This window comes from Myotis yumanensis, unplaced genomic scaffold (genome assembly GCF_028538775.1).
Source record: "Myotis yumanensis isolate MYYU_CA2020_CCGP unplaced genomic scaffold, mMyoYum1.0.hap1 SCAF_5, whole genome shotgun sequence".
Classification (NCBI taxonomy): Eukaryota; Metazoa; Chordata; class Mammalia; order Chiroptera; family Vespertilionidae; genus Myotis; species Myotis yumanensis.
This window is the reverse complement of record NW_027223756.1, coordinates 16,343,718-16,920,433: the sequence shown is the minus strand read 5'-3', so window position 1 is coordinate 16,920,433 and position 576,716 is coordinate 16,343,718. Positions and strand designations below refer to the sequence as shown.

Genomic DNA, 576,716 nt, shown 5'->3' with positions numbered 1-576,716 from the left:
TTGTGCTACACTTTCTCCCATTTGGAAAATGCTGGATTCCACTTTCCTGAATGCAAATCAGGAGGAAACACGAAGGCAGCGGTTCTCAACCTGTGGGTCGCGACCCCTTTGGAGGTCGAAGACCCTTTCACAGGGGTCGCCTAAGACTATCCTGCATATCAGATATTTACATTATGATTCATAACAGTAGCAAAATTACAGTTATGAAGTAGGAACGAAAATAATTTTATGATTGGGGGGCCACAACATGAGGAACTGTATTTAAAGGGCCAGAAGGTTGAGAACCACCGCGCTAAGGGAATAGGAGTTCAGGGGGAAGGAAAATGCTTAAAATATGCGTATCATGTCTCACTTGTGTAGGCAAATTGAGGAATAAGGCAAGTGGGGGTGAAATCCACTCCTTTTGAGAATCATGTCTTGAGACACCAGCTCAGGGCTGATGGCTCCACGGGACCCCATCAGACCTCAAGGAGGAATCAAGAACTTGGTAGTGTCCTTCACGCTCTCTCTCTACAGGACCATAATGAATGCTGTCATTAACCACAGCCATTCTCTGGACAGGGAGATGTGTTCAGTCCTCCACGGTGCTTACTGAGCTTTCTCCACTCAGCATAACACCCTATGGTGCTAGTATAATTGCTTTTTTTCTTCATTTCTTACCTCAGGTACTACGTTCCATTGGCTCTTTATGCTGAAATTTAGTCCTTTAGCATCATTCGACAAGCTCTCAGAAGTATGCATGAGCTGATTTCTGAGTTGGGAATCTACCCATGTAGTTATCAAAAGAAATAATTTACATGTTCTGCACGTATGAACTTCGCCTGCCTCGGAGAAAGGCAAGGAAGGAAAGCTAATAGAATGTGATAAAATGGCTAAAATAAGTCTATTTATAGTCTTGCTGCTCTTAGAGCAGAGATTTAAATGTAGCCACATCGTCACCCATAAATGTAAATGTAAGTGTATTTGAGCAGAGAATGGGAGCTGAGGGTTGTTTTTGGACTTGAGGTTCAATTTTCCTGTTGGAATAAATATTGAAGCTTAGGTTGACTGCATTGAAAATGCTATCAATTGTTGTGCTGGCTTCTTCTTCTCCTTTCATTGCATTTTAATCCACAGGATGTGAATGTGTGGGCTTCTTTTACCCCCTTTTCATTTTCTCTCTGCCTTTTCAGCATCATCCTCCGTGCCCATCCTTACAGCTCCCTTCATGCAATGGCACTGAATCCCGGTGTCAGCATCATTGTGTCACACTGGGGAGCTGGGACTGCACCTCTCACTATTTGCACCCTGCTCCTGCCCACGCTGGCAATACCACAAGCAAGGCAGACATGGAAACGCCTCCCATTTATATCCATCTGGCATTTGGTTCTAGTACCAAATCTGAATGGGTCTTGCATTGTATTTCCAAGTCAATATTGAACTCAAATGTCATTCGTAGTGGGTGCATTTTAAGTAATCATTACCTTTCTGGTCTTTCCAATATCAAACCAAAACACATTGGCTTATGCAAGTACATACTGTGTACAGATAGTGTGCGAGGCTTTTCAAGGGACACAGAACTGGACAGTATGGGTCCCAGCTCTCCAAGGTCTCATAAAATGACTTAGAGAGGCAAGGCGTGTGACTGTCTTTGTAAATTCATAAATAGCTCAAAGATTGGGGTGACTGACAAATCACTTTCCTCAGTTTTGTTCTTTGGAAAATTGATGGGGTAATGTTTTCTATTAGAGTTGTTGTGTTGATTAAAAGAATTAAAATATGTGAGGACATTTGATCATATAGTAATTGTTCAACATATTCAATATGTTTGTGTCATATATGTATATGTGTACATGAATATATACACACATATAAATGTATTTTTATAATTGTAAAATGTAAATTGTGTAATTTGTGTATTTATAATGCGTGCGTATATTAGTGTGTGTGTGTGTGTGTGTGTGTGTGTGTATATATATATATATATATATATATATATATATATTTTATTCAAGAGACCTCACCAAATAGTATAGGCTTAAGAGTCAAATTGTAATGGTTGCAAGGACTTCAGGAGCTCAAGAGGAAAAGAGTCTTTAAGGCTGCACTTTTCCAAGTTCTGTGGGGGTAACAGGAATTTAGTTGGGCCAGTAAGAACGGTTTGCAATAAGGAGGGGCAGAAAAAAACACACACTTGCCAGTGGACTTTCTAAGTCCTAGTAAGTTCCTTTATGCTCCCTCTGCCCTTTAATCTTCTTTAAAAATATATTTTATTGACTTTTTTACAGAGAGGAAGGAAGAGGGATAGAGAGTTAGAAACATCCATGAGAGAGAAACATCGATCAGCTGCCTCCTGCACACCCTCTACTGGGGATGTGCCCGCAACCAAGGTACATGCCCTTGACCAGAATTGAACCTGGGCCCTTCAGTCCGCAGGCCGATGCTATATCCACCCCGCCAAACTGCTTAGGGCTGCCCTTTAATCTTGTTTTTCAACACTGTGTAAAATAAAAACTCTTTTAAAAGAAAAGGACTAAGATGGAATCTCTTCCAGAGATATCCACTTAGCAAAGAAATTATTCAGCCTACATCCTTTAAGAAAGCTAGATAAATGCTATTTTTAACACCTTTTTTTAACTTTAAAATGTTATTTTTGTGTTGCCAAATATGCAAGTCGAAGGAGCCCAGATGCAGTGCACTGCCTGAGAGTCTGTTGATTTTTCTGGTTGAATACTTGAGCCTTCAGGTGAATAAACTGTTAGGAGTGCCCTGAACCTGGCTGGTATTGACAGTTGCCTTCAGCCCGCATATACAGGTTTCAGATATCTTTGAAATATTGCTCTCTAAGGATAAATGCTTCAAACTATTTGAACGTTGCAGATAGGCTCTTTTAGGAAAAGTACCACAGCTTCCTCAGGTTTATGTACTATTTTTTTGGGTCGTAAGTATCTTTTGACTGTGAAAATTTAGGAATAGACATATTTTAAGAGAAGCAAAAACAATCTTTGGTGTGTCTGAAGAATTTTAGACCAGTGCACCTTGCAAAGATTTTCTAGAGGAATTTAGGAAATAGTCAAATATTTTTTGAGGGAGATGCTTAAGGTATGACAAGATAGTATTTTTATTCCCCTGACTTAGCTTTGTGTGAGAAATATTCCTTTAGTCTTCTTCCGGTGGCAGTTTCTATCTCTTCCCCTGCCTGACATCTGTTTTGCCTTTTCAGGATTATCAGGGGCCTCCGGAGTTTAATTGACATTTTCTTATTACTACGTACGCCTTGTTTCCATTACTATGTCATTGAAATAGATCACTTTAGTGTGCCATTAGAAATAATACTAATTGTTGCTTGATAGGGACACAAAATAAACCATGTAGGAGAGGCTGCAATGCCCATAGCTTCCAGGGTGTGATGATGACGCTGGGTTTACCCAGGGCAGCTTAGAGCAGAGCTGTCAGATTCACCTGAAAAGGCCTTAGGCCAACCTGGCCACTGATTTAGGATATAAAGCCCAGGGGAAGTGTGTGTGTGTGTGTGTGTGTGTGTGTGTGTGTGTGTGTGTGTGTGTTGAGGGTGTGGGGTGGGGCTCGGTTAGACAACTTTGGATTTTCTCTGCACTCAGTGCGGCTCTACATGACTCACATCCTTTCCACTGAGAAATGAACTCAGTCACACCTGGGACACAGTGTTCTTCATTGTCACAGTGTCCATCTCCCTAACTTGTAAATTGTTCTCACACCTGCACCATAAAGGCAATTACACCCCACAGTGAGGCGCCATCTTAAGTTTTTCTTTAGTAGTCTTTCTCTCTTTCTCCCTCTCTCTCACTCATTCTCCATTCTTTTCACTGCCTTCTCCACTCTTCTCTGATTTATCTCCCCTCATTCTCAGGCCGACTCAGACCACACTCAGGCTCAACCGTCCATCCAGTCACCCTGGCTGCTCTGTTTTCTCTCCGTTCTCATGTCAGATTCATTTCAGAGCATCCTCCTGACTTCCCTTCCCACTGGACCATCTACATTTGCTCCCCGTGACTCTCTGTGGTGTTCATTATTCCTATCGTACCCTGCAATTTCCCTTCCCGATATTTACAGTAACTTTTAGTTCTGTGTTTACTTGTGTGATTACTAGTTTGATGCTATTATTCTCACTGGATCACAAGCCCCATGATGGCAGAACTGTCTGTTTTCGCCTTGTTGTATTCCATAGCAACTGCAGTAGAGCTTTCTATGTGGTAGGTGCTCATAAATCTTTGTTGGATTCATGGATGAATGAATGCATGGATAGATGAATGGGTGGATGCAGGGATGGGTAGGTCACAGACAGTTCATTTTGGTTGTTTTCAGGGAGGCAGTATGGTGGCGTGCCTGTCACAGTGTGTGGACTTGATTTCCAGCTCCATCTCTCAGCTCTGACCTTGAGCAAGGGACTTCAGCTCTGTCTCAGAGAAATGGAAAAAACAAACAAACAAACAAACAAACATGATAGGATGATTTTTGAGGAACAAATGAGATCACCCCTATAAAGCATTTACCAAATACCTAGCACGAAGTAAATTAGCATGTGGTAACTAGGAGAAAAATAAAACCATGGGTTTTTCCTATCTTGTTAGAACACGTAAGTACTCTTTTTAAAAAATTATTGTTTAAAGTATTACATATAGTATTATATGTCTTTTTTCCCCATTGGCCACCCCACCCCCAGCACATGCCCTCACCCCGCTAGTGTCTGTGTCCATTGGTTAGGCTCATATGCATGCATACAAGTCCTTTGGTTGATCTCTTACCCCTTTCCCTCCCCTCCCCTGCCTTTCCTCTGAAGATTGATGGACTGTTTGATGCTTCTATGTCTCTGGATCTATTTTTGTTCATCAGTTTATGTTGTTCATTATATTCCACAAATGAATATATGGGGACAGTGAAGCTCCCTACAAGGATATTTATCTTTCTCTGACTGGCTTATTTCACTTAGCATAATGCTCTCCAGACCCATCCATGCTGTTGCAAATGGTAAGAGTTCTCTCTTTTTTACAGCAGTGTAGTATTCCATTGTATAGAAGTACCACAGCTTTTTAATCCACTCATCTGCTGATGGGCACTTAGGTTGTTTCCAAATCTTGGCTATTGTAAATTGTGCTGCTATGAACATAGCAGTGCATATGTCCTTTCTGATTGGTGTTTCTGATTTATTGAGATATATTCCTAGAAGTGAGATTACTGTAGTAGACTAATGTTGGGCAATTTTATTATTTCAATTGGCAATACAATTTGGGGGGATTAGATTGAGCAAACTGGAATATTTATTTATATTTTATTTTTAAAATATATTTTTGTTGCTTTCAGAAAGGAAGGGAGAGGGAGAGAGAGAGAGAAATATCAATGATGAGAGAGAATCATTGATCAGCTGCCTCCTGCACACCCTCGGCTGGGGATCGAGCCTGCAACCCGGGCATGTGCCCTTGACCGGAATCGAACCCGAGACCCTACAGTGCGCAGGTTGATACTCTAACCACTGAGCCAAACCGGCTAGGGCTGCAATATTTATTAAACTCCTTGGGTGGAAAGGTCAGTTTATTTTCCTCCTTCTGTAGAGTTTCACCACCCTGAATGAATGCATCTCTCCCATGAAAACCCAAACCTTCCCCTCACTAACACCCCTTCCTTACAAGTGAGTAATGCCATTCCTCCTGACAGGCCCCCAGCGCACTTGTTTTACTTGCTAACGTGAAAGAGAACCAATGCACCTAGGGTGTGCTATTAAGAAAAAAACCCGTTTGTTTTTATTTGTTCAACCTAATAATCCTTGTAGGGAGCTTCACTGTCCCCATTGGACAGATAAGAACCCGGGGCCTGGACTAATGAAGTGCGCTGGCAGTTCACTGTAACAGAGATGTATTGAGCACTGCTCTGGGCCAGGCGCTCTGGGAACTGAGGAGAGGAATCGGGCGGGGATGGGCTCGCAAGGAAAAATATGCAGGTGCCCTCAGCCTGCACAGGGCTGGGACCAGGAGTCTTTGCACCGCCGTCTGCACATCCTCGCGGTGGTGAGTGTGGCAATGCAGGAAAGGAGGCTAAGGACGTCTGTCCTTGTCAGGAGGAATCAAAACGGCTGACAGGGGACACACCTGATCTCCAGGCCCAATAAAGAACTTCCCTGCCTGACAGCCGTTCCTAAAATGCGGAGGCCTCCCCACTCTCTCACTGTCAAAACGTGGGAACTAATTGCCCCCAGGCTCCTTGATTATCTGCAACCCAGCTGCTGCTTTGACCACTTGACAAATGAACTGGCCTCCTCGGGAGGAGGTTTGTTTACACGCAGCGGGGTGATTATTGCTGAGTAGCTGCAGGCCTACTTACTGGCTCACTCCTCTCGGGCTCCTGGGCTTTGGGGCCTGGTTATAGTGTGCAGTCTTCTCCTCTCATTTCCTTCTTTACACAACCACAGGCTTTGTTACCTCTTTCTTCCTTGGGGTGGAGGGACAATAATTTTCATTATTTAAGCTTCCGCAGATCACTCGGACTCACTGAAGGTAATTTCTTCATCTGTACAATGGAAATAATAGCCATCTTAAAACCTGCCTCAAAGGGTTGTTAATGAGTCAAATATGAGGAATCCGCTTTTTTTTTTTTTTTTCTTCTTGATTTATATTGTGGTTGGAGGGGCACAAACTACACACAAGCAAATAACTATATAAAAATGTCAGGTCGTGAAAAGAGCTGTGAAGAAAAATAAAGCAGGGGATGGAGGAGTTGGGGTGGGGTGCTATTTCAAACAGGGTCAACAAAAGGTTGCCCGAGATAGCAATGGCTCAGCATGTGAGTTCTGGAGGGACATGTTCAAGTGGACTAAATAGCATGAGAGCCTGTGCAAAGGCCCTGAGGTGGGGGCATGCTTGGCTTGTTGGAAGAATTGGAAGGAAACCATGTGGCTGAAGCTGAATGAACAAAGGGGAGTTGGTAAATGAGTCATCAGGGAGGCAGAGGAGGGGCATATTTCAGACCATGTAGAACCTTCTGGGCCTCAGCCAGAATTGTGGGTTTTATTACAAGTTATGCAGAAAGCCATGGTGGTCTGTGGGCAGTCATCTGGCATGATCTGGTGGACGCTTGCTGAGTGGGAGCGCCCTGTGCGAAGGCACATGGGAACTGGGAAGGCAGTTGCTAGGTCGGGTCTGAGCAGTGATGGGTCTGCTGTTTCTGAGATATTAAATGGCGTAATCTGATGGGGATCTAGAATTTCCAAGCACCTCAGAGAGCTGAGGGCGATACAGGTATTGGCTAGAAGGCTCCCCACAGGTGGGTGATCAGGAGCTTCTTATTCAGGCCCTAGAGAACCCGCACAGGTGAGGGCTCCGGGGAGGTAGAGTCACAAAGGAGGAGTTGCCAGGCCTTAGCTGGTTAGTGAACTGTCCATACACAGCACCATAGAGACACCACGGAGCTAATCAGGCCCTGAGCGCAGCTCCCTCTCAGTCATGAGGTGGAGTAAGGGTTTCTTTTGGGCTCAGTACACAAGTAAGGAAAATCTCTGAAATATGGTTGATTGCTGAGAGAAAACTAAATGTCAAGCCAGAAAAAAAGATGAATTTCTCTCATGAGACAAAGCTTGCATACCTTGCTTGGGGAAGGGGACTGGAAGCAGGATGAGGTCAGTTGGAAAGTGAAGAGCAGGAATTTCTGTTGCCCACCTGCGTTGCAGGGGGTCCATTCTGACCCTGCTAGGCATGCAAAGCCCTTGGCCGAGCGTCTTAGCACAGCAAGTCCTCAGTAAATGTTACCACTTTGGTTTCAGCCACAGTAAGAAAGAATGGAATGGCAGGCAGATGACACCGTTCTCAGCACTCCCCCGGAAACCAGTGCTGTGTGACAGGCAGAACTTCTGGAATTAGGTCTGATCGGTGACTTCTCTCTGACAATCCAGTGGTGCCAGGAAGCCTGTGTGTAGTCCTCCTTGCTCTGCTCTAGCTACAGCGCAGTGCCAGGTAAAACGAATTAGGAGGAGGGGCGTTAGAACATCAGTCACATCGGGAAAGTCATTCGTTAAGACAGGCAGAGACCATCACCTCGTTACCCTCCTGCCCTGGCCAAGCTCCAGGCTGTGATCATGTTCCATCTCCCCATCCATCCTCACGAGGCTTTTGCAGGAGAAGAAATTGCTGCTTTTCCATAGTTCTCCACAATGGCTTTCTCTTCGCAGGGCTTGGAATTACTTCTTGGGTGGACATTTTTAAAATGCTGCCAGGCATCATCGGTTAGGTGTCCTCTTAGGTCGTTTCCACGCTGGGGAATAACCTTCTACTTCCCCTGTGAATGTGTGGCCTGTCTTAGGATCGGTCTGATTTCTGTTGACAAGGCTTTTTTTTTTTCTTAATTTAAAGGGTATGTCTTTGTGGCTTGGTCATTAGGAACAGAAATGTGTAATTCTCAAGGAGGAAAATAGGAACACCAGCGCATGTTAATCAAAGGGCCATATCTATGGGTTTTTACCTGTTACGTCAAGATTTAAGTTAAAAACAGACAGAGCATAGTGTCTGTGCCATGCTAAGTGGGTCCTAGAAGAAGTAAAGGCATTTCAGTCTCATAATGGCTGGTGGCTTGGCTCATACAAGCCTGTGGCACTAACTGGAATGTATGAAGTGGAACCATTTACCATGGTCTCTGCTTACTTGCGAGCCCCTGGATTTTGATCAGTAGATCTAAAGAGTACATTCTTAATCATCTTTAAGGCCTAAGACAGTGTGGTTTCCTGGATCGAATCCTGGAACAGCAGGAGGACAATAGTAGACAAATTGGAGAAATCCAAATAAATATTGTAGTTAATGGTAACATTTCAATGACAAAGTATTATGCCAGTGTTGATTTCTTAGTTTTATTAACTGTAGCATGGTTGTAACATGTGAATATTAGGGAAGCTGTGTGACAACTATACAGAAGCACACTGTAGTATCTATGCAACTCTACTGTAAATATAAAATTATGTAAAAGTTAAGTGAAAAAATAGGTAAATACAGAGCAAGATGGTCTGAGGATATTTCCGGAGTTTTCGGATCCTGCCCTAGCAGCAGGGTCCCAGTGCACATTCAGTTCAGTGAGAGCATCCACGGGAGAACGATGCTGATGGCACTGCCCAAGCCAGGAGCAGCCATCGCCCCCAGGAGGTAGACAGGTCCACCTGCTCTGATGAGGACACTAAGGCTTGGAGGGGGAAATAACTCCTCCAGAATCAACAGATATTGTTCGTGGCTTCGGAACTGCAGTCCCTGGCCCTTGACGTGCACACTTGCTCTCATCCCGGGAGTTCCTTCCCGTCATGGCCCTGCCTTTGCTAGCACTTGGATTGCGGGAAACGAGTTAAGTCGGCTCGCGTGAATTGCGCGTACTCCGCGGGAGCCGTCTTAACTCGGTTCATATAGATTTGCGGTGGAGTGCGGGAAACGTGTAAACTCGGGCCGATTGTAACTGCGTATTACCAAATATTTGTTTGTTTGCCGTTCACAAAGATACCTACCTGCGTATGCGAACCGCCATCTTATATTTTGGCGGGAAATTCACCCGACACCGTAGTGCTAGCTGTGATCTCGGAACATTCCTACACTTCTCTGGTTCTCTGCTTCCTCATTTATAAGACAACGAGATTGGGTTCCATGACTCTTAAGGCTGTTTCCAGCTCCGAAATTCTCTGACTTGCTGATCTACCCAATAGTACTTTTTAATTCAAATGTTACCATTCACCTTCTCTATCCAGTGGTTTCCTTTCAAGACTTAAGGAGATAACCTTTTGAACGGAAGGGGCTTATGTGACATCCACATTCATTTCTTTCCCTGAATAATTCTGCCAACTCCATATTTCTGGGGAAACCTTTACCAGGCCCACAAAGTGTGAATACTTGTAAGAGAAATTTTATTATAAACAATTTGTTATATATAATTAGTATGAGTTTTAGTGTGTATTTATAATTATTTTTTAATCTTAATACATATTACTGGTAGCACAGGAATGAAGAGAGATTGGCAATGTTAAGCTATTCTAAAAGTTGTTACATAACATTGGCTTGTAAGAGTAAAATGACTATTAACTTACCAAGTTTTCTTTGAAATAATCAGAAAAAGAACTTTCTAATTCAGTGATGGCAAATCTTTTGAGCTTGGCGTGTCAGCATTTTGAAAAACCCTAACTTAATTCTGGTGCTGTGTCACATATAGAAATTTTTTGATATTTGCAACCATAGTAAAACAAAGACTTATATTTTTGATATTTATTTTATATATTTAAATGCCATTTAACAAAGAAAAATCAACCAAAAAAATGAGTTCACGTGTCACCTCTGACATGCGCGTCATAGGTTCGCCATCACTGTATGGGTAGACATGAATTTGATTCTGTTTAAGTTCAAATATCACTTTAATAACTCATTGGCTATTTTACAAATCTCTGACATAGGAAAATATATTATTAAGCAAAATAAATAGAGGAAAATATATTATTAAACAAAATAGAATAAATTCATAATAAAAATGGAAATTTCTAAATCCTGGAAGAAATTTAGTTAACATGAATAGATTTTTAAAATTTTGCTACTGCAAAATAAAAGGATAAAAAAAAGAATTGAGAACTTGCCAAAAAGATCATTTCCTGGTATACAGTCTCAAATTATTTTAAGTGGTTTTTACCAACCTTCTTTTCAGGATCTTGATGAGAGCTATTGAGCATCTATGTGTTAGTGCATGCAAAAATGCACAAATACCCAAATTAATGCCATTTCTATTCTTGACAAAAATAAACTAAAGAGGCAAACGAGCAGTTATTCAACTGAAAGGAATAAAATTGAAAGGGAAAATAATTGTCATTTTGCTAAGTGCTGTTATATTCAGGAAAAAGAGGGTGAAGAAACTAAGTAAATACATAGGCATTTGCATTTGTTTCAACAAACAGATTAAATTGATGTCTTTATACATTATTGCTTTCATGCATAGAACCATTTCCTCCATTCCAATGCCCTTTTAAACGAATTTTGATGCGGAAAAATCTTAGTGAAATCCTAAGATTCCCCAAACCATATTAAATATCTGGATTTTATTTCCTTTTCTGTAAAATAATGAAGTAACAACTTCTTTTATTGTTAACTCGACCTTTAATCGTTATTCCTTTGATAGTAAATTAAAAAAATCACTGTGTCTGTAGTTTTTTAATGATATAGAGAATTAAGTTCTTTTTACTGCACCTGCAATTACTAGTTATGTGACTTTGCAAAGTCAGGCAACCTTGTTAAGTCCCAGTTTTCCTCTATGTACAATGAGCCTAATTATTCTTGTTGAATTTACATCAGGGGCGCGAGGAATTTGAAAGCACATTGTGAAGTATTCAAAGCTATATTCTGGGCTTAACAGTTTAGTTAAAACAGTTTAGTTATTCAGTGTTTAGTGAGTGCTTATTATATGCTGGGCACTGCATACATGGCTCAACTGTGAGCGAGGCAAAAGCAAATAAAAAAGTAATAAGATACCTGTACTAAGAGGCTGAAATTCTAATTAGGGGAGACAACCAGTGGGAAATCAAATAAGATACTTGCAGGGAGAGGGGCAAATTATGAAATAAATCAGAGGGTAATGGGGTAGCAGAGGAGAGAGGCGCACCTTAGATAAGTGGTTGCAAAAAGCCTCTGACCTTTGAGTTAGGAGCCAGCAGTAAGGGAAGCTCAGGAAAGGGCATTCCAGTGGAGGAACAAGCTGAGTTTAAGGAACAAACAGGTCAGTGCAGCTGGAGCCTGGTGAACTATAGGGGAGAGAGAGACAAGGCAGAGCAGAAGATGCAGGCAGGGGCCTGATTCTATTGGGCCATCTATGCCATGTTCTGGAGTCCTGGATAAGCTCTGTGATTGTTTTAAGAATTACACTTACTCCATACAGTTTCCAAGAGCAAAACAGAGGTATTGATCATATGAGGCAATTGGCTCTCTAGGTTTTTTCAGAAATTTTTCTTATTAACCCTTTCTTTCACTATAGTCCCAAGTTAGTCAGGGAATCTGAAGATGAAAGCAGAATACTCAAGATAAGCCTCTTCCTTGATTCTTCCTTCATAAGGTCCATGAATAGTCTCCATCATTACTTCTACCTCCTAAATATCGCCTTCAGCTATCCCATTGTCTTTCTTCCTCCTGCCTATCTTTTGGATAACACAACAAACTCCATTGTGGGGCCCATGAAATCTGTCTTCCAAATGGCTTCTGAAAGGGCTTGGTTCTAGAATCAAATCTGATTATACCATTGCCTCCCCTTTCATCCATGCCCATCCCATCCCCATTGGCTTAAAACCCTTCTGTGATTTCCCATCACGAGTGAAAGTCTAAGTCTTTCCATGGGGAATGAGACACTTCACTTTTTTTTCCATCTTTCGACATTTCAATGGGACCTTTATATGTGCTTCCCTGTGTTCCACCCTCTCCCACACCTCTGCAGATGCTCTCCCTTCACATAGAATGCTTTGTGAGTGTGTCCATTCACTTCTCTAAACTCAGTTCCTCTATGTTTCTTTAACATCAGGGATCTAACATGACAAAAATCAAAATACTGTTATTATTTGGTTAACTTTTTGTTTTTCCAGCTAACACCATAACCCTCTCAAGGTCAGGGACCATGCTGGGCCATGCTGGTATGCCTTTGGCTCTGGCCAGGCTATAGGACTAAAATTAAAAGCAGGGAAGTACTTGTTCTGTGCACTACTCTCTGTTTTATAACCTATTCTGCGTTTGTTTTCTTAACTCTAAAAGGGAAAACATTCCCTCTTGTCATGATTGCCTATATAAAGATCAACTGACAGAATATATTAAAAACAACAAGCACAATGCCTAATGTAAATTAAATAAATGGTGAAAGTGACTCTTGTTACTCACAGCATTAATAATATAATTATTAGAAGGAGGAACAAAAAATTGACTTGTACTTTGTACCCTTAAAACGTTCACTCTAACTGGCAAAGCAAGATCTATAGACAAAAATTAGCTAGCAGCCACCTAATTTTGGATTAAGAAATGTTGACTTATATAGCAATTCATAGAGGAAAAACAATAACAATACCACCCAGGGATAGGGAGAAAGCAACGGTGCTAATGATGATGGGTGCATGTATTGAACTCATATTCTGTGCCAGGCTAAATGCTCAGCTTGCCACATGGATTATCACCGTGAATACTTAGAAGGGCCCTATGGGTTGGGTACTTCTTGTATTCCTCTTTTATAGATGATGACTCAGAAGCTCAGAGAAATTCCGTAATTTGCGCACCACCACAGTGTAGGATGTGAGGGGAGGCAACTTTTGTAGTCAGGCATTGTGGCGGCACAGTTCTAGCTCATAACCTCTTTGATACCTATACTGCATCTCTGAAAATATCCTGGAGGGGGTGATGATTTAACATAGGCCATGAGAAGATGTAAGAGTAAAGCTTATTAAAACATCCCCCTCCCCCAAATAAAATTGGATGGAGAGAAAAGGCTTTCTTTCCATGTGGGGAGGGGCACAGGTGAAGGAGATTACTGGGGTGGGCATAGCAAAGGAATTAGAATGATTCTCGGGTGGCAGTGTCAGAGATCAATCTGAGTAGAGCAGAGATCAGATGAAGCAATATGAAAACATGAGAGTAAAACATTATTGCCCAGGCCCTGGTCATCTTCCACCTAGATTCCTCTAATAGTCAGGCTTTTCTTTAAATCCACAGAGCTGGTTCTTTCGATGATATCATTCTCAAAATATTGATGTCTTGCAAAAAGAACAAAACAAAACAAAAAACAAAAGACTTCTACAATGGATTCCTACTGCCTCCCTCATCAGCCCACAGGCTTTGCTCCTGTGATTGGACCTGCCTCTTTGATCCACCCACATTTTTCACTATTGGTTTTGTCAAGCATGAGACACAAACTGAGAGATGAAATTCAGAGTCTGAAATTTCAGAATTTCTAGAGTAATTTTAGTTTCAGAGGGCAGCACAATTAGGTTATGGTACATAAGGGGCTGGGGGCAGTGGGAAAAGCAAGATCACAGCAGTGTTTTGAAGGACCAGCAAGGGGACTGTGTATGTATATATAAGTAGTTGGAAAAACATGTGAAAAACTTAATGGTTTCTCATAGAATTTTCAGGACATTGATAACGGTTGCGGCTGTAATAACAGAATAGCTCTCATAGAGAGTGAATGTAGACAGAGGATATGTTATGGCTGAAAAGTGACTCTTAGGAGATGCCTATTGTCAGGGTCTTGGAGTAAGAGTTGGGAAGATCAAAAAGTGGTTAAGTGAGCAAATACCGAGAGAGATAAGTGAGTGCCAATTTAGTTACGAGCGGATGTACGAAATGAAACAACAATGTAAAAGCAGTTGAGGAGAGACTAATAACTTGTAATAATATCAACATAATCCGTAGCTAGAATAGATTTTGTGGATGAGTAGGAAAGACCCGATAAGAATAACCAGGATACTTAAGGTGAAATATAATTAGGAGTAATTATTTACCAAGTACTTATTAGGTGTACAATCCTGACTTGTCCTAATATAGGCCCTCTTTTAAGGGCTTACTATCCATGTCAGTCAGTTCTGAATGTAGACAAAAACAGTAGTATAAAATCAACTGAAGAAAAAAAAAAAACAATTACTAATGCATATGGCTTTTATATTTTGAGGACATTCTGCTCAGAAAAAAAAAATCCTGTGTTAATGTCTACCAGATCTTCAACTATCCTAGGTTTTTACCTCCAATGTAGTCTCATTTCTGTTCTTTACACAGAGCCAGTTCTCCTTAATCATCTCCTTGCCCTCCTGCAAAGATTGCTCAAAGATGTAATAATTAACCTGAGGAAACGCTTCATTCGAAGACACTGTGACTCAGTGGAATGTAAAATGCAACAAGGAGTTTCTGGCTTTAATTTATCTTTTGAAAAAATTAAAAGGGAGTGGAGGGACTACTTGTGCGTGGAAGAAAAATGGAAACGTGCTCTCAATAAATTCCCTCGGAAGTCACGGGCTCAGAAAGATATGCTGTTATTTAGACTTCCGATGAAGATCAGTTAATATAATTTTGATGGTACTAATCAATAATGAGGAAAGTAAATTAGGATATATTTTAAGGATACAAAATTACTGTGCTTCCATTGTAAGAGCAAGTATATTTTAAGGATACAGTATTACTGTGCTTTTAATGGGAAGAGTAAAGTATATTTTAAGGGTACAGAGTTACTGTCATTTCAATTGGAAGAGTAAAGATTTGTGCTCATATCAAATGGACATGTTCTTACCTACATAAGCAGTCAACGTGGTTATTTTTCAGTGGCTCATTTGTTGGGGGGGGGGGGGGGGGAGGGGAGTTTGGAGTAAGAACAAGAAGCCACTTGCCTGGAATGGTGGAAGTAGGATTACTATCCCATGCCAAAGTAACCATTTTCAGAAAGTTGGTCGTAGACTTTTTGATTTCTCTTGGTTTCAGCTTAGTGTGGTGAGATATGGAATTCATTGGAATTTGGTTAAATAGACTTTGTCTTGGTGGCAGCATGGCTGAAGGTACTGAATTCAGAGACACAGCCTGTCACTGTGAATTCTCCTTTTTTATTAAATTCAGCCAGGCAAAACTGTAGTGCTTGTATTTTAATATGCTAGTGTCAATGCTAAGGACAAAATACACAGACTTATTTACATACAGGCTTTGTTAAAGTACCGATATGCTATAGATATGAAGAATGGAAAGAAAAATAGATTAGAAACATCTCCAAGGAAAATCTGATGTCATGTAGTGTCTTAGTTATTTGTGATTATTCTTTTCAGAAATGGTGTATAATATTTTGCTTACTTTGTGGGGGAGGTGGAGCACTCTATTATTTATTCTTTGAGACTCAGGTATGCCTTGTCTGCAACAGAAAGTAATGATTATTCTGACTGGTTTCACAGACCTTCAGCAGCCTGGGGGCTTTCTTTATCCTGTGTGGCAGGCTGCAAAATATTCTAGCAATAGCTTTTGTAATTTCATGTGAAAACGTGTTTGTTGATTGTGGAGTTGTTAGTTTTTTTGTCTTTTTTTCTGTCTAAATATGTCAGTCTCCAAAAAATACTCTCTCTCCTTTAATATCTTTTGAAAAAATTAAAAGGGAGTGAAGTAGCTACCTGTGCATGGAAGAAAAATGGACATATTCTCCAAATAAACTCCCTCAGAAGTCATGGGCTCAGAAATACCCCTCTTTTCTTTTCCCTGTAGCTTGGCATAATTGCAAGGTGACAAACTGTCAAGAATGAGGCTTAAAAAAAATACTGGGACTTCTAATTTTCTCTCTAAACAATGATATATGCATACTACAAATACATGTTTGAATGCCAGCTCTAAAACAAACAAAAATGATTGAATTCTAGGTAATCTTTGGTAAATTGTGGAGATGTTATAATGGAATATACCTTGATAGTCCGGAAAGTGGCTTTTGGGTCTATCTTATCTAGCCAGAGAAATTGCAAATCTGAGCTTCAGAAAACATGGAAAGAAAAAGAGTTGCTACTTGGTCATTAAGTTCTCCTGAAGGCATGGTATACTAGTTATCCAGGGAGTTTATTTAATCAACTTTATTAAGCACAGTTTATGTACAGTGCACTGCTTCACTTTCAGTGTATAATTCAGCTTTGACAGATGTATACATGCATGAAATTGCCACTGCCACCATCAAGGAAGGCTGTTTCCATCCCCCCCGCCCCTCCCCCCCCCCCCCCCCCCCCCCCCCGCAAGAATCCTTTTGCAGTCCACTCCCCTCCCCCTACACTCTGCTAATCCCAGGCCCCACGGGATCTGCTTTGTGTCACTGTAGATTAGTTTGGCAGAGCAGTCTTTTGAACATGCCTGGGTTGCGGGCTCAATTTCAGAGAGAAAGGGAGAGGGAGAGAGAGATAGGAAAATCAATGATGGAAGAGAATCATTGATTGGCTGCCTCCTCCACACCCCTTAATGGGGATCAAGACCACAACCTGGCATGTGCCCTGACCGGGTATTGAACCATGACTTCCTAGTTCATAGGTCAATGCTCAACCACTGAGCCATACCAGTTGGGCGGCAGATCAATCTTGTAAACATGCGATATTTCTTCAATTTCTTGGGAAGCTGGAGACAGCTGGCGAGGGGACAGATATTTTTCATTTTAAGTGATCTAACTGGGTGTTTGATTTTTAAATGATATACAAATAGGACTGTGATACATTTTTTTCCAAGTTTGGGTACAAGTTATTTCAGCCTCCTTTCCCCTTAAGCCCCTGATATTACAAAGTGCCCTTGCATTTTTATTGATTTCCCTCTCCCTCCCCTGTCTAAAAGTTATGAGATTTCCCCAAACACCTACAATGTGAAATGTCTTACTAATGAGGCTTGAATTGATTCAATACAAGTAAAAAGAAGACTGCATCACCCCCCAGTTTCCTGAGTTCCTCTACCCCTGCTAGTTTACTGCAGCCATGAGTTCATTCCTTCTGTCTGCCAGCAGAAGGCAAGGACTCCAGACGAAGGACACAGCTGATGTAGGACCAGCCCATAGTGGAGCCAGTTGAGTCCCACACACAAAAGTGACCCCAAGTTGCCTTCTGGTGCTCTAAAGCTAAGATTGAGTTATAAATTTTTTCTAAAGGACTAATCATTAAAAGAATTCACACCCTAGCTGGTTTGGCTAAGTGGATAGAGTGTTGGCCTGCAGACTGAAAGGTGCAGGGTTTGATTCCGATCAAGGGCACATGCCTGGGTTGCGGGCTCGATCCCCAGTAGGGGGCATGCAGGAGGCAACCAATCAATGATTCTCTCTCATCATTGATGTTTCTATCTCTCTTTCCTTCTCCCTTACTCTCTGAAATCAATAAAAATATATTTTTAAAAAATAAGAATTCACAAAGTAAGCTGGGTTTCAGATGAATACTCCAATATTCTTATATCTTATTACAAGCCTTTAGACACCTATTCAAGAAACTATTCCCCATGGATACTCACTTTGTTATATCTTATTTTAAAAAGATTTTTCTCTGAATTTTCTCAATTTGGACAATAATGAAATCTAAGTCTTTTAGTTCAAAATCCTTCTATGGTGATGGTTGTCAGACAGTAAAATGACTTGCTAAATTACACTGTGTCCATTTCCTCTTCTTTCACAGTCTTCAGCTGTGTATTCCTGGTTTTTAAAAATATATATACATTGATCTTTTTGCCCTTGATCAGAAATGAAGGCCTGCAGTTATCTGATATGTGCAAATTAGCTTAAAGTTAAGGATAGCCCAGCATCTGCATGTCCCCCAGGAAAACTTGCTGGAAACAGGATTCATTTTTAACAAATTCACAGAGGCCCTCTCTTGCCGGACCTCAACAAATGTCATCTCTTTGGTGAATCTTTTAAGAACCCGGTGGACTGTGATTTTTACAAACCAAAATAAAATAGCCACATTTCCCATGTGCTTTCTTTATTGTGCTCATTTCTGCTGCGAGTCCAGAACTCACTCAGGACGTGGGGTGCTTTGATCTGCTCCAAACACCTGTGATTGGCCAGGGAATAATGAGCTGTGACAGGATCACCCGCTTCTAAATTCTCCTAATTGGCCACTCTGATGACTACTAGGGTTGGAGGGTTTTCCTGGCAAAAATATCCATTTCCAAATTTGTGAGATTTACTCTGCTTTTTTCGTTCATTTACTCATAATTACTGAGCATTTCTGATGCCAGGGCTCGCTCTGGGGAGTTGATCAAGGGACACATTCTGGTGCAAAGTGAAGGGACAGTATAAATGCAGGGTAACAGAGTTCTGTGGTATTGGGATCATGGCTGGGGGAGGGTCGGGGGTGAAAATGGACTGGTCTTGACCTGGCTGTGCTGATGTATGGATGACAGTCTTGTTGCCATGTGGTCTGTTGTCCATTCAGAACACTCCTGAATCACTCTTAATCCCTGAAGTTCAAGTACAGCTTTCTCTGGGTTCTCCCCAAACTGCCTGTGAGCTCACCCTGCTGCTCAAATACAATGTTAGGCTAAGAAAGTATGTATGTACAGTGCTCTTTAAGACTCTCTCTGGTTTTAGGTTACTTGTGGAAAAATGGGTTGTTTTGTCCCCCCGAGTCATTCTCTGATTGGCTGCATAATGACCTCTCTGCCTACATAAACAGCCACCGGTTTTTCTTGAGAGTCCCACGGCTTCTTGGGCTCTAGCCTGGTGTTGTTACACAGCTACTCTCTCCACTCCTGTCTCTGTAAAAACTATTATGCGTTTGTCACATCTGCATTTGTTGCAAGGATCCCCGTTTACATGAAACTAAAATCTTGATTCCCTCCTTGTCTCCCATCTGGTCCTCATCCCAACTGGGGATTTTTATCCAACTTGGTATAAATTGGAATTTATAGGTAGAATGGGGAGTCAGCCAGATATCTCTGACCTTTACTCTTCTACAGTTTTCCCAAATCGATGGCCTCTGTTTATGATTAATTTCTCCTAGGAGAATGTGCTAGACTTTTGAAACTCAAACGCCAAAAATTTACCTCTTTATTTATTCTTCATGATTTTTTTTCCTTCTCCAGAAGCAGTGAGCATAGGATGGTCTGGCCAGTGCTTCTATGAGGTAAAGGAACAATGGGTAAAAGGAAATAAGGCTTAATAAGGGGTCGTATTTTGAAATAGTTAACCACACCTGGTTTGTTCTGCACCAAAACTTTAAAATAGAACAATAGAGAAACCAAGTGAAATGAACACAAGAGAAGGAGAGCACTTCCCAGTGTGGCGTGTGGCGATGGCTTCATGGGAAATGGAATTCCACTTGGATAATGAAGAATGGGTGTGATTTCAGTAGGAAGGTTTAAGGTAGAGAAGTGACTGGAAAAGGTTTCTCAGTAGAGAGAATAGCCAAATACAGGGAAAGGAGGAGCCTGAGAGGATCTAAGACTTGGATGAAAACAGTTTCCTTTTGGAGAGAATGTTGAGGGCATTCTGGCCAGAGCATACTCTCTGGAGCAAGGCTGTGTGGGTGTGAATCCCCAATCTGCCCTTCCTAGCTGTGTGATCATAGATGACATTCTCTTTTTTTTATATAATTTTTTTTTATTGATTTCAGAGAGGAAGGGAGAGAGAGATGGAAACATCAGTGATGAGAGAGAATCATTGGTTGGTTTCCCCCCCTGCATGCCCCCAACTAGGGATCAAGCCCACAACCCAGGCATGTGCCCTTGACTGGAACCGAACTCAGGACCCTTCAGTCCGCAGGCCAGCGCTCTATCCATTGAGCCAAACCAGCTAGGTCTTATAGATGACATTCTTAATCTGTGCCACAGTTTCCTCGTATGTAAGTGGAGTAAATGATAGTACCTATCACATGTAGTGTATGACAAGTGGGTGTGTTATATATAGTAAAGTTCTTTGAACAGTGCCTGCGCTTAGAATGTGATATACTAGTATATATGAAATAAAATAGTGTTTGTGACTATTATAATTTTGTTAGGAAAAAGAGGGGAAAGATAAATTTAGAAAAGTCATTAAGGGACTTGATGAGATGAAGGACTGTCCGGAAATGGTTTAGTGAAAAAATTGTCTTGGTAATGCTGCTTACTTTAAAGTCGCAAATAAATGTGTGTTATAGTGACCAAGTAACTCCTTAGAAATGAAATCCCCAAGCACTACCTCCTCCCCACCCCCAAAGTGACTGTGATTCAGTAGGTATAGTGTGTAGGGAGAAATCTGTGTTTTTAACTGTGATGATTCTCAGAGTTGGGATTGAGATGAAGCAAATCAGGTGTCCAGGGTGCCCTCTCACCTCCTTAAGTGTATGCTAATGTCCTGCTGGCGCTGAGAATGGGCGCCTTCTTAAATATTGCATCCTAGTTCCCTTCCTGACTTCCCCCTGAGATTCTGATGCCAGTGGAGGCAGAAGTCATTTATTCCTTCATTAGACATATTATGTGGGCACCTGCTATGTGCCTGGCATTATTCCAAATGCTTGCATACATCAGTGAACACAATAGACAAAGATTCCCACTCTTGTGAAACTTATATTTAGCAGGAGAGACAAAAATTAATTAACAAAATACTAGGTTGTATATAATGTTAGAATATGGGATGTTCTATAGAGCAGGGTAAGGGGGTAGATCATATGTGAAGGTTGCCTTAGAGGAGGACCCAGGCGAGTGAGGTTCCGTTTCCAGGACGCTACTCAGATCTATCGGAAGTGGTTTTTCTGAAACCTCCTGTATGGTAGAAAGTAATCTGCAGGGAGGAAGCGTGTTCTAGGAGCCCCTGGCACTGTCTGCCCTGGATCCAGCCAGGGAGAAGGGGACTGTCATTGCCATCTATTTGCCTCCTTTAATATAACACACCAAAAAGTTTAGCTCTTTCAGCGCCTTCCATTAAGGTGGTTATAGAGTAAACTTGCCAATGACACAGATGTTGCTTTTTGGGAAGCTAAAGAACCTTCGGTTGTTGGAAATGATCCTGTGAGGAAAACCTAAAGGCACATTGACTGTAAAATATCACGGAAATGAAAAAGCAGGTTGTGATGCTAAGAAATGTAGAGGAGTGATGATGTCTATGATCTCCTTAGTATCTGTCCTGCACAGATGTCACAGAATCTAAGAACTGGAAGGGGACCCAGGCGACTGTCTAGGAAAGCAGATAGGAAATGAGAGTTTGGAAATGATGAATGCAAAGATCATTTAATTAAGAAAATCTCCTTGGTAAAAACAGTGATAAAGGGAAAGAACCTCTGTTACTAAAAACAGGGTACCATGGCCAAGGGCTTATCCATCAGAACACGTGGCAATTAGATGTTTGAAGACTAAAACGGAGAGACTTAAGGGCACGAAAGGACAAGAATAAATCAGGAAAATAAACGAGGCAAAGAAAAAGACATAAAGCACTACTAAAGTTTTAAAATTTGTTAGATTCTCTTTTATGCTGTTGCTTATGCACAAACAAATGAGCTTGTTATTGAGGGCAGGGTATCTTAAAGCTCCTCATGACAGCAATTTCTTTGAATACTACATTAAGTAAATGAGCTATAATTAGAGGCCACTGACTCTGTGGTCAGGAGCATTGGGGAAAAGCACTGAAGAGGGAGTTGTCTTATTCATTCCATGGTTATTCATCAAGCAGCAACTAGGTTTCTTTGAAATATTTTGACAAAAATAGAACCATCTCTGTGATATGGGTAAGTCTAGGTACAATTGTATGTTTTGCAACATTCTGTTCCTTGGAGTGGAAGTGGGCTTAGGCATCATTATGTAGTCTGACTAAATTATGTTATCCAAATGGTCATGTAGATCTGGGAAGTTTTGTCTAAAAACGCGCCATCAGTAGCAACCTATTATTCCATACTCAGACTCAGCGAGAGAGAATGCCATTGAGAAAATCATCTAGAAGTGTGCTTAGCACATAGGATGCTTAATAAACATTAGATAAATAATTAAAGAACCAGTGATCCTTGGACTATGTATTTTAGAAAGATTAGAAAAATCTGCCTGGAAATAACTTCTTTAAAAGGAAATAGTATTATGGGGACGTGGATGAAGGGGACGTGCATATGTTACTCTGTATAACTTATTGATATCTACTTAGGGTAGATAAAAATTGTCCAAATCAATAATATCTACCATTATACCTATTTTAGCCTGACATTATTCCAGGTACTTGGCCTATGTCACTGAATACAGTAGACAAAGATATCTACCCCTGTAAAGCTTAACAGATGAAACAAAAATCATAAACAGAATTGCTAGGTAAATTGTATCTGATATTAGAAGGTGATATGTGTTGTGGGAAGAAAAGATAGCACAGGATAAAGGTGATAGTTCACACTCACCCTGTTTTAATGGAGGGGCCAGGCTAAATCTAAGAATTTGTCTCCTATACCAACTCAAATTCACCAGGTATGCTTACCTGTTAATAACCATCTTTAACATTTAAAACCTGATAGAGTTAGCATCTGAAAAAAATGTTTCTTTAAGTAATACCATTTTTAACACGTGTGATTTTTAAACTTTTCAAGGAAATACCATACACAGAATAAAGGAACATTGATTTTTCACAATATTCCCATGAATTAGATGGGCATGTGAAAAGGTGAATTTATTATTTTACTCATTTTTTTCACCATAGTAAAATACACATAATGTAAAATATACCATCTTAACTATTTTTAAGTCTTCAATAGTAGTAAGTGCATTCACAATTGCATGACCATCTTCCATTTCCAGGACTCTTTTCATCCTAAAACTGAAACTCTATACTGAATAAATAATAGTGCCCTATCATCACCTCCCCCAATTCCTGCAACCACCATCCACTTTCTGTCTCTATCATTTTGACTAAGTACTTCAGATACATGAAATTATATTACAGTTGTTTTTTGGAGGCTACCTTATCTCACTTAGTATAATGTTCTTGGGTTCATCTATAATGTAATATATGTTAGAATTTCCTTTCTTTTTAGGCTGAATAATTTTCCTTTGTTTGTATATACTACATTTTGCTTATTCATTCATCTGTCAATGGACACTTGGGTTGCTTCCATGTTTTCACTATTGTGAATAATGTTACTATGAATATGAATGTACAAATATCTCTTCTAGGTATGCTTTGAACTATTTTGGGTATATGTCCAGAAATGGATTTGCTGGATTACATGATAATTCTCTTTTTATTGTCTGAGGAATCCACAATGGGTACACCATTTTTTAGTCCCACCAACAGTGCAGAAGTGTTCCAATTTCTCCATATCCATTTTTTTTGATAGTAGCCATCTCAATGGATATGAGAGCATATCTCACTGTAGTTTTTGTTTGAATTTCCTTAATGATTAGCAATATTGAACATCTTTTCATGTTGCTTACTGGCCATTTCTATATCACCTTTGTAGAAATTTTTGTTGAAGTCATTTGCCCATTTTTGAATCGGGTATTTAGATTTTTGTTTTTGAGTTTTAGGAGTTCTCTCTATATTCTAAATATATGATTGCAATTAAGGATTAAACTTTTTTTTTGGTATATAGACATCTATTTTTTCTAGCACCATTTGTTGAAAATACTGTCATTTCCCCATTGAATGGTCTTGGCACCCTTGTCAAAAATCATTTTATTGTATATTCTAGGGTTTGTTTCTTGGTTTTCTATTTTATTGATCTAAATGTCTTTATGGCCCAGGCCAGTTTGGCTCAGTGGATAGAGCGTCGGCCTGTGAACTGAAAGGTCCCAGGTTCGATTCCGGTCAAGGGCACATGCCCAGGTTGTGGGCTTGATCCCCGGTGGGGAACTTGCAGTAGGCAGCGATCCATGATTCTCTCTCATCATGGATGTTTCTCTCTCTCTCTCCCTCTTCCTTCCTCTCTGAAATCAATAAAAATATACTTAAAAAAATAAAATAAATGTCTTTATGCCTTTACCACACTGTCTTGGTTATTGTAGCTTTATGGTAAGTTTTGAAATCAGGAAGTATGAGTCTTCCTGCTTTGCTCTTCTCTTTCAGTATTGTTTTGACTACTTGGGGTCCCTTGGCTTCCATATGAATTTGTGGGGTTTTTCTATTTCTCCAGAAATGTCTTTGGAGGTGTGATAGAGATTGCAGTGAATCTGTAGATTTGCCTTAGGTATTATTGACATCTCAACAATATTAAGTTATTCAATCCACGAACATGAGTGTTTTTTTCAATTTATTCAGGTTTTCTTTAACTCCTTTCAGCAATGACTTATAGTTTTCATTGTATAAGCCCATTACTTCTTTGGTTAGGTAAGGTGAATTCAATTTTATTTAATAGATCGGAGCTAAGTGGTATACTTTTGGTTTTATGGATAGAGTAGATGATATTGTTCAGGATAACTTAGCATCACCTGTTTCCTATTCCAATAATTAAAGTTATACCGTATAGAGATGACAAAAGGAAAGATCAGGCTACTGAAATGAAGATCCCAGAGTTTGGATCTTGAAGACATCAAGGTATAATCCCAGTTTCCTGAGTCCAGATTCTGGATTTTTACTAGTTGACTTACTGGTGATTGATTGAGCACTGAGGGGTGTGTGTGTGTGTGTGTGTGTGTGTGTGTGTGTGTGTTCGGTAGAATTCCAGTGAAGCTATCTGGTCCTAACTTTTGTTTATTTGTTTGGAGTACTTATTCAGTGTCCTTACTAGTAATTACTCAGTTCATATTTTCTATTTTTTTGTGATTCAGTCTTAGTAGGTATATGTTTCTATGCATTTATCTATTTCTTTTAGGTTGTCCATTTTTTGGCATATAATGGTCCAAAGTAGTCTTTTAAAAAAACATAATCTTTTTATCGATTTCAGAGAGGAAGGGAGAGGGAGAGAAAGAAAAAAAAAACATCAATTACGAGAATCATTGATTGGCTGCCTCCTGCATGCCCCCCCCCCCCCCCCCCCCCCACACACACACACTGGGGATCGAGCTCACAAACCCCCGCATGTGCCCTTGACTGGAATGGAACCCAGGTCTCTTCAGTCCGCAGGCCAACGCTCTATCCACTGAGCCAAATCAGCTAGGGTCAAAATAGTCTATGATGCCTTGTATTTCAATGTGATACCCTGAAGAAGAAGCTTCTTGGATTCCTGGCATTGATTTTACTGACTGTATGATCTTGCGAAAGATAGTTAAACCATTTGTGGCTCTATTTCCTGGACTAAAAAATGGAAACAAGCACAAATTGTATAGAATTGCTGTGAGGAGTAAAATCAGATAATCATACAACATGTACTAAACAGATAGCAAGTGCTTAATAACTAATAGCTATAGCGGTAAGTGATAGTGGTGATACTAATGATTAGCATTATCAAGTAAAAGGGAAAACTAAAACAAGCTATAGAAAATGACGAAGGTAGTATTCATTATTGTTAAATTTGAATGCTCTTTAGGGAATGCTTATTTCTGCAATAATTATTTTACCTTATTTTCATTGTAAATAGCGCTGCCAAAATTATTAACCAGTTGATTAATATTTGGTTTTGATCTACTAACCTCATTTACACCCAGTGCCAGCCTATTTCACAAAACCATTACCGTGTTCAAACAGAGAAAACTATTCATTAGTCTTACCATATGCTTCCATATGCTTAGCATTAATCATTGTTTAGCTGGGTAAACAGGGGTTTGCATTTTATTCTTGATGCCGTTAGGGAAATTAGTCTAAATGAGAAATTTCATTCTAAAAAGCCTGTAAATATGCCAGAAGCTTTCACACCCAAATGTTACATGATATCACTTAACAATATTTTAATCAGAAGTCAGCTTTTTTGTATTATTTTACAAAATTGTTATTTTTTTTTTCAGAAGAATTAGAAAATGAAGGAAAACATCAAGAAAATTAAATTCAAAATCTTTTCACCATCTCATAATAACTACTGTTAGCATGTTGATGTATATGCATTTTTTTCTGTGTGTGTTTATGTATATACTAGAGGCCCAGTGCACGAAATTCGTGCATGGGTAGGGTCCCTAGGCCTGGACGATGATCAGGGCCGATCTGTGGGGTGACCGGCGGGGTGATCAGGGGGCCCCATGCTCAATGCAGGAGCTGCCCCAAGCCCCCAAGGCTACCGCCAGTTGACTCCCTCTGTGGGGTGACCAGCCGGGCAATCAGAGGGGGAGCGGGGCCTCCCCACTGGCACCCGCCTTGGCTGGCCTGGGGCCTGCAGGCTGCGGGCAGCTCCTGCATTGAGCGTCTGCCCCGTGGTGGTCAGTGTGCATCATAGGGACCAGTCGTTCCGCCATTCAGTTGATTTGCATAGTAGGCTTTTATTATATAGGATGTATGTGTATATAATTCTGTGTTTGTGCAGATGATAGATAAGTAGTCTAGGATTTCTTGGAGCAGGTGTAAGTAGAAACTTGGTGTTGTAGTAATTGTGCATAGGTAATTAAGTTTTGTATTCATGTTTGAAGTAAATTTAATGTTTTCTCCTTCCTTCGGTAATCATTATTTACCGGATACTTGGACTGTGAGACACTGTATTAGGTACTTTGTAATTATTGATTAATTTAACTTTCCTAACAATCTTATGAAACGGGAACTATTACTTCCCCCAGAGGGTTGACAAGGAATCTGAGGCTAGGTTGCTTACATACTGAATGAGTGGTTGGACTGGGATTCTGGCTATGGTACCCGTACTCTTGCCTTTCAGAAATGGCTTTCTGTGGACCATGGCCTGCAGATGTGAGAGAGTGAAGGGTTTCCTTTTGTGTTTACCGAGGATTCAAACAGTACAAAGAGTTGTTCCTGGGATATTAATGTACATCACTAGGAAATCTGTCACAGTGTCCTTTTTTATTTGAGGTGTCACAGTGTCTCTTCTATTCTTTAATTTTCAGAAAGTTATAAACTTGAGATACATTGAGTGTGGCAAATGTGATTAGAATCAGTGAGTGCCTGTTTTAATGATGTTCTAATTGGCATGAAGAAAAGGTGGCACATATTCAATAACCCTATTTCCTCAACACAGGCACAGCACATGCGTATGCTCTCCCCCCCTTCCTCCACCCCCTTCTTGCCTTAGTGAAAAATAAATAAATCCAAACCCTCTGCTGTGAGGGTTGACATGCTCTTTGAAGGCTTTTAAATACATGGCTTTAAAACACCTTGCCATTTGAGTGACCAAGAACTTGCGATAAAGCTGGCTTGCTTTTCCTCATCTAGTCCACTCCTGTAGAAGAAGAGCACATTGAGGCCCAAAGAGATTTTTGACTTGGATCCTTTGGCTGTTGGCTCAAAACTAGTGTTCTGTCAATTTTTGAGTTAAGATCAGAAGCAATTCAACCTCACAGATTTTGGAAGGAATAAGTTAAACGAGGTATGCAAAATCCTTCACTGAATACACACACATACTTGGCTTTTAGGAAATGACAACTATCAGGCAAGTTGCTACCTTGCCAATATCAACGTCACAGAAGAAAGAAGGGACACTGAACCGAGAGTCGGGGGACTCCTTACTTCTAAGTCTGACTGCCCTCTCTTGGCTTTCTCACCTTCGGATAAATTACCTCTCCACATCTTGAGTTCTTCCTTCTAAAAATAATGACATTGGATTATCAGCAATTTTGAGCATTTATTCATTATTCATCTACCAAAAGTCTCTAAACTTCAGGAAGGCAGGCTTCTCTAACATTTTAACTGTCCTATCTCCCGTGCCAGACACAAGTTAGATGCTTTAGTGCTAAGTGTTCAAATGGTACATTAATGAATGAATGAAAATGATTAGTCTATCATATTACAGAAGACATAAGCTCCAAAAGTCGTGCCCATTGTTAACCTAAAAATAAAAAGCGAAAATGAGAGGTGACTTATTTTGTTAAGATGCTAAATTTAATGTGTTTCTTTATCACAATGGAAAAGTGATATGATGGAACATGACATACAGGTACACAATAAATTTCAGCTATTAATAGTTATGTTTACAAAAGTAGGTTTGGAAACCTGAAAAGCCCAAAGGGTCATCTTTGTGCCAGCTGTGGCCAGAGCGCAGTTTGAGTAAACATGTTGGTACACCTTCACTCTCACTGTAGTAATGAGCAAGGCTTGGGATCAATTCACAATGCTGAGATGTCTCACACTGACAGTAAAATAGAAGAAACATAGGAGTTGGAGGTTGGAGGCCTACAGTTTAACAGGGAAATCACTGTCTGTTGGTAAAATTGCTGACATCTTAGGACCATGGCAGTTACAAATGAGTCTTTTGGGAGGTAATGCAATGAGTGTTTTCTAAGGGGGAAATGTGCTATCAAACTCATACAAATGCCTGGTACTGCAGGAGGGACGAGGATAAGCCCATAATTCCCAAGGGTTTTCGTTGTTGTTGTTGTTGTTGTTGGTTTTGTTTTGTTTTGTTTTTCACCGGACTACATGCTTTATCACTTTCAGTTTTCTCAGCTCAAGCCAGGGATGTTTGGGAGTTATTACAAGATTTGAAAGAACGTTGAGTTTTTGATCTTGTCAGAACCGAACGTGCTTTATAAATGTCAGAGTTGGTATGTGGGAATCTAGGCCACTGCTCCAGTGTGCACCTTGTGAGAATCCGCTAATGAGGCCACAGGAGAGCAGCCAGATGAGCGACTCCTGGAGTGGTCCTGACTTCGAAAACAGCTCGTTGGCTTTGCTCAGTGAAAGAATTGTACTTGGTTGTATTGTTGTTGTATTGCAAGCAAGTACCCAGGTTTAAATCAGTCCATTCTGAGCACCGCTCATTTACAAGCTTAAAAAACATTGCTGGTACTCTGACCTCCTCCGGGTTTGAGGGAAGCCATCTCACAGGGCGTTCTGTTTTGACCCAGACCATTCAAATAATTCTTGATTGAGCGTGATCCCACCCCATCTTGAACTCCTTCTGGATAGTCTACTTAGACTGGATTATTCTTCTTTGACTCCCAGAACTTAGTACTGCTCTGGTTTAACTCCCAGTAGGCTTAAAATAAATACTTGTTCAGTGAACGAATGAAAGCCAAACTGGCTTGCAGTTTTGAATTTACCGCTATTACTCTGTTGTTTATATGCCCTCTGATTTTTAAATGAGTCTGATCTTCATTATAGCCCTTGAGTTAATTGAAAGGGGTGCAAGGCTAATGATAAACTGTTGCAATTGTAGTTTGTTTTTAGTACTGAGATTCCTTGACCCTCAATGATCAAACTAAGACCATAGAGGAGCATTTAAATGGGAAGAGCCCTTCAAAGTCTCTTCTAAAGCATTTCATTTAGAGAAGAGTCTTGTGATTCCAAATAATTAGGTTACTGATCCCAGGTTTTGAAGATGCAGATTAACTGGCTGATTCTTGTAGGGCCAACAAGGGCTGTCAGAATCAAGACTCCATAGGGAATCCTAGATGTGTCCATGGGTAATTCAGCAGAATAGCAGAGGTTCTTTTGTGTGTTGTGTCCTGTGTGGGGAGAAATTGTGGACAAGGAGTCAGTGGTGTCTAGTCCTACCTCCATTACAGATGAGCTCTGGGAACAAAGATAAGTGTTTGAACATCTCTGGACATCTGTTTCCTCATTTGGTCAAGGGAGAGGGCCTGTCCTTCCCTCTCTATTTTGCTCAGTTATTGCGAGTCTTATGTAGGGAATGTGTGAAACTCTCTTGAAAACCATAAAGAGCTGTATATATGTATGTATAGGCATGTGTGTAACTACAACACCATATAGGAGACTATAATTATAATTTTGGTAAATGATGTATGGTTTCTTAGTATAGTTGAATTACCTTAGGGCACTTAATCTTGTGACGCAGAAACTATAGAATGTGTTATGTTATTCAAATATTTAATTCCAATTTTTTACCAGAATAAAGTAACATAACAATAGCAAGAACATCTAATGTCTAGTTACTGCTCACCACTTATGAGATTCATGCTGATTTTTATTTTCAAATTAAATTATATCTTCTATGTCAGGAATTATGATTAGTGTTGTACATACTGTTTTCCTTAAACAAACTTCTTATTTTAGAATAATTTTAGATTTACAGAAGAATTGTGAAGATGGTAGAGGATTTCCACATACCCCACATCCAGTTTCTCTTATTTGGTACATATATTTTCATGTAATTCTAAGAATAAACCTGTGATATGGGTATTATGGTTTTCTTGTTAATGGTACACACTAACGGAAGTTTAAACTGTTTTTGCAGTTCTTTTTAAAAAGTTAAAGTTATTGAGTGACGTTGGTTAATAGGATCATATAGGTCTCAGGTGTACACTCCATGACACATGATCTGTACATTGCAGTGTGTGCCCGCCACCCAAAGTCAAATCCTCTTCCTTCGCCATATATTTGGCTCCTTTTTTTTCATCTTTAGACTTGTTTTCACCAAAAAGGATACTGTTTATCAATTTGATACAGAATTAAGTTTTTCCCCTCTTTGTCTTTTTTATTAACTTTGGCTTTTTATTCTTTTTAATTTAAATTAACTTTTGGAAAATATAAAATATTCATATATTTGGAATTAAAACTATATAAAAAGTTGTACTTAGAAAAGTCTCCATTTCATTTTTATTTCTTCTACCTTTTCCTAAATTCCCATAGGTAACCATTTTATTATTTTATGATTTATCAATAGTGTGCATATTGAAACACACACACATATATATATATATATCATGTACATATATTTTTATAATATGTGCATTTGAATATATTATCTACTCATATTTACCCTTATATTTTACTCAAATGGTAGAAATAGTAGATATTCCCTCATACCTTGATGTTTTTACCTGATAGTATTTGTTAAAAATCACTCACTCCATATTTGTTCAACAAAATTTTCTTTTGTATAGCTATAAAATAACCTACTCCATTGTGTGAAGGTATGATAGTGTATTCAGTTAGTCTTCTATGTCTAGACATTTCAATTTTTGCTAATATTTTCTGTGACAATTAATATGAATATGGCACAAGGTTTGTTCCTATGTTGTTTAATTCTTGTGGAAATATATTTTTCAGGTAAATTTCTAGATCGCTGGGTCAGAGGGTGAATGTATATACAGTCTGTTGCACAGTTCTCTTCCACAGAGTTTTAACCATTATGCACTCTAACAATATCTGAGATTATCTGTTTCCCTGTAGCCTCAGTATAATTCTCAGGTAGACGTTTAAATGTAGTCAGTCTTGTAGGTAACAAATACAAAATATATCTGTATTATTCACTAGAGGCCCGATGCACACAATTCGTGCAAGAGTAGGCCCTTGTGGCCCTGGCTGCCTCAGTCCTCACAGCCCCTACTGCCTTGCAGCCCTGTGGCCCCGCCCCCCCACCCACTGATCATCCCTAAGGTCATTCCCCCATCTGGTCTAATTAGCATATTAGCTCTTTATTATATAGGATTTTTATTTTATTTTTTTATTATTTTTTATTTAATTTATTGAGGTGACATTGGTTAAAAAAGTTATGTAGATTTCAGGTGTACAATACTATAATGCATAATCTGTATATTGTATTGTGCATTTACCACCCCAAGTCAAGTCTCCTTTATTACCATTTATCCCCCCTATACTCTTTTCCACCTCCCTCCACCCCTCTTCTCTTGTGATCACCATGCTGTTGTCTATATCTGAGTTGTTTTTGCTTAATCACATCACCTTTTCCACCCAGCCCTGCAGACCTCCTCCCCTCTGACAGCTGTCAGTTCTCTATGAGTTTGTTTCTGTCTTGTTTGTTAGTTTATTTTGTTCATGAGATTCCACATATAAGTGAAATCATATGGTACTTGACTGTCTCTGACTGGTTACTTCATAGCACAGGATGAGTGTGGCTAAATGGTGTTATGCAGCACTTGCGAAATTAAATTGTTTCCAAGCCAATTAGTGGACAACTTTGCATTCACCGAAGACTCTCAGAGTTATTGTCTACTATAGCTTTGAAAATGTGTAATATTGTTTACTTGAAGAGAGGCTTTTCTTTGTGCTTCACTTTGCTCTTGGAGTATATTTGTAAATATATGTCCAAAGGGAACAAGTAATTTTTGACATGAAATGCATCATATTATTCAAAGGTGACTCCCTGGGCTCCTGAAAAGACTAATATATTTTTTTTCTATGCACTCAGCCACATGTTTACAGGCTTCAGTATCAGGATGATTGAATGATAAGACCTAAGTTGAAATGTTTATTGTATCAAAAATTGTATTAAAATATACTTTTCTTGGTGAACATGTCCCTTGGAGTCTGCCAACTGTGTTTTATTTGAAATATTTTTAGAAAGGAAGATTTAGATTAGAAAATCACCTGCCTGCAGATGTCCTTTGGAAATGTTAGTTTCCACTGTTTAGAGAGGGGCAAAAATCAGCTGAATGGGTGGGCATGACCCTTCTACTCTTCATCAGAGATCATTGCACCTACACTGTGATGTTTTTAAGATGATTGTGACTCCACAGGTTTTTTAAAAAATATATCTTTATTGATTACAGAGAGGAAGGGAAAGGGAGTGAGAGACAGAAACATCAATGATGAGAGAGAATCATCAATTGGCTGTTTCCTGCATGCACCCAAATGGGGAGAGACCCACAAACCAGGCATATGGCCTTGACTGGAATCGGACCTGGGACCCTCCAGTTTACAGGCTGACACTGTATCCATTGAACCAAACTAGCTAGGGCAACAATTTTTTTAAAGCAACACATTTAATAGGACAAAAATGTAGTCAGATAGCAAGAAAGGTACATGGCTTCTGGTTCTTGCATTGTTCTTGATAACCAAACAAGTCATTTTTTATTTCTGGATCTCAGTTTTCCCTCTTTTGATATGTGAGCAGTGTGGACTAGTTGCTCTTTAATGTCTTTTATAGTTTAAAAAATGAATCTTTCATTTTACTTATGTTACCCACCTTTTCTGTCTACATTTAACCCATGGCACTTCCATGGGGGATATATAAGTCTACATTAAAATTAGATTATTCTTGATCTTTCAAATCTTTCCTGCAATTATTATTTGAATGCCAATTGCATATACACTAAGTCCTTACTTAATGTCATTGATAGGTTTTGCAACGTTGAGTAAAACAGTGTATAATGAAACCAATTTTACCATAGGCTAATTGATATAAATGAATTAAGTTTCTGCAGTTATTTATCAACATGATAATGAAGCTATGTTGAACAAAACAGTATTTGTGGACTTGATGTAGTCTATTGATTTTCAGATACCATTGAAAATTGTGAGGTAACGAGGCTATCATTTACCTAAAGTTACAGACAGAAACCAGACCTAGGGCTGGGGGAAAAACACATTTATTGATCTATTTGCATTTATTGTTGTGCTTATCACTATGGCAACTGGTCACCTTGATACGATTTTTTTTTTTATTCAGAGAAGCCAAAAAGTGAGGTGAGAGGCAGAAGTGATTGGAGTGTTTAGATACATGCTTTAATATATTAAAGGATCATTTTTGGGAGTGCTCTATGTAAAACCTTGTTTTCATATATTAAAAATTAGATACAAAACTCATGCTTATTGTCAATAAGCATGCATTTCACTTAGAAGAGATAAAATATAAATGCATGAAGAGAATTACAAGTACACATCCTAAAAATACACAGTACAATTACTGCATATGGGGATATTTAGAATAAGTGGAATTAATCTAAGAAGGCTTCTTGCATGAGAACAACTTTGGTGTAAGACTTGAAGTGGATCAATCCACTTTGAACTACAGCCTGTAACTCTCTTTTCTCTCCTCAAGATTTTGTTAATAAAGAGACCTAGAAGAAAGAAAATGCAATAAATGTCAGGCCTATTCTATATTTTTATTATATGTTGATTAGATAGTCAGAATAAGGTCGTGTGTGTTAGGTGACTCTGAAGCGCCTGTAATTTTCTCTGTTTTAGGTCTTTATGAGCTGCTTGACATAGCCAGCATTCTAATTCCTGGGAATGATTAGGACTTACATTTCAGGACGTTGGAGAGCTACCAGGGATGTAGGTTTATTTATGAGTCAAAGCTTTTGGGGCTGTTTAGTTTCATTGAAAATGTTGACTGCTTAATCCCTTCAGCCTTCTCACCCAGCCCCCTCCTCCTTACCCTCTGACAGCCTGTCCCCACAGTGTTTGTTAATTTTGTTCATTAGATTCCACATATGAGTGAAATCATATGGTACTTGTCTTTTTCTAAACTGGCTTATTTCACTTAGCATAATATTCTCCAGGTTCATCTGTGCTATTGCAAAAGGTAAGATTTCTTTCTATTTTATGACTGAATGGTATTCTATTGTGTAAATGTACTGCAGCTTTTTTATCCACTTATCTACTGATCGGCACTGGGGCTGCTTCCAAATCTTGGCTATTGTAAATAACCCTGCAATGAACATAGGGATGCTTATAGTCCTTTGAATTAGTGTGTCAGGTTCCTTTGGACATATTCCCAGAAGTGAAATTGCTGGGTCATAGGCAGTTCCATTTTTAATTTGTTGAGGTAACTCCATACTGCTTTCTACAGTGGCTGCACCAGTTTGCATTCCCGCCAACAGTGCAGTAGGGTTCCTTTCCCCTCCATATTCACCAACACTTGTTGTTTTATGACTCATGGACCCAGACAACAGTATGGCAATTGCCATAAGGCAGTGGGTGGAGAGAGGTAGAAGAGGTAAAGGGGAATAAATGGTGATAGAAGGACACTTGACTTGGGGTGGTAAATACATAATACAACATACAGATGATGTATTGTAGAATTGTATACCTGAAACCTATATAATTTTATTAACCAATGTCACCCCAATAAATTCAATTTAAAAAGGAAAAAAAAATTTAGACTGGCCTATATAAGAAGGGCAGTCTCTTCTGACTCTCTCCCCAATAGCTGTATTTGTTCCTTAAAATATTTAACAGTTTCTCCCTTAGTAAAAATTATTCTGATGTTTTTGCTCATACATACAATTATTTCTTCACTAGTCATTTTTTTGTAAATGTAGTCTTATGCTCTGGTGCTTTTACCTCTGTACAGACAAACTCCTAAATTTGAATACTGGATTGGTTTATTTATGTAAGCGTGTAAGCATCTTTATAAAGAAAAAGGCAAGAGTTAATTTATTCCCTCTCTGATGCCACCACCCATGAGTCTCCTGCATCATCTATAACCCCTCTGACATGAAATATGAGCTTTTTCAAAAGACAGTGGTGGCACAGATTTAATAGACTTTTGCAATTTGTATTCTACCATACTCATCTCAGGCATCTTAAAAAATTGTTTGTTATAAGGATGAGGTGAAAATACTTTTAGCAATTTCAGAAAAAAAAATAACACCGTAATACAATTTGTTTTGAAAATGATTGAAGTATAAGAAAATGAATAAAATATACTAATATAAAAGGTTCTAGTCCAAAAAACTATTGGCATGATTGAAAACAGCTTGTATGGCTCTAAACAATGGCATATCTGAAAATAGTATGCTATTATAAGTTTACTTCTGTTAAGTGTCTTGATGTCAACCTTAATTTACTCAGTCATGACAAAATTTAATTTTGTTTTTAATATGTTTTGGTTTTAAGGATTACTTAAAATTCAAATTCTAGTCTTTGTGAAAAGTATAATGTTACTATAACATTTTATATGATATATCACAGGATAGGCCACAAAACAAGTCTCAATAAGTTTAAGAAGATTGAAATTATACCAAGTATTTTCTCCGATATTAAAGGTATGAAACTGGTAATCAACCACAAAAATGAAACTGGAAAAATAAAAAATTTATAAAGACCAAAAAACATGCTACTCAACAACAAATAGGTCAACAAAGAAAGCAAGGGGGGAACCAAAACATACCTCAAGACAAATGAAAATGGAAGTATAACATCCCAAAGTCTATGAAATGAAGCAAGCACAGTTATAAGAGGAAGTTCATAGTGATACAGGACTCCTCTTGAGAAAAAAGAAAAATCTCAAATAAATAATTTAACACCACTCCTAAAGGAATTAGAAAAAAAGAACAAAGCCTGAATATAGTAAAAGAAATGAAATAATCATGATGAAAACAAAAATAAGTGAAATTCAGACAGAAAAATAGAATCTTTGATCAGTGAAACCAAGATCTAGTTCTTTGAAAAGAGAAGCAAAATTGATAAACTTTCAGCTAGACTCACCAAGAAAAAAAGAGAGAGGGCTCAAATAAATTAGAGATGAAAGAGAAGTTACAACTGATATCACAGAAATATAAAAGCTTCTAAGGGACTACTACAAACTATTACACACCAACAAATTGGTCAGCCTACAAGACATGGATAAATTCCTAGAAACATACAATCTTCTAAGACTAAACCATTATGAAATAAAGAAACACTAAATCTCAATTGTCCATTTACTGGTAAGGAAAATGAATCAGTAATACAAACACACACACACACACACACACACACACACACACAAACACACAAAACTTCCAGCAAACCAAGTCTAGGACCACATGTCTTCACAGGTGAATTCTACCAAACATTCATAGACGATTTAATATCTGTTCTTCTCAAACTCTTTCAAAAACTTGAAAAAGAGAGAACATTTCCAAACTCATTTTATAAGGCCAGCATTAATCTTATACCAAAACCAGACAAAGATACCACATCAAAAGAAAATTGCAGGTCAATATCTCTGATGAACATAGATGAAAAATACTCTAAAAATATTAGCAAACCAAATTCAACAATACATTAAACAATCATACATCATGGTCAAGTGGGATTTACTCCAGAACTGCAAGTATGATTCAGCATTCACAAGTAAAGCCATGCATTGCACCCCATTAAAAAAATGAAGAATACAAATAATATAATCACCTCAATAGATGCAGAAAAAGGAACTTCCACTTATGATAAAATATCTCAACAAAGCATGCATAGAGGGAACAAATATTAACAAAATAAAAGTCATGTGAGAAACCCATAGCTAACATATTCAATGGGGATAAACTGAAAGCTTTGCCTCTAAGATCTGACAAGATATGCATGCCCACTCTCACCAGGGTTATTCATATTTTATTCATATTGCCTATAGTACTCAGCCATAGAAACGAATGAAGTCTTTCTATTTGCAATAACATAGATGACCTTGAGGGTATTATGCTAAGTGAAATAAATCAGACAGAGAAAGACAAGTGGACAAATACTGTATGATTTCACTTATATGTGGAATCTGAAAACAAAACTAAACCAAAAACAGACTCTTAGGTACAGAGAACATAGAAACATAGAACTACCTGAGGGAAAGGAGCTTGGGGAGGGTGAAAGGGGTGATGGGGATCAATTGTATGGTGATAGACAGTAACTAGACTTAGAGAGGTGACAACTATGTAGCATATACAAATATTGAATTATGTTATACCTCTGAAATGTAATCTTGCATACCAATTTTATCACAATGAAATAAAAGGATATTAGGTAAAACCAAGGAAATATGAATAAAGTATAGACTTTAAATAATAAAAATAAAGTATAATATTACCATATCTTCACAGATCAGCAAGGAGTAATGGTAGCCAAGGGGTTTTCTAAGCTAATAGTGAAACCATTATTTTTTAAAATTTGTTTCTTTTAGTTTCCTTCTACTTTTAAATTTCTGATATGAGGAATTGATATGGGGTAAACTTGAAACGGATTTTAAATGCCCTTCAATTTTAACATAAGTTATATCATTTTAACATAAAAATTAGTTCTTGTTTATCTCTTGTTGATTAGGTAGTAAATAGCTAAGAAATCATTAACCCAGAGATGCCTAACCTGTTGAACTCTATGAAATGTCTTAATAGCTCAATTTTTTTAATGAGGCAGAACATAAATAAATTAAAAAGTAAAGCTATTAATCTTTTGACCCATATATATTAAGCCCCAGAGAGAATAATAGCTACCTTAACAATGTAAGAATAAGAAAGTGTGGATCTCCATGTATATAGGTGTTAAAAATTTTGGAAAAGGACCAGTTAGAAATCAAGCATACACTGACTGAAATAAAGAATAATATACAGGGATTCAGTAGTAGACTAGAGAAACCCGAGAAACAAATCAATGATTTGAAATATGAGGAAGTAAAAAACACCCAAACAGAAGAGCAAAAAGAGAAAAGAAACAAAATATGAAGATACTGTAAGGAGCCTCTGGGACAACTTCAAGAGTACCAACATCTGAATTATGAGGGTGTCAGAAGAAGAGAGACAGCAAGATATTGAAAACCTATTTGAAGAGATAATGACAGAAAACTTCCCCTACCTGATAAAAGAAATAGACTTACAAGTCCAGGAAGTACAGAGAACCCCAAACAAGAGGAATCCAAAGAGGACCACAATAAGGCACTACATAATTAAAATGCTAAGAGCAAAAGACAAAGAGAAAATCTTAAAAGCAGCAAGAGAAAAGCAGTTAGTTATCTTCCAGGGAGTGCCCATACGACTGTCAGCTGATTTCTCAACAGAAACTATGCAGGCCAGAAGGAAGTGGCAAGAAATATTCAAAGTGATGAATAGCAAGAACCTACAACCAAGATTACTCTACCCAGCAAAGCTATCATTTAGAATTGAAGGTTAGATAAAGAGCTTCACAGACAAGAAAAAGCTAAAGGAGTTCATCACCACCAAACCAGTATTATATGAAATGCTGAAAGGTATTGTTTAAGAAGAGGAAGAAGAAGAAAAAGATAAAGATAAAAAATATGAACAACAAAGTGGCAACAAATACATATCTATCAACAATTGAATCTAAAAATCAAACCAATAAAAAATCTGGTGAACAGATGAAACTGATGAATGGAATAGAATCAGGGGCATGGAAATGGAACAAACTGACAATTCTCAAAGGGAAGAGGGTGTGGTGTGGGTGGGAAGAGATTAGACAAGATCTCATATGCATGTATACATTACCTATGGATACAAACAATAGGGTGGCTAGGGCCTACAGTGGGGCGGGAACTGGGTGGAGGGGAGCTATGGAGGCAAAAAAGAGGGACATCTGTAATAATCTCAACAATAAAGATGAAAAATTCATAAGAATTTTTAAAAATTATTTATAAATTTCATTTATTTGACCTATTCATCATAAAAATAATGCTAATCCTAATGTTTAGCTGAATGAAAGTAAGGATCTGTTTAATATATTTATAACATTAATAATATTACTACTACTAAGATGGTGTTTTGATATTGTCATTCATGGCCTCTTGAAAGATATCACATAAATCACCCCCTAAAAAATAGAGACAAGATAAGTCACATTTAATTTAAGGCCACAAAGAAAAGTGCCATTGATTTGCTAGCAACAGACTATTTTATTTGATGGCAACAGTTTATAGAGCTAACTTCATTAAATTTGAAAGTGGGACAAAATGTGTAGCCAACAGTTCATATATGACAGACTTAATTTGACCAACTTCAGTTTTCTAAATTTGGATTTTGCTGATAGGCTGTTGTTGCCTGAACCCTTTCCTTAGGTCTTTGTGATATTGGTCTGGATCTTGTGTGAGGGAGTCCAGTCATGAGTTGGATCCCATTCTTACTGTATTTCTTGGTCATTTTTTGTACAACTACCCACCATTTCTTTGTAATCTTTAAAACTATTAATGAATGAAAGAATGCCTTGGTCCCTGTTCGCTGTATGTGTGTTATGAGTGTGTTTATCCTGCCAATATAAATAGCAAGTGCAGCCCTAACCGGTTTGGCTCAGTGGATAGAGCGTCGGCCTGTGGACTGAAAGGTCCCAGGTTCGATTCAGGTCAAGGGTATGTACCTTGGTTGTGGGCACATCCCCAGTTGGGGGTGTGCAGGAGGCAGCTGATCGATGTTTCTCTCTCATTAATTTTTCTAACTCTCTATCCCTCTTCCTTTCTCTCTGTAAAAAATCAATAAAATATATTAAAAAATAAATAAATAGCAAGTGCATTAGCAGAGTTTATATAGTTTTCATAATATCCCTGTTAGTAGATTTCCTGAAAAGAAAAAGAACTATGCCCTATTTTTCCAGCTCTATCAAGATTTAATTGACATATAACATTGCACAAGTTTAAGGTGTACAACATGTTGACTTGATACGTATATATTGCAAAAAGATTGTCATCGTTACATTAGTTTATACCATAGTCACATCACATAATTACCATTTCTTATTTGTAGCAACTTTCAGGTATAATGCAGTATTATTAACTATAATCACCATGCTGTACATTAGGTCCTCGGAAGTTATTTATCTTATAACTGAAAGTTTATACTCTTTGCCCAGCATCTCCCCACCTCCCCATCCTCCAGTCCCTGGTAACTGCCATTCTACTCTGTTTTTATGAGTTCATCTTTTTTTTAGATTCTACTTATAAATAGATACTTTGTCTTTCTCTGACTTATTTCACTTAGCATAGTGCCTTTAAGGTATATTCATGTTGCCACAAATGCTATGCACAACTACCTCTGATTTCCATTCCCATCCCACAGGATTCAGCAGAATGTTTTGCATGTAGCAAATTCACCCATTCACTCCCTGATGTACTTACTTAGGGTCTTGCTCTGAAATTAGCCTAATAATAGATGTTTAGTCAAAAGAGATGAGAGGGTCATTAGGAAGAAATGAACTTTAATCATGTAAGTGTTTCCAGGTAGCTTCTCAGTTTATTTTTTATAACCCTATGCAGTTGAGATTTTGAAAGCTATAGGTCAAGAGGTGTAGATTTTTCCTTTGTAACCTTATAAAATTCATCGGGTCTTTATCGTCCACAATTTCTTCATCTTTAAAATGGTACTCACTCAACTTTCCCTATAAGAGCATGGTAAGGATAAAATTAGGAAAGAGTTGAGGAAATGATGGGAAAGAATGAAACACTTTGATCATAAACATATATACCCAAATATACATGTGTGTATATGTGTGTGTGTATACTCACAAATATACATGTAGCATGTTTTAATTAAGCATGTATTATTCTTATAGTCAGATCATAAGTTAGATAGATTTATTGTGTTATGGAAGCATTCTGAATTATTTTCTTGCATTGAGAAAAAATGTTTTCACATGTTCTAGGATACCAAGTGTGTTAAAATGAAACCCTGTGATTTGAATAGCTCCAGCTTCACTGAGAAGTGGCTGTAACTCTGTAATACTTTATTGAGGTCAGACTGAAAATAGAAGCCAAAATCTTATTTATATTGCTGTCTCTTGGTGACAAAGCTACAAAACCGTTTCTGCCGTCTAGGCCCTATTGATTCGGTGACAGCTGAGGCCAGCCCTAAGATTTAGTGATGGCGGAAGTAGCTGATAATCTGCATCTGTAGCTTCCAAAATCTTGGCTCTATGCAAGAGAAGTATTTTAGATGAAAACATGTAGAGGTACAGTTCACAAAAATATCAAGGAAACAAATGCACATTTTGCAGTGGTAGCACCAGCGTCAATTTGGAATATGATTTTTATATTTAAATTCCCAGGGGTAGAGTTATACTGTATTTGAGATCTTAGGCTAGTTCAACCTCTCTATAGATTGTCATGAATGCTGGAGGCACAATATAGGAAAAATGAATATCCACGTCTTTAGGCTTTCAGTTAAAACCCGGTAATCTTTTTGTGCATATTTGAGAATTCACACATACTGGAGCTGCCATGGTGACTCAGGGTTTGGGGAAGAAACATCTCCAGGTTTGTTTGTTATGTGTTTTGCAAACCTCGGCCTACATATTTCTGGAGTTTTATTGCCATAGAACTGTTACTCCTCGGGTTTTTGATTCATGTGTCAGTGTCCCAGGAAGGTGTGGGAGTTTGTCGCATTTTGATATTGTGTGTGTGCACGCAATTAAATCTTAACATGTCCTGATGCTGTGAAGAATTCACTCACATATCTAACAGGGTCTATTAAGTAGAACAGCTTTTTCTGACTTTATCCTTTAAATCAAAAGCTTCAGGTACAGGCATGACATATCTATTGAAAATAAGCAGAAAATAGAATTTTATCACAAAAGAATGCACTAGTAAATGATGGTATGAATGGTAGACTGGAATATGCCAGTCGTATAGATGGAATGACAGTCACTGTAATCATTACAATCATAATGGTAATTTCATTATGTTTATTATCTCATTCTGACTTTTGATGGTTTGTCAGCTTCAGAAATGGTATCTCTAGAGAGAATGGTAAAACAGACCCGTTATGATAACAGTAAAGATTTGTTGAAAGTGTTTATGTCCACTTTAAGCAATTTACATACAGTAGCTATTGATCCTCAGAACAAAATTGTGAATCAAATGGTATTATTCACATGTGAAAACTTGAGTTTCATAGAGGTTAAATAACTTTCCCAAGGGCCTGCAGCCTGGTGCCGGCCAGTGCTGGTACCGGGAGCTAGATCAGTCTGACTCTCCAGCTCGTGATTTTAACTCCTCTCCATTCTCTAAAAAGAATTGTTAGAACCGCTGGTAGCCTAGAGAATGGAAGACTGAAGTTTGTGTGAGCTGGAAAAATGTGAGGACTTATCGTGTAGAAGTGGTTAAGCTTATTCTGTGTGGTTTCATATGGCATAACTAGGACTAATTCAGAGATTTTGTAAGCAGGACATTTTTAGTTCTGCTCTTTTATTAAAAAAAAGAATGAGGAGGGGGGGGTGGGGGAGGGAGGAGGAGGGGAAGGAGGAGGAGGAGGAAGAGGAGCTTTTTCTAGAAGGAATGAGCTCCGAGTCTCAAGACTTCAGACAAAAGTCAAGTAGAAAAGGTGCTTGCAGAGGACACAGGTATTAGGCTAGATGATTTCTAAACTTTTGTTCACTGTTAAGATTCCACCTGTTAGATTTTAAGTGTTGAATGTTGGAGGCAAAGTGGAAAATGCTAATAATGCCTACCTTTTGCGATTTCTACATACAGAGATTCTAATATATGCTACTTACTGTATTGAATTCGTTAATATTTTCTTTTGGAGGAAGGAAGATTAGGTATTGACAAATTCTTACACTCAACATTTTCACTGAGTTCTTGACAGTATGGACAGTATACTGTCATTAGAAAGGCAAATTTACTCTTTCTGGTGATAAAAAAAAAATCCAAGTGGAAGTTGGTATTTTAAAGAGCCCTTGAGTGAAGTAAAATGGTTAGTGAGCTTTTGAGATGGGATTTCATTCTGCACTTGTTTTTTTCTGAAATTTTTACAATTCCCACATCTTCTCTAGAAGTGTAAAAATAGAATGCTCTCTTTTCACATTATTTGAAATTTCAAAGTAAATAACATATTTTCACATACTAAAATCAAGAAGTAGATATAGATTTTTGACTTTTAAAGATAGATCATTTTAAAAAAATTTAGATCCTTGAAAACTGTTGGGCCCATCTGCTTGCTTAAAATACTATTTCTGTATAGTGTGAAAGATAAAGCACCATTCGTGTTTTTCAGGTTATCTTTTTGTCACTCATGTTTGACTTTGTTTTTAATGGACTTCCTCCACCTTGACAATTCTAATATGTCTCATTGTTCAATACCACCCCCCCATCTATGCTACTATTGAGATTCACTGCTCTTGATGTAAATAATAAAGTAATTGTGATGAATATGAAAGTAGATCTTATATTTATAAAAATGTAAAGAGCAGTGAGTGATTGGCGATGGGCAGTTTCTTCATAGCTTGAGTGTATTAACTTATCAGATAAGGGCGCAAGGGTTGATACATTTTCATATGAAGTAAGGAACTGTGACTTTGAATGAATCAAAAGTAATGGAATTCATGGTATAGGTGTGTGAACACTCAGTTGAGTAGGTTGACTGAAGAAGTTGATTTCTCTCACATGATCAGTGGGGATTGCTAGGTGGGTGGCCAGAGTGACAGGAGTATCTAGACCAGGGGTCCTCAAACTTTTTAAACAGGGGGCCAGTTCACTGTCCCTCAGACCGTTGGAGGGCCAGACTATAGTTTAAAAATAAACTATGAACAAATTCCTATGCACACTGCACATATCTTATTTTGAAGTAAAAAAACAAAACGGGAACAAATACAATATTTGTATTTGCATGTGGCCCGCGGGCCATAGTTTGAGGACCCCTGATCTAAACACTGGATGCTATAATAGATCTATGATAGAAACAGGATGGAAAGTGTCCTCTTCAAACAAAGAAGCCTGCTACAATGTAAGCAAACTGGGTAACATTGGCGTGGTGTAACAGGGAGCATGACACACAGAATTCCAAAATGACACTGTTAGGGGAAATGAGTGCATGTTTTCTGTTGCTCATGGGTTACTTTGGAATTCCTTAGGGCAGAATTTCAGAAATTGGATGAGACTTCAGACACGTTGATTTCTTAAGAAAACAGTGTATGCAAATAAGATAGAATGATAGGAAATAGGTTAGGTTTAGCTTGAATTTGTGATGACAAGGGCTGGAGTACTATGTTCACAATAATGGAGAACATGGGGCTGACATTAGCAATGCAAGTGAAGAGAAAACAGCAGGATGTGGTGACAGATTGAATTCAGAGGGGAACCTGAATGACATTACTGGCCGGTGGCTATCCTGACAACAAAACAGCAGGATGTAGATTGTGTGACAATTGCTTTCTGTCCAAAGACAACCACAAATGGAACAGTAATCACAACCGGGCATGTCTTTCTAAATAAATCAGCATATGTGATAAGGTATGCATCCAATGGTGGTCAAATTAGAATTGGCCCATAAATTAAGGAATCCAATTGTGATCTATATCTTCTTTAACTTATGCTTGGCTTTTGTAACAGATGTCAACATAGAGAAATTATGGATTTGTGTTAACATAACAGGTCTCATTTACTGATGGTTCATTCACTGCACAGCAGGCATTGCGGTGTTCTGCGTGCATAATTTTATTTAGCCCCTGTGGGCACAGTTTTCTCCCCCTAGTGTGCACATGACAGCATTGGGGTTTATAAAGGTAGAGACCCTTGCCCACATTTACACAGCAAAGCAAATGGTAGAGCCAGGATTCAGTCTTCATCTCTCAGACCGAGGTTCATTCTCTTCTGAATTTGGCAACCTACCTCATAATTAACTTTCTGATGATGACCTACCCTAAAGGCAAAACAATTATTCCTCAATTAGCCTTTGAAATGGACAAAGCATGATGAGGAATGGACCCAACAAAAAGGGAAGCTCTTTGAGCCAAAACACAAGCATACAAACAAACAAAAAAGTACAGGCAGGATTTTGTGTTGCAACCTAACATCATCATCATCACTGTTAGCAGCAACCGTACTCCAGTGAGATTTATTTCAAATTATGTTTTAGTTCTCATTGGCTACGTTTTCATTTTATAAGAACCAGGAGGTCTTGATGTAATTAGTCTGTCTCAAATGAACCAAACAAAGAGCTGTGGGGAAGAGGAGGAAAAAATAAAACAAAAAGCAAAACACCCTCATTACTTTAGCCTTTTAAAGAAATCTCTTAATGAGCTATTATTCAAACCAGAAAATAAGGGTAATAAGGATCAGGTACGTTTTATGTTAGGTTTTTACAGTTTTATTATGGTTACTTAACTTCTTTGCACCTAAATTTTATCATCTCTGAAGTAGGAATGAAATACCTTTGTCATTGACCACCTCATGGAGAACCTCCAATGCAAGCCTATTAGCTACCAGGAACCAATGCAGCACTGCCCGGGTGTGAAAGAGGCCCTTCATCTGAAAAGTTTCTTTTATCCCTTGGTGTTTCAGAGTTCAGAATTAGTTAAACTCTAGTATCCAATGCAAGGCCTGCTTCTTGACTGTAAATATTTCTTGGTAATAAAAAATCTAACTTTAAAGTCATCTTGATATATTAACTTCTTAATATACATAAAATAATCGGTGCACTGTGAAGAGTAACAGGGCGTTTGCCAAATGCATGAAGCTACTTACAGAAAATCTTGTACGAGCACAATCAGTTGAAAAGCCTGATTTTTATGATGATGATGATGATGATGATGATGATGATGATTTTAATCATTTATCCCAGTAAGATATTAAAGAATGCACACCGCCATCTGAAGAACATACAGCACCATGGAATGACATTGTGTGTCATCCTCAAGACATTTTTGTCTTTAGGACACTTAAGTCCTCATCCCAAGTGCTTGCCGATGTTGCTAGCTCAGAAGGACACACTTGGTGAAGAGAGTGAATGCCAAGTTTGCTTGTAGTTGCAAAACTACAATGTTCTTTTTGACTCTCACAATAGTATCTTTAAAATGTCTACTGAATTAAAGGGGTTGAGAACCCATATTTAGAATTTAGAATAATCCAAGTATTATTGGAACTGACAGAAGAGAATTTTTATTTAGACTAAAAAAACAGGGAGATAAGCACAGATGGTATCAGAAAAGTGGAAAGCTAGAAGAGAAACCCCCCTCATTTACTCAGGAGTTTGCCTCAGTTTTATAGAAGAGCAGCAACATTTATACCGCATGCCGATTTACATGGTTGCATGCTTTCTATTTTTATAAGAGTGGGAAATGCAAAGCTGTTGGACATATAGAACATTTATTTGAAATCATTTTGGGTGCACGTATTAGACTCAGAATATGAGCAGCAACATTTACTTGTTTTATCTCCCGTGCCTTGCACTTAGTAAATGTTTAAGGGTCATATCAATGAGTTCCATAAGCCCAGCACAGTTGCTGATTATCTCCTGTATCACCAGTATCCCTAATGATCATACACTATATTTGGATATACAAACATTCCCTAAAGTGTGTGTGTGTGTGTGTGTGTGTGTGTGTGCGTGCGCGTGTATATACATACATATATATATATATGTATATATATATGTGTGTATATATATATATATATACATATATATATATATCGTCTTCTTAGTATCCATTGCACAAAAGTAATCAACAAGAGATAAGATAAATAGAGTTAAGCCACATTTGAATTTGAGTGGGATTGAGACCAAGATGGTTGTTTCAATAAGGAAGGCATAGGAAAAAGTAAGGAGAGGAAGGATGATAAATTTGGTTTGGGGCATAATGAATTTGAGATGCTACTATGATATCCAAGGAGAACAATTTAGTAGGTGGTTGCTGATGGCCAGAATTAGCAATAATTGCTCTATCTTGGGTCCCTTTCATGGAAATGCCCTTACATGTTTGTTAAACTCTAATAATGGCAACCTATTAGGTAACCTTGGAAAAGTTTATTGAACCAGAGGATTTACTGACCCAAGGAAAGCTGCTCAGGTTATCTTGATAATGGAGTAAGAGTTAAAAAAACTAGAGCCATAGGACTGAATACTAGAGATGTAGATGTGTAGAGAGTTGGGGAGGGGGAGTTGATACCATGAAAACCCAAACTATAAGCCTACTTCTGTTCGGTGGGAGCAGCACTCCTGCAGCATATAGATATGCCATTCGGGAGAAGGAAAAGTTGGCTTTAGAACTTGACTCTTCCTCTTCCCAGTTCTAGTTCTCCTGGATCTCTCCCCACCCACCATCCATCTCTCTCTCTCTCTCTCTCTCTCTCCCTCCTTTCCTTCTTTGACGTCTCTGAGGTATTCCTGTCTCTTTTTTGACATAGATTGGTTAAGACAGCATGAGGTATAGCTTCAGTAATGATTCTCAGAGCCACTATGAGGAGCTTTAAGAATGTCCCTGAGAAGCAATATCAGTAGCCATTAGAGCATTAGATTGGGTAACAGAAAAAGGTCCCCCAATCTTGGCTAATAAAAACAGGCTAAGTAATTCAAGAGATTCTATCAAGGAAAATAAAAACTCTGAGTAGAGCCAACACAGTGTACATCTAAAGTAGTTGAATTTACCCAGAAATTTCCTTTACAACCTTCACAAGTTTCCATTTAGCACACTCTTCTTTGCTACAATTAGCTTAAGTTAAGTATTTATGATTTTTTAAAGTCGATGAACATATGGGTTAGAACTCTCTTGGCTGAAACCCCTATCGAATGAGTGAAAATCTTTGCTTGGACACCTCTAATAGGTGCTTCTAAATGACTTCACCTTCAGTTCCAACTATTGCACAGCTGCCTAATATTGAGGCAAAAGTCCATCACTCTTTATTTGCCCAGGGATTCTTTCTACCTCTCTCAGGACCACAAGCAGTCTAACAACCCATATTATATTGGTGAGACTTTTACATTCTATCTGATGATTTAATGCTATTCACTCTACTTCCCTGAGAAATTAATGGCAACAAACTATTTCTTTAACTTACACAAGCTGTGTTATGCTGACATATACTACATGTACACTAACACTCTACTTATTTCAAACCTAGAATGATCTGACAGACCATGAAATCTTAATGGAATTGTAGTCCCTTCTGAGTCTGTTAGCATGCCTATTAGTATCTCCTGTAATAAACACATCACATTTTATTTCAGGCAGCTCTGGGATGTTGCATGCCCTTATTCACAATTCACTCCATGTATATTTATTGAGTTATATTGTCTGGAGTTCTTCCTGTACATTCCCCTAGCTCTCCAGTGTTTTCCATCCCATTAAAAGGAACATTTATCCCACCAGAAAAGGATGGAGACAAAGATACAGAAATTCTATTTTTATATATATAAAACAAATGCCTTTTTAACTCATCATGGTAGCTGGAGATAAAGAGCTGGTGTGGGATTGGCTGAAAGGATTTTTTGATGCATAGTTTTCCCTCTTTGGAGGATAATATGTATATTTTCTTGACAAGGGAAACCAGAGAAATCTTGTTAAATTACAATTTATTTTACCTCTCCAAATAGAACCACGATAAAATTTGTAGCCAAATAGAAAATTACTACCTAAGAAAAATGAGTATCTGCTCTATACACTACCTGTGTAGAATACCAGATTTTCTCCAGAGAAAGGCAGTGATTTTGTAGTCAAGTATAATAAAACTGAGCCATAAATTTATATTGGAAGGCTCCTATACCTTCCTGTAATTAAACATCACACTGAAAATGCTGTAATGGCAGCTTGCCTATCAGTTATTCTGCATATGGATGTCCACTTACTTGGGCTAAACGTGTTGATGAAAAAAGTTGTGTTCATGAGGCAGACACAGTCACAGCATTTAATTCCATTTGCTTCAGTGATTGGCTCATAGGTGGGCAGAGTGTCAATCGCAATCACAAGATTCTTGCTAGAAAACTTATTCACACATTTCTGCTGCATTTCGACCTGGGCAATGTTATTTGGTGCTTCTGAAAGCCACAGTGCTATCACATGGAATTTGAGTATAATGCCATTAGAAAAGAAAGAGATGAAGGACCAGGGACGGTTACCATTATATGATCCCTTGGGTCAGCATCTGTACCTGGACTTTATGTCATTTGCAACCAAAAGAGTTCTTATACAAGAGCAGATGGGTATGTTTGCCAATGTATAACTCATCTCTGCTAAAGGAGATTTGTGGATCTGGAGAGATTTTCCTATAATACCAGTGAAAATTTTTTATAAGTCGAAGTCCATAACCTGGTAACATAGGGTCTTTCCCCTTCTCAAATCTCTCAGTTGGGATTAACATAGGGAAGAAAAACTATTTCAGCGCAGAGGAGGAACTGTCAACAGAAATGACTAAAGCACACAGTCTGGATAAATAATGTCGGCCATTATTGCATATCAGATTCGGGTAGCTGTGCAGTGGCCTGGTTGACCTGGGCTTTATAATTCCAGGTGGTCTCAGCTTTTTACTACGGCAGGAGATCAGTCATCGCACCACATGACTCTTGGATAATTTATATTGGAGCCTCCCCCCCCCAAAAAAAATAAAGACAAATAAAAAGAAAGGAAAAATGAGCAAGCAAGGCAACACTGTTGTCCATATCTTAAAAGTGTTTTAGCCCTTTGCTTAGACTCGTCACCTCTACAAGCTACTTGCCAGCAGGACAGTAAGGAAATCGGACTAGAGAATGTGTGGACATTGAGATGTTTCTAGTAGCCCTGCTGAGCACAAACATAGCTCAGAGCTTTGCCAGATATAGAATTGTTCTTCTATTGATTATGAATTAACTTCATTTCTTAATGAAAGAGGCAGCTCTTTTTTTCTCCTCCTCCCTATGGGTCATTTAGGTTAAAAGACAACACGGTCTGTCTTCCAGTTTCAGCCACAATAATTAAATAATTCAGGGTCTTAAGGATTTTCATTAACATGAACCTATTAAGTAAAAGTTCATTAGAAAACTGGATATACTTCAAATAACAAGGTTATAATTAAAAACTGTTTTATTTTATGTGAGCCATTTTTCTTTCCTTTTTCCCCAAAATGCGCTATACCTGGGAATGAGACAGGATCACAGTGTGTCTGCTATTTATACACTCAAGGCAAATGTCATTTAGTTTAGTGCTATCCCTTTGGGTTTAGGGAAAAGACAGAAATTTCAACTCTAGTGAGTTTTCAGTCTGCAACTCTTCATTTGCTACCACCTAAATAAAGTTAATAGGATCAACTGATTATTTCACACGTACAACTCCGTTACACCTGTATATTGCTAATTTTACATACATTTCTTTTTAATACTCCTCATCCCAACACCAAAAATACCCCACAAGGTTATAACTAGTAGGGTCATGCAAATCTAAGCCAGAACTTTAAGCACAGATGTGGTTTTTAATGAAATCTGGACTTTTTTTTCTCTAAAGGGAGCACCTGTACTGTTAGAGCAAATGTCACAGACACGGGGGTGTACTGACAGGTCACTGAGGTCCCTGCTGAAGTCCCTCAGTCTGTCCTCATGTTCTCCTGGCACCTTGGCTATATGCCCTTTACACTAGAGTGACCATATAGTTTATATAATAACCCGGGACATTTGAGAGGAAAGGAGGATTCTGTTAATAAATATGTTAGAGCAACTGGCATGAACAAGAATAGAGGTGGCAATCACCTTAATTATCACACCTAACAACAATGGTGGAAGTCAACACTCATTTCATGAATACTTACTGAACACCTAATAAGTGCCAGATACTAGAGATGCAATGCACAGGGTCACAGCTCCTCCCTGCAGGGGGAGTGTAGTCAGGTGGGAAGTCAAGAACCAGTAAACTTCCCAAAGATGCGAGGAAAAGCTAATAAAGAGTAAGATGAATGGTTTCACGTGCTCAATTTTGTATTTGTCATTTTACCTTTTTGCGGAGTTTTATTTGGTGAAGTAATATAACCCATAGCCTCCTGAAGTAGGTAGTGTTGGGTCCTACGTCCTCCTCATTGGATGGGCCATCCATCTCCCAGCCATGTCAGCAGCTCATGGTTCACAGCTGCCCCAGTCTCTATCTAGATAACTTCCTTAGACTCATGGACTTGCACTTGGCCTCCCCTGGGATTACAAAGGCTGGCCTTTGTGGCTCAAGCCCTCCCCTGTGGATCAAGCCAAGACTTTATGGCTTGGAACTGAATTTTGTAATGTTATCTACTTCTAATAAATTTAAACTTAAATAGCCACATGTGGCTACTGTATTGAACACCACAGTTCTATATAAAAAAAAATGTCCAGGGCCAGGATTCTCACCTGGCTACAACGAGCCCCAGGCTCACAGAAAGCCAAGAGTCCCCATGTAGATTTGGTGGTCCATGTGTTATGATCCCAATGCATTAGTGTCCGACAGTCTATTCCAGAAGATTATTAATGTAAGTTTGGGGTGGATTCTTATGCTATGACATTCAGCTTATGGAAGAATTCCTAGTCAGTCTCTTCTGGAACTTCTGAGTGAGATAGTGGGGTTCGGTTTGTAAATAACCTGGCGTTGTTGTTGGATCAAAGGCATTCCAATTGGTCTAGAAAGTTTTTCAACAATAAAATGAAAATGTGAGGCCTCCATTCTTGGAACCATTCTAATTTGGGTATTGGCGCATTGGAATATCTTTGATTTGGGAATACAGGATCAGGTTTGCTCAATACAATGGGTAACAGTCTAAACCAAAGTAGTGCATGAGAAAAACTTTAAAAGTCTCTGTGAGTATGAAATGAAAATAAAATATTTCTTTCACAGATATACTATGAAGTATGAGTAGATGAAAAGGAAAATATAATTTCTACATTAGAGAAAATAAATGTTGGTTTGTTGGTTTTCATTGTTTTATGTATAGAAAATGCTTGGGAAAGAAAAACATCAAAACTAGTTGGTGAGTATGCAGTGTCCTGTTACAGAAGACGCTGGCTTTGAGTTCAGACTTCATCACTTACTTGATGTGGAGTTTGAAGAGAGTTACTTGTCCTCTGAGCCTGTTTTATTGCTTGTAAATGGGAACATTTCAGTCTCTTCTGTGGTTTTGTGAGATCTAAGCGGGGTAACACAGTGATTTGGATTTATACACTGTTGGAGAAACATAAGCTCCTGTGATAGTGTTTTGGGCTCTTTGCTTTGTGCTTTCTGTTGTGTTCTGTAGGGTTCATTGACCTTGATTTTGCTAATCTACATTAGTGGTTATGATTTCAAAGGCCAAAGGTTCCAAGCAGGTACGTTAAATAGTAGATCAATCAAGTAAGGACTGTGGGAAACTGTGAGGCTCATCCCACTAGAGGGGCAGCCCTACTCAGTGCCCTGCTGTTGCTGTATGTGAATGTGGGCCCAGGCTTGTCACACTTTTTTTAAATAAGTTAAAGGCTGACTTTTAATAGATTCTGTGGGACAAACAAAGCTCATTTATTGTCCACATCTGACCTGCAGGCCATCAGTTTGCAATTTGTGCCTCCTTCCAAAGAGGATGTAAAATGAATTATGTTCACGCATAGAATTCACTAGGGAAGAAAAACCGAGGAAAGAATCAAAGGAATAGAATAAGTTGTTTTCTGTTGATCAATAGGAATGTATTATACGCTACCAGGCCGAATGCTTTGGGAAATGCTAACAAAATAGAAAACATTGTTGTTGACCTCCAAGAGCATGTGAGGTCCCTAGAGAGAGTTACAAATGCACGAAGTCTCAGAGAATGCGAAAAAGCCAAGATATAATTAGGTGTGAGATCGGTATAGACCAGTGCCACTCACAGGGTGGTTTGTCTGCAGGCCTGCACCAGGCTGCTCTGCTTGTTACTCATCTGTGATGTGAGAAGAATCAAAATTGACAGCACATGCTCAGGAACTTTCAGACTAATTTGACAGAGTGCTTTTTTTGTTTGTTTAATCTAATAAAATATTGAGGCTTATATTTCATAGGCCTTCGAGTCTCACCTTTAAATTTTCATTTTTTCTTATCATTCATATTTAATATTATTATTATTTTATTGTTGACACTATATTCCAGATGTTCCCCATGTTGTCTCTCTTTGCCACCATTTGCCCAGCCCCCTCCCCCCCAGCCTTAGCCACATTATTGTCTGTGTCAGTGGGCTGTGCATATATGTATATATGTTCTTTGGTTAATTTCTCCCTGTGCCCCCAAACCCCCGGTCACTTGGACTGTTTCCAGATCTTGGCTATTGTAAATAATGCTGATATGAACATAGGGGTGCATATATTCTTTCTGATTGGTGTTTCAGGATTCTAAGGAGATATTCCCAAAAGTGGGACCTCTGGGTCAAATGGCAGTTCTGCTTTTAATTTTTTGAAGAACTTACTGTCTTCCAGAGCGGCTGCAGCAGTCTGCATTCCACCAGCAGTGTACTACGGTTCCCTTTCTCCATGTCCTCACCAGCACTTGTCGTTTGTTGATTTGTTGACGATAGCCATTCTGGCAGGTGAGAGGTGATACCTCATTGTCATTTTGATTTGCATCTCTCTAGTGATCAGTGACTTTGAGCATTTTTTCATATGTGTCTTGGCCATCTGCATGTCTGCTTTGGGGACGTGTCTGTTTAGGTCCTTTGCCCATTTTTTAATTGGATTGTTTGTCTTCCTGGTGTTGAGTTGTATAATTTCTTTATATATTTTGGATATTAATCCCTTATCAGATGTTGTATCATTGGCAAATAGGTTCTCTCATACTGTGGGCTCCCTCTTCATTTTGTTGATGGATCTCTTTGCTATGCAGAAGCTTTTTAGTTTGAAATAGTCCCATTTATGTATTTTTCCTTTGTTTCCCTGACCCACCGAGCTATATCAGCAAAAATACTGCTAAATGAGACATCTGAAATTTTACTGCCTATGTTTTATTCTAGGATTTTCATGGTTTCATGACTTACATTTAAGTATTTTATCCATTTTGAGTTTATTCTGTGTATGGTGCAAGTTGGTGGTCTAGTTTCAATTTTTTGCATGTACCTATCCAATTTTCCCAGCACCATTTATTGAAGAGACTTGCCTCCTTTGTCAAATCATATTTATGACTTTTTATAAAATATTAATCAGCAGCAGGTTGGCTAAACAAACGAAAGCTGACAAAGCATAAATCACTGATCTTTCACCACAGATGTGTTGAAATACACTGGTAGATATCAGTATTTGAAGTTAGGGAACAAATAATTTGCTATTAGATGCTAGTCATTAGCTCTAGGTTAATTAGTTCTATAAAAACTATCAGGAAAATTACCTTTTAAAATGGGTTTCTGACAGTTCACCAAAGCTGTTTCAATATGAGAAGGGCAACTACAGGGTGGGGCAAAAGTAGGTTTACAGTTGTTCATCTGGAAAATAATAAAATAATAAATAATAATAGAAAAATAAACAATTTCACACACTCACACTGTAAACCTACTGTTGCGCCACCCTGTATAGAAGACAGTCAACTGTATTTAAGGGAAAACTTAACTAATTACTTATAAACTATTGAGAAATTGTAATCGGCTGAAATTCAGAAGTTTGAAACATGTGCAAAATAGACATTCAGCACAACCACCATGATAAATTCACAGCTAACTGGTGGTTGGAAATTCATACTGAAATTACAACATTTTCTTACTTATTTAGCTAATGGAGAGATTGAAAAATTAGTCATTCAGCAAGTGAATTTCCAGTGATTCCACTTAATTCCAGAATTAAAGAAAGTTTGTTGAGATGGTAAGGTAGATCACAAATGTATCCCCTTACCACATTGACATGGAGAGTGGGCTTATAGGGATCACATGTGCATAGATTGTGTGGTATAGACAGTGGGAAGAAACAGTTAGGACAGAACCATGGATCAGTTCTGTGATGCTGGCCATTACAAACTTTTCTTCTTTAAGGGCTTTCCTAATATTTTGTTCCATCCCTCTTTTTTATGGCATCATTTTTTCTTATTTCTAATCTAATGGCAACATTCATAAATTGCTAAATTATTAAATACTAGAGGTCCGGTGCATGGGATTTGTGCACTGGTGGGGGGCATGGCCCGTGGAGATTGCCCCACTTTGGTAGCGCCACTCATCCCAGTCAGCTGAGCTGTGCTCTCACTGTGGGAGTGCACTGACCACCAGGGGGAAGCTCCTGTGTTGAGTGTCTCCCCCCTGGTGGTCAGTGCACATCATAGAGCCTGGTCGACCAGTCGTTCTGGTTGTTTCGCCATTCGGTCCCTGGGCTTTTATTATATAGGATTAGCTTTGTTGGGGAAACAAATTCTCAAGTGTCCCTTCCCACTTTCACAGACATTCATTGAGTGCCTACTTGGTGCCAATCACTATACTTGTAGGTTCTGGAAATATATTCTCTCAGGTAGCCTTTACACAATGTTTGAAATCACATAAGCACATTTATAGTCCCCTTTGATACTATTCTGTCCTAAAATTCAATAAGTAGGACAGATCACAGAAGATATCAGTACTTAGGATGGGAGGGAAGGTCTGTGGAGCCAAGGGAGATCCAGCCAGGAATTGGCACTCCAACCCCCTCTGAGGGTTTCTGTGTAGGAGTGCAGGTCTTACCATGGTGTAAATGACTAAATTTGAAAATTTATTGAGGAACAGAATATTTATATTGCTTCACAGTATCTTTACCTATACTGCTTATTGATGCTGAAGAGTTATTTTAAGTGGAGAAATCTGGCATAAAACTACGCTTATTATAAATCAGCCTAGTGACCAACATTAGTAATGGCACAATTCAAAATTGTATGTCTGCCCTGACTGGTTTGGCTCAGTGGATAGAGCGTCGGACTGAAGGGTCCCAGGTTCGATTCCGGTCAAGGGCATGTACCTTGGTTGCGGGCACATCCCCAGTGGGGGGTGTGCAGGAGGCAGCTGATTGATATTTCTCTCTCATTGATGTTTCTAACTCTCTATCCCTCTCCCTTCCTCTCTGTAAAAAATCAATAAAATATATTTTTAAAAAATTGTATGTCAACTGTCAGGATGCAATCATAACAGAGCATCACTTCTGTGATATATATTACTACCAAAGACATAGACCTTACCCTGATCAACCAAATCTAGACATACAAACCCAAATTGAAGAACATAGTTTTCAAAGGATCCCGAAAGCCAAGAAAAGATCGAGGAGCTGTATTAGATGGAAGGATACTAAAGACACATGATAACAGGGTTCTTTGTCTATAAAAGACATTTTTGGAATAATTAGTGAAAGGTACCATTTAATCTATAACAGTTTCCTCTTTTTCTATTAAAATTTATTTGTTGTTCTACATATTTTCACCTCAATTTTTGTGGGTTGCATTCCCATGGTGTCTATGTGCTCGTTTGTCCCATGTATTTCCTATAAACTGTCCTTTAAACCAGAGGCTTTATCAAATTGAGGTTCAATATTTTGTCTTATTTTAAAAGTAGTTCATGTATTTCTTATTGCTCTACATTAGAGGATATATAATGGCTTGTTGTCTATCTTTTTGTTAAAACTAATCATTGTGTTTTTGTGATATCAGTTCATCCATTATAAAACTCCCCACAAGGTTTTTACCTTATGGTTTTATAAGCAACTTATTGTTGCATTGATCCATTATGTTAATAGAGAATGCAGAATGGTATTATTCATATTTTATCATTCCTCATTCATTTATTAGCTGGGATTTTTTTTCTAAGAAAAAAAGCTTTTCCTGAACAACTGTTTGATTACCGTGAGGTGCCATTCAAACAAGAAATAATAAGTGTTTGACTTACCCTTCATGTATCATCATCACAAATTTTAAAGGTAAGATGATGATAGGAAAATTGCTCAATTTGATGAAAATATACCAGAGGAAGCAGTGTGAAGTAAATGTCAGAGAGAAAACTATGATGTCGATTTTTTTTTTAATCTTCACCAAAGGATATGTTTTTTTAAAATATATTTTATTGATTTTTTACAGGCAGGAAGGGAGAGGGACAGAGAGTCAGAAACATCAATGATGAGAGAGAAACATCAATCAGCTGTCTCCTGCATGCCCCCGACTGGGGATGTGCCCGCAACCAAGGCACATGCCCCTGACCGGAATCGAACCCGGGACTCTCCAGTCCGCAGGCCAACGCTCCATCCACTAAGCCAAACCGGCCAGGGCAGGATATGTTTTTTTAATTGATTTTTAGAGAGAGAAAGAGGGAGAGAAACATCAATGTGAGAGAGAAACATTAATCAGAAACATCGATCTGTTGCCTCCCACTCGCACTCTGACCTGGGACGGAACCTGTAACCTTTCGTTTACGGGGATGGTACTCCACGCAACTGTGTTACATTGCCAGGGCATTGATGTCTTTTTTAATTCAGTACTTATTATCTTAACTAGCTAGCCTTCTAGTGTAGACATACCCTTCCCAACTGTCCCCACCCCTGATGTTAGCAATTGGCTGTCACTCACTTTGGGGATACAGCAGTGAGCCAAATGTGTGTCTTCCATCAGCTGTCAGGAACAGAGTTGCTACACATGTTCTCTAAGTTAAATATTTAGAGGCTTCGTTAATGTGAGACAAAATGGCTATTGATCAATTAAGCCTGGGGGGAAATGCAAAGCACCCACCCAACCACAGTGACAGGATTCAGATTATAACATATTCACTAGTATATCTGATACATTTGGATGATGACTTTCCAACAGGCCTAAATTTTAGGTTTTTATTCTGAACTGTGGTTTATTTCTGTTGCCTATGAGAACATTGGACGATTATCAGCTCCTCGCTGTTACATAGATGATCCATCCTCTAAACATAATTTATGCCCATCACCAAAATTGCTTTTAATGTTCCCGGGATCTAAATATTTTATGTTGTTTACATTTGTTTGTTCTGCTTCCGTGGAGCACTCTCTAGTCAGCTTGCATAAAATCAGCACATTTTCATCCCTGCCACACAGATCATGGCAGGAGACTGATGTTTAAGAGGGAAAACAACTCTTAAAACAGTAAAATTCTGTTGCAAAAAAAATAAAAAATCAATAGCTTGTTTTCTATTCGGAAAAAAAAAATGGGATTATAGACTCCATCCCCCCAACACACGAGGCCGATGAGGAATTTGATTTTTAATGAAGTTGTTCTTTCACGTATGCCGAGCAGATTGATTTAGGAAGCTGTTATTCATACCAGTTGAAGGCAAGTGTGGAAACTGCTTCGTATAAACAAGGATAACTGGTGATGGAAGGAGACTTGACTTCTAGTGGTGAGCAAACAATAGAGTGTACAGATGATGTATACAAAACCTGTATAATTTTGTTTACCGGTGTCACCCCGATAAATTCAATCAAATACTTAAAATTAAATAAATAAATGCACAAGGATATGCTAAAACTAAGAGAAGTTTTTTTTCAAACCCACAGGCAAAGGTTGGAGTATCACTATATTCCAGTACATTTAAATATATGTACGTATATTTAATATAATTTTGTTTTTAAAAAAAAACAAACCCCAACACTTTCTTAATGCTCAGTAGTGAAACACCACAATACAATTTAGCCCATCTTTCCTTAAATGGCTTTGCACATTCCAAGAGTTTTATCATACCAGACCCCAGAAACACTAATAATAGCATCCACTCCATGGATATCGTCTGCTCACATCTTAATAATGACCACTTTAGGCCTAAAACATATAATTAAGCTCCTAGCACTGAGCATCTCAATGAAGGATATTGCTAAGTAACCAGTCTGCAGCCTACTTAATTAGCATAAACAAAAAAGCACCACTTAGAGTAGCTGTCCTGGGGCACCACTGGGCCCCTTTTCATTTGAAGCACTTCGTGAGCAATTTTGAGAAGAGGAAGAGATAATGAAGATTATTACCCTGTTGCCCTGTTAGCCACACTTATCATTAGGACTGGGAAGAATAATAAATTAGAGGATCATATCAGCCCTCTTTCATATGAATTCTGAAAGTCGTGAATTGTTAAGTAGATTTTATTCAAGATACAATAAGCTTTCTGTGGGGACCTACTCATTAGAAGGCATTTCTTGATTTTTCTCTGGTCTTAGAAGCTCAGGAAGATACCGAAGGTAAAAGGGGCCCCCAGTTTCATTCAATAAGCAAGCTCTTCAAAATATTTCTCAAAGAGGATTTTGGAAAAATGGACGACAGTCACCATGCATTCAATACTTTAACAATAGCTTTTAGCCCTTATCATGCACCTGGCATAGGAGGTGCACATAGCAGTTTCTTGCCTCAGGGAGTTCACATCCTTATCAGAGTGAGACAGAATTAATCAAACAATGTCACATGGTAATAACAGGACTAAAATGGTGACATGATGGAGAATAATGGTGTTGGAAGAGGTTTTTGAAAAAAATAGTAAAGATTTTAAAACAGGAAGTTAAGGTGATCTGATTTATTAATTTACAACAATCACTTTAGCTTCTGAGTAAAGAAAGAATTTTAGAAGAACAAAGATGGGAAAGTGGAAAGACTAGAGCAGTGATTCCCAAAGTGGGCGCTACCGCCCCCTGGTGGGCGCTGCAGCGATCCAGGGGGAGGGGGGGGGGTGATGGCCACAGGTGCATTTGTTTTAACTTTTTTTGTATTACCTTTCTAATCTGAGTTCAATAAATAGTTTCATAATTTCAAACTTCAATGTTTCTAATTTACACCTTTCTTTACTATATTTCACGAAAAAGGTAGAAACATTAATACATATATCTTTCTGTTTAATTGCTATTAAAATTTTAAAAAAATTAATTTCCAGGGGGCGCTGAGTAATATTTTTTCTGGAAAGGGGGTGGTAGGCCAAATAAGTTTGGGAACCACTGGACTAGAGGTTATTGCAGTCCTCCCAGCAAGACATGTAGTGCCTTAGAGTGGGTGGTTTTAGTGATGCTAGAGAGGAGGGAAGTGAAGGGACCCTGGTTGGATATCAGAAATAAATGCAGTAGGATCAGCTGATACAAAGAAAGAAAGGAATCAAAATGATTAGTAGGCTTCTGACATTGACAGCTTGGTAGCTGCCATACTGTTAGTGCCATAAAAATACCCAAAGGGATGTTAGTTATTTAAAATAATAGTTTTGGAGGCAATTAACCTTTTCATTTTTAGCACTGTGCTTTCTTTCTGGCTCTCATATTGGATCCTTTTAAAAGCAGAAATTGTTTCATTCATTTATATTTATTGAGTACCTACAATGCCTTGTGCTTCAATAGGCCCTGGGGAATCCAGCCCCTGTTTCACGGAGGGAATGGACATTAAACAAATAACCACACTAATGAAACTCTAATTATAAAGTGAAGTAAGTCTCTGGCATTATATAACCAATGAACCTGCCAGAGGCAAGGATAGGGTGGAGGTATTGGAAAAGCCTTCCCTGAACTGTTCTAAAAAGTAAGAAAGAAGTAGAATAAAGTATATAGTATGGCGGGAGAGAGAGAGAGAGAGAGAGAGAGAGAGAGAGAGAGAGAGAGAGAGAGCTTGAATGAGTGACGGAAAAGAATGGGATATTCCTGGTAGAGGGAACAGAATCTGCTAAAGTCCTTTGCCCAAAGGAAGCATGGCTCCTAGAAAGTAAAACCCAGGTCAGTGGAATACAGAGAGCAAGAGGAGAGGAGTACAAGGGGAACCTCGAGAGGCACATAGAAGCTAGCTCATGCTGCGCTTTGTAGGACGATAAGAATGATTTAGGACCTCAGCGAAGAGCAAGCCACTGGAGTCTGAAAAGATGACTGATTACTGTGTGGAAGATGAATTGGGATGTTGTTGGGAGATCAGTTAGGAGGCAGTGGAAGTCCCTGGGCAAGAGATAAAGATGGATTAGACAAGGAAGGTAGCAATGGAGGAGGAGAGAAGCAATTTTAGTGAGGGTTGGTGTGGATAGGATGTTAGTGCTGAAGGTTTGGCAAGCTGGTATTCAAGGTGATGCCAAGCTTCTTATGTACCTAAACATTGCTGCTCACCAAATTTGTTAAGCCTGGAAGGAGACTGGGCTTGGAGAGGGGAGACATCTGTATTTTTTGAGACTTACTGAAGTCTGGGGTACCTTTGAGACGTTGAATTGAAGATTTAAAGATGCCTTCGAGTATATACTAGTATGTTGGAGTATAAGAGTTCCTGGTTGTTGATAGAAATCAAAGCTTTGGGTATGAATGGTCAAGTATGGAGTGACAGGAGAAGAGATGCTAGGATGTGACCTCAAAGGGCTGCATTCATGACTAGATGAAGAAATGGAAAGAGAACAGCAGTGAGATGCCATGGAAACAGGGGGATGAAAGTGTTTCAATTAGGAGAGGGTGCTAGAAGAGAAGTGTCAACACTACTGCGAGGAGGTCAAGTAAGGTGAAGACTGAAAAATATGTTAGATTAACAACAAGTAAATGACAGTTTTGATGGGACCAGGTGACAAATTGGATTGCAATAATATTCCTGCTTTTGTAGTCATTATTGTGCAAATTTCTGGGACCTTTGATTATTTCCACGTTCTGAGACTTACAAATTCCAAGACAAACAAATGATGCAAGGCAGAAAGAAAGCTTTGGATCTGGGGTTAGAAGGCTTCAATTCAAGTCCTGGGGTCTCTGCTTATCAGCTGTGTGACCTTACACAAGTCATTTCCCCTCTCTCTTTCAGCCTCAGTTATGCAATTCTGCAGGAATTCAGTAAGGTTACTATGACTAACAGAGTAGATAATGTATGTGCATTTTCTCAGTGCCTGGTACATACAAAGAACACATCAAAACATACATATACTGCATTTTCCCACGTTTTGTAAAACATGTTATTCCTCTTTTAGAGAAAAATCAAAATCATAAACTATTTTTAAAAATATGTTTTTTTTTTTAATATATATATTTTATTGATTTTTTTTACAGAGAGGAAGGGAGAGGGATAGAGAGTTAGAAACATTGATGAGAGAGAAACATCGACCAGCTGCCTCCTGCACACCTCCTATTGGGGATGTGCCCGCAACCAAGGTACATGCCCTTGACCGGAATCGAACCTGGGACCTTTCAGTCCGCAGGCCGACGCTCTATCCACTGAGCCAAACCGGTTTGGCTTAAAAATATGTTTTTAATGATTTTAGAGAGGAGGGGAGAGAGAGATGGAAATATCAATAATGAGAGAATCATCGATTGGCTGCCTCCTGCATGCCCCACACTGGGGATCAAGCCCACAACCCGGGCATATGCCCCAACCAGGAATCTAATCATGACCTCCTGGTTCATATGTCGATGCTCAACCACTGAGCCACGCCAGCGGGCCATAAGCTATTTTTAATAAGGAAATATATAACAAAATAAATCTTTGAAAAACCTGACTGTTTATTTGGTTAAAAAAAAAATTCCCAGGTCCGGTGCCCATACAAGTTTAAATTATATGCCTGTAGATATTCCATATTAAAAAATGATAAGATGAAGAATTGTTTTGTGTGATGTGGCTGTCTCTAGGCTCTCCTAGAATTTTATAACTGTAATAAATGTTGAAACTGATTCATTCTCCTGGTTGGATATTCTTCTACGTCCATGGAAATCAACACTGCCAATTTTGATTTCCTATTTTTTTGGCATTTATTATGAAGTCAGACATAATTTACAAAGAAACATTGAAGGCTACCTCTGTCACCATTGATATTTCCCAGAGACAGTGAGGTGCCTTTATAAATATGAAATTTGATGTTTATACAAAAGAGAAAAGATAGTAATTCCTCCTATGATCTATAAGGAAAAGGTGTGAAACCCACAAGGACCTCTGAGAAAATGAAGGAGGCTTAAGTTTACAGATGTCAGAATCCAGTGTAGAAAACCCCAGATAATTTCCTTTTCCCAGAGGCAGGGGAGCTAGAAAGAACCTCCTAGACTGGAAACTGGTGTCCAGATCCTGCCCTTTCACTAATGAGCTGGGAGATCACGAACAAGGCTCTGTATTGCCTCTGAGAATAAAAAGATGACTAAGATAAACACAAAAGAATAGGAAAGAGATGAACCAGTGTTCATGTTGTCTCTAAAATTCACCAACTCTAAAATTCTCTAACAAAATCAAGAAATCCGTTGCAGGAAGACTTGGGTAGTGTGTTTTAGTGCTTGATTACAAATTATTATCTGTTTGACAGAGAGTCAGAGGTTGAGAGTTAGTGAGCAGGGAGCATTAAAACTCTTTTGTTTGGAGTCAATGCCAATGGAAAATGAATCCAGACTGAAAATAAAGCATATCTGAAATTACCAAGTAAATCAACAAGGAAGTAATGGTAATAAAGAGACAACTAAGTATCTTGTTGGTCTTTTTATAGACACTTAACCAAGAGCCTGAAAGCAGGCATTGCTCTGGAGACAGTTTAATGATATCTTTTCCTTTAGTTTATTGAATTTAGCTCAGTATTATGGCTTGCCAAATGACTGTTGTCTTAGGAAACTTAGGTTAAAACGTTATTAAAATAAAAACACATTTACCATTAATAAACTTTTAATAGAAATTTACAAAAGCAAATCCCTAAAGGGTCTCTTCATGTTTTAAAAAAGCAACCAAATATCACACCTTTTTTGTATATACTTTTAATTATGCATTATAGGCGGCAACATTACAGATTTCTCTGTCCCTCCCTCTCTCCCTCTTTTCTCCCTTCTCTCTCTCTTTCTTTGCCTCTCTAGCTGTCTCTCTCTGTGTCTGATTCTCCAGTGTCCAAAACAGACTGAAAACATTGTGATTGAACAATAATTGCTTTTAGAAGGAAAAAACAACAACACATGTTTGCGTGCAAAAGAATGTGAACGAGATGTTAATAGACCCTCTGATTTCCCTCCTAGACCTATTCTCTCAAAGATAACTACTGTTACTTATTTTAAGTGGATCTTTCCAGACCTTTTGCAATGGATTTTACGCTCATAAGTAAATACTTGTGGAAAATACATAGAACTACTTAATGTTTTGTATTGTTTTGAACTGATTATACATGATTTAACACTGTGATGTTTCTTATTTTTTAAACTCAATAGTATGTGTTGGACTTATACCATTAATATTTACCTTATCTATTTAACCATAATTTATTTAACTTCCCCTGCAAGTAAAATCTTCCTTTGAAAATGCCCTTTAGATATAAAATTAATGGCCTTGTTTTTAGACTTCCAAATTCGAGCTTGATTTGTTTACGCCCATTAATATTACATTCATTTTGATATTAGTATTTCGGACTCAGTAATGTGTGGAGTGGGAGTGGACCAACCAATGCAGAACGTTTCACAGAAGCTGTCATGGACTTCTGGATAATGTGTTTGTCTTTTTGCTTCAATAGTAATAAGAAGAAAACGAGAGGTTTATCTGTGAAGATGACCTGAGATTACATTATACAAGCTGACAAATGGAATTGCTCTTGGACTGTTCCTATTGTTGGTATTGTAATGCACGAATATTGTTCAGATGTTTCTTCTAAAGAACCCCTGGTTGGGGAAAGCAGTGGGGGACCCCAGAAGGCTCAAACTTAGCCTCAAACTGAGCCTCAAGCAGTCAGCCAACAAGCAGGAAGTTTCTTTGAAGTCTGATATTTTATCTTAAGTATTCATGCAAAGTCTTAGTTTAATTTTTTTTAAAGTATTTTAAATTACATAACATCTAGTAAATGTGAACTGCAGGATGATGCAACCTGTTTATCCTGTGGCTTGGCCTGCCCTCTAGTGTGCTGCTGCGAGTCCTTGGAGCACCTGGGCCCAAGTAAGACACAGATGTGAAAGGCTACCTTACGAGGTGCTGCTCTTTAGAAGCATCTGTCAATGTCACTAATACTGACTCTTTTTAAATAGAATATATTTAGAATGCATTAAGACCTTATTTTTCTACATATGACTTTGTCAAGGCTCTGTACTTAAAAGCAGAAACCCACACAACTGATGTTAACTGCTAAGGATGTGTGTGTTGGAGTGGGGGTGTTGGTTACATGGAGACAAGGGTTGATGTCAGGAATTAGTTGTGTGGCATGAAGAACTGAAGCCAGGACCAGGAGAGGGGACAGAACCCAGGTGACTTGGGTTCTCTGTCTCTCTGGGCCTGATTCCTTTCTTCTTTTGATTTTCCTCTGAGCATATGACCCATGCTTCTCTCTCTTTGCAGACCATGACCCACCAAGTGGGTCCTCCCACAGTTCTTTTTTAAAAAAAATCCTTATTGTTGAAAGTATTATAGATGTCCCCCTTCACGCCCCCATTGACCCCTTCTAGCCCACACCCACCCCACACCCCAGACCTTCAACACACTATTGTCTGTGCCCATGGGTTATGCATATATGCATACAAGTTCTTTGGTTATTCTCGTCCCATCTACCTACCCACCCATCCCCGCCTCCCCTCTGAGATTCAACAGTCTGTTCCATGCTGTTATGTCTCTGGATCTATTTTGTCCATTAGTTTATTTTGTTCTTTAGATTCCACATATGAGTGAGATCATATGATACTTGTCTTTATCTGACTGGCTTATTTTGCTTAGCATAATACTCTTCAGGTCTCCACATGCTGCCTCAAAGGGTAAGAGGTTCTTTGTTACTGCTGCATAGTATTTCATGATGTAAATATACCACAGCTTTTTTAGCCATTCATTTATTGATAGACACTTGGACTGTTTCCAGGTCTTAGCTATTGTAAATTGTGCTGCTAGGAACACAGGGGTGCATATCTTCTTTCTGATTGGTGTTACAGCTTTCTTAGGGTATATTTCTTGGAGTGGAATCACTAGAATAAATGGCAGTTCCATATGTCACTCCCCACAGCTCTTGCAGTAATTTGCTGTCTATTCAGATGACGGAAGAAGCATACCAGGGTTTTTCAATTCCAAATTTATATTCTCAAGAAAGGAACTGTGTGTTTAGATCAGTCCCCAAACATGGTTGTTCTTTAGTTGGGGTAAGAATTCAAGATTAAGGGAAAAAATCACCAAGATGAGAAATGTATTATGGGCACATTTCCTCTCTCTTGTAATTGACCCTATTGCCTTAAAGTTGTCAGGATGGGGCTTCACATTGCTGTATAACTTTCTGTCATTCAAAATACTTATTTTGAGCTCCTTTAATATATAACCCCTAGTAAATCAATTCATCAAAAATATTGCTCAGTGGTTGAGCATTGACCTATCTATAATAATAAAAGCATAATATGCTAATTAGACCAGACATCCTTCTGGACGACCTTCCGGATGAATCCAGGGCTGTGAGGGAACCCCGAGTCCTGGGTGCCTGAGTCCTGGGTGCCTTCTGGCAGCCAGAGGGAAGCCCGGGTCCCAGGTGCCAGAGGGAAGCCGGTGCTGGCAACTGGGGGAGGGAAGGCCTACTCTTGCACAAATTCTGTGCATTGGACCTCTAGTAATATATATATATTCCTAGCTTTTTCCAACTTCGTTTCTCCGTAACATAAGATTTCCTTCATCTACTACAGTGATGGCGAACCTATGACATGCGTGTCAGAGGTGACGCGCGAACTCATTTTTTTGGTTGATTTTTCTTTGTTAAATGGCATTTAAATATATCAAATAAATATCAAAAATATAAGTCTTTGTTTTACTATGGTTGCAAATAGCAAAAATTTTCTATATGTGACGTGGCACCAGAGTTAAGTTAGGGTTTTTCAAAATGCTGACACGCCGAGCTCAAAAGGTTCGCCATCACTGTACTACAACCTAAACAATATTAAGAGGGTGAACACAAAGAAAGATGTAAGAATGCAACTGTCTTTTTTAAAGCCAGATCTTAAAGAGATTTATAGCCCAGCTGGCATGGTTCAGTAGGTGAGCATCAACTTCTGAACCAGGAGGTCATGGTTCAATTCCCAGTCTGGGCACATGCCTGGGTTGCCTGCTTGATCACCAGTGTGGGACTTGCAGGAGGCAGCTGATCAATGACTCTCATCATTGATGTTTCTATCTATCTATCTATCCCTCTCCATTCCTCTCTGAAATCAATACAAATATATTTTTTAAAAAGATATTGATAATAATGTAAAGCAGTGACAGTTTTACTAATTATTTTTGTTTTTGGCAAATGTTTTTTCTCATTTAAGTATTATATTACATTGATATTTTAAAGTGAATGAATAAGAAAATATTTAAAATTTCTCTCAATTTTAATTTCTGCTATGTTAAATATTGATAGATAATTAGCATCTAAACAAAAGCTCCTCAGGCTCCTTAATAATTAAAAGAATTAAAGGCATTCATTTGAGAACCACAGAAACTGCCAAATGAGTCTTAGGATGCTGCAGCATTTTGCATTTGTATAAGCAGTGTATAAGAATTTCACTTTCTTTTTTTAAATTTTATTTATTTATTTATTTATTTATTTATTCTTTATTGATTAAAGTATTACATATGTGTCCATATCCTCCCATTATCCCCCCACCTCCCCCACTCATGCCCTCAATCCCCCCCCCCCCCCCCCCCGCCCCGTGTCTGTGTCCATTGTCTATATGCATGCATACAAGTCCTTTGGTTGATCTCACCCCCTAACCCCCGCCCTCCCCTACCTTCCCTCTGAGGCTTTTTTTTTTAATGTAACCATTCTAGTGGTATGAAGTCATATCTTATTGTAGTTTCAATTTGCTTTTCTCTGATAGCTAATGATGTTGAGCACCTTCTCATGCCTCTAATGGCCATTCCTACATCTTTTGTGATTTGTGTGCTTGAGTTTGTGCCCTTGTTTTATTGGATTATTTATCATTTTATTGTTTTGTAGATTCTGTGTCTGTTTTGTATACAAATTTTTATTAGATTTTCCCTATTCTGTAGCTTGTCTACTTATTTTCTTAATGTTTCTTTTTGTGATGAGCAAAAATTTTAAATATGAATAAATCTACTTTATCATTCTTTGTTTATGTTATGTTTGTATGCCTATATATTGCAAAGGTATTCTTTATTTTTATAAAAGCTTTGCTGTTACGGATTTTATATTTATATTTCTGATTGACATCAAATTAGTTTTTGTGTATGTTGTAAAAAATGTTGTAAAAAAAGGATTAGTTTTTCATATGGCTATCCAATTATTCTGGGAACAGATAAAAAACTTTTCTCGCTGAATTGATGGCAATTTCTATGGCTTACCTCTATTCTTTATTTGTATATGCATCTCTTTTATCTCTAACATCTTCGGTAGACTCTGTTTCACTGCTTGCATTTCTGTACTTAAATTTCTCCTCTCTTCAGATGTTCATATTTTTCTTTATATCTTTTGACAATTTTAGCATATTAATTTTAAAGTTCCTGTTTGATAATTTCAACATCTTGGGCCAAAAGGACAGCATCTTTAAGACTACCTGAGAGAAAAGACAGACTACCTATGTGGGAATTAAATTGCCTCTTAGCCTCAACATATTCTCTGGAAAGCACAGAAATTGCATTTGCTGGGAGGGACTGTCTACAGTTTCCACAGACGTCTTGGAATATAGCTATCATTCTTATCAAAGTCTCTGATATAAGATACCCCTGATGTTTAAATTCCAATGCTACAACTTCCTCTCTTCTGAGACCTTGAACAAGTTATTCTCAATTTTAAGCATTCCCTTTCCTCTTTGGAAAAAAATGGGCAAATTAATAGTGTCCAAATCATGGAGTTGCTGTGTGCTTTACTAGATAAGACATAAAAAGTGCAGCAAGTGTCAGCTGGGAATCACTGCAAGGTTTCCACAGCTATGAGAATTGGCTTGGAAACCACAGGACCGAGCATCTATTCAAGCTCAGAGAGCAGTGAGGTCTTCCGGAATCTACGCTTCATAAAGCAGGAATTTTGTCAGTTTTGTTCAATATTTCCCCCTGCATTTAGAATAGTGCCTGGAATGTAGTTGATATCAAATAAACATTTGGGAATGAATGAATGAATGAATGAATGAATGAATTCTCTATGTGCGTCTGCAGCTAGAGAGCTAAAGGAGGAACACAGAGAATATTAGAATGGAGATTACTTGTTCTAACATGTCCAGTCCCCGCCATCAGTTGGGGAATTAGACAAGTGGGGAGAAGTGAGCAACTCAGAAACGACTGTAGAGCAGCAAGGCCTGGAGCCCACGTGTTTTCAGGTTTGGTTAATAACTTCCTACTTTATCACTGAAGGCAAACAGATATAATAATTTTGCGCCATTCTTTGAATTCCAGCCTCAGCCCTCATGTGTCATTAAGAGTGGGGTTTCTTTACTTTTTTAAAAAAGATGGGTTAACCTGATTCTAAAGTTCATGCTCTACTCTCTTAGTCTTAGTAGAGGACAAAAAAAAAAAGTTTCGAAATGAATAGTATTTGTGTATAGTATTAGTGACAAATATGAAGAAACCTTAAGAAATTTTGCTTCCTAATTGCTAAATTAGGGAGGGTGGGTTTGCAGGGTTTTTTTGAGTAGCTGACTATGTGAAATGTAATTGGCCCTTTCCACATGTTCTGCCAGAAACATAAAAATGGTTAACGTGGGCCTGAAATATGACATTGCTTCTTTAGGTTGCCGATTAACTATTTGAACCAAAGAAACTGGTATTTGAGCATACTCCCTAATGCAAAATTTTCCAGACAATCAAATATGTTTTCTTTCTTCTCCCCATTAAAATTATGAAAGTTTATTACTAATTATAATAGTAGATTATTCATTTCTCAAAGACAATGTAAGTGACCTTCCCATTGTTACCCCAACATTTTTTCTTGATTCACAAATCACCAACTACACAGACATGATAGTATTGGAAGTACACAGAAGAGCAGGATAAGTGATCCATTAAATTACGTCTTGACAATAGAGAAATCCCAGAATGTCCAAGGATAATTGCTTCAATTTTCTCACAAATCAGCTGGTGTATAAAAGCACCCTCTCAGGCATTTATCTAATAAATAATGACTATCATTGATAGATACAGTTATCAAGAAATAAAATTGACCAAGACTGCCTGGTGTATGATAACATCTAGATCTGCAAAATTTTCACCTAGGAATATTGTACTTGAGAGAAATATTGGAATCAAAAGAAAACTCAGTTAATGTTTGCTATGGCCAAAACGTTTAGTAAAATCCTCAATGAAGTTTTCACAGAAAAGGCTTGAGGTGAAAATACTTTTAACAAAATAAAAATAAATCAGAAAAACAGTAACTATTTTATAGTACTGAGTAGAATATTGGTCGACAAATTAAATTGGCTTAAAGTAGTTCACTCTAAAACACATGGTCAATAGAATATTCATTTATATTCATACTAGAGACCTGGTGCACAAAAATTTGTGCACTTGGCAGTGTTCCTCAGCCCAGCCTCTGCCCTCCCGCAGTCTGGGACCCCCCGGGGGATGTCCACCTGCTGGCTTAGGCTCACTTCCCAGGGGATCAGGACTAAGCTGGCAGTCAGACATCCCTCTGGCAGCCCGGGAGCCCTTGAGGGATGTCCACTTGCCAGCGGAAGCAGGCCTAAGCTGCAGTTGGACATTCTTAGCGCTGCTGAGGAGGCGGGAGAGGCTCCCACCACCACCGCTGTGCTGGCAGCCATCAGCCTGGCTTGTGGATGAGCAGAGCTCCCCCTGGGGGAGTGTACTGACCACCAGGAGCAGCTCCTGCATTGAGCGTCTGCCCCCTGGTGGTCAGTGTGTGTCATAGTGACCAGTCATTCCCAGTCCTTCTGCTGTTAGGGTCAATTCGCATATTACCCTTTTATTATATAGGATAATGCTAATAGTGTTTTCATAAACATGGAATCAGAACATCCTCAGAATTAAATGGCAAGTCCAAAAAGTGGGGTCAAAAGTGTCCCTGACTTGTGCAGGACATTCTAATAGGCAATATAAGCTAGAAAATGTTGTCATGAAACACTGAATACCGTAGCTCTTTGACATTTTAAAATGTTATTGAAAATATTAATCACATTCTATGCCCAGCTCTGTTGCTTTCTGTGCAACCTTTGGCAAGTCAGTCATGGACTCTCTCAAGCTCCATTTCCTCATAAGTAAGATGGGAATGTCAACTCTCACTGATTTATTGGGCAGAAAGAATTTGGTAGCAGATAACCTAGCACTTGGTTAGTCACATAGTAAATGATAATTTCCTTAATAATGGTAATTTTGTCCCATTCAATTTAAGTCTTTCTGTTATTGGGGCTGTGGAATTCTCACTCTTCTTCCCACTTCATGCCTTCTCTTTAAGTCCCTTCAGCCTATGATTTTCTTCCTTATTGCATGTTTCAGAATGGTTTCTCTGCACTGAAGCTGTCATCCTTATCCTACTTATCTGAAGAAAAGTATAAAGTTATTGCCAGTAGAGGGCAAACCAAGACATGCAACTCACTAGCAAATGGATTGACGTCTGTGCTTAGTACTTCTGGCCCACCCTGTTTTCAGGTTTCCTAGTAGATTCCCCTTCCCTGGCACAAAGAGGAGCCCCCTACACACTAGTGCTGGGTATCCTCATGCCTCTTCACCTCCACCTGCTCCAGCCTCATTGAAACCAGCTCCAGAGACAGTAGGTGACATAAACCTCTGCAGGAAGAGAACTGTGTTGATGAAGGTTTAGGTCTACTGATAGATGGCATCTTCACCAGGTAAACTGAGGAAACATAATGGCGTGTGATAAAATTCAGATCTGGGAAATGTGACCAAAGCAAATTTGAGAGTTCAGATTACCATTCCATCTTTCAGGCTCTCTTTTCTTTTCCTTGTTGGTTTTACTTTTGAATTATTGAAATGTACAATAATGTAAAAAGAAAGCCAAGGCATTTGTGCTCTTAAAGGTAATCAAAATCATGGTTTATAAAATGAGTCAGGTGATAAGTATATATAAGTTTGTCTACTCCTTACTTCCATTTATTTTTTTTCAATATAGTTGGGATATAATCTTATATTGGTTCTCTTCGTTTTAAGTTCACAGTATAATGATTCAACATATTTATGCCTTACAATGTGATCACCCCACTAATTCTGGTAACCACCTGTCACTGTGTAAAATTATCACTGTACTATTGACTATATTCCCTTTCCCATGTTTACCCATCTCCCTACCCCCTCACTTCTGGTAACTGTATCTTTGGTCTCAATTTCTATGAGTCTGTTTTTGTTTTCTTTGTTTATTTGTTGTTGTTGTTTTAGATTCCACATATAAGTGAAACCATACAGTATTTGTTTTTCTCTGTCTGACTTATTTCACTTAGCATAATACCCTCTAGATCCATTCATATTTTTACAAATGGCAAGATTGCATTCTTTTTTTACTGCTACATAATATTCCATTTTGTGTGTGTGTGTTTGTGTATACCAACTTTTAATTTTAGAGTTGAACCCCACAAAATTAATGACCTCTCTATGGCTACTTAGTCATTTGTGGAGGCCAGAATAGAATTAAGACTTATGAATTATGTGCTGCATTTGGTATAGATAAGACTTCATACCCTGGTGCCAGAGAAGCTGGGTTTTAATCTCCAATGCTCGACTTTCTGTATGGCTCAGTGTTTGAGCATTGACCCATGAATCAGGAAGGTTGAGGGTTCGACTCCAGTAGGGGGTGTACAGGAAGTAGCTGAAGGATGTCTCTCTCTTATCATTGATGTTTCTATCTCTCTATTCCTCTCCCTTCCTCTCTTTCTAAAATCGATTAAGAAGCATATTGAAAAATGAATAGTCACTTCCTTTCTCTAAGCCTCAGTCTCCTCATCTGTGCAACAGGGACAGTGACAGTACCTAACGGATAGCACTGTGGGAAGGACTAAATCATCTTATGCAGTGAGGGCACTTTATAAAGTGCGCAGCACTCAGAAATGTTAGCGATGTTTAGTTTGACCCATGGTCACCTAGATGGTGGGGGAGACCCTGACTACATTACTTTCTTTATAGGCTTTACCTAAAACATAAACACTGTACCTCTTTCTTTTTTATATCAACCAAACACAGGTAATAATCAAATGAAAAATAAAACTTAAACATGTCACCTCTTTCACTGATATTGGTAAAAAAGGATTAAGTTAAAATAAGGAATTTTTAATGCAAGGAAGGAGACCATCTCAACTCTTCTCAAAGTAAACAACTACTCTTATTGTCCTCCCTGTGAGGAGTCAAAGGACAACTGTCTTTGAGAAAGATAGTTCCTGATCCAGGATGTTCTTGGAAAACATGTAAGGTAAGGGGCTTGAGTCAGAGTGTGCCTTGCCCTAGAAACAGCTCTGACACTTGGGGCTGAGATTCCGTGGTCTTCCCAGGGTGGGGAAAGGATTGGCATGCTGCCAGCCTGTCTGGAGGGATCCTGGAGCTTATGGGGAAAAGTGGATTGGCCTAGACCTTTGCTCTGTCCTTGCCTGGTGGTAGGCAAAGCCATCATCTCCCTGAGGCAGGAGTTTCTAATGCTGGGATCTGGGGGTTGGCCTGTGTGTGTATTTGTGTGTGTGTGTGTGTGTGTGTGTGTGTGTGTGTGTGTGTGTGGTATTTTAAGCTTTTGAAAATTATACATAAATGTGTATTTGCTTTTCACTGGCATAGTATATAGCTTTCATCAGATACTTGAAGTAACTCCAGATCCCCAAATATTAAAAACTACTACTCTGGAGTGTCTTCTAGCTTCAGGATAAAAGAGAATTGTGGGTGACTTTTCTTTCTCCAAGGAGAGCAGTCATTGGAAGCTATTTCTGTAAATAGACCACGATCCAAGGGGCATGTCCCCGAGAACATGATGGATTCCCGCTGTCCCTTTGCTCACAGGCTAAACTTAGCTCGCTAAGTGCTGCCGTGGCCCAGGCGCATTTTGCAACAGGTGCAGTGGGTAAGCCCGTTCGATGCGGTATTTTCCAGACAGCTGATGCCCAGCAAGCACGCCGTCACCATGGTAACTGGATACAACCTCTGGCAACTTTTGACTTAAAACTTATATCTTAAAAAAAAAAAAAAGGATGACATCCAGTGTAAAAGTTTTCCTTTCCGAGCAGACGCAAAATTCCACTTGTCTTTGCATTTTCCATTCCAGCGAGAGTCCCTTGGAGATCCAAAGATAAATTCCCCGTTGTGACGACATCCACGAGAAAGGCACATCCACTTTGTTCCAGAGCTGAGGAATGCCTTTGGTTCCTGCCAAGAAACCAGCTCTCTTGCTCTCCCTTAAAGGCTGTCTGTTTTTGTTTGTTGGTGGTAGGGTGCTTGCCTGCCTGTTTGTTTTTAGTGTTCGGGAGTCAGTTACCTTTCAGAACAGGGAAAGGCAAACTAAGGCCCACAGCCTTTTTGCTGTTGTTTTGTAAGTTTTGTTTTGGTTTTAAACACAGCCGCACTCACTTGTTCAGCATGGTCACTGGCTGCTTTTGAGTGCTCCCGTGGTCTACTATAGTAGTCACAAAGAGATGGTATTATCTGGAAAGCCAAAATATTTGATATTGGAAAACTAGAAACAAGTTTGCTGGCCTCTGCTTTAGAGGGTGAAAATTGCCCTGGAGAAATTTGACATTTCCTCTCCTTATACCTTTTCTAGGATGAGTTTGTCTGCATAGAAGAGGAAAGAGTAGAAGTGGGGTCACTGTGGAGGATAGGGGGTAGAGGTGGGTGGGTAGCTAGGGCGGACAGCAAGACACATTGAGGACAATTTCCTTCTTTTTACTCACATGCCATTGTCCAGGGTGACAATCCCAGACTCTCTTCTTTCCCTAGAATTCCCTTGAAAGAAGCAGATGCAAAATAATTGCTATGCTTGTGTTTATTTATAGTCTGTCTTTGCTTAGATACAGAAGAAGGAACAAAAACCCCAACAGGCTGGTTTGAACTCATTTTTCTTGCAAGTCCATAGGAAGTGGTGCCAAGATTAGCGAAAGGGAGAGGTTGTGACAACATGGGACTCTCACTCACAGCACGCTGTCAGCTCTTAGCCGCCTGGGACGTCTCTCACTCCAGATCAATAGGGCAGTCTTGCCACCAGCATCACTTTTTAACCCGCCCCGTCTCACTCTCTGATGGGATCTTCCTGTGTTACTGCCTGCACTCAAAGTATTTCTCCCCCAACCTTTCAAAGGGCCTAATCATCTAGAAGAAAAGAGTTGTTAGCAACCCTCTTGCCCTGGGAGAGGAGGGGTCTTGGTTATTGGCTGTGCAGGGCACTTTGAAAATTTGGCTTTGGAGTTTTTAAAGATGGGAAAGTGGTCACTGCTGACGAAGGGAGACACTGCACTTGGGGGTTATCACAGGATCCCAGAAAAGTGAGACACACTGATAAAATCTTAAAAAAAGAAACCTAAAGGTCCCTGTAGCTAAAATTAGTAGCTGGAGAGCTGCTGCTGCATTTGTGAGGTTGTCATGTTCCTGGTGGCAGCACAGGTCAGTGAGGAGACCCAGTTCTGTCCTCAGTGCGGATCTAATGTAGTTCCAGAGCGGCCAAGGACAGGGGCTAGTCAGGTCATGCTGCCCCCTTCAGGCATCCCCAGGGGATTGCAATGGCCTGGCAGTACAAAAGCAAATACCTGGATTTCTATTTGATTCTTCTTCTCATCCCTTTGAAATGTCTACTTTAAAAGTCTGTAGCTGTAGCAGGCACACTGTATTGTTACAGAGCTCGTGTGTGCAGTGAGTACATACATATGCATGCAGCAGAGGTGCGTGCTTGGAACACCTAGATTAGACCAGCGCACACACAACAAGTGTAGAGAGTGCTGAAAAGTGGGTGAGGCCAGGGCTCCACAGCGCCTGCTCCTGCCTGCTCCTCGCACAGTGCGATGCTTTAAAGGGTGTCTGTCTCCTTTTCTTCGTGGGGTAACATACCCAAGGCTCCATTCTGTTCTAGATTCATAATGGGCCAAGCTCCAGGGTAAAAAAGGAGATGAGTATTGGGAGGGATAAAATAGTCTAACCCAACTGGCATGCTTTGAATTACTTTTCAGGAATAAAACTAAGTTTGTAAGAATCATCCCTACCCCCATTCGTGTCGGCCCCTTCTTTGTGAAATATGTCATTTTTGAGGTGCCATGTTGGTTCAGTGGGTGGCTCCAACATGTAGCAGTGATAAATGGACCCTCAGAATGTAAAGCTCCTTGTCAAAGCCTCCAGTAAAACCACATAACCATCATTTATTCGACACTTACCATGTGCTGTCCTAAATTTCTTATGCAGACAGTCAGTTCTTAAAATGATCTTGTGTCAGTTTGAGGTATAATGTCCATTCTTTAAGCTGATGGCACTGAGCCTCAGAGGGAATGAGTGCTTTCTCCAGGGCCCTTGAGTTGCAGCAAGTGGTTTCAGCCCAGTTGGTTCAGAATAAAACCTACTCTCATGTCCATCCAGCTCAGAACACCAGGCATAGTCATTCTCTCTCTCTTCTCTCTCTCTCTCTCTCTCTCTCTCTCTCTCTCTCTCTCTCTCTCTCTCTCTCATTACCATGGAGTCTTTTGTTTATAGGGGGGCTCGACACCTATTAGATTTGTCCACTTTATTTTAAAAGATACCTTGGTCTCAGATGCAGATCAAAATTATGAAAGAATTCTGTAACAGTATATATTTGATTTTATAAAGGCTTTTATTTTCAAAACTTCCACCAAGGTTTTCAACGTTTCATCTGGGAAAATAAGCTTCTTCAGATAAAGCTTTGAATGATGTGGTAGTTTGGCACTCAGCATCAGTTTCCCCTCTTTCTACTACGCCCTTCATCACTGCAGAGGGTGGGGGGGGGGAGAGTTAAATACTACGTTTCCCAGATCCTCATGCACCCCCATATTTTTTTAAGCAAATAAGAGCAGTTTTAGAATTGTCTCTGTGGTAGTTTGTGTGGATTTACTGTGCCTTGTTAATGGTGACAGACTTCATGCATTCCATACATATTTGCCATGCTCCAATTTTGAACCCCATGATGTTTGGGCACAAAGTCTCTGCCTCATGGCTTGTATTTCAGCATTGGAAATGGGCCATAAGTCCACTTAAAATGTATAATAGAGGTGTGTAAATAATAAAATGTATGCCATGTCAGGTACAATCTTTGATCTGTAAAATTAATATAGGTTTGTAGCAGCTTTCCAAGGTCATATGCCAAAATTCATATGCCATTCCTCTATGATTTCAGATTTTTGTTATTAATCCAAAAGCAATGAACATCCTTGTAGTTGTCTCTTTTCTCCCAGGTGCAAATATATTGTTGTGGGACAACTTTGTAAAGTTCTAAAATAATGGGTCATATTATTTTTAAGAAACAAACACCTTACAGTTGTTTGGCCTTAGGAAATGTTAGGCCCTGCCAGGCTATGAGAATTCTCTAATTCTAAGATTTAATATGTTGAAGGATTTCAGGCCAGAGGGCAAGGGAATGGAGAGGGAGACAGATTGTCATGCTGGGCTGGCCTGGGAACCTCACCTGCGCATCTACCTCCGGACAGTGTTTTTACTGGGTTCTAAAAACCCTCCCTTCCCTCCTGACACCTTCCCTGTCTCTTCCTCATTCCCTCTTCTTGCTGTTATTAATGGCAAGCTGGCTGCAGTATAAGCAGTGTTATTGTTACCTCTGTTGGCCTTGTCATATTTTATTCCCAGCCTGAGGTTTTGCCAGTTGTTAGCAGCTAACGGGTATAAAAATAGCCCACTTGTTGTAATGAAGGACATAAAAATGCAAAGAGGGTTGTGGGCTCTCTGAGCTGGCCTGCTTACCTTCGCAGGACTTGCTGCAGAGTATTGATTGACCACAGCATAATAAAACTCTGGTGAGTAAGGTAAGGACAGAAGAGACTTCTTGGGTGACAAATGATAGATCAGTTTCACGCTTTGAAGAGGTGGGAATACCCTGCCTGGTTTTGCAATCAGGCTCTCCTTTATTCCCCTGCCTCTGCCTTTTTTTTCCCTTTGAGATAATTAGGTGGTTTTAACCTCAGAGAGGGATGCTTAGACTTCTAGGCAAGCTTGCTTTTTCTGTTATGCTTGGGAGATGTAAGGATGGTGGAGGGACAATTGATTATTCACATCCCCTAACATTTGTATCTCACTTGTGCTGTGGATGAAGCACTGTGTTGTCACCAGACACAAATAAGACAAATGTGCTCCCTGACCGTATGGAGCAGGGGTCCTCAAACTTTTTAAACAGGGGGCCAGTTCACTGTCCCTCAGACTGTTGGAGGGCTGGACTATAGTTTTAAAAAAAACTATAAACAAATTCCTATGCACACTGCACATATCTTATTTTGAAGTAAAAAAACAAAACGGGAACAAATACAATATTTGTATTTGCATGTGGCCCGCGGGCCGTAGTTTGAGGACTCCTGGCTATGGAGCTTAGAGTTGGATCTGTGAGCCAGGCGTTATGCATACAATAGTTTAAGCAGCAAATAAAGCATTGGACTGGGGTATATGTTGTGAAGGAAAATAATAGGTTGGTATAAGAGAGTTGGAAAAAAGGGGGAAAGCATCAGATTAGCATGTCCGGGAAGGTGATGCTGGAGCTGAAACTTGAAGGTGAGGAACAGTCATGTGCAGAGTGGTCGTGAAAACATTCCGGCAGAGGGAACAGTATGGGTCACAGGCCGGAGATGGGAGACAGACTTAAAGAAGGTCATCATGACCGAGGCATAGTGAGCGAGGGAAAAGTGGCAGCAAATACTGTGGTTGGGTGTAGGCTGGTCACTAATTCTGAGGTAAGAGCCGTGGGCTCATTCAAAAGCATTGGGATGTTATTGGGGTGTTTTAGGCACAAACAAGACTAATGTGATTGGAATGCCATGTTTTTCAAGGCTCCTCTGGCTGCTCTTGCGATTGTATAAATTGGAGAGGGATAAGGGTGGACACGAGGAGCTACTTGGGAAGTCTTCAACTCACAACGGATGGCGAGGGCTCAACCTGGTAAGGAGTTAAAGGGCATGGAAACAAAGAGGGTCAAAATACATTTTTCTTTTTTCTTTTTAAATATATTTTATTGATTCTTTACAGAGAGGAAGGGAGAGGGATAGAGAGTTAGAAACATCGATGAGAGAGAGACATCGATCAGCTGCCTCCTGCACACCCCCAACTGGGGATGTGCCCGCAACCAAGGTACATGCCCTTGACTGGAATCGAACCTGGGACCCTTCAGTCTGCAGGCCAACGCTCTATCCACTGAGCCAAACCAGTCAGGGCCAAAATACATTTTTCTCCAAGAGGAAGCAAGGAGACATGGTGATGGATTAGGAGTTAGGAGTGAATAAGAGGGAGACCTTGTGAGATGTGGAATGTGAATTACTTACTCCTGTGAGGTCATTCTTGATGCAGATTTTGTGACCATTTCACAAGCACCTTCCAAACATGTCCTCTGTTACTTTTCTAACCACAGAACAATCTAACATGGTTCACGTTTCAAAAGTTAGCAGTGACTGGTCCCAACATTCACTCCATCGTTCCCTTCTATCGTCTATGACCTTGCCTTTGATCTTTCTTTTGCATTTGGACAAATGGTTTGCTATGGCAGAGACTGTGTTTCCGTTTTGAAGACTAGGAACAATTTCTGTTCTATGTGTAAATGATACCAGTGGTTTTCAAACCACAAGCTGTGTGATTTTTGTCCTTGAGGGGACATTTGGCACTGCCTGGAGTTGATTATCTCAACTGAGGAAGTGCTACAGGCATTTAGTGGGCAGAGTCCCAGGAGGCTGCTCTAGTCTACATCCTACCACACTCACTGCACAGCCCCCACAACAAACAATTATCCAGTCCAGAATGTCAGTAATGCCCAGGTTGAGAGACCTTGAACAAGAAAGATGTTTATTGACTTGGGGTTCTGCATGTAGCTAAAGTGGGTTTAACCTGGATCAGTGATTATAACCCCTTACAGGCAGCACAAGAAACATAAAGGGGCCTGGATGGCATGGCTTAGTGGTTGAACGTCCACCTATGAACCAGGAGGTCACGGTTCGATTCCCAGTGAGGACACATTCCCAGGTTGCAGGCTGGATCCTCAATAGGGGGAGTGCAAGAGACAGCCGATCAATGATTCTCCTCATCATTGATGTTTCTATCTCTCTCTTCCTCTCCCTTCCTCTCTGAAGTAAAATATGTATACGTATATTTTTTTAAAGAAACATAAGGGGTCCTAAGTTCTTTTAAATATTCAGAAACCTGCAACATTGTCCAGAGTGTTGAGTTCTATAGCCTTTATAAGACAAGATGGGGCAAAAGTAGATTTACAGTTGTTTGTATGGAAAATAATACAATAACTAATAAACAATAATACATGAATAAACTGTGTTTTGCATACACACAATTGTAAACCTACTTTTGCCTACTCGATATAAATAAAAATTACATGTGGGAAATCAAATATAAAGCTGTAGACTCTATTAATGAAAATGTAAATATTTAATTAGTAGCTTCTTATTTCAAATTTAGATCATGTTATTAGCAAATTTAATGCTTAGAGCATATACCCAACAAATATTTCTTCAAGTCCCTCCCAAATTAAATCTTTACTCTTTCCATACTTGTTAACATGACATCATAAGAAATATTTCCCTAGAATAACTCAATGATTAAATGGAAAAATATATAGACAGTTCATAAAACCAACAAACATGAACAATTTATTCAAGAGCTTCAATAATAGATGCAAAATCAACCAGTTTTTGCATATCAAATTTACCTACATTTTCATAAAAACAAAAATATCTAGGGAGTAAGGAAGAATGCTGTGGGCAGTGTTTACTTCTCATAACCACCCGAGTTCATTCCTCTTTGTCTTGAAAACAACAGTGGTTGTGTAAAGTGTTGGAATGCTGCAAATAACCTTGAGTTTTTTCATGAACAAGGACTCTTCCATGCTATTTCAAAGTCGTCTTATTATTGGGGAAAACAGAGACAAAAGTGATGAGAGTATTACTTCCTATATTAATTCCCCTACAGATGGGGATCTCCAAGAAGCTACAAAGAAGAGAATGTGGCTACACATTCAGGAAAAAATGATGGCCCCAGATATGAGGAAGTCATGATGGCCATCTCACGAGTAATCCACATAGGAATCCACTGCTCTGTGGACATGCTTGGATTCTAACTTATATACTAATGAGCTGGAGTATTTTCTAATGCATCATCTAGTCCTTCCTTCCTCCCAGTGAAATGCCACACGGACCAGTATGTACCAACTTTAGCAGTCTGCATTTTTGTTCCTGTTTTGATGATAATGGGGAAAAAAGACACACATTGGCCAATAACTGGCAACAACGTTGTGCCCCCAGTTTGGGATTCTGAGAACTGCTCATCCAACAGATTGGTTTTCCCACAGCATTGCATTAATAGGCATCCAATGCCATTATCACTGGAAACCCATGGAGTGTGTTTGATTTGGGAATAAGAGCCCATGCATAACAATGTGCAATTACAACAGAAACTTTTAAAAAATATTTGTTTGCCGTTCAAGCTGGAAAGGGCCAGGCAGTTTCAGGAATTCTTCCTGAGCTGCAGAGATTTCTGAGTATTTTGTATTTCGGAAGACCTCATCATGGCATTTTCGGTTCCTGATTTTCAAGTTGACGTTTATTCGCTCTAATGGGGAGCCAGGTTTGGGGAAGCGTTGCTTCTCTCTGGGTTCTGCAATTATGTCGGGCAGAGAAGAAACCGTTTTAATGCTCCACTGGCTATTTACAGTTGGATGGTATTTTTCTTGTTTGGGGGCTGAAGTTGCCCTGGTGTTCTGTTTTAAAATCAATCGTAGATACATTTACAGAGTTAGTACAAGCATAGGCAACCCACAGAGGGGGCACGTCTCAAGGTTGGGAAATGAATTAAGAATACAATTCCTGCCAATAATATTTCAGACCCAATCTGCTCCACCCTTTTCCCCATTTATGCTGAGAAATTTGTACTGTGAATGTTTCCCCGCTGCATTGTATTAATTGGAATTAAATGTCACTTTTAGAGCAAACCCATAGAGTGAGGTTGTTTAATTAGGAGGCAGTTCCCAGAATTAAAGACACAGGCGTTAGTGAAACTCAATATAGTGTTACAAAGAGTTTTTAACCAATTAACTTGCATATATTCAGCATTCAGCAGAAATTTTTTTAAGTTTTGTTGTTGAAAGTATTACATATGTCCCCTTTTTTCCCCATTGACCTCTCCCACACCCACCCCCCCCAAGGCCTTCACCACCCCACTATCTGAGAAAGATAAGTATCAAATGATCTCACTCATGTGTGGAATCTAATGAACAACATAAACTGATGAACAAAAATAGACCCAGAGACATAGGAACTTCAGCAGAAATTTTTTGAGTGCATACAAAAGAAAGTGCATCTGGACACTGGGTAATGCTGATAAGATACAAATGCGAGGGAGAAGGGGAGGAGCTTGCATGTTGGTATTTTGGAGTGCTACATTTAGAAATATATGTTGAGTTCTCATTCCAGCACATTCATTTAGAGAATGGGTTTATTTTTTATTTGTTTATTTTATTTTATTTTTCAATGATAGTTGCCATTCAATATTATATTAATTTCACATACACAGCATAGTGATCATACAATCATATAAATTGATGATGTGACCATAGTTTAGGTCATATCCCCAATATAAACCAATCTTTAAGAAAGAGATTACGCTGATAGGCTGGTTCTGGGCCATGTGACCATTTCTGGCACCAAGGGGGTGGAGTCAGCCCCATTCAAACCAAGTGAATTAGAAATGTGGAAGGGCTGGGTCTACAAGTAAAATGAAGGATTCTCCTATAAGATGGAGGTGGAAAGAGTAGTTGGAAGGCAAAAGCAATAGGCAGCCAATACACTTTGACTTTCTCATCATGGTTTTGCTTTCTGAACAACGTAGTAGAGCTATTATAGTGTCTGTACGATCGACATAGGGGAAGAGCTGTTTATGTTATTATGGAACATATAGTCCCCCAAATCCCTGTAATATGGTAGGAACTAAAAGTTTTAAAAATTAGTAAGTAAATAAGTGAATGGCTTAGATACATGACTGTGGCTTCCCAGATTAAATAATATTTTCTACCATTGCTAGTACAAAGAAAATTATAAAGCAGCTGTGTGTACTTAAGTGCTTCCATAGAATGAACAAAGAAAAGTGACTCAATTAGTTGTAATATAGTTGGGTACTATTAGCTACTTAATTGAATAATTACTGGTTTGGGCCAAGGGTTGTTTTTACCCTTTACTATGATTCTCTATGTCTGGTTTATATGCATTCTTTAAAAATTTCTTTTTTTTTAAGGTTGGAAATAGGTATACTTTGTATCTATCCACACTCTCTGAGACATTCAATTGAATATTTATAATTAAAAATCCTATATAATAAAAGGGTAATATGCAAATTGACCAAATGGTAGAACGACCGGTCACTATGACATGTGCTGACCACCAGGGGGCAGATGCTCAATGCAGGAGCTGCCTCCTGGTGGTCAGTGTGCTCCCACAGGGGGAGTGCTGCTCAGCCAGAAGCCGGGCTCATGGCTGGTGAGCACAGTGGCAGTGGCAGGAGCCTCTCCTGCCTCCACAACAGCACTAAGGATGTCTAGCTGATGGCTTAGGCCTGCTCCCCACGGGCCTAAGCCATCAGCTGGACATCCCCTGAGGGATCCCGGACTGCAAGAGGGCAACAGGCCTGGCTGAGGGACCCCCCACCCCCACCCCAAGTGCATGAATTTCGTGCACCAGGCCTCTAGTATTTTAATAAAAGTATTATCCAACTGGTAAATATCTTAAGTAAGGAAAATATATTACTTTGAAGATTTCTGTACATGATATTATTGTCTGTTTTTAGCTCATTAATTCTACTTCAAAAATTATTCTGAGTGATTAAATTATGTTGCTAGAAAGATTAAAAGGAACACTTTGCATTATGCCCAATAACAGTCTTTGCAGATTTATATATCCCTTAAATTATTCCCTAGAGAACTTTGTTTATAACAGGGACATATTACTCATTAGAAGCAACTTCACCCATGGTGGTCATAGGGGAGGGTGGTTAGTGTTTATCCATGGACATGTAACCCATTAGAGAGAAGGTGATAAGTATTGCTCCTGAGGAGGGAGCCACATAAGCATTTTATTGATGAATATTATTTGGAAACTGAAAACCTAAGTCATATTTCAGTCCCAGCCAGAAGCTTATCCATACGTCTCCTGCCCTCTTTCATATTTGTTGTACTTTCTTGTCCTGTCATCCATTCTTCCTACTATTTTTTTGTTAGCATTTACCATGAGACAGAAATTGTATCCAGCATTTTAGTACATTATGTCCTACTGTTGTGATATGTGCTTATCTTTCCCTGTATTGATTACTACTGATTGCTCAGTACATTTTTTTTTTAGAAATAATTTCCCATTTTAACAAGGGTTTATTGTCCTAATTCAGTGATTCTCAAACTTGAGTGTGCACCAGAACCATGTGGAAGGCTTGTTAAAACAAATCGTTGGGTTCCTCCCCAGAGTGTCTGATCCAGTAATCCCTGGATCCTGTATAAGTATTTGGATTGCTAACATGTTTTCAAGTGATGTTGATGATGGAGGACCACACTGAGAAATACAGCTCAACCTCAAAGAAGTACTTGGTTATGATGAAAATCTGTTTGGTATTATGAGGAAAGAGTTAGATGTGGAATGAGTTCCACTTCAGTTCTTTCACTTAGGGAATAGATTGTTAATTTAACTATTATGAGCTTTGGTTTCCTGAATTGCTAATTTGTGTGTATGCATGCATAACTTCTTAGGGCATTTTGTAAGAAAGGATGTGAAATATTTTTGAGCTGATAGTATTTCAGCTCAGATGATTGAGCATTTAGAGTGCTGACAGGGCCAGGCAGTGGGTGTCAGTTGGGGAGGGAGGTTAAGCAGAATGGTCTTTCTCCTCCATTTATTTATTCAGCAAACACTTATCAGTCACTCAGTAGGTGCTAGTGGAGAGAGACAGCAGTGAGGAAAAGAGATACAGAATCCATGCTTTTGTGAAGTTTACATTCTAGAAGAAAAATACAACAAAGAAGGTAAACACAGCACATTCTGAGGTGAAAAGTAAAATGAAAAATAACATAGAGGGGGTGTGGCCATAGGTGTATGAAGAAAAGCAATTTTAATTTACCACTAGTACTTAGGTTTTTATACCAACTATAACAGCAGTTTTCAAACTGCTGTGCAAAATAATATTTTGGGGCGGGGGGGCTTGATTAAAATACAAATCCCCACACTTCACCTTCAGTTACTGCTGTGCAGCAGGCCTGGCCTGGAGCCTGGGAGTTATCTATTTGACTGATAGGTGGTCCGAATGTCAGACTTCAAGGTCTCACTAAGCAATAGTGAACTAGAGGGTAGTAAGAAGGTTTAGACATATTGCTAGAAAGAGTAGAAAGAAGTGTGGGGAGGGACTGAAAAACACAAACAAGGAAAAAGTGAAGACTAAAACCTCTATGGGAGAGAGGTAGAGAAAAGCTGAGGCAAACTGGCCTGGTGGAAAGACTGTAGGTGGTGGTATCCAAGGTACCCAGGTGTGATTTTTGGATTCTGTCTCTTTCTTACCAGCTAGGTGGCCTTGAACGTGTTACCTAGCCTCTTGGACCCTTAGTTGCACATCTGGACAATGAATGTATACACATACCAACAAAGTGTGTGTGTGTGTGTGCATGTTCTCTTTGTTGGTATTGTGTGTCTTTTAATCTTTATTGTGGAAAGTATTACATATGTCCCTCCCCTACCCCCGACCAATTGACCTCTTCAGACCCACCTCCACCACTCCAAGCACTGAATCTGGACCAGATATGATGGTGGTGGTGGTAGTCTTGATTTACAGGCATATGAAGTTAAGTTAGAATAAATTCTGCAAACATCACATGAGGATTAAGAGAACCTAAAAGCATAAAATCTGTACAGGGTAGACCTTGACACTCAGTTGTGTGCTTCAGAATGTCTTTTGAATGTAGGCACATGGCAGGGAAGTTGTCGTGACAGGAAAAAGGATGGAAACAGTCACTGGCTAGAACTCCTGGGAGCTTTAGAGCCACTGAATTAGTGTTTGGTGAGTCACTGTCAAACACCTAAGGAAGCTCGTAGTTCTGAGTCCATTACTGGGCACGTAAAATATCTAACATAGTGGAACTCAAAGTTTGTACATGGTTCCCTTTGTACCATTAGGCTCACTTTCTGTTCCCAACTGGATCCCAGGATGTTAGGGAACATTTCTTTGCCCGCCTGCCATTAACGTTATTTGCCAGCCTTCATGGTTTTTCTTGCCTATCCTAAGTGTTTAATTTTTTTTTCACAGTAAATGTTACATGGTACCCTGAAGAGCATGGTCATGTTCAGTGTTTGCCCAAAGGAGAGCTAACGAGGCTTTTTATTCCTGAGACTTGCTGCATCTCTAACATAGTAAAACACATAGAATGGTCATCTCAATGCGTTAGTGATTTCAGGGGACTGAGGATCAAAAGAAGCGCTCTTAGCTCTTTCCCACAAATGAGTAAAAGTTGCATTTGGATTTGATAATGAACACATCTTTAGCCTGCGGTTTTTCCCTGACAGTTTTCAGGTATCTACATTTGCTCCAGGAAATTTCTTTCATGCTTGGATTCGGACTCTATGACCATCACTCCCTGATTAAGTCTGTTAGATCTAGAAACTGGCCCCTTGGATTCCACTTTCTGATCTTACACCGTATTTCCTTTACATGATGTGTCTGTTTTTCCCATCTGTGCAGAAAGCCTTACAGACGATTCTTTCTCTTTTTTTTTTTTTTTTTGGTCTTTATAGCCACCTTGTACAGGATTGGACACATTATTGGTGTAAGGTAATTACTTTATTAGATTGCATGAATTAAAACAGGCATTAGAGTTCTTATTAGCTCACCTTATTTCCTCTGCAGTGGAGTTTTCCAAATTATGTTTTATAGAACATTAGTCCTAAAAAATGATCTGTTATGAAAGAGTCTGTGGTCATGTAAGCTTAGGAAATGCCATGTGTGCTAGACCTCTCCTGGAGATTTACCATACATATAATTCATGAAGCTCAGAAAAATCCAGCACTAAGGATCCTATGTTACACCATATATTTACTGAACTTCCCAAAAGATTTTGAATCAGGATCCCCTTTTTATTGCATCATTTTATTTATTTATTTATTTAGTCATGAGAACTCCTTGGGAAACCCAACTCTATTACTCTTATTCTTTAACTCACTTCAAGCTTTTCAACATTAGCTGAAAAACAAAGAAAGAAGAGCCCTAACCGGTTTGGCTCAGTGGATAGAGCTTCGGCCTGCAGACTGAAAGGTGCCAGATTCGATTCCGGTCAAGGGCATGTACCTTGGTGGCAGGCTCATCACCAGTAGGAAGTGTGCAGGAGGCAGCTGATCGATGTTTCTCTCTCATCGATGTTTCTGACTCTCTATCCCTCTCTCTTCCTCTCTGTAGAAAAAATCAATAAAATACATTTAAAAAGAAAAAAGGACTGGAAAGCACTGATCTAACCTCATCGTTTTACTCAGTGGTATGCTAGAGCCAGCTCTTACTCATTGGTGGGACCGATTGAGCACATGCTTCTCAACTCCATGTTGACATCATGTAACGCACTGCCCCCTCCCTCCCAGCCAGTTTGCCCACCTGTGGCTGCAAATGGATGTAAAGCATCAGGACCAGGTCCCCGCTGGCTGAGGGTGTGGTTGACAAAAGAGTGCAGATCCTCCAATTCTGACTCAGGGCTGTTTCTTGTTTCCCCAGCATTATTGATGCATCATTGGCAATAAATATTGTCTCTTCTAAGGTGCACTACATGATGGTTTGATGTGCATTTACCCATGGGTTTTTCTGGGATATCCAGCATCGTAGGCAGGTGAGGGAAGTTTACATTTGTTGTATGTCTGCATGTACCAGAGGCACTTATGTAGGTCAAATAGTTTTATGGTGGGAAGGACACTAAGAAGTTAAAATTCTTTCCACATTTTTCATGTGTAGACATTGCAGTCAGAAAGGGTTTGCTTATTCAAAAACATTCATGTAGGGCAAGCAAGGCCAGAGTTCCCAGATAAACAATAGCACCACCTCTTTCCCTTTGACCACCTCAACATTTCCCAGCCCGGTGACCTTGAACAAGTCGCTTCTTTAAATATGAATTTCCTCACTGACATACTTAGAAGCAGATAATCCTAAACTACCACGTAGAGATAATGTGAAACTCTAGTGAAACGTGTGCACGAATGCAGTTTGTAAATTACGAAGTGCTGTTAAATTACATTAGTCCATTACTCATATAAAATATTAAATTGTGACACCACTCTACTTGAATTTCATATTCTTTAATAGGAATGAGAAGCAGGTTAGCATAGCAATTAAGGACACTGTCTTCCCCATTAGGCAGGCCTGAATTAATCCTATCTTTATCTCTTATCCACTCTGTGATACTAAACTTCTCTTGCCCTGGCCGGGTAGCTCAATTAGTTAGTGTCAACCCAATATATCAAGGTTGTGGGTTTGATCCCTGGTCAGGGCACATACAAGACTCAACCAATGAATGCATTGATAAGTGGAACAACAAATCTCTCTCTCTCTAAAAATAATAAAATAAATTAATAAAAATAAATAAACCCCTCTGTACTTTAGTTTTCTCATTTATAAAATGTAGATAACTCCAGGACCTAACTCATGGAGTTGTTCTAAAGGTTAAATTATGCATGAAAAACACTTACCACACTGCCCAATGTAGTTAACTCTTTAAAAAGTAATTGGAATTATGATATGTTGTTCATCTACACTAACTTGACTAGCCCGGTAAAGAAGTGTCTAAGCTCCCTTTACCCATAGACACTGATTAAGGGACCACTCTTCTTACTCACTTTCAAGCTTGATTTCTTTTTTTTGTTAAATTGAAGTATAATGGACATGTAGCATTGTATTAGTTTCAGGTGTACAACATAATCTATAATAATAAAAGCATAATATGCTAATTAAACCTGATGTTCAGAAGGAAGAAGCCGGGGCTGAGAGGGAAGCCCGGGTCCAAGGTGCCTGCTGGAGGCTGGAAGGAAGCCGATGCCGGCACCCGGAGGAGGGAAGGCCGACTCTTGCACGAATTTCATGCATTGGGCCTCTAGTGACTTAATATTTGTATATATTCTGAAATTGTCACCACAATAAATCTTGCTAACATCCGTCACCATACATAGTTACAAAATTTTCTTTACAAAGCTTTAGGAGCTTAATTTCTTTTCAAAGCCCCTGATGATTTCTGTCTTCCAGCCCAGAGCTGTTTTCAGATTTCTGGCTTTCTTCTTCCTCTCATCTCCTGCAAATCACAAACATGGTGGCAGGTGTAAAAATTTCCCCTCATAATTTTCACATACCTGGATGTAAAATATATTTTCAAGTTCATGGCATTAAAAGTAAAAGGTTATTATTTCAAAATAAAGTGAAATATTCATATGAAGTCCTGAAATGCCAATCAAAATCTCTCCAGAACCCCAAATACGTTTAGTCAAGATAGAAATGTTATCTGTTTTGACTTAAACTCCTAAAAAGTGGAGACTATTTTATTAATCATGTCACTACAAACTCAAGCTTTACTTCATCCTTTACCCTGAGCTATTGCTGTAGCTCATCTAATAATAGAAATTTCAAGTGTTTCTTTAAAATAAAATATTGATATATGATAATATATTAGTGAGAGAGAAGTGAAGTGGCTCAGCTCCCATATTCTCTTATAAATTTGTTAAATGAAGTGGTTAAAGAATTGACCCATTTCTCTAGCTATAAAACCTTGTCAATTTATTATTCTATATCCTAGGTCTGGAAATTAATAGATATCATAATGATTATTCATGGGCAAGTCTCTTTCCATGGAGTCATCCAGAATGTCTTTCATAACTTCAGTCTTAGAAAGCCAATTCTATCAGTTCAGCAAGAGAGTTGCTATTTCAATGGCAGACTCACCCTAACCAGCCTCATGAGATGGATGTCTATATTAGCAATGTCAATTTTAAACTTATAATTCAAAATAAGTGTTGCATTATAGATAGAGACAGGTACATCTTCTCTCCCTCTAGGAAGATCTACATAAGAAGTGGGAACATAATAAGATAGGTAATTAATGTATTTGAAGTCAAAACAAAAAGATGTAGATAAAAAGGATTCCTTGCCCTAACCGGTTTGTCTCAGTGGAGAGAGCGTTGGCCTGAGGACTGAGGGGTCCTGGGTTCAATTCTGGTCAAGGGCACATGCCCGGGTTGCAGGCTCAATCCCTAGAAGGGGGTGTGCAGGAGGCAGCCGATCAATGACTCTCTCATCATTGATATTTCTGTCTTTCTCTCCCCCTCCCTTCCTCTCTGAAATCAATCAAAATATATTTTTAAAAAGGGATTCTTTAATTACCATTAAGGTATCATTGTGAGTCAGTCCAATAGGGACAGTCTTGTCAGTGGTCCCAAAAGTCACTTAAAGTCTTCTTTAAAAAGATCATACATGCCTGAGGCTAAGGACCCCATCTGTCCTATCCCTAGCATATTTCCAGGGCAGTCATTAAATAGGAGTGTATATGGAGTTCTTTGGCTAAGACTCTACTTCAGAGCTTGAATAAACTTTCTTCCTTTGGTGGCTCTCAATTCTCCTATGTACCCATGGATGACCTTTTGAAAGCCACATTCTTTCCTTAGATATGCCAACATACCATATAGTTAGAGGCGAGTCTGCTGATCAGAGAGCCCATCTGTCTTTTTATGCTGATTTTTGCATTTCTGTTCTCACCCATTTGGTGTTTATGCTTCTTCTTGCTTCCTGCTTTTGGGAGTGAGGAGCAAGGCATGTCACTGCAATCACTAAGTACACTTTACATGAAGTTTATTTCTGTGAACTTATTACATCAATACTCCATGCTCTTCTCTAAGATAGGATAGCAATGCACTTCAGCCAGATTGGCCCAGTCTTTCTTTTAATGGTTTCAGTTAAGTACCAGGCATGAAGCTGGTTTTTGCTATTGATTTTTTTATGAGCTCCTTATATAGTTTGGATATTAACTCTGTATCAGATATATGTTTTGCAAATATTTTCTTCCATTCTGTAGGTTGTCTTTTCATGTTGTTGATGGCTTCTTTTGGTGTGCAGAAGCTTTTTAAGTCTGTTGTAGTTCCACTGTTTATTTTTATTTTTTCTTGCTGGTGATATTGGTGCTATAGTCATAAAATCATTTCCAGGACTAGATAAAGGGTATTTTCCCCTATATTTTCTTCTAGGAGTTTTATAGTTGTGGGCCTTCAGTTTAAGACTTTAAGCCATTTCAAGTTAATCTTTTTGTGTATAATCAAAGATAAGGGTTCAGTTTTATTTTTCTGCATGTGAATACCCAGTTTTCCCTGTGCCATTTACTGAAGAGACTGCCCTTTTCTCACTGTGTATTCTTGGCATCGTTGTCAAAGATAAGTTAGATGGGTTTATTTCTGGGCTCTCACTTCTATTCCATTAGTCTATGCATTTGTTTTCTGCTTGTACCATACTGTTTGGTTATTATACTCTGTCATATAATTTGAATTCAGAAAATGTGATGCCTCCAATGTTGTTCTGCTGTCTTAGGATCACTTTGGTTGTTCATAGTCTTCTGTGGCTTCAGAAATATTTTAGGATTGTTTGTTCTACTTTAGTGAAAGTTGCCATTAGAATTTTAATAGGGATTGCATTAAATCTGTAGATTGCTTTGGGTAGTACGGACATTTTAACAATATAAATTCTTCTCAACTATGAACATGGGGTATCTTCCATTTATTTGTGACTTCTTCAGTTTATTTTATTAATATTTTACAGTTTTTCTCTATTCAGATCTTTCCCCTGTTTAAATTTATGTCTAAGAATTTTATTTTTTATGCTACTGGAAATGGGATTATTTAAATCCCTTTTTTTGATAGTTTTTTTGGTGTATGTAAATGCAGCTAATTTTTGTAAATTGATTTTTTGTATGGCCACTGTCCTGATTTTTAGTTCTAACAATTTTTGTTTGACATTTTAGAGTTTTCTGTATATAAGATCATAACAGACAATTAAATTTCTTCTTTTCCAGTTTGGCTGATTGTTTTTTCTCTTAATTGCTCTGAGTAGGACTTTAGTAGTATGTTTAATCATATTTAATAGGATGGGTGTTCAATAGAAGTGGACACCCTTGTCTTGTTCCTGATCTTAAAGGAAAGGCTTTCAGCTTATTATTGTTGAGGGGATATTGACAGTGGGCTTGTCATATCTGGCCTTTATTATGTGGAGATACATTTTAATGCCTAATTTATTGAGCATTTTTATCATGAAAACATGTTGAATTTTTATCAAATGATTTTTATCTTTTATTCTGTTAATGTAGTATTTCACATTCATTTATGTGTATATGTTGAACCATCCTTGAATCTCAGGGGTAAATTTCATTTGATTATAGTGTGTGACATTTTTAATGTGTTATTGAGTTCGGTTATGGATTTTTTCACATGTTTACCAGGGGTGTTGGCCTATAAGTTTATTTTCCCATAGTGCCCTTATTTGGCTTTGGCCTGAGGGTAAAGTTGGCATTGTGAGTGAGTGTGGAGTTGTTTCCTCTTTTTTTTTTTTTTTTTTTTTTTGAGTTGTTTCCTCTTGTTTAGTTTTTTTTTTTTTTTTTTACTTGAAAAGGATTGTAATTAATTCTGGTAATTACTCTGTTCTGATTTTTTTCTTCATCATTCAGTCTTGGTAGGTAGTATGCTTCTAGAAATTTATCCATTTTTTCGAGGTTGTCCAATTTGTTGGTGCCTAATTGTTCATAATAATATCGTATATTCTGTTGTATTTCTGTATGACTAATATAGTTGTAATGTATCCTCTTTGATTTATACTTGCATTTTTTATTTGAGTCCTCTTTTCTTTTTTCCTTTGTTAGTCTAACTAAAGGTTTGTCTGTTTTGTTTATTTTTTCAAAAAATAAACTTACTTTGTTGTTCTTTTGTATTTTTTTCTGGTTTCTATTTCTTTTATTTCTGTTCTAATATTTATTATTTTTTCTGCTAACTTTGGACTTCTTAGTTTGTTCTTCATTTATCGAGTCCCTTGAGATGTAAAATTGGGTTATTTATTTGCGGTCTTTTTTTTTCTTCTAATGTAAACATTTATCACTAAGAACTTGCCTTTTGGAACTGATTTGCTGCATCTTATAAGTTTCAGCATGTTGTGTTTCCATTTTGGTTTGTCTCAAGATACTTTATGGTTTACATCAGTAGCATATTGTTTAATTTCCACATGTTTGTGAATTTTTCAGCTATTCTCCTGTTATTAATTTCTAGTTTCATGTTGTTGTGGTTAGAAAATATACTTTATGTGATTTCAGTTTTCTTAAATTTGTTGACTTGTTTTGTGGTCCAACATATAATCTCTCCTGGAGAATGTTCTGTGTACACATGAGAGGAATGCTTATTCTGCTGCCATTGGCTGGAATGCTGTCTATATTTCCATTCTATTTTGTCTGTAATGTTATTCAAAACTGCTATTTCTTATTGATTTTCTGTCTGAATGATTTATCCATTGTTGAAAGTGAGGTATTATAGTCCCCTATTATTATTGCATTGCTGTCTTTTCTCTCTTCAGTTTTGTTAATACAGCTTTATGTTTTAGGTGCTTCAATATTGGGTGCATATGTATTTACAATTGTTATATCTGGTTGAAGAATAGACCTCTTTATCATTATGTATTGACCTTCTTTGTTTCCTGTGACAGGTTTTGACTGAAAGTCTACTTTGTCTGATATGAGTATAGCCACACTTTCTGTCTTTTGGTTATCTTTGCATGGAATAACTTTTTCCTTCCCTACACTTTCTTTTTTTTTTTTTTCAGTTGATCAGCAGCCTAGTCAGGACCTATAGCCAGGATCTCCAGCCAAAGTTCTGGTCGGAGTTCTGGTTAGGAACTGATGAGGATCTGATGTTTATTGTCTTGTTACATCCATATTTATACCAGCCGATCCTTCCCTACACTTTCATCCAGTGTGTTTCCTTAAGGCGAAGATGAGTCTCCTGTATGCAGCATATTGTTGAATCTTCTTTTCTATTTAGTCTTCTGATTGGAAAATTTAATCCATGTGCATTTCAAGTGACTATTGATAGGTGAGGACTTACTGTTACAATTTTATTCATTGTTTCCTGACTGTTTTATAGTTTTTATGTTTTCTTCTTTTGTTGTTTATTGATTTTTGGGGGGCTAGTGGTATGCTTTGAATACTTTCTCTTCATCTCTTGTTTATCTAGCAGAGGTTTTTTCCTTTGTTGTTATCACAAAATTTACATAAAACAAAAGTATTTTAAGCTGATACCTATTTAATTTTAATTGCATACAAAGTCACCCTACACTTTTACCCCCCCCATTTTATCCATTTTATGCTTTTGATGATACTTTACACTTTTGATGTCACTTTATACTTTGTATTATCCATTGTTTATCTGTTAACAAATCATTGTAGCTGCAGTTACTTTTAATATTTGTCTTTTAACTTTGAAACCTGAGTTAAAAGGGATTACCTACCACCATTACAATATTATAGTATTCTGAATTTGAGTATATATTTATCTCTACCAGTGATTTTTAAAAATGTTTTTTATATTTCATGCTATTACTTAGGATTCTTTTGTTTAAACTTGAAGCACTCTCTCATTTCTTATAAAGCAGGTCTAGTGGGGATAAACTCTTTCAGCATTTGTTTTTTGGGCAGTATCAGAATATTTTTATTATTAGCAATTTTTATTATTAAACACTAAACACTTATTAAGCAACTATCTTGGTCAGACACTTTACTAGTTGTGGTTTTGTTCAACTATGTTTCTGTCAAATATATAAATGAATTATTTCTAAAGTTCAAATAATTTGAAATGTATACTATTAAATTTTCTCTCCTTGGCAGATTTTGATATTTTTTGCATATAATTGCTGGGTGCTCTGAATTTGGAGGTGTGGGCATTGGTTTCAAGCAGCACTTCTCATTCAGGGGACTTAAAATAATTTGGGAATTCCTGCTTCCAACCGTTGTATTTTCTACCATTGAGCACCGAGCGATGGTATTGCTTTCAAATATAATTCTTATTTATTTCTGCCTAGCATGGAGTCCCTTTCATGGAATCTGACCCATATTTATTGATCTATAAATTTTGCTTCCAAAGACAAATGTAATATTTCAAGAGTTTTACTTTCAGCAAGCTGTAAAACAATGAGAAATTATGGACCAGAAAGAATTTTGAAAGAAGTGATCAATAGTTTGTGCTGAAAAGAAAAGAATGCATGTAACCATCTATGCACCTATACCAATATTTGCTTTAAACTATTTAATTAATTTTTATAAAAGATACATTTGTGATGTATGTTATTACTTGTCACATTCATTATCAAAAGTGTCAATTCCTTCTCAAAGTAATGACTTAGACTCCTTCATTGTGCACCACGCATGTTATTTGAATTTCCAAAACAGAAAATGACTTTAGCTTAGACACTGTGTGTGGCCAGTGGAGATATTCTCAAAACTGTGGGTCATTGATTTGTCACTGAGCCAAACTTTCTGATGCAGATTTCCTCCACAGAAAAGTCTTTTCAAAGTCAACCAGACAATTTTGCCCTTGGCCATTGAAAAGTAGGATTGGATTTGCTCTGTCTGTTTTGAAGAGGCAAAGCAGGGTGAGTGTCATTTCCCATCAGGTATTATTTGTGAAATGAACCCTTAAATGAAAGGCTGGCATAATGCTACTGTTCTAATTATCTGCCCTTCGTTTAACTCTAACTCAACTGCTTTGGACATGTCTATAGTAAATACTTTTTCTATTATTTGATTAAATATTACTTCAGACTCTTTCTTAACAAACCTTCCCTGGGCAAAATTATGACCATGTCTTGGGTGCCCTGTCATTCATAGTTCACATGGGAGTTCTGTCTGCCTACAACTTTTTCTGGGTTCCTTAATTAGCCTAATCCGTCCTTATGGTACAGATGGACCTGATTCTGTCTCTTTAGTCTCTAGGGTTATCATATGAGCCACGTAGACCAACAGAAGGACCTCATCCCCTTGGTCATAGAGATTGGTTAAGGAATCAGCATGTGGCTCAAGCTGGCTACCAGAGTCCTTTCCGGAAAAGATCTTTTCCCTGTGAAAGTGGGTTTGGGACCCCCTGTGGATATCTTACTTCCCAATGAAGAGAGAAAAACTGAAGCCCAGGAAGCTTAGAAAACAAGAGGGAGATAGAGCTTTGAAATCTGCCACATGTGGTTATAGTTATATGACTTAGAAACACTCCCTCCTAAGCCTTTTATTTTCCTTAGGCTAATTTGAATGAGTTCTGATTGCTGTAACCCCAAAGGTTCTGAAAAATGCTTCATTTCAAGTTGGTGCCATAAATGCTTTGCCTCTGTAGGACCCCACACTATGATCTCAATGTAGCCTGCCCTCCCAGTGAGTGGCACAGCAAACATTCTTCCCTGGAATCATAGCTATCCCTCGTACCTCAGGCCTTAAGGACTTTGCCAAACACCCAACTTGGTAATTTCATACAAAGTTTTTAAAATAAACATGCAAATGGCTTATTAGTTTTTGAGAATATTTACATCCTATAAGAGAACTCAGTATCCTAAGTTAAAAAAAACCACAATATTTTAATATGTAATAAAGATTATATAGATACAAAATAAAGAAAGTGAGGTTATTTGCATGTTCCTGTACTTGGGTTTAAAAAAAAAAAAAGAAACACTGGCCCTCGCTTGTTTGGCTCAGTGGATAGAGCATCAGTCTGTGGACTGAAGGGTCCCAGGTTAGATTCAGGTCAAGGGCACATGATGATTGTGGGCTCAGTAGGGGGCATGCAGGAGGCAGCCAATCAATGATTCTCATCATTGATGTCTCTATCTCTCTCATTCTCTCCATTCCTCTCTGAAATCAATAAAAACATATTTTTAAAAATCAAAATTAAAAAACAAAACAACAACAACACTGTATTCACTTACTTAAAAATACCTATTATTGCTTCCTATGAGCTAGTCATGGTGCAAGGAACTAGGATACAATAGCAAGGGGCCTGGTTTCTGCCCTCCAGGAAAACATTCGTTTTCTATCAGACAAGATTGATATGAATCAAGTAAAACTACATTAAATATATAGTCACCTCTATGATAAGTACTAGCCTTTTGACATATGTAACAGGACTGTTGGTTCTGGGACAACTGAACCTTAGATAATGGGAAGGCTGAGTAGGAGTTAAATGGATGAAACGTGAGCGTGAGGGTAATTTCCAGGAAAACGAAAAATCTTTCCAGAAGGAGAGATGGGCTTTTTCGAAAATTCTCAAGTGGAAAGATACATGATTTCTTTAAAGACCTGGACAAAGGGAGAGTGGCAGCTGATGAAACTGAAGAGGTAGACAAGGGACCAGCTCAAGCCAGGCCTTTTGAGTCAGAGGTGGCTGTCTTTCCTGTTCAGGCAAGTGGAGGTTCAGTTAGGTATTTTAGTCCCCAGAGTGACACAATTAGGTATGTGATTTAAAAGTTCATCCCTGTCTGGTGTGGCTCAGTTGGTTGGGCTTAATTGTGTGCACCAAAAGGTTGCCAGTTCCATTCCTGGTTGGGTCACATGCCCAGGTTTGCAGGCTCAATCCCCACTAGGGGGCGTGCAGAAGCAGCTGATTGATGTTTCTCAGATAGATATTTCTCTCCCTCTCCCGACCTCTCTCTCTAAAGTAAATAAAAACATATTTTCAAAAATAATAAAGTGAAAGTTCAGTTATCACTGTAACTTAGTGATTCTTAAGTCTGGCTCATATAAGAATCATTGGGGTGGCATAGGGCTCAACACTAAATGCTGTTGTCTGGTTCCTATTTCAGTCCAATAGAGGCATTGTCTCCTGGGGTAGGCCCCCAGCTCTGATCATCTTTAAAGCTCCCTCCAGATTCTAGGCTTGGGAATCACAGATGTAGACCATGTAGAGGATGTGGATTAAAAAGATCACTTGTGATACAAGCACTCCAAGCTGGCTTCTCCGTATGACCCAAGGTTACTTGCCCCCCAAACTCATATTATCAGGAATGGTGTTACTAGAAGTATATTTCCTAAATGAGAGAGGGAATTGTTCCTCTGTCCCCCCAGAATTATACCCAGCACACCTGAAAAGTTTATTCACCTCTCAGCACCAAATTTTACAAGGAAATTAACTAACCTGAAACATTCCTAGAAGAAAGCAAACCAGATAATAAAAGGAATCTAGACCATAATGAAGAGAAATGATTCAATAGTATTGGATATGTTTAAACAATAAGTGAAAATATGGTAGGAGGTGAAGCCGACAAAAACCCTTGTCCTCAGAGAGCTCATATTCTATTTTAGAAATATCATTAAGGTCAGACTTTTTCACTGAACTTTATGATTAGCAGCTATAGCATCTGTGTGTGTTATAGGGAGCTATATTTCAATGAATAACTTTAGAACATCAAAAGTAGAAATCTCTTAAAAGCAAAGAAGTTAACAGCTATGGAAGAATTCCAGTACGGGTAGCCCTCATAGAGAGTATTCGGAATTCAATGGCAAGGATTAAAGGTGTAGGAAGTAGATTGATGAGTGATCTAGCCTAGTGATGAACACCAAATATTACAGTATTAAATACTAGCAGTACTTATATCGTTTGAGCACTTGCTATGTGCTAATCACTTTGCTAAGTGCTTTATTGTGCATAATCTCATATAAAGGCTTATACACTCATTACACAGATGAGGAAAAGGAAACAGTATCCAGCCATCATTTTTAAAAGTTAAAGGCATTTACTCCTACATATATAAAGTGAAAATATGTCAAAGATGTGATTTGACATATTAATTGGTGACATGTGATGGTAAGACTGGTGCTGAGAGCATTTGAGGAGCTCCTTGTTTTAGGTGCGTTAATAAAGGAATGTTGGCACCAGATTGCCAGACTAGGTACAAAACTGGTTAATGTTTCATAGTGCAATGCACCATCTATGTGGGATTTATTTTTCTACTGGAGAGAAATAATTTGTCTCTTTAACAAACAGAAGTCTCCAAGGTAACGTGCAACTTGACTAAATCTGGGGTCTTTCTTTATTCAGTAGTAAACAGTGAATTAAACAAAGCGCATTTCCCATAAGTAATTCTTAAAATGGCATGTTAATTGCCACACATGCCTCTGAAAGAACACGACAAGCTCTGGGTATTATTTTCAAGTTTTGGATAATTTTTGCTAACATTAGGAGAGAGAAGTAACTTTTCAGGACTTTCCAGCTGGTAGTATTGAAGCTGGGTCTCAAACAGCCGCACTGAATGAGCCATGCGGCCAGTATTTGGGGAGATGCTGGGGGAGCACCCTTTGCATCACATCACCATTGTTCTGCTTTCATATGAGTCTGAGCTTGGTTTTTCCAGTTAGGTTTGTTTGTGTTTTTAATTCATTACTAAGACACTTGTTACCCATTCAAAATGAACTATCCCTCCTCTCTTATGCCCCCCAATGTAGCTGGACACACCAAACATGATTAGTAAGTACAGAGTGGTTCTTAAACCAGGCGCTACTGTCGACTCTAAGACCAAAGCTCTGGAACCCCAGATAGAAATAGGAGTCGTTAGAATTTGTAGCAGCTATTTTCTCAGTGACACTTCTTCCTCAGTTTATGGGATTGTTGTTGCTGTTGTTAATTTTGGAGGTTGCAGTTACCAAATGTGGGGATTGTAGTTGTTAATGGCCTCCTATTTTTTAGAATGGTAACCTTGAGCCCTTCAGGTTTGGAGAGAGATTTTGGTTCTCTGCAATCGGTGCTTTGTTCGGCCTCATGTACCTGACAGCAGGTACGGTGTCACTCTTTTCCTTCCTTGTGACTTAATCTTGAGGAAAGACTTTAGTGTTATGTTTAGGAAAAAAATGAAAAGGGTAGCTGTGCACTTGGCTTAATGTTCCATGAAGGCATTGGGACACTTGCCTGTGTCCAAGGTGATAGGCCCCTGTGACTGACTTTAAGGGGGCAGAAAAGTAACCCATCGAATAGTTTATTCTAGGAGCTCTAACGAGATGTAAGAGTGCAGTTGCAGTTTAGCTTTTAGGTAAGAGAAAGGGTTTGGTTTTTGCTTCATTGGAAGAACACTAAACTGAAATTTATTTATAGGTACTGTAATAAATACTTTATATGGATTATCTCAACATATCCTTAACAATTCCATGAGTTAGTTCCTATTATTCTCCCCATTTTATGGATGAGGATATTGAAGTCCAGAAGTTTAAGCAAGCTGAGTAGGATTCACAGACAGAGCTAAAATTAGACCCAGGACAACCACCAACTAGTTACAAGCCTACCCCTGTGAAGGTTACATGATATTACCCCCCCTTCCCCCCCCCCCCAAATGCTGCTGGGATTTAAAAAAAAGCACATAGAAAATTAACCCAAATCCCATTTTATAGCCTCAACTCTGGCATTAACTGTCTTTGCAACTCTGGACGAGCTATCTAATCTGTCTGGGCCTCCATATCTCTCTGTAACATGAAGGGTAGGAACAATTTTGGTAGGTTGGTCTCTGGGGTTCCTTCCAACTCATAAGTCCTCTGATTCTGTAATTGCATCCTGACCTTAGAGGTGCACATGGTCCCTTCCCCCACACACATACACTCACTTCATCCCAAGGCAAAAATCTAATCCTGCAAAAAGTGCCCATTGCAATTGGATTCTAAACTCAAGACCCCACCGAATCCTATTATCCACAGCAGCCCCTCGGGAACACACCACACTTTTACAATCTGGGCAGCCCCGTCTTTAAAATAAGTTGCTAATGGGGTGGACTATTAGGAAGTAAAATATTAATACCGAAAGAAAAAAGAGGAAAGTCAAAACAGATGAGGCTCTCCCTTTACATCATCTCTATTCTACAGTGTTACCTTGACAACTCAGCTTCGGCTGTTTAGATATTGGGTTTTCAGTGTGGGAAAAGGAGAAGAGGGGTGTCTGTCCTCTTCGTACCTGTAGAGATTTCCTCTCGTTTCATGGAAAAATGAAATGTCAAAGGTAGACCGCAAGGTCCAGCGGGATGTACCCAGGACATCTTGGTGGAGGGTCATCCAGAAATAATCACAGGGGCACAGAATGAGGACACATTCTGATTGAAGGTACATTCTTTTCTCTTTTCTGTTTCCTATAAGAGTAACACACAGCAACAGCCTGTAACACGTTAGTTACATTTTTGGACCAGCACAGACATAGAGCAGAGAGCAGCCGAAGTGCCTGAAAAACAATTGCATTATTTTTAGTTGCAGCGGCCATAGATGCACACGCCAGGATGAGGACACAACTCTGAGGTGCTGAACCAGCCTGGAAGCACTAAAAATATTACTCCTCCAGCCCGTGACATTGTGAGTGAGGGCTGAGGCAACACAGGGAGGGAGTTCACATTAGCTCTTAAGGACCAGCAAGGGCTCAAGGGGCTGAATGGGGGGCAGGGGAGTCAGAAAAACTGAATAGAAGGAGCAAGTCCTACAGGGGCGATGTTGAGCAGAAGAAAGAGAAGATGTCTCCAGCATCTAGCCCAGTGATGGCGAACCTATGACACGCGTGTCAGAGGTGACACGTGAACTCAGTTTTTTGGTTGATTTTTCTTTGTTAAATGGCATTTAAATATATCAAATAAATATCAAAAATATAAGTCTTTGTTTTACTATGGTTGCAGATATCAAAAAATTTCCATATGTGACACGGCACCAGAGTTAAGTTAGGGTTTTTCAAAATGCTGACACACCGAGCTCAAAAGGTTCGCCATCACTGACTAGCCCCACCGAGCAGAGCCTGCGTGGAGAATGGCTGAGAAATCCCAACTGGTTCTAGAAGCAGTGCCCCTGGTGGTCGTGAGCCCAGCAGACGCCATGGGCGCTGTTGCAGCGGAGCCGGGCCGGCCGGACACATGTTTCCCATTGATAGCTGGAGACAGCCCAGTAGCTCCGCGTTGGCCTGACAAAGCCGTATTGAAGTGCAGACAGAGTACAGTTTCAAAGCAGGCAGAAAGAGAGCGGGAATGCTGTTCAGGAAATTCTTCAGGCATGGGCAGGGCCTTGGCTGCAGTTCCACAGTTGGAAAATCTGACTGGGGCAGCTCCTGAACACGGGCTGGGCCTGCTCGCACTCGGCAGGCCCCGGCCGCCTCCGTCACAGCCTCTCAGCACACCCCGGACCGAGGGCCATTTCACAGCTGCCTGGGAAGCAGACGAGAGAGGTAGGGGGCTGCTGGGTGCTTGCATGTCCACGCCTCTCTTCACTTCCTAAGCCTGCTGTTTGTTTGCACGGACTCCGACTTCCCAGGGCGTGTGTGTGTGTGTGTGTGTGTGTGTGTGTGTGTGTGTGTAAAGTTAGAACTCCATCACTTACACATGTGGCGTGGACTTGGGATCTTTTCTTTCCCCCACTCCCTTCAAGATCTGACTTTCAGCAGCATTGAGACGCTTCTGAAAGCGGGGAGGTGCGGGGGGCAGCTCAGTGTGAAAAAAGAAAAGTATGTGATGTATGTGTTGTCACCCGGCTCCCGCCTTCTGGAACTTTGCTGTGTGGAAGGACACGTCATTGGCAGGAAAGATCATTTTAAATGAAATTGTCTGTGTGCTTTGCTTCATGAGAGTTGTTAGAGGAGTGTTTTGTGTTTTTCTTTTAGCAGAAAATGGCTCTCATTTTGGGAGGGAAGTGGGGTTTGAAGTTTCTATTTTGGATGACACTTGCAGAGTGCAGGAGCAGATGTGTGTCTGTGTGTTCCTGGCATCTTCTTCTTATTATAGGAGGTTGTGACAGTCATTGAAGGAGCCCATTGATAGATTTGCCTAGAAATATGCTGGATCAACATTTGTATTTGTTTGTATAATAATTTTTACTTTTTCTGAGTTTTACTCTCAAAAAATACTTCTACATTTTCTGAAATATAGATCACTAAAGAGTAACAGAAAACAGTCATTTACTCAAAATCATTGTTAAAAGATGGAGACATAATGGTATGAATTTTATTTTATCGATCAATTGATTTCCTTTTACACCTTACTAAAGAGCGCCTTTTTTAAAAAATCAAATTTTAAATAATCCTTGTCACACGTATCAGCTATAATGCAATATAGATGTTTACTCCCCTGGGTAAGCTATAGCTTATTCTATGCTTCGCAATTATCAAATATGCAGAATAATGCAATTGCATCTAAGAAACTGGTCCAGCTGAGAAAGAGGTCGACTAAATTTCACTACAATGTTGTGATTCCTGGCAGGGCAATCTGTGACAGCAACGGTGTTTTCCAAAGGGGTTTTGGCCAAGAGTCTGGTTGGGAGAAGAGATGAATGAATGGATTCCTGGATACTTCTTGAATAGCAGAATATTAGTAGCTAGGCCTCTTAGGGTGGGGCTCTGTAAAAACAGGTGTGTGTTTGCTTCAGTTCTAAAATCTCTCAACAAGTAGCTAATAGTACAGAGAAAGGTTAATGGGTAAATGAAGAGTGTGTTTTTTATCTTTCTCTGTGTACGGCCTAGGATGAGTGGGCGGACACTGTGTCCTATTGGTGGAACTTGATTTTCAGCCAGCAATTTTATTTTCTCCACGGTTTTGCACGTGGAGGAGGGAATGGGGCAGCAGGATTTTTGAGTCTAAAAGATGGTGCACAATTGTTTTCTTCATCAGCCTCATCTTTGGGTTGGGCTGGGAAGGGAAGGGCTTCTGAACTGCAGGACAGGGAACAAGAAAGGCATGCAGTGAGAAGTCGGGAAAGGCAGTGACTACACTATGTTTTTCTCAAGTGCCTACTGGGCGAGCAAAATGCCAAGACAGATTAGGAAGCCACATGAGCCATGGCCTAGCCCACTGCCAGTGCAACGGAGCCTCCGTGAGCTCTAATGTCATACATACTCTTCTAAATTTAGTGCGCCTCAAGCCCCGAGCAGAACAGGCAACTCCGTGTTGCAGGATTACGTGCAGCCGTGCCTAAAACTTGGAAGAACCTCTATAGTTTCCCTTTTTTGGCAACATGAGAGGAAAATAAGTGAGGCTCTCCCGATGTTTGAAGAGAGATCGCCGGAGTGGAGGGTAGGGAAGAAATCCAGGGCAGAGGTGTGTGCAACAGGGACAGACGAGTGGCCACACCACACACTGGGCAGTGAGGACAGAGGGAGGATATCTGTGTGTAGGAGCGAAACACATTCTAGAAACAGCACAGAGCAGCAGGCACTGATTTGTTTGACTGGACGTGTGTGGATAAACCATGGCCTCAGTGAGGAAAATGATTTTACCCTCCTCACTGTAGGAGGCCCCCTAGTCAGTCTGCCCTGCTCTGCCTTCTGGAAGTAATCAGAAAGCACATTTTGTAAGATTGGCATGGTCCGAGGGTTCAGATTTCCTAAGCGGGGAGGGACCAGGCTCTTAAGGCCTTATTTTTAACCCACATTTGTTCCATCCAGTGATATTCCTGCTGGGGAGGGGGTGCCGCGTGAAGGGACCCACTGGACTTGGGTGAATGATTGCAGTGGGCAAAGCTGGTTCCAGGCCCTGTTCCTGGACACTTCAGTATGAAGACAAACTTCCGAGAGGAATACAAAATGGTGTATGTCTTATGCTAGTGAATTTATTCAATTTTTTATTTTCTTTTAAAAACCACCTCCAATGACATGTACCACGTTGTTGGTGAAAGGGTTTAATATCTGTTTCATAATATAAGGAAGTTCTTAGCATCGTGGATTTCACCATCCAGAAGGGATTTGGCTACCCTGTATTCAGATTTTTTTTGAGTTTGTGAAATATAGTGACCCCATTTAACAGGACTCAAAAAAAATCTGTTCTCCACTGTTTATTCAATCATTTCTGTTATGCTGTTATTTGTTTATACCATTTTCTTGTTCATAGAATTTATTGGGGTGACCTTGGTTAATAAAATTATATAGGTGTCAGGTGTAATTTCTATAATACATCAACTGCGTATTGTATTGTGCATTTACCACCCCAAGTCAAGTCTCCTTCCATCACCATTTATCCCCCTATACTCTCTTCTATTTCTCCTTACCCTTTTCCCCTCTGGAAATCACCATACTGTTGTCTGTGTCTATGAGATTTTTGTTTGTTTTCTTAATTGTTTTACCTTTCTCATACAGCCCTGCCACTACCTTCCCTCTGATAGCTGTCAGTCTGTTTCTATTTTGTTTATTTTGTTCATTAGATTCCACATATAAGTGAAATCATATGGTACTTGTCTTTCTCTGACTGGCTTATTTCGAATCCATCCATGCTGTTGCAAAGGGTTTTTCATCCACTCATCTATTGATGGACACTTGGGCTGCTTCTAAATCTTGGCTATTGTAATAATGTTGGAATGAAATAGAGGTGCATATATTCTTTCAAATCAGTGTTTCAGATTTCTTCGGATATATTCCCAGAAGTGGAATCACTGGGTCATAAGGCAGTTCCATTTTTAATTATTTTTAGGTAACTCCATACTGCTTTCCACAGTAGCTGAACAAATCTGTATTCTTACCAGCAATACATGAGGGTTCCCTTTTTCCACATCCTCACCAACACTTGTTTATTGATTTATTGACATGACAATCTGACATGTGTGCAGCGATATTTCATTGTGGCTTTAATTTACATGTCTGTGATGATTAGTGATGTTGAGCATTTTTTCATATGTCTATTGGCCATCTTTATGTCTTTTTTAAATATTATTTATTTATTTCAGAGCGGAAGGGAGATGGAGAGAGAGAGATAGAAACATCAATGATGAGAGAGAGAATCATTGATCGGCTGCCTCCTGCCACTCTGGGGATTGAACCCCATGTTACATATGTTGGCTCAATACTAGCTGGTGCCATGCTAGAGGAAGTAACATGGCAATGGACTCTTACTGTTCGAAGGGCCCTTAGGAATCACCTGGTTCCATGGTTTCTCAAAACTTCTTAAATCAAACTTTCTGAGGTTAGAGTAGGGGAATCCCTATATTATTGAAAGCTCCCTGAGAGATTCTGTTGAAGCCAGCCAGACACTGGTCCACAGAACTGAGTTTGTTTAACACTGTCATGGCTAAACTATTATTGACTGCAGGGGTGCCATTTATAGCATGGCTAACAGATGCCAGCCAGATGTGATGACGGAGACCCTCCCTGCACTGGGAGGCAGCTTGTGGTGGTGTTTCTCAAGTCAAGCCTCCTCAGATTGGGCCAAACTTGTATCTCTGTACTTTCTTTGTAACCCATAGCCATTGTCATAGTAGTTTAAGCCACATTTGAGGGTGTAGTGGTAGTTAGTGCAGAAGTGAGGTGAAGAGAAGGAAATATAGGTAGAGGTGGTCAGGAATACTGGGATGCATCCTTAATCCACTGAAAGCTGCATCTCAGTTTTCCCATCTGTGAAATGGGATCAGATGCCTCTAAAGTGTTTTCTATTTCTCACAATACATGATTTTTGTAATTCTAAGGATCTTCCATTTCTTTTTTTTAAAATATATATTTATTTCAGAGAGGAAGCCAGAGGGGAAGGGAGAGATAGAAACATCAATGATGAGAGGGAATCATTGATCAGCTGCCTTCTGCCCGCTACCCCTCAACTAGGAAACGAGTCCACAACCCAAGCATGTGTCCTGACAGAGAATTGAACGGTGAACTCCTGGTTCATAGGTCAACACTCAACCCCTGAGCCACACCAGCCAGGCAAGCACTTCCATTTCTTTATGAATGTCTTAGTCTTTCTTTCCCAAGGCTGGCCATCTTGAATTATTTTATTTACCCTCATCTTTTTCTGTGCTATTCTCTTTCTTTTTCTCTGAACACATTCCAGTTAACCTCCTCCTGAGAAAAATGTATTTCTCTGAACTCAATTCCAGTCATCTGACCAGTACTTGTTCCTCGAATAAGACAACATGCGTCTATTAACCTAAGGAGAAGAGGGTGGTGGTCAGGGAGAAAGCACAGCAAGAAAAAAGAATGGGGTAACCTAGTAGCAGAAGGAGAGTGTTTGTACTGTGACCTGAGCCCCGGCTCTGAGCCTGGGCTGTGATCCTAGCTGTGTGACCTTGGGCAGGTCACTTCATCTCCAGGTGCCACAGTTGTGTCATCTTGCAAATGGACTTGATAGTATAGACCCCATAGTGTGTTGTGAGATTGTGCATGTAAGGCACGTAACATGAAGAACTTGAGTATTTTAGCTTTCTATACTTCAGTATTGACTGAGATGGCATGAGGCAAAGAATGAAATAGGCAGATAAGATAAAGTGAGACAATCGGCAGAGGAGAGAATATTTCACCCTGACACATCCAGGTTGCCTTTTCTTTCTGCGTTGCCCGAATTTCTCTGCAGTGTCCGCTGTCCCCTTTCTTTCACCTTTGCTGCTACACAGAAAGGTGATCCTCTTCATTATTGCTTCAAATTCCTGCTGCCAAGTGTGAGCCGCCTTATAGAAAGGAGGCCATGTAAGCAGTGGCCCCCGGCCTGCCTGTCAGACAGGTCTGTGGGACGGGAGGAGGAGTGTGTCACCACAGTTCACTACGTGTGTAAATCCTGCGAGATTGCTTTGCTTGGAAATCTTGGCTGCTGGCCGTCCTAATGGAGCTCTGGGTGTGTGGGTGGACGTGGAAGGGATGGCTTTATTCTTCCCTTGAACCGATAAATGCAGTGGCACCTATTAAATAGCAAGCACAGTTTCCCGATAAAGACTCTATTGCCAGGGATTAGAAACTCTCTCCTTGTTCAAACCACTTTCCCTGGCCGGGGTGATAAAATCAGACTCTCTTGTGCGCACCCTGACTTCCAAATAATGCATTTCTGAATTCCTGGAAACCCTGCAGTCCCTTGCAGGGGTCCAAGTATTCAGCCGCTGAAACTACTCTTCTTGAGCCCAAGTAAGTAAGTATCAGGGTTAGCTCCTTTCTCTAAGCAAATCATTCAGCACCGCCCCATTCCTCTGACTCAGGCTGGGTGTGCGGTCCTGGGCATGGCATAGTCCATGAAAGCGGACAGCTTAAAGCCTGGAGACGGCCAAGAAGCCACCCCTCACTGTGTCCCTTTCTTTCCTCTCTTACCTTCTTCCATCTCTCTTGTTCTGTATTCTGTCTAGCTCTTCCCTTCTATTTTTTTTAATTCCATTCTATCTTCCTGTTGCCAGGTTCTCTCTTTGTTATTGCTTAGTGAGCGCTTACCAAAGTCTCCTGCTTGTCTCAGTGGTCAGGAGTGGTGGTCATAGACCCGAGTCTGGGCTGCATTACTTCTGCCACGTAATGACAGACATTAACTCCGAAAGTTGGCCATGATCATCGAAGGCAGTGGTCCGCAAACTCATTAGTCAACAGAGCCAAATATCAACAGTACAACGATTGAAATTTCTTTTGAGAGCCACATTTTTTAAACTTAAACTATACAGGTAGGTACAGTGTTATTAACTTCATTAGGGTACTCCTAAGGCTTAGGAAGAGCCACACTCAAGGGGCCAAAAAGCCACATGTGGCTCGCGAGCCGCAGTTTGCCGACCACGGGTCTAAGGTTTGTGGTCTCCCTTCTGTCATTGAAGACCCTGCTCCTGGTGTCTTGCAGGCTGAGGATGCCAGCAGTGGGTCCCAAACCAGCAATCCATGGACTGGCCGGCAGACACGGTTTGGTGTAGCTTTTTCATTGACTCAGTTACAGAGCATTTAAACATACTGAGCTATTATGTACAAATGTATATTATGTAGAAAAAGCTGAAGACGAGCATCCCTGGTCTGATTTCTCGTGGCGCAGCATTTGGTGGGATGTGGGCAGCTCCTGTTCCTCTGAGAGGGTCTGTGTCCATGTCATCGACCCCCACCTTCCTTATCTGTAGGTGTTTCCATTAGTAAGCTCTCAATAGGCCTTCTGGTCTGAACTGCAGAATGTATAAAATGATCTGAGTGACCTTCCCCCCCCCCCTCAATTATTTCAAGGGTGGTACATACAGTGCCATTGAGGCACATGAGAGAGAAATTAGGGTGTGATGACCGGATTCTCTCAGGGAACAGTGCTGCGATGGGCTAAGTGTCTGTTGAGAGGATGTGCACTAGGGCCGCATGGTGGCCAGGAGCACAGGTGTCAGCAGTAAACATTCCTTGGAATAATCGCATCATACAACTTACATAGGATTTAAACATTTAAATGCAATCGAATCCAGAAGAGCCTCTGGGGTAGGGGTTGATTAGGACGGGGCATGAGGGGATGCTCTCGGTTGATGGGAACGTTCCCTGTCTTGATTGAACATTGTTTACAGAGATGTACAGTTTTATAAATCTTGAGCTGGATGGTTAATAGCTGTGTATTTCACTGGAAGTACGTTATACCTCAGTAGACACATGCACATCTGTACAAACATACCTACACATATATGTGAAGGCATACCAAGTGCTTAGCACACTGTATAGTAACGTTTAGGTATTATTATCACCATGCTTGTTTCTGGATTCTTTGATGTAAAAGAAAATACAAATAATCATGACGAAAAATGAGATGAAGAGCATTTCCTTTTAGACAGCAGATTTCTCTGCAAGTTTTTGAGAGCTTAGATAATTGCTAAGGATCCTTACCAAACACAGTTGTCAAGGGAGCATCTACTGGGTCGATGCTAATTTTATAGAACTATTGAATCACTATAAAAGGAGGTATCTAATGTGTTGTAGCTGTTTTTCATGGTGTTGTAAAAGCTAATGGGTTTTAGAGACATATCAAAGATGGTTTATTACCTGAAAAGGAGGGTGGTGGAATGCACCCTGGTTGAAATTCAGTAGTTGCTCAATAAGTATTTGATGAATCGGCTTAAAATTAATACCCAATTTGAGAAATTCTAGCTCAAAATGTTACAAAAACATTTTAAAATAAGTAATTATACTGTTCTGACCACGGATACACATATAGCTATATCTGGTAGCATTTAACACAAGAATTGAGAGAACAGGCTTTTCAGCCAGATTATTTAACAAACTTTGGGTTCAAATTCTTTAACAAACTAAGTGAGTTTGGGTAGGTTACTGAGCCTCTCTGCTGCTCAGGTGCCTCCCCTGTGAAACAAGGGTAGTGATAGTACCTATCTCATCATTATATGTGTGTGAAGATTAAACAAGTTCAGGAAAGCATTTAGAAGAGTGTCTGGCACATAGTAACCATTACCCAAGTGATGGTCATCAGTTTTATGTCCTTTCTTTGTGTGAGGAAGCTGACGGCTTTGTTGTGGTTTGCCTTTGGGTATTGTTCAGAAAGCATATATATAGTGTTTGATTAAAGTGATGTCTAATAGGAGTTTAAGGGGGAAAGACTGCACCATGGAGCTTGTGGGAAGCATGCTGGTTTTTAGTTTAGCTTTCTTTGGCCTTGTCACTACTTTACTCTGTGACCTTGTTAAGCCATGTCTCCTCCCTGAACCTGGCTTTCTCGGCTGTTAAATAGTTTTTGAACTTGGCATTGTCCATGCTCCCTTCAAGCTCTGTGCCTCATTCTCTGATTTTACGTGTTTGAGTCATGCTTATCATTACTTTATTACACAGCTTGGTCCCCACATCACAGAGGAGCTGTGGTGACTGGCTTGACTGGGATCGTCATTATCTGTTCTGGGTAGAATCATCCATGGGGATTTAAGAAGCTCGGACCTTGGACAGCACAGGGTAGCTGGCTAGTTGAAATGGACCTGCCGCTCCTATACAGAACGCTGGCCATAGACAAGGACATGATGGGGAGAGGCAGTGTCCTTTGCTTGTGAAAATGACACTATTAAATTTGCGGTCAGGTGTTTGAAATTATCTTTCGTGTTCAGGGGTGTTCAGTTTATATATTCTTTTCTGATCCTTAACTTGCAACATCAAGGACTATGTTTAGAATGATGCCTGAGTTTTATGCACAGCCTAATCTTCAGTGACTCCAAGTCATTGCTCAGATATTAGCGTCTCCATGAGGACAGCCTTTCCCATGCTTTTAGCATTTGAACCTGCTCTGCTCCCCATCCCACAGCACTGCTTATCCCCCTTTTCTTGACTCTCTCTCTCTTCCTCCCTTTTGTTCTTGGTCTTTTCCCCATAGCACTCATTCTCTGTAACAGAAGTTTCAAACATGGTTTTCATTTTTGGTATCTGCCTCTCCCATCACTGCCTCCTACCACGGCCAGGGGTTGGGGGGAAGGGTCTGTGTTTTTGCTCATTGGCGTATCCCAAATGCCTAGAATAGAGCCATGGGAGGGCCTGGAGGAAAACATGGATCTGTCAGGTGGTGGCCGTGTTCATGTATTCCACACAAAATACATGCCTAGATGGTAATTCTAAATACCCTGTGACTTATTCAGGGAAAGCCAAATCTTTGCCTCATTCCATATGAAATGGAAAGAAAATTGAGCCTGAGTTTGAGTCCAGACCCTAACCAACTTACTGGTTTGGAGTCCTTCAGGACATTCTTTCATTCCTGAGGACCTCAGTATCTTCATTTATGAAATAATTTTTTTGAAATAATTTTAATCATATTGATCCCCTAGAATGCTGTCAGAAATGTCTGAGCTCATATATCTCAGAATTACTAGTACACATATGTATGTGTATTTCAAAATTATATTTCTACCTGAAACTACTTACACTGGCACCTCACACATCTAAATCTCTAGAACAGTAAGAGTTAATGTTTATAGTGATACAGAAATATCTTCTAATTCCTCAAAGATAACTATTTTAAATTTATATGTAAGGGACGTTGTACTTTGGAAGATAACTTTAATAATAACATCTACAAAAGCAATGGATATACACACACGTACACTAACACACACACTTAGATCTAGCAATTCAGTTTTCAGGGCTTCCGTGAGAGGTATATTTGGACATATGTGAAAAATCCATGCTCCATTGCTATGGCTTTCAATAATACTGATATGCAGGAGACTTACACATTTCTCTCTAAGCCCAGTCTTCCCCCTGAGTTCCAGTCATAATTTGAAGTGGCTTTGTGATGCCACCCCATGGATTCTTCTATGCATTTATAAATCAGCATGACGAAACTGAGCTATCTTCCCTCTGCACACTCCGTTTGCCTCCTGCCCCAGAGCCTACTAGTCTCCTATGCCGCCCATCCTGATGAATGGCAGCATCATTCACTAGGCTGCTCAGCCAGAACCTTGGCATTCTCCTTGACTCCTGTCCTTTCCTTGCACGCACTCTATGTCCTGGGGCAGCAGCAACATCCTGTTAGCTCTACCTTCCAAATAGATTCCAAAGACGGCAATTCAGCACCTTCTCCCTCATCTCTACCCTGGTCTGGGCTGTTCTCTCTGGGCAAGAGTAGTACCCACAGGCCCCTGGCTTCTCCACTTGCATCCTTGTCCCCTGCAGTCCATTCCTTAGAGAGGCAGCTGGAGTGATCCCAAACTGACAAACTAAGCATCTCATGCCTATGCCCAGGTCTCTGAAAGTTACTCTTACAATCAGTATCCTGCCTAAGGTTTTCCCTGTAGTTTATAAGACCACATGTGTAACCCTTCTCCCTGCTCTCCCAGCTCATTTTCACATACTCTCCCCCTTGTTCACTCTGATCTAGCCACCCTGTCCTTTAAACATGCCCAATGAGCCCCTACCTCAGGGCCTTTGCACCTGCCGGTACTGTTTCTTCCGACTGGAGTGCTCTCTCCCTATGTCCTCATGCTTTACTCTCTTGCTTGTTTGTGTTTTTGTGTTGTTGTTGTTGTTGTTGTTGTTTTCCCCTCAAATCTCTCCACTACAGAGAGGCTTCCCCTGTAGGTCCTGTGGACAGGAGCACCCCTCCCCCGCCCCCCCGCCCAATATCTGTCCCTTTTCCCGGCTTTACTTTTGTCTTCAGAAAACTTACTCCCAAGAGTAGGTATGAAAAGTTACATGTCTGTTTGTTTGCTTGTTTGTCATATCTTCCACTTGAATATAAGGTCCAAGAGTCAGGAATCTGTCTTTTTACTGCTGAACGCCTAGTGTCAGCACAGGGTAATACCCGATAAATATTTATCTCTTTGAACAAACATTGGTAACAGAAAATTACTGTAAACAACATCAATATTCATCACTAAGGAGTTGGTTAAGTTAAATTTCATGTATCCATACAATTTCAAACTAACTAAAAAATGTATTTCTGTATATTTTTATGGGACTATCACTAAACTATATTATTAAGTGGGCCAAGTTAGATTTGGAACAATAAAGAGCATATAATATGCTCTTGTTTGGTGTAAAAAAGGAAAATGTAAACATGTGTGTATGCACTGAATGTATATATTGAATAAGGCCAATGTGTGTACTTAGCATTTCTGTAAGGATACGAAAAAAGCTGGTGATAGTTGCCTTTAGGGAGGAGGGTTTAACGTGTGAATGAAAAAGGAATGTTCTTAACTATATGCTCTTCAGTTTTTTAAATACATGCACTTGCCTAATTTTTTCAGTGAAAATTCTTCAACACTTGCATATAAAAATTATTGGCAAAATAAAATGAGAAATAGCTAACTTTTAAATCCCAATATTTGTTTAAATAGAACATGCCATTTCTGGATCATTTCCCATAAACTGGCATTTACTTTTCTTTCTGAATTTTACAAAACGGATGTTGATTATTCTATCAAAACTACAAGTATTGAGTTTGTTACAATTGTATAAATTGTGCCAAACATCAGCAATCCAAGACTAATGCTTTATATGGCTGGCTGAATGAAAACAACTCTTGAAGGCAGATAGTTTTAAATCAAAGACCTCAAAATTAACATGGCTAGTGGAAGACTATTCACATGCCAAGACAATCCAAAGTGACTCAGACTCCACAACAAACTCTAGAAACTGTAATGACCCTGTGAAGGAACTTGTGCCTGGTATTTATGTGAACTGGTTTCAATCATATACAGTGATCTAATTCATACTTACTTTTAAATGCGTTGGAAATTTTAACATACGTCATCGTCATCATTAGTAAACTCTAGCTCACTTGATTGGTATCACATGTCTTATTTCTAAATAAGGTACGTAGTTATTATTAGTCTGGCAGTATTAATTCTTCACTCCTTACCATCACTTATAAGGTTTGGTATAATTGATCTGCAGCCTCTCTACAAACTCATCTTGTACCCTTTCCTCTGGACTTATTCAAAGCCAACCCTGCCAGCCACCCTGCTTAACCTGAGCATGATTTTAAGGCCAAATGCTTGCTGTGTCTGTCCTCTGCTGGAAAACTCATTCCACCCCTAGGCCTCACCTAAATTGTCACTTGGTCAGAATGGCCTTCTGTGACCAGAGTGGGTTGCCCTCCGTTTTCTGTCACAAAACCTTCTTCGTTTCCTTCCTGATACCTCACTTTAGTTCTAATTGTTTCTTCTATTTATATGTTTATTGTCCATCTCTTCCATTAAACACAGGCTTGATGAGGGTAGAAATATCCTACTCATCCATGGGAAGACATAAGTATCTCCAGGATCTACTATGGTACCTGGCACGTGGTAGTTATCAAAAATATTTTTTTTTTCTGCTGAAAGATTGGAGATTTCCTTGAAGGCCAGGCGCTCTGTCATGTTACTATGTAACTGTACATAGAATTACACTCATTGGCACTCCCATAACTTCCCTTATGGGACAAGATTGGGAAGCCTGATGGGTAAAAGAGGCAAGCAAGCATTAGTCAAATGCCTGTCAGTGCTTCCTTGCTTCAGCTCTACCCAATTAGAAGAGTGGAACATGGCCCAAACAATATTACACACCCCAAAGAAACATCATCAGGAAACTTGATGGCCTTGATGTGTGTTTAGAAGTATACTGAGTACTTTTTAATCATCCCTCAAAACATAACACATTCTTGTACAGAAGGTTGATAATACAGACACTGGAACTATTTTCCAGATATCTCTTTTATTTGGGATGAATAAAAGGAAAACATTCGTTGTCCTGAAGAAGAACAATGCAGAAACAAAAACACTGAGTGCAGACACAAAGGGATGGCTTCTAACAGTATTATTCTAGCATGTGTGCTCAGCCGCACAAAGTATCACAGCTGTGTATGTTTCTGCCAAAGACCTTCCATCATTTTTACATCAACTGGTGAAATGTAGGGAAAAGAGCAATACAAGGTTTTCTAGTAGCTATTTGGTACCAACCAGCCCGAGGAAGGGAAGTCAGCACTGTATAAAAATATGTGATGATTAAGTAAGATCAGGCCAGTTTCTGCATTAGGATTTCAAAGACTGGTCAAAGACGTGGTGCTCATCGTTTTGAAGCTCAGTGTAGGTGAGCCTTAAGCTAGATGTATGATGTAGCTTCCTTCATTAGAGGAGCAACAGCCACAGGGTCAGGGACCACTGAGGCTGGGCCTAATTCAAGGATTCTGGTGAGGACTTCACATGATCATGAGATTTCTGCAGATCCCTCTGGTGGCTCCTATGACAGATGTTGGGCATTGATGAGGAAAAACTTGCATGGGCATCAGAAAGTCACTAAGGGGTTGGTGGTGGCTGCAGTGGCTGAGATGAAACAAGGTCACACAGCCTAAGAGGAGGTTCTTCACAAGTCCAGTTTATCAGAATGGGTCTTCTCCTGGAAGCTCTCACATTAAGCTAGCATCAAGCCTTGATTCCATAATGGTATGTGATCCCAGGTTTGAACATTTGAATGAATTTATGGCTCTCAAAATCATATTTTAATAATACACCCATCCAGAATGACTTTCTTTTGGAAACCTCACATCTATATATATAAAAGCCTAATATGCAAATTGTCTCCTCAGGAGTTTGACCGGGAGACTGGGAGTTGGATTGCTCACTATGACGTGTGCTAACCACCAGGGGTCGGCGTAGAATGAAGGAAGGCCCCGGCTGGTAGTCGGAAGGCCCCGATTGGCCCTGATCACTGGCCAGGCCTTGGGACCCTACTTGTGCACAAATTTTGTGCGCCAGGCCTCTAGTCTATTATATTTGGCAACTATTTATTTAGCTTGTTGTTATAGGTGGGGTTTATTATGAAATTGACTTGAAATATTGGTATTTGTTCCCTACTTAATGGCAAAGCAACAGTAAGTTTCACTATATTCCTTCTTTGAAAAATATAATCCTATTGCATTTTGTGTGTGAGAAACATTATCTTTAAGTCAACTGGATTTGTTGATAAACAGGTGAACGCTGAAAATAACCTCATGAAAGAGTAGAGTAATGCTTTGGATTTAAGCCTTAGCATCGGTATAATTACATGTGCCTTTAGAAAGAGAGTTATGTGAGCTTTCATTCCTTTGCTTCTGATCTCACAGCTGTTTACTTATTGCTGGATTATATGCTTTGCTGTTCAGCAATGGCCTGATTTTTATTCATTCATTGAACAAGTGTATGTTAATACAGGTTGATAGGTAGACAGATAGAATATAGATAGATGATAGATAGATAGATAGATATTCATACATACCATTTTTAGGTGCTCCTGGTGTTCAGAGAAGTTCTAAATACTTAGAAGGTTTTAGGATATATTCAGAGAGATGACACATATGACTGTAAAATATGGTAGGTAACAATGTAAAATTATTCCCAAAGTCTGACAGAAAGCACTTTCTATCTTATCATTCTCAAGAAAAGGCTGTGTTTGGGTAGATGGACTCCTTTTTAAAATTCACATGCCTGATACACCCCCACAAATGCAAGTAAGCCTCCTAATGAGGGCATGTTATACTGGTTGAGAATCATTTTGCCAAATTTTTCAACTTTTGGGAGTGTTTTAATGTATGATCGGTGTAGAGGACAGAAAATCTATTGAATGCCATCAAACAACAGATATTTATTCCTCACCTATTCTGGTCTAGGCACTGCTACTATTATAAATCAGATTATCACTCCCTTGTTTCAAATTCTGCCAGGGATTTCATAGACTTTTCAAGAACATCTGTCTTTGTACTCTGGTCTCGAAGGTCCAGCATGACCTGGCTCCAGCATCATCTGGCTCCAAGCCAACTTTTTCGGCCTCATCTCATGCCTGTTTCTACTTTACTCACCACAGACAGTAACACAGACCTTGTCCACAATGGGGACTTTGCTTTATTTCCTCTGTCTGGAATTTGTTTTTATCCCAGCCTTCACCTCAATGTCTTTTTCTTATCCTTCAAGTCTCAGCTTAAATGTTACATCCTCGGAGAGTTCTCTGTTGATGAGTCTATAAAATATCTTTCATCCTCTGATGTTCTCTTTAACATTATCAGATATATTTCAGTGAAAGCATTTCACAGCATTCATTTGGTCTCTTTATGCATTTAGTATTAATTCTCCCCCACTGCCCAGGTTGTGAGCTTCATAAATGCAGTGTAATTCTTATTATTTGTGGTATCTTGAGACTCTTTGCCCAATAAATAGAATTTGATCAATGATCAGTAATTATTTGATGAGGGAGTATATGGATGAAAGATATTTAGACAGGTCCAATTTGAGATGGAAAGGAGAATTCAAATTGTAAGTTGAATTTCGTTATCATAGAAGCACACAGTGCAAGCATAGCCCTCAACATTGTCTCTGAGGTGAGAGATAACACTGATTCTTAATTGAACTTGGAAGAAAGAAGCAGAGGGGAGAGGTTGGAAAGACAGACAGTGATCACTGAAATAAAAAGGAAACCATGGACCTGCATTGTCATCAATGCCTAAGGACAAACCTTCCAGATGAAAGGGAGAAGTTGGCAAAGTCCAAAACTTCACAAAGTCCAAGGAAAATGGGCATTAAGAAAAGTCCATTGAATTCTGATCAGGGACATCACTAGTGATTTTTGAATGCTCCATTTCAGTGGATGGATGAGAATATGAAATTTTTAGAGATTACCAAGGATCCTGGAACCCTGGGCATCAATGAGAGTAAAAGTAAGTAAGAGGTAGAGAGGGTAATAAAGGTAAGTTAAGATCTTTTTAATGGCAGAAAAGATCTGTTCACATTGAAAAAGCCAAGACACCAAAGGCTACAAAGAGCATAATAGTCAATATATTGCTGAAGGGGGAGGATGGAAATGAAAACTCCAGGGTAGGAATGCAGCACAAATGTGAAAGATGGTCAAGTATATATGGGAAGAAGATGGGTCACCCAGTGAAAAATAACAGTAGTACAGGCAAAAATGGGCCAGGGTACTTTTCTGTAATGGATCTAAATTCGTGTTCTGGAAGCGTGGTGTCTGGGCCATTATTATCAGGATCACTTCTGGTGCTTGTTAAAAATACAGGTTTCTGAGATGCACCCAGACTTACTAAATTAGAATCTTTTGGTATGATGCCTGGGAGTCTGCATTTAATCAATACCCTGGAGTGTTGCGTATACATTCCAAAGTCTGAAAAGCACTCGTAGTGGAACATAGGTAATTGTATCTCCCATGGAGCTCAGCTAAGCAGTGCTGTGCAGTCGTGTTATTACACTGAGGTTTCCGTGTATGCTTGGGGTCCCTTGTGGGAGGGACCAGAGGGGGATCCAAGTTTTGTGAGGTCTGAAGCTTAAACAACATATGGGGCCGTTTTAAGGGGAAAGAAACCTAAAGAATTAGAAGTACAATCTTAAGTTAAACACATGAATATTTATTTGGAATGGGAAAGAAATTTAAATTATTAATTATAGAAGATGGCATATCATAAAATCCAGAAAAATAACATTAATAATTAACTGTCTGACATACTTTTTCTACAGTTTTTGGTCGCTTAGTGTCTTCATATGACAACTATTTGGCACTATCACATTTGGTACAGACAATGGAAAAGATCATTGTTTATTGAAATTGGTAATTTCGATAGAACTTCCTTTTTAAAATGTAGATGGTCGTGATGCATAAGGCACTCAAATTTACATACAAAAGACAGAGGCACAGTGCACATAACTACAAACACAAGAATTCTGAATAATTCTATTTTCTGTGTCCCATAAAGAAAAAAAAAGAAAAATGGTGTGGTGCATTTATAATTATATATGCTGAATTGAGTATATCCTTGATAGGAGAGAATTTCTGTTTTGACTAGGTGTCAATGAAGATTGAATCCTACATTTGAAATTTTTCATATCTGATGATAGAAAAAATGTCAAACTAGCTTTTGACTTCTCCACTACCTGCCTATTTCTGGAGCTGGCCACTATAGGAGATGTTTACATCGCAATGTGTCTTTTGGTCCTGCACCTTCATGACACCATGCTTGGTGAGTTGACACCAAGGGTGAAATAATTCCTGGAAGACATTTCTACACCAGGGAGCTAGCAATAATGCACTTCTACAGGGAAGTGCCTGTAAACCATATACATATATACCACAGCACCCCTGATTTAATTTCCTGTTAGTTAGACCTCCAAAATGCATGTAATTCCTCCAAAGTCAGGCAACATAAAGGGAAGCTGAAGAAGGCAGGGTCCACTGTAGCCGGTTTGGCTCTCATATCAGTATTTCTCTCTCTCTGTCTCCCTTTCTCTCCCCTTCTCTCTTTCTGTCTCTCCTCTTCCCCTCCCTCTCCTCTCCTTCTCTTTCATTCTCTCTTAAAAAAATGAATGGAAAATAGTATCCTCGGGTGAGAATTAACAAAAAAAAAAGAATGTATGATGCTGGCAATGCATTATTATCTGCCCCTCCCAGGGCCAAGGAAGGGCCTGAGCAAGGGAGGACCTGAAACTTCAACTTCATTCTCTGGACAGCAAACTTCTTGTGAATCAAAGAGAAACACGGATTGGAGATCGTCTTTCCTCTTATGTTTTTAACATTACAACATGTTGTGTGTGCTTTTTTTACTAGAAAAATTAATGTACTCAGCATATCTAAATTGTCCCTTTCCAGGCAGGGTTATTGACAACAGATGTTTCCATTACAGTATGCTTCCCTGGCAAGGCTCCCTATTGCAGTCATTCCTAGAAAATTGCTCACTCCCTTCCCTGTTCCATAACCTATTGATCGGTCGAGTGATCTATCAATCTATCTTTTTTTAATTACAGAGTTGCAGATTGGAGTTTGTTGTTTCATTTAGCTCATGAAACTGGGCAAGGGGTGTGGTGGAGATAGAGGAGCCCTTAAGGGATAGAAAAGGCCACCACATCAGGCATCAGAACCTGAGTTCTGATCCCTGCTCAGCTTATAATTTGCTAAGTGACTTGAAAGGGAACTAATTTCCCTTCTGGCCTTTGAGCAACTCAGCAAGTCAATAAACATGTCGGGCAAAGTCAGTGGTTTCTAGGAGTCCAAGGGTTCTGCAGAGGTGCCTCAAGAGTGGTTCAGCCCTCATTCTTGCTCTCTTCCTGTTTTATGTGCTAGATTAGAGTTTGTTTCAAGATTTTTGTCTCAAAATGGTTGTACTATGGGGGGAAAAAAAGAAGCCCCTTTTTTATTTATTTTTTATTCTTTTAGAAAAGTTGTCCCAAATGTTTGAAATGACCTAGGAAGCTTTAATTCCATCAAAGAGCTCAGAATTTGAATTTGTTCCAAGTTTCTTTAGAATCCTACTGCATTGAAAGACATTATTCTACACCAGTGGTAAGCAACCTTGTCTACACGTTAGGATCATTTGGGAACTTTTAAAAATGCTGACGCCTGGGTCCTACCATTGTGACTGTTATTTAATTGACCTGAGCATAGAGATTTTTGAATAGCTCCTCAGAGGTCTCTGATGGGCATCAGGATTTAGAACCCATAGTGGAAATAATGACTGAATTCTGACAAGTTCTAACAACCTGTGTATGAAAGAAAATGTAAAAGTGTGCTATCCATCTCCCCAGTCTCTTATAGATATTTATTGAACATGGCATTTCTGTTCTACAGCTAAGCTATGTAATGCTCTCATTGGTTGGGGCGAATGTCAGAGGAAAGACAGCTGGTGTGGGGCGATATCTCTAGCTCCTGGACACTCATGTGTGAAGAACTCCTTGCTGTTCATCGTACCCACAAGAATCAGGGACTGCTATTCTTGTCCTTCTCCTGCCACATACCCTGTAGCCATGCACAAGTGGGTCAGCTTCTCTAGTCTTAAACCAGGTTATTCATAAAACTAGTTGGTTGGAATCAAAGAACATTTCAGATATGGTTCCAAGATTCTGTGATCATCTCCTTAACTTACAGAATATAATTTCATAGAAAATCAAGGCTTAGTTTCCTTCAGACTGATATGGCATCTTTTTTTCTCTTCTAATTGAACTTTGTAAAAGGGCCAGTAAGTGATGACTTTGTGTTCCTATGTTGTTGCAATACAGCCCTGACCTAGAGAATTGTAAGGAGCTGAGTTACTAAATAGAGATTTTCTTGCAGCATGAACCTCACAGCTGAGTTGGGAAACCAGTGCTTTGGGAACCTCCAGTAGAAGTTTGCAAAGATACAAATAAGAACTTCCCTGGTGTTTGGCTTCAACTTTTGTGCACCCCCAAACAGCAGCAGATGTCATAGTGGATGGGAAATCATTCATTCATTCATCATTTATACATTTATTTCTTCACTTATTCATTCCAGGCACATGTACTTAAACATATCCTCATACTAGGGCCTGGTTTCACTCTTAGGGTCATGTTCAGAAATGAGACAGACATCATAGAGACCTCTAGTAACTCTAAGTAAGAATTCGCTTGGTTTTTTAAGTGGAATGCCTCAAGGCCTTGAGTTCTGGGGGGGAGTGTGGAGGGGGTGATTTTACACATCCATTTTAATGATTATCTGAAAACCATAAAGTAATCATATTCTGAACTACCTGGAAAATGACCTAATAACCAAGGATGTGATTTTGGGGCCCACACTTTGTCATCAAAGTACACTTGGTCACTCTGGTATCTCATGTCACTAATTTAATTGCCATTGAGTAAGATGAAAATAAACAGAGGTGGGTCTTATTCTTAGGGAATGAAGTGTGCCTACCTGAGGACCAAATGGAGTAAAAATCCCCAAGTAAAGGTTGTGTGGTAATTTGAACGGAGAAACTCAGTAGAGGCCCTGTTGTTACATGGTTCATGGCCGAGGAGGGATGATATGCTCATCAGACGCTGCGCTGAAGTCTGTGGTACCACACTATGCACTTTAGTTTTAGCAAATCACCTTCCTTTGTAGTAGTCAGTTCTTTCCCATTTTGAATGATACATGTGGTAGCTTTGTTTGGATTTAATTTTAAATTTTGGTGTGGTTTTATAATTTTATGGAAGTGATCATTTTACTCAGATTTGTGTTGGTACCTAATTTGTGTCGACAGCAGGGATTTGGGAAAGCATCCTTACTTTAAAGGAGGTTGGCATATTACTTACTATTGGCAAATATTGTTCTGACTTATCTCACTCTACTGTGATCACTGTTTAACTAGTTCATTTCTTCCATTAGCCTGCAAGCTCCTGGAAGACATGCTTACACTTTCTTTGACTTTGAACCTCCTTTCTGTTTATTAAATAAATGAGTTGATTGATGCCAATTAGAATTGTCTGACTCATAAAGACTAAATTTAATGGTAGTGAGTTCTCTGTCAAGGGAAGCATGTAAGCCCAGGCTATTACATATTGTTAACTATTCCTGAGTCAGGTGAGGTTTAATCTGAGTGCCCATCAACACTCCTTTGAACTTTGGAATAGGGGGATGATCAAAATTGTTACTTTTGCCACTGACTTTCTGGCAATTAAGAATGATTGCATTTGAGCCCTAGCTGGTTTGGCTCAGTGGATAGTGTCAGCCGAGTCCTGGGTTTGATTCCAGTCAAGGGCACATGCCGGGGTTGCAGACTCAACCCTCAGTAGGGACTGTGCTGGAGGCAGCCAATTGATGTTTCTATCTCTCTCTCCCTCTCCCTTCCTCTCTGAAATCAATAAAAAAATACTTTAAAAAAAAGAATGATTGCATTTTAGGTCATTATCCCCCAAATAAATTGCCTGAATGTTGTTATTATAGCACTGCAGTAAACTGCTGGGGTGATTTCATTGCCTCAGACAAATTCCAAATTTACTTCTAAGACTTTAATAGATCTTGGGTGTCTCCCTCATAAAGATGTTGGATTCTAAGAGACCTTTCGAATGGCTTCCTGGGGTCCCTTCCCTCCCAGGATACATGTGTATATGGAAGGTTACACACATCATGAGAGATGGCTGTGTGAACAGAGAGGGCTGAAGCGACTGTGCAGAGGAGCCACTTTTGTCCAGAGGGTAGAAATGTACGGACAGCAGCCAGCCATATCTCTCCATCAGTTGATTTTTTTGCCTTTCTTTTTTTTCTTTCCCCCTCTCAGCAGTTTAACGTGAGTGCTTCTGTCCCACTTCGTTTATTTCAGATGCCTCAGGAACAGTACACACACCACCGGAGCACCATGCCCAGCTCCGGGGGGCCACAGGTGTACAAAGTGGGGATTTACGGCTGGCGGAAAAGATGCCTGTATTTCTTTGTCCTGCTGCTGATGATTTTAATACTGGTGAACTTGGCCATGACCATCTGGATTCTCAAAGTCATGAACTTCACAATCGTAAGTAAAAACCACCCAAGTTTCTTTACCTCTCCTTGTGGGGGAGGGACCTGTGGGGTGAGGAGGAACATAGAAAAGCAGTGATCATAGGATTAAAAATGCCCGGCAACCTAGTGTCTTGGTTAAAAAAAATTTTTTTTTTGTTCAAATGACACGGGAAGATGGACTTCTATCTCCTCTCAGTTCCTTGGGGGCCGGTTATCCAGTTTAGAGGCATCTCCTCCTTTATGGCCTCCTATATGCGTTCGCTCATTCTGATAACTATTCTGTTTCCTGTAGTTTACAAGCACTTTGAGTAATTGATGCAGGAGGAAATATGGGATAAATTCAAAGTGTTAAGTTTTCCCTAATTTTAGTAATGATTATGAAAGGGTTTGTGAGGTAGAGGGTTGAAACCTCGGGAGGAAATTAGACTTTGGGGGTTATCTAAGAATTTTAAGGGTTTGTGCCAGGTATCCCATTACTATGGTTAATCGGGAGTCTCCTTGATGTTTTGGGAGGGCATTCTCTTTGCCACCACCGGGGTGAGAAGGAAATAAGAGGAACAGAGCCATGTTTCATTTTTTAAGAACTTATTGTTTATGCTGCTTTGAAAGACATTTCGCTGTTGGTACTGAGGGCTACTCTGCTGATTGAATATTCACTTGTTGAAGTTCAAATTAAAAGAAAATCTTGGCAAAATCATTTCTGAAGTTATTCTGAGGTGGTGTGTTTTGTTTTGTTTTTCCTAGAGATTTCCTGGCCATTCTAGCAAGATAAGTAATATATTCGTAAGGGTGTAGAGGGCACCAATCGGCTGCCCTTAGAATCCTTTCTTGTGATGTCAAAAGTCTAATTAGATTTGCAAAAATAAACAAACAAATAAATAAATAAATAATTCTCATTTGATAAAGCAAAGTGACCATAACACAATGAACAGTCAAGTTTGCGTGTGACATTCCCAAATAGGAGAGTGGATATTTGCCTTTTCTGATTGATCAAGGTCCTTTTTATCCTTAACATGCTATGGGCAGTCACACTCCTTGGCCTGGGCAGTAACTTCTGCTTCAGCTGCTTTTCCTGTCTTTCCTGCCTCCCGGAACCTTTCCTGGGGCCCCTCAGCTCCTTTCTGCATCTGTTATTCTACTTATCACTCTGGATAATAATTTTTGCATGTGTTTCCCATGCAGACTGAACTTTGAGAAGAGCAAGGGCTGCATTTTTCTCTGGGTGCCTTTATTCATCACGAATGGAAGGGTTGCATGGTGCTTAATTAGGACTTAATTAGGATCCCATAAACCAAGGTCAGAGACACTGCTTCAGGCATCAGAACGGTTCACTCTAATGCTTGTCGTTAAAGCTAGGAAACTATCTGATAAAAAGAGTTACCTTGATTTTACACATTTCTTTCTTGAGGAAAAAATAGTTCAATTCTTTGAAAAATAGAGAAAGTCTTTGGTATTGCAACATGAAGTTTGGAAGAGGATACGGGTCAGTGTCCATGGGATTGTAGGGGTTCAAGGTAATTTACTCTGGACTAGGGGAGCACATTAGCTTCTGTTTCCGAATTAGACGCGGCAGACACTTTGTGAACTTGGACTTACTTTCTTTACAGACAAAGAGAATTCAGAGAAGGGTTTTAAGCAGACTAGAGAGATGTGATCGGATTTGTGGTCTAGACACTTGCTCAGGGGAGGATGCAATATAATGGGGGAATTTTCTCAGAGTTTAGGGCTCTGAAGACCAAGTCTGGGACCACTTGTTCTTAAGTCTTTGTGCCTGTAATTGCCAATTGTTGATGTTCATGTTGTGTGGTGTTTTGATTTGAGGTTTACAAACTTGTAAAATGGAAAAGCTTCTGAATTGCCATATTAAATAAGGGAAGCCTGAAGGCTGGGTAGGAGAATGGACAATAAAGATTCAAAAGAAATTTAAAGGGATGGCATTGACACATCTGACCATGTACTGGTTGGAGGTGGGAGCTGAGGTATTGGAAGACATTCTGGAATTCTCCCAAGTTGTTGCTGGTGAGATGGTTGGGTCATGGGACCCCCAAAAAACAGGATAGAATGCCTTACCTTCCCCCTGGAGCTGTGCTGAAACTCCTATATGCCCTGAACTCCCTATTTTGGGATATTTTTGTTATTTTTACCTAGTTTGGCATGAAGTTAATTTATAGAACCTGAAAGACTTAGGAGTGAGTGTGGTGAATATGAACTCAAACGCTGATAAATGTGATATTATACTAATGTGGCTTTTGAAGTGTGTTTAATCTGGCCAGCCTAATAATGAGAGGTCCATGCAAATGTAAATTGAGTGACAATTCATTCTGAGAGTGTGTGAACTTAGGGAGTAATACGACATTAAAGTAATAATCTATATGAAATAGGCTATTTCCCATAGTTAAGGAAATTGATTGCCAAAGTTGAGAGTTCTTAGAGCTTTACCAAACCAAGTACTTACTGGGGTGAGAATAATGCCATTATTAGCTATAATCAGTGCTTTATAACAGTAATGCATTTGTGCAAATAGAGCTGAAGTGTCGGAAAATTGGTCTTTCCCTGCAACTTCAGAGCATATGTTCCCATCCATCACAGTGTAAAACATATCCTTTTAGAATTATAATTCTATTCCACAAATAATCATTTAGTACTGACCGTGAAGATCTTAAAAATGAAGGAGGTATTAACCAGTGTTACATTGGAGCAAAGGAAAACAACGAGATGACAGTCCAGCGTTTTCGGCAGGGATTTAAAAATGTTGCCAATAGGAAAGAGTGATCATTTTGTACATCTGGAGTATTCAATAATGTGGGACTTGGGAAAGCTCACTCTATCATCAAACCCTCTGAGTAACAATGAACCAAGAGAATGATGTCATCTGACCGTGTTCGTGAGGACTTGGCAATGTACCCAAGATCGGATATCCAGAATTTTCTGTCGTCAGGCTTGCATTCCGTGCCATCCCCAAGGATGTATGCTGGAAGACTCCTTCCATTATAACCATCTGGACAAACGTCCAACCAAGTTTTCTTTGTCCCAGATGTAAGTCAGAAGAAAAATGAGGTTGTCCTCCTGGGCTCTTAACAGGATATTGTGGTGTTCGTTTTGAGGCAGGAGAGCAAGGTTGCACTTTTCTGCTCAGTTTTCCCCCATGTGGGGGAGTGTGCAGTTTACTTATACTGTAAACACCCATAAATCGGCCCATCCTAGTTCAGCACAGCCTGTGCTGTTCTGAGGAACTAACATTTATTACGTGTCTGTTCTGTGCTGGTCACTGTGCTCGGCATTTAAAATATCTCATTTAAATGTCAAAACAACTCTACAGATGAGGGATTATTATCTCCATGGTAGTAAAAGGAAACCCAGGGCTGAGAAGTGGTTGACTTCCTGAAAGATTCACAGCGAGTAAGTCAAAGAACTGGTGCTTGGCTTCAAAGCCCAAGCCTTCCCACCACACTGCGCCCCTCCCCCTAATTGCTACAATGATCTGGCTTGACTAAACTCTGAAGCTGGCAAAATCGTCCATTGTCTTTATTGCCCACCTGTGTCACCCAATCACGAATGTCTTTCCCACCTGAGGAATCCACGGACATTTCCTGCCTAGAGTAGTTTCCTGGTCTTTCTGAATGTTCAGTTCTTATCTCACTTCTCCTGGCCCCGTAGCTGATGATTTCTGTCTTCCCACTGTCTCCACCTTCTGTTTTATGACCTTGTTGTGTTAATGTGAACATTTAATGTAAACTTAATACTAATATCTGTGTCTTAGGCTGGTGTGATAGCTGTCAGCTAATTCACGATAAGCATTTACAGCAGCCTCTGACGCAGAGGAACACTCAAAAGTTAGCAACAGAAAGTCACGAGCCAGCCTACACCACAGCGTAGTGGTTAAGGGCCCAGATTCCGGAGACAGATGTCCTAGCTGCAAACTTGCTTTCTGCTACTTTGGCAAGTTTCTCAACCTCTCTGTGCTGCAATCTTCTGGGAGTAATAGCAATACCTACCTATTCATAGGTTGGATGTAAAATGTAAATGAGGTAATGAATGCAAAGTGCTTGGAATGGAGCCTGGCACATAGTAGGTGCTTTCTGTGGCGTATTTGCTCCCAGCATCGTCATCAGTTATTGAAGGCTCATTTTGGGCCAGGCACTATGCTATTGCCATTAATAAGCATCACCTAACCTAATCCTCAGGCAGATAGGCACTGTGAGGAGACCAGCTTCACACGGCAGGAGAGAGGCTCAGCGTCTTGATTTGAGGTCTCACCACTCTAACGTGGTACAGTAGAGATTGGAATCTCAGCAGTCTGATTCTGGAGCCTGGTCTGTTAGCCAGTTTGATAAATTGTGGGCAGTGCAGAAAGCCCCAGCATGAGTGTCAGGGAACTGGATGCTGAGGCAGCCGTGAACTACACCACCTTGTTCTTCTGGGGCTCCGTATAGAAATGAATGTGTTGACCTAGGTGCCCTTTAAGACTGTAAGGCATCTTCCTGTTAGGACACTATGGTTTAGTCTTTGGGGCTCTGCCTTGACCGAGTGAGAGCTTCTGCTTCTGCCAATGCATTCTAGCAGCCCAGACCAAAGAACTTGACCTCGAAGACCTCCCCAATACTATAGTATTGATCATCTATGTCATCATTTAGTAAAAGTGGTTAATAAGTGGCAAAACGTAAAAGGCATGGGAACTATCAATAGGTGGCACAATCTGTTAGGCCAGTGAGTGTGAAATCATTTGTTGTTAGATGAAATAGGAGCCTGAGCAGTCACCTCACTGGGAATCCTCACTTTGCCCAGGACTGAAGCAAAGTAGATAGATAGCAAGGTTGCCTGACCCAGCTTCAGCACCCCAACCATCCTGGGAACTTCTCAGGAGAAGGCATTGTGTTCTCTTCACTTTGTAGCCCCAACCTAGTGCCTGGTATTTGGTTGGCTTCCATGTGTGTGTCAGTTGCCTTTGTGCAGACCACATAAATCAAATAATGGATGTCAAGTATCTGGTCAGTGTCAGACACATGGTAGTTCCTCGGTAAAGTGTACCTGTCTATACCCATGTTTCATAGATCCACTAACTTCTCTTTCTCTTTCCTTCATCAAAATGACAAAATTCAAACCACTGAACTTGAGGTTATGGAAAAAATGAATGTCCACTTGTTTAAGAAAAACTTCTACAGAACTTACTTCATAATTTTCCACATAATCCTCATAAAACCCCCACCAGGTACACACATTTTACAGATGGGGAAGCAGAGGCTTCGAGAAGTGCAGCCACTCCCCCAAGGTCACGCTGCCAGGAGCCATGAAACTGGGATCCGGTCACAGGGAGTCTGACCCCAGAGCCCAGGCTCTTGATCAGGACACCACGCTGCCCGTTTTCCAAGTGTGATTTTTCATAAAGACAAATTGGATTTGTTCAGTGCTGTGTCAAAGACATGATTTATTTACCCTGCAGTGAGATGAAGATCCGCTGAGGGTCAGAGGAAGGCATTCTAATACTTGTAAATTGGACACATTGTAAAACAGTAAAAGCCAGAGGGAATGACCAGTGTGTTCCATGGCTCCAGACAGTTATACAGTGTCTGTTTGGGGAAGGCTCAAGGTATTGTGACCCGTCAAACTAACTCAAGTAGAGGGGAGTGAGAGTACCCATGCCCAGGCGGGGGAGAGGGCTGTCATGGGAGCCTAGGGCATGGATGCCTGGGACCTGGAGCATGTCAGGAACCAAGGCTCCTTGGGGATGTCCACCCTCCGGCTTTCCTGGACCACAGGGCATTAATCTTGCCCTGGAACATTCTTTTCTGCTTGAAGGTCAGGTTACCTATACCCTCGCTGAGTTACCGATTAACTTCCTGTGTTTACTCAGGTTTTCTTCTTCCTTTCAACGTCAGCATGCATCTAGCTGCCTTTGACCTTCCCTGAATAATGACCTTTCCATTTCAGCTCTCACCTCTAGTGGTCCCAGTCTCCTGTTACCCAGGTGCATTGGCCCACATCACATTGTTGCTTGCTGGACTGACCACAGACCCAGGGAGAGGCCATTAGCTGCATCCCGGGAGGATGAAGCCATGTGGTTCTGAGAATCCTGCTCCTTGAGCAGCCAGCTAGGACTTACCCCCAGTAGAGAGGTCACTCGCAAGTAGTATCCACAGACTCACTCGCCAATAGTGTCCACATTTGATTTCTTATAAACGTTGTCCTTTTTAAGCTTTTCTCTTCTCATTTATTCTCCAAAGCCCCACCAGTTTAGCTGACATTTTGTGTTTTGCTGTAGCTGATGCCATGCAGTGGTAGTGGGTTGGGGAGCGAGGGGCATGTGGTACCGCATTTCTTTGTCTGACAGCTTCTCCTAGTCATCTGTGAGTTCCAGAAGGCAGTCACCTTCCACTATTCACCTTTGAATCCACAGCTTTAAGCTCCTTGCTTATTAGCACACAGTAGCTACTTAGAGTGTTTATTGAATAAATGAATGACAAAAAATATAAATAGGCAGTCACTTTACATCAATATGTGTGAAGATGGGCTCATAGAGCTTTATATTGCTCTTAAAATGAAGTATTAGTGGATTTATTAGGGTAGGCGGGTCATAAATGAGGTGAGTGCTTGAATTTGATTATGAAAAGGGATTTTTAATATAGATACTCCCTCCTGTGTATCAACTACATGCTACATGTTAATGATATGAGAAAAGAAAGGTGTAATAGTGGAGTGTGAAAGAGCATAGAAGCAGGAGACATCATTCTCGTTAATACAGGTGCTTAGCAAATGAGGGAAAATGATATTATTGGCTTTAGTTGTACTTTTCGTTTAACACAGTTAATGAATATATTGTGTGTGTGAGAGTAGCACCCACTTCGGCCCAGATACCAGCTTCACTTGGGAGCGTGACAAGGCCTCCCATATTGAGAACATCATGGTTCCATCCCTCGGTGCTTTGACTCCTTTGGTTGCTTCTCATCCATTAGCTCATATTCATCAACCTGAAAAATCACCACAATGTGATTCTTTGAAGGCGTCATGAAAATTGCAGGAAAACAAAAGACAGAAAATTATTCTGTTCCATGAGCAGTCCTGGGATAGGGCTCTGCAATGTCCAGTTTGGTTTGAAGCTCACTGTGTTTTGTATCTTTGCATGAATGCAAATCATTAAGGATGATTTTGGTCATTGTCATTGCTGCAAAATGCTGTACGCCATGCTTGCCACACACTTATACAATCTATTGGACAAATTTGCTTCAATTCAGTCAGTATTTCTTAAGCACACTATGCTTTCTTTGTACAGTACCCTGTGTTTGGTGTGGACAATAAAGATCATAATAAAGAAATCCTATTCTTTAATAGATCGTAATTACTAGGAAGAAAAAATACATGTGTAATTTTAATGCATTCCAAAAATGACAAGTATTTTAAGGGAATATGAAGAAGGAATCAGCCAAACGTAGAAGGCCCTTGGAGACTTCTTGAGTCTGAAAGGACGGACAAGGCCTTGTGAGTGGTGTTTAGAGCAAAGAAACTACCATGATTGTAGCCTGAAAGTGGTGATTTAAACTTGGTCGCAGAGCCTCAGACACTGTGGTTCCAGTATTGAGAGCCCAGGGCCCTGGAGGGACAGGAAGGAGGCAGGGGGAGAGGAAGGGAGCTGACACTGGTCAAGTCAAACAGGATGCAAATTATACTCTGGAGAGGTCACCCTGGGAAGCTGAAGATCCAATTATAAACAAATTACTGTGCAGCTCCAGCCTGTCGTTTGGATCATATTCCTGACCTTTGCCACTATTACAGTTTTCATGCACTCAGAATTCTTTTTATGCGTCTAGAATTGAGAAAAATAAAGAATGTCAGAAAATCTTCCTGGAAGTACTGCTGTCTTCATGCATCACCCATAGCCGCTCACACATGGAATTTTAAGGTCTAATCGGTCATGCTGTGGCTGTGAACTCTGAACAACTCTCAGAAATTGGAAGTTGTGACCACGTCTTGGGGATCTGTTTCCTCTGAGGCATTAAGCTGTCATAGGAGAGAATTTCCAAATCCCAAGGGTCACATTATCATGAGGGTCAGTCCTTCCACAGTAGCTGGGGGATTATTCAGGCTGTGGAAAGAAACCCAGGACATAAGAGGAGGTTTCAGGTTAACTGGTTTGCCTGAGAATCATTAGTTAGGATTTCTAAGTCAAGTTGGCTTTTTAATACTTCGTCTGGAACTGCACTGCCCAATATGAAATTGAAAGTAAGTAATGTAGAAATGTAGTGCCTCCATCACACCAGCCATGTCACACACGTTCAGGAGCTACCTGAGCAGACACAACACATTTCCATCGTTGCACAAAGTTCTCAGTTATAAAACAGGTCTAGACTCTGCTGGCCCATCTCTTAGCTAGGTCTTAGAGGGCGTGCTATGCCCTTGAACAAAGACGTTTTTCATTCCTCTCCATATTGCAATTTCTGCCTTTACTTTCTGTGCCCCAGACAGTTTTTAAGACCTGGAGCCATGGGATTAAGGTAGGAAAGCAAACAAACAAAATAACTCAATTTTACAGAAAGAGGAGAATAAAGTTTCTTATCATCTGATGAACAGATGGTCCAAAATAACATATGTGAGACTATGAATGATTTTTCATCTTGCCCGTGAGGAGCAAGGTGGAATTTTGTTGTGTGAAGAGTTGTGGTGAGGGGGAGGGTCAGGGACCATTTCCGAGTCTTATTCTACCGATATGTAACATCTGCAGTTTAGAACAGCTCAAATAGTTTCTATGTCTAATTGTTTCATCCTTCCATTCTCTTCAACTCAGATTAAGAGAGATTGAATCACATTTTTCTCTAGAAGTTTATTTGTGTGTGTTTGTTTGCTTGCACTATATTTAATTAGACAAAAATCCAAGATGCTAAAGGCCAGGAAGTACATCTGATGTGCCTTTTTTAATTTTTAATTTTTATCTATTCAATTATTTAATGAATAGCCCATCTCATTATCTAGTGCTACACAACAAACCACCCCGAAAATTAGTGGCTTAATAGAACAGCAGTCATTTGTTTGCTCAGGAATCTCCAATTTGGGCAGAGCTCAGTGGGCTTCTCTGAGCTCCCTGAGGTCTCTCTAGCCCTTGAGCTGTGGTGACTCCAAGGCTGAGGTTGTCTCAACAGCAGGAGCTGGAGTCATCTCGAGGCGTGTTTACTTACATGTGTGGGTGGTTGATGCTGGCGGTGAGCTGGGACCTCAGCAGCCAGAACACCTACACATGGCCCCTCCATGGGCCAATTTGGGTATCCTGTCCGCATGGTAGCTGGGCTCCAGAATGTGTTGCACTTAAGCGGTGGACATGCATCACGCTGTCATGACCCAGACTCAGAAGTCGGGTGGCCTCATTTCCATTTTACTCTGCTGGTCCAGGCAGACACAGAATCCTGTCTGGGTTCACAAGGATGGCACTTAAACTTCACCTGTGCTCGGGGACGTTGAAGTTTCTAGAGAAGAATGTAGGATGGGCAATGGCCAGTATAGCTCAGTTGGTTGGCATTGTCCCATGTATGGAAAGGTTGCCAGTTTGATTCCTGATCAGGGCACATGCTAGGGTTTGGGGCTTGATTCTGGTAGGGGGTGTGCAGGAGGCAGTTGATCTCACATTGATGTTTCTCTCTTTTCCTCTCTCTTCCTCTCTCTAAAAATCAATAAAAATTATTTAAAAAAAAAAAAAAAGAAAAGAATGTAGGATGGGAAATTATAGTGGGTCAAATGGTGGCCCCTTAAAAGATAAACCCTTGGCTTTAATCCTCTTAATCCCTGGAACCTGTGCATGTTGCCATATATGCCTTATCTAAATTTAGGAGCTTGAGGTGAGGAAATCATCCTGGATTATCTAGTTGGGTCCTAAATCCAATGACAATTGTTTTTATGAGTCAGGCAGAGGGAGATTTGACATAGAGAGGCAGGCAGTGTGACCATAGAGGCGGACGTTGGCGAATTTCACCCACTTGCAATGTCAGCTTCTCCTCCAGAGCCTCTGGGGAAGTGTGGCCCCACTGACACCTTAATTTCAGACCTCTGGCTTCCAGAACTCTGAGAGAATAAATTTCTGTTGTTTTAAGCCATCAATTTTGTGGTAATTTTTTAGGGAAGTCATACAGAAGTAGTGTTGCAGTAATCTATGGAAAGCACAATGTACCACAACAGTAACCAGAGCATCCATCAACCATACAGATGCCGCACCTTATATTGAGCACAATGCTAAGTCCCTGTGTTCTCTCTCTTATTCCTCAATGACACTGTGAGGGAGTGGGTACTGTGATCTCCCCTTTATCTATGAGGAAACAGAAGTGCAGAGAACTTGCTTAACCTGCCCAACTTCTCCAGCTAGTAAGAATCAGAATCCAGATCCAGATGAGTCTAACTTGAATGTTGATGCTTTTGACATGCTTTGAAGATGTTTACTGTAAAAAAAATAACAATTATATCATAACTAGTCATCTATTTATTGAGTAACGTTCCATGGCAGTGATTGTCAGGGTGTAACCAGGAGTCCTAAGGAATGGGCATTTTAAAACTACTTTAGTACTGGTGAACCCTCAAGCAGTTTTAGCCTTATGAATACTTTAAGGAGCCATACTAACTGCATAACTGACACCTGTGTTATAAAAATCATGGTTTGGTTGCCTTTTGAATTACTTTTCTGCCTTTGCCAAGCCACGGTGAATGGTCTACTTGTTGCTTTGATAGATGAGTTAAAGAACAGGAAGAAATTCCCAGGTAGGAGCATAGCCTTTCTGTTTCATGGAAACTATAATGCTTATGTAGATAAAATACTCAATTTTGGTTAGCTTTTAATTATCAATCAACTTTATTATGTGGAGAACTTACCATCTCTTAAAACTTGATTTTCTAATAGTAGGTGCTCTGTAAGTAAGAGTTTATTGATAAAGAATGAGTAAAGAAAGAACCTAATGTCAGTTTAAGCCTTTTCAGTAGGAAATACTATACCATAGACTATGAAGTCATTCAATACCCACTTATCAAGTACCCAGTATGAGCAGACGCTCCTGATGGAGCCCTGATGTGCAATTCTCTCCTCAAACACTAGCAATAAAAAATTCCATGAAGTCATTATCACCATGTCGACATAATCATCATTTTGTCACAATAGGTATTTTTAGGTGCGTGCTATATTCCAAGAAACAAAATAATAATAAAAAAAACAACAACACAGAACTCTGTTTTTCCCTCGTAGCATTTTTATGCTTGTAAAGGTTCTTTGCACCTTAGAAAACCTATTCACATCTACTGCATTCTGTGATTCTTTCTTTACAAACATCCCAATGGGAAAGACATGTCTGGGATCATTTAATTTAGCCCTTTTGATTGAAGGAGCAGCTGAGGCTCAGTGATCTGCTTAAAGTTTCATGCCCAATAAGTACTACAGTCAACCTCCCAACTTTAGAATAAATAGGAATGAACAAGAGCAGTAGACCTTGACAACAGTTTTATTTTGCAGACTCAAGTAAGCCAGGAAGCTAGCATTTATTGAATATATGGTAAAAGACCCGGCACCTTCTTGTCCCTTATCTGGCCATCAAATTTAGGTTGGCCAATATCAGGGAGTTTCGACTATTTATGCACAAGACTGTAATCGGCCATGTTAAGCAAGCTTGTTTTCTTTCTCTAATAAATCTCTTAATTCCAAGATTATAAAAAGGAAGTACTTTCACTAAAATCCAAAGATAGAGAAAAATGACCATTTGGGTCCCTCAGTCTCTCACTGAGTTAAACCGTCTTCACGCTATACGTAGTTGGTTGCTGTTTTAGAAATGAATGCTTTATAGTTCACATACGAAATTTCTGACGTTCTCCACTGAAACCTGTATTGTGTTTCTTGGCAAGGAGGGTTTCACGAGGGCTGGGATAATCTGTGCCTTGTTTATTCACTGGCGTAAAGCCCTGTGCTTCTTTCCGACTTTTGTCGTTTTTCTTTGAACAATAATTTTCTGGTCCCAGTTAGGTGAATGGTTCCAAATGAAATTCTCAACTCTTCAAATCTTTTGTTACTCTGGTTACTATCTGGTGACAGCCTAATGAATGAATTACAGTCATTCACTCAACAAATGTTTGTTGAGCTCTTCCTGTGAGCCAAGTACTATGCCAGGTGTTGGAAGTACAATAGCGAGCAGAAGTAAATGCAGTCCCTTCCTCATGGAGCTTGCCGTATAATGGGGGAGACAGGAAATAATCATATGATGAAACAAACAAATGTACAAATGCCACTGTGATAAGTGGATGCTGTAGGAATGTATGAAGGGGCGATTTGCACAATCAAAGAAGGCAGCTTTCAAGACAAAATGATTGCACAGATACCAAAAGTGAAACTGAACAAAGGAAGGCAAAGGAAAGAGAGATGATGGCGATCTAGAAAACACTGTCTGTGGATTCCTAGGATCTGATAATAATTTCCTGTGGGGGTGCAGTTAGATGTTTTGGGGGATGAGGGTGGTGAGACAGGTGGGAAAGGCCAGTGAAGGGTGACTTTGCCTTGTTACCACATTCTGTCGACCATTTTGCAAGGAGAATGTACTTATGTGACACCAGTGGGATTCAAAAAAAATTTTTTAAAAAAGGTAAAAAGAAAATCCTAAGTAGGAAAGAAGTAAGGTTGTGTCATGAGGGTTGCTTTCTTTAAGGACCATTTGGCTACATTTGGTTTAATTGGGGACTTCACCTATAAGGATAAATGCATATTGTAATTCCCCACATTTACTACAAATACTTTCTGCATTAGAAAAAGGAAGCTTGTTTATAGTAAGTATTTTGCATTCTTCATTGGCACAAAACAGTATTTGGCCACTTTCAGGTACATTAACTGCAGGATTTGCAAATAGATGATTGTCATTAGTAGGATGACATGTATTGAGAGCTTATTCTGTGCCAGGCATGCTCCTGAGCACTGAGCACCGGCTATATTATTTCATCCCTATAGCAGCCCTTAAGAGATGGATCCTATACTTATCCCCTTTCTCCAGACGAGGAAACTGAGGCTTAGAAGAGAGGTCCCATCACTTTCCCAGGGTTGCAGTGAGTGACAGAGCTGGGATGTAAAGCCTAGCTAAACCCAGAACTCCTAACAACTGTGCCATCATCCTCCCATAATACCCCGCAAGCTGGGACATCACTGTCTTTATTCCTCAGAGCCCCAAGTCCTCATGCTTGTGACATGATTAGGATGGTTCCAATAGTCAATAGCAGGGCACATGAAGAATGCTGAGGGTCTGGAGGATCCCTAAGATGCACTGATTCCCAACACTTTCTAAATGCCCATATATTAGAATGAATACTTCTCATTCCCACCTGGTGGTGTGCCTCCCACCCCATTTATTCAGACTGTGTCTTTGTGTTTTATAATGGACCTCTCTCTCATATGTTATGAATCCCTTCTTGAACTTAGAGAGATGAAGAGGCCTCGCAACCAGCAGACTTACTTACGTTAGAACAAATCCTCTCAGTCCAGACTGCCCAGCTTCTTGGCTCATTTGCCATCACACTCTCATTGTCCGGGGTTGTTCTGCAGCCGTGGTTCACCTGATGCTTTGGAAGGAGTCTGATATGTGATGAAATGAGATGTTATCGAGGGGCAGGGTGCTTTATAGACAACAGGCTGGGTTCAAGCCTCAGCTCTGCTACTGAGGATCCAGGTGATGTTGGCAAGGTAACTTTACTTTTTTGAGCCTTGCTCACTCATTTGTTGTAAAGGGATTCGTGATACTCGCTTTGCTGAAGATTGGAGATAACTCAGCGAATGCTTGCGATTATTATTGTCAACTTGAACACTTGGAGAGTTGCCTTACAAAGAGAAGATTATTCAGTTGCTAAAATTGAGCCTAGAGTCATAAGCTCCCTTTTAAAGGAATGACTAACAGAGTCTTAAAAGCATATATCATGTGGGTGTGGCTGAGAAAAATCATCCCTGCTCTTAGAATTGCAGTCACTCTGATATTTGATAGGTACACATTATTGCTGATTCAACTTAGAACCATGTGAAACAGAGGAAACTAAGTATAGCCATTCTGGTGAATGAGACGGTCTATAAGGAAGCAAACTACTAAATAAACAATGCAATTGTGTTCTGTGTCATGTCCTCTGAAGCAGTACAAAGATGTGACAATAGCTTGCTTTAAACACAGATCAGCATAGGCATCTCTGGAGAGGTGAATATTAGTAGAAGCTAGAAGAATGAGTGAGAGACAGCCAAGCAGTGAGCTGAGGGAGATTCCAGGTGGAGGGAGAGGCAAGTTCAAATGCCCTGAGGGAGAGACAGCACGGAGTAGGCAGTCTCTGTATAATGGTGAGAAGAGGGACTTGCCATTCAGTTTTCACTGCAGGAGAGTGCACCCTCGCTAAGAGGGAACGAAGGAATAACGCATTTATACTTGGGTCCCTGTGTGCACTATGCCATTTATGAGAGGCTAGTTGACCGTGAATGACTTGTTCCTGATTTGTATGATGTGATACTTACATATGTTGTTAGCCCTGTGCCTGTAGCTGGTCTATTCAAAGTCTGCATCCATATTTATCAAGGAAGATTGAATGTCCAAACGTCCTAGAACTAGTGGTGATGGCATGATGGCTGCTAATCTCAGGGCTGGCCTCTGAGATTAGCACCATTGTAAAAAACGCTCAGTAATGAATACGTTGGAGAGCAATTTATGAATAGACACTCCATTTGATTTTTCACAGAGTCCAAAGCAACCTTAAAGTATTGTAAATGGGTCCCATTATCTAATCAGGGAATTATAGCAATCTATTAATTGCTGTTTCTGATTATTTGCATTTAATTAAGGGGTACTCTTGAGAAAATGAAGGACAGCATAACCTCAAAATATGGCTTTACATCTTGGATAATTGACTATAATTTCTGTCTGTGCAGCCTTCCTAAATTGTTTATTTCTCCAGATGTTCCCTAAAAGCTATGATTTTACCTCTTTCCTTTCAATGGGTGAGTAGGGGTTGCTCATAAAAGCTTATATGGTTTAGTTTTCTAACTAAATTAAAGCTTAATTAGTCAAAAATCCCTATCTGTGCTGTGTTTATACAGTTTATACAAGCATAATTAATTTTAGTTAATTGTATAAGTAGCTTTTTTTATGCAAACAGTCACTTTTTTTCTGATGACCTCTAAACGTCAGATTTTGGGTTAGCTGCATGTCTAGCCTTCCCTGGTGATGCTAAATCAACTTGCATGATTCTAAAAGTATTACTCTTTCCTTTGATTTATGACTTTTATCATGGAAGTCAGTGATTACCTTGGCAACCCATGTTTCATGTTTAGAAAATACAATGAAAAAGTATACTAGAATAGCATTGCTTTTGTTCTGATGGGAACCAACAAAAAAATAGAAATATGATTTCCATATGTTCTCCTAAGCCCACTACTTCTCATAAAGTTACCTAGACGTTTTCAGTCTATTTGAATGACAGTTCAAATTACATTGATCAGCTAAATGTCAAAAAGAAGAGCTATTATTTTTTAAACCTCCTGGTATTTCCTAGATTTCTCTTCCTGAGAAGGATAGCTTTACCATACACTGAGCCCCGCTCTCTTGCTGCAGGAGCTGTTCCCTTTGCAGAGGTCTCTAGAACAACATGTTTAATCCTGAGGAATTTTTCTCTAAAACACAGGCCTTCTCACTTGATTGGCAATTAAACTTCATTATTAGTTCCTTCATCATTTCCCTGAGAAATCTTGCATAGAAACATAGGATGGTGAAATGCTCCCCTTTTCTCTCCTCCTTGTTCATGGTCTGGGAGGGCTGGGGGTTGCTTGTGTTGCTCTTTCAGGAGACGCAGAAGCTTCTTTCCCAGAAGCACCCAGCAAAGCTCCCCACCTGCCTCACCGACCTGAGTGGCGTTGCATGTCCATCTGTGGACCAGTGAGTGTGGCCAGGGAGTGAGATTAAGGACTGAGTCACAAGTGCCACCCAGTTACCCCAGGCCGAGGGACTGCGTGGGGAGTATGGGAGCAGAATGAAAATGAGGGTCACCCTAAGTGAAAGGATGGGGATGTTGGGGAGATAATCACAGCTGCATCTCACAGAGCTGAATGCACTGTATTTTACTGGGACTGTAACAGCCAGAGCCTGGGACACCTCTTGACTTTAGAGTGACTTTTGCTTTAAGATAGTCAGCGTAGGCGAATTTGGAATCTGTAAAGTGCTCTTTCTGGCTGTATTTCTCCAAGCTTCATTAACAGCCAGTATTATAGAACCAATTCAAAAGGAACATGTTTTCAGTGCCTATCTTGTTAGCTTCAGGGCTACATTTTTTTAAATGCATAATGAAATCCATGGAATATTCAGAAAGAATCTGACGCTTTGCAAAATTGGCTCTGGGGGCTGTGCCTGGCTTATATTTGGAGGGAAAAGTGTCTGGCCATTGCATGAATTGAAAATCCTTTGGTCCGTCTCTAGGCTGCTGTTAGTCGTAAGCAGTTGAAAAAAAAAAAAAAGAGAGAGAAATTCAGTATGTGTGTGACTTTCAAAGACTCTGTAGAGGTTCAATACCTCTTTAGTCTTGTACAGACTATAGGAAGGTCGTTTTCCCCTATGTGTATGAAGTCGGTCTCTCTACTTTGTGGGTTTTTGTTCATTTCAGAGGATAAGAAATGGGAACTGGCTATTGTTAGTGACAGGCCAGTGCTTCAAGAATAATGAGAGGCACTCCTCCTTTTCCCTGGGGGTTGGTAAAGCAAAAGTACACACAGACTTGGTAGCTTTTTCTAAATAGCTATCATTACCATTTTCTCTCCAGGACCATGTAGGGTCTTACCATTATTAAAGTCAGGACACTTGAGCTATGGTCTGGGACCTTGGGAAAACCACTCGTCCCCTCTGGGCATCATGGTTCATGTTGATAAAATGGAGAGTTTTAGAGGCATGAGGAACCCAGTTATATCTCAGATAGCTTTTATCTTTAAAGTTGTAAACATCTGAAATGGGGATATATAAAAAGGGACCTCTGGTTTTGAGATAGCATCTTCTCTTAACTATCTACAAAAATATCTAAGATAAAATAAAGGATGAGGAGTTATCTACACTAATAATAGAGGAATATGCAAATTGTCTGGGATGCCTTCACAGTAACATTAATGACCAGCAGGCTGTGTGGGGCGACCAGGCCAGCAGGGGGGTTAGTGAGGGATGATCAAATGACTGAACAGCAGGCTGCGAAGGGTGACCAGGCCAGCAGGGGGGCAGTTGGGGATGACCAGGCTGGCAGCGGGGAGGCAGTTAGGGGCAACCAGGCAGTCAGAGGGGGGCAGTTGGGGGCTACCAGGCCAGCAGGGGGACAGTAAGAGGTGACCCGGCTGCGGGCGGGGGGGGGGGGCAGTTGGGGGCGACCAGGCTGGGGTAGGTGCAGATGGGGGCAACCAGGCTGGTAGGGGGGGACAGTTAGGGGCTATCAGGCAGGCAGGCAGGTGAGCAGTTAGGAGCCAGCAGTCCTGGATTGTGAGAGGGATGTCCAAGGGGTCCCAGATTGGAGAGGGTGCAGGCTGGGCTGAGGGGACCCCCCCCCGCCCCCCGTGCATGAATTTCGTGCTCCAGGTCTCTAGTTTCATTATAAAAAAACTAGGGATGACAATCAATCTCCAACCAAATTCTTAGGGGAATTTTCATAGCCCTTCAAGGTTTGTGAAACTGCATTAAAGGACACAGGTAAAGCTACTGTATGTTATGACATTGGAAATAGAGAATCCCCCTCCCCCCAACACACACACACACACACACACACACGCACACACACGCACACACACATAGCAGAAGTTCCCTAGAAGGTACTTTATCTTCGGATCCATATTGGTGTTCTAGATGCAAAATCCAATATTAGTAGCAACTGGGAAGACAAACATTCCCACTTTTTTTCTTCATGGGTGCTGTTTTTGAGTCAGTCTGTTCTTCAGTTCACACATGCATATATATACAGACATATGCACTATATATACACATACATACACATGCACACAAATACGCACATTTATAGACATACACATACACACAAATACATACATATATGGACACATGCACATAAATGCAAATATACACACATATGCACACACACTAATTTGCATGCATATATATATATGTACATAAATATATGTACATATATACACAAACCAGTGAGAGGCTCCAGTCCCCAAAATACAACAGCCACAAGTAGAATTGAGCGAAGAGATGTTTGTGTCTTGGGAGATGCAAATCCTGTGTATACAAGAGAAAGTATAGGGAGACACAAGTAGCCTTGCAGAGTGGAAAACATTGTCCTTCATGAATTACATCTATTCAGAGTGTGAGAGATGAGAGCCCTCCTGACACCTGAAGGAAATGTGGAGCTACAGGTGTGAGACGGCCATTCACTCAGTGCCCACAGGGACAGAGAGCATCTGAGAGCAGCATGGCATCTGCATGGGTCTTTTCACCTGTGGGCATGAAGGCAATATAGAGCCTATGAAAAAAACAAACTACAAAATAAGGAACAAGAGCATCATCCTGAAGATGTGCAGGAAAAAGCACACCACTGAAAATATTTTCATTTACAAACCAGAAGGAAGATTTACAAAACTACAGAGCGGGTAGAGGCAGAAGAGGGCATGGCCATTGTGGTTTCTCCCTGGAAGAAGACCGGAATCCATGAGGACAGTGCAGGCCAAGACAAAAAGGTCGTAGAACTGAGGGAGAGGACATAGGAAACATTGTAAGGAACTGAAAAGGCAATAACAGTTTAAACTGACTTTGATATCAGCAAAGAATTCCTATTGAGGAAAAGCCAATCAGTGAAGCAAAGAATTAAAATGAAGTGCTTTTCCAGAATGAATAAGGAAGAAAAGAGATAAAGCAGAAGAAAATAAAGATTACTATGGCGGATAGAGAATAAGTTATAGAAATTTCTAAGAACTACAGAAATTCTTCAGGAAGAGTCTAGAAATTAGACTAACACCTCAAAGACATAATCGAAGATTTTTCTGAGCTGGACATATGTATTAAAAGGTTTCCTTGAGAGTCGGATAAAAAAAAATTACAACCACACCCAGATACATCCACGTTTAGATAAAACATGTTTCCATGTAAAAACAAACCAATCTTACAAAAGAACAAAAGTCATGCTGATCAAAGGAGTCTTCTTTAGAGGAGAGCAGTAAGCAATAAAATAACTCGACAATTCTGGAGGGAAAAGTGCATCCCAAGAATGGTGTAGTCAGAGAAGTTGTTTACCATGTAAGACGAAAACTAAGATGCTTTCTCATGTATTCTCAGCCGCACATGTTCCTTCTGCCTTCCCTGTTTGCTTCAGCCAAATGGAAACTAAATACAAATTACGAACCCCCAAATGAGAGACTTGTGATATAAAATGACTTGTGGGTAAGCTTTGGAACATGTACATATGAAAAATTTTTAAACGTTTTCTGAATATTATGAGATGCAATTATCAACGTAAAAAAAAAAGATGTAATATGAAAACTATTCTAAAAACTGGTATCCAAGATGCCAGATTGCATCTATAAAGACCAAAAAGGAGTAGCTAGGGCATGCAAGGAGGAAAGCTTGAAGCTAAAAAAGTATATGTATTCTACAGAAACAGTTTAAAAACTACAATTCTATCTTCACTTTGATAGTAAGTGAAATATGAACTAAGGAATTGAAAAAAAAACAACCACAACAAGAACTTAAGAGTATATTTGTAATCCTGGGGGCAGGGAGGAAGAAATTCTAATTCAAAAGCAACAGACAGAAAGTACTAAACAGACAAGCAAGAAGGGTATTACAATTAATTTAAAAGAAATCTAATTATTTGCTAATTCTAACATGGAAACAATTATGTAGCCTCATGAAGACGCAGAACATCATTTAGTCATAGAACTTTAATGAGGAAGAGATATGACAATCTTTCCTACTGCTCCCTCAGAAACAGGGAAGGTCCCCACTGGACAGTGCTATGCAGCAGCCCTGGTGATGGATCCTAACCCCAGCCAAGCAGGGAGTGGGGCAGGCTCAGTTGTAGTGGAGCCACCCTGGCAGTGATGTCTGGTGTTTTCCCCTCTGCTGTGGTTTCTGTGGTAAACAAAATAGTTTCTGGTGGTGCCATCGGGGCTTGGTGACGCAGCAGGAGATTGTGCCAGGACTTATCTGAGCTGTTTGACCTTCAGAAATAATGTAGAATCTGTACCCTTATGTGGAAACCATTGTTCATAGCTCTTTGGCACTTCATACACTTTTTTTTTCCCTTAAGTGAGGAGCTTCCCAAGAAGCACTAAGACCCGTTCCAGCTTTTGCAGACCAGAAATTGGGGTTTCTCTTTAATGTCTTTAGTGTGTATAGTCTGCACTATATGCTTTAGCACACAATGATATGATTATTTTCTTAAAATACAAACTATCTCTTCCAAAGAAAACCTCTATCCTAAAAAGCAAGAAGAAAAGCTTCTTTGTTATTCACAGTATACTTCTCATTCTTTTAGGGCCTCTGTAGCTTTTTTTTTTTTTAATGGCAGTAACACTTTATCTGCCTGTAGGCAGTCGGGTAGACCAGATGACTGCCTGAGATTCCTTCCAGCTTGGAAATCTGTAAGTGTTTGTGGGTGGCTGAGTGTATGAGAGAGGGTTTAGGTTTAACAGAAGAGGTAACAGATTGCTATACTCTTCAGGAGAAGTGCTGTAAATTGATTATTTGTTTACTCACCCGAGGGCTTAGAGCTGAGTTGTGAACATAGTTGATACTCCGTGGAGACTTGGGTTTATGATGTTGTGTTTCCTCATGTCACCTAAGGATACAGGAGTGAGTTAAAGAGGAAGTTGGGATCTTTGAATCAGAAGTCAGGAGATCCCACTGCCAGATCTGCATCTAATGTGGCCTAAGTCAATCCACTTAGAGTTCTCTGGGTTAAATTTCCATTTCTGAAATGAAAGGTTTGGATTTGACGGGGAATTCTGGACTGATGGTTGGCCAGAACTGGCTAGCAGAGTGTGTTATTGGACCTTCAGGGCGTTGACAATTTTTATTGCAGTTGTTGTCACTATGAAAAGCCTTTAGAAGGGGCTCATGTGCCCTGCATTTTTATCACAGTCCTCACCACTCCCTGTTGCCTAACCCCTGGCCATGCCACTCATTTATGTTTACCTTATTAGCCTTAATAAGCATTTAATAGTCACCTAAAAAAAGGAAGGGTGATTAGATTTTCAGCTTCTAACATTAGCTTTTCTGCTCTGCAAACTCTGGCCCGTCAGTGTGCAAAAGGTATTTATTTTAAAGACTTTGGAGGTTAAAAATGATTTGACTAATTAGAACAAATTGATGTGGAAAAAAAATGTCAACCTAGGAAGACACACCAGAGAAATTCCAAATGGGGTTTAAAATGGAAATAGAAAAGCTGAATCATTCTGCTTGTTTTCAGGTGCCTTCTCTTCACAGTCATTAGTTTGGTCTGAACCGCACCAGAATGGTCCTAACGGCCCCAGTCACCTGAGCCATTACAGCTTGTCTAACTTGGTTAAGTTCTTTTCTGCTTGAAATTGTTCATGATTCAGCATTTCACAGTTTGAGTCGGGTGCTTTCAGAGGGCACCTTCTCCAAAGGTCGGTCACTCTCCAGAAATCAGTATCCAAGATTATGAGGGCAGCTTCTGCTCAGTGACCCCGGGAGAATGATAATGTACCAGACCCAGGACTTGGGAGGCACAGCGCTAGAGCAATGCCTGCTTGGCAATGCCAGGAAGAGCAAAGAAGCTGGTGAAACCAGGCATTCTGGGAGGGGTGGGGTCAATGGGATGGAGGATAGCTCTCTAGGAGGCTGCATGTGGCTAAGGAGGAAGGTGGAGCATTCCTTGTATGTCAAAGGCAGTCAGAGTCTCATGCTCTTTACCTCATTCCAACATCACAAGAAGGAAACGCTTATCAGAGGATAACAGATGAGGAAACCGAGGCTTGGAGAGATGAGGTAACCTGCGGTTTCAAAGTTAGCACGTTATTTCATGAAGGGCATGAAACTATTCTTTGTACATCGATGCTTGATGAATGATGTATGCACTTTATTCATTTATTATGGTGTTATTGTGTTTAAAAATAAGTTTCCAGTAAATACATGGGACCCTTTTGTCAGCTGATGGCACTGTCAGTATGAAATTTATAAGGCATACATATTTCACTGGGTGCAGGCGAATGCATTATCCCTTTTTTGGGGGGTGGCATTTAAAAGAGATCATTTTATGACATATTAGAAACCAAGAAAGGAGGTGAGGGTGATTTTGTGAACCAACAGAACAAGAGTGATGAGAAAGTGGAATATTAATGTAGTCAGCAAAGCAGTATGCATTTAAAAATAATGGGACTCTAATTATTAAAATTCTGTAGGAGGCCAATAGAGAATTTATTGTATTTTTCCCCACTTGCTAACCAGCAAGTAGATGATTCATGCACTGGAGGAGGAAAACATACACACACACACACACACACACACACACACTGGTTATTTTTTTAATGATATGCAGTTGCCAGCTTAGGTTTCTATTTTTACCCTAGCCTGGTCCCTGTGCATGTTTTTCCCTTATTTAGGAAACCTGCAACTACAAATATGTTCAATTCATTTTTTTACCTTTCTGCTGAATACAGAGAACAATGCCTACGCTCCATGCTGTGGCTGGAGATTATTTTAAGCAGGATTGAGAGCAAGTCAAGCAGGCAGCCCCCTGCTGTAAGCATCAGGCAAAACCAGACTTCTTTTACTTGCCCTGGAAGGTGTTTATTTTTAGGAATAGTTGTTTATATTGTAAATTGAGGAATGAAGTAATCGTTAAGATTATTTATACTGAGACCAATAGTTTTAGGGTTGATGTAGGGGACGCTGCTAATTCTTTCATGATGCTTGCAAGGAGTGAAACACAAGGAGAAAAGTTCTAAATTAAGAACATGAATGACAGGAGGTAAGGTCTCCTCTCGGAGGCCATGTACAAACAGGATGAGAGCCACAGACAGGAGAGTGAAGAGAGAGGCCCGTGTCAGGTGTGTGGCTTACCGGCTGCTGGAATTGTTCCATCAGAGAAGTATGGAGAGGAGCCGGGATTCAAAATGCAACTAGGAGAGAGACCAAGGTTTGCACTGCTGACTCTGACTCAGCATTTTGTCTCTCCAAGTGCTGGGGAAACTTACTCCTTCCCAGTGTTTCTGCTGGTCCTCCTTGCCTTCCTCCTCCATCATCACTGCCCTGTTTGTCTCATCTAATTCCTACTGGCTACTGTGGGCCCGGCCCTGCCTAATCAAACCTTCTAAATGCTGATTTTATGTGTCATTTCCATCCTCAAATATGGTCATTCATTCCCAATTGTCACCTGTATAATGACGGAATTCCTCTCACTTAGAAGGCTCCCTAATCAAGCTGGTCAGCTAACCGTGCACTTGACTTTTTGACGTTCTTCAAGGAATATACCCCCTTGGCCCTTAGGGTGATGTGGTCACTGTTCCATGGATGTGCTCCTTCCAGCTCCATTCCTTCAGGCCTGATGCTTACAGAGCACCTTTGACTTCTATGGAATAAATACAGGACATGTGGACTACACTCACCTTCTTTTTAAAAAAATATATTTTATTGATTTTTTACAGAGAGGAAGGGAAAGGGAGAGAGAGAGAGTTAGAAACATTGTTGAGAGAGAAATATCGGTCAGCTGCCAAGGTACATGTCCTTGACCGGAATCGAACCCGGGACCCTTCAGTCCGCAGGCCGATACTCCATCCGCTGAGCCAAACCAGTTAGGGCCTCACCTGCTTTTGATATGTTGAATTTTCACTTTTGTGTAGCAACTGACATTTCCAGGGCCACAACCTCCCTATCTGCCCTGCTCTGTTCATGACAGGGGAAGGTGCCCCAACCCCCTGATCAGCCCTGCTCTGTGCCTGATAGGGGGGAGCTCCCCAATCCCCTGATTGCCCTGCGGCTCTGTGTTTGACAGGGTGCGGTGCACCAATCCCCTGATCGGCCCTGCTGTGTGTGTGACAGGGTACGGCGCCCCAACCCGCCCGCCCCCCCCCCCCCCCTCCCCCGCCAACGGGCCCTGCTCTGTGTGTGACAGGGTAGAGCCATAACCTCCCCATCGGCTCTGCCGTGAATATGACAGTGGTGGCGCCCCAACCCCCTGATCGGCCCTGCTCTGTGGGTGATAGAGGGTGGCGCCCCAACCCCCCTCCACGGGCCTTGCTCTGTGTGTGACAGGGTAGAGCCATAACCTCCCCATTGGCCCTGCCCTGAGTGTGACAGGGTGCAGCGCCCCAACCCCCTGATCCGCCCTGCTCTGTGTGTGACAGGGGGCAGTGCCCCAACTCCCCTATCGGCCCTACTCTGTGAGTGACGGGGGGAGCTCCTCAACCCCTTGATCGGCCCTGCTCTGTGCATGACAGGGGGGAGCTCCCCAACCCCCTGATTGACCCTGCTCTGTGTATGATAGTGTACGGAGCCCCAACCCCCCTGATGGGCCCTGCTCTGTGAGTGACAGGGGGCAGCGCCCCACCCCCTGATTGGCCCTGCTCTGTGCGTGACGGGGTGGCGCCGCAACTTCCCCATCGACCTTGCCTGGAGTGTGACAGGGGGCGGTGCCCCAACCCCCCAATCGGCCCTACCCTGAGCATGACTGAGGGTGGCATCACAACCTCCCGATCCGCCCTGCTCTGTGCATGATGGGGCGGCGCCCTAACTCCCCAATCGGCCCTGCTCTGAGCCTGACCAGGGGCTGCACCTAGGGATTGGGCCTGCCCTCTGCCACCCAGGAGCAGGCCTAAGCCAGCAGGTCGTTATCTCCCGAGGGGTCCCAGACTGTGAGAGGGCATAGGTCGGGCTGGGGGACCCCCCTCCCCCCACCCCCTGAGTGCACAAATTTTTGTGCACCAGGCCTCTAGTGTGTGTGTGTGTGTGTGTGTGTGTGTGTGTGTATATATATGTATATATATATATATATATATATATATATATTTTTTTTTTTTTTTTTTTTTCTTAGTCAATTGTTGAGTGTGTTTCCTTCCATGTCCTGCGTGGAGTAGGGTTCGGTATCTGAAAGTGGAGCCGCACAACAAATGAGAGAAAAAGACACAAGATAATTTTGTAATATTGGGGGACCAGACGGGCAAGTCCAACTCAAGGAGAGGGACTTCCACCGATGCTCAGGCCGCTCCAAGCTTTTATTTGATCTGGGGTAGCCCTAGGGTAAGGAGTTTTGTGGGGGGGGGGGGGGTAGCCCTAGGGTAAGAAGGTTTGTCTGGGGTAGCCTTAGGGTAAGGTGGTTTCAATGACACATGGATTAGCTCATTAGTAGACAATTTCCAGAAATAGGCAGAATATCTGATCAACAATAATCAACAAGGATCTACACAAGTATCTAAGGAATTAAGGGAACTAAGGTGGGGATGCTTCAGCTGTTATTACCTAAATTAACTGGGTGGTTCCTAGATTAACTGGGTGGTGCAGTTCTGACCTTTGCTAGGATTCAAAGGTTACTAGCTTTTGGGGGTCTCTGTCTAAACTCAGGTAGTGAAGACAATGAATGGACTCTGGCAGTCAATGCTAATTTTAGTATCTGTTTTTCTATTGATTTGCTAAGAATTACCTTCAATCACTTAAAACTAAGTACTGCATTAAGACCGCCCAAGGCTAGCCTATATTTAGAAAATTCACTCCATTTAAGAATTAATTTAACAAGAGCCTATTACACATTTTACTTTGGAAATTCACCAGGATTCTTTCCATCTCTGTAAAAGCATTTATTATCCAGAAAAAATTAGGCCCAATTTTAGAGAATACCACAGTGTATTCTTAAATTTCCAGAAATCACCATGACTCTGACTATAATAATGTTTAATTTCCACAGAATTTCCGTACTGAATGAAATGGGATGGATAGCAGTTATAATTAGAATACTACCTCCTTCTGATAGCTTAAAGCCATTTAAACAGCAAAAAGTAGGAGTGGTGGTGTTATTGTTAACTTAGCCTAAAAGGTGTCATCCTTTTGTGGGTATTTTCATTTGGGTTTGTGTTGGGTTTGTGGTTGTCAAGAATAGCATGTCACCCAGTGTCCATTACAGAGAAGTGGATGTGGGAAGACCAGTCAGCCTGTGTTGCATTGGTGAGGAAGTAGAAACTAAGACCTTAGATGTCTCTTTCAAGATGTTTTGCTTAGTCCTAGTTAGTTTGTTTCAGTGGATAGAATGTTGGTCTATGGACTGAAGGGTCCCAGTTTCGATTGTGGTCAAGGGCACATGCCCGGGTTGTGGGCTTGATCCCCAATATGCGGCGTGCAGAAGGCAGCAAATCAATGATTCTCTCTCATATTTGATGTTTCTCTCTCTCCCTCTCCTTCCTCTCTGAAATCAATAAAAATATATATTTTTTAAAAAAGATATTTTGCTCAGAAGCAGACTAGAGAAATTGACTAGAAGCTGGAGGAGGAGGTGTGACATTAATGGGTATTTTATTTTTATTTGAGATAGGCAGGAACTATGATGAAAATACGCAGTAACTATGACCATATGGAAAGAGAAAGAGAGAGAAAATTGGAACAGATATGGGACAAGGGAAGAAAGTTGTGCAAAAGTACAGTCAGTATCCTCAGTGTTCAGATTATTCATTTAACCACGTAGCCTAAAATGTATTTTTGACTCAAAGGGTGTTCCTTAACCAGAAACTGCATCGCAGATGTCTGTTTAATGAGTCCATCCCTGCCTGCCTTGATCGCAGTACCTGGCACGCGGGGATCTTCAGAGCTGTGGAGAAAGTGACAAGTGGCCAATGACAGCACAACACACAAATAAGCGCTGGAGTAATCACTGCCAGTCAGCTGGGCTTCCTGGCAAATAGCAACCCTTTTCCTGCTCAGCAGCTATTGAGTTTTCACTCATTCTCCTCCAAGAGCCACAGAAACCTAGCACATGGACTCTGATCTTCATTTTTTTCAACAATTGGCCTATTCTTCGATGGAAAAAATAAAGACTTCTCTGATTTTTGCCCAAAACAAAGCAAAAACAAAACAAGAGAAAAATGTCTCCTTTTGCCCACATGACAGTGACCGCATACCACCACTGAAATCGGTGCTTCGGGCCATTTTAAGTCAAAGCTCACAGATCCTCTTGCTGGTGCCCTTCAGGCCTGAGAAGGGTGATTTTCAATAAACTCCTGTGACATGTTTGAAAGGAAACACGACCAATATGCATCTAGAACTCACTACAGGACATCCCTCTTCACAGTCTTTTTTGGTAATGTGTGTGAATGCACATATCTGTAAAATACCAAACTTACAGAAAAATTGCAAGAGTAGGGAGGGACTTTATAAAGATACTTAAGCAGCCCTAACCTGTTTGGCTCGGTGGATGGAGCGTCAGCCTGCGGACTGAAGGGTCCTGGGTTCAATTCCGGTCAGGGGTATGTACCTTGGTTGCGGGCGCATCCCCAGTGGGGAGTGTGCAGGAGGCAGCTGGTCGATGTTTCTCTCTCATCGATGTTTCTGGCTCTCTATCCCTCTCCCTTCCTCTCTGTAAAAAATCAATAAAAATATTTTTTAAAAAGATGTTTAAGCAAAATTAACCAGTTATTTACATTTTACCTTATTTGCTTATCCTTCACCCTTTTCTTCCCCTCTCTTCTCTCATCCTTTTAATTTATCCCTCCTTCTCTCTCTTACTTTTCTTCTCCCTGTTTTTCTCTCCGCCTCCTCCCTATATATGCTTGTATTAAAAATACAGTTTGAGGGTAAGTTGTAGATATCATAACTTTTGCCTTTCTTCCTTGCAGTCATTCAAGAACCCAGGCTATGGGAGGTTTTGCCATTTTTACCACAGTAGCTCCCCAAATCACGTTGGGTGTCATCATCTAGCCAGCAAAAGAGAGCAAGCGAGGACAGACAAGTGGGGGGACATTTGTATGGGACTGGCCCCTATCATTGACACACACATCCATTGACAAGGATTCAGCGTCAGGACCATGGCTGGTGGAAGTGGGCAGAGGAGTGCTATGTGTGGCTGGGCAGATGTTCTAAGTAGTACATTTAAAATATGAAAGGTGATCATAAATCTCTGTCTCTAGCTATCTGTATTTGTGCATATATAATCTGCATAAGTGATTTTGTCATTTTGAGTTCATTGGAGTTACCTTATTTGATTCCTGCATGGGCACCGTTGAGGTCACCACGCCAGGTATGTCCTCTTTTTACAGATGGAGGAATTGATCCCAACTTAAGTGACTGGAGTAGAATTAAATGGTTTCTGTCAGATTTGTGGTTTTTGGGGGGGTTTCTAATCAAATATTTTTGTGTGTTTTTTTTTGGTATTTTTATTCCAAATTACACTTTTTAGGAAAAAGTACTACTGTTAGAAAAGGGGCTTATTGAACTTGCTATATTCTCTGATTTACTGAGGAATTATCATCAATGGTAAAGGTGCTCTTGGTTGAAATCTATACTAATAAAAGGATAATATGCTAATTAGACTGGGTCAACTGGCCATCTTCTGGACATCTGACTTCTTTCTGGATAAAGCCATGGTGGTGGAGGCCGAGGCAGAGGCAGTTAGGGGTAAGATCAGGCTGGTAGGGGAAAGCAGTTAGGGCCAAGATCAGGCTGGCAGAGGGTTAGGGGCAAACAAGCCAGCAGGAGAGGGCAGTTGGGGGTGAGATCAGGTGCCGGGAGCCGGTCCATCCTTGCTGCTTGACACAGTCGCTGCAGGAAAGAAACATCTGCACAGCATATGTTTCAAGGGACCTGGCATATATAGCATATTGTTCTTAATATGTTTGCTCTCTTTAGCGCCATGTGTTTTAACCAGGGTCACCTCTCCGAGAAAGGTTGTTTCCCCAGGTGGGGATCTTTCCCTGAGGTTAGGGAGGGGATACAACCCCTTAATTAAGTGCCAGGCGGGTAGTTAAGCTACATAATCTTTACTCCCTGGAATGGAGATAAGAAACGCCCTAACCTTTGTAATAGAAATTGACAGGATTAAAATCGGCTAGTATAAATATGGATGTAACAAGACAATAAACATCAGATCCTCATCAGTTCCTAACCAGAACTCCAACCAGAACTTTGGCTGGAGATCCTGGCTATAGGTCCTGACTAGGCTGCTGATCAACTGAAGGCTGTCTTCCTGTCATTCCTTCTTCGCCGACTCCGTCCACACCTTTGGGGACCCCTGGACCTGCTGGGATTGGACCCCAGCAATCAGGCTGGCAGGGGAGGGCAGTTGGGGGCGACCGGGCTGGCAGGGGAGGGCAGTTAGGAGCCAGTGGTCCTGGATTGCAAGAGAGATGTCTGACTGGCAGTCGAACATCCCTGGAGGGTCCCAGATTGGAGATGGTGTAGGCTGGGCTGAGGGACACTCCCTTTGTGCATGAATTTCGTGCCCTGAGCCTCTAGTAGTTTAATAAAAATAGAAGTTAATTTTTTTTTTAAAATATATTTTATTGATTTTTTACAGCGAGGAAGGGAGAGAGATAGAGAGTTAGAAACATCGATGAGAGAGAAACATCGACCAGCTGCCTCCTGCACATCTCCCACTGGGGATGTGCCCGCAACCCAGGTACATGCCCTTGACCAGAATCGAACCTGGGACCTTTCAGTCCGCAGGCCGACGCTCTATCCACTGAGCCAAACCTGTTTCGGCAGAAGTTAATTTTTTTAATGTTTAAATAATTTCCATATGTCACAGACAGTGGTGAAAGCAGGATATCTATGGCCTTTGAGTCTCCAGTTTCCATTTGGTCGCATGCTGTCTGGGGGACAGATGAGAACCCAAACTGACCACCTTTGAATACTAATGATAGAAAGATAAAAAGGTAGAGCTCACCTCTCCAACAATTTCTTATGATATATGCATACTATCTTTAAATCACTGAGATAGAAAAAAAAAAAAAACATGGTAGGAGGAAATAATTATATGTAATATCCCAAACTGCCACTTTAAAAAAATAAATCAGCGTTGTAGGGATAATGAACTTAACTACTATTTAATTAAATTTTAATTAGTTGGTCTAATTAATTCGTCTAATGAGCTTCTAAATATTGCCAACATTATTCTGAATCTTTGGAGAATGGTTCTGAAATTTGGAGAGAGTAATCTAATGAGGCTCAACATTGGTTGTTTACACCGCGAAGTAAATTTGAAATTTTGAAGGGTGCCTAATTCCTATTTATATTCTGAAACCTTCTGATTCTTGCAGAACCCTCCTTTGCCCCGTCCTGGAGGCTAGCCTGTTCAGTGTCCTCACAGTACCCTGGGTTTTCTCCTTAGAGCATGTATCACAGTTATAAAGTGATGATTTATTAGAATTTATGCAGTGTCTGCCAGTCTTCTCTAAATGATGACAAGCTCCATGAAAGTAAGGATTGTTTCTGTCTTGGTCACTGCTGAATTCCCAGAGTCAAGAGCACGATGGGCATTCAGGAGACAATGGGACACACGAATGAATATTCTCACTGAAAACAAAGCCAGCAGTACACTGTTGCATGGGAATGATGTGTATTGGTATGTTCTTGCATTCGAGCCAAGTATATGCAGGTTTAAGCACTTTTCTCTACTAATGATGTCCTTTAGGTACCCCCATTTGTTATAAAAATTATTTTTAGCCGAAACTGGTTTGGCTCAGTGGATAGAGTGTCGGCCTGCGGACTGAAGGGTCCCAGGTTCGATTCCGGTCAAGGGCATGTACCTGGGTTGCGGGCACATCCCCGGTGGGAGATGTGCAGGAGGCAGCTGATCGATGTTTCTCTCTCATCGATGTTTCTAACTTTCTGTCTCTCTCCCTTCCTCTCTGTAAAAAATCAATAAAATATATTTTTAAAAAAAATTATTTTTAATTACCTCTGGATATATACCCCAAAGTAGTGCAAGCAGGGACTCAAACAGATATTTGTATACCAGCATTCATGGTAGCATTATTCACAATAGCCCAAATGTGGAAGCAGCCCCAGTCTCCATCCACAGTTAAACAGATTAACAAAATGCTTTATATACAACATACAATGGAGTATTATGCAACGTAAGAAGGAAGGAAATTCTGACACATGCTGTAATATAGATGAACCTTGAAGACATTATATAATAAGTGAAATAAGCCAGTTTCAGAAAGACAAATATGTTTATATGAGATACCTAAGAAGGAAAGGAGAATAGTGGTGGCTGGGGGTAGAGGGAATGGGGAGTTAATGTTTAATAGGAACAGAGTTTCGGATTTGTGGGATGAAAAAGAATTCCAGAGATGCTGCAGACTGTACCATGTGAATGAACTTAACACTACTGAACTGTACACTTAGAAAGGTTAAGATGGTAAATTTCATGTTATGTGTATTTTATCATATTTCAAGATTTTTTTTCAGTTTTGTGTCCAGCATTATAAAAAATGAACCTTACGTCCAGAGCCTTCTAACTTTATTACCACCAGTAAGCTCCTAGTGTGTAGAAATTCTGATAGAAGCCTACCTTAGTTTCAAAAAAAAGGCTTTTCCTTTTATTTTTCCATCACTTTGCATGTACAGGAGACTCAGACCCTTCTCATTTTTTCCATCTTTGTCACTTGCTACCTGTGAGCTTTTGGATAATCAGTTTATTTTCTCCTCACATTAGTTCCTCTCTTATAAAAGGGGTATAATGCTATTCAGTGCACCACCCATAGGATAAAATAAGATGCGGAATGTGGAAAAATTTTATAAACTAAAGTTCTACACAGGTGATAAAATAACTTTAAAGTTTTTATCATATATGAACATGATAAAATATAGATAAGCCTAAAGAATAAAATCAGATCACCTGTAATGCCACCACCCTTTTATGATTCATTCATTTTTTATCCGTACAGTGGCTGAGTGTCTACTTTGTGCTAAGTATTTGCATCTGCTTCAATTCCATTCACTTCTCTGCCTACAAACCTATGCATTCTTTTATTTAGATATTTTTTTTAGTACTTAATCATGAAGAGTACCTATAACGTGCCAGGCGCTATTCTAGGTTCTGAAGATGCAAAAACAAAAAAGACCTCCAAACCCCCCAAAAATCTGCCCTAGTTTGCATTCTAATGTAGAATCTGACTTAGCAAGATAAAAACAAATGCATAGTATTTTAGATATTGGTAAATGCTAAGAAGGAAAAATAACTCATCAATTGAAGTTAGAAACAGTCGTTGGAGGAATGGAGTTAAAAGTTTAGATGGTCCAAGAAAAGCCTTATTTAGGTGACTGAGTGAAGACCTGTAAGAAGTCCAGGAAGTATACATGCAGATTTCTGGACAAATAGTATTCCATCAGAGGGACCAATATATGCAAAGGCCTTCAGATAGAGTGTGGATAGCATATTTAAGAAACGGAAAAAAGTATACTTCTGTATGGTTGGAGCAGTGTGATCACAGATAAAACAGTAGGAATAAGATCAGAGAGTTCCCAGGGACCAAAATAAGCTTTCTGAATGACAAAGGAAACCAAAGCGAGTAGCCAGATTTTTTACTTGCAAGTATGGCTGAGGTCACAGTGATGAGATGGAACTGTAGAAAGGCAGGTAAGAAACAAGGATGAAGTAGGAGGCTATTACAATAATCCAGGTGTGAGATGATAGTGATGTGGACCAGGTTAAGGGCAAAGAAGGGAGAGAGAGAGATATTTTAGGTAGAGTTGGCAGGATTTTCTGCTGGATAGTATGCTGGTTGTGTAGGGGGAAAAAGCAATCCAGAATGACTTATTTATTTATTTATTTATTTATTTATTCACTAGAGGCCCGGTGCACAAAAATTTGTGCACTTGGGGGGTCCCTCAGCCCGGCCTGTGCCCTCTTGCAGTCTGGGACCCCTCGGGGGCTGTCCATCTGCTGGCTTAGGCCCGCTCCTTGGGGCATTGGGCCTAAGCTGGCAGTCAGGCATCCCTCTGGCAGCCCGGGAGCCCTTGGGGTATGTCCACTTGCCAGCGGGGAGCAGGCCTAAGCTGCAGTCAGACATCCTTAGCGCTGTTGAGGAAGCAGGAGAGTCTCCCACCACCACCGCTGTACTGGCAGGCATCAGCCTGGCTTGTGGCTGAGCAGAGCTCCCCCTGGGGGAGCACACTGACCACCAGAGGGCAGCTCCTGCATTGAGCGTCTGCCCCCTGGTGGTCAGTGTGTGTCAAAGTGACCAGTCATTCCCAGTTGTTCTGCTGTTAGGGTCAATTTGCATATTACCCTTTTATTATATAGGATTTATTTATTTTTTACTTTGAAGCTTTCTTCAGAATACTTGAGAACATTTGTTTGGGGTGTTTTTTTTTTTAAAGGCAAAATCTAAGTGTAAATGACAAAGGGTCCATTGTAAGAGCTTGTTTCAGACATAATGTATGTGTTTAACATTTTTTTCCTATGTTTGAACAAAAGAAAGGATTCTAAAGTATGGGCTCTCCCAGGTCTTGAGTCCATTACAAGCTCCACATTGGTGGCCATGTGGTCACTGAGACTATTGGTCGTTGGGTTGTGAATTCTTCCCTTTAATTTTCCTCTCTGTGGACATTACCATGGCAAACGTCCACTTTAGACTATTTATCCAAGGTTCTATGGGCTCATCTCTGTTCCCTCTGCATATCAAAGAGAATTTCTGCAGTAATAAAGAAGTCACTGCACTACATGGACTTCACTCAGGTCAAACCGAGGCATCAAAAATGCTATCCTACTTAACTGGATCACAGAGTACCCTAAATTGATCAGAGCATACTTTGTATTTTATATATTTTTTTATTTAAAAGAATGTCACACAACTTTTCTGCTTTCAGCCTTCAGCAGAAAGAGTTGACCAGGCAGAACTGACAAAAGCTGGAAGAGTGTGCTTTCCATTCATTCATTCATCCCTTCAGAGAAAGATCTCATCAAGCAATGCCCATGAATCTTGATTTAGAAGGCTGGAAGCTTTATTTATTTTTTTTTATTTTTAAATATGTTTTTATTGATTTTAGAGAGAGGGGAAGGGAGAGGGATGGAGAGATAGAAACATCGAAGAGAGAGAAACGTAGATTGGCACCTCCTGCACGCCCCCTATTAGGGAAGGAGCCCACACCCTGGGCATGTGCCCTGACTGGGAATAGATCCTGTGAACTCTTGGTTTATGGGTCAACGGCCAACCACTGAGCTGCACCAACTGGGCTAGAAGGTTTCTTTTTTATTTTCATTTAGTAGTGGTGATACCAGGAGGAGTAGACATTCAGAATATGGCTTAGAGGTTAAGATTGATGTGGGTTAAATACCACTTCAGTTTTTTCTTAGCCATGCAATATTTCAAAATCTCTAAACTTCTCTGAACTTCAGTTTCCTCAACTGGAAAATGGTGATAGTAATGCTAATCTCACAAGACTTTTGTGTGAAGCAAAGGAATTCATTATTATGAAGAAGGTATGTGGTATGAAGCCTGTCGTTGTTTATAGACAAGTTGTGGTTTTTATTCCCATCTTAAATGTTGAAGTAGTGAAGGACAAAGCAAAGAGAAGTTCAGCAGCCCGCTGTGCTGGAGTCATTGCTTCAGCGTTTGTTTTGCTGGCGTTCCAGAAACCCTTTTGGTAACTTAGGTAACAGAATAAAGCGAGAGCAAATAATAAAATTCCCCACTCTCTCTCCTTCTTCTCCCATGACCGCAACTGAAAAATAATGGCAATGGAGAAGCCACAGACACAAATCTCAGGAAGAATTGAGCTGGAGGTACCCAGAGAAGCCGGGGCAGAGGCCAAGCTAATCAGGCTGGTGAATTGCCTGCAACTTTCTGGCAGCTCGGAGGGTCTCTGCAGAGAAGCAATGAGGATTAGGACATGAGAAAACGGTGCTGCTGCAAAGCAGAGCTGGCTTGAGTATTCCTCATCAGTCCCTGGCTCTGAAAGAAACACACACACACACACACACACACACACACACACACACACAGACACGCAGGGATAACAGGAAACCTTAGACACCTGATCAAGTTGGAGTATCATTTTTCACTCTTTGGGCAAGGAAAATCAAAGGGGTCTTCAGCTTACAGGCAGAATGCAAATATTGATCTCTACCCTGGGGTAGCGGTTTGGGGGCTGGGCACAGGGGCGTGGCAGAAATGTTTTATTTCAATTTACCCATAAGGATTAGGTTCCAGTACGGGTGTAGCACATGCTCAGTCGGGTCTCTGCCTCTTTATAAACGTGCACACATGTATTTATGATCACAATGTGTTTTTAACAGGTTGTACCGCTCTGTGCCACAGCTAGTGCAGTTGTCAGTGGCTGTGTTAAAAGGCACACTTTGTTACAGAAGTCATAGAATCGCAGCATTTTTTAGATGAAGGGGATCTGTGAAGAGTTTGGTGCCAAAGGGCAAGAAAGTGCAGTTAGCAGTTTTGACTGTGGCTCTGGAGCCCATCTGCTCAGGAGTGGATCCCAGCTCTGCCATTGGCTAAGTGACTTTGACCTTGGCCAAGTGACTTAAATCCTCCAATGCCTCAATTTTCTCATCCATAAAGTGGGATCATAATAGTGCATTCCTCCTCGGGTTGTTAGGCTAAATAATAGAATCTGTGTAAAACACAGAGTAAGTGCTCAGTGTATGTTTTCTGTGGTCATAAGCATTGTTTTTACAACATCTCCTTTAGCTCTCAGAACTTGTTAAAGTACACACTGTTTTTACCTTTATGTACAACCACTAAACAGAAGGCTCAGGAATGTTAAATTGTGTCATAACAGTGGAGGCAGGAATCAACCCAGATGTGTCTCATTCCGAAACCTACGCTCTTCGGCCACACAGTGCTCACCTCCAGGTATTTAATCAATGCTTCTTCGATGTTCATCTGGCACATGGCCAGGACCTTCCCTGCCCTCAACTTTCCTCTGCCAAAAGCAACTGGCAAAATGGCTTTGCAGGCTGCGGAGACTTGCAGGCGCTCACTCCTGGTGCTCTATGTCAGAAACAACGTTAAAATCCTCTCCAGATACACAAACATAAGAAGGAAGAAAATGCTGAGGGCTATTTTAATGGAGAATGGAAAGGTCACTTTGGAGCCATGATTGACTTGAAAATCAAGGCTAAATTGTACTAAGTGTTTTTATCTCATTTTCACTCAAATGCCAATAGGTTGTTGCTCAGAACCTAAACCTGAAAAGTATGGTTTTCAAGAGCTACAATGGGAGTTTAAGATAAAAAAAGTAAAGAAAACTCAGAGCAGCCCGTTTGACTTGTAATAATAGGAGGAGTATAACATTTTCTAAATCCAGTTGAGGATACATTGACACTGGCATTTAGCTTGTCAACTTTCCGAGTTTTGTTCGCTGAAACATGTCAACAAAGCACATTTCTCTCCTCTAATCTGAGGTTGCCAGAACTGGTGATTCACATAAGAAATGTTATGGACTTTCAAAGATTATAGTGCACATTTAGAAGGAAAAAATATATCTAATAGATTGTAATCTAGTTGCTAAGGGCATTGTAACTAAAACTAAGGTACTTCATTCTTAGCGAATAGCTATCTTTAGTATAACTGATTGTGATCTTAGCAACTACCAAGCTCATTCCTGTTGGGAAGAAACCCACCAGCCGCTTTTATTAGGGATTGTTATAGAATAGATAAACATCCATGAATGACACCTGGTTCAAAGACTGATATTGTAGTAAAAAGAAGCCGTGGAATCTGAAAGTCTGAAAGGCTAACCGTGATACTATCATGGACCCTGAACCAAGATGCTTAGAGAGAGTGGGTAACGTGAAATCACAAGAGGCTCGTGCATTGGGGGATGTGACAGCTCCAAATGTTGTTGTTTAAAAAGAGCATGCGGTGGAAGTACCATCAGTGGGTGGGGACATATCAAGGTTGTGGAAATTCAGATTCCGTTCCTGTGCACCTTGTTACACACTGGATAGGGAAACAACCACTGCCTCTATTGGGCTACACTCTGCCCGATGATTAATGTGCTTCTAGCTTAAGTAATTGGGAGGGGTGGCACCTCAGGGAATGCTAAACATATTTTTAATTGCTATATAAATATGTCATTTCCTTGCTAATTCAAGTTATGCATGGGAGGTTATAGAATACCAGAGGGCCGCCAGGTATGATGTATTGTACCTTAAGCTGAGTTGAAGGACTAACAGGCTCAGCTGAAGATAAAATATTCCTTGCCAGCTCTGTCTTAGCAGATGAAGAATTAATGTTGAAGCATGACATCACTTTATAAAAGCAGAATTATTGTTTGGCTCGGAGTAGGATCTCTAAATAACTTTCTGAGATGTTGGAAAGAAAATTCATGTTTAATAAGAAAAAAAAAAGTGCCCCCAAACAACCCCAAGAAAACATCCCTTATTTAAGAGAATGTTCATCCTGAAGTAGAAATGAACATTGTCTTTGGCATGAAGCAAACTATGCAAGATGGTAGAGGACGTTCGTTTCACATTGCAGTCTGAAACTGGCCTCGTCAACTTTGATGCCTCTGGGAGCAAAGCTTCCTTTAACTCCAAATCTTATGCTCAGCCCTTTCCATTCTAACTTCCTCTTAAGTCTAAGACTCAATAGGTATGTACTTGCGCTAAGTCATCTTTTCAGGATCAGTGGATATTGATGGATTGTCTACCCAGAACAGCAATGCAAGTTGAACTTCCCATTTTGAGTCTGCAAAGAAGTCATATTGAAATTTTGAAGTGAAATTTATTTATTTATTTTTGGTTGACAGCACCACCAATCTGTGATTTTGAATTCCCATCAGAAACAATTGTGTGATAAAAGGGCAAGGTGGCTATTGAGAAATTCAAAATGTGAATACAAGAGCTGTTTTCTCTTTGAAAAAGCCCCCTGATGTTTTCTTGATGTTTCCTTGAACACCCCTGTTTGTGCCAGGGACCCTGGTTCATTAATAAAAAGATAATCAGTGGATTAAATGTGGAAAGCAGATTCGTTCAATGACCATGTGCCTAGCAAATGGCAGTATTTGCAAACCCAGTTGTCTGATATGGAAAGTAATCAAATTGCTATCCAATATGCCTAATCACTGGTCATATTTTTTATTTGCAAGATCCTGGGGGTATCCTTTACTCTGAAGCTGAATGGAATCAGAAATCAATTAATGACTGATTGCTGTTTCTCCTACAAATTGATTTTGGATTTGGCAGCCTGAAGACCCAATTGTGCCAGAATCCACACATGGGCTACATTAAAATATAGTTAGGAGCTTGGATCAGTTAATTACATTGGTCCCTCCAATTTCTTCAAAAAAGCTCTGCTTTTTCTTAAAATAAGTTTAACTTCTAAATTTTCCTTACTCCCACTCCTGCTAACCTTCCATTATTTTAGTGATCTCTAATTTTTAGCAATTGGAAAGCATTAATGAGAATTCATTTGTATTTTAAATATCGTCCCAAATACTTTTGGAAGTGGAAACCTAATACAAATGTTATTGTGAAATAGGAAATATGTGAACCAGAAAGTCCCCATGCTAGCCTTGTAAAAAATCCATTATTTGTACAATCTACAAGATTCTCATCACACATACATACCTGATGTTGACTTCGTAATGGGCAATGGAGAGGAAGGCAGGTAAGATTCTCATCTAGAAGTTAAGATCCTTACTGAGACTAAACCTGTTGCATTACTTATATATTCCCTCCCACTACCCTCCCATAGTGCATGCGCATAAACACTCCAATATTTGAAGAGGCACAAATTTCTGAAGTTTTCTCTCTCCAAGCCTCTTTGAAGATAAGCTTCTCTGTGTCTTATTTCCTTGGGCAAAGAGGGGCTTAGCAGATTCTTCCTCCTATAAAAGTTACTTCCCTCTGAAATGATGCCCTGAAGGGTGGGCAGCTGGCAGAAATTCCTTATCCTGTTCCATTCATTGGGAGAGCTGTTCCTATGTCCTCAAACTAGGCTGGTCCTCATCTCATCCGGAGACTGCATGTCTGCCCCAGAGATCGCCTAAGAAGATTAAAACTCTTGCTGTGACAACTGGGACTAATTCTAGAAGAATAAAGCTCCAGGGACATTCTGGACATTGTTTTTGTTACCCGAGTATAGCATCATGGTTAAGACCAGAGACTCTGGAGCCAGACTGCCATTACTTTCTGACTTTGTGACCTTGGGCAAATTATTTAATTTTCTTGTGCCTCAGTTTCCTCATGATAATAGCAGTCCATACAGTAGAGAGTTGTTGGGTGACTAAATTAATAGTGCCTGACAGATAATAGTACTATATATATGCTTGCTACTGTTACCATTTTCTTGAAATTGCACAGGGAAAAAAATCAAGTAGTTGGCTTATTATTTGCTGTGTTGCCTTTCAATTCATAGTTAATGTATAGTGCTTTGTATAAACTGTTAGAAAAAGGGTGGCCAATTGGCCTCTACTTGCAACCTTGGTGTTTCAGCACACATATACCAAGTGTATTCTCAGGGATTTCTCACATACCGGCAACAGTAGGTCACTTGAGTAAAAACTTTTATGGCTCCTGTTTCAAACTCTTTGCCACTTGACATCTCTCTTGCAGCTTTGCCCTTATGATGTCAGTATAAAAGTGATAGAGCAGCAACAAGACACTCACATATTTGCTCTATCTACACATTCAACAAACATTTATTGAGGTCCTGACACCAGGAATATAGTGATGAGAAATAGACAGGGCCTTTCACATATGGTCTGGTGAGACAGGTAGGCACTGAGCATAGATGATAAAAAGGACACATGTCATAGAGAAGCACAGGACAGGGAGAGAGAAGACCTGCCTGAATAAATGGCATATAATCTAAGCAGTGCCTTTACCATGTTATTGATCTAAACCCTAAAATGTTTTGGGTGTTTATTTTCACAACATTCTTATAAGCTATATGCAAACAAGTTGTCTGTGGTACAGCAAGACAGCTTGTACTGGCTCACAAGAGCCAATGGCCGTTTTCAGGAGCTTTGCCAATTGAGTCTTTTACTAAACACAGTTATGACAAATTTTTATAAATGTACAGTTAGATCAATTAAAATAAAGGTAAACAAGTACTCAAAAATCATCACTTCTTAATTATTTTATTTACATTTTATGGTTCTTTATTATAGTGAGGTTATTTTGACTATAGCATCTGGATGGTGGAAATAATACATCATGGTGTAGCCTGTACGACATTTCCCACCTCTGTGTCATGTTGATAGTTGATAGCTTCGCATTGCCTATGATGGAGGAATTTACACCATGGCAATTGGTAAACGCTATAAATCAGGAGGGTTGTTTTTGTCTGTTTGTTTGTTTTTCTGGAAATCCTGCTGTTAAATATCCACTCGTCCAGCACCGTTTTACTTCAGTGCGTGGCATCCAGAACATCCATTTGCCCCTCCCTTTGTTTACTGACTGTTACAGAGATCCTATGCATTGAATTAAAAAGAGGCAAAACCAAGATCTTGGTGAGTTAACTTCCAGCACCAACTTTGCTGCTGATGAGTTTTATATTCTGGACATGTCACTTAATAAATGTCTGTTCTTGGCACTCCAAAAAGAGATTGATAAGCTCTGATTCCTTCCCTTAAAGAGGCTCTAGTCTAAGCTATGGAAGACAGACATATCTAACTAAGTCCTGTCAATTCTGATCTAGTGGTGCTTTAGGGATAAGATGTGGGAACAGCCCATATTGGACACTTGGGAGGAGTTCATTGAGAATGCGTTATATGAAGCAGAACCTGAGCAGAACGCACTGGCTGTCAGTAGGTGGAGGAGCACCTGGGCAGGTATGATGTAGTCTGTGTGGATCGAGGATGGGGAACTTCTGGGGGTGGTAAGTAGTGAGAGAAACAAGATTATAGGATCAGATTGTTATTCTAATAGTAGTGGGCACCAACCAAATTTTTAAATGAAAATTTTTACAAGTTGGGTAATGATGTCTTTTGTATTTTGAACATATCATCTTCTATAGCTACAGAAGGGTTGACTTGAAAGGATTCAAGCACTAGAGAACAGCTGGAAGACCAATTTGAGAATTACCAGAATGTAGAAGAGAGATTGTGGGTGGGCTGGAAGCCTGGTAGATAACTGAGAGGGGCTATTATTTTATTCATCCACAAGAAGGACAAGTATGATTTCCTCTGATGAGGGCTACACTATGACTTTAGGAGACTCTATGCATCTTTGCTTCCTCCACAAAAATGATTTAACATTGAACTTTGCAATTGTGTGGGTATAAAAACCAACAAGCCAATAGTATATATAAATTATTTTCTTCAATATAAGAGTTTACTCATTCTGATTTTAAAACATAAAATAATTTTTGTGGGCCCTTAAGAGTATCATAGGTCATTGGCTTTGTACCTACTGTGTTTAATGGGGTTGATGAGCAAATGAGGGAACAGTTGAGTAAGCTCTTAGAAGATCAAATACTATGCAAACTTAGAGTCTTTTTAGAATTCCTGTTGGTTAGAGCAAGCTTGAGTAATTATACTCTGGTGAATACATCCCTTGTTAATTGGCTTTAGTGAGTGGGTTGAAAAATCACAACACACTTTTAAGAGGTGTGTGTTCTTTATTCTTTGTACAACACCAGGTGTGTGAGTGTGCAGGTGATGTGCAGGGCAGGTGTGTGTGCACTTTGAGCAAAGGCCGTTTAGACAGAGCTTGCTATAGCAAGAGACAGCAACCACCAAAAACCACCACCACCACCACTTGTTGGGGCTGAGACTCAAAGTCAGGCAGAAGAGTGGGAAAGCTTTGTAGTGGGGAAAAGGGGAAAGCTCCATGTAAACCCTGAACAGAGACTGTTGGCTTAGGGAAGTCATAGGCAGGCTAGCTAGAATCGGGGCATCTGTATGATTGGTTAGGGAGCATATTTGGTTTTCTCTGGCTTGTTCTAAATTAGAATTAGGGACATAATTAGGGAAGCTGTCAGTTAATAATCAAGCCCTGGCCATTTGGAGTGATCATTACAGAGGCTATTGTGGAGCCTCCGGAATTGTTACTGGAGGGGAGCAATTCTGACTTGCTGCAAATCTAACATAGCCGGCTGGCTTTCTGATTTGTTTATTGTAAATAAGGGGCTGGTTTCCTGAGCAGGTTGCTGCGGATTGTGGGTCAGAGTTGCATTTTTATTTGGTCTGGCCATTATCTGCCCATTTGTACATTTACTCTTTCATTATGTACCAAGCCCTCTTCTCCACGGTATCTCCGATCCTCTTAATAGCTCTCTGAAGAAGGCACTGTAATGTTCACAGAGAGGAACTGGGCCATTGGGAGGTTAGGTGATGTGTTAACAAGAGGCAAAGCTTCATAGGCATGTGTGTTTGTCTCCAAAGCCTGTGGGTTTACAGGTTCCTCACTTACAAAATTAGCAGAGTAAGATAACCTCTAGAATCTCTTCTAGGTCACATTTTCAGATTCAAAACTTGATCACGGGAGTCTCTCTTCTCCGTCATAACCGTAGTTGATCCACCACAACAACTATTTCCCTCCAACCCAAGGACACCTTGAGTTTCATTTAGGCATATCCACAGGACTTACAAATGTTCAGATTTCTTCAACTAGGATTTGGGAAACTCAAAAGAACTGAGGCCAACCTACCTGGCCCACTGAACCCTTGCCATGCAGCAGGAGCCCTGGAGGAGTTAGCTGCCACACATTCCCCACCACAGCAAGCCATTTTCCCCCGGAACGATTTAATTTCATGCACAGAGAGAGACTCGGCGTGGGCGAAGAGAATGCTCTGTCATGTCGTTCAGTCATGTCTGCGATTTCTCAGCTTCTCCCCAGTGCTGTAGAAATGATTAATTCCTTGGGCAGGAAGCCAAGAAAATTGTGAAAACAGCAAAAAATATTTCGACTGCAGTTGTAGAGCCCATAAACTTGTCATTGGAGTGATGAGAAAACTGCTGGGTTGCCTCTCATTAGCAGCAAAATATTTTATTTATATACGTGGTTTTGTGTGCGCTTTTATTATCACAGTGCAGAGGGTGTCTGGAGGGCTTTGGGCTTAGGTAAGTTGGAGAGAAACTCAGGGAAAATATTTCATGTCCCTGTTGGGCTTCGCAGCTGTGGAATGCTGAGCCCTTGCCAACGGTATTGATTGGTTACTGTGTATTGAGTGTTCCCGGGTGTGGAGTGCGCTGGAGTACTTTACGACGTGGCACTTGTTGACCTCTGGATGGTATTGTTGAAGCTTTTCCAAAGCCAGGCATGTGTGAGAGACAGCAAAAGAGTGTGTTTTCACAATAATAATGATAGCTTCCATTGATTGATATCTTAGTATGTTGCCGGGCCTTCTGCTAAATGCGGTCCATGCATGCTTTCATTTAACCTTTGCTGCCACCCTAGACTAGGTTACTATCATGATTTCTATTTTGAGGTAATTGAGGTTCAGAGAGGTTAAGTAACCTATGGATACTTATAGGTAATAAGAGATAAAGTTAGGACTCAGCCCAAATACTCTTGACTCCCAAGCTTAAACACTAACCGGGAAGCTCTACTACTTCCCCACAACAAAGAATGTCAGGGCCAAAAAGACTTTACTGATCATTTTGTCTGAGGCTTTCAAACTGTACTGCAGGAGCTGGGGGCAGAGGGGCTGTCCTACAGGAAAGGATGCTGATTAGGTGCCCACTCCTACATCAACTGAGCGGCTTGGCACTTGGGTTGTATTTGGACTCCCTGTACTTTAGAGAGATGGTTCCATTGGAGCAGTGGTTCTCAACCTTCCTAATGCCACAACCCTTTAATACAGTTCCTCATGTTGTGGTGACCCCCAACCATAAAATTATTTTCGTTGCTACTTCATAACTGTAATTTTGCTACTGTTATGAATCGTAATATAAATATCTGATATGCAGGATGTATTTTCATTGTTACAAATTGAACGTAATTAAAGCATTGTGATTAATCACAAAAACAATATGTAATTATATATCTGTTTCCCGATGGTCTTAGGCGACCCCTGTGAAAGGGTCTTTCCACCCCCCAAGGGGTCTCGACCCACAGGTTGAGAACTGCTGCATTAGAAGGTGAGAAATTAATGGAGTTTAAAAAAAGAAATATATTTTTTCTAGTTTATTGTCTTCATTTTAGAGCATGAGTTGGCAGACATTTTCTGTAAAGGGCAAGATAAAATGTTCAGGCTCTGAGGCCCAGACATCATTTTAGTTGCATATTCTTTTTTGTTTTTCTATAAACCTTAAGCAATACAGAAAGCATTCTTAGCTCACGAGCTGTATAAAAACAGCCCACAAACTTGATGTGGCCTACAGGCTATAGTTTGCTGAACTCTATTTTAGAAGATAAATCCAAAGTTCAGAGAGGGAAAGTGATTTGCCTAAGGCCACAGAGCCAGGACGAGAACTCAGATTGTCTAGAACAGCACTGTGTTGACCAAACTGAGTGGGTGTATGTTCATGCGTGTTGTGGCTCACCAGACACAGTGTTTGGAGATTCACATATGTAGAATGAGACCCTGCTTCTCCCAGAAGCTTGGAGTTTATGGAGAGACAAGACTCAAACACAAGATAAGTTAACCAGCATTAAAGAGCCCTCCCCAAAGGAGAATATAAATCACTGATGGGGGAGGAACCAAGATGGCGGCATAGGTAAACACCGGAGATTGCTGCTGCAAACAACCACTTCAAAAATACAACTAAAGGTGGAATGGACATCACCCAGAGCCACAGGAAAGCTGGCTGAGGAGAGATTCTTCAACTAGAAGGAGAGAGAACAGCATACCGAGGCTCAGAGGAGGCGCAGTGTGGAAAATATAAAGGTGCGGAGGTGCGCGTGCAAAGCGGGCTGGTGGCTGAGGGCGCGGTTGTTGTTTTCAATCAGGAGGGAGTCTCAGACTCTGAGCTCCAGATCTGGGCGAGTCTCTAGGGACTCAGACTCAAATGGGAGAAGCAGGATTGTCTGGCATCAGTTGGAACGTGAGGGCAGCTTTCTCTCCGAGGTTTGCAGCGGTTGCTGGGGTTCTGAGAAGCAGAGCCTCTGGAAACGGGACTGAGAGCAGCCATAACTGCTCCCTCCGCTCGCCCTGTTGATCCCGCCCTGCCCAAGCCCTGCGCAGAGCCATTTGCCGGATAGCTTCAGGCAAAGGCTAGATTAGCACCTCTCCAGAGGACAGAAGTTTTCCCAAGGCAGACACAGCTGATTCTCACAGCCAGTCAGCCTGGTGGTCAAATCCCTCTAGTATTAACTACAAAAATCAAAGCTTAACTAGAACAAGACTGCGCACAAAGACCACTAGGGAGTGCACCAAGAAGGCATAAAAAATGCGGAGACAAAGAAACAAGACAAAACTATCAAGGGAGGATATTGAGTTCAGAACCACACTTTTAAGGTCTCTCAAGAACTGTCTAGAAGCCACCGATAAACTTATTGAGATCTACAAGAAATCTAATGACACCCTCAATGCTGTGATAAAGAACCAACTAGCAATTAAGCGTCCACTGACTGAAATAAAGAATATTATACAGACTCCCAACAGCAGACCAGAGGAGCGCAAGAATCAAGTCAAAGATTTGAAATTCGAAGAAGCAAAAAACACCCAACCAGAAAAGCAAAATGAAAAAAGAACCCGAAAATACGAAGATAGTGTAAGGAGCCTCTGGGACAGCTTCAAGTGTACAAACATCAGAATTATAGGGGTGCCAGAAGATGAGAGACAGCAAGATATTGAAAACCTATTTGAGGAAATAATGACAGAAAACTTCCCCCACCTGGTGAAAGAAATGGACTTACAGGTCCAAGAAGCGCAGAGAACCCCAAACAAAAGGAATCCAAAGAGGACCACACCAAGACACATCATAATTAAAATGCCAAGAGCAAAAGACAAAGAGAGAATCTTAAAAGCAGCAAGAGAAAGAAACTCAGTTACCTACAAGGGAGTACCCATACGACTGTCAGCTGATTTCTCAACAGAAACTATGCAGGCCAGAAGGGAATGGCAAGAAATATTCAAAGTGATGAATGCCAAGAACCTACAACCAAGATTACTTTATCCAGCAAAGCTATCATTCAGAATTGAAGGTCAGATAAAGAGCTTCACAGATAAGGAAAAGCTAAAGGAGTTCATCACCACTAAACCAGTATTATACGAAATGCTGAAAGGTATCCTTTAAGAAGAGGAAGAAGAAGAAAAAGGTAAAGATACAAATTATGAACAACAAACATGCATCTATCAACAAGTGAATCTAAGAATCAAGTGAATAAATAATCTGATGTACAGAATGAACTGGTGATTATAATGAATCAGGGACATAGAAAGGGAATGGACTGACTACTCTTGGGGGGGAAAGGGGAGTGGGAGATGCGGGAAGAGACTGGACAAAAATCGTGCACCTATGGATGAGGACAGTGGGTGGGGAGTGAGGGCGGAGGTTGGGGCGGGAACTGGGAGGAGGGGAATTATGGGGGGGGGGGAAGAGGAACAAATATAATCTGAACAATAAAGATTTTAATTTAAAAAAATAGAAAAAAAAATCACTGATGGGCAGGAGAGTGACATTTTAAACCCAGAGTCCAGGCAAAGTAATTTTGGACAGCTCCTAACCAAGGCAGGAGCCCCATTGATAAGTTTCTGGGCAACGGGATCTGTTATTCTCTTTCTCTCCTGCCTTTTGAGAACTGGTTTCTCTCCTGAGGCTGGCAGAGGAAGGATTTATTAACATTGTGCCCTATGCTCTTGGGTCCCCATCCAAACCTTTTTAGACCCCTTTTTTTATAAGTGTCCCAGGAAATTTGGGAGCTGGCCCTACTGGTTAGATAGATATCTCCCCCTAGCCCTGCCTGACATTCCCCGATGGTCATTTCTTCTACTTAGGCCCTTAGTGTATGTGCAGCTCTACCATCTGGAGCCTTAACAATCGAAAGTGATAGGATGGTGGGTACTCTTATTCACGTGCAGGTGTGTTACTCAGATGAATATCACCAACCAGGCAGATTCCTTGAGAATGTGCAGTTAAGTTTGACTTGAAGGGAAAGAGATGTAGAAAAGCTGGAATGAAGAGTAGGGTGTGGAGAGCAGACCTCCCTGCAGTTTCTTCAGGAACCTACTCAGAACCAGGAAGCCCTGTCATAGGGAATGTTCTAGCATGAACTGCCTGAACAGCTGATGGACAACTGAATGAAATGATCTATTAGTCTGTCTTTAACTCTAATAGTCTAGGGTTGATAGGAAAGGAGCAGATAATAGAGGATCTTAGAAAATAATCTTCTTTCTTCATAGTCATTGTGATAGAGACTGCTGGCTGTTTACTAAAATAATATGTACCTCCCCTTCCATAATGTGTTGTTGTTGCTGGGGGGGGGGGGGGGGGGTGGACGGGGTGGCTGCCCACCCAGGAACTACATTTCCCAGACTCTCTTGCATCTGTTTGTGACCATGTGACTAATTCTCTCTCATGGCATATAGAGATATTACCTACTGCTGCTTACATGCCTGGCCCTTAAAATTACCCTGCTCATACTTTTCCATGTTCTTTTCTTCTTCCAACTGGCTGGATACAGAGCTTCCAGGATGACATTGAACACTATTTATTGAGGGTGGTAGAGCCCTCATTAATATGGGTCTTAATACATCTTTGGGGGCATTATGTAATACAGGAGCCACGAACCACATATGGCTATTTAAGTTAAGATTAAAACTCTAATTTCTCAGTCACTTACCCACATTAAGTGCTCAGTAGCCACATGTGGCTACAGAGACTGTCAGACAACGTAGATAAATAACTTTGCCATTATTGCAAAAAATTCTTTTGGATAATTGCTGGGGTTCAACGCCAGCAGGTCCAGGGGTCCCCAAAGGTGTGGACGGAGTCGGCGAAGAAGGAATGACAGGGAGACAGCCTTCAGTTGATCAGCAGCCTAGTCAGGACCTCTAGCCAAGTTCTGGTTAGGAACTCCAAGTTCCAGGGCCAAGTTCTGGTTTAGATGGGACAAGGAGCTTCTCTGGGTCCATTGTGGTGAAGAATGTAATGCATTTACTCAGTCCAAGGCAGGCATTAAAAAGAAAAACCCCAAATGCCCTCTTATATCCATTTTAAGAGTAGGATTGGCGCTTTCCGCTATTACCTGAGTCCTGATCTGTCACCCCTGGGAGAGCTTTCCAATCCTGAACTTTTCCAGGGTGGAAAGGCTGCAGTGGGGTTAAAAATAAGGCTCCTTGGGCCTACCTTCTCCCATGCCTCTACATTTACCTTTCCGGCACCTTTCCTTCCTCAGAAAAGCATGGACATATTTGGGGATTTTTCCCTGAGGTTAGGGAGGGGATACAACCCCTTAACTAAGTGCCAGGCGGGTAGTTAATCACTTTAACTACAAACAATCACGCTTAAGCTACATAATCTTTATTCCCTGGAATGGAGATAAGAAACGCCCTAACCTTTGCAATAGAAATTGACAGGATTAAAATCGACTGGTATAAATACAGATGTAACAAGACAATAAACATCAGATCCTCATCAGATCCTAACCAGAACTTGGCTGGAGATCCTGGCTAGAGGTTCTGACTAGGCTGCTGATCAACTGAAGGCTGTCTCTGTGTCATTCCTTCTTCGCTGACTCGGTCCATACCTTTGGGGACCCCTGGACCTGCTGGGGTTGGACTCCAGAATCTGGCGCTCGCTTCCTGAACTCCCGCAGTCTCCGCTGCGTCTCCCAGCCCTGCTGCTTGCTCCGGAGGTGCCATGGCGGCCTTCAGCAAGTACCTGAGGGTGCGAAACTCCTAGCTGGCGGGGGCCACGTTCCTGCTTCTCTGCCTGCTCCACAAGTGGCGCCTCGTCCTTGGCCTGCACGGTAAGAAAAATGGAAAACCACCATTACAGAAAAATGAGAAAGAAGGAAAAAAAGAGCGAGCTATGGTGGACATGGTGTTTTTTTCAAGGCTCTTACGGATTCTGAAAATCATGGTCCCTAGAACATTTTGTAAAGAGACAGGTTACTTGTTACTTATTGCTATTATGCTGGTGTCTCGAACATATTGTGATGTTTGGATGATTCAAAATGGGACAGTCATTGAAAGTGGTATCATTGGTCGTAGCAGAAAAGATTTCAAGAGATCCTTATTCAACTTCATTGCTGCCATGCCTCTCATCTCTCTGGTTAATAACTTCTTGAAGTTTGGGTTAAATGAGCTCAAACTGTGCTTCCGAGTAAGGCTAACTAAATACCTCTATGAGGAGTATCTCCAAGCTTTCACATATTATAAAATGGGGGAATCTGGACAACAGAATAGCTAACCCAGACCAGCTGCTTACACAAGATGTAGAAAAGTTTTGTAACAGTGTAGTTGATCTGTATTCAAATCTTATTAAGCCATTGTTAGACATAGTTTTGTATATTTTCAAGTTAACAAGTGCAATAGGAGCTCAGGGCCCAGCGAGCATGATGGCTTATTTGCTTGTTTCTGGGCTGCTCCTAACTCGACTTAGAAGACCCATTGGTAAGATGACCATAACTGAGCAAAAGTATGAAGGAGAGTATAGATATGTTCATTCCCGGCTCATTACAAACAGTGAAGAAATTGCCTTTTATGATGGGAATAAAAGAGAAAAGCAGACAATCCATGCGATCTTCCAAAAACTGGTGGAACACCTGCATAATTTCATTTTGTTTCGGTTTTCTATGGGCTTCATCGATAGCATAATTGCCAAATATCTTGCCACTGTAGTTGGTTACCTAGTTGTCAGCCGCCCTTTCCTAGATTTGTCTCATCCTCGACATCTCAAGAGTACACATTCAGAACTTCTGGAGGATTACCTCCAAAGTGGAAGGATGCTTTTGGGGATGTCTCAAGCTCTGGGTCGAATAGTTTTGGCTGGCCGTGAAATGACTAGATTGGCTGGTTTTACTGCTCGGATTTCAGAATTAATGCAAGTATTAAAGGATTTAAAAACTGGAAAATACGAACGCACAATGATCTCTCAAGAAAGGGGTACTGAAGGAGCACAAAGCATTCCCTTGATACTTGGAGCTGGAGAAATCATCAATGCTGATAACATTATAAAGTTTGATCATGTTCCTTTAGCAACGCCAAATGGAGATATCTTGATCCGAGATCTTAATTTTGAAGTTCGATCTGGGTCCAGTGTTCTAATTTGTGGTCCAAATGGCTGTGGGAAGAGTTCACTTTTCCGTGTTCTTGGTGAATTATGGCCTCTTTTTGGAGACGTCTAACTAAACCTGAGAGAGGAAAGTTATTTTATGTTCCTCAGAGACCTTATATGACCCTGGGAACCCTTCGAGACCAAGTGATATATCCAGATGGAAGAGAAGATCAAAAAAGGAAGGGGATATCTGACCTAGTACTGAAGGAATACTTAGATAATGTCCAGTTGGGTCATATTCTTGAACGCGAAGGAGGCTGGGACAGTGTTCAGGATTGGATGGATGTGCTCAGTGGTGGACAGAAGCAAAGAATGGCAATGGCAAGATTATTTGATCATAAACCCCAGTTTGCCATTTTGGACGAGTGCACCAGCGCAGTGAGTGTGGACGTCGAAGGCTACATCTACAGTCACTGTCAAGAGGTTGGCATCACCCTCCTCACTGTGTCTCATAGGAAGTCTCTTTGGAAACACCATGAGTACTACCTGCATATGGATGGCAGAGGCAATTATGAATTTAAACAGATTACAGAAGATACAGTTGAGTTTGGCTCTCAGGATCCAGAGAACTGTACCTGCTTCAATGAAATAATTACAGAACACACTTAAAAATGCAAAGTACATGGTAAAATAAAGTTGAGTTTTTTTTTAAACCAAGCAGCAAACTAACTACATATAAAATAATCGAGAACAAGTTGTTAAAACATTTAATATTATGTAGGATATTGCTAATTGTGTATATGTTGGTTTAATTATTAATATGTACTAAGAATGACCTTATTCTTGTGGTTGAAAAACTGCCTAAATTAACTTGGGCTTAAATCAGTGTCACCTGATTCACCTGGGGATAGAAGTCATTGAAAGTCAGCTAATTTGACTCACGGCTTTGTCTTTTCCTTCAATAAAGAACCCTGTTTAAAACTGGTGTCATCACATGTCCTGTTCTAACAAGATAGCTTTGATTTTAATTTTCTTGTGCCCCTGATGGTGGGAAGCAAACAAATCATAGTGTATTATCAAAATGTACAGCATCATTGCATAAGAGCATTTATTACACAGCGGCAGGTTTCTTTAGCTGCCTCAGTTATACTCATTCCTTGTATATGTCCTGGGGTACATTTGACTCCAGGAAAGCCATTTGAATTTCCTTTGGCCAAATAATAAATGTGTCCCTGTTCGGGCGCCAGATGCTGGGGTCCAACCCCAGCAGGTCCAGGGGTCCCCAAAGGTGTGGACGGAGTCAGCGAAGAAGGAAGAACTCAAAGGCAGCATTCAGTTGATCAGCATGGTTGGGTTCTCCCTCCAGGATCTCCAGCCAAGTTCTGTCCAGGATCTTTTGCCATGTTCTCTTGCTAGGTTCTGTCTCTAGGTTCTGTCTAGGATCTCCAGCCAAGTTCTGTCTCTAGGTTCTGTCTCTAGGTTCTTCAGCCAGGTTCTCTCTCTAGATTCTGTTTCTAGGTTCTGTCCTGTTGCCTTGTTACATCTGTATTTATACCAGTTGATTTTAATCTTATCAACTTCTATTCCAAAGGTTAGGGCGTTTCTTATCTCCATTGTGATTATTTGTAGTTAAAGTGATTACCTGCCTGGCACTTAGTTAAGGGGTTGTATCCCCTCCCTAACCTCAGGGAAAAATCCCCACCTGGGGAAACAACCTTTCTCGGAGAGGTGACCTTGGTTAAAACACATGGTGCTAAGGAGATCAAACGTATTAAGAACAATATGCTATATATGCCAGGTCCCTTGAAGCATATGCTGTGAAGATGTTTCTTTCCTGCAGCGATTGTATCAAGCAGCAAGGATGGACCGGCTTCCGGCAGATAATTCTCCTTTGTTGTATCTGAGCCTTTATACATTTTGACATTTAGTGTTTTAACAATTAGCTACATTTACTAATACACGGGTCAAAAGAAGATGGACACAGAAGGTAATTTCTTTTCTTTTCTTTTTTTTTATTGCTTAAAGTATTAGAAAGGGTATTACATATGTGTCCTTTTTTTTCCCCACCCTTGACAATACCCCGGCTTCCCCTACCCCCCAGTGTCTTATGTCCATTGGTTATGCTCATATGCATGCATACAAGTCCTTCGGTTGATCTCTTACCCCCCTCCCTCCTGCCACCCAACCCTCCCCGGCCTTCCCGCTGCAGTTTGACAATCTGTGTGAGGCAGCTCTGCCTCTGTATCTATTATTGTTCAAAAGTTTATAATGATCTCTATTATCCATGAATGAGTGAGATCATGTGGTATTTTTCCTTCATTGACTGGCTTATTTCACTTAGCATAATGCTCTCCAGCTCCATCCATGCCGTTGCAAATTGTAAGAGTTCCTTCTTTTTTTACAGCAGCATAGTATTCCATCGTGTAGATGTACCACAGTTTTCTAATCCGTTCATCTACTGATGGGCACTTAGGCTGTTTCCAGATCTTAGCTATGGTGAATTGTGCTGCTATGAACATAGGGGTGCATATATCCTTTCTGATTGGTGTTTCTGGTTTCTTGGGATATATTCCTAGAAGTGGGATCACAGGGTCAAATGGGATTTCCATTTTTAGTTTTTTGAGGAAACTCCATACTGTCTTCCATAGTGGCTGCACCAGTCTGCATTCCCACCAGCAGTGCACAAGTGTTCCTTTTTCTCCACATCCTCTCCAGCACTTGTCGTTTGTTGATTTGTTGATGATAGCCATTCTGACAGGTGTGAGATAGTACCTCATTGTTGTTTTGATTTGCATCTCTCGGATGATTAGTGACTTTGAGCATGTTTTCATATGTCTCTTGGCTTTCTGAATGTCCTCTTTTGAAAGGTGTCTATTTAGATCCTTTGCCCATTTTTTGATTGGATTGTTTATCTTCCTTTTGTTAAGTTGTATGAGTTCCCTATAGATTTTGGAGATTAGGCCCTTATCAGATATGACATTGGCAAATATGTTTTCCCACGAGGTGGGTTTTCTTGTTGTTTTGTTGATGGTTTCTTTTGCTGTGCAGAAGCTTTTCATTTTGATGTAGTCCCATTTGTTCATTTTCTCTTTAGTTTCCAATGCTCTAGGATCAGTATCGGTGAAGAAATTGCTTCGGCATATGTCTGAGATTTTGTTGCCTTTGGATTCTTCTAGAATTTTTATGGCTTCCCGTGTTACATTTAAGTCCTTTATCCATTTTGAGTTTATTTTTGTGTATGGTGTAAGTTGGTGGTCTAGTTTCATTTTCTTGCATATATCTGTCCAATTTTCCCAACACCATTTATTGAAGAGACTATCTTGGCTCCATTGTATGTTCTTGCCTCCTTTGTCAAATATTAATTGAGCATATTGGTTCGGGCCGATTTCTGGGGTCTCTATTCTATTCCATTGATCTATATGTCTGTTCTTGTGCCAGTACCAGGCAGTTTTGAGAACAGTGGCTTTGTAATACAGCTTGATATCTGGTATTGAGATCCCACCTACTTTGTTCTTTCTCAGGATTGCTGCACCTATTCAGGGTCTTTTTTTATTCCAGATGAATTTTTGGAGAGTTCGTTGTAGATCTGTGAAGTATGCCGTTGGTATTTTAATGGGAAGTGCGTTGAATTTATAGATTGCTTTGGGTATTATGTACATTTTAATTATGTTGATTCTACCAATCCAAGAACACGGTATGTTCTTCCATCTGTTTATGTCTTCCTCTATGTCTTTTTTCAACGTCCTGTAGTTTTCTGAGTAGAGGTCTTTTACCTTTTTAGTTAAGCTTATTCCTAGGTAGCTTAATTTTTTTGGTGCGATGGTAAATGGGATTGCTTTTATAATCTCTTTCTGCAAGTTCACTATTGGTGTATAGAAATGCCTCAGATTCTTGGCATTAATTTTGTATCCTGCTACTTTGCCAAATTCATGTATTAAGTCTAGTAGTTTTTTGACAGAGTCTCTAGGGTTTTGTATGTATAATAGCATGTCGTCTGCAAATAAGGACAGTTTTACTTCCTCTTTTCCAATTTGGATGCCTTTTATTTCTTCTTCTTGTCTAATTGCAATGGCTAATACTTCCAGGACTATGTTGAACAGGAGTGGTGAGAGTGGGCATCCTTGTCTTGTGCCTGTTCTTAGGGGAAATGGTGTTAGTTTTTTGTCCATTGAGTATGATGTTGGCTGTGGGCCTGTCATATATGGCTTTTATTAGAGGGTGATTTCTAATGTGTATCTTATCCTCTTCTGGTTCCATGGGAGTTGATAGATGTTTCATGAAAAGGGGTTGTGGAGGCAAATACATTTGAATACTGCTGCTTTACATCAACATGTTTCATTACTGCAGGACTCTTACACCATAAATATACTGATACAGTGGTTTTCAAACCTTGGGAAGCATCGGACTCACTTCGAGGGCTGTTAAAACACAGATCACTGGACTCCACCCCCAGAATTTCTGATTCAGGGGGCCTGAAAATTTACATTTTGAACAAATTCATAAGTGATGTTGACGTGACTGGTCCAGTGACCACACTTGGCAAACCACTGGAAAGGTGTGTTGTTGACTCTCAGAGCAAAGGTATAATTTTCACCATTTCCAACAAGTATTTAGCTAAAGGTTTTCTTAAAGCTAAAGTTCTGTCTACCTTTAGCATATGCTGACCTGGTTCACGCTCAAGTGTCAATGAATTATAAATGAATGCCTCTATGTTGTTAAAGGGACATCTGGGCAGAGAACTACTTGAAGCACACATAATGTGTTGCTGCTGGTAGAATTTAGACCTCCTTCCTCAATAATGACAAAATTTTGCAGTGAAGTATCAAAACAAACAAACAAACAGTCACCTACTCCTCCTAGTTATAAAACGAGGTCGATCACAACCTATATTGCTCCGGAAAGAACTGTTTATAACTCAAATGACTGACATTGTTATTGTTTAAAGTAACTCTGGTGCTTTATAGCTGCAGCTGTTCTAGTTTAAACACACATTGCCTGGCCCTGACAACATGCAGCTTTTTGCCTCTCGGACTCTCCTGTGGTTTGAAATGTGTTATTCATAAGTCTGCTAAGTTCCAAGTATCTGAGAGAACAGATGTGGACCTAAAGGAATGCAATCAACTCTCACTGATACTGCTTCCAAAGGAAATATATTCATATGTATTTATATTTAGATATTTTGGTGCAGTAGAATGAAAAGCTGCATGTGGGTCTTTAGGTTTAAGATGTTGGAGTAGCAATAGGATAACCAAGTGCTGTTCTGTGCTTATCGGTTTTGAACCACTCAACTCACCACTAATCTCCTAGACACTCTACATGATATACAAAATACAGAAGACACATTTCTTGCCCTCATGGAGCTTATAATATGGAAAGCAAGACACACTCATGAAGTAATGAGAGAAGTTTCCAAACTTATTTGCACAGCAGCTTAAGCCAATAAGCAAACAAAAGTTCAGATTCCCACGGCCTGCTCTAGACCAATTGATTAGATATCTAGAGTGTGATACATATACTTGAGAATGTGTATTTTTAATAAGTTCCCTAGTTGAAGCTGATGGCCAGCCAAAAATGGAATTCGGTGGATATCTTTAAAATTCTTGAATATGAAAGGATGCTCTATTGTACACTGTTGTGTAAGTTCTTTGTCCAGATGACATATTCTGTGTTCATTCAATAGTATAGAGTCTGTACTGTCCAATCTTGTTCTTTCATTGGTTGATAGGGCTATGAAGTGGGAACAGTGGACAGGGCTCTGATCAGCCCACAGAGCTGCGTTCGTGTAAAGAGGGTGATCTCCAGACAGAGCTGAGACATTGACTAAACTGTCCAACAGCGAGGCACTGTGACAGAGTGCCGGGGCTGACCATCAGCCCCTGAACCATGGATGGACAGATTACTCTGACACAGATTCACTGCGGGGAGAGGGCTAAGGGGCTTGCCCAGCTGAAGAAGCCAGGCGGCCTCAATTGCCTGCCTCCTTAGGCTTCCATTGGCATTTTTAGATGCAATCAGCAGGGTGAGTAATCTTGGGAGGACACATGTGTTTACATTTTCCTCTAGGCAAGGGCATCCAGGGATTAAGCATAAAGATTCCAGTAAACACCTGAGGGTCTGCACAGGCACAGGCTTGTTTGGGAAGGTCAAGGAATAATCAGGCCTTGGGCACTCCCCTAAATCGGAATTCCAATAAACAGGGCAGGTCGCCTTCCACACACTTCCCTTTTCTCAGAATGTCCTCCTTACAACTTTCCGACCAAGTCTCGTGTGCTCCCCAACAACAAAGGAAGACATGTTCTGTGCTGTCACTCCAGAGAGTGGGCCAGGGCTGGCTCCACTTATTTAGGTAATAGTTACCTGGAACTTCCTCTGTGTCAGGCATCCTGCCAGGCACTGCGGCTCTGGATCATAAGCAAATCGTGTGGCCACTGTCTTCTGAGGCCTGCAGTCCAGTGGAGATGCACAGGGGGTATAAGTAGTCATGGTCTTTTCCCCCCTTTAAATAGTGTGATACAATGTACATAACATAACGTTTACCATTTAGCCATTTATACAATTAAGTGGCATTGAGTAGATTCACATTGTTTTGCAACCATCGGGGTCACCCCCATTTCCAAACTTTTCCATCACTTCAAACTAAAACTCTGTACCTATTAAATAACAACCCCCTCTTATCCCCTGCCTCCAGCCCCTGACAACCACTGTTGCGTTTTCTGTCTCTATAAATTTGACTGCTCCTGGAACGTCATGTAAGTGAAATCATACAGTATTTACCGTTTTGTATCTGGCTTTTATCACATATTATAATGTCTTCAAGGTTCATCCATGTCATAACATGTCAGAATTTCATTCGTATTTAAGACTGAATAATATTTCATCGTGTGTCTGTACCACATTTTGCTTATCCATCCATCCATCAGTGGGCACTTGGATCATCTCCACCTTTTTGGCTCTTGCACATAAGGATGCTATGAACATTTGTGTACAGATACCTGTTTGAGCCCTGTTTTTCATTCTTCTGGGTATATCCCTAGATGAAGAATTTCTGGATAATATGGTAATTCCATATTGAATTGTTAGAGGAAATTAGCTGCCCCCCCAAGTTCATTGTCTATTGTCCTTAGTGAAGAAAAGCCACAGTGCTGTGTTTCAGGTTTCAGAATAAGAAATCCAGACGAGGTTTTCAGCCCGGGGTTGGGTGGCCTCTAATGTGTCCCTTCAAATCTCAGTTCTTCCACCCCAGGTACAATTTTCTATAATCCTGTTGCCACGGCCCAGAGGCAAAGCTGCTGGTTTTAGAGAACTTGAACTCTGTGAAGGTGGAGCAAAAGCCTGGGGCATAGGTCGGAGGAGTTCTAATCTTTACTTTGCCCCATTGTGCAGCAGCCCCAGGCTGGTCATTTAACCTCCGAAATTCCTGTGTTTTCTGACTCACAGAGATGATTGTAATGACCTCCCTTTGGAGCCAGTGGTAAGGAATACACAATGACAGACTTGGGGATGTTTGCGAGGCCCTTTGTTAGATGTTCACTCGGCTGCAAAAGACTTGGGCGTTCTTGCTCCCATGTCTGTGTGTCCAGATCTAGAATGGTGGCCCCCAGTGCATAGCTCTCAGATGAGATCTTTACTGCTTCCTAGAGATTGAGCTGGTCCTCAATGTTCACTACAGTCCTTACACCTAAACATCTAGTCTTTGAATGTTTTTTTTTCTTCCAGATCTTTGGGGAGCAGATAGAGAAACACCTCAAAGAGAAGGGTTTAAGATTGCCTTCATTTCTTATTTTCCCAGAATATTTAAAAGGAAAGTACAGATATTATTGGGGATGTTGCTTTTATTCCCTCCAAATTACCTCTGTGTGTATGTACAATGTTACTGCCTTCATATGTGTTCTCTCTCATGTGTCCCACACCATCTTTGATGCAGAACGTCGCGTTTATTTGGACTTGTCAGTGAAATTCCAGTAACACAGAGAGCATTGGTGGGGAATGTAGATTCCACCAATGATATCACAGGGAAGCCAGAGCAAGGTGCATCTTCTGTAGCAAAGACCTTGACATTTTCATCAGCTGCCTCTGCCCTCCGTAGTCAGTTCATCTCCTCCTAATGGCACCGGAGCTTCCCTCCTCTGCCTTCTCCCGGGTGCTTTCAGGATCTTGTTTCTAATCTCCTCCCCCTGCATCTCGTCTCTTTCATCTCACTGCTCCACTGCCCTACTCCCCATCAAACACGGAGCAGCTCAATCATCCCAGCTCCCAGCTCAAAGGTCTTTTTCCTCTGCATCCTCCCCAACAGACAGCACCTTTTTCTTTTGCTTGTGTTAAAAAGTGCAGCAACTGGGATGACTCTTCTGTGTTTAGGAATTTTTAAAGATATCCTTTATAATATCTTGATATAAGTTAGTCCCTTCCTTGGGAAGAAATACACAGAGATAGACAAATATAAGATGTGCTCACCCTCCGGCATGCCTGCCTTATCTCGTTTTCTCCCTTTCAGTGGGGGAGGAACTTGTAAATATGAAGAGGTGTCATCCTGTGATTAAGTCATTTTATGTCGTATGACCTAAGGCATTTTTCAGATGTAACTCAGTTTACTAATCAGTGGGCTCTGAGTTAATCAAAAGGGAGATTATCTGGGTGGGCCCGATCTAAATAAGCCCTTAAAATTGGGATTAAAGGTCAGAGACTGAGGACAGCGGAGATTGGAAGCGTGAAGGGATATGGAGAGTGAGATGACACAGAACTGAGGCAGCTTCTTGGGCTAAGAGCGGCCCCAGCCAGCGAGAGGACAGGAGTCCCAGTCCCCCAGTTGCAAAGGGCTGACTTCTGCCCACAGCTTGAGCTTGGAAATGGATCTGAGTTCCAGAAAGGGATGCGACCAGCTGAAACGCTGACTTCCCCCTGGCAGCGAGCCGATTCTGTACCTGGGTTTCTGACCTACAGAGCCCGTGAGATAATAAGTGGGTGTTGATGCAAGCCTCTAACTTGTGATAATCCATTACCCGCAACAGAAAAGGAGTGTGTGCACTTCATTCAGGGCTTATTCTCCTTTCATTGTGCATTTTACCGTAGCCCAGCTTTTTGGAAAGGATGGTGCTGTGTTGGTAGAGGATACGTTTTTCTATTTTTAATAAAATGGTCTTACTTTGGAAAAGACAGAAAATGTATAAATCCACGCCAGCTCTCACCTGCCAAATATGGTTTGTTTGGGAATCTTAGTGAACAATGACATCGCCAAGTCTAGAAATGAAAGATTGAAAACGGCCCCATCTTCCCTCCCCTCAAGTCAATTTCTTCACAAGGATTTCTGGGTATTTCCTGCCCCTGAGAAATCTCCTTCCTCTTAACAGTGAGTTCTTAAAACCTGTGCCTGAGTAATAACTTTCATTTTGTTGTCAAGGTGGTTTTGAATCCTGTCTCATTCGATGTGCCTCACTTTTTGTCTGGTCTCCCCAGCTGGAGGCCTGTGGGCAGGCTTCTGCACACACACACACACACACACACACACACACACACACACAAGGAGCCCAGCGGGTGCTCCCACACGCTTTTGGATTTATTGATTTTACAAGTCAAGGACCAGCACTTGCTACTAAATAAACTCGATCTACTCACCTTTTGATTCTTTATCCACTCTTCTGTTTAGATATCACCTGCTGTATTCAGCCCCAACTTTGCTTTAAAAAAAAAAAAAAAAGAAAAGAAAGAAGAGAAAAGGAAAAAGAAAGAAAGAAAAGAAAGAAAGAAAGAAAGAAAGACCGACCTCTGGGCATAAATTCCTCTTTCAGAGAGAGAAATAATTGAGCAGCAGCTGGTCCATGGCACTAAGAACTGAAGGAGCAGAATGTGCTCAGACCACGATCGTCCTGATGGGAGTTCTGTGCAAGGCGAGAGATAACCTGGGCGCAGAGACCTTGCAGGCAGCAGGGAGGAGTGTCACTGGCGTGTCCTTTCTCGAGGCGTCCTGTTATAATCCCTGGGCCGTTAGCGCAGACACCCTTCGGTGGCTTCTCATTAAGCGCAGGCATCCGGCATCCTGTGGCACCCCAGGCCCCAGCCCCTTCCAGCCCCACCCCTGCTGCTGCCCCCTGCGGGCCCCTGATCTACTGGTACTCACCTGCCTGTGTGCCTCTGGACCCTATGGGTCTCCCTCCTCCAAATTCAGTGCATGACGTTGCCTGCTCTGGAGTGCACTTCCCCCCAGCCTCTTCCTCAGCCCCATTCATCCAGTGATTTGTACATTTATCCTTCAGAACTCCAAGTGTCACCTCCACGCAGCCCCCCCGGACCTCCCCAGGCACGGGACTTTTTCACAAACGTTTATCGGCTACTTTCCCTGTGCTGAGCACTTTGTATGCGTTACCTCACATCCCTAGTTTTACAGAGGATGAAGCCAAAGCTTAAGGAAGTTAAGTTACCTGCAGAAGTTTTTCTAGCTACTAAACCAGGACTTGAGTTTGCGACTGTTTTAATCCAAAGCTCGTGCTTGTAACGTTGAGACCTTTCTCTCAGCCTCCGTGCTTTGCTGCTGCCTGGGCCCTCTCCTTCTGCATGGGCTCTGGGGGGCCCTCATTCTTTCCTGTCACCGTTTGTTCCAAGTCTGTCTCCCTTATGGGTCTGTGAACCTCAATGAGGTGAGGACCGTAGTCTCTTCGTGGTAATGCATATCCCCAGCACTTCATAAAACGTTCAACAATTCCTAGCTTAATAAATGAGCAATAAAATACAAATAGCAGAAAGGAAGCAAGGATCAAAGAAAAGAAACATCTAAGGGAAATTCTAATGTACTCAGAGTTAACTTCTTTGGTGAAGGCAGTAATGGCCTCTTTCTAAGATCCTTGAGTCCAGCTTTTGTTTCATGGAAGGAAAAGGAGAATGGCAAGAGGGAAAGAGAGAGAGAAGGATGGGAGCGGGGGAAGGAGAGAGAGAACAAAGGAAGGAGAGAGGAGAGCAAGTTCATTTCTTTCTCAGTCATATAGTTTTATTGAATCACCGATATATCACGTACTTAATGAAGGATGGATGAAGACTGCTGTAGACCATTGTCCAGAGGAATGGTTTTAAGATGTTCCATTCCCAAAGCTCATTTCACAAACTCTGCTTTAAGATGTCATATCTAACACATGTGGATAAGAAAGACCTTCTTCTTGAAGCCGAGGATGATGGCATTTAATACCTGGTTCGGGGAATATAAATGCCCACCACAGGAGTGGTAGTGCAGGGAAAGTGAGCTGTGCGAGGTAATATTTACATGCTCACTTTATATTACCATTGAATGTGCAATGTGAGATTATAAAATCACACCACAGCCTAGTAAAAGTTCCTCACTGCCCCTTTCATCCTTTCATCTTTAAGTATGAATGTTTCTCAAAAATTTAAGCATTTTACAAGAGGTAAGAGGCATCCACTAAAATCAAAATGGTAGGGCCACCCCTACACTCTCTGGACTTGAATGTGAAGGACTTGCAGTGGAAGCAACCGTGGAAGCTTCCTCATTAGTTTTCATTTGCTCGGCACTCTTTGCTCTGTGCCAGCTTCCTCTTGGCGCCCCTTCTTCCCCTGGCATCACCTTCTCTTTCCTTCCTCAGAACCTCAGCCTCTTTCCTACTATTTTCCCAATTCCTCCTTTCTGGAATCTCAATTTTCTCTATCTCCCTCTTTGCCAAACTCTCTTGTTCTCCCAGTACAGATCAAATCTAACTTCATGAAATGGATACATAGGGACTTTAACATTGTGATTTATCTAAGATCTTACCATGCCAGTCTGTAATTGGAACTCCTAGTGTATAAACACATCACATTAGCAAATGATTTTATAGCCTTTGAAATTATTTTTTACATTTTTTCTTGGTTTCAGAGAGGGAGAGGGGGAAAAGGGCTAGAAACATCAATGATGAGAGAGAATAATTGATTGGCTGCCTCCTGCACCCCCTCTCCCCCCACTGGGGATTGAGCCAGCAACCTGGGCATGTGCCATGATGGGAAATTGAACTGTGATTTCCTGGTCCACAGGTTGATGCTCAACCACTAACCCACACCAGCTGGGGCTCTTTGGCATGATGTTTAAATGGTAGTGTGCGTGCACATATGTTGTTTTTCTTGATGGCTCTTTCTTTGCTGCCTGTGTTTCTTCCATAATGCTGACACAGGATAGGACGGTTCCACAATGAGAGCTCAAACTCTTACTGATGACTTTCTGGGTTGATTTTAATGGAATTTGGAGCTTATGCCCCTTCTGATCCTTAGGTCACAGTCTTTATTTCTTGGCACCTAATACAGACCCTTTTTCTCCAAGAGGTTCCATCTGCTCTTAAGAAATGTGCTCATGAGTCATTTCCTTCCTCGCCTACCTTGCAAACTACAGATGGAGCAGGATAGCCCCTCTTGAGTAAGTGGAAGTAGGGGTCACCTGGGACACCAGGGAGTTGAATGTAGGTTCAAGGTTGTCAAAGCCTAGCTCAGATTATCATCCCCCAAGGCATGTTGAGAGGTTCAGTGGGAACACCTCTGTTCAGAGGAAAGAACAAGGTGCTTTGAGGCCAGACATGACTGGGCTAGGATCCGGGCACAGAGGAGACATCCTTCTGTCCCAGAGGTGTTTGGATACTTTCCATAGAGGACACTACAGAAATTATAGATGCATATGCCAAACAATGTGCAAATACCGTCTTATCCACACTCGGGCCTGTTGTAAAATCCTTTTTTTTTTTTTCAAAAAGTTGATTATTTGCTCTTCTTGCTTAACAGGAGAAACCTGATAAAGTACACAATTTTCTTATTTCCTACCTGACAGCCAAGAAGAAAAGTCTGAAAATTACCTTTCTCTCTTTCCTTTGAATTTTTAAGATTTGATCAATTTTTATGTTCCCTAAAGAGGAGAATTCAATAATGCAGTCTGGAATTTGGCTAATATTTTTTGTCATGCATTCAAGGGTAAACCTTGATAGAGTGTTTATTTCACCCTTGTGTTTTATGTGACTCAGGAAAATGCAATGTTGAAAAGTTGAGCTGGATGGGGTCAGGAGCATGAAACTGGGGTAGGTCCGGCCTGGGTGAGACACACCTGTGTGGGAGCCTTTAGTTTCCTCCTCATTTCCACTCAAAATGATTGGAGTGATCCTTAGTTGACCAAACTTGCAAGAATTTCTTAAGTATAAAATTAGTCTAATTTTGGAGACCAAGATGGCGGCGTAGGTAAACACCGGAGACCGCTGCCGCAAACAACCATTTCAAAAATACAACTAAAAGACTGAACGGACATCACCCAGAACCACAGGAAGGCTGGCTGAAGAGAGACTCTACAACTAGAAGGAAAGAGAACAGCAAATCGAGGCTCAGAGGCGGCGCAGTGTGGAAAATACAAAGGTACCGAGGTGCACGCGCAAAGCGGGCTGGTGGCTGAGGGCGCGGTTGTCGTTTTCTGCCGGGAGTGAGTCTCAGACTCTGGGCTCCAGATCCGGGCGAGTCTCTAGGGACCCAGACTCAAACGGGAGAAGCGGGATTATCCGGCATCAGTTGGGACCTGAGGGCAGCTTTCTCTCCGAGGTTTGCAGCAGCTGCCGGGGTTCTGAGAAGCAGAGCCTCTGGGAACGGGACTGAGCGTGGCCATAACTGCTCCCTCCGCCCGCCCTGTTGAGCCCGCCCCGCCCAAAACCTGCGCACAGCCATTTGCCGATTGCCTCAGGCAAAGGCTGGATTAGCACCTCCCCAGAAGGCAGACGTTTTCCACACAGCTGATTTCCACAGCCAGCCGGCCTGGTGGTCAAACCCCTCTAGTGTTAACTACAACAATTAAGGCTTGGCTAGAACAAGACTGCGCACAGAGACCACAAGGGGGTGCACCAAGAAAGCATAAAAGATGCGGAGACAAAAAAACATGACAGAAATGGAGGATATGGAGCTAAGAATCGCAATTTTGAGGGCTTGCCATAAATTTGTGCAGAGCCTCACGAAAACTAATGAGACCCTCGATGCTACGATAAAGAAATTAGAAAGTAAGCATACACGGACTGAAATAAAGAATATTATACCCAATAGCAGACCAGAGGAGTACAATAATCAAACCAAAGATTCGACAAAAAACACCCAATTGGAAAAGCAAAATGAAAAAAGAATCCGAAAGTGTGAAGATAGTGTAAGGAGCCTCTGGGACAGCTTTAAGCGGTCTAATATCAGAGTCATTGGAGTGCCAGAAGATGAGAGACAGCAAGATATTGAAAACCTATTTCAAGAAATAATGGCAGAAAACTTCCCCCACCTGGTGAAAGAAATGGACTTACAGGTCCAAGAAGCGCAGAGAACCCCAAACAAAAGGAATCCAAAGAGGACCACACCAAGACACATCATCATTAAAATGCCAAGAGCAAAAGACAAAGAGAAAATCTTAAAAGCAGCAAGAGAAAGAGGCTCAATTACCTACAAGGGAATACCCATACGACTGTCAGCTGATTTCTCAACAGAAACTTTGCAGGCCAGAAGGGAATGGCAAGAAATATTCAAAGTGCTGAATACCAAGAACCTACAACCAAGATTACTTTATCCAGCAAAGCTATCATTCAGAATTGAAGGTCAGATAAAGAGCTTCACAGATAAGGAAAAGCTAAAGGAGTTCATCACCGCCAAACCAGTATTATATGAAATGCTGAAAGGTATCCTTTAAGAAGAGGAAGAAGAAGAAAAAGGTAAAGATACAAATTATGAACAACAAACATGCATCTATCAACAAATGAATCTAAGAATCAAGTGAATAAATAACCTGATGTACAGAATGAACTGGTGATTATAATAGAATCAGGGACATAGAAAGGGAATAGACTGACTATTCTTGGGGGAAAAAGGGGTGTGGGAGATGCGGGAAGTGACTGGACAAAAATCATGCACCTATGGATGAACACAGTGGGTGGGGAGTGAGGGTGGAGGGTGGGGTGGGAGCTGGAAGGAGGGGAGTTATGGGAGGAAAAAAGAGGAACAAATGTAATAATCTGAACAATAAAGATTTAATTTAAAATAAATAAATAAATAAATAAATAAATATAGCCCAAGTGAGTTAAAAAAAAAAATAAAATAAAATAAAAAAATAAATAAAAAAAAAAATAAAATAAAATTAGTCTAATTTTATACTTATAATAAAAAAAGTGCTTTAAAAAACTGGAGTTCTCCATGAATACAAACTATAACAGCTATTTTTTCTATCCATGTTGATAAATTAGAAAATAACACAGTACTGGAATGGCAACCAAGGACAGAAATAAAATAATCATGGCCCATTGTGATACATGCTGTAACTAAAACCAGTAGGTGCTGAGTTGAAGAATTAGGGTCCAGGGAGGCCTTTCTTTGAATGGGGTGATCTTAGAAAGCTTCTTGGAAGGGGTGACATTTAAGCAGAGACCCAAGAGATGAGAAGCAGGTAGATGAACACTTCTGTGACACCTCAACTTAGCTGTTGAATAGGGACACTGCACAGGGAAGACCAAACCTCACACCTTAGACTGAGAAGGCATTTCACACTTTAAACCCAAAGAGGCAGATAGAGCATTTGGCAGGGGGGTGGGGGGAGGGGGGTGGCTGGAGGGTTCTTTCTCACAGTTGAAACCTTGAACTTCTTACAGCAGCTGCTCTGTCACATTAACTAGCATTTACCTCATTCTTGAGCCTTCTCAGCATGTACAACAAACTGGCATAGCTGGCTGGGACATTCAAATGGATTTCTTATAGGTTAGTCCCCTAGAACTGAGGCTAGAAAATTGGAGAAAGGAAGCCTTTATCATAGAAGCAAGTGCTTCAGCAAAGAACATGGGACTTAGAAATGGAGGACACAGCACTTAGGCTTCCGAGATGGGCGTCAACTTGGATTGCTTTTCTTCCAAGGGCGCTAAGTGAGAGAGAAAACCCACTGGTTTAGATTTAGGTAATGCAAGATTTCTGAGCTTTCATAAAGACTGAATTTCAAACTCTGCTCTGCAACCCATTTCCTAGTAAGATTATAAAGTGGTGTCCCAACAATCCCCTTCTCTACTCCTAGGATTTTCTGGGAGAATATTTACAATACTTAAAAGTAATATCCACTATTAAACTGTTGGCAAACACTCACAGGAAAACCCATCATCAAATGGTTCCACAAATGTTTTAGTAGATATAGTCTCCTAAAGCAGGTTTCTTGTAGGTTTCCACCAGGCACCACTTTCAAATGCTTTACCCATTCCCTGTTTCTTGAAATGTATAAACTACACCCACTCACACACACGCAAAATAATTTCAAATGGCCATCAATAGGATATCAATTAAATTATAAAATGTCAGTAAAATTCAATAATGCGTATGCTTTTAATGAATGAGGTAGATCAGATAAAGTTAACATAAAAGGATATTCTTCGAGTAACATTGACAGGAAATAAAGGTTGTCTGAAGGGGTCGGCATCCTTTTTCTGAAAAGGGCCAGATAGTAAGTACTTCAGGTTTTGCAGACCATATGGTTTCTGTCAGAGCGCCTGTCTCTCCTGTTTAGTGTGAAGGCTGCCACAGGCAGTACATACGCAGATGAGCGTGGCTGTGCTCCAGTGCAGTGTTTATTTACAGACCAGGCAGTGGTCCCACGGGCTGTATTTGCAGACCCTGTTATAAACTCTGTGGAGTGTAAAACAATGTGTTCTTTATGCAACAATTAAATATTTAGAAGGATGTATACCACATTGTTTAATGTTGATTACATTTTAGGAATGGAATAATGGAGTGTTTTACCAGCAGTTGATGTATTAAAATAAGCAATGATTGCCCTATATAATCAGTGAAAACAATGAAGATATTTTGAAGGGGAAAAAATCAGACTTTGAACGAGCTCTGAGGTGTCTCAGTCCAAATAAATAATGTTTAACTATTTTTACTAGTTGCTGGGAGCAGAAACTCACCTCAGGTATTGAAAGGCCTGCCTTGACTCTAGAATACTAAGCTGAACGTTTCCCCTACCCCCAGTAAAGTTTCTCTACCAGTGAAGCAAACCTATGGGTTCTAATTTACTCCTAATTAGAGAGAAGTTTCTTTAAAACTTTCAACTAAAATAGGATTTGTATTTTCAAATACAGAATCATGGATTGCCAAACATATATTTTGTGAATATATGTCTAATGGTTCATCAAGTTGCTAGAAAAAATTAATAAAATCGTGTTTCCTATTTTGGAGAAATTATAATTATTCCATTTTATGTTCATAGTTATAACGAAGTCTCCCATAAACTTCACTGGGCATATAAGTTATTCCTCCTCTTAACTACTTGGGAGAAATGTCTAGGAGGGAAATAATGTACTTTAGCATCTAAATGTGTTTATTCATTTATTCACACATTTAATAAGGGTGCCACAATATGGCAGGTCCTATGCTATTGCTGGGAATATAAGAGTCACTAACTTGTGTGATCTTGGGCAAACTCCTTTGTGTCTCTGGTCTTCCTTGTCCTGTTCATCTCATAAGAAAACCATTTAAAGGAAGTTCTCAGCCTCAGGCAGATCCGGGGGACCCATATTGCTAAGTTGCTTTCCAAAGGTTTAAGCCGGTTTGCAATGCTGTCTGCGGTCTCAAAGTGCACTATTGACATCACAATCTTACCAGCCAGGGCTTTGGGTTCCTTTTAACATTTTAGCCATATAAGTGAGTTAAACTGGCACCTGGCTGTGTTATTTATCTTCTCTTCTTACAGGGTTAGTGCATTTGAAGAATGCACAGTTTTGCCTCTAAGTCAAATGCAGTTTCAATTCCATCTCATGTTCTTAGATTTTCTTTGCTAAGAAAATTATTTTGTAGTGGCAGGAAGTAGAAGAAAGGGCAGGAGAGGAAAATGCTTTTTAAAAAACTCATTTTAGGGAAGAAAACTATTTGAGAAAACTGTTTCTACAACACATTGCACATTGATGATGCAGCAATACTTGAAATGTCTCACTTGAATTACTGCATCTCATTCCCTAAGGGAAACCCTCAATTTCTCTGTTTTCACCCTTGTTCCACATGCCACATGTTTACTTCCATCCATATTTCTCTTTTGGAAATATTAGCCAAAGCCACAAGGCTGTAGCATACCTCTTCTAGTCATTAATAAATGATCGTAAGCACTTCAAATGCAAAACACTATATAAATACGTTGGGATAATGTTGACAAGATTACTTCACAGGGAAGTGGGAAGAGCCAGTGAATTATTTGAAGTTTGCTTAATGTTTGCAAGCAATTTTCAGAGAATGCCTTGGCTGTTGTCTCAGTCTGATTGAGCTGCCCTAACAAAATACCACTCACTGGTGACTTAAACAATAGAAATTTTCTCATGGTTCTGGAGGCTGGGAAGTCCAAGATCAAGGTCCAGTGGGATTCAGTTTCTGGTGAAGACTCTTTTCTGGGCTTGCAGATGGCAGCCTTCTCACTTTGTTCTCACATGATGGGGTAGGGGCAGAGAGCTCTGGGTACTTCTTTTACTTTCCTATAATGGTACCAGTTTTATAGGATCAGAGCTCTATGCTTCTGGCTTAATTTAATCTTAATCACCTCCTTAAATGCCCTATCTCCAATACAAGTACATGAGGGTACAGGGCTACAGCACATGAATTTGGGAGGGACATAATTCATTTCATAGCAGTGTATACTCAGAAAGTGGACTACTGCTGGTTGAAAGCTCAGTTGTCAATTTCTCAGTATGCTTTCTTGCCCTCACCTTTTCTCATAGTCGTCCCACAAGCATCAGAAGTGCTACTCATTTTCTTCCCACTGAGAAGCATGGAATAGAAGGAAAGAGTCAAGACAGGGGTTGAGTGACTTCTGTCTATTGACTTGTCAACAGAAAGGGCAGATATGAGGGTCAAACAAGATTGTAGAGTCATAGATCTCAGAAGTCACCCAGACCAAACTTTACATCCAGGTCTTCATATGAAGAAATTGAGATTCAAAAAGACAAAGAGTGTTGCCATTAGTCATTCTGGTAATTAATGATCGATATGATGCTGGAGGTCTTCTGCCACCATCCCAGTGCCCAGTGTGGGATGTGATTGCACTTTCAAGCGAAAGGTTCCATGGAAATCAGTTCCAGCTTCATGGGATAGGTCAATACCAGTTAGTATATGTGTGGTTGCAAGCAACATAAATTTGACCCTGATCCCAATCAGAAGACTTTTGGGGGTTCACAGAATCAGTGAGAGCAGAGAGTTGGTTAGGTGACTGGCAAGGTCCTACATAACTGCAGCAGCTACAGCATGGGAAGCACCCCCATGATCACTTATAGAATGCCGTCACTGCTGCCAGAGGCAGGGCCTCTACCACTGTCACTCAGAGTCGGTTGAAACGAGTCCTTTGTCTCTTAGGGACCTCATAAAATATCAGAGTGCCAGGAAGGCTATTTCCAATCATATTGTAGACTGAGCATTTATGCCTTTCCTGTGTGGGACTGAAAAGGCAGGATTTGCCCCCTACATCTTCTATAAGGGAACATTGGCCCTATATCTACCTACAAGTGGGATATACTCTAAAATAGAAAGTGGTGAAATGCAGGGAATCCAAAAAACAAAACAAAGCAAACACCAATATCTGCAGCAGCCTCCAACCGAAGAGCTTCTGCCATTGAAAATGGTTGTTTCATGTCTCAGCTTTTCCTGGGGCCCTTGGGTCTGCTGCTGCGATCCTGTCCATTGGGCATTACCGTTTACTTTCCCATTCTGTTTGTGCATTCAGAATGAAACCTCGTGCTGAATTCTCTTCGTTGATATATGTTGATTTGGGCTTTCTGTTCTCATTGTGGTGCCAGAGATGCGTAGCACCTTGGGTGTTTCTGTGAACTGCATCATGTTACTTCATTCGCTTACTACAATGAGGAGGCATAGCTCAGTGCACTCTTGGGGGAATGTTTTTGTTTCAACCACCTACAGAATTCAAGCATATTTGTGATTCAGGGTCTAACTACCAAGAAATGATATACCCTTCTGAGTATTTGACCACTTGGGTTCACTTTTGCACTTGTGGATTTGAAATAACAGTCTTCTTTCCTTGCCCGTCAAACAGTAAGAGTTGTATTTATCTTAACTAAAAGAAGGAGAGTTTATTAACAGCAATAAAACAGTCCCAGATTGTGTGTCTGCAGAGAATCCGCAGTTTCGTTTCTTTTGCTGTGTAGCTGATGGCCATCATCCATCCCCAGAGCATAGCCACAAAAGGAAGTCCGGGAACTGATGCTCTGTTGGTGAGAAGACATGTGGATCTTTATTTAGTCCCTGACACTAGCACCTCCATCACTTTCTTTTTTTAGGATCACATATATAGTTTTTGTGAAACAGGAATACTGCCACTCAGAAAGGCATCTGGCTACTCCTTGTGCTTAAGTCTAAAAATGTGATAAAAATTCTCCTCCTGAGTCACTGGCAAGCACTACGGGTGACATGGGGGAGAGTCAGCAACTGGCTGGTCCTTGAGAAGTAAGGGGTTGGTGGCTATCATTTGCAAAATTTATTTGTTTCATAAGAGGACAAGTGAAAACAGAGGACCGTCATGATCCATGTTCTTGATATTTTACTGACACATTTTTTTAACATCTTTCCAGAAGAAGACCTAGGCCCATTTTCATGGGTACACAGCAGAAAAATCTTTCCATTTCTGTAAACGGAAATAGTTACCAAGGCGAGTGTATGTCTGTATGAGTGTACACTAAGCAATGAGAATGAATTTGTATATTAATGCCATGAGTTATTTTTCTTTATCCTTGCCCAGGGTATTGCCATACTAGCAGAGAGCAGAACTCTGAGTTCAACCAAGATAGTAGAACTCACCCTAGCCAGTTTTGCTCAGCGGTTAGAGCATTAGCCCATGGACTGAAGGGTCCAGATTCAATTCCAGTTGATTCCTGGGCATGTACCTTGGCTGCAAGCTCCATCTCCAGCTCTGGTTGGGGTGTGCAGAAGGCAACCAATCAATGTTTTTCTCTCTCTCTCTGTCTCCCCCCCTCTCTTCTGCTCTCTCTAAAAACTAATGGAAAAATAACGTCAGGTGAGGATTAACAACAACAAAAGACAGTAGAACTCTTGTGACATGGCTTTTCCCCGTCCTCCCCCTCAGTCTATCTGCTACCAAATACTTGAATACAGTCCATTGGCCCTGGTGTATCATGCTTTAGCTTTCTCAACCTCTTCCCATGGTAACATTGCAAAACTATTTGCTTTAACTTTGCCCTCAACTTTACCATCTTTTATTTTTCAACACCCAAGTCTTCCTTCTCTAAGTGTTCTTACATCCTATTTCAGTTGGAGTCCAGAATACGAAGGGACCTATCGTTCTGGTTTGAATACAGTCTGATTAAAAATGTCCATTTAATTCCCACTATGTGATTTTGCGTATGAAAATGTTTAGCATGTCATAAATGCAAGGGAAGCTATTTCAAAGATGAAGCACATACTATATATGTGAAGCATGAGGGAATTGCCAAATGAATTTTGTTCTTGGGCTTTTTCACGAAGCTTTTACCATTAGGAGCTTAGAGAATATTAGAAGAATGCTCTATAATGTACCAAATAACTCAAGTTGTTACTAATTATGTGTGAATTTCACAGGCCTGTGAATTTCTTTGCCCGATACTTCTCTAAAATCCATCTCAACTGAAACCGGAATCTAATTTCATTTTCTCCCTTACAAAGAAACATATTCTGCCGCTCCTCCCCATGTTTAGGATTTTGTGGAGACGAGAGATCAATGTGGTATTTCCATCACAGCTTTTGAAAACGACATCCTTCGTGGTGTAATTGCCAAGACAATTAGCTGCAAGCTATAGTAACTATCTCTTAAAAACCAAAGCTAGTTCCTACTTAAGAGTTATGTTACTCCGCAGTAGTGTTGACAAGATGAAGAGCCATTTTGGATGTTATGATTCTGAAATGGCTATCTCTGGGTGATCCATGCTTCCAAGTGGCTATGATTCAGTTCTAGTCAACTGACGTTTATGGCTTTTTAAAATCTAGACTGAGGCTTTCAATTCAGCTCCATCAGGTGTCTGTAAACAAGCATCTGTTATGTTTAAGTTCCCAGACATCTTTCTTTCAAACCTGTTATTTCCCCTAAATCAAATGCTTAGTTCAGCAGAGCCTGAAAAAAAAAAAAAAAAAAGAAAAGAAAGAAAGAAAAAGTAACAACTTCAAACAATCCCAATGGGGCATATTACAGAAAACTGTTATAAAAGGACACCAAGAAAATCCACAGAGGAATTTAGAATGGAAATGGGCTAATTTCTCTCATGCCTTCTAAACTGCTATTAACAAGGAGGGAAGTAATGCAGACTAGGTTGAATAATGTGTTCAAGGGATGGCCCATCGAGCTACTGTTACTCCTTGAAGCATCATCATAATCAGGTTGCAGGACGTTGGGTGGTTTGGCAGAAAGGGTGGCACTTCAACAGCTTGGATTGGAACCCTGACTCTGGGTCTGTAAACTCTGTGGCCTTGGCCACATTGCTGATCTCACATTAATGTTGTGGTTTTTTTTTTAATTGATTTCAGAAAGGAAGGGAGAGGGAGTGAGAGATAGAAATATCAATGATGACAGAGAATCATTGATCAGCTGCCTCCTACACGCCTCACACTGGGGATCGAGCCTGAAACCTGGGCATGTGTCCCAATCAGGAATCGAATCATGACTTCCTGGTTCATAAGTTGATGCTCAACCACTGAGCTATGCCAGCTGGACAACGTTGCATTTTGTAATCTATAAATTGGAGCCACTGCTGTCAGATTAAGAAAGTTTTTTTATCTGTATTTACTGAGTCTCTACTTTGTGTCTGACGCTACATAAATCATTGAGGATTCAAGTGAAAAAAAAAAAAAAAAACCACAAGAATTAGGCCTCATCCTTGTCCTTGTAAGCATATGTTCTAACAAGACTTAACTGTGGTTGATACTGTTGTATTCCAGGTGTTTGTTGAGGTCAACGGCTAGTTGAGATGTAAGTTAAATAAACATGAACATCTTATTACACGCTTGTGGAGTAATTCAGCCTCTCTCTTGGTATCTTCAGGAATTGGGAGGAAAGAGACTTACTTTTTTTCCCCATTTATGGCTCTGAATTCTTGCTTTTGTTGTAGCAATGCAGTTTATAGATCTCCTCATGAGTAAACCCACCCAGTCCCTGTTCTGAATACTAGACACATTTCAAACCAGCGGTCCCTAAGGTTTCACCAGCACAAGGCTATGGGTTGAGCCAAATTGTTATGTGTGATTTGGGATAACAGAAGTAGCTTACATCACAAATTATTTAAAGTTTAAATACCTGTTTTTGTTGTGAGAAGTCCTTTGGCTGTAGCCCCACCAGGAATTTCTGTCTGGCTTTGTTTCCCTGCAGGCTCAGCCTGACCCCGTGGTTGCTAAGCCGCTTTCTCCCTCAGTACAAGGGCTTGGGGCCTTGCCTGCTAACCCACAGCGTCTACCGAGCATATAGTACAGCTATCCATCTTGTTTAGAGGAATTCTGGTACTTGTCGTTAAAGTAACATTTCATTCCCTCCCCATTTTATTGCTGCTGGTGTCTGACACTCCAAACAATTGAGTTATCTTTGTTTTATACCACAAGCGCTGACGGCTTTCCTCACAGCAGCCGGTGCACTCGGTGAACACAGGTCAGCAGGCCTATGCCTGCAACAAAGGAAACTCAGCCACACGTGCCATTTCATAGTCTCGTAGCATCGTCTTCCTGCTTGTGCACCAGCCTCTCGAGCTTGGAGGTAGGAGAAAGGACATCACTGTAGAGGGAGTGGGGGTGACCACACAAGCAGGTAGGTCACATCTCAATAGCCCTCGAGTTTGAATCGCTAAAGTGGCCCTTCAGTAAATGAGAGGCATTAGTGGTCCTTGAGGTTCGGGGTTGCAGCCTGAATCGCAGATGCTATTCATAATGCCTGGGAAATTGCTTCGCTTGCTTCTTTCTGAGTTGGAAAGTTTTCTGGTTAGGCTCTGCTGCCAGGTAACCCCTAATAACCAATAAGTGAGCCTTTACCAAGCGCAGCGCTTGGGATAAATGTGAACTGACAGCGTGCGCCCTCCGGAAATTACAGAAGTAGCTGCAGCCTCATATTGTGAGGGGCCAGGGAGTCCACAAAGTGCTTTCGGAAACATATACCTTCCTCCCACCAGCTTCAAGTGTTACATCAGCATTTCACCAGTGTGGTTTCTGATGAAGGTTGAAAAGTTAAACTCATCACGCAGTAGCCGGGGTTGATAGTTCAAATCCTGATCTTATCACTTGGCCTCTTTGGCCCATTCCAATTTCTTTACCAGCGCTGAGAACTGCTCGCTTGCGGGGACGATTTGCAGTGCGCAGGAGCCTCAGTAAAAATAAAAACCATGCTGCGTCAGGCAGAAACAAAAGGTCTGAAATGATTTCGCAGTTTGCTCCCCCAGATGTGGAATGCGACCCATCCATTTCCATTCAGTCAGAATGAAGTTACACAATAATCATGTCACTGTCTTGTCTTCTGTCATTGGTTCTTCTTTCTCGGGCATCAAAGTAAAGCCTTTTTTGGAATAAGCAGATTCTCTTTTTGCTTTTCCTGCCTTCCATTCACATAGAGTTGGTGATAGCAGCTTTTTAAAGGAATCTGCACTTGACATAGGAAGGGATTCACTAAAAATGAGCCTACAACTGAATCCCTGATACTCATGAGCAAAATAACCTGGTAACATTCTCAGGTCTCCAAATTCATGAATCCCACAGTATGTAATGCCTTCCATTTTTTAAATATATGAAACAGAGTATGTGAGCAGCAACATCATTGATATTTTGGACCCAGTAATTCTTCGTCATAGGGACTGTTCTGTGCCTTGCAGGGTGTTAGCAGTATCCTGAGCTTCCACCTGATTTGATGCCAGGAGCACAGTCCCTATTCAATTGTGATCTCCAGAATTAGTATCTTTGGACATTGCCAGATGTCTCTATGGGACAAATCCCCCCGCCCCCTTATTCCAGTTGAGAACAGTTGATGTAAAGTGAGGCTAATACATCCTTCTGTTGGTTGCTGGGAGAATTAAAGGAGATTGTGAGCAGGGTAAGACCAAGAAATCTACAAGTGTGAAGTCTGGGAGTCCGGCAGTGTTTATTCACAAACCGATTGATTTAGTCAGACAGGAAACTCACAATGTGAGATTAGTCTGAACCAAAGTACATAAGTCCATTTCACAAGGGTCCTTAGAAACAGTTGAACCAGGAAACATTAAATTGGCAAAGAATAAAGGTCTATTAGAGTCCCAGGCACCTTAGATGTGAAGTGGTGCCTAGAGTTTTACATCTTTTTTTTTTTTGAATGTCACAATTTGGATTAGGAGGATTTTATCTTTCTGGAATAGTGCCTGGCACTTAAGATGTGCTTTAAAAATGTTAAGGGGAGGAAAATAAAATCTCAAGACCCAATGGTCACATAGGCACAGGCTAAATCTCAGCATCCTTGTATTAACGCCTCAGTTCTGCTCCAAGCTTGTTTTATGTCTTGACTGTAATACCTATGAGCTGCGTAACCTGGTGAGTTGCTTTACTGTTCTGTGCCTCAGCTTCATAATCTGTAAAGTGGGGGCATTAACAGTACATGCCTCATAGAATTGTGGGAAGGAATAAAGAAACTAATATATGAAAAGTATGTACATGGTACCTGACGCTCAATTAATGTTAGCTAATATGATTATTGCTGTCATCATTATGATAGCCATAACAGTGGAGTGATAATGGATCCCAAGAGGAGGAAGTTGAGTTAATCATATTCTTCTGGACATGGCACAATTTTATTATGAATTTGTACAAGGTTCTACTCTTAAGTTTGTATATATTTGCTTCCTTTCCTTCTCATACCCCACATCCACCACTGCTCCTTCCATTATAGAAATCATTCTAATGTAATCTACTGTAGTTAGTATCTTTGTTTTTGTACGTGTTCTTAAAAAATGTCTATTGTGTTGTATGCACTTATCTTTCATCTACATAAGTGATATTGTGCTGTGTGCGACTTTTCTTACTCTTTTTCACTCATCCTGTCACTGCTCATTCCTATACTATTTTGCACTACATGACTGTGGATAACATACCTCACCACACTTCACCTTCATATGCTCCATGTGATAAGAACCCAAATGGCCTCCAAGTCGCCACAATAACACCATCATGAATATCCTCATACACAAACAAGCGCTTAGGAAGTGTGAGGATGTATTCGAGGCATGTTCTGTTCACACATTTCCATCAAACAGAAGTTGACACAGGAAAGCATTCCAGATTTTCAGTCTCACTACATGGATATGACTGTTGCCTGCAGTTTCATTCAGAGCAATAACACCCACATAGGAAGAGCATGCAGTGATGAATACATCTATTTAGCACATGTGTTTCATATGCCAGACACTACACTAGATGTTTTATGTAGTGGAGTCCCCGGGACCACCCTCAGGTTCAGTAATCCTCTGGGACTCACTGGACTCAGCTGTAGTCACACTCACAGCTGTTTTATTCCAGCAGAAGGAGACTGAGCACAATCAGCAAAGGAAAAGGTATGTGTGGGGGGAGGGGGGAGTCTGGAGGAAATCAGAGCAGGCATCCAGGGTCCTCTCAGTGCAGTCACACCAAATGTACTTCATTCTCCAGCACCAGGCTCTGACCCCTGTCTAATGTTGCCAAACAGGGACACTCATTAGAGGTGCAGTGTCCAGAGCTTTTACTGGGGCTGGTCACCCAGGCAGCCTGGGCCTAGGTCGTCCCAAGATCCCAGAAGGAAAGCAGATGTTGAGTATAAACCATCATGTTTGCACAAACAGACAAGGAATAGTGCCCTATTCTTTTGAGTTCTGGGAATGGTTGGGACCCTCCCCAAATCCAGGGCCCCGGATGCCAGCCAAGGGCCAACCTTCTAAGCTGTCCTTTCAAAGGACAGCAGTCAGGCCTGCGATGTTCACTCTTCCCTGCACGTTTATTGTCTTGGTGCACACAATGGCAGGAAGGCAGATGATAATATTCTCCCTTTACAGTGAGGAAACAGGTGTGCCCCAGGTCACAGAGCTCAAAGGAGAAAGAGCCAGGCGTACCGCAAGCTCCCAGGAAAGCAGTCTCTTTTTAAAAAATATATTTTTATTGATTTTTTACAGAGAGGAAGGGAGAGGGATAGAGAGTTAGAAACATCGATGAGAGAGAAACATCGATCAGCTGCCTCCTGCACACTCCCCACTGGGGATGTGCCCGCAACCAAGGTACATGCCCTTGACCGGAATTGAACCTGGGACCCTTGAGTTCGCAGGCCGACGCTCTATCCACTGAGCCAAACTGGTCAGGGCAAGCAGTCTCTTTTTTAAAGTGCCTTCTAAAGCTGACATTCTCTCTGCTATGAATTTAGTCTTACCCGCAGTAATTAGACACACAAGATTTTATCATCTCGTTCTTTGCTGAAAATAGCTTGACGTGTTATTTTTCTTATTTTGCAAACAGTTTCTGGAAGTAACCTTGAGTCATTAAACTCACATAGGAGAAGGTATAGATAGCCATGGTTGTGGTCCTGAGCAAGGGAGATCTTTTCTTAAAATGCTCAGATAATGGGTGATTTGAAGCACAGGAAGCAAAAGCTACAATTTTTAGGACAGCAAATATCAAGTTGGTGCAATTCCTACATTGAAATCAGTTTAGAAAATAAATGGCATCTCTTTTCAGGTGTTTTCTCTGGTTGACAAAGAAAACCTACTTGCAACGTGCTAAGTATTCTGCATGCATTATTCACACTAATGTTATAGATGTTAAACTTGCCAAATGTCACCTAACTAGTAAATGGTGGAGCAGGGATTTGAACCGAGCAGGTGCCAGAGCCATGGCTTATCCACATGCTCTACTACCATCCCCAAAGCAGTATTCTAAGGGTGACCCAGGGTGACCCAGGTTGTGGAAACAAGTCACCATGCACCAAACAGGAACACATAGGGTCAAGTTGATGGGCCAAGGTCAGCACAGGCTCGGTGAGTCTTAGGAAGCTCCCATCTCTTTGAGCCTCAGTCCTCTTGTTTTTGAAGTGAGACTGATAATTCCTGCCCTGTCCACTGTACAGTGTTATTGTGGGGAGTCATATAGGTTAACAAATGTAAGGCTATCTTCAGTAGTGAAGTAGGGCTAGTATGAGATGCTACTCCTTTAGTTGCGTGTGTCTTTTGGCAAAAAGGTCTTATCACAGCATAAAACTGAAAACTCCAGGAGGAAGTCTGTCTATATGGACAACTGGGTAAAAGGACGGAAACAATGTCACCACACGTCAGCTTCTCCCTGGGGCCAGCTTTCAGGCTCTGTCTTCCTTCTTGTAAGCTCCTTTCTCCAAAGGGCCTCCCCTCATGGTTACAAAATGGCTGCACTGACCTTGCTGTCCCTGAGTGTCACACGCTTCAGGAAAGACAGGGGCAGCTTGTTCCATGGCTCAAACTGAGAGTCCCAGCATCCAGTCTCCTGGCCTGGGATTGGCCTCAGTTGGGTTACACACCTGCCATAAACCAATCACTGTTACCAGAAGGTGCCCAATGCTCACTGGCACTGCCCAGGCCACATGCCACCCTTGGAGCTGAGAGTGGAGCCAGAACCATCAGAACCACTTAGAAAGGCCTCCAACGTTCTCCACTCGGCTAACACAGGGTGATTAAGGGGTAATGCAAATTCAGTGGCATCCTCTCATCGCTGTATGTACACAGAGTAATCTTATTAAAACGTCATAGCTCTAAGAAAGCAATGTGTCCCACCCCCTGGCTGGTGTGTAACAGGAGAAACTGAGGCATACTTTTCTGAGCATTGCATTTAGCGGAAAGGGACAGCTCCCCACAGACTCACAGCATTTATTGACCATGTAGACAGGAGTGCAATTCAGCAGTGCAGCGGTTCCCTCCCTCTCCGCCCCCACGGAGAGCCTTATTTTTCAGCGCTTGTCACACTGGCCCACTTAGGGAAGGGTAACTATATCAGGTAATTACGAAGATAGCATTTAATTAGTTTTGGTTTCAAATCAAGGTATTTGCTGCAAACCTGGCCAGCGATGCTGATGGACACTAATGAATGAAGCCCTGTGATTAAAACATCTGTCACTGTCAAGCAGGGTCGATTCAGGGCGGGGATTGGCCTGTCAATGGGAACGTGATGATCGCCACAGAAAGCCAAATTAGCCAAACTTAATGTTCCCCTAATCATTGGGCGATTGAGCTGACAGTGATTGGTCGCAAGCATGCACCGATGAGCAGTAATGAAGTTGCTACCAGATCAGCGTAGGTTTTTCAGGCTAATTAGCTAGACAAAAATGTTAATTTAATCAAAGAAACATGTATTCATTAAAGGTGTGTAAGAGAGCTGGAGGAGAAAATTGGCTCAGTCATCGAGGAGGTAAAATTGTAGCTGCCAAGACAAGTCATCGCGGCTTCGCAACCTTATCCCTCAATTTACCGTATCTCTTAGAAAACAGTCCGGTTACACTTAAGTATGTCACGTGGTCTTTTTTGCCTCTAAATCTGATGATTGCAAAGGAGAGATCATCTGCAGAGCAATGTTGAATAAAAGCAAAAGCTTATCTCATTTGATCCCCAGAGGATTAATTAATTCCTCTAGAAATGTTCGTTTACTTTGATGCATGGCCTGTCAGAGGAGAAACAGTTCTCAGGGATTATCTAATGCATATGCTTCCATTTATAAGAAGAAGAATGAGGCACAGAGAGGCTATATCGCTTGCTCAAGGCCACACAGCTGAGCACATTTTAATCTGTGTCTTAGACACACGACTGGCTGAATAGTCAACAGAGTGTAACTTGTGAAGAAGGTCTTGTAACAGGTATTCCCCGCTTGTGTCACTAGGCTGAGGACATCCTCCGACTTTTTTTTCTTAACAGAGAGACATTTATCTGAAAAGATTATGATCTAGCTATACTTGTAACTGTGAAGAAAATGAAAAATCTATATAATGAACAAATACAATTTGACTGGTTATTTCTTGCATGAGATGATACATGTGAAACTGCTGGAAGTAAGGGAGGGCGTTTAGTTATCCTCTCTTGCTACACCCAGTGCTAAAATTATTTTCCGTGGAGATACAGGCATTCCTTTGCAAGTTTTGTATCCTGTTACCGGCGTATGTCATCAGAGTCCAAGTATGCTAACATCCATGGGCTATTAAACACTTAATACATTAATGTATCCTTTCATCCACCCATATCTCTCTCTCTCTCTCTCTCTCTCTCTCTCTCTCTCTCTCTTTGCTTAGCTGATTTAACATTCTTTCCTTTTTTTTCTTTCATTTTTTTCCATAGCCATTTATCCCCTTAATCCCACAAATACCTCTGTAGAGGAGTTTGAATTGGGAAACATTGTTCATTTTGGGCCTTTGGAGAATTATCTCAGGATCGGGAGGGAGACATGGCTCCCAGCATTTGCCTGAGCTGTTCTCTGCCCCAGTGCCTTTCACCCTCATCTTGGGCTGGTAGAGTTTCACTCATCTTGTGCTTGTTTAAATATTCTTTCTTCTAAGTAGTCATCCCAGGCTCCCACACCAAATAGGGACCCTGTCTGTGTGTCCATCCGAACACCGTCATCCTGCATTTATCCTGGCCCCTGTCACTGGGATTCATAGTAGCCTGCTTGATAACCACCTTCTCTCCCTTTGTTTCTCCAAAAGTGGTCCAGGTACCACTGACATCAAAATCACTTGGTTGGTTGTTAAAAATTCAAATTTGTTGGCTGTTCCCAGATTTATTCAGAGGAAAGATGTCCAAAGTGGATTTTGTAAGTTTCCCTGGTGAGTTTTATATGCTATAAGGTCTGGAAACACTCTCCTATCCTCTCGCTCCCTGAAATATGGATAAGCACAAGAAATACTCAATATGCATGCATGGAATGAATGAATGCATGAGTAAATTAATTCTGATCATAAAAATGAGTACTAAGATCGTGCAGCAAGCACATTCCTAATGACTTTGACTTCTAGCTTTGCTGGTATAGGATCCCATTTCTCATCTCTGATGCTGTAAAACTTTAGAAGCAAAAAAAAAAAAAAAAAAAAATGGAAGGGAAAGGGGTCCTTGAAGATCCTCCAATCCAGTGTTGTGACTGAGATGACCCCTGGAAAGGGACTTGCCTTAGGCCACAGAGCACACGATGGGAGAGAGTGACAGGAGCCCTCTCCATTCCTGCTTCACCTGCTCCCCCTGCCACAGTCCACCCAGGAAAGGAGAAAAGCCACTCTTGCTATGCTCTTAAGGAAAGATCCAAACTCTCTCCCATTGTATAAAGAATTAGAAATGAATTCAGGTTCTACTAGTTCCCAGATAACTAACATCTACCCTTCCTAGAGACTCCTCCCTCAGCCAAGTCTGAGTAGGGGAGCTTCTTATCAAAATGTCAGGATGCCGAGGAGTTTGTGTAACAAACAAACAAGAAGCCCAGCCTCGTAGAATAAGAACACCACATGGCTTGAAAGACCCTCACTACCATTTAGTCCTCGATGGTTCATCTTTAATCCATCTGCATTCAGACACCACAGACTTGCTATATTCGAATACCAAATATTTTCCTTGAAATGAACTTTTAAAAACAATATTGGATTCATTCTGAATAGGAATACACATGGAAATTTTGGTTTGATGTGGCAGTTATTTTTGAATACGTATTTTAAATGCCCTCCTTGTACCATGTAAGTCGTCTTATATATAATCAGTGGTACATACACCATGGTGTAGGTTTCAACTTACTCATTATTTTAGTTGGTTCGATGATCTTCCCATTACATCTCAAAGGCGGTGTTTATGGTCTAATTGAAATACGATGGTAATACTGTCCTAGAATTCCCTTAAGTCCTCTACAGTATTGTCTCTCAGAAGGCACGTGGGATAGTCTTCTGGAATAACATTATGTCCAGAGTTATTTGTTTATTTTTAAGGAATGAAAATGCACAAAGTAGAAATTAAAGTTTCTTTGCATATTTGGAAAATTTTAATAATAAAGGTGGTTTCATTACTGTAATTAAGCCAGTAATCACAGTAAATCCAGATTAGCACCTGAATTTGACATCATTTTTTAAGAAAACAGTCCTGGCAACAAATGGAAATGCTTTATATTTATCTAGACACAAAGGAGAATCCCAATTGGACTGCTTTTGTCTAAATCTGGATCAGAGTGGGAGGTTCCCATTCAGGGGAAATGAAGAGGAGATAGATAGTGAATATCACTCTTTTGAAAACATAAATCTTTTTTTAACTTTTGGAAATGATAAGCAAGTTCAAGTTTGGGATCCACACTTTGGACTTGTTACAAGGGGGTGTTTGAAGGAGCACTGAAATCATTTCCAGCTCTCCACGCTCTAGGTTTGAAACAGAGAAGCTAAGAGAATGCTGGCGGCCTGGAGGAAATGACGCGTAAAGGGATAGAAGGCTTACGCCTATGTGTGCTACCTGGAAGATGCCTGGGAAGGGCTGGATTTGCAACCTCACAATGGCACCGCGCTCAACTGGGAATTTACGGGTCTCTGTAAGGGGGTTTTAAATTAAGAGAGCATATTTGTCAGATTTAGGGACAGTAGGCAATCGAGCATCTTTGGAAAACCATAAATGAGTTAATGTGGTGTTCAGGACAAGCTGTGAATTGGCCTCTCTGAGGAGGCTTGTGGTAATAACCTGCTGTAAAAATTACCCTGCCTTCCCGGCAGTTTTCACCATATGCTCCTGCTCCGAGAGCTGGCAGTTCCTCGCAGGCACTGCTGCTTAAGGACCTATTATTCTGCGAGGTGGACTTTGGCTCCGTTTTCTATGTGCTTTCAGGTGGGCAATTTGCAGCCAGGGAGGGAAGCAGGTGGGAAGTTAAGTAAAGATGGAAATATTTTTTTTCCAAGGATGATTTTCATGTGCAGCCACATGAGGGCCGTAGCTAAAGAGAGGCATTTCTATGTCTCAGTGACAGAAAGGCACGCTCCCCTGGACGGCCACCTCTCCTGGGAAGCTTTCTTTAGGGACCCCAGCTGCTGCTGTGCTCCCTGGTTATGTAATTGGGGGGCACCTGTCATCGCCAGGGCAGTGTTTAGCAATTATTCATTTCCACCGTCGCTTTTCTTTCCTCTTTCCCATTCCTCATCGGGAACCCTAAGCAAGTGGTGTCCCAGCTTCTACATTGTTCAAAGTGTGTTGTGCCCTTGTGAGCCGCTAGTTTCATGATGACAGCCAGGGAGGCTAATAATAATAATAGCCGCAGCAGCAGTAATTATGGTAATAACACTGGTCGTAACAACTTCCATTTATCGAATGCGTTTTAGGTGGCTCACGCTGTGAACGTTTTCCCAGGAATTGATTCCCTATTTAATCTTTGAACAACTCTTACCGGGCTACTTTTATTCCCTCCATTTGAGAGGCATTGGAGATAAGAAATGTTAAGTAAGTTGCCCAAAGTCAGAGAGAATACTGAGGCCCAGACCATTGGTGTCCACAGCCCCCACTTCTAACCGTCGGGCTCTCTGTCCTCAGGGAGTGAAAGACGAGGAATGGTAGCTAACTTTGACTGAGAAGTTAGACTGCCCAGGCAGTGTTCCAAGTACCTTAAGATATAATCTCATTTAATGCCGTAACCCAGTGAGGGGGCGGGGGGTGCTCTTCCCAAATCCCTGGTGCATTTGAGGAAACCTAGGTTCAGAGAGGTTATTGGTTGCTCAATGACATGCAGCTGGGGGGCCTCTTTTCTTAGCCACTGTCCCCACTTTGTCTTAGGACATATGTGATGTATACCTGGCTGGCAAACAGGCATTACTTACTTAAGGATTCCTCCTTGGGGAAGCTTACCTATTTCTCAAGGGAAACTGATGTTCCTGATTTTATCTAGGCTAGTGTTTCTCAATTCTTTGTTCATGATTACACCTCTATGGAGTCTATTTGTGATATTTTTCATAATTATTCCCCCACACACACACACACACCAGGAAGTGTTAATACCACAGGTATACAATATATCTATTTATGGACTCTATATACACCTTTGCTTTATGCATGAAAAACAGAAATTTTAGTGACAACAAACCAATTTTCATCCTGTTGGGGGTGATACTCAATATTGATTGCCCCATGAGAATACATGGGTGAGTCTTTCTAGGCCCCCATTTTTAAGCTGTTTGGCATGAGCTCTGAAAAAGCCATGCAGAGTACAATGCTGACTAAACCAAGAGCTCCCTGTGCAGGAGGCTCCACTCAGTGAGCTTCTAAATACTTCATAAACATGGAATCATACAGTGTGTGTAGCCTTTTGTGTCAGACTTTCAACCTAGGGTGATGTTTCACCCATGTTGTAGCATGTATGGGTCCTTCATTCCTTTTTGCGGCTGGATGATATTACTTCCGGTGGCTCATGCCACCTTTCATCTGTTAATCAGTTGATGGACATATGGGTTGTTTCCACTTTTTGGCTATTATAAATAATGCAGTTATGAATGATTTGTTTACAAATTTTTGTGTGGCCATATGGTTCCAGTTCTCTTGGGTAAAGAGTGGAATTGCTAGATCATATGGCCATTCTAGGTTTAACACTTTGAGGAACTGCCAAATTATTTTCCATAGTGGCTGTACCGTCTTGAATTCCCACCAGCAATGGAAACAAGTTAGAATTTTTCCATACCCTCACCAAAACTCATCATTCATCATTTTTATTATTGTCATCCTACTAGGTATGAAGTGGTATCTCATTGTACTTTTTTCATTTACCTAATGATGATGAACAGCATCTCATGTGCTTATGGGCCATTTGATAATCTTCTTTGGAGAAATGTCTATTCAAATCCTCACTACCATCAGCCCTTTTAAAAAATCAGGTTATTTGGCTCTATCTGGGTGGCTCAGTTGGTTGGAGCATCATCCTGTACACCAAAAAGGTTGTGGGTTTGATCCCAGGTGCGTATGGGAGGCAACCAATCAATCAATGTTTCTCTCTCATATCTCCCTCTCTCTCTCTCTCTCTCTCTCTCTCTCTCTCATTAATAAACACATCCTTGGGTTAGGATTAAAATTCTAAAAAGTCAGGTTATTTGTCTTTTTATTGTCATAAGAGTTGTTTATATATTTTGGATACTAGACCCTTAGCAGATATATGATTTTCAGATATTTTCTCCCATCCTATGAGTTGATTTTTCTCTTTCTTTTTTTTTTAAATATATTTTATTGATTTCTTACAGAGAGGAAGGGAAAGAGATACAGAGTTAGAAACATCGATCAGCTGCCTCCCGCACACCCTCTACTGAGGATGTGCCCACAACCAAGGTACATGCCCCTGACTGGAATCGAACCTGGGACCCTTCAGTCCGCAGGCCAATGCTCTTTCCCCTGAGCCAAACCAGTCAGGGCGATTTTTCTCTTTCTTGATAGTGCACTTTGATACACAATAACTTTTAATTTTGTTGGAATCCAAATCATTGATATCTTTGTGTTAGTTGCTTGTACTTTTGGTATTATATCTAAAATGCATTGGCATTTTAATAGGCTTCTTTCAATTATTAAACCTTTAACCTAAAGTATTACAGCTTTAATCTTGTGATTTCAGGCCCTGTCGTAGGAAGGGTCAAGGCCACATAGTTTGGGTGGGAGTGGCCTTGCAGCTACATCTTCGAGTTGACATAGCAGCCACCTACTCTGAACATCATAAAGCCACTCTGACACATGGAAGATGAGCCTCTACCTTAACTAATAAAGAATTAAAAAAAAAACCTAAAAAAATAAAAAGACGAGCCTCTAGCAAGTGTAGCACACTGGTCTAGGGTACAGCTTGAGATGCAAATAGGCCTGCATTTGAATCCACTACTTGCTAGCTGTGTATCCTTGAGCAAATCAATGAACCTCTCTTAGTTTTCTTATTCTGTAAAGGGTAGAGGGGGATGATAATTCTCCCTCATGAGGACATTTTCTAAATAGCTTTATCCAGTATGTGGTACATAGTGCACGCTTGACAAATGTTATTATTAGCTATATTAGTAATAATTATTACTTCATTCTGTACTAATCACTGCATATGGTACAAATGATCATTCCCACATTCAGTGGTTCTGTATTATCTATGCAACAATTCCTCTCTTAGTATGACTAATTGAAAGATGATCGCATGCATAAACCTCTTGCGTTTGCCATCAAAATTTGCCATTACCGTGCAGCTCAGTTGTGTCTTTCCCTGTGGGTTTAAAAACGAAAGGCCTATTAGTCCCCTGTATAAGTGCAAGGAAAGTTCACCTGGGAACATGTGTGGAGTTCAGCCGAGATGGTTTCCTTACCTCAGCTCCCTGCAGTTTATTATTAAGACGTCTTCGGGCCTTGGGGGTTAATTCCATGCCTCCTGCATGCTGCAAATGGGTAAGTTGCTTACAGTCACTCAAGTTAGAAATGGCTGATTTGGATGGAAAGAATGACTCATGACTGTATGCACTGTCATCAAAGCACTTTGCTAACTGTGAAATGAACTCTTTATCCCGGGAGGGAGAGTAGCAGGTTGTGGTTGAGAGTTTGGAAGCTTCTAAATCTGGCATTCCACTGTGACCCCAAATAATGGTGCACTTTCTTGGGTGGGAGGAATAATTTAACAGGATTCAGTAGGAGGAAACAGAGATTTCGCCCCGAATGTGGCAGCAGGCGGCTAGGGGCGGGGGCGGGGGGGGGGGGGGGAGAGGGCGGGGGGGGGGGGAGTGGTGCTCAGGGGGTTCTGTGGGGGCAGGGAGTGATGGAGTGTAATTCTGCTGTGAAATTGTGTATTGTTTTTGTCTAATCTCTGAGCTAATGAAAGACATTCAGATCGGTTGAGTGTGCTCTGTAGGTGTGACTGAGTAAAGAAGTGGGGACTGTAAAGATAATCTGAACCCTAGGAGTCAGGCTAATAGAACAGGAAGCATCAGAATGGAGTCAGGAAACCATTTTAAACCTCAGCCTCACCGTTCCCCACCTCAGGACCTTTCAGCTGCCCTCGTGTCTGTGGAAGTCAATGTGTTTTATCGTCTACAATGGGAAGATTCGAGTGCAAAAGTTATGTTGGTGGTTGTTACATTATTTCTGCAGCATTAAATACACACCACAGGATGAAATTCAAAGGTACAAGAGTATGTTTCAAACACAGAATACAGGCAGTTTTGCAGCCTGCTGCTTTCTCTTTCCATGACTTGTATGAGCGGTTCCCTACATTGTCAAGTCATCTTTGTAACTGTCACTTATAACCTTGCCTAATAGACCCTCATTCCATAGCTGTTCATCTAGGTAAAAGCCCTTTGTTTTTTTTTTAATGATAAAATGCTCTGAATTGCATTCAGTACTTACATTAATGAGCAGTTAGGGCACTAACCTTGTATAAGGTACCGTGCACAGTATTGGAGATAGGATAGAGAATAAGAAAATGCTTCTTTCTTCATGGGGCTTGTGTTCTCATGGAGGAAACAGATAGTAAACAAGAAAATGAAAAAAATATGGGAGTGCTGTTGGTATTTTTGAAGGACATAGTCAACTGGGATGGACCTAAAGAATGAACAGGCTTACTTTAGAGAGGATGTATATTTCATGGGGGTAGCCTTCTTTTCCACCTTTTGAGAAATATTTGCTTTTGATACATGCCCAGATTCAAGACTAATACTGCAAAGAATAGTAACCGTTGCATGGACCCTTGATGAAAATGCCTGGCTAAATTCTTGTTGGAAGTAGTTTTGCCAGCATGAGTCAGCCACAGCAGTGTGTGGCTCCTGGTCCCACCCCGGGAATTATTCGTCAGCACCTTCGGCACCATTGCCTGGGACTGTGAGTGTTAGAAGGTGGACTGGGCTGATTCAAAGCTGCACTCGTGGTCATCTCTTGCATTTTGATCCATAAGTTTATGTTTTCCTACACCCTGGGTGGCTGCTGATGGGGTGTCAGTGGCACTCTTGGGACATGTAAAGACTTCAAGACCAGGAAGGGGGGCACTTAGGATCCATTCTGGTCTCGAGCACTAAGTTGCTGTGTGTCCCTGGGAGAGTCAGCACACTTCTCTGAGATTCAGTTCCTTGGCTTTGAAAATGAAGAGCCGACTTGGCATGCAGTGGTGTTGAGAATTTCTCCCAGGTGCCAGCCGTGGTGTGGTACACGGGGTTGGGGCACAGTGACAAAGAATGCCATAGTCGATTATCTCTGCCATGGCACCCTCCCCTTGCATCTGCTGACCCTGAATTATATTATCTTTCTAGTTCTTCATCTTGCTTCAAAATTCTTCTACCCTTATGTAAGAATCTCAGTTCATGGAGAATGTTTGCATTCTAAAGGTCAGCCTGAACAAAACAGACCCTTGCCTATTTTTGGACTTCTCACCAAGTTTTCAAGATGTTTTCTGTGTGTGCGTGTCCGTCCGTGTCCTTGTCCTTGTGTCCTTCCAGCTGTCAGCTACTCATCACTAAAAGTAGGACTGTGACTGTCAGACCTGGTACAGCCCCTCCAGAGCCTGCGAGCCCTGCTCAGAGACTAACATGTCCGTCCTTTGGGACAGGCTTCCGCTGCTGAAATGCTCAGCTTAGAAGCCGGCTAGGCTTCCCGAGGTGTCTGACACTGGAGACAGTTTGCACTTTGAAAGCGAGGCCTCCAGCAAGGCCAGTTGAAGAAGCACAGCTGGCTCCCAGGCCTGGAGGCCTGCTTCCTTCTGACAGATTCAGTTGAAAAGGTTGGTTGTCCTGAGCAGGGAGCCCCTCTGTGCCTCTCCCTCCTCCACTCCCACCTCCAGATTTCCCTGCCCCCCAAACAAGTGCTCCTGATCAGGGGAGGAAAATGGTCCTCATCGTCAACTCTCATAAATCGCTTTTCGTTTCTGCAGAGATTTGGGTTCATTTCATGATGGTATATAAAGGATGAAGAACATTCAGAGCAAAAACAAATGTATCTATCCACGGCAATTACATCAACATTTTTAAGCTTAAAAAAGTGTTACAGAGAGAACTCATTTCGCATCCATAACTGTGACTGCTCCATGTGTGTTTTTTAAGAGTATAATAAAGACATAAATGGGATAGATGGGGCTAAGTAGTTTTACAGATGGCGGCTGCATATTAAAGATGAAATTGCTGTCTATAAATAAAACCACTTTTACAGTAACTAGGTTACTGCTTTATCTTAATTTAGGTGTAATTGAGAGCATTAGCGTTCTTCGTAATAGCCCAACGCTCCTGCACACTGTAAACAGGACTCCATGGGCTGCGAACTGATGGATTTCCTTTGCCACGGGGAGGTCCAAACCTACAGGGTTATCTAGAAAGGCTGATGATTTCTAGGCCTTCTCTTTGACTTCTTGGATCCAGAGGATTTTAGAAAGATCCCGTGGGGCTCCAAAAAGAGGTGGCAAACATCTAAAATTCACTGTGTTATGTGTATGGGCATGTGTGTCTCATGCACTGATATGTTTTGATTACCAGTGTTGGTTGTTTTTTTGTGCTTTTACAATATCACTGAATTTGGCCCAAACTGCAGATGTATAGATCTTGACCTTCCTTCTTTCTGGTAAAAGAAGAACCATAAATTAAAAATGATTTACAAAATAGGAATTTATTTTGAAGTGTATTTAGTGGAAGTGAGGATGAGACAAAAATGTAGAATACAAAATATCACCTTTCAGATGGGAAGGGAGAGCTAAAAATAGGACTTTCCACCTTCGCAGTGTTGTCACTTCCCTCGGGCTGGTGTCCCTGGCTGAGAATGAGACAACACAGCAGCGTGGCTTTAAGTGTGGCCTAAGGAGCTAGACTGCTGGGCGTAAATCTTCTCTCCACTGCCTGCTGCTCTGTGACCTTGGACAAGTCCCTTAATCTCTCTGTGTTGGCTTCCTTCTGTGCACACTGGCATCATAACAGTGTCGATCACAGAGGATTGCTGTAGGATTAAATGGATTTATCCATGTAAAACTGCGGAGCGATCCTAGCATTGATTGATAACTCCATAATGTCATCTGTGTGTGCACCCACACACACACACTGTTTTTACCATCACATGCTTTATTCACTAATTCCTTAACCAAAAATCTGGGGGCCGAGGAATTATGTAGTATGTTCCAGGCAGTATGCTAGTTGCTAGGAATGGAAAAATGTAAAAACACAGTCTTCAGTCTCTAGAAGTTCTTACACAAATATAAGTTCTCCAAAAGCAGGGGCTTTGTCATTCTAGATCAGCATCCTCAGTGCCTGTCCTGTGGTTGGTGCTGGAAAAGAGACTTACTGGCCTGGTCAGTGTGGCTCAGTGGTTGAGCATCGACCTTTGAACCAGTTAGATTCCCAGTCAGGGCACATGCCTGGGTTGCTGGCTCAATCTCTCTCATGTGGGGGCGTGCAGAAGGCAGCCGATCAATGATTCTCTCTCATCATTGATGTTTCTATCTCTCCCTTTCTCTCTGAAATCAATAAAAAATAAATAAAGAAAAGAAAAGAAATAAGAAGAGACTTACTGAGTGGAAGAAATGGGACTGTCAAGGTCCTGAGCTCCCCCCCTCAGTGTCCCAGGAAACATAGGCACAGAAGACATTGTCCCCAAAGCAAACACGGTCTTACTTTTGTCAAAAAAAAAAAAAAAAAAAAAAAAAAAAAAAGGCACAATAGGTACTGGGAAGCAAAAATCAGTGTCTTTTACAGACATGGGTAAAGTTAGGGATGTTTGGGGAAAGGTGTCATAAAACAGTCACAAAGGTGGGTGCAGCGGGGTAGGGGGGGTCAGAGAAACTCGTGGAAGTGAAAATTCTGCTAGACCTTAAGGTGTGGGGAGCAATTTGATGGCTGAAGACAGCTGGGCAGTGCATTGATTATAATAAAGCAAAAAAGAAGGAGAAACCCAGACATTTTGCCAGCGTCAGGATTATAGAGGAAAAGAAATCTTATTCAAAAGTCCCTTTTATTTTCTGGTATTGCAATGCATTTTGTGATTTCCCCCAACAGAATTACTTTCCTAATTAAATCTATCCCAGGCAACCATTCAGAAACATAGTCTGTAGCAGAAAGGGACAGATGGCCAGAGTTTTACCTCCATCCCCTGGTCCAGAGAGCTGGGTCCAGGAAAAAGCTGGCTGTGTAGAAATCATTGTTGTGCAAATTAGCCCCAGGAACATTCCTGAAAGGGATTGATTTTGTGGGGGTGAGATGATGTAGGAAGGAATATGAATTTCAGGCCCCTAAACTAGAGCCTAGCTACAAAGAATCATAGAATTTTTTAGATTTAAATTCTTTATTGTTTGAAGTATTACATATGTCTCTTTCCCCCCTTGACCTCTCCCACCCATCCCCACTCCAAATCACACGCCCTCACCTCCTCACCGCCTCCCCTCCCCCATCTGTATCCATTGGTTATGCTCATATGCATGCATACAAGTCCTTTGAATCATAGAATTTTTGAGTTGGGAAGGATCTAGAAGACCACCACTCTGACTCCTTTATTTTACAAACCAGTGATTCCCAGTCACTCTGCTGTTAGGGTCAATTTGCATATTACCCTTTTATTATATAGGATGAGGAACCTGAGGCCCAGGTAAAGTAAATGCTTATCTTAAGATTTTGCATTAAATAGTGGCAGACCTGGGATTTTAGCCCAGGTCTCCATAAGCAAGGCAGACATTATATGTACTGTGCCTGGAATAGGCCCCAAAACACAGAACGGGTGCTAAACAGATAGAGACAGGACTCCTGAGCTGGAATAAAGTATCTTTTTTAAAAGCCCACAAAGAATTGCTCTTTTTATTAGGAATCCTTTAACATTACAGAGAAATACTTAAGTGAAGTTAATTTATATGATTTCTATCCACCATTAAATCTTTCCTTAAAACATAATATGGGGAGGTACGATTTGGGGTATATTGTCCTCATATAGGTAGAGCCATATAAAATCATCAGTATCTGACCATTTTGGACACACTGAAATGGAAATTTCTGTAACATTCAATCTAATGCAATATAACAAACAAATGATTGCTTATTTGATCTTCTAAGAACATAGCAGTGTGGACAGGAATAATTCATGCTTCCTGAATCCCCTACCAAATGTTCTAGTCGTGCTATGGTCATATTGCTTTAATCAAAATTCATCTTTCCTGTAATCTCGGCATGCCCCTCAGACTGCAAGTACCCTAATGGCAGCCCAGATGTTATAAAAAAGTAATCATATTCTTTAAATTTTAAGTAATAATAATCACTACTTATTACTGAATGCTTACCATCTGTCAGGTACCATGCTAAATGCTTTATCTACACTGTTCAATGTAATTTGCATTACTGCCCTATTAGGCATAGATAACTAGTTTTTTTAAGACTTTATTTGTTCAGAGCCATTTAAGGTTCACAGCAAAATTAAAGGGAAGATATAGATATTTCCCATTAACTCCAGGCCTCTACTCATGGACAGCCTCCCCTGCAATCAACCTCCTCCACCAGGATGTTATATTTGTTATCACTGATGAACCTACATTGATACATCATAATCACCCAAAGTCCAAAATTTACACTAGGGCTCACTCTTGCTTTTGTACACTCTGTGGGTTGGTACAAATGTGGAATGGCATGTATCCAACATTGTGGCATCATACAAAGTAGTTCATGTATCCATCATTGTGGCATCATACAAAGTAGTTTCGCTGCCTAAAAATTCCCTGTGCTCCTCTTAGTCATCCCTCCTCTCTTCCCACTTCCAACCCCTGGCAAGCATGATCTTTTTACTGTTTTCATAGTTTTCCCTTCCTCAAGAGTCATATAGTTGGAATCATACAGGATGTAACATTTTCAGCTTGGCTTCTTTCACTTAGTAATGTGACTGCAAGGTTCCCTCATGTCTTTTCACGGTTTGATAGTTCATTTCTTTTTAGTGCTGAATAATATTCCACTGTCTGATTGCTGCAGTTTACTTATCCATTCATCTACTGAAGGAATTTTGAGTGCTTCCAGCTTTTGACAATCATGAGTGAAGCTCCTGTAAATATCTATATGCAGGTTTTATATATATTTCTATTGATTTCAGAGAGAGATAGAGAGATAGAAACATCAATGATGAGAGAGAATCATCAGTCGGCTACCTCCTGCATGCCCCCTACTGGGAGGGTTCAAACCTGCAACCTGGGCATATGCCCCCAGCCAGAATCAAACCTGGGACCCTCTAGTCCGCAGGCTGATGCTCTATCCACTGAGCCTTGTGCAGGTTTTTTGATGTGGACATAAGGTTGCAACTCCTTTGAGTAAACACTATGAACCGCCATTGCTGGGTCACATGGTAAGAGTGTGTTTCGTTTTGTAAGAAACCTCCAAGCTGTTTTCTAAGTGCCTGCACCGTTTTGCATTCCCACCAGCAATGAATGAGAATTCCTGTTGCCCCACGTCCTCACCAGCATTTGCTGTTATCGGTGTTCTGGATTTTAGCCATTCTAATAGGAGCTTAGTGACATCTCATTGCTGTTTCACTTTCATTTCCCTGATGACGTATGATGTGTAGCATCTTTTCATATGCTTATTTGCCATCTGTGCATCTTCTTTGGTGATATGTCTGTTAAGGTCTTTGACCCTTATTTAAAATCAGGTTGTTTGTTTTCGTCAAGACTGTTTTTAGTCTCTGTTTTACAGGAGAAGAAAATGAGATTTAAGACATTTTGCTCAAGGTCAAACTAGTTTTCAAACCTGGGAGTTAGAATCCAAACCCGGGTTTGTCTGAATCTAAGTCTGTACTTTCAATGTCCATTCTATTTACCTTGGTAACATCCCATCCTACAGCTTCGTCAACGTTAGTCCTCTTCTCTGTTTGAAGTCTCCCATGACTGGAACTCAGAACTTTCTGCAGCACAACCGTCATGGTATGGTGCCAACTGCTCAGAAGTGTGTCCTCATGTCACACCTGCAAGTGCTTCCCCTGCACTTTCCAGCTCTGTGTGCTGAGGGAACCCTGTGCTGTGCTTGTTGCAGGAGACATCAATTTCAGTTTGACCACCTGCCTAGTTTGCACAAAGCAAAATGAGATCACATTAATTAGAGCGCTCTATTGGGGATGAATTATATTGATTTCTCAATCAGAGCATGACGATGGAAAGCAGTTATTTAATTTCTTTATTAGTGTGGTCTATGGTAAGGCACTGAACAGCAGCAAGCTCTCCACGGGACACCGCTGGCAATCCCGTCTTTCCACGGAGTCCATCAGCATGAGCTGGAAAAGCATGCTGAAAATAGCCTCACATCACCTGGAAATTAGGTTTCAGGACCTTTCTGCATAAACACAAACTTGGTCTTGGCAGGTGTCCATGCCAAGCACAGGCAACTTCCCATGGCGGTGTTCGTGGGTGAGGACAGCCTCCTTCACAGGAAGGCTGGGCTGTGCAGTAAGGTCTCGGCTCTCACCCTGCTTCCTGTAAGGGCCTTATCTGGGCACTCAAAATAGCTGTGGTGACCCTTAGCTATGATCATCCTCACTTCCTAATAGTGTGTCCCAAAGACGAGTGCAACAGTGTTGAGTAGGTTGTACTCAGAAGGGTTCTATGATCAGATTAGTTGAGTCATTCAAACGAAGCTGGTTTCTTTTTTCCTCTCAGTTTCTGATTAGTTTTTCAGATTATTGGATCATGTTTATTTGACACTAGACCATAAGCTTCGTGAGGGCAGAACTAAGTGTAAACTTCCTCACCACTGAATCACCAGTAACTAGTATAACACCCAACACATTCAATATACATATGTTTGCAAAAGGAAGGGAGAGAAGGAGGAAGGAAGAAAGGGAGGGAGGGAAGGAGAGAGGGAGGGAGGGGAAGAGAGAGGGAGGGAGGGAGGGAGGGAGGGAGAGGAAGTATAATGAGGAAGTCTGAGAATCCACCAGGAAGAGGAAAGTAAGATCAAGAGAATAACAAGGAAACATGACTAACTTCAGAATGTCTCCAGAGATGGGCCTGCTCTAATCTGTACGTACAAGGCTGAGTTGTTTGGATTTGGTGAGATGGGTAGTTGTATTTACTTTTAGATTCTGAACACCTGTCCGGTTGTGTTCTTCATATGGGAGGAGGCTTGGAGCACCTGGAGCACAGGCACCATGAGCGCCTCTTTTCAGCCCCCTGCACATTCTGGCAGTTGGGCAGAGAAGCCTGTGAACAGTTGCTACCACATTTCAATATTGTTCCGTCTTACTCCTCTCAGAACATGTCCCTGGGTGCCACGTGGATTGCCATTTTTCTCGGAGCTTGGATTTGCCACTTTTGCTAGCAGCTTGGCTGCTTTGATTGCCCCAAACAGCCCCTTTTTTCAGGTCCACATGGCCCATGGGAACCCAGGAGCAAAGCCAGGGATGTGGACAGGTGTTTAGGGACTGCCGGGCTCTCATGCCTTGCCCACTGGAGAGGAAGGCTTGATGAGAATTAAGTGGCCGAAGGCAGGGCATTCCATTCAGAAAGAGAACTCTTAAAAAGTCATCCAGAACCCACCACATTTTCCCTGCAAATGTAAATAAAGCAGATAATAAGGATAAGAAGCCGGACTTGGATTAACTGAATCCTCTTTGGAAATAATTCTTGTGTTCCAGATTAAGAGATTAGTAAAACCAGTATTCTAGTAGTTTCCTATTATTATTTGAGGGGATAAGGGAATCCCATGGCTCACAAAGCATTGGCATTTGTTTTCAAATCATATTATTTTAATATTGCATAGAATTTCAATTACCTTTTTTTAGAGCTCTTTTAATTTTATTTAATTTCTAGTGACCTGGTGCATGAAATTCATGCACATTAAAAGGGAATTAGAGGAAATATTTTAATATTGCTATTTGACCTTTCTCTATAATAGTAGTGTCAGAAATGAAAAAAGTTAGTAAAATGTATATGAAAATCTTCCTTCTGTCAGAGTCTGGGGTGTGCCACAGGAACCAGAGTCAAGTCCCCACCCACCCTCATGCCCCTTGAAATCGCGTGAGACCCAGACCCGGCTGGCCCCACCCCCGTCAAGCCCCACCAGGTGGGAGGCGTGGCCTCAGGTCCTTTGTCCCAGCACTGGGGTGGGGGGGGGCGTGGCCTGAGGTCCCCTGTCAAGCCCCACCAGGCTGTGCAGCCTCAGGTCCCCTGCCCTGTCCCAGCGCCACACAGCCTCAGGTCCCTGCTAATTGCTTCTTAAGGCTCGTTACGGGAACTCAGCCTCTGCTGGGGGTGCAGCCATCTTGTTATGGCATGATGATCAATTTGCATATTCCCTCTGTATTAGATAGGATATGATTTTGGTACATACTTGAAAACAGTGAAATGAATTGGTTATTGGGTTTTTATCTTTATTGTTGAGAGTATTACAGATGTCTCCCTCCCCCCAGGCCTTCATCACACTGTCTTTGTTCATGGGCTATGCATATATGCGTACAAGTTCTTTGGTTAATCTCTTCCCACCCACTTCCCTCTGAGATTCCTTTCAGTTAAAGCTAATTAAGAGAACTGTAGCTGGACCTTAAATGAATTATAGAAACAAATTAAGGCTACCTATTTAGGATTTAGAGAGAGCCTTCTTTTGATATTCTTAAAATAATACAGAAAAGTTTGAAAAACAGATAATCAAAATCTAAACTAAAAAATTGCTCAGAATTCCATGATTCCTGAAAATAGACTTATATTTTCCATCTTTCCAGAGATTGACAGACAGTTTGGTATAATCTCCTTTCTTTCTCCTTCTTTCCTTGAGTTCTTTACTTAAATTTGGGGGGGTTTCAAGTGATCATCCTATTTGGATGGGTTTGGTCAGTTGCATGTCAGTTTAATGCCAGACTTGGTTTGAGTCTGGGCTGAGGGAGGCATTTGACAAAGCTTCTTATTACATACTTGTGGACAAGATGCAGAAATATGGTCTGGATGTCAGGACAATTAGGTGAGTTCACAGCTGGCTGAACAGTTGTACGCAAAGGACTGTGATTAATGCATAGATGTCAGCCAGCAGGGAGATCCTAGGGGTGTTGGCACAAGTATGTTTCGCAGATATTATGTTCAGAGACTACCTGGGAATACACCTTATTAAGGAATTTTCTTTTCAGAACTACTGATCTGTTCACTCCAAATACCAAAATCTTGACAGCAGTTTTCACTCAAAGCCCATTACCAAATGACGGAGTGGTCTTCTAAGAATGGATTCATAAAAGTGGAGCCAGTGGCCTTGAAAGGGCGGTGAACATCATCACAGTCACAATTGCTGTGGAAATTGCTATGATTTGGCCCAAAATCAGAAGGAGTTTTTATAACTAAATATTTCCCCCAAGGAGACAAAAGGACTGAAAAAGTATTGGATCCTCCCTGAGTGAACTACCAAGTTAACTAAATAGTGAACCTGACAGTGAACTGCAACGTGGGACATGGTGGTTATTCGCATCCCATTTTATCTGCACAGAGAAACCATCCACGCATCAGCTAGGTACGGCTAACAGGAATGTCCCCATCTGGTTACTTGGTGGATAACAAAACAGTTGATCTTTATTGAACTTTTAATCTCTACCAGGCACCGCTCAAGGCTTTATATTTATTCCTCCTGCAACCCCATGGTACAGTCATTGTGGACTTAGAGATAAGAGAAGTAAGGCAGAAAAAGGCAACTTATCTTTCCAGAGGTCACACAGCCGGTCCAAGGTATGGCAGGGATTTGAACAGGCAGCGTGACTTCAGAGTACCTTCCCTTTACCTCCGACTCTGCCTTCTCCACTCTTCTTCCCCTGGCTTTCCACTGCTGGGGTCTAGCCTCATGATCCTTTGAGTTCCAGGGGCCACATCTTTGTATCACAGGTTTGCATCCTCCGGGCAGAAAGCTTATGGTCCCTGTAGCTCTTCAGAAGTTATGCTCTTGGGATAGTCTCTCCTCAGGCTTTTCTAAAGAGTTTTGTTATTTCCCAGTGCTGGCTCCCAGGACTTCTCCCTCTGACCATTCCCCACCCACCTGCTACCGATCGCTCAGATTGTGCTGTCACTCGCCATGCGTTTCAAGCGCTAGCTTTCTGGCAGGCAGAAACAGACTTCCTTCTTTGGGCTGTACATGGAAAACAGCTCCCTAATTCTGCAGAAACCAAGTGTTCTGTGGTACTTCCTAGGTGACCCTGATAACAGCTTTCTTCTATAGCCACCAGGGTTTTTAGAAGAACATGCTAAATCAACAGAAGCCAACTGGGCCCTTGGCTTTCATTTTCAGCATTTATTTTTATACATAGCAGAAGCGTTTGAAATTGAGTAAATTTCTGGGTGCTACAGAGCTCAGACACTGCCTGGAGTGACAATCAAGATTCAAAGGAGCTCGGGGTTGTTGCAATGCTATTTCATATCAATAGGGTGAAAGTGATGTAGAGATATGGGATATAGAGATATTTGTGCTGACTCTGAAATAATTGTACAAGAATGGGATCAGGGAGACCCTAATTAACAGCAATTCATGTGACAAATATTGAAGATAGACTGACTGAACCATAAGTTACTATGAACCAATTCAATCCGAAGCTCCATTAAGGGGAATAGTTTTGCTCAATGACTATGGACATTCATCTTTTTATTTATACTATTAAGTAGTATTTGGAGCTTCAGATTTAATTTTGAATATTGCATTCTAAAAGCATCATTGCCAAATTAAAGTGTGGCCTGGAGAAGGCAAGCAGAATTGCATGATATTGGACACTCTGGCACATGGAGGAAGGCAGAAGAAACTAACTCTTCATCATGAAGGGAAAGAAACATCAGAGGAGAAATGAGATCGTCTCACATCTGAAGCAATGGTCACACGGAGAGGAAACTGTGGAGCAACTGGATAGACTTCCCTTCCTAGAGAGAGCCTGGCGGGACCAGTTATAGAACTCACTATTTTGCAAAGTAGTGAGCACCCCCATCATCAAAATTGTTCAGTGACTGGAAAATTGGATATCGTGGATGCTATAAGAAGCAAATGTTATTCTTGAGCGTAAATGTTTACAGTAGCTTCATTCACAGGAGCTGAAAATGGAAACAACCTAAATGTCCATCAGAAGTTCGGTGGATCAACAAGTGGTTCTCCACTAGAGGTGGTTTTGCTCTCCAAGGGGCGTTTGGTAATGTCTGGAGAAATTGTTTGTCACAATGGGAAAATGAAGTGCTTTGGCATCCACTGGTTTATGACTAGAGATGCTGCAAAACACCCTCTAGTACAGAGGCCCCAGTGGCTGTAGTGCCAAGGGGAAACCCGGGAATAAACAAACTGGAGTCCATCCACACAAGGGCATATCTCAGCAATACAAAGTGACCGACTGCTGACATATGCAGCACCACTGGAAGTCCTCCCACCTGCAGCGCTTGTCCTCCAAGCAGGGGGCAAAAAGAGCAAGAGATGCTTCTCCTGCCGGGTCCCTCCAGGAGAAAACTCAGAATCATTACACCCTGTGAAAGAAGACAGACACAAAAGAATACGTGTTGCACTATTCCATTTGCACAAAGTTCTAGAAAATGTAAACTAATCTGTAGTGACCGGAAGCAGATCAGTGGTTGCCTGGGACCCAGGGGGGATGGGAGGGAATGAATTGCAAAGGGTCACAAAAATGTGTTGGGGAGAGAGATGTATCTTGATTGTGGTGGTGCTTGCACAGGTATATTAGTTGTCAAAACTCATTGCATTGCATATTTCTTTAAAGGCACTTACCTGTCTATAAATCATAACTCAATAGAATGGTTTTTAAAATAGGAGATAATACATTGGGAGGACCTGCACTCAAGATCTACTTTGCTTCCCAACTCCAAGATGATGTAATTTTACTCTGTAGGTTCATTGTGTTGCCAATCTAGTGGATGGTATAAAAACTTGTAACAGTATGGGTTCAATCATGTGATAGAGACCACAGAGGAAGTTAAGAGGGGAAGTGTAATGTAGAATTATTAAATTCTGATGGAAGAGTAAGACATGTGGAAACTCTATATGGTACACTAGGGTTGGGGTAGAGCACCCAAGGAAAGACAGACTGGGAAGGGGATCCTGTCCCCAAGGTTATGGTGCAGACTTTATTGGAGAAAGTGTAGTTCAGCCCACTGAATAGCAGAGAAGTTTGCTTGTTGGTCCAGATCAGAACTGGTCTGCAGTCACTGGTCAAGTACCAGGCAACCTTCTGGCTTGCAAGCAGGGTACAGTCATTGAGCAGCTAGTGGTGTGAGTATGCAGAGGGAGGAAGTCCAGGCAGGGTACAGGCAAGCCATACATGGACCTGCAGAGGGGGTGAGGGCAGTTACAAGATTGGGGACCTTCCTGGTTGCAAGAAAGCTGAGTGTGGGCCTACAGAGAGAACCGGGCTCTGTGAGAGCAAGAAACCTACAGCATACAGTGTGCCTGTCAAGAGAGCTGCTGATAGGTTATTGTCGGGCCAGTAGGGGCTGCAGTGCAGGCAAGGCACTAGGTGCTCTGAGCATGTGGCTGGGTCAGAGCTCCACTGGAAGTCCTCCCACCTGCAGTGCTAGTCCCCCATGCAGGAGGCAAAAAGAGCAAAGATCCTCCTCCTGCAGGTCCCTCCAGCAGAAAACTCAGTATCACCTTCAGTGTGAAGAAGACATGCTTAAAGAAACTCAGCATTATTAAAAAGCATGCGTTGAAGGCTGAATATGAAGTTGAAAGATAATTCGTTGACACCTGGCACACTTATTGTCATGGGTTCAATTGTGTGCTCCCCAAAAGATATATTGAGGCCACAACCTCTGCTACCTGTGATTGGAAACTTCTTTGGAAATTGGGTCATTGTGGATGTAATGAAATCCAGATGAGGTCTTTAGGGTGGGCACTAATCCAATATGGCTTAGTCCTAATTAGAAGCAAAAATTGCCATATGAAGATAGACCGGCAGGAAGGACACCGTGTGACCACAGAGGCAGAGATTGGACTGATGTGAATGCAGACCAAGGAGCGCCAAGGATTGAGGCCGTCCACCAGAGGCGTGGGGAGATCTACTCAGTCTCCCAGGGAGCCTGGCCCTGCCGACCCTTTGATGTTGGGCTTCTGGTCTCCAGACTGTGAAAATAAACGGTGGTTTTGAACCACTCGGTTCGTATTGGGAATCTAGTAACTGCTGTTGTAACAAATACTAGTATCTGCCACTGTGGAAGTGGCTTTGGAATTGGGTAGTGAGCAGAGGTGGGAAGAGTTTTGAGATAATTGATAGAAAAAGCCTATATAGCCTTGAAGAAATTGTTGGCAGAAACGTGGACTTTCAAGGTGATTTTGGTCAGGGCCCAGAAAGAAGCGAGGAGCGCTGTAGAGAACGTTTGTATAGAGAACACCTACATTGTTGCGAGCAGAAGGATGCTAGAACTAGGAACGTTGATGGTGCTTCTGGTGAGAGCTCAGAAGTAAGGGACATGTCCCTGGGCATTGGAGGAAAGATGACCCTTGTTATAAAGTGGTAGAGAACTTGGCTGAATGATATTCTGCTTTGGGGCGGAAAGTAGAACGTAAAAGCCATGAACTTGACTATTTAGGTGAAAAAATTTCCAAAGTGTGGAAGAAGCAGCCGGGTTCCTCTTTGCTGCCTATAGTAAAATGCAAAGGGACTAAATTGAAGAGAGAATTGTTAAGGGAAGGAGAAGTGCTGGGACCACTGGAAGCTGGAAGAGGCAAGAGAGGATTCTCCCCCAGAGGTTTCAGGGGGAACTCGGTCCTGCTAACACCTTGATTTTGGACTCGAAGCCTCTACAACTAGGAGACAATACATATCCATTGTTTTAAGCTCCCAGCTTGTGGTTAGTATGTCACAGCAGCCCCAAGAAAGGAATATTCTCAGCAAGTTTATTCATCAATTCAAAATTTGAATTGAAACACATTTAGTAATTGCATTTGCATTGTTGGTTAGGATCTAGACAAAATGTTGTTTTACATAATATAACAAAAATTACATTGATGCGAAAGTAATTTGTTCCCAGTGAACATGTCTGATTGGAGCCTCTGCCTGAGGAAATGTTTTCCGTTTCTGGGTTTTTACCTTGTTCAGTTATCTACATTTTACTGGGACACAGACCCAAATCACATTTGTTCTGCTTCCTTATTTGCTTTTTCATGAGTGAAAATCTGTGTTTAATTATTATACCCCATCCAGACACTCTATTTAGTCAAAATAATAAAGATTATAGTATGAACACCTTCGATGTTTTAAATAATACAAACAGTTTTGAAAATAGCCTTTTTTGAAACCTACTTTGTTTCTTCAAGTTGGTCACTCTGGCTACCTACATCCTGAGCCCTGGCTAGTGTGGCTCACTTGATTGGATGTTGTCCCATGCACCAAAAGGTTGCTGGTTCGATTCCCAGTCCGGCACATGCCTTGGTTGTGTGCTCGATCCCCAGTAGGAGGCATACAGGAAGCAGCAGATCAGTGTTTCACTCTCACATCTCTCTCACTCTCTCTCACTCTCTCTCTCTCTCTCTCTCTCTCTCTCCTTCTCTCTCTCTCTCTCCTCTCTGTAAAAACCAATAACAAATCTTTTATAAATAAATAATAAATTCTGACCTATATAAAAGACTGGCTTGACGTTTACTGATTAAATATGTAGCAGCTATTCAGAGGAATTTTAATTTCTTTTACAACTTTAAAAAGTTAAAGGAAATCACTTAAATAAAAAGCCCAAAACACTAAAATATTTGATATAGTCAACCCCCCAAATGTATTAGATATCACATCCTGAAAGGGGCTGCAGGTAATCTGGGATGTTCACCAAGGCACGAAATTTATAGCAGTAAAAAGTTCATACTAAGGAAAACACAGGAGCAAAATACTTTTTTTTCTTTTCATTTTAATCCCACTGTCATGTCTACCTCACCCCCTTCCCGATGGAGTCTGAGCCTGGGGCACACAGAGCAACCTCAGAAGGTTTAAACGCAGAATCCGTTGCCTGCGCCTCTTCTATGTAAGGATAGGAAAGGGTAAGTGTCCTGTTTGCCCTACTTCATGGCTGGTTACGAGACTTGCATTCCCATGTGGGTGTGAAGGTCATTTATTTCCGTCAACCTTGTTTCCTCACTGGGAGTATGTGTGCAAGTGATAGAGTTAGGCCTGCAGTCCAGTCACACTCTTCTGCATTCTAGCTGGGTGGCTTTTGGTACCTCGATATATGTACATGCATAAACATTTTACAGTTTAAAAAGTTTGTAAAAATGTTATACTTATGTATAAACAAATATATACAGGGTAGGCAAAAGTGAGTTTATACTTGTGCGTACCCAAAACACAGTTTATTCTTGTATTATTCACTATTAATTATTGTATTATGCTCCATACAAACAACTGTAAGCCTACTTTTTGCCCCACCCGTATTCTGTATATATTCTTCGTATAATAGGGACAGTGCTGAGTTAACCTCAAGGGTATATGATAGTATCCTATGGCTGGGCCTTTGTAAAGTGTTTTACCCTGTGACTGGCATGTAGTATGTCCTTAATAAATTTTAATTTCTTCCTTTTCCTTGAAACTTGAAACCATTTAGGAAGATGCCCCTTTTAGCAGAAGGTTATTAGAGGTTCAAGATAGTGGACTGTTTTTAAAGACGTGAAATCTGAATAATGAAGAATAAGTACTTTTTAAAATATTGAGATTATCTTGCTTTTCATTCAAAACATATCACATAATAGTGAAGGAACTCTTCATTGGATGCCACACTCAAGAAAAAAAAATCAACCCTGTCCAAGCCCCTGGATGAAATACTCTAGTTTGCCCTTTCTTTCTCCTCGCTTTCTGTCCTCCCTCATCCCATCGGCCACTTAATAAGCCTATTATATGGCTCACGCTGTTCTGAATGCATAGACATAAGATAGGTTCCCTCCACTCAGTGTTCACTTTTCTAGGAGAAAGCTTATAGTCTGAGTGGGGAGTTGATAGTCTGTTTTATTATTTCAGTCCTTCTAATTCCTTAAAATAATGCTTCTCAAACTCTGGTGTGCATGAGAATCCTGGGAGGACGTGTTTTAAAACGCAGTCTCTTAAGAAACATTGGACTAAGTGAGAGGCAAGAGATGTGGAGGCTATTTCTTCTTCTGTCTGTGTGTCCTTGGAGGAATTGTTCTGCTTCTCTGGGCCTCAGGAACTCTCTAGCTCAGTGGCCCCATTTTACATAGAAAGAAACGAAGAGCCCTTCATGTATCTAGAAAGCTCATCTATTCCCCATGTCTTCTTCCAGCAGTGTCTGTGCTAAAGCATTGTTGGTAAATATTCATTAGCTCTTTGATAAGTACTTGGTGATGTCAAGAAGTAGATATAATGCATTTTATACTCTGTCGTGGCATTGAAAAATTTTAAAGACCAGTTAACACCTTGACAATTCTTTTAAAATATATTTTTACTTGTTTTAGAGAGGAAGGGAGAGAGAGAGATAGAAACACCAGTGATGAGAGACAATCATTGATCAGCTGCCTCCTGCACACCCCACTGAAGATTGAGCCTGAAACCTCAGGCATGTGCCCTGACCAGGAATCGAACTGTAACCTCCTAGTTCATAGGTCGATGCTCAACCACTGAGCCATGCCGGCCAGGCCCCTTGACCATTTTTTTTTTTTTAAGTGAGGCAGTTTTTAAGGATTAACTAAACTAATTTGTAAAGGCCTAGCTTCAATTGTACAGCATATATTTACCTACTTCTTTTTTCCTTTGAAAGTTAGCTAGGATTTCCCATTTTCCCTGGAGGCGTAAAGTCAAGCAAGAGATAAGTATTGGCCTGCAAAGTTTTCAGCTCAACTATAGGGAAACCTTTTTAGAGATTCCCCCACCCGAGACTTCTGAAATGTGTTTCTTTATAGCAATATGGCACCACTACAAGGAAACCAAAGACACTGCTAATGGATTGATATCATCCATAAAGCCTCTTGTTTGACTGAGGTCTTCCTTTTTAAACCTAAGCTGAAGGTCATTTGGAACAGTGATGGAAGGCAGTTGATTTCCTGCTTATAAATACAGACTAGGAAATGTAGTATTGATTGCTGCATTCCAAGGAGGGGGGCCACTGCTCTGAACTGCTGGCCATCTAGGATGATGTAATATACAAGGCCAGAGAGTACAGTGTTGCCACATGTCATGTGAACAATGATTTATTGGACCAAGAACGCATTAGTTCTAGGAGTCTGAAATATATGAAATAGAATCCCTGCCTAATAAGAGCTCAAAATGTTAAGCATCAAATTCAGATCTACAAATATTAAAGATTTAATATCGTAATTGTGGATATGCTAAACACATTTGGAGTTCAAAGAAGAGAATGAGCCATAGCAATAGAATTCATGAAGAAATGAGATGTGATCAGGACTCTGAAGAATGGGAAAGACAAGGGAGTCTTAACAGGGTGTGTGGCCACAGTGTTGTTGAGTGAGTGAGTGAATGGTAGCTATTCTGAGTATGACAATTGGGTATAAGCCCATTCATTCCATAGCCTGAAATGGTTGAGCTAAGGGATTGCTCAGACATTACAACCCCAGATTTCCAAATTATGAGGTCTGTCAGAATAGCATTTCCTGTGGTATGCTCTATTGGATAATAAAGGTTCATTAAAAGGAGTTTTGTACACAAGTAAACTGCAAAATACTAGGATGGATAAAGTTAAATAGATCACACTTTTATAGCAGGCTTCTCAGAACCTTGAACAGACTACTATACCTTGAAATGCTCTAAGAAGTTAATTGAGTACATAGCCTTTCCCAAGATAACTTGGGCCAATACAGATAGGTTAGATTAGATAGATAGATGATAGATAGATAGATAGATAGATAGATACCAATTTAATTTTTCCAGGGCATCTCATAGAGAAAGTGTTTCCAGGACATACTTTGGGAAGTGCTCACACACAAAAAAGTTTTCTTTTTCTAGGCTTTTACCAAATATACAAATTTCTTTCAATGTGAGATTCTGCCAGTGTCCACATTATTCATTTCTTATGATAACGCTTCCCCTTCACAATATCAATTCTAAAAAGTCTGTGAAAACATCAGAATATGTGGTATAAAATACACATTGCATTCTTGTCTAGTTAACCCACCAAATATCAAAATAAACATCCTATTCTCATGGTTTCTATAACAGGATAGCATTACCAGAAATTCTGGCAGGAAAAAACAGCAAGGAGAAATTTCTGTCACTATTAAGTGAGAGTAAACTTGAACATAACAACAATTGGCTAAAATAAAACAATTTTAATTCTTGACTTAATACAGCTATAATGAAATCAAATTTTCTTAGGTAAAAAACTCCATCCTATAAATTACTTTTCATATGGACGATGTTGTTAGGAAATTCATATTTGCCATGAGTTTCTCTCCTTTTTTCTTGGTGTTTTGGTTGTTGTTCTTGTTTGTGTGTTTTTTGTTTTGTTTTGTTTTTGTGCTCTCACTTCCCAGGAAAAATAGGGATTCTACTCTGGAGTTAATTTTTACAGTCTCATTTCAAATAATTAAATCTCAAGATACTTTTATTATAATATGCTCATGGAGCAATAAACCTTTGGGTTCTGCTTGAGAGGGAGGGAGGGAGTCTTGGAATGAGACTCCTGAACTTCCTCAGTTGAATTTCTTCTCCTAAAATTATCCTTTATTGACCAAGTAAATGCACTTCTTATTTTCTTCCTTCCCAGACAAATCAGTTTTGCATTGTCCTTAGAGCTTTATATTAAATCAAGAACGTTTGGGTCCTAATCGTACCTTGAGACCTTGAGCTTCCCACCTGTTTAATTCTTACAAATCTTACAGCTTTGAGCCCTAGTTAGAACTTTGGATGAGGTAAGAGATATGTGAAAAGTTGCATATGGTAAAATAGCTTCATACATGAATTTTTTATAGTCAAGTTCAACTATATAATGTCAACAAAGATGGAGGGTCAGGAGGTGAGAAGAGGGAAATGATCAGATAGTCTGTGTTCTTCCTGCTGTTCAAACAAGACCCAGACCTTTATAGTCCCAGGGATCAGGAATCTACAGCCAAAATGAAAGTAGAAATTTTTAAAAAGCTAATTTTGAACCTTTATGTTTCGAAGAGTCTAGCTCAGTCGTGGGCAAACTACGGCCCGCGGGCCGGATCCGGCCCGTTTGAAATGAATAAAACTAAAAAAAAAAAAAAGACAGTACCCTTTTATGTAATGATGTTTACTTTGAATTTATATTAGTTCACACAAACACTCCATCCATGCTTTTTTTCCGGCCCTCCGGTCCAGTTTAAGAACCCATTGTGGCCCTCGAGTCAAAAAGTTTGCCCACCCCTGGTCTAGCTCCTGGCTTTAAGGGGCAATTTAAGAAAATTTCAGAGTTAACTTTGACTATATAGGTGTGTGTATTTTATTTTCATCTTATCTGGTCACATCTGATGCCTATTTCTTAAGATGCCACTCTACCAAAATTTCTAGGATTACATCACTTTATAGCTAAAGAAACCAAAGAGATTATTTATTTAACCATTCTTATTTACTGTTGAGAAAATCAAGACCCAAAGAGAAGAAATTATTTAGCACATTTACTGAATTTGGGGGGGGGCGGGTATGAATTTTTGTCTCCTTAATTCTAATGCAGTGTCTTTTCCAGTGGGTTTAGGAATCAGATACCAAGCTTGTTAGAATTTTGTATAAAGTCAGATTCAGTGGGCTTTGTTTTGAGTGACTGGGAGTAGAGATGGCAGCAGAGACAGGAGGAATGAATTCTCTTCTCAATAAAATACAAGTGTTTAGAATATAGACATGTTTCTTCATTTTCACAGTAATATTCCCAAAGGAAAGAAGGCTCTAAATATAATATTTTTGGTTTCCAAGCTTATTCAGAATTGCGAAGAATAGACAATTATGATTAAGAATTCATAGTAGTTATATTTTGACTCACTCAGTTTATTGTTTTTGAGAAAGCCCTGAAATAAGCCCACTTCTCTCTTCTTTCCAATGCTTTCTTATACTTGGAAAGATTGTAATGACACTTTGGGAGAAAGTTACCATCCTAGGAAACATCAGAGTAAAACTTGTATTAATAGAAGCAAAGGAAAGGTGTTGACTTTTCAAAAGAAAAGTCTTCTTTAGGGAGCAGATGTACAATTCCTGGTTCTCAAGTAAATGATGAATTTGTAATAAGGTTCAAGGGCAATTAGTCTTGAGGCAAATTTTTTTCTTACCTAAACTTTAAATTTGTTTGGGTGCATTTACATAGAGATGGTGTTGTTTTTGTTGCTATCAGTGTGGTGTTTACTAGAGGGAACAAGCAGGAAATGAAAAAATTTTTGTTTTCCTCATCCCAAAAGCCTATGACCTTGCATGAATCACTGAAATTCTCTGTGTTTCACTTTCTCCACTCAAAGGAGGGTAATAAATTGCCTAGATGATGATGATGATGATGATGATGACGATGACGACGACGACGACAACAATGATGACAATGAAGATAGATGATAGATAGGTAGGTAGGTAGGTAGGTAGATAGATAGATAGATAGATAGATAGATTTGAATGTTATATATGAGATTTGGATGTTATATATGAGAGCATTTTGAGAATAGACATACAGAAATACAGGAAATGTTTTTCTTTATGGCACTCTTAAATACTCATTGAAATCAAAGCAGTGGCAGGAAAGGACACTTGATTTACCCAATTTCTTTTTTAGGAACTAGCTGGAAAGAATGCTTTAACTTCCTCCTCCAGCTGCCTTTTCCCCCTGAGCAACTATGGCTTGTACAACACACCACAGTTCATGAATGTCCCATATTATGTTTGTCAAATAATGTAATGACATTTAGGCGTGGGCAGAGTGTAGCAGAAGTGTTTTGGCCCCAAAATAATTGAAAGGCTTTATAAAGCTATTGATTTTTTTTTAAAGTCAAAACTCCAACAATTCTCTGGCTCCAACATTAATTACAGCATTTTGCTGCGGTTGAACTCAGATGCTACACAGGATAAGGTCATTCTGCACATTTCAGAATTGTTTAGCTGTGTTTGAAGAGAAATCTCCAGTGTCTTAGATGCCACTTGTGAATAAATTGGATGTTCCTGATGCTCACCCACAGTGCTGTGCCCAGGGAGGAGTGTTACCAGTGAGGGCCAGGGTCACTCTGCAGGGTCCCCTCCAGGAAATGGCCCACCTACCTCGTAGCAGGTCAGTGCATCCCAAACTGCAATTTGTGTGCCAGTCACTTGAGAGCCAGTGACAATGCAGATTCAAATTCAGCAGGTCTGATGTGGAGCCAAGTGATGCTGATACTGCTGGCCTCCCCACTATATTTTGAGAATCAAGATATTAAAGGATACTTCTGTGTCCTGATGGAATGAATTGATGTAGCATGTCAACTTAGGAAAAAGAAAACCCTTGGGCAACTTCGACAATGCTTTGTAATAAGGTTCACAGAACATTGTGAAAGTAGCAAAATTTATGTTTTGACATCTCCATAAACACAAACATATAACACATTGTCATCTCCCTTTTGTAACTCTCATTCCCCGAATCATTAAGTGTTCAAGCTGTTCTACCCCAGAGGCCTCTGAGAACATCTCCCCACCTTTCCCATGTGGCCCCATATCTCTAAAACTTCTCCCTCGTTTCTCTCTCTCTCAACCCCATCAAAAGTTAACTGTGGCCTGCCTCACACTCTCACAGCCTTACCCTAAAGCTGGTGACAATCTAATCAGTGGAAAGCCATGACGCAAAAGCAAAGAATTCAGAGAAGTTAGAGGGAGAGAGAGTGTGGAGCAGAGGAAATCCCTAGTATCCTTAAGGTGATGCCACACAGATACTGGTTACAGTTTGCAGAGATCGGACTCTGAGCAATTGTTCATTCTACTTGGCAAACAGTCCCTTGTCCCTGCAGCTCCATATTGTCAGGCTTCCATGCCAACCAACATTTGCTTTTTGTCTCAGAAGTTCTTAGTTGGTATGTGTTTATAAAGAAAAAAGAAAGTATATATACTTATTCCTTCCCCTTTGGGAAAATATCTTCCAAATCGCTCATTTCTGTGCAGCCTCCCACGCTTTCTCTCCAGCCATCAACATCCTATACAAGTTGTAGATAACTCTGCAAGGCAGCTTAAATTATTTTTCAATATATTCTGAGAGTGAAAACGCCAAGTCATATATTGTAGTGACTAGATGCCACTATAAAAATTAAATGTTTCCTTAACTGGGAACTGTAGGGGAGGACTAGGGGACAAGAAGTAATTTCATCTCTATTCTTGGTATAGATTCTAGGGAGCAAACACATTCTAATAAATGAATGCCTTTAACCCTTGTCCACAACTATCTATTTTCAAAACACTTCACAAACACTAATTAAACTGACTACTAGCTTTAAGAATAATGAAGAGAAAAAGGCACTCAATTAGCTCGTGCGCTTTAGTGGAAACTTTTTTCTTCTATTCCTGGTGATTCTTGAGTCATTTACCTGACTCTCCCCGCAGTCACTTCAGGACTACACAAGACAGAGAATTCAGTCAGGATCAGGCAAGACCGGAGCCTGAGTTCTTGCTGGCTGTGTGGGCTTGCACAGAGGACTGCAGATGTTCTAAGACGTGGTTGCCCCATCTCTGTAATGGAGGCCATGGGGAAGCACTACAAGTGTTATGATGATGTAGGCAGGCTGACTTCTTTAGGCACCATGGGCACAGTGCCCATGATATTTTTGGAGCATATATATATATATATATATATTCACTTCATTTAACATTCAGATGAAGAAATGAGCATGAAAGTGAAAGGAAAATGTTTTAGTATGTAATATACCTATGTTTATACTAATGTAGTCGTCAAATATAATTTTGAACAATTTATATGGAGAAAGGCCACAAAGGCAATAGTGCCTAGGGCCACCCAAAAGTCACAATGAGCCCCAGATGTGTGCAAATCACTTAGGGCAGTGACGGGCACATCCTGACATCAGATTGTAAGCATGTGGTCTTGAGTTACCCGCATCTGAAAAATGGGTAAGAGGAGGTGTAAGGCTGTTGGGAATGAGTCATGAGGCTGTTGGGAATATTAAACTTGAGACTGCATATAAAGCCTGGCACAGTCCCTGGAATAGTGAAAAATGCAGGGTCTTATAAAGGCCTATGCCTTTCTTCATCCTCTTCATCATCATTGCTTAGTGTGAGGCGTGAGTTTTTGAAGTCTCCTTGGAGACACATGATAGACTTTAAGAGCACATGAATTCTCTTAAAACTGTGTATTATCAGAGCTTTTTATTAAAAAAAATTGGTCCATATGTGCATTTTTCTGGAGTAAAGGTTCAAAGCTTTCATCCAATTCTCAGAGGGATCCACGACCAAAAAGGCTTTACAAATCACATTAGACAAACAGTCCATATGCTTTGAGGGCATCTGTTGTAGCCTGCGTTATAATTGCTTCTGATGATTATCCAAGCTATCGAGAACTTGTTCCTTTAAATTAGTAACCTTGTTTATGGAGATACCCAAGGATGTAGAGTAATATATTTTAGTGAGATTTCCAGATATTAAACCACCAATTTTCATGTAAAAGGATTAAATTAATCTGACGGTATACATTCCTGTACTTTGGAAAATCAATATAAGTGAAACAATTCATTCCTTAATAATTCTGGGAAATGAATACCAGGGTAAAAATTAAAATGAAATCGCTAATATCTATTTACCATCTTTCAGGTACTTTTCTAAAGAGTAATTTATATGTATAGTCCTCACCATAATCCCGGGGCAATTCACAATTATGCCTGGTTTCTTGACTGAGATCATTCTTTCGTGGGGTGGTACCAAGTGACATCTAGACATCCAGTTGATGGCAACTGAAAGCAGCTAAAAAAAAACACCCAAAAAACAGAAATAATTTCAAGGAGAGAGAATGTGAGGACCAGAGCTGTCAAAATGCCCACTCAGAGAATTACAGACATGGCAGGTCAAGCAGAAAACGGATGCTGCTAGTTCTGGAGTCAGCCAAGTTCATAGGGGTTTAATCAATTCAAAAAACATGGTGGTCATAGAGAGAGGCACATTTTCTGAAGTAATCAGCTTTTACCAGGGAGTTTCCTATAAATTACACACAATACTTCCAAGCCAGCCTAGGGAGCTGAGAGCCTTGGGAAAAAAAGTTGGCTGAGATGGGGAAATAGCCTCTTTCTGGATGTGAACATGCTCTCTCCAAATTCACATCCAATTATTTCATGAGCACCTTGGAAAAAAGAGAAAATATGGAAATACCTGTAAGTTCGCCATTAGTTTCTCAGCTCACTTCTGGGATATTATCTGAGAAGAATATTAAAAGAATTATTCCACAGGCTATGCTTCTAATTAACTATGAATGATGACTGTACAACTTATGAAGTGGCTAATGTTTTGAAATTGTTCTCTTATAATTTCTTTTGCTCTGAATTTTCTCAAAAAGACATGTTTGCCAAGTAACAAATTAATACCAAGTCAAAACATTTCAACATGAACCAACACAGCATACCTCAAAAGCAATCATAATAAGAATTAATCTGATTCAAATTGTGTTCATCGGGAATAATGTTAAATGTTGCATTCAGTTTCTTGATCACAAGCGATGGTTTACCTTACTTAAGAAAATGTTTGGAAGGATACTGGGTATCTCACTAAATTACCACCTTGACTTAAAGATGTGTGTGTATTTTTAAAATTGTCTATCGTTCAAAGAAATTGTAAACTTCTTGGGAGCATCATCTACATCAGTGGTTCTCAAACTTTAATATGTGCAAAAATTTCCCAGTGAGTTTATTAAAATCCAGATGTCCAGGCCTCATCCTGCAGTTCATTAGATTTGGCACTGGGTGAAGGAATTGGTGTTTTTAGGTAGTATTCCAGGTGATTGTCCACTGACCATCTTTTGGGAAACACTGATCTATTATCACATTGGAATCATTTCTGTCATATCCACTAGGCTTGAGTGTCTCATGCCAAGAAATAAGGTCCCTAATAAATAGCCTAGATGAGTGTGAATTCCTTAGACACCAGTGTTGGACTGTGGCCAGATGTGTTTGGTATGATGCTATTAGAAACGTCAAACACATTCTAGAAAGGGACCTTAAATTCAACCTCTTCATTTTACAGAGGTGCAAACAGGCCCAGAGAACAACAGGGACTTCCCTGAGGTCGTGTAGCTAGAGAGAGTCGCATGGAGCCTGGCATGCATGTCCCCTGACTTCTAACCTAATCTAGTTCTCCCTGTCACACCACGGCCTCATACAGTGGTTCTCAAATGAGGGTGGTTTTGCCCCTCAAAGGACACTTGGCAATGTCTGAAGATATCTTTGGTCATTACAGTTGTTTTTGTGGGTGGCCAGCAAAGGTGGGTAGAGGTCAGGGATGCTGCTGAACACCCTACAGTGCACAGGACAGCCCCACAGTAAAGGACTCTCCGGCCCCAAATGTCAGCAGTGCCCAGTGGAGAAACTGTGGGCCAGTCACTGTGGACTCCGGTGGCTTCCAAATGACAGCCTGTGTAAGCCCCGTGTGTTGGCTCCTTCAAACATTCTGGAGTCTGCACTGTGTGCTCTTGCACCCGCGTCCTGGCTCTAACCCCTGGCCTGGCTGCAGACATTCCTTTCCCAGAGGCAGCGTGGGCTGACTCCTTAGCACTTGCACGGCAGCTGGCCTCACTGCTTGGACACAGCAGCTGTGTCACCCCAGCCTTGCCGACAGCTCTCTCGGGTGAGGCAGGAGGTGCTCCAGCTGGTCACAGAAAGAGCAGCCAGCTGGGTTTGAAGGGAAACAGATTTCATTCTGGTCCTGATTAAAGTACAAACCCGTTTAGAGATGTGCCCTCTCTGATGGGGGATTTTTTAAAGGGTAATTGGGGTAACAGGTAGAGAGGAAACTTCATGACTCAGAATAGAAGGGAGGATGGATGCTCAGGGTGTGCCCCGTGCCCTCGCGGCCTACTTTTGCTGCACTCTGAGGGTAACCCTAACTCGAAGCATGTGCATTGGGTCTCAGTGGCTCAGCAATTTAGATAAGTGATCTCAGGAATTCAATAAACTGCTCTCAGCCTTAGTTTCCCTGACTATAAAGTGGTGGTGATAATGCCAATACTATAGGGTTGTTATTAAGATTAAGCGAGCTAATGCATGTAGAGAAGGGTTATAGTGTGGTGATTGGCATGCAGTCAGTGCTAAATAAATGGTAGCTCTCAGCTATTCTTTTCCTGCACCGTTAATGTATGAAACACACCAGGTTTCACCAGCCTCTGATGATGCATCAGCCCCTCCCCCTTTGTTTGTAGTAGACCTCTCTGCTGTAATTACTGCAAGTTAACCTCTCTTCAAAGTGTCCCCACCCATTATGTTAACCATCCACAAAGGGGTCCCTTCCTTCTCCCAACAAACCAGTCTTTCAGCTGCAGCCACCATTACCCCCGACTCTATCCCCTCCTCTCGCCTGAGCTGACTCCCCCTCCCCTTGTCAGTCAGGGAATGTCTTCCAAATGGCACAGTCATGGTGGTGGTTCAGGCTGTGGGTTCTCCCGAGACCAGCGGTATTAGAAGAAGTCAGAGTGCATCATTCATGCAGAAGAGGAAGAAAAATCTTGCAATTCTGGGCCTTTTTCCTCATGGGCCGCACAGCAGCCCATCTCTTATTTAGAAATCCGTGCTGACTGGTTCTATCAGCTTCTTCCTCTGCCTGTCTCCCCAAAGGAACTTCAATCCATCTAAAACATAGGAGGAGACAAGATAGTCTATGATTCCCATTTTCTTCCATTCCTTCCCTCAAGCCAACACTTTTAGCTAGTCCCGCTGTGACGAGGCAAGCACTCCCAAACACAGCACAGCTGCGCACAATTCCTGCAGAGCCCTGCGGGAGTGTGTGTCTCCTTGGCAGCTTTAGGCCCCCAACTCAGCACGTTCCCATTATGAAGAGGCCTGTTAGAAATCTAGAGGACTGGGTCAGGGCCTCAGAAAGAGGAGCAATAAAGCTGGTGGAGAAAGTGGCCAAACCTGAGAGAGGCAGAAAGAGGATGCATGAAGGGTAGGTTCCCCGGGGCCACAGAGCAAGAAATCAGACAGAGAGGCAATGCATCTGCATTGTAGTGATTGGCCCTGGCTGAAAGCAACAGTCAGCTGCAGCCTCTTTCTCATCACCAAAGCCCCATAGGTTTGGCTAGCCCAGGGCTCCACGTGACTTCCCAGCAAACCAAGCGAGGAGCCCCGTCACTTCCGAGTAGTCAGTCTCCTACATGACTGCTACTTGAACTTGGGGCGTGAGAGGATGGCATGGGGATTTGAGGAATCTTCAGGCCTGTCTTTCAGCACCTTCAGTTCCAGTTCCGGGACATTTCAACCCAGCAAAAAAAGTGAGTTTTGAGTTAATCTTTGAAACATTAGTAAAAATCCTTATGTAAGTGAAAAAGACAGCATTCCAGATAGGAACTGGGTGTGCAGAGGTCAGAGCAGCCACCGAGGGAGCAGACTTCATTTGATAAAGAGCTGAGGGAGTGGATTAGAAGAGATTAAAAAAGGAAAGCGTCAGTCATCATTTTTCACCCCTAACGCCCAGAAAGACTAAATTCTAGTGTAATCTTTATGTTCAAACACGGCCATCAGCAGACTTAAAGTTTAAAACTTTTAAAGGGAGGCATTTGAAATTAATTTTGAGGTGAGGGCATAGAAGAACCATATCTGGCACTGGACAAAGGAAAAATGCTTTCAAGGAGATAGGGCCTACGGTAGTGCTTCTGTAGCCAAATGCTGCACACGGAGGAATCGAAACACAGTGGATGGTAAATCCCGAACTTCTGTAGCAGAATTGTTGTTGTAAAGGAAGATTGTCACCCAAGGGGAGAACCCATCCGGGCTGCTTTAGTGATAAAGATGATGCTGGGAATCCTAATCAAGTGTCACCTGATAAGTAAACTAAATCCTGTCCTTTTAAAAATGCATGTCCAGGCCTGGCCGGTGTGACTCAGTTGGACTCACCCTGTGAACCAAGAGGTCGTTGGTTCAGTTCCCAGTCAGGGCACACGCCGGGAGTTTCAGGCTTAATCCCCTTCAGGAGGCAGCCAATCAATGTTTCTCTCTCTCTCCCTCTTTCCCCTCACTCCCTCCCACTCCTCCCTTTCTCTCTAAAATCAATAAAAACATATTAAAAACAAAATACACATCCAGACCAGCTGACATCACCAATCTAAGTTCTAAGTAACAGGTTTGTCCCAAAACAAACCTGAACCTGAATCCCTGTGATTCAACAGGGATTTTTTTTTTTTTAAAGAAATATATTTTATGGGCTTACAAGAAGCTTTGTGGGAACTCACAATATCCTTGAACTGCAAGCAACAGTGATTTTAGAGGAGTGTTAATGCAGTGAACTTAAGTAGAAAAAAAAGAAAGGAAAACCCATACAATTGTCAGTGCTAAATGAACTGAGAAGTGGTTGGAAAGAACATTTTAGACTCAGTTCTTTTATATTCTGTTTTTACTTTTAAGGAATCCTTTGGTATTGTTGAGCCCCATTGACTAGAATGGTACCAACATAATACGACATTTGTTTAGTATGTATATGTTTTCATATAATACTGTGGTGGGACCGGTCCATTTAGCAAGTGAGACTCATAAGATGTATTCAGACAACAAGGTTATTCTCCCAAACACCATATAACCCATTAGAACTCACTGGCTACACCACACTAGAGGGGCTTTCCCTGTCCTTGTCACTCTCAGAGAATGAAGAGTCATCTGTACAGTTAGTCTCATTTAGTAATTCCAGGGAGAAGAGGAAAAGAGGCAGAGAAGTCTTCCTTAGCTAGTGCTATTGTAACTGGTGCCAGCGTTCTCTACACTTGCCTCACCAATCTCCTTCTCTAACCCTCTCTACCCCTCACTTATCAACCCAATTTCCCCTCCAGTCCCACCCCTCCCCTAGGCCCTAAATCATCCCAGGGCCGCTTACCAGACAATTAAAGACCACCCTATAGCCCAAAGTCTACTAGAATTATTCAAACTAGCCAATCCTAAACTGTTTATTCTGCCTTACTGAGGAACACCCAATAAAGTCTCTGGTCTAGGCCCCCCCATTACTCCTTCTCTCTGACTAAGCCCGGTGCCTCCCCATTTGGCCCTGCATGGAGTGGTATGCCCCTTCTTCTCTCAGGGAAAGTAAATCATAATTTCTCCTTTCAATGGCTTTGGCCTCTCCATATCATCACTCAGTCATTTCCATAAGTTAAAAACCCCTTGGTACAAGAACCCAGGGCATTTCACAACTTGAAAAGTATTTATTTTGGGGGGAAGTGTCTCTAATTACATAGTACCTGGGCTCAGAATCTTACAACCAACAGTTTTCAACAAAAAAAAAAAAAGAAGAAGAAGAAAAGAAAAAGAAACTGATAGCCCAGCCATAGATACTTCATCTAAATTTTGTTTTAATGAGCTGAACTAACAGTTATGGAGGTAAAATGGGCAGTAAAAATTTACCTTTAACTCACTTATTTTCTATGTCATTGGGTGCATAATGCAGCATTTCTCAAAGTATGTCCTCCAGAATACTCACCCCATAGACAGTGAACAGATAGTAGAGAAAAAATAATATTTTATTCAAATTCTCTTGGAATCTCTGGATCAACATTTTCTGACACTCTGTTCTCTTCCAGGAATAGTGTTGGATACTTTACTTACTTTGCAATTTCCACTACTGAACACCAGTTGTACTTTTTAGAAAATTCAGAGAGCTAAATCTCAGGAGATTAATGAAGTTGCTCAAAGTTTTAAGAGGCCCATTAGATATTCACACTTAGATTTTATTGCCTTCAAAAGCCATACCTACAGAACACTATACAGTGGGTCCTTGACTTACGAGTGTCCCGACTAATGAGTTTTTTGAGATACCAACTGTCTCTCGCCGATTTTTTGCATTGAGTTGACAGAGTAATTTGAGTTAACGAGCTCCTTAAGGAGCTCCATAATGAGCTCGGCCTCAGAACGAATTAAACTTGTAAGTCAAGGCCTCACTGTATATGTATAAGAACACAATACTCTCTGAGAATTGGATGAGAGGAACACCATAGAGCAGTGATGGCGAACCATCAGAGGTGACACACGAACTCATTTTTTTGGTTGATTTTTCTTTGTTAAATGGCATTTAAATATATCAAATAAATATCAAAAATATAAGTCTTTGTTTTACTATGGTTGCAAATATCAAAAAATTTCTATATGTGACACGGCACCAGAGTTAAGTTAGGGTTTTGCAAAATGCTGACACGCCGAGCTCAAAAGGTTCGCCATCACTGCCATAGAGTAACAAAATGATGGCTCGGGGAGCTAATTCCAACCCATCCACTAGCAGTTTCCCATGAGCATGGTTTGAACACATCTCTAAATGTCACGGGACATTGGCTTTGTCATAGGACAGATAGAGGACATAATAATAGAATAGATTCTATAATGTTAAGGAAAAGATTAGGATAATGAATATGATATCAAAACAGAGAAGTTCCATAACAAAAAATAAGTATTTTTTCTCTTTCCTAGAGTATTGGTGTTTGAAATTCCACTGTAGACCTGTAGCTTAGTTTGCTCCATGTAGGAAGTTTACATATCCTTAATTCTAATGCATTAAACTAAGACTTTAAACTAAAAAACCTATGAGTACTGGTCAGTAACCAATGGATAAAGAGAGAGGCTGCTAGGGGGTAGGAGGACTATGATGCTCTGGACCCCATATCCCTGACCTTGAGATGTTGAGTTGGAGAAATCAGTGCAGCTGCTGGCACTGAAATAGCAATCTTTTAGGCAAGAACAAACCCACGGGATCAAGTATTAAATTCCAGTGCTGTGGGGTGAAAAAGATTGTGCAGCTCACTGTACGCTCTGTGATCAAAGTGATTTGGGGTCTTGCTAGAAGTTTTCAAAAATTAAAATTCTGGAAAAATAGGAAAGAGTAGAAAAGGATTAAATCTGCACTGTCCAATATCGTAGCCACAGGCTACATGTAAAGTTATGGAGAACTTGAAATGTGGCTTGTCCGCATCAAGATGTGCTATAAATGTAAAATACATTTCCTTTCCTTTTAATAACTGCCATATGCCTTCTATTGGCTCTGTTCATCCACTTATCCGTCAATCCATCCAACAGAAATTTATTAAGTCGTCGCCTCACGGTCAGGCCATGGGCAAGTTCATCCAGCTCCTTGGGCCCCATATTAAACACTGGCTTGGGGATTTGCATCTGACCTAAGTATGTTTCACATGTTGGATGAAAAATAGAATTGATTTTTTGTTTTAGAGAAAATGACGTCACTTCTAGAGTGTTTTCCCTAGATGCTAGGTGCCCTTGGCCTCCATTGTTCCATTTTTTGCTAGAAGATCCATTTGACTTGATTAGAATGAAAAAGAATTTTTTTCAAAGCATCTTCACAACCCATATACCCAGACAGTTGGGTGACCTGTATATAATAGTGTAAAAATAATTTTATTAGCTAGATGGGTCTTCATTTTAAACGGCCGTATGGTACTGGGAAAGTAACCTCTCTGAAATCCATTGCATCATCTATAAGATTAGGGAATTGTACTTAATGATTGCTAAGGGTTCTTCTGGCTCTAACATAAATTCTAAATAATTGAAGGAAGGTTGCTATTTTTGTATATCTGGAACATTCTTCCTGATGATGTAAATTTCTGGAGGAAGATAAGGACCTTGTTTTCGTTCATTGCTTGATATTTTGTATTGTTCTGTTCCATGGCCACTTCAAAGGTCTGACTGATTGGGTTATAATTCAGTACTGACAGAAAGGTAACGCGGAAAGAACACTGGGCAAGAAGTCAGAGACCTACATCATGGCTTCAGTCCTGCTACTAATACTTGTGTGACTGTGGGCAAGTCACCCCAGGGCCTTGAGCCCCAATTTCCTCTGTTAAATGACAAGGCTGGGTTACATGGTCTCCACGGCACTCTCTTGCTCTAAAATTCTTTAGTTTTGTATCTAGATATGCATTCAGTTAATTCTGGTCTCATCTGTTTTCATGAACCAGAACCATAGGTAATAAATTGTTGGCATGAGTGGCTCTCCCAAGTATAGGATGAATGTCACAAGATGTAAAAAGTAAATGTTAGCCCTAACTGGTTTGGTTCAGTGGATAGAGTGTCGGCCTGTGGACTGAAGGGTCCCAGGTTCGATTCCGGTCAAGGGTATGTACCTTGGTTGTGGGCATATCCCCAGTAGGGGGTGTGCAGGAGGCAGCTGACCGATGTTTCTAACTCTCTATCCCTCTCCCCTCCTCTCTGTAAAAAATCAATAAAATATATATTTTTTTAAAAGTAAATGTGATTAGAGAGAATGCCACTTTATCAAAAGAGATCTCCAGTGCCCAGACCCACCCAGGACTGAGCCCAGTGTCATTTCTGACCGTGCATTGATAAACTAGTTACATCAGCATGTTTATTTCCACTCTAACGAAATTCCCCTGCCATTGCCTTCAGGCCTTGGGCTGGCCATACCCTTAGGTACAGGAATTCTCATCTCTCCTGAGGGCCTTGTATCTGTTGTCATTTAACCCAGAGGATTCATGGCTCATGTACGACCTCTAGTTTATGAGCATGTAATTAACCATGACAGTTTTAGTGATTTCTGAGCAATGATTCAGGCCAGACCTCTGGCCTGGGGCTCCATCCAGATATTTTTCAGGGTGCCTGATTTGGGAGCCTTTAGGTGCTGCTCTGTTACCACATCTAGTGTTTGTCTTAATTCCCATCTCCTTTCCTTTTACATCTCCACTAAGGCATCTTATTTACTCCGTCCATCCAATTCTCCATCTGTCAATCGACAAGAATTTATTGTGTCTACTTTAAGTCAGGCCTAAAGAAAAATAAAATAAAATATGATTACTGCTTTCAAGAGGTCCGCCCCCTCTTGGACAAGTTTACAAATCAAGGCAAAGCTTCAAAACCCATTGCTACCTGGCACTGTGATGGACGAGCTCGTTAGCAATAAAGATGACAAAAGCAATTTACTAATTGTGAAGTTTAGGGTTTATCAAGCAGTTTTTCAAAGTGTTTTCATTTCTTTGCAAAACTTAAAGGCGTTCAATATCATTATTTTATGTATCCATAAGAAAAAAAATGACAGCTTTAGTGATTTGTCCAAGATAACACATTTATTTTTTTATTTACTTACTGACCTCCCACTATATGTCAGGCATTGTTCCAGTAATAAACAAAGCAGTGTCTCTCTCTTCATGGAGCCATGTTTTAGAGGGGGTACTAACCATCCTCAAGTACATAGGAGTGGGCTGTTGGATATTGAGCAGTGCACCTGCATAGATGGAGAAAGGGCTGCTATCTTAGGTAATGTGGCCAGAGAAAGCTTCATGTAGGAGGTAATATTTGAGCAAAGACCTGAATTACGTGACGAAGCCAGCTGAGCAGAGAGCTTGGAGAAGAGCATTTTAGTGAGAGGACACAGCAGATATAAAGGCCTGGACACTGGACCTGTGGTTGGAGGACCAGGAAGAAGGTCAGGGTAGCTGGCGTGGAGTGTGTTCTTCCTCTGAGCCCACACGTTCATGGACTTGGCTTAGACAGAAATGTTCCCTTTCTTCTGCACGTGCTTGATATTTAACAGGAGTCAGACTGCGGCATTTTTAGAAGACAACAAATCGTAGCTGTCTGACGGTGAGGGAAGGCGTTCACCCTGAGGTTGAAGAGAGGGAACTGGTACAAATCGCAGGTGACACAGGATGTCATCTGAAATGCTTACCGACTCCTGCTGCACACATGGTTCTTCACAGGTTGCTCTTTTCTGTCTTTGTTCACGAACGACCAAAAGGAGAAGGAAGTCAAGGCGTTCTACTCCTTCCTTTGTGAGTGGAGTCAATCAGGGGGTAGATGTGGGTTCCTTCTGTATTTTCTAACCCCTGGCCTGAGGGCAGTAGCTCCGGAAGCAGCCTGGTACCTTGTACTTGCTGTGTGAGGAGTCAAGGGTATGGTTGTGACCCTGAAAAAGTGAGCTGCGTGTTGATCCATCCATTTAGACTGAGATGCACTCTTCTCTACCTGCCGGGCCAGCCAGTGTGTTTAAAATGTCTGGTTTGGATGTGACTTCCGTTTTCTAAATAATTGATACAATATTCTAGGTATTGACTTTCAGTAAAACCCCGCTGCTCGTTATAGTTTCTCTTTCTCAAGTTCGTAAAGCTTGGAGATTAGAGACAGCTTTGAGGCAGCTCTGCTGACATTCTTAACGCGGGGACAAGAGTTTAGAGCGAGTCTCATCGCACCATAACCCAGACTGGAGCTAAATCCAGGTGAGAGAGGGAGTTGCCTGATGCCTGTTTCAGTGGCTTGCTCGGCCTGGCTGTGCTGTGTTTCAGGATTTGAAGCTTAGATCTACAGCAACAGAAAGAAACTCTTTGAATACTTACAGTCGTCTGACATTGGCAACTCAGAAATCAGGTCTTTCCAATATACAGAAACTAACTGGGTGATTCCCGTGTGCCTGCCTGGACCTCAGGGAAATAACTGTGGGCTTCCGTCTGGATCCACTGAAGAAGTCGTTCTCTGGCACCTGACATTATTTTGAAAGAGAGAGAAAAGCTGCAATAAGCCCAGCCTCAAGAATCTCTCCCTCTAACAGGAGCAGGGTGGGTGTTTTTTTGGGGGGGAGGGGGGTTTATTTGTTTGTTTTTGTTTTATTCCCCTAAGAAGACAGAGCACGCTAAGGCCAAATCTCTTTCAACTTTTAACTGAAAGAAAGGACAGAACATTTATAAAACACCCACAGCTTGCTACTTTCTATGCTAGGTGACAAACGTGTTAAGTACTCACACCCATCCACCTAGGTAGTTTACTTGTATTTTATAGAAGAGGAAGCAGAGGTGCAAAAATATTAAGTGACTTGTTCAAGGTCACGTAAGGAATATAGAATAGAACTGGCATATGGGAATGGGTCTTTTTGATACGTAAGCTGCTATTTCACTGCTCTGTGTTAAAAAAAAAAAAAAGACAATTTTAAATCTGAAAGTACTGAGTTATTCCCTAAGCTAATATCTTCATTGTATAATTACTTGCTTAAACTGTGACTTTTCCCAAGCTATTCAGCCACTCTGAAATGACTTTTTTTGTGTTTCCCGGACCTGGGCTCATTCTCACACATATATCAGTTAGTTGACATGCTGTTCTTTTTACTGCTTGCCCATTACAAGGCACTGTGTGATGAGAAAGGTGGCGTAGATGATAAAAAATGATTGGCGACTTTTCCCAGCACACTCTCGGTGGAATGAAAAACGCATGGCCTTTTATGATAAAGGGTTTCCTTTTACCTGAGCTTTGTAATTTCTAGGGGTCATCTTGGTTAAATTAGATTTTAATTCTGAAATATTGTTGCTGGAAATGTTCCCACTGGCCAGTTCATATCTCCTGAATAATAGGATTGGAGCCCAAATGGAAAGTGCTAGTAAATGAGGGAGATGTGCCATGTAACCTTTGGGGACAAGTTTTCCTTTTTTTAATAGGAAGAGCTTTACATGTGCAAAAAGTTGTTACCGTAACGGCTATGTCCGACATTCCTAAGTAGCAGAGGTGCTCCTCAGACGAGCATTTTTTTGTTAACCTGAGGTCTTCTCGGCCATAACGAGGGACTGTATGTTCTTTCTTCTCCTTTTATGCATCTCTTTCTTTCTGCCATGTTTTGAGTCCAAGAGAGGGAGCTTGCTTGTTGGTTAACCTCTTTGACATTCGTGTGTTGTAGAGACTGTAGGAGAAAGTGAATCTGACTCACCAGGTCTGGCTTTTACACAAAGTATACAGAGAGAGCCGTTAATAAAACAAAGGCAACTCTCTCAAGACCCTTCTGTAAGCACATGGAATAGACACTTAACCAAAAGGAGCACCCTACTTCCAATGTCTAGTTGCCTACTTACCAACTTGCCTGACAAGTTCCCGTGTGTTAAGCAGTTAATTTCTCAGAATCTGTGGTAGCCCCATTGCCAGCAAGGTCAAGACTACTCTAAGCCAGCGGTTCTCAACCTGTGGGTCTCGACCCCTTTGGCAGTCGAACGACCCTTTCACAGGGGTCGCCTAAGACCATCCTGCATATCAGATATTTACATTACAATTCATAACAGTAGCAACATTACAGTTATGAAGTAGCAACGAAAATAATTTTATGGTTGGGTCACAACATGAGAAACTATATTTAAAGGGCCAGAAGGTTGAGAACCACTGCTCTAAGCTCTTTGTAGTTGTGACATCATTCATTCTTACATGACCACATTGTAAACTCAAGCCTGGCCACCTTTTCTGGCAGAGATCCAAGGGAAAGTTTTAACTTAGTGCTTGAGAACTCTTGATACTGTCACATAATGGGGTTTCCCTCTCCTGGGAAGCAGAAGTGACTAATAGTCTATGACAATGGTGGCCATTTTCCCAAACAAAGCTAAGAAAGTCTCATGTTCTCTCCCAGAGAAGGGTTAGTTCACATCTATAAGGAGTGAGTGGCAGATGTGGAGATTATGTAACGTGGGAGAATCCTTTATGAATGTTTCTTTTCATTCAAAGTCATGCTCACTTGCTTTTCTGATATACTTCTCTTTCTGTAAACTGAATGTGGGGATAAAATTCTCTACCACTGAATTAGTCAGTGTTCTCCAGAGAAGCAGAACCAATAGGATGTGTGAGTGTGTGAAGAGATTTATTATAAGGAATTGCCTCATATGATTATGGAGGCTGACCGGTCTCAAAATCTGCAGCTAGTCAGCTGGAGACTTGGGAAAGCTGATGATGCAGTTGTAGTCCGAGTCCTAAGGCTGGAGAAAACGGAGCACTGATGTTTAAGTTCTAGTCCAAAAGACAGCAGGCTGAGGTACTAGAAAGAGCCAATGATTCAATTCCAATCTGAAAAATTCCCCCTGACTCAAGAGAGGGTCAGCCTTTTTGTGCTAGTCAGGCCTTCAACTGATTGGATGAGGCCGACCCACATTAGGGAGGGCAGTCTGCTGTACAGCGTCTACCAGTTCAAATGTGAGCCTCATCCAGAAATGCTCTCACCGACACACCCAGAATAATGTTTGTTCAGATATCTGATCACGGCATGGCCTAATCACATTGACACACAAAATCAACCACCAGTTACTATCCCAAAGAAAGTTTAAAAAAATGGTTGTGATTTGATTTGGTTCGCTATATATTCTTGATCTCCTATGCTGTCTGTTCTTCTTGCCCAGAGAATTTCCCCACTTCTGGGTCTCTTAAACTGTTCAGACTGTTAAAGTTCCCCTTCTTAAGGGATGGATGGAGGGTGTGGGTAATATCTGGCATAGAAATTAAATGGGAATAAAAGGTAAGTGGAATCCTTTTAACCAGTTTCAGTCTTTTAATATTTGATGATTTGATTATATGCAGTTAAAATCATTAAAGTGCTATCTTTTGCAGAGAGGAAGGCAGTCTTAATTTTTTACAAACCCTAAGACAGCCCTTTTCCTTTCCTTTCCTCCTGAATTGCTAGCTTTAAGATATCGGGTGAGTTCTAATCCCTTCACTTTCTCTTAGAAACTGTCTGAGACAAATTTAGTGGCAGACTCCTTTTTGCTTCTTCATACCTGCCCTTATCTCCCGCCTTGTGCATCCTCTTGACATTGGCAGCTCTGTCATTGACCCTCTTTCTCCTTCCTCCAGCACAAGCCTCTCAGAGCACATCAAGTCAAGGAAGTGCTAAATAGTGTGTGGCAGAGTGTGACTGCCATAGATTAGAGAAGGTACTCAGAAAAGGAAGGAAGAAGGTGATGGATGTGGGAGCTGGAGGGTGGGGTGATGGATGGTTCAGTATAGGGAGCTATTGAGTATTTGCATGTGCCAGACACCCTGCTAAGCAGATCAAAGGTGCACATGCACCCACACGCATACACACACACACACACACACACACACACTCCTCAAAGAAGGGCACCATAATCCCCATTTCATAGATATAAAAGGTTCAAGGAAGGTCTGATGACTAGTAAGTGATGGCACCTGGTCCCCAAAATGGATCATTTTGGTTTCATAACTCATGGTCTTGATCATTGTGTTCTATGAATTTGGCTAGGCAGAGGAAGTGGGAAATCCATTCCAAAATAATTATTTAAGTTGAACAAAATTGTAGAACCCATTATCATCAAGTTCTTTTTACTAGAACACTGCTTTTGGAATGAATTCTAAGGTAGTCAGTACATCAAAGTTTTAGACTCTTGTGAAGTCTTGTTGGAATTTATCTAAATTAAAATGTAAACCAGTTCCCATCACGCCCATCCTTAACATACTCCATTGGCACTGCTCAACTGTAGAATAAAAATCCAGACTAGGCCACAGAAACTTCTCCACGATGCTCTGTAAATCTGGTCCCTTCTATCCTGAACTCATCCATGACTGCCCTCTATCTTACACAGAGTTCTTCTCGGTGTTCCTCAATGTACCAGATTCAGTTTCCCTTCCCCCGGATCTCCCATGGTGATTCCCTCACTTCTTTTGGGTTTCTGCTGAGACAACTTCTTGCTCCTCCTGCCTGAAGTATACCCTCCCCTCTCTCCTCACCCTCTCCTTTCTGGCGCTGCCTCATTCTTCATAGTACTTCCGAGCTCCAGCTGTGTAATGCTGAATAATAATAATAATAATAATAATAATAATAATAATAAACAGACAGTACATGCCTTTGTGCACTGAGCAGACAGGATTTTCTGAGGGTTTGGTAGTTCCCTGTGCTGCATTCGTTGTCCCACTGTTTCAAGAACCCTTGCATGTAACAAGGGAAGAATATTAGGCCTCAGGGGTATGTGCCAGAGAAGCAGGAATAAATATCACCTGTGGATCACTACTGCTTTTCCTTTGTTTAAGGCTCAAGGTAATTGTAGAAACTGGCAAGACGTCTGTAGGACTGCAATACATCTGATACTAAGCTTTGGCAGGCCAATTTGGGCATCAAAACTTGAACAGAAGTGCCAAATTAAGGGGTAAGAAGGCTCTAGTGCCAGGAGTCCACGTACTCGCCTTCCTGTTTCTGAACTCATCCCTCTAAACCTTTCTCACAAGCATCAGAGAAGCACTGGGCCCTTTGAAGCTATAACTCACCGTCTCATAAAAGACACTGCCGTGTACAACTGACAACTTTTCCTAATGAAAACAGAGAGAAGACAGGACAGGTAGCTCCCTTGGTGTTTTACTCCAGAGAAAGAATCTATTTGGGGAGGGATTTTCACAGCGTGCGTTTTTAATATCACTCGGGCCGGCGTGTTAATCAGGCTTTGTACTGGTAGGAACGCTCGTCCAGCGGCAGGATGGCCACTGTAGGGATTTCATCCGAACACTCAGCAGAGGCCTGGTCATATTTCACTTGTTTTCTTTGGTGTCGGCTAAAGACAAATGAGTCCCCACCTTTATCAACAAAAGCTCGGGACACAGGAGATCACATTTTTCACCTGGGACAGGGGATGCGCGACTAGTTGCACTTTGGTATCCATCTCTCATTTTCTTCCCGCCCCGACAATCGATAAATTCTCCGCCGATGTCTCTTTTTAAAGGTTGCTTACAAGTTTCTGTTTCAGAGCACTGTGCTACCATTGGTTCTTATGCCTAAATCCTCCCAGAATCCAGGTGTGCATTTGGAGTGATTTTGAAGAGCTGTGGCGTTTTTTGTTTTGTTGCAATTGGGCAAAAACTGCGTAATGACAGCATTTTTGAGTTGTGGGCCCTGATATCTTCTCGCAGCTGTAATTTGTCGTCTGAAGAACATCCCATTCCTGTGCATCATAGAAGAGGACTTTCTTTAAGAGGAAAAGACCTTAATGTTTATGGTGCGTAGCTGCCATTATGGGGGGAGAGGAAGCAGACGAGAGCAGCGAGGCTTGTCTGGGTTTGCACTGAGAGCCAGCGGAAGGTTGAGGCTGGCACCTGAGAACCATGCTTTTCTCACGATTCCATGTGATGTGCTTACATTTCCTCGCAAACATTCTTTAAGGCTAATCTTGCATTGACGTCTAGAGGTGCACAGCCATCCCCGTGTTGATCTGGCTGTTTTCCCAAATGGCCAGCGAGAGCAGTTCTGGTCTGGGTGAGTGGTACCCAGGGGGTGTGGACTCAGGCAGTGGTACCCAGGCAGACTTGGCTTCATCTGGGAGCTGCACTCGCAGTTCTCTGTGGCTGACAGCAGACTTTTCATCCCCTCAGTCACTCTGGGCTGTCTGTCTGCTCTGTCAGGGATTATGATAGGTGGTTTGGAAGAAAAGACACGGAAGATTCCACCCTTGTCTGTGAGAAGCTTTCAATCAGATAGAGGGAAGGACTAATGGGAGAGCCCGGGCAAGCACACTCTGGCTGCTATAGCACCTGCTGCAAGTTAGTTCATTTATGCTCACAGCTCCCAGCCACAGCATATCTCATGGCCAAAGCTTTCATTAGTGAGGAAATATAATCTTACTTGTCTCCAAAGACACAGAGAGAAGCCAAGTGTTCAAATGGTCGCTCCTGTGTCATCCTATAGGCTGACTTCTCTGCTAAACCTCCTCGCACACGTAGCTTGGGTAAGAATTAAATCTTACTCGTTTGAAGCCATTGAGAATGTTGTTGTTGTTACCATGGTATATAACCTAGCTTCTTTGGACTGATACACATGGATTGTCTTATGTATCCCTCAAATTTAGAAAATATAATTATCTTGATTATTTAAGGAAGAGTGAGCTGTAGAAAGCATACCAACAAGTTAAGTCTGATTTCAGAACTCATTTTCTTAGCCACTGTACCCAAGTATATGTGCGTGTGTGTGTGTGTGTGTCCCAGTGACTGAGAAAAAGTGGTTTCCAAAGGACTGATAGGAATGCCCTAAAGGGCAAGGAGAAACAAAGCAATTTGGAAATAAAGAGAATTAGGCTTATTATCTGTGTGCGTGTATGTGGGAGGAATCCCTCCTCTTTGGCTCTTTAGTTCACCCCCAGGAAAAGTATAAACCAAGGAATGCCCATCCATATAGTGCTCCTGGCAACCAGGAAATACAGAATGCTTCCAGTACTATCGCCTTGGCTCTATAAATTGTTAAAAGCAACTTTATAAGATGTTATAAAATATAAGTGCATCTTGTCATGTGCTCTTGGCTATGTGTATGTTTTCTTTGGAAACATGTCTACTATTCAGATCCTCTCCCCATTTTTCAATTGAATTGTTTCTGTTATTGAATTATAGGACTTCTTCATATATTTTGGATATTAACCCCTTATCGGATATATGATTTGCGAATATCTTCTATTTAATTTTGCTGATGGTTTCCTTCACTGTGTAAAAGCTTTTTAGTTTTATGTAATTGCATTTGCCCATTTTTGCCTTTGGAGTCAAATCTAAGAAAACATTGCTAAGACCAATGTCAGGGAGCTTACTGCATAGGTGTTCACATCCCCCCAATCACCAGTTTTCCCCCCTTTGGGGTCTGTATCGCACTAGTTGAGAATGCATGCTCTAATATAGTGGAATCTACCCCAGGGATAGGCCTAGGTCTTATCATTCTTATAATCCCCACAATACCTTTCAACATGCAGCACTCAGAAGGAAGCAATTCTATCCCCTGGCAAGTATATGCTGATTGCATACTCTGAGCTAAGCAATGTTTTAGAAACTGAAACTACTGCAGACAAAAACCCTACCCCTCATGAAGCTTACCTTCAAAAACAATCTGTGTCCAGATAAAATTGCTTTAATCCGCACTAAGGAGCACCGGCCAGTAAAAGTTCTCCAGCAGGGGAGAGCCTCGGGACCTGCTGACTGAAATAGGACTTGGCATTTCTTCCAGCTTGAAAATGTGCTGACGGGATTAAAAACCTGTTCATGCTGATGGAGCAGGAAATTCCGAGGAGCACGAAATAGTACTCTCTTCAAATCAATGTAATCCTGATTCCCAGCCCCCTCCCACAAGGCCCAGCAGGGCATTCCACTCCACGTCGCTAGGATCTTCAGGATGTCCCAGTGCTTTGCCCCGTGCTTGGCTCCTGGGCCCACCAGTCACTGTCTCTCATTGGTGCTGGCTGAGAGAATTGTGGTCCGACCCACGTGGTCCCTGGGGGAGGGAAACCTTGGAGAGTCTGGAGCCCACTTCCCTCTGAGGTCCTAACCCCTCCTGGGGACAGTGGGGGGACAGTGATCTATAGAACTTATGGGAATCACAGACCTCTTGTCCACCCCCAGCTGGGAAAAGTCTCCTCTTCTCCTTCTTGCCTCCCTTCCCAGCACACCTGGCACAATCCATTCCATCAGAGTTACCTTGTACAATAGATAAGACCGACTCCTCCCCTCCCCTCTAACCACCCCCCCCCCACCCCCCCTGCCACACACACACACACACACACACACACACTCACTGCTTTCGGCTGCTTTGCTTTTGAAATCTCTAAGCCATGTGATTACAAAGCCTGGGAATCTGTTTGAAATGGTGATGAAAAGGGCCAAGGTTTGGCGTGAGTGATGTGAAGAAGGAAACAAATTAATATTTCAGTCTCTTGTCCTGCCATTCTAAAATCACTTTATACTCACTTTACAGAAAATTGTCCATTTGACAGACTCGAGCATCCAGTCTGGACTAGATAAAAGAATAAAGAGAAAATGCCATCATCCTTGGACTAGCCCAGAGAGAGATTCTCCATTTCTAACCCTCATCCCTTGTCCTCAGGCCCTATCTCCCCCAAAGGACCTTACAGGTGGCCACCCTGAAATGGACTGGGAAGATAATGTGATTTGCTCATGTGTTTGTGAAACTCCTATGTGCCAGGCCTGGGGGAGGCACTGGTGATGCTCTGATGGGTAGGACCGCAGAGGCCCTGCCCTCACCAAGATAGCAGTGGGATCCTATCTCCCACTACTGTCCCAAGGGCACTTTACAGACTTGGGGAGCATTCACTGGACAGTGCTGGCTTCGTCCAAGCCCAGCCATCCAGCTGCTAGAATTCTCATGCTTGCCTTTAAAAATATTGAAGTTTTACCATTAGTGGGGGAAGGGGGGATGGTCTATTTCTTTAGAAATAACTGTAGATCTTCTAAATTCATCTTACTGGGAGGGAAGTTTTGCTTCAAAACTGTCCTAAAGCACCTACCTTAGCAATAACCACAGCTTAAAAAAAATCTTTATTCGACAGTCTGTCCCATGCTTCTAGGTCTCTGGATCTATTTCATTCAGCAGTTAATTTTGTTCATTAGATTCCACATATGAGTGAGATCATGTAATACTTGGCTTTCTCTGACTGGCTTATTTTGCTTAGCATAATGCTCCTCGGGTCCTTAGGCAGTAAAAGGTGAAATGGTTTCAATGAGGCTGTTCTCAAGCTGTTTTGATGTGTATCAAATCCAGTCCGATAGTTACAGAGCCATAAAGGAGACTCTAATGTGGACCACATCAGTTGGCTATTCTAATCTGCTTTGCGTTATATTCTCAAAATACAGGCCAATAAAAAAAATCCACACTGATAGGCCTTTCCCACCACATACCTTTGCGCAGAACTAAGGACTGGGAGGGAAACTGGAAAAATGAAGTGACGATGAATAATAATAGGAAGAAACTGGAGGTAGAAGAAATGATAGATTCGTCAAGTTTGTAGTGAGTTTTCTAACAAATCAGGTATTTAAACAAAGGGAAGTTACTATTGCAAAGGAGTTAATTGACTGATGAGATGAATGTTTCTCAAACTTTAGTCATTCTGGTACCTTCCTCACTGTTCCCCTTTGGCTATATGCCACCTGTGATACAGTCTCAGAGGCCAGAACGGAAAGGGACTTAATGTTTTTGTGACTCTCCATGGCTCACAGCACACAATTACAGCCAGCCTTCCATATCTGCGGATTCTGCATTTGCAGATTCAATTTTCCATGGATCAAAAATATGTGGGAAAATGTTACATTGTTACCGACATGAGCTATGTAGTTAGGCCTACCATGATTGGGTCGGGTTGAACAGGTACAGACTTTTTCTTGCCACTATTCCCTAAGCATAACAACTATTAGAGTCTAACAATTATTTATATAGCATTTATATTGTATCAGGCATTATAAGAAATCTGGAAATGGCTTAAAGTATACAAAAGGATGAGCATAGATTATATGCAAATACTATTCCATTTTTATAAGGGACCTGAGCATGGATTTTGGTATCCATGGAGGGCAAGGGTTCCTGTGACCAATCCCCCACAGATACCAAGAGACTGCTATATGCACAAGAAGGCTTTCCAGAAATAGCTCTTCATTTTCTCTTTTTTGTTGCGGATTCTACCTGCTGCTGGTGTGATATGAACATGCCCTTCAGTCAGTGGCCTCTCACCCTGGCTTTGAATGCTCAGTCTGGGGCCCTCTTGGCAGAGTTGTCCCCACAAGAACCCAAAATAGAAACATACAGATGGCATGCTATCCAGGAAAGAGCAATATTACCTGAGAGATGTGTTCCCAGACACAGGTTGGACTGCTGTTATGAAGGGGGGAGGGGGAAAGTGCTCATTTTCTGCTTGGCCATACCCCACGCCCCCTCCCCCACGTGGTGTCAGTGCTGAATATGATGAGGTACAGAGCGCGTGGCAGTGCCAGGGAGATTCCGGTGAGAAACTGCAGGAGTGTGAGCAGAGTGAGTGCAATGGGCTGGAGCATGGTTCAGGCAGGTGGCTGCTGCTGAAGTCCAGCTGATGGTAGAAGACAGGCTCAGACTTGCCGGGAATTCCATTTTTTTACGAGTAGCTGAAAAACCTGGATTTCTTTTAATTCAAATCATTCCGTTTTCTAATGTCATTATGTCAAAATAGAGGAATAATTTTTTAAAGCGTATATGTATGTATGTGTGTCTGTGCGTGTGTACTAGTATGTGTGTGTGTATGCTTTATTTTCTTAAATTGAGTCTTCAGCTTGTATACTTTTGTCTATATTTTAATATTTCTAGAGTAAACTATTAGGAAAAATGTCAGTAACTAATTTGACTTCCTAAATGTGTTGTGAGCCAAATACCCCCTGTCTGTAGGCTGGATTTGATCAACAGACTGCCAGTTTGTGATTTCTGCATAGAGTTTTAGAAAAAAAGGTCTCTGATTTTAACTTAAGGAATCATCTCTTCTCTCTTCCCATTCACACCCTGCCTCCATTCATTCTGCACTGCCTTGCCTAGCAAAAAGGACCCCCTTCATCTAGGCAAGTGAATGACTGAGGGGCATTACAGATTGCTCAGAATATAATTTTCTTAGAATAAGTGAGCAAAGAGGACAGTATGCATAATTGCATTGAACAGTGCCTCCTGGTATTTGATGTATTTGTTTGGCCCCAACTCCCCCTCATTCTACTCTCTCTTTTAAAAAAGGAGGGCAATCGCTTTGTTTTAACACGAAAGCCTGAGATATTTTGAAAGTTTGGCTAACTGCATTTTCTTGTTATCTCTGTGCCTCTATTTCAGGATGGAATGGGAAACTTGAGAATCACAGAAAAAGGTCTAAAGCTAGAAGGAGACTCAGAATTCTTGCAACCTCTCTACGCCAAAGAAATCCAGTCTCGACCGGTAAGTTTCTGCTGAGAGAAAGAATTATTGTTCCTTGGGAATCAAAATCTGGGGAAATCTGTCTTGCCATCAGCTGAGTATAAAGAGTGGCATAGGGGTGATGATACAGGCAATGAGATGCATTCGAGTCTAAAGTCTTGAGTGTAATCACAGCTCAATTAAAGAACTGAAGTTTGAAGCCACACAGTTCTGAAGTAGCAGAGCAAGGATTTCCACTCGGACATATATTCTGAAGCTTTGCTGTTAACCACAGTCTCATTCCTGTGCTCTTTCTCTCATTCTTCCTCTTCTGCCATGATAGAAGTGATTCCTAGATACCTGGGCTTTTATTAACCGATATTATCAAAATTAACTTTTGTTTAGGAGTGGTTTTTTGGTTGTTTTTTGTTTCTCTGGTTTTTATTTTTTGTTTCCTGGTGGGTGGTGGAATTTGCTGGTTGGAAGGGATTATTAATACATTTGCTTTGCCTGGATTGATCCGCATCCACCTGCAAGCAAAGAGCAGCAGGAAAGTTCCCCAAAGCGTCATTTGCTTCATGTGCATTGATTAGGGTAATTAATGAAATTCAGCAACTTGATGTAGTGGGTAATTATATCTGAATGCTATCTAAACTCCTGAGTTATACTAAACTGAGTGCAATTGTTGAATTGCCAACAAATGTATTTCCTTGTGTGCCTAGTGAAAGAGAGGAAGCCATGATGTTGTTAAAATCGTCAAAAAGAACAAATCAGTTATGTACACAATGATTATTAAATTTAACTGGAACTCACAGTATACTGGCTTGGGCACTTAAAGTACCAAGAGTATTGTAAATGTATCCATTGTCTTTGAGGAAACTATATCCTAGAAGGAGTAATAGAATGGAACTATAACAAGGAGGTTCGGGAGATGATTCTGCTAACAATTTATTGTATTTTTCCAGCCATCTATCATGAGTATACAGGGTGTCCCTAAAAAATGTACACACACTTTAACAGCTGATAGCTCAATTTTGAAAATGAAATGTATTTTAATAAACACTGCGTTTATAATTATTCAAAGGGTGTATATACATTTTTAGAGACCCCCCATATTTATTTTAACAAAAACATACTTTTCATGCTATTCTGTACATTTTCCTCCAAATAATATATTAACAGTAAAAATTGTATAGCTAAATAATATTTAAAAGTTTAAGAGCTTTTTTGAGGTATGGCTGATGAAGAATAAACTATACATATGTAAGGGTGCAATTCAATAAGTAGGCACATATGTATATACTTGTGACACTATCACCACAATCAAGACAATGAACCTGTGTCACCTCCAAGAGTTCCTCCGTGCCTTCATCCTGTGGCAACCTCCCTACTTCCCCAACCCTGTCTGCAAGCAACCCCCCATCTACTTTCTGTGCTTTACATTCTCTTGCATTTCTTATAACTTCATGTAAAAGAAATCAGACAATTTTCAGACCTAAATAATTTTAAGAATAAATTGTGTATGCCATTTTATCAAGATCATTTTTAACCATCGATTTATTATGCAACTTAAAGAAGAAGAAGATTGTTTTTGCCTGCGATTGGGCTGTGTCTTGGTTTGGCTGAGGAGAGAGATTAGAAGTGGCTCAGGGCATAGACCGTGACTGTTTTCTTTTGGATGACCACAGAGATAGAAATAGAGGATAACATATTAGACATGACAACAACAGTGGCATTAGTCTTTCTTTGAGTTGTCACAAAAAGTGAAAATATATACCGTATTTTTCTGTGTATAAGACACTATTTTTTTCTAAAATCGTGAGACTGAACATCGAGAGGCATCTTATACATGGAAGTCAGCCTAGAAGGGAGCCTTGTGGGTGTGTAGCTGCCCATACCTTGTCGAACAGGCTTCCTCCAATCACGAGCCTTACTGTTAATGACATCAGCTGATGCTGTAATTGGAGGTGGAGGTGGAGAGTGCACAGAAGCAACAGATACTGGAGCATTCTGAGCCAATAAGATGTCAAAAAATAAAAGTTAAATAACGGTAAGCAATTGTCTCATTCTGCAAAATTCAAACTGAATGTAATCAGCTATGCAAGAGAGCATGAAAATAGAGCTGCAGAGGGATGATTTGGACCTCCTCCCACTAAACAGGAAGAACAACTCCTTAAGATGCCAAAAAAGAAGAAGGCCTTAAGAGGAAAACCAGCAAAATGGGCAAACTTGGAGTAGAGGCTTAAGACTTGGAGCAGCTCCAGAGTGGCTTATGTGTGTCAACCAAACTTACTCAATGTCAGGCAAGAATGTTTGCAAGCGAAATTAACATTGTTGATTTTATAGGAAAGGCAAATGGTGCTTCAATTTCATGAGGAGAGAAGGGTTGGCCATGAGAACACGAACAAAGTTAGCTCAGAAAATGCCACCAGTTTATGAGGATGATCTCACATATATAGACAGTGACTCAGAAGACAGCAGTGATACAATAGAAGTTGAAGAAATTGATATGTCTGGAACTAATAGAGATGAAGAAGAGAGCAGTGATGTAACAGAGGCTGAATAAAGTGGTATACTGCATAATATCATAGTACTGGTATGTAAACATTACCTTCGGTAAACTATATATATAAAACACTAATATGCAAATAGACTGAACAGCAGAACAACCGAACAATTGGTTGCTATGATGTGCACTAACCACCAGGGGGCGCACGCAGAACATGGCGGGTGTTGGCTATGGCGGGATGGTGGATCAGGTGAGCAGGGGCGCCAGTCACTGTCATCGGGCCGAGCCTCTGGTGGTTACTGAAAATGCTTTGCTCTCATGCGCTGCGGTCCCGCCGGGCACTCACACCTGCTACTGGTTCCAGCCCTGCTCGCACCCGCTGCCAGTGCCTGGCGCCAGCCCCGATTGCTTGGTGCTATCAGTGGGTGTGAATGGCAGCTGACAGCCCCAATCATCCCTCAGGGCTTCTCCACCTCCCCCTGCTCCTGAAGGGCAATCAGGCAGCAGCCACTCACACCCGCTGCTGGCACCAGCCCCAATCGCTCCACACTGTCAGTGGGTGCGAGTGGGGCCGGCACTGTCAGTGCGTGGGAATGGCAGTAGTGGGAGCGGGGCTGCCAGCAGACAGGGGAATGGGGGCTGCAGCAGGAGGGACCAGGCGGGGGCACAGAGGATGGGCCAAGACCTGCCCCTGTGCTCACTGCAGCCTCATGGCCCACAGTTCCTTTCAAGGTGCACGAAATAGTGCACTGGGCCCCTAGTTACTAAATAAAAATGTGTTCTGTTTTATGTTTAAAATATTGATTTCTTAATTTTGGGTTGGAAAAGTGGGGGGTGTCTTATACACGGGGGCATCTTATACAAGGAAAAATACAGTATGTTGGATCAGAAAGCCAAAAGGATAAACTAGAAGCTGGTGACTTAGTGTATAGAGCTTCCCTTTCCTCAAACACAGAGATAATTGCCAGCTTAGCAAAATTGGGGTTCTGGTAGCAAAGAAGGTCTTGGGAATGACTGTTGGGCAGGCAGTCAGTAGAATTTGCCATACTTATTAGTCATAACCTCACACGATGGTCACGTGAACGTCACACAGAGCAGCTTTCCATGCTCCACCTGGCATCCGCGGCTTATTGGTTCTTTCTGATGTACCTAACCATTGCTTACAGACTGCCTCTGGAAGACTCTTCACTGAAGGCTGAACTGCAGAATCATTTCTCCATAGGTCATAGCTGCTTCTATTTTATGGGGCGCCTCCTTCTTTTCCCAGTGTCCAGTTGAACAAGGTTACTCAACCCCGCTAAGTAAGGATAGCTAGTGAAGCAACACTTGACTTCATTTTGGTTTTGTGTTTCATTGATCCGAGATGAATTAGATTGGGTAAGCAATCCCTGCAATGTTCAATACTGTGTCTGATTTCATTATTGAAGGTTGCAACCCTGGTAAAGTCACAACACATTGATTCGGATGATAATAATCACTTTGGAAGATAAGTTGATAAGCAAGTGTTTATCTCTATAAAAACTTCCATCTGGGAGTAGAAAGAAAGCCGCGGGACTTCATGCCACTCAGAAATTAGATTGAAGAGGACACACACTAAATGAACTATTCTACCATCACATCCGAAGACCAGCTCTAAGAAGGAAACTGGAAACAACAGTGGATGATACCAGACGGGGCTTAATCATGTCTGATCCAGTCACTGAGAGGATATCTCTGCTTCACAGATTCATTGTGAGGGTGAAATGAAGTCGTTTGTGACCTGCCTTATGAACTATTGAGTGAACTATTGATATGAAGACTTACAACAGAAGTATAATTAATTCACAGTGTTTTCTTTTAACATGAATTTGTTTCTGATGTTTAAATACCTAGAGATTTGACTTTTTTTTTAAAAAAAATCTACATTTTCTGAGTCTCATGAAAAAATCAGAAACCCTGGCAAAGTGGTTTGATCTTCCTAAAGATGAGCCGAGTAGCAGCTGCCTCTATGGGAGGGCATCTGTTCTGCAGTTTGCCACAGGCTCCCCTAGTCACTATTGTCTCCGCCCGAACCTCTTCACTCATTTCTGTAATGAGCCCTTGAGGTTCCCTGAGGACGCAGCTCCTGGTTTGTGAGGATGAGAATGTGTGTAGCTCATCATGCAGAAGGCCAGAAATGAGGTCGACTTCTTAGGATTCTAGTCACTCGTGGTTCCCTGTTCCTCCCTTCTTGTTTCTCTCTCCTTTGCCTCCATTTCTCCTCGTGGTCTGAATCATGTGAGTTTGAAATAGTAGCAAGCTCAGTGACAACAAAACAGATCACGAATGGGGAGGAGGCAGACAAGTAACAGAAGGTGAAACTGTGGCATTGGCTTGCTCTGCCTGACGGGGGGGAAAAAAAAGTAATATGGGATGGCAGACAAGCCTAAGCCTTGCCTGAACAGGCTCTGCTGACGATGATTTAGTTGCGATGCGTAGAGCCCTGTCTCTCTGGTTAGTTTAGAAACCAAATGAAGGCTGCGGTGGCTTCTCCCCAGTAAGCAAAACAGCTTCAACTCCCAGCTGAACATATTGCACACAAAACAGTATTTTCCGTGCCACTTGCATGGAACATGAACATCTTGCTGTCTTTAATTAAGAAGTTAACTGGACCGTGAAGTATTGCCTGAGTAAATAAAAGTGATTTGTACTAAGTCAGAGGGGTGCAGTAGGCATCTTTGCCTTCCTTTGCTCACACATAAATTATGGAGATTATTAAAAATTGGAAGGGCCACCTATAAGCCCATCTGTACTGGGAAGCTGATTGCCATTCCCAAAATGTATTTCCCTTTCTACTTGTCGTGATTTATTGTGGACAAGAGCGGGAACCGGCTGCTTCCTCTTCTTCTTTAAACAGATACGCAAAGTTTGAATAGCTCCACATTTAATACGATGGTGGGTTGGTTTGTTTATCCTGGGAAACAGAGATGGTTAATCAGAGGCTTTGGGTTGCTGTAGAATTAAAGTTGGCCAGTGAGGATTTTGTTCTTCATTTACTTTAAAAGCAACCAAGCAGGTGTGCTTTTCTTAAATGATGGTTGTGCCGGAAATGTAAGAGTTGCCGAGAGCTTTGGTCAGATCTCGGGTATAATTACAGCAGCCGGTTTCCATAGAAAGAGGTCCGAACTTCAGATGGGGCTGAGAATGTTTAATTGTATGATTCGAGGGCCAGCAGGCAGGTAGGCTACTCCAGATCCATTCTTGTTGCCTGTCACATCATAGCGTCCAAAAGTCCATGACTGGTGTCTCATTTATTGGAAGACTCAGAAATGTGCATTCATGCCAAACCCACATGGCAAATTCTCTCCCTCTAATCCCCGAGTGTATACACATTCACACAAAGGATTTGAAGTAACTTAAAAGAAGTATGTGCAGTAACACAGTAAGAAAGGATATACTGGGTTAAGGAAACTATAAATCTGAACAGGAGGCAGAGGTGGTGGCAGTTTAATTGAATACAAGGGACAGGGCAGAGCGTCTGGTAGTTACTCTTGCTAAGCCTGGAGTTTGGGACCAAGTCTCCAAACTGAGAAACCCAGTCTCTGGGATAAAACCTGCTCTCTGCGCTCCAGAGATTCATGCGATGTCCTGAGCGGAAGGAGAGTTACAGCTGGAGTTTGGCATCTAGAAAGTTCACTAGATTCAAAGCTACAGAATCTGACTTCTCTTTTTACTGTCAGTGCTGGCGTGATCAGCAGTGGGCCCTTACCATGTCATTCCTCTTCTCTGTTTCTTTATCTGTGAACTAAAGAGGCTGGGCGTGACCAGTCTACAACTTTTTTTTTAAGCCGTGGAATTGTTTAAAGTCACATTTTACTTAGGACCCCCAAATTGGGACCAGATGGAAACTGAGCTGCTCTGGTTGGGGACTGAAGTGGGGGAGGGGGGGTTTAGCCTATTGCCTTATCCACCCTGTCTCTCTGTCACCAGGCACAGATGCCAGGACTCTGGAGCGGGGGTGCGGGGGTGGGGGTGGGGGGCGTCCACATACCACAGTTTGAGAACCAACAGACTATATGAAAACCTGGCCTAGCTTCATCTAAGTTCTGTTTAAATGGCAATTCCTCATGGAGACCTTCCCTGACCAACCATAAAAAATATATTCCTTAGTAGCTTTATTTTTTGTCACTGTAGTATATTACATATTAACTACTGGTTGTATTAATTTCTATCTGTATAGTATAGGTATGTATATAGTACACCATTAAATATTTCTATACCTAACTGTTTTGCTTATCCAATTATCATATAATCCCCATAATGGCAGCGGCATACTAGTAGAAAGACGGTTACTAATTAATCTTGAAGAACAGGCTTTGGGACATCCACTTCCTGCTCAAATCCTGGCTCCAGCATTTACTAGCTTTGTTATTGTGAGCAAATTACTTGACCTTTTCTGTGCCTCACTTTCCTCATCTGTAAAATGGGCATAATAATAGCACTGACTCATAAACTCATTATAGGATCATAGGGTTCATTTATTTTATATAATTATATAAGCTGATTATGTGAATTTGACTTTTTATAGAGCAGTGCCTTGAGTATAAAGCACTATACAAAATTTCACTATTAATAATTGATTACTATTAACATTTGTTAACATTATTTGCTTGGTTTACCACTGTATCCCTAGGTCCTAGAGTTGTGTTGTCATATGGAAGGAAAGCATTTTTTGAATAAATGAATGAATGAGTGAATGTTCTCTTAGGATCCTTGTGATTCAAAGATTCTATAAGAGCATCTCAGGTGGGAAGATAAAGATAAATTTCTCTTTTATTGAGGTGTATAGATTGATTATATCAACCACGTATTAAGTATTCTATCATGTGGAAGATGGCTTGAGCAACTGTGCAATATGAGGCCATGGGGGGAGCAGGTCAGACCAGTTGGAAGAGATAAAATTGATGCTAAAGGTACAGAACACCCATCTTTCCCTACTTTGCAATTCGGCCCTGCCGTAAAGCCTGGATTGGTGTCATCCACAGGCTAAAGGAAGCCCCAAGTGTGGGACTGTGTGCTACAGGCAGGAAAGTCTAAGAGAACAAAATGGGCACTTCAGCCCTTCAAATCTTTCAGCTTCTCTTCCTCGTCACTATGGCACATTAGTGCCATCTATAACTCATCGTTTTAGGAACATCCCAGCCACCTGTCATGACTACTTGGGGCCAGACTGCTTCTCTCTTATTTCATACATGATTAAGAGGGACAAGTACACACCATAGTCTATTGTGATTTAGTTTTTATTCCTTTAATGGTAGGAAGAGTCCTACTTCTGTTTAGGGTGGTATCTCACAGCCGATAATACCTGCTAAGTACCTGGAGAGAACAGTGGCAAGAGATGTTAGCTTTACAGAAGGAGGATGTTTGAATACATTCTCAGAGGTTGTGTTGTTCTTCACTACTAAAAGGTTGGCCAAAAAGTCACTTTAAAAAAATCATTTTCTTACTGCTGTAATCAAAACATACTCCTCTGCAGGCAACTCTCATCACAAGCAGCACTTTATAATTGCTGTGGGTGTGTTGCACTGTTAGTCTTTATTTTTTAAAACTTGTTCATTGTCAAAAACACCAATAATTTTTCAGGAGATGTCATTTCAGAGGCTGGGATAGCACTACTTTGCCACCTGAAAATTATAAGAAATACTTAGGCTTACTTTGATGTTGTGATCTGCATCCGCCGAGTGCACCCTTTGCTGCAGTGCCCTGTGAATCATTACCAGTGATGTTTTAAATGGCAGGTGCCTAAATTATGAGTGTGGGACTTACTCTTTTCATGAATGATTCTGTTTGTATCAGCACTGATTCTTCCTCTGAGCAAATACGAAATAGCCACCAAGCAAACAAGGCTTTTAAGACTGATAAATATCGTGTAGATGTATTTGTTGCATCCTAGAGGAGCGAGAGACAGACTGGTAAAAATCACAGTGTTAAAAGAATAAGACATGCAGACCGCCCTGGTTTTTGTTGCTCAGTGCAATAAGGTAGATTTCTCTACCTAGGAAGTCACAGCTTCCCTTTGGTAACTTCAGAGTCATGGAAATAAAGTGTCATCTCTCTACAGTAAAAGACAAGTACAGATGGTAGGATAATTGCAATTTTCCACTGTCAAGCTGTATATATTGGTTTCAGGCCTCAGTTAAGGCTCAGGCAGTTATATTTAAAAAAAATTAGAGGAATGTTATGGAAAATGAATTATCCTTAGGTCGTAGCTCATTAATAGATGAGAAATGGAGCTGGCTTTCTTTTTAAATTATTAATGTATGAGTATTCCTATCACTGCATGGATATGTAGTTCCCATATTTGTTTCTGACTTCAGTTGTCAACAAACCAAGGCTTTCCATTTATTTCTTAGCCTTCTCAATAAGTGTTTAATTGGTCTTACCATGCGAGTTTTCTGAGATGTGGAGTTCACCCCCAGGCTCTCTCTTGCTGCCACAGAGTGTTCACTAAATCACAGTGCTTCTGTCATGATACCTTAGCTCTCTGGTTAGGCTACAGAAAGAAGTTTAAGAAAAACAAAACAGGAATTGACATTACAACAGACTTAGTATGAAAAGATGGCCAACGCCAACACAGTCATGGATTGTACGAGACGATTGCCCACTCTCAGTGAGTGAAGATAGTGGGGACTGTTGCTGTCGGGAGTGCCTACCACCACAGCTCATCACAGGGCTCATGAACCTGTAGGATTCAACAATGTTGGTTGTATATGATCAAGTCACTTGGTTTTGATTTTTATAGTTGGCCTATATGACAAAAATATGTTACTATTTGAAAAATCATCCTTGTCAAGTCTTCCATCACTGATCGTGTAGTATCTGTGGCTTGGTATGCACAACTAACCACGAAGACTGTGCTAAGTAGAGGAATAAGAAATTCTACAGATGCCTGGACCATTATGTTCTTGAGCTATCTAACAAATCACTGCCAGGACATGGGGAATGGTTAGAAAAATTTAAAGTGTTCCTAGGTGCCTGCAGGGGTTTTGCTGCTCTCGTTTTAATATTGTATATCTATAACTTTAATGCATATTAAATGATTTGTTTTTATGGATATTAAGTGAACTATATAATATATGGAAAATAGCCTAGCAAAGAGCCGGGCCCATAGTAATTGCTCATAAATGTTTGCTGAATTTGAATATAAATAATGTGTGATTAGGCTTTCGTGTTGTCATAGCTAGCAGCCACAGTCCTAATGCGAAGTTATCTCATTTATTCCTTACAGTAACCCTGGGAAGCTCTATCATTTTGACGTTCTCTTTAGAGGTGAGAGTGAAAGGCTTAGAAAGGTTTAGGAAGAACACATATCTAATGTCCCAACCCACATTGACGCGAACACCGTGGTCTTAACTGGAGTGGTCTCATCTTGGGATAATAAACAGTAGTCAGATATTGGCCTGTGCTATTGGCCTAACTTGCTTTCCTTGAAGCCCTAGGAAACATGCAGACGCTTGTCAGTTTCATGACAGTGAGAGCATCTTATTTCCTTTCTCTGCCAGTGGCGGTTTCTGTGGCCATCTCCTTCTGATGGCCTTTGTTCTCTAGTTTTCCCACATGCAGTTACCATGTATTGTCCATTCCAACCAGAGATCTCCTAAATTGTCCCACCTTCCACTACACCATTTTTTTCTCTCTGGTCACGCCTTCAGTGAGAATTCTATTACAGTATCTATCTATTTGGAAATAATCAAGGATCCATGTGCTAATTAAATCTGACTCAGGAAAAATGCCATGATATTCTAGAGATGTAGGTTCTTTAGATAGGATTTTTTCCGGAACCTCAGACCACTAGTTACTGGTTTTTCTCATTCTGATCTCATCAAAATGAAAAATATAACGTATAAAAACCTATAAAAATTCCAAATTTTTAAAGACCTGGCCTTTCTTAACTCTGGATCCTAATTTGAAACTACGGAACACAAAAAATATGAATGACTGTTTTCTCAATTCTTCCAATTCTCTAAAGATCTAGTATCAACCTAGATTCATAGGAGAGAAGTTAATTCATTATATATCATGGATACCTTAGGGAATTCAGGCTTAATTACTTCTGGGATCTCCTCTGGAGAAAGGATTCTGTCTTTTTCATTTTAAATTCAATTTCTCTTACAAGTTCTTCAAATATATTAAGTACAACAACCTACTACCATCCTTATTCCTTGAACTGCTCCTTCATTTTTTATCAACCCCAACTGACATTTGCAATATGGTTAAATTTACAGGACCTCCACAATATAGTAAGTATTCTTATATATTTTTTCTTCTCTTTTAGAGATTATGGAGAGTATATGTGTCTGTTAGTGTAACACCATTAATTTGTACATTTTTAGGTCCAGTAGTCATTAATGGCAGCCTAGGGAATAGCAATGTTTTCCTGATCATTTGTATAATTTGTAATTAAATGCAGACACTGTATTTGGACACCATTTATAGGATCATTAGCTGGTGTTTCTGTGGTGAAGATTGACATGATGAACATGTCTGGTCCAGCCCACCTCCACTGAGCTGTCAGCTGTGCCTCACACCATAAATCCAGCAGTGAGCAGAGCGGTGTACACACAGTCTTAGTCTCACACTGGCCCATCCTCTTCTCCATTCTCTAATCTCTTCTCAGCTTTCCTCACATCTCAGTCATCCTCCTGCTGGTGGCCTTGCCCCAAAGCTGGTTTGTTACCCTCAGTTCTGCTTCTCTGAGTTTGAAATGTACTCTCTGCCTGACTGTGGGATGAGTTCCCCTGCTTGACTCTATAGCCTTCAGCCCTCTTTTTTTTTTTAAATCCTCACCCGATGGTATTTTTTTCCATTGATTTTCAGACAGAGTCGGAGGGAGGAGAGGGGAAGAAAGAGAGAAACATTGATTGGTTGCCTCTCATGCCCCAACCTGTATCAAACTCACAGCCAAGATATGTGTCCTTGACCGGGAATCGAACCCGTGACCCTTTGATCCATGGGTCAACACTCTAACCCAGTGGTTCTCAACCTTCTGGCCCTTTAAATACAGTTCCTCATGTTGTGACCCAACCATAAAATTATTTTCGTTGCTACTTCATAACTGTAATGTTGTACTGTTATGAATCATAATGTAAATATCTGATATGCAAGATGGTGTTAGGTGACCCCTGTGAAAGGTTCGTTCAACTGCCAAAGGGGTCGCGACCCACAGATTGAGAACCGCTGCTCTAACCACTGAGTCAGACTGGTCAGGGCACCTTCAGCCCTTTTAGATTATCATTGTACCTGTGGAACTATCTCAGTATGGAAATGCTCTCTCTGAATACCTCCATTGCCCTAGGTAGGAAGATTTGCAATGGATGCTTGCAAAGTCAATACAGCATAGTAGAAAAGTACACGTCATTTAAAGGTAGACCAAAACTGGGTTTGAAGATTGGCTTTGCTACTAGCTTTATAACTAGGGCCATATTACTTGACTGTAGGGAGCAGCTCTAGGGTCAGGCCTCGGGCTGACCTGTGGCAGGGCCACAAACAAGTCCCAGCCTGGAGGGCAGAGCTCTCCTAGCATAATTAAGCCTGACCTTGTAGCCCTCCCTAATTTCTTCCTAAGTAGCTAATGGGCTGTGGGAGGTACAGCAAGTGTTGTCAAAACAGGAACATTTGGATACATGTTAATCTACACTTGTTTTAATCATGCTATAAAATAAAGCATCGGCTTGCAGGCTGGGTCTTTTGTGTCCTCATCCACACACAGGAGATCCACCAAGCCCCACTTGTATTCTCTTGTCTGTCTTTTCTTCAATCCTTCACCACCCCTCCTCAGGTTCACCCTTGGCTGTGCTGGCACAGCACACTAAATACCTCAGACTTTCGTTTCTCTGTCCATAATATGAGGTAACCAACAGAATAATAGAGTTGTTTTGAAAATTAAATGAGAAAACCTATGCAGGGTGCCTAGGAAAGTGTCTGCCATTTATACCCTATAAATGGCCACTATTATCATTAAAGATTTCATGGTAGAAGAAAACTGGAAACCAATCTTGAAGGATCAGCAGTTTGAATACCTCTGTGTCATTGAAAATATAAATAAGGTTCCTTATATTTATCTCCATATATTCATTTCAGTTACATTGGTCAGATGACTGATTGTGAATTCTACCAAAATTGCACCTTCTGAGCTGAAGCAAATAGAAAGGGAAATCTCTCTTTGCCAGAAGCCAAAAGCGATTTTCCAAGAATTGCCTATTCGACCCTCACATGCAAATGCTACTGTGATGGTTTCAGAGGTTCTTCAGAATATCTTACGCCAGTGTTAGCCTTAAAGAATGATATTGGGGCTGTTGCCTCTTGGTTCATAGGGTGTACCCACAAGGAAAATAGAAACAAAAGCAAAGGTAGGTAGCCCCACTTGGCACAGTTGATTGACTTTAATAGGTCCTGATTATGCTGCTCATATTGCATGAAATTAAAAAGCTTACAAATGTTATGAGCCATTACCCTTCCATTTAAGGGATCTTATGACATACTAGCAACATTTAATGAAATTCTTTTCAAAATGCCATCGGCAGACTCAGTCAGATCCCATCTTGAAATGCAACTTGAAGAATGGTTTCAGAAAGTTTGTGCTCCACCTGCCTGTGTTTGTAACCTGTGGAACCCACCTGGAGGCCAAAAGAAGTTTCTCATCAGTTAAAGGTGATTCGCAAGTGTCAAGAAGTGTATCTGCTTTGAAGAAGAGAATGTTTTCTGCTTTAGGAAGAGGTGACAAAGACTGCTTGGTTTGTGTTTGTGGTGACAGTGAGAGCTCAGAATAGCCTGCATTTATGTACATTGACATGTTTTAAAACTTAAGTTCTTTCTATTGAATTCTGTCCATATTAGTTGAAGATCTAAAACATTCTAGCAAATATCCCAAAATGTTATTGCCTGCCCTATCTTCAGTGAGCTCTTATAATTTAGGAGATAAGATTTTGTGCAAGGAGACAATTAAAGCATAAGAAATGAGATGATCAAATCCTAGATTTTTTGATACTGATTATTTATACAATAAAAGTCAGGAGGTAAAAATATTAGTCAGTTGGATGGGAATTTTTTTAAAAACATGAGTTATTTAGGAAGAATTCTTTCTGTTAAATCTTTCATTTTGGGTTTTATGATGGAGATATTTAATGGCACTATCCACCTATTTTGTCTATTTGGTTTGAAGGATTACTAGCTATATTGCCCTCTTGTTGGTGATGTACACTACTACTTTTTGAGATCTTACTGGTCAATAAGTATACTATGTGCTTTCTGTATATTTCCCTTAAATCTTCTTGGCAATCTGAAAAAGGTAGATACCGTTATCTCCATTGCGTAAGTGAGGAGAACTTCAATGCAAAATAGGTCATTTTCTCCAGCTGGTGTGTGCAGCAGTTGAAATTCAAATGTAAATTTGAATATCCCAAAGCATATGCTTTCTTTCTATCTCAATATCAGTCCACTTTGGAGAACAGATTTTGTCCAGGCAGCCCCTGTCCTATCCCACTGTCCTGTGAGCTCTGCGGGCAGGAGTTCTGTTGTAGGACTTATTCACCATTGCATTCATTTGTCTATCACAACATTTGGCACTCAACAAATACGTGTTGACTAAATATGTAATTGGTATTTGAAATAAGCACAGCTTTTAATATAATTAAAATGCAGTTTTATTTTTGTCTTTGTTTCTTTGACATTTGAGTTGTTGGTGGTCTTCTCCTCTCCCACCCTCATGAAAACTTAGTCCCTGGTTGGATTTGTGCCATTTAGAAGTTGTAAACAGTGTGGTGGTATTTTAAGGAACAAAATATAAGGTCAGTTTAGAAATGTTAAATGTCCCATCTAAGATATTTATTGATTCAAACCTCATTCAGAGGTAGGTGTTTGTTTCTTTGCCCTGAAACAGCCTTCAGTTGGTGGCTCCCTACCTTTGGGAGGAGGAAGGTTCCTTTCTGTTGTCTCTGCTTTTATCTTCTCCTGGTTGGCCAGCTGATGGCTGTAGTTTTAGACCCTTACCTGGGTGATGGTGGAGGGTGGGCAGTTATTACTTGCCTGGGTGACTTTGTGCCCTCGGGGACTGATAGATGACTAAGCTGACTTCTTCCTTAATGAATCATTCTCTGGATTCTTTGGAGATTCCTGGCCTGGAAGTGTGTTGCTCACCTGCAACTCCTATAGAAAAAGCATTCCCTCCCTGGACAGGGCACTTCATCATCCTTCCATTCTGCATGAGAACACCCTATCTTCCAAGTAGTCCCCTTCAGAAGGACTTCTGATGACATTAGGACAGCTTTCTCTCCTACCTGGCCCATCTCTGATTTGTGAAAAACAACCATACATCCTTTCCCTGAGAAATTCTGAGAGCGCATGCTCTTTCTGAATTAGCAGCCCTCTCTTGCCTCCAATGCCCTCCAATGGTGAAAAAGGTGAAGGGATGAACTTTCTCCCTGGCGGTGGTAATTGGAATACCAAATTGCTTTGTTTTTCCACACTTATATCTGTGACAGTACTTGGCTGTCTTCTAAGAGATGCCTTCCCTTTTGTAGATGTAACTCTAGCTCAGCCATGTCACTTAAATAGACATTGAACTCCTATTCCTCCCTGCATATTTACATGAGAATCCTGGACCTTAAATGCTTTGGAGCCTCGGTGGACCTTAAACTCGTGATTAACTTAATGAGTATTACTGATTCTTACTTTGCATCATAGTTTGCTGTTTTATCGCGTCACCAAAGTACTGATCAAATCCGGACGGGCTATCATCTCCATGGTAGAGGCAGTGTGCTATTCACCCGGTTGCCTTGCTGTCAGCCTAGGGGCCATGCCCAATTTTGATGGCAGTCAGTTGTTCACTTTTTCCATAAAAATGTACTGTACACCCCCTGGATGCTGGGCAGGAGACCATGAACTGGGGATACAGTTTCTCGTTAGAGAAACATTTATCTGCTTCAGTGGAGTTAATCATCTAGTGAGAGAGGTAAAGAACAATAAATAAGCATCAATTGTTTAAGGGCTATGAAGAAGAAAAAGTGTGATGTGATGGTGACAGAATACAGAGGACGGTCTCATATAGATATTGTTGTTATAGAGGAGATTTCTGAGACCCAAAGAAGCTCGCCATGGCCAGAGTGGCAGGGATGCTTCTCACTGAAGGAATGTGAAGGCAAAGGCTTTACGGCAAAAAGCTTGATGTGTTCAAGGAGCAGAAAAAAGGCTTATTCAGTTGGAAGAGTAAGGAAAGGAAAACGTTGTGCAAGCTGAGCATAACTTGTGTTGAACTCATGTAAAATTTATTGAATGCAACAACTATAAGCCAGTCTGTGGACTAGGGTTTAATCCTAAATGAGCTAGAAAGTTGGGAAAGACTTTAAGGTGAAAAAGAATATATATTGTTTTTGTGACAGATGAGTAAAAAAAAAATCTATAGGAGGGAACAACAGTGAGAATGGGGATGACCCTGCTCAGTGGTTCCAGTGAGAAATGATGGAAACTCCAAATGGAATAGGGGCATGGAAGATGGGGAGTTGAGATTTGACAAATATGTTGGAGGTATAATTGAGCGAAGCTGCTGAGACAACCACTGAGAGCAGGGAGGGGAAGACGAAGAGAGGAATCAGTAATGCTCTTGCATTTCTGTTTGAAAAAAAGTGTATTAGTTTTTCCACGATCAAAAACTAAGTCTTTAGCATGGAGGGCAGTGGAGGAAGCATCACAAGAGGGAAAGAGAAATGACATCTAACATTGATGGAGCCCCTAGAGTGTGTGAGGAACTATTCTAACCTTGCACATGCTAGTTAATCTTTTACTTTATAGCAATCCTGTAAAGTAAAAACCATGACCTACACATTTCACATACAAAGAAATGAAACCTTGGAGAAGTTAAATAACTCGCCAAAGGCCAGAGAGTTGAAAATAAGGGGGCCAGAAATTGAAACCAGAGCTATTACTAAAGTCTCATTTCTTTCTACAATATTGTGCTATTTCCATGGACTAAGATAATTCCCTACAGCTCAATATTTTATTCCTTGAAAAGTGACTAGCATTATGCTAGGCATCTATTGAATATTCATTAGATATTGGTTAAGTAATAGATTTTAATCATCAGTGCAAACAGTTGCCTTTATTGAAATGTCAAAGGTTTCAAAGGCTAGTGAGCCTAAAAAATACAGTATATTTCATGATAGGTTGATCAAAACTGTAGACAGAATATTAATGGCAAAGTTAACAAAGAAAAAGTTTATTTGTATGCCTGCTATGTGCAAGCACTCCCCAATAAACTTGCAGCTGAATTGGTGATATAAAACAGGCATTCTCCACACCACCAAAATATTTAAAACTTTAAATACAAGTCATGCTAAAGGATGCTAGCAAGTTCCAGGGTTGATTGCCAAACAGTTGGTGTTGGAAGAGATGTTAGAAAGGGAGAGAATTCACTGTATACTAAGCTGGTAAGAGGATTGCATGCTGGTTTTGGAAAGATGACTTCTGTTGAATCTGGCTCTGTCTATGTTTGTTTTTAACAAGCTCTGGGTCAGACTACTGTGGGTCTAATCCACTTAGAGTTAGAGCATCTTTACCTTGGGCAATGACTTCAAATCATGTATGGAACAAAGGACACCTTTATAGACTAAAAGTTGTTCAAACTCAGGCGAGGCATTTGCAGATTAGAAGACAACAGGTCCAATTTGGAGGGTTGTATGTTGTGTGTGTGTTTTGGAAGAGCAGAGGATGTTAATATTGTTGTTTTAATTCTCACCTGAGGATACGTTTTAATTGATTTGAGAAAGGGAGAGAGAGAGAAAGAGAGAAAAAGAGAGGGAAAGGAAGGGAGTGGGAGAGAGAAACATCAATGTGAGAGAGAAGCATTGATCAATTGCCTCTCATATGCACCCCAACCAGGGATCGAACTTGCAACCTAGGTATGTACCCTGACTGGGAATCAAACCCGCAACCTTTTGGTGTATGGGATGACGCTCCAGCCAACTGAGCTACCAGGCCAGGGCAAGGATGTTAATTTTTTTAATGCCTTTGGGCAAGGTACACCATTCCCCAGATTGGCAAGCCCCGATTACTGTTTTTTGTGTTAATCCAAGCATTACATCTATCCTATATAATAAAAACCTAATATGCAAATTGTTCCCTCGGACGGTCATTCTACCGGAATACCGGGAGTTTGACTGCTTGCTATGATGTGTGCTGACCACTAGGGGCCGTGGCAGGACATGGCGGGTGTCTGCGGTGTGCTGTAACCTCTGGCCAGCTACCTGGAGGTGGGGGTGACCAGGACATGGTCCGTGAGAATGCCGGGTGTCCGCTGAGCTTGCTATCACTCCCCCTGCCACCCTCCCCCAGGATGCCAGGGTTTGTGCACTGGGAAGCCCCTGCACTCAGGTTCCGGGCGCGTGCGAGAGCCCGCTCTTCACCTGCAAGGCCTCTTCTGGGTGAGCCGCAGCCGCCAGGACCGCAGGGGCCAGTCGGGCTTGAGCCAGTCTCTGAGGCTGGCCAGGAGAGAGCACGCTGTCCACCCAGCTTCCCTGGGCACTGCTGGGCGGCCCAGAGGCCCACGCTGCGCCGCAGCCAATGGTGTCCAGCCACACTCACCACATCTCCATGTGGGGACTCGGGCACCGTGACTCAGGCAGAGGTGGGTGCACGGGGCTCTTGGGGCCCAGGTGCTGCCCAGGGCCCAGAGGTCAGCTGGGACCTACCCTTCCACGCCAGACGCTCATGCTTCAATCGCCAGCCAGGCCTAGGGACCACACCTGTGCACGCATTTCATGCACCAGGCCTCTAGTTTATGATAACTGTTTTGCCTTTCAAGGTAGTTTAGTTTGCAGTGGATATATTACACATAGTCATCTTTGAATTTTATGTTTAAATGCAAGAATTTATCAGAATGATTTATCTGCATTACATAAGTGCAACCTCACTTTCTGGAACCAGCTTGTATGAGTGCAACCAGCTTTCAGGAAAAAAATAGGTTAAGCACTCTTTCATATGCTGTCAGGTGATATGCATTACACATATTCATTCATGTAATGCTCCTAGCAATCCAGGGAAGTAGGTACTATTATTATCCTAACATTACAGGTAAGAAAACAGAAAAGTTAGCCTGAGAGGGGTGGAGTAACTTGTCTTGAGCTAATAAGCTCCACAACCAGCATCCCCATTTAGGCATTCTGAATTTAGAGCAAGACTTAACCTCTTGTCTGTGCTGTCTCCCTGAATAATAATTGACCTTGTGACTTCTACTGTCTCTGATAAAGAATTGTCCAGAGTATCACAGCAAATCAGGGATAACTTGAGAGCAAGAATGCCAAAACAGGAAAGCCAGGTACAAACCCCAGTATTTTGAGATTAGAGCCTGCAGACCATGTAACCAGGTATGTGAACTGAGGAAGAGGTAGGTATCCAAGGTATAGACAAAAGACTACAATCCGGATGAAGTCAGAGCCAGGTTATGGATCTAGAAACCAAAGGAAATTCTGATGTTGAGAAACTTGTCCATGCAGAAGCTGCTTTATGATCTACAGCAGTTGATTTTGAACCCATGTGCCACGTCACTCTGGTGTGCCATCAGAATCTTTTTAAAACATGCAGTACCTGGCTATTTAGTCAGGGGCACTGACCCTCTTTTCCCTTAGCTTGTCAAAAAAAAAAAAAAAAATGACAACAGCCAACACAACAATAGCTGTCTGGCGTGAATGAATCAAAATTATACCTGTTTTTATTTTTTGTCAGATTGGCAAAAAATGTATTTTTGGTGTACTGAAAAATTGTACTAATTGATTTATGTGTGCATTGAGATGGAAAAAGGTTGAAAATCACTGATCTATAGATATCAACAGGACCTTGGCTGCCTTCGCCTACACTGGCTTTCTTACTCTTGTCACTATCCACACTTAGGGCTGGAAACTTCTTCATCATACAAGGCTGTCTGGTACACTGTAAGATCACTGGCCTTTACTCAGTAGATGCAAGTAGCAGCCCACATATACACCAGTGATGGTGATCAGAGACATTGCCAGATGCCTCCCTTGACAACCACTGATCTAGATGACGAACGAATGCAAGAGGACCCATTTAGTCACCCAATGATGCTGATGGCTACTCAGTTTTAAGTGTCCTATGCCTTCAGGTCCTTTTCATTAAAAAGTTCATGAAAACGGAATTACAACACTGGTCTGGAGACTTCACCAATATGATGCGGTTGTGCAGGACATGTGCTGCGGGCCTAATCCTCTTAGACTTTGTGCATCTTTACCTTGAGCAAGTCAGTAATTCTTTTTGAGCTGCAGTGCCCATCTCTGCAAACTAGAGATAATAATAAAACCTAATAGATGGGCTTGTTGTCAGGATTAAATGGGATAAAAAACTAAGAGGCTGGGCCAAGTGCCAGACACATAGCAAGTATTCAAGTGGGCCTAGCATATCCAGGGGGACGCAGAGATATTCTTTGCTCCTCTGAGCCAGCAGTTGCTGAACCTGTTTCTATGGCTTTACTTTAGGAGAAGTGGCCAGTAAGTGGCCAGTGAAGTGGTCATGCTCCTGTGGCTGTAGGGAAACTTCTATAAACTCCAGTAGACCCTGTGGAGTCTGTCCAAAGGGTGGGATGGCTATGTTGCCAAGCAATTTTTGTGATTAATGCATTCAGGAAGCAGCTTGGAAAGCCTAGCTGGGTATGTTCCAATGGAGAGGGATTTTCTTAATTAAATCTCTCTGAGGAGCAAGATGCGTGTGTAGAGAAGTAAGGAAGGGACCTCAATATCAAGTTAACAAGGAGTTGGTTACTTAGCCTGAGGATTGTGCCCTAGTCTAGGTGATATTAGCAAGAATATTAAAGAAAGGCAACAGGCAAGTCTCGTTCCTTTCCCTAGTCAGGGTAGAAATTCAGTAGCATGCTAGCTACTAGAAAGTCAAAAGCTAGCTAGCTAGTATGGACTTGCTTTCTAATTTTCAACTCTATAAATAATTTCCTGTGGGAACTTGGGTGCTCACTCAACTTTTCTAGTCATCAGTTTACTTGTCAATTAAATGAGAATTATTTGAGACCTGCCAGATTTGAAAATTGCCAAGTCAGAACAATCTGGAATGTGTAACTTTGCCAAAGTTGAAAATTGTTGCCAGGCCCAGCCCAGGATTGACCCTAGGTCAGCACATAGGGGACACCGTGTCTGAACTGCAATGAATCGCCGAGTAGTGACATGTTCGTATCACGGAGTGATAAACTGAAGAAGCACCAGCTCGTAAGAACTGGTGTTGGTCCTTACAAATTCCCCAGGACTCAAGTTTTCCAAGATACATCCCTCCAGGTAGGGTGATACTTCTGGTTCGGTCTCCAGTTGTTTCTTTCCCTGCAAGTGTGGAACATGTGGACATGGCTGCAGGCTCCCTCCAGCCCACAGTTCTCAGTCTGAGCCTTCCAAACTTGATCAAAGAGGCATTCCTTTGTTACAGTGAACAGAAAGAGAAGCGTGTGCTAAGGACAGTGGATTAAGGTGGAGTCAGGAGCCTCAGGTTTCTAGTCCCAGCCTGGCCGCTGCACCCGTGGCTGTACCAAGACGCTGAGCCTCACTGAGGCCTCCTTTTGTTGTCTAGCAGATGGGACTCACACGTGCCCAGCTTGTTACACAGTTTGGCATTAGGGGATGTGGAAGGAATGTTGAGGTTGTAAAATGAATGGAATGAGGAAGGCCTTCACAGCAGGAAACCTGGCCTCGGCTCCTGGTTCTGGAACTGATTATGTGCGTGTCATGTGGGTGTCAGCTGCTTCTTTTGAAAAACCAAAGTTTTAGTCTAGATCAGCATTTCTAAACCGATTTGTCAAGGATGAACATCCTTCAAAAATATCTGAGAGACATACATTTGGAAAACACGGCATGCTCTATGTCCCCACTTAGATATTAGTATTAGCATATTCTAAAAGACTCTGCAGTAAAGAAATACATTGAATTTTTTTTAACTCATTTGCCAAATTGTTGTGAAACTCTTTTCTCTGGAATACATCTTAACATCCTGTGAAACACAATGGGAAATTCAGGATTAGATGGCATGGTTCTCTGAGAAATTAGGATCTATCTACCTGTTGCATCTATGTTACATCAACAAATGCTGGGGATCATAAGTGAAAGTGGACACTCGGAGTCAGAAAGAGGTGAATCCAGGATTTAAAGCCAGCAAGTCTCTTATAGTTCATAACTGCGGTTCTTGCTCTCATAACCATACTGTAAGGTTACAAGGATGCTAAGGGAAGTACAGATACATTGTCTTTCTAATCTGAGTAGATGGGGAAGGTCCATGGGGAGGAAGTGGGATTTGACCCAGTCTTTAAGGAACACGGGAATAATTGTTTTTTTTGCAGAGCTGGGAAATCGGCATTCCAGGATAAGGGCTTTCAGCTGTAAGCATAAAGGGACGAGATGCTAGTGTCTACGTGAGACCGTTGTTTCACACTCTAGTTGGTTTGGCGATAAGCTGTGGCATGGCTTGGCTCCTCTTCCCATCCCCAATCTCACTGCCACTGTTGATGCCTGTGCAGTGGGAGCCTAGGACACACTGGCGGCCCTGTGAGAGCTGACTTCATGTCCATTGATGTATCCTCAGATTCCTCAGTCCATCACCAAACACTTTGTTCCCAGAGTCAGTGAAGGGAGGTTTATGACTCAATCGCATTCGTTTGCTTGTGCAGACAAGTGGCTTCCATTGTGAAGATGTTTGAAATAAAACATCATTATTACATTCCCTCTTCCTGAGCTTCCTCTCTTGGCCCCCTGTGCTTCTGAGTTAAAACTCAAACCAGGACCCGCTGGAGGACTTTTCCTCTAACGACTAAAGAAGGCCCTTTCTTAGCAAACGGAAGTTGAAGAGCTGGGGCACAGGGCCTTTTCACTGTGGCATTGAAGTGATACTTGACTTTTCACTGTTTTCCTGCCTTTTAAGGAAATAGTTATGAGATAAACAGAGGCATTTTTTAAGAGAGCTATCTCACTTAGTCCACTTGTTCCTTCATGAGTTGACCATCTTGCCTTTCCGGTACTCCTATTATACGTGTTCCTTGTACCTAAACATGATCCTGCCCCCATCTTTTCTGACCTTGTCCCCACACTCATCTCATCAGTCCTCAACCCTACCCTTTCCAATAACACAAGCATCCCCCACCTCAGGGCCTTTGTGCTCACTTTTCTTGCTGTCTGGAAAGTTTTAGATGTCTTAGTCCCTTCTTTCATCCAGATCTCTGCCCAAATTCTCACAATTTTAGAGTGTCCTTCCAATGAATATGTAACCGTTCCCAACACATAACATTATATTTTTCTTCTTAGTACTTAACACTACTAGACATACTGATTATTTATTTTCCATCTGCCTGTCTCACCACACTCCTTTCCTGTACATATGCACACATGCACATGCACACACATGCTCACACATAAACTAATCCCTGTCGATCTTATTGTGTTCCCTAATAGAGCAGAGAAACACCTTAAAAAATGAAATTACTCATAGTTATTTGTCACCTAAAAGTTTCCATACCACTGTTGTCACTGTCTCTCCTTTGAAAGGACCTCCTCAAGAATTTTTCTTTTCCTGTGATGTCCAGACTCCCACTATCCCAATGTGTGACGCGGGGTTGCCCTTTCTTGCTACTCTTTCACTACTGTGGTCCAGTTTTCCTTCCTTCACTATATCCCTCCATGAACTAGAGATACGCAATGCTAATCTATACCCCAGGGAAATTATCCATGGTTAGCAGTCGCTTAAAGTGGCTTCTAGCTAATACTAGGGCCTTCAGGGGTTGTAATGTTATTTAGTTAATTTTTACATCCCTACATTTCCTCCATTTTGTTGGATTGTGTGCTAATGAAATAAATACTTGTGAAATAAACAAGACAAGAATCATCCCTTCAGATTCAAGCTAGCTTAAAGTAGGGTAAGAACCAATGTGAAGTCAAATTATGCATATTTATTATTGGTTTTACTGAGGAATATGTCGGACTTCTCTTATATGTTTTCTTTTTTGATGGACAACTATATAAATCCTGACCTAATGTGAGAATTGTTGCAGACTTAGAGGAAATATCTGCTGTGGTTACAGATTTTACACCACAGGGTCATATTTACAAATATGGAGTCCTGTGATTTACCACATAACAATTACTACTCTTTAGGTACCTAATGTCACAGGATCTAGAATTAAGAGGACATTGTGAGTGAAATTGTGGTCTTGGAGTGTCTCCTTTTTATTTGTTAGTGCTTTCCCAGTTTTAATGATTTTATGGCTCTGGGGGATGAGTGCCTTTGATATCTCTCTCTGTCTCTGTCTCTCTCTCTCTCTCTCTCTCTCTCTCTCTCTCTTCCTTCTAGTGGGTACTCTTTATTTGAGAAAATCAACCATTGCTCTTAGTTACCCATCTGCAGATGTCTATCTTTTAAATATTTTCCCTTAAAGTCATCAGTTAGTTGGCCATTTTCAGCCTACACCGGCATAGTTATATTTGCAGCTGAGGAGAATGTTGAAGACTCCATAGCAACACCATCTGTTGTTCACAGAATGTTTTCCCCCTGATAAAGATGGGAGGTGTTAGTCATAATTAAGCAAGTTGCATGTGGGGATCAGAAGTTGATTGATTTATCAGGATTTTTGCACTAATAAGAACTGCTGGGCATGTGGGTATTTCTGAATTCGAGGGAAGTTAAAACTAACACAGCTATTGTGGGTTCTAGTTTTTTTAAATTAGGACAGGAGTCAGCAAACTACAGACCATGGGCCAAATCCAGCCCATGGCCTCTTTTAATAAAGTTGTATTGGCACATAGCTATGTCCATTCATTTATGTGTTATCTATGACTGCTTTCAGATTCTAGCAGGAGTAAATAGTTGAGACAGAGACTGTGTGGCTGGCAGAGCCTAAAATGTTCACTATGTGACTATTTACAGACCAAGTTTTCCTACTGTTGCGTTAGAAAATTTTCAGATTTTGTATTGTCACTAGATCTGTATGACCTGCAGGTGAGGCTCAAGTTCATTTTAGATTTGAAACTGGAAGCTAACAGCTAAGTTTCTCCACCTGTAGGAAGCCTTCCATGACATTTCCCTATGCTTTCCATCAGGCTAGACATAATGCTCTTTTCCTGTCCTTCTCTAATATTGTGGGTAGGTTTCAATTACTACATATATCTAATTATCTGCAATGACTTGGTATCTAAAATAAGTACTTTTTGTGTCTACTACTTCCTCTAATAAATTCTAACATTATGTCCTGGTTTAGATAGTTACCCATCCAAAAGGGAAGCATTATTATTCTTGGGGAAGGACTTTGCCTTATTTGTATTCCTGATACCTAATATTAGTACCTTGAGCAAAGAATGCACTCAAAAATTTTGAATGAATGAATAAATGGCTGACTGAGTTATGAATAAATAACAAAGAACATCTTATTTAGCTCCCTTTTAAAAGCAGTTTGAGATAGTGGGTAAATGTGTGGTCTCTGGACTTGAATTTCTTGACATGAAACTCCATCTCCACCACTCATAAGTTCCAAGCCTTTGGCTAAGTTACTTCTCTCACTTCAGCTTCCTCACCTGTAAGATGGAGACAGCAATATTCTCTCCCTCGTACATCCTTGTGAAGGACAAAATATATCATTCATTTGAAGTGTTAGCACCACACCTGAAACATACTAATTATTCAACACATGGTGACCATTACTGATACTGGTGACTCTCATTATTACTTTAATCCAAAGTCAACTCCCTATCAGATAGATAGATATATATATATATATATATATATATATATATATATATATATATGTTGATTTCAGTGAGGAAGATTGAGGGAGAGAGAGATAGAAACATCAATGATGAGAATCATTGATTGACTGCCTCCTGCATGCCCCACACTGGGGATTGAACCCACAACCCTGGCATATAGCCAGGAATTGAACCATTACCTCCTGTTCATAGGTCAATGCTCAACCACCGAGCCATGCCAGCCAGACCTCAACTCCCTATCTTGTCACTCTAAGTTTCGTCACACTTCTGACTTGCTACTTGCAAGTATGCATGAGGATATCCTTCAGACAAACAACCAATTTTGACTCCTATTCTGAGTCGGACACTGTACCAACCAGTGGGGATAGAAAGAGGGACCAGATGTCATTATGATCTTTAAGTACTTGTTTCATTATCTAGTACACTGAGCCTAACTGTGCCACCTAGGAAAGGATGTGTAGAGCTCAGTCAGAAAGGGGGGTCAGAGATTGATGATCACTGAGGATTAATGCCCTTCCTGGTACATTTTTATGAGGAGAGAACAAAACCCCATGTGAATGAAATGATGTTGTATCTAAGGACTTTCAGATGTAAGTCAAGGAGTCCAGCATTGTGGGCAGAGAAACCTCGGGATTCTAACTGTACCTGGAGACACTGCTTCTGTCTGCATTTGCAGATGGCCCTAAAAAAACAAACAAACTAAAAAACACCCCGCTCAGGTTTTCTGACCTGAGAAACAGTTTCACAGTCATGGGACTTCAGTGGGATACTCTGGAAGTAGGCATTTGATGGATGAATTGCCAGTGCCATGTGTTATACAAAGAGCAGGGCTAGGAGCTTCTATTCTGGGATCTGAAAGATATAGTTTGAATCCAATTCGACTATCACCTGCTAGATGACTTCGGGCAAGCCCCTTCTCCCTCTCAGTGAATGGTCAGATTATCAACTTCATCAGATGGTTGTAGGATTAAATGAGACAATATAAAATAACTAGAGGAACGGTGCATGAAATTCGTGCACGGGAGGGGGTGGTCCCTGAGCCCAGCCTGCACCCTCTTCAATCTAGGATCCCTCAGGGAATGTCTGGCTGCCGGTTTAGGCCTGATCCCTGCAGCAGTTGGACATCCCTCTCACAATCCAGGACCACTGGCTCCTAACTGCTCACCTGCCTGCCTGCTTGATCACCCCTAACCATCTCTGCCTGCTGGCTTGATGCCCTTAACTACTCCTCTGCTGGCCAGATTGCCCCTAACCGCCTCTGCCTGCTGACCTGATTGCCCCTAACTGCTCCCCCCTGCCGACCTGATCACCCTTAACTGCCTCTGCCTCGGCCCCTGACACTGTGGCTTTGTCCGGAAGGACGTCCAGAAGATGTCCAGTCTAATTAGCATATTACCCTTTTATTAGTATAGATTATATTATATTATATTATATTATATTATATTATACCAGTAGCCCTGTGCACGAATCCGTGTGCCAGTAGATCACTGCCGCCCTCTTGTAGCTCTCCCCTCCCCCTGCCCCCTTTCCCCCTCATAGCTTGCTGCCCTGCCCTCCTGTAGTTCCCCTCTCCCTCCACCAATAGCTTGTTGCCCTGTCCTCTCCTGTAGCTCTCCGCCTCCCGCTTGCTTGCTGCCCTACCCCGTCCTGTAGCTCTCTGCTGCCTGCTTATAGCCAGTAGGTCCCTGCCACCCTCCTGTAGCTCTCCCCGCCCCCTGCCCCCTCCCCCCCCTCATAGCTTGCTGCCCTGCCGCCTCCTGTAGCTCTCCACAGCCCGCTTGTACCTAGCTGGCCCACCCTCCTGCTGATTCATGATCTTATCTCTCTTATTATATAGGAATAATATTATATTATATTATATTATATTATATTATATTATATTATATTATATTATGCCTGGTATATAGTAGAACTCAATATGCATTAGCTTTGAAATGGGGGTAAACGTTACGTGTGGAGGAGAGCAGAGGCCAGCTAGATTCGTTGACTTATCCAGAGTAGGAATGTGTTAAGGTGGGCCTCTTTTTAGTGGAAGGAAGATGAGGGTTGGTCTTGGTTTTAGCTTCAAGCCCTAGAAACATTTGTATTTTCAAAGTATGCCCCTGAATCTCTCAAACCAGGAGGTTTTACACCATGAACTCTGCATTATTATAACGTTGTGTCAGTTTCTGCCTAATGATATTTATCGGCTCTAGGGAGTAAAAATTACGGATCTCTTTATCTTTTCCCCTCAATATCAGAAGTTTACATAAAAAGCCTTCAGTGGTAACAGGGGTCAGAGGTTAGAAATATAAATATGCATTGCCACGATAATGGAGTTAGGATTCTATTTTGGGCTTGTTTTACTTATGGTTAGTTATTTCTATCAGTTTTCTTTCATCACCTTTGGTTTTTTCCTCAAATTACAAAACAATTAAAGAATTTGGCAAGGAAATGGAGCCAGATGTAACAGTTTCCTTTTACATCTCTTAATAGAAGCAAACATGCTGAAATGTAATTTTTCTTCCTTCCACCAGAACTGTTTTCTCCCCCAGTTTCTCAGCTTCAGAGCAGTAGCAAAAGCCCTTTGGAAGGGAAAAGCCTTTCTTCTCATTGGAATGTAAATAAATTTAAATAATGTTGCTTCAGCCAGTTCAAGAGGGAAACTTGGGACAGAAGTCCTTCAGTTTCTCAAAGTTACGTGGGTTACACCCAGAAATGCTGCTAAGCACTGACATGAGTTTCACATGGTGCTGGCATTAATTCAAGTGTGGGTTGTATTCATGCCACAAAGAAGGAGGCTCATGGAATCCATAAAACTGGAAGACTTTATAATAGAAAAAAAGCTTAAAATTCAGATGTGGGAGGAATTTACAACCCATTAGTAAGTTAATACTGGAAAATTGTCAGAGTTTGAGATACTACTTTGTATTTTTCCCCATCCTCTATATTTCAGACAAATGAAATGAACTGAAGAGAATTTTAATTACAAACAGCATGGTGTATTAAAGTGATTATGAACGTTGGCTTTGGCAATAGACAAACTCCTGACCAGCTCAAGTCTGTCTTCTGCCTGTGGTTCTCTGGGTGAACTCAGATGAGTCCGTTCACATTCTTGATCGTTAGTTTTCCCAACTGAAGAAAAGATGAGGGATAAAAAATGTTTATAATTAATGAGACTGTTATTAGGTTGAAATGGTCCAATGCATGTAAAGTTCTTACTCTGGCACGTAGTGTAATAATTGCTGCTGTTGCCATTATTTATTAGCCATTGAGTTTCAGTAACAACCTCATTAATTAGAATTTACTCCAGGGGAGGGGGGAGAGAAACACACATGCAGGGAAGGCCAGTCTTAATGAAGGATAAGACTGAATTAAAGAAAATGTGGAGAGACATTCCATTCTGTTACTCCCACCTGCATACGGAGTGCAGAGCCCTTGTGTTGACAAGATTTGACTCTTCTATGTTGTGGTTCTTGTGGAAGTCGTTTGCCAGCTCTGGCCCTCCGTTTTCCCCTCTGCAAATACGAAGTCACAGTAGATAGCTGCTGGCTTCTGGAGATTCTTCTGGGATTCTTTCAGGCCTTTTTTTTTTTTTTTTTTTTTTTTTTTTGCAGCTGGTGATAGAAACATTTATCCCTGCCTTAGTACATGTCACACATAAAGAATGGTTCTTCATTTGAAAGGAATTAACCAACACTCGGTAGCAAGAGACTGGCTGAAATTTCTCCAGCCTCATGTTAGTCCAATGAACATAGCAGTGAAACTCTTGGGAAAGTTTTTTCTGACTTTTCAGACGTGGGCGACTTAGTTTTGATGAGTTAGAAACACAGATCAGAGCTGTTGCTATTGGATAGGGGTCAGTGCCATCTGTTTCCCTGAAGGTAGAAATAATCAGGCTGTAGAATTAAGTAGGGGGGTCAAGGCAGGCCTCTGTTGAAGTTGCCATTTGAGCAATGACATGAGGGAGGTGAGGGAAGTAGCCATGAGATTATATATTGGAAGAGGGTTCCTGGCTGAGGTGCAAAGGTCCTGAGGCAGGACCATCCTTGTCATGTTGAGGAACAACAAGGAGGCCAGTATGGCTGAAGCAGAGTAACCAGAGAGACAGCAGGAGTAGATGCGGTCAGATAGATGATAGGGACCAGACCCATGTAGTACCTTGCAGGCCATTGTAAAGGTTTTCACTTTTACTTTGAGGAAAAGGGCGGAGACATTGAAAGATTTTGATCAAAGAAAGTATGTTATCTGACTTAATATTTCCAAAAGAACCGCTCAGGTTGCTATTTTAGGATGATAGTGGTGCAGGGAGTGAGGAGAGGGAGGCAAGGATAAAAACAAGGAGAGCAGACAGAGGCTGTTCAGAAATCCAGGTGATAGGTGAGAGCGGTCTGAGCCAGGGGGTCTCAGAAGGATCAGATCCTGAATATAATGCAAAAGGTCCCTCTTTTCCCTCACCCTTCATTTCTTGAATTGTAATAACAATATTCCACTAATTAACTTAAGAGAGTTATTAACAAGAGGGAGATGGTGATTATAGACAATTATTACCATTTACTCTGAAAGATTATTACCATTTACTCTGAAAGAGGCACTGTGCAAAGTGCCCATTCCTTACAAGGTCAATTTAATTATTAACACTTTATGCCAATAATGAATCTGAGGGATAAAGAGATCAAACCACATACCCAAGGGCTCACTTCTCTGAGTGGTGAAGCTGAGAGGCGAGCCCAGCCGGTCTGACCAGGAACTACGCCACGAGGGTGGTCTGTGCAGCGTGTAGACGGTTCTCTCCTCACTCCCTTAAGTATTTCAAGCTAAATCAGAGAGAGATTTGCCACATTCAGTATCTTTTCTTTCTGGAATTATTATTATCCAAGAATGAGGAAGTTGAGTGTGATGCTTAATGGTAGGAGAAATTTGTCCTTTACGATCCTGGTGTGCTGGTTGGCTGGAGAATTGATTTACTGAAAAGTACAGAAAAGCAAGGAGTTACATAAAAACACCTTTTTCGTGCTCTCTAAAGGTCGCAGTGCATTGAAAACAATTTAATTGTGGTAAAATACACATAAACCATTTTTAAGTGTACAGTTCAGAGGCATTCAGCGCACTCACATTGCTGTGCAGCCACCATCCATCTTCAAAGTCTTTTCATTTTGCAAAACTGAAACTGTACCCAGGAAACACTCACTCCCCATCCCCCTTCCCCTCAGTCCCTGGCAACCACCGTTCTACTTCCTGTCTGTGCATTTGACTACTCTTAGGAACCTCATCTAAGTGGAAACTCTTAGTATTTGTCCTTTTGTGGACTGGCTTATTGCATTTAACATAATATCAAGGCTCATCTGTTTAGCAACATGTGTCAGAATTTACTTCCCTTTTCAGGTGGAATAATATTTCATTGTATGTATATATACCACATTTTATCTACCCATTCATCCTGTTGATGAATCAAAACACATTTGAAGAATCTTATACCACATTGACTTAACTGTTTGAATTTTAGAAATGGCATGATTTTATAATCAAGTAGAAACTTAAAAATAGAAAGCCTCTTTCGTGCTGCTAGACCATAAAGTGAGAGATCTGAAGGCATGCGGCCCACCAGCCGTGAGTTTGATATGCTTGGTTCAGAGACTCAGCCATTGGTTTGTCTATATGAGCAGGACAGTCTCTCAGTTTACAGAATTGAAATGTCTGTTGACTTTTCTTCCGTACAATCATAAATGCGGAGTTTTTCCCACTGTACATTTTTATCTCATTTGTTATGTTGCACTTGTCCTAAATTATGCTAACCATCTTGTTTGCACAGCAGTTCACGTTTAGGGTTGCATTTAGGTTTTGTGAAAATTTTACTTTCCACAATAAGTAATAGATTTGTTCAAATATTAACCTAAGGAAATGCAATTCGATAGTTCTTCAAAGAATGTATAAAATTAATTATAATTGAAAGTCATTTCAATTTCAATAATTAGTGAAAAAAACCTGCCAGCCTCGGATTATTCCCTTTCAACTCATATCATAGACCTGTCGTCCATCATTACGGTCCCACGCATGCCCATTGACCAAAATACACGAATCAAATAAGTATTTTGGGGGTGTTTTATTCAGACTTTATTTTAAAATAAAATCTGCATAGACTCAGTTTTAAAAAGCTAATCAATGTCTGCCAAACTACAGATATTCCAATGTTCACTTCTGGAAGTTACCTGCATGGCTTCTTTTACCTGTTTTTAAATGGCTCTGGTTTCACTCCCACCTTCCAATCCTTAGGCAGCCATGCTCCAACCACATTGGCCTCTCTCTGTATCCCTGAAATATACCAAGCTCCCTCCCTCCTCAGGGTCAGTACAGTGTCTTTTGCTCTGTCTGAAAAGTTCTTTGTTCAGCTAATTCCCACTCATCCCTGTGATTGCAGCAAAAATGTCTCTCCCTTGGAAAGGCCTTCCCTGCTGGCCCTCATTACGGTAGGTTTCCCTGTATGTGCTCTTGTTTCACCTTACTTGGCATTCGTTGCACTCATTGCAATTACATAATCCTTGACGGAATTCAATTTAGGCTCGATCGCATAACCCCCATCTAATAATGAGAAGATAAAAACACAAGTCTTAACTGAGGGTCCTTTTGTAAACTACCCGACCAGTTGCTCCTCAAAGTTGGTAAGGTCATCAACTAGGCTGCAAGCTCTAGGGGAGCAGAGGCCACCTGCTCGGGGCTTGGCCCACTGCTTTCTGCCTAGAAGATACCTTCAAGGTGTTAATGGAATGAACTGATAAGAGGTAGTTGAAAGAGGACATACTCCATTCCACGTGCCAGATGGGTGCTACAAGCCCAGGGAAGATTCCAGGCATAATGTAATCATGTCAGGAAGAATTTGGGGTAATGATTTGTGCCCCTGCTTCTCCTTGTCATCTACAGGCTCAACATCTCAGCTCTCATTTGCATCACCCACAGTTCCTCGCACTCTGTTTGTGGTAAACAAATATTTGTGGATTATGTACTCCTCCCGCCACACTCGGCTTTCTATATTTAGATCTTCACAGCAGCCATCCTTAAAGGTTTGCCTTTTGAAAGCTCTCTTTGACAGCCGATGTCAACCTTCATTTAATTACTTCTTCTCTGGACAACTGTCTCTGGTGACTTTTAATGTGATCTGAGCATTCAGTTATTCAGCAAATATTTATTGACAGCCTAGTGGGTGCCAAGAAGGTGCCAGGAACTAGCAAAGCTGACAGTCCCCCTCCAGTGTCACGCTAACATGACAACTCTTAAAGAATCATTAAACAGAGCAGTTCAACTTGGTTCAGTATTGAGAGAGACCTAAATGTACCCAAATTTGGGCACAGTGCGGAGAGTAACTGAGCAGGAATGCTACAATGGAAAACCTGGACCCATTCCCAGCTTACTCTGATGAGTGCTTCACAGTGGAGCTTTATTATTCTCAACTGGAAAACTTTTTCAAAGAATAGGAATCCACCCAAGCATCATTATATAAAAATACTCCAAAGTAAAAGAGAAATGATCATTCTATAGTATTGTTGTCATGCTTTTGAAAGAGTCCATTTAAAGACAAAAGCATCCTATTTGAAATGATAATAATAGACACAGTAGATGCTTGCTGAAAATAAACTTAGAAACTACCTTTTGGGATGATTTTAATGACAAATCTAAGTTTGTGTAATTTTTTTCCTGGTTATATCAAGAGTTAGTATTATTTAGTGAACAATGATCACTGTAGCCAATACATTATGATACTTACTGCAGAGAAGCTGGTAACTTCTGATCACCCTGTTTTCTGTAAGCTGATTAGGGGAAAATGACAGTGTATAGAGAGCCCTGGGCAGAGAGGCCCATATGCTGTTGTTTATTTTAGTATTCCTAAAGACAAACTCCCATGGAAATAGATTTGTTTAAGGGAAAATTTTCTAATAACATGATCAACCCCAATGGGAAATCACATGCCGATGATGTAGTAAGCTTCCTGACTACTCGGAGAAGGGTGTCTTTCTGAAGTCTCTTTCTGGAGTTCTACATCTTAGAATTTGACATCCTAATATAGCTCCCCCCCAAAAAAATTTTTTTTATAATAGTTTTATATATGTGTACAGAAGAGTTGTAAAGACAGTGCATAGTGTTCTTAAATACCTCATACCCAGTCTCCCCTATTATTAATATCTAACATTAGTATGGTACCATGCTTTTTTGTCACAATTTTAGTGAACCAATTGATACATTATTAGTAATGAAGTCCATTCTTTATTCAGATTTCATTAGTTTTTACCTAACGTGCTTTTTTTAAAATCTTCACCAGAGGATGTATTCATATTTTTTTATTGATTTCAGAGAGAGAGGAAGGGAGAGGGAGAGAAGAGAGAGAAACATCGATGTGAGAGAGAAACATTGATTGGTTGCCTCCCGTACTCACCCTGACTTAGGATCCAACCCAAAACTTTGGTATGTGCCCTGACCAGGAATCGAACCTACCACCTTTTGATTTATGGGGCAACACTCCACTCAGCTGAGCCACGCTGGCCAGGGCCCTAACATCCTTTTAGTGTCCAAGGATCTCATCCAGGCTGCTACATTATATTGAATTGTCATGTTTGTTAAGGTTCTTTTTGGTGGTGACAGTTTCTCAGATTTTCCTTGATTTGATGACCTTACCAACTTCGAGGAGTACTGGTCGGGTATTTTACAAAAGGACCCTCCATTGAGACTTGTTTGATTTTTTTCTCATTATTAGATGGGGGTTATGGGTTTTGAAGAAGAGGCCCACAGAGGTGAAGTGTCATTTTCTGCACCTACGTATACCAAGGGTTCATGTTATTAACATGATTATCACTATTGATGTTGACCTTGATGACCTGGCTGAGCCAGTGTTTGTCAGATTTTTCTGTTGTGAAGTTATCATCCCCCTTCCCACACTGTACTCTTTGAAAGGAAGTTATTATGTGCAGCCCACTTTTAAGAAGTGGGGAGTTAACTATGAAAATTGTTAGGAATTCTTCCACATGGGAGACGTGTTTATTCTCTCCCACTTATTTATCTATTCAATAATTTATATCAGGATGAGCTCGTGGATATTTACTTTATGAGTTGGGTTATAATTCAATACTACATTATTTATTTTGCTGTTCAAATTGTTGCAGCATTGGGAGCTCTTTCTGTTGTCTCCTGTGTCTCTTTGACATCCTCTCATAATTGTGGGGTGTTTCAGTGTCGGTTTCTTTGTTTTCTAAGCACTTTCTTCCTTTCTGGCACTAAAAGATGCTACAGGATCATCTTTTATATTTCCTGCCCCAGTCCTAGAATCAGCTACTTTCTGAGGAGCCCTCCTAATGTGTGTTTTGTTTGTTCCTTTGCTATAGTTTATAAAGTATTTTGGTCACCCCTGTGCTTGGCACTTGACATACATTGTCTTTCCTTGTTCTCATGTCAACACCATTAGGTAATCTTTAACTTAATTTCATAAATGTAGAAACTGAGGCTCAAAGAATGTAAATGATTTACACAGAGCCACACAGTTAGTTAAACATAGAGTTGTGATTCCAGCCCAGATCTGTGTGGCTCCACAGCTTACACTTTGAACCTTCACTCCATAAAGCCAGCCTCAGCTTCCCTTGTTATCCAAGTTAACATTAGATGGAAACTATGCTATTGTGAACCACCCTGAAAAGACGAAAGCCAGCCAGTCTCTCCTCTGGGAAGACCCTCAGGATTCTCATCACATTGATCCCTTTTTTCTCTGAACTTCCTTTGCACTGAGAGTTGAAAGCCTTCCCTGAGTGTAGAAGTTGTTTATGCGCTATCTTGTGGTTTTCTCCATCTATCTCAATTCCCAGATCAGGTGGCTAGCTCCTCAGAGGGCAAGGCAAATATACCACCATCTAGGATTTTCAGAACAGACTGTGGTGATATAGCTGCCATCAAGGACAAATATTAAAGTATGTACCTTTCATACCAGGAAAGCATAGATATCAATTGAAGTGATATCACGTTGTTGTTATGGTAACTTTGCATTGACTTAGTTCCCCCCCTGGGCAAGGAGCTTCTCAAAGATAAAGGTCATATCTTTTCCATTCTACAGGGCCTAGGATAGTATGTAACATGTTCTAGGTACTCAGTGTATACAAAATGCTTAACATTTATTGACTTCAGGAAAAGAAACATGTACAAGAAAGGAAAAGGATGTGTAGTTAAAGAATAATCCTTGACTCAGCTGTGGACACTGTCACACAATCATAATAATGTTGGTTCTAATATTGATTTAGCTGAAGTTGTAAGGAAGAATCCATACCATTGCCTAAATTCAGTGGGATAATGTCTAAAGTTGATAAATCAAGAGATCACATAGAAGCATGATTAGGGCCACAACAAATTGGGGGGCTTGGTTCAATTAAGTTACATGCCCAAAGTCACCCAGCTAGGAAATGGTAGAGATTGGAAGTGGGATGGGCTGACTCTAGGTTTCTCCTGCTCACATGGCACAGAGTGAGTGCTCAGTTGCGTGGGCCATGAGTTTGTTGATGGTGGAGAATGCATAGAATAAGCCCCCAAACAGTTAAGTCATTTTCTCAAGTCTCCACACTGGTCATGGCGATGCAGTTCACCCTGTCCTCTGATTTCAGGTTGCTCTTCTCTCTGTGGCATCATGTTGCTGAATCTACATAGAGATATGTTAGAGTGTTAACTTCTAGACCAGTGGTTCTCAACCTTGGCTGCACATTAGAATCACCTGGGAATCTTTTTAAAATCCTGATTTCTGGGCCTCATCCTTCGGAAATTCTGTTTCTTTGTTACTAATGTTGTGGCCTCACCCCATAACAAACAAAAACAAAAACAAAAAAACAAACAGAATTTCTGGAGGATGAGGCCCAGAAATCAGAATTTTAAAAAGATTCCCAGATGATTCTAATGTGCAGCCAAGGTTGAGAACCACTGTTCTAGACACTAGACACGTATAACCTCCTGTTCAGGTTCCAAGCTCTGAATTCTCACATTGCTTACATTGTTTTTAAGTTGTAAGTACAATCACTAAGCACTGCGGAAGCAATGCCAAAGGAACTATTTCTGGCTGATTGTTGTTTTCTAATGGACAGAAGAAAACTTATGTCAATATTAGATTTAATGTATTCCTTCTACTCTGATCCAATTTAAAAAACAAAACAAAGCTTTTCATCTGGCAAAATGTGAATTTGAAGGCACTGTGGGAGAGTATGGTGAACCTGTGGTGGCCCTGATGTGGCAGAGGTCATCATCTGTCCCCCCAACAGTAGGACAACAGCTCTCACACAAGGCTACTGGTTACTCAGGGCCTGAGTGGGTCACGGACACTGGTTACCCATTTTATCAGTTGACCTTGGCTGAGAGAGACCTTAACTCTAGACTATTCGTATATGGAAAACTGCCTTGGCATTGGCCACCTCATCCCCTCATTCATCTGTGGAAACCACCTCAGGCCTGGGTGTGGGCTGCCTGTCAGGATAGCCCTGCCTTATGCAGGCAGTAGGCTGGGCTCACTGATATGGTCCTACACCCACCAGTTTCAGAAGGAAAGACATTAGACAATCAGCCCACAACCTTCCTACCTCCATAACCTCCTTTTTGCATTTCATTTTGATAAAACTGTATCTGTGTTCTTTTCAAGGCTCAGCTCAATCACTATCATCTTTGCTTCCCACTCCACAGCTTCACAAATAATCTTACTCTTCAGGAAAGTTCCCCCACACTTTGTTTGTAGCTCCCTAATCAGCCTACTGTTCTCTGCCTGGTGTCATATGGGTGCCCATCTCATTGACTTTATAAGTAAAGACCAAGTCTTGCCTGTCTTCAGTTTCCTCCCAACTCTTAGGACAATGATTTTTCTAAGTCTGGGACTCAGTGGATACTGGGATTGTTGAATTTCAGGCACATGTATGCCATGTGGTAACAAAGGTTTAGAAAGACAAGACTATCCACATTCTTTTTTCTAATAACAGCTATCTGATTACTGACATGTTCTGTCAGGGATTCATCCTTTAGTTATGGCTTTAATTTACTCCAGGATAGGGAGAACACTAAGCCAGAGGCAAACTGTGGCCTGTGGGCTAAATCCAACCCTCTGCCCATTCTCATATGGAATTATTTTTATATATTTTTTTCCCTTTTTAATTGAATTCACTGGGGTGACATTGGTCAATAAAATTATATAGTGCCTTGGCCAGGTGTCTTAGTTGGTTGGAGCATCATACTGTACGCCAAAAGATTGATGGTTCCATTCCAGGTCAGGGCACATATCTAGGTTGCAGGTTTGATTACCGGCCAGGGCACATACAAGAGGCAAGCTATCAATGTTTCTTTCTCACATTGATGTTTCTCTCTCTCCCTTCCTCTCTCTAAAAATTATAAACATATTATCAGTTGAGGATTAAAAAATAGTAAAAATACAATTATATAGGTTTCAGGGGTACAATTCTATAATACATCATCTCTACATTGTATTGTATGATCACCAACCCAAGCCAAGTCTCCTTTCTTCATCATTTATCCCTCTTTTACCCTCTCCTACCTCCCCCTACCTCCCTTTCTCTCTGGTAATCTAGTTTTTACATTTTGCAATGATTGGTGAGGAAAAAGAAGAAAATTACTTTATGACACAGTAAGATCACATAAATTTGAAATTTTAAATTATATGAAATTCAGATGTCATTGTTGATGAATAAAATTTTATGGGAATGCAGCCATACCCATTTGTCTGGCAAGATGTGTCTGTGGCTGTTTTGCAGCAAAACAACAGTTAGCAGTTGAGTAGTTACCACAAACACTGTACATCCCACAAAGCCTAAACTGTTTACCATCAGACCCTGTGCAGAAAAAGTCTGCCAACCCCTGTTCTGAGTCATCCTCAGCAATGTCTACGATAGTGTAAAAAGGAGTTGGGTGATCTTTTTGATAAAGGAGGGAATTGGAAGAGAGCACAGAATGCCTGAAGGAACAGAAACTTGGAAACAAGAGAAGGAAGGAAACAGGGAAGTGCCAGGTCTCAGGGTTTTGTGCATCTAGGCAGCAAAAATCTCCACTAAGCAACCTCAGTCTTTGTGGATTCTCACAGATGGTGGACATCAGCGGGGCAGACATTGGCTATTTTACACAAGCTTTCTGGTCTCTATTAAGGACTCTGCATGGTTCCTTTGGACAAATTATAAATTAGGAAAGATGAGAGTAGGACATTATCGGTCATTCCTTACCATCCCATGTACCAACGCTAACTAACACCAAAGGGCTCTATGTAGCCCACTTGTCGGACTCAACCATGTGTGTGTGGGTCGGGGGGGAGAGTGGGAGGTGGGAATCTATGTTGAGTGTATATCTGTGTATTTCTTTAGAGGGAATTCATTTTGGATGAATGCCAAGGAATTATCACACATGTGGGGATCATTAAACACTTGATGTTTTTAAATAAAGACATCAATTAGAACTTGGCTAAAGTCAGTGCAGCCTTTTCAAGAGTTGGGGTGATAGATAGTGTTTTGTTTAGAAAGCTGCTGTCATTTTCATGCATTTCTCCTCTTTTCTTATTACAGGGTAATGCCCTGTACTTCAAATCAGCCAGAAACGTGACAGTGAACATTCTCAATGACCAGACTAAAGTGCTAACTCAGCTGATAACAGGTAAGAGAAGAAAGAACCTCGCAGCGCCTAGTCCATGCTAAGCACTCAGAAAATGCAGAGCCAAAGCTTGAATGTAAACCATGTGAACGAAATGATGCAGTGTCTGCTAACACGTTTTACAGGGTGGAGAAAGGGAAGGTAGCATGTGCCCCATGCTTCTACCGAAGGGTAGAGTGTCTTCCTAAGGACACATTTACCGTATGCAAATCCAATGATACTTGTTTAGGGGGAATAGACTGGTTTTCATGTAGCATCGCCCCCAAACACAAGCCAGGGGCTTCCTCTGGTACTCAACCATGGAAAAGCTCTGCTTCAGCGCTGGAAGAAAGCCGGCTGTGTTGATGAGTTGAGAGCACAGTGTATGCAAAATGGTGCTCACCATACTTCATGGGGTAGCAAAGGGATTTTTAATGATAGTTTGAATTCAGCTGAATTTGCCAGATTTGCTGACTTTCAACTTACCTCAGTTGCAAGATGCAGATGTACCCCCACTGAATATGTTTGTGTGGCTCCTTTTCAGATAGCAGATCTGCCCCTAACAACTGTGGAAAGCACATCCAAGGTAGTAAGCTGCATATTCCTGAAATGTAAACAGGATTGGTCACATACTGATTGGTCACAATAATGCTTCGGGTGATAAACAGAGGCCTCATGGCCATGGTTACGTGCTGTGTGGTATGACCAGTGCCCCCTCGGTATATCACGAGCAGTAGTAAACAGAAACCAGCAAGCACCTCACAGTGGAAAGGAAAAAAGGGGCGGGGGGGGGGGGGTCTGAATGGCATTGTTATATGTCCAAACAGAATATGCCATTTTGTGGCCTCCAGGCGGAGAGGAAAGTGTACAGATGGACATTTTGAGAAGGCAGTTGCCCACCTGCCCTGAATGAAATGTTACTGCGACTGAAACATCTGGAACCCCACTCACACCCGTGGCCCAGGGAAACGGATGCCTGATGCCCAGTCAGGCTGGGGAAAGAGCCTCCCAGTCTGCCCCACAGGAGCCCTGCCCATGGCTGTCTGGGGTCCACAGCCCGTGGGTGACTTGGACCATCTACCAATGAAGGATTCAGGGGTGGCAGGAGCAGTCCATAAACAGCTTGTTCCGGCGGGCATGCATGTGGATTGTTGGCGATGCTTACCGAACATCTGGCCCACAGTCACAATGCTAAATAATTAAATAAACAGCTTCAGTAAGCAATGATTTAAGTAGCGTGTGTGAAAATTGCCTCCAGGAGGGGAATAAATCCAACCTCCAGCTCCCAGAGTTCCACATTCAAAAGGAACTTATTTAGCCTGTTGATCATTTGCCATTTATTCGCAGTGGGAGATTTGGTTGACTTGAGAGATTTTGTTTTGATGAAACTGAAACTGCCCAAATGACTATTTCTTAGCAAAAGGCAAAGAATCAGTTTTTCTCCCTGTTTCTTCCTCCTTGTCTCCTCATTCTCTCTCTCTGCCTCCCTCCCTCCCTCCTTTTCTCCTTCCCTCCCCCCCTCCCCTCTACTATTCTCTGATCTCTCTTGCCTCCCTCCTTCCCTGTCTTCTGTTTTTCTGGCTCTCCTGCCCAAGTCAGCCCCTCTTGGGAGCTGACACACCTATCCTTAACTCTTAAGGCCAAGCACAAGGTAGCTAATGTTAGCATGAGATGAGCAAAAAGCCCTTCTACCACTAGCTGGGAAGAGCCTTTCAAGATGATTTCTAAAGAGGAATAGCAGATGTGTTCAAAATATAATTCTAAGCACTCCTACACCCACACCCCACCCCGAAAGTTTTCCTTCAGGCTTCTCCATTGACATTTATGCACACAGAGTTGGAATACCAGGAGATTCTTCTAAAGTGTGTTATATTTACTGGTTTGCTTATCTGAGAGCAAATGACTCCTGTCGTCCAAGAGGCCAGGTTTACTACGGCAATCCAGAGAATTCAAGAATTCCCGTTTAGCTGGTGTGGCTCAATGGTTGAATGTTGACCTAGAAACTAAGAGGTCATGTTTCAATTCCTGGTCAGGGCATAGGCCCTGGTTGGGGGCATGCATGTGGATTGTTGGTGATGCTTACCGAACATCTGACCCACAGTCACAATGCTAAATAATTAAACAAACAGCTTCAGTAAGCAATGATCCCCAGTAGGGGGCATGCAGGAGGCAGCTGATTGATGATATTTCTCTCTCATTGATGCTTCTATCTCTCTATCCTCCCCCTCTCCCCCTTTATCTCTTTCAAATCAATAAAAACATTAGGGGGGGGGGGGGGAGAATTCCCGTTTACCTAAGGAATGTCTCAAAAGCCCAGAAGAAATTCCAATATTAGCAATTCAGGTACCCTTTTCTGATGAAGCAACGCTTTAAGTGATGGTTAAGTTCCCAGGCTAGACCACAAATAGATTTTTGCCTTAGACCGCTGCTGATTTGACCGTCCGCTCAGTACACCCACGGTCCTAGCAGGAAACCCTGGGACCTGCCACAATAAAATGGTGGGGGAATCTTCCACAACATCTCGCCAGAGCGGGGAAGGGACCCAGTATCAAGGGAGTTGGGGAAAGAAATTCGACTGGATAGACTGCAGGCCTTTCCGGCATCCATATTGGTGGCCTGGGCCACTGCGGATGCATCCTGGTGGGTCCCAGGTCTCCCTGTGGAGGAGATGAATGGAAAAGGTGCTTCACTTTACACAGACTGCCATGCACAGAGGGGGTTAACTGGAGATTAGTTCCAGGTTACACACAGTGGGTTTTCTACCCCGGAGAGGAACAATGGGCTCACCTCCTGAGTAGTCAGTCTCTGGTTCCATTTGCATTCTCTCTAGAACAGCGATTTTCAACCTTTTCCATCTCATGGCACACATACATGAGTTCCTAAAATTCTAAGGTACACCAAAATTATATGGTTTGCCTATCTGACAAAAACAATTGGTATAATGCTGATTCATTCACATGGGATGACTATTATTGTGTTGGCAATTGTCATTATTTGACAATCTAAGGGAAAAGAGGTCAGTGCCCCGACTAAATAGTCAGGTATTAAAAATTATTGTGGCACACCAGCGTGCCAGGGCACACTGGTTGAGAATGCTGTACTAGAATCTTTTTTTAAAGATCTCACCATGTCTGAGGAGGTTTGGCAGCCCCAGGTGAAACTGGGGGAAAAGCACAAACCGTCTGCAAACTGAGCCCTCAGTCTCTCTGTGAGGTTTTGGCTAAAACTACCAGTTAATGAGTTTGATACACCCAAATGGTTCTGGCCCTTGGTAAATTCCATTTTGTGTTCTGAGAAGCCCTGCAAAGCAAGTAACTTAGTTGTGTTTTCTGTTCTCTGATTACTGCCGTTATCTCTTCAGTACACTCTCCTATATGTCGCAGGTACCATTCATAAAGTTTGGAGTAAACACAGTTTACACAGAGGCAGGTGGTCTCGACTCCTCAGGGGCCCCATCTCATGTGATGGCCCAGGTTCCTGGAGGCGAAGTCCAAGTGTGTGTGTTCCCCAGTCATGCCACCACTTTGCCATCTGCTTGGATCTAGAGTGGGCAACCTGGGCTCACCTGTGCCCATTCCAGGGTCATTCATTCATTCATTCATTAGCACTCCTTTACCTCCTGATCCCCAATCACCCCCCTAAGAAAAGGTAACAACCCTGAAGCATTGACAAGTAATACAGACTCTCCTGAAAGTTAGGGTGTCACCAAGAAGGCAGCCGCATCTTAGTCCTCCCAGGACAATTAATCTGAAGCCCTCGCCGTATCTCTGTTCTTTCAGGCTCTCTCTCTACAAGTTCCTTTTCTATCTGCTCCTCGTGTTGATTCCAGCCTCCTCCTTCCTGGACAAATGAACATCCTTTTTTTTTCTGTGGGACAATTATGAAAGCTCAGCTCCAGACCCAGATCTGCCACTAATTCTCCTGATGACCTTGAGAGACCACCCAACCTTCCTGCCACTCACTCTTCTCGCCGGCGGCATGGAGGCAGTCGGAGTAGACAATGCCCATGTCTTGTGGGCCTGCTAGTTCAGTTCCGCACTCACTAAGAAGCTTTCCCAATGCCCTTATTTTTATCAGAGGGCTAGTGTGGATGTTCTGGGAAGAGATCAGGTCTGCTGAGTGGACATGATCATGTGCGTGAGGCAAGTGCCCTAAAGGGTCTCATCATTAATTTTTTCAGTGTGTTATGACCACTGCATTAGATGAGACAATCACAGGAAAAATCCCCTACATCTCACAGTGTTTTTTGCCTCCAAAGTTCTTTTTTATAAGCAGTGTAATGTGATCATTTTGCCCTTCTGATGGGGTAGATAGGATAGAGTGATAGTTCAATTTTACAGATGCAGAAAATGAGGTTCGGAAAGAGCGAATGATTTGCCGAAAGTCACATTACCAGAAAATGAGCCGGGACATAATTCTTGCCTTCTGATCTTGTACTGATAGCCTTGACAAAGAGAAAAGCAGCCCCAGACATCCAGGGGCTGGCCGGGAACTCTCAGCCAGGCCTTCGGGTTTGCCCATTTGACCATAAATAATTGTCACAGAGCATCAACACCAGACAAGGCCACTCGGTGGCCAGGAAGGATAAAGACAAAACAAAGACAGCTCAGACAGAATGAAAACATTTATCCAAACCACAAAAATGACCAAACATTCCTCTATCCTAGCTAATAAGACTGTTGTTTCTTTATCCATTACACATTTGGCATGGCTCTGGTCTTCCCTACCTCTAGAAAAGATTTATTGAGATACCAATCATATAATTACCCCCACTTCCTAACAGCAGCTAATTCCAAGCAAAGTCTTGCTTCCTTAAACCCAGCCCTAAATAGCCTAATATAAGGCCAAATACTATATAATAAGTCCTTCCTTATTATCGACATGTCTCCCATGGTTTCCCTGGGTGTGCGTCTTCCCCATAGCAATGAGTACTAAACCCAACTTGTTCAACAACTGCTGTGTTCCTGGCCTGCTGGGGTCCAGCCCCAACAGGTCCAGGGGTCCCCAAAGGTGTGGACGGAGTCAGCGATGAAGGAATGACACAGTGACAGCGTTCAGTTGATCAGCAGCCTAGCCAGGATCTCTAGCCAAGTTCTGGTTAGGATCTCCAGCCAAGTTCTGGTCAGGATCTCCAGTGAAGTTCTGGTGTCCATGTTCTCTCGCTAGGTTCTCCAGCCAGGTTCTATCCAGGTTCTCCTGCCATGTTCTGTCTCTAGGTTCTGTATAGGATCTCCAGCCAAGTCCTATCTCTAGGTTCTGTCTGTAGGTTCTGTCCCTAGGTTCTGTCTAGGATCTCCAGCCAAGTCCTGTCTCTAGGTTCTGTGTGTAGGTTCTTCAGCCAGGTTCTCTCACTAGGTTCTGTTTCTAGGTTCTGTCTCCTGTTGTCTTGTTACATCTGTATTTATACCAGTTGATTTTAATCCTGTCAATTTCTATTCCAAAGGTTAGGGGGTTATTTCTTATCTCCATTCCAGGGAGTAAAGATTATGTAGCTTAAGCGTGATTGTTTGTAGTTAAAGTGATTAACTACCCACCTGGCACTTAGTTAAGGGGTTTTATTCCCTCCCTAACTTCAGGGAAAAATTCCTACCTGGGGAAACAACCTTTCTCGGAGAGGTGACCTTGGTTAAAACACATAGTGCCAAGAAGGGGAGCAAACATATTAAGAACAGTATGCCATATACACCAGGTCCCTTGAAACATATGCTGTGCAGATGTTTCTTCTCTGCAGCGACTGTGTCAAGCAGCAAGGATGGACTGGCTCCCGGCACTGGCCATTTTTGTCTGGAAAGCATGAGGACTCTTTTAGTCCTACTTTTTTTATTAATAATGAGAAGGAAACAAAAATTCTATATCAGAATCTCCTAGAAAATTCTGGTTAAATATAAGATTTTTGGACCCTAACCTCAAATTTCATTTTTTTTTCTGTATGAATTTCCAGGCCAAAAGATAAATTTCTTTTGACCTAACCTGGGCTTGATGAGGGTGATGACACTGGGCTTAGTCTGATGAACTTCATGTGTTCAGGTAGCTCCAGCTCAGGCAAACTGAATTGTCTCCTTCCTGTTTTGGGGGGGGGGGGGGGTTTGTGTGTGTGTTTTTTAGGAATTCTAGCACATTAACTTGTTTTACTTTTCACATAGTACCTAAAACCCTCTGTGTCTATTTATTTATAAACTAGAGGCCCAGCGCACGAATTTGTGCACTGCTGGGGTCCAACTGGCCTGCCCCGATCAGAGCCGATCTGGCCGAGCGGGCTGGGAGGAGGGGCTGCAGGTGTTGGCCTGCCGGCCCCACATCCTGGTCGAACTCCCGGTCGGGGGGGGACAATTTGCATATTAGCCTTTTATTATATAGGATGTTTCAACTTATATGCACTTGTCTCCATCAGAAGATAAGTGTTTTAGGATCAGGCACCTTGTCCTTTTTATGCTGCCATAGTCCCACCTTCAAGAATAGTACCTGTTGTTATATGATAAACCCTCTGAAATTTATTTTTTATGGAATAAAATTCTAGCATAAAAGATTCAACAACTTCCTAGGCAAGTCATTGCAAGATATTATAATCTTTCCTGCCAGGAAAGGATCTATATTCTGAGGAAATAGACTTGTCTGGTGTCAGTTGCAGCCAGTGGGTCAAGGGGACAGAGCGGGACAGATTTCAGCTGAATGTAAAGCCCCCCACCCCTTTTACAACAGTTGGAGGTGGTCAAAGATAAGCTGGTCACTTCATGAGGTGGTGAGCCTTCTGTGCCTTGATGTAGTCAAGCTGAAATCTACAAGTATGTGATAGTAATTTGGTGGTTAAGCTGAGGGAAATCTCATTCAGGCATTAGTTTGGAAAACGGACATGATGGCCTTTAAAATCCTAGCCTGAGAGCATATGATAAAAGGTAATTGACAAGACATGGCTGAAGTCATGAGCCTGATTTTCGTGGTTGACTTCTGAAAACCAATCCACTTACATCGGAGTCCAATGCAATCTTGTCAGACGTATGCACTCTATGAAAAGCTCTTCGTAATTGAATGCAATGAGGCTAATGTATTCTCCCTCTCTCTCTTTCAGGTCCAAAGGCCGTAGAAGCCTACGGCCAAAAGTTTGAAGTAAAGACAGTTTCTGGAAAATTGCTCTTCTCTGCAGATAACAATGAAGTGGTCGTCGGAGCTGAGAGATTGCGAGTTTTAGGTAAGGAAACATTTTCATTGGTCTGATGCTACTGTGTCCATTTGAGAGCAAGAGTGGAATGGTGTCTAGAGAAGTGATTTAGGCCAATTACCTGGATTTTCTTTTACACTTTATGTTAAATTAAAATTCTACTAAAAAAAGAAAAAAGAGGTTTGTGTTCATGCTCAGTGGGTTGGTTTTGGTTTGGCTTCTTTGTAGTCATGCTTTCTGAACATGGAGATGTGAGGTGATAAATCCCAAGCATGGAGCCCTTTAATTCTAAAATCTTTATGGAAAGTCTATTACTTGAATCCAAACCAAAGTACTCTCATTGCCTCTTTTCTAAAAGTTCAGGGAAAATAATATTACTAGGTCAGACTTTGCGTGATGAGGGAGGATCAGTCGACTCTGTGCTTATTTTTAAACTGGATTTTAAAATTGGATCATATACATAGCAATAAGGAATGAGCCACTTTTTCTGTGCACTCTATAGTTTTGTAGTTCTTATTCTAAACTTAAAATTTAAGTTATTCCTATTGGAAAAAACTATAAGCCACCATATGCAGATGACACAGTGAGCTGGGGCTGCTCTCCCACAATCTTTCAGGTCCCAGCCATTCTCATCTTCCTCCTGAATTATTTGGAAATGGTTCTCTTTTTTTTTTTTTGCACCTTGTAATTGTAGTATTGGTGGTAGAATATACTGTAATATGAATCATCTCTACTTCTGTATCTATATATCACAGTATTCTTTTTCCCTGTCCACCTCTTTCCCTATAAGATATACTGTATGTCATCATTATATTAATATGTTAAAAATCTACAAATCTGTTTTTCACTTTTTATACTGTTGGATACTTATGAAAACTTTTACTGGGTTACTGAAAAAATTTAGTCTTATTAGAAAATTTTAAAAAATAATCACCTAAGGAACTTCTGAAAAGTTTAGGTTCATAGGTCCAACCGTGACTTACTGAGGTAGGAGCTCTGGTGGAAGGGCCCAAGAATGTGTTTGTAAAAACACTTGCAGACCCCTGCTGGTGTGGCTCAGTGGTTGAGTGTCTGTCCATGAACCAGGAGGTCAGGGCACGTGCCTGGGTTGTGAGCTTGATCTCCAGTAGGGGGCGTGTAGGAGGCAGCTGATTAAGGATTCTCTCTTATCATTGATGTTTCTATCTCTCTCTTCCTCTCCTTTCTCCTCTCTGAAATAAATAAAAATGTATTTTACAAAAACACTTGCAGAAATTTCTATGGTCCCATAGTTGGAAGCATTGAATCTGAGAACACAAGAAATTAGTGTTTTGTGACTGTTCTGGTGCTTGGCTGACCTGGATCTTTCTTTTTTTTTTTTTTTTAATTTATTTATTTTTTTTAATATATTTTATTGATTATTTACAGAGAGGAAGGGAGAGAGATAGAGAGTTAGAAACATCGATGAGAGAGAAACATCAACCAGCTGCCTCCTGCACACTCCCCACTGGGGATGCGCCCGCAACCAAGGTACATGCCCTTGACCGGAATCGAACCTGGGACCTTTCAGTCCGCAGGCCGACGCTCTATCCACTGAGCCAAACCGGTTTCAGCTGACCTGGATCTTAATCCCTGCTCTGTCATCTTTTAGCTGTGTGACTTTGGCTAGTTACTGACAACCTAGCCAGTTTTCTTTTCTGTTCAATTGGAGTAAGAACATCTACCATCTCAAATTACCCCTACAGTTAAATGAGATTATATTATGTGTACTTATCACTGTGCCTACCTCAAAACAGTACTCAGCCAATAGTAGCTGCTGCTGCTGTTAATGCTTCTGCTACTGTTTCTATTAATAATACTAATACTACTTTTCCTTCTATTGATCCCTAAGAGTCTCTGAAATGCAGGGGTTACTAGTAAAAGCTCAGAAATTAACCCACTATGATTTTAACCCATCTATATCCTTTACTAGCTATGTGCCTTTAAGTAAGTTATCTAACCTCTCAGTGCCTATGTTTATTTATCTACAAAATGGGGGGAAGATTAATAGAAGTATATACCTTCTAAAATTCTTGAAAGGATTGAATGAAATAATCTATGTAAAATGGGTAGTAAGTTGGCTAACAAATAAGTGTTCACGAAGTGCTGGCTGGAAATTACTATTTGTTCTCAGTATTATTAGTTTCACTAAGCGTCTCCTTTCTCCTCCATCACTGCTGTCCTCCTCCTGGTCACCGCCTTTGCCCTCAGTCAATCAGCTTGCCTGGTCTGTTTCTCTCTCTCCTACTCTCCCTCTCCCTCCCCATCAATCATCCCACCCTCCACTCTCCCACCTGTATGTGTCCCTTACTTCCCTATCATTGTCACTGGCCCCATTATGCTCCCCTGTCAGTCACAAAACTTCAGCATCATCCTGACCAACTTCAGACTCAGCAGAATCGTAAGATGGAAGTAGCTGTCCTGAGGGGGTTCTATGGAAGTGAGAATTCAGAGTGCAGAGGCAGAGAGTGGAGGACAGCTAATCTCTGGTCAGGTGCCCCCTGTGGTATGAACTGGAACAACACTCTGTCATCTTGCTTTTTCCAATCTAGAGAGTTGGTTGTCTAGAGAAGTTTAAAAAAAATTTTAATTCAGCAACAAAGTCTTTTAAAAATAAAATTTTATATCAAACTCCAATAAGTAAAATATATGAAAGGCCAGGACTGCTCTGGGTTGTGGTTGGGCTTTGGAGGGGCAGAGGTCAGAAATTAGAGTCATAGCTGCAGAGTTTCATTCTTTCCCCCTTTATGTACTATCTCTTAGTGCTTATTTTTAAAACCTCTTAAGTGCATGGTCTTTAGAAAATAAAGTCTGTTGACCACTTGTTGTGATCCAGGTACCATGCTTCCTATGCATTCTTCCATTTACACCTTATTGGTAGGCACCAATTTTGTCACCCCCATTTTACAGATGACAGAACTCAGCCCTGCACAGTAAAGGCTGAGAGCCAGGAGTTCTGAATGCAGACTGCTTACTTGAAAGCATTATACTTTCCTGCCTCCTCAAATGTATCCCATATTCAGATGAGTAAACTAAGGCCTGAAAAAAATGAAGAAAGTTGCCCAAGATCACGTTCAAATCCTTGCCTATGGACTCCAGCCTCAATGCACTTAACTGCATGTAAATATGTTAGTTCTAAGACCCTTTCCAGCTTTCACAGTTAATAGGTTTTCCCTATTATTTGTAGAAATGGCGCTTTCCATGGTAGTGCTAGATTTGGGGCTTTAATCATACACACACACACACACACACACACACACACACTCACACACTCTTCAAGCTGTTCTCTTATTCCAGACTACTTTGCTCTACCAGCTGTAAAGTAATTGCCCAGGGGAAAGAGTGATGGTATCTCATGCCAAGATCCTTTTGTACAAATGGTGTTTGGCACTTCCCATTAGTTTCTTAGTGCTTCATGAATCAACTCGCTGCTTTTAAATCTGACTTTGCAGAGATACCGAGTAATTGTAGATGTCCCAACCCTTTGGTTGAATCTTAGTGTACAAAACTATACTGGTATCACTTAAGAACTTTCCCCACCACTATGCAGACTAAGGGCTGAAAAATGATTGTAGTGTTTGGTCTCTTCAAGGCAGGTGGATGTTGTTGTAATTGTTACTTATGCTTGCGATGGGTCTCTTCGAGATGATTTAGGATAAAATATGTCTCTCTCCGTCATTAGGAGCATTTGTTTTTTATGTAAAGGCATAGAAAGAAAGCATCATGATAAAGACCGGTGCTGAGATTAGGAAATGACCGCCCCACAAATCTCACGTCAGCCTACTCAAGTGAAATGAGCCTCGTGGGTTGCAGAAATGAGCTTCCTGTCAGCTGGGAGACCACCATATGGTGCGGAACAAGAAATTTAGGCAATTTCATCTCCAGCTTAGTGAGAAGTTTGTCTTTTGCCGTGGTCAGACTGCCAGACTAACCTTACAGAGAGGGCACTGGCTTATCACCTTGATTTACAGAAGAGCAAACTGAAGCACAAAGTGAAATGCAACTTGACCTAAGTTCCACAGGGGAAACTGGTGGAGTCAGGATCTGAACCCAGGCAGTCTTACCCATGACACTCAATGGCCTCTTTCACGGTAACCTTCAACTTCTCCAAATTCCACAGCACGTGGGCATCAGTGTGAGTGGGAAAGAACAGGGCCACAGTTGTTCAGCTATTCCTCTGCTTTCGCCTTCTATCTACTCTGTGGTTCCCACAGTTCTCCCACATCTGACTTTCTCTGCTTCCCTCACTGATGCTTTTTTCACCAAATAAACTATGTGGGTTCACACTTGGCATCACGTGTAGCCACCCCCACGGCTCAGTCCTGGTTTTTCTCTTTTCACATTTCTGTGGGAAATTACTTACAGTTGCAACATTTGCTCTTTTCAGCTGACCCCCAATTCTGTATTTGCCTTGAACTGTCTCCTCAATTCTCATTCCAAATTCCCAGACAGCCTGGGCTTTTCTGCATGGCTGTCTTTCCATCACTTCGACTTCATCACCTGCAGCTGAACTTATGTCTCCCGACCAAGCTCCCGCCTCTCCAGAACCCACTTCCTTCATTCTCCATATGGGGCCACCATTCCCCTCATCTCCAAAGCCTTGCTTTTATTCGTGTACCAGACCCTGTCTTTATTCATATGGGCATGTATGTACCAATTTTGAGTTTTCCATATTACAAAGATATCTAATTAAGTCTGGCACAAGAAAACTTAGATCTGTAGTCAGGCCCATCAATTACCCAAAAAGGTATCAAATTCGTGTGCAAGATGAGGTGTGGTAGAGTTTAATTTTAATTACAAAACAAAAATATTAAATATGATACAGGAATGGTCTATTAAGAGCAGCAAGAAAATTCACAACATAGGCCAGTGTATCGAAGAGGCATCTTGGTGGAGACAGCAGGGAAACATAATTTTGATTTTCATTAATGGCCTATTTCATTGAATAATGAATTGAACATTATAGCATTTATAAACAAAGCATAATTATAAGGTGTTATTCTAATTGCTAATTAGGTCTATTTATACTCTAGATTCGTTTTTTAAATATCGGCTCTAGATGCCACTTGATGCTAATTATCCAAGTTATGTTATCATCAACTGAAAAACATTTTTAATTAAGTCTAAAGCCATTTAAATTAGCATAAGATTTATAGAACTTTAAATGTGGTCTGATGCTTTTATTATTTTTTTTAGGAAGACATCAGATGATATATTTAGCCTTTTGAATTAGTTTTTGATGAAACATTCTACTGCAGCCTGGCAATTGATAATTATGATGAAAGGAATGAGGTGTTCTTAGTAGTATTCGTTCATTAAATGTGCGTATCACATACATATATGATATCTCCGAACCACTACTGTTGGCGTCTTGGAGATGAAGAGATGAAAGTCGCTGCTCTATCAGGGAGCTGTCCAATCGGGGAGGTGACACACACATACAGATATCTGAGAGCCCAAGCAGAAGACAAGCTGTTGGTTGGATAGAACAAAGTGACTATAGAATTATAGAGTCCAGCTGTGGTAGGGCGGTATCCAAGAGAGAGTTTGCAAAGCTTGTTAAATGAAAGGAGTATTTGAACTAGGTTTGACTATGGATTACGGGAAAAACAGAGAGAGAGCGTTTGTTTGGTGGATAAAATCACATACATTTATCAGTCAGGACTCAGATGGTTTAAATAATACAAGTCCAACTAGAGCCACAGGAGGGAAGATTTACTGCCTCACGTGATAGAAAAATTCAGCAGTAGACGGCTTCAAGGTAGATTCAGTGGCTCAAATAATGTGACCAAAATTCAGTCTCTCTCTTTCTTATGCCATCTCTCAGCTCTGTTTTCCAATTTGTATTTTGTCTTCAACTCTGCTGGTGAGCAGAGAGAATATTTTCTTCTCAATGTAAATTCAATGAAGTCCTATATTTTCCTCAACTGGACTGTCTTAGGCCATGTGCCCATCCCTGGATGAGTTATGACCAGGATGATGAGGTATGCTTATTAACAAGGTGACCTGGGTCATATCCCCTCTGTTAGAGCCTGAAACATTGCTGGAGGTGAAAATGACAAAACTGAAGCTGTCCTACTTCAGGCACGTCATGAGAAGGTGGGTGTTTTGGAAAAGACAGTAGTGCTGGGGGAAAGGAAGGCAGCAGGAACAGAGTAAGACCAAACATGAGATGGATTGACTTCATAAAAGAAGCTGTAGGCACGACTCTGCAGGAACTGAGTAGGGCTGCTTGGGGCAGGTCATGGTGGACATCACTCATTCATAGGATTGGCAAAAGTCAGATCTGACTCAATAGCCTGTAACACACAGAGCTAAGATTGGAAATGACTGAGAGTGAGATGGGGGAGTGACCAAAGGAAAATTGGGGTGTTGTTACCAGGACAGGGAATGGATACTGGGAAAAGATAAATAGAAAATATTCATTATATTAATCAAAGGTATGATCATGAAAAATCATGACCACGTATATGAAACGGTGGAGCCCAGGTTTGTGAAGGCTGTCAGTGGACGATACTAAGTTCTCTCCCCCTTGCTTGCTCAGCTTCAGTTGCGCTGGCCCCCTTCCTTCATCACCAAGCATGTTTTCACCTCTCAGCATTTCTACTTACTCTCCCCTCTGCATAGAATCCTCTTTTGTAGTCTGCATAAAAGATCTCTTGCTTTACGGCTCAGCTATGACTTCATCGAAGAGTTCCTTCTTAACCACCTTATAAAAATAGCATGTTCCCACTCTCCATGTGTATACCAGGAACTGAACGAGTGTGGCCTGAGGTTTTGTCCATCACATAGCCATGCTCATTTGCATTGTCTGTGGTTGCTTTCACATGACAACAGCACAGGTGAGTAGTTGAAACCAATCACATAGCCCACAAATCCTAAAATATTTATTATTTGGCACTTTACAGAAAAAAGTTAGTCGATTTGTAGTCTGTAACTTTTATTTTTCTTTATTCCTCTTCAGAGCAGTTATCACAACATGACATAGTACATGGACACATGTGTTTATTTGCATCCTCTCCTCATTAGAATGGAAGCTTCATGACAACAGGAATTTATATTTTTCAGAGTTTAGACTAGAGCCTGGGTGCATAGTAAGTGCTCAGTAACATTTGTTGCAAGAGAGGATTGAAAGATTTTTGACATTGTAATGTTTTCTAAAGAATCTGATGGTAGAGAGAAAAGGAGGGAGGGAGAAGCTACACCTAACTTGAGAGAACACGATAATACGTATGTTGAGGGATCATCGGGACTTACTCTAGGATAGAAATAGAAGAGAAAAAATGGGAAAGATCATCTTGAAGGAGAACCAGTGGAAACCTGGTAACTCACTAGATGTGGAGGGTCGAGAAAAGGGAATTGGGATGATGCGTGTGCCTTGTCAGTCAGACAGTTATGATGCCATGAACAGAAATTTCTAGGAGCAACAGTAGATTTGGGGTTGGAGGTAAATAGTTCATCTTAGATGTCCTGGGTCTTACTGCCTGAGGACCTCTCTAAGGGAGAGACCAAGTGTCCAGCAACAATGCCAGCACAAAAGCCTGTAAGAGATGCCTGGTTGAGCGAACAGGTCAGAGAGTCATCCACAAAGATCCAGTAGATGGACCCCTGAGAGGAGATGGCCTGGAGAGCATCCTGCAGCAAGAACTTAGAGGAGCTCAGCCAATGAAGTGTTACCATGGAGACTCCTCCCCAGCCCACTTCTTTCCTCGAAGGAGGCTCCAGGGTGATTTTACACAGGCCACAACTGCCTCCCAGAGGCATCCTCAGAAGTGGGGGGCCTATCTCGTGTTCTTTGCTTTTCCTAATCCCCTCTGCCTTTCACCAAGAGAACGAGCTCCGAGGCTCTAGAGTGGGACAGATCTGGTTCTGCCATCCTACCAGCCACGTGATGGTGGCTACGTTCCTCACATCACTTAGGTAATAGCTATAGGTTCTAAGTAAACAACCTCTCTCCCCCTTTCCTTTTTCTTTGCCTTCACCTTATTCTCTCCTTTCTGAAGTTTGTCATCAGTGAGTGGAAGGAAGCACAAGAGAGGCTGAAGGATGATAGTAAAAAGTGGAACACGGTTCCTCTTGGGTAGTAGCAAAACTTGAATAATTAGACATTGATCCTCGGGAGCTGAGAGCCTGCCAATCTAACAGGAGCATTTGGGTAACAAACCAGGGAAGCCTGAACCAGGACCTCCTCCCGTGCTCTGTTAGCTCTCCGTTATTGTTAGCAGAGGAAATCTGCTGGGGATTCAACTATTTAATAAGATCTGCTGGCCGCAGAGTTCTTCTCTGGCACCTCATTTCAAAGTTGGTTTATTATTTACAGGAATAATGCATTAGATCATAAAGATACACTTCCCATAAATAATGTGGTGAGAAAGCCAAATATAAAAGAGTCTCAGATTAACAACCCCAACCTTAATAAACCAGAGAGGCGTGATGAGGAAAAGCACAATTCTGCAACAGAGAAATAATAATGGGGTTTTATCTGAAATGCTTCTGGGAGTACAACTCCCATAATTCTCCAAGAATTAAAAAGAGCCAGTCCCAAAGCCTCGGTGCTTCCACCCCTGAGTTTCATGCATTCATCATCCACCCGTGTGCCCGAAGCTGCCGCGGTTCAGCTTTCGCCCTCAGGCTTCCGGGTTCATTCCTGGAGCAGGAGGAGAAGGCATCTGCTGGGCCCCGCACACTTTTCCCGTTGGCAAGAGGCAGATGTGATTTAAGATCAGCATGATGGATTCATCATCCTGGGTAAACATCCCCAGCTGTCCCTGCAGCCTTACCTTAGCAGACCTCTCAGCTGCCCCGCCATTGCCTCCCTCCTCACAAGCGGGGCTGAGGAGAGGAAAAGTCAGTTGGGGACATTCTTGTCAGCTTTCGAGACTGATTAAGGAGTTGATGAGGCTCAGGGTTTGGCTGCTTTGAAGAAAACCAATTCCAGCGCTCACCGAGGAAGGGCTACGTTTCTGTTCTTTTTGTTTGTTTGTGGAACCGACAGGACTTTAATTTCTCTATCAAGCTCTTCTAATGTGCGTTCAGGCATCTGTTGGCTTGTTGTTATCATCAAAGTTTCCTTCTTGCCAGTTACTACCAAGAACAGAGTATTTTCAAACATGGAGACAAACGTCTGCCAGGCCATCTTCGACATTCAGTGGTTTTTCACGTGGTCTAGGTATTATTTCCTCTTTCATGAATTATAGTCACTGTTGCAAAATATTCTCAGGCAACTAAATGGTTGCCTGAATTGAACTTTTTTTTCTTCCTTCCCGGCAGAGGCCAAGGGGAATGTTGGTGACACTAGGAATTTCATGAGATGACAACATGAATAAGAAACTCTCAGTGTGCCGACTAGGGAAGGAAATTGATTCTATTCTCCTTTATGGTAGGGACTAGAGTTTAATTCCGCTTATTTGAGTGGGAGAAAAGTGTGCTGAAATGCTTTCTTTACCTCCATATGCTTTCCCTCACATCCTGCTCTACGCTTTGCCGTGTGCCACCCTTCTCATCGTAGCTCCTTTTGTACCCTGGTTCCCCTAGAAATAGTGGAGAAGGTGCTGAAGGTGCATCCAAGCAGAATAAATAGGGAGAGAGAGAGAAGAGAGAAGATCCAGAACCTTCAGGGCACAGGACAGAAGCAAATGCCTAAGTTTCTCTCCCCTGGACAGTCGTGCAGGACGACAGACAGGTTAAACGGGCCTGGCGTTTGGAGACAGACTGCCTGGATTCCCTCCCAGCTTCAGTGGCGTAACCTTGGGCAAGTTTCTGAATTGCTGCATATCTGGACGTGAGGGTATACGAGTGCCTGCAAGTCCTTGGCACAGTGCTAAGCACATAATAAGGGGCCAATGTATGGATGTCTATTACCCATTGTCCTTTCCGCAAATTCCTGTCGAGTGCCATCTGTGCAGCTGTCACCAATCGAAGTTCAATTTCCGGGTAGAAGGACACAGCATAAAAGTTCCCTGATCTGAAATAGGTAATAGGGTGTCAAAGAGGTAAAAGGGTGTCAGAGGTAATGGGATATCACGTAGGTAATAGGACATCACGTAGGTAAAAGGGCGTCAAGTAGGTAAAGGGTGTCAAAGAGGTAAAAGGGTGTCAAAGGTAATATGATATCACATAGGTAAAAGGGTGTCAAAACACATGCCCAGTAAAATATTAAAAAGCAGTGAAAATATTTCTTATAAAGGTAAACAAAAAATATCAGCTAGTATTTGAGTGTAGTGTGTGCTGAGCAGACTTGGTGAAAAGTGCTGGAGACGGGAACAGGAGATGAGCCTGCTGAGGGCCCTGGAGAAACTTCCCGGGGCAGAGGCTGACTCAGCAGGTGGAGGGATGTGAGCAGCAGCCTCCCAGGCCGCAGGACCAGCAGGACCAGGGGCCAGGTCCTGCGTGACAGAGGAAGTGGGATGAGCCGCCATGGTTTTTCCAACAAATAAGCATATTTGGATTGGTCTTTTGGGAAGAGATGGTCATTATCAGCATAGAATAAGCAGGAATTGCTTACTTCCCCAAAACCCTAAGTTAAGGAGCCCACTCTGGGTTCTGCTAGAATAGAGCCTCCCAGGGACTTCTCCCTGCCCGCAGTGTGCTGTGCAGGGTGTGGCTGAAATGTTAACGGGAATAGTTGATATGATCTTGAAGTTCTAGGCCAGAGAAGAATCAAGTAAAGTTGGACACTTAAGGTTAGTTATGATGCAAGGACTCTCACGGGTCAGGAAAGAAAGGGAGTGAGTGACTGAAACAGGAAGGCTCTTGGCATTAGGTAAGCCATGGTATTGGCAGTTCTCACTTTAAAAAAAAAAATCAGTACATGCAATAAATATTAACTGAGTACTTACTCTGGCCAACTGCTGTGATGACCAAACGGACACGGGGCCCCTGTCTTTCTGGAACCCACAGCCAAGCAAGAAAGACAGCTGTGTTACACATTTACATGAGAAAAATGTGTCTTATCATGAAAGAAGTACAAGATGTCATGAAAATATACAATTAGGAGATTTTAATCTAATTTGGAAGTAAGGAAAGTCTTCCGCAAGGAAATGATGATCAGGTTGAGACTGAAAGGATGAATAGGAGTCAGTGAGGAAGAGGGCGTTGGAGGAGCTGAGGTTGGGGCATGTGTGTGACATCCTGGGGAGCATGATCTTCTGGGAAAAGGCAGCTGGACATGGAGGTCAGGGAGCTGAGCACCCAGGCATGAAGAGAGGCAGGCCATAATTGTAATGGGTAACGTTTCTTAAACACTTACTCTATGCTGACACTGTTCAGATCTCTTTACATATGTTAATTCAATTCTCACAGCAGCCCTCTGAGACAGGTTTTATTATTATGCTCCTTTTACATTTGAGCAAACTGACAAGTAGAGAGCTAAGTTGCCCAAGGTTATGGAGCAAGTTAAATGGCAGAAAGGAGATACCCAGATAATCAGGCTCTATAGCTTGTATTTTGTTGGTTTTCATAACCCCTTTGTTGAGATATAATTCATATATCAAACGATTTACCCATTTAAAGTTTGAAATTCAGTATTTTAGTATAAAGAACCTATGCTTTTATTACATACACATAGCTACAAATATATATGCACACATAGCTACAAATGTCCATATACATTCCTATATTATGTTTCAGATGGATAAGTATGTTAGATGTATTTATTCTCTATGTCATATAAATATATAGATTTTATGTATATACATATACATGAATCATTATAGAGATGTGTGTAGATGAATCTATAATGATAAAAGCATAGTATGCAAATTAGACTGGACGTCCTTCCGAACGAAGCCGGGGCTGCAGCTGTGGGATTGAGGAAGCTGTGAGGGAGGAATCCAGGCAGCTGCTGCAGCTGCAAAGGCCTACTCTTGCACGAATTTCGTGCATCAGGCCTCTAGCCTATTATAAAATCATATTGTAGTGGGCACCTTATACCATATTAAAGTATTTAATAGTTAGGCTTCAAACTAGGGAGCTACAAGATCTGATTTGTGAGAAATATCGGCCAGGGAGTGAGTGGGACAAATCCACTGATCACGGGCCCAAATGCACCCATGATGTCTATGCCGTGTGGTTCCCTTTAAAAAGACATTCCAAAAGGAAAGTTAGGCAGCCCACTCTACCAGACTTGCAGGCTTGCAGAAGTCTCACATAGGTCTTTGTTACTGTCAGCCCAGAGGAAACAGGCTGAGCCTGGGGGGAAGGGCAGGATTATCCACGTTGGCCAATGAGTTCTGCAGACAGGGCACTGTTCTTCCCACTCTCCGGACCTGAGCCGGGGTCAAGCACATTTAACACACTTGTATCAGAGGCTTGGGAAAGAGATTGCACTTAAACAAACAAAGGAGAGAGCTGATATGAAATCAATAGCAGTGCCGATGAGCTGTGGGGGAAGGTAATGTGCTTTTCTTCTTTGGCTGTTAGATACATCTCAGCTGCCAAGGAAAATGACTTTCCCTCTCGACTTCCTGTCTGTCGGCTGATGGGTTATTGGGAAGTACTGAGGCTCCGTGCTCAGCTGCGTGTTTAATGAGGGCATCCTTGCACCAGAGCCTCAGCCAGTTCCTCCGGCCTAATTCTCCCTCCCACCCAGGACCCTGAAAATATGCCTCTCCTTGGCAAATTCTAGTCAAAGATTTTTGGTAGAGCAAGAAGCACCAGGTCCTCAGATCTATAAGGCATGGTCTCTGCCAGCCTTTGGGAATTTAAGCTGGAGCATAAGATGTGAGAAATGTACCAGAGAAACTTGTGTGCAAGGCTGAGCACCCTAAAAGAGGCCCAGAGCTTTGGGGCCACGGAATTCCAAGTTGAGGCCTTCACTGAGAAGTGGAGATGTGTTAGCCCTTGAAGGATTTCACTGTGTGAGCGTAGGGGAGGCCGTTCCCTTTGTGGGGTAGGTAACATCAAAAACCACTGTTGTGGTATCATATGGTAACTGAGCTTCCGTTTAAAACCTCAGTCCTGTCTCCTGAACAAGGGAGAGGTAAAAAAGGAATCATGGCATCGGAATTGAATTGACTTTTTAAAAATGATGGCTTTCCTCTTTCTCTCCCCATCTTCTGCCTGCCCTCCTTTCCTTCTTTTCTTCCATGGTCCTAATACTGAACAATTATAAAGTGTGAGAAGCCGGTCCGGGGAATGTCTGTGCCACCACAGAGCACAGGTGGGCTAACACAGGAGCTAATGGAATTTGAAAAAACTGGATTATAATCACTCTCTGAGCAGTAGCATTTAGACCGGAATACTTGCATATTTTGTTGCTGTCATCCTATTTGATCCCCAGAACCATCCTTAAAAGTTCTCAGGATATGAAAAAAAAGGACATCTCCAACCTCCATCAGTCACCCCACACCTCTCACTAACAGTGGGTAGGCCCCTGCTGTGAGTGTGGTCCTCCACCAAGCGCCACTGGGAAGGAGGCAGAAAGTCCTAAGAGATGCACTGTGATCTGAACACACCTGCCTGATGTTTATGCTAGGCGGCCATTCTGAAGGAGCGCTTCTCCTTTTTCCTGCCATGGACCCCTTTATCGGGCTGATGAAGACGGTGGATCCCTTCTCAGAATTGTATTTTAACCTGTTATACAAATGCACAAGGTTACCAAAGAAAACAAATGACATACATTTATCAACATATAAAAAACAAATTTGTGATATTATGTGTCTCTCTTTGTTATAAACATCTAAAAATTTCTGGTTGTAGTTGAGTGTGAATGATATTTTGAGATGTACACAACAGCTCAACTCTGATATGAGACCATCTATGATTTCCATTGGTGACCAAGCCCCAGAGTGATAATTTCTACAGGTCATGTTCTGCATTCTAATCAAAGGATGTGCTAGATTTTAGTTGAAGTTGAATGAAAACACCTATCAGAAAGCATATATGCACCCCTATGTTCATAGCAGCACAATTTATAATAGCTAAGATTTGGAAAGAGCCTAAGAGCCCATCAGCAGATGAATGGATTAGAAAACTACACAATGGAATACTACACTGCTATAAAAAAGAAGGAACTCTTACCATTTGCAATGGCATGGATGGAACTGGAGAGCATTATGCTAAGTGAAATAAGCCAGTCAATGAAGGAAAAATACCACATGATCTCACTCATTCATGGATAATAAAGACCATTATAAACTTATGAACAATAATAGATACAGAGGCAGAGCTGCCTCAAACAGATTGTCAAACTGCAGCAGGAAGGCCGAGGAGGGTTGTGGGGGCAGCAGGGAGTGGGGTAAGAGATCAACCGAAGGACTTGTATGCATGCATATAAGCATAACCAATGGACATAAGACACTGGGGGGAAGGGGAGGCCAGGGGATTGTCAAGGGCGAGGGGAAAAAAGGAGACATATGTAATACTGTTTGTAATACTTTAAGCAATAAAACAATAAAAAAAGAAAGCATATATGCACCCCTATGTTCATAGCAGCACAATTTATAATAGCTAAGATTTGGAAAGAGCCTAAGAGCCATCAGCAGATGAATGGATTAGAAAACTACACAATGGAATACTACACTGCTATAAAAAAGAAGGAACTCTTACCATTTGCAACAGCATGGATGGACCTGGAGGGCATTATGCTAAGCGAAATAAGCCAGTCAATGAAAGATAAATACCACATGATCTCACTCATTTGTGGAATATGGTGAACAACATAAACTGATGAACAAAAATAGAACCAGAGACATAGAAGCATGGAACAGACTGTCCAACCTATGAGGGAAGGCAGGGGATGAGGGGGTAAGAAATCAACCAAAGGACTTGTATGCATTCATATAAGCATTACCAATGGACACAGTCACTAGGGGGGTGAGGGCATGTTCTGGGGGGGTTGGAGTGGCCGGGAAGAGGTCAATGGAGGAAAAAAATAATATTGTAATAGCTACGTATAAGCTGGGGGGTGAGGGAGATACTTGAAATATTAGGGGGGCCACTTTGTAAAATATAAGATCGTCTAACCACTATGTTGTGCACCTGAAACTAATACAGAATAATATTGAATATGAACTATAATTGAAAAAAAGATGGAAAATTGAATGTTTTTTATCATAATAAAAATAAAATTAAAAAACTCAAAAGAAAGACAATAGTGATCTGCCTCTTCAGAGTTCACAGGCCCACTGAATCTATGCATGAATCTCTGATGTCTGATGTCCCCAGGTGAGGTCCCCTGTCCTAATATAAGTCCTCAGTGAGCACTTATTATGTGCAGTCTCTATAGTAACCTGAAGATTCGGGTAGAGCATAACACAAATGGAAAATGATTCCAAACCCTGAAGTATGTCCATATCATTCAACCCATGTGCAGCTTACCACAATGCCTGAGATATACTGAATTCTCAATAAATTAACTATTTTTATTTGAAAAATTAATTACCTCTCAGAACTTCTTTTATCATCTGCAACCGGAGATATGAACAGTGTCTAACTTGTGTGTCATTACAATGATTGAGTAACATAATACAGGAACGTGCCGGGATTAAGGTTACATGTTTAATATCATGGACCAGATGAAAGGGCCTCTTGTTTCATGTGGAGCTCTGTCCTCAAATTCCAAGGGTGGGGTGAGTCCCAGAGTAGTGGCAGATGCAAGGAACTCAAGATAGGAGTTCTACAGGAGACAGCTAATTGGAATGGGGTAGAGGTTTGAATCTCTGTTTCTCATTTAAAGCAGCTTGATAGCCTAATTTTGTCTGTGATGGAAAGAACATGGCATCTTGAGCAAGACATTCCTAATGCGAAGTTCCCTTCCTTGATATAGCAAAAATTCTGCCTATCATATAGGATGGATGCCCATTCCCTTATGTAATCCTGAAGTTGAAATAGACCTTAAAAGGCATTTACCACATTACTGACAGTTGTTAAACACTAATATATCTTTAGCACTGTTTTGTACCCTTCACATCTATGTCATTGTTTGTTTTTGATGTTTGCCCCACACCTTTTTTTTTCTTTGGGAAACTGTATTGTTTCCTCAATTAAAAAAACCTGCTTTTTGGGGGCAAAGAATGGGTCGCATCTGCCATCCCAGGCATTACAAGTGGCTAATGCTAAGATGTGTGTTAGCTGTTGGAAGCACCTCCTGTAGGCTGCTGCAGTAACACAGGAGTGATCTCATAGTTGGATCTATTTCTTTAACGTTCTGAGTTGTGCCAAAAGCAGTGGCATTTCCTTTCCTCCTTTAAGGCTGATTTGGCCCAATCCCGAAATGATTTCTCAAGTTATGATCAATTGCCTCGTGAGAGCATGATTTCTATGGGGTCTCAGAAAGTCCTTTGCTGTAATGGATTAATGTCAGCTTCATCAATTTAGTGCGTCTTCTCCTTGAGCTGTTTCTATTTGTCATGAAAATCTGGAAGGAATTTTTGCATTTTTGTAATAAGACTCAGAAAAGAAAAGAAAACGAAATTGGATTTATTGATGGGTTAGTGTCCAGGGCCCCTAAAATTGAACCTTGGAGTAGGACTTTTTGGGAGCCATGAAGACAGAGAGAGTTTAGCAGACCTGGAGTGATGTCTTGCCTTTAATCTAAAATTAATCACATTTAATTCGCTAATCTGTCTTTAAGGGGGCCTGCTTATAAAAGGGGCAGTTTTCAAAGATTAAAAGGGAGTCTTTATTTTATACAGGGGGATTTCCTGAGTGGCACCACTTAGAACTAGCATTTTGTTGTGTTTGCAGGTTTAAAAGTTCATTCCCCTCTAATCAGGTCTTCATGACAAACCTGAGCCACATATTGAGCAGTGGATTGTGCCCATTTTATAGACATAGAAACTAAGCCCAGAACAGTTAAAAGGTTTAGAATTATAGTAAGTTTGGTGGGAAATCCAAGATGAGAGCCCCAATGTGAACATATTTACAATATTAACATATTCCCCAACATATAATAGGAGAAGTAAACAGTGAGTTAAAAGACCCAGATCCTGGTGTGCACAGTGCTATAAAATTAAAGCTGTGTCATGTCTTGGTAAAGTGTAGAACTAAAATGTACAATTTGTATTCCATCACTTATGCAGAAAAAGTGACAAAAGTCAAAAGTCAGTTATCAAACTGCAGGGTATGGAAAGACTTTGGAAGTTTAAGATGTAAAGGGTATCAGTTGGAAATGTCTTTAGCCGCCTTCAGGAACCCATCAGTAACTCCTCATTTAGAATATTTCTTAATGTGTAGGAGTTCCAATATTTATCTTCCATTATTGACTAGAATGTGGACTAGGGTTCATTTTAAATATAAGAGATAGTCAAGAAATAATTAGGATCAGGCTTCCTTGAGAGCTTAAAGCTGATTCATATTTGAGCAGAAAGCATCACTGTAACAGCTTTTGTCTTTTCCTTTTACCATTCTCATCATCAAACCACAGCAGGGAGATAACTAGAATATTTGAGAGTGGTTTACGCAATGAGGAAGCTGCATCCAGGCTCCACTTTGATTGGATGGGGAGAGAGAAGTTCTTGTGAATGAACCACAGGATCGGTTTTAGCAAGGGTCACCGACTTTCTAAACCTCAGTCAGAATTCTGTATCAAATCCTGGTCTCCCCACTTACTTGAAATGGGGTTATAGGCAAGTCAGTAACCGGAGTCTTTTATACACAATGAAGGGGAGAGGGAATGATGGGTGTTAGTCCTACTTTCCTCAACAGTCACTGTGGGGATTAAGTGAGACAACCCATGTACAGCTTACCACAATGCCTGAGATATACTGAATTCTCGATAAATTAACTATTTTCATTTGAAAAATTAATTACTTCTCAGAACCTGTTTTATCATCTGCAAACGGAGATATGAATAGTGTCTAACTTGTGTGTCATTACAATGATTGAGTAACATAATACAGGAACGTGTCGGGATTAAGGTTACAGCCGATCATTGTTCTTGTTAGAATCTTGAACATTTCCCATAAGCCAACAGTTGATGGAATTTTTATTTAAAATAGTTATGCAAAATAATATTTTAAAAAGAGCAATTCTAAATGCCCATACAGGCAAACCATCACCTTTCATTTCTTAAGTTGCAAGGGATGATAAGGTAGAGCAGCTTCAAGAACGCAAAGCTGTAATAACTCAGGCCAGGGCTTTTTTTCCTGAAAAAGGACCAGATAGTGTTTTAGGTTTGTGGACCACAGGATCTCTGCCACAACTGTCAACTCGGACATTATAGTGGTAAAGCAACCACAGACGGTATGTAATCAAATTATATGGCTGTGTTCTAATAAAACTTTATTTACAGAGTTTTATTTACAGGTAGTGGTAGGATAGATTTGGCACATGGGTTGTGGTTTGCCAATCCCTGGTCTGAGCTGTGGTTCTGTTACTTTTTCATCATTCAGTCTGTGAAATCTGGTACCACATACAAATTCTAAAGACTGAAAATCTCTCCTAGGCTGTGAGAAGTGTTGAAAGCCTGGGCCTGTTCCACACTGAATCCTCAGCATTTTCTGTAGATCCCAACAAACAATACATGATGGATGGGTGGGAAATGCCAGGACCAAAAGATGAACAGAAAGACTAACAGTGAATTATGTCTGTTTCTAGACAAAACTGTCGCCATCCTAGTTAACATTTATTGCACTCCTACCGTGTGCCAGGCACTGTTCTGAATGCTTTACCTGTGTTCTATCATTGAAATTTTACAACAATTTGAGGCAGATATTATCATAGCCCAGCAGCTATAATAATAAGGAATAGTCCTGAACTTATTAGATGCTCAACTTTAAATGAGTCACTTATGCTCATCTCCCCTGGACCCTTCATATAGGTATTTATGAGAATTGAAAAGTAGGCATGAAAACCCCCATAAACTGGAAAGTGATATTCAAAGATTGTCATTGTTGTTTTAACCCAGAGCTGGTGTGTATGAGCAAGCTGAGATGATCCAGGAGAGGAAGGCTAGACAGCAGGTGTATATCCGCCCAGATGACTATGGACAAAGTAGAAAACATTAGGACAAATTGTGAGGTCTGTTGATATTATACTATTGTTCACAATTATATATCTGGTACCTAGGACATTGCCTAACCCACAGCAGATACTAAAGAAATATTGACAGAAGGGAGAAATAAAGCTATAAACAAACTAACAAACAGAGGAAAATATAAATGAAAAATCCAACTGCCCCAGCCCAGAAAAGGCAATATATCCATAAGATATTCTGAGCATTAATGTAATAGGTCCTCCCAGAGACTGGGATATAGATCAGATTTTAAGTAATGGGAAATGCCTGATCTACTTACTACTGCCTTCAAAGCTGAAACATTTTCATAATGTATTAGAAAGGCATTTTTCAGGACAACTTGGTAATTCATCTTTATACATCCTTGTAACCTCAGTGTATTCCATTTAAAAAGAGATGCTTAATGCATTTGTATTAAAGCATATGGATTTACAGCCTGGGATAAAATATATTCATAGATAGTATACCTTAAGTCCTGTATAAGGAAAGGGAAGAATCAACTGGTATCAAATTAGTATTGATTAACTGTCACTTGGATTGACAAAGCAGAACACGATACACTTAGCAAATACCCAAATCAAGCTATAAAGCTTGGCAGATTTGGGTTTTGACACTTGCCCTTTTTGTTTTTTTCTTTAAGAGATAATCAGTTCAATATCTAAGAGCATACTCTTTGGCACTGAATAACGCAGATAGACACCACTTTTTTCTTACTGTGTGACATTGGCACTGGGTATAGAAAAAAAGCTATACAAAGCTCACAGAATGTGCTTGGAGAGAGAGAGAGAGAGAGAGAGAGAGAGAGAGAGAAGAGGTGCTAAATGCCCTCAAAAGTGTCTTATAGATATGCAGACCCGAAGGACGCCTTCTGAGCATGTTCCCTTTCACAGCTATCGTCTGGTAATGAAAATTGACTGGCTGCTATTGCCCTGTGGAGTCCCCTTTTGTGGAGAGCAGGTGTTTTAAGTGGAATTGCATAGGAATAATGATCTCTCTCAAAAGACAGACTTGTTTGCAGGCTCCAGAGAACAGTTCTCCTTGCTTCAGTGATATGGGGTGTGAGGGACAAGCAGTCATGACCTAGTTTCCTCCACCCACAAGGAAAAAAAAATGCATTATTCAGAGTGCTTCCAATTGTAAGGGACAGAAAGCAAAATTAATCAGGCTTAAAGGGAAAACATTTTTTGAAGAAGAAATATGAGAACTTCCTCACTAATTTAATTGAAAATTCCAGATATGGCAACTCTCTTGCTTTCCACATCTCTGCCCCTGCACGGGTTTCCTTCTCTCAGATCCTTAGTGGACATTATCTCAGAGGGAGAGAGATAGAACACCCTTGTCTGGGCAGCCATCGCAATCCTTGAAAAGAACTGATTGGCCACACTTAGGTCGCATCCTCTTGGAGCAAACGCTGTTTCTGGAGAGTTGGATATTCTGATTGGCCAGCCCGAGTCACATTCCCTGCTGTATGTTTGTGGGATGTGCGGTATGGACATGTGCTTATCTACATTCAGTCCAGTTTATGAGATCCGCAGAGGGAAGCTCCGAGGATGCAGGGGTTCCCTCTGTTGCTCAGGGGCCTCGTGACCTCTCTTTTCTCACTGAGGTGCTACTTCAGCATCGCTGCCAGCCCCAAGTTTATGTTTGAAGGTTAAAAATGTGAGCTGGGGAGGAAGCAAGATGGCGGCGATATAGGCAGACGCGTCCCAGGTCTTGTCCCGGAGCAAACGGAGTAAGCAGCTGAAACTAATAACACCCACCCCGAATTGGCAAATTTACTCAGCTGGTGAGACGGCTTGCAGCCTGGAAGGGCAGACCTCCCCTGGAAAGGTTAAAAACCAGGGATCTGGGCAGGAAAGTTTGCCAGACCTGAGCCCAGAGGGTCGGAGGGAGACCGCATGGCAGACAGCCGCGTCTCTTGGGACAGACACAGACCCTGACCAGGGTAAGGAGTTCCGCGGGTTTGCTGGCGCCAGGAGATTTGAGATTTGGATTTTGTGATTGCGGAGAACTGAGACTAAAGGGGGCATCCTGAGGAACTGATCAGACCATGCAGTGCCCATAAGAGAGGAGCGTTTCCCAGACCATGCAGTGCTGGTAAGAGGAGCGTTTCCCAGACCGGTAAGAGAGGAGCGTTTCCGCGGCCGGCCGGCGTTTGTCTGTTTCTTTGTTTTCACTGAACCCTGCTCATAGGACAGTTCGGATACAGACACTCACCTGTGCTGAAGAGAGGGTGAAGGTGCAGACGAGGGGAATCTGGGGAGAGGCTGAGGAAAGAGGGGGAGCCGGAGGAGGTGGCAGCGAATTGAGTGCTGAGACACCCCTGGGCCCAGGACTGGGGCAGCCATTCCTCCAGAGGGTGGAACTCCTCCCCCCAGCCCCCCAGGCAAGGAGCACAGCCACACCCAGATTCCACCCTGTATGAGATAAAGGACTAAAACAAGCTGATTAGTCCCTGGGAGTTACCAGGGTCTGGCCTATAGAGGGATTTTCAGTCCCACCAACAACACAGAGCAGGGTAAGGATTAAAAAAGGATAGAGAAGCTGTATAGCCTCAGAGGCCAACCCAAAAACACTGCCACCCAGAGGTTGAGCCACAAACTGACTCTTAGGGGAATACAAATTAAGGCAGACTGGATCACAAATACGGCCTGCTTTAAAATCAGGACTGTGATTTACAACACGGAGGAACAGTGTAATGCAGGCAAACTCAACACTCTCCTAAATACCTGGCAGGACTAAGGCGAACCAGGCTGAAGAGTAGAAGAACCGAAAGACCATCACTACTGCAAATTTTTTCTTTTTCTTTTTCTTTTTAATTTTTTCACCTTTTTACTAAGAAACCAATTTTTTTTTTCTCTTTTTCTTCTTTTTCCATCACCTGATTTTACCCTTTCAATTACCACATTTTTATTTTTAACCAGTATTATTACTCCTACCATTTTACCATTTTTTAAAGTGCCATTTTATTTTCTCTTTATTTTCTTTTGGGATTAGTGTTCTCCATTCTATTTTCATCGTTCCTTTAGCATTAATTTTCCCTATCTCAATTCCACCTCTTTGCTAAAACCCTCTTCCTTACTTTTCCCCTTTTGGTGTCCTGTTTCTCTTACCCTATTCCTGCTCCAGACTTTCCCAATTCCCTCTTTTTACCCCCTGTCTAATTCCACCCTACTTATATATCCTATTTCCAATCTACTGCTCTAAATCCTTATACACCTATTCTTTATCCTTCTTCACTTTCCAACCATTTTTTTTCTCTCTTATCTTTCTATTGTTTTCTTGATTGTTGAATATATTGGGCTTTTTTTTTTTTTTTTTTTTTAATTTGTTTGTTTGTTTTGTTTTGTGTTTTTTCTTCTTTTTTAGGACTGGTTGTGAGGTTGTTTTTCTTTTTCTTTTTCTTTTTCTTTTTTTTTTCTGCTGGTTTTTCCCTTCCCTCCCCCACCCCACCCCAGTTATTTTTGTGCTTCTGTTTTCCCTTACCCCTCTGGATATTATTGGTGGTTTGTAGTTTGCATTCATCTCCAGGGATCTGTTGCTGGAATTTGTTGAGATTAGTGGCAGTTCTATTGGAGTTTGCTCCTCATACGGGGAGTCTCTTCCCCACTTCTACTTCATTCTCTTTTTTCGCTCTCTTTTTTTCCCCCCTCTTTTTTCCCAATTCTATTTTTGCACTCCTTTTTTGTTTGTTTTTTTCTTATTTTTCTTTTCTGTTCTCTCTTTTATCTTCTTCTCTTCTTTCTCCCTTATCCCCTAATTCTCTTAATTCGGGTGGTCACCTTTATTTGGAGTTATTAATATTGTGAATATACTTGTGTTCAGTGCCTGGTACGTTGTGCCTTGCTCTGTTGTATTTTGTGCCTTTAAATCAACGCAGCAGATCCAAGCAACAGCAGCCCCCTGATCACCGCAGCCTCCTGATCACCGCAGCCTCCTGATCACCACACCCTCTGTCTGTGGAACAGCAACTGTACGTGAAGCCTCCCCCCACCAGCCAGAAGAGCCAACACAGCTGTGAACAACACCCACCAGAGGAGCTGCTGCCAACTGGAAAGCAGCTGCTACCGCAACCGTCTGAGCAGCAACCACAACCCAAGGAGCCCCTGCCACCCAGGGAGCAGCCACTGAACACCTCAACATCTACATATGTCAGCGAGATCAAACATGGGTAGGCAAAGAAACCCCCAAAGGAAAGAAAAGGAGGACTCGCCAGAAAAGCAGCTAAGTGAGACAGAGATATGCAACATGACGGAAAAAGAATTCAGAATAAGGTTCCTAGAGTACATGCACCACATGTTCAAGAAGCAAGAAGAAACAGATGAAAAACTCAACTACTTATGCAAGAAGCTAGAAGAAACAGATGAAAAAATCAACAACTTAAGTAAGTCCCAAGAAGAAATGAAGAGTGACATAGCTTCAATAAAAAACTCCATTGAAAGTATCAACAGTAGACTGGGAGAAGCGGAGGACCGAATCAGTGAATTAGAAGACAAGGAAGCAAAACACACTCAAACTGTACGGCAAATGGAGAAAAAAATTAAAAGACAGGAGGAGAGCCTAAGGGAGCTTTGGGACAACATGAAACGAAACAACATACGAATAATAGGGGTGCCAGAACAACAGAAAGATGAACATGGATTAGAAAACCTATTCGAAGAAATAATATCAGAAAACTTCCCTGAGGTGGGGAAGAAAAAAGTCACACAAGCCCAGAGAGTCCCAAACAAGGTGAACCCGAAAAGACCCACACCAAGACACATCATAATTACCATGGCAAATGTTCAGGATAAAGAGAGAATCTTACAGGCTGCAAGAGAGAGACGGAAAGTAACATACAAGGGATCTCCCATTAGATTATCAAATGATTTCTCAACAGAAACACATCAGGCCAGAAAAGAATGGACGGAAATCTACAAAGTGATGCAAAGCAAAGGACTGAATCCAAGAATACTCTATCCAGCAAGGCTATCATTCAAAATTGAAGGGGAAATAAGAAGCTTCACAGACAAAAAAGGGCTAAGGGAGTTTATCACCACCAAGCCAGCCATGCAAGAAATGCTAAAGGGACTGGTGTAAAAAGAAGAAATATCAAGCTCAGAAAGAAAACAGCCACACACACACACACAAAAAGAAATGGCTACAAACAAATACCTTTCAGTAATAACTTTAAATGTAAATGGACTAAATGCTCCAACCAAAAGACATCGAGTGGCTGAATGGATAAAAAAACATGACCCATACATCTGCTGTCTACAAGAGACCCACCTCATTAGAAGGGACTCACACAGACTGAAAGTGAAGGGATGGAAAAATATCTTTCACGCAAATGGAAAGGAAAAGAAAGCTGGGGTAGCAATACTTATATCTGACAAAGTACATCTCAAAGTGAAGGCCATAACCAGAGATAAGGAAGGCCACTTCATAATACTAAAGGGATCAATACAACAAGAAGATATAACCCTGGTAAACATATATGCACCCAATGCAGGAGCACCCACATACATAAGAAAACTTCTGGAAGATATCAGGGGAGAGATCGACAACAATACAATCATAGTAGGGGACTTTAATACACCACTGACATCACTGGATAAATCCGCTAGACAAAAACTCAGCAAAGAAACAGCAATCCTAAATGACTCACTAGATCAGATGGACTTAATTGACATCTTCAGAACACTTCACCCCACAGCTGCGGAATATACATTCCTCTCAGGTGCTCATGGGACATATTCAAAAATAGACCACATATTGGGTCACAAGCAAAGTCTCCACAAATTCAAGAAGATTGAAATCATAAAAAGCTTCTTCACAGACCACGATGGCATAATGTTAGAAATAAACTACAATAAAAACAACCCAAAATACTCAAACACTTGGAAGCTGAATAGCATGTTATTAAATATTGATTGGGTTACCGATGACATCAAAGAAGAAATTAAAAACATCCTGGACACTAATGACAATGAAAACACAACAATCCAAAACCTCTGGGACACAATGAAAGCAGTCCTGAGAGGGAAGTTTATAGCTCTACAGGCCTATCTCAAAAAACAAGAAAAAATGGTAGTCAATCATCTAACTCTACAACTCAAAGAATTAGAAAGAGAGCAACAAGAAAACCCCAGAGTGAGCAGAAGGAAGGAGATAATAAAGATTAGAGCAGAAATCAATGAAATAGAGACCAAAAAAACAATACAGAAAATCAATGAAACCAAGAGCTGGTTCTTTGAAAGGATAAACAAGATTGACAAACCCCTAGCCAGGCTCACCAAGAAGCAAAGAGAGAGGTCCCAAATAAACCAAATCAGAAATGATAGAGGCGAAATAACAACAGACCCCACAGAAATACAAATGATTGTTAAACAATACTACGAGCAACTCTACTCCAACAAACTGGACAACCTGGAGGAAATGGACAAATTCCTAGAAAAATACAACATTCCAAAACTCAATCAGGAAGAATCTAAAAACCTCAATAGGCCAATAACTATGGAAGAAATTGAAGCAGTCATCAGAAAGCTTCCAGCAAACAAAAGCCCAGGGCCAGACGGCTTCACAGGGGAGTTCTACCAAACATTCAAGGAAGAACTAAAACCTACCCTCCTCAGACTACTACAAAAAATTCAAGAGGAAGGAACGCTTCCAAGCTCATTCTATGAAGCCAGCATCACCCTAATACCAAAACCAGGTAAAGACATCACAATGAAAGAGAATTACAGGCCAATATCCCTCATGAACATAGATGCCAAAATCCTCAACAAAATCTTAGCAAATCGGATCCAGCAGTACATCAGAAGGATCATACACCATGACCAAGTAGGATTCATCCCAGAGATGCAAGGATGGTACAACATCCGTAAATCAATAAATGTGATACATCACATAAACAAATTGAAAGAAAAAAACCACATGGTCATATCAATTGATGCAGAAAAAGCATTCGACAAAATCCAACACCCATTTTTGATAAAAACTCTCAGAAAGGTGGGAATAGAAGGATCATACCTCAACATAATAAAAGCCATATATGACAGGCCCACAGCCAACATCATACTCAATGGACAAAAACTAACACCATTTCCCCTAAGAACAGGAACAAGACAGGGATGCCCACTCTCACCACTCCTGTTCAACATAGTACTGGAAGTATTAGCCATTGCAATTAGGCAAGAAGAAGGAATAAAAGGCATCCAAATTGGAAAAGAGGAAGTAAAACTGTCCTTATTTGCAGATGACATGATATTATACATACAAAACCCTAGAGACTCCATCAAAAAGCTACTAGACTTAATACATGAATTTGGCAATGTAGCAGGATACAAAATTAACCCCAAGAAATCTGAGGCATTTCTATACACCAACAGTGAACTTTCAGAAAGGGAGATCAGAAAAACAATCCCATTTACCATCGCACCAAAAAAATTAAGATACCTAGGAATAAACTTAACTAAAGAGGTTAAAGACCTCTACTCAGAAAACTACAGGACGTTGAAAAAAGAGATAGAGGAAGACATAAACAGATGGAAGAACATACCATGTTCTTGGATTGGTAGAATCAACATCATTAAAATGTCCATACTACCCAAAGCAATCTATACATTCAACGCACTTCCCATTAAAATACCAATGGCCTTCTTCAAAGATCTAGAACGAACTCTCCAAAAATTCATCTGGAATAAAAAAAGACCCCGAATAGCTGCAACGATCCTGAGAAAGAACAAAGTAGGTGGGATCTCAATGCCAGATATCAAGCTGTATTACAAAGCCACTGTTCTCAAAACTGCCTGGTACTGGCACAAGAACAGACATATAGATCAGTGGAATAGAATAGAGAGTCCAGAAATTAGCCCGAACCAATATGCTCAATTAATTTTTGACAAAGGAGGCATGAACATACAATGGAGCCAAGATAGTCTCTTCAATAAATGGTGTTGGGAAAATTGGACAGACATATGCAAGAAAATGAAACTAGACCACCAACTTACACCATACACAAGAATAAACTCAAAATGGATAAAGGACTTAAATGTACGACAGGAAACCATAAAAATTCTAGAAGAATACAAAGGCAACAAAATCTCAGACATATGCCAAAACAATTTCTTCACTGATACAGCTCCTAGGGCAGTTGAAACTAAAGAGAAACTGAACAAATGGGACTACATCAAAATAAAAAGCTTCTGCACAGCAAAAGAAACCATCAACAAAACAACAAGAAAACCCACCTCGTGGGAAAACATATTTGCCAACGTCATATCTGATAAGGGCTTAATCTCCAAAATTTATAGGGAACTCATACAACTTAACAAAAAGAAGATAAACAATCCAATCAAAAAATGGGCAAAGGATCTAAATAGACACCTTTCAAAAGAGGACATTCAGAAAGCCAAGAGACATATGAAAACATGCTCAAAGTCACTAATCATCCGAGAGATGCAAATCAAAACAACAATGAGGTACCATCTCACACCTGTCAGAATGGCCATCATCAACAAATCAACAAACGACAAGTGCTGGAGAGGATGTGGAGAAAAAGGAACACTTGTGCACTGCTGGTGGGAATGCAGACTGGTGCAGCCACTATGGAAGGCAGTATGGAGGTTCCTCAAAAAATTGGAAATGGAACTCCCATTTGACCCTGTGATCCCACTACTAGGAATATATCCCAAGAAACCAGAAACACCTATCAGAAAGGATATATGCACCCAGATGTTCATAGCAGCACAATTCACCATAGCTAAGATCTGGAAACAGCCTAAGTGCCCATCAGTAGATGAATGGATTAGAAAACTGTGGTACATCTACACGATGGAATACTATGCTGCTGTTAAAAAGAAGGAACTCCTACCATTTGCAACATCATGGATGGAACTGGAGAGCATTATGCTAAGTGAAACAAGCCAGTCAATGAAGGAAAAATACCACATGATCTCACTCATTCATGGATAATAAAGACCATTACAAACTTTTGAACAATAATAGATACAGAGGCAGAGCTGCCTCAAACTGATTGTCAAACTGCAGTGGGAAGGCCAGAGAGAGTTGGGGGGCAGGAGGGAGGGGAGTAAGAGATCAACCGAAGGACTTGTATGCATGCATATAAGCATAACTAATGGACATAAGACACTGGGGGGTAAGGGAGGGTAGTGGTTTGTCAAGGGCGGGGGGGGGGGGGGGAAAGGATACTTATGTAATACCCTTTGTAATACTTTAAGAGGAAAATAAAAAAAATAAAAAAAAAAAAAAAAAAAATGTGAGCTGGGGAACTAGTTTGTCTGGGTTCTTATCCCAGCCCTATTACTAATTTGCACTGTAACAGTAATTATTATTTATTTTGCCTAAGCCTCATATTTCTCAACTCATTGGGTTTTCTTGAAGATGAAGGGACTATACCTATAAAAGCACTTAGCATGATTCCCAGTAAGTGTTAGTTGTTATGATCTAGGACCCATCACTCATTGACACTGCCCTCTGTATTGCTGTTTCAGTAAGGTTAGAACCTTACTGGTCAGCTGTGGACAGGTAGCAATTCAAACAATGCTCACGGCCTTCAGCACAGAAGCAGCTGTGAATAGAATGTGCAGAGACAAATGGTAGGGGAGGAGGTTAGAGAGCAACCAAAGGACTTGTGTGCATGCATATTAGCATAACCAATGGACACAGACACTGGGGCAGTGGGGGCTTGCCTGGGGTGGGAATGGGTGGGCAGGGGGGCTCAATTGGGGAAACAGGAGACATGTAAAACTTTAGACAATAAAAAATCTATAATAATAAAAGCATAATATGCTAATTAGACCGGACAGCCAAACCACCTTCCGGACATCATTCCGGACATCCTTCCAGATGAAGCCGCCGTAGCGGGGGCCAAGGCAGAGGCGGTTAGGGGCAATCAGGCAGGCAGGTGAGCAGTTAGAGATAATCAGGCAGGCAAGCAGAGGGGTTAGGTGCAATCAGGCAGGCGGGCAAGCAGTTAGGGGCGATCAGGCAGGCAGGCAGGCAAGTGGTTGGGGCAATGAGGCAGGCATGCAGAGTGGTTAGGCATGATCAGTCAGGCAGGCAGGCGAGCAGTTAGGAGCCAGCAGTCCCAGTTTCGAGAGGGATGTCCAACTGCCGGCAGTCGGGCATCTCCCAAGGGGTCCCAGATTGCGAGAGGGTGCAGGCCAGGCTGAGGGACCCCCTCCCTCACCCCCGTGCATGAATTTCATGCACTGGGCCTCTAGTAAATAAATAAAAAGGGAACAAAAACAAAGAATGTGCACAACCAGCCATTAGGACTGTAGGTGGTCTTTTCATGGGGGAGGAGATATTTTGAGTGTGACTCATAATTCCCAAACTCACAATGGAGGAAGTCCACATTCAAGCAGGGAGTTTAGAACAGGGGCTCTGCAGCTACATTTGCCTGGGTTCAGGTCCTGGCCCCAACACTCACTCTCCGTGAAACCTTTCTGTGCTTCAGCTTTGTCATCTACAGATTGAGGGACATTAATATCACATACCCTATAGGAGGTATGGTGAGAATTAAATGAGTTAATCCATGTAACATGCTTAGAAAAATGCCTGGCAAAAGAGTAAGTACTTAATAGACATCAGGTATTAATATGACTTTTATTCCCTAAATGTGACTCAGGCCCTACATGAGTCTGGCAGGAAATTCTGTCTCCATCATTATTGGGTTGCTCAAGAATCAAAGAAGCAACGTGTATGTGGTGTCAAGAATATACGAGCACACCTGCTAATGCTTGGTCCATACGGATCACCTCTGATGTCTTCATTTTCCTGGCCTGTTGACCCTCAACATCCATGTTGCAGAGAAGACCTAGGGACATTTGCTGAGGCTGTGGGCCCCTGTGACCAGTGCCCTGCCTTCTCAGGGCATGGCACGGCTGTGTCCTCGGAGAGTTTGGCACTTCCCCAGAGATGACTCTGGTCCTCAATGGACCTTAGCTCTCTCAGTTCCTCTAAATCGGGGCCAAAAGCTGCCTCTTCCTTGGCTTCCTTCCCAGGCCTCTTCTCTTTCCCCTTCCCCGAGGAGAGCCAGCATATTCTCCACTAGGATTAGTTCAGGACAAGGGGCAGGCGTCGCTGTTGATTTAAGGCAGTTCTGCTTTTGATCCACTGAAAACCTTCCATCAGGAATCTCAGATTCATTTTTCTAAGTGTAAGGAACAAAACCGCAAACTCCGTACTGGATGACTCTGTTTATACGGCAGTCTGGGAAGGTGACTGTGTAGACAGGGCCTGCGAACAGTGGGAGCCAGGAGCAAGGGCTTGGAGGGAGAGGCTGACCAAAAAAGGCCAGCACAGTGGAATGTTCAGGGTAATAAAATTGTGCTGTTTGCTTATGGTGGTAGGTAGATACATGGCTCTATGTATTTGTCAAAACTCATAAAATTATATATCACAAAAATATATTTTACTTTATGAAAACAAACATCAAGAATATGCAGAGGGCCTGGTTTCTCCTAGAAATGGAGGGAGTCAAAATTGTGGAGATAACAAATACAAATCAGTACTTTAAAAAATTATCAAGCCACAGACAAAGCTAAAGAGGTGGATTAAGCCTTGATCATATCATGTTTAAAAGGTAGGCTTTCTATTGTAGGAAACAGAACTCACCATAGGTTGTAAACCAGACAGGAAACCTGTCCCACATGAACTCCAGGGCGTTGCATTGACTGCAGTAAATTGGAGAGGTTAGGAGAGAGCTTGCTGGTAGGAGTCTATCTGACCGAGACCACGTAGCTACAGCCTTCATCACTAACTGTCCTGCATGGTGCTGACCAGTTCACACCTTTCCCCTCCAGAAGCTTCTTTTTCATTCTGCAGCTGTTCCTGCTTATGTGAAACTAAATTCAGAACATCTAAGTCTGTGTCTAGCTATTTGTCTAGAAAAGCACGAAAACGCCCAGGACATGGTCCTCGACTTTAAGTCGCTTACATTCTGGTGAAGGGAAAACACGCTCAGTGAACCATCTCACACAGTAGAATGAGATGAGTGCTTATCCAGAATATCAGTTGTGTGTTTCGGGAGCAATTAGGGGTAACTGAGAAGAGGACTATGGAAGGCTTCGCTATGCAGGTGGCATTTGAGCTGGGCCTTCAAGGATCTGATGCACTGGAAGGGAAAGACAAGTACTTTCTGTCTGAGAATGTTATGAGTAAAGTCCAAGAAGGGGGGAAAACCCAATCCTACTCACCAATCGATGCAGACACTTCAGTATAGCTTAAAGGTACAGTATGAGTGAGTTTCAACTTTTGGCTAGTTGACATGTGGCAAAAAAGTTCTAGGTGATAAGTGTGACCCTTTTTAAGGGTCCATTTGCTCCTTTCTCCTTGGTCTTGGGGAGAATGGTAGGACTGAGTAACAACATTCCCCTAAGGTGGCTTAAACAAATAATACATAGGGACTTGCTTTTCTCCCATAAGAAGAAGTCGCCTGGTGGACAGTTGCTGGTGGCTTAGTGCTGTCTGGATCAGCATGTCTGAAATGTTCTTGGCCTTTATCTCATGATCAGAAGAAGGCTCTTACAGCTCCAGATATTATGTTGATATTCAGGTAGGAAGAAAGAAGAAGAGTGGAACCAGCCACACCTGTACCTTCCTATTAGGACGTAAAACCTTGCCAGTACCCCTCCCTAATAGACTTCTACTTAAATCTCATTAGACAAAATTGTGTCATATGATCACCCCTAGCTTCCCGGGAGTCTGGGAAAGTGACCATTTAGTTGGATACTTTGCTCTTAAGAACAATACTGGTATTTTGTTGGCAGGGGAAAATGGATGTTGATAGGTGATGTGCTGGCCCCATATGAGGGGAAAGTTAGTGGATGAGGTAAAAATCATATCATATCATTAAAATTACCCTTTAAGTCACCTGCAACGTATGTTCATTTTGAGACTTGCTTTCATAATAAGATTGTATTCTGAAATGAAATCATTTAAGTGTTTTAATGCTTTGGAACATGCAGCATGTTTACTAAGATTTCAACTTGCTGGTTCTCACTGTTCAAGTCATCGTCTGTAAATGAGTTTATAAGTTTCTCCAATTATTTTCTATAGACAGTGCTTCTCCAAGGTCTTCAATTATGTTTCAATTTTCTTCTCCATAGAAAGTCATCACCCCCCACCTGCAAAGCCACAGGAACAAAGCTTTCTACTTCTTTTTCAATGACCAGGAAACCCTTAAAATCATGCCCATGTTTTCTGCGGTCTCACCCGCATCCATTGACTCTCTGAGTCTTGATTGCTCTCACACTGAGAGAGGCACTTGAGAACTGAGATCTTGACTAAGGAAGCAGTGTATTCAGGACTCCCATCTAACCCTCACTCCCATGCGAAGGCCAGGCAGAACCATGCTCTCCTTAACTCATCCGCACTGTCCATAATCATACAGTACCCATATTCGTGTCCTCCCTCTCTCTGATTCTGGCCACCTGTCCCACAGAGACCTGGAGGGGAGTATGGGCAGATGACTGCATTCATCTCACTCATAAGACACACAGTGCATTCATCATCTTTGAGAACCAAGGCCTGTCTCTTGTATGCAGCTCTGCTGTGCATGTCAAGCAGCCTTCTCGGCTTGTTGCTGTTGCTCTGTTGTCCACAGACCATCCTAACTCAGTGCTGCCTTGTTCCATCAGTGTTATACGCAGCCAGTGAGTTGAAATGATTTGTTTTACTCTGTGGCTTTATTTACTATCAAAAATAATGTAGTTATAAGAAACTGAAATGAGGTTGCTTGCTGCTTGGTTGATTCCTTTTATTTTTTCCAGTTTGGGCTTAATGATACACCGAGCATGAGTTCTGGTCTGTTGGTTTCTCGAGTAGAGTTTGTTTAATTAAACTACTTGTCTCTTCATGTCTTGCCAGGATATTTTTATACGTGAATCTTAAACTGCTCTGTGGTTTCACATGCTACACAAGTATTTAAAATGTGCACCTTGATGCTAAATTGCTAGGAAACACGTCTTATTTTATTCTTCTCCATTGTTAACATTCAGATTATTGAATGACATCCTTATGTTTTTCTGGCCTTATCTTCTATCATTATCAACATCTTTGATTCCCTTATAATAAATATTATCTGTCATTTATTGAGCATTTTGATGTACCATGCACACATAGCACTATATATAATATACATTCTCTAATCCTCATTAGAGAGAAGTGTTACTATCCCCATTCCTGGAAAATGAGGCTAGAAGACCCTAAGTATCATATTCCTCTTCACAATTTTCCTATACAACCCTGAACTTATTACACTCTCATTTCAATGTACATATCTATTAATACCCCAGCCTAATGAACTCGAATATCCACATTATGCGTGCCTGCATCCAGGCAACTGAGCACCTGGGCCTCTGCCCGGCCTGAGCCATAGAGCAGACTGGTACCCCATAAAAGTTTGGTTACTAACCATAGCTTCATCTTTAATATCTAATATTCAATATCCAATACTCAGCTATCTTACTAGATAGCTCTTGTCCAAAAAATGTTGACTCTTGCCATAACCATTTCTTCACTTCCCACGTACTCCTCTGCTTGTAAGAGTCTGCCTCCAGCTCTTCATAGAATAACTCCTGTGATGTAAGTGATTTCCATGTTGCTAATCCTCACCAAGGACATGCTTATTGACTTTAGAGAGAGGGGAAGGGAGAAAGAGATGAGAAACATCAATACATACCCTGATCAAGGATCAAATCTGCAAACTAGGTACGTGCCCTGACTGGGAATTAAACCCTCAACCTTTTGGTGTACAAGATGACACTCCAACCACTGGAACCAAATAACCAGGGCTAAGGGCTTATTTTCATTACATAATAAAAATATTGGATATAACTTGTCCAGAACTGGAGCAGCACATTAACAATGCCATAAAGGGACCAGATTCCTTCTATCTAGCAATATCAATCAAAAAGTCTGCCAGACTTGAACATGCCTACATGTTTCTACATGATCTTGCCCCTGACTCCCTCACCAGTCTCCTCTTATGCCAGTCTTGCTCTTTGCATTCCAGGTACAATGATCTTACTATCCCTTAAAGGCAGCATGCTGCCTCTTGTCTCAGGGCTTCCATACATGTCCTCCTTCCTGATGTGTTCTCTCCACCCATCTCCATGTAAACTCTTTGCCTGACTGACACCTCCTTCAGATTGCAACTTCATTCCATTTCCCCAGAGGAGCCTTGCAGATCCTCCCATGCCAGCGCTCACCCCCTCCTCCATGCTCCATCAGCTCCCTGCCTAAACCTCAGAGCATTTACAACACTTTCTCAACCTTTTTTCTAGTATGGCTCTTGTAGAGAATTATTTCACATCTTTTTTTATTTATTCTCCTCCAATGAGATTTTAGTATCATATATACTGTATATCTATTTATGTACTATTTATATATCTGTACTTTATACATTAATAGAGCAAGATTTCTTTTGCTGGCCCACCAAGAACCAGTTTTATACCTTTAACTACATCACCCCATTGAGAATGCATGATTTTAAAAGTTGTTGTTAAAGATCAATTTAAATATGTTCTCTAAATTTATGAAGCTATAATAAAACTCCATAAGGACATAGATCAGCTCTTCACACTGAATATTGCCTTAGCACTGTGCTGTGCACATAGTAGGTAATGATTAAATATTTATAGACAAAGAATGGCTACAATACTTGAGATAGCTATAGAATATATATATATATATATATACATATATATATGTGTATATATATGTATATATATATGTGTGTGTGTATGTATATACACATACACATATATATATGCATATATATGTGTATATATATATTCTTTTATACCTACCATGAATAGCATGCTCACAAATAACATATATATTATATATATACTAGAGGTCCGATGCATGAAATTTCGTGCAAGAGTAGGCTTTCTTTCCCCTGGCTGCCAGCACCGACTTCCCTCTGGCACCCAGGACCCGGACTTACCTCTGGACACCGGCAGGCACCCGGGGCCCAGGCTTCCCTCGCAGCCCTGGCTTTGTCCAAAAGGTTGTCTGGAAGGACGTCCGATCTAATTAGAATATTATACTTTTATTTTTATAGATTAATTTGTGATCCCATAAAGAGGAAAGTCTAAACCTGCCCTCCCTAAATATTTGTTGAATGAATTTAATTATCTGTACTTTTAGGTTAGGTGAATCTGTCCTAATTCCTAAAAGAAAATATTTGATATGTACCCTGGAAACGACTTGTAATGACTACAAACATTTTTGCATTGGTGATTTGTTAAACACCACCAAAGCCAGGGAGACAGAATGGGATTAAATTACTTGAAGTGACATTTTCCACTCAAAGTTCCTGTCTTGCATCTGTTTATTGCTCAAGTCTGGGAAGGGTTTCAGAGGCTGACAGTGCTTAATCCTGAAATTTGTGGAAACTCTGCAACTTCACTGATTACTCATTTCATTTTAAATCTTTGGCTAAACATAACCCAACTCACTTCCTTAAAAGAATTTTTTTACTGAATATTACTATTAGGAGAAAGTCAAAAGTTTATGTTAGGAACTAAATATAAAACCATTGTTTCTGAGGAATTTCCCATGATCAGTTCTTCTGCAATTCACTCTTTTATACCTACCAATGGATAGCATGCTGTAGAGGAAATTGGCTTTCAGGAAAATGGATCTGAGACATTAAATAATATTTAAATTTCAAAATATAGCCATGTTCTTTAGCCTGGACTCTCAGAGGCAAAACCAGTATTTTAGGTATTTTAGAAAGATTTTTAAACAATGGGCGATATATGAACATGTGTTTAGCTAACACTTTGGAGTAACCAGAAAATTATCTTGTACAGAAAACAATGTGTATTATTCAAGGAATTATTACCTATTCATAGTTTTTAAATATTGCTTGTATATACTATGGGAGGCTTAATTTAAATTTTATTTGTCATGTTGCCAGCACCCTCACAAGAAAATTATAGTTGGATTCATAACAGCTTCTTTTATTAAGTAAAGACAATTTTAATTGCAACTAAAATACCAAACATCCAAATAAGCAGGATGTTATTGGAGAAGTATAAGGTTGCCATGGGCACAGCTGGCTTTGAGCATTAATCATTTGGCTTTGACATCAATTTCAGCTCTTCCCATGGGCCCTGTGGTCATCCTTTAGTCTCCCTCTTATCCAGCATGTCATTAGATCCGTCTTAAATATGTTCTAAACCACCCACTCTTCTCCATTCTCATTGCCGGTTCTCTAGTTCAGCCTACCACCGTCTCTCTCCCTGACTCATCTTATTTATCCTCTCTCTCCTCTGTTACCTTTTCCATGACAGAGTCTCAGCTCATGCTGCTGTAACAGAATGTCATACATTCTGGTAGTTTAAACATCAGAAATATATTTCTCACATTCTGAAGGCTAGAGTCAGGGTGCCAGCATGGTTGGGTTCTGTTAAAGAGTAGAATTTCAACGTATGAATTTTAGGGGAACACACACATGCAGACCATAACATACAACATTGGTGATTTCTGAAAAACGCCAATTTGCTAAAGTCAAATCCCTGCTTAAAGCCTTTGCTGTGGCATACAAGACTCTGCATTACTTGGGCCAACTTACCTCTCTGGGTTCACCCACGCTGCTCACCTTTGCTAAGCATAGTCTGGCCACACTGATCTTTATTAACTTCAACTTCCCAACCCTGTCACCTTTGAACTGTTTTCTACTGCTACTTCCCACTCTTATCTAGTTGGTTCCTAATGACTTAACAAATATCAGCAAAACTTCACTTTTCAGGGAAATTTACCTGCCAGACCAGGCTATGACCCCAAATTGTGTTTTCTTTTTTAATTGATTTTTTGGTGGAGAAAGAGAGAGGAACATCAATCAGCTGCCTCCTGCAAGCCCTCAACCAGGGGTCAAGCCTCCAACCCAGGCATGTGCCCTGACTGGGAATCAAACCAACAACCCTGTGGTACACTGGACGCCACCCAACCACCTGAGCCACACTGGCTAGGGCAATGACCCCAAGTTTTATACTTTCAAAGACATCTTTGATTTTCCTTTCAAGTTTTAATCGCCATTTGTTACTAATGTATATTTTCATTTATGAGATTACTAGAGGCCTAGTGCACGAAATTCGTGCACTGGGGGGGGGGGGTGTCCCTCAGCCTGGCCTGCGCCCTCTTGCAGTCCCAGAGCCCTCGGGGGATGTCCCACTGCCAGCTTAGGCCTGCCCCCCATGGAGGCAGGAGAGGCTCCCAGCACTGACCACCAGGGGGCAGCTCCTACGTTGAGCATCTGCCCTCTGGTGGTCAGTGCATGTCATGGTGACTGGTTGTTCTGACATTTGGTTGATTTGCATATTAGCCTTTTATTATATAGGATTACTCATTATTTAAATTTGTTGTACACTGCCAGAGTACACTACACTGTACTAGATTATGAGCTCCATATTCCTATGGCTCACCTCTAGAGCCCCCTGCTGGATTAATATTTCTTAAATAAATTGAATGTTGGGTATATCAATCCACCATGCCCTTCTCCTAGTCCTTTGGGTTCATCCAACCATATAATTTGGAGCATTGTAAAAGAGCAGGTCTGGAGGCCTTATAGTTTCTAATCCCCACCCCCACTTTGTATAATAAGTGGAGAAATAAGACTAGAAGGCAAATTGAGAAAAGTCACATAATGAGCTTATACAAAATCAGCACTAAAAATCAGGTTTTTGGTTTCTCAGTTCTCTGATATTTCAGAAAATCAAATCTTTCCCTTTTCCATTTTCTTATCTCCAATTTTTAGATTGATGTCTTTTCTCTGCTTATAATTTAATATTGGTAGAGAAATGTATTCTTATCTTATCAAGTAAAATATGGTTGTTATTAAGGGCTGTCATTCAGGTTATATCTACCCAAGCAACATGAATTAGATAACTTAATACACCTTGACTTCAAACATTGGTCATCAGATATTTTAACTCTGCATTTTAAACCTGTTGAGCATTTTGGTCCCACCATTTAAATCCAAAAATGATTTTTAGTCGCGTTAGTTAATACAGAAGCATTAATCATAATTATGCCAATATTAATGAATGTTCCTCAAGAAAGAATTTACCAGAGCAAACTCCATTAAGCTAGTTTAATTCCTTAATCAATTTTCTAAACAGTACACTTGAAACCATTTCTGAACTTTTTAGAAGTTTTCCTTAAAATTATTGTCTGTAAAATAATTTCTTCTGCATGTATAACAAAGGTTTGATCCATCATAAACTTTTCTATTTCCAAGTTTACTGATAATTTCAATCATTGCAATTTTTTTCTGTTGTGTCCAATTTCTGTCAAATCCAATTTCCCTGCACCAAATTATGCAGATATAAATGTTTTCTTTCAGTATTTAGTTCATAGCTATTTAGTGTTAAGCACTTTAGTGTTTACTATTTTTTATAAAGTTGAATTTCTCCATGTCATTTTTTTGAGTTTTAAAGAGTTATTATCAAGTTTTGTTGTTGTCCTTATAGTTAGTTTCATCTATAATAGATTTTGCTCTCTACCATTTCATCTCTTATAAGGTCTATTTTCTGCTTATTATTTCTATCAGTTAAATGCAGTTCGAAGTGGACAAAAATCTGTTTTCTTTTACTTTTTTCTTCCGTAAGCACTGGAAACATCTTTAGTGATTTCCTTTGATATTCCAGGATTGCTCTGTTTTCCTGGTAGGGAATGGAAATGGCTAAAGACAATCATGTTCTGATTAGATTGTGACTTTATGACATTTTAGATTGGGAGAGAAAACAATTTAGCTCTAACACTTCTCGTCCCAACTCTCATTTTATAGGAAACAGGAAAATCAAGGGCCAGAGAGTTTATCTGACTTGCCCAGCATCACAGAGAGAACTAGATGTTAAGTCTCCTGACATCCCAGGACACTTAGAGGGGAAAGCATGACCAAATTGAGCTTCACACTGAGTACACTTTCCCGAGAGGAGAAGCTGATTCTTTTGTTACTATGACAATGAAGTGCATTTGAGATTTTTTGAAGAGTTTGCCCCTACCTCTGCTACTAGGGGAAACAGAGCCATGGAGCTGATTCAAAACACTTTGGATAGATCCTGTCACAAGCTTTATAAGTTCCTGATGGATTGTGAAGAATTAAGTTATTGGGCAGAGAACTAGCTAATGGAAACACATTGATGAAATCATTTTTGAGGGACATTAAATGGAACTTAAAATAAAGCTGAAATGGCTTTATGGATTTTTCACTCAAACTGTTTATGAACATTTCTTGCTAGTAAATTATATTGTGTCAAAGAAGGAATAAGTAGGTATGGCTTTAATAGAAACCTTTTTGAAATAATAAAATGGAGAATAATTTATTATCCAAGAATAGGTAGAGAGGGTAGGATGGGGGAATTGATGCTGATGGATGCTTCTGGGAAAATGAAAAGCAGTGTGAAAATCAGAAACCTGTGATAGTACTTGAAAAGAAATGGTCTTTTTGAAAAGTATTAGTAACTCATTTCAGTGTACATAGAAACTTTTTTTAGAAGAGGGGTAACAGAGGAAAGTAGCAAGTATTACTTGAGGATATAAACATTGGTATTTGTCTGTCCATAAAAAGATGAGCAAGTAGAGAGTGACTTAATCTGCTGAAAAAGACAGTTTGTCATAGCAGTCAAGGTCATCTGTTCCCGAGCTGAAATAGCTCCATTTAAGTCCTGGTTCTCCCTCTTTGCTGTGTGACCTTAGGAAAATTTCCTAACTTCTCTGAGTCTCAGATTCTACATCTATATATATAAAAGTTTAAGCAACCTAATGAACTACCCACTGGTAGACCAGTCGCTATGCTGCACATTGACCACCAGAAGGCAGACGCTCAATGCAGGAGCTGTCCCCTGGTGATCAGTGCACTCCCACAGCCAACCTCCTGTGGTCCCTCCCCCCGGCCAGCTAGCCTGATCAGCCCTGATCGCTGGCCAGGCCAAGGGACCCCACCTGTGCACGAATTCGTGTACCAGGCCTCTTGTCCATAATAATAGATATTTATAGTCCTTATCTCACACAAAATATTTGCTTAGAATAATAGTTATTGTTCACCAGGATATTCTTTGAATGACTATATGTAACGTTAAGTCAAGTTATTATTTTCTGATTTTACTTACAATAGTCTTTTACTCATATCAGAAAGATGAAATATTTCCACAGTTGCTACAAAAGTAAAGAAATCAGTTCTTCCCCCTCGGCTCATCAGTATGCTAGGATAAATCTGGATTTGGAATGACAGCAGTTAATGGAGGATTTTTAGATACTATAACAATTGCAGGAGGATTCTAGAAATTCACGTGTGAATGCAAGATATTATTCTGCCCTTACAGCATCAAAGAACTATACCAAATGTATAAAAATAAACACCTTTGCCTCAAAGTACAGGATATTGCCTAGCTAAGTTTAATTGAAAAACTAATATCCACTGTAATTGTCTGTGATAAACTGAGGCTTAAATGATTTGAAGACACTCTGGGAGCAGACAAATCAGATAATCACAATCTTTATGGCTAGATAGGTTCAGCTGGCATTGACAAGTTGTGAAGATAAAGGCTTATAGCAAAGTCAACAGCTAAATGTCTAGACTGGGCTGGGGATCAATGTTAATACTCAAAGTGTAAAAGTGCTGAACTTCAAATGATCCCCCATAGTGTTGTGTTTAACTTCTCCAGATAATAATAGTGTAGAACTTTATTTACTGAAAAACTTCTGTCAAATTGTTATTAGGCAAATATCTCACATTCTTACGGTGCCTTCCACCATGTAGCATCCCTGCCACCGCATAGGCGTTGTGTTCTGTGGTCTGTGCCCTGGCTGCACTCTGAGGGCTTCAGTTGCTGTTTTTCCAAACATTTCCACTTGGGTGACTATGAATAGTTTATGAGGGACCAGAGTCAGACTGTGCCAATTCTAGGCATCTTTTTTAATTTTTTTTTTTTAAGCCGACATGGAATTTGCCTCATGGCCTCACTCTGATCTCAGCAGGAACACTTTCAAAAGAGCTTCCTTGTTTTTTCAAAGGCTGTTTGCATGAGTTGATTTAATGCTCTCCTATTACAGAGGCCGAAAGCCAGTGGCAAAAAAAAAAAAAAAAAAAAATATGTGTGTATTGAGTTGTGTTAAGGATTCACTGCATTTAGCTGGTTGTGCCCCCAGGTAACACATCCAGCAGTCTCCAACTTCTGTTTGCTTTTTTCTCTTGTTTACAGGAGCAGAGGGCACCGTGTTCCCTAAATCAATAGAAACACCTAACGTCAGGGCAGACCCCTTCAAGGAACTAAGGTAAGCTTCTGACTTTGCATTCATCGATTTAGCGTCTGTTTCCTTTCTCTGTGCCATGGGCTGATGATCCATTTTGAATCCGTGTAATGTAACAGCATCACAGCATGAATATGTAAACCGAGCGGCCGTTAGAAAGGACGAGAAGATAAACTGCAACCAGGAGAAAATGTTCTCTGAGGACCTAAGGTTGAGGGTTTGGAGGAAGAGGTTGTCCGCAGTGTCATTGTGAGGTTTAGGATTGATTGTTGCAGTGTGTGTTGCTTGCTGTATTTTGTGGTACCAAAAACCTACCCAGTTAGAGAACTCATCAGTAATCGGTGCTGATCAGCCCACAGTAGAGTGATATCTCTGAGAAACTGAGCTCTAAATGCAGTGCAGATTTTTATTTTCCCTGGAATGATATGGTTGTAGAACTACCTCCGTGGGTATTCCGTGTACTGGTTGGTGTTCGTCTTCAGGTGTCTATATGGGGGCTGCCTTTAGCAGAAAAGGATTCTACAGTGTTGTGTTCTTACCACCAATTGTGGAAAACCAAAAAGAACAATAGACATACAGACAGACAGCTAGATAAACAAACAGAAATAGAGAGGTGGCTTAAAAGCCATTCCTGCCGCCTAGCTACCATCCCCAACTTTCCAAAAGAAACACATAAAACATGGTATGATGACACAAATATAACTTTAATTTTTACTGTATACTTGTAGCCATGAAGGGGTCGGTGAATCCTGGCTGTCTTCATTTCCCGTAGTTCTTTTAACTAAAAGCAATCGTGGATCATCATAGCTAGCATGGAATAACTACTTCGGGAAGACATCAGCCGTGAGCAGCTGTACTTATACAATCTGCTGTTTCTCAGTGCAGTCAGCCCCAAGACCTGTGCTTTTCTGAAAACAGCCGTGGCCAGCTTGGATCTTGTTTCCTTAAACAGAAACATGTTCCCAGTCGGTAGAGACTATATCACCTCATTACAAAACCCACAGCCTGCTTGCAAAGCCTGTCCGTCTTTGTGAATATAGGGACATAAATTGGGCCAAGGGAAGAGGATAATAGGTGGGGAGAGAGAACCTTTCCTTAGCAACACCCCACCTAGAGTGGGCTGTATTTTTAAGATTACACACCACACTGAAAGATTTTATATTTTACTAGAATAATGGTTGTCATTGGGGCTTCCAGATGCCAGAAGTCACCTGAGTATCTGGAGCCTATGCTTCCTATTAGACACAAAAACTGGAATCTTCTAAGCAAATCCACCCAAGGAGGCCCGAGTTTTAGAAGAGAACTCATTCTCTGAGTGTAGTGAATCCTCAGGTCTATGATGTAAAAGCCCTTTCCAGACAAGCTAAGGGGTGGCCCGGGTCACTTTATTTTCACATCTTCCTTAGAAGTAGGGCTATTATTGTTATTATTATTATTATTTTACAGAGCTAGTCAATAATTAGTGCTGATCAGCTTAAAGATAAGTGTTGTCTAAAAGAAGCTGCACTCTCTATATAATACAGATTTGTCTCGATGGAACAAGCTCTCCATTACATGGAAGACTTGAGAAATGTAAGAGTTGCTGGATTTAGGCTCACTTTGCTTTAAACAGAAAAAGAAATGTTCTGTAGTTAAACACAAACCCAGCCCACACCAAACATAAAGACAACTCAGCCCACTTTAGAGATCAGACCCTGAAGGACATAGAACAGAGTATTTGCTCATAGAGTGCTGTCGACACACTTCTAGTCCTTGATATGCAACCTACGAGAAACCCTGGAACTCACCTTAAGTTAAACCTCCGCAGTCACAACGAAATTTCTAAGTTGGTACAACAAAATAAGGACTTCAGGTAGTTGCTTATTCTAAAATTATAGGCATATTCCATGGGGGCTAGAAATAAAATTGTCTGATAGGAAGCATACAACGATTTTAATATGCAATTTTAAAACTGGTGTTTTGTTGGCACCTGTTCAAATCATGGTGATGCTTGATAACCTGAACGGAGTGAGGAGCTTAGAATGTGATCATTTAGCCCCTTCATCCTTCTGGAAATTTTTTCCTGATGGCACATTGTGGGAGAATCTCTGACCAATTGAAAGGATGATGAAATGGGGTGGATTGATTAGTCTAAATCAGTTTCACATTTATCATCTAATGGTGCCACATTGTACTCTTTGCTATTGATTGGAATTGACCTTGGCTATTGAGTAGGCAGGTAATGAACTTGGTGACTGAGCTTCCTGGCCTCTGGCTTTACAGTTGGATCAGTTTTACTGACCCAGCACATGCAGGCTGGTGTGTCTTCTGGGCCTAGGAAAGTAGAGTCATCTAAGGGAGGTCCCTGGACTTGTACCAGCAGGTGGCACGGAGTGAACTGTCCAGGTGAAGCAGAAGCAGTGACTCCTGGACTCCTGGGTGGCAGCACGATGGAGAGAAAGAGCACTGAGTTGTGAGTCAGGGACCTATTGCAAACTCACAATGTGGTCTTGAGCTAATCTGAGAGCCCTGCTCGCTGTAAAAAGCCAGGTCACATCTAGCTCCAAACAGCTAATCCCTTTATAGTATTTTACCAGATAGATAGATAGATAGATAGATAGATAGATAGATAGATAGATAGATAGATAATAGATAGATAATAGATAGATATTGGCTGCCTTCTGCATGCCCCCTTCTGAGAATCGAGCCAAAAACCCGGGCATGTGACCTAACCAAGAATGGAACCAGTGACCTCTCAGTGCATGGAACAGTGCTCAACCAACTGAGCCGCACCAGTCAAGGCTATAGTGTTTTACTTTTTATTTTAAAATAAATTTAGATTTAAAGAAGAATTGCAAAATTCATACAGATTATCCCCATGTTCCTTTTAACTACTCATCTCTAATGTTAATATCTTACAGATCTATGATATATTGATCAAAACTAAGAAATTAATATTGTAGTCCTGTAAGATCTTATTTTACATAAGATTTGTTTAAAAGGATTCAAGTACCTGAGTGTCTTATAAATTAAAAAATACACAGAAAGGAGATTGCCCTGGCTGGGTGGTTCAGTTGGTTGGAGTGTTGTTCCATACACCAAAAGCTCACAGGTTTAGTTCCCAGTGAGGGCACATAACTAGGTTGTGGATTCTATTGCTGGTCGGAGTGCATAAAGAGGAGGCAACTGATCTATGTTTCTCTCTCACATCAATGTTTCTCTCTTTTCCTTCCTCTTTCTAAAAATTAATAAAAATATATCCTCAGGTGAGGATTTAAAAAAAAAAAAAAAAGAGGATGTAAACAAAACGTCATTTGTTGAGATGTGAATTATTGGATCTTTAAACCCCAATGCAGTTAAGTTGGAATGTTTTTAATAAGGGTTTTTAAAAATCATATTCTATACTCAGATGTTCTTGGTCTTACTTACTAATGGGAAACAAATTGAATTAAAAGACTACAGCTTATTTATACATAGACTGTCTTCTAAAATAAGCAAGCAAAACTTAAACATCCAACACGTCCCTCGCTTAATCCAATCAATCAAACGTAAGAAAACAGTATCTGTTTTAGAGACCTTCTCTGTTGGGATAACGTTTGTTTCCCCAAACCCCTACCTTGGCAGCTGGTAGGATTTGTTTGTTTTCTTATTTTTATTGTTGTCGTTGTTTGCTTGTTTGTTAATGAAAGGCAGATTTTAGGCCTCTGGCATTTTTTCCTAAAAGATCTCCAATCTCAGGGAACAGGCTGGTAGCTTCCTTTCTGCTAGAGTTTTGGTTTACTGCTTTTCTTTCCAGAGTTACTATAGTTACCGTATTGGCAGAGTTGGCTTAAGGTGTTTGTAAATAACCTAGGGTTGAGCTGCAAATCACAAAAAGAGGATTGTTTCTCTTCAGACAAATAATGAGCGTTAGTGAGGTCTGCACCCACCCCCCATCTGGGACAGTGTTTGTCGACCATTCTTCAGGGCAATTCTGAAATAAGGACATGTCACTCCAGATTCAAGACTATACTTAAAAATGTACCAGAACTATTCCTATCCTTAAAATAAAATTTAAAAAACTCACTTTGACTAGAAACTGACTTTAATAAATTCATGATTTTAGAATGTGACTATTTTAAATGTTCTCTTGTTCACTGCTTTTCTTTCTGGAGTCTGTATAAAGACAAATGGAAAACTCCCTGATCTCAGGTTGTGCATGATCTGAAACAGGTCCTGCATATATATTTTCTGTCAGAACAGAGGCAGCTACCTTTGAATGCCTACCTTGTTCTAAGCATTCTTTTCAACTGTGAAGTTTCCTTGTAGGATTCTGATCCTATAGGAACAAGAAATAGAATGTGAAATCCTATTTCCCACACATGTGTTAGGGCAAAGGAAAAGAATGAGAGAAGGTTGTATAGACCGCTGTACATATAGAACCAGCTCTGTTCCTCTGAATATAACTAAAAGCTTGGAAGGAACCACCACAGGGCAAGAAGCCAAGGGGTCTTTCTAAAAGAAGTCTGCATACAATTACATGGGGTGGTGACCTGATTTTCCATTTAATGTCAGAGCAGCAGCTGTTTACCAAGTATTTTTTGGTTTGTATTAGGAATCAATGCATGTGCTCAATTCTTGGGATGTAGATAAATGAGTACGCAAATAATTTATAGTGAAGGAGAATAAGACAGAAGTGAACCCTAAGGTGCCCTTTTCACCATGGGTCTTAGTAGTAGATAGATGAATATTTACCCTTCACTATCTGAGCTAGTTCCATCTTTCCCTTTGCTTTACTTATCAAAAGTTCTTATTTTTACAATTGTGATCAAGATTATATTTTAAAGATATTAATCTTACGTGTTCTGTTTTCGTCTCCTCTCTCTACATTATAATCTGCCATTAGAAGCCTGGGAAGGATAGAGAGCAGATAGCATGATGGGGATGATATGAGGCTAGGATGTAGAGGAAGTCCCATGCAGACAGGAAGAGGAAGTTGAAAACCCAACACTATTGGTCTCTAGTGAATTGTGGGAAGAAGAATATGGGAAATGTAGGGAAAGCAAGTTATGAAATAAATCGCCATAGTGACCTTTCTTCTCTGAGTCACAGAGGGAAGAGACTAACTAGATAGGAAAGTCAAAAGCAAAGGGCTCTAGGAAGCCAACTTGCAGGGTGGTCTCATCACCCCTGCATTGTCATGAGGCTGGAGAGAAAAAGAGGACCTGGGTCAGCACTTGAATCTCCTTTAACTCCTGGGGGATGGCTGGGGAAAGGGGGTTTGTGGAAGCATCTCTGTGGTGTTGTGTTGAGTAACTAATGGTGCAGACAGGCATGCTCCTGGGCAGGTTCCCTGCAGTGGGACTGAGGGCTTCACAGCAGACAGTCCACATGGAGTGGGAGACATGCCCAGACCTCAGTGTCCACCAGCACCTTTAAGACCTGACTCGGTGCTGAGTGAGCACAGAGAAAACTAGCCAGAACTCACTCACTGAGGACTTGAGCCTGGGTTGCTCGCCTGATGCCAATCAGAACAACATCTGTGGAATTGATTTACTTGTTAGTCACCACAAAGTCACAGAAATCCCCTTCCCCATATCCATTATGACATCCTAATGAGAGAGAGGAACATTTATCCTAATGAGGAAGTTGAAACTTTTTAATCACAGAGAAAATACCAGAGTAGAATAAATTTATTTTTCCCAACAATCCATATGGATAGAAGTTTGAGAGAAAAACTAAGTCAGGTAAGAACAATAAAGAAATACCATTTCCTCTCATGGAAGAGCGTGGTTTATAAATTGGCCAGTCTGCAATACAGGGTAGGATGCCAGTCACAAAGTGTCTTATGGGACTTTGCCAAGCTTCAAGGGCTGTGAGCCTTTCTCTCTGTGTCTTGTAAGGACCACCGAGTAATATAATCAAAAGGAAAAGGCACTTTCAGCATCCATTCTCAGGCACCTGCTATTGGTGACGTTCATTTCTCTTCAAGTCCTGAGTCAGCATTGATTGGGACTGTAGTTCTGATCACATGCTTTAAACATACTCCCAAAAGTGGTTCTAGAGTTTTAATCTTTTATACCAGCAAGATACTGGGGGAAATACCTTAATAATCAAAACATTCCACTGGCCTTCCTCAAAGCCATTACTACAGTATTTATGAAACCTTCAGCCATCAGCCATGTGCAGTGAGGCTCCTGATTGTCCCTTAGGGCGAACCCATTTTTATATGAATTTGAAAGAGGCAATGTGACACATTCTTGTTATCTAAGACAAGTGGCTTTTATTTAAAAATTAAAATTATATCTTTTAGATTAAATTTTTAATGTAAGGGCCTAAAATGTGTGTAAAAACATTATTCAAAAGATAAAACCATATTGGGGGGGTGGTAATAATTGCACTTCTTATTCATGTTGTCAGGGCAGGTGTGACATCAAAAATAAGTGCTAACCTCCCATCCATTCAGAGCAGAATGGGTGAGTGTGTATATTTGTTGAAATGTCTGGGCTGGGGCTACCTTCTGCCTCAAAGCTGAGCACAGAGACTTTATATTGTTTGTATCTTTATTAAAATGTCAGCTGCTGCCATTTATTATGTAAAATGTGTGATGTAGATTGTTGTATTATTCTTGAAAAACACACAATTGCTTTTAAATCTCCCATTCTTTCCCCTTAGTGGGATGGCCCTGCTGGGTGTGTAGACAGAAATCTTCCTTAATTACACCCTTCATGATCCTGGCTTTAAGCCAGCCTTGTTTTATTCCAATTATAACCTTTTCAAAACACAGAGTAATGAGAGTTTAGGGAAGCAAGCTGACTACAGTTTTTACCTGAAATAAGTTGAGAACTAGAAGTGATCCCTTTTTTAAAATCAGCCAGTGGATATCTTATTATTATTATTATTATTATTATTGATCCAGAATTTTCCATGGTTTGTTAGAATATAATATAAATGAGACTGAGACCATTAGATGTCAGAGAGAACCAAATAACCTGGCCTATTTCCTGGCCAAGTGGGGCCAACCATCACTCCTTTTTCTGCTGTTCTTCAATGGCTCCCACTGACATGAAGATAAAATTTCCAAACAAAGCACTCACCTGAAACCTGCAAGTGATGATCTGGTTCTACATGGTAGCCCCAGCCTCTCATCTCCTATTACTCTTTCCACTCCTTCCAACTTATTCTTATTTTTGTTTCTCCCTCTGCTCTCCTCTCTGTTTTCCAGTCCTTCCATTAAATTTTTAATTTCTCCTCTCAGATTTCAATTTCCAAATGTTCTTTATTCTATGGTGATTCCCTTCTCTAGCATCCTGTATTAGTTCCATGTATGGTCTACCCTTTCTTTACTTTTTGATACTTTCAAGTTTCTTTTGTTATCTATTATCATTATTATCATTATTATCATCACTAGTAGCCCTGTGCACGAATCCGTGCACCAGTAGGTCACTGCCGCTCTCCTGTAGCTCTCCGCCCACTGCCCTGCCCTCCTTTAGCTCGCTGCCCTGCCCTCCTGTAACTACCCCCCTACATCATAGCTTGTTGCCCTGCCCTCTCCTGTAGCTCTCTGCCTCCCACTTGCTTGCTGCCCTGCCCCCTCCTGTAGCTCTCTGCAGCCTGCTTGTATCTCGATGGCCCACCCTCCTGATCCGTGATCTGGTCATGACACCTCAGGGTGTAATGGCTAATTAACATATTCCTCTCATTATATAGGATTGTTATTATTATTCAGGTCTCTGGCTTTTTGACTGGGACTTTTTCAAATGGTTGGTGATTCATGGATGTCTATTCATCTTTGAGAGCTGAGTAGTAAGAATCTGTTGGAAAGTTTTGTTCACATGAATGGAGTTTGTTGATGGGGGGGTGCTTCCAGGTAGGATTATCAGGCTGGGATTTTTAGGTTGGTGACCCCAAATGTCCGAATTTGTAGGTCTTTTTTTCTCTCGGGCTGGACAGTTTTTCCAGAGAAGAGTCCTAACCCCTTGTTTGAGATGAACTTTGTGGCCAAGATATTCAGGTGGGGCCTAGGAGGTTTCATTCTTCAATATATAGTTTTTCACTTAATTTTCTGTTTCCAGTATTGCACTGCTACTTTCAGCTATCCTATCACAGAACTTAGAGTTCAAGTCTTCCGTAGTGTGTCTTAGTCTGTTTGGGCTGCTATAATAGACTGTGTGGCTTATAAACGACAGGAATTTATTTCTCCTACTCTGGAGGCTGGGAACTCCAAGGCACCAGCAGATTCAGTGTCTGGTGAGAGCACACAGCCTGGTTCATAGATGTCCATCTTCTTATTATGTCCTGATGTGGTAGAAGGGATAAGGAAGCTGTCTAGGGTCTCTTTTATAAGGGCACTAATCCCATTCATGAGGGCCCACCCTTGTGACCTAATCACCTTCTAAAGGCCCGTTTCCTAATACCATCACATTGGTATTAGGATATGAAGATATGAATGGGGATGGGAGCACAATATTTAGTTCATCACAGTGAGGGTGGCCTGATCACCTATGTAAATACAGTGGTGAAATGTCTAGGAGTCTGACAATCTCCCATGAAAACCTCAACCAGTCTTCCTAATTGCAGCCTCTCCAGACACTCCCAACCACATAGGTGCCTGTTGGCTCCCATTCCTGCACCAGTCAGGATTCTGCAGTTTGAATTAGCTTTTGGCTTTATTTTCACCAAACCCACAAGCTCTTAGAGTTCAGTTTTCTGTCATCTGCTAATGAAGCTCCTTTTTTGCTGTTTTCTTTGTAATTTCCAAAGCTTTGTCAACATCTTTCTTCTACTCTTGCTGCTTCTCTTTTACTTTATCCTTGTTGGTTTGAACCCTTTTTTGGTTCATTTAGTCACTGCATTAGATCTTCAGGAAGGAGCAGGGGCAGAGTATGTGTGGAGTTCGCTATTGAATTGGGAGTCCTCTCTCCTCAACTTGTAGGTTTCAACCATTCAACTTTTTCTTTGTTTCCTCTAGAATGCCTTTGAGCCTCCACTTAGAGCCTTGCTATTCCCTTTTCTTGAAACATTCTTCTCTGCTCTTTTTCTGAATAATCCTATTTTATTTTTCACCTCTCAACTTGAACTTTACTTCCTAAGAAAATCCTTTCTGGCATATCCTTAGGCTCATTATGGTCTGCCTGCTACAAACACACAACCCCTACACTTCACTTTTAGATTCACTGGCTAGATGTCTTCTACATTTACCATTGCCCACAAGGGGGTTTAGGTTAAATGGTTCATTACAAAGTCCATTTTCCCCAAAAGCATGGGTGGGGGAACAAGAGTAAAGGAGAGCTGTCAAAGTTTCCTGGAGTCCATACTCTTGTCTAAGCACTGATGAGTCATATGTCTTTTGTTTCTATTCATACTAAGTCATTTTCAAAAGGGAAGCATTTATTCATCTTTCTTTTACAATCAGTCTCAAAACTTTAGACTCCTTTTTTTATCCACGGGTGTGCACTAGTCACACTTCAGCAGAGCTTTGCTTTACTTGGGGCCTCTAGCCTGCCGTCCCTATTCATTTTCTCCACCATAATAATTCCTAGAGGAATGCCAAGTCCCCTTTCACCCAATTATACACTTCATCCCCATACCCTATTCACAAAGGGAGAGGAGTTTTCAGTTCTTTTGATTTTTTTTCTTCAAAAATGCCACCTGCCTCATTAATGACAATTTTCCTTGCCTACCATCTGAGCGCAGGCACACTCGCTCTGGAATAACAAAGCACAGAGGAATTTGAGTCCTTGAACAACTGAGTGCCATACCCCTAACCTTGAATAGGAAATAGATGCTAATAAATTCAAGGTCTTAAAATTATGAATTATAGTCATTTCACACTTAGTGGCAGCTTCATGCTGAAGAGATAGCTTAAAACTTAATTACAATGCTTGTCCCTTCATTAAATACAGATGACATGCCTCCGATAGATATTTTGCAATGACAACTGAGGAGAGGAGTTGAGAAACTCATTAGTTTTTCATGATGGAGAATATCGACTGGGTACTGATTAAAGGAAAGTGTTTACACCCCTTTTAACATGATGCATCTGTCTATTAGTTCATGGCGCTCCCTGTGGTCCTCGGGGAAAGCTCTTTGGGAAATGAAGAAAATGCCTCTTAGTCTTTGAAGGCAAACATGTTGTAGAAAATGTGCATGATGAGTGGGATTGGAATGGAAAGCAGGAGGCGTTGAACTTCTGACTGCCTGCCCCTACAAATGACCGGGCTGCACTTTGAGGACCATTTGCGAGACACGTAGCCATAATGGGTTGGACACATCCCCATCTCAGTGCTTGAAGAGCTATTACAGTACAACATTCAGCACTTCAGTGGCTCATTCTAAAGCTAGAAGTCAGTTCTTAGGGAATGATGTATGGAGGAAGCCAAATGTACAATCCCCCTCTCTTTGTGCAAGTTATGATATTCTTACAAAAAGGAAATTTTCTCTTTATTCTCTGTGCCTAGAATGGAAAAGGTGCGAGGGTGGAGAACCAAAAGTGAGATAGTGTAACATAAGAAAGCAGTTTCTAATTGTCTGAAGTGGTCAATTATCTCCCTTGATAGTCATGAGCTTCCCGTCACTGAGATGCCTGGTAAAGGGGACTGTCATTTCAAGACTACTATGGCGGTGTGCCAGGCATCAGAAAGAAGGAAGACTTTAACTAAATGACCTTTCAGATTCGCTGTAATATGACGATTCTAAGACTCAGGCTTCAAAGTACTACTCACAGATACAGTTTTACCAGAGACCCCTCATTAAGTTTAAATTCCTTGAAAAGGCTCTATTCGTTGAGTGGTTGAAGAACAGAATCTGTGAGCAGCATTGATTGATTCCTTTTTATATTTCTGTGCACTGGGGGTGTTTGGGGAACAATTGAATTTCTTACAATGCTTTGTAAATTTCAAAGCATTTTTATGAAACTCCCTCAAAAACTCCCGCAAGTGGGACAAGAGGGATTGACTCTGTTCTCATTGTACGATGAGGAGACTAAGGGTGAATATGTGACCAAAGGAACAGTCCCTGTCCTTGTGAGCTCAGTTGAGATTTTGAGGTTTGGGTCTGCAGACAGAATCTCTGACACAGGCTACAGCCCGGAGTGAAGGTTAGATGCAGAGAGAGCTCTTGGCCACACTGCTGACCTGGGATCCTGCTTTCGCCACCTGCTAGGCCAGTGATGGCGAACCTTTTGAGCTCGGCGTGTCAGCATTTTGAAAAACCCTAACTTAACTCTGGTGCCGTGTCACATATAGAAATGTTTTGATCTTTGCAACCATAGTAAAACAAAGATTTATATTTTTGATATTTATTTTATATATTTAAATGCCATTTAACAAAGAAAAATCAACCAAAAAAATGAGTTCGCGCGTCACCTCTGACACGTGTGTCATAGGTTCGCCATCACTGTGCTAGGGTGTGAGTCTGGCAAGGTTTTCAAACCTCTTTCTGTTTCTATTCCTCATTTGGAACAAGATGTTAAGAACAGCACCAACCTCAGAAGGACTTGTGAGAACTGAATGTCATGGCATATAGGAGCTATCTCAAGCATTTCCTAGAATTTGGGGTTTTGTTGTTGAAGCAACAGATTAGTACTCACTCCAGATTATGGCCAAAACGAATCTGTCCTGGTGATTGGGTAGTTTTGTTCTATCATATTTCTCATAGGTAATGGTCAGCAACAGGTTACTAGCCTATTTTGTACAAGTCAATATAATTGAGACAGCAATAAAACAAGTGTGAGCCAATTAATTGGCCCAATATCAAAAGTGAACTTTATCCCAGCTTTTGAAATTCTCTAATTGCAGAGGCATTTGTCGTCTGTGTGAGACATGAGAGAGGCAAACCTTATTGTCCTAAGGAGAGAAAAAATGGGAGACTTTAACACTCCACAAAGAAAGGTAGAGCGGTGATCGGTGATCCCTGTGGTTTTATGAATGAAAAAATGAGTGTTTTAAGCTCTCCTGCCACAAAGAGCTTCTGAACTTCTGAATTGCAGTATGGTGAGGGATGGAGGTGGGAGCTTATTTTAAAAAAGGAAAAGTATAGCATTTAAGTATCAGATGCTCTAAAATCAACTAACTCAGACATGATAGAGACTGAAATAATGTCCCTCCTGGCTCCTCAGCCATTCATAGGCGGGAGATGGAGGCTAGGTGCGCTTCCCTGGAAGACCAGACTCCACTGGAAGTCCAGGAACCAGAGCCCTGCCCGGGTGCCTGGGATCCCGGCTGCTGACTGCTGTGGGGAATCAGTGGCTCTCTCGCAACCTCAGCAGGAAAATGAAATCACACATGAAACTCAAATGAGGTTGGGGGTTTTTTTTTGAAAAAAAGAAGTTCACATTGACATTTTTTGTATCATCCTAGAAATTGCTCATTCATTTTCATGTGTCCATAAAGGTTTTGATCCTCCGTTAAAGTGCACCCTTATGAGTTTTGGTGTTTTCTTCCCCTGAAGGCCACAGTGGGTACCTGGTTTGCATGTGGCTTGGATGGATTTTTATCTCATGACCATAGGTTGCTGCCATTGAGCCCTTGCATCCTACCTGAAACCTATTGCTGGCCCAAATGAACCTGTACGATACAGTGGCTACTGTGGTTTTTCTAGTAGAATTAATCGTCTTTGGTAATAAGATACGCCTAGGCCATGAGACCTAGGCGTTCCCTAGGGTTCCCTTGGGAAGCAGTTAAAACAGGGTTAAGGACCCGACCAGTATGGCTCAGTGGTTGAGCTTCAACCTGTGAACCAGGAGGTCACAGTTTGATTCCTGGTCAGGCCACATGCTTGGGTTGCGGGCTTGATCTCCAATGAGGGGCATGCAGGAGGCAGTTGGATGATGGTTCTCTCTCATCATTGATGTTTCTATCTCTCTCTCTCCCTCTCCCTTCCTCTCTGAAATCAATAAAAATATGTATTTTTAAATAAATAAAACAGAGATAAGGGTTTTAGCCTGGGACCTCGAGACCAGCTAAGCAGTGCTGACCCTCTAGTTTACTAATTCTCCCACGTTCCAACTGAAAGACTGAATAAGGTCTGCGGACACAGCCTACACAGTAGGGCAATGCGAAGCAGCCTCGGAGTGCCAATTCGCAAGGCGGACCCATGCAGAAGGCTTTGAGATGACATTTGCTGCCAGAATCTGGACATTTGAGCTGAGTAGGGGTTTAGTTGGACCTACCAGGCTAGACATATGAATATAACCCAAAGGAATCTATTCCATCCACAAAAATCTGCATGCCTGCCATGTGTGTAACATATGTGCTGGGACACAATGATGAACAGGTCGGCTGTCCCCTTTGGAGACCTCTGTAGTTTGTCTTCTAGCAGGGAGACTGTCTACTGGGGCAAAGGGATCAGCATTTATGGAGCACACTCCCATGCCTAGCACCGGCCTACTTCCTTTGTGTGTATTATCTCATTTAATCCTCACAGCAGAAGTTCCCCTGGGGGAAAGCCCTGTAATCATTCCCATTTTACAGACGAGGAACTGGGGGCTTGTGGAGGTTCAGGGATTTGCACAAAGATGGTGAAGGAGCCAAGAAAAAGAAATCTCACTCTCCCTGACTTTAGTTTATACTCTTCCTGCCAAACCATCCCGCCACACAAAAGGAGTCTGCTCTCAGCTAGGAGAGGAAAGACATTTCGGTGTTCGCACTGCATTTCGTACGCTTCTATTGCATTTCAGAGTTTCTGCTTTGGAAAAGGAACTCCAGGACATAGTAAGAAGAGGCCAAAGTTCAGATTTCTGGCCATCACCTCACAGAAAATCTGTCACAAGGGAAATGTGTTACTACAAACGCAGGCCCACCTTGGGGAAAATGCAGGAAAACACAGATCAACAAAATTTACTTTTCAGCCACAGCTTACTAACCCGTATCTCAGAACGGGGATTTGTAGAGCTACCCAAAGAGCGTGCAGCACCAGTCTTCACGGCCTTTTGTGTCATGTAATTGCTATTCATTCGTTCACTTGCTTATTGTTTGTGTCCCTTGCTGGGTTGTAAACTCTGAGCCAGTGATTCTCAACGTTTGCTTCAGATTAGAACCACCTGAGGAGTTTATAAAGAATCCAACTCCCAGTCCTCATCCCAGAACAATGAAATCAGGATCTCTGGAGGGGCAACTAGACGTTGGTGGTGTTTAGAGCAAGCCTGGTGTTGTTTCAGAGCACTGAAAACTTGGCTCTAAGGAGACAGATCCTGTGTCCCATGCCCTCATCACAACACACCCCCGAGTATCGCCATCTCTGAAACAGTGTCTGGCATAGTCGCGGACACTCAGAGAAGGCTTGTAGAATAAGTGGGTGGGTGGAGAGATGAAGGATAGGCGAGTGAATCTGTGGGTGAGTGAATGAATAAAGAAGCCAATGATGATGACCATTTGCTGGAGTTGAGTAAGTTCTTATTAGAATAACTGTTACTAGATAATAGTTTACAGTTGACCTTATAGTAGCTCAGATTCTATAAACTGCTGTGCCCCACCCCCCCAAAAAAAATCATCAGGGGTTTCAGATAGTATATGAAAAAGTAAACAGCACACTGCAGGGTGCTCACGTCATCTGGAAGTGCAATTTACTTTGCCTTCCTTAATACCGCGTTAAATCTCCACTCTTGGCACACTCCCATCCCAACAGTTCAGGCAGCAGAAGGTAATGGTTCATTATTATTTCTTCCGTGAGTCATGTTTGTCTGAAGGAAGCAGAGATAACAAAGAGGAAATTACGGTTTGTGTGGAGTGATATGATTGCTTGTAAACTGAGCAATAAAAGGGAAATGTAAGCGAGCGATTCGGAATTCCAAATGCAGAAAAGGCACAGAACGAGAAGTGTCTGCCCTGTTCACATTATACTTGGGGGTGGGAGAAAGACACTGCAGTATCTTCCACACCTGGGCGGCCCACCATTTCTTTGTTACAGCATCGATGAGCCCCCTGGATAATTCTGTGGAATGTAATTTTTATTCTAGCTCTTACTCATGTACAAGTTCAAGTAGGTCTGTGCATATATTAGGGAGCAGTGGAAAGACCAGTGGAGAAAGTAGCGTTGTATGGATTTCTTTTTTGTTTTTTTCTTTATTGTTGGAAGTACTACAGTGTGTTGGTTGGTTGGTTGTTTTTTTTTTTCCCATTGACCCTCTCCACCCGCACCCACCCCTCCCAGTCCTTCACATTCTATTGTCTGCCCCCTTGGATTTCTATTGACATACCTAGTATGGCTTTGTTACTCAAATGTAACAAAGCTGAGATTATATTGTCCCACGTATCTTCCTAAGTGTGATTGCCGCAACACTCTGACAGATTGAGCAACATGTAATATCCTGAGTTCCTCCTTCTAGTTTGGTCACCTCTATTTTGGGGCATCTATTCTGTGAACATATTCAGTTTAAGGCCATGCACCACCATCAGCCTGTATATCACTTTTGTGCAAATTACAAAAAGACTTTTCCCTTCCTCAGGGCACTTAACTTCCGTTTATCAGGAAATTGTCATAACAATGATTTTTTAGAACAAGATGCTTATTGCTGTGTGCTGGAGAATGACAAATGCACAAATCTATGATGCCTAGGATCTGAATTGCCCCTTCATCACACACACACACACACACACACACACACACACACGTGTTACTCTTGGCAGTGTGTGGCCTGCACGACCATACAAGTCATGCTCTCTCCTGAACAAGCATCTCGCCCTCCTCCCATGTAATTACATTGATTACAATTTGGATCTCAGCATTTTTCATTTTACCACCAAAAAGATGACTCAGACAAAGCTCTGGTATGTACAAAAGATTTTACTGAAGTTGTGAGAAAGAAAAACAGGCTGCAATTCAATAGCAAACATTCTTGTTCCAGTAAGTCTCCAGGCCATGTTGCCCAGTCCTTCCATTTCCTCTCACAGTCTTTCTATCCTTTCTTCTCTCTTCACTTTCTACTCCTGACCCCAGATACCAGGATTCTTTCTATGGCATATCAGTTTAGTTACCTTCTCAGTAACTTAGGTTCCTGCAGACCCATGCCTTTAGGGCTTTCTTTTTCCCTCTAGCTACATATCAAAGTATTTTTCCTAAACAAAGGGAACTCCTTTCCTAAGACCAATTCTAGGCCAAGCATTGAGAACCAAAGCACTTCCATGGCACACCAATATAGATTTTAATCTATAGATGATGGGAGAGCAAACAATCACAAAATAAAAGAAGCGCTATCACATTCATCATAACAGTGGTTTTTTAAAAGGTTTTACTGTTCCGCATGTTCTTGATTTACCCTCAGTTTGGCATTACTGGTGAAAAATATTCTCGTGCAAATGGATTACCTCAGGTAAAGTAGCCAGACCAAATGCTGTCCTGAAGGTGAAAATATCATCTCAGCAGGCTTCCCTTTAATTGAGGGCTGCGTAATGAAGGAGCTCACAGTAGCTGAATTGAATGAACACCTGCTTTGATGTATATAAAAGGAGTAAAAGGCAAGGTGCCTCTTCTATCTGGTACATTTCCCAGGACTGTAGTTACTGGGGATTAAATATGACACATGTTTCTGACTTATTCAAGGACATATGCTTTTAAAAAGAGAAAAGGTAATATAGAATATCAGTTTAAGTTAAAAAAAATTGATGAGGTGCCATGGCCATATTGGCAGAAAAACAGAAGTCATCAGTTGGGTTTGTAGATTCCTTCTCATGGGGTGTGACAGGCACCTGAGAATTTCTAAAAATAAAATTTCAGAAGGCATCAGAAGTCTGTATGTCAAATAGCTTCTAAAGTGGGCAAGTAGCAAGAAAGGCAGTCTTTAGAAAACACTCATGCTGAAATAGTAAAAAACAAACAAACAAAATCGATGACTTGCACATTACTGCTCTTCTCCCAAATCAAACTGCATAAATGCAAAAATATTTTCAGCTTCTGCCAAAAAGGCAGTATCTTCAGGCTATCCAGTAGCCAATTAGAGTTTAATACAGTGACCAAAATAAAGAAAAAGATGCAGTATGGACAAATATGAAAGTACTGGGCAGAAAACTAATTGGAAACGTAGGGAGAAACCATCATGTCCAACTGTGAAGAGAGACAGAGGACATCATTTGATCAGCAGGGACTGGGTTCTCTGTGGCTCCCAGGTATGAGGGGTCAGGGGCTGGGGGAAGCTTAGTTTTACACTGAGAGCCCTTAGGAAGGACATTGGGTGCTGTATCAGCACTGAGCTTCAACACAGCGTCCACAGGCACACAGCAGGGGAATGGGTGTTTAGCAAAGCCAATGCTAGCCTTCCCTTTCCCATAGGTCCTCCTCCAAGCACACATTTATATGGGAAATTTAATGTAGTGTTGTAGAAGACTGAAGAAACCCCAGCGACGCTCAGAGAAATGGAGTTACACAGCTTTATTATGCAAGCAGTCTCAGAGGAGTCACCTCCAGAGTCTGAGCAAACCAATATGGTGGAAGCCCTTCTTTATACCCCTTTGGTTTCTTTGTTCCCCGAATATGGATCATACTCCAGACCTTTCATGGGCTTTGTAAAAATCCCCGTGGGTTGGGATGGGGATCTTGAGATCATATCTGAGGGCCTGGCACCAGCACTGATAACCCCCTCTGCGGGTTCATGGTTTATGGCCTCTGTAAAATGTGAGCATTTAGGTAACAGGTCTCGCAAGACCAGATTGTGGGAAAGGGGCAGTGACTTAATTATAGGTTATCAAGAATGTGCATTAGGTTTCGGGCACAGATTCAGATTGCTAGCCCCCCCCAAACATCAGGGTTACATTGGAATTAGCCTTTTAGCCTTCTCAGTAGAATTCCAAAAAATGCAAAAGACGTTAAAACAGTTAACACACTTCAGTGCAGGAGGTATGTGCCAAAGTCTGTGTTAAAATTTGGAAGGAAAAGTTATTTCTCTGACAATAGGGGATATATGAATGACAGCATACAGTAGGTCATTAATACGTATTGGGCAGATGGATGGATGGATGGATGATGAATAAACTCCCAGGTAAAACTTTATGAATTTCCAAACTATTGTACTAGCTAGAATACTTTATAGACTACTAGTAAAAGGGTGATGGCATTCTAGGGGGAAAAAGGATGGGTAAAGATGATGACGTAAGAATACAGTGATAAGAAAGAAAGCATAGCACTGTGGACCTCCATGTGGTCATAGCCATACAAACTTTTGATGGGGACTAACTAGTCTTTTATGCCCTGACCCCTGGCTTGCTCCCCTGCATCTCCTGAAATTCTGTTTCTTTGTTATGGGGTGGGGGCCCCAACATTAGTAACAAAGAAACAGAATTTCCAGAGGATGAGGCCCAGAAATCAGGATTTTAAAAAGATTCCCAGGTGATTCTAATGTGCAGCCAAGGTTGAGAACCACTGGTTTATATGCTTAGATATTCCTTTCCCCCTACTAAGTTGGGGGAAGACCGGGATAGTCCATGCCTCATTCACACTTACCAGCCTCTAGCACATCTGTCCATATTGAATTTATAAGCCACTCTAAGTTGTAAAGAATTATAGGAATGTTGCTAGAGAAAAAGTTATCAGAACAAGTTAGACTCACACCTGTGAAAGGCAATGAAAATGGAGAGATGGGTGATATTAGAGGAAAAAAATGAGACATATGGTTATAAGCTAGAAAGTGATTGATGTTATTCTGTTTTGTCCCAGAACCCTCTTTTTACTTTCCTGATAGCAATTTTATGTAGGGAAATGGAGTTGGCATGTTGTCATATAGAATGCCTTAGCTGCTTCCCAAAGGTTTGGTGAAGCATGCTGGATAGTTGGAGAGGAGTGGAAAGGGCCATTCGTACTTCTTATGAATAGCTTTTTGCTTTGCTTGATAGCTCCTAGGAATTTCAATATTTCAATATCCACAGAGCTTCCAGCTTGCTTATGTGCTACCATGGAGCCCTTCAAACTTTTCTTCATGCCTGCCTGCCTTGTCAAGGAGTTTATAGTACAGTTGGGAAGACAACAGGGATGTTGTCATTTACTGCAGTGTCTTGGCAGTAACCAGTATCCACAGAAGCTACTTAACAAGCGTTTATTGAAGTGAAGGCAAGCTGGGCTGATGTTCTTTTACGCCATGAGGCTTGTCTTTCACACTCTGTCTTCTGAGTGGGTGAAAAACACTTTAGGAAGAAGATTTATCTCCCGTGAATTACTAAGAACAGTGGCTCCTGTATACTGAGCACTGTGTAGAATGCTTTATGTACATTTCATCTGCAAAACAATTCTATGAGGTGGGTACTATTTTTATCCCCATTCATTGATAAGGAAACGGGGGCCTGGAGATGCTATAAGTAAATGACTCAGCTGCTGTTTGAACTAAAATTTGTCTAAATCCAAAGACCTCTCGGCTAGACTGTCCTTCATGGAGTCAGCTCTTCTCGCAGAATCTCCATAAGACATGTGCCTAGAGAATGTCAGGGCTTTGGTAATCTATAAGGCATTGTTCTACCTTTTCTTCCATTTGCACTCCAGCCCTAAGGTTGCTGGTATAATTAGCACAGACACTGCCTCATTTAGCAGCAGAGTCTCTCTAGGCAGGTTAGTATCTTATACAGCACTAGAGGCCTGGTGCACAAATTCATGCATCTGGGGGAGAGACTATTGAGGGCAGGGCCGGCCAGGGGGAGGGGCCGCAGGCAGTTGTCTGGCTGGCCCCGCCCCCTGCTTGAACTCCTAGTCAAACTCCCAGTCAAGGGGACAATTTGCATATTAGCCGTTTATTATATAGGATGGACCCCCATCTGTCTCCATCTAGAGCAGGATCTCTGCTGAGCACAAAACAGCCCCAATACTTGGTACAATCTTACCTAGCAGCTAACAGGTTTCTGAGTGTCCAAGGGACAAAACTGTGGCTGATTATTAAATTTGCTTTAGATTCATCAAGTGATTTGATCTTGGTGCTTCGAGGTAACTAGTTTAAGTAGCTCCTTTGAGTAGTTGGGGATGGTTTTGCTTGAATCTCTGATCGGTGTTGCTTTAGGGAATTCTATGGGCAATGCCAAAGCCACAAGGGAATTTGATCTTGAGGACTTCCTAGGGCCAATCTTTAAAACTGATTATGTCTTCTTCTCATTGTAAGTTTCTGTTGGGATTTAACAGTCGTGGCTGTGATTTATTAATGTGTCTGATCCCTTCTGGGGCAGTCCATGTTTCAAAGATATCCCATTCTCCAAATAGCTCTTTACCCAGTGACTGTCTGTTAGAGGCACTGGTTCTCAATCAGCAGCTTCAGATGTGCTGAGGCCTCACCAGACGATGCAAGAGTCTCCTAGAACCTGGCACACAGGGGAGTAATGAGTTTAGAGGAAACACCACTGTGACAAAGGAAGAGTGATTTACAGAAAAGGCAGGGTAGGCAGATGCTGAGGAACAGGGAGACTAAACTCCTGGAAATTAAGCCTGTCAGTAACAGCATTTACATGATTATAGCCCCCTGATGCACCCCTCCCAGCCAGCAGGAGTTGGTGTTTGAGCAAATGGAGGGGTCTGAAATGGTCTCAGAACTGGATTAAAGTAATGTGGAAATCAGAATTTAAAAGACACACTTGCATGTGGAACAGACTTCCCTTGCTTCCCATCTTTTCCTTCCATGTTTTCCTTTCCTCTTTAAAAATCATTTAGCAAGAATGATGAAACAGAACAAAGGGAAAGGAGGAGGTGAGCTGTTTATTGGAGGTAGAAAATCCAGCTCCTGCTGGCATTATGTCACCACACTAAATAACTATCGGGGACTCTTTTTTCTCAGCTTTGAACGAACCCAAAATGTCACTGTTATCAAAGCTGCACATTGAAGAGGACAGCAGATAATGCGCCTGGTAAAATAGGCAGCTCGGCCAGGAAAATACATAACAATTACATTCACTGACCCTCCTTTCCCTCAGCATCAACTTTTGTCATAAATTGCTATTTGCTGACAAGTTGTGCTGATGGGAACTCCAGGCTGGTTGCAGCACAGGAGAAATATGCCATCCACTTAGTGCCAATGACTGTCAGCCCTGCTCATTCCATGCTGATCACCATGGAGAGAGGAAAGGTGATAACCACCATCATTACAGAACTAATTCCCACATATGCACCTGAGCACATCAGTGACCAGAGAGAGATTCAACCACTACAGAGAGCACAAAAATGCTGCTGACATCTACTCTCAGCCCTTCCCAGTGCTCCCAACACACACACACACCTTTCCAATGCCTCCAACACACATATACACACACATAGCCCTTCCCAATTCCCTAACACACACACACACACACACACACACACTCATTCACTCACTCACCAGCATCTCACTGCAAAACAGGAAGAATTGCAGAATATTTCAGCCTTGAATTGTCTTGATAATGATTTTGAAATATTTGCTATTTTTAGCATAGTGGCTGGCACATATAAGTATTTGGAACTTAAGTCATTGTTGAATGTAAGAGTGGCCTAATGGGTTTAATCTAAGTGGATTTATCAAATAGGATATTTGTGGTGGTTACTGTTTATAATGGATTTTCACAGATATTCGTCTACTTGATCTTTACATCAAGAGCAGCAGCTCCTCTAACTGTCCTCTTACTTAGGGTTTTTTGATAATGAACAATAGAAACACATTCTGACTTAATTACCTAAAAGAGGATGTTCTTTGAAAGGATGTCACGAAGCTTCAAAGAAACCAGAGGCTGGAGAATAAGGCCTGGAGACAAGAAAGAACTAATTGGCTTCAGACATCCAGGAAATAGAAATGCTGGGAACCAGAAGAGTATGTCAGGAAGCCACTGCTAGGATGGATACCTGGTTTCTACCTCCTGTCCCTCTGCTCAGGAGTCTTATTCTAGGCAGGTGGACCAGGTTGTCTTAGCCTGGCTTCCAGGCCCAACCCTTAACTCAGGGAGTGTGGGCCCCAGATTACAGCTCCATTGGACTTCAGTTAATGAGAAGAACATCCCAGAAGGAAATCAGGGTGCTTGTGAGGAAAGGGAAATGGATGCTGGGCAGCCAAGCAGTACATTAGGGTCTACCATATCCCTTTTATGGATAGAAAAACTGAACCTCAGAGTTTGCTTCTTTTTTTCTTTTTTTTTCAAAATTACACACATGGTGCTTCAAAAAATGACTCAAACCTCGATTTTCTGTTCCCAAATTCCACATGCTTTTCTTTATAACACATTCACATAACACATTCATTTAGACCTCAAAACAAGTCACTAAATGCAATGTACATTGGATCCTGAACAGAAAAAGGATATAGGGAGAATTTGGTGAAATCCAGATAGAATCTGCAGTTAGTTCATTGTACTGCACCAATGTTAATTTGTTAGTCTTGACCAATGCATCACAATCATGTAAGATGTTGATATTAGGGGAAGCTGGGTGAAGGATATACAGGAACTATTTGTGCTATATTTATAACTTTTCTATAAATCTAAAGTTATTCTAAGTATAAAATTATTTTAAAATGTCAGGTGGATGGCTCTCCTTAAATTTCTTTGGGACAAAGTGACTCAAATTTATTTATAGCCTTCTAGATGGAAGGAATTCCCAAAACTGTTGAAATTTCAGCCTCTATACCAAAGGGAGAAATGTTCTAGAAAGTGCCGTAACCTTACCAGAAAGAAAGAGGCAGGACAAACAACATGTTCAGAAACCTCAGAAGAGGCAAGGAAATTTGTACGCAGTTGTGGGAGAGGTGGGATTTGAGTTGGTCATGAGCCACGGTGATATTGGGGTCTCCCAGGAGAGGGAAATCTGAAGTATGATCCCTGAATCATGGAGAGAAGAATGGCATTGGAATGGTGCATGAGGTAGGCATATGGAAGACCCCTCCATCCAGACTGAAAATTTGGGATTTACTCCTCTCTGTGGTCAGTTGGTCGAAGTTCTCAGCTGTTTTTAGAAAGGATACTCCTGCTTGATGTGTGGGGAGATTCTGACTAGAAAAGCAGGAGGCAGGGAATATGGTGGGAAGATGATTCAAAATGTAAGATAAGAGCTAATTCAAATCAACTTTACGTCATAAGCACTGGCAGTAGTCATGAGTGAAAATCTTTGTCCAAATATTCAGAACTATCTGATAGGGGCACTAGACACTTGCTATTTATGGCAACCTAGAGAAGCAGACTGGATGTGGAATTCAGCTCTTTGTAGAGCTCTCTGATGTCTTGGCAAAAGGTTGTCATCCTTTTCGTTGTATGAAACAGATGTTATTAATTTCAAAACATATTTTTTGTGTTTAAAAAAAGACAGTTTTATTTAAATGCATATTAAAAACATACTGTCTGCCAGGCACTGTCTGAGGGGTTTTACAAATATTAATTCCTTTAATCCTCATATTGTGCCCTCTGAGGTGAGGACTGTGTTAGATGAGGGAACCAAGGAACAAGGAGGTTAGGTAACTTACCTGAGGTGGAGCTGAGGTTCAAACCCAGGTAGCCTGGCTTGAGTCCTTGCTCTTAATCAGCATACTGTTCTGTTTTATTATTTACAAGTTTCAATTAAAACAAATCAATGATGTTAAAACAGCAATGGGATAAAGGGGTGGTGAGGATCAATGTGAAAGACTGTGTACAAAGACTATAGAACATGGCAATCCCATTAATACAGCCAGAGATAAAGGAGGGAAAACTAAAAGGCGACTCCAAGCCCATGAGCCTTGCAACTGGACATTTTTCTAGAAAATTAAGAGAAAAAAGAAGAGATTGCTCCGGGAAACAGAAAGGCGTTGGCAAAAGATGAGCTTGAATTTATTTGCTGGCAAGCTGTTTAGAGATGTAGAGCAAGCAGTTAAACCTTGGGAACACTGCTCAGATAAGAAAGCCATCTGCTTAGCTGGGACAGGCGGTGCAAAAGAGTAAAAGTTACTGTCAGGAAAACAATTATACATAGAAAACATGGCCAATTGCTATTAAGTGCCTAGATTTAAGAGAAAGAAGAACTTGTAGTAAATAGAAATGGGAAAAATTTCAGAAGCAAAGGAAGGAGGAATAATTGGTTTAATGTGGGAGACGGCAAGGAAAATGACTATCTAGAATGGTACACTGCTTTTGGTAACTTGAAGGTCAGTCATATGGGGGAAATAGGATGAATGATAAGATCAAAAGGTGGAGGAGATGGGAGGTTACTGTAGTCTCTGAAGGTCAAAATGGGACCCAAATTGCCAATATAGACAGACAAAAACTATACTGTCCCCTAGGCACATGTGTCTAATTAAATTCAAATTAATTAAAAGTAAACAAAATTAATAATTCAGTCACACTAGGCACATTTCAAGTGCTCAGTAGCTTCATGTGGCTGGCCATCTACTGGACCACACAGGTAGAGAGCCTTTCTATCCTACTGGACCACACAAGTATAGAGCATTTCTATCATCGCAGACAGTTCTACTGCACAGAGCTGAACTAAAATAAGGTCCAGGAAACTTTATCTGTAAAGGGTCAGATAGTAAGTATTTTAGACTCTAGGCCACATGATCTCTGTCACAATGATTCAACTCTGCCACTGTGGCCTCAAAACAGCCATAGAAAATATGTGAACAAATAGGTGTGGGTGTGCGCCAATAAAACTTTATTTTTTTGACAGTAGTATCTAAATGTCCTGTAATTCTTACCTGTCACAGAATATTATCCTTTTGATTTCATTTTAATCATCTAAAAATGTAAAACTCATTTTTAGCTTGTCAGGTCAGACTTGATGAGTGGGCTATAGTTTACTGAACTCTAGACTAGAACACTGGACCTCAGAAACAGGAGCAGCATGGCCTAAGAATGTATGTCTGCTACATTGGCTGAATAAGAAAAAAATATAAAATGAATATATAGCAGCTCTAAGTTTCACCTGCTCTTCCTCATTCAGCTAGGTAAGTCAGTTAAAAATGCACATCAAAATTACATGAGCTGTCTTAGAATGTAAAAAGGGAAGCTGTTAATACATAATGATGAAAAGGAAATTTTGATGCGTAGATTTGATATGACTAGGTAACTAGGTGTTTTGCCATATAGAAATCCAATTAGATCTTCCCTGTAAAAAAAAGCTCCCATACTCAGCCCAATTTTCAGAAATGTCACTATTTGCCATCTTTAACACTAATCGTCCCAAGACTCTACAAGGTCCTCAGAGATAACACAGTTAAGTACCATAATGACCTTCCCTGTTTATAAGACATTGATAGTGAAGGGTTTTCTTCTCATGTACCAGCCTTCATTAGTTGACAGTAGCTGCCTGGAGCCCTGAGAGGAGGAACTGTCATAATTGACTATTAATGTCTGCCATGGCCATCCATGTATGAGCAACATGATGCAGTAGAGGGCATGGGGACAAGATTTTGCACTGGTTAAAGAGCTGAATATTATACGAGTGCCTTTTTTTTACACTTTATTAAAGAAAAATTTAAACACATACAGAAGAGAGGATGGTATAATGAGCCCCTATGTACCTATCACCTTGCTTCAACAATTATCAACTCATAGCCAACCTTCACTTCACCTTTCCATCCCCATGTTGTTTAGAAGCAAATTGCAGACATCACAGCATTAGGAGCTATTTTTTGAGCAGTTTCTAACCCTGCCTAGCAGGTCTCCATCGTTATAGGACAAATGCTTTTAAACTGTTCAGTGTTTTCCAGTAAGCAATATTCAGATGAGCTTTTTTTTTTAGACCCTTTTTTGAAAGGGTCTAAAAAAGGTTGATTAAAAAAAACTCAGAAACCTTGGGTAACTGCATTGCCATCTCACAAGCCTATGGTATTTTTCTGTATGAGTTTGAAGACATAACATAATGTCTGACCGTCAGGGTCAGCTAGCAATGACCCTGTGCTGACCATGTGTCAAACACCCTGCTCAGTATGCTCACCCCTCTTGTCGAGAGCCCATTGAAACATGGCTATCCCAGGCAAGCTGAGGCACGAGGGTGCTCAGGGATAAATCTGAGGCCAGACAGACAGAAGGGAAGGCAACTAAGGAAATAAGTTACTGTCTTAATGAAACATGGCTTCCAATACAACTAAGCTTCCTCCACTTTATGCCACATAACTCTGATGTTCCCTCTGGTAGATTTTATTTGTTCTGCTCAAGTTGTCTTTGAAACCTGAGCCCCATAGCTCCATGAAATTTGGATATGTCTGACAAAACAAAAACAAACAAAACAAAAAAAAACACACAACATGAAGAGAGACCTGGTGAGGAGAAGTGTGTTCAGAGCTAATATTTATGACCATGATAATAAGGAAGGCAAGAAACCTTGTTACATGCTCTGCCTACCTAGAGAAGGAGACCAGTGTATCCCATGTCCCCAGACTTTAAAAAGGAACTGCATGATCTGACCTGAAAACTGTAATTAGGATCTTCCCCAGTAGTTTAATTTCTACCATGAGAAATGGTTGTGAAGCTGGAAATGAGAATAGGGAAATATGCTTAACTTCAGGAATGCTTAGAGGCGATGATGTGGAATAATCAGAATGCTAAGGACAGCAATACATCTGCCAGCACAGTGGAACGATGAAAAAGAAATCGTCAGAGGCAGAAGGACTGGACCCCTCGCTGGCTGATTGCCCCTGTCTACTCACTTCTCTCTGGTGTTGCTTCCTCATCAGTAAAATTAGAAGGGTAGACTATCAGAAGTTGTCATTGTCAGTCTGTTTATGTTTAGACTAGTGGCCCGGTGCACAAATCCGTGCACACTGAAGGGAAATTAATTAGAAGTATTTTAATATCACTATTCACCCTTTCTCTATAATAGAAGTGTCAACTAAATTCACAACCAACAATGCCAGAGTGAAACACATGCATGCAATTGGCGCCAGCGAGAGCTTTATAGGTACTGCACATGTGCGAGTCAACTTAGCCTTTTATATATATATAACTAGAGGCCCTGTGCACAAAAATTTGTGCACGGGGGGGGGGGGGGGGTCCCCTCAGCCCGGCCTGTGCCCTCTCACAGTCTGGGACCCCTCGGGGGATGACCACCTGCTGGTTTGGGCCCACTCCCCAGGGGATTGGGCCTAAGCTGGCAATCAGACATCCCTCTGGCAGCCCAGGAACCCTTGGGGGATGTCTACTTGCCAGCGGGGAGCAGACCTAAGCTGCAGTCTGACATCCTTAGTGCTGCTGAGGAGGCAGGAGAGGCTCCCACCACCGCCGCTGTGCTGGCAGCCATCAGCCTGGATTGTGGCTGAGCAGAGCTCCTTCTGTGGGAGCGCACTGACCACCAGGGGCAGCTCCTGCATTGAGCGTCTGCCCCCTGGTTGTCAGTGTGTGTCATAGTGATCATTCATTCCCAGTTGTTCTGCTGTTAGGATCAGTTTGCATATTACCCTTTTACTATATAGGATAGATGCCTGGTGCACGGGTGAGGGCCTGATGGTTTGCCCTGAAGGGTGTCCTGGATCAGGGTGGGGGTCCTGCTGGGGTGCCTGGCCAGTCTGCATGAAGGGCTGAGGGCCGTTTTCAGGCTGGCCACACCCCCTTTAGGGTGGGGGTCCCGCTGGGGTGCCTGGCCAGTCTGGGTGAGGGGCTGATGGCTGTTTGCAGCTGGTCACACCCCCTTCAGGGTGAGGGTCCCCTTTGGGGTGCCTGGCCAGCCTGGGTGAGGGGCTGATGGCTGTTTTCAGCTGGTCACATCCCCTTTAGGGTGGGGGTCCCCACTGGGGTGCCTGGCCAGTCTGGGTTAAGGGCTGAGGGCCGTTTTCAGCCTGGCCAAGCCTCCCCGGCAACAGAAGCTCCCAGCCTCTCCTTTTTTACTTTTTTTTTTTTTTTTTTCTGGGAATTATTTACCTTCTATAATTGAAACTTTGTAGCTTGGGGCCAGGGCTTGGCTTCCTCCATCGCAAGGGGCAACCCAAGTCTCCAGCTCCGTGGCCACTGCTGGCTGAAAGCAGGTTTTTGGGTTTGTTTAGCTTCTATAATTACAACATTGTTGCTTAGACTGGAGCTCAGAGCTGGGCCGCAACAGGCAGGGAACCTTGGCTTCCTCCATCACTGAAGCAAGCAAACCTCCTGCTCACTTCAGCTGTGTGGCTGCCGGCCGCCATCTTGGTTGGGTTAATTTGCATATCCTGCTGATTAGCCAATGGGAAGCATTGCAGAGGTATGGTCAATTACTATGTTTGTCTATTATTAGGTAAGATAAACTTGCTTAATTAGACCTGCTTTCTGATGTAGCTAAACTTTTTCCAACCCAGTGAAGCACCCCGACTTCTCTTTCAGGTAATTGTCAGCAACACAGCAGTAAATATCAACACAAAGCAGATTATTATTGTAGATCACGCAGGGAGAACAAAGGGTAAAATATTTAACTGCAGCAGTGTTTGACTATATTCTGCACAGTGAGAAAACTTGAAGTCATTTTCCAGATCCACCATTTCTTACTTCTTTTCAGTCTGGTCAAGTTTCTAAGCTTTCTAAATCTCCATTTTCTGGCTAATGAAAAGAAAATAGGATTACACCTAGTCTCCTACCACCTACTCCAGGACTTCTGTGAGGATCAAATGAGATGAGGCATGGGAAAACCTTCACAGACATTTGGTTAAAGTGCGAAATGTTTGCACCTGGCTATAAAGCAGTCATGTTCCTGGGCTGAAGAAACTGAAAGAAGGCTAGTCGTAGCTAGGGAGAGGAAGCTGGCCGTTGCTACATGACATCATTACCCAGCGCCTACAGCCACCATTTCAGGGCTGGGCTGAGCTGTGGGCCACATTTTGTGCCGTGGGGTCTCAGCAGCGTCAACTGAGATTTGGTGGGCTGTCACTCCAGGGTGGTGGTGGGGCCTGTGTTCCACTTGGGAGAAGCCAAGTGTTGCTTTGTGGGTGCCAGGTCCACGGTGCTAGTGCATGTTACAGCAGCTCCTGTGTTGAACGTCTGCCCCCTGGTGGTCAGCGCTCATAGCGACCAGTCGGATGATTGGACACAGCATATTAGCCTTTTAAATATATATATAGATTTGCATACGGATTTATTTGTTTGTTTGTTTTAATTTGAATCAGTTCCCAATTATAAAAAAAACCTGAGAGACTTCTCATCTTTTCTGGATTCCTATTCTTACATGGCGAGACTTGGGAATCTCCAAATAGAGCTGTTGCCTTCAGAAAGGATGGGTGGTCTGTTATGCTCCCAGTTCCCAGCACATATTATTGCCCCCCTGAGGGCCAGTTGTCATTTGTCACTATATTTGCAGTGACGTCTGGCATATTTTACGGTTATGTTCCCTGCCTGATCCCTGGAGATGTTTGCAATTACAACCCGGACTTCATGAACTTAAGGTCTCAGAGGTTCCTGGTTGTCTGGTAAAATAAAACATCTCAAATGGCTAAGGTTGCAATGTGTTGTCTAATTAAAGTTTTGCAGCAGTGGGAGCTTTAGAGTCCAAACTGCAGGACTAACCTTTTCACCTGGTCACTGTAATTTTGGGAGGAATTGCTGACTCCTGGATCTGGGAGTAGAGGTGAGCTCACAGGAGCCCTGCATTTTGGTTAATTACATCTCCCCTGCCTTTGCTCTGCCTTGGGATTCAGTCATTCGCTAAGGATGTGTTTTTTAACTGCTTGGCTAATGATATTCAAATCTGAACTGTAGCCAACTAGATTATTCTGGCCACTTGCTTTATCATCTTCTATTTGCATAGCCATTTATAATCTTCAAAATTCTCTCCTAACTATAATTTTCTTTCCACACTAACCCTGTGAGAGAGATGGGGCATGTATTGCTATACCTGTTTTACAGAAGCAAGAGGAAAATAGGATGTTGTTAAGAAAGGTTTTTACATTTCAGCCTTTCCCCTTAAAATCAGGCCGTGATACTTTGTTTTTAAAGCTGTTTCCTAAAAACCAAAATGAAAATGTGTTTATTTAATTAAAACATCATTCTCCAAGGCCTTAAGACTTTTAGACTGCATTATTCTCCCTCCCCACTGAGACATAATTGAAGATTGATATGATACATTTTATTAATTAGGCCCGTCTGGTTTTCCCACAGAGAAAAAAGGAATGTGTCATTTTTTATGCCAACTGATTTAAATAAAAATCCACTTGAATTTAGCTTTTTCCTGCTGGCGCTATACCAAAATGATCAGGATGTGAAATGTGAAATATTTACCTTTATTTCATTCCCTAGGGGATAATGTGAATTTTTGTGGCAAATATATTCTTTCTTGGAGCACTGACAAAGTGAGTGTTCTGCAGGATTTGTGTATTCTGATTGACTGATTTGATTACAAACCAATCAAAATGAGTTGAGTGAAATCTTAGAAGAAATATAGAGGGAAGAGTGACCTGTCCTGCTTTGTGTTGATATTTGTGTGTGTTATCCTAAAACAATTAAGACTTTAAACCAGGGGTTAGCAAACATTTCCTATCAAGAGCAAGAGGATAAATATCTTAAGTTTTGAGACCCATATTAACTCTGTTGTAACTACTCAGTTCTGCTGTTGTCGCTTAAAGACAGCCATATACAATGTGAAAACAAATGGACATGACTATGTTCCAATAAAACTTTATTTATAAAAACAGGTGGTGAGTCAGATTTGGCCCAGAGGCCATAGTTTGCAGGCCTCTGCTCTATACTCCTAAGGTGTTGTGTAGCAGAGTCAATGTCAGCTATCGGTTGATAGACCAAATACTGAGCACTTAACATATATCCCTGCATTTTACAGCAGGTAATGTGGACACATTTCAGTCACAACTCATGTGAATAAAATACAGAATCCTTCTTTTTCAGTAGCACCTTCATACCTAATTTTAGCTTTTGTTCCACCAGAGTAACAAACATAAAGTGCCTGTGTGACAGGCATAATAACTTCCCCAGGGCTTATCTTGTACAAAGGGAGCATGCCCATATGACTTAATGAGTTCTGTTCCTGCTGATACCCAATGAGATGTTCATTGTCTCATCTGGTCATCATGGGCGACCACTGAGCTATCCCTTGCTCTTGTCTGCATGGCTCCTTCACATCCAAAGATATTTTGTGCTATCTGCATGGCCACTTATGATAATCTTTCTGTTCTTGCATCACATGAGGGCAGAGAAAACTCCTTAAGATAGCTTGTAGCCTTCCTAATACACAGTCAGTCTTACCCAGGCTCCCTCCCCTCCTGCGCTCTTTCTGACATTGGGATAAATTGGATTCCATAAATTTCTCTATCTTTTACCCTTCTCCAGGCTCAGCCTGCAGAGCAGGGCATAGGAACTGGCCAACGCCTCAGTTGCCGCCCCCTACGTCTATCTTTCATCCCTCCCTCAGTGCAGTCACCTTTTTTCTGAAACAGGAGTGAGGAAACCTCACTCTTACTCCTCATGTCATGAGTTATTTCCAGTCCTCTCATCCGCTAAGCTTTTCAAACCCAAAAAGCACCAAAGACTCTTCATGTACTTCCTATGCATAGTAGAAAACTCTCCTTGCTCCTCTCTCCCAAACCTTATACATATGTTCTTGGCCTAGGGAATTCCAACCCATCTGTTGGGAAACAATTCAGACATTACCTGTTTCCATGAAGGTTTCCTTGACCAACCACGTGTGTGTTAACAGCCCCTGTTATGGGCTCAGATTATATCATGAAATTTCCCTTCCACAGCCTGTTTCACACTCTATCCTATTAGCTTCCTCACCAGACTGTGAGCTTTGTGAGAGCAGAAACAGCTTTCATCATCCCCCGCTATTGTATCCCCAGTGCCCAGAACAGTGCCTAGAAGAGAGTACAGGGTGGGTGGGTGAGTGGGTGGGTGAGTGGATGGATGGATGGATGGATGGATGGAAGGATGGATGGATGGATGACCTACCCACTAATATACAGTTTAGGATTTTACTTTCATGGTATAAAAACTGTTGAATGTTATCATGAAGGAATTTTTCCACTTAAGTCAGCAGAAAGAGAGAGGTGAGGATATTACCATTCAGGCTGGTCATTTGTTTTTCAGAATCTTAATTTTTTTGATTTGTGTGTAATGAAGGCTTTCTCTGGGGCTAGTGGCTCATCTTACATGTGCTATTATAATTGACCTAGCTGTGTTGTCCCGCTGTTCTCACTGCTCGTTTATAAATTAGAGAACATCTTTCAGCATGGTAGGGGAGCTATATTCTCCTGCAGGAATATTAAGATGGAAGTATATGTAGGACAATTTAGAGACATCATTGCAGCTCAAATGGAATGCCCCACACTTGCTTTCACAGCATGAAATCATTCACCAGGATAAGACCAAATAAAATGAGAGTTTATTTGCAGGACTGACAATTTTTTTAAAGAATAATTTATTGATGTTTTTAGAGAAAGAGAGAAGAAGAGAGAAGAGAGAAACATCAATGTGAGAGCATAACATCCATTGGCTGCCTCCTGCACGCCCCCTGCCAGGCAATCAAACCCGCAATCCGGGCATGTGCCCTGACTGGGACTCGATCCAGCAACCATTTGGTGCACAGGACAACGCCCAACCAACTGAGCCACACTGGCCAGGGCAGGACTGACAATTTTTAAGTAGTCTAGAAGCAGGGATAACATGTTGAAAAAAATGAAGACTTCTCCGTGTGACCACTTCTTTCCTTTTCATCTGAGCACTCCCTCGTGGCTCCCACAGTGGTCTAATGTGGCCACCAACTCAGTATACAAGCTCAGCATCCCAAGCTCAGCTCTGTACCAGAAGGTAACAATCAATTGGAAGGTGCCTCAGAGGCCACCTGGTCCAATCTGCTACTAATGCAGGAGTCCCACAGTTTTCTGAACAGATGGCATCAGTTTGTTCTTTGTGCATTTCTAGTGACAATTACTTATTACCGCAGGGGACAAATGACTTCCCTGTTGGATGATAACATGGAAAGTTCCTTTCAGAGGAGCAGGGTCTTAAAATGCTCGAGTCTGGACACACCATTCTTGGAGTCATAGCTCTGCTTCTGACCGGCTGAGTGCCCTTGGCAAGTTACTTAACCTCTGAGCTTTATTTCTGTATATATACAAAAGGGAGGACAATGATATCTGATCCATTATATTATGAGAATAAATAAAAAAATATATATGCACATCATTTGGTGTGTTCCCTGGCACATAGGAAATATATAATAAGTAGTAGCTTAAAAATCAAACACCCAAAAAGTTCTAAGACTGATATTTGCATGTAAAGGTCAGGAATAGAATGATCTATAGCTACCATGACTAGCAAAGTCATGCCATTATCTTACAGCATGTATGACATCCCGTGACTCTGCTTGGCTTTGAAATGAAGAACTCTGAACTTTTTCTGCAGAATGGCTTGATACTTGCCCATATCTATATGGGGGAGGTAGGGGGAGCAGGGAGAGAGAGAGAGAGAGAGAGAGAGAGAGAGAGAGAAAGGAGGAGGAGGAGGAGGAGGAGGAGGAGGAGAGGGGAGGAGACGAGACGAGACTGGGCTAATCTATTTTCTTAAGAAAAGAAAGTGAGACAGAAGATGGTGAAAACTCCTTGAGGGTCTTGTCCATGCCCTTTGGCCATCTTGCTTTGCCCAGCTCGCTGTTCCTACTGCACCAGCACAACATCAAACAAATCAATTAGTTTGGAAGGAAAGGCTATTTCTTTCCTATCAGTACCTGCATGCAGAGTTTGATGACTCTGTGATTTCAGTTAATTTTTTTCTATTTCTAAAGCTTGAAATTACCTAGCTCATCAAGGTGATAATTGAAATCTCTGCCTGATCTCTAAAAGTAATTGGCTTCTCTTCTCAAACAAAAGACCATTGTTCTTGATTTTTCTGAATTACCATGCATTCTAATCAGGAGATGTCCTTACAAGTAAGAGGGCTGCGATTTAAAACCTAGCTCCTCAGTTCAACAAACCAAGAAAGGAATAAGGCTTTTTGATGACTCCCCAAGTTCCATAATCACCCACTTTCACTTCTCAAAGGATGAGTCAACACCAGAACCGGATTCATCAAAGTGGCAATGAGAGACAGTGGACAGAACTTTTGAGAAATGTGTGAGAGTACTTCTCAGCATTTCCCACAATGACATTAACCTCAGTCAGAGTCACCTTCCTAATGTAAAGCACATCTCATACCTGTGGGCTGAATAAGGTTGATGTGCAAGGGGCTTCTCAAAAACCAAGAGTGAAGGCCCCGTAGTTTCTTTTAAGACCATGAGGTTATTACTTTCTGGCCACGAACTTTCATCTTGTTACACCACTGCCTCCAAATGCAAAACACCATTAGGGAGAAACAAACAAACAAACAAACACCATTAGGTCTCATTCTCCTGGATAAAGACATCTTCCAGCCCAGGAAGAATAGGAAGGCATTTGTTTCTTAATGAAATAGCGTTAGGGACGTCCAGGTTTACTTCCTTCAATGAATGTAGCCAGTTCCTAGAGCAGTTCTTAAATGACTGATTTTCTTTCTCCTTACCCTATGCTTTGGAACCTATCCCCTCACCGAGCATATCCGCAGTCACAACCTCTGATTTTCTTTATCAGGATAACTCCTACTTAGCTTAACATCACCCATTCCTGGACTTTCCCCAGCATCTCAGTGTCTGCACCTTTGTATGGAGCCTGCACTGTCGTCATATAATTTACCTGTTTGCCCACCTGTCCCCAGGAGACTGTGCACTCCACCTTTGTACCTTCAAGTTCATGCCACGCAATAACTTCCCAGTAATGGTTTTGTTGAGTGGCTCTGACAGAAAGCAAACTACTCTAATTGAGGTACTTATTTTTTCTTTCAACACATATTTATTTAGCTATTATACAGAAGGAATAGCAAATTACAAGGGTATGAGCTTCCAAAGTCAGCAGGATTAAGAGAACAAATTATAATAAAAAAATTTACTCTTAGAAATCTCTTAAATTGTACCTATAATGCTAGGTTTTTACCGTTCAACCCTGTACAATACTTGGTAATTCTAATGCACTTCAAGATTTGACAGTCACTGAGTTAAAAGAAGGAACAGAGGGCCATCTATTTGCACACATCTGGACAGCCATATTATTCTGCAGCTCAATAACTATTAAATTCCTAAAAATGAAACGGAATGGGTGTGCTGCTCCTATTCACCTGAGGGCTTCTTTTACTATGAAGCCCCTATAGCCTTAACACATGTAAAGATATTTGTTTTAAGAATTAAATGAGATGACAATTATAAAAACAGCATAGGTCCTAGCACCTCATGAATGATCAATAAATGTTTGCTTTCTTTAAATTGATGTCTTCCTTGTTTGGAACTATATACACATTGGTCTTTGGATGTTATAGAAAAGACCTGGTACTTCTCTGTGTCTAGAGGCATTTGTGTTGGGCGTTACAGTATACTATTAGAAAGAAAATGTTGACTAAGCACTTCAACTGGTGTTTAAAACAGTGTTTAAACATCTGGTGACTAAAATTTGCTTCATTCATGCCACTGTGCGTAGGGTTAATTTTCCACTCATAAATGTACAGACCTGTATTTCCAGTCCTCTGAACAACTTAATTTATCAGCTCAACATCCTTCTCTCCATGAATTCTTTTTGCCTTTTATCGTAAATTCTACCTGGGTATCAAGGTAATGGTCCAGCAAAAATGGGGATATTTCTACTCCCTAAGTCATCTCCAAACAAACTCAGGGAGAAATGTATTGAAACCCAACCTAGTGATACCAAAGCCAAAAGAATCTAACTTTCTTTAGAAAATAATTCTCAATTAAAAGGCAATATGGTTTTTTATTCTTCAGAAATCTCTAGATTCAAACTAACTTTATACAGCTTCTCTTTCTGATATAGTAGGAGTTCTGTTTGAGGGGAATATAAATACCCCAGGTTTAATAAAGCCAGACTTTACTATTTTAATTTAGGTTTTCTGTTACTATTAGTGGCAGGCAACTCTCGTGGATCTCTTGTGTTTCCGAATGTCTTGTAAGTGAGTCACTAGCTGCCTTTTGTTCCAAACTCTATTCTCAAGGATGTTTGTATGGTGAACAGCTTTAGGAAAGTGAGATAGTGTCTCCCTCCAGAGCAGAGGGCAGCCATGCTCACTATCTGGTAGAACAGAATCTCCCTCCAGAGCAAAGGACAGGCAAAGAACAGCCTATTAAAAAAAAGATTTAGGTTCCCTAAGCTCAGGGTTTCTATGCTATAACAGACATCCATCTGGGCCCATCTGTGTTGCCCCTTCCCATGAGATTTGGGGCAAGGGAAAGTGACAGTGCTGTGATGATACTTACACTGCTTGCTGTGCCATGAGTAATCAAGTGCCTTGTCTGTGACCCAGGAATCGCATGTCTTCTGCCAGAATCCATGAAACAGTGGCAGGGTACCTTGTCAGCTTGCAGGTAGGGTGAAATCGGAGATTCTTCACAGTAACTGACAACTATGTGGAAGACACTTTTAAATAAGATTTCAAAAGGGAAAAATAAAACGCACATTAAACTCTGTAGTGGGTGATTCTGGGACATGAAACATATGCCTCTGAGTTTGCTCCTCCTTTTTTTCTTTCCTTTACTCAGGCTGTTTCTTCTTCCTGGAATCTCCTCCCTTCCATGTATTCATCTAAGTCATTCGACAGCTGGCATTTACAAACTGTGCTGAATGGTATGACTTTTTAATAAAGTCATGTAATAAGTCAATGACTCATGCTGCAAAAACTGATTGAAATGAAAGGATTCAACTTCAATCATGTTGTTCTATGCTAGACAACAGTTGTAATAAGGAATATTTATTCATTCCGTTGTTCAACCATTTACTACATACCTAATTTGTGCCCAGTAGAGTATTGGATCTTGAGGATACAGAAATAGGGAATTCTCTGGATAATGAGGCACGGGAGTAAATGAATCTATATATATAAAAAGCCAGAGACCAGAATGCTGTAATGACAGTAACGACCGGTCACTATGACACCAACTGCAGCCAGTGAACCCGCCCGATCAGGGGGTGCGGCCGACTGGCCAACCTCCTGCAGCCCCAACCCCCAGCCAACCCTGCCCCTGATCAGACTCTCTCACCCCAGTGGAGGGTGGGGAGGCCAGCCAACCCCGCTGTGGCCCTTCCCCTGTGGCTGGCCCCACCCCTGATTGGCCTGCCTCACCCTGATCAGCCCAGCCCCACCCCACAGCCAGCCCTGCCCCTGATCGCACCCTGCACCCCAATAGGGGGCAGGGCTGGCCAGCCAACCTCCCGCAGCCCCTCCTCCCAGTCATCCCAGCCCTGATTGGGCCCCCATTGGGGCTGGCTGGCCGGCCAACCTCCCGCTGTCTCCTCCTCCTGACAGGCCTGGCCTCTATCCATCCTGACTGGGGCCAGGCTGGCCAGATCCCACCCATGCACGAATTCTTGTGCTGAGCCTCTAGTGCACGAATTTAAAATGGCATTTAAATGCTACGTGCTTAGTACTCTTTTACCAACTATAAAGAAAATACAAGTTAAAAATGCACAAAATTTCAAAACCAATAAAACTTTAATTATTTTAATTCAATATAATAAATCATGTTTTGCTGAAACTAAATCATTTTGAACTGATTAGATGAAAAATATATATGTGATGTTGGGTTCTACTTACCAACTTGATCTTCTGATTTTATGCATGATTTTCATCAATGTTATTTTTTCTTTATTCAAAAAAAAATTCATTTTGAATTCTTTATTCATTCCCTTGATGGGCCAATCAATTTACTATGCATCAACAGTAAAATATTGAAATAAAAACATTTTTATTAAAAAGTTTTAATGTTGGCATTATAGCAGATGTCCCCCTTTACCCCCCTTTAATGAAACATTTTTTATTTCATAACTACTACTATACCTATTGCTAATCGACTGTAGCTAAATGGTTTATACAAAAGATGAGCTCTACACAGTATAGCCATGTGAATGGTGAACACAATACTGATCATACATTGAGTTTTACATGATTATAGCATCTAACTTGTGATTATTTCATTTTCCTATAATTGTTTTCTATTCAAATTACCTGACCTTCATTTTATTTGACCTTCATTTAGTAAAAATATTACTAAACAAGCAAAGGAGGACATTGGAGTCTTATGGCAGTATTTGATTATAAGATCAGTATTAAGATAAGCCTCACCATGTGTCAGTTGCATTTTATAAGAAATTCAAATTCCTACAGTTTTGCATAATTCAAGGCTGATTTTCCCCTTGGGGGAAAATGAGGAATTGGTTTACAGAGCATATATATCTACAATTTTGTAGCATATTTCTGTGTAGATGCCATTCTTTATTTTCTTAGCATTATCTATAATAATAAAAGGGTAATATGCTAATTAGACCAAACACCATTCCGGATGAAGCCAGGGCTGGAGGGAGCCCAGGTCCCTGGTGCCAGAGGGGAGCTGGTGCTGGCAGCCGGGGGAAGGAAGGCCTACTCTTGCATGAATTTCGTGCATCAGGCCTCTAATATAAAATAATGGGATAAAGATGAGACAACATCCATGCCAACGTGGATTTTATAATCCTCTCCCACCATTAATGCCTGACAAACAGCAGGGTCTGCACAAACCATGGCTTTGGACTGCTTCTGTGATTTATATGGAATGACATATATCTGACTCTGACCCACTATTCATTCTTGGATCATTACCGTCTACCACTGAGAGAGGAATAAACCATGTCTACCATATGGACCAGTGTATTAGTAACTGTATTTAGTTGCAAGTGAAAGAAAGAATGCCTAACTCAAACACACTTTTAAAAGGGATGAGAGGGGTGGTCATGATTGGCTCACATAACTGAGAAGTCCAGGGATTAACGTGATTCAGACATTTCTGAATCCAGGCACTCAAGTGATGTAACTGAAGTGTTACTTTACTTTTTCCATTTCTGAGCTGTGATTTCCCTGGTGTGGGTTTCATTCTTAGGAAAGCTTTTCCATGGTTCCGTCAAGATGCCTCCCAGGCTTTCATCATATTCTTTAATTTACCACAGAAGAAAGAAAGAAAGAATTTCTCCTCAGTTCCAATAAAATTGTGGAATTGCCTGACTTAGATCTCATGCTTATTGCTGAGTTAATAATGGGCAGCCAAGGAAGTGTAGTGCTCTGATTGGCCAGGATGGGTCATGTGGCTCTTCACGTGAATATATTGAAGGGGTAGATCCCCAAAGAAATTCTAGTTGCTGTAATTAAATAATTGGGGACCACGTAAAATAACAGATGTCCATTGTCTACTTGAAGGTCTTTTTTGATTTAAAATGTTCAAATATGGAAACTGCTTAAACATTTCTTGAAATCAGTAAATACTTATAGTAAAATAAGAAAGTAGGTTACTCATATCTGTTAGTAAATCAGGTATCAATTAAGCAATGATTTATATAGAATAATGTCTTTATATTTATATTGCTTTAAATGTTGGTCTGAATTGCATAACATCATTAAAATATAGCGATGGCTTAGAAGACTGTTTTCTCACATTTTAGTTTTTAATGCAGCTAACAATACATGTAGGATGCCTTTGTAGTCACCTTCAAGGTACCACCATTCACCTGGTGGTAGGTTTCCTCAGTTAAAAAAAAATCTAAAGTTTTAGCTTCAAAAACATACTAGCTATTTTCTCCCTGTAAACATCAACCCAAGAAACCAAATCTGATGTGAAAGTTTGGAAGAAGAGAAATGACATTTTAACTCTTCTTTGAAGGCCTTTAATTTGTAACAATCTGTGCATAATAAGGATTCGGCAAACTTTTATTTAAAACCTCTACATGTCAAATACTGTTATAGACATCCTTAATATGGTAGTTAATCAAACTTCTTCTCTCACAAGTTAAAGTTTTATAAATCGAGCCATCTTGTTATTACAGTAATTTTCAAGGTGGGTACTGAAGAAATCCACTTGTGATAATAGAAATAAGAATATGTATGGTAAATTCTATTGTTGGAAAACGTTGTTACCCTTCCCTGAAGATTTATACTGCCTTGCCCATGTCAGGAATCACGTGATTAGCTTGGACCAATGAAATGTGAGTAAGAAGTGACAAGTGCCACTACCAAGCAGAATCTTGAAGATTTCTTGCTTGGTTCTGCCGTTTTCTCTGTTTTCTCTTTTCCCTTCTGCCATGATATCAGCAAATTGTTTCTATAAGCTATTGGAATTCTGTGTCCCTGTTACTGCTGCATAACTAAGCCTAAACTGACTGATACAAATCCAAAGATTTAAAAGGATTTCGTATCAGCTTAACAGTGGTTACCCTTTTGATCCATAAATAGCCTTGTTAGTCCCTGCCACCTGAAGGTCAGTGGGATAAAGCCTGTACTAATTACGAAGAACTCAATATTTTGAGTATTGGCAATGAGCTGTGTGTGACTGCCTTGCATTGAGTCTGCCTAGACATAATGTACCACTCAAAAAAAAAAGGGTTTCTTTGTCGTGACTCTGTGTTCACAGGTGTTAAAGAGTCCCTTATTGCATTAGTTTAAAGCACTCTAATATTTGATTTTGTGTCTTGGCTAGGTGTTTAATAGTGATGTGGCTTAGATCTTGCCCTCTACCACTCTTTTGTAGGACCTTATTTTTATTCACAGTGAGTTCAAATATGTTTACTAAAAACACACCAATCAACCTGGTGCAATCATGTTCAATTTTGTCAGAAATTCTAAGCTAGAAGTCACTTGGAGGATATATTTAAACCCATATTTTTCTCCCATTTTCATGAAGGTCGCAGTACTATAGTATATTATCTATCTTCTGGGTGTATAGTAATCTCAATTTATATGTATAGTGGGTACAGTTTCCAGCCTGAAATTTTAAAAAAATGGATTTCTTTTCATTTATGTAAAACGCCTATTTTTTAGATAGCATAAATTTATTATTTAACTCATGATATCACCATCCCCCACCATTCTCACTCCAGTTATATGTCTCAGTTATGGTGGGAGTCCCGGTATCATGAGAAAACTTCTGAATAGTGGCAGTTAGGTCCTTGTTTTCTCCTCCTATAATGACATCTGTCAAGATGCCTTTATTTCTCCTGGTCTTTCAGTCATTGTTGTAGCAGAATGTTACTGCATCCCCCTAATCCTGACAATAAGACCTGCATTCCATCCATTCTCTATCCCACAGTCCTGCTGTCCTTGGGTGGTGGAAAACCTTTGCTCCTTCCTATGCCAGGCTCAGGGGCACACTGAAATGCCCTCAGTCTGTCTATAGGATTCCTCAGGAAATTATTTATCTTGGATTCTTAGCACTTTGCTAGGCTTTTCTGGAAAAGGTTTGAGGGTACGTGTTCTCTCTGCTCTCAGATTCCCAGATTTCCTGGAGGTTTCAAAGTTCTGCCCCTCCCTGCACTAGGACTTCTTATAGGCACTGGGGCCTATTGTCAGGGATCCCCCATTATCTATCCTTTCTTTCTTTCTTTGTGACCTACCCCCTTTTCCTTCATCCAGGAGATAGTTGATTCAGTCTGATGATATATTACTTTGACTCTTCAACAGGAGTTTAAGAATTCATTATTTGTACCCTAATCTAGCCCTTCTGAGATCCAAAAGCCAAGAACTTGTCTGTTGCCTGCATACTGCTGTGTCATTCCTTACTTGACATGGTTTGTAAAGAACACAACACCTGTTACCTGACTCGGGAGAAGGGTTACAGAATAACAGGAAGTAGCATGTGTTCCAAAAGAGCACAATCATTCTTATATCAAGATATTATTCTATCACATACATATACATATGTAAAAACACATATGTACTAGTAGTTATAGATTAAGTAAAATACAAACGAACTCTGAGTACAGCATCTTTTGATCAAAGGCCAGGCATTTTTATATGGAAATTAATATTTGTTTCATTGGTCTTTCCATCTATTCCTGTCTGAAGATCAGGATGGTATTTAAGGGTATATTAGAAATCCATGCCAACCATCATATCATAGAACACTTGTCTGGTTTCATGCCTATTCTATTCGTTGAAATTGCTTCTTTAGACTCAGTCCTCTTTAGTTATTATATTTATTACTCTCAGTAAAAGAGTGCTTGAATGTACTCAAATTTTACACATTTTTGTGCATTATTAGAGTTTACAACAAGGCCCCATTTTTTTTCTTTTACCAAGAAAAGCTTCATGGATATTCTAAAGAACAGGCTCTTGAGCTAACACAAAAGAGCACAACCAAAATGAACAGAATCAAATCAAGGATCCAAAAGAACACAACCAATTGATTATGAAATACTTGTTTCTTATTTATGCATATTAGTTTATATTTATCCTTTATAATAAACAATTCATTATACCTTTCCTTTTATAGATCATCTTTACATGAGAATAATTCTTTGCTAGATTATTACACAAGCCTTTAATGATGTAGATTGAATCAATAATGGTAAGCAGTCATGACAGAGAGATTGAAAAATAACCTTTAAATGTCGTTTTCCTTTTTTCCAAGTTAGAATTGTTGTGCACTTGAAAAAGCACTTAATTAAGGGTCTGAAAAGTATTCTCAGTTTGGCTACGTCATTAATAAGCAATTCATTTCTCTGAGCTGTATTTTCTTCAACAATAAAAGAAGGAATATTGTACTATGTCAGTGTTTCCCAAAGTGTAGAAATTATACCACTAGTAACCCTGGATACAATTACAGGTGGTATGTTAAATCAGAGTAACAGAGCCATTCCCGTTCAACTCTGCCATCCTGATTAGGCAAGGATAAAATATGGTTGACATTAATTGTAGCGTGACTTGGTGTTACTTCAGCATTACTTCTACTTTTTAATCAAACATTGACCTTGAATTCAGAGTTGTTTGGTGTTTAATAGTTTCTAGGTAAAACCTTGTTGTGCTGTTATTATATTAATTCTTTGGTTATCTTCTTTGAGATAAGAAATGTTGGTTTTCCATTATGGTAGTAGAACAGGATTGCCTTTTAAAATTTAAGAAAAGTACTCATTATAAAAAATAATAAGTAAAGGTTAAGGCAGGTAGAAAGTCCATGACTGAGTTGTTGGCACCACTGGATAGGTGTCCTAAAAGGACTTTTCAAAGAGTCCAATTTTATGTGTCGTTTTATCCTGGTTTTGGTCAAGGTGAAAGATGGCATAATGTAAGCTGGGTTCTCACTTTTCCGCTTATGAAGCATAGTGCAAAGTGGTAAAAATAAGCTTCAGAATAGAAACAGGACACATCTTGGGACATCAGCCTTACATGATGATTTCAGCAGCTGGATACACACACACACACACACACACACGTAAATACACACATGTACACACATAAACACACGTACACACGCACACATGCCAAATATATAAATAGATGTATTCAGGAATGGATGCCAAATTTTCATGAATTTGCAGGATAAAACACTGGTCTTCAAACACATTTATTGCTTGTTTTTGAATGGGTGGAATTGAGCAGACTGGAAAGTCTGCAGAGTAGGTTAGTAGGTATAGAATCTGAGACATCCCTGCATTCAGGACAACATGCAGAGATTGGCAAGACTATGTAGTGACAGAAACAATAGAAAAAGTTTGAAACTGCAGAGTATTTCCACTGTGAGCACAGAAGTGAGCCAACCACAGTTATGCATTGGAATTTGATCCAAAGGAACAGAGGTTCCCAAGGAGGTTGAGTTGTTCCTGTCTAACCCCTCTCTCATTCACCTGGTAATGAGCACCCTCTCCATGCAATTTTGTAGTGAAAGAATCTACATGCATATGAAGTATATAGCAATTAGAGTCAGAATGGCTTGAAGCCTTTCAGTTCTACCTTGAGAAAAAATCTGGGAAAGAGCAGAGGTTTATGCCGAAGACAAAGATCGAGAACATTGAGATCTTGGGGGAAGAATTCAAAGTAATATGAAAAAGGATTAAAATGATCCTGTACTCTGGAGAGATTCTGGGGTTTTTTTCTTCCCTGGAGCCACAGATCGAACAAAAAATAAATTATGGTCTTGCATTCAAGAAACTAGGTTTGGAAAGAGCAAGAATGTATTCTCTTGGTGATCTGTGTTATGGGTGTAGGATGGAAAAATTAAACTTCCTGCTGCTTATATAATTTCCCCACGACTATGGGGAATTGGGATGGAGGTCAACATGAAAAGCAAACTACATAAACTACTTCATAGTCCTCCAGTCATCAGGGACTTTTGAGGGAAGAGTTTGAGAAGCAAGGAGAAAGGATCTAGGCTTTGTAGTCTTAAAGCCCTCACGTAGTATTGCAGCTATGGGATACCATTTTCTTATCGGTCTTGTCCACCAAGGACTACAGGAGGTGATGTAGGTCTGATGAATGGGACGTGCATGGAATATGGAGATTCTTCTCTCCAGCCCTCTCTCACTGGCTTCGAGAGTCGTGATAAACAGAGCCAGGAGAATTTTAAAATTTTTTTTTTCAAAAGATGCACATATTTCTATATAGACCAAGTCTTAATGGGGAATACATACTCTGTAAAAACTCAGTGAATGGTTGGCTACCATTGCCAATTCCAACACCCTTAGAAAACCAAGCTCAATATGCCTCTCTGAGAAAACAGTTTGTTTTTGGCCTGGGGGCAATATCACTTGGTCACACCAGGTACTTCAAAAAGTACCTTCATTTTCAAGACCCAAGGGCAATATTCTGGGATGCTTTATAGGGTGTGTCCCGTGGGCATCTAGTTCTGGAATGCCATACTTTAGTAAACAAGGCTAAGGCAGTATAGACGGCTTCCTGCCAAGCTAACATCAAGTTCCTACAAATGTATCTTTCAATAGCTCCCTCACAGAGCAGTGAGAAAGAAGAGGGAAGAGGTCGTTGGGGCGAGGGTGGGAGGGGGGATAACTTTGTGATGCAATCAGCTTGTGCAGCCATGAGCATCAACCTAAGTACTTTTGAATCCATCTTATTTTGCCAGAGGATGACCGTGACTAGGAGTGGTAATTGCTGTACTTTACTTCCTGCTCTGATTTCAGGGAAAGGTTGTCCCCAGGCCCTGACCTGGCTTTGCTTAGAGAGCCAGCCTGGGGAGCTACTGGTTTAGCTTTAATCCAGTACATGCATTTTTTAATCGGGTTTTATATTTTAATGACTTCCTGACACTCCCCTAAGTGAAGTACATCAAAAATGTGGACCTCTGCAGAGTGTGGTAGCCTGGCAGGCTGGTAGGCTGTGCAGAGAGACTTTTGCCATGGGCTCTGCAGTCCTTGAGAAATATTTAAAATGAGCTGCTGGCATGCGAGAGGATTATGGGAGTCTGGTAAGATAGTCATTATTTTACCAACTCCTATTTCATAAATTAAGGTTTTTTTCCCCCTAACCAAAGTAATGTTCCCAATTACCTATTCCAATACACTTGCCAATTAGGTAGAAAACATTGGGTGTAATTATTAGAAACTAGACAGACTCAGGTTAAGGGGAAAAAGTTATATATATATATTTAAAAATATATATAACACATATATGTGTATATACACATAAAAGACTATGTATATAAGCTTAGTGGTTTCTCACAGAGTCCAAGGAGCAGCACCCAATTTCTTAAGGAAACACTGGAGCCAAGTCCGGGCTCTGCCCCCCCTGCTCTGCAGCCCACATGGCAGAATGAGCCCATGTCTGCGTTGTACCCACCAGGCCCTTTGCTCTCCTTCCTGCTTTTGCACATGGTCTTCCCTTGAGCTGGTGTGCCCTTTCGTGGACTGTAGGATAGGCATTCTCCACCCTTTTTCCAAAATAGCCTAGTTTTCCACCCAATTATCCCCTGAATATTCCCTTTGTAGTATTTAAATTAACAGAAACCATCTTACCTGTTTATTATCTTCCCCCAAACTTGAATGTGAGCTTCATGAGGAGCTTGTTCGCCTCCAAGTCCCCATCATCTAGACCAGTGGTCGGCAAACTGCAGCTCGCGAGCCACAGGTGGCTCTTTGGCGCCTTGAGTGTGGCTCTTCCACAAAATAGCACGTGCGGGCGCGCACGTACAGTGCGATTGAAACTTCGTGGCCCATGTGCAGAAGTCGATTTTTGGCCTGGGCGAGTCTATTTTGAAAAAGTGGTGTTAGAAGAAGTGGGGGTACGTTCGCTGAGGTCGACCCCTCAGATTGAGGGCATTTTTAGCAAAGGCCAGCTTAGGAGTACCCTAATTAAGTTAATAACAATATACCTACCTATATAGTTTAAGTTTAAAAAAATTTGGCTCTCAAAAGAAATTTCAATCGTTGTACTGTTGATATTTGGCTCTGTTGACTAATGCGTTTGCCGACCACTGATCTAGACATTGCCCCACACTTCCAATAAATGTTGACTGAGTGAATATATAAATGCAGGCTCAGCTGCAGTTAAGGGTGAGCAAGCACTAATAGGAGACCATTGTGAGCTAGGAGACACTCCAAAATGTCTACTTCCAGTTGGCTACCTTAAACAAGTTCTATCTGTGTGTGTGTTTCCTTTAAATCTTTCATTTTTAAAATCTTTATTATTGAGAGTATTACGATGCCCATCCCTTTTTTCCACCATGTCTCTCACCACCCAGTTCCCACCCCACCTTAGGCCTTCACCACCCTATTGTCTGTGCTCATGGGCAATGCTTATATGCTCTTTTAAGGGGTTAATCTCTTCCCACCCGCCTCCCCCTTTTCCTCTGAGATTCATCATTCTGTTCCATGCTCCTGGTTCTCTTTTATTCATCAGTTTATTATGATCATTAGATTCCACATATAAGTGAGATCATGTGATACTTGTCTTCCTCTGACTGGCTTATTTCACTTAGCATAATCATCTCCAGATACCTCCACGCTGTCTTAAAAGGTCATAAATCCTGCTTTTTTATAGCTATATAGTATTCCATTATGTAAATATACCACAGATTTTTTATCCACTCATCTACTGATGGGCAGTTGGGTTGTTTCCAGATCTTAACTACTGTAACACTGCTATGAACATAGGGGTGCATACATTATTTCTGATTGGTGTTTCGGGAAGGATATATTCCTAGAAGTGGGATCGCTGGTCATATGGAAAGTTCTAGTATTTTCTCAGGTAGGCAGGAGGATGTGCATCACACACTGTCCTGCCCTTGAGCTGCTTGATCCTGATCCCTCCACCAATCTAATAGGAGCAACATAATTGTATCATGCACAGGGGGTCAGGGTATGGGTCCAGAATCATGTCCAATAAGTGCTCCAGTTACCTACTACTCCAGCATAGATGAAAGGGATCTCAAACCAAAAGCTTGGGGTTGGCATTTACAGTCTATTCTCATTATTTACAGATCCCATATTTATGAATTCGCCTACTCACTAAAATTTATTTGTAACCCAAAAATCAATGCTTGCTGCTATTTTTATGGTCATTTGTGGACATGGGCAGAGTGGCAAAAAATTCAAGTCACTCAATGCCTGTCTTCCCAGCTGAGGCTGAGCAAGGCGACTATCCGCCTCATTGTTTCAGCTCTCATGCTGTAAACTAGTGTCCTTTTTGTGGTCTATTCACCGCTGAGTTTTAAAAGTGATATTTGCTGTTTAAAACAGCGCCCATGTCTAGGGCCAAAGGGCTGTTTAGTGTTCCTGAGCATAAGAAAACTGTCATGTGCCAGGTTGGTGTGGCTCAGTGGTTAAGCGTCGGCCCATGAACCAGGAGGTCACATTGTATTCCCTGGTCAGGGCACATGCCCAGGTTGTAGGTTCGATCACTGATGTTTCTATCTCTCTCTCCAAAATTAAAACATATTTTTGAAGAAAGAAGGCTGTGATGTGCCTTATGGAGAGAATACGTGTGTGAGGTAAGCTTTATCAGGTGTGAGTTCACTGTTAATGAATCCATAGTATATTAAATAAGGTGTCTTTAAACATAAAACAAGGTTATGTTTCAATCACTGAACAAAAATGTTATGACCGGAGGCTTGCAGGAACCTAACCGGCACGTCCCCTGGGAGCAATAGTTCCATATTGGCTATTTCCGTGTCCATGGCGACTTTATACAACATAACTGTCTTGAATAATGAGAATCGACTGTATGTATCAGTCCAGTGAGACTTCAAGGGATTTTCATACCTGTTTTTATTGATGATATCAAGTAGACCTTCTGGATGTTTGATTTAAAGCATATGTTCGTTTTTCAAAACAAGCCATTCAGAGCACAAATCTTGAATGAAGAATAGGCATTCTTGTTTTTTTCTTTACTATTTGTTTAAATTCTTTCAGATCATTGGCGTCAGGCTTGTGAGAACTACATTCACATCCATAAGTATGTGGGGCTGTTGATGCTGTTCCAGTGCTGACTAGAGAAAGAGATTGTTTTTCTCATGGTTCACTGTTGACAGGCCCAGGAAAGAGCTCGCTGAGCTGTGACAGTTGACATTTGGTACACGGCCACTCAACCTTCACGGCAGTGAAGTTTCATGAAAGCATGTTACATCCTTTGTAATGTGTCTAGTCAGTCATCGTATTGCCTGTCACTTGTCTTGGACCTAAAATTAGCTAAGAACTAATCATGGATAGGGGGCAGGAGAGAATAGATAAGATGAATAATGAAGACTAAATGCAATGCAATTATTATAAACTGACTCGCGAGTAAATGGAAAGGACAGGAGATTATAGCCTTTGAGGCTGGTAGAAGCTCATCAGCAAAGGGCAATTTGGTTGGTGGAGTTGAATTTCAAACTCAATGAGGAGGATGCAGGGGACAACTGAAAAGAGGTGTGGACTCGTCACGCTTGCTCATTTGGGATTTACAAATTGTCTCTCTTGTGAATCAGACTTGGTTCGCTCATCATGCTGGCTTTTCCCAAACCTGAGTGACTGATCCATGCTGCCCGTCATCATCAACCTGGCCTCATTCAACAAGCATTCACTCGGAGTGGCTATGAGAGCCAGGCAAGGTCACCCTTTGGTGATGCTATAGAGTGTAAAGCTTAAGTGATTGGACTATGGTACAAGAGTACGTGGTTTTGAATCACAGCTCTGCCAGTTATTCACTGTGTTGTCTTAGGCCAGTTTAACCTGTCAGGACCTCAATTTCCACACTGTAAAGCATAGATACCGCTAGTACCCACCTGGTGTTATAAGGCCGTTCGTGAGGATTAAATGCGACACTCACTTATCGGTGCTTAGCATAGATTATTTTTCTGAGAAACAGAAAAGTGGCCACTGGGCCAAGATGTCTTTAGCAAAGAAAGAGTGGTTATAAGATGAGGAAGGCAGGTCAAGTTCTATAGGGCCTCACAGATAGCCAAGGTCAGGATTTTAAAACTAATTCTTAAGTGCATTTAGGAAGCCTTTGCATGGTTTTAAGCAGGGCACTGACCACACTGCATGGAAGAAAACAATATTTGTTTTCTGCAACATACTGTGTTTTACTGGGAAACTTTGCAATATAGACTCAATACATTAATTACCTTTCATTCTGATTGGCCCCCGGGTGGCCCCCCCAGAGCTCCTACCTACCGTGACATCAGATTCTGCGGGGACCCACAAACATTGTCTGGTGTTGATGATGCTAGGACTAGTGGCAGAAGTATTTTCAAGCAGGGCTATCTTTGGTGTCAGCTCACGTGCACTATTTTATTCAAACCTCACAACTACCTTGCAAGGTTTTTGAGAAACTGAGGCCTGAAGCCTTCTAGCTGGAATCCAAATGCAGGTTTTCTGCTCCAGGGCTCACTGAGCTCCTGGAATGTGTTGGAGAGAGGGCTCTGAAGTCAGACACACTGTCTTGGCCCTGCCTGGCACCTCTGTGCCTCAGTTTCCCTATTTAAAAAAGGAATAATACCTGTTTCGCAGAGTGGTTGTGAGGCGTGGTTGCTGTATTAATGCCAATGCTGGACATAAGGTACGTGTTCTGTACACATTCCACTGTTGCTTTATTTCCCAGTGTTGCCGCTCCGCCAGTGAGTTCTCTGCATCTCGGACAGTGAGGTAGTCGCATGTTGTTTTCCCAGAAGGCCACTCTGTACCATTAGCCAGCTCCCTGTTGTCTCTGAGACGGCGTGTCATGCATGAGGCAGACACCCCTCCCCCTGCAAAGGGCTGTCCTATCTTCCCGCATCTTCTACCTCCTCCAGCCTCGCAGGGGGAAGAATGGGGAGGCCCTGCGCACACATTCAGGAGGCTGAGCCCCACGTTCCCCTAAACTACCTTTCTCCAAGTTCTGCTCTGTGCTTAAACCTTACGGGCTTTAGGTAGGAAACGACAGGGGTCATCTTTGCTTCTGAAAATGTATTTGTGGTTTGGCTAATGAGGTAGTGAGATTCAATATGATTTTTCCTCATGTGTAAAATTAATACCTTAAGTGTTTTTAAAAGGAAAGCATCAAAAGCATTTCACCTGGGCATCAGGTTGGCAGCAAATAGACATTTCAGAGGAGGTCCCCCTGCGGTGCTGGGAAAAGCTAGGCTGGCTCTCAGCAGGTCGCTTTCCATGTGATGACGCCTCAGACACACACTGTCTGATCACCGATACCTGTGGCGCCTCTTCGCTCGGAAGTAAAATCTAGGTTCCCCACCTTGTGTGAACTGCTCTCCAGCTACAGGTTCCTTGTCATTCCCCAAGACCTCCGGGCTCCTTTATGCCTCAGTGGCTCTGCACATGACGTGGCCCTCCCTCCAGTGACTTGTCCTGTCTCTTCTGAATAGGTCCCTCTGGCATCACTATAACCCTGACTGCATTGTTCTGTCTTCTGATGCTTTGACATTGGAGAGGGGGAGGGCAGGGGAACTTGCTGGGAGGGACTGTCTCATCCGGGGTTAGCTGACTCCTAGGGTTAGCACACAACTCACCTGCCAGCGCACCTTTCCTCTGCAAACCAACCAATCCTGAGTCCATTCCAGCCCTCACACCCCTCCTCTGTCAGGCCGTCACATTCTTGATCACTATTTCCCTGCTCTACTCACCCCACAGCCAGTTACCAGAAAACCGGAGAGAGCCCCTATAGCCTGCTGAAATTCTTCACCCTGGCTAATGACTTGCTCATTCCTTCCTGCGGAAACCCGGTGAAAACTCTTGTCCGTGTTTTCCCCTCGCCCCACCTGGTGCATCCCACTGTGGCTCCCTACGTGGTAGGTCATGTCTCATGTTTCCAGGGACCCGAGTAACAAAATCTCACTCGTGGCAGCCATTTCCACGATTAAAACAAATCTCAGCTGCAGTTAAAACATCTTTCAAAGTGCAGGTGCTCAGAGGCACTTTCTCTGTGTCGCCTTCTCCATTCCTCTTGCAAAGGTGGTTACTGCTCCCTGTGCAAGTTGTAAAACAGTCGTGTGTGTCAAGTTCATTGGACTGAACTTTCCTAGATTCTGTGTCATGCTCATGGCTGAACTCCCAGCATTTATCGCAGTGCATGAGGACTGTGTGGTAAATTGGAAGTAACTCAGCCTTTCAATCTGAGTCCATTAGGGGCACATGAGTCAGAAAACAGTATGGTGTGGGTGTCTTCCTAATACTCCCGAATCTGATCAGGCCACTGCAGCTACATGGATTTGGACAAGGTATTTCACCTGTGTGCTCTGCTGTTCTCCTCTATAAAATAGGGGTGATACTAGTATTTATCTCCAAATGCTATAAAGATTAAGAGGAAAAAGGCAACAAGTCTCTCCACAAACTGTCTCCTCTGCCTGTAACATCCTTGGCATCACAACTCAAGGGTCACTCTTTTAGGGAAAACTTGTGTCACCCCCTTCCCCCCAGTTAGGGCAAACCTGTGATTTAGACTTCTTTAACTGTGTCCTTCTCCTTAGTAGTATTTACTCTTGTAATTTTTCATTGGCTGCTCTGAGTAATGTGTATCTTTTCCATTAGACTGTGTATGAGTTGGGGTTTTCTGGTGAAACAAAACCAATAGGATGTATATGCATAGAGAAAAATTTACTTTTGGGAACGTTCCTGCCATTGTGGAGGTCTGCCAAGTTCAAAACCTGCAGGGTCGGCTGTCAGGAGACCCAGAGAAGCATTGCAGTTTGAATTTAAAGACCGTCTGTTGGCAGAATCTTCCGGGGAAATTTGTCTTTTTCTGTTAAGGCCTTTAACTGATTGGTTGAGACTCACCCCTGTTAGAAGGGTCATCTGCTTTACTAAGAGTTTACTCATGTGTAAACCTCATCTAAATAACGCCTTCACAGGAACATTAAGAGTAATGTTTGACCAAATATCTGGGCACCATCAGGGACGGTAACCTCTATGAGGGCAGGATTCAGTGTAATAGTTGTAGAGCCTACCACGTCGCATGTCCTTCATAATTATGTATGAGTGAACACAGAGCACTGCAGAGTGTAGTCCCTGTGTGTGCAATCAGTGGTGGATGATGTTCTTTACAAGAAAATATTTTATTGAAGGGCAGCTCTGTAGGAGACACTGTGGTCAGTGCTGACAATATAATCAAGTAGTGTTTAAGATATAGAAGACCCTTTAGCATAGAGAACAAAGGCAGTGAAAGGAACATTTATTAGTTACTGTCCCCAGGCTTTAATAAGGAGAAGTGGAACTGGAAGTCCACATAGTTCATTTTTTCCAGAGTCCTGCCCAGAGAAAAAGACCTTCCTGTGTGGTAGGAGGAGAGGAAGATGTGTCAAGGCTGCAGCCAAAGGCATTGTAAATGGTTTAAGTTCCTATTCTGCTGGTGATGGGAGAGGGGCACAGAGAGAGAGAGAAAGAAAGAAAAAAAAGGAGAGATGGGAATGAGGCAGAGAAAGATCAAAGAGAAGGGAACAGGAGCGACTAAGAGGTAGGAAGTTGAGAGAGAGAAAAAGGAAACGGATGAATAGATAGTAGAAAGAATGAGGAGTGAGGCAGAGGTAAGGAGAGGGAAACTGGGGATTGAGAGATTAAAAGAGAAAGAAGTGAGATGGGAATGGGGCGGAATGTGACAGAAAGAGAGAGGGAGGGACAAAAAAAAAGATAAAATAGAGAATGTGATGTGAGACCAAGGGTTGGGAAGAAAGCAGAGGTGAAAGGGAGAGAGATGGAAATCAGAGAGGGATAAATTACTTTCTATCTTTTACAGAAGTTTCCTTTCAATGTAAAATATAAAAAGTAGTTTGGGGAGTTAAGAACATGTAAAAATTTCTCTTTAGCTCATGAAAATCACATTTCCTGACTATCAATAATAATGGGGAAGAGAACAAGGGCAGAGTAAGGAGGGAGAGAGACATTGAGAGACTTTACCTTATTCTACTTTTCCAAGTCAGGCTGTACAGCACCTTGGGTTCTAATCCAACTTTTTCTACTACCTAAGTTTATGAACGTGTCCATGTTCCTATCCTTTCTCTCTGAATCAGTTTCCCCTTGGGCAAAACAGGGATGGCCATCGACTGTCTCAAACACGACCTGATTATATTGTCAGCACTGACTGCAGTGTCTCCTACAGAGCTGTCCTTCAATAAATCTCTACACAAGACAAGCAATAGTCAATATTTTATTAATACAGGTAAGGGCAGACATGGTAACACACATAAATTAGGACTGTTTTCTCAGCAACACCAAAGTTCTTACAGTGATTCAAAAATGTTCAATAGAAGTGACCAAACAAAGTCCAAATATTAGTATTTCTAGGTACATGCTAGAAAATCAATTCTTAACCACACTGCAAAGAATGCAAACTATTAAATTACAACATTTAGGTTTGAATCCTAGCTCTGCTTCTTACCTGTGTGTTGCATAAGCTGAATCCCTTTTTTCTTCACATGAGAATAATACTATGAATATTATATATTTCTAGTCACGGACTAAATATTGTACATATAAATTACCCACACATTGGCCAACAGGGAAAATAATCAATGTATTTCTCTTGATAAATTACTTTCCATCTTTTACAAAAGTTTCCTTTCAATGTAAAATATATAAAGTAGTTTGGGGAGCTAAGAACATGTAAAAATTTCTCTTTAGCTCATGAAAATCACATTTCCTGACTCTATCGATGATAATGTAGCCAACATCTTTGAACTTTCAAAATGTACCAGGTACTAATGTCTTACATTCAAGATCTCATTTAATCTTCCCCAGACCCTCTGAGGTCAATGCTACTATTATCTCCATACAGCACATGGGTCCATCAAAGCTTAAAGTTTTTAAAAACCAGAACAGAAACAAAGGAGAACACTTCATGGCAAAGCCCACAGTCTTCTCTGAAACCCGGGGTGACTTGGTCGCATAGAAGGGAGAAGGAAATGGTCTCCACACCAAGGTCGATAGATTGCCCTGTGCTCAGAAGCCACAGTAATACCACTCTCGTTCTCTCTCCCTCCCAATTCCTTACTGAATTAATAGCCCACACCGGACAAACTTTCTCCCAGAGGTGGTGCCACTTCACAAGCTTGGCACTGGTGGGAGCCTGCTAGTATTTCATGAGCACAACCTGGGTGAGACTATCAAATAGTGCTTGACTCTTTTCTGGGGTAGTTATTCATTGGTTGGCCAACAGGTAGCCCGCCAGTTGCTAAAGAGCACTATTTTCTAACTACAGTGTGCATAACAGCTACGTGACCTCTCCCTGTTACCCCAGGATTTGACCCCCTTACTAAATGAGCTCCAAAGTCAGCCGGCTTGCAGAAATATCCCTTTACAGCAGCTTTGCACTATAACTGTTGGAAATTACCTGATGATTAATGTCATCTCACCCAGAGAACTGTATTGCAGTGAAGTTCAGGATCCATCGATAAATGTGATGGTAATCTTCTATCTTTGTTTACATCAGTAATTAATGTAGTTCAGGAAGGAGCCCTTGAAACCTGGTATAAACAAGATTTATCCCCACTGGAATAGATTACAGCCATGTGTCACCATTCAAAAGGTAATTGGTACATTTCATTAGAGAGTAATTGAAAAACAGATTTATTTTAATGCCTTGTAATAAATAATCTTGATAAACACTATTGTTAGCAGAGCTATCTGCACCATGTAAACAATTTGCTTTACATCAAAATATAGTATACACTATATATCATTCTTGGATTTTTCTGAGAAGTTTTTATTTACCTTGTTGTGGCTCTGAGTAGAAAATAGCACATTAATATATACTATGATCATTCCTTTGATAACAAGACCTTCTCCTCATGGCTTTACTGTCCTCATAATTTGCCCCAGGTTTATTCTCTATCCCTCAAATGAAAATCTCCCACATGGATGAACAGAAATGTTTCTGACAGTGAGCAAAGGCCTTAGAGATCATGAGACCGCTGTGATGTCTGGTACTGGCTACATGGAGATGATATGAGGACATACTTCTTAGGGTTGCAGTGAGCATTAAGTGGGATGAGACACAAAGACTTTAGGCAAAGTCTTGGGATACAGGAAGAACTCAATGAATATTATATAAATAGTGCTATTATTATCATTACCATGTCTCTTTTCCAAGGAGACGTCCTGAGTCCTAGGGTGAGGTTTTATTTAAATCCCATTGGAAATGCAGCGGTAGAATGTACAAGCATTTTCCCCTCCATTTCCATTTGTTATGTGATAAAATTAACAAACATATGAAAATCAGACGAATATTTTCGACACCAGTCGTGGGCATGACTAAAATGGACCACCCCACTAAAGGATCTGAAGTAAAAACAGATCAACCATTATTTTCAGAGTTTCATGACTTTGTGAGCTGTTGTGTAGAGAGTAAAACCACTCTCCTTTGTTCTTCAAACTGAGATGAAGAGCAACATATCCCAAAGGGCCGTCTACAGATTGGAAGGAAACATGCTTCTAACGGGGAACCATTAATCAAAACACTGGCAGAAAAGAGGAGTGAAATGATATTTTTTCTACATCTCTAACAATCACACCATGTTTGTGAGATTTTCTTTTCCTGCTTTCACAGTTGTAATGAGATGGAATTGTCCAGACCTGTGCCAAGCACTATATAAACACAGCTTTATAAGGCAACTATTAGATTCATCATTACCCTTGTTTCGTAGATGAGTACGTTAGGGCTCAGAGAAGGTGAGCATCAAAGATCACACACAGCACTGCTTCTTGAGCCAGGATACACGAAACCATAGGATATCCGTGACATGTCTTCCTGGAGAATGTTTTACCTAAAGACTTTAAGGTAGAAGATAAAGAATTCAGCCAATAATAAATTAAGTCACTATTTTTCTATTGAATAGGGATGCTTTATGCTGTAGAACACTAAATCGCATAACTTCAAAGAAACCCTGGCCTTTTAGTGGGTCCTGTGCCCCAGGGGAACGTATTCATCCTCTGGGATAGTTGATGATTCAAGGGGAAGTTTTGAGAAGGCTGGTTTGAAGCCAGACAATCCTGGTCACCTGCATGCCACCTTTGGGAATCAGTGACTAGGTGGCTTTGGGCAAATCACACCACCTTACTGAACCTCACCTGTTCAATAGGAATTCTGCCACATACTGGGGAGGATGCCCTAAAGATTCCTTGGACCATGTAAATGTCCAAAAACATAGAGGTGCTCAGTACATAGTGATCATTAGTGTTTAACATTCACCAGTCACTCTCAAAACAATGCCTTCTGCTGTATTCAGCCACCAGATTACCACACTGACCCTGAGACAGAACCAGGCCCTCTCTCCATATTGCTTTCAAATTCTACTTCAGGCTTTCTATGCTATTCTCCCAACTAAGAGAGGATCCTGAAATGGTTTGTGAAAAATTGCGAAGTGCGTACCAACCAAATTATTTGCAAAATAGACATTAACCAATTATTTATTTCATGGCTAGACCAGAAATAGAAATTTTCAATTAATATCAAACAGAAACCATTTACTTTCATTTTAAGTGTATACATTCACATTAGTCAAAATGTCTTTCAACACAAGGTTCACCCTACGTTTTTTAAAATAATTTACTTTTCCCCAGAGTCCTAAAACTTAGTTCTGTCACTCTAACATTTGCTCAGTCAATAAAAGCAGTTTTGGGGTGGCATTTGAAAATGTGGGTTCTGATGCTCTCTCCTAGCTGTGTGAGCGTTAGGGTTAACATCCCCAAGCCTCACGTTACCTGCTTATAAAATTAGGATCATTAACAGTAAGATTAATAACAGTATAATGACTAGAATTGTTTTCCTAGCACAGTGCCTAGTATGCAATACTTTTTTATTAGATAGCTTTTATAAAATTAAACTTGAATGAAGCATCATTATTCACCCAGGAGATCTTAATTTCCACTTAGCAGCCTTCTTAGAGCTATGGAGCTTACCTGTTTTGGCCCCCACAGACAGGTGTTCCCATACACCACATAAACAAACAAATGCAGCGTTTTTGTAGGATGTCTACTGAGCATCAGCATTGAGAATGAAGGGAGGACATCATGACCATTTGCATTATAATCACATGGCAGGCAGTACACTCACTTGCTATTAATCTTCTAAAATCTGCAATGAAGTACATTTTCGGGCCAGGAGAATGGGTCCCCATGGACACATGACAACTTAGTGGCAGACCTGGTCATTCGAATCCACTCCTGGCCCAGGACTCCTTCTGCTGTAATACACTGTCCCATGGAGCTGCATTGACTAGATCAAAGCTAGTGATTTCAGTTAAGGGAGAAAAATCTAAGTAACATTTGTGAATTTAATTTTCATTCTTTATTAAAATAATTGACAGCCTGGCTCCCAGTGCACGTGGAGTCAGGTTAGTTGCATGGGTCGTTAAATGTCAGAGACCTTTAGCTCTTATTGGGAAGGCTTGGGAGTTATTACTATCATTAGTGTGGAAATGTACATCATTTCTTTGATATTCAAATCAATTATTTAGTTCCATGCTGACTTGAGAAAGAATCTCTCAGTGTAAAGAATGTATTGCTTTGGAGATGACAGGGTGCCGGTTGGGCTGGAGTTTCCTCTGGAAACTGCAGTGATCATTTCTGTAGTTTCATAGGCAGTCCCTTGGAAACCTCAATTAATTTGGCTAGTACATGATGAGAAACGTGATTTGCTACAAAGCACCAGCTTCTAAACACCATTCGGAAGCCCATCTTAGGCTACGAAGGCACCATATTTATATGTGATCAGTTTTTAACTCTGGCAAAAGTAATTGACAAATGCAGAGAGAATGTCAAGATTGTCCCTTCTCAAAGTCATTGACATTTTAGCAACTCTTATAACAATCAAAACACATTTTTGGAGGAAGAATGGACTTCTTTGGCCACTAATCTTTGAACCTTTTTAAATAAAATTACTCTTGGCATTCCAGCTTTTTGCAAAGTCTGTCATGTGGCCACTACATTAATGAGGATGCCTCTTGTGGATGATGAAATGTTAAGCAAGTCAGAGGGGATTAGAAATGGTGGGAAAAAAAACTCATTCATTCTAACCCCAGTTTAAGGGGGGAGGGATGAATGGGTGTGACAGAATTTGTATCTGGATGAATACAGTAATAAAAAGTATCACTCACCATCACATTTCATGTACTCTGCTAGGGTTTCACCTACATATCCACATTCCAGCTTCATGATAGTCCTGTAAGGGAGGTATCGTTATCCCTATTGAACAATGAGAAATAGCTGAGCCTCAAGGAGACTTGTCCACTTTTCCAAGGTCAAACATCCAGTAGCTGGAAGTGCCTGAACTCACACTCCTGACTCGAAAGTTCAAGCTTTAAACCACTATCCTACATTCCCTCCCAAGAAATTCATATTGCAATTTTTAAAAGGGAGGAACGGTGGCCCTAGCCACACAAATGTAGAATGACGTAGTTACTAGCAAAGTGGGCCACGAACTGAGGGACATATTTTCTCTTTTTGGTCTAAAAGTATGACATAATGCCAATATGACTGCCAATTCTAATGTAATTAGACTACAATAATAAATTGTCCAGAATCATACCAGGAAGGGAAGGAAAGAGTTTTTTATGGTTCTGGACCTTACTCAGAACATAACAAGAACACTGTGTTCCATGCTAGGTAGCAGAATCTAAGCGGCACATTAATTCAACAAATATTCATTGATTACCCAGGCAACATCTTGATCAGGGCATAAATCTAGTGGACTTCCTGCCTTTATAGACCTTATTCTAGAGGAAGAAAGAAATGATAAGTAAACAGACAAATAATGACAAATTGTGTTCAGTGGCATGAAGGAATGTCCCTGAGTGATGGAAAGGGTGGTCAGGGAAATAGGTGGCATTTAAGCGAAACTTGAAGAATGAGAAGGGAACAGACACAGAGAGGAAGGTTAGACCTACCATGCGTTGCAGCAGGATGGCCAGGAGGGTTGTTCAAGTCGCATCACTGAAAAATCTGTTGAAGATCCTCTTTCGCCTGGATAAAGGAAGCCTCCAGATAACCAAACTATTAAAAACAAATGCTTGTCTTTATAAATTTGAAGTGCTAACCTATGGGGACTCTGGGTGGCATAGCAGATTACAGGATGAGATTTCTACCTAAAATGCAGAACTGCTTTTCAACTATCAGAACCAGGAAATTTTATAAAGCATATCCGCTAGGAATTAAGAGGCCATGCTTTGATCTGTAACTCTCTAGGCCAGTGATGGCGAACCTTTTGAGCTCAGCTTGTCAGCATTTTGAAAAACCCTAACTTAACTCTGGTGCCGTGTCACACATAGAAATTTTTTGATATTTGCAACCATAGTGAAACAAAGATTTATATTTTTGATATTTATTTTATATATTTAAATGCCATTTAACAAGGAAAAATCAACCAAAAAAATGAGTTCGCGTGTCACCTCTGACACGCGTGTCATAGGTTCACCATCACTGCTCTAGGCACATGATCTGCACCATGACACTTAACCTCTCAAACTGTCCACTGCCTCCGCTCACAAGTGGGGCTGGTAGTGAACATCAGATGGGACAATACACATGAAAAGCACCCACCACACAGGGCACGTCACATAAGTTCACTGATGAGATGTGGATCTAAGTCTGTCACTGGCACTTGACACTGGGTTTCCCTCTGAGGTTCCTAATTAGCATGATGTCATACTTTTAACCTAACTCAGAAATACAGGAAGAGTCACAAAGGTGGCAAGAAAATGTGCTCAGAGGAAGCATTATGAATTTTCAAACTGAAAAGTAAATGGGCCACGGTATTCGGCATGCTGGTAGCCAGTACTGTGCTCTGAAAGTTGTCCAGCATCAAAATCGCATCATGAATTCAAAGTAGCCCACAATGCTGAAGCTAATCAGGTTTTTCAACATGGCTGTTGGTTCATTACTATTTGTTTATCAAAGAGCACAACTAAAATATGGTACTTTCTTGAAATAGGAATTCAACTTAGAGCTCTTGAAGATTCAACCAGAGCTAATGAACTTCAGATCAATGAAGAAATTGACAAATACTGGTATACACACTCTTTGAGTAGAGCCCCACTGGTATGCTAAGGGTTTATATACACAGTATCATAAGATCAACAACCCAAAATTATAAGCGGTCCCGATGGTACAGTGAACCTACAGAGTAGGCACTGCAGGTCTTTATTTTATCAAGCACATTAACTTAGCTCCTGAGGTCACAGCTTTGGTTACTCTTCCCCTAGAAGCAATATCATAATCATTCTGGCCCTGGGCCTTTAGCTCAGTTGGTTAGAGCATCATCTCGATACACCAAGGTTGCAGGTTCAATCCCTGGTCAGGGCACATACAAGAATCAAACAATGAATCAGTTAACAAGTGAAACAACAAATTGATGTTTCTCGCTCTCAAATTCATAAAAAAAAAATTAAAAATATCATAACCATTCTATTCCCACCAGTGAAGTGCTAAAGGTTCCGTATTAAAAATTGTGTATCTGTAACACACACAGAACTGCTAAGTCAGTCTAAGACAGTGGTTTTCAACCATCACCATATAGATAAATTTTTGAAAATGTAAATGGCCTGGAATTCTGACTTAATTTATATGGGACGGGACCTAAGTTTCGAAAGCTCCTCATGTGATTCTAACTGAATAAAAATTTCCCAGCCATGGGCCTCAGCCAACCCAAGAACCCCCTGAAAGCAACTACTTCAATTGACTAAAACACCGCCAACTTTACAAACCCTCCCATCATTTTTTTCTAAATTATTTACCTTTCAATCACAACTTTTTCTAATTCATTTTTTCCCCTCAAATGTAGAACATACACAGTAATCCCAGGTGTTGGTGTTAGTGTGACTCTGCTCTTCCTAGGAAAGACTGCTAGCTAACCCTCTGCTATTTCACTTACCACATACATTACTTGTTTTTTATGATGTTTTGAAGGTCGTTCCCCAAAGTAATAAAAGCTATTGTCTCCATTCTCTGAGGATGGGAGCAAAATATGATCTAAAAGCTTGTCGAGGTTTGGAAGTGATTAATGTAGATTCTTATGATGAAGGAAATGAAAATGAGAAATCTGGATAAGTAATCACTGTTTCAACAAAAACAATTTCAACAAAAAATGAGCTTGAAACAGAGAGAACAAACTGATAATGCCAACAGCAAATAAATTATTCTCTGAGTGTTAGAAACAGACCTTGTGATAGCGTTTTAAGTTTTGTGAATTCTTTTGATTCATGACACTTCCTAGTGTAACTGCGGAGCAAAGGGACACTCTTGCTGCCCCATGTTTCACAGGTACTTGAAATGCAATTTGAACAGAGAAGGAGAGGTTTCAAATGAATGCAGAAACGCGCCTGGAAATGTTGGTTGCAGAGAGAAAGCATCTCCCCAGGCTTAGGAGACACAACCAAGCTTGTCCTTGTCATATTCCGTGAGACCACCTCAGAGGGCAACAGCGTCTGGGCACTTTGGAACTCTGGTGAGGATCTTGCTCTGTCTCTAGCTATAGAGTGAGGACATTTCAAAGGAAATGTTCACCCTGGTAGGATGCCACCTACATTGTGACTTGGCTAAGACAACCGTCTCTGAGTGCATTCCTAGTCTCAGCAGCCCAAACGAGTCAGCTGACACTCCAGAGTCTGAGTATGTTTTAGATAGTCTTTTTGAGGTTGTGTGTACACACTGTCAATAACTCAGCAACATGGGAATCTGCTGCCAGCCACAACCAAACACACCTCCCCATTTCAATCTCTAGCCCTGCATATCCACATTCTCACCTGACGTTTCAACCACCTCCAATTCAACACATCTAAACTCACAATTTTCTGCTCTAAGTATTCCACCAACACTCTTCCTACCTTAGTGGCTGATCCACACAGTATACCAGTTATAAAACTCACAACACTGGAAATCATTTCTAATTCCATCATCAAATCCAAGTTATCATCTTCTCCCACATGGATAACCACAGACTTCTAGCTCTTCTCCTTGCAATTCTCATGTCCCTTCTTATCCACTCTTTAGCCAGATATATATATATATATATATATATATATATATATATATATATATATATATATATTTAATATTATACACACACACCCTGTTTGTTTTGTATATCTGGAGAACCCTGACTAATACAGTATAAATAAGCAAATGTACCGTAAGGAATTGGTTCTCCTGATAATGGAAGCTGAGAAGTCCTTACTTGCAGTCAGCAAGCTGGAGATCCAGGAGAGGTGGTGGGGTGAATTCTAGTCTGAGAGCAGAAGACCAATGTCCCAGCTCACGTAGGCAGGCAAAGTTCCTTCTTACTCGGCCTTCGTTCTGATCGGGTCTTCAGCTGATTGGATGAGGGAGGGAGGGCGATCTACTTTACTGAGTCCACTGATCTAAATGTTACTCTCACCCAGAAATACCCTCACAGATACACCCAGAGCAATGTTTGACCAAATGCCTGGGCACCCTGGGTCCCAGTCAGATTGACACACAAAATTAACTACCACAGTAATCTTTCCAACATGGACATCAGATCATGTTGTCCATTATCTTTTTAAGCCTCTATAAATGTTTTACTGGGTCACCATATTCTGCAAGGCCATGCCTAACTTATCTCTTACCTCCTCTTCTTACTACCACAGTCTCTATGAACCTTCTTTCAATTTTTTAAGCCACATAACTATTTTTTTCCTGAAAGTCTTCATGCATGCTGCTCCCTCTACTTGGAACACTCATCTTTCACCAGGTTAACTCCTCCTTATCCTTCAGATGTCATCATAAGCCTTCCCAGGCCTCAGCTCCCACAAGCCAATCCCCAGTTATATAAACTCTTATAATCCCCTGAACTTCTTTGTCAAGGAATCCTCATCACCATAAACCAATAGCTGCTTAATGTATCTCTTCCACAACAGCACATAAGCTCACTAGGGCAAGGAGGTCTATATTGTTTATAACTATAACCCCAGCATTTTGCATAGAATAGGAATTCAATAGATGTTGTCCAGATAAATGAGTCACTTCCTATCGACCCTTTCAGACTTGGAAAGAGGCCACTTCTCTGTCTCTATAGGTCTATGTCTCTGTAGGTCTAGTATAATAAAAGTTTATTAAATAAACCAACAAGTTCTACTCTTGGAAAGAAGGATTGATTCAAAAGAGTGTTTTGTAATGTTCTGGATTGCCTTTCATAAAAGCAAACTTCAAAATGGCTTTGCTCTAAAAGGGACAGACTATCACTGTATTTCTGAAAGGAATGGCCTTCAAATGACAATATCCAACCCATTTCTTAAATCTTTATAGAGCACAACCCTAGAGTATTCTGCTTAGATTTTCAACTCATTATTTAAAGACAGACAGATCTTTCCAGGCCAGTGTGGCTCAGTGGTTGAGTATCAATGTATGAACTGGAGGTTGAGGTTTGATTCCCAGTTAGGGGGCGTGCAAGAAGCACTGGATCAATGAATCTCTCATCATTGAAGTTTCTATTCCTCTCTCCCTCTCCTTCCTCTCTCTGAAATCAATAAAAATATATTTTTTAAAAGAATAAAGACAAACAGATCTCTAAAACTTCAGCATTTCCATTCATAAAATTTGCATAGCTACTGCATTTATGAGGAGCATGGATTTCAGAGTAACTTGACTTCACAGCAGATCCTAAGTTTCTCCTTCCTTCTTGTAGGTGCTTATTTTATTTCAATCAGTTTCTATACTAGAAGTTAAAATGGATTCCATCAAGTACAGTGTTTAAGCCAAAGCAGCCATTAAAAACAGGATGACATAGTGGTGTGGATTTGTGTTTGATCAACTTAGCTAAGCTGGCACTACATTTCCTGATATTCCCTTCTCTGGGTTAGCGTGGTGATATGCAATGAGGGTGAAGCCAAGATCTGTGCTCCCTCATCAGTGTGACCAGGTTTGTAAAGCAAAGCTAGACAGATGTCCTGAGCAAATACTGAAGTGCCCCTTCAATGCTCTGAGCATCTAACATCCTCTGAAATTTTCCACACACACACACAAAAAAAAATTCTGAAATGGGATCTTTAATCTTAGTCTTGTATATATTTCAGGTTGGAGTCCCCAACCCGGTCTCTGGTGATGGAGGCCCCAAAAGGAGTAGAAATAAATGCAGAAGCCGGCAATATGGAAGCCACCTGCAGGACAGAGCTGAGACTGGAGTCCAAAGATGGAGAGGTAGGGGCTGAAAAGGACAGGAGTCCGGAGAGATGCAGCTGCAACCAGCCAGCCTTCCTCCAAACTGGTTGGTTCCTCCCTTTACCACTGAAGTTGATTCTACGCTGTAAGAACCAAAGGAGCCAACCGGAAGGTTTTATTTGGGGAACAGATATGTCGACCAGGACAACGATAAGCCATACCCACAATACATTCAAGTTATGCCTCATTATTTGTAAGGTGCTGAGATAATGGCAAGTACAAAATAATACATATGGCTGTAGGGAGGAATGCTATTTCCAGATTCTGTCTGTTGTCATATTAAAATACGATTTATGTAGCTGGCAAACTAAGATGTATATCACACACATCTGGCTAATGATGAACAAAATTTACTGGTAGTCGTTTTAAAAGTTGATGTTGCCTGTTTCTACTTTCATTAGGTATAGAGAGTCAGATCCAACAGCTATCCCAAACCAGAACAAGCCAAAACTTCAGTCCACCTGACAGATTGCAAATATTCATCCTCCTAACCCAACACAATCTCACTTGGGTGGACAGAATAAGTTGCTCATGTTTTTGCAATGTAAGCCAAGTCCCCAAAGAAAACATGATTCAGCTGCAGACTGTTTAAAGTGCCTTCACTGTGTCCATAAGCAAAGTTTTCTATTTAAGAATTTTTAAAAGTAGGAAAAAAATGTATTTTTCTTTATTAAAGCAAAGCTCTACCCTCCCTTTCGGAGCTACTTAGAGGTGATCCATCTCCAGTTGCCACTGTTCGCCCAGCCCGCCTTCTGATTGGTTTGGCATTTGCTATACTGTATTTGTTTTAAAAGAGCTAGTCAGATAGAGCAGTCAGTTATCAAAACCGTCTCTTCAAACAGCTACAAACTCCAATTCCCAAATGCATTTCACTCTAGAACTCTATTCACTTTCTACATGATAGACTTTTGCAAAATGCTAATATACATATACAGCCAGTGCAATGTTGTCTCACTGGACTATAAGCTTCTGTGAGGTAGAGACTCTGTCTCATTCATCTCCGCATCCCTGGTACCCACAATATTCAACCCCGAGTATGTGCTCATTTGATCCAAGTGGAACTGAACAAGCATCTGCTATTTCTGAATGTCAGGAGGGTCAAGGACAGCCTCTAACTCTTCCCTTCCTATCTACTCTCTTTAGATTAAGTTAGATGCTGCGAAAATCAGACTACCTAGGCTGCCTCACGGATCCTACACGCCCACAGGAACGAGGCAGAAGGTCTTCGAGCTCTGCGTCTGCGCCAATGGGAGACTATTCCTGTCCCAGGCAGGAACCGGTTCCACTTGTCAGATAAACACAAGTGTCTGCCTTTGAGAGACTCTCCACAGTGGACGCTGTCGGCAGCGGAAGGCCTTTTTCTGGCTTCAGACACGGGCTGCCAGCTATTTTTACTAGAACACAGAAAGCCTATCAAAGACCTTGTGTGTGTGCGCGCGCGCATGGGTGAGTGAGCGTGAGCGTTTGTGTGTGTGTGAGTGGGTGGATATAAATATATATAAATATATATAAATAAATATATATATCCTCTGTATAAAATGAGGTTTCAGTACAAAAGGAACCACGGGTGACCCTGTGATATTGTCATTTCCATCCCCACCCTACCACCTACAAGATGAAATCAAAACACTGGTCAGGCTCCGCACCCCCAGACCCTCCAGAATCACTCAGCTTATCCGACACTCACCAAACAGCATCCGCACCTCCTTTAGTGTCATTTCAGGGCAGTGATGGCGGGAATCTCCAAGTCACGCTCCAGCGCCGAGACCCTGGGATTAAACATGGACATTTGGTTTCCTTTTGCAGCTGGAGTGAGGCTGGCCGACTCCTCCCTCCTCACGTTAGGGAGGGGCAATGCCACAGAAGTCGACCATGGAAACTCAAGTGGTTGGTCTGCCCCTGCAATCAAATGTTTGGGGGCCTTTGTCGCTGGATGGATGAGGAGGAGGAATTTTAGCAAAGTGTAAACTGCTCACCCAACTCCTCTCTTCCTTCCTTCCAACTCACATATAACCCCCTCATCAAAACAGGAGTCATAAATCAGCACAAAATCGGAGAACAGCTGCTCCTCAGTCGGCTGGAAGCTACTCCATGGCCTTACAGGCAAAGAGTAAATGGGTGATGCATCTCTGTTTAAAAATGGGGGAAATGGCTCAAAATCTGTTCTGTCCTCACTTCTGACTTGTTCAATAGACTCCGACCCAAAATTATTGGATCAATCAAAATTAACAAGAGTGGGACCCCCAACCCCAAGAGGAGCCATTTGGAGATGGAAGTCTAAGAGTAACCTAATTATTTTTATATTTTCTTGGGATTGGTAGGTAGAGCCACAACACTCACCGACTTCGATCTTCTTATATATTTTTTGCAATGTAGGGATAGTCATATTCTGAAATCCACCATTATGTTTTCTCCAAGAATAACAGATCTAAAGCACTACACACACACACACACACCCCAAAAGCTTACTGATGTGTAGCATAAACTGAGTCACTGTGCCCCCCTGGGCCCAGCAGCACCCACTCCCCCACTCGTGGAAACAATTCTAATTCCCGCCATCAGCTACCACCCATCACTCCACCTTCATCATCATGCTCCAGGGTCACCCTGGCCAGCTCTTGTGCTGGGACAGGGGATTACACCATCTCTGTTCAAAGAGGGGGAAATGTGCCTATGCCTTAAGTCAATGCACTCAGCAAGGAGAAGCACATCCTATTTATCTTATTATTTCCTATAGTTTATTTTGGGTGATTGGAGGGGAATGGTTTAGTCGTGACTGGGTATCTTAAAAGCAGGTTGACAAGCCAAGTGGCCGACAGATGTGGACTCTGAGGAGCCCAGAATGGAGACACACTTGGCTTACACAGTCCTGGATGCCACTTGGCAAGGAGTGGCCCCACCATCCTAAATGAAGTAGCATTTGTAGGCCTGAATGGCATCTTTTTGTTTCTCAGCAAAATCCTAATTTTTTCTTACTTCACAAGCAGGGTAAGATTTGTCATAGGAGATAAAGTAAAAAAAAGTTGGATATCTTTGAGGTGACACTCAAGGTTTGCATATGTGGGATGTAAAAGCAAGCTGTGTGTTGCTTAGTCACGTAGAAGTAGGGGGAGGAGGGGTGGTCGCAGCCTGACCATGGCCCTGCTGGCTTCCAGACACCAGCTCCCTCTAGTCACTCTTGCTTAATGTCCCATATAGAAGAATTGGGTTGTTCAAAGGCCAGATCATGAGATTGCTTAGTTTGTAACCCTAGAGTCTAAAAAAGAAAACTAAAAAAAAGCTACCAAGTTGCTCTGGATCAGTATTGTTTATAACCTATAGGATCACACTGCAGAATCTATATTTACCACACACAGGGCTTGGCCAGCTGGGAAAGGCCCTCCTTGGTGATTGGGAGCATTTACCCCATATCATTCAGATAAACAGAAGTAGCTATGAGGAGGTCCTTTGTGGCTGAATACCTTAAGACAAAGTTTTTTAAGCAGACAGACCATCCTTGCATTTTGCCACCTTAAGTACACAGTGTGTGGATGACAAGAAAATAAAAGGTTCTTGAACTTTCCTCTGATTTTGTTCTAATCATCACCTGAAGCTGAGGTCAGCACCTTGGGAATTTTATACCAATAAAAAATTCTGGTATGATCCCACTCACAAAGTTTATCCTAAAGGTAATCACATCACAAATAAAACAAATAATAATAGCTGCCAAGATTAGAAATCAAGCAGCCATAGGGAACAGTCATGACATAAAATCCTAATCTTCATTTGTGCTAGGTGACCACAGCATACGAGGTAATGGACAGGGAATTTGGCATGGATTAAATTATGTGTTTCTGTTCAGACTCTAGAATGTGGTAAAATGCATTCTAAGTTTTTCAATGTACTTTTTTTCCCCTCCCTACTTCCTTCAACTAGAATATTTGTCCATGGTCATGAGAGAAAGTTTTACCTGAATTCTGGAAAAAAAAAATATATATATATATATCTTTTACATTAAAATCTGAGAACCTTTAATTTTAAAAAATGAGATTCTTTCTAATCTTTATATATAATGGCTTCTAGACAATCACACCTTTCTGTATATTAAGCAACAGGTGGCATAACAGAGAACTCAAATGAATCTTCAATATTCTAGAAGTTCTAGTATGTTCATATTCTTCCGAAGAGTTTTAAAAATTAAAAATTATCTCCAAGTAGGTTTAGCACTTAGGTCTCACTAAGTCATAAAGGTACAGTCTTGGGAAACTATGAAGGTGTGATGGAGGTTTTCAAAAGTCCTATGGTGGCATCAATGTAGATGGAAACTTGATATGAGGCTTTTGAATTATGTTACCCAAGGCCTAGATCTTATAAACTTGCATTGGTTTTCATTTCTTTTACATCAGTTTTCTTTGGATCATTTCCATTGCCTGCCCAGCCACCAGGGACCAAAGATTGCTTGAGGTTCAATTCTAGAGCAGTGGTCAGCAAACTGTGGTCCCTAAACCTAATCCAGCTCATCACCTGTTTTCGTAAATAAAGTTTTATTATAACACAACCACCTCCATTTATGTACCTGCTGTCTATGACCGATTTCCTACTGTAACAGCAGGGTTGAGTAGCTGTGCCAGAGATCTCATGGCCCATAATGCATTGCTAGTAAATAGTTACTAATTAGCCTTTACAGAATAAGCTTGCTGACCCCTGATTTAGAGGTTGTTTATGGTATGAGTAGGACACAGCAGCACAGAAAGAGACTTTACAACAGCATGGAGTAAGCCTACATGTCCATCTGTCCTTGAGAATAGAAATACTTGGCCACTGAAAAAAGCTTAGCCTTATGCTGTGTTTAAAAAAAAAAAAGATCCACTAATCTGAGAAATGCAGGCTCACAGGATCTGGGGAACAGGGAGGATGGAATTAGAGGAAGATGGAAGGAAAGAAAAGCTGTGATCCTTCAAGAGTTTTTTCCTTAGATCTTAAGTAGATAGGTGGTTCCTCCTGTCTGCACCTAATGTGGCAATAAATGAAGCAGGGGTCCCGTGATTTAAATTCAGAATCTCTCCCCTGGAGACACTATTTCTACAACCTCTACTTAGAGATTTCCACCTCACCTCCCCACAGTCCAAAAAGATGCCCATTCCATGGTCCTTCAGAGCATATTTTGACTTAACGTGTCTTTTTGGCATCACCACCTCAGTTACTCATCCCTGCATTGTACTTACAATGCTATGACCACATCAGGCCTGAAGGGTTGGTGAGACCAATAAAAATTAGAAATCCTGAAAGAAGCATCTATTAAAATATGTAGGAAGAAAAAATATTGTACCATTCTTTCATGAAGCTGTTGCTGGGATGAACCAGGTTAATTCCAGTTTCATTTTGTTCCCAAGGCCCTGGGTCTTTGTTCTTTCATGTAGTGGGAGTGCAAAGAAGACTATTTCGAATTCCGTATCTGCCTCTGTGTGGTAAGGTAGGTTCCTACCTGAGATCTGTCGCTTTAGTCAACATCCCTATCGCTAATCCCAGCTTTACTCAATATTGTTAAAATAGCATCAGTATGAATGAGGTTTTGTAATATGAGTATTCACGTCACGGAGGAAATGTGGGTTTTTTTCTTAATGAAAACAACCACCATTTTACAAACCCTAATTGGCATCACTAAAGGAGTCCTTCAGCATTTTATCTGGATTCAACCAAAGGAGGATTCAATGGGCAACCCTGCCCTTCATCTAGATGAGAATATCTTGCCTTTGTTTATTTTAGGCAAAAGGTAGCACAATGCTTGGACAAAGGAGATACATAGATTCATGTAAGCACCTGGTTCTTATTCTTGAAGGCTCTGGGAAAGGTGAAAATCTCATTTGAGTATGTTGTAAACAAGACCCATCTTCTAGCTTTCCCCTGCACCAGGAAATCTTAGGCGCCAGAAAGATAACAAAGCAGTTCCCAGAATAATACGTTTGCCTGGTGCCCCAGTAGTAGGTGGGGGAGGGGGGAAGTTATAATAAAAGAAACAACTTTAGAAAATAGGTCTTTTATCTCAAATATAAAATGTCTCTCTTTTGGCCTTTCATCACTCTCTCTTTGGTGGCAGGTTCCCCCATTTCCAACATATTTCCATGAAAATAGTCAAAGCTACTGCATTGGCATGTCAGACGCATTTCTTTCTTTGTGGTCATCAGAATTTAAAATTATACAGTTGCCTCTGAGTTTCTCATTCACAAAGCTAAACCGCTGATAAGAGATAAAGCAGTTGGAGACCTGCTGCTTCAGCCAGCATAGCTCACCACCCACATTAGCACGTTCAAAAGCAATGTGATTTCTATGGTTCTTAGAAGCTTTCTTCATAATGGAGCCCTTGAAATTTCTCAAGGCAGATCCGAATGGCAAAGGGAAAATAATTATGGTTGGGAGGTCCTTATTTTACATATTATTAGAGTGCCAGTGTCAGAGAAAATAGCCCATTTGGGGTGACCTATGCTCACATACTTGATTTTCTTTTGTTTTTACCCCCTTTCCTTTTACAGATACTGACAGAGTAGGAAATTAGCATCTTCCTTTGAGAAAAGAGAGCAATTCAAGAATACTATGAGCCCTTGAAGCCATAGAAAGTGTGATTTCTTAACAGGATTAGTGATGTTATCAAATCCATCAATGAACAGTCTTAAACATACCTACAACAAAGCTAACTCAACATCAACCCCAAATGTGGTACTATCAGTCCCATTGCCATGAGGTTTTCAGTCAAAATAAAACAAAGGTTGTATAGGCAGGAAGTATGTTTAGTGTCCAAATGCTCCTGTTACAATAGGAAGCCAGAGTAATGTCCCAGAATGCCTCATTAGTCCTAGAGACAGACACTCTCACTAGCAAGTGAGGGGATTTCAAGTCTTCGATGACCAGTAGCTAAGGTCAGATAAAACAACACGAGGCTGCCCTCTTTTCAAGAAGAGAGAAGGAAACATTTGTCTTCCCTAAAATCTACTCTGCCTTCCTACTCCTACACTTATCTAGTAGTCCCTCTTCCAATGTCTTCACAACCTACTTCTGCATTTAGATCATTTTGGCGAAATGATATAGAACTCAGATTTTACAATGTGAGAAAATCCAAGCTAATCACGTAGGTTGTGACATAAGTTCAGTATAGCAAAGAATTATCTTAGGGCAGGAAAGAGTTACTTGTTGACAAGGAAGATTTTGGTGTTTCTTTAGTCCCCATGTTCATCTAATTCATGGGGCGCTAACATTTTGAGAATCTGAGCAAAGTTCTGGACCTTCTCCCCAAAGAGAATCTCGCCCAAGAAATTTGGCATAAAATTGAATAGGGCTTCTTGGACCCAAAACCTAATCTAAGATATGACAAGAGCTGGATTCTATTCTCCAATTATAATACTAATTTTTTATTTATAGTCATTGAGTATTTATTATGTGCTAGACAGTGTGCTTAAGTGTTTTACATGCATTCACTATTTTACCCTCAAAATAATCCTTTGGGTTAGGTTTTATTATCGTTCCAATATACAGATATGGAAACTGAGGCTTAGGGAGGTTAAAAAAACTTGCCCAAAGCCACTAACTAGAAAATGGCAGAGCTGGAATGTGACTCTAACTCCAGACCACTAAGCTATGAAGTCCCCAACATGTCAAAATATTTTTTAAGCCATTGAGAAATGTCTGCTACCAGTTTTTAGATTGGACCACTTTGGGTAGATTAAGCTATAAAACTTTTATCTCCCCTCTTTCTGTAAACTCTCATCTATGACAGCATCCAGTACTGAAGTACAGATTCCTGGGGTGAAGATATAGAAAATCTGTTTAATAATAGAATCTGGAACCAAAAAAATTAGTTTACTGTGTATATGGTTCCTGTTAAGTCAGGCTTCTTGTTCTTATAAACTGGAAGATGCCTGGGTTGTCAGCCTTACATTTAAGAGAAAATTTTAATGCTTCATGATCTATGTGTGTGGCTAAATAAGTCAGCATTTCTTCACACATATATCATCTTCCCTACTCCTCAGTTCAAAAGACAAGTGTCTTATTTAGGTGAGGTCTTTGACACCATTTGGTTATCATACTTCCTACCTTTACTTATAACAAAACTCAAGGAAAGAATCAGATAGAAGGGAGAGCAATCTCTATCATTGTCCCTGTTTCCCTACTAGAATATAGGGCTAGAAAGGACTCAATTAGCATTAGGCATTCAATACCCAACCTGACCACTTTGGCTCTGCTAATGTCTTGAGCCCCACACCCCACACCTTATCAGCCATCACTAATGAGCCATACTTCTCCCCAAGGTAGAGTCTCCTCACCAAAGCACTCAGGCTGTCACTTCAATTGATCTAAGTTGGAAAAGAGACCCATTTGTCAATCCTTGTTTAAACAGTGGCACCCTTTAACCTTGAACATGTACATTTTACATCGGGTACCCTGGATTCAGCAATGGGGTCGGTGGCATTCCAATTACTAAAGGAGGTGAGTGCATCTGAAGTTCTCTACAACTTGGTGGCTTTGGGGCACTTTCATCTTCTAAGCAAAAGGGTCAGGATTTGATCTATATGAATTAAAAGACCTAAAACCATTTTTGAAGAATTAACTCAGCAAGGGGCCATCTGAACAGAGTATCAACCAGTGTGCCCATGTTAAGGTTCAGCTGTCAACCTGCCCACAACCAGAGCTGAGAGGCCAAATAGCAAAGAGATTGGGGCTCATCCTGCTTTTCTGTGCTTTCTCAATAGCACATATCTGATCCACTGGGGAGTTGCGGACAGAGTTTCTCACTGCTCCCAACTGACTCAGTCCTGGTATCAGCAGGGTACGGTAGTGCTTGTCTGGCTCAACAACCTCATAAAACTTAATAAAGGGATGAACTCAAAAACACCAGAGATCTTGTTTTAGGATAAGTCATTCAGGGGTTTTCTTTCAATGGTGAATGTGTCCCAGTGGCAAATCAGGAATGGGTACCTTTAAAGGGTCTCATGGAACTAACAACACCAGAGCCAGAAATCAGGTTTCTTGGTAGAGGAGGGAGATCCTAGCAAAGGAGAGGAAAGAGTCCACAAACCAGAATTAACCTAATTTGTTTTACTGAGGGGGAAGTGGATTTTCCATGTTAACTACCTCCCCAGTCAACTTCCTCTTTTTTCTGAGGCCACAAAGAGGCAGAAACAGATCTCTTCAGGAGGTCAGATTTTAGAAAAAGTAGAGGACATGCATCCTTGTGCCCGCTAAATGCATTCCCGGAGAAGCCAGATTCTGGTGCTTTTAACAGATGAGGTCATGGAAGTCCAAGTTGCTTGGAGATTTTGATAAAGGAATCCCATTCCCATAAAGCAATTAAGTTCAGCCATTGGATTATTTTTTGTTTTATTTTGTTTTTTCTCTGGGTTTGGGTGTGATGTAAGAAAGAGCTTAGTTTTGTTTTGTTTTGAATAACATCAATCCTTGCACACTCTATGCAAAAATTTTGTAAGCATTGCAATAATGCTATGAATTACAAGGAACTATTTTAACTTTATTACACTTTCTGTATAAAAAAATTTGTATTTAATATTATTTCGACTGCAGTCTTGTAAAATATATTAATAAAAATAATGATTGGTAAGAAGGAAAGCACCCTTGTCCACTTCTTTAGGGAATTCCTCTTTGATAGTTGATAATAAGTCACTCCTATTTGACTCTACCTCAGAATAAATTTTCAGATTAACTTCTCTTCCACCTCCCTTCGATCCATGGCCTAACATGTTGGTTAAGCCATTTTGACTCTTAGAGACTCACTCAGCCTGCCTTATAAAACAGAGCTTACTACAAGGTAATACATATTCTAGAACTGGAGTCCCTAGGATTGGAATAGGTCAAGGGAATAGCCATGTCCTATTGCTCCCCTAATGACCTGCATAGATCCCTTTTGCTATAGTTTAACACACCCCTCCTAAATCAATGGGGAAACCAGTATAGTCCTTAGTGGGTTAAAGCATTTTAATGGGCTCACCTTAGCATTCTTTTTTTTTTCTTTTATATTTTTTTAATGATTTCAGAGAGGAAGGAAGAGGGAGAGAGTGATAGAAACATCTATAATAATAAAAGCATAATATGCTAATTAGACCGACATCCTTCCTGACAACCTCCTGGATGAAGCCGGGGTTGCAAGGGAAGCTCAGGTCCCAGGTGTCTGCTGGCGGCCAGAGGGAAGCCGGTGCCAGCAGCTGGGGGAAGGAAGGCCTAATCTTGCATAAATTTCGTGCATCAGGCCTCTAGTCAATGATAAGAGAGAATCATTGATTGGCTGCCTCCTACATGCCTTCCACAGGGGATCAAGTCTGCAACCCAGGCATATGCCCTGACTGGGAATTGAACCATGATCTCCTGGTTCACAGGTCAACGCTCAACCACTGAGCCATTCCGGCCGGGCTACCTTAGCATTCTTGGTCAACCTATTAATGAGTCACTTTTGAGCTAGGTGCCCATCCTTGGTTCAATCAGTTTTCATCCTCTTCCAAAGAATACCCTACCATTGCTCCCCTAGATGGAGCCTAGGGTGAAATAATTTAGGATGAAAGGCTCCAGCGCCAAACTACTCTGATCAACCCACCACAATCAGTCCTCCATTTTTAGCATCTCCCCTCCCCTGGCCTTCAACAATGCTGAGATTTTATACAGACTGTTTCATCTGCCTAGAATGCTCTCCTGTCTAGCACCACTCAACCCTGGAACATCATCCTTCAGGATCCCATTCCCATATCATCTTATCTCCATGGCCTTCATCACTCTTCCTTGATACCCCTATTAATTTTTCTATTTCTTTTATAATTATACATTGTACTACAGCTTGCCTATTTACCTATCAACCTAAAACCCTACAATGCTTATATTTCTTTTTAAAGGAGCAATGACATATCTAAATTGATCCTCATAATACATTGTAAGGGAGATAAGTCACTTCTTCATCTAGAAATTCTAGGACAAATTTCACATATTCAATGCTTGACAGAACTAGTGTCCATTCCCAACTGTATTTTCATTGTAGGCTACGTCTCATCAAATTTAGCTCCTGACTGCAAATGACATCGAAGTAATATTACAGAATCCTCAAGGTCAAAGGCTGTAATAAAAATTTTATTCCCAATCAGGGTGCAATTTGTCTCCAAAGATGTAGTAATTTTATTACCTGGTTTCTTGGGGGGATGTGAGGGGGGGGAGATTTACACACACACACACACAAATCCAAATCAAAGAAAGAGAAATCACCATTCAAGAGAAGTGATTCATTGATGAAAAAATGTTGAAGTGTAGCAAAAATAATAAAGAAATACTAACAAGAGGGAGAGGCTGTTACTGATGAGTCAAACTAATTGACATTATTGTTAATACAAAATTAGAAAGCAGATGAAATACAGGAGGCTAAAAAAAGCTCTATTCCTTCTCTTCAATAGAAGGAAAAATTTTTAAGTGTAAAATAGGTATTAATCAGCAGCTTTCACATTTCCTTCTATTTTGACTCTTTTTATTTAAAAAAAAAAAAAAAAAAGATGTAAGATTCTATACACTTAATCCAGTCCCACTTCCTCGGAGGGAAAGAACCCAGAATACAGAGGTGGGGGATGGGGACCCGAGTTCAGAGAAACACATTTCAGAAAAACTTGTGAACATGAATGAATTAGCTCCTCCAATTAAGTCCAAGGACAGGTTAAGTTTAGTTTATGAATGCCAAACTTTAAATTCCCATTTTAAGTACCCACAAGAACACCAAACCCTGCATTGGGACCAATTTATAGCTTTCAAGGAAGACCTTCATGGCAATGAACAGACAGCAGCCTCAGTCTTTGAGACGCCCTGGTACAGATCACTAAACATGATACAGTGCTTGTGACATATTTCAAGATAACTCTTATTAGAATTTAAAATGGGTCCCTAAAATGTGAGAATAGACTATTGCAAATTATAGTATACTAGAGGCCCAATGCACGAAATGCGTGCATGGGGGTCTCTAGGCCTGGCTAGCAATCAGGTTCGATCTGTGGGGCGACCAGTGGGGAGATGGGGGGGGGGGGGCAGCTGACATCTGCCTTGGCACTCCTGGCACAGCCTGCTCATCTGCCCCGCGTCCCTCCCCCCCCCCTGCAGCTGCCAGTCGCCTCCCTCTGAGGGGCCACTGGTGGGGCGATCAGGAAGCCCACCCCCCCACTGGCACTGGCCTTGGCAGGCCTGGGGCCTGCAGGCTGGGACAGCTCCTGCATTGAGCGTCTGCCCCCTGGTGGTCGGTATGTGTCATAGCAACCAATCATTCTACCGGTTGTTCTGCTGGTTGGTCGATTTGCATATTAGACTTTTATTTATAGGATTTTAATGGAAATAAGCATTTTGAAATGGCAAAGTTTAGGATAATAGATATTAAAGCAAAGGTAGAAACTATAATACTAAGACATCTACCTAATCTATTAAGAGATCAAGTCAACAGTTTCATTTAAAAACATGCTGGGCAAAAATTAACCTATAAAATTTGAATAAAAGGAAAATCAATATATTAAAGTAGACTTTGTTAAAAAGTAGTAGGAGCCATTCAGTTTAAACAATATGTAATGATAATATCACTATCTTATTGATTATATGTAATTAAACTGAGCATTCAAGTAACAAACACCAAAATTCAAACCTTGAAAAGATTAAGAAATTTTCAGAGAGATAAACACAAAAGAAGAGACCAACTCATCTATACAGACTAAAATTAATAAAGGTTTTCTTGTTTTCCTTGCAATCAATTTACCCATTTTAGGAAATTCCAATCAAAGTGACAACAAATTTTGGGGGCAAGTAAACAAGATAATTCTAAAATTTGTCAGGCAAAATAAAATAGAAAAAAAGGTAAAGTACATTCTCTGCAAAAAGACACTAACATGACATAAACCTCACAAACTGTCTAAAAGCACAAAATAGCAATCACGAAGATGGTAATGTTTCAAAAAACAGGAGCACAGGTCAATTGCATTTGATCGATCGTATTTCCTTACCAGGCTAACACCCTTCTCCTTCCTCTATCTGGCTTAGCCCTGTTCACCCTCTAAGAACTGGCTCAGGCATCGCCCCTCCTGGAAGGATGGATCAAGCAGCCCTTTCTCTGTACTCTCAGGGAACCTGAACATACCCCTGTTGTGGCTTATGTTGCACTAAAGCAACCTATTCGTTCTGCTGCTGGCCCCGCCAGAACATGGCTCAAGAATGGGGTCACAGCCTTTATTTTTATCACCTGAGCCTAGCAGAGTGCCAGCTACCTGAAACGAACAGACCAGAAAACTCAGAAGTAGATTGAAATGAAGTTAAGAATTTGCCATCTGTTAATTTGTCAGTTCAATCTACCATTTATTCTTAAGCACCGCAAAACAGAGAACAGGAACAAGGTGTGATCTCTGCACTAATACAGCTCACAAGTCGGCCATCTTACCAGTGAAACAAATAGCCAGAGGCATGAAAATAAGCAGTGGTGGGTGTACATGGTACCAGGGAAGCAACTAGCTAGAATGCCATTACAAACCATTGGGAAAGGTACCGAGTATTTGATTATTATTAGGAAAATTGATCAGCCTTTTGTATTTTTATTTTATTTTATTTTTTTGTGAGGGTAGGAAGGAGGACCTTTGAGTCCCACCTTAAAATACCTCCACTGGACCAGAGTTAAATATATCTGTTCATCTGGCATCTACTGAATGCTTATTCTTTTGTAATTAATTGAATAACACATACTCCTTGCCCTTGAATCTCTGAGTCCAGTGGTGTGGATAGAGATCTAAAACTGTCAATTCCAACATGAATGGAAGAGCTGTGAAAATGGTAAGAAAAAATAACAGGAAATCGAATAACAACCTATCTATAATCTGAGGAGGCTTACTAAAAGAAATCACCAGTAGAAAAAGTGGGCACATTTAAGCATAGGCGATTCTGTAGGTTCTTGCTTCCCTCACCCAACCTCACATGCAGCAGACTTTTTGAAGAATAAAATAATAGCAGTAAATAGGAGAAATGGCTAAAACAAATGCCTTTTAGGAGCTCATGCAAATGAATAAGAAAAGCATCAAGACATCACTAAACAAATGAACAAAAGAGATAATAAGCACATAATTATCACAAGCAAAAAGAATCTCTTTTTTCCCATTTCTAAATGGGAAATTACTGGAAGGTCTAACAGAGAATTAATAACTGCTTTTCAAGAAAAACAAAGGAAAGCTACCATGTTAATATTTACCTTAACTTTAAGATACAACCTAATTTCAGAAATGTTAAAAAGTATAACTTAGAATTTACTAAATAAAAGGTGGTCAATCTATCAAATAAATGTGGTTTAACATGTTCCTACCCGTGCAAAAAAACCTGAATGATATCAATGACATTTTTTTAACCTATCAGATTGGTTAAATAAATAGTAACTCAATTGACGGCCATGTAATATGTCTGTATTTTATACTTTGATTAATCCTGAAAAGAACCCTGTAAGGTAGGTATGATTATCCCCATTTTACAGGAATAATGTTCAAAAAAGTTAAGGAACTGCCTATGGTAATTCTACCACCAAATGGCAGAGCTGAGTTTTAACTTCAATTAATTTTTTCCATTTTATGAAGTTGCCTACCTTTCCTTGCCCTTGAACCTGAGTCCAGTTGGGTTAAAGGCCAAGGAACAAGGGGTGAGACAAATACACATCTGTGTGTTAGTGCAGCAGCCACTGGTGTATAATTTCAGAAGATCACTGGTCAGTATTTTTAATGAGTCATAAAAGGGTTCAAACCCTTTGGCCTAGTAATCCCATTTTCAAAATTCATCCAAACAATATTTAAATAGGAAAAGTTGTTACCAATAGTGACATGCATTGCAGAATTTAAAGATGGAAAAAATTAGCAATGTTACCTAACCAGACAAAAGGGAGGGCTATTTAGATCATGGTTATTTGGACTTTATGGAATATCATGCTGTCTTTGCAAAGGGTTGTGAGGATTTTGTTTCAGTATGGCAAGATAAAATGTTAAGTTTGTAAAAATGATGTATACACATGAATCAGGACCTCTAGGGAAGCTAAAATGAAGCAAGCTGATATTTGGATGAGGATATTGTAGGTATATTTTTCTTATTATCATTCTTGTGTTTATAATATTTGTATAATAAACTTTTTAGAAAAAACTATTATCTGCTCTTTTTCTATAAAACAGAAGTAATGACACATACTTTGATCCCACCAAAAACCTACCATAAGGGAAATGGATAGTCTCAAAATCGTTTACTGCAGTGTAATTCATAAAGAAAACATATCTGGAATTTGCCTTTTCCCCAACAACAGGATCAACAGGTAAATAAATTATGGCACTTCCAGTCAATGGAATATTGTAAGGGTTAAAATAATGTTGGAAACCTTAGAGTGATGTCACATGTTTAAAGCAAGCTAAAAAAGACCTAGAATTACATTACAGCAAATTGCAGCTATATGGGGGAAAAATGTAGTGTTAAGGATGAAAAGAGACCACTCACGATTTTAGGTTATGATATTAAGGTATATCAACATGGTTGTTTCTTCTTTTCTAAACTTTCTCAAGTGTGGTGACTTTATAGCCATTAATTTTGTAAAATGGCTGAAGAAAATCCCTTTCAAGCTTAGTCAAAAGAATCCATTTAATTTTCAATTTTCCATCTATTTATGAATGGGTCAAATTTAAAAAGACCTCTGAACATAGAGAATACCTGGGGATTTAAGGTGGCCTCTCCTTCCATTTCACAGAAGAATAAACTCTTTGAAAATGTTCTCTTGATCTCTGGAAGGGTTACAAAGCTCTCCTACAGATTGACATCAAAGAACAAGCCGCACATCTAAGCTCTGTTTGGGCACCAAGGTTGTGGGAACTTGGCTCCCCTACTGGAGTAAAAGCAGCAACCAGGTGGGAAAGGCCCAACTCTTCTCCCTTTTAAGGGACTTGAAAGGGAATCAAAGAAAACTTTTACCACAACTTGACATGGGCAGCTACCTTAACTGTGACAGTAAGAGTTCATGCAGTCCAGTCTTAGAGGCCCTTTCTGATCATTGCTGTTTTCATTCACTCTCATGCCTCAGACTCCACAACTCCCTCCTGCCTCAACATTATAGGTTTGTTATGTCAGTTAGACCTTATATTCTCTCATGTCAAATGGTTTCACCCATCTGAATCCCTGCCTTCCATGATTTCTGGGCTTCGCAATCTACCTCCATGATACTGCAATACATGATTCACCTCCTCTCTACAAAAGACTCCATAATAGATAATCCACCAAGGTCCTCAGAACCCAATAATTGACTCCTTCTCCAGTACTATAAACGGTTACTGCAAGGGTTCTTTTCTACTCCTTAAAAGCTAAATTTCTGTGAAACTGTAATCTGGCCCAATTCAATTATTTCCTTTAATCCTTTCCCCTCCAACCAAATTATGCCTCTTAACAGGAGTGATGGGTACAGACATTGAGAACGGGCAGTAAGCTTGCTATCAACTAGACTTGTGTCTGTCTGGAGCAGTGTCTAAGACCAGATTCCCCCACAAAGAATGCTAGTAAATGTGGGTTCCTGAAACCTTCACCCATGCCTACACAGTTCTTTTCTTTAGCCTTCCTTAGCATTATCTATATAGTTCACTTTATTCCTTGAAGAAATATTCCTTCTCTTGAGTCTCCCCTTGTTTTTCTCAAATCTTTATTTTGCCTACCACATAGTCAAATCTCCCCTGTGATACACTGGCCAAAAGTGTTCTCTCAACCGTGCCCACTACAAAAATTACCTCCCAAATTCTTGACTATACACACTTCTTCACTATACACACTTATCAATACCCTTCAATATAATTTGTAGCTAATCTGATACTGCTCTCTAAAGAAAGTTCACCATTGACCTCCTAATGGTCAAATCAGAAGGTTTCCAGAGGCAATTTCTCCATTCTGACACAATCCAGCCCTGAATCCACACTATAGAAGACTGTGGGGGTGGCCTACTCAGCATCCACTTACTAGTCCTCTTCCCTTCCAGAATCCCATTTGGTTCTGGCACTCACACTGCCCTCATGGCATCCACAAGACTCAAGGAAACATGAAATGTTACCAATAAATAATGAGTAAATTAAATCAAAGCACTCAGAATTCCTTAATTTTTGTTTTCCATTTTGGTGTTTGGTGAAAATTTGGTGATGTCACACCATTCATACAGATGTGACATATATTTTTAAATTTGCATTCCTGACTTCATCCCTCGGACAGCTCTATCATGACCCTGATAGTTACAACAACATTGCACAAAGAAATAGAAAGGGGCTTGCTCCCCAACTCCTTCCATGATGATACGTTTATGACACCTGCCTTTTCTCATTCTTTCTCTTTGCCTTTAACTTTTTCTTTGGGGTATTTTCTCCTTCCCCAGGCCATCAATCTTTCATTGTATAATAAGTACAGTTGTCACAAAGGCAGTGACCTTCCTTATATGCTTTCCTTTTTTCTGCTTCTGTCAACAGGGTATTGGATTGCCAACTAATTCTTTAACATTATTCCACTTAATTGCCATAGCAACCTAATAAAATCAGTAAAATACATCATCTTGCAAATGGGGAAACTCAGTCCCAGCAGGCTTAGTGACCATCTCAGTTTATAGCGTAAAAGCAGCAGAGGGAAATCTAGAATCTATTCAGTGGCATCTACACCTACTGAATACCAACCATGTGGCAGGAACTCCAACCCAAGTGTCATACTCCTTTCAAAATCTGTTGATATAGCATGGATAAAAGAGAGTCAACTTTGTTTCCTGTCTGGCCACTGATTATTTGACTGTGAGAAGCCTGGAGCCTAAGCTCCTTTCTTTGTAAAGTTGCTCAATGAATGATCTCCCCTATCCTCACATCTGTTGATTTCACACGGTGCTCTGTAACTATTTATCACCAGTGACCAGTTCTAATTCATGGACAGGATAAGCTCATTTCATTGGCCATGTATTTAATGACCACATACTAAGATCTGGCCATGCATCTAAGTGTCTTGGGATTTTAAGAAATAAGTCAAGCATGGCCTCCACCATCATAGAATTTGAAGTCTAGACAATGCAAAAATATACAAAAAATTCAAGATAATATCCAGACACTAAAAAGTATGCAATTAAATCCTTCTCTAAGGAAGTTGACATCAGAGTGGAGATTTGATACCAAGAAGTCAGGCACATGAAAAGCTAGCAGAAGAGTATTCTAGGAGAGGAAATCAAATTCTGAGGAAAGTATGGAAAGTCATTACTTAGAAAGACTGAACATTCAACTGTTTTTCTCTTCATTTTCTTTCATGAATTAGACATATGTAATGTAACTATTGCCTTTCACCTACTGGGAGAGTGCGAATATTAATCTGCACTCCGGGAAATGGGAACACTTTATTTAGGTGCTAAATGATGGCCTCTTTAATGGACTATCAAGGACTATAATGAAGGAACCAAAAGATACCAGGAATGCTTTTGAGGCTAACGAGAAGGAAGAGTATAGAGATCCTTTGAGGTTAATAAGAAGAGGACAGAAGTCATAGGAAAGATAAAAAAAAAAATTTAACTCTCCATCAATAAGACAATGGGTAAATAATATAGTATTTTTATACAATGTGGATATTACACAGCAATTAAAATGACTGATCCTCAATTAAACATCCCCCAACACACTGTTGAGCACAAAATAAGAATGACAGCCTGGCCGGTGTGGCTCAGTGGTTGAGCATCAACCTATAAACCAAGAGGTCACGGTTTGATTGCCAGTCAGGGCACATGCCCAGGTTGTGGGCTCAAACCCCAGTGTGAATGCAGCCAATCAATGATTCTCATCATGGATGTTTATATCTCTCTCTCCCTCTCCCTTCCTCTCTGAAATAAATAAAAATGTATTTTTTTAAAAAGACTTGGCAAATCTTGATATGCATTTGTTGCATTAGCCTCTGACCTTCACAGAAAAGTTTGAAATGTTTCATAAAAGTTTGTTGTTGTTTTTTAAAGTTCCCCTGCATCAGGAATGTCTCAGTTTTCAAGTTTCCCTGTTTCTGTCAGCGTTAGAGGAATATGGCCTCAGAGTTGGAATTCGTTTGATGTAAATAACATTTAAAAAGTATCCTTATAGCACTGCATTACAGACTTTATGCCTATGACACATGCATGCCCCAGGAGTGAGGGGAAAAAAAGTAGCTTACAGAGAAAATGCACCAGATTTAGTCCTGAAGATATTCATGGCAGCTTATCATTGAGAGAACGCTAGAAACCCATCAAGGTGCAACATCAGGGGGATGATAAATTACCATGGTATAACCATGCTGCAGTAGTCTACACAGTAATTAAAAATCATGTTTTCTAAGAATGTAAATGACATTAAACAGTAACAAATCTTATCATGAAAACACAATGCAAAATGAAAGCAATAGCTACTCTGAGCTGAGCCACGTAAACACATTAACAGGAAGAAAAAACAAAGGCCACGGAGGATCCCCCAAGCTCCTAGTGTGTTCTCCTTCTAAGCCACTGTTACATACCATCCCAAACTTTTTCAAATGTGCAATTCCTTTCGTATTTAGAAACAAATTCATTAAAGATACAGTAAAGTGGAGAAGGGCAATACACCTCTTTCCTAATGTAAAAAAATATATATAGTTTAATTATAGTTTACCAAAGGCACTTTTCTCTATGGCTTAGACGTTAGCTGGCATTTTCATTTCAGTTTTGACACATGCTATGTCTGCTTAAAATTTTAACCTTGATTGAAAGTATATGCCGCTTATTGACTTAGACCAGGGGTCCTCAAAATTTTTAAACAGGGGGCCAGTTCACTGTCCCTCAGACCGTTGGAGGGCCGGACTATAGTTTAAAAAAAATCTATGAACAAATTCCTAGGCACACTGCACATATCTTATTTTGAAGTAAAAAAAAACAAAACAGGAACAAATACAATATTTGTATTTGTATGTGGCCCGCGGGCCGTAGTTTGAGGACCCCTGACTTAGACATTAGAATGCTCAGCCTATTGCATCTCTCTATCCATTAAAGAGAGTCACTCTCTTGTCTGATCATCATATAGAATCTCTCCCCGATCTTCCCAGCTAGACTCTTGCATCCTAGCAGATACTCGTATTAAGAAATTTGGCACTTAGAAATGTCAGAATGTTATTCTTTAAAAAGAAGAAAAAGCAAATGGGAGGATCTAATTAGGTAAGAGTTATGTTCCCGCTCCTCAGCTGCTCTTTTAGAGATGTATAGGAAAAGAGAGAGGAAGGAAGGAAGGAAGGAAGGAAGGAAGGAAGGAAGGAAGGAAGGAAGGAAGGAAGGAAGAAAGGAAGGAAGGGGAAGCAGGGGGCATGGGCAGACCAGCTCAACTGTCATAATTCAAATCATCTCCAAAGTCAATGGTTACATTTGCAACGTAGAGGCTGCAGCAGACACTCCAGTTAAAATAATAAGAGAATGAGGGCATCATACAGAAATTAGGAAACGGGTTCAAATTCAGTTCAGACTGAGGTGGTTGCAACCAAGCATCTCACTTAATATCCTGGGTCTGTTTCCTCATGTGTAAAATGAAACTATAATAATCACAAAGTTCCCTAACCAGTTTGGCTCAGTGGATAGAGTGTCAGCCTGCAGACTGAAGGGTGCCAGGTTCGATTCCGGGCAAGGGCATGTACGTGGGTTGCGGGCACATCCCCAGTAGGGGGTGTGCAGGAGGCAGCTGATCAATGTTTGTCTCTCATCGATGTTTCTAACTCTCTATCCCTCTCCCTTCCTCTCTGTAAAATATCAATAAAATATATATATATATATTTTTTTTAAATAATCACAAAGTGAACATCAGTTGTTTTTGGTCTGCCCAGCATGCATGCCTCCATTAGTTTGTGCATTTTATCTTCTAAACCTCTTCCATTGGGTCCTTCACACACAAAAATCACCCAATAACTATTGGCTGTATTCACCTGAATTCAAATTCATAACTCAGTAGCTGTTGACACAAGGATATTAGCCAAACAACCTGATCAGACAAGATTGAGTTTCTTCTCATTGTAGGAAATGAGAGAACATTACCTAGAAAGAGTCTTTGTATCCTCATAAATGGAGAAGGGCAAAGTGGAGACATTTATGGGATTTGAAGTCTACTTTTAAGCATGTCTTTCAATGCAGGAAGCTTGATTAGCTTAAGAATGATATAGTAATCTAAGATTGGTGGACACAGTATAATGAGAATTTTGAGGGGACATGTTCAAAGGGTATGAGGTATAAACTCGTTTAATGTCTTTTATTTTCCTATTGGAGAGTTACTAGGTCTTCAGAATGCACGATGAAATTATTTGCAATACTTATCTTCCTGGGAAAACATTTTCTGAAAGAGTAAAGTTATATTGATGAAGACAGTATAATCATGGAGTCATATTAACGTGATGTAGGTTTCTTTCTTAACATCAGAAAGAATTTGTCAAGTATCCAATAACAGCATTGTAAGAATAGGTTTCAGAAGAATAGGTGTTAGAAAAAAAAACAAAAGAAGTAAAACACTCCCAAAGCTTATTTATTGCCTCAGCATCCTAAGTCTTTTCCATTTGTCAATTGTCTCATTCTTTAAAATGAGACAAAAACAACTAAAACCCTGTGATTACAACATACAAGCCCTACTAGGAAATTTAAATTCACATATTTTTAAATCTTTTAAGATATCTCTAAACTCCTGGATGTTGGAGAACAGAGAGGCTGGTTAAGTGTGGAGACTTTGGGGTTATCCTACAGATGCTAAACAGTTTATTTTGCATGTCATCACAGATTTCTTAGCCGGCTCTCTTGAAAAGATTCTGAGGCCATTTCTGATCTTAGCAGAAATAGCAATACGATTGATTAGCGATGCCTGCCACGAGCAGGCAGAGGACAGTGGCGGTCTACATGCTAAATATTTACCATTTCTGGGTTATTGAGTTGAGGAAAGACTAGGCCTATTGTTACACCCCATTCAGACTTGTTTGGTTCTGCCTTGACTCTTGCTTCTCCTTCTTCCCGGTAGAGCCACGCTGATCCCAAATAGTCACTGTGTCTTTACTGCCCAAATCTTTGGGTGAAGACTCTGGAGGGTTCCATGAAAATATGAATCTGATTTCAGAGGAATAACACACAATAAGGTATCATCCTTCACTGACAGCCAGACTAGACTTAATTCACCAGAATCTTGAGAGAATCAGGTAAATGCCAAGAATATTCTCTAGGGATGCAAGACTAAAAAGTAATATCTTCATGTTCCCTGACCACTGATTTGCCCACAGATGGGAATGTGACCCAAACTGGCTAAGAGAAGCTTCTGTGGAATTTTTTTAATATGATTCTAGGAAAAGAAACTGTCTCTCTTACTCCTGGGGCTGCTACACTGGGTTGGGTTAAGCCTCAAACTGTTGCAGTGGCACCACTCCCCAATCCCTTGTCCCAAACCTGGTGTCTGGAGGAATCCAATCTGATGAGAGAAAAACTGTGGCTAGCTCAGAGAGAGAAATATGAACGAGAGTGACTGAAACTGGATGCCACCAGGTAAACCTTGAAGCCAGCCCTGCTCCCAGGCTTTGCAATTATGTGGGCCAATAAATTCCTTTGGCTGAAGCCACTTATTTCAAACTCAAAAAGTCCTGATTAGGATGTATTGGCTCACATCTAATGTCAGTCTTAACTTCTGGAAACATGTTAATTTTGTGGTTCTTTAGGAATGCTCACCTCTCTTGCAGCCTCTTCTCATATGCTACTCATTCCATAAGCTGGAAACAAAGTTTGTCACTTGACTTTGTCAACACAGATTTGATACCAGTCAGCTATGTCCTTTGCACTGTATGGAGCCCAGATTAAAATTCACAAGAGGCCATATATGTTCTTTAGTGATGCCTGCATATACCAGTAGGTGGATGAAATGGGAGAGAAATCATTCTAAGTCACTTGGAAAGATGGGAAAAATAGCAACAACAACAAAAAAAATGCACATGATCCCTAGGGATCTCTTTCAGACTCTGAAAAGGTTCTGGGGCTATATCATGAAATAATAAAACTCAGAAACTGCCCTAGCTGGTTTTGTTCAGTGGATAGAGCATCAGCCTGCAGACTGAAGGGTCCCAGGTTCGATTCTGGCCAAGGGCACATGCCCGGGTGGTGGGCTCAATCCCCAGTAGGGGATGTGCAGGAGTTAGCCTATCGATGATTCTCTCTCATCATTGATGTTTCTATCTCTCTCTCTCCCTCTCCCTTCTCTGAAATCAATAAAGAAATATATTTTTTTAAAAACAACTCAGAAACTATCCAACTTTTCTGGGGGGAAAAATTAATGTTGCAAAATGAATGATGGCAGGAAAAGTATCCTTCTCCCAAAGATGGAGCTACTTTGGCCTCTAGAGGTCATGTCTAGCCAGTACAGTCCTCCTCTAATAATACATAGGTTTCATGGGCTTCCTTAAACTAGTGTTTTGCAAGCTTCCCGGAGCCGTGGGACTCTGGTGAGATGCACCAGGGGAAGGCAAATGCAAGAGGACAGGATAGTGGGTTAGCATCCTTGCATCAACCAGAATAACTCTTCTTAAAAATCATCTTTTATGTATTGGGCTCCCAAGGAAAACTAAATTGAAAAAAGGTTTTGAAAAAAATTAAAAACTAACTGCTTTAACTATAAACAGCATTAATCTAGGTATTGAACTCAGATATGTCAGGCCATTGAGGGGCTAAGATATTAGAAGAAGGTCCCAATGGCTGCACATAAATCGAGGTAACCTCTGGTACTGAACAGTGTGTGCAATATATTGATCTAAATTAAGGATCTCCCTCATCTGTCAAGCCTTTATATAAAATACATTTCTTCTCATCTTACTCTCCAGGGCACGCACCAATGGATGAGCATTTGTCAGGAAGTGGAATAAGGGTTGAGGCCAACGCACCAGGGCTGGCTCCGGGCTTTAATCACATGAGCTTATCTCAGTCTTGATGTGAAATTCTACTATTTAAGGTCAGAAGCTCAGCATGCAAATAAACCTCTATTGTTCCAATACAGAGACATCCCCCCCACACACACATAAGTAACAGTTCTTTAAGGCATACCCTTACATGTGATCAATCATGTAAAAAAATGCCTGTGCTAGCACTCTTTGTTGCCAGAGAGAGAGAGGCTATTAAGAAGCACTGGTATAGCAAGCCTGTAGATGTATCATGGTTTTATAGAACTATTCCCCAACACATTAGAAACTGAAGCTATTGTGACTGTTAATTTTACAACTCTGTCCTTTTCCACACCAGCCAAAGCCTTTAAAAAACGAGATGAACCTCTAATTCCTTATCCTGCTCTCCATCTTCAAAGCAGGCTCTTTTTTCTCCTTTACATTTAGATTTCACTCTTCTGCTTGAGGTAGTAAGTTCAGGGAATTTTCAAAGAGACAAAAGCTACACAAAAGAATATAAATGTCAAACAAATGTAAATTTCTCCTGCTCCATCTTCCCCCAAGTCAGGAATGTCCTTTGTTTTCTCCTGGTATGTTTCAGCTGGCTGACATCTCTGGTTGAGGAGGGATCATCCAGGCAGCTTCCTTACAATGTAATGACAATCAGTTACCGAAAATGTGCAGGCACCGATAATGGGATTCAGAAGGGTCAGGAATAAGAGGAAGAAAATAGCCCTTTCAAACAAGCGTACAGCAGCTGCAGCTGACCTTGGCTGAAGATCACATCCAAAAACATTTATTAATTTTCTGTTGTAAAACAGTTGAAAGCCAAGTGAAATCCTGATAAAGGACCCTTCTGGAAAGGGGGAGGCACACTTTACTGTTTAAATAGTATGCCTGCAGCTAAGTTAATTTTTTTTTTCAGGGGACATCTTTCCTCCCACCTGTGTCAGTTCAGCAAAGATAAAGGAGGTGCTAAGAAGGATGCATAACATATCTTCAGATTTACACCTTCTTTAAGGATGATCCTACAGTTTATATGGAATTGGATAACTAGACCAGGTACATGTAAAGAACAGAAGCACAAAAGATTTCAGCAAACCTGTAACAACAACATGAAGAATGTATCCCCTATATATGCCCTCTCAAGAAGATAGCAAGTACACAAATTTGAAAGTAACGGTAGCATCTACGTTTTATTGAGTGACTACTATAATCCAGGTGCTCTTTTAATTCAAAGGACTCTTAAAGCTGAGTCATACCCTCTGTCTTTGTTACTAATGTTGTGGCCTCACCCCATAACAAAGAAACAGAATTTCCAGAGGATGAGGCCCAGAAATCAGGATTTTAAAAAGATTCCCAGGTGATTCTAATGGGTGGCCAAGGTTGAGAACCACTGCTCTAAAACCAGGAGTCATAATCTTTGTGCTCTCCACTTAAAAAATAAAATAAATTGGAGACATATAAGCATAACCAATGGACATAAGACACTGGGGGGTAGGGGAGGCCAGCGGATTGTCAAAGACGGGGGAAAAAAAGGAGACATATGTAATACTCTTTGCAATACTTTAAGCAATAAAATAAAATAAAATAAATTGGAGGACCAGAATGGTGAGGAGATGATGTCACATTACATTTTAGCCACTTAATCCAGAGACATACACTCAACAGGCTCTCTAGGAGCTGTGGGGAAATATCAGAAAGGTCACTGTATGGATGATTAACATGTTAATCTATATGTTTTATTAAAACTTCTGACTATGACAGAAAAGCTTGATTCAGATAAAACTTCTCATCAGCAACAACTATAAAAGCTAAGTAAAATAAAAGGGGAAGAAATGACTTTGTATTTTCATCAGAGAGCAATTAAGACAGACAGGATTCAATAGATCAAGATCCTGAAGAAAAATGTATTGTCAAATATGCCATATTTGACAAGGACATTGCTAGAAAACATAACATTAGGCCAATCTTTCTCGTGGTTAAGATTTTATGGACAGATACTAGAGGCCCAGTGCACGAAATTCATGCACTGGTAGTGTCCCTAGCAGCTGCTGACTGCCGGCTGCCGGCCAGGTACTCCCTTCCCCCTGCTGGCCTCACCCCCTGGTCAAACTCCTGGACAACCTCCAGGTCGAGGGAACAATTTGCATAGTATGCTTTTATTACATAGGATATTAAAATATTAGCAAAATCAAAACTACCAATAAACACATAGAATAGAAGATACTACTTCAAGGCTAAGTTGGATTTATTCCAAGAATACAAGGTTGGCTTAACATTTGAAAATCCATCATTGTAATTGGCCACATTAACAGAAAAATTATCTGATCAACTCAATAGATGAGCAAAAGATTTTGTATAATTTAATACCCATTCATCTTTAGCAAGCTAGAAATAGAAGGAAACTTCCTTGATCTGACATTATATCTAACATCTTAATTAATGATAAAATTCTGAAAGCTTCTCCTGCTGTCTAGAAAGATATAAGGATGCCAGTGATCACCACTTATTTCCAACACTATACAGGAGTCCTGATTGGAAAAGTAAGGCATAAAAAAGAAATGAAAAGCATGGGATTTGGAAGCAGAGAACTAAAAACATGTCAAATATCACAATTGTGTATACAGAAAATTTTTAAACAATTCATTAATAATAGAATTACTAAATGGATTTAGCAAGATCACTGAATTACAAGGTCAATGTAGAAAATTCAGTTGTATTTTTCATATGAGCAAAAAAGATAAAATATTAATATATATACATATGTACAATTTATAACAACATCAAAAAAACATTATCAATAAAAAAATTTAAACCCTCATTATCTAGGAGTAAACTTTAACAAAATACAAGCCTTCTACACAGAGAACTATAAATATCACTAAAAGAGATTAAAGAAGATGTAAATAAATAAAGGGATATAGCATGTGCATAGATTGGAAGCTCAAATGTTATAAAGATGTCACTTCCTCTCAAATTCATCTCTAGATTCAGTGCATCACTATCAAAACACCAGTGAGGTGTGTGGTGTTTTTTTTTAAGTTTCTCCATGTGAAGCAAGCTGATTGGACTAGATGGTCCTTCCTGACTATTTCAACAAAGCCAGAGAGGCCTCTAACAAGGACAAGACAACCCAACTTGTGTCCCGCTAGGGTAAGAAATGACAATACTGACACCCAGTGGATCATTAACCAGCACCAACTGATGCTCTGAAATTCCTGAGCTTAGAACCTTCATGTCCTGCACACACAAGAAACAAAATACTAGTAAAAGCTAATGATGGTAAAATAATAATAATAATAAAATACAATGCACACAGTGGTTTGTTTTCTAAACCCTTCTGATCTGGCTAAATCTTGGTTTGTCTTAAATGTATCCATTACATCGTAAGTATTTGTATTCAACAATGTTATTTCCCTTATATAATAAAAACAAATAAAGGGGTGGGCAAAAGTAGTTTATAGTTGTTTGTATAAATATGATACAATATTTAATAAATAATACAAAAATAATCTCTGTGTTTCACATGCTCACCACTGTAAACCTACTTTTGCCCCACCTCTGTAAGCTTTTGAAAATGCAAGACTCACTTCCCAGGAGGTAAAAGCCAATGGGAACATTTCCACCCCAGAAATGTTCTATAATGATTTTTTTATTGACTAATTAGTCTTCTAAGTCCTGAAAAGTACAAAATATCTGTGATTTTGAGGGAGGGCAGGGATTCTGTCTGACTAGCATGTGAACCTCAGAGCACAGCCTCAAGTCCTTCCATTTGGAAAATGAGGAGGTTCCTGCAGGCGTGCGGGGTGGGGCAGAACTGGCAGGAGACACGTGGAGGAGGGCTTCTTGCACTTCCGTGGGCAAATTGTTACCAGAGTTTTAGAATCAGCAAGATCTAACATGTAACCTTTGGATGACATTTAGTCTGACTGCTGAATGAAAGAAAATAAGTGGAAAATGTATGTTAATAATTATTATTTCACATCTAAAGCCTGTGACTTTGATACCAAGGACCCGTGACCTGGCCTTTTGATCGCAATGAGCTGGCATCTCAATGTCATGCTCCAAATCAGACTTGGGAATGACAGCCTCGATGAGACGTGCGGGAAGACCTGACGCCAGTTACAAACACATCTAAGGATCTTGCCTTCTTCTTAGCAGAAAACTCAGCAGCTGGCATCAGAGCACAGCTGGGAGAATCCAGACACAGATTCAGGTGCAGAGGCAAGGAACTGGTGCGTGGCCTCTTCCTCCTCTCAAGCAACCACAACAGCAAAGATCGGTGACAAGCAAACAAGGAAATCAAATGCCATGATCCCCGAAGGGGAGAAGGAAGAAGGAGACCGGCTCCTATTTCCAGAAGGTTCTAAAAATCATGGACTGTCCCTCAATCTTCCCAACCGGGACAAGAAATGCAAAAATAGTATTTTCTCTCTCTCTCTCTTAGTAGGTTATTTTATTTAATAATATTTTTAAAATAAATTGGAAACTGAAGTTTCCATTTTGTTTTCATCTATACTAATAATAGGGCAATATGCAAATTGGTCAGGACACCATCACAGTAATGACCAATCAGCAGGCTGCGTGCGCAGCAGGCGTGGGTCGGCAGGGACTTGCTGTGTCAGGGGTGGGGGTGGGGCCGCTCTGCACGCCTGCACCGGGAGTCTGCAGGTACACAGAGAGGCTTCTCCACCACAGCCCCAGCCAGGGGTCCGCAGGCACACGGAGGTCCGCAGGCCTCCGCCGCGGCCCGGCCCGGGGGTCCGCAGGCCTATCCCAGCTCCAGCCTACCTCTTTAGACAGCCCACTGAGGAGCCCTGGATGGGTGGGCGGGACCTACCTCTTTGGGGTGATGGATCGCGGGGCTCCCGCACTGTGACAGGGCACAGGCCAGGCTGGGGGACCCCACCCCCCCCACCCCAAGTGCATGAATTTTGTGCATATAAAAAAAAAAGATCTGTCTTTCAATATTTGGGACTTTCCTGTTCTTACTTTGTTAGATCCACAACACATCTATTCCCCAATCACCCTCAACCATCAATCTGCTCTCTTACTCTGCAATTGGACAGGTATGGCTATTTCCTGTAATAGAATCGAACAGTTGGTTACTTTTGATGACTGAACTCTTTTTACCAAGCAGAATGTTTTCAAGACTTGTTTGACCTCAGGGAAGGACTGAGAAATGGCCTGGGTTGGGGAGGATAGAAAGAGAAGTGGACACTGTGCAGAAGCCCAGGCCACTGAAGTGGACACTGGGATGCATTGTGCAGAGGTCCGGGCCACTGAACTCCATGCTGAATGCAGGGGACCATCTAGAAGACATTACCCTATGTCTCATGAGTGATGCCAGGCCCAGAGCAGAAAGCAAAATTTAAGAAAATGAAATAGAAACCAATTCCTCCAAGAAAGATTGCACCCAACTCCACCATGCCCACAGGCTAAAGGGAGCGAAGTGGAACCCAGCACCTGGGCCTCTGGCTGTGGCTGGAGGACAAGACAATCTCAGATAACAGGGAGCAGAGGGCCAGGGAGAATTCTCTCCAACTGTCAGGGGAGGTAGGCAGTCTACATAGAAGCTCTCCTAGCAGGAGTAATGTGGAAAGGAGCAAGGTGTTAACCTGAAAATTCCCAAGGAAGCACAGCATGGAAAAGAAGTTTAGAAGATTAATACGTGTCTTATACAAAACATATCCCCCAAAAGTAGAGGAAGGGCAAATATGCTCTCAGCCGGAGCTGACCCCTCCACCCTCTGCTCACAGACATCTGCACCCCTGGTGCTCAGGCTCTTGGACTCGGATCGGGATTTATACCATCCGCCCCAATTCTTGGATGTTTGGCCTTGGACTGAATTACACCATTGGGTTTCCTGTTTGTTTGCTTTTTAGCTAGCAGAGGCAGGTCATGGGACATCCCAGCCTCCATAACTGCATGAGCCAATTCCTACAATAAATCAATCTCAATCCATCAATCCCCTTCCCTCCTCCATATTATCTATACTCTTTAGCTTGAGGTCAAAAGAAACAAGAGAGTAAGAGAGAGAGACATATACAGGGTGTCCCCCCAAAATGTATACACACTCTAACTGCTGAGAGCTCAATTCTGAAAATGAAATATGTTTTAATCAAACTGCCTTTATAATTATTTAAAGTGTGTGTGTACATTTTGGGGACACCCTATATATTATGCTTCTCTGGAGGACCCTAACATACTGTGTGACCTTAGACACAGGACCCCTCTGTATCTCAGACCAGAGGAATGGTCCTACTTTTCCCCTTATCAGTTCCCCATTCTTAAAGATCTCTTGGATTTTAGGTGGGCACACACAGAGTAAGAACTATAATCCCCAGCCTCTTCAGCAGCGGAGTGTGACCTTGTGACTACGCCAAATGGGTTGTAATTAGATTTTGTGCAGTTTCTGAGAAGTGACTTTAAAGGAGAGGATGTGCTTGCCCCCACCTAACCCCCCACCCTCTGTGCTACTTAGAATATCAATGGGATGGCTGGAGTTTTTCTCTTGAGAATGGGGCTCCTTCTAACAAGGCAGAAACAGAAAGCTGGAAGATGCCTGGATCTCAGAAGACTGTGGAGATGCCACACCAGTCCTGGCCTGCCTACATCTGGACTTACTGGAAGGAGAAATAAATGGCTACCTGTTGGAGCCACGCTTCTTGTATTTCAGTTACAGCGAATCACAGATGCAAATGGCTTTCATTTTTTATCTTTAAAGCAGAAGACCTTTACCCACATTCAAACAATCACAAGGTAACTAGTTGAAACCAGGGTAGGGGCAAAGCCATGTTTGACCAATGAGTAAGCTGAAACTCAGAGAGAGAAGAAATAACTTGCTTGCAGAGAACAGAGCTTAGATCCAGACCTGGGTCATTCTAACATCTGCAGGCACTGACTGGCAAAATCAAACTGACACTTTGAGCATTTTTTCCTGTTGACCCCCATATAACCTCCTCCCCTTAAACCTCCTCAGAGTGAGAAGAATAAAAACAATTTTACCCCTTACCAAGTGCAGGAACCTGCCAAAATACTTAAATCATGTAAAAATGAAAAGGACAAAAAGACAGTGGACATCTCTTTCAACAGCTGCCATATATTTTTTTGCCAAGAGAGAAAGGAGCAGTTGGTCAGAGAGGGACTACTGACCAATTCTGAGGACTCCCGTGGCCTCACCCTCTCCACCTTGAGGAGGACTTGTGATTGCCTCCCAAGCATGCCTCCCCAGCTCCGTCGCTCTGCCCAGCTCCAGGGGGATGCTGGGCATTCGAAAGCATCCATTCAGCAAATAGTCATGAAGACCCACGTGGGAGCCGCTGTGCTAGACACCCAGGAATCCTATGAGTGAGACTTGGTCCTGCCTTCCAAATCTGTAATTAAACACTTTCGTAGATATTTTGCATCAGTATTGTCATAGCAGCTCACATCCTACTATGAAATTGGAATTGTTGAAAGTGTTTTTACATGCATTTAAGGACTGTGTATTATTATCCCATTTGACAGATGAGGGGTGAGGCACAGAGCAGTTAAATAACTGATCCAAGGCTACATAGCAAGTTGTGGTCCCATTTAAGACTCACAACAGTCCTAGTTACTGGTACCCGTGTAATACTTTAAGGAGGACACCCACTGTGGTCAAAGGTGTGGGGAAATGGATGCAAACAGAAAAGTGTTGGGGATGTTAACTGTTACAGCTTTAATGGAAGAAATATAAAACAAGGTTTAGAGAGAGAAAATGACTCACAGGTATGAAATCTCAAACATGAGCCCAGGTAATCTAACTTCAAAGGGAACCCCTTCTTGAACCTGACAATGCAACAGGTGCTATGATGTGGGTAAGCAGAGGGCCCCAGGGGAGCAGCACCCAGAAGGATAACAGGGACCAAGGGAAGGTGGAAAATGGGTTTACATGAACTCTGTACACCTAAAACTGCTCTGAAAAAAAAACTATTAATTTTTTTAAAGTTCCTTTTCTGGTCACTGTTATCTACTTAGAAGTTTAAAAAACAAGTCAGTGGCAAATTGTAGATTTACTAGTAGGTTGACATTATCTTAATTGCATGTCCATATTTCTCCCCAATTACTGAGTGAGTTTTCTGTTTAATATGTATTCTTAAATATCAAACAACACGTGAGGGCAGGTATTTCTTAAGTGCCTACTACTTGCAAGGCTCTGCAATAGGCACTCGTATACTTTAAATAAATAAATAAACCCAACTATTTCTTCAAAGTCACCCTGGAGGAGAGAAAAAAAAGATTTCCGTGGGATTTCCTCAGAGGTTTCTTCCTGGGTGCAGGGGTCACCTTGCTCCTTGGTCATTCTGCACAGTGATTGAGAGGAACGGGGACTGTCTCTATCACTTCCGCACATTTTTATGGATTCCTCAGCTCCTCTCAACAGAAAGAAGATAATTTCTCGGAGCAAACGGCCACATTGATATTCATGGGATAAGCAGTTTGTAACTGAGCAGCAACACCCCGCTAATGTAAATTTTATACACAGCTTCCAAAAGGTTAAACAATGCCGCTTGGCTCTACTGTGCCCAGAAAGCAAATGAAAGCCAGAGGCTCAACCTTAGCACCAGGCTGGGTCCATGGACCGAAAGTTTGCTCGGTAACAAGGTCTTCTTGCTCTCTGCTTGAGAAAGGTGTTCAGCACCCTTTAACAGTCAGAGTCCCCTGGAAACTGAAGGCTCAGCACACACGCAAACAAGCACCTCAACTTTCTCAACCCAAAAAAGGAAACACCACAGGTGAAGGGAGAAAAGATGCAAGGAAGGGAGAAAAGCAAAGATGCAATGAATGTGTATTTTCAAACAACTTTCCCAAATCTGCTTGCTGAATATTATTATCCTCCCCCACTGGTCCGTAACTTAGCATTCTGACTCCATCCTCTCTCATCCAATCAATGTTCATTGAGTGCCTATTGTATGGCAAACACCCTTACAGGTGCTGGAGGCATAACAGTGAGGAATTCAGACAAGTTCTTTGCCCCCAAGGAGATTATATTCTGGAAGAAGCACACAGTAAAACAAGCTAATTTCATATTGTGTTCAATCCTATGGAGAAACATAAAACTAGATGATGGTATAACAAGGAGTGATGGTAGTGGGGTATTTGGTGTGTTAACTTTAAATAACTGGGTCATCAAAGACCTCCAGAAAGTGACATTTAACCTGAGAGTAGGATGATGAAAAGAGCCAACCTCTAAAGATGTTTGAAGACCCCCCAGGCAGCAGTAACCTTGCATGTTCAAGAAGAGGAAGGAGGCCAGTGTATCCAGAGCAGACTGACGGTGGGAAAACGTGATGGTTAGGGGCTGGGTCATGGATGGCCTTGTAAGCATTCTGGGTTTCATGCTACATATAATAGGACGCAGGTGAGAATTTTAAGCAGGAAAACAAATGATCTGATGTGTTTTAAAAAGATCAATCTTCCCATGGTATCTAGAAAGCTCTGTGGAGGAACAAGACTGGACACAGGGAGATGCATCAGGAGAGGACTGGACTAAGCCAGATAAGAGGGAGTGGTGGCCTGGACCACAGATTCCACTACAAATGTTTCCAACCTAGGGGACAAATGGGAGTCAAAACCCAGCCTTCACCCAGCTTAGCAAGAGCTGGTTCCCCTGCGAAGGGAAGCCATTTGGCCATTAGTCCACTCCAAGGGAGCACCTCTTTCCCTGTCCATGAAGTTGACTTGTCTGCTTGGGGAGCGCCTTGAACCAGGGCAGCCTCAGTGAAGAGAAGAGCCTCTATGGCAGGGGTCCTCAAACTACGGCCCGCGGGCCACATGCAAATACAAATATTGTATTTGTTCCCGTTTTGTTTTTTTCTTCAAAATAAGATATGTGCAGTGTGCATAGGAATTTATTCATAGTTTTTTTTTAAACTCTAGTCCGGCCCTCCAACGGTCTGAGGGACAGTGAATTGGCCCCCTGTTTAAAAAGTTTGAGGACCCCTGCTCTATGGCATAGAACAGTGGTCAGCAAACTCATTAGTCAACAGAGCCAAATATCAACAGTACAACGATTGAAATTTCTTTTGAGAGCCAAATTTTTTAAACTTAAACTATATAGGTAGGTACATTGTTATTAACTTAATTAGGGTACTCCTAAGGCTTGGGAAGAGCCACACTCAAGGGGCCAAAGAGCCGCATGTGGCTCACGAGCCGCAGTTTGCCGACCACGGGCAGAGAAGGTGAGCTGAATAGGATTTGCTGATGGATTCAATTGGGGGTGGTCCCACTTCCTGCGCTGGGGGAGACTGGAGAGGAAGAACTTCGTGGTGCTGGAAAACTAGAAATTGTATGTCAAATGTTAATGGAACTGTCTAGTAGATGGGCAGTCAGGTAGGGAGAGAATTTGGAAAGAGGAGATGAGAGAGGAGAGACTGAATTGTGTTGGAGTGGGGCAACAGTTAGAGGTCAGACAGAGAGAAAGGAGACAGCAAATTCCACGCTCGACTCATTAACTGCTAACATGCACTTGTGTGATGAAACAGGACATGAAGACCATTTGTTCCAGAAACAGCTGCCTGGCGCGAGGAGGCTGGGTGGTATTCATTCAACATGTGTTTTATGGCTCATTTTCCATCAAGGGCTCCCATGTAAATCCAGACAGTAGATCATCTACAAATTTAATTAACTGTATTTGTGCAGAATCTCAATTTGACCATAAAAATTTAATGCTTAATATAGTTTAAGGTTCAATAGCCTTTCTTTTTAAAAGGAGACAGATGAAATGGCCACAAATTAATTTTTCCGGTCATCCCCAATATATCAGATTTATGAAGACAAGTGAGAAGAGTAGCTGTTATAAGTCTGAATGTGGGATAAAATATAGGATTTAAATACCTTCTCCCAAACTCTCCTTAAACAAGAATTATTTTCTCTGTTTGCTCATTGTAACATTTAACTAGTGCAGTGGTTCTCAACCTTCTGGCCCTTTAAATACAGTTCCTCATGTTGTGTCCCAACCATAAAATTATTTTCGTTGCTACTTCATAACTGTAATGTTGCTGCTGTTATGAATTGTAATGTAAATATCTGATATGCAGGATGGTCTTAGGCGACCCATGTGAAAGGGTCTTTCCACCACCAAAGGGGTTGCGACCCATAGGTTGAGAACCGCTGAACTAGTGCCTCCTGAACTGCACTCTGTAGCCAGTACCTCACTCACAGGCAGAACAACCCTTTCCCCTTCTAACACCCTTTGCCTTAGGGCATAGTTAGGTACTGTGTGCACTTGCTAATAATGGAAACAAAACAAAACACTGCAATAACTTTGGGCCAGATCCATAAATATTTATGAGGCCTCGTGTGAACTCATTCACACTTTTAGGTCTGCTAATTTGAGAAGGGTTGTTATCAAGAGCACTAGACCTGGATGTCAGTCTTGGCTCTGTCACTGGCTAGTTGTGTGACTGTGGGCAAAGCAGTTACATGGGTTTCTGCAGTCAGGAGATGTCAGAAATGCCTATTCTGTGTACTTCATGGGGGAGTTGAGCAGACTAAACGAAATGAGGGAATGTAAAATCACCTGCCATTTCAATGGCTAGGAATAGTGAATTTGGGTCCATTATGCACTCACTGTTGTTCAGAAATAATCTTATCTTGAATTGCTAGAATATCAGAAAGGAAACGCGCTTGACAGATGTGATACAAATGCCACACAAAGCCTGTGTTTTTCCACACTAGCACATAGTAGTTGATCAGTATGTACTAGTTTCCTCCTGATCCTGCTTTGCCCTTCATTGCTCACCAGAAGAGGCCTCAGAGATTAACTAGTTCAAGCTTGTTTTAAATATGAGAAAGCCAAGGCCCAGAAAGGTGAAATGACATACGTCTGGGTTAACAGGAAATATTTCTCAGCCTGAGTTTCCCACCTGTTAACACTTGGAGTGGGGGAAACGAGTTAAGTCGGCTCGCGTGAATTGCGCGTACTCCGCGGGAGCCGTCTTAACTCGGTTCACATAGATTTGCGGTGGAGTGCGGGAAACGTGTAAACTCGGGCCGATTGTAACTGCGTATTACCAAATATTTGTTTGTTTGCCGTTCACAAAGATACCTACCTGCGTATGCGAACCGTTTCATACCCATTGGGGTAATAGGTATCATAAAAATCCCTGATTTTGCGCGGGAAACCTAAATAATTGCCCGCGCCATCTTATATTTTGGCGGGAAATTCACCCCACACCGGAGTGTTAATAACGGGCTTAGCCCACTGGTGTGGCTCAGTAGTTGAGCGTCGACCTATGAACCAGGAGGTCATGGTTTGATTCCCAGTCAGGGTACATGCCCAGGTTGCAGGCGTGATCCTGGGGGCCTGCGGGAGGCAGCCAATCAATGATTCTCATCATTGATGTTTCTATATCTTTCTCCCTCTCTCTTCCTCTCTGAAATCAATAAAAATATTTTTATTTAAAATAAGGGGCTTACAGTCAGAGAAAGACAAGTATCACATGATCTCACTCATATGTGGAATCTAATGAGCAAAATAAACTGATGAATAAAACAGATGCAGAAACATAGAAGCATGGAACAGACTGATGAATCTCAGAGGGAAGGTGGGGGAGGGTGGGTGGATGGGAGACATCAACCAAAGAACTTGTATGCATATATTCATAATCCATGGACACAGACAACAGGGTGGTGAAGGTCTAGGGTCGATGTGGGCTTAGAGAGATTAATGGGGAGAAAAAGGGAACATGTGTAATACTTTCAATAATAAAGACTTAATTTTTTTAAAGATAGATAGATAGATAATAGGTAGATAGATAGATAAATGGCTTAAACTAGATAAAGTCATTTTAAAATTGTGTTTCACAGCAAAGCCCACCCTAGGGTTAGGGGGAGACAGAGAGAACATGGCCTGCATTCACCCAGAGCACATCTGCTTTTAGGGTACTGTTTAGTCCAGTTCTGCATAAGATTAGTTAGAAAAGAGGGTTTCATACTGCTAACAGCAACAACAAAATATGTTAGAGCAACTCTTGGTTCATGAGAGTTCATGACAAATGAGCTTGTGCAAATCTTGATAGCAGACTCTTTGGGGGCTGGAATATGGTCTAACTGTCACCAGATCCTCACAGCTCTCTTTTGTCTTACACCAGCCCACTTTACTGAATTGTGCTAACTGCTCAGCCCCTAAATTGTCCCCTCCCTGCTCATGCCATCTCATATTTTGAGGCAATCCTATGGTTCACTTGCTTAATTTCTTCTTTCCATACTTAGGATGCCAATGTGTGTGCTATCCTATCTAATAATAGACAAAAATAGTAATTGACCATACCTTCGCTACACCTCCCATTGGCTAATCAGCACGATATGCAAATTAACCACCAACAAAGATGGCGGCTAATTTGCATACTGCAGGCAGGGTGGGACAGCGCAAGCCACCAGCGCGAGCCGCCATCCAGGCCCCCGTGTGCGACCCCAGAAGCCGCCTGCCTGCCGCTCATGATCGGATCTGATCCCAGGACGCAGGCCGGTCCCAGAAGCCTCAGAAGCCACTTGATATGGCAGTAACTCTATCAGTAAGCACTCTGAAAGTCAGTGGCATAAATGCACCCATTAAAAGACAGATTATGAGGGTGAATCAAAAACAAAACCCACTTTAAATATAAAGACACATATAGATTAAAAGTAAATGAATTAAGCTGCAGCCTGTTTTGTTCAGTGGATAGAGCATTAGCCCGTGGACTGAAGGGTCCCAGGTTCAATTCCAGTCAAGGGCATGTACCTCAGTTGCTGGCTTGATCCCCAGTCCCTATCAGAGCATGTGCAGGAGGCAACCAATCGATGTGTCTCTCCCTTTCCCTTCACTCTCTCTAAAATTCAATGGAAAAATATCCTTGGGTGAAGAGTAACAAAAACAAAGTAAATGGATTAAGTAACATTAAAGAGATTATAAGAAAAATATATTCCAAATTTTGTTAGTTGTATAATGGTTATGTTTAAATTATTAATGCCTAAGAAATTGGGTGAAGGGTGCATATAATATGCTGTAGTATTTTGTAGTTTTTTTTTACATGTATGAGATTATTTCAAATTAAAATATTAAAAAATTAAAAATTAATAAAATATTAATTGAAATGTATCTGCATTACATGAAAAATCTCCTAATTGCTTCTAGCATAATTTATTAAATTGTGCTAAAATTTACAAGGGTTCAATTAAAAAATATCTTAATTCTAAATGATATAATAGAAAATATATAATAGTGCCATTATAAGTACTTATCTGAAAATAAAAATTTAAAGAAGTGAATTTAAAGAAGGGATTAGCCAAAGAAAATATATACACAACCCATGGACACAGACAACAGTATGGTGATGGCCAGAGAGAAGTGGGGGGCAAGAGCTGGGTAGAGGGGACAAAAGGGCGGAAATAGGGACATCCTATATAATAATAAAAGGCTAATATGCAAATTGACTGAACGGTAGAATGACCAGTTGCTATGATGTGCACTGACCACCAGGGGGCAGACGCTCAATGCAGGAGCTGCCCCCTGGTGGTCAGTGCACTTCCATATGGGGAGTGCCACTCAGCCAGAAGCTGGCTCATGGCTGGCCAGTGCAGAGGTGGTGGCAGGAGCCTCTCCCACCTCTGTGGCAGCACTAAGAATGTCCAACTAATGGTTTAGACCCGATCCCTTGGGGGCCTACGCCTTTAGTTGGACATCCCCTGAAGGCTCCCTGGCTGCCAGAAGGATGTCTGACTGCAAGCTTAGGCCTGATCCCCCGGGGAGTGGACCTAAGTTGACAGGTGGACATCCCCCAAGGGGTCCTGGACTGCAAATGGGCGCAGATCAGGCTGAGGGACCACTACCCACCCCCCCGCCGAGTGCACAAGTTTTTGTGCACCAGGCCTCTAGTCTATATATATAAAAGCCTCTAAGTGACCAGCTGACCAGCCAGAAGCTATGACATGCAGTGACCACCAGGGGGAAGACACTCAATGCACTCAATGGAAACATGGGACTGATGAATCTCAGAGGGAAGGGAGGAGGGAGGAGGGAAGAGAGAGGAGGGTGGGAAGAGATTAACCAAAGATCTTATATGCATACTAAAGGCCTGGTGCACAGTTTGTGCACTGGTGGGGTCCCTCTTCCTGGCCTGTGGGTATCAATCAGAAACTGGCTCTGTGACATCTCCCGAGGGGTCCCCAATTGCAAGAGGGTGCAGGCCAGGCTGAGGGACCCCACTGGTGTGCAAATTCGTGCACCGGGCCTCTAGTAAAATATAATAGCAGTTTAAACTGGATTTTTGCTCCTCTCTCACATGGCAGTTTGAGTATAAGCAGGCCAGGGCTGATATGCAGTCCCATGGTGTCTGGGGACAATGTTTCTCCTGTATTACTGCCCTGCCATCCTCAACCTGCCATTAGGCGTCCCTGAGCTCAGACAAAGCTCGGGATTCCTAAGGGAAGAAGGGCTATGGGGAGACAGCTATTGATTTCTGCCATACCTTCTCTATTACATTTTAAATTCTGATGGTCAAGACTATAAATAAGCATCTATATACACTACTTAATGCCAGATATATGCAAAATCTATACAAGTAGCTGCTTACCACTTATGGACTGTAAGAGGAAAACTAACAGGGAAAGAAAGGATTCTAGATAGGAAAACCAGGCTGGGTATGAGGGAGTAATACACATTTGTTAGGCATCAAATGGATAAGTCACATTAACAATTGTTAAGAACAATCTACAGTACTAGACTAGGCTGGGATAAATTTGAAATAATCAACACGTGGATGGTATCTAGAACTTTGGATGAGAACCTGGGGGGGATGGATATATAAAGAGAAAAGAGACATCTAAGAACTGGGTCTTGGGGTGCATCAACATTTAGAAGTTGAAGAAGTTAGGGGAAACCAGAAAATGAGAATGAGAAATAGCCCTTGAAGAAGGCAGAGAGAAATCATATTTCAGATACCAAAGGAAGGATTGCAAGAAGGTGGTGATGATCAGTTGTGTGAAATGCTGCTAATAGGTACAAAATAAAGAATCAGAAGAGAACATTCAGTTTAGCAAGGAAAAGTCATCAGTCACTGGTCACCGTTTCAGCAGAATGTCACAAGCAAAAGCCAATAGGAACAGGAAAGAATGAAAGGAAAAGAATTGGAGAGAGCAAGTGTAGATGATTCTTCCAAGGAGTTTGCTATAAAGGGGAGAAAAAATGGAGTGTAGCTGACAGGGAAATGGAGGGAGGAAGCATCAAGGAAAAGATGTGAGAAATAATAAACTTATTTCCATTGCAAATAAGAATGAGTTTTGAGAGAGACAAAAATTCAATGGTGGAGGTGAGGGGTAATAATTATAGCAAAATCCTTGAGTTAGGTGGGAGGTGATTGAATCTAATGAGGGTTGACAGGAGCCTGGACAACTCATCTTTGGTCATAATAGGGAAGGCAGAGTATATGGATGTTAATGGTACATGTGATTGAGGAATGAGTGGAAGATCTTGTCTCTAATTTTTTCAGTGGAATAGGAACAAGATCATCATTGAGAATAAGGATTAAGGAGGAGATATTAGAGTTTTTAAAGAAGAAAATAAGATATAAAATGCTTATTTAGATAATGAGAAATAGCAGCCCTTGAAGAAGGCAGATGGAAATCATATTTCAGATACCAAAGGAAGGATTGCAAGAAGGTGGTGATGATCTGTTGTGTGAGATGGTAAATGGACTAAGATTGGATAGAATGCTTTCCTGGCAGCATCAAGAATCCCCTAGTGATTTATGGTCATAAATTTAAAGTGAGGACAAATCAGACCAATTAAATATTGTTTCTACCAGGTGTAGCTGCTCAGATGCAGGAACAAAATAATAAGTGTCAAGGATATATGAAGGTAATGATTATAATGACTGATCTTGGAATTTAGGAAGGAAAGTGAGGTCGTTATGGGGATATGGTATGGTGCAAAGTGAGTAGAATTAATCAATTAAATGTCCAAGTGGGCTTGAAGGACTTCTGGAGTTGAAAGAAAGAGGTAGTGCCCAGTCGGCATGGCTCAGTGGTTGAGCATTGACCTAGGAACCAGGAGGTCACGGTTTGATTCCCAGTCAGGCCACATGCCTGGGTTGTGAGTACGATCCCCAGTGTGGGGTGTGCAGGAGGCAGCCAGTCAATGATTCTCTCTCATCATTGATGTTTCTTTCTCTCTCTCCCTCTCCCTTCTTCTCTGAAATTATATATATATTAGAAAGATAGAAGTAGTGAGCTGAAAGACAGAGATGGTGATCAGAGACTAGATTATAGGAAATTCGTATTATGAAAGAGGTACAGCTGGAGTAAGACCATGTAAGTGATTGATAAACAGAGAAAAAGGCGGCCTGATTGCTAGGACCAAGACCACAGCTCCCCTATGTCTTCTATTCCTTCAAGGCTGTGGATGGGCCTCTTTTCTTGGAATAACACCTAGCTTCTCCATAAGTCAATCATCAAGGTCAAGATGAGTGTCCATGGTCAAAGTTTACCCTTTCCCCGGCAGTCAGGGGTTAAGAAGGAACCAATGCATGAGGATTAAGATCCCTTTAGAAGATCTACCCCTATTATAAAGGTTAAGAAGAAGCTCCAAACCCTTCAATATACACAAACTTGTCATATGCTTTGAACCCATCAAGTTGAATTATCACTACACAGAGCCCCAGATTATTAATCCCTCGCCTCTTATACTCTAATCTTCACATGGCTTTCCACATCCCCTTTTTTGCCCTCAAGGTCTCATTCACCTTATCATGAGCTCTGTCTTTTTCCTAAAGACACAGATTCCCTTGCAGCCCTCTCAAATGATGACTTTTTTTTTTTTCTCCCACATCTCACTGGGCATGGAGGTGGGATAGGTCTTCTCTTGCCTCTCTTTGTGGTTTCCAGATAATTTTCCTTCCTCTTTAGCTTAAGAAAACAAAAGAACAAATGAGTTTTGAACCTCATGTCGTCATTTATGATGTCTCTTTGAAGCTGTCATCAACCAAACCCTAGGTCACTTCCTAAATTCTCTAATACTTTCAGTTCCTGGCTCGCTGTCACCTTCTTCATTACTATTCCTACTGTGGTTCTTGCAATTTTAAGATAAATGTGAATGAATTATATAACACACTGCCTCCTTAGTTTTATGGTCTACTCCTCTCCATCTCTTATTTCCATCTCCCTACTTTAGACACTCACTCCCATGAGTACACCTATATCTGGTCATTACCTCTGTTAAATGAGAGAATTGAAGTCTATAAAGGTTCTTAATCAGTATGCTCTACTGCCTTCCCCTTGACATTCACGAAGGAGATGTAGACCTGGGTGAATTTGACTCAAGTTCTAATTTAGACTCTACTACTTACTAGCTGCCTGACCTTAAGCGAGCTCCTTAAGCTTTGCCTCAATTTCTTCATTGGAAAAGGGAAAATAATACCACCTATCTCAGAGGGTGGTTGTAAGGATTATATGAAATTATGTTGCAAAGCATAGTCTCATACCTGACTCTTAAAATAGGACAGTTATAAAACTGTGACTTTTTGCTACCTTCTCTACTGAAGATGCAATGTGATGTACTGATTAAGCATATATTTCTGCAGGTTGACTTCCAGGGTTCAAATCCCTGTTCCCCACTATTTTAGTCATGTGATCTTGATCAAATGTCTTAGCTGTTCTGTGCCCCAATATCCATATCTGTAAAATGGAGATAATAACAGTATCTGTCTTGTTAAGTTGTTGTGAGAAGGGGTGGCAAACCACACCCACAGGTCAAATTGCCCACTGCCTGCTTTTGTAAATAAAGTTTTATTGGAACACAGTTACACCCATTTGCATAAATATTGTCCACTACTTTCCCATTATAATTACAGAGTTGAGTAGTTACAACAGATACCATACGGAATGCCAATCCTAAAATACTGACTATCTGACCCTTTACAAAAATGGTTTGCAGACCACTGGTATATGCCATCATTCAAAACAGAATTGAGTATAGTGCAAGCTATCAATAGCAATTACACATTTTTTCTTTGTAAAAGCCTACTTCAATTTGCTCAATCAAGAATGGGAAGATGTTGGGGGTGGGAGGTGGGAGAGTGGGTAAAAATAAATCATTTTCATTTTGAAGTCCAATAGCAAAATTCTATAGCACATAGCCTAACAGAGAAGCTCAGACTTCCCTGGAGGCAGTGACAGAGTTGGGGCTTTATTGGATCTTCATATCACTACAGATGCTGTGACCATTGTACCTCACATCAAGCATGAATGATGCTTCCAAGGCTATCACCTACAAAAGATGCCTAAGTGAACCCAAGCTTCTCTCAGCGAGGCGTGGAGGATGCCTAGCAGTGAAACTGAAGAGTTCTCACAGAATAGAACAATAAAAATAGAGTTCTATTTTATTATACATCTATAGTGGCTATGGAAACTAAGAGCAATGCATTTGTATGATAAAGAACATCTAAAAAGCATTGGTTTCTTATACTTTACTGGGGAAAATATACAGAAATAGACTTCTGTCACAAGTTTAGTTGTACAGGGAAATAAAAGCACTTAATAAAAATGTGCTTATATACCACACATTGGAACACTATAAAAATATATCAAACTTTAATATTCCTCTAATTGCTCCAATGCTTCTATCCTGGCACTGGATATAACACATGGTAGAAACTAGTGCTTACACAAAATGCATTCCCATATTCTGTGTACTATTAACTCATGATGAATGGTCCAAAGGGTTTTTAACCAACCACAGTTGGAAAACTGGAATTCTGTGGCAATTGTAGAAATAGGGTACAGGATTTACCAGCTAAGTTCATCTGAATATCTCAGTCTTGAATCCCAGAGTTTGCCACCTCCCAGCCTAGAAATATATTAAGATTACTTCAGTATCTTCTCCCTCCCCCTGTAGAATAGTCATGGGGATGCAATGAGATGTTGCATTTAAAGCATATAGCATAGTGCCTGATATGTAATTAGTTCTCAGAGTTAGCTAGGAATCATAGTTGTCACTGCCATTGTATCATAAAACCTGTAAATCACAGAATTACTGACTCTTGGAAGCCTGTTTCAATTGGGGATGACTTCATTTCTACTATCACTGAGGATTCTAAAATCCATAGCCAGTATTTTTTGACAAATTGGAAAATTAAAGGATTAACATCTAATAGGTCTTGGCATTCCTAAAAAGTGGGTGTACATCAAAGTTTAAGTGTTTTATGTTGAATTTTATTTTATCAAGTTTCTGTCTATTTATAGACATTTCTCCAAAGGAGACATACAGATGGCCAACAGACACATGAAAAGATGTTCAACATCACTGATCCTCAGGGAAATGCATATCTAAGCCACAATGAGATCACCACACACCTGTCAGAATGGCTAGCATCAAAAAAACAACAAAGAATGTGTGTTGACGAGGAGGTGGAGAAAAGGGAACCTTGTGCACTATTGGTGGAATTGTAAACTGGTGCAGACTTTATGGAAAACAGTATGAAGGTTCCTTGAAATTAAAAATAGAACTACCCATATGACCCAGCAATCCCCCTTCTGGGTATTCATCCAAAGAAGTAAAAAACACTGATTCAAAAAGATATATGCACCCCATATGTTCTTTGCAGCATTTACAATAACTCCAAAATCAACACTTGCAGTGTTTTCACAGACATGTGCAGTGTGGTGAGAATTTTGAGCTCATCATGGCATACATTCCCAATGAGGCAGAACAAGGTACTGGCTTTCTTAGATGGAACCACATCTATGACACATGACAATGCTTGTCTCAGCTGTCATAATGTAAGCAAGTGTCTTTTCACAGTCCATGTATGCCATGTTCTTGCATTTTTCTGCTTTTTGTTGGTGATTTTGCTGTTTAAAATTATCCTCAAGCACAGTGCAGAAGTGTGTCTAGTTTTCCTAAGCACAGAAAGCAGATGTGTTAGACAAGCTTCCTTCAGACACGAGTTAGAATTCTTTTGTCCAAGAGTTCAGTGGTAATAAATCAACAATGTGTTTCAAATAAGGTATCTTTAAGCAGAAACACACAAATAACAAGGTTATAAATTGACTGGTTGATGAAAATGTAATCAGAGGCTCACAGAATCCTAACCCTATATTTCCTGTAGGGGCAAAGGTACAGTATGCACTAACTCTGTTCTTGTAGAGACTTCATAGAATATAACTACAGTGACTAATGAGTATCAGCTATACATAGGTATATATGTATATGTATATAACATATAATGAGATATGTACATATGTGTGTGTGTGTGTTCATATGGAAAAAGACATGCAGGTTATGATTATTACAATAGCTTTATTAACTCTTTCCCACACTCACAATTGTAAACCTACTTTTGCCCACCCCTGTACATACATATAATTGTGTGCGTATGGTTGTAAAGAATTCAATGATTACTAATAGGAGTTGGGGCCACTACTTTAATTTGTTTTAAGGCACCAGCAGTTTTCATACCATTACTTTTGCATGATCAGTACAAATGTTAAACATTGTAGAAAATAACATCTTAGTATTATTATAAAAAATCTAAGATATCCCCTAGGAGTTGGGGGAAAAAACTTCATTACCAAACAGGTTTAAAATATTAATTTTTTGCCTTAAAATATGCATCTGCATTTCTGGTACTGCATGTATAAATTTTACTAGTGTCACTTATACATTAGTGGAGATAGTATTTCCAAATGCTTTTGAGATGACTGTAAATTCCTCAGAAAGGTAGCAAGTCTTAACAACAAATACTTAAATATTTAAGCAGAAGTAAAATGCATGCCTTTGTTTTATTGTTGTTAGTGAGCATTTTTGTTTTATTTTGTTTTGCTAATTTTCTTAATATAATTAACTGTCCCTATGGTATCCCTAAATTACACCCACTAATACATAACTCACAGGTTTTAAGGCAGAAGATGATCGTATCCAGAGCATGACTTGAAGGAATTATAAATGAAAGAGATAAACTTGGTTTGAAGTGTTGGCAAAATAAAATTATTAAAGGGAAGAGGGACATTTTTTATTTTTAAATTACAGATATTATTGCTCAAAGGGAGTAATAGATAAATAGATCACTTATATTGCCTTCACGTCTAAAATATAATTTGATAAGAGGAAAAAGAGAAAGGATTATGATTAAGAACACAAGGGAAAGAGGTGATATGAGTGGCTAAAAGAGGAGATAAATTATAAATAATGATTAAAAGTGAAGAAAAGGCTGAGGAAGTATTAATACCAGACACATGTTTAGAAGGTAATTTGTATAGGAGACCATCTTTCAACAAATCCTATCATTCCAGCCTGAGGCAGCTCTTCCCTCACCTTTTTCTTCAGGTACTAGCCATGCTATAAGGTTATAAAAGGTGAAATTTGAATCTTTGAAGAGACAAGGCTGCACAAACTGGACTGACTTGGGATTGCTCTCTTGGGGTTTACAGGGTGCTCTTTAAGACTGAATAACCCCATCATGGAAAATAATCTTGGAGGAAATGAATGCTCACTCCATCATTTATCCTGTAAAAATACAAATTACAGGGCAGGAAGTAAGGAAATATCCCCTCTTCTCTTTGGGGCGTATGGGGAAAAGAGAAAGGAACCATGGGGTATCATTTTGGCCTGGACTCTGAAGCACAAAGTTGCAGGGTTTGTAATCATGGGAAACAAACTGGTCCTGGCCACGTGGACTGGAGCCAGAAGCAACTCAAGGAGCCAAGCTGGCCGATACAATTATCATTCTCTGAGTGCTTTCCAAAGCCCTTCGGTTATTGTTAAGCATTGGAGAGAAATTTGCCTCAGTAACCCTGAGGGGAAGAGGGGAAGGTCTAAGTCCACAGTTAAGACAGAAGAGCAGCAGTCAGTCCCTCTCTTGGGCCTGAGTCACTGGTCGAGGCAGGCAGACGCAGTGGAACGGTCATGCCTTGAGGGTCACCTGCAGCAGAGCCAATAATATTGCCACTGGGAGAGGAGGCCAGCACGGCAGAACCTAAAGACTTAGTCCCGAGGGGAAAAAAAAATGCCTTTCAAGGAGGGTTAATTTTCAGCAATGAAACAATAGAGGATCATGTCATAGACAAGCTATTAACTTCCTTGGTCACTCCAAGGTCAGCAGGTTCAAAGACCAACTTGGGCTAAGTTTCAATGTTTGAGTTTCTTTACAAAATATCTTTCAATTGGGGTTTTAGAGCCTTTACTTTGGAATCAGAAAATGATGGAAGAAAGTGCAGTCTTTCATTTGTTATAAAAACATCTCCCATCACTTAGTTCTCTCCTCTCCCCCTCAGCAACTAAGCCCTTGGGGTGTTTCCCTTTAATGTCTCACCTTTGTCCTCTTCCACTGGTTTTACTAAAGACGGTTGTTGGCCCCAGTGTGACAACACACAGCCTTGTGTGGAATGGTAACTTTATTTCTCCAACTTTGAAACTTATCGAGTAAAGTGATTGAGAAACCCATTCAAAGCCATAGAAAGAAAGGTGGCTGAAGTTAAAACAAATTTCAGCTCTGGGTCTCCACTGATCTCCGGGGTAAATAGAAAAAAACTAACAAGGTTACTGGCTTTCTTCTGATTACAAGTCATTATTACTGCGCTGTTTTCACACCTCGGTGTACCTTCTTAGTTGGGACCATCCAGTAAAACAATCAAAATGGGCATTCTTTTTTTTTAGATGGAAAGGTAACCATTTAGATTCTAAACTTGTAAAGTTGTGGCTTTGAATTGCAAGAACTCACTTGGACAGCCACCATAAGCATAAATAATGAGCGCCCGAAAAACCAAACTTTGGTGTTATAAAATATGGATTTCAATTTTGCTCAGTAAAGAAAATGGGCATCTCTAAATCAAGAAAGACAGGCTATCTCTTTCAGGAGATAACAGTCAAGTTAAATGTAAGCATAACTAATGAAATAAGCAAAAAGGCTCATTCCTATAATGTGACCATGTTTTAAACTGCACTTTTAGTCCTAGCAGCAACAAGAAGGTTGAAATAATGAAGCAATTTTCTAGGGGTGTGTGTTGGGGGGGGGGGGTGGGGGGGCGGTAGAGAATGCCCAACCAGCATGGCTCAGTGGTTGAGCATCAACCTATGAACCAGGGGGTCAGGGTTCAATTTCCGGTCAGGGCACATGCCTAGGTGGTGGGCTTGATCCTCCATAGGGGGTGTGCAGCAGGCAGCTGATCAATGATTCTCTCTCATTATGATGTTTCTCTCTCTCCCTCTCCCTCTCCCTTCCTTTCTCTGAAATCAATAAAAACATGTTTTGTTTTGTTTGTTTTTTTAAAGTGATGGGACAATGTGGATTATTCAATAAATGGTGGTGGGACAACTGGCCAGACATTGAGGGGTTGGGGTATAGAGGTATCATCACTTACACCAAAATAGTTCCTGGTGGATATAAAGGTAAAAAAATAAATTTGTCAAAGTTGTCAAAAAAAAAATTAAAAATAATACAGTGGGGCCTTGACTTACGAGTTTAATTTGTTCCATGATGGAGCTCGTAACTCAAATTACTCATATGTTAAATCTTAAAGTGAACGAGTGAGACAGGTGATGCTGGGCTGATGTTGTGGCATTCACTGTGACGTTCGCTGTGCCAACTAGTGGTGGGGTATCTGAAGCTGGCTCGTAACCCGAATTTTAGCTCGCAACTCAAAGCAAAATATCGGCTGAGAGACAGCTCGTATCTCGAAAAACTCGTTAGTCGGGACACTCGTAAGTCAAGGCCCCACTGTATTGGAGTGGGGAAGCAAGATACATAACCCAAAAGCCTTTAAAAAAAGGTTATTATTATTATGACCACATAAAAATTCAAAAGAGTAAAAAGACAAATATGGTAGGAAATGCAACATGATACGACAAATAAACTCCTCAATTTACAAAAATTTCTGATAAATCAATGTCAGAACCAATTCTTTCATCGCCTCCCCCCCCACAAAAGTACAAATAATATGACTAGACACTTGGCAAGAAAAAAAATGCAGTGGCTTTTTAATGTATGTGCAAATACATCTTCAAAATTAAAGAAATTTAATTTAAAACCATGAAATGATATTTTATCATATTAATAAATACAGAAAAAAGTTTGAAAACCAAGTGTTGGTAAGAGTGTTAGAAGCAGTCTTTCCCATGCAACCGTTGGCGGAAGTGTAAACAAGCCTTTCGGAGGACAATTTGGCTCCATGTAAAGCATTTCAAAATTCACATTCCCTTTGACTTAGTAATTACACTTCAATCCATGTTTCCCAATAGATGTGTTCTCAAACATGGGCAAAGAGTATCTAAGTCTGCAGTAAAAATTTGGAAACTACTTCAACATTCGCTGGTGGAGTGAGCTAAGTAAAGGACATCACAATTGTATATTGCAATACTGTGCAGCCGTTAAAAAGATTGAGGTTGACTTCTCCAGGCTGATAAGAAAGGACTTCCAGGAGATAATGGTAAGTAATAAAAGCAGGACAAAGGTATTATAGATTTTATATGAACATACCCACACACACAAGAAAAATATACTGGCAAGGACCAACCCTGGCAAATATCTATCATACCCAACGTGGCCAAAGGCCCTGGGCTTTATCAGCCCATCGTCACATTGCCAGTGGATAGCGAAGCGGGGACTCAAACCCAGATCTGTCCGACGCCCACGATCACGCCATTAATCACGATGCTGTATGCCATTTGATGATGCTAATAGGACAAAGGTAGCAAGAAAACAAATGGCAAGACATTTCCCACTTTCTATTTCCCAAACAACCTGGTGTAAAAATGAACAGAGCCATAATAAAGGAAATAATGGAATTTTACCAAAGAAAGGCATATTCATCTTTTAGTCCTTGAAAGGAAAAGGCCCATGTGGCAGAAGAATGTTTAGCTCTGCCTCCCCTTCTCAGGGATAATCCAAAAAGACAACCAGAATTCGTCAACATTAAGAACCTCTTGTCACTTATATGAGTTTGAGATGCAGAGCCCGCCAGACTGGAATTCTGATCATCCGGCCATCCATAAAGCTCGGTGCTTTCCTTCCTGGCTTTAACTAAATTCTCTTCCATTTAAAAATTAGATAGATCTCCAGCTTGTTGGACAGCACCGTGTGTCAAATAAACCTACCTTATCTATGGCTAGATAGATAAGCATCCCGGCAACAACCTGCCCACTCATTGCGAAGGAGTGACAAATCCCAGGTGAGTTCTGAAATTTGCAGCCGTACAACCTGACAAAACTGTATTCTAGTCCTCGTGTTAATGTTTTCTATGCCAACGCTAACCATAATAGCTGCGCAGCCTTCAAGAATTTACTTCTCGCCCTAGCTGGTTTTGCTCAGTGGATAGCGCATCGGTTTGCGGACTGAAGGGTCCCAGGTTCGATTCCGGCAAAGGACACATGCCTGGGTTGCAGGCTCGATCCCCAGTAGGGGGCGTGCAGGAGGCAGCCAATCAATGATTCTCTCTCATCGATATTTCTATCTCTCTCTTCCTCTCCCTTCCTCTCTAAAATCAATAAAATATTTTTTTTAAAAAAGAAAAATTTACTTCTTTGGGGGAACAAATTCTAATACCGAGGGGCAGGCCAGAGCCCACAAGCCATCTCTACGTCCCATGATCCTGTCACCCAGATGAGGCAAGCGAGCCAGGGAAACCAGGAGCCTTGTCCTGGGTGGATCAAATTCTCTCCGCCAGGGATCTGAGGTTCAGATCCAAGTGGCTGGGAGACTGCCTCATTACTGAGTCAGGTGGATGGCAGCACCCCGGAGAGAAGTCGATGAATTAATTTCTGCTGCTGAAGCTCCCAGAGCTCCTGACGTCCACACTTCTCAGGCTTCCACGGTGGTTCTTCCACGCTGTGAGCCAGGACCCTTCCCCTTAGGCTGCCCAGAGACAGACTCGCTTGTTTTCAGCAGCAAAACAATATGAAGACTATGCTTCTGGTAGTTGCCTGCCCAACCCTCATGCCCTTATTACAGAACCCTCATTTTGTCTGGCATAACAATATATCCGGTGAAAGACTCTCCCATCTTCCCTTCCAGCTAAGCAGTGATGGCGAACCTATGACACGCGTGTCAGAGGTGACACACGAACTCATTTTTTTGGTTGATTTTTCTTTGTTAAATGGCATTTAAATATATAAAATAAATATAAAAAATATAAGACTTTGTTTTACTATGGTAGCAAATATCAAAAAATTTCTCTATGTGACATGGCACCAGAGTTAAGTTAGGGTTTTTCAAAATGCTGACACACCGAGCTCAAAAGGTTCGCCATCACTGAGCTAAAGCAAGCACGTGACCCAGTCCCGGTCAATGAAACAAGCTGAAGTCACAGTGGAGCTTCCTGAGAACCTGCTGAGAGGTGACTGGTGCCTCAGCCTTTCATCTTTTGCGCTCACTTCCTTCCTTGGCCAGAATGCATTTGTGATGACCAGGGGTGGACCTGCCATCTTGTAACCAGGAGACTGAGGCCACACTCTAAGGAAGACAGAACAGGAATAGAGAAGGAGCCTGTGTTCTCTAAGGCATCCTTAAACAGCTGCAATAGCCCCACCTCGTGGATTCTTAAGTGAGAAAAATGAACACCCAGCCGGTTAAGCCGTTTGGACAGGCTCCTGAAACCAACAGCCGGCACCATCCCAAGGGCGCACCACCTCTCGGGAAGCCTCTTGTATGAATTCAAGTCAATGCAGGCATTACGAGAGAACCTACCCGTTCAAGCTGAGGCAGGAAGGAACATACTGACAAATAAGGTCCTCCTCTTATGGGTAAAGCACACAGGCACAGAACTCACTCTACTACAAGGCAGACTTACACATGTGATAAACCAAAATGCAAATAAATGCTGTGCAATGAAATATGACCAAGAGAAGAAAGTTTAACAGCAGAGGTGGTAACTGATCTGGGCCTTAAGGAATAAATAAAATTGTGACAGGCAGAGGGCCCACAGGCCAGGCACAGAGAATTAAAAAGTTCATCTGCTATGATTCCCTAACCACTTACTAACAATGGCAGCTGTCATTTACCAAGCACTTTCCCTGGACCCATTGTTTCACTTGCATCTTCTCAGTAAATCCTCAGAATGGACCACAGAAAAGTGAGGAACTATTATTAGCACGCCCACCTTACAGATGGAAAGATGAAGAGCTGTGACCTGAAGTCCTCTCTCCAGGATCCCAGAGCTAGTAAGAGGCAGAGATAGGACACTGGCATGAGTCAGTCTGGCTCCAGAGTTCGGCCTCTTGAGTTTCTGTGCACAAATGCTTAAGAACATCACCCCAAAAATTTCAATACAAATTCAAACTCACCTCATTAGAACAAAAAAGATACCGATATCACCCCAGAAATCCCAAGGGTTTTAGGAGCTGTGTGTCAGGACATGGGCTAAGTGTTACATGAAATGTTAGAAGAAAACATTCTCTTAGCACCCGATTTGGGGAGCTCTGTGTCAGGAACCAGGGCAGAGACCAATTCATATTTCTTATGCTGTCACAGTCCGGCATCTCTAATGTGCCCATTTATGCAAATTGACTTTGATAACTACTGGGACACCTTGGCCTCCCTAAAGGGTAGGTGTCACCAACCCAAGGTGACTCTTAAGGTCAGACAATTAAGGGAGGGGGGAAACTTAGAGGAAAATGAACCCGGCTGGTCAGAGGGAAACTGAACAGCCCAGAGCTGCAGACCATCACTGGCCAGTGGTGCCGGCATGATGGATAGGCCCCTCCGAGGCTGCCTCTGATTGAGCCAGATTGTCAAAAACAGACAGTAAACCAGGACAGAGAAGCAAGAAGTTAGATGGTGCTGTCAACCTGCCAGGGGACATGCAGCACAGAGTGTTGGACTTGCATGAAGAGTGAGGAGGAAAAGAGGGGGAAGGCGGCGGGTGAGTTTTGTAAACAGCCTCCAAGGACGCCCGGGAGAAAATCTGGGGCAGCAGATGTCACGCCAGTGACGAGTTTGCAGAGGGAGCATCTCAACACCCTCCAGCAAAAGAGGTTCTCGGCCGGCTCCAAGTCTGCAGGCTGAGGGGAGCCAGCAGAGGGTCCCCACCTTCTAGCAGGTCTCTGAAACTCCAGGAAGACAAGCAGCACCTGGGGGCGGCTTTTGGGTGCTGAGCACCAGTGATGAGCCAGAGATGTGGGCCCCTGTCCCCATCCCTCCCTGAAGTGAAGGGATGCACACAGGGTCCTCAGCAAGACTTGGATCTGTTCTGGGGCCACTACTGATAACTCCTGAGAATGGTTGGGGCAGCTGCTTCATGAATTTCACCTTCAAATTTATTGTCAAAGGAGAGGCCAGTTAGTTCGCAGCAGACCAAGGAACTGGAAAACCCCCGAGGAAATCCGGCGAGTCCAGTGTGCTCACACTGTGCTCTGCAAAGTCCTAGGGGACGTGAACATGTTCCAGGGACACAACTAGTGAGCACTGGGGAGACACAGCAAGCAGGGCTCCAAGCAGAGCAGCTTCCTTCCTTCCATGGATGTCAAGTGAGAGCTACAACATGCCAGGCACTGTGCTGAGCATTCCACGTGAGCTCGCACTTAGTTCTCATAGCAACCAACTTAGGTGACGCTATTAATATTCCTATTATACAGGTGAGGTAGCTGAAGCAAAGAGAGGTTAAGTAACTTGCCCAGCATCTCAAAGCCAGCAATTGGGATTTAAATGCAGCTCTTTGCCACTGGGTTATACAGGGGCCCTCGCTAAGATTTCCTGTGATGAAAGGATTTTCTCCCTGCACACAGAAGAGGGTTTATCTAAGGTGCCTCAGAGGCAGCAACTTCACACTGACAGCCAGGGGCTTATCAAACTCTCCGATGGCAGCTCCTTGGTAGTGATGGCCACAGCTCCTCTGCAGTTTACTCTGCCATCTGTTGAAATGAGGAGAATATTAAACATTGACCTCTTGTGGCTCAGGCAGGCTTTGTGAGGTTTAACGTCTGAACGTCCCCTTGTACAGTTACACTGGAAACTTCACGGTGACCCTCCTGCAGATATTGTTCTCTCTTGGTCCCAGAGCTCAAGGAGGCGCAGGGGCTGATTGGGTAGCTTGATCCAGACAATCATCATGAAGGTAGCATCAGAAAGAGAAAAGGCACAGGTAGTAAAATGGGCAAGAAAGGTGGAAATAATGGAGCAAATGCTGAATGAGTAAGGGAGACGGACAAACGCATGCTATAATTTTTATTAAAGAAGGAAACAGTTTATCTTCTGAGTAATGGCTGTTTGTCTTTCTGAGACCACGAGAGACAGCCCTGTTTTTTCTCCCTTGGCTGGAAGAAGGGTCATTTAAAGGTTACGCTCAATTTCAGTCTATTTCCTTTGCTTAGGTGTCTGGCAACCAGCTTCTCCCCGACAATGAAATTGAAAACTATCCTAAATGAGTGGACTGTGTGTTGTTATGATATGGCTTCATATTCTTTTTGGGAAGTGGGCAGATTATTTAAAAATTATTGTGCTATGAATGGAAGAGAATACGCACTGGCCCAGGAAACGTGTGCTCAAAACAGATGTGGTCTTTTCTCACCCAGGATTTTTTTAGAAACAATTCCCACTCTGGAAAACAAAGTCCAAGAAAAAAAAATAAACTACTATTTTAAAATTTAATTTATAAGTGTTTTTAAAATGTTTAATTAACATAAGGTGTTTGTAATATAAAAATAATCTGAATAAAAATAGGAATATTAGCATCTCGGTGGTAGGCACACAGCTCTTTCTCTGTGCTTTCAAAATGTATCATCCTTTTGAAAATAAACTCAAATTGCTGAGAGACACACCAGCTGGCATGAGAAAGAAACCCTGGACAGACTGGTGCTTGGGATGTAAACAGGTCATATTTTGAATTTGAAGTCAGATAAGATTAAGGAAAGAATAAAACCCAATCTCCAGTCTTCTTCTTGTCTGATCATTCAAGGACATTAATAGAGCCCCACTGTATACCTGGTACCTTTCCAGGCCTTCGGGACATAAGGGCGAATGGAACAGATAAGGTGCCTACCTTCCTTGAGCTTTGAGTCTAGTGGAAGAAACAGTAAGCAGTAAACAAACGAGTAAATAATTACACACTGTGGTAGCTAGTGCTCTGAAACAAAAGCAAATACATGGGTTGAGATAGAAAACATTGCTGAGAGGGCTCTGCCCAATTAGGACAGGGTGACCACCGATGGCCTCTATGAGGAAGTTCTATTCAACTGAACTGAAGGAAAAGGAACAGGGGAGGAACAATTCACGGGGAGGTCAGTGGATGTGTACAGCCCTGACGCAGGACAGAGCTACCCAAGTCCCAAGAGAAGAAGATGTCCATATTGGCTGGCACACATCTTTGAGGAGGGAAAGGAACTGAGATGAGGTTCAAAAACCAGTCCGGGGCCAGAGCAGACATGGCTTTGGCCATATGACAAGGACTTGGCCTTTAGTCCAAAACAAATATAGTAGTCACCACAGTTGCAAGGGAGTAACAGGTCTATTCATCCCCTACCTGCTACAGCTCCCCAAACCCCATCCCATGACTGCCTTCTGGTGGAGGAGATAAACAAGAAAAGAGCGACGCTACTTTACATAGTAGTGGTATTTGTATTTCAATGCTCTGCTACAATGGAGTCACTGGCAACCAGGATGGAACAATCTGTCTGCACATCATCTATCTGAAACTCTTCATGCTCACACACCCAACCCATCAATATTGTATGAAGGTGAAAAAGGACAGAGCCTCTGTTCTCAATGTACGTGCAGACAATTCATGAGCCTCTCTTACTGCATTTGCCGCCTCCGAGATGTGTTCCTGACAAGCCCATGTGATCAATAACCAAGTGATGCCCAGCCACTTTTTCAGAGCTTTGGTAGACCAGCAGGTCCAGAGTTGCATTTTTAAGAGCAACACTCTTATAATCCAGAGAGGCTTTTGTCCTGCACAAGAATTTCCAAGATATAGAAAATAGATTGATTCAAAGTTTAACACAATTTGAAAAGAACAAAACTGAAGTCTCAAGGGTAGATACTTTTTAGGCAAAAGCATTTAAAGCAGTAAATACAATTTCATGGGGAGCCAATTTTAGCTAATAACCATCAAGGGAAAGAAAACTCAATACATATGTAATGTATACATATGTATTATGTATGCACATATATGTATTACATAATATATACATATGTATTATCTATGCATACATATATATGCATGCCTCAAAGAAAACTGCAGTAATGGCAGAGAGTTTCCGCTTTCATATTTTTAGCTGTGTTATTAGGAACTCATTAGGAGTCACTTACCATTTAATTTCTCTAAAATATCCAATTATGGTTTTGCTATCCAAGGATATACTTTTTTCTAAATCTTCCTTCATATGATATAAGCCATATAAAGTGAAAATTTTGCCCTTTTCCCCCACCAAAACAATTTTGAGCTACACATTCCAACAGCCCCTCCAGGGGAACCAGAGAGACTAGCCTGACTCACATTAAAACTGCTGGTGGCTAAGCACAAGGATGCCCTCTTAATTCCCCTCCTTTTGTAATGCTGAGAGCAACGCGAAGTGTTTATCCAAATCCACTCTTCAACAAATATTTGCCCCAAACAAAGAAAAGGTATACAGAAATTTACTGTTAGAAAAAAATAGTAAAAAAAAACAAAAACAAAAAACACACCAAAATCATTTGTGACAGAGAGAGACAAAATACACTAAAAATGTAATTATCTGGCATGCCTTAAAGCTAGTCCTATTTTAAATTACTTTGCATATAAATATCAGTTATCCCAATGGGATAATGTAAAACCCAGAGAAATGCCTAGAAATGACTGGGTTATAAATCTGGTATGATAGTTGCCAAAGTTACACAAGAGAGAAATGCCTAACTCCCTTCCCCACACTTCCACTGGCCTTCAGCTCTCTCCTGTGAGACAACGTAAACTTCCTGATGGTGAAAAAAAGAAAAACACTTGGAAGTGAATCAAAATAACTGCATCAGACAAAAATCAATACGACTGATCTTCAACTCAATTATTTCCCCTCTGAGGATGCAGAGCTCTCATGACGAAGTATTTGTACATACACCATTGGTATATATTTGGTTTTGGGTTTTGTGTGTGTGTGTGTGTGTGTGTGTGTGTGTGTTTAACACAGAGCTACGTCTCAATCCATGCCACTATTTCAAGGCCTCAGAAGATAGGAATCAGCAAATTATTGGGGAAAAGGTTGTTGTCTGGCTGTAAACTACAGATGGTAAAGTATAGATGATTTTAGATTGAAATGCTATCCAGAATGTGGACAGAAGAGTTTTCCAGGATTAAGAGGATAAACTTCAGTTTAGCTCTAATATTCTTTGGCTCATAGAAGAGAATTTCCAAGTTTCCTGCCCCCAAATAACCAAAATCCTCAAGAGTAGAAAATCCTTTTTGTAGTCCCTTGATACCAACTTGAGCGTGGAAAGAGGCCCAGGCAAAGCATGCCTTGTGCCCTCGGACACCAAACCATTTTTTATACAAGTGGGACAAATGTTTAAATAAAAAGCAAGGGCAGAACTGAAAATATTTGGGGAGTGTAGTCATCACAAATGTTGCAGATGAAAAAGGCAAAAAACCAACCAAGATTCTCCCCTTAATCAACATTCAGTCAGGTTCCTCTAAGCCCTTTCCAGCGAAGCCTCTGGTTTTCAAGAACAAGAACCTTGCTAAATTAGCATCTGATCATCTTCCATATCTAATCAAATTTCCCTCAGGTAATCAGATCACTCTGGCATGCCTCCAGCAAGAATCCTCTTAATTCATTTATTCAGGAATCGCCTCTTATTCCTGATGTTTCTGATCAGCCATTTCTCATCCACTAACCACCGCCACACTGCTCCTTCTTTGGCTTAAACCCCCACTTGTCCATGTTGTATTTGAAATTGAGCCCAGTTCTATCCTTAGGTCTCTAGTCCCCTATTGCAATAGTTCCTGAATAAATGTTTTTATCACTTTCACTACTGCCCAGCTCTGGGTTGCTTTGACAAAAAAAAATCACAAAAGGGCAACAAATAAGAAAAAGTGTTCACAAAAGGGCATTTTTGGATGGATTGCATGTATGTGAGCACCTCCTTTTTTTATTGTTTTAAAGTGTTAGTTAAAACATTCTTTTTCTTCTAACTTTCTTCCACAGAAGTCCATGATGGCTACAGGAATTCAGGGTTCCCTACGGCTCCCCTGCAATGTGTCTTGAAGGTGGCTCTTCCGTATTTACAGAGAGAGCCACATTGCAAAACAGTGTGACCATCCAGGGTAACTGGTCTACAAAGAAACTTACAATGTGGCCAGGTCACCTTGAGCCTAATCGCTTCAGTTCTTTTCAACCTAGTCTTCCTCAATGATCAGTGCAGTTCAGGATACTGCTCTCATGACATGTTCTCTTAGCCATCTTAGCCAGTGCTGAGAGAGTAGAAGGAAGCATTTGGAAAGATTTTTAACAACAATATCCAGAAGAGGTATGTGTGAGGGAGGAAGGACATCCTAATGATACATGGGAAATGCAATGAACCCAGAAAAGGCCAAGCGCCATACATTCTGGTTGACTAAAGTGGTGGAGTGTGTTTTTGGAATTGTCTTGTAGGATGAAAGCTGTGAAGTAAACTAGAAAGGCAGAGATGAGCATCTGGGTTCTAGCCTCTATTCTGACCTTTCTGGCAGAGTAATGGCATTCATGGGAACCAGTAAGAGCTATGCCTGAAAAGAAAGGGGTGGTGTGTAGGGTGGATGTACAGCCCACAGAACCCATTAAACGTCCAGGTAAGGAGGAAGGATAGCGCCTCCTGGGCAAGGTGAGCATCAAAGCTTTTGAAGAAAGTGAGGGCCCTGCTTGCAGTTGTGATTTAGAAAGTTCCTAGAGGCTCTTCTTGACAACTCCACGGGGAAGACACCACAGGCAGGGAGAGAAACCAGCCGGGAGGCTACCGTGATAGCACAGATGGGAGATAATGAGGGTCTGAAGCAGACAAGGCAGCCCTGGAAAGAGAGCCAAGACAATAGGATCTTCTGTTTGGAACATTCCAGCTTCTAGGGATGGCGTTTGGAACTGAGCTGCTTGGAACAGCGGGTCATGAGGGCAAAGATAGGTAACAAGCTTACACAAATACAGAGAATAAGAACCAGCTAAAATTCATTGAGTCCCTGCCAGGCTCCAGGCCCCTTTAAATTACAGATGAGGCGTTGAAACAGAGCAAATGCATCCACACAAGCAAACATATGCAACCTGCTACAGGACAAACCAGATCGCACAGATGGCTCTTAGGAGCAGTGCTGCTCAGTGGGTCAGTTCTGGGAATTGCTTGACCGAATTCTCTGCCTCCCTCACTTAGCAAACTCTTTCCCCTTGTCCTGGGGTTGCTTGGTGACAGTGCCTGGCCAGTTGCTAGGCTCATCCTAATCTCTGGCCTCTCTCCCTGGGTGAGGGCATCCTTGGCTCATGAACGCTGCCACTGAAGCCCCAGCCGGCTCTGAGAAACCTGGTGGTTTATTCCTCTGCTTGACAATAGCCTTCTTAGTTCTCCCCCAGCTTCAGGGTCTCTGATTTGGGAGAAATGTCCCCTTCCCAGTAAGGATTTCTAGAAGACTCCAGCAGACTCTGGAGTTCAGGCCTGCTTAGCTTTCACGCAGACTGTTCTTTCATCCAGGGAACCATGAGCTTTTGCCCCCTTCCCCCCACTCTGCTTCTTGGATCTATAAGCAACCCCCCAAAAGCCCACCAATCTGTGATTAATAAGCCATGGATTCTCCCCCGTGCAATCAAGCACTGAACTGTAGGCGCGCCAATCCGGAGAGTACCATGCTATTCTTTGCTCCTCTGAAAACACCGTGAGGGGAACCAGAGGGGAGAGACCTAGCCTTTATTACTTACATCTGGGGAGGGCCTGATGGTGGCTGGTGGTCAGGTGAGTGTCAGCACTGGGCCAGGGTAGGCTAGAGGCTTATATAGCAGAGGGGAGGGGGAGGGGAAGGGAGTCGTGCCGGGGAAAGGCCTGCGTGCAGACCAAGGACAAAAGGAGAGCCTGGTGAGGCTTGTTAACCTGCAAGGACATGGAAAACACAGGGTCTGTGCTGCTTTGCTCCCCGTGGCCTCTGGCCAGACGGACACCGTTCCACGGACTGGGAGGGGGGATTGAGCTATATCCTCACTTGACCCTACAACACTTAAACAACAACAAAGCTTAACTACGAATGCTGATAGGGAACAACCTCTACACTGGCAGTTCATTGCAAAAGAAAAAGGCCACTCTTTGAGCCAGGAAAGGGGCTCTCAATGCTGGCATTTGTAACAAATAGCTCTAGTTGGAAACTTTCTAAATTATGAGCGGTCAGTCTGAGAGAGCAGTGCCCACAGGTGTGTCCCTGCCCCCGCCTCCGGCCATCTGTCAGCATTAGTCAGGGGAATGAAGCTCACAATGAAATTATTCTAGTCACTACTCGACTTCCTCTATTCTATGGAAATTGGTACAAACTAGTTTTCTGCTAATGTCTTGTTACCAAGATACCATTTTTCCAATTACTCACAAAGAGCAGAGATTATTAACCCTGTGGTTTTATTCCAGTGGGACTGTTCAAAACCGCACTTCCTGCCATCCACAGAGGTTAAGTAATAAATTATGAATGGCACAATGATAATGAAATTCTCAGAACAAACCTCTGTTAGCTCCAAATAGGTTTTCTTGGGAGGGGGAGGGGGAGGGGAGCAAGGAGCGGTATTAATAGTGTGAAGGTCTGCTGTGCTCCATTTGATTTATAGAGCCATGAGGAAGCCCCCAGGCCCTCTGAAATTTTCCCCTAGTTCCAGTCAACAAATAGTGTCAAGCCACAGTGTCTGGGAGATTTTGAATTAAATGCAGTAGAAACCAATAGCAGCAGCGCCTGCTGCCAAATTCCCTTACCTGGAATCTCCTGAGAAATCTCACCAAAACAGAACTTGTTACCAAACTCTCACCCCGCCAGGCAGCTTTCTCTGGGCGGGAAGGGGATCGATCACATTGAAAATGGCTGCCTGGCTTCATTCTCCTTATAAAGAGTTCACAGGGACCTGGGAGGCCCTGAGCCAGGTGGGCGGACCAGGTGCAGATCATTGAGAGGCAGAAGGGGGTGCGGCCAGTGCTCAGAGTCCTTGAAGGCTGAACCTGGGCTCTGGCTACAGCACCTGTACACCAGTAAGCTGTGTAAAAGCTGTCGCAGCCCCTGGGGCGGAGGGAGGCAGAAATGCAGAATCACGGGCCCCAGCCCAGACTCACAGAACCTGCATTTTAACAAGGTCCCCGGTTGATTCCTAGGACATATTTCTGGAATAGCACGAGTGTTGAGAAATGCTTGCCGTCAAACACAAAGCAGCAGGAAAGAGGAGTCCCTCCCTTTCAGCCTCGCCTGGCAAAATGGTCCAGACGTGTTATTATCTCAGATCTTGGCCTGACACTGATGCCCTGGGAAGACACTCCTGCAGGGCAGCACGCCCTCCTGTTCTTCCTGCGCCAGGCAGTGGAAGGAGGAGGAAGGCTGAGGTGGAGGCTTTGTTCCAGGTTTAATCACTAATCGCTCTGATGTCAGGCAAGTTCTCTGCCCTTCCACACCTCATTCCCACGTGTGACATGAACACTTTAGAAGTAGACCATCTTCTAAGCCCCCTCCTGGGCAGTGTCGGTCTACATTTCTATCACTGAGAACAGCATCCGCTAAGAGGGCTCCAGATCACAGATAAAAATGCCCTCCAATGTCTTCCCTTCATTGACCCCTGGATTAGACAAGGCCCTCTTGTCAGAGCCCCTTTTGATCATGGTTGTGCTTCCCACCCCATCACTCTGTTGGAAGACCTCACATTTACCTGGAGGCCAGCTGGCCTGCATCTCCCGGACTCTGCTTCAGGGAGTCCTCGTAGTTAACTCGGAAGGCAGATGTCTGGAAGTCTAAGCTGGTCAGAATCTCAGGCTCCAACACACATCCACACCGAGACTCAACGAAGATGAGTATTTTAGCTTGCTTGGTATTTGCCATCTTAGTTTTCCAAAACCCACATGTCTGTAAGCACAGCTGATTACTCCTTAACATAGACTCCAAGGGTAAAAGGTCTCCTTACAGGTCAAGTGCCCCTAATTATATTTAAATATCCCCTTTGCAATACCCTGAAACATTTTCTCTTTGTCTCTGAGTATCCCTATTACTAAGAAAGCCAATGGCAGTTCTTACCATTCCACCTGTTTTCTAGAAAGTTCCCTCAATTTACGGATCACAGATCTGACTTCCAGTCATACTAGCTACTGGGACTGGTTCTTCCTTGTAAAGCCCCACTATTCAGGGTAACGCAGCTATTCTCTAACTAAGCATCCCCAGTTCCTCCTCAGAGATTGGTTCAATTTTCTTCGTATGTTCACGTCCCTTTAAGGAGCAGCACTTGGACTGGAAATCAGCACCTGCTGGACATGGAAGAGAGCAGGACTGAGTCGTGGATGTTCTGCTGGTTCTCTTCTTTGAACAGGACCTGAAAGGAGACCATCGTGTGGCAGGATGGCATCGAGGTATCAGCTATGTTTTCTCCTTCCCGTGTGTCTCACATGCCACCAGACCAGGTCGTGAGACCTTTGTGCCCCCTTACTCCTGGGGCGAGAGCAGAAGTTGTCCTCAGAACACCCTTGACTTTGGTTTTCCAGAATCTTGTAAGCCTTGGCAAACTTGGGGTGGAGGTGTTAATAGGAAGAGCAGAGAGAGTTGGATGACTTTGAAGCAGAGAGTTTGTGGAAGCAAGAGAGAAAAAAAAGAGATGCCCCAAGGAGAAGGAGATCAAGACAACTTATGAAGTAGTGGAGACCTTTGCCATGTGGTGCTTAAGAAATGTGGCCTGGCCCTAACCAGTTTGGCTCAGTGGATAGAGCTTTGGCCTGCAGACTCAAGGGTCCCGGGTTTGATTCCGGTCAAGGGCATGTACCTTGGTTTTGGGCACATCCCCAATAGGGGGTGTGCAGGAGGCAGCTAATTGATGTTTCTCTCTCATCGATGTTTCTAGCTCTCTATCCCTCTCCCTTCCTCTCTGTAAAAAATCAATAAAATATATTTTTTTTAAAAAAGAGATGTGGCCTGATCTTGGAAAAGGAACCAGCTGCCTGGAGGATGAGGGGGCTGGACTCCAGTCATTGGGGATTAAACCTGGGTAAATAAATATCTCTGGACCCACGCTTGGCACAGAAGTAACTATGATATTTGTCTTCAGGAGACCCCGCCCTCCCCACCTCAGATTCCAGCAGAGGGCCTGATGGATTGAAAATGAAGGGATCCTTTCCCATGTTCTATCTCCAAAAGTGGGATGGACCCCCACAAAGGGGAGGGATCCTCCAGAAATGACTGAAAGTTACTGTCCTTACAGCCCACCAGCTTGGAACTTTAGAGTCTGATTTAGAGAATATGAAATGCTTTATTTTTGCACTTGTACTGATCGCTTAAATTTTATTTCCAGTATAACTGTATAAAGTATTGTGAAGGGACTCAAAAGACAGATTTCTTTTCTCAAATGAAAATGCTGTCTAATCTAGAGATAACGCTTTGATTTCTCTTCGTAATGGAAGAAACTGTAGCCCAATATAAAGCAATTGGTGCCTTGTCGTGTCATTTTATCTGTGACTTGCTTTCCTCATTTGATAAATGGATAATAATGCATGACTTCAACAAAGTTTATTGGTAGAATTCTAGATGCCCATGTAGGTGGCCATGTTAAATTTCTAATAACCATCGGATTTGTAGAAACTGTTTAGGGCATGGGTTAAAGCTTAGCGTCTAAGTTTGGAACATCTGGGTTTAAACCCTGGCTTTGTGTGACTGGGCAAACTAGTCATCCCCCCTCACAAAAAACTTCAGTTTTTTCATCTAAAAAATGGGGATAATAATAGTAGCCAGTTTATAGGGTTTGGTGAGAAATAAATAACATAATCCATGTAATGTTCCTAGCACACTGCTTGCTACATGCTAAATGCTAATTAACTATATGGTACATTGAGGAAATGAAGATGAAAACATGACAAAATTAAACACATCATAAAAATGTAAGGCATCATTATTAAATACTTGCTATTTCAGTTGATTGGAAAAGAAAATTTCCCATTAAAAAAAATAAACATCTGGACCTAAGACATACATGATTATAACAACAAAGGAGAGAAAACATTTACATCCACAGATGGGGACTGTTACTTATTTGGGCCTAAAAATAACCAAGACAGTGATATAACTCAGATCCAGCCTTCATAAATATTCATGGAATGATTAAACGATGGAGTGTCTAAGCACAGTACTCAAAACTTCTTTTGTGCATGTGTGTCTGAATAGGAACATCTTTAAAATCAGATGGTTTTCCTTTATCTGAGAGGCAGATGATACACGCGTCTAACCAATAATTCATCCTGGCAAAGAAACTCATTACTCAGCCAAGGCTGTGACGAAAATCCTCTCAGGAAGCCTTGTTTTGGCTAAACAAGACAACTTAATTTAATGCAAAGTGAATAACCTAACTTTCTATAGATCACTCATTCCAGGATTAAACATTCTGTATTTCTCTTAAATATGCAGCTCAGCCCTCGCTGGGTAGCTCAGTTGGTTGGAGTGTTGTCCCGATACTGCAAGGTTGGGAGTCCAATCCCCGGTCAGACACATACAAGAGTCAACTGATGAACCAATGAATGCATAAATAAGTGGAACAACAAATCTCTCTCTCTCTCTCTCAAATAAATAATTTTTTTAAGACATACATCCCAGGCCTGGACATGCATGAACTTCTATATAGTTTGGCCCTGAGTTTTTGGAGTCTCTTGTAAACTACCAAATCCACTGGGTAGAACAAAAGAAACGTAAAGAACAGTTCTGGAGAAGCCAAGAATTTAGAGTGGGAAGTCCTCAAGGCCAACCTCTATTGTAATCTGTGCATCCCCTTCATATCTGTCATGTGAGTGGGAAGTTTACTACCCATTTCAGTGAAAACTCCATTTCAAATGACAGAAAACCCAACTCAAGCTAGCTTAAAGAAAATTGGAATTTATTTCCTCATATCATGGAGAGTGAAATCTGAGATCATAATTTCTGTGCTGGCATGATCAAGCGTCAACCTTTGTCACTAGGCTTTGTTTTTTTATTCCCATACCTGAGGTCCACTTCCTCTCAAATACACAACCTTTGTGGCGCACAATGGTAGCTACAGCTTCCCATTCTCTTCTTCAGGGTCAGCAGGAAAATCTCAGCATCCTAGATAACTCAAAAGTCTTGGAATTGTGTCTTTGTTAATTGGCCTCAATTGGGTTGTGTGTCCATCCCTGACTCACGGGGAGCAGGGGGAGTGGGTTGGGTTATGCAGAGTGCTGATTCCTCAGGCTCAGTTTATATGTCTAATGTCATCGCTGGATGGGGGATGAGTCAGCTGCAAGGGCCGAAGAGAGGTATCAATGAAATCAGTCCAAATGGAAAAGCAGAACCAATGGATGCTAGGCGATCAAAATCTTACTCTCCAAAATATTCACACTGATGATTATTCTGTTATTCCAGTAAAGCATCCCTTCAGTTACACAGAAATTAATTTTTGGAATTTTCATATTTCTATTCCCAAATTTGACTTCTATGATTCCAGTGGTGGTCCTTCAGCCCTGTAGACAGACATCAAATCTCCCTTGATCTACTCTCCTCCAGGTTCAATGTAGCAACATAAAAGGAAGCAAACTTTTTGCATAAAAGTAAGTCAATGCGTGCTCTAAAGCAGCCACCAAAGTCACTATAATTCCTGTTAAATTCACCTTAGTTTCAAAGAAAATGATTTTGTTATGAAATTTGATCATGATTACAACCATGATTTCGGATGCCTCCTAACGGTGGAGAAAAAGTGTCAAAGTCTGGAACTCACCGAAGTTAGGGACTTGGATAAACTAGAAATTAGAAATTTCTCGAAGAATCGGAGGCCATGTTGGATTGAAAAATGTAGAAATCTTTCCCCACTTTCTGGCAACAATGTATGTCTCCAAAAGTGGGGTGTGACCCCTGCAAAGGGGCGGGGAGCCTCCAAAAATGGCTGACCAGTTACTTTCCTTACAGCCCATCAGCTTGTAACTTTAGAGTCTGATTTAGAGAAAATGAAATACTTTGATTTTTTTTTTTTGCATTTGTACTTATTGCTTAAATTTTATTTCCAGTATAACTGTATAAAGTATTGTGAAGGGACTTGAAAGACAGAGTTCTTGCCTCAAGTGAAAGTGCTATCTAATCTAGCGCTAATACTTTAATTTCTCTTTGTAATGAAAGAAATTGTTCCTCTACACGGAGCAATGTGACCCCTTGTCATGTCATTTTAGCTCTGTGTCTTATTACTAGAGTGCCTTCTCACTCACGAGGAAACCAGAGAAGGAGCTACCTGGTCATTGGCACAAACTTAAAAAAAAAAACAGCTTAAAAACACTTCGCCTTTGTGTTCTGAGTTGGCCAAAAGGAATGAGGATAAACTGATATTGGTCTATTGCTGAGCAGAAAGCACTATATAAAGTCAGTCTGAGATACTATCCTTCAAGGTGCTTTTTCTGTAAGGAAATTTGACTCAGGCAGATGAAGTAAATCGCACAACTAGTTTCCTTTCACTTCTTCATGGTGGTGTTCTAGACCTAGTTTCAAGTATGAGTGTTTGGCAAATGGCGTTAGGTTATCTGCAGGTTTTAGAAGCATCGTGTTTACGACCAAGAGCTAATGAAAAGAAAAAAAAAAGCAATTAAGGGAAGCTGGTCACTCAAATATCTAGCATTCAGCTGGAGAAAACAGCACCTGATCCTTCACTAACACGTCACAATGGGTATTTTACAGCAGCCATGAGATCCCCATGCCTTCCCTACCGGGTGTATGCAGCGCCTAAGAATATTGCTCCAATCCTATGGGAGATGGTTTAGAAATTACTGTGGATTGACTCCGTGGCGAGGGAAGACGCTCTTCTGTTCTTTGGAGCATCCTATGGTGGTCCTCGCCTCTGGAATCGAGCACTTGGTGGAGAACGGTTCCTACTTCAGCTGCTGCTTCTGAATTGTTAACCAGCTTTGGGGGGCCTTTCCCTCTGGGGGACGGGAGTGCTGCTGAGAGAATTCGCTGCGTAATGACAGGCCCTCCGCCAGGAGGCGGTGCAATTCCGCAGCACACCTCTCAGCGGCCGCCTCCAAGGCCTGCGCCTTCGTTTTCAGCTCCTTTTCTTTCTTCTTTTCCAACACGGTTGAGTCATTCAGCTGCTTCTCCAGTAAGGCTTTTTCCCCGAGGTACCGGGCCTTGGCCTTGGCCGCTGTCTGGACCCGGGCTTGCTTCAGCTCCTCCTGTAATGCCTGCAGTTCTTTGTACTGTTTCTCCCTTATCATTGCCATCTCCTTCGAGACCAGCCACTGCTGCTTCAGAAGGTGTTCTAGCTTTCCCTGCTCCGCGCGCTGTGCTGTGTGAAGTTCTGGAGTTGATTCCGTATGTTGGGAGGCTAATTCTTGTCCCGGCTGCTGGGTCTCGCCACTTTCTTGGGCATAGTTGTTCCACTGGTTTTCAATGTCCCTTCGATACTCCTTCGTCTTGTAGGACAGGTTCGCCAGCATGACTTGGGTCTCAGCCTGGATGGGTAACTTTTCGTTGAGGAGCATCTCGGTTTCCTTCCGGATCATTTTTTGCTGGATTTCAGTTTCTTTGACTTGGTGGTCCAGCTTCATCACTTCCATTGTTATATCTATAAGCCCCTTCACTGCCTTCATTGGTCTCTCTGACTTCAAATAATTACGTATCAAATCAAAATACGATACAGGGGGAACGCTGGAGTCCTCTGATGGGCCAGGGAGGCCTGACTCCTGGGGGCTGTGTTCAGCGCTAGCATCCACTGCCGAGAACCCTCGCAGGTCCCAGCTCACATGGGGACTGGACGAGGTCTTCTTCGGAGGCATCTGGATCCAGGAGGGCGCTTCACTCGGGGGCCCTGGGGCCTGGGAGGATGTTTCACTCAGTGACACCAGGGTCAGGGAGGATGCTTCTTCACTCGGGGGCAATGAGGTCCGGAAGGATGCTGCGCTCAGTGATTCCAGGGTCCCCCGGGTCCGGAAGGATGCAGCGCTCGGTGACCTGGATGGCACTTCACTCGGGGACACTAGGGACTTGGAGGACGATTCACTCCGGGGGACCCGGGTCCTGGAGGGCTCATCTTTGGGCAGCACCAGGGCCTTGGAGGGCGCTTCACTCTGCGACAACCGGGTCCTAGATACGGTTCTAGGACTTAGCAGCACCGCGGTCCTGGTTGGGGCTCCCGGCCTCAGCCGCACTGGGGTCCTGGGCCGCCCAGCAGAGGCACTCTGCTCCCCGGCGGGGATTTTGGTTTCCTCTCCCTGGGGGCGGAAATTGAGGTCCATGGCCAGCTCCCTGCTGCAGGAGCCCTGCCCCAAGGCTCTCAAGCAGCCAGGCTGTCCCAGGAATAGGGGCCAGTGTCCCCAAGTCCCTAAGCCTTACGCTGAGCTCGCTCTCCTCTGGTCGCTGGCAGCCCTGCTCCTATCAAGGCCAGATCCCCGCCACTGTCTGGAGTGGGCTCCAGGGCGGACTCCCGAGTCAGGTGAGCACCGGAAGAGGCTCCGACATCCGGCATCCCCTCGCCCTCCCCTCTCCACCTGGTTGGAGCCCTTGGGGCCTGTTCTGCTTTCACAGCTTGCAATGTGCAAGATGGAATGTAGGCACCTCCCTGGCCGAGTCAGTCTCCGTGGTGACCAGGCAGAACTAGCTGAGCTCACAAAGGGGGCTTAAGGCCCCAATGAGTCTTTTGTTCTTTAAAAAAAAAAAAAAGATTCTGAAGTTTCTATGGTGGGCTGCATAAAATCATGAGATGGCCAAGATGTCTTTAGAAATGAGCAAAAAGTATTTTTAAAAAATCATCAACTATGTATAAAACCACAAAAGATCCCCAAATAGGCAAGTAAATCCTGAGGGGGCAGAGAGCCAGAGGTCTCCACTACCTGACTTCAAATTATACTACAAAGCTACCATAATCAAAACAGCATGGTATTGGCAGAAAACAGACACAACCCCTGCTAAATTCTAGGAATCTGCTCATATATTCTCCATATCATAATTTTGTCATTTAAAGAACATTACAGCCCTGGCCAGTATGCTTGGTGGTTAGAGCATAGGCCTGTGCATCGAAGGGTCATGGGTTCGATTCCCAGGCAAGGGCACATACCTGAGTTGCAGGTTTGATCCCCAACCCCCATCGCATTGGTTGTGGGAGGCAATCAATCCATGTGTATCTGACATCAATGTTCTCTCTCTCTCTTTCACTCTCTCTCTCTCTCTCTCTCTCTATATATATATATATAAAATATCCTCACATGAAGATTAACAACAACAAAAAAAATCATTTCATGAATAAAATCATACAGCATGTCATCTTTTGAGATTGGTCTTTTTTAAAAAAAAACTAGGCATAATGCCCTTGATCAATGCAAATTGTGTGTACCAATAGTTTGTTGCTTTATTTTGCTTGAGTATTCCAATGTATTACATTATCATTTGTTTAATCATTCACCTGTAGAAGGGCAAGAAGGTTGTTGCCAGTTTGGGGCTATCTATATAATAAAAGCCTGAGTGACCGGTATGGTGGAATGACCAGAAAAACCAGTCACTGTGATGTGCACTAACCACCAAGGGGGCAGACACTCAATGCAGGAGCTGCCCCCTGGTGGTCAGTGCAATCCCATGGGGGAACACTGCTCAGCCAGAAGCTGGGCTCACAGCTGGCAAGTGCAGCAGCGGTGGCGGGAGCCTCTCCTGCCTCCGCTGCAGTGCTAAGGAGCAGCAAGCAGGCAGGCGGTAAGGAGTGAGGGCTCCCGGACTCCGAGATGGCAACACTCCCCCTGAGTGCATGAATTTCGTGCACTGGGCCTCTAGTATTAAATAAAATGCAGAGATTTTTCTATGAACAAAAGTCATCATTTATCTTGGATAAAATGCCCAAAATGACATTTTATCCAAGATAGACGGTGTGATAATTGCTTGCTTATAATATTAAGAAACTTACCAACCCATTTTCCAGAGTGACTGTTCCATTTTTCTTTCATATCAACAATGTAATTAATACCAACTTAAAGCTGTTAAAATGGTAGATATTATGACATATATGATGTCTATACCTACCTATTATGATTTGATAATTTTTATAATAGACATACATATAGATATCCTATATAATAAAAGAGAAACATGCAAATTAACCATCCCTCCGCTATGCTCACAAGCCACACCCACCAGCCACGCCCACCAGCCAATGAGGAGTGAGTATGCAAATTAACCCAACAAAGATAGTGGGTAATTTGCACACACAGAGCAGAGTGGGAGAGTTTGCAGCTCGGGGGGACGTGGCTCCTTCAGTCACTCCCTTGAGGGGACAGGGTTCCCTCAGTCACCAGATAGAGAGCAGAGCAGGAGAGCCGGAGGCTTGGGGGGACATGGTTCCCTCAGTCAGGGAAAACCCAGAGCGTGGGGAGCACCAGGAATTCTGGGAATAGTAGTTTTGGTGGCAGCCCCAGGACCAGAAGCGCAAGCCCAGAGTGCAGGGAGCACCAGGAATGCTGGGAATCGTAATTCTGGTGGCAGGCGGATCTCCTAGACCTAGACCCATGGTCGGCAAACTGCGGCTCGCAAGCCACATGCGGCTCTTTGGCCCCTTGAGTGTGGCTTTTCCTAAGCCTTAGGAGTACCCTAATTAAGTTAATAACAATGTACCTACCTATATAGTTTAAAAAATTTGGCTCTCAAAAGAAATTTCAATCGTTGTACTGTTGATATTTGGCTCTGTTGACTAATGAGTTTGCCGACCACTGTCCTAGACACTAGAGCAAAGTGAGCCTGGAGCAAGTTACTGTTGTGGTTGGGATGGAGGGAAAGCAAAGGTGAGAGACATAAGTAAAATCAGAGTGTCTAGGAAAAATTAAAGAGAAGATATCCTAAAACTTCCAGGAAATCTCCACCAATGGAGCAAAGAAAAAAAAAATGCCTCTATTATTCTGTGAGCAACAAACCAAACTGGGTTGGGGTCTCAGACAATTCTTTCATATGATTGCAAAGACAGACAGAAACTCCCAGATTGGAGAGGGCTTCCCTGAGGGGTCCCAGATTGGAGAGTGTGCAGGTTGGGCTGAGGGACCCCCCCTCCAACCCCCCTACCCCCTGGTGAATCTTCATGTACTGGGCCCCTAGTATATTTATGTTATATATAATTTTTTTTAATTAAAAAAGCTAAAGTTTGAACATTTTGGCTGGGGACTATAAAAATTGGCATAGAAAATTTGAAAAAGAGCCAAATACAAATTCGAGAACTGATTTAAAAAAACTGAAACTAGGAACACAGCAAATTAGTTAAACATCATATTAGACTCAGCTTAAAAGAGAATTTGAACTTTAAAAAAGATAGAAGATGCCTGGTCAGTGTGTCTCAGTGGTTCAATTCCTGGTCAAGGCACATGCCTGGGTTGTGAGCTAGATCCCCAGTAGGGGCCGTGCAGGAGGCAGCTGATCAATGTTTCTCTCTCATTGATGTTTCTCTCTCTCTCCCCCCTTCCTGTCTCTCTAAAAATCAATAAAAACAGATATATATATATGATAGAAGAAATGATTTACAATGCTGCTCAGAGGGACAAAAATCAAAAATTCAGAAGAGAGGCTATGAAATATGAATGATATGCTGAGAAGATGAGGGTTTTTAGTTCAAGTACAGGAAGAAGAGAATGGGCTGAGGAAAAAAATGAAGAAATAATAGCTAAGAATTCTCCAGACTTGATTAAATACAGGAATGTATAGATTCACGATGTCAAAGTTATCCCGAACTGGATAAATACAAAGAAACCCAGACCTAGACACATAATAATAAAACTGCAGAAAACCAAAGACAGAAAGAAATATCTTCAGTGTGAGATAAAAATATTAACTTTAAAATAGCAATTGTCGGAGTAAAAGTTGACTTCTCTCCAGCAGGAATAGAAACCAGAAGAGAGTACTAAGTTATTGTCAATATGCTGAAAGTAACTGCCAACCTCAAGTCTAAACCCAGGGAAAATTCTCCATAGAATGAAAGCCAAATAAAGACATTTTAAGATACATAAAAACTATCAGAGATCACTGCAAATAGACCTTCACTAAGAAAATGCTAAAGGCTGTATTTTAGGCAAAAGAAAAATAAAACCAGATGGAAATTCAGAAATTCAGGAAGGAATAAAGAGCAACACAAGTGGTAAAACTGAGTAAGTGTTGAATTTGTAAAACAATATCATGTTGAATTAATAAATTTACATATAATTAAAATGCATGAAAATAGCATATATCCAAAGAAGGTTATATGGAAATAAAGTGTTTTAGGTCTTGGATAGTCTAGGAGAAAAGTAATAATATTGACAGATATTGAAAAGATAAAGATGCATGTAATCACTTCTATAGAAAACACTAAAAATATTGAAATCACTGCATAATTTTCAATAGAGAAAAAAGTTAGTTGAAAATAAATCAGTCCAAAAGAAATAAAGAAGATAAAAAGAAGCATAGAGTATGCAGAACAAATAGAAAGCTCGAAGTAAGACTAGATTTAAACCAAAATCATATCAGCAGTGGAATTCCACATTTCCCTAGAGCAGTGATGGCAAACCTTTTGAGCTCGGCGTGTCAGCATTTTGAAAAACCCTAACTTAACTCTGGTGCCGTGTCACATATAGAAATTTTTGATATTTGCAACCATAGTAAAACAAAGATTTATATTTTTGATAGTTATTTTATATATTTAAATGCCATTTAACAAAGAAAAATCAACCCAAAAAAATGAGTTCGCGTGTCACCTCTGACACGCGTGTCATAGGTTCACCATCACTGCCCTAGAGGTTCCTTCAAATCCACTCCAGAACAACTGAAGTCCTATTTTGGTTCAAAAGGTGTATAAAAACATTGATATCCTTACCCTTAAGCCCCAACAAATCAGTATATGTGAAGAGTTTGTAAGTTGAATTTTAATAAAATTCAAATGTACTTAAAAAAAATCATATCAGTAACTCACTTTAAATATAAATAAATTGCTCTAGTTATAAGTAAAAGATTGTTGGGCTGGAAAACAAATCTAATTAAACGTTATTTACAAGGAAAACTGGCATTTTCATAGCAAAATTAATGGAAGTATAAGTTGGGAAAATGGTTTGGAGGGGGCTTTGGCAACAACCAACTATCAAGATTTTAATTAAACATAGCCTTTGAATGAGCAATTCTACCTAAAGGAATTTACTATCAGTTGTGTTCCTATTCATGCACAAAGATATACACTTAAGACTGCTCAATGCATCCTATCTACTAAAGAGGGAATATGATAATTGACCCTCACACCATCGCAAAGATGGCACTGCCCATGGCCAATAAGGCTGGAATATGCTAATTGACTGCCACGCCCTCAAAGATGGTGGTGCCCACAGCCACAAGATGGCAGTGCCCAGTCCTCTCAGCCCCCTAGCTGCCCAGGGCCGGCCCGAGGTGCAGGCAATCCTCAGATAGCAGCTGTCCAGTCGCCCAGGGCCACCCGAGACTCAGGTAACCAGGGCTGGCCAAGGCTTGCGCTGCCAGCAGTGGCAGCAGCAAAAGTTTGATGGGACGTCGCCTTCCCCTGATCGCTGGGTCGTCTCCTGCCCCTGAGGGATCCTGGACTGTGAGAGAGGGCAGGCCAGGCTGACGGACCCCCATCCAGTGCATGAATTTTCATGCACTGGGCCTCTAGTGTAGTCTATAATAGCAGAGGGCTAGTTGCAATCTAACTATTCACCAACAGGAACCTGGTTAAATAAATACAATACATTCATAATAATCTTTAGTATATTTTTCAACAATTAAAAATAAATTAAGTAGATTTTTCCATGCTAATAGGAAAAGATATCCACAACATATTATGTAGTAGAAAAGAAGGTACCAAACAATTGTACACTATAATCTTTTTTGTATAATAGAATGTATATGAATATATACACCATGATTGTTTGTCAATAAAACATTTGGGAAAAATACACAAAACAAGGAATGGTGATTTTCTCTAGGGAAGGGGACTGGGCCTGGCAGGAAGAAGTTGCAAGAGATAAAATATTTAAATTGTATGTATAAATTTTGTTTTTTATTAATCCTCCAAGGATATCTTTTCCATTGATTTTTGGAAAGAGTGGGGGGGGAAGAGGCAGAGTGAGAGTGACAAAGAGAGAGAGAGAGAAGAGAGATCAATTGATTGCTTCCTGCATGTGCCCAGACCAGGGTCAGGGATCAAACCTGCAACCCAGGTACATGCCCTTGACCGGGAATCAAACCCTCAACCCTTCAGTAGCGCATGGGTTGACTCTCTAACCACTGAGCCACCGGCCAGGGTGATTTTTATATAATAAAATAACTAATGGAAAAATCATTTAAATTTTTTCTTTGAGCATAGTAAGTTTTGCAATTGAAAGCTTTCTGTTTGGCTAGAGTATTACCTTTGCCTTCTCATTTTCCCTTTTTGCCTAACACACACACACACACACACACACACACACACACACACATCATCATCATCATCATCATCATCCACAAATGTCTTCCTTCTCCAGGCAACATCAGAATCCTCTCATGTAGTATTCACACTTATAACAATAGGCCAGCCAGCAGTACAGGCCAGGGGAACTTTAATTACCACAAGTTCAGTATGAAGTAACGGGGTGAGATATTGCTCTTTATAAAATGAATGTGGTCTTGGGTTGCATTGAAGAAAAATGTGATGGCCTCTTTCTGTTCTATGGTGGTCAGACCTCTGCATTCATTTCAAGCAACCCTATTTTTAGCAGCTTTACTGAGAGGTGAATTACATGCCATAAATTCACTTATTTTAGGCGTACATGTCAATGTTTTTTTAATATATTAGCAGAGTTGTACAACCATAACTACCATTTAATTTTAGAACATTTTCATCATCCCAAAAGAAACCTTGTGCTCATTAGTAGTCACTCCTCAACTGTAAGTAACCTATACCTTCAAACTTAAAGTAACCACTAATCCTTGTCTCTGTAGATTAGCCTACTCTAGACATTTCATATAAGTGAAATCATACAAATTCTGGTCTTTCATGTCTAACTTCTTTCACTTAGTATAGTGTTTTTGAAGTTCAGACATGTTATACCATAAATCAGTACTTCTTATCTTTTCATTGCCAAATAGATTCCATCGTGTGGATATGTCACATTTTGTTTACCCATTTATCAGCTAATGGATATTTGAGGTGTTTCCATTTGGGGGGCTATTATCAATAGTGCTGCTATGAGCATTTGGTACAAGTTTTCATATGTTATTTTAGGGAGACATTATCTACCTACAAAAAGAATCTCTGGGTCATGTGGTAACTATATTTAACATTGTGTAAAACTACCTGTTTCCAAAGCAGCTGCACCATTTTTGCATTCTCACTGACAATGTACGAGGCGTCCATTCCTCGAGCACCTTGTCTGTCTTTTATTGCAGCCATCCCCGTGGGGGTGGATGGCATCTCAGCATGGTTTTGATGTGCATTTCCCTAAGAACTAATGATAGTAAGCATCTCATGTCCATATTGGCCATTCATATACCTTCTTGGAGAAATTTCTATTTAGATTCTTTGCCCATTTTTGCCCTGGCCAGTGTTGCCAAGTGCTTAGAGCATCAGCCCACGCACCAAAGTGTCACAAGTTTGATTCCAGGCAACCAACCGATGTCTCTCTCTCACATCGATGTTTCTCTCTCTTACTTTCCCTTTCTCTTCATCCCTTCCTTCCACTCTCTCTAAAAAGCTTTGGGAAAAAATATCCTTGGGTGAGGATCAACATGAATGAATGAATGAATAAATTCTTTGCCCATTTTTAATTGGATTACTTATCACCTTAGTAACCCACTTTAAGAAGGAGCAGTGGCAAAGCAGAGCACATTCAGACACAGATGAAGAAGAAAGGAAAACAGCGTTCCAGGAACAAGCAGGGAGAAGACTTGAAGGCAGAGAGAAACCTGACCATTCCCTTCAAACATCTGAAGGATGCCACGTGGAAGAGAATACTGAACTATTTTTTTATTCCACAAGGAAAAGGGGAACAGGAACTGGAAGCCACAGAGAGACAGACTTTTGTCACTCAGAAACATACACATTCTACCAGTTAGAACTACATGAAATGAAACAGGAGACAGTGAGCTTCCCGTTGCTGGAAGAATTCAAGAAAATCAGATGCCTGTAGTGAAGGGTGCCTATAGTAAAATGGACCAAAGCAAGAGAAGAGAAATAGAATATTTGAGAGTGTGAGGCAGACAGTGACGGGGATGGGAACAGAGAGAGAACATGAGAGTTACGTCCCTGACCCATTTGAGTTTGCACATTTCAGCCTGACCTGGCTGCTACTTTTGGCTTATGTCTGCATGAAGATGTGTTTAAATAATTGCATGATGTCCCATTCAAGGTATTACAAAACCTTAAATAACCAGAATCCAGATAGAAACCAAAGCATTTTTCTTATATTCTTCATCATTGAGCAGGGGTGGAAAAACAATGAACCAAGATATAATGAGATAGATTTAAAATAGAAATAAAAAATAACTCAGCATATGTTTTAGGGGCAATAACCATTCTGTGCATTGTCTACACACTACACTCCTGGTGTTTTTCAATCATGATTCAAGTTCAAAATGGTGCTCTTGCCGTCTTCCAAGATCTTCCATCATACTGGGAGTCCAAAGGGGTAGCTGTGATCAACAGCATCAATGAGAGGCAGGGAAGGATGGCAAATGACAGCTGTAACAGGTGTACAGAGACCACAGGAGTGCCAGGGTCACCTTGGAAGAATTTAAGATGGAATGCATAATGAAGGCCGAGCCAAATCTCAGTCAAGGTGTGTTCAAGAAAATTAGCTGCGGACCAGGAGCAATAGCTGTAAGAACCAGAGATGAACTGGGCAGTGCCCTGGGGTTGAACATGGTGGACCAAGGAAGATCAAAACCAGCACTGAACACAGAGTCCAAAGACAAGCAAAGGTAAAGCAGACAGAGTTAAGAAAGGAGGGCAAGACAGAGTGGCTGGGATCTGGAAGGCTAATACAAGCACTGTTTGAATATGAGCCTGTGAGCCACTCTCGGACCTACAGAATTCCACTGGATGAGGATATTTTTAAAAATGCAAGTAGGAGGACCCAAGTCCAGACTCCCTGAGTCAGCATCTCTGGGGTTGGACCCAGCTATATGCATTTCACCACATTCCAAGATGACTCTTAAGCTCTCCAAAGAGGAGAACCACAGATGAAGGGCTATATACACAGCTTCTGAGATAGCCTGCAGGTTCAAGGTTCAGTCCTCCAAGCACCCTGGAGGTATCCTCACTGGAGATACACCGGTCCTGCCCACATGTGTCAATAAACAAACACATCACACTACGCATGCCCAGGCGGGAGAGTGAATTAACAACAGTGCCTACCAGTCACAGAGCACCTACCTGTGCCAACCACTGTGCCAATTGCTTTACTGGCATTGCTATACTTAATGCTTATTAATGAGAAGGGTGCGATTACTCCCAGTTTCTAGATGATGAAGCAGAGACTTAGAGAAGCCAAGCAACTGGTCCTGGGCCACCCAGCCCAACAAGAGGCAGCTTCAAGGTTCTGGGCCAGTTGAACTCCAAGACCTGTGCTCTTTCCATGTGCTGTATTGCAAAATTTCTCAAAAATAGTTTTTTTTAAAAAATGCAGGAGTATGGGGAGGCTGTAGCATTAGTTGATGGTGAGTCTTTGATTAATTACAAGGCTTTTCCCTACCACTGCATGTGCAGGGTATTAAGGTGAAGCAAGACTCTGCTGTCTCTTCTAATCATCTTGATACCGAGCCAGAGGGTATTGTCAGGTAGTATCACCTCGTTCAGGCCTTTTTTCTTTTCCTTTTTTTTTTTTTTTTTTTCATTTCAGTGAAGAAGAGTCTGAGATTATTTGGGAAGAGATTGAAATCCAAAGCTCAGAGGAACAGATTAAAGTGATGCAGCGGCATTCCAAATCAGGAGAAAACAATGACAGGACTTAGTTGATGGCGCTGCTGAAAGGAGATAAGACACCCAGGGCCTCTGGGAGGGAGCAGAGAGGGGAAGGAAAGAAACAATGTAGGGAACAGAGATAAAAGGGGAAGGGAACAGAGATAAGAGGCAGCATAAGGATAAAGCCAGGGAGGAGGACGCGGGACAGGGTTCTCTGCAGGAGTGTGGGGCCCAGGCCACTTCTTTTCTCTTTTGCTTTTTTGAAGTCTATCAGGGCATATTTTAAAAGAGGGGAGGAAGCCAAATTTGTGGTATATTTTGAATAGTCAATGCTGGTCATTCAAGAATGTGAAACCCTGCCCTAGCTGGTTTGGCTCAGTGGATAGATCATTGGCCTGTGGACTAAAGGGTCCCGGGTTCAATTCTGGTCAAGGGCACATGCCCAGGTTACAGGCTCAACCCCCAGTAGGGGGTGTGCAGAAGGCAGCCGATCAATGATTCTCTCTCATCATGGATGTTTCTATCTCTCTCTTCCTCTCCCTTCCTTTTTGAAATCAATAAAAATATATTAAAAAAAAAAAAAAAGAATGTGAAACCCGGGCCCCAAGTCTCTTCTGGCTTCATGTCCTTCACACACACACACCCGCCCTGCCCCACCCTCCATTTTCAGCTTTGTCATATTCAGACCGGCAAGGCGATTAGGGGGAAACTGAAAACTCCCAATTGAGTAATCCTTTCCACCTACACAGGAGTATGATCATTAAGAGATCACACAGGTACTTAAACACCCGGAGGGGCCACAGCTCAGGGATAAGGCCCGAGGGTTGGAAGCTGCTCAGGAGTTGGCATCCCAGCTCCACTGCGGACTAGCTACTATCAAAGCTTGCACTTCCTCGTCTGTCAAACACGGATCACACTGGCAACTCCCTCATAGAGAGACTGTTATGATTAAGTGAAATAATGCAGGTAAAGTGCTGAGGGTAGTACTTGGCACACAGGAAGTGCTCAAATTATATTAGTAATGGCTACTAGCCCTGTTACTAGGTCCAAGTGCAAAGCTAGGCACACATGGCGGGCACCCCATAAAAATGACATTGAGCCATGGGAGGAATCAGGACACTTAATTGCAATCTGCCTCACTCACTATGCTGGGAACCCAGAGTCACTTCACCTTATGGAATTATAGAATCTCTTTGTTTCCACTTTTCTCCTCTATAAAATGGAGATGGGCCTTTCCTCAGACACAGAGTACTACGTGTTTGAAACTGCTTAGAAAAGTATGAAACGGCATAGAAATGTAGAAGTGGCTGCTCCCATTCCTCTAACATTGAACTTTCACCAAGCTGACCGCCTTTGCCACCCTTTGAAAGCTTCATGGCAGCTGAGAGTGTTATCATTTGCCTTGGCCTCCCAGGGCCAAATGTTTCTGTCTCATTCTTCCATTGACTCCCGACGCGCATCAAAGGGATGGTTTCCCAGCTTCAAGGAGGTGTGTGTGCAGAATTTCTAAACATTTATCCTTTTCATCCCTTCATTCTTTTTGCTTCTCAGGTACAAATATTTGGAATCATGAAAGGCATGATAAAGAGGGAAATGGCTTTGTAGTCTGTGAGCTGCCTGGGAACCGGGACTGGATCTGTCTTGTTTGTGGCTACACCTCAGCACCCAGCAGGGCTCTCAGGAATGTGGCAGACAATAAGCTTTTGTGGGATGAGTGAATGTGGCAGAAATCAATGTTGTCTACTCAACATCCACTCCCAGTTCCTCCCAGGCTGACGGATGCTAAATTTTGGCTTAATGGCAATGTACACAGCCTGGGTGCTGAGTAACAATCGGTCCTAGAAATTAGTCCTAGAAATCTCACTTCCCTTTGCCCAAGGGTGAGCATGTGACCCAGTGAAATCTATGGCCAATGAAATATATAGGTAACTCTTCTAGTAACTTCCATGAATGATCTTCCATTTTGATATGGTATTAGAGTCATATAAGGGGAAAATACTGCTGACCTAAGCCCACTTCCTTCCTATGTGGGATGCTTGTGCAGAGGGCATAGTAGAGCTGTGGCAGCCATCTTGCAACCATGAGGAAGGCCCAAGAAAGTCAGAGACTGTCATATCTACCTTAGTGAAGCTGTTGGCCAACTCTGAAACTGCCTAAGTCCAGGTGTCTAATTATGAGAAATAATTCTCTAATTAACCCCTACTTTTTAACATTCTTTTAACTTGCAGCTGAATACAATCTTACTGAGACAATGAACGATTGTGCCCAGAGGAGGGTCTTTCATTATATTTGGGTACAAGAGAGCAGGTAGTTGCCTTATTACCGAGTTCCTTGTTCTGCAAAAAAGCTGTCTACTTTATCATTTTCATATTTCCACTTTAAATATCACTTATCATATTTCTACTTTAACATGGAAACCCTCCGTGCTTCTCTTAAAATCTCAGTGTCATCTCATTACCCCTTTGAGGTTTCTGAACAGACAAACAGTGCCACCTTGACCCCCAGGCGTTCCTTATCTGTTTATCTGTTCTGTTTTCTCATTATCACTTTCTACAGACCAAATACAGGCATACCTTGGAGATATTGCTGGTTCGGTTCCTGACCACTGCTATAAAGTGAGTGTCGCAATAAATGGAGTCCCAATCTTTTTGCTGGTGAAGGGTCTTGCTTTCAACTTGTAAAAAACACATCAGTGAGGTGCAATAAAGTGAAGGGCAATAAAACAAGGTGTGCCTGCATTATATCTTGGTCTTAATTGCTTTAATGGGCCTCATCCATAGGAATGGGGACATTTAGGTCATTATCTAGTGTCCTCAGATTTTCTTGAGCAATTTTATTGATCATTTCTTTGAGCAAAATCATGCAGGGGTACTAGACCCACACATAAACTTATATCTTAGGCCAATAGTTATCCTGATTAACAGTAACATTACTTTCTGGCGCAAAGCTATCCTCCCTTAAGAAGTGGTTTACAAACATTGCAGCATATTAGAACTACCTGAGGTGCTATAAAGAAATGCTTGTGCCCTAACTGGTTTGGCTCAGTGGATAGAGCGTCGGCCTGTGGACTGAAAGGTCCCAGGTTCGATTCCAGTGAAGGGCATGTACCTTGGTTGTGGGCACATCCCCAGTTGGAGGTGTGGAGGAGGCAGCTGATAGTTGTTTCTCTCTCATCAACGTTTCTAACTCTCTATCCCTCTCCCTTCCTCTCTGTAAAAAAATCAATAAAATATATTTTAAAAAAAGAAAAAGAAATGCCTGATACCCAGGTCTCCCCCATGCCAAATAAATCAGGACCTCAGAGGGGAATTAAGCATGAGTAGTTTTCAAGTTGCCCACATGACTCCAATGTGCAGCCAAGTTTGAAAATCAGTGCTTTACTTTCCAGTCTGTAATGTGCATGTGAATCACAGAGAGACCTTGTTGAAATGCAGATTCTGAGGGTCTAGGGTAGGGACTGATGTGATTTTCTAACAAGTTCCTCCTTGATGATAATACTGCTGGTCTGAGCCCACATTTTGAATAGCCAAGATCTAGAATCTAGATGTAGCAATCTATTCTAACGGTGGATCTGTATGAATTAAACTCTACTTGAGTCCAACTCAAAGCCACGCACATATACACAACGATCATTGCGATAGAGTTCAGAGCAGGGGCTGTGAATTAAAGAACCTGAAGGTTGCTGCTTTTGATCTAGTTTAGTCGTGGACTTACGTTGACCAACCACCCCAGCTGGCCCAGGACTGAGGGAGTTCCCAGCATGTAAGAGGAACTTTGAGGTTTCAAACTAGGACAAGTGGTCACCCTAATTAGGGTGGTGTTTTTTAAAAAGCAACAGAAGAGCCAAGCTTTGAACTTCCTCATTCTAATTCCTCTTTCTGGGAGTGGCAGTCCACCATGGGGTCAAGTATGTGCTGGCAAAGATGGTTCAAGGAAAAGAAATGCTGAGTTGCATGTACCAACAGGAACCTACTGGATATGACCTTGGAAGGGTAAATAATCGGGCATAGCCTTAACTGGTTTGGCTCAGTGGATAGAGCGTCAGCCTGCGGACTGAAGGGTCCCAGGTTCGACTCCAGTCAAGGGCATGTACCTTGGTTGCGGGCACATCCCCAGTAGAGGGTGTGCAGGAGGCAGCTGATCGATGTTTCTCTCTCATCAATGTTTCCAACTCTCTATCCTTCTTCCTTCCTCTCTGTAAAAAATCAATAAAATATATTTAAAAAAAATAATAATCGGGCATAGCCAGGTGGACGTAGGAAAATCCAAGAACAAGCCTATCCCCTGGCTGCAGAGCTAAGCCTAGGCCCTAGGGTACCTGGACAGGCCCTCTGCTCTGGCACTGTTTCCTTATCACTGAGGGTAACTCATTCCCCCTGTTTGGCCCTCAGTTTCACCAGCTAAACAAAATGAAAGATGTCTTTCCTGCTCCCCGGTCCCCCCACTCCATATGCAACATGGATAAAGCCCAGGATGGCAAAACACCACCTTTTCAGCTCAGAAAGTGAAACCACCTTGTTGTGTGAGCAGCCGGCTCCAGTCTCCCCAAGCGCCTTCCTAACAGCATTAGCATTCATCTCATTCCAGAACAGGTCCCCTCCTGGTCCTTTGAATCTCAGAGAGCTGAGAACCCACAGTGCTCGTTTTCTTTCTTTCCTTCTTTCTTTCTTTCTTTCCTTCTTTCTTTCTTTCCTTCCTTCCTTCCTTCCTTCCTTCCTTCCTTCCTTCCTTCCTTCCTTCTTTCTTTCTTTCTTTCTTTCTTTCTTTCTTTCTTTCTTTCTCTCTCTCTCTCTCTCTCTCTCTTTCTTTCTTTCTTTCTTTCTTCTTTCTTTCGACAGTAACTTATTCACAAATCTAAGTGAAACGCTATTTCAGATTCAGTGGCTTCCTCCTTCTGCTCTTACCTCCACCTGGGGAGCCCACTTCTCAACTTTTTGTTTTCTTTAGAGAGACAGAGAGCCTCCCTAGCCACTCATTGCCGTGTTCCTGTTAACCTTTCATTAAGCCCGCTGACAGCTGGCCTCAGCTCTCGGTGAGTTAGTTCAACACGTTCCTGTTTCAATGTGTCCCACCTGGCTTCATTAAGGCTCCTGCCAGGTTCTCCACTTGCTGCTTCCTCTGCAAATGCAAATAAGATTCTGAGTAAATAATTTGCTGGCCAGGGAAGATTGAACTATAAAGGGGTAGGGAATTGGAGAACCGTCAAAATGCTCAGGCTGCCCAGGATCTGAGTAAAGGAACATCAATTTGGGACCAAGCAGATCAATGCCGCCCTCTGCAGGCATGAAGTCTTTCCTTCCAGCCCGAGCCCTCCGTGTGTGGGGTCCTCCCTGCCTGCTAAGGCTCAGTTCTGTCCCTGGGGGCTGGACTTAGGTGACCTCAGGCAAGTGCCTTCATCTATCTCTGCTTCTGTTTTCTCAGCTCTGAAAGCAAGAACGATATGCCTGGCCCACGGGGGCTGCTGGACCCGTGCGAGGAATCTACAGGCTGTACCAGTGAAGAATTTGAGACTGATTTTTTTTTTTTCCTCTCTTAAAAGTAATGTCAAAAGAGTAGACACAGGAAAGGTGGCTTCCTTGGAAGACTGTGTGCTTATTGCATTATTGCTGCGATTGCCCTAAACATACCAGGAAGTATGTCAGGGAAATTCCTTCCAGGTCTGGTGATTTCCCATATTTCTGCCCCACCAGAGGCCTCCCTCATTCAGATACACATTCTTTTCATTCATTCATTCATTCATTCATTCATTCAACAGCCGTTTGCTTTCATCTCTCTCCCTGGGTCCTTCATGCCGCAGTAATAGAAGTTTTAAAATAAATCTGTTCCTACTGAGGAGCACATTTCCACAAACTGTGTTTAATCTGGGTTGCCTTACAGTCAGATCACCCGTTGGCCCTCGTTGAATGGCCACGTCACTCACTGCATTTTGCTCTGATGGACTCTTGATTGTTCCCCAAATTAAATTCAAGCAAGAATTAAGATGTGACACCATGGTCACCCCTAACGACACTCAAATGTAAACAGAAAATAATAGGAAACGAAGGAGTTTTGGAGATGACGTCAGTTCCTGCATTATTGATGAAGCATAGACTCAGGGCTGCTCACACCATCCCTGGAGTGGGGCACGCAACTCTGACAGTTGGGCACAGAAGGAGAGATACAAATGCACCCACAGCGAAGGCAACTACGGGAAGGGGAGGGGCCAGAAATCATGTCCCAGAAACAAGGTCATTTCCAAGGACATAGGGTGTGGTGTACCTGGAGCACTACCAGGTAAAGGAGAGATTAGACATGTTCTGTGTGAGCACCATGAGTCCCATGAGGACTGACAGGCAGATGCTGTCTGGAGAGAGACTTCGCTTTACATATTTCTAAGCCTCAGAACTGCCCTGCGATTGCATGGGCTCCCCTGGGCGTGGCAGGGAGCTCATCATCACTGAAAATGTTCAAGCATCGTGTGCAAGATCACTTGGCAGTGATGCTGGGAAGGAGCTAAAGCGCTGGGCAGAGAATGTGCGGTCTCTCAAGGACCTTCCACTTGTGAAACTAAAGCAAGACTGGCTCAGTGACACCAACGGAATAGACGGGCTTTAAAAGCAAACAAATAAACATTCTAAGACTTATTCCCACACCCTGCCCCTGTCCTCCATTCTAAAAAAAAGTGGCACGTTATAGTGTGAAAAGGCCGTCTTCGTCTTCTCTTCCATGCTGTGGGTCATCCAGGGCGTTTTTGCTTTCCCCAACGTTGTGTAGCCTACAGAGAGGAAAGAGGCTGTTAATGCGAACCACCACGACCAGGAATAAATGGATAAATTACACACAACTAACCAAGGCTCTCAGAGTTAAAAGGGCTCAGAGCCCATCCAGTCCAACTCTTTCATGTCACAGATGGCCAAACGGAGGCCCTAGGGCAGTGATGGCGAACCTTTTGAGCTCGGCGGGTCAGCATTTTGAAAAACCCTAACTTAACTCTGGTGCCGTGTCACATACAGAAATGTTTTTATATTTGCAGCCATAGTAAAACAAACACTTATATTTTTGATATTTATTTTATATATTTAAATGCCATTTAACAAAGAAAAATCAACCAAAAAAATGAGTTTGCCATCACTGCCCTATGGAATAAAGGGTTTTTGTCAACCTATTTTAATAGGGAAGTTAGAAGTTTCTATATTAGAAAATATAAATCACAACCTAAAGGCATTTACTTACACACACAAAATCTACAACTGTGACCTTAGAAAGTCACCTTGCTGAGCCTCAGTTTCCCTACTTCTTAGTATTTATTTGTTAACAGATATTGTGGTATTAAGACAATTATTAAGTGAAGACAAGGTTTTCATCACAGTTAACACCAAATCTTTTAAGTCCTTTTCCAGAAAGTTATAAAACAGGATAAATATCCAAAATACCTTTTTAGAGATTCTTCAAACTATTAAACACACACACACAAAAAAAATTTTGTTCCCATGGGTCCCATGGTATAATTGGGCAGAAGAAGCCATATCCCAGGAATGATATTCGATGTTTTTTTTTTCATTTTTCATACTGCCACTCTCCTCTCCATGAACTCCAGTTTAACAATGTCCTTTTTTTAAAGTGAGTTGCCAGAGTTGAACAAAGAACTTCTAGCACAGAGTAGAGTGATATATCACCTTCTTTCTTTTGCATGTCGTACTTCTATTAATGCAACCTGCCTTTGTAGTTGCATGTTAGACAATGTAACAGTGTTAACCAAGGCAGAGGTAAATGTGAGCTAAATTCCCACCTCCTTTTCACCTCTAATGTCACATCTCTCCAACTCTGTATTTAATCAGAACACAAGCACAAGTCATTAAACCACTGAGTAGGATCTAATCATTTGTAACACCTTGTTCTATCATTACAATGATCAGTCATGCAAGATGAATTACCTTGTGTGTTTCTGGAAGCAATTGGTTTTCATGACTTTCCCTGGAAAGACAAGGCCACAGTATAAGCAGAGTGTTGTGCTAGGAACCTTTAAAATGCTGGGGGAAGCCCACTACCATCTTAGGAAAAGCAGATGTAGTCTATTTGAGGACTGGAAAGCCAATTCTTTTCCTGGGTCAAATGACTGCTTCTTTAGGCCCCTAGGCAGTGCCCATCAACTACAAAGTTGTGGGCAATGGTGTGAAAGCTGCTTCATACCTGAGTCATTTGCCCACCCACAATCAAGTACTCATTTGGGTTTTAAAAAGGCGTTTACTTACACACACAAAATCTACAACTCTTCCTTATGAGACTTACCCAGGATATCCAAAACCGCCACATGCCTTTGTAAATTTCCTTTGCCAGTGTTCACTAAGGGGCAGGTTTCAAAATACACACGTTTCCCTTGTGTTGCTCAAACAGGCTGAGATGAATACTAGTCTTATCTGCTCACTTGCTACCTTGAAACAGTTCCTGTTAATGACTAGAGAACAATTCCTCCCCCACCCCACCCCCGCCCCCATTTTATAGCAGGACAAGGGGCCACATGCCTATCTTTGGATGAAAACTATAAACCCTGTTTCATGACTCCTTTCTGTAGTGTCTTAAAGCTTCTTTTTGAAGTGGGAGGTGGGGGCAAGGTCATGGACCAGCTGGAGAATTTAAATAACAGCTATGGATGCTGCCCCTTGAAAAATGCAAATAAGAACGTCCAAGCAGTTTTGTACATGATTTCAAGGGACTCACTCGCCCCTAAGTTCTATCTGTGGACCCCGGGTTATGATAGCTTGCTGAAAATGAACAAATAAGAAGACCAGGGATCATTCGTGGCTTTCTTCCTGGGACAATCCTAGCCAGAGGGGGAGGCTAGGCCAGGGCTTCGTCCACCCAAGACACTGATAATAAGAGCAGTTTCCACTTAAGGCACTCATGAGCGCGGGATGCGTTAGGCACGTCAAGAGTCTAGGGCTGCAGACTCCTCCCAGGCCCAGGCCCTGGTTGGGCTTGTGCAGGGAGGCAACCGATTGATGTGTTGCTCTCACATCGATGTTTCTCTCTGTCTCTCCCTCTCTCTTCCACTCTCCCTAAAAATCAATGGGAAAATATCCTCGGGTGAGGATTAACAAAAACAAAAACAAAACAAAGAAAAAGAGTCTAGTCAGGACTGACACAGAGTAAGTGTCCAATAAGTGAAGGTGCTCTCTTTTTTTCCCCAAAACAGAACTCTATCAGGAAGATGATACACAAAGCTTTAGCATCCTTGGGAGAATGGCTTTACCTGTCACCTCCTTGACCAGGATGGAGACAATGTCAGAAAGGAACTCTGGGAAATGGAGAAAAGGAGCAGGAAGCAGCATCGATCTGCTCCCAGGTCCCCCTGGAGTCGCCATAGCTCTAAAGGGCTTCATCCATCCTTACCTCGAAGTAGAAGCGCTACAATCAATGCAATCAGCACAAATCCCAGGGAGGGAGCAATGATCTTCGCAAGGAAGGAGCTGTCCACCTCGTTCAACTGGTGAGACACAGGGAAGATGATGGGGCCACTTGTTTCTGAAGGTTCGCACTCACATGAGTTTCCCGTCCCAACCACACCCTCCAATGGCCAGAGCTTCACTGCATCTCACCACCTTTTGCCCCATGTGTGTCATGATCAAAACAAAGCCAACCTTGCAAATAAAAGAAAACTATTTTTTAGCCCGGCTGGTATGCTCAGTGGTTGGACATCGACCCATGCATCAGGAGGTCACCAGTTTGATACATGGTCAAGGAACATGTCTGGGATGTGGTTGTGGGTTTGATCCCCAGTAGGGGACATCCAGGAGGCAGCCAATATATATTTCTATCTCTCCCTTTCCCTTCCTCTCTCTGAAATCAATAAAAACATTTTAAAATGTTTTCTTTACTTTCTGGGAACCCAAAACATTGACCAGATACAGGCTGTGGGGCATAGGGGTCTGACGGTAAAAAAAAAAAAATAATGGTGCTGTGTGCTGTGTTCACTGTCAAATCACTAGGCTGGGCACTGCCTGAGTCCTTCGAGCTCTCCCTAGCCCTGCACAGGCCTTCTCATGGCTGACTCAGACTTCTAGAGGCAACAAGATCAAAGAGGAAAATGGAGCCCAATGCCACATTTCCTACCGCAGTGGTTTTCAAAGTGTAGCCAGGGAACCCATGAGATGAAAATGATGTTCATGAGACATTACTGGCCATTTTGACTATCCTTCTCTCCTGAGCTGAACAGTGGAGATTCCCAGAGGTTGCAAGGGTTCTGATGGTATGGAGAAATGCGAATCTAAGCAGATATGAGAATCTCTCTGTCTTCTGTTGAGCCACATACTGAGATTTGTGAATGTAAAGCACTGCCACTTTCCTCACTTATATTTTTTCATTTGGGAAAAATGGTGGCAGGTGACAATTCTGCAGGGTGTCACTAATCCCGGGCCAATGGGAAGGGACACACAATGATTTCCCATGTATTTTTATTTTTTATTTTTGGCTTTTCAAAGCATCTGTGCATATAGAAGTCATAATATTTATGTTATTTCTGCTGAGAGTACAAGTCTACAAATTCCTTAGCTATTTCAGAATATTCGTGATGCATTTTGCAGCTTTGGTGTAGTTTCTCTCCCTAATCCATTCCTGCAAACCCCTGATGTAAATTTTAAAAATCTAAGTCACATTCTTCAAATATTTCACAAAAATGCTTACCTGTTCTGGCTCAACTTCATTTTCCACAAGACTTGTTGTCTCAGGGGCTGGGAAGGAAAAAGGAGAGGAACTGTCTATTTTTCCTGTGGGAGAACGAAATATCACATTTTGAAGTAGGCATTTCAAAGCTAAGCTGGAATTTCAGTTGATGTGTTTAATCTTTTAATATCATCTTTTTTTGATACAATTTATTTATGAACATTTGATATGGTTTTATCTAAAGCTCATCTGCTACCCAACATTACCCCACAGGAACATCCCCATTTTATAGATAGGTAGAGTGAGGCATTAGACCAGCAGGCTATCAGGTCTATTTGTAAGTTTTCTGTAGGCCCTGACAATGGGAAGATTTTTATCCAGAAGAAAATTTGTCACTCTATCAGTTAACATATATTTATTGACTATTTATTATAGGCCAAATACTTATGGTAGCTGTACCATTGACCTTGTCAATGAATTTACAACTTAGTGCAGAAGACCAAATTTAAACAAAGAATGTGAACAACTGAAAAACAGTTATAATTATGCAAAATTCTGGGAAGAATTAGTATAAGATATCATAGGTCCATACCATGAGGATGGCTGGCCTGTTTGGAGGGTCGAGAAACGTGTCCTTGAGAATGTGAAGTTTTAGCTGAGATGTGGAGTCATTTATATAGAACTGATCTTTGAGTTCAACAAGGAAAATATACTGAGAATCCTACTAAGTGCTAAGCACTGTTCCAGGCACTAAGAGCGCTGAGATGAGTAGGCATGGCCCTACTCTCACAAAACTTACAGTACATTAGAGAAGGTTATTTAAGCTAAACGTCCAAGGGTAAGAATGATGGAGTATGGACAGGTGGCTGGAGAGGGTGGGCAGAGGGAGAGGCACAAAGGCCAACATCGTAGCTTAGTGAGAGCTATTAGAATTAAGCTCCATTTGGACAGGGTCCCCCTCTGCCTGCTCAACAAGGGAACCCCAACACTTCCTGACACATACTTGGTGCTCAATAAGTGGATTTGAATCTGAATCAAGGTTGAGCGGGAGATACTGATCTGAGAGTCGTCAGTATCTGGGGAGCCATTGAAATCCTCAGAGTGCATAAGAAATCCAAGGGCTGCATGTCCAGAGAGAGAAGAAGAGGTGTCCTGGGAAACCCAGTGCTTTAACAGGTGGGCAGAGGAAGTGAAGGAGGAGGCAGAAGAAATAGGCAAAAAAGCAGTGTCATAGAAGGCAGGGCAGGAGAAAATGTCCAGAAAAGATGCAAAATCATCGTGCAGTACAATCTTCTGATAGGAACAGAATGTAATGCCACACAAGACAGACCTAAATGGAATAAATGCCTAGGCTAATAATTACTCAAACTGAGCATCATTTCCCCCAAGCTTCCTCGCACGCAAGGCAAAAGGAGAAATGTGATCGGTTTCATAAGGCTCATAATTTGCTACAGGAGAGCTTATGGACAGGGAGAGTGACTTGCTGAACATCTAGAAGCACAGAACTCTGAGGGAGAAGTCGGCGTGTTTTATATTCTACAACTCAGTTATTGTTGTTTTACTCTCTGCTATTATCCCCTGGAGCTGGAAATTGCAGGTAAGAATTCAAAACTCCTACCCTTTTTCTGTCAGAATCCTGTTAGACTACAATCATTTGTGATGGATAAGCCTGAAATTGAAACCATTACAGAGAAAAGCCAGCCTGGGTCAGTTTTGTCAGAGCAAATCTGTATTTTAAATTGGAGTCATCTAATGAGGGAGGCATCTTGCAAACACACACACTGCGGAATGATAACCCAAACAGCACTATTTCTTTTCTTTTCTTTTTTTCTTCAAAAAATGCCAAAAGCCCCAGTGGGAAGCAGTACAGGGGCCGCAGTGTTGTACACAAACTAGCAACAAGAAACTCAAATCAGTGATTTTTCTTCCTTGTGAAGAGTAGTGACACGAAGGGCTCAGGGATGTGGGTTAGACAAGATCATTGGTTTTCGTTTGTGCTCTCTTGGCCCCACATTCTCAAGGCCTTGAACTCTGACACAAACACCGTCAGGAAAAGGCTGGAGCCTCCCAAAACTTGTAAGAAAAACAATCCTGTGAGAGGGGAATTGTAGTGGTTTGAATATTGTTCTCCCCGCCTCAGAACATGTCTCTAGGATCTCTCAGGTTGTGACCTTATTTAGAAATAGGGTCTTTGCAGCTGTAATTAGTTGAGGATCTTTGGATGAAGTCTTCCTAGATTTAGGATAGGCCCTGAATTCAATGGCTGATGTCCTTATAAGAAAAGAAGAGGAGGCAGAGAGATACACAGAGAAGACCATGTGAGGATGGCGGCAGTTGTTGGAGTGATGCTGCCATAAACCAAAAAGTTCCAGGGGGCAGAAGAAGCTGGGAGAGGCAGGGAAAGATCGGCCTCTTGAGCTTTCAGAAAGAGCAGTGCCCTGCTGACACCTGGATTTCAGGCTTCTAGCCTCCAGAACTGTGAGACAATAAGTTCCTTTTTTTTAAGCCACCTGGTTTGTGGTACTTTGTTACTGCAGCCCTGGGAAACTCATATAGGAATGAAAGGGAATTGACATACAAAAGATGAGAGGGACCTTCAACTGGGGGTAACCAGCCTAAGAAAGAGTCAGGAAGTAGTTGCCAAGCACAGGTAAGAAGACTAAACTCTATTGAAGGGCCTAGCATTAAACTCAAAAGAATGCCATCTAATGTCATATTATTACTAACAGTCCAATGGGCATATAATCCTCAGGCGCAACCCTATGGGTAGACACTATCTCATACTGCCCGTGCAAACACTGAGGCTCAGAGGGTTGAGCAACTTGATCAAGGTCACACAGGTTGCAGGTGGGGGAGCTGGGACTTGAGCCTGCATGCTTGACATTAACACCTATGCTCTTGAGGACCTCATTATACAGGAGCTGAAGCACAGTTGTACCAAGTACAAAGCATGGTATGCAGCAAGGATGCAAGCAGGAATGTCCAGTACAATGATTTGCATGGAATCTAGAAAAAGAATGATTCAGAACAGTGGTCTCCAAAGAGGGCTTGGTGCTTACCATGACGGTGCAAGGCCATCCACTGGGTATGGGGAAAATGAGAGTGTCTATTTACATGTATTTAAATTCCATCCTTTCAACATTTATTTGGGAGGAGTATATTTCAAAACATATATATGAATATGGAGGTATGTGTAAACAAATTATCAATAAATTTTTTTACTAATCAGAATACATTATTAATCTGGTCTAGAGAAGAATGAGTCACTTGTCTCTCGAACAGTTGGGAGACCATGGTAGGCAGAATAATGACACCTAAAGTTGTCCACATCCTGAGATGGAAAGATTTATCCTGGACCAGTTACTGAGCCCAATGTAATCACCAAGACCCTTCTAAGAGGTAGGCAAAAATGTCAAAGTTAGATACATGATGATGGAAGAAGAGGTCAGAGAGAGAGAGATTTGCAGATGCTACATTGCTGGCTTTGAAGATGGAAGAAGGGGGCCTCAAGCCAAGGAGCATTAAACTCAAAACTAAAAAGAAATACTAACAGGCTAAACGCATCTGACTTTAAGTGGAAGTGTTATAGGCAGTTATATATTTTCTTAATACTACTTTTGCATAATTTTGAAATCTTTTCAAATGTAAAAATCTTAACTGTAAAATATCCCATGTATCATGTGTTAATCACTGGAAACTGTTTAAGATGCCTGAGTCACGAGCTAACCCTTAGGGTGGGTGTCATTTCTCTGAAGCAGTACCACAGTGACCTTCTAAGCGAAACTTTGAAGATAGGTGTTAGGAACCCATTAATCCACAGTCAAAGACGGTTTGGGTGGTCCTGTTAGCAAAACCACCTCCCTAGTCTAAGAGTACTGACATGCAAAGATGTACAGGATGTATATTTACATCTATCTGTATATAGAAAAGCCTAAGCAACCAGCTAACTGGCCTATCGTTTGACTGTCCGACTGGTAGCTATGATGTGCACTGACCACCACGGGGCAGACACTCAACGCAGGGGCTGCCGAGCTGCCATGACTTGGCAGCTGCAATTCTCAGGTGTCGCACCCGGAACCAGAGAGGAGGGAGCCCAATTCCGGGGTGCATCACCCAAGAACCACCCTCTCCCAATCCAGGACCCCTCGGGGGCTGTCAGAGAGCTGGTTTTGGCCCAATCCCCGCAGGCCAGGCTGAGGGACCCCACATGTGCACCAATCCGTGCACCAGGCTCTAGTCCAGGGGTGGGCAAACTTTTTGACTCGAGGGCCACAATGGGTTCTTAAACTGGACCGGAGGGCCGGAACAAAAGCATGGATGGAGTGTTTGTGTGAACTAATATAAATTCAAAGTAAACATCATTACATAAAAGGGTACGGTCTTTTTTTTTTTTTTTTTAGTTTTATTCATTTCAAACGGGCCAGATCTGGCCCGTGGGCCGTAGTTTGCCCACGGCTGCAGTCTAGTCTCTATATAATAGCTACGTTGTTTTTGTAAAGTCAAAATGGTTTGTTTGTTTTTTTAAAGAATGAGTACCTATAAAAATGGGTGAAATTCAAGTAGGGATTGTAGACTAGCTAGTTGTGTCAGTTTCTTGCTTTTGACAATGTACTGTAGTAATATGAGATGGTACCATTGGGGCAAGTCAGAGGAATGTACACACCTCTCTACTATTTTTGCAAGTGTGAGTTTAAAATTATTTCAAAATAAAAAAGGTTTTTTTTTTTAAATGATTTAAATTTCAGCCATTACCTATGGCTCAATTTAATATATACATGATACATAGGGGCCTTTGTGGTAAAAAATTGTTGAATGAATTTTAAAGCAAATTTAAAACAATATAAAAAGTAATTTCATAAAACATTTGAAAATGTAACGAATAATGATAAATGTTACTATGTTAGTAGGAAGAATGATCTGAGCACATATATCTCAAAATGCTACAGGAATAAATCTCTTTATGTTGGTCACTTGGGGCAGGGTAGGGGTGGAATGGGGGGGTGGGCAATGTTTGTAATACAAGAAACTTTCACTTTATAGTGTTTTAATTTTTTTTACGTGAGCATGTGTTGATTTTATAGCATGAAAAAAAAGTTTAAATGTAAAACTATAGCATAAAAGCACCATTTTATCTTCAAAGGACTTACAATGTAGTAGGTAGGCAATGATCAATCAGTGAATGTTCTGGAAGAGCCTTATTGGAACTGACTCACCTCTGTCCTTCCTAAGGAATCTGTCCTGTATCTGGGTGGTATAGCTCAAGAGTTGTCACACTATGTCAGAGGGCCAAATCCTGAGAGCTAAGAATCATTTTTATAACGTTTAAATTATTGAGAAAGAATCAAAAGAATAATGACGGGGAACACATGGAAATCACAGACAATTAAAATTTCAGTGCCTAACAATAAAGTTTAATTGAAGCACTGTGACACCCATTTGTTTATGTGTGTGCCTGGCTGCTTTTGCACTAAAAAGGCAGAATTGAGGAGTTGCGACAGAGACAATATGGTTTGCAAGGCCTAAAATATGTGCTATTTGGCCCTTCACAAAATGTAAGTTTTCTGACTCCCGGTATAATTAGTCTACTATTGCAAAAACAACACTCGTGGAGTTAGGGAATTAAATGTGTTATATCTGAGCACACTTTTATTCTTAAAACTTTCAGACTTTCAAACCCCAGGGTGATGAGAGACTTACCCTTTAAGATGGTTATGTCTATGGTTGTAGATGAGAATTCACTCTCTCACTCACTCAAATAAAACTATGTGCTATGCCCTGGCTGGTATGGTTCCTGAGTGTCATCTCATGACCAAAAAGTCACAGGTTTGATTCCTGGTCAGAGCACATGCTGGGTTTCAGACTCAATCCCCAGTAGGGGATATATAGGAGGCAGCCGATCAACATTTCTTTCTCACATTCTTCTCTCTCTCTCTCTCTCTCCCTCTCTCCCTCCCTCCCTCCCTCCCTCCCTCCCTCCCTCCATTTCTCTCTTTCTTTCAAATCAATGAAAACACATTTTTTTAAAAATCAGCAGTGCTAATGAAATATGTGTATAGTATTTTTTAAATACTATGTGTTATGTGCAGTTCTGGAAAGGCATTGCATTTTTACAAATTCTTTTAAGAATCCATTTTGAACATCACCCTTGCTCCCATCCCCTTAGCAAAAATTTGCTTCAAAATTACTAGAGAGAGATTGAGGCTGAAACCTCCCTCTGGGCGCCAGCGCAGCGGCGAGACCGCGCCATCTCAGGCAGCGTTTACCAGCATCCAGAGATCGGCTACTAACCCGGAGGCAACGATTCGCAAACAGCGCGACTGCAAGAGCCAAGGGAAGACCTGCACCCCTCCACGGAAAGATTCAAGCAACAGCGGCCTCCTGATCACCACACGCTCTGCCTGGGGAACAGTTGCTGCATCTGAAGCCTCCCTCCACCAGCCAGAAGAGCCACCACAACTGTGAACAGCACCCATCAGAGGCCCTGCTATCAACAGAGGAGCCGCTGCTACCACAACCGCCCAAGGAGCAACCACAGACCGAGGAGCCACTGCCACCCAGGGAGCAGCCACTGCCACCCAGGGTCCAGCCACTGAACGATTCAACAACTAGTAATGTCAGTGAGATCAAACATGGGTAGACAAAGAAACCCCCAAAGGAAAGAAAAGGAGGACTCGCCAGAAAAGCAGCTAAGTGAGACAGAGATATGCAACATGACGGAAAAAGAATTCAGAATAAGGTTCCTAGAGTACATGCACCGGATGTTCAAGAAGCAAGAAGAAACAGATGAAAAACTCAACTACGTATGCAAGAAGCTAGAAGAAACAGATGAAAAAATCAACAACTTAAGTAAGTCCCAAGAAGAAATGAAGAGCGACTTAGCTGCAATAAAAAACACCATTGAAAGTATCAACAGTAGACTGGGAGAAGCGGAGGACCGAATCAGTGAATTAGAAGACAAGGAAGCAAAACACACTCAAACTGTACTGCAAATGGAGAAAAAAATTAAAAGACAGGAGGAGAGCCTAAGGGAACTTTGGGACAACATGAAACGAAGCAACATACGAATAATAGGGGTGCCAGAACAACAGAAAGATGAACATGGATTAGAAAACCTATTCGAAGAAATAATATCAGAAAACTTCCCTGAGGTGGGGAAGAAAAAAGTCACACAAGCCCAGAGAGTCCCAAACAAGGTGAACCCGAAAAGACCCACACCAAGACACATCATAATTACCATGGCAAATGTTCAGGATAAAGAGAGAATCTTACAGGCTGCAAGAGAGAGACGGAAAGTAACATACAAGGGATCTCCCATTAGATTATCAAATGATTTCTCAACAGAAACACATCAGGCCAGAAAAGAATGGACGGAAATCTACAAAGTGATGCAAAGCAAAGGACTGAATCCAAGAATACTCTATCCAGCAAGGCTATCATTCAAAATTGAAGGGGAAATAAGAAGCTTCACAGACAAAAAAGGGCTAAGGGAGTTTATCACCACCAAGCCAGCCATGCAAGAAATGCTAAAGGGACTGATGTAAAAGAAGAAATATCAAGCTCAGAAAGAAAACAGCCACACACACACACAAAAAAGAAATGGCTACAAACAAATACCTTTCAATAATAACTTTAAATGTAAATGGACTAAATGCTCCAAATAAAAGACATCGAGTGGCTGAATGGATAAAAAAACATGACCCATACATCTGCTGTCTACAAGAGACCCACCTCATTGGAAAGGACTCACACAGACTGAAAGTGAAGGGATGGAAAAATATCTTTCACGCAAATGGAAAGGAAAAGAAAGCTGGGGTAGCAATACTTATATCTGACAAAATACATCTCAAAGTGAAGGCCATAACCAAAGATAAGGAAGGCCACTTCATAATACTAAAGGGATCAATACAACAAGAAGATATAACCCTGGTAAACATATATGCACCCAATGCAGGAGCACCCACATACATAAGAAAACTTCTGGAAGATATCAGGGGAGATATCGACAATAACACAATCATAGTAGGGGACTTTAATACACCATTGACATCACTGGATAAATCCGCTAGACAAACAATCAGCAAAGAAACAGCAATCCTAAATGACTCACTAGATCAGATGGACTTAATTGACATCTTCAGAACACTACACCCCACAGCTGCGGAATATACATTCCTCTCAGGTGCTCATGGGACATATTCAAAAATAGACCACATATTGGGCCACAAGCAAAGTCTCCACAAATTCAAGAAGATTGAGATCATTAAAAGCATCTTCTCAGACCACGATGGCATAATGTTAGAAATAAACTACAATAAAAACAACCCAAAATACTCAAACACTTGGAAGCTGAATAGCATGTTATTAAATATTGATTGGGTTACCGATGACATCAAAGAAGAAATTAAAAACATCCTGGACACTAATGACAATGAAAACACAACAATCCAAAACCTCTGGGACACAATGAAAGCAGTATTGAGAGGGAAGTTTATAGCTCTACAGGCCTATCTCAAAAAACAAGAAAAAATGGTAGTTAATCATCTAACTCTACAACTCAAAGAATTAGAAAGAGAGCAACAAGAAAACCCCAGAGTGAGCAGAAGGAAGGAGATAATAAAGATTAGAGCAGAAATCAATGACATAGAGACCAAAAAAACAATACAGAAAATCAATGAAACCAAGAGCTGGTTCTTTGAAAGGATAAACAAGATTGACAAACCCCTCGCCAGGCTCACCAAGAAGCAAAGAGAAAGGTCCCAAATAAACCAAATCAGAAATGATAGAGGCGAAATAACAACAGACCCCACAGAAATACAAATGATTGTTAAACAATACTACGGGCAACTCTACTCCAACAAACTAGACAACCTGGAGGAAATGGACAAATTCCTAGAAAAATACAACATTCCAAAACTCAATCAGGAAGAATCTAAAAACCTCAATAGGCCAATAACTATGGAAGAAATTGAAGCAGTCATCAGAAAGCTTCCAGCAAACAAAAGCCCAGGGCCAGACGGCTTCACAGGGGAGTTCTACCAAACATTCAAGGAAGAACTAAAACCTACCCTCCTCAGACTACTACAAAAAATTCAAGAGGAAGGAACACTTCCAAGCTCATTCTATGAAGCCAGCATCACCCTAATACCAAAACCAGGTAAAGACATCACAATGAAAGAGAATTACAGGCCAATATCCCTCATGAACATAGATGCCAAAATCCTCAACAAAATCTTAGCAAATCGGATCCAACAGTACATCAGAAGGATCATACACCATGACCAAGTAGGATTTATCCCAGAGATGCAAGGATGGTACAACATCCGTAAATCAATAAATGTGATACATCACATAAACAAATTGAAAGAAAAAAACCACATGGTCATATCAATTGATGCAGAAAAAGCATTCGACAAAATCCAACACCCATTTTTGATAAAAACTCTCAGAAAGGTGGGAATAGAAGGATCATACCTCAACATAATAAAAGCCATATATGACAGGCCCACAGCCAACATCATACTCAATGGACAAAAACTAACACCATTTCCCCTAAGAACAGGAACAAGACAGGGATGCCCACTCTCACCACTCCTGTTCAACATAGTACTGGAAGTATTAGCCATTGCAATTAGGCAAGAAGAAGAAATAAAAGGCATCCAAATTGGAAAAGAGGAAGTAAAACTGTCCTTATTTGCAGATGACATGATATTATACATACAAAACCCTAGAGACTCCATCAAAAAGCTACTAGACTTAATACATGAATTTGGCAATGTAGCAGGATACAAAATTAACCCCAAGAAATCTGAGGCATTTCTATACACCAAGAGTGAACTTTCAGAAAGAGAGATTAGAAAAACAATCCCATTTACCATCGCACCAAAAAAATTAAGATACCTAGGAATAAACTTAACTAAAGAGGTTAAAGACCTCTACTCAGAAAACTACAGGACGTTGAAAAAAGAGATAGAGGAAGACATAAACAGATGGAAGAACATACCATGTTCTTGGATTGGTAGAATCAACATCATTAAAATGTCCATACTACCCAAAGCAATCTATAAATTCAACGCACTTCCCATTAAAATACCAATGCCCTTCTTCAAAGATCTAGAACGAACTCTCCAAAAATTCATCTGGAATAAAAAAAGACCCCGAATAGCTGCAGCGATCCTGAGAAAGAACAAAGTAGGTGGGATCTCAATGCCAGATATCAAACTGTATTACAAAGCCACTGTTCTCAAAACTGCCTGGTACTGGCACAAGAACAGACATATAGACCAGTGGAATAGAATAGAGAGTCCAGAAATTAGCCCGAACCAATATGCTCAATTAATTTTTGACAAAGGAGGCAAGAACATACAATGGAGCCAAGATAGTCTCTTCAATAAATGGTGTTGGGAAAATTGGACAGATATATGCAAGAAAATGAAACTAGACCACCAACTTACACCATACACAAGAATAAACTCAAAATGGATAAAGGACTTAAATGTACGACAGGAAACCATAAAAATTCTAGAAGAATACAAAGGCAACAAAATCTCAGACTTATGCCAAAACAATTTCTTCACGGATACAGCTCCTAGGGCAGTTGAAACTAAAGAGAAACTGAACAAATGGGACTACATCAAAATAAAAAGCTTCTGCACAGCAAAAGAAACCATCAACAAAACAACAAGAAAACCCACCTCTTGGGAAAACATATTTGCCAACGTCATATCTGATAAGGGCTTAATCTCCAAAATTTATAGGGAACTCATACAACTTAACAAAAAGAAGATAAACAATCCAATCAAAAAATGGGCAAAGGATCTAAATAGACACCTTTCAAAAGAGGACATTCAGAAAGCCAAGAGACATATGAAAACATGCTCAAAGTCACTAATCATCCGAGAGATGCAAATCAAAACAACAATGAGGTACCATCTCACACCTGTCAGAATGGCCATCATCAACAAATCAACAAACGACAAGTGCTGGAGAGGATGTGGAGAAAAAGGAACACTTGTGCACTGCTGGTGGGAATGCAGACTGGTGCAGCCACTATGGAAGGCAGTATGGAGGTTCCTCAAAAAATTGGAAATGGAACTCCCATTTGACCCTGTGATCCCACTACTAGGAATATATCCCAAGAAACCAGAAACACCAATCAGAAAGGATATATGTAACCAGATGTTCATAGCAGCACAATTCACCATAGCTAAGATCTGGAAACAGCCTAAGTGCCCATCAGTAGATGAATGGATTAGAAAACTGTGGTACATCTACACGATGGAATACTATGCTGCTGTTAAAAAGAAGGAACTCCTACCATTTGCAACATCATGGATGGAACTGGAGAGCATTATGCTAAGTGAAACAAGTCAGTCAATGAAGGAAAAATACCACATGATCTCACTCATTCATGGATAATAAAGACCATTACAAACTTTTGAACAATAATAGATACAGAGGCAAAGCTGCCTCAAACTGATTGTCAAACTGCAGTGGGAAGGCCAGAGAGAGTTGGGGGGCAGGAGGGAGGGGAGTAAGAGTTCAACCGAAGGACTTGTATGCATGCATATAAGCATAACTAATGGACATAAGACACTGGGGGGTAAGGGAGGGTAGGGGTTTGTCAAGGGCGGGGGGGAAAAAAAGGACACTTATGTAATACCCTTTGTAATACTGTAAGCGAAAAATAAAAAAAAATAAAAAAAAAAATAAAAATAAAAAAAAAAAAAAAAAATAAAGATTTACAATAAAAAAAAAAAAAAATTACTAGAAACTCCCTCTAATAATCAATTTGGGCACTACTGCATACCTAGGATAGGGATAACCACCTCATGTAAATTACCTCATTGAATGCTGACCAAGCCATTTACAGATGTATAAACTGAGGCTGAAAAAGTTTAACTCATTTGCCCAAAGTAACACAAACCATTAAAGCAGCGGTTCTCAACCTGTGGGTCGCAACTCCTTTGACGGTCAAATGACCCTTTCACAGGGGTCGCCTAAGACCATCCTGCATATCAGATATTTACATTACGATTCATAACAGTAGCAACATTACAGTTATGAAGGAGCAACGAAAATAATTTTATGGTTGGGTCACAACATGAGAAACTGTATTTAAAGGGCCAGAAGGTTGAGAACCACTGCATTAAAGGAACCCAACTCGGAGTGACTCAGAAAAAAATCATGATTGTAACCACTCTGAGAGAAAAGAAAAAGAGCATATTAAAATCCTATTTGAAAACACAAGCTCTATAACCAGTGGGCTTCATGCCAGAAATCAATTGGAAATAAAAGCTCTCTATCTCCTCAGTTAGAAACATTCTAACTCATATATTACCCATTTTGACCAATGATTAAATTCATAGACACTGGGACTCATCTGTCTCTGCTTTTAAAACAAATCTAGTTCTAAAATAAGTCCATTCAATGATACAATCTTAACATAATCCTAGAGTTTGACAAGTGACAACTTCCAGCCTTCAGAGAAGGTTCTTTTCCTTGGCAGGTACACTGGCTTATGCTGCCCCCTTCTGGTGGTATGGTCTTTAAAATCCAAAGTATAGCGAAAGGATCCAAAAATCACAAGCTGAATAGTTTTGGAATTGAGAGGAATTTGAAATTACTTTCTCTAATTCCTTTCTTTAACCAGTAGAAAAACAAACATGTAGAGAGTTTCACTCGTGCCAGGTTCCACAGTGGTGAATTACAAAGGGAGTGACTAGAACCCATATTTTCTGACCTTGCCTAGCAGCATTAAGATAGATCTGGAATTTCAAAATGCCAGTGTGGCTCAGTGGTTGTGTGTCTATCTATGAACCAGGAGGTCAGAGTTCAATTCCCAGCCCGGATTGTGGACTTAATCCCCAGTGAGGGGCGTTCTGGATGCAGCCAATCACTGATTCTCTTTTATCATTGATGTTTCTATCTCTATCTTCCTCTCCCTTCCTCTCTGAAATCAATAAAAATATATTTTTTTGTTAAAAAAGAAGAAAGTAGCTGAAACCGATTTGGATAGAGCGTCGGCCTTCGGACTGGAGGGTCCCAGGTTCGATTCCGGTCAAGGGCATGTACCTGGGTTGCGGGCACATCCCCAGTGGGGGATGTGCAGGAGGCAGCTGATCGATGTTTCTCTCTCTCATCGATGTTTCTGACTATCTCTCTCCCTTCCTCTCTGTAAAAAATCAGTAAAATATATTTTAAAAAAAGAAGAAAGTAGAAAAACACATGTATTGAATTCACATACTTCCTTTTAATTTTGGGGACTCCCATGTGTTTTTAACGTGTAGTATGATGAAGAAGAGCACTCTACACTTAATAAATCAACAGCATTATATACGTGAGTCAGATGTTCTTAGCTCCAAGGGCAAAATAGGGTGGGGTTCATTTGTAAATGTTGAAAGGGACCAGAGAACAAATTGTGTTGGCACCAATGTGGTTCATAAAGAGGAAGGTTCAATGAGATGACTTCACAGTCTGTGAAGATGCGGTAACAGAGGAAAACCAGAGACTTGAGAACACCATTATCTGAGTCACTCCAGTTCTGAACTAGGCCTCCACCCTCCACTTCCTCTGAGGTGCTCCGGCCCCAAAAATATCATCATCCTTATGAGAGCCCAAAGTCACCGCCCCAGGCTACAGATCTCCCTGCTGATATCTGAGGGTCCTAGTGAAGCACAGACAAGACCTCACCCTAATCCTTCCCGACTGGACTCCGCTTTAAAGGGCAATGTCCAACACTACCCTGCCCACACCGGCTGATCAATAAATCCTGATGGAGGGAGGTGGCAAGGTGTACAATTTACCGAGAAGCTTCAAAATCATTGATAATGACAACAGCAATAATAAATGGATACTCTATACCAGTGGTCGGCAAACTGCGGCTCTTTGGCCCCTTGAGTGTGGCTCTTCCACAAAATACCACATGTGGGCGCGCATGTACAGTGCGATTGAAACTTTGTGGCCCGTACGCAGAAGTCGGTATTTTGTGGAAGAGCCACACTCAAGGGGCCAGCGAGCCGCATGTGGCTCGTGAGCCGCAGTTTGCCGACCACTGCCTGTACCAAGCACTTCCTGCGTGCCCAGCAAAGCGCCAAGTACTTCCCGTGTTTGATCTCAGAAAATGCTTTATAGTCTGCACCGTTACTGTCCTCCTTTCACAGTGGGAACCCTGTTGCAGAGAGTCACACAACTGGGAGGGGAGTGAGCAAACCTCGGAGCCAGGATTATCTACCCGAGAGCCCAGGCTCTTGTCCTCTGGGCTGCGTGGCCTTTGGAAAATGTGTTAAGAGCTCATATACACCTGCTCTGGAAGAATGGACCCCTAGCCCTCCGCTGCCTAGGTGGGTGTTGTTTCTGGAAAAGAGAGCCTACTCATCATTGTTGTTGATGATGACAATGATGAGTACAATGTAAGCAGCTAAAAGTACACAAGGCTCTGGCATTTATTATCACATTTGAACTTCAGAACAAATGTGTGAAGGCAAGTAAACTTGGGCTGAATTAAGTCGATGTGGGCAGAATTATGGAAAAAGAAACTGAAACTCAGAGAGGTCTCCTATCTTGCCCAACGCTGCCTACCTCGTTATGATAGTAAATGGTGGAGCAATGACATCTGAGTCCAAATTCCATGCCTGGCCCCCTTGGCCAAGCTGCTGAGCATCACAGGGGCCCACAGTACGTTAGTGCAGGTAGGACCAGAGGGTGTTGGCACCTTTACTCACTGACTTGTTCACAGTGGGGAGAACAGAGACCTGGTTACAGAACTCACTGAGGTTTACCCTTTTATCCTACATCCCTGTGAAACCAGAGATCTCTGCAGTGCCTGGCTGGGCCCAGAGGGACGGTTTGGTCTGTGGACTGAGTTGCCCAGCTCACTTAGGGCCGGCTCTGTGTTCTGTTTCAATGTGGCTGGCTTCTTCTTTTCACACTCTGCCTCACCACAGACATGGAAACTCTCTTTGATCTTATTTGGTTGACCTTTCTGAGGTGAGCTGTTAGATGTGAGAATTACACGGATTCAGTTTCAATTTTAGTCATGAAAAAAAAAATCAGTGGTACAGTTGGTAGAATACCACGCTACTGTGAGGAGAATGGTGAGAATCCACGTTTTGTCCTTCCCATTTATCCCCATCCTGCCAGCCTCTCAGCTAATTTGAGCCTCTGAAAAGCACTGGGCATGAGAGAGAAAACAGATCGGCTAATGCCTACGAAAGATGTTGACTCTGAAATCAACTGCATCCAATTTCTTTCCTTCTAACCACAGCATTTGTGAGTGAAAATGAGCTTTGCTTCATTCTCCTACCTTCCTCTGTTCTTTCTGCTGAACTTGTCCTGAGAATGGCAATTCCTCCTACAATTCCCATATGTCCTTGATCAATTGAGGGCCCAAGTGCCAGGGCTCGATTTTGTCTTTAGTAAAATAGTGCAGTGTAGGGGAAAGAGCTGTGATTTGGGAGCCAGAAGGGGGACTTACCTAGGGCCTAGTTCCCACTTCTCTTAGAATGTTTATGATACCTTGGAGCCTCAGTTTCCTTCTGTGTAGAATAAGGAGTGTGTACTACACCAGCAATTCCTAATGCCTTCTTGGGGCTAGGGGTAGGCTGGCTTCAAAAGAATCTCCTGTGTTGAGGTCCAACCCCAACGGGTCCAGGGATCCCCAAAGGTGTGGACGGAGTCGGCGAAGAAGGAATGACATGGAAACTGGTTTCAGTTCATCAGCATAGCGAGGTTCTCCCTCCAGGATCTCCAGCGAAGTTCTGGTCTCCAGCGAAGTTCTGATTAGGAACTCCAACCAAGTTCTGGTCAGGATCTCCAACCAAGTTCTGGTGCCATGTTCTCTCGCTAGGTTCTCCAGCCAGGTTCTCCAGGTTCTCCAGCCAGGTTCAGTCATCAGGTTCTTTAGCCAGGTTCTATCCAGGTTCTTTTGCCATGTTCTCTCCCTAGGTTCTCTCTCTAGGTTCTGTATAGGATCTCCAGCCAAGTCCTGTCTCTTGGTTCTCTCTCTAGGTTCTCTCTAGGATCTCCAGCCAAGTCCTGTCTCTAGGTTCTGTCCAGGATCTTTGGCATGTTCTCTGGCTAGGTTCTGGTTAGGATCTGATGAGGATCTGATGAGGAGCTGATGAGGAGCTGATGAGGATCTGATGTGGAGCTGATGAGGATCTGACGTTTGTTGTCTTGTTACATCCGTATTTATACCAGCCGATTTTAATCCTGTCAATTTCTATTACAAAGGTTAGGGCGTTTCTTATCTCCATTCCAGGGAGTAAAGATTATGTAGCTTAACTACCCGCCTGGCACTTAATTAAGGGGTTGTATCCCCTCCCTAACCTCAGGGAAAAATCCCCACCTGGGGAAACAACCTTTCTCGGAGAGGTGACCTTGGTTAAAACACATAGCGCTAAGGAGAGCAAACATATTAAGAACAATATGCTATATACACCAGGTCCCTTGAAACATATGCTGTGCAGATGTTTCTTCCCTGCAGCGACTGTGTCAAGCAGCAAGGATGGACTGGCTCCCAGCACTCCTGAGGGAGTTTGTTAAACATACAATTTCTTGGGCTCCCCCCTTTCCAACAAGGTTTCTAATTCTGTGAGCCTTGAGTAAAGTAGGTTAATCGTTGCTTTTATCTAGCTCCCTATGATTCCAGCCTATGAACAGGTCTGGTGTTCACCGACTGGATGATCTCTTAAGTTCAAGGCCTTGGTTCCCCAGTCTTCTCCTACTTCTCTAGGAGACTAACATAAGATCTGGTTGCTCTCACCCCTTCATTTATTCTATCCTCACTCCCTTCTCTCTTATCTCCATTTCTAGACCAAATCCCACCTCCTCCATTGTTAACTGCATCCTCTTCTCCTATACCAGGACAAACCTTGCTCCATTCACCATCCCCTTCTTTCTACCTTGCCTCCCCTGTAAATAGTCACCCTTGAACTTCTTGAAAGAATGCCTAATGTTCATTCTCTAACAATTGCTCATCATTGGAATTCAGGGTTCCCCATGGCCATCTTCCTAAATGCCTCATCCACCCTACCCAACAAGCATGCAAAATTTCCTAATATTTAATACAACCTCCGTACCTTTTCCCAGCCCAGCTCCCTCTGCCCCTGTGTAATCCTGGATCCCTTCCTACTTCTGGTGTTTCCCTCTCTGCCTCCCTAGCCAGTTTTTCTGCTTCCACCACACCCTCTCCCAATGCAATTGTTCCTTGAGGGCTGGGGGTTTAGGGGTGAAGGGGTGTCTCTCTGCACTTCTTTATTGCTCCCTTTATCTCATATAATACCTTCAGGGGATCCCACAGGAACTTCAATTAGAGCTTAGCTCACTTAGAAGACAATATAATAAAGTGCTTAAGAGCTCAGTTTCAAGAGCCCAGAGACCTGGGGTTCAAACTCTGGCAAATGTCTTCACTTCTCCAAACCTCAGTCTCTTCTATTGTGTAATAGATGTAGTAATAGAGTTTTCCTCAGATCCAGACAATGCCTCATAATGAGACAATGCTTTAAAAGCATTGAGCCCAGCCCTGGCATATAAGGATCACTCCATTAGTGTCATTTATCATCAATGACTCCCAAAATTATATCCATAGCCCTGAACTGTCCCTTATGAGATAATATGTTTGAATGTATTGGCACAGTGGCAAGTCCCTATTTAGCACTTATAGTGTGAATCATCATAGTAATTACTATTTGATCAAAGATACCCATCCCACCCAGGGATCCCTAAGTGAGCCCAGGCTCCATCTTTCCAGCTGCCTGTTAGATATCCCAGAGGCACTTCAAATTCAAGATCTCCCAAACAAATGTCATCCTTCCTCCTGGGGTTCCTTCCCCAGTTAACCCGTCACATTGATCTGGTTTCCCAAGTACAGAGAGTTAGTCATCTTTCACTCTTACTTCAGTTACCATGTCCTTTCAATGCCAACTCCTAAATGGCTTTGGTACTGTCACCTCTCTGCTGTTACTGCTGCCATCATTCTAGTCTAGATGCTCATCTCCAGCTTGAGTTATTGCAGGAGTTTCCTGGGCAACCACTCTGCCTCCAGGCTTGCCCCTCTCTGATACATCTTCTACACTTTTGCCAGAGCAATTTTTCCTACAACAGAACTGAAATTGTCATTCCCTACTCAAAAACAAAACAAAACATGAATGGTTCTTTATGACCCTGGAATCAAATCTAAATTCTTTAGCCAAGTCCAGTGGCATGGCTCAGTGGTTGAGCATTGACCTATGAACCAGGAGGTCACAGATCGGTTCCTGGTTAGGGCATATGCCTGGGTCCCAGGCTTGAACCCTAGTGTGGGGCATGTAGGAAGCAGCCAATCAGTAATTCTCTCTCATCATTGATGTGTCTACCTTTCTCTCTCCCTCCCTTCCTCCTTGAAATAAATAAAAATATATTTAAAAAATAAATAAATAAATTCTTCAGCTCATCAATCAAGTCCTTTAAGAACTTAGACCATTCCTAGCTTCCTGTCTCCATGAGATGTAACTTGACTATTAAACAATCTCCAAAGATTTCACACTCTTATCAAGTTCCCCTGTCTTTGTTCATGTTGTTCTACCTCACCCTTCCTTCTTCAATGCAATGTCCTCGTCCTTGAAGAACCAATTCAAATGTCATTCAGTGAGATCGTACTGATCCTCCTTTCTAAGATAGACTCTATCTCTTTCTCCTTGGGGCCCAAGGTCACCTTTTCATACTTCTATGCAAAACCAAGCACACTGGATGACTAATTGTTACTTACAAGCCTATCTATACTGCTAAAGTACGGCCTTTTGAAGAAGAGAGAAATGACTAGATAAACCACATTTAATGAATGACAGATGTGAAAGGCCTTTACCAAATATCCACAAATGCAAACTAAATGCCAAGATAAAGAAATGAAATCCCATTTGCAACCACCTTTTCCTGTGAGAATCCTGACTCTAATGAAAAGGCCAGCTTGCTCTGGACCTTGATACATAGGCTGGCTTTGTAAAATAAAAAGATACAGTAATAGGACAAATGTTCCTTAAAGCATCCCTCCCCGACTGCTTCACCATCCTAACCCTGGGACTAAAAAAAAAAGGTACTGTAAAAATCTCAAGGAAAGAAAAAAGTTATTCTTACCAGAGCAGTGTTCATTCTTCCAATTTTACGGGCTTGACAGCGCAGTCCTCATGCATATTTGTGTGCATTAAGTTTGAAATTGTTCTCCAGTTTTCACTTCATGCTGGTGGTGGGTATAATGACCCATTGGGGGGCTGAGAATGAGTGAATCCTGATGCTTTAGGGTCACATGTGAAAATCTGCCCTCAGGAAAGCTCTGTTGAGAGACAGTGGCTACCAGGCCTGGAACAAAGGCCAACTGTACATGAGATGAGAGCTGGCCTCTGGTCTCAGGTCTCGTCCTAACTCACCGCAAGGCCTCTCTCTACTTGCTGGCCTTTTTTTGGTCCTCAGTTTCCCAGTTTTCCATAGACAACAACCCTTCAGTTACCACGAGTTTATGGACACAGTTTAAAACCCATGAAAGGTAGGTGTGAGTCCCCACTCTCCCTCTTTATAGCTGTGTTGAAGTATGGTAGCAATCATCTCAGGTAGAAACTATAGTTTACCTTTAACCCTGCTGTTTGGCTTCTGTACCTATTTGCTTTGTTTAACAATAGACAGGTTATTTTGATTTTCTGAATTATATAAATCATCCCATTCGATTGAATACCCTATTGATTGTAATGTGAAATCCCATTTGTAGTGGTCATACTGGTCTTAGAAAGTACATTTTCCTTTACCTGGGAAGGACAGCACAGTTACCCCAAGGTCAGAGGGCTCCAGTTAAAATGTCCCTGCTGACTCAGTGTTCCGGAGACCCAAAACTGTAATTTAGATAACATGTTGTTTCTGCTTCTGTAAACTGCTTTTTGCAAACTAGGTTCCTCATTCCAGACCTGAGGGCTCTAGATAATGTGTTTGACCCCAGACCCAAAACTATAATTAACATGCTTAATTCTGCTTTTGTAAACTTTTTTTTTTGCGAACCAGGTTCCTCATTCCAAACCCTGGGATGTAATCAATACCTTTGTGATTTTTTGCCTATATAACCTTGGAGCTGCGACCATGTTGTTACTATGAGATTTGGGAAAGCAAAATGGCCCCTCATAGTCCCGGATTGCAATAAATGTGACTCTTTAATTCGACTTCTTGAGGTGTCCTTCTCTGATTTGCGGGGTACATTACAACAGTGTGATCTTAGAGAAGTCACTCCACCTCTCTGAGCTCCATTGGAGGCAGCTATAGAGAAGGAAGATTTGTCCCCTTGGATGGGGCTCCTTCAGATGATGTCTGCGGACCAAACACCTTAAACGTGGAGAAAGTCATCAAAGTAGAAGATATATACTTGCAAGTATCTTTGCATGGCAAGCTTGACCACAGCTCTTTTTCAGCCATAACCTGATTTCTAAGCCTCCCTAGGTTGAGCAATGTGAGAAGGACAAAACAAGTGAGAGGCAGCAGATGATTAAGGATATCCACCCACAGGAATAAAACCAAAATTGAGAGCTCTGTAGAGCCATCTAAAAAGGAGTCAGTGAAAAGCTATCAGAATCTCATATTATTCCAATACTGAGTAGAGAAGTATTACCATACAATTTTAAAGCTTTTGTAACTTCCCCAAATTTGTAATTCTGTCACTCATTAGCTATTTCCCTAGTGTGATCAGCAGTTTAAAAAACACACATAAAACTTTGTACTTATAAGGAATAGTGAGTCAGCTGGGCGCTTTTGGAAGTGGCCTCTTGTTATCTTACTGGACGGGCCTAAAAATGAGGGTGTGTGAGTAGGAATAGCAGCAGAAATGTACCGGAGAGGAAATAGGAATCCGTCACGGTGACTGTCATTTACTAGCCAGTAATTATGGATTTGGCATTTTTTTCTCATCTATTTCCTCACTTAATAGCCCTGTGAAATAAGTACTACTATTATTTCAATTTTATATTTTGAAGACACTGAGATTTAGAAAAGGATAGAACAAGTCACTCGCCTGAAATTCTGTAAGGGCGGGGAGGACCAGCAGGAAACGGCAGAGCTGGGATGTAACCCTGAGTCTTTCCCACTTCCCAATAGAGCTCTTTTGACCCCCACCCAATGCTGCCCAGGAGTTTGTGAGAGGAAAGGACTAGAAAGAAAGGATTTGGGATGTTACTGAGGCAGTAAAAGTGAGCCTGAGACATAATCAACAGAGGACTTAATCCCAGGCCACCTGGTTTTACTTAGGAAGTGACCTAGTCATGTGTCTCTACTCACCCTGGTTTCAGAGTCCCTACTGCATAGAGACTGGGTCTTTAGGGAGCAATTTGGAACCCTTTTATGTATTCCTGCTGCCAAGCAAATATGAATTACTCCTCAGGCTAGAAGGAATAACTTAAATTCCTATATACCTGGAGGAGTAAGAGTTTATATCCCCCTAACAGACTCCTTTAGCTGCAGGAAGAGCCTATGAGGGCTTTTACTGTTGGTGTTATTGCTGCTTGTGTTTCTAGCTGTGTGGTCTTGGACAAACTACCCCACATCTCTGAATTCCATTCTAGGCCATAGAATGGAGGTGAGAAATTGCCTTTGTGGGTAATGTTAATTTTGCCAAGATCCTCTTTAAGGCTTTACACCAGCCCTCAATCATAAAAGAAGCCTTACCATCAAAATAAGTACATGAAGAAATGAAGAGGGAATTGGGGCTATTTAGCTGGGGAAAGAAAAAATCCAAGCAATGTTACAGAAAAGGCAAAACACCAGATGACCTCTTGTTCCCAATTCAGTGTAAAATAGTCCAAGGTCTAAATGAAATAAATGACAACATTTTGAAAACTTCAACTCCTTGCCCACACTTCATCACTTTTCTGGTTGCCACCTTCTCTTCTGATAGAAAACAGCCCCCACCCTAACCCGGTCCCATGGACAAAGAAGGTTTCACTCTCTGGGACCTAATTTCCCTCAAGTGATCAACATCGAGCCCAGATTTTCTGTCTTCCCACTGCATGAGTTAGTGCAAGTCAGAGCTTTCCCACAGGAGATCGCCCTTGCATTTCATCCTGATTTATAGTCTTCCTTCAAAACCTGTGCCCCTTCACTCACTCTTATCTGTCCCCTCCAAGCCTATCTTCTGAGCCTTCATGAGTGACGCCACACTGCCTCCTTCACAGAGTTAAAGGGATGACTGTTCTCTGGCTAATAAACATATAGAAAGACACTCAAATGCTCTGTTAATCAGAACAACAGAAGAACGAGATGACATTTTCTTCTCAGGAGGTAGGGATGATACGGGGAAGCAGATATTCCATGGGCAAGAAAACAAATCGGCACAGCCTCTCCAGAGGACAATTTTGTAAGAGTATTAAATTTACAAGTGCACATTTCTTGCCGTCTATCATTTCTCCTTCTTGGTCACTGCCCTAGATAGAGAACCACTTGCATAAATGCTTAAGGGGACACACACCCAAGGTTGTTCACTGCAGACTGTTCACAATGATGAAACATTGGAACAACTAAAATGCCCTCACAGGGAAATGGATACTAGAAGTTTCCATAGTATGAAATACTACACAGCAATTTAGCATAATGATGCAGATCTACATGGACAGAGGACGAAAGCGATCTAATCTATATAATGTGAGGTGAACAAAATAAAATGCAGAAGGCTGCACACAGTATAATAGCATTTTAAAAAAATACACACACAAAACAAACTCTAATTAAAATCTCTACATATACATGACATAATAGAGAAAGATCTAGAATAATCATCTTCAGGAGGGGCTGGGATTAAAGAGAGGGAGACAAAGAGAGGTTTATTTCTACCCTTTTTTTTGTATCCCTCACAAAACACATTGTTGTAATATTCGCATAATTTAAAATAAGTTAGTAGCATTTTGAATAAATGGGTGATTCTCCTACGAGCATTCCTAGCTTCACGTCAGAGGTGGCTGAGGAAGGGGTTCAGACATGAGGCAGAACAGGGAAGAAGCCAGCACTGATGCTTGTAGCAGGTTTCATTTTCATCCTGGCTTGCAGGAGGATGTAGGATGTGACCACAGTGGAACCAAAATAGCTCAATCCCAAGACAAGCAGGCAGACGACAGATTGTTCCCACGGCCAGAGACAAAACCACTCATAGGAGCACAGCCCCTTACCCCTTGGCTGAGAAAAAAATCACTGAGTCACTCATTTCCTAGTGCAGTGATGGCGAACCTATGACACGCATGTCAGAGGTGACACGCGAACTCATTTTTTTGGTTGATTTTTCTTTGTTAAATGGCATTTAAATATATAAAATAAATATCAAAAATATAAGTCTTTGTTTTACTATGGTTGCAAATATCAACAAATTTCTATATGTGACATGGCACCAGAGTTAAGTTAGGGTTTTTCAAAATGCTGACACGCCGAGCTCAAAAGGTTCACCATCACTGTCCTAGTGAAACGAGTGTTGCCTGGGGTGTTGACTAGAGAATCCAAGATTTTAAAAGAGAAAATGAACTTCGGGAAATGCTTGTCTTTCTATTTGGGGTGTCCCTCTGTCCCCTAAAATGACCTCTGTCATTAAAAAAAAAAATGAGCTAAGGCTTACTGAGCATATAGAACATGTCAGACACTGTTCTAAGTGATCTGCATAAAGTTCTCATTTAATTCTCAGAAAAAAAGACATATGGATGTAGGAAAGGTGTTATTATTATTATTCCCATTTTACCAACGAGGAAACCAAGACCCAAAGAGATTAAATAATTTTCCCAAAGTCACACAGCAGGTCAGAGGCAGGTTTGGAGCCCAGGCAGGGTAACACCAGAGTGTGTGCAGGAACCACTCTACCTTCCTGCCTCCCATATTGTACTATCACAAGCATTGGTTTATTTACCCCACACATGTCTGTTTTCCTCTGCTTGAGGGTAAGTCCTGTTAATGTAACAGCTACGATTTGAATGCTTTACTAAAGTGCTAGGCACTAATCTAAGTCCTTTAAATGCATGAAGTTACACAGCTCCACAATACACCTGGGAATAAACCGAGCCCAGAGACCCTCACCAAAAAGTTGTAGAACTGGAGTCAAACCTAGGCAATCCTTTCTAGCACCCTCAAGGATGTGAATCATATCTTATTTGTAAGGTATTCTCTGCCCCTGTACTCTAGTAAATACCTAGAGAAGGCTTGATGGATGAAAGTACAAGTGCATAAAAGAATTCGTACTTCCAGTCAAGAAGGCAGTAGGAAAATGCAGTACTCGCCTCCTCCCAAAACCACATCAAAATTACAACTAAACTACAGAACAACCATCATTTGGAACCACCTGAAGTCTGGTTGGAAAATGGAAGTCCTACAACTAGGAAATTAAAGAAGAAGCCACATTGAGACTGGCCAGAGACTGGAGATGTGGAACAAGCTGGCGGATAAAAATCGGGAGGGCTATCTCAGCTGTGGAGATCCCCTCTGAAGAGCAAGGGGTCCCAGCACCACACCACTCCCACCTTCCCCAACTCAGGTTCCAGTGCTGGGAAGAGAAGTCCCCATAACTTTTGGCTGTAAAAACCAGCAAGGATTGAGGCTAGGGGAGATGGAGGGCTGTTGGAGCCCCAAGACGTTCCTTTGAAGGGCCCACCCATGGACTTACTCAGATTCACTCACTCTGAGCCTCAGTACTGCGGCAGGAGCTTGAAAGGCACCAGAGACATATGGGAAAGAACCAAATTGTTCAGCATCAGGATGGGAGCTGGGTCGGGGGCAACTTTATTTCAGACAGAAGTGCAGAAGTGGTGGCAGAAACCATTGTTCTTTTGATGAGCCCTCCCCTCACAGACCTTGCAGATGGGTATCATATCTGAGACTCCACCAACCTGGCCCACACTGTTTGCCTGACCCTAGTGATTCCCTGAGATCCCACCTTACCCAACTTGAGATCCCATACCACTCAAGCTGTTTCCATGGCTTATCTTGGCTCATGCTTCAGATTTTCCTAAAATCTCTCAAACAGCAGCATTTGGTCTCAGTGAGCCCCAGACCCAGCACTAGCAGCAGCCAGCCTTGGTTCACAGCTTGGCCTCACCTGGGTACCTCTAAGTCAGCACAAGTGCCAGCCATTTGTAGATTGCTTTGTAGTCCCAGGCAGAACACAGGCAGCAGTTGACCTTGGCCAGAACCTCTCAGGAAGCTCCAGAGATAGCATACCCAGTAGACGGCTTCAGACCATGAAGCATCACCACCCAACCTCCTCTACAAGTGTCACACTCAAGGAGCGGAGTCAATGGTCACAAGAGTCCTGCTGAAGTAAGTCCTGCTGTGTGGGGTGGGCCCTGGCACAGCTGATCCTCCACAGCAGTTGGTGGTCGCAGCCAATCCCTACAACTAATAGGCTGGGGGGTGGAGGGTGCACGGTAAATTCTTTCAACTGACATGTCAACAGCAGTCAAGGCTCAACTACAAGAGGGGGGTTTACACAGCCCACATGAGGGTGAGGGCATACCTTGAGTGCTCAGCTTGGGTGATGGGAGGCTGTGTCACTAGAACCTACAGAACACCTAGATATTAGGCCAATCTACCAAGCCTGGGAGATGTAGCAGCTCTACTTAATACATAAAAACAAACAGGAAGGCTGCAAAAATGAGGAGACAAAGAAATGTGTCCAAAATGATAGAACAAAAGAAAACTCCAGAAAAAAAACTAAACAAAATGGAGATAATCTACTAGATGCAGAATTCAAAACACTGGTCATAAGGATGCTCAATGAACTTAGGGGAAGAGTAGATGAACTTAGTGAGAACTTCAACAAAGAGATAGGAAACATAAAAAAGAACAGGTCAGAAATGAAGGATACATAAACAGAAATGAAGAATATATTACAAGGAATTAATAGTAGAGTAGATGAAGCCAAGGATCAAATCAGAGATTTGGAAGATAAGGAAACAAAAAACAATCAGAACAGCAAAAAGAATTTATGAGAGAGAGAGAGAGAGAGAGGGAGAGAGAGAGAGAGAAAGAAAATAATGTAAAGAGCCTCTGAGACAATTTTAAACATACCAACATTCGCATCAGGGAGGTGCCAGAAGGAGGAGAGAGTGCAAGAAATTGAAAATCTATTTGAAAAAATAATGACAGAAAACTTTCCTAACTTGGTGAAGAAATAGACATACAAGTCCAGGAAGCACAGATGAACCCAAAAGAACACCAAGACATATCATAATTAAATTGCAAAGAGTTGCCCTAACTGGTTTGGCTCGGTGGATAGAGCGTCGGCCTGCGGACTTAAAGGTCCCAGGTTCGATTCTGGTCAAGGGCATGTACCTTGGTTGTGGGCACATCCCCAGTAGGGGGTGTGCAGGAGGCAGCTGATCAATGTTTGTCTCTCATCGATGTTTCTAACTCTCTATCCCTCACCCTTCCTCTCTGTAAAAAATCAATAAAATATATTTTTTTAAAAAAAATAAATAAAATGCAAAGAGTTAAAGACAAAGAGAGAATCTTAAAAATAGCAAGAGAGCCGAACCGGTTTGGCTCAGTGGATAGAGCGTCGGCCTGCGGACTCAAGGGTCCCGGGTTCGATTCCGGTCAAGGGCATGTACCTTGGTTGCGGGCACATCCCCACTGGGGGGCGTGGAGGAGGCAGCTGATCGATCTCTCTCATCGATGTTTCTGGCTCTCTATCCCTCTCCCTTCTTCTCTGTAAAAAAAGCAATAAAATATTTTTTTTAATATTTTTTTAAATATTATTTTTAAATATATTTTTTTAAAATATATTTTATTGATTTTTTACAGAGAAGAAGGGAGAGGGATAGAGAGTTAGAAACATCGATGAGAGAGATCGATCAGCTGCCTCCTCCACGCCCCCCAGTGGGGATGTGCCCGCAACCAAGGTACATGCCCTTGACCGGAATCGAACCCGGGACCCTTGAGTCTGCAGGCTGATGCTCTATCCACTGAGCCAAACCAGTTCGGCAATAAAATATATTTTTTAAAAAAATAGCAAGAGAAAAATTAGTTAGTTGCCTACAAGGAAGTTTCCATAAGATTGTCAGCTGATTTCTCAACAGCAGGTTTGCAGGCCAGAAGAGATTAGCAAGAAATATTCAAAATGATGAAAAGCAAGGCCCTACAACCAAAATTACTCTACCCAACAAAGCTATCATTTAGAATCAGAGGACAGATAAGAGTTCCCCAGATAAGAAAAAGCTAAGAGTTCATCACCACCAAACTAGTATTGTATGAAATGTTAAAGGGCTGTCTTGGAGGAGGAGGAGGAGGAGGAGGAGGAGGAGGAGGAGGAGGAGGAGAAAAAGAAGGAGAAGGAGAAGGAGAAGGAGAAGAAGAAGAAGAAGAAGAAGAAGAAGAAGAAGAGACAATTATGAATAATAAAATGGCAATAAATACATATCTATCAACAATTGAATCTAAAACACAAAATAAATGAACAAGCAGAACAGACTCGTAGATACCGAGAACATTTTGACAGTTGCCAAATGGGAGGGGGGTTGGGGTGATAGGTGAAAAAGGTAAAGGGATTAAGAAGTACAAATTAGTTGTTACAGAACAGTTATGGGGATGTAAAGTACAGCATAGGAAATATAGTCAATAATAATCTAATAACTATGTATCATGTCAGATGGGTACAAGATTTATCGGGATGATCACTTAGTAAGCTAGTAATGTCTAACTAATCACTGGGGTGTATACCTAAAACTACTATAATAATTTATATCTACTGTAATTGAAAATTTTTTAATGATTTAAAAAAGAGAGAGAGAGTCTCCCTCCACCATAAAAAAACAACCAGTCAAGTGAGTCCACCCCTTAGGAGTTTCAACAAAGAAGACTGGTGTGCTTGGAATCAGAGTGAGACCGCTAAGCACCCCCTAACCTAAAGTAGAAAGGCTAATTTCTAAAGATGTGCTGCCTCAAAGAACTCACGAATAAATCAAAATCAATCAGTCAATCAATACATCTCTTTCACTCTTTCCTTTCCTCCCTCTACCCCCCCTTTTCTCTTCCGCTCTCTTTTATCCCTTGTCCACTGGAATGAATGAGCACAAATGCAGCCTTTCCATCTTTTTGTCCCAGGTGGACCTAATGGAACACAGGGTCCAAAAGTCATCTCTACTCATCTGATTCAAGGATGCTCTATTCACTGTTTCCTTCCCCTCAATCTAAGAGGTAAGGAAAGAAACATGAGCAAGGGTCCACATACCTTTGGGTGTGAATAAAGAACTGTCTTCAGAAGTTACCTCAGGGAGAAGGGAGGTTTCTGATTCTGGAATAGAAAAAAGTTTTATGAAAGGCAGCAAAAAAAAATAATAATAATAAGTGTGCTGAGTGTGAGATCTGGGGCTCTTTTTTATGGTAGTCTTTGTGCTTTTCTACATTAAATTTTCTTTGAGGATTGCAAGAATCTAGGAGAAAAAAATTACAAATGTATTTTAAGATGATTATTTTAAAGGTAAATGGAATAAAAATACCTACAAAAATCAATTGGTTTAGAGTTTGTGGACTTTAGGTGACTATTCAGAGTTTAATAAAATTAGCCAATTGAATATTGTTAAGCTATTTAGATGATCCAGACCTTATTTTGGCAGCTAAAATGCCTAAGAAAGCCTTCAAGCTATCTCATGATTGCTTTTTAATAATTGTATTTTCAGAATCAGAGGAGGAAATGTGGTGGGAACTTTGATAAGGCCCTACTAGTAACCCAATGAGAGGTCCAAGATGCAGGATCAAGAAGGATTCAGGAGAAACAAACAAACAAAAAAGACAAAAGATAACCAGTTCACTATCAAAAATTATTTTGAAGTCTTTCTTAAACCAATCTCTAATGCCCAGGCAGAGACTTAACCCCTGGCAAATGGAACTGGAGCCTGACCTGAGGTTACATTCCTGGTTCTTCAATAAACATCTCCAAGATTCCTGGAGGTCAACTGAAGAACCAAAGAAAGTTGACTTTTCACAAACAAAAGAAGAAAGAGGGGGTGGGGGAGGAAACCATAAAACAAAGAAAAGGAATAGTTTAGTGAATACACACACACACACACACACACACACACACACACACACTGTTATGGGCTGAATTGTGTCCCCCCCCCCCAAATTTATATGTGGAAGCCCTACCCCCATAGTTCAGAATATGACTATATTTGGAGATAGAGCCTTTAAATAGGTGATTAAAGTAAAATGAGGTCATTAGGATGGGCCATAATCCAATATGACTAGTATCCTTATAAAAAGAGGCCAGTGTGGGTCAGTGGTTGAGCATTGACCCGGCCAGTGTGGGTCAGTGGTTGAGCATTGACCCAAGAACCAGGAAGTCATGGTTTGATTCCCAGTCGGGTCACATGCCCAGGTTGTGGGCTCCATCCCCAGTGTGGGGCGTGCAGGAGGCAGCCAACCAATGATTCTCTCTCATCATTGATGTTTCTATCTCTTTCCCTCTCCCTTTTTTTCTCTGAAATAAATAAAAAAAAAACACATATTTTTAAAAAGACGATATTAGGACATAGACACACACAAAGGAAAGACCATGGGATGACATAGTGAGAAGATGACCATCAATAAGCCAAGGAGAGAGGCCTCAGAAAAAATCAACCCTGCTGACACTTTGATCTCAGACGTCTAGCCTCCAGAATATAAAAAAATAAACTTCTATTGTTTAAGCCATCAGTCTGAGGTATTTGTTATGATAGTCCTGGAAAACTAACACATACCACCACTCCCTACACACACACACACACACACACACACACTCACACACACTGCTCATTCAGTAGAGGAACCCCATTCCAAGGGACTCATATACATCTGATCAGCAGAAGGGAAAGAATGGTCAATTGTGCCAGGTACCTGCAGTGAGGGTGGACCCTTCGGTGGAAGGCACAGTGGTCAGAAGAATGGTGGTTGCCTCAGGAAGGGAGCTTGGTGTTGTCCATGGGCACGTGGTTGTCATTGTTGTGAGGGCAGTGGTGGTTCTTGTCTGAAGTGGTGTTCTCGTTGTGAGGTCAGGTGTAGTCATGACTGTTGTTGGAAGCACAGTTGTGGTTGTTGGCATAGCAGTGGTGGTGGTGGTGGTGGTGGTAGTGGTGGTGGTGGTGGTGGTGGTGGTGGTTGGGCGCCGGGTGGTAGGGCGCCGGGTGGTTGGGCGCCGGGTGGTTGTTGGGGCTGTAACCAACAGAAGATATCTTTGATACCAAGTGGAGATGGAGGAAAAAGGAAACAATACAAATATATCTGGGACCTTTCCATTTCCCTCTGTTTCTACTGCCTTCACCTAGTCCACTGTCTTGGACCATTTTAATTGTCCATAAAAATTGGGTTTCTTCCCACTAGTCTCGGTCTTTCCAATTTGTTTTTCACATATTGGTTCAAGTAATCTTTTAAAATGATAAATCTAATTATGTCAGTCCCCTGCTTAAAACTTTTTACTGGGTCCTCCTTGCCTATAAGCTAAAAAGCCTAGCCCACAATCTTGGCCGCAAGGCTCCATCGGATCTGGCCCTGTCTTTCCTTCCAATCACATGCCTCTACTTCACTCTCCATCTTTCCCCAGCCCATTGGCCTTTCTTCAGTTCTTTGGACATATTAGTAGCCTTCTGGCTGGAAGAACTTTATACCTGCTGCTTCCTAGTCTCCAAATTTCACCAAAAGCAAGATAGTAACAGAAGGAAAAACATGCCTGAAAATGGCCCTGAGAGTCCCCGCATCACATGCCCTTTTTTGCTGCCAGAAGCTGCAACCTACTGGCTGATGGGCTGAAGCTGACCACAGACACACTGTATTTAGCTCACACAGTATGTATTTTTCTAAATGTTGAAATCTTTGCCAACATGCAAAAATCAGTATATCTCACATAAAAATTGAGAGATCTGTAAACAGTGGGCAACAATCCCAAAGGTAAAAAGCAGCTGTCTTCTTCAGATTGACCCTGAAGTTTCCTTCCCAACCCACCACCCTCCAATCATTTCTGTGGCCTTCTTGCCGCGCCCCCCCCCCCCCCCCCCCCCCCGCCACCCTGGGCATTTGCCACACATTGTGGCTCCTCTTAGTCGGAGGAACACTTCTGAGATGTAATCCGTCCACTCATGGCTTAAGGAGCTAAGGCTTCTCTCCCTGCCCCCACTGAACCCATCACCCATTAGCCACCAAATCTCTCCTTCCACAGGCACCAGCCCCTTCCTGTGCTCACCTCTCGTTAGCCTCAGGACAATGTTCTTCTTGACATCATTGAACCAGCCAGGCACCTCTATGCGGCAGCAGTACTCAGCGCTGTCACCTTCGTTGGTGTTGAAGATGGTCAAGGAGACGTCGCCTCTCCAGACACTCCCCAGAAGCTGGTATTTTGCCGACTTCCGGGAGAGCACCCTTGTCCCATCGGTGTGGAGAAGTTCATCGTTGCATTTGGATTTGGGACATGAGCCTTTGCCCCAGCACATGCTGTGGCTGCCCTGAGACCACGATGCATACATGCAGGGCAAAGTCACCGACTGGCCCACGTATCCTGTCACGACAGTCTGCGCTGCAGCTGGTGCTGTGAGGAGGGATGAGAAAACCAGGTCGTATGGTACTGATGTATCTCAGACATGATCGTGGTTGTGCAAACAGATGCTTCCAGGAAGATGCACAGGGTGGTAGTATATGTGTTTCTTTAGTCTAAATTCTGATGTGTGCTTCACCAGAGCTGAGCTCCTAACTCCACATCCTTCCATCCCCCAAGTGGAGACAGCTGACCCACCTGAGTGTCTAAACTCATTTCCACAGCAAGACCTTTTGCTGATGTTTCTCTCTCTCTCCTCCCCCCTCCCTTCCACTCTAACCTTGAGTACCGTAAGATAAACCAATAGACTCTCCACTGAAAAATCCTGACCCTTTAACTCAATTCCCCTAACTCAGACAAACAGGTCTAAACATAGCACTTTGCCCACTGTATCCCAATGAACAGTGATTATGTTCTATTGACTTGAATATCTCAAATGGGTCTCCCTCTGTCCTCCAACACTGAGAGGGCTATGGCAGCAAGATGGGCTGCCAGACTATATGCCATTGCTCTCTCCTTTCAGCACAGGAAATGAAAAGGAATTGCTCTGGACCATTTATTTGTTGTTAGACAATATGAAGTTAGGTGGAGTTTGAGGGTTTTTTAAATGTTGGAACTGAGTGAAGCAGACCACAGGAATTAGAATGGGAGCTGTGGCGTACAAAAATGCCAGAGGGTAATATGGGAGATATCACTACTGTGTGGTGTATAAGTAGGTTTACAGTTGTGAGTATGTGAAACACAGAATTTATTCTTGTATTATTATTTATTAATTATTGTATTATTTTCCATGTGAACAATTGTAAACCTACTTGTACCCCACTCTAGTTCTAAGATGAAGTGTCCACTTTTCCCAACTTTGGCTGCTCATCAGCATGGCCCGGGGAGATTATTAAAAACAGATATTTTATTGACCAACCCTGAGTCAGAATCTCTGAGGCCAAAGCCCCTGGAAATGGACATCATCAAACTCTTCTGATATCATTGGCCACTCCCCCAGTGTGTGAGGACCACAGGACCAGCTCTTTGAAGATCACATCCATTTCTGAGAATCTGGGAAACATTCTCACTGCTGCCAGCCCACTGATTTAATTGAGCATCAGTACTTGTTCTAAACAATAACAGAAAACCTACTGAAGTGAGAGCAAGGCAGGCTGAAGCTCCAGACCATCAGACTACATCCCAGGCACCAGGTTCCTGCTTCCTGTTTTCCTCCAGGAACCCCCTTGGCCCATGAGACCCCATTCACTAGCTGTGTTGACCCACTTGGCTAAGTTGTATAAGACATGGCCCACGGGCCCTGACCTGGTGTCAGGAACGTCTAGATATCCCTCTCTAGGGGGAGGTGAGCAACCCTAAAAGGCGCCCAGAGAGGAAGCCAAAGGGCGTGCTTCCTGGGCTTTCCACAGTGGACTCCCATGATGAAGGTCATTCCAAATACAGAGCAGCCAGAGCCTTCCCTGCACTCACAGCCTCTTCTCTTTGCTGCAGTGAAAATGTTTCACAGACCATAAATGCTGTAGAAGTCCACTCTGCCCACCGTCAACCCAGGAAAAAAGATAAGCAATTCATTGTCATCACCCTGTGTCATAACACATAGCAACACAGAACACGTGTGCCTAAAACAAATAACTTCTGAAACATAGGCTTGTTCCTATTTATAATGGGAGAATTAATTTTAAAATAGATGCAAGAATTATTTCTACTGGGAGTCATCAGTTTACTTTCCCAAGTATTACAGTGTCACAGGAAGCATCCTTCTTCTTAAGACCCAACAGAAAAACTGAAAAAGGACATAACAGGCAATTCATAGATGAGGCTATATGAGTGACTAGTAAATTTCACCTATTTGGCCAAAATTTAGAGTGCTGATAAAAGCAATTTTGGGCCAACAGGGATCTAGGAAAAGATAGCTTACCGGAGTCAACTACACAGAAATAGGGTAAGAATTGGTATAGCCATAGTGTGGGCCAATTTGGCAGTTTCTATTAATACTCAACATGCACATGTGCATTCTAAACCTTAGCAATTTTGTGTTTTATTTACCCTAGAAAAACACACATGCACAAGAAAACCTAATAGCAAATGTTTATTGCCGCCTTCACCTACATGTGAATGGAATGAACGTGTCTATGTGCCTGGCAAAACTGGCACATTCATTCCATGGAATCATGCATAGAAGATTATTAGAATTAGATAGACTTATGCCAGTTGGCATGAAAACTCAGTCTTACAAAAGTATGAGAAGGGAAAATTTTAATATAACACATACAATGTAAAAACCATTAATAAAATAAATAAATAAAACAGTTCACACTGTGTATGTGCATGTGGGGGTGGGGGTATAGATATATGAAGCTAAATGCATAGAAAAGTGTCTGGTGAGATATACCCCCAACTCATTGTGTTGGTCCTCTCCATGACGATTGGGAAGGGATGGGGCCTGGGGGCGGTCCTCAAAGGGGATTTATAGCTTTATTTTTTTCACCAAGGGTGTTTCTGTATTACTCATCTGATTCAAAATTGATGGTTTTGAAAAAAAGGAAGCAGGCAATTAGGCATTTTGCTGTGGCAGAAAAACACCCATTAGGCGTACATTGTAAACCTCATGGGCCTTTGTGTTCTTGGAGGAAAGCCACAGTAAGCCTAACCTCATTGTCATCGTAAAATAAAGGGGATAATGACTCCCCTCAGAAAGCGTTTCTAAGGTTCACATGAGACGAAATATCAATGCCACATGGAATTAATGAAGTAACCAAACACAGGAGAATTTAGAAATAGGACCAAAAAAACCCTGGGGTTTTTTCCAGTTACAAAAGTATCCTGGAGCAGAGGAATTGTTGGCGTCAAATCAATTCCGTTTTTCAGAAGCTACCCAGGATGGTGTGGGGACAACCTGGGTTCTGGAGCCAGTGGTGTCTCCTCCAGCTGGTGACCTCAAGAATGGCCCTTCCCCCACCCGGGTCTCAGTTTCACCCTCTGCAGCCTGGAGTTTCTGATTCAGCATCTTTGAAGGGCATGTGTAGCTTTGATGGATTCTCGATGATTCTGAACAGTCATTCTCTTCTAATTTGGTCATTTTAGAAAAGACCCAAATGAAAAAAAGAGAAAGTTTACCAGCTACTGTCTCCTTTAAACAGGGTTAAAGAAACCCACCCTAGCCCAACCAACAGCTCAGCAACCAGCCAGTAGCTGGCTATGTGGACTTAGACCCCAGCAACTTTCAGCATAACAAAATCAAGTTCCCAGAACACCTCAAGTTCCCAGAACAAGATAAAGACCATTGAAAACATTGATTTAAAAAAAAAAAAAAAAAAAAAAAAGCAGACAGGGGCTGCTTTTATTCCATTAACTGCCACAGTGTATCTGGGGAGATAAGCAGCTCAGTGACCTGTTCTCTGATGTGGGATGGGGGTGGGGAGGAGGAGGGGGGCAGGAGACACAGTGGAACTCCAGGGAGGACAGGAACTCATAGCAGAAATTCCTGAATCAGCCCTGACCGGTTTGGCTCAGTGGATAAAGCATCGGCCTGCGGACTGAAAGGTCCCAGGTTCAATTCCAGTCAAGGGCATGTACCTTGGTTGTAGGCACATCCCTCTCCCTTCCTCTCTGTAAAAAAATCAATAAAATATATTTTTTTAAAAAAGAAATTCCTGAATCAGCCCTGAGCGCTCAGGAAAAGCCCACCTTTGGAGGAGACCTGAGGACCCATGGGCTTGCAGAAGAGAGGCAGAGAGAACTGCATGGCACAGGCTGGACAGGTAAAGGAAACACCTTTGCTGTCCTTGAAAGATTCATTCGCAAGCAACTACCAAACTTTTAAAACTGCAAGAGACATTAGATACTGTCTAGTTCTAGAATCACAGATGGTGAACACTGGTCTGATCCAGGTCCCTCATTTCACACAGGGGAGAGCCAGGGCTTGTTAAACGTGTTCCCAGTGCCAACTGTCAGCGAGCGGACAGGACTCGGGCTCAGCACGAGCATTTGCCCTCTGCCACCAGGATGCACAGGTCTCAGCCCAGGGCGGACCTCTGTATCGTCCAAAACCTGGGAACAATGTGCAAGAAGAAACCGCTCCTTGAAACCTCCTCCCCGGCAAAGTAATCCAAAAGGCAAACTAAAACTGACAATAAAGAGAAAAAGGAGAATTACAAGAAGAGGCCTTTCCAGAGCAAATTGCCCTCCATCTGACGGCACTGATACCATCTGCAGAGGACATTTCTTTTCCCCATTTCATCTGACCCCTTATTTCGGTGTTTCTTCTTAAATTGCCATTTCTGATATGAACACAAATGACCCCACCCTGAAACCCCCAAAGCAGTCTCAGGATACAACTTTGTATGACAGCAAGAGGAGAGACCACCCAAACAAGACACCCTGGGTGGGGGCGGGAATGAGGTGGGCTTCGGCTCCCTGAAGCCCACCAGGCAAGGAGCCCCATCTCAGGGTGCGGAGCCCCCCTCCTGCATGGCAGGTCAGACACTTACTCAGATAAAGCCACCACAGCTCCCTCAGCAGCCAGAGGATGACAGGCCCTCTGGACATTTTGACTGTCGGCCGACCCCAGGAGCCTGTCTGTCTGTCAGCCCAAACTTCATTTCTTATACTCCAGTTAATGCTGACAGGGCGGGACCTTTTTGTTTTCATTTCTCTTTTTTTGGCTCAAAACCTTCCCTTTCCCCCATCCTGAATGGCCTTCCTGGATCTGGGATGCATGAAGACATGCACTGAGCACTTTTCTCCTGGACACTGGGGCAGGCGGGGGGGGGGGGGGGGGCGTGCACAAATGGGGGCTGGGGGAGTGATGGCGTGGGCAAACGTGTAGTACATATTCTTTTATCTTAGAAATGCAACTATCAATAACAATGTTTGTATCTAGGAGGGTCACACACTGGAGAAAGACACTAGGCTCGGTTTTCTTCTCTTTCTAAGGTAGGGTCCGTGGACAGGCTGCATGGACTTCACAAATATCCTCGATTTGCATGACTGCATTAAATCATAGTGTTCTTGAGAGAGGGATCACGACAGTTCTAGGTATTTCATGTCTTTGCCACCTTCTTCTTTTGCATAGAGGAGGTTTGCCGTTGTACAGCCAGGCCTCCCTCGCTCTCAGTCAGTACATCTCAAGTTATGTCATTTCATTCATGGCCATGATATTTGGCTCAAAGATGGACAAGTGACCCAAAGCCAAGGGTACATAATCTTGGCTTGTTATTAGGACTTTTGAGAGACAGGGACCCTCCCTATTTTCCGATGGTCTTTGAGCTGTGAGGAAACGAGGGTGAATCCAATGTTAGCATCCCACCACCAGTAGGTGAAGCCGGAGACAAGTGGAGAAATAGAGAAGCCTGGGTCTTTGACCTGGTTTGAGCCCCTGAAACAAGGCACACCAATGTACCAATAAATTCTCTATGGGGCTTAAGCCAATTTGTGTTGGGTTTTCTGTCATTTGGAATTAAAATACCCCAATTTCTTAAACCTAGAAGGACTTCTACATAGCAGCAATTTAGCTGATGACTAAAATTTTCCCCTTTCTAAGAGGTTACAACTATTGACTGCTCCAACTACCTGTTTCATTAAACACCAGCTTCACCCTGAGCTTTCAATTATTTGTCTACCTATTATCCTCTATGGCAATGATTTTCAACAGGTGTGCCACGGCACACAGAATGTCACAAGAATTTTTTTAAAATGCAATACCTGACTGTTTAGTCAGGGGCATGGACCCCTTTTCCCTTAGATTGCCAAATGGAAAAATGACAACAGCCAACACAACAACAGCCATCTGGTGTGAGTGAATCAAACTTATATCTATTTTTTGTCAGATCAGCAATAAATATATTTTTTGGTGTGCCTCGGAATTTTAGTAATTAGTTAATGTGTGCCATGAGATGGAGATGATTGAAAATCTCTGCTCTAGGCCTGTGGGATTTCTGCTAGACTCTAGAAATAAAGACAAATAGGCATCCTAACCTTAAGAACCTGACCGTTTTAAATCTTTAAGCAGAGGAGGTATTATCAGGCCCCATTTTAAAGATAAGGCCATAGAAGGCCAGAGATAAAAGATATTACATAATAGGAAGAAAATTGAATTTAGGTTTTCTGATAAAGAGTTCTTTGCAGTAACCAGTACTTCCTTTCTGGTAAATGGGGTTAAATGTAATCCTGCTTATTCATTTTTATTTGTTCATTTCTTCATCAATTATAGCACAACTATGGCCCATGGATCAAATCTATCTTTGTAAATACAGTTTTATTGCAACACAGCCATGGTAGGTATTTACATATTGTCTATGGCTGCTTTCACACTACAATGGCAGAGTTGTGTAAATGCAAAAGATACTGTATGGTTTTAATAGAAAAAGTTCGCTAACCCCTGAACTATATATTGAGTTCACACTATGTGACACCACTCTAAGCACTGAGACTGCAATATAAGATCAGCCATTCTTGTCCTAAAATAAGCTCCCAGGCTAGTGCCTCCTGGTGGGAGAAAAGTGAGTTAACAGACAATACAGCACTTGATTAGATGTGACAGGGAAAGGACACTATGGGAGTGCTGGGGAAAGATCCCTGCCTAGTCTTGAAGATAAAAGAACAGTCAAGGACACTTTTTAAATATAGACCTAAAGGAAATTGGAGAAGGTGGGGATGGGCTGAGAAGAATTTCAGACAGAGCACATAGAAGTTCTGATAACAGTGATAACAGTGAGGCATTGTAAACTAAAGGAAGAATTTCACCTTTATAGGTGTTTGTTATAGTATTTAAAAGTAAATTTAAAATTTAAAGTGTTTTCTTGCCCAAAAAAAGGTAAATGAAAATGTAAATAAAATAAAACAGGGCTATGTGTCAAATAAAATAAAACAGGGCTATGTGTAGATCAACAAGGAGACCTTGCAGAGATCCAAGAATTATGACTGCACGAATTTCACTGTGGCTGGACCTCAAGTCAGGAGGGAAGAAGTGGAAATGCCAAGTGAGGGGACAGGAACACAGGCTGGGGTCAGATCATGAAGGTCCTGATGAGCAACATAAAAGCATATGAGCACTGTCCAAGGGCAAATAGGAACCCAACTTTTGTGGATTATTATTGAGCCTAAGAGTAAATCTATAAAAGAAAAAAATTCACATCTGGGACTGTTTTCATTCAAATGATGTCCAGAACTAACTAAATCTAAAACCTCTAAATCTCCTCCAGTTGGGCAAGCTTTGACTGTGTATTCTTTTGAGGTCATAAAATGGCTTTAATCAAGGAAGGGAGCTATTTTATGAGTAATTGTGTTTTTGTTGTGGGGGTAGCAGGGCAGTCTCTCCAGCTTTTGTTAGCCATGGGCATCTATTCAGCAAGCTCCCTCTCATTCTATGATCCATGCATAAGCCTCCTCATTTTTTTTTTTTTTAATTTCCTACTAGAGGCCTTATGCACAAAATTCATGCAAAGGGCTCAGACCTCGAAGCCCCGGCTTAATCCGGAAGGTTGTCCTAAAGGTCATTCAGCTGTCTAGTCTAATTAGCATATTATGCTTTTATTATTATAGATGGGATGGAAAATGAGATGCCTGGGTTCCATCTTGACCACATACCAGCTGTGTGGCTATGAGCAATTTACTTCCCCTATCTGTGTTCAATTACCCCTCTATAAAATTAAGATAATAGTAACTATATCTTGAATTGCTGTGAGTACTAAATGAGGGGGCCCATAGAAAGCATTTAGCCGAGTACCAGACAAATAGTAATACCCAACGAATGTTAGTTATTATTCAAGTAGTAGTTATTTAGGTAGTGTTAGATAGAGTAGCAGAAAAGACAGAATGACCTGTTTTAGTTGATATATTTCATGTCTGTCAACATTCCATCCTTTCTGGAACCAACCCTTCCTCAATCTATGTGGAATCAGTCGGCATTTGAGTAAGGTGGGCATATGCTTTAAGTATAATCGTTCATTTAAATCTATTCTCTTGCTTGCCTGGTGTGGCTCAGTGACTGAATGTCGACCTATGAACCAGGAGGTCACAGTTCAATTCCCGGTCAGACCACATGCCCGGGTTGTGGGCTCCATCCCCAGTGTGGGGTGTGCAGGAGGCAGCCAATCAATTCTTCTCTCTCATCATTGGTGTTTCTCTCTCTCTCCCTCTCTCTCTCTCTCTCTCTCTCTTCTCTCCTCTCCCTCTCTCCCTCTTCCTTCCTCTTTGAAATCAATAAAAATATATTAAAAAATAAATCTATTCTCTTGTGGGAATTTATAAAAGGCAAAGAAATAGACTGATTTACTTGGAAAAGCTGGTTCAATCAGACATGAAGAGTCATGAAACTTGAAAAAGAAAGGTGAGTAAAGGATGACTAATTTATCCATCCATCCAAAGCTTTATATATGTGGCCAAGCTTCTGCTTTCATGCTTTCTTCCAAGTAATCCATTCCACCTCCATACAGCCCTAGTTGTTAGGAAAATGGAAAGGAATTAACATACACTACACTGTGGCTATTTGCTAAGCACTATGGTAAGTGATTTTCACATATAATCCCAATAACAAACCTGTAAAGGAAATATTACCTTTGCCTATACGTACAAGGAAAGAGGGCTTGGAAGATGTTAAACAAAACTTAACTCAAAATCTAACTTTAATTTGTTTCTGAGTCTGTCACTAAAATAGTCAGTTGAATCACTTAGGAATCCATTCAACTGTGAGTAACAGAAAATCCAATTCACAGAAGCCTAAACACATAAGGGGTTTGTTTTTTCTCTCATAACAAGAAGTCTCGGTATAGGCAACCCAGTGATTCCAAAATATCACTAAGGACCCAGACTCTTCTCTTGCTGTTCCTTCATGTTGGTTTGTCACAACATGGTCACAGGAGGGCTAAAGTACTTCTGGACATCAAATTCATCTTTGGGCATAGGAACAGAAAGTCATGGGGGCTTTTACATCATTATTCCTTGACTTTTATTTGGGAAAGAAAGGCCTTCTAAGCCAGTGGTTCTCAACCTTCTGGCCCTTTAAATACAGTTCCTTATGTTGTGACCTAACCATAAAATTATTTTCATTGCTACTTCATAACTGTAATGTTGCTACTGTTATGAATCATAATGTAAATATCTGATATGCAGGATGGTCTTAGGCGACCCCTGTGAAAGGGTCGTTTGGCCGCCAAAGGGGTCTCGACCCACAGGTTGAGAACTGCTGTTAAGCCGCCTTAACCTTATAACTTATTATCCAGAATGAGTTCACTAACCAACTCTCAGATCCATCCTATGAGATGTCTATGACTTGGTTTAGACAAATCAGAACCATTCCTTGAGCCTAGGGTAGAGGCCTAGCGTTTCTGAGAGCAAGGGATGAAATATGATGGTTCCCTGGAAAAATGTTAGAGTTCTATTAGGAGATGGAAAGGCTGTTGGTGGAACAATGGACAGCATCTTCTTTATCAGGGCATTCCTCCAGAACTGTGTCCTGTGGCTGGCCCAATGCCAAACTTCCAATAGATAACAAGTTCTTGTGGAATGAATGAATGAATGAATGAATGAATATCTTGACTCCTTAAAGGGAGAAACTGATACAAAGTAGAAAGAAGACTAGAGTGGCTATAGGAGATGCAAGTATTTCAGTAATTTCTGTGAGATCTTGTCTGACCTCTCTGAACCTCATTTTCCTCATCTGTTAAATAAGATTGAATAATCCCTGCACCATGAAGTTGATTTGGGGGTTGAATGAGACTATTTACGGGTAAATTCTTTGAAATCATTAAGAATTGGGAAAATAATGTTTTGGTTTATAAGCGATAGCAACAAAGATAAGGGGAAGCTGGCATGAGTCAATTGAACTTTGAAATCATCCTTACAAGGGGGCCTCCCCAAATAGAAAAGGAGAAATGAAGCCGGGGTGGATACATGTTCTGATTGGCTCAAGAAGTCATTGTTATGTTGAGTTTACCCTCTAAAGATGAGTTTCTATTTGAAGAATGGAAAGTGCTGAAATCTTGAAAATGCCACTCTTATTCTTCTGGGAAGGTCAGGATTTGGATTAAGAAATTGAAAGTGAGTAAATTAGATGTAAGAAGGAAAAAGTACAGCATTCAGCAACCCTAAGGGATATCGTAGTTGGCCCAAATATAGTGAAATTACTATTTCCAGGTCACATTATATTATGGAAACTCAGATAAATATAACTGGCTGCCTTTGGCCACTGAATTCAATTTGATTTAATACATCTAATGACAGTTATTTTTACAAATATTCCAGTTATCTTCCAGACATATGCTGGAGTAGCATGTCCCACACCCATGATGTTAGATACGGCCACATGACCTGATTTGGCCAGAACATGTGGGCAGAAATATCATTGGCATTAGCAAGTGGAAGCCTATAAGAATTGGTGTACATGGTGTAATATATAGATCTTATAACATAGAAACCCACACCGAAACCTATATGTTCATGCTGACCAATGTTACCTCAATAAATATAATAAATAAATAAAAGAATTGGCGTGCAATTCCTTATTTTCCCTTCTCCTGACAGAGCAACTGGCTCCAAATAGTGAAACCTCCACAAGCCCTGGTCCCTGAGTGAGAATGACATCAAGCAGGAACCCCTTCCTTACTGACCCTCAATAGAAACAAGCAAAAAGAAAATTTTATGGTTTTAAACCACTAAATTGTTTAACTGCAGCATAATGGAATGTATCCTCATACCACGTCAGTCAAGTGGAAACAGCAATGAGAAGTGGTTAAGAACATTCTCTGAAGTGAGGATTGGAAGCTCTGACACTTACTAGCCACCTGGCCCACCATTCTACATCCCTGTAGCCTTGCTTCTTTCTCTGTCAGTCTAGATCTGTGGTTCTCAGATCTGTTAGCACCTTAATCAGAAGAGAAATTTCTAAAAAACATGGCCAGGTTCTACCCGAGACATTGTGATTTTATTGGTCATGGGTGGGGCCAAGGCATTAGTATTTTAGGCTCAAATGTGCAGGTAGGTTTGGGATCCACTGGTCTAGAATTCCTTAACTCTTATTTACTTTTTAATCTTTATTGTTGAAAGTATTTTATATGTTCACTTTTCCCCCCATTGACCTCTTCTAACCTGTTGTGCACCCCGCCCAAGGTCCTTAACGTTTTTTAACTGGTTCAGCCTTCAACACTCAGCCTGAATCCAAAGTTCCCACTTGAGTTCCAGTAGCACACACCTAATCTCTATAATTAGAACATCAAATTAAGATTATCTATTTTTGTATCTACTTTCTAACCAGAGTATCTCCTGGAATACAGGGACTACACTAAAATCTTCTTGTAGCACCAGCACCTAGCATAGTTCTAGAGGCCCGGTGCACGCATACATGCACCAATGCGGTCCCTTGGCCTGGCCTCCAGGGACAGGGCCAAAACCAGCTCTCTGACATCTTCTAAGGGGTCCCAGATTGCGAGAGGGCAGTTCTCTGGTGACGCACCCTGGAATCAGGCTCCCTCCTCTCTGGTTCCAGGTGCATTACCCGAGAACTGCAGCTGCCAAGTCACCACAGCTTGACAGCTCCTGCATTGAGCATCTGCCCCCAGTGGTCATTGCACATTATAGCTACCAGCTGGTCAGCCGGTCAGCTGGTCGCTTAGGCTTTTATATCTACACTAATAATAGACAAATATGTAAATTGACCATACCTCCATGATGCCCCACAGCCGATCAGGAGGGAATATGCAAATTAGTGGGGAAAAGATGGTGGAGGCCACGGAGCCAGCCAGAGCAGGCCGCCTGCCTGGGCTGGCCACCAAAGGAGGGGCCTGTGGGAGGCAGCCACGGAGCCGGCATGAGTGGAAGGGAGGCTTGGGTCACCCAGGCCAGCCACTGAGGGAGGGGCTTGCAAATGGCCCTCAGCCCCTCACCCAGGCTGGCCATGCCACCGACGGAATGAGGGTCCCAGTTGGGGGGCATGGCCAGCCTGAAAACGGCCCTCAGTCCCTTACCCAGTCTGGCCATGCCCCCATCGGGTGAGGGTCCCCGCTGAGGGGGTGTGGCCAGCCTGAAAACAGCCATCGGCCCCTCACCCATGCTGGCCATGCCCCCCCCCAGCAGGGCCTCTCACCCCATGGGAGTGTGGCTGGCCTGCAAACTGCCCCAGCCCCTCGCCCAGGCTGGCACCGTCCCCAGTGTGGACCACCACCCCAATGGGGGTGTGGCCAGCTTGCAAACCACCACAGGCCCCTCACTCAGGCCGCCCCGCTCCCCAAGGGGACCCCCCACCCTGAACCAGAACATCCTTCAGGGCAAACCAGTCAGCCCCCACCCATGCACCAGGCCTCTATCTATACTAATAAAAGGGTAATATGCTAATTAGACTGGGACACCTTCCAGGAGACCTTTCAGATGTTCTTCTGGACAAAGCCATGGCGGCAGGGCAGAGGTAGAGGCAGTTAGGGGCCAAGAGAGGAGGGCAGTTGTGGGTGATCAGGCCGGCAGGGAGAGCTGTTGGGGGTGAGCAGGCCAGCAAGGGGGGGGGGGGCAATTGGGGGCAATCAACCTGGCGGAGGGGGACAGTTGGGGGTGAGCAGGCCAGCAGGGGGGCAGGTGGGGGCAATCAGGCCGGCAGGGGGGCAGTTGGGGCCGAGTAGGCTGGCAGGGGGGGCAGTTGGGGTGATCAGGCTGGCGGGGGGGGGACAGTTGGGGGTGAGCAGGCCAGCATGCTGAGTGGTTAGGGGCAATCAGGCAGGCAGGCAGGTGAGCAGTTAGGAGCCAGCAGTCCCAGATTGTGAGAGAGATGTCTGACTGCTGGTTTAGGCCCGATCCCTGTGGACAGTCAGACAAACTGGCAGAGGTCCCAGATTGGAGAGGGTACAGGCTGGGCTGAAGGACAACCCGCCCTCCCCCTGTGCATGAATTTTGTGCACCAGGCCACTAGTATATATCATTACATATATATTAACTTTTTGGTTTTAGTTTTGGTCTTTAATCTCTCTGGAACTTGCTATTTTATATGATATGAGATAGACATCCTACTTAATTTTTTCCTATATAGTAAGCTAGTTTTCTCACTACTTTCTGCTAAAAAAAAAAATCCATCCTTTCTTCATTGATTGGCAATGCCATCTCTATCATATGCTATATATATAATATTGGACAGATATAATAAAGACATGTGAATGTGTGTATTCTGTGCTGTTTATTGTGATATGTTTTTACTGGTTTTAGAGATGGGAAGAGAAAGAGAGACAGGGAGGGAGGGAGGGAGGGAGGGAGAGAGAGAGAGAGAGAAAGAGGGAGAGAGAGATTGCCTCCTGCACGGGCTCCCACCGGGAATCGAACCCAAAACCTGGGTATGTACCCTGACAGAGAATCACACCAGCAAACTTTTGGTATACAAGATGATTCTCCAACTAACTGAGCCACACCAGTCAGGGCAAGAGTTGATATCTTTACATATATTAAGTCATTCCATCCATAAACTTGGTACATAAGGTTTTCTTGTGTTCTTTAACAGAGTTTAAAAAATTTGTATAAAGGTTTTGTACATCCTTTATTAGGTTAATTGCTACATACTTTATGCTTTTTATTGCTAATTTGATTTATACCTTATTTTATATTTTCTAGACAATTGTTGCTGAGATAGAGATTGCTATTGACATCTTAGCTACTCTCTATTTTGTATTCAATTAATATAAATTACTTTTCAATTTTTTTTACAAAACAGAAGAAGGAAAATAGAAACACAGAAAGTTTGCCTTTGCAGAACAAGGCTGTATCTTACTCTTTAGCAGGAAGAAGAGAAACAGGTTAAAGATAGAGAAAAGTGTACTCGATTAAGTAGGGGAAGTTGAACAGTTTATTTCTAAGATTGAAAGAGTCCTGAGCATTAAACTTTATCCCTTGAAGAAAGAAAATACTTTTCTGTTAAGAAACCCAGGTTTGTCATGTATATAAAGGAGTTACTAAAGAGATAATCCTTTTAAAGAAGAGTTACATAAGCCAAGAATTGCAAAACTAAACTCTTAAAGCAAAAACAAAATGAAGATAAGAATGAAACCTGAACATGATATTCTCCACCTACAAAATGAGGAAACTGTACTAAATGATATCTAAACTGCCTTCTGCCTGGAGTCTCTGAACATATTCTTTTTACAAGAGTGAGTGTGGGAAAAAGGATTTTAAGTGTGAATGAATCTTCACTATTGACTTTCCTATTCTATTGTTTTCTCTTAGGGACTTTGAGATCAGTTGTTTTTTCGTGTGTGTGTGTGTGTGTGTGTGTGTGTGTTTTATGGGAACTCAAGGGGAATGAGTTTAGCCCATGTAACTGCACAGACAATTTGAGAATGGACATTTTGGAGAACTGGATTATTTTATCACTGTCATATTGGCTGGTCAGTGAATGGCGCTTTCCCTGCTATCAGCTCTACCCACACCCACTCTAATGGAAGCTCTTTTCAACGGGGTCCATAGGTTTTAGAGTTTTCTAGTTTGGGAAGAGAAGAGAAAGACAGAGAAGTGAAACTCCTGGACTTGCATTGTTAAAGGAAACTTGTTCTTTCAGACCTTTTGCTGCCAGATTTTTACTCAAACTTCCTCTTTTATGAGGTGGGAGGGGTGTTTTTTTTCCTACCATATTCAAATAAAAAAATATTTTGAGATAAAGTACAAAACCCACCACCTGAGTGTCTTGTATAACAGACATATTTCTTCACTTGATGAGTTCCATTCCTCCATCTACACAGCAGGTGCAATCCCCTCACCAACATCTCTAGGGTGACTTGGAAAGAAATCAAAGTTATGCTTTTGAAAAACCTCATATCTTCAAATCAAATGATCACCTCAAAATTCAAAAATATGGTTAAGAAATAGGTGGGGATATAAATAAATTCTTTAAAATGGATACAAGCTATTGATAGTAATGAAGATTCATACAGAGTCATCCACATAAAGATTCAGCAACCATTTAAAAGGATGTTGTAGTTGTATATTTATTGATGTGAAAGGATCCTCAGGACAGAAGTGAGGAAAACGAGTTTCATGATTGAGTGTGACAATCAGGACACAAGAGATTATGCACAATCGCAATCCGTTTTGTAAGAAGAAACACACACATGAGCAGACAAGCCTGCAATATTAAAAATATTAGCAATGGTCTCCTCTGAGCAGAGGAAACAGGTGATTTTAGGGTCCTGTATAGATCTATAATCTTTAATTTTGTGTACAAATGAACTTACATTCTTGAGATACAGCAAACGTTTAAACAGAAAGAAACCATATACCAAAAAGCAAATGAACACTAGAGATGTATGTCCTCAGCTAGCATGTCCAAAGCTAACGGTAGAATAGTCCAAAAAGTCACCAAACTTCCCTCCTGCCTCAGCTTCTTTATCTCTACAGCAGGAAGAGCTGCCTTTTTCTGCCATGCAGTTTGTTGTTGTTAATCCTCACCCAAGGATATTTTTCCATTGATTATTTTGAGAGAGATTAGAAGGGAGGGGAAGGGGCACACAGAGAGAAACATCACATTTATGTGAGGGAGACAAATCTATTGGTTGTGTCCCATACGCCTGGGATAGAGCCTGCAACCAAGGTACATGCCCTTGACTGGAACTGTAACAGGACACTTCAGTCCATGGGCTGATGCTTTATCCACTGCACCAAAACCAACTAAGGCTTCCATAGAGTTTTTGTGTTCAGTCAAAACATCTTCCCATAAACAATTAGCAATTAAGTTAAACATATACTTGTCATGAGGCCCAGCAATTCCACTCAAATGTATTTTACCCAAGAGAAATGAAAGCATGTCCACACACAGGCTTGTACATAAATGTCCACAGCCTTATCAGCAGGACCCAAAAACTGGAATGTTCACACAACAATACGCTAGTCAGCAATAAAAAAAGAACAAACTACCAACACATGCAACAACATCAATGAAATCTCTAAAATGTTACACTAGGTAAAAAATCTAGACACGAAAGGTCACGCACTAGGCTATTCCATGTATATGAAATTCTAAAAAGAAGCAAAACCATACTGACAGAGAGCAGACCAGTGGTTGAGGCTGGAAGTGAGGGGAGAGGATTACCTGCAAAGAGGAGTGAGCTGGAGTGATGGACATGTCTATCTTTGATCAAACATGATGTTGGTTACATAATTATACGTGTTTGCCAATATAAGAAACACTTGAAATGGGTGAACTTTATTTTGTGTACATTATAACTCAATAGAACTGTTTTTAAAGGCACACCGCAGAACTTAATTAAAAAAACACATCTAACCAAGTATACAAAACATATTGTAAAATGTAAAGCTCTATAGAATGTAAGGATTTTTCCTTAAGTGCACTTCATTGAACACTAAACAAAGCACAAAGAAGTAACCTTGGTGTACATGCAACTAATGGCAATTTCCCTTTGCTAAATGCAAGAGAAAATTGCAGAGAGAAGGAGGTGTAATTGTTATCTGTTTCTTTCATTTCTTTTAGCTGCGTTAAAGTTTACATAACAGTTCAGGAGAAAATATATATCCTCTAAATTATTTTAATACTGTTCTCTGCTAAATACTTAGTTGGAAAGTAGAGAGGAGAAAAAACTTCCTCAGCTACAGCCCCAGATCCTGCCATGGGAAACCTAGCAAAACAGACACTGGATGCTAAATATTTGGAAAAGCTTCAAGTTCACATTCTGACCCTCTGGAGAAACTGAGTCTAAGAGCTGTTCATTACTTGCTTGAGGATGCATACCAGTTAGTGGTTGAGCCAGACACTTCCACCTGGTCACCACCCCGCCTTGCCTCAGAGGGAACTTCTCTGCAGGACGAATAAACATACAGTGCGCACCAATGAGGGGATGATGGTGAGGGTTCTGGGAGGAGGAAGTCCTTTGGAAATAAGAAGTGGGAAAGGTGGGGTGCCCACATAAGGAGAAGAAACCCAAAGGGGAAAGGCAAGGTGCCAGAAGTCAGGTTCTCCTTTCACAGCTGTGCCTGGCTGGTCTCCAGTGCCACTTACCATGGGTGCGGGGGAGGGTACCCACGTGACAGTCTGGACTGTGCCTAGGGTCACTGCCCCCTGTATCCCAGTCTCAGGGTAGAGCATTGGTGCTAAGGGCTCCCTGGGTCTCTGGGTTGAAAAGGAGCTGGAGTTTAGGTGTTGGTTATGGGTGTACAAAATACTGACTCTCCACAGGAAGGGAATCTTCCGAGGGAGGGAGTCCAGCACAGGGGAAGAAGTTCTCATTAAAATGATGGCTGTCAAACTGCACTGGCCTGGAATTCACTGTCCTTAATTGATATGCTGGTAGACCATCTCCTGAAGAAAATTTTCTCCAGTGTGGGCACTGGAATTTGGAGATTGGAGCTGGCGTTTCATTCATTCCTTCACAGATGTGTGAGTGCTCACTTTGTGCCAGGCACACACTGGACAGTGAGCAAAACAAAGTGCTGCTTTCACGAAGCTTGAAGTCTAGTGGGGAAAATGGACATTGGGGGTGGGGGCGGATTGATAATAAACCAATAAGTAAAACAGTAAAAACAAAGAAAGAAAGAAAAGGAGCAGCTAACCCTACTTGTTAAACTATAGGGCATTACATTTTGTTTCTAATTTGTCTTGTCTTCCCCTCCCCCTTATCCTCCCCCGCCCCCGTTCCTGTTTCTGGGCTCCTAACACAAGAGAGCCCTGGAGCCCCTCATGAGTCGCTTTGCTTCCCCCTCCCGTGGCTCTTTAGGAAGGTGGTCTGGAGGAGCTGAACCAGCAGGGAGCCACACTCTTTCCTCCATCTTCTTTCTGGAGGATGCTTTTGGTAAGATAACTTTCACTGGTTTTCTATTAGTATCATTACAAAGCAATGCATGATCATTGTGTATCTCTCTTTATCTCATCTAAGGAAAAAAAGGAGAATTTGTTTATGCTCCAATACTCATCGATAGTGTCGTGATATAGGTCTTGGCAGACATAATCACACATGACATCTCTATGCTCATGACCAGCTTTTAAAATGTACTGCCCTATGAACGTATTTTATGTTTTCAAATTTTAATTTAAATCCTCTTCTACTGCACATATTTAATGTCCTCAGAATTAGTTGCACACTACAGGGATATGTCATGATTTATTTAACTAAGTTCTCTTTACTAGACAGTCAGGTGCTCCCCCAAATATTTACTATTAAAAAGAGCGATTTAGCCCAGCCAGTGTGCTCAGTGGTTGAGCATTGACCTATGAACCAGGGGGTCATGGTTTGATTCCCGGTCACGTCCAGGTTGTGGCTGATCCCCATTGTGGGGGGTGCAGGAGGCAGCCGATCAATGATTTTCTCTCATCATTGATGTTTCTCTTTCTCCCTCTGCCTTTCTCTCTAAAATCAATTTAAAAAATTTTTTTTAAAAAGAGCACTTTAATAATTTCATTTATAAAGTTTTTGTTTGTTTGTTTTTACAAAATTACTGAAATTGGATCCAATCAAAACTTTTAGCTTTTAACTTACAGGAAATAAAACAATCTGAAAAGTTCACAATATGGGACATTTTAAGAACAACTCATCTAGTTTTTCAGCAAGTCAATGGCATGACAAAAAAAAGGAGTAGTCACTGTTCTAAATGACTTAAAAGACATAGCAACTAAATGTGATCTATAGGTGGTTTTGAATACTAGTTTGGATGAATCCATTATAAGCAGACACTTGGAGGGGCAATCGAAAAAAATCAAGTTATCACTAGTTTTGTTAGGTGTAATAATGGGGATTACATATACATTTTATTTCATATTTCAAGATGCATACTTAAATACATAAATAAGTGGCCATCACTTTAAGAAGTAATCTTGTTCATGAAAGTGTCTAGGATATGAAAAAAGAAACAGAGGTTATAAAAATGAACAAATTAGAAATCATGAAATTGAAAAATACAACAAATAAGATGACTAGAATAAAAGTTGATGACTCCATACTAGAGTGGAGATGATAGAGGATGGAAGCTGAGGACTTGAGGACAGATTCATAGAATTTACCCAATCTGAGTAACAGACTGGAAAAAAAGAAAAAAAAGAACCATATCTCTGAACACTGTAACCACAGAGCTAACATTCATGCCATTGGAGTTCTAATAGGAGAGGAGAGAAGAGTGGAACTGAAATAATGGGAAGAAATTATAGCTGAAAATGCCCACTTAAGTCAAAGACATAAACTTATAGTTCACAACTGGGTCTGTAGCTCAGGAGAGGGTGTGACTGTAAGAGACTTGGGCTGGGGGGGGGGGGGGGTCTTGTAAATAGGGAGAAGATGTCAAGAGAGAATCAAGTGGTGGATTGAGTCCTGCCTGGGGGATGTGAGTGCTGAGGAAGACAGAGAAAGAGGATCCAGCCAGAAATACAGAGGAGTAGGAGGAAACCAGGACAAGTGGCACCACTCCCTGAGAGCAAAGGGGAAGAGGGAGTTGTAGGAAAGATGGTTTGGTCAGCGGGGTCAAATGCGACCAAAAGGTCAAGTCTGATAAGTATTGAGAAATGGCCGCTGCACTTACATGGAACGCTCCCCGGACAGCATCACTGGATGAGTGGAGGCAGAAGCCAGACTGCATTGGTTTAAGGAGTAAATGGGAGGCAGGGAAATGGGCATTTGGAATTAAAAAAAGTTTGAGCCGTAAAGGAAAGAGAAAGGGGAATAGCTAGAGATTGTTGAAAGGTCGGGGGTGGGGGGGGGGGCGGGGGGAGTTGGTAGGGGCTCTTGTTTGTCATGCTCACAGGCAGAGGGGAAGGTTCGAAGAGAAAGCAGGAGGTAGCAGATGTAGATGAGAATGGAATGTGCGTATATCAAGATACTGTACACAGTTCTCAAAGTCAGGCTCCTTGTTCAAAGCCCAGAAGCCCTCAATCCAGGCTTTTCTTTTCCTATAATCAGATCCCATAAAAAATCCTTTCTCCCACCGTCTCCAAATCACACATCCCTCTATCAACACAAGTCCTTGCCCTACTCTTAATTTTTTTTTTATTGAGGTGCAATGTACACACACTAAGGTTTACCATTTTAAAGTGCTTTTTAGCATATCCACAAAGTTGTACAGCCATCACCACTATCTGATTTTAGAATGTTTTCATTATCCCCCTAAAACAAACAAAAAAACACACACACACAACATACTCATTATCAGTCACTCTCTAGTTTTCTCTCTTCTCAGCCTTTGGCAGCCACTACTCTACTTTTTTTTCTCTATTTATTTTCCTGGTCATTTTATAGAATGGAATCATATACAATATGGTCTGTCGCATTAGGCTTCTTTCACTTACCATAATGTTTTTGAGATTCATCTGTATTGTAGCATAAATAAGTACTTCAGTCCATTTTATGGCTGAGTAATATTCCATTATATGGATATATCACATTTTTAAAAATTTATTCCTCTGTTATGGACATTTGGGTTATTGGCCACTTTCTTGCTATTATGAGTAATGCTGCTGTGAACATTTGTATGCAAATTTTTTAAATTTATCTTTATTATTGAAAGTTATACAGATATGCTTTTTTCCCCATTGACCCCTTCTAGCCCATCCCCTGCCCCTGCCCCAGGCCTTCACCACTCTATTGTCTTTGTCCCTGAGGTTATGCATATAAATTCTTTGGTTAATCTTTTCCCACCCATCCCCATCTCTCCCTGATATTCATCAGTCTATTCCATGTTTCTATATCTCTGTATCTATTTTGATTATCAGTTTATTTTGTTCTTTAGATTCCACATATGAGTAAGATGATGTGATACTTGTCTTTCTCTGACTGGCTTATTTCACTTAGCATAATACTAATATAAAAATCTTTTATGCACATATGTTTTCACTTCTATTGGTATATCCCTAGGGATGAAATTGCTGGATCATATGGAAACTCTATATTTCACTTTTTTTAAATATATTTTTTATTGATTTCAGAGAGGAAGGGGAGAGAGAGAAAGAGAGAGAGAGAGAGAGAGAGAGAGAGAGAGAAACATCAATGATGAGAGAGAATCATTGATCAGCTGCTTCCTGCACACCCCATACTGAGGATTGAGCCTGCAACCTGGGCATGTACCCTGACCAGGAATTGAACAGTGACTTCCTGGTTCATAGGTTGACGCTCAAGCACTGAGCCATGCTGGCTGGGCTGGCAATGAGTTTTAAGATATAACACCAGTGCTAGCCAGTTTGGCTCAATAGATAGAGTGTCAGCCTGCAGACCTAGAAGTCCTGGGTTCAATTCTGGTCAAGGGCACATACCTACATTGCAGGCTCTTCCCAGGCCCAGGCCTTGGTCGGGGTTCATGTAGGAGGCAACCAATTGATGTGCTTCTCTCACATTGATATTTCTCTCTGTCTTTCCCTCTATCTTCCCCTCTCTCTAAAAACAATGGAAAAATATCCTCAGGTGAAGACAAAAAGAAAAAAAAAAGATATAACACCAAAGACATGACCCATGGGAAAAAAAGTGATGTTGGATTTCATTAAAATGAAAATTTCTGCTCTATGAAAGACACTGTCAAGAGAATGAGAAGACAAGCCATAGACCAGAAGGAAATATTTGCAAAAGACATATTTGATAAAGAATTGTTAGGCAAAATATACAAAGAACTCTTAAAACTCAACAATGAGAAAATGAACAACCTGATTAAAAAATGATCAGAAGATCTAAATAGGCACATCATCAAGGACATACAGATGGCAGATAAACATCTGAGAACATATTCAATATATTATTAGGAATTAAATGCAAATTAAAACAAAAATGAAATACCACTACATATGTAGTAGAATGGCTAAAATCCAACACCAAATGCAAGCAAGGATGTGAAGCAACAGGAACTAATTCATTGCTGATGGCAATAGAAAATGGTACAGCCACTTTGGAAGACAATTTAGTAGTTTCTTACAAAACTAAACATACTCTTAGAATATAATTTATCAATCATGTTTCTTAACCTACACATGAATGGTTATAGCCACTTTATTCATAATTGCCAAAACTTGGAAGCAGTCAAAATGTCTCTTAATAGGTAAGTGAATAAACAAACTATGGTACATCCAAACAATGAAATATCATTCCATAATAAAAGCAATGTGTTATGAAGCCATTAAAAGAAAGAGAGGAAACGTAAATTTATACTGCTAGGTGAAAGAAGTCAATCTTAAAAGGCCACATACTATATGAGCCCAAATATAGGACATACTGAAAAGGTAAAACTATCTACACTAATAAAAGAGAAAGATGCAGTGCCCATCAGTAGATGAATGGATTAGAAAACTGTGGTACATCTACACGATGGAATACTATGCTGCTGTTAAAAAGAAGGAACTCCTACCATTTGCAACATCATGGATGGAACTGGAGAGCATTATGCTAAGTGAAACAAGCCAGTCAATGAAGGAAAAATACCACATGATCTCACTCATTCATGGATAATAAAGACCATTACAAACTTTTGAACAATAATAGATACAGAGGCAGAGCTGCCTCAAACTGATTGTCAAACTGCAGTGGGAAGGCCAGAGAGAGTTGGGGGGCAGGAGGGAGGGGAGTAAGAGATCAACCGAAGGACTTGTATGCATGCATATAAGCATAACTAATGGACATAAGACACTGGGGGGTAAGGGAGGGTAGTGGTTTGTCAAGGGCGGGGGGGGGGGGGGAAAGGATACTTATGTAATACCCTTTGTAATACTTTAAGAGGAAAATAAAAAAAAAAAAAAAAAAAAAAAAAAAAAAAAAAAGAGAAAGATGCAAATTAATCATCACTTCGTCACTCCGCCACTCTGCTATACCCACAAGCCATGCCCACCAGCCAATCAGAAGCAAGTATGCAAATTAACCCAACTAAGATGGTGGCAACCACGGAGCTGGAGCAAGCAGGAGGCTTGGGTTGCCCCTGGTGAAGGAGGAAGCCAAGCTTCCCACCTGCCCTGGCCAGCCCTGGGCTCTGCTCAAGGCTACAAAGTTTCAATTATAGAAGATAAATAAATCCCAGGAGAAAAAAAAAGAAAGAAAGAAAAAAAGGAGAGGCTGGGAGCTTGGGTCACCAGGGGCCGTGGCCAGCCTGAAAACAGCCATCAGCTCCTCACCCAGGCTGGCCAGGCACCCCAGCAGGACCCCACTCCCCACCCTGAAGGGTCTGTGGGCAGCCTGAAAACGGCCCTCAGCCCCTCACCCAGGCTGGCCACACCCCCATGGGGTGAGGGTCCCCGCTGGGGGGCTTAGCCAGCCTGCAAACAGCCATCAGCCCCCTCACCCCAGGCTGGCCAGGCACCCCAGTGGGGACCCCCACCCTGAAGGGGGTGTGGCCAGCCTGAAAACGGCCCTCAGCCCCTCACCCAGGCTGGCCAGGCACCCCAGTGGGACCCCCACCCTGATCCGGGACACCCTTCAGGGCAAACAAGCTGGCCCCCACCCATGCATCAGGCCTCTATCCTATATAATAAAAGGGTAATATGCAAACTGACCCTAACAGCAGAAAGACTGGGAATGAGTGGTCACTATGACACACACTGACCACCAGGGGGCAGATGCTCAATGCAGGAGCTGCTCCCTGGTGGTCAGTGCGCTCCCACAGGGGGAGATCTGCTCAGCCACAAGCCAGGCTGACGGCTGCCAGCACAGCGGTGGTGGTGGGAGCCTCTCTCGCCTCTTTAGCAGCACTAAGGATGTCAGACTGCAGCTTAGGCCTGCTCCCTGCTGTCAAGTGGACATACCCCAAGGGCTCCCGGGCTGCCAGAGGGATGTCTGACTGCCAGCTTAGGCCCACTCCCCAGGGTATCGGGCCTAAGCCAGCAGGTGGACATCCCCCGAGGGGTCCCAGACTGCGAGAGGGCACAGGCCAGGCTGAGGGACCCCCATGAGTGCACAAATTTTTGTGCACCAGGCCTTTAGTGGAAATAATAAAAAGGTTAATGGTTGTCACAGATCTGGAGGAAGGGAGAGATGAACAGGTAGAACATAGGGGATTTTTAGGGCAGTAAAACAACTATTCTGTATAACACTATAATGGTGAATGCAGTCATCATGCATTTGTCAAAAGCCATAGAAAGCACAATGCAAAGCATAAGCTATGGATTTCAGTTGACAATGATGTGTTAATGTCAGTTCATCAGCTGTACCAAACACACCTCATTTAGGCAAGATTTTGATAGTGGAGAATGATAAGCATTTGGGGGAAAGGAGGGTAGTTCTATGGGAACTCTCTATACTATCTACTCAATTTTGCTGCCAACCTAAAAATCCTCTAAAAATAAAGTTTGTTGAGAAATGTGTGCATCAGGCAGCCTCCAAGTACTGTTTTAAGCTCAGCATGTTCAGCATTTGCCAGACAGAGCAAACCCCATCTCAGCAGTCCACAGTATAAAACAAAAAAGGTTACCTTAGAGCAAACCCTCCCAGGCCAAAGGGACTTTTTCTTTGCTTATTTTTACAACTTGTGGAAGAAAACGTTTAATTCTTAGGAAGCCCGGGACAGTCAGCTAGACAGCTGCGGGCTGGCTTCTGAGAAGCTTTCAAACATGTGGCAATATCCATTTTTTCATTCCCAATATAATGCTGTTGCCATGCAAACCAGACACAACAAAGATCTGCTATCACCCAGCGTCTGCCCACCTGTCCCAGCCCGCTGTTGATATTCTTCTGTTTTAGTCTGAATCTTTTATGCTTTCCCTTCTTCACACAGAACAAGGACACAAGCTCTCACCTTCCCTCGCCAAGTCTCTCCAGCTCAGTGGTTCTCAGCTACACATTGAAATCATCTTGGAAGATTTTTTTTAAAAATGAGCCTATCTGGCCCCCCAGCTGAGATTCTGATTGACTTGGTCTGGGCATGCGTAGATGGCCACACTTCCCAGGTGATTCTAATGTACAGCCAAGGTTGCAAAGCACGGGTCTCAGAAAGTCCTTGAGGTGCACACAGACTCCAGCCGGTCATATGAAGAGAGTTCTTTCTATCTCATAAAACAAGTTTTAAAATCACTCAGCTCTTTCAACAATAAAAAATTTTAAAAAAAAAACACACTCAGCTTTCCTCCTCCCCCCCCCCCCCCCCCCATTCCCAGCACACACAGGGAGGTTCTGGGAAACATTCTTTGAATTTATTCCCCAATTTTTATAGTTACGCAGAAAGCACCTACTGTGTGTAAGCTGGGTGCTGAGAAACTGCATACACTTCCCTCAGAGTGCTCAGTATACAAGGTGTCCTCAACCCACACATCTCTAATGTTATAGGGTCACTATAGTCACTATTTATGCTTGAAGTTTGGACAGACTCCATTTGACAAGCCTTTGTCCTGTCTCAGAGGCTGTGCCAGCCAGAAAAGGAAGGGGGGTATCTCTGTAATTCACCCGGGTGTGCCCCGCATGCTAGGTAGGGCACTGGCCTCGTGTAGAATGACCCAAGCTAGGCAATAGCACCGTGCCTGGAATATTCATCCAGTAGCTAAAGAGGGCTCCACAGAAGTGTTCGCAAGGTAAATTCTGCCTTGGGGAGTGAGGTCCTGCAGGACTGGAGAGGTGACATTTGAGCTGAGCCTTGAGGAATAACACACTCAGTGAAAATACAGGAGGCATGCTTTCCCAACAAGTGGGTTGACCTACGGTGTGGAGAGTGGGTATCTGAGGCAAATATCACAACTGGAGAACATCTCTCCACTATTCCGAGCTACAAGTCTGGGAAGAGTGGGTTCAGCAGCTACCCAGCCCAGTAGATCAAACACTGACACCCCATCCTTCTTCTTCTTCTTCCAGGACCCCTCTCCTGAGGCCAGGGTGCCCTCACACAGCCCTGTGAAAAGCCCCTCACTGCCAGGATGTAACTCTCTCCCCTATCCTTCCCCTACATACCCTCTTCTGTCACCCCTACCAACCAAACTGGCTTTTTATATGTAAACTTAGAACAGTGTCACTGAAGCACGTTAATAAATGATTCATTTCTTTTTGGCATAATTTGGTGATGCATAGCAGGTTTAAGCCTTAATATATAAAGTGTTTTGTTTTCTAAGAGCGGGACTCTTCTCAAACAGAAGTGTTCATAGGGCCCTTTGCAGCCACATGGCTGTTAGTCCTTGAAACACACCGTACTTTCTCCCTCTGAAGGCCCGTGCGTTGGGTAGATTCCTCCAAGTGGGTGCCTTGTTTGGTTTCAACTCAAATGTCACCTCTTTCTCAGAGGCAGTCCCTGACCAACCTTCACCAGTCCCCACTCACATCCCTCACACCCCCAGGCATCCTGTGTCACCCTGATTTTCAACCAGGGGTGATGTTGTCTCTCAGGAGACATTTGGTAATGTCTGCAGATATTTGCAGTTGTCACAGCTGAAAGGGCACAACTGTCCCCTGGTGGGTAGAAGTGAGGGATGCTGCTAAATATCCCACAATGCACAGGGCAGCCCCCTGCAACAAAGGGTTATCTGGCTCCAAATGCCACGGTTGAAAAGCCCATTCTATCACCATGTTCTCATTCTCCTCAGTATTTATTAGTAGCAGAATTGATGTGTTTTTTTTGGGGGGGGGGGGTCCCTATTAAATGGGAGCTCCTTGGGAAGTGGAGTTCAGGGTTGTGCTCTACTCCACCCCCAGCACTTACCGGACTGCCAGGCACTCTTGGCTCTCAAATCTTGCCCCGCCTGCCCTTGTCCTGGGAATCCACCGCAAGCTGAAGGTGCCAGGCCCCAACTGATGAGCCTGAGAAAAGAAGTCAGTTTTCAAAATGAAAACAAAAGTCACATTTATTGGTGAGCGTTCCTACAATGAAAATAAGAGACTCTCACACTTTCATGTACTCACAAAATTATCTTCACAGTCATCAGTGAAAGATTGGTTCTGCTGCTTCTTGAAGATGTGCAAAATTTCCCAAATTTAAAATATGGCCTTAATTACACCCATGTCCTAATGTCCCAGGACAGATTGTAGAAAATGAAATCTCCACTGTTTCAAAGGATCAAAAACAAAACTCAATACATTCTATAATATTGATAAAATTACAGAAAATATTAATATTAGCTAAATGCCTCCCCCTTCCTTCCATCTAACCCATTCTTCCTCTCGGTTATTGACAGTTATTTTCTACAGCATTAAATCATAGCCAAATTACCCAATATCAACTTTTCAAAAAATATTATTCAGAAAGAGGGGTACTCTAGAACAAGAGACTTATGAATGTAACACTGTTGAAATTATTTACTGAGCATTAATACTAGACCTGCTATTACCAAAAACTCAGCCAAAATAAAAGCCCTTTGCATATCTGTAATATTTTTCATTTTCAGCCTTCTCACAAATAACATGTCGTCATCATTAGAGTTACCCCTAGGATCTGATGTATGTATGGAACTATCTCTAATAGATATAAAAATGAAGGCATACAGAACAACTTGCCCTAAACTAATCCAGTGTTACTGGTAAGAGTTAAGATAGAACTCAAGTCCTAGTTCTAATTCTGTATCCCCACACCTTCACAGGCATGCCAGCAGCCATCCTTGCTCATGGGTTTCAAACAAATTTTGGAAATTCTGGATTAAACAAAGTTAGCCAGACTCCCAGAGCCTTGAATGTGCCTTCATACATCTACAGGAAAAGTATGGAGACTGGGAGAGGCAGCATAAATTCAAAGGCCCACAAGTCATGAAGCAGGTAACAAACGTGATATGCAGTTTAGGCAAGGGCTGGTGGGCTAAGAGAATGGGATGCCACCTAATGAGGCCCTGATTGCATAGGAATGCGGTCCAATGTTGCCAGGTCTTTCCAGAAAAACCAAAATCTGGGCTTTAATATGAAATCTGTTTATGCATGTTGTTTTGAATCTAAAAGAAAAACACTGTAGCCCTAGCTGGTTTGGCTCAGTGCATAGAGCATCGGCCAGTGAACCCAAGCTTCCTGGTTTTGATTCCAGTCAAGGGCAGGTACATTGGTTGCAGGCTCCTCCCTGGACTGGACCCTGCAGGAGGCAACCAATCAGTGTGTTTCTCTCACAGCAGTAATTCTCTTTGTCTCTCCCTCTCTCTAAAAATCAATGGGAAAATATCCTTAGGTGAAGATTAACAAAATAAAATATAAATAATAAATAGAAGAAAAGCACTGTAGCTTGAACAAGATTTTTTAGACCATATTAGTCTCATCCTATTTGGGAAACCCAGTAAATAATGCTTAGTAATATTATTTGCCCATTTAACCTTTATTCAGAGGTGCTATTAATTTTCTAGAATTCTGCAGCTACGTGTTAAAAATCTTGCCTTTTAAAAAAAGCCCTCCTAGACCACTATGGTGTGAGTAGCACTGAACCCCATGTGTGAATTAATTCAGGATTAACGCAAACTGAAATTATTACCCAGCCCTGTAAACTATTCATGTATAGATGTTTCTGATACAAAAAGAAAAAAGTAAAAGAAATGTTTTTGGTGGCTAAAAATATCCTTTACCTTTTTTGCTTTGTTTAACTCTTTTGGCAAACCCAAAATTTTAATTCGATTGTGAAGAAGGAATAGCATTGGAATTTGATATGAAAAAAAAGAAACATTCATCCTTCCATAATACTTTTTTTCTTAAATTTATTTATTTATTAAATTGATTGGGGTGACATTGGTCAACGTGAACATACAGGTTTTATGTGTGGATTTCTATGTTACAAGATCTGTATATTGCACCGTGTGCCCACCACCAAAAGATAAATCTTCTCCTGTCACCTCATATTAGGATCCCCTTCTCCCCCGACTCCCTTCCCTCTGGCAACCACCACACTGCTATTTGTATTCCTAAGTTTCAATTTTATGTCCCACATTTGAGTGAAATCATATGGTTCTTAGCTTTTTCTGTCTATTTCACTTAGCATCATGTTCTCAAGGTTCATTCATGTTGTTGCAAATGGCGCTATTTCATCCTTTCTTATGGCTGAGTAGTATTCCATTATGTATGTGTACCACATCTTCTTTATCCAGCCCTCTATCGCAGGGCACTCTGGTTGTTTCCATGTCTTAGCCACTGTGAATAGTGCTGCAATGAACATAGGGGTGCATATATTTTGCAAATAGATGATTTTGAGTTTTTCGTGTATATAAACAGGAGTGGGATTGCTGGATCATATTGTAGCTCTAGTCTTAATTTAAGTGGTTGGGAACAATTTAGAATTTCAGTTGAAACTAGCAACACTCTCAAACAACACTATTATATTTGCAAACTTACTTTTCTAAGCAGACAGCTCTTTTCCCTGTTCTCTCCCTTTTGTTTTTCCTTTTATTTATCTCTGTCCTGCATCATCCTAAAAATTAGTTTGGATTCTCTGACACTGGTCTATATGAGTGCCTGGAACTATGACACAGATGTAGCAAAAGTAGCATACATGAGTTAAATCACATGGCAATTGATTTTCTTACCCTGGTATTTACTTGGTCCACTAAACATCCTACCTTCTTCTAACTACTAAAAACCCCATCCTGGTCCCAGGGAAAGCACTTAAAACCTTATATTTTCAGAGCCAAAAAAGAAAAAAAGATCTAATGCGTAAACACACTAACTTTATTTCCCCCACCAGGTAAATAAAAACTTGTGAACCTCCATGATTTGAAAGCCTACAGTAACTTAAGAAATTTAACATTATGAGTTGCAAGATAAGAAATGCTTCCAAGTGAACTCATTTAAGTACCAAATCAGATTTTCTGATTTTAAGTCCTATTCCAATGTTTTTGACAGCTATGGTGACCAAAGTATTGGTTCATTTATTGTCTACCCAATGAGAATTCTTGATGGATACATGATTCATAGGGTCTAAACAAAATATACAATTCTAAAATGTTCAGTTCGTATTTGGGAGAGAGCTCTGCTATGCCCAGAAAGACTGAGCCAATTTTTGTATAAAAAATTAAGACTAATTACCAATAAGGGTGACTACACACTGATGAGCTAAAGACACTCTAACCAACATCACTGACATGTTGTAACGCCATGAAATACTGACAGAAAAATCATCCTGGAGCTGAAAAGGACAGACATGGTGAGTTCTGGTCATTGTCTTCTGCAGTCAGGGGCCTAAAGCCTTGGAGAACCTCTGGGTCTTAAGGCACGTTGTGAAGATCGTTCTTAAAGTAGATACTTTCATGTGGTTGGTAGCGCACTGCAGTTTCATTTTGCGAAGTTCCCGTCTGAGGTTCTTCACTACAAAAAGAATAACATGAGTAAGTGAAAAGCGATCATTTCTAAATAACGAGCAGCACGTTTGTCTATTTGCAACACTAGAGCCCCACTCATACAACCTATTAAATGACTAGAAGATTCCAGAGTTGTAAATATTAAGTTGTGGGAAAGTTTGTTTAATAAGCAGGATTGAAAAAAATAGCAAAGCAAAACCTAAGACATATTAGACTATTGTCCTTCAAGAGATCCACGTAATTGAATACAACAGATGAAAATCTAAGTTGTCAGACATGAAATGGAAGTACTAAACCAAGAGGCATATTCACAAAGGTGGCTATGAAATGGTTTGGCTGGTGTATTTCCAACTGTGGATTGTGCTCTTTAAAGAGGGTTATTAAATCTATATAGTTGTCTACTTCCTGTATTTAGGATAAACAGAATACAAAATATCAGAGTGTGTTATGTAGTAATACAGTGTTGTTTCACATAAGTGTGTACTGGATCATGATGTCAAAAATCTTACTGTGTCTTTATGGTCAGAATGGGAAAGCCATGTGTTAGATGACTTTCATAATACACTCACCCAGCAAATGTATGAAAAGGTTATGTGTAGAGTTTTGATGTAGCTACTGTTTTATAATTTGTGCACAGTGATGGTTTTCATTACCTGAGCCTTCCCAGAAATGATATGAAATGTAGAGTCTTCACTCAACTCAGATCATTAAAAGAACCAGGCGTACATGTGGGAACCAGTTGAGGTGTCAAGAGTTCAAAATGAGTCAGTGTGAAAGAGCTGCCCCAAAGGTGTCATCATAAATGCGCTCGTTCTCTCTCCTTCTTTCTCTCTCTCTTGTTTTTTCTTGCTCTTTTATATTTTACAATGTTTTCTACATTGTTTCTTTTATAATTGATAAGAAGTGGATGTAAAGAATATGTTGACAGGAAAAGGGCAAAAATCAACTAAAAAGATACATAAAGAAAATATTGACAGTGAAAAGACAGGAATCATGCTTTTCTGCCTTAATGAGTATTCTTTTTCCTTCTATTGCTGAAAGCAGGCAGTCAAATCTTCTATAGTATGGGTTCTGGACCCCAAAGACCTAATATTGAGTCTTTTATCTGCTGTATGGTATGAACTTGGATGTCACTTAATGTTTCTGAACCCGATTTCCAATGTATAAAGTGAGAATAATAGTGCCTATCTCACAGGTTTATTGCTATGTGGGCTTTATTGCAATAATAGAAGCCAACATTTATGGAGCACTTGCAATATGTTGGTTATTGTTCAAGGCAAAGTCTGTGGATTGGCTCATGGAACTAAGACATAAAAAAGATTGACATCCAACAAAACAGAACTAGGAATAATGAATGGCAGCCTAAGAGGGATGGCTGGTGAATCAAAGAAAGACCTTGCTTAAAGCCCTAACTGGACTAAAAGAAGCAGGCTACTTGGGATTAGTGGTAAGTACTGGTTTCATACCATTACAGGTGTTTGTTTAGATGGCCACAGGAAGTGGATGAAAGTAAAGGAGATTTAAGTTTTAACTGGGCAATAGGTTAGATTTGCAAAAATTGTACATCAAATGCGATGAAGCCAGATATCTAATGTAAAGCAGCAGAGCATGCTGGGTGTGGAACGACAGGGGATGGGGGACTGCTTCAGCCTGGAGTTGTCTTCCTCCAGATCTTTGCCAGTGGCCTCCTACTCCATCAGGCTCACTCACACAGCCCACTAACCTGGTCTACATTTCCCATGCTATCTACCTGGAAGCACTAAAAGGACTCTGTTGATTTGCTTCTGTTTTGTCTGTTTCAGTCATCGCTTTCAGTAAACAAAATACTGAATGACATCAAGAACAAACCAAACAACTCATTCCAATGTAATTTCATCAAACACTATTGGGATTTAGTTCCCTTGGTCTGAGAGTTTAGGATTGAAGTGCCGTTTCTGTAGAAGTTCATGGCACAATTCCATGTAAATATAGAAAGCTAACAATATCACTGGAAGGTGTGGATAGTGATGGAGGCAGCCACTGAATTAGATTTTTTCAGGATCCAGGGTGTAAACTGGAGAGTTCAGGAGAAAGAGGAGAGGAGCAGAGAGAATTATTTATTTATTTTTATTAGAGTAGAAACATCAAAAGGCATTGACACGAACCCTTCAAGCTTACCTTCTTTGCAACACCTTTATTTTCCCACACAAATATTCTAAATTGGGGAAGAGTTGAAGAGAAAATAGAACATGTCAGTCAAAGAGTTTATGAGATCTTTTTCTAACCATGTACTAGCATATTACTTCTGCTATTACTTTAATATAAACAAAATCTGTCCAAAGCCAGAGGCGGAAAAAGTTAAATTTAGAAGAATGTTTTTGTTTATTAATATGTTTTTATTGATTTTTAGAGAGAGGAAGAGGACGAAGAGGGAGAGAGAGAAACACTGGCTGCCTCCTGCATACCCCCTACTGGGGCAGCCTCCTGAAAGCTCTCTACTGGGGACAGAGCCGGCAACCCTGGCATGTGCCCTGATCAGGAATCAAAACAGCAACCTCTTGGTGCAGGGGATGACACTCAACCACTGAGCCACCCTGGCCGGGCTAAAAGAATGTTTTTTAAAAAAGGGAAACAAACAAAACTCAGACTAGGCTCTTCCCTGTGACTGTTGACTCAGTAGGACCCAAAGAAGCCCCGGTGAGCAAACTATCTCATGTTTATTAATGGTTTAGTGTATTCACATATACGCCCAAACTTCCTTTAATGCAATTATTAATAATCATATTTCATTTTTAAAAATGGATGATTGTGGTTCATCCATGGAGGCCAGCTGCACACACACGTACTCATACAGAGCTGGTGGATGGCTAGTTTTTGAAACCCGTTGGTCTAGCCTTGGCCTGAAATCTGTTTCCCTCCAATGTCTCATTTTCCTCTTCAGCTAAGTGAGTGCTGTAAGACTCTCAACAATATTATCCTTCATGGGAGCAAAAACGGGGTCTTGAGGGGAAAGGAGGAGGAAGAGGGAACAAATCTGCTTAGTACAGTTGTTTGTTGCCTTCCAAATCCCAGCTTCACCCAACAAACCCTTATTTCTTAGTGTTTTATTTCTCCTGTGGAGAACTTAAATTTCCTTTGTCCTTTACAGGCCAATATTTTTAAGAAAAAACAAAACAAAACAAAAAAAAACAAGGTTATGAAACAGGGAAGTTATGAGAAATAAAAAGTACGTGGTGTGTGAAGTTCCCTAGACCCAGGCAGTTTAGCTAGAGAGCCCTCACTCTGCACAGTTCTGAAATGACTTACTTGTGGAAACTATGGCAGCCAAAATAGTGAGCAACAATACCATGGCCATAATGGAGAGTCCGATGTAGAGTGACTTATTGGTGCTCAAGCATGAATTTTGATTCAAGTCCGTGTGCTAAGGGAACATCAGCAGATTGAAAAAGCATCTTGTTAGCATTATACACAGCAATCATTTCCTCAAATAATGTACTCAGACACATTTATCTTAATTGGCCCTTGTCTGCTTCTAGATCATGATGGGTAAGACCAAATGATCTCCTGAGGTTGTAACCATGGTGAAATTGTAAGAGAATTTGAAATTCAATATGTACTTAGGGTATTGGAAATGTTTTACATCATGCTTGGAGTGGGATTTATATGGGTGCGAAGTGTGCTCCTTATTACATGTAAATTACCAATATCTTCAAAAGAAATCAATAAGTTATTTTCATAAATGTATTCTCTTCTGATACTAAAAAAGAAAAAAAATGTTCATGTGGAAGTTGACTTGGTGATGTTATCTGGATGTACTTAATTCATGAATTTGGCCATTGATACAGTCTTTTTTTAAAAAAAAACTATAATTCAAGATTCTATTTATGTCTATATAAATGGACCTGAGCCCTAGCTGGTTTTGCTCAGTGGATAGAGAGCTTTTGCAAGTGGACTGAAGGGTCTCAGGTTCGATCCTGCCAAGGGCACATGCCTGAGTTGCAGGCTCAATCTCCAGTAGGGGGCATGCAGGAGGCAGCCAATTGATGATTCTCTCTCATCATTGATGTTTCTATCTCTCCCTCTCCCTTCCTCTCTGAAATCAATAAATAAATATAAAAATAAATAGCTAAATAAATAAAAATAAATGGACATAAAATCAGCTTACTCACAAGCTTGGCCCTGATTAACATTTAACTTAAAATGCTATGCAATTGGTTAAAAATGCAGAATTTTGTTTAAAATCTCCTGGGGTAATTTAGAAGGGATTATCCTCCTAGAATAAGCCCAAAACATGCCAAGCATCATGCCAGGCTCCTTTACATAGTTTAGCTCTAATCCTAAAAAGATCCCACAGGGTAGATATTTTAACAGAAAGGAAGATCAGAGAGAAGGATCAAGCTTCTTGCTGCATAAAAGTTTAATCTTTGGAGTCAGAATCCTGGCTCTTTTAGTTGCTGTGAGACCCTCAACAAGTTATTACACTTCTCTGAACCTCTGTTTCTGTGTGTCTGTCAACTACAGATTGAGTAGAGTCCTTGGGAAAGGAACTTTCAGACATGTCCAGAAAAACATGACGAGAAATAACAGGGTAATTTAGAATTTATGTCATCCATGTTTAAAGGGGAATGGCCACTATCTGGGAGGGAAAAGCTGCATTGGAATTATCTTGGGCGGGGGGTGGAGGGGGGGGCGGGGGGAGGGGCGGGGGGATGTAAAGTGGTTAGATGGAACATGGGGTTGCTAAAGGAGGCTTTGCTTTTTATAAATTTTACATTACATAGAAACTACATGTTTATTTTAGAATGTGCAGCTAAGCATAAGGAAAGAAAAACTAAAATCAACCATAATCCTAACACCTCCAAAACAAACATTGTTATCGTTTTTTATTACATACTCTTTCAGTATTTTCTGTCTAGTGTTTTTTTCTTTTTCTTTTTCTTTTCTTTTTTTTTTTTTTTTTTAGAGAAAGGGAGGGACCCCGTTTATTAACACTAGTGGACTCCGGGAATAATTTCCAAATCAGAGTGAAGAAACACACAGAGGGCTTCACTTTTAATAACCTTCTGGGGTCTTTGTCTTGCAGATATGGTTCCGCCCCCTTTCGTGGGCTAACACGAAGGGCCCCAGGTGTTGAGGTCCCAGGCCATATCTGATAATCTGTCCTGGGGTAGTGTTCTTTTCTTAACATAAATAATGACTATATTCAATATATACTGTAGTATATATACTATTTAAAGTTAGAGTTTCAAAAAAAAATAAATAAATAAATAAAAATAATAATAAAGTTAGCCGAAACCGGTTTGGCTCAGTGGATGGAGCATCGGCCTGCGGACTGAAGGGTCCCGGGTTCGATTCCGGTCAAGGGCATGTACCAGGATTGCGGGCACATCCCCAGTAGGAGATGTGCAGGAGGCAGCTGGTCGATGTTTCTCTCTCATCGATGTTTCTGACTCTCTATCTCTCTCCCTTCCTCTCTGTAAAAAATCAATAAAATATATTTTAAAAAAAATAAAAATAAAAATAAAAAAAATAAAATAAAATAAATAAATAAAGTTAGAGTTTCACATAATAATCAATAATAATGTCTTCTCATGTCAGTAAATGCACTGAAATAATGACATTCTTAATGGCAATATGTGGCTGTGTTTAATTAATTCATTAATTAATCCCTTACTATTGGCCACTGAGGTTGTTCATAACATTTTCATGATTATAAATGAACATATTTTCTCATGCATCTTCATGTTTTTGTTCAATTCTTTCCTTACCATAGAGTCCAGGGAGTTGACCTACTGGGTCAAAATACCTGCTGCATGTTTTCAAGATTCCAGGGAGACATGCCGACATCCTCAGAATCAAGGCACAAAAAGCCGATGATTCCGCTGTGACCTATGATGAACTTGCATCCAAATTGCTTCTACTCTTTGCTAAACCTAACCATCCTACAGCTGAGTTCAAGAACAACCTCGCCATTCAGAATGTGCTTTTTTATTTTTTGATTTTCATTATTATTGTTTTTAATCCTCACCCGAGGATATTTTTCCATTGATTTTTAGAAAGAGTGGAAGAGAGGGAAAAACAGAGAGAAATATCTATGTGAGAGAAGCACATCGATTGGTTGTCTCCTGCACAAGCCCCGACCAGGGCCCAGGCTGGGGAGGAGCCTACAATTGAGTACATGCCCTTGACCAGAATTAAAGCAGGGACCCTTTGGTCTGCAGGCCGATGAGGCTATATCCACTGAGCCAAACCAGCTAGATCGAAATGTGCTTTAAAAAATCGGCATAAATCTGGCTATATAGTGATATAATAACCATTTCTATAGTGGCAGTTCTGATATTTAGGAGGTATATACAAATTCAGCCCACATTCATTGGATCAATCATGCCATACAAATTGGTAAAATATTTCATATCACTCCTATGCAGTGTTCGCTTTGTAACTAAGATTAACAGTAACAGTAATCTAACCCTACACAACATCAGCCCACTTTGTCTCAGCTTTAATTTCTCTTGCTATTGCAGGTTGTCATTTCTCACCACTTGTGACCAGTTAACACCTTAACAAATCATCCTATGGGGAGGTTAAGGTGTAGAAAAACTCTACAGCAGCCCCAAAATTTCTATATAGAAGGCATTTGGGTTGGAAAAGGATATTAGGGGACCTATGTTTAAGCAGCATACTTTCATTTACATAATATTTTTGTTTGGAACAGCCTCCATGCCAGCACAGTGATTCAAAGCATGTTATTCCCCTAATGTTAACTGGAGTCTTCCAGGGAATGTTATGTTAACTCACTCTCCTTAAACTAGTTCATTCTTTTTTTGTCCAATTTTTTGGCCAGGAGAAAGTCTGTAGTGTGTGAGTGTTGTGTGTATGTGTGTGAGTTATCAGACATCTCTAACAAACTGGTCTACCTGTATCCATATGAACTTTACCAATTAACCAAAGCACCCCTATTTAAGAAGCAAGTTATTTTCTTCTTTGTCTCTTCACTAGAAAGAACCAATATGTAGCCCAGCCTTACAGAAGTAATCTCTAAATGTAACTTGCTTCCAGGGGGACATAAAGTGAATATGGCCAATAAAATAGGAAGGAATTTGCTTACAGTTTTATTGCATTGCCAACTGCCATCTGAAGGTTGTGGCACAGTGCTGTTCCCATCTGCTCAACAACAAAAAAAAACATTAATTAGAATTATAAAAAATATTGAAAATTTGCTACAAACACTTAGGTATTGGAAAAATGCAGCAGGCATTGCAAGAATTATACCAAGTTACTAGTGTTTAATAATTTATCTTTAAGGTGTGTTTCTTAATCATTTTGTCATGGACCCTGTGAAAATGGACCCCTTTTTTCTTCTTTATGGAAAAGAAATGCATTATATATAAAGTTTTACCTATAAATCAGGGGTACAGAAGCCATTTTTGGGACGAGGTTAAAAGTGCCACTTACAGATAGATTATCAATATTTTCATGCCAGTGAAGAACTGTCAATGAATGCCCAGAGGCCATATGCACATCTAAAGATCAAACCACTCTATTCAGAATGGACATTACATTGATCTTACATTAAAAATGTAAGCAAAAGGTACTAAGATATCTAAGACAGGTGGCATGTAATTCCTACCTTATATGTCAAGGTGCCTAGGCTTTGATCCAGAAGTACTTTAGAAAAATACGTGGTACAGCAACCACAAGACCAATATATCATATACCTAAAATCCTAATATTAAAGGGTACTATTCTTTAAGGGCTTTTCGTAAAAACATTATATTTATGTATGCATGCAAAATTTTTAAATGCTAAAAATATCTTAATTTTAACTTACTCCTATATTTTAAATAACTAGTACTTTTAGACAGTCTAAACTGAAAATGACATAAAAGTCTCTCTTCTTGCCTCCAATCTCTACCAATCCCCATACAAACTGACTTATAAGTGACCATTTTATTAGTTTCTTGTTTAGTTTACTTTCTAAAATAATTTTCCTATTTTTCAATAGGGTTGACATACAATGTTATATTAGTTTCATGTGTAAAAAGTAACGACCAGACATCTAAATAACTTACGAAGTGATCACTCAAAAAATATAGTACCCATCCGGATACCATACATAGTTATTACGATATTATTGACTATATTTCTTATGCTATACTTTATATCCCCATGATGTTTTGTAACTACCAATTTGTACTTCTCTTTTTAATCCTCACCCAAGGACATTCTTTTACTGGTTTTAGTGAGAGAGAGAAAGGGAGAGAAACAGATAGAGAGAAACATCGATATGAGAATGAAACATTGATTGGTTGCCTCCTGCACATGCCCTGACCAGGGATCAAACCCACAACCTGAGTATGTGCCCTGACTGGAAATCATACCCACCATCTTTCAGTGCACAAGACAATGCTCCAACCAACTGAGTCACACAGGCCAGGCCTCAATTTGTACTTCTTAATCCTGTCCACCCCTTTTACACCCATCCCCCCAAACCCCGTCCCATCCGTCAACCATCAAAATGTTTTTTGTATCTATGAGTTTGTTTCTGTTTTGTTTATTCATGTATTTCCTTTTTTAGATTCCACATATAAATGAAATCATATGGTATTTGTCTTTCTCTGTCTGATTTATTTCACTTAGCATAATACCCTCTAGGTCCATCCATGTTGTTGCAGATGGCAAGATTTTTGTTGTTGTTAATCCTCACCTGAGTATATTTTTTCCATTGATTTCTAGAGATAGTGGAAAGGAGGGAGGGAAAGAAGGAAGAGAGAGAGAGACGGAAAGAGAGAGAGAGAAACATCTATGTGAGAAAGACACATGAATTGGTTGCCTCCTGCACATGCTCTTGACCAAGAATCAAACCCAAGACCCTTAGGTGCATGGGTCAATACTCTAATTACTGATTCACACTGGCCAGGGCAAGATTTTATTTTTATATGGCCAAGTAATATGTACTGTCTCTTCTTTATCCATTCATCTATTGATGGACATTTAGATTGCTTCCATATCTTGACTATCCTATATAATAAAAGGCTAATATGCAAATAAACCAAACGGTGGAACAACCAGAACAATCAAACAACCAGTTTCTATGATGTGTGCTGACCACCAGGGGTAGTGCAAGGGACATGGCAGGCAATGGCTGCGGCGGGATGGTGGAGCAGGTGAGCGGGGGTGCCAGACCAAGGCAGGGCACCAGTCACTGTCATCAGGGTGAGCCTCTGGTGGTTACTAAAAAATTCTTTGCTCCTGCACACTGTGATCCTGCCTGGTGCTTGCACCTGCTGCAGGCGCCGGCCCCGCTTGTACCCGCTGCCAGCGCCGGAGCCACTGCTCACACCCACTGCCTGTGCCCAACGCCGGTCCCAATCATTCGGTGCCAACAGCAGGTGCAAGCAGTGGCTGCCGGCCCTGATCGCCCCTGAGGGCTTCTCCACCTCCCCCTGCTCCTAAGGGACGATCGGGGCAGCCAGCAGTCGCCACTCACACCCACTGATGGCACCGGCCCTGTTCACACCTGCTGCTGGCACTGGCCCCAATTTCCCCGTGCTGTCAGCGATTCCACTTTCAAAACTGAATGCCACTATTATCTAAAGCCACAGGGGGTCATACACAGGAGGAGTCTTGCAAGGTTTGACCTTGTTTGGATACAGCACAAGGACACATAGTCAGCATGTGGCATTCCCCACACTTCCCACTATGGGGCACAGAGTCAGCTGGGAAAGATGATAGGTTTCAGTATCACCTTTCTCCACCATGGGAAAGACAGGTCAATCTACCCTTTCAAGAGTAGAGACTACATGGAATCTGCCAGAGAGTAGAGGAGACTCTCTCTTTGGTGCCAGGATTGTTGTCCCCAACCCATCACTAAGTGTCTATTAGTACCTGCAAGCCTGACAAGGCAGCAGAACAGACTGCTGGGTGTATTTAGACTCTGGAGCTTAGGCAAAATGTAAACACAGGTGACCATTTCGGTCTGGAGGTAATTGTTTTACAGCTCTGGCCAAAGGGGGCAAGCCCCGTAATAAATATGGAGTCAAAACTGATTCATTTGATTTAGAAAAATCGGTATATGCATGTGGGGGTTCCCAAATCATACAAGCTGCCTATGTTAGTCAGATACTCTGGAAATCTAAGTAATAGTCATAGTTGCTATCACTTACCCCCTATACCTATGTCCCAAGCTCTTCACCTCATTTAATCCTCACAAGGATTCCGCATGATCAGTGATGTTCCATCCATTTAGAAATGAAGAAAACAGATTCAGAGAGGGCAAGACATTTGTTTCAGTCACATAGCTGAGGGGCCAGTGTCAGCACTCATGTCACAATATGTGCTCTTAACTACATGTCAATGATTTTCAAATTTTGAATGCTCTAGGTCTTCAGGAAAGAAAATGCAGTTACCTATTGGGCAAGAAGAGTTCAATGATGAGGTGGTCGTACTTGCTTCCTGTGGTCTGATAGGCTGGGTTTCTGTTATGTGCAGTGGAGAAGATGAAGTGGTTTCTGAAATAAAAAGAATGAAAGAGCTCTGTTCTATTTGTAGAAAAATCTCCAGCCCCGACAAAAATAGGCAACAAACCTAAAATTGGGAATTACCTTCAACTCTTTCTTAGAAATTTATTCAAAGATAACATTGAGGCATTGCACTGCCAACTAGGTCTTTATTATCAGGAATAAATCTGATATAGATAATGGTCTGGATAGTTATCTATAGACAGAATTATTTCACACTTTTCATACTCTTAGGATCTCCCTAAATGCATAATGCCTATGACAGTGCATCTTATGTAAGGCACCCGATTAAGCTTGTATCCATACAAATGACATTTTATGTTCATAAAACAGGGCCTAGGAATTTACACTAACCTGTCATCCCATCTTCACAAAACCCCAATCTGGATTTTCTGACATTATTCAAGTTCACGATTATCCATCCACACATCTTTCCAGAGAGACGCACATATGTACCAGCATGGGATACACCCTCACAATATTTAACTCCTTGAAGTTTCTTCAAGGTGACTGCATTGCCCAATCTCTCAACTTGGTAATGATTCACAACCCTTGGCCAGGTTCCTGGTAGACCGTGACCCCAGCTCCTTCTGCAGTTGCATTCTGCTCACTCCTTCTGAATGACTGACTTCCTGTGTTATCTGACTCATCTTCCATTTCTCACCAAAAAGCGTCACTAAGAATTCTCAAGCACACCGCTATGCATCACTTGCCTCCTTATAAAATCTTCATATTCCAGAGAGCACCACAGAACTTAGAGCAAATTAGTGGAGCTGGCTGGGCAAGAATTCGCAAACCTGGGCTTTCCTTATTGCCTTTCATCAGTCTTCCTGATTCCTCTTTCCCACCACCATCTTCACATTTCAACATCATCCTTTCTTACGTTTTACTCCAATACTGAACCCTGTAACAGGATGTGGGGACATGGCTCTCTTTAGGAACGAAGAACAGGACAGTACGAGAAAGTCAGATGATCAGTCTATCCAACTTAGGTCTGTGCAAAAGGCTCCTGACCTTAACTTCTTCCCCAAGTTTGATTTCTTGTGGGCATCTTTCTTTGCTCCCCTCCTCCTATAATCTTACATCCAACCATTTCATGGATATTTTAGGAAATGAACATGTGCTGGAGGCACTGAGGACAGACAGGAAGTGGATGTAAAAGTAAATGTCTCTGCATTGAATTAGCTCCAGTGCTCACCTCCTTCCTGTACTGCGAAGCTCAACTCTAGACTCCGACTCCTTAGGAAACTATCAGGATAAACATAAGGCTCAATTCAATTAATAATACAATTAATATTCCCCAGGAGGTCACATAGATCTTTCTGAATCTCTGCTTTAAATGAAGTAAAAAAACTTACGTATGTTCACTAAACCAAGTCCACTAATCCTCACACTTTTACAGGCACACACTATGTCAAACTAAGTATAAAGAAGCTAAATCAATATTAAGAAAGTCAACAGATTCTCTAGTATGTTCAGCTGCCTGGAACAAAGCTATTTTTCTTATATACTTTTATGGCTCTAAAATCTGAGTTCTAACCTAAAGCCTTCTCCTCCAAACTCAGCTCATTGCCCAAATGCTTCAGATCCCTCCTGGTTACCAGATAAATACACACAAGGCTCAATGGGAGTTAAGGAAAATCAATGTTCCATCAGATTTCTCTGGCTAAGAGGTTGAGACATTTCTGTTACTCTTCAGAATCCAGATCACCTCAATGAGTCAAAGAGTTGGAAAGGCTTTGAGAATCTTCACTAAGTGTTATCTTTCTAATCTTAGAAATAGAAGGTTTGAACCTGAACTTGTCCTCAGAAGACCAAGCTATTTCCCCACCCATATATCAAATTATTCTCCATCTGTATTGCATCTAAACTCATAAATTTGAAGCATGTAGCCTGAATTAAAAAGAGAAGCTATACATACTAAATCCCTGAAATTCTTAAATCAGATATTTACTTTGTCATAAGTATAAACAGCATTTTTTTTTAAATTTATGCTACATACTAAAGTAAAGAATGCTAGAAGCAAAACTGTCACTGACTGACATAAAAAGACAGGGTAATTATATAAAGGGCTTTTTCAAAGAGGGTGTCAGATAAGGACAAATTCATCCTAATATAACTTCAGTCCTCATGGTAGAAACACCATCCTATAGTTATACCCACAGTTGCAAATTCAAACTAAAGGAGACTGAATCCTGACTCAACCACTTTCTACTCATATGTCTTTCAACAATGAACTTGGACTCTGTGCCCACAACTATAAAGTAGAACTGAATCACATAGGGCTGTCATAAGAATTAAGTAATATAATGATTGTAAAGAACTTAGCAGATGGGAGATGAGTTAGGGGATGGGTGAAAAAGGTCAAGGGATTTAGAAGTACAAATTAGTAGTTACAAGAATAGTCACGGGGGTGTAAACTACAGCACAGAGAATATAGTCAGTAATATTATAATAACTATATATGGTGTCACATGGATACTAGATTTACCAGGGTGATCACTGTGAAACTTATATAAATGTCTAATCATGGGGTTGTACACCTAAAACTAATGTAATATTGTATGTCAACTGTAATTTAAAATAATAAATAAATTAAAATTTGTAAAATGGAGTAAAGAGAACTTTGCATGAATTCTGTCACACAGGGTCATCTTTTTTAAAAAATATTTTTTATTGATTTTTTACAGAGGAAGGGAGAGGGATAGAGAGCCAGAAACATCGAACAGCTGCCTCCTGCACACCCCCCACTGGGGATGCGCCCGCAACCAAGGTACATGCCCTTGACTGGAATCGAACCTGGGACCCTTGAGTCCGCAGGCTGACACTCTATCCACTGAGCCAAAGTGGTTAGGGCCACACAGGGTCATCTTGATGAAGCCTTACCTGCCACATGAGGCTCCAACATCAGAGTGGATAAAGGATCTCTACTTCCAGCCTGACTGTTTTGGCTCAGTGGATAGAACGTCAGCCTGCAGACTGAAAGGTCCCAGGTTCGATTCCAGTCAAGGGCATGTACCTTGGTTGCAGGCACAACCCCAGTGCGGGGTGTGCAGGAGGCAGCTGATCAATGTTTCTCTCTCATCGATGTTTCTAACTCTCAATCCCTCTCCCTTCCTCTCTGTAAAAAAATCAATAAAATATATTTAAAAAAAAAAAAAAAAAAAAAGGATCTCTACTTCCAGCTCTCAGGGAGGGCAGATCTCATTAAGCAGACACTCATTTATATTTTTCTGATAAACTTGTGCTCAACTGAACCAAATCCACACCATTCTCATTAGATGTCAAAAATAAATGAAATGGTCTGAAGCCCTAACTGGTTTGGCTGAGTGGAAAGAGTGTCAGCCTGCGGACTAACAGTTCCAGGGTTCGATTCCAGTCAAGGGTTTGTATCTTGGTTCCAGGCTCCTCCCCAGCCCGGGCCCTGGTCAGGATGGGTGCAGGAAGCATATAATCTATGTGTTTCTCTTACATTGATGTTTCTCTCTCTTTCCCTTTCTTCCACTCTCTCTAAAAATCAATGGAAAAATATCCTTGGGTGAAGATAAAAATTAAAAAAAGATAAATGGTCTGGGGATTTGGGGGCTAATAATCCCCTGGAGAATCTGATTTTAAAAAACTATGGGTCTATTTACTTAAAAAATATTTATAGATACAAAGGAAACAAGTAATCTGGAATGAGGATTATCAGCTACTGTGAAGCTCACATTTGTAACCCAGGGAAGAACATTAATCCTAGATGATACTTCCACCATATGATAATACCCTGAGTGGTGTACCTCCTCTATTGGAAGGCCTCTGGACTCAAAAATACATCACTTTCTTTCTCAGGATGTTCTGCAGGCAAACTGGTGCTGTAGCAGAGGTGGAGACCCCAGGTGATCTTGGGACCCTGGTGAGCTCAGGTGGAGTTAGAAATCCACATGACAATGAGAATAAATCCAGCAGCAAAAAAAGCAAAAGCTTTGTGCTGAGCATGAACATCAACAAAACCAGTGAGAGACTAGGTTCCCCTGCAGACCTGGGCACTAATATCCCCTGAGCTCAGAGTTCCTGTCCTTGTTCAGGAAGGGGAGGGCTTGAAGTCACACTGGCAAAAAGAAAACAGCTGTATGGGAAAGTATATTTCCCAGGGGTTTCACAGGTGAAAAGGAAACCTGTAATTTACACTGAAGCATTTTGTGAAGACCAGCCATGCATATCAGATGTATGTATCTTCATGAACATGTGTGAGGTGGGGAAAATGTCTAGAACATGAGGACAGATTCTCATTAGCCTAACCCTACTTCCTGGAATTCCATAGACCAGTGGTTGGCAAACTGCGGCTCGCGAGCCACATGCGGCTCTTTGGCCTCTTGAGTGTGTCTCTAGGCCAGGGGTGGGCAAACTTTTTGACTTGAGGGCCACAATGGGTTCTTAAACTGGACCAGAGGGCCGGAACAAAAGCATGGATGGAGTGTTTGTGTGAACTAATATAAATTCAAAGTAAACATCATTACATAAAAAGGTACGGTCTTTTTTTTTTTAGTTTTATTCATTTCAAACGGGCCGGATCCCGCCCGTGGGCCGTAGTTTGCCCACGGCTACTCTAGGCCCAAGGAAAAGTATATATTCCAGGAAGTTCAAAAGTGAAAATGGATACCTGGGATTAACACTGAAGCACTTTGAGAGGACCAACCATGCATATCAGATTTATGTATCTTCATAAACATCAGTGAGGTGAGAAAAAATGTCTAGAACCTGGACCTGTCTTTGTTCTTTAATTGGTTAATGACTTCAGAAACACATCAATTTACCTGTCTTGAATTTCTGCGTGGGTGCTGGCGTTGCAGTAGCAGAGGTGGAAACCATACCGGTAGGTGATGTTGGGATCATGGTGACGTTAGGTGTAGCTAGAAATTAACATGAAAGCAGGGATTAGTCAAGAAACAGAGAATGAGAGCTTTGTTTCTGGGCCTGCATAACAACATATCCAAATTAGGTAGAATTAGGCACTATTCTCCCCTAAACTCAGATCTCTTGTCCTTAATCTACTAGAATGCCGGGAGCCAGTCCATCCTTGCTGCTTGACACAGTCGCTGCAGAGAAGAAACATCTGCACAGCATATGTTTCAAGGGACCTGGTGTATATGGCATACTGTTCTTAATATGTTTGCTCCCCTTCTTGGCGCTATGTGTTTTAACCAAGGTCACCTCTCCAAGAAAGGTTGTTTCCCCAGGTAGGAATTTTCCCCTTAAGTTAGGGAGGGAATAAAACCCCTTAACTAAATGCCAGGAGGGTAGTTAATCACTTTAACTACGAACAATCACTCTTAAGCTACATAATCTTTACTCCCTGGAATGGAGATAAGAAATGCCCTAACCTTTGGAATAGAAATTGACAGGATTAAAATCAACTGGTATAAATACAGATGTAACAAGACAACAGGAGACAAAACCTAGAGACAGGACTTGGCTGGAGATCCTAGACAGAACCTAGAGACAGGACTTGGCTGCAGATCCTAGACAGAACCTAGGGACAGAACCTAGTGAGAGAACATGGCAAAAGATTCTGGACAGAACCTGGCTGTAGCACCTGGCGACCGAACCTGGCTGGAGAACCTGGAGAATCTGGAGAACCTGGCTGGAGAACTTAGCGAGAGAACATGGCAAGAGAACCTAAAACCAGAACTTCTCTGGAGATCCTAACCAGAACTTGGCTAGAGATCCTGACTAGGCTGCTGATCAACTGAAGGCTGTCTCCATGTCATTCCTTCTTCGCCGACTCCGTCCACGCCTTTGGGGATCCCTGGACCCGCTGGGGTTGGACCCCAGCACTAGAATCTGACAGGAGTGGGATTGAGGACCAGTCTGCAAAAAGGAAACAGCTGCATTGAAAAGTATATATTCCAGGGTTGATAAAGGTTACTGGCTTATTCACTGAAGCATTTTGAAAACACCAGCCATGCATATTAAATATATATATTTAACTCTCACCCGAGGACATTTTTCCATAGATTTTTACAGAGAGTAGGAGTGCGAGAGACAGAAAGAGAGAGACACTGATCAATTGCCTTCCACACTTGCCCTGATAGGGTTGAAGATCAAACCTGCAACCCAGGTATGTGCCCTTGACTGGAATCAAACCTGGGACCCTACTATCCGAGGGCCAATGATCTATCCACCGAGCCAAACGGACTAGGGATATATATCTTTATACACATTAGTGAAGTGGGGAAAATGTCTAGGGCCAGGACATGTTCTTGTCCTCTCTGTAGTGAATGACTAAGATTTCAACAGCAGTTCCAAGTCCAGAATGTTTACCCAATAAATAGCATTCATTTTAGTCAGTCCTGAGGACACCCTCCCAGGAGTCCTGCACCCTAAATTAACTCACACCACAAGTATATGCTAGATCACACAGATCATTTATACATTATACATTTGGTTGAAAGGTGAATTAGACCACTAATGATTCCTTCCAAACTAAGAGATGAAAAAAGTAATAACGTGGGCTCTTTCCATGATAGAGAAGATCTACAATTTCAAAGTACTTACAATAGTCTCAGAGCTACCCACAACAGAGAGAGAGAGAGAGAGAGAGAGAGAGAGAGAGAGAGTGAGTATCTATTATATGCAAGGCATTAGTCTAAAGCACAGGTCAGCAAATCTTGAGTAAACAGCCAGATGAAAGTGTTAGGGTTTGGCGGCTATAGTCTGAGTGGCTGTTGTTCAACTCTGTCATTGTGAAAGCAGCCATAGACCTACCTGATGGTACAATGATTAGAAATGGTTCTTTCAATAAAATATTACAGGTAAAACTAGTGGTGGGTTTGTTATCCTTGCATGAAGGGTCCAAATTCAGAGAAGACCGAAGTAATTCCACTCAAATTTCCCTCCTTCTATGGAATAACCTAGATTTTTCTCATAAACCAATGCCATCTGGAACATATCCACATAATTAGTTGTCCAATATCGCAGGTCTGGGTTCTTTGGCTAATGATGAAACCCCTTGAGGATCCAATTTTTTTTAAAAAAAAGATCCCCTCACTCTGAAGATACCTCTTAGATGAATGTAATATTAGACAACGTTTCATAGATCACATGAGGCCCAGGGAAAAACCTTTAGCATAGATGGCAACTCTACCTTAACACATATTCTGGTGTTCTTCATCCACTCATTAGAAGGCTTCTTGCCTCAGAAACACATCAGTTTACCTGTCTTAAGGTTCCATGTTGGTTCTGGAATTATAGGAGCATAGGTAGAGACCTTAGGTGGTGTTGGAACACTGGTGACCTTAGGTGGAGCTAGAAATCAACATGAAAGCAAAGATTAATCAAGCAGCAAGGAATAAGAGCTTTGTGCTGGACCTTTATATCAATTCAACTAATGAGAGTCTGTCTGTCCCCAGGCATAATTGGGCACCAACCTCTTCTGAACTCAGAGTTCTTATCCTTTCTCAATTAAAATCTGAAAACTGTCTGGCCAAAGGAAAACATGCATTGAAATGTATACACTCCAGAACATTCAGAGGTGAAAAGGACTATCCAGAATTAAAACTGAAGTACTGTGAAAAGATCATCCATTCATATCAGATATAT

At 41.3% G+C, this 576,716-nt stretch overlaps 2 protein-coding genes, 1 long non-coding RNA gene and 1 pseudogene across 4 annotated transcripts; 2 read left to right on the top strand and 2 right to left on the bottom strand.

Annotated features, from left to right (window-relative positions):
- The first annotated feature begins 102,341 nt into the window (after positions 1-102,341).
- Positions 102,342-418,082, top strand: SGCD (sarcoglycan delta). Its single transcript, XM_070414525.1, has 8 exons — positions 102,342-102,608; positions 123,574-123,762; positions 256,954-257,055; positions 295,824-295,911; positions 302,954-303,073; positions 344,240-344,312; positions 408,336-408,459; positions 409,624-418,082. The coding sequence occupies exons 2-8, from the start codon at positions 123,574-123,576 to the stop codon at positions 409,795-409,797; spliced, it is 870 nt and encodes a 289-aa protein (XP_070270626.1). The 5' UTR covers positions 102,342-102,608; the 3' UTR covers positions 409,798-418,082.
- Positions 172,346-174,630, top strand: LOC139010283 (ATP-binding cassette sub-family D member 3 pseudogene; annotated as a pseudogene).
- On the bottom strand, positions 399,965-403,274 carry LOC139011602 (uncharacterized). Its single transcript, XR_011471604.1, has 3 exons — positions 403,194-403,274; positions 402,405-402,469; positions 399,965-400,080 (listed from the first exon to the last, which is right to left on the bottom strand). It is a non-coding gene; the product is annotated as an uncharacterized lncRNA (long non-coding RNA).
- A 74,133-nt stretch (positions 418,083-492,215) lies between the features above and the next one.
- On the bottom strand, positions 492,216-533,110 carry TIMD4 (T cell immunoglobulin and mucin domain containing 4). Of its 2 annotated transcripts, none has more exons than XM_070414523.1 (8): positions 533,036-533,110; positions 528,198-528,539; positions 526,859-527,173; positions 525,216-525,278; positions 497,039-497,121; positions 495,749-495,842; positions 494,293-494,332; positions 492,216-493,133 (listed from the first exon to the last, which is right to left on the bottom strand). In XM_070414523.1, the coding sequence occupies exons 1-8, from the start codon at positions 533,091-533,093 to the stop codon at positions 493,049-493,051; spliced, it is 1,080 nt and encodes a 359-aa protein (XP_070270624.1). In that variant the 5' UTR covers positions 533,094-533,110; the 3' UTR covers positions 492,216-493,048. The 2 variants fall into 2 exon arrangements, with proteins under 2 accessions (XP_070270624.1, XP_070270625.1); XM_070414524.1 differs by having other exon boundaries at positions 497,039-497,085.
- Positions 533,111-576,716: the final 43,606 nt, after the last annotated feature.

Coding starts and splice junctions, on each gene's coding strand:
- TIMD4 (XM_070414523.1), bottom strand. CDS start 533,093: ATGTCCAGAGGGCCTGTCATCCTCTGGCTGCTGAGGGAGCTGTGGTGG. Junction 528,540..533,035: donor GCTGTGGTGGCTTTATCTGA/GTAAGTGTCTGA, acceptor CCCTCCTCACAG/CACCAGCTGCAGCGCAGACT. Junction 527,174..528,197: donor TGTCCTGAGGCTAACGAGAG/GTGAGCACAGGA, acceptor TGTTGGTTACAG/CCCCAACAACCACCCGGCGC.
- SGCD (XM_070414525.1), top strand. CDS start 123,574: ATGCCTCAGGAACAGTACACACACCACCGGAGCACCATGCCCAGCTCC. Junction 123,763..256,953: donor AAGTCATGAACTTCACAATC/GTAAGTAAAAAC, acceptor CCTCTATTTCAG/GATGGAATGGGAAACTTGAG. Junction 303,074..344,239: donor TGAGAGATTGCGAGTTTTAG/GTAAGGAAACAT, acceptor TCTTGTTTACAG/GAGCAGAGGGCACCGTGTTC.